This window comes from Pan troglodytes, chromosome 5 (genome assembly GCF_028858775.2).
Source record: "Pan troglodytes isolate AG18354 chromosome 5, NHGRI_mPanTro3-v2.0_pri, whole genome shotgun sequence".
In the NCBI taxonomy this organism is placed as follows: domain Eukaryota; kingdom Metazoa; phylum Chordata; class Mammalia; order Primates; family Hominidae; genus Pan; species Pan troglodytes.
The window spans coordinates 108,829,187-109,405,902 of NC_072403.2; the positions used below are offsets into that span (position 1 = coordinate 108,829,187).

The 576,716-nt window shown below is 37.4% G+C and overlaps 3 protein-coding genes and 1 long non-coding RNA gene across 33 annotated transcripts in view; 2 read left to right on the forward strand and 2 right to left on the reverse strand.

The window, feature by feature from the left end:
- Positions 1–439: 439 nt before the first annotated feature.
- Positions 440–7,356, reverse strand: NDUFAF4 (NADH:ubiquinone oxidoreductase complex assembly factor 4). 2 transcript variants are annotated; one of them, XR_010158112.1, is made up of 3 exons: positions 6,726–7,323; positions 6,186–6,289; positions 440–821 (listed from the first exon to the last, which is right to left on the reverse strand). XR_010158112.1 is itself a non-coding variant. In XM_001135738.6 (3 exons), exons 1-3 carry the CDS (start codon positions 7,242–7,244, stop codon positions 534–536), a joined length of 528 nt encoding a protein of 175 aa, XP_001135738.1. In that variant the 5' UTR covers positions 7,245–7,356; the 3' UTR covers positions 440–533. The 2 variants fall into 2 exon arrangements, 1 of the variants encoding a protein (XP_001135738.1); XM_001135738.6 differs by having other exon boundaries at positions 7,109–7,356.
- Positions 7,357–7,525: 169 nt separating this feature from the next.
- KLHL32 (kelch like family member 32) lies at positions 7,526–252,228 on the forward strand. Of its 15 annotated transcripts, none has more exons than XM_054686152.2 (12): positions 33,927–34,314; positions 41,880–41,995; positions 76,321–76,408; positions 85,341–85,521; positions 152,947–153,054; positions 175,782–175,880; positions 196,318–196,533; positions 225,302–226,028; positions 238,919–238,977; positions 242,268–242,460; positions 244,164–244,258; positions 250,604–252,228. In XM_054686152.2, the coding sequence occupies exons 3-12, from the start codon at positions 76,386–76,388 to the stop codon at positions 250,763–250,765; spliced, it is 1,863 nt and encodes a 620-aa protein (XP_054542127.1). In that variant the 5' UTR covers positions 33,927–34,314; positions 41,880–41,995; positions 76,321–76,385; the 3' UTR covers positions 250,766–252,228. The 15 variants fall into 15 exon arrangements, 14 of the variants coding, with proteins under 14 accessions (XP_016811517.1, XP_054542128.1, XP_054542132.1 ...); XM_063813291.1 differs by lacking the exon at positions 41,880–41,995 and adding an exon at positions 111,640–111,708 and having other exon boundaries at positions 34,105–34,314; XM_054686153.2 differs by lacking the exon at positions 41,880–41,995 and having other exon boundaries at positions 33,869–34,314.
- On the reverse strand, positions 244,127–395,381 carry MMS22L (MMS22 like, DNA repair protein). 15 transcript variants are annotated; one of them, XM_054686149.2, is made up of 26 exons: positions 395,228–395,374; positions 394,444–394,683; positions 393,364–393,489; positions 390,955–391,004; positions 385,073–385,160; positions 384,802–384,979; positions 381,997–382,087; positions 379,976–380,106; positions 375,456–375,569; positions 366,682–366,858; positions 358,740–358,802; positions 345,406–345,525; positions 342,966–343,192; positions 340,425–340,934; positions 312,883–312,987; positions 298,013–298,209; positions 293,417–293,567; positions 290,886–291,037; positions 289,924–290,066; positions 284,546–284,705; positions 279,555–279,724; positions 276,729–276,940; positions 273,486–273,646; positions 263,253–263,349; positions 261,334–261,501; positions 258,013–258,364 (listed from the first exon to the last, which is right to left on the reverse strand). In XM_054686149.2, exons 2-26 carry the CDS (start codon positions 394,605–394,607, stop codon positions 258,283–258,285), a joined length of 3,837 nt encoding a protein of 1,278 aa, XP_054542124.1. In that variant the 5' UTR covers positions 394,608–394,683; positions 395,228–395,374; the 3' UTR covers positions 258,013–258,282. The 15 variants fall into 15 exon arrangements, with proteins under 15 accessions (XP_016811512.3, XP_054542124.1, XP_054542125.1 ...); XM_054686150.2 differs by having other exon boundaries at positions 395,119–395,342; XM_016956023.4 differs by lacking the exons at positions 258,013–258,364; positions 312,883–312,987 and adding an exon at positions 244,127–244,328.
- A 118,070-nt stretch (positions 395,382–513,451) lies between these two features.
- LOC100609100 (uncharacterized) overlaps positions 513,452–576,716 on the forward strand; it is a 325,990-nt gene continuing 262,725 nt past the window's right edge. Inside the window, exons 1-2 of the long non-coding RNA XR_010158113.1 lie at positions 513,452–513,495; positions 542,286–542,383. This is a non-coding gene — a long non-coding RNA (uncharacterized LOC100609100). The remainder of the gene's footprint in view (positions 513,496–542,285; positions 542,384–576,716) is intronic.

The following is a 576,716-nucleotide window of genomic DNA, read 5'->3' on the forward strand; positions in this document are numbered from 1 at the left end:
AGTAATTTTAATTAGATTCTATTGATTCATTTTCTCCTGTGTGCCTTTATTTGGGAACTACTGTTAGTCTACCCTGCTATCGAGTCTCTTTCCCTAACGAGAAAATGTCAGTCTTAAGGGTCAGGAAAGCTTTTACTTTCACTATCACATGTGAAGAATGAACTAAACACCTAACTTGGAAAGTAAAACTCAGTTGAGGGATTCAGGACATTTCCCAAGGGGTAATATGACCAATTTAAAAGTTGGTATATGTGCCTAAAATAACAAATTAACTCTTTCACCATAATAAAGGTACAGATGTGCTCAGTCATGCTGACATGCACTTATGAAATATGCCTAAACCAAATTAAAATAAAACAAAAGATATTCTATGGCAATCTTGAAAAGTCAGGGAGCTCAATAAATATTAAGAGTATGCCTTCACAATGAGAGCATTAAATATTTGGTAATTAACATAATTTATTACGCAAAAAATGAGAAAATATACAGCAGGAGGGATGAGGAGTACACATAGGAAATTTCTGTGATTTTCTTCATTTTGATCGTATTGCTTTCTTGTCTTCAGGAGGGAAGATTTCGACTTCAAAAGTAACAAAATATTTAAGAAGAGAATTCACATCTTTCTGTTCTAACTGGTATTCTTGCATTATTTTCTCAGCAGTCCAGGTTTCTGGAAAAAGCTTATGATTATTGAGAAGTGTCAATGCTTCTACAATGGAAATTTTGCCTTTGGGAATGCTCTTAATATTTATCATATCAAAGTGATGGTCTTTTGGCAATCTGAATTCCTTCGGCTCTTGACATGTTTCAGCAGCTTTTACCTAGTATCAAAAAAAAAAAAAAAGGTTTTAGGATGAGAGAAAAGATTTGACATCTACTTTCATACTTCTCAAATCTACACTATTCCTCTTCAAATAACAACTAATATGGTTTGGATCTGTGTCCCCACCCAAATCTCATGTCACCAAATTGTAGTCCCCAAAGTTGGATGTAGGGCATGGTGGAAAGTGACTAGATCATGGGAGTGGATTTCCCCCTTTGGTGCTATTCTCGTGATAGAGTTCTCACCAGATATGGTTGTTTAAAAGTGTGTAGCACCTCCCCGACACCGCGCTTCTGCTTGCTCTGGCAATATAAGCCGTGCCTGCTTCCCATTCCACCATGATTATAAGTTTCCTGAGGCCTCCCCAGAAGCAGAAGCTGCTATCCTTCCTGTATGGCCTGCAGAATCGTGAGCCAATTAAACATCTTTTCTTTATAAACTACCCAGTCTCATGTATTTCTTTACATCAGTGCAAGAATGGACTAACACAAATTCTATATATGATTTTCCAAACTTCATTTTCTTATTATAATGAGCCATAGTTTAATAGTACTTTTGCCACATTGCCTTTTCATAACTATAGCTCTATCATTAAGAAATGTAGGCATCTCTAGAAAATAATCAAATGTATACCATCCACTCACCACATTATTTCATGTGTTTTAAAAGAACAATGAAAATAATTTATTAAAAACTGCACCTGTTTTAAAAGGGCAGGATTCTGATGCCACCCTAACAGCTGGCTTGATAACATCTATTCTGTTTCCCAGCTTTGTATTTCATACTCAGTACTCCCAAACACCTTGAATGAATTGAAATATTGCTAGTGATCTTGTCTCCTGAGAAAATAAACTAACGCCTCCAATACACTCCAGTATAAATAAAACAACCTATGCACACCCATCCTTCCATCTATCTGTCCCATCCCAGCTTAATCTCAGCGCGTGTGCTCTGCATTCCATTCTCGTTTCCTAGCTATGCCTATCATTCTTTATTTTCTTTTCCTTTTTTTACTGCACTGTGCCTACTGCTGCTTTTTGGTCAAATATAGAAATGCTATAGTTACTATGTTTTTTAACATGCCCACCAAACCCAAAACCAACGCCTCTTTTATGACCAGTTTCCTTCTCTTCAGGTAATGTTTAAAAGAAATAATGCTTGCTATCTCTAATGACTGCCTAGTTGCTTAATTCAGAGGACACTTTTTAGACCTCATTTGAACTCACTATAGTATCTCACTACATCTGACACTGCTGACCACTCCAATGTACCTATAACTATCTTCCTCCTTGGTTTCCATGTCACCCCCTCACAGTTTTCCATCGGTTTTTTCAGTGGGTCCTTCGGGGTTTTATTCATGGACCCTTTTCCTTTTGCTTACCCTTAAATGTCAGTGTGTGACATTTAAGAGCGCCCAGGCCTTCTTCTCAGTCTACACATTCTTCCAAAGTAATCCCACACACTCCTCTAACTTCCATTACTGCCTACAAGTTAATTACTTCCAAAGCTGTGATCGTAAACCAAGACCTTTTCTTGATTTCCCAACCCAAATGCTTAACAGGTATCTCCACTTAAATGACCTACATGCTCCTCAAATTCAATATTATCTGAAACTAAACCTATCACCAGTTCTACTCCCATATCCTCAATCTCAATGACCAACACTACCCACCTCTCATGCCAAAAATGAGATTATACCTGCACCTCCCTCTCCCTTACTCATTACACCAATCAATGACCAAATCCTGTTGACACTGCATCATATGTCTCTCGAACTCACTCACATCTCCCCAGTACTGCTAAATCACCCTAGTCCAAGCCAATGTCTCTTGCAGAAATGACTGCAAATACCTATTTGGTCTCTTCTAATTAGATAAAATGCACTTTGTTCCCCCGCCAGGCTACTTTCAAATCTAACATCACTTTTGACCATTAACTCTTTAATGACTTCCCATTGTCTTCAGAATAAAACAAAACTCCTTAGCAAGAAAAATAAGGGCCTTTACGATCTGACCCCTATCACTCTCCATCGCAACTCACTTCTCCCAAATTCACATTTCACATTTTCTCATAACTGCAGTGAACTCTAACCATTCTTCAAAGGCATCACACACTCTTATATCTTTATATTGCAAACTAGGCCTGAAACACTCTTCTCAATTTCTTCACTTTCCAAATCTCAAAGCTTCTCTCATTTTCCTATTCCCAGGTAAGGTAGATCTTCCTTCCACTCCAAGCACATCTGTATTCAGATTTCCTTTCTAATTAATAGTCAATACTAAAATAAATAATTATTTGAGACAAAAAAAATCTAAGAAGATTCAAAATCCTCTCGACTGAAAAAAAAAAAAAAACCCCTTAGGAAATTAAAAATAGAAGAAAATGTCCCAAATGTGATATAAGTATTTTTTAATTGAAAACAAGTATCATTCTATTATAATTAATGCTGAAACATTTGAGACATCCTGTGGAAGAAAGGAACAGATGAGAATGCCTACTTTCACTGGCATGTTAATGTATACAACACAGTAAAAGAATGAAGTATAAATACTAGAAAGAGAAGTTTTTAATTCTACATAGATATATCTTTAGAAAAGAGAATCAACTGAAAACCTAACAGAAATAATAACCTAGCAATGTGGGTAGCTACACTATAAAAACCACTCACTTTCTGATATATAGTAGTACCTGGCTTTATCTACAGTTACCTGAAGTCAACTACAGACCAAAAATATTAAATGAAAAACTCCAGAAGTAAACAATCCATAAGGTTCAAACTGCAAACCATTCTGAGCAGCATAATGAATTCTTACGCTATCCATTCCATCCTGTCTAGGATGTGAATCCTCCCTTTGTCCAGTGTATCCACGCTGTACAGGCTACCTGCCTGTTAGTCACTTAGTAGCCATTCTGGTTATCAGACTGTGTGGCATCACTGTGCTTGTGTCCAAGTAACCCTTACTTTACCAAGAATAGCCCCAAAGCACAAGAGTAGTGATGCTGGCAACTCAGTTATGCCAAAGAGAAGCCATAACGTGCTTCCTTCAAGTGAAAAGGTAAACGTTATTGACTTAATGAGGAAAAAAAATCATATGGCGAGAGTGCTAACATGGATAATAAGAATGAATCTTCGAACCCCGAAATTGTTGTAACTGTTCCATTTTATTAGTTGTTAATTAAACTTTATCATAGTATATATTTATAGGAAAAAGCAGTATATATAGGGTTCAGTACTACGCTCAGTTTCAGGCATCTACTGAGGGTCTTGGAACCTATCTGCTGATAAGGGAAGACTACTGTAGCAGCAATAAACAGTTTAAATTTAAAGTGAAAAAAGCTCCCATCACAGTAACAACATTCCCTTTACCCCTCAAAGACTTAATAATTAAAATGTTAATTCTCCTCAAATTAATCCATAAATTCCCATTCAATTATACTCAAAATCCAAATAGGACTTATTAAAGAACCTGACAATTTCATTCTCAAATTCATCTGGAAAAATATTAATGTGTGAAAAGAGATAAGAAACTTTTTAAAAGAATGAGAGAAGACTATAAGAAATATCAACACACATTATAAAGCTCTATTAATTAAAACTATGGTTCTAGTGTATAAATAGAAAAATAAGTAAAACTGATGAGTCCATAAATAGACCCATATGTGTATCTAGAGATGCATTTTAAGTAAGTGGAGAAAGGTCTGGGCTCTTCAACAAATTATATTTACACAACAAGCCATCTGTTTGAAAAGAGGTTCAACTGATCTATTCCAGACATCAAAGACCACATTTAATGCCAGATAAAGATTTTAATCTTTTCTTCTAGTAGTTATAAAACTACTAGAAGAAAATACAGAAGAGTTTATATGATGGTAGAGTGGGCCCAGTATTCCTTTACCACAAAAGGCAAAAAGACTGAAATATTTGACAGAATTTTGAAAAAATATGTTAAAAAGTCAGACAACAAATAAATTATTTGCCATATGAAAGGCACAGTATCAATGATGTCTAGAGGCATCACAACCATGAACTGCCTGAAGGAAAAAAAGGGACACAGAACATAAACAAAAGGCAATTCCAGTTTTCATTATCACTCTCCCTAAGGAATCTAGACTTTTCCTAATGTCCCCATGAAATTTTAATATCACTATATACGTATCTCTTTACGCATTATATGTATAACTGAGTCTTATACATACAAAGCATTAATTTTTTTTTGCTCCCAAGAGTGAATTTTCAGATGCATAATTAAGTAACATGAGAGAAAGAATACTTGGGGAGTATTACTCAACACCTATTTTAAAATGACGTAAGAACACAGACATTAACCCTATACTTTTTTCATGTGAGCATTTGGTGATAACTGAACCCTACAATTACTATGTGCAGCGATTAACAGATCTTGTTTTATTTCTCCTCTGTAGTGAAAATAATATTAATAATTCTATCTGTGCAAATATCCAGAGAGAGAGGGACAGTACCAGAATATTTTAGAATGAAAAAAAAAATCTGGAAGTTGTTGGCACTTCCTTGGCCTTTAATCAAACTTTTACCCCTAACTAGAATCTTCCTGCCCCCAAAAACTCATCTGGTTAACTCCAACTGATCCCTCCTCAGGCCTGAGCATAACTATCACTTCCTCAGAAACCATCCTTGATCCTCCCATTTCAAAGAGGTCCCTCCAATATACTCAGCAGTGCACGTACTTTTCCCATAATTACGGTCACATTGTTGCTCATTTGTTTAATGGCTGTGTCCTTCACAACATCATAGGCCCTGTGAAAATAAGGACTAATTTTGTTCATCACTATATACAAAGCACTTGTGCCCAGGACTTACATAATACAGAATATGGATTTACACATAGGTTCCCATTCCTAATGTATTCTTTGATCCTTCTAATTTTAAATATCCTATCTGAATACATCCTTAAAAAAAAAACAGAACACCCCACAAAATCCAACAACACTACTTACTAAAGGAGTCTCTGAGATTAGAACATACCTCAATCCACAGAAGAATGAGAAAATAATATTAAAGCTCTGCTTTTGTCACTCAAATGACAACCACTGGAAGTAATGCCTTACCAAATCCTACAAATTCTGAAATACTATGAAATAATTCACACAGTTGCTTGTATCAATACTTCCACAAGTTATTTTAGAATTCTGGTAAATATCCAGTGAACCAAGGCATAAGTGTCTTGCTGTCTTACACCACTGTGCTTAAACTTTGCCAAGGCCCGTAGAATGATCACAACACACACTTGCAGAGCACTTTTTTTACGACTTGCCACACTTAATCATTTTCCTGAAGCCCCAAAATAAGTAAATTGTGTATTCACTTAATTAAACATACATTTACCTGCAAGGAAGACACAGGATCTTTGGAATCAACATACACATCTTTTAGAAACGACAGCAGCTTTTCATCTTTACAAGCAATCTCTCCTTTAACTTCTGGATAGACTAAGGAAAGGAAAAAAAGTCACAATATTAAAATCAAGGAAAATTTCCTGTAATATCCTAAACGCTTAACACAAACGCTTTCTTTTCTTTTCTTTTTTGAGTCGGAGTCTCGCTCTGTCGCCCAGACTGGAGTGCAGTCGCGCGATCTCGGCTCCCTGCAACCTCCGCCTCCGGGGTTCGAGAGATTCTCCCACCTCAGCCTCCCGACAAGCTGAGGCTACAGGCGCGCCACCACGCCCGGCTAATTTTTGCATTGTTTGTAGAGACGGGGTTTTGCCATGTTGGCCAGGCTGGTCTCGAACTCCTGACCTCAGGTGATCTGCCCGCCTCGGCCTCCCAAAGTGCTGAGATTACAGGCTTGAGCTACCGCGCCCGGCCTAACCACTTTAATTTTTTTAAAAAATAAACATAATCATTTGGACTGTTAGGAAAATACTTTAGATGGAAATCAAAATTCCAGGTCAGGCTCTGCGTCCATCGTCCAGTGAAGACCCCTAGAGAAAGCTCTGTGACCCTCTCGGATTTTGATTCCCTGTATCAAGTCCGTGACAGCAGCCGGCGAGGGCCTGGTTAGCGGGAGCACTGGCCGCTGCCTCTGGGTCTCGGAAGTAGGCGGGGCCGCCGACCTCACCGCGGGCGCGGAGGACAGTCTCAATGTCACCGGCCTGGCGGCTCCCCCTTCCAACGCTCCGCCAACCCGAGCGGCTGCGGCCGAGCAGGCTGACGCCGATCCCTCGGCCTCCGGACCCACGCTAGGGACAGCCGGGCAGCACAGGGACTCCGCGCCCCCGGGCCCCGAAACGCCCTCGCACCACTCACGACTAATCTGCTCTCGCAGGAGGCTGTTGGTAGAGGGGTGTCTGGGAGCGACAGAGGGCTTCATCTTGCTGATTTCCCGTTCCGCTCGGTTCTCTAGGTTGAAATTCCTGATACCGCGAATCACTAGTGCTCCCATCTCCTCATAACATTATGCGCTCAGGTTCAGGCCGCACGTGGGAACACCGGCGCAGGACAACTCCGGGACACCAAGAGCATGCGCACAAGTCAGGGGAAGCCCCGCCGCGGGCGCTTAAATGCGTGCCCGTCGCCCCCTAGCGCTCGGGAGGCCACACACCGCTTCTCTGCCCAGGGCATTTAAAAGGGAGCCCCTCCCTTCGGGGCGAGTGACTGCTCCCACGGGGGCCGCTTCCGGCGGGAGGTGGCGGGGCTTAAGTCCCCAGACCCACGGTTGCTTTTAACGCTGGAACTCCGAGGGAGTCACCCGGGAAGCTCTGTAAAGTTCTGTGCCGGGCCCTACCCCAGACTTTCTGATTTAATTCTTGTGGAGTGAGGCCCAGCATTGGATAAGACTCCACGTGATTCCAAAGTTTCAGTGAAGAGTTGAAAATCAAAGTCGTAAGGAAGTTGACCTTGAAGTTGTTTCACAGGGCAATGCCACCAAAGAGTTAGCCGATAAAAATGGAACTTACTGAACCAGGGTCAAACTGGGCTCTCAAGTTGCCCTTTCCTGCTTTTGTGAAAGGAAAATAATGAAAGGATGTTCCTTGTCGATGAGTATTTGTTCTCAGCCGCTCTCATTTAAATGCCTCTTATTTTCCTGTCCCCCCGCCTGATGCATTTTCAAGCCACTGTATTCTTTTTCCATTATTTTTTACATCCCGTTCTCATTTGACCTAATGGTATCGATTTTAGTTATACTTTCCCTTATCTTATTTTTGCTACTAATTTACTTCTCCATGCTACTAAATGCTGAGTCATTCCCTCTCCTATTTCTCTTCTCTCTTGCCTTCTTCATTCTTTTTAAGCCTCTGTGTAATTTAATGAAAGGAACAGACAATAAGACGTCAGAAAAAACAAACAAACAAACAAACAAAAAAACGAGTGTTACATTCACCTTCTCCGTCTCTCTCCATTTCCTGAATGGGTTACTGTAGTGCTGCTTTTATTTAAGACCCTTTAGAAATATTGTTATTAATCTAAAATAAAACCCATCAGGAAGGAAGCAGTAGGAAGGAGGTTACAGTATTTCTCTTACTGTGGCTGCAAAATCTATTTTTAGTGTTCTGATCTCTGCTTAGCAAAATGAAGTAGAGTGGATGTTTTTAACCAGCTTAAAGTAAGAAAATATTGATGTAAAGATAATCGAATAGAATAATAATAATAAAACAAGAATCAAAGAACCAAAATGAAGAAAGGGAAAGTTTTTTAAAAAGAAAACTAATATAATCATTAAATATAATGCTTAATCAGAGCAAAAGCACTGCAAGGAAGATGGCTTCAGCCACTCTAATTTAAATGCCCTTTATTTAATTATACTGAACATTTTTACAGGGATTGGTATTTGGAATTTATGGAAGCTGAAATCAGTGATCTCAGATAGCATTAACTGGGAAGTTATCCTGAAGATGGCAGGCTGCTCCAAGATTTCTATCTTTGATACTTTTAAGCATGCTTGTGATTCAGGGCTTTTTAGGCACGGTATTTCTATTTCTACGGGTGCTAAGAAATTTTAATCTGCCTCATTATGTCTATGTGCTTTAATCATGGTAGCAATTCGACTCACTGCCTGTTAAAATATTTTAAAAGTGAAAATCTCATTTTCATAGAAATTCCACCGAACTTCGGGCAGTATGAAAAAGTAATGTTAGAAGTGACTGTCAGGACAGTAGGGATTACAATATGAAATAATTATTTGAATTCACACATTCCAATAGAGCTTGGATTCAACATTGAAAGAGCTTCCAGCATGTGTCAGCTGCTTTGCCTGATCCTGGCCCAGTGCTGCTCAGGCCCTCAAATTGCAAAACAGAAGGCAGATGCACTCCATCAGAAACTCACAATTGGCTGTCACCCTTTGGGAATCATGGAAATAAAACCTGAACCATAAATGCATAATTCCAGCTCTTCTTGTCAAAACATATAAATTAACAGGAACTCTGAACTTAAGAACTCCTATTGGGCTTATGTTAAGGATTGAAGTCAGATCCCCAAGGAAAGTATAACTAGGATGCTGCTTAGAATGAAGCTTCCATCTGAGTGGAGTATTATGATGCATGTGTATGGCTGAATATCTTAAGATACTAATAAACCCAGGGTCTTGACAACAACTAGAATTTAAATTATGAGGACAGAACTTTTGTCTGTTTTGTTCACTGCTGTATCCAACACATTGAACAGAGCTAGTACACAGTAGGTACTAAACAATTATCAAATAAAGGTCAAATGAACTGAAAGACAAGTAGGATCCCTGAGCTGGAGTCCAGACCCCAGACAAGTTCTCTCTGCCTGAACACTAGCCCTGCTTCCAGAAGTGAGTCCTTATGCAAGTAACTTAATGTGGTTGAACACACTTTGCTCATCTTAAAATTGAGATAATAGTAATCACCTAAGGGGTTTTACACAGATTAAAAATATGTGTCTAGTACAATGCCCAGCTCAGAATCTGATGTTCAATATTTGCATTGTTTTTCATTTTTCAGAGGAGAAGGGAGCAGTTTAAAAAAGGACACATATTCTGAAGCTCTGGTGAATAGGTGAATGAAAGTGATAAAAAAAATTTGAGATTACAGTAAGACTCATGTTCTTCAATAATTTAATTTTTAAAAAATAAAAATGCTAAATTTGATTTTTATTTGCTGATTAATGTGCTCAGCACACGTGGTGGCATTGTTAGATTTATTAAGGTTGGAATATGGGTGGGAATCATTAGCTCTGGGGCATAAAATGCCACCTGCCTGTGCCTGACATTGGCCACAGAAATAGTCCCCACTTTGTTTCCCTCTGCCCTTATGTCTTTCTCTCTGCCTAGACTTTTACCATTGGGTACTCCTTCTTTTGAACATAATTCAACAGCATTCTGCGTTCTCCAAAGGATTACAGTAGCTAAACCCAGGTGACAGTTGGCTCAAGGGGCCCAGGACAGCCCTCAGAGGTTTCATCAATCAAATCTCAACCACTAGTGAGGAGCACAACAGATTTATGGAGGAATGACTTATTCTGGCAGAGGTTCTGGTGTTCAGGCAGAGAGAACCTCTCCAGGGCCTGGATTCCAGATTAGAAACCAGAGAATCTGTAGGAGTCCAACTACAGTAATTTACAAGGTTCCCAAGTTTGGCCAATTTCATAGTGATGCAGTGTTTTGGGTCTGTAAAACCTAGAATACTGGGAGCGGGGGGTAGTGCCACAAACTCAAAACCAAAACAAACTAGGCTTTGTGCAGATCCAGTATTCATATTGAGGAACACTGGGTCTCAGATTAGAGATTAGAATGATCAACCAGCAATTATGCCCAGATGCCTGCTTTGTGGTTACTGCACTCATGACTTTTGTCATTGTATTCATTTGTATTCATTTCCTATTGCTGCTAGCAAATTACCGCAAATGGTTTAAAACAAAACAATTTATTATCTTACAGTTCTGGAGGTCAGAAGTCCAAAATGAGTTTTTTAAGGATAAAATCAAGGTGTCAGCAGAGATATATTCCTCCTGGATGCCTTTTTTTTTTTTTTTTTTTTTTTTTTTTTTTAATGGGGAAGGGTTTCTTCTAGAGACTTCCCACATTTCTTGGCAGCCAGCAGTTGCATCACTTCATTGTCACGTTTCCTTCTCTGTGACTTTCCTACCTCCCTCTTTCCATTGTAACACCGTTATGATTACATTGGACCTGCGTGGACAATCCAGGATAATCTCTCCATCTGAAGATCCTTGATTTAGTCACATTTGTAAAGTGCATTTTGCTATGTAAGGTAGCATTTGCAGGTTCGGGGATTAAGAGACATTTTTGGAAGGCTTACTGTTTTGTTCACTACAGTCATCAACTTTAGATGACGGTTTGCTGCACAGATCATCCCATCACCCAGGTATTAAGCCCAGTATCCATTAGCTCTTCTTCCTGATTCTCTCCCTCCTCCCACCCTCCGACCTCCAACAGGCTCCAGTGTTTCTTGTTCCCCCTCCATGTGTGTATGTGTTCTCATCATTTAGCTCCCACTTGTAAGTGAGAACATGCAGTATTTGGTTTTCTGTTCCTGTGTTAGTTTGCTAAAGATAATGGCCTCCAGCTCCATCCATGTCCCTGCAAAAGACATGATCTTGTTCCTTTTTATGGCTTCATAGTATTCCATGGTGTATATGTACCACATTTTATCCAGTCTATCATTGATGGACAGTTAGGTTGATTCCATGTCTTTGCTATTGTGAATAGTGCTGCAATGAACATACATGTGCATATGTCTTTTTATTAATAGTAGAACAATTTATATTCCTTTGAGTATATACCCAGTAATGGGATTGTGGGCTTGGATAGTATTTCTGCCTCTAGGTTTCTGGGGAATTGCCACACTATCTTCCACAATGGTTGAACTAATTTACACTCCCACCAATAGTGTAAAAGTGTTCCTTTTTCTCCACAACCTTGCCAGCATCTGTTTTTGTTTTTTTTTTTTCTGACATTTTAATAATAGCCATTCTGACTAGTGTGGGATGCTATCTCATTGTGGTTTTGATTTGCATTTCTCTAAGGATCAGTGATATTGAGCTTTTTTTCATATGTTTGTTGGCTGCATGTATGTTTTATTTTGAGAAGTGTCTAGGCATGTTCTTTGCATACTTTTTAATTGGATTATTTGTTTGTTTCTTGTAAATTTGTTTATAGGTGTTGGATATTGGACCTTTGTCAGATGCATGGATTGCAAAAATTTTCTCCCATTCTGTAGGTTGTCTGTTTACTCTGTTGATAGTTTCTTTTGTGTGCAGAGCTCTTTAGTTTAATTAGATCCCATTTGCCAATTTTTGTTTTTGTTGCAATTGCTTTTGGTGTCTTCGTCATGAAAGCTTTGCCATGCCTATGTCCTGAATGGTATTGCCTAGGTTTTCTTCTAGGGTTTTCATAGTTTTGGGTTTTACATTTCAGTCTTTAATCCATCTTGAGTTGATTTCTGTGTATGGTGTAAGGAAGGGGTCCAGTTTTAATTTTCTGCATATTCTAGCCAGTTCTCCCAGCAACATTTATTAAATAGGGAATCCTTTCCCCCATTGCTTGTTTTTGTCAGGTTTGTCAAAGATCAAATGATCATAGGTGTGTGGTCTTATTTCTGGGTTCTCTATTCTGTTCCGTTGGCCTATGTGTCTGTTCTTGTACCAGTACCATGCTGTTTTGGTTACTGTAGCCCTGTAGAATAGTTTGAAGTCAGGTAGCATGTTGCCACCAGCTTTTTTCTTTCTGTTTAGATAAATCAAAAAATTTCTTTAAAGGACTGAAGATAAAGCAGAAATCAACCACATAGAAAACAAACAACAACAACAAAAAAACGGTTCTTTGAGAATATAAAATCTGACAAATTCAAGTGAAAATAAAAGAACAAATAAAATACATTAAGAATTTTTTGGAAAGAATATGATCATAAATATAGAGACATTTTTTAAAATTGAAAGAAAAATATATAAATATATATACAATTATAATACTTAGTCTCATTCCCTTGTGTGACATGCTTCTAGCCAATAGAATATAGCAAATATGAATATAACACAATCGAATAGAAAAGAATAGAATAAGGAATAGATACAGAATAGAATAGATTACGGTCACTCTCGTGATTACTTTACATTATATAAGACCACCTTAGGAGACAAGAGTGAGGGATTCTCCTGTTGGCTTTGAAGAAGCAAGCTGCCATGTTGTTAGAGGACCTTTGAGAGAACCTGCAAGGAGGCCATATGGCAAGGAACTTCAGGGCCTTTGGGAGGTAAGAGGAGGCCCGATGTGACAGCCCACAAGAAACAGATATCTCAATCCCACCACCATAAGGAACTTAATTTTGCCAATGACCAAGTAAGCCTGGAAGAGTACCCCTGAGCTCCAAAAATTAAGGCAGTTCAGTCAATCCTATGTAATCATTTCAATGGATTCCCAATATAGATTTGGTTAAATTCAACACCCATTACTAATAATACATTTAGCTAACAGGGAATAGAAGAAAACTGCCTTTACTTTATAAAGGGTACAATTCAGAAAATTATGGCAAATATCGTATTGACCAGCTCACAAAGAACAAGAAAAAGAAATAAGAATTATAAATGTTACGTTATTTGTTCTTTTGCAAAATCAGCACTTCTGTCTGCCTTGAAAATTATAGAGAATCTGGCAAAGACTATTAGATCTAATATATAAATTTAATAAGGTAGCTGAATAGCTAGCTATCCTACCCATCAGTTAGAAAACATAATGACCAAGGCCCAGGGCAATGGCTCACACCTGTAATCCCAGCACTTTTGGGAGCCTGGGGCAGGCAGATTACCTGAGGTCAGGAGTTTGAGACCAGCCTGGCCAACATACTAAAACCCCGTCTCTACTACAAATACAAAAATTTTCCAGGCATGATGGTGCACATCGATAATCCCAGCTGCTCAGGAGGCTGAGGCACAAGAATAGCTTGAACCCAGGAGGCGGAGGTTGCAGTGAGCCGATATCAGGCCACTGTACTCCAGCCTGGGCAACAGAGCAAGACTTTGTCAAAAAAAAAAAAAGAAAAGAGAAAGAAAGAAAATATAATGGTCAAAAAATTTCATGGATGATGACCACAAAAATTATTATGCATCTCAAAATAAACTTGAAATATGTGTAAAACTAAAACTTAGTAAACCACAAAAATTATGAAAGAACATAAAGAAACACACATGGCTAGACATACCAGGTTCCTTGATGCAAAGTCTGAATAGTGTAAAAATGTCAATTATTCAAAAAATAAATCAATTAATTTGATACACTTTCAATTTCAATTAAAATTGTAATAGCATTTTTAATGAAGCTCGATCACTGATAATAAAGTTCATCCAGAAAAGAAAATACGAAAGAATAGCCAATAGATTTTAGAAAAACAGCAATTAGGTAGGACTTACCCTATATCAGAATATGATATAAAACTTTATGGTATGGTATTGTTATAGGAATAGGCAAATAAATAGTGACAAGACAGATGTGATTATGTACAGGGCAACATTTAAAATCACTCTGTGATGTAAGGATATAATTCTTTCCCCATAAACAACTGAATTTCCAACATCATTTATCAGTTTGCTTTTTCCCCTTGCTCTCCATTCCCATTTATAACAATTCCCTGTCTTCTTTCTTCACTCCAGCTTTCCCTGCTGCATCAGTTTGCTTTCATACTGTATCTGTCCCTCCATGTCCCCATGAACTTGCTTTATATGGAAGTAAGGAACACCTCATCATAGCAGTTTTGGTTTGATTCCAATGAGATCTTTTTTTTCCATCCATAGCAATTTAATCAATACAACAGTTGTCCATCTTGGCCCCAGCTACAGAAGGTAGTCTTGATAATTTGGCACAGGGAAAAAAAAGTGAAAAGCTGCAAAGAACAAGCAAATAATCAAGAAATCATTTTCATTTCAAAGATTATGAAAGATTATGAAAATAAAGAATATAGAACAGGGAATTCCAGAAGGACCCCAGAAAAGATGTGAAAAGCAAGTTGTAACCAAAGCATTTTACCTTAACTGGTAAACCCAACTCAATAACTCCGGAGCTAGGGTCTGTGTTTGTTCTCTCCGTCCGTCTGGTCCTTTCTCCCTTTGTAACTGTCTCTGATTCTTTTCTTAGCAGCCATGGTGTAACATAATGATTACTAACCAGCTTGGCATCAGACAAACCTGCATCTGAATCTTGGTTCTATCACTTCCTGACTGCATAATTTTGTGGTAAGCTCCTTAAATTTTCTGGTATTCAGTTTCTTTATCTGTAAAATGGAAATATAACAATACTACTTATTTCATAGGGTTGTTGTGAGATATGATCCATTTGAAAGCATAAGTCTTGTCATACAGTAAACATTCAAAAACTATTAGCTATTATTCTTTTGTATAACAAAATACTAATATAATAGGAAACATTTTAATAATTATAGTTTAGGTTTGATTGGCACTTTATGGCTTAGAAGTTAGTATCTTCAGATTCCTTATTCATTAACACATTATTGCAATACTCTGTAGTATTATACCCAACTATACATATTTAAGAGAACCGTTTAGCTGCCTGAGGCTGTTTTTAAAATGGTGAAGGATACTCTGGGAAGTATATGAAGTGTCCTTGCTCATAGACTTTTTGGATTAGTTTCTTATTGTCAATCCATGACCTTGCAGGCACAGCTCTGCCTTTTTATTCTGGTAGTCCCACCTTTTGTTAGCTTCTGTCTCCATTGTCCCTAGGAATTGCACACAGCCACCCCTAAGCATCAGTGCACACAACCCTCTGCCGAGTTTCATTTCTGTTGGATGTGACACTGTTAGGTGAGGCAGGGAGGCAGGTGTGGTAGACAGAACTCTATGACCCCCAATGACCCTAAACAGGGAACCCAGTTAAGCCTGCTTTGGACTTCTAACCTACAGAACCATAGAATAATAAATAGATATTGTTTTAAGCCTCTAAGTTTGTAGTGATTAGTTGTGAAGCAATAGAAAATGAATACAGCAAGAATAAAGTTGGGGATTAAGAGGGTGGTGGAATGAAGAGGGATGGGTAAAGAGACCGGGAGAATGGGATATAGCTATTATAGAAGTCATTGCAGGTCAGGTGGTGGTAGAGGTTTAAAATGATCGGAAAGAGTCTGGTTTTTATTTTCTATGAGTGAAGGTCTCTTGAGTGGAAATTAGAGAGCCATAGGTCTCTCTTAGAAAGATGACTGACAGCTACATAAAGGATGTTTTAGAAGAGAAAGAGAGACCAGGTAAGGTGCTGTTATTCTCATCCATGTGGGAGGTTAAGTTTTTTGGTCCAATTTTCTTAGGGATATCTATTTAATAAGAGGTCTTTGTAGTGGCACTGCTTAGATATGACTTCCACTTGAGCTGGACAGATAGATAGCAACAGTAACCTAAATAGTGGGATTTGAGATTCAGAGGCTGAATAAGTATAGTCATCTATTTTTTCTCATTCCACTCTTGGTGTAGTTAATCCTTTTTAGAGCTTTTGATTCCATAGAAGCTCAGGATGTATGGATGCAATCTTGTTCACTTAGAGGTTCCCAACCCACAACCATGGGCACAGTAGCTCTTATATGTCCAGAGAAGGCTTCCAGAGAAGTCTCCAGAGAAGGCTAAAAATATGAGGTCTGTCTACAGCTCTCAGCAGTGTGATCTAGTAAAAGAGTATGTGAAGTTCCCATTTTCATCAAAAAGATAATTCATGTACCTAGCTAGCTGCATTTTGATAAGTGGTCTTAATATATTTACTGTAAGAAATTATAAGTATTTATGCAAGTCGGAGAGAATCTTGTTATTTAGCAATGCAGCTTTGTTAGAAATCTAATGGTAGTCTTTTAAAAAATAACTTTTGATTATGAAAATTTCAAACACATTTAAATGTGTAGAGTTTAGTACAACAAATCTCCATGTACTCTTCATCCAGTATCCATAATTACCAATTTATGGCAAATCTAATTTCTTCTATATACTTTCCCATTTTCTACCTCACTAGTCATTATTTTTAAAAAATCCTTCTTTTAGTGATACATCTTATTATTCTAAGTACATCTTACCAAAGACAAGGACTGCTCTTTTAAAACATAACCACAAAATAACATTAGTCTTGTTCAAAGAGCTGTGAATGAGAAAAAGGTACAGATTTTTGGATGGGTTCACACTCAGAAATTTTTTTTAAGTGTTTTCAATGAATTTGAGCAATAAAGTCATAATGTGATTGCTAACCACTCTATGTACAGGAAGCTCTTGAAACTATGTCTCACTCTACTCAGCACATTGCCTGTGGGCTTCCCTTTCACCAGTTTCTTACCCCTAAGAGGCCACATTGTTTGCTGCTCATCAGAAGAGTGACTCTGTGATCTTAGGATGCCACAACTTAACTCGCCCAGCTCATTTCTGTATCAATTCCTGCTAAAAGGTCATTTTTGTTTTAACTGGTTGGTTGAGTCAGATGATAAGTGAAATATGATTCATGTGTATAACAGCTTCCCATCCCTGCTCCTTTGCCAGCCCCTAACTCCACCCCTCAAATCAAAGTTCTGCTTAGCGCTCAAGATGTACAACTAATAGCTCTTCTTTGTATGTGAATGACTAGTTAATTTTCCATCTTCTGACTCAGAAACCAATAGAACAGACCAAAGATACATGGACTCATAAATAGTGGACACCTGGGGGAAAAGAGTTCTAGGCCAAGAGAACAGAAACTACAAAGGCTCTGAGGCAGAAGCGTGCTTGACATTGTACTCCTGTGTACTGGTGTTGTGCCTTCTATAACAGCTAAACAAGAAAACCCCCAAAAGGATCACAGGGCAGCAAAGCTACCAATGGTAGAGTTGTGTATCTGAGACTCAGAAAATATACTCCTTGATAGCGTACAAGGGAAATAGGAGGAAATTTCAAGATAAGTCAAAGGTTTCTTATGTCATGGTAGCCCAGGGTACAAAAGTACAAGCTGATGTTAATTAACATCAAGAAATATTCCTAGAAAAGAAACATACCAAAACCTTGCCACACACAGAGGTGTTCAAGAATAAATGTATACTTGTAACGGTAAAACTGGGCTCGCTTAATGATTTGGTGGGATTCATTTGTGAGACACATAAAAAATGTCACATGAATGTTATTAACAGGGTTCTGCCACATGCACACCCCTCTGCATTTATAGTAGTGAATCAGAACACTTGGAATCATGCATCATCCTACACTTCTGGATATTCCCATCTACTAGATTCTTATCAAAAAGCAAGATGAAAAGAGAAAAAGACCAAAGCTGCTTCTTCTATCTCACTTAAAACATGGCAGTAATAATTTGAGCTATGGAGTTGATCACTTTGAATTATAGGATGCTAGTTAGAACTTAGACATCATCTAGGATAATCAGCTCATTTTTCAATGAACAACTGTCCACTGTCCACACCCCCCTCCCTTTACTGCCCTATCCTCTCGCCACTGTCCTGCCCCCTCCCCTTCACCAGTTTCTGGTGCTGACTCTAACATGCCTCCTGCTTGCTGATCAGAGACCTGATAAAGGAAGACCTGACCTTTTACAAGGGCAGCTCCAGGGATCTAAGCAGCAGAAGGGCTAAGATGCTACCATTCAAGCACTGAAGACCAGCTGACTTCTGCTGCTGGATTTTTTTCTACTCCAGATTTAAGTTATCAGACAAGAGGGATACCAATTGACCTGCCTTGGGTCAAGTGCCTATCCTTTGGTAGGGTTAGAGAATTCGGCATCCCTATCAGAACCACATGGAAGTGAGGATGGTAGAGATAGACAGAAAAAAGATAGAAGATACAAGAGAAAAACACTTCTGTCAACTCCTAAAATTAACTGCTCTGTTCTGGAATTTTGCATGTGTGTCACGAAGGCTTATTTTTGGACCTTCTTTCTGTCTTGGGACCCAGTTTTTAGATTCAACAATCTTGTGTGATTGGTCTTGATTTTGGTTCTGGACTATGCTTTGCAACCCTGCTTATCCCACAGTTTTAGGAAGAGCAAATATACTGCTACTCTGCTCACACTGTTGTGGGTTACTCTTTAGCAAAGGCAGTCAAAGCACTCCCATCTCTTAGCTCCATAATGGACAAGCTGAGCAGAAACAGACTCAGCAGAGATAGGGGAAACTTTGCCTAAGATGCTACAGATAGTTAGAGGCAGGTTCAGGACTAGAACTCAGGTATACTGATTTCCCATCCAGTGCTCTTTCCTTCTGTAGTAATTATTTCCAGTCCAACATTTGAGAGCTAACCAGAAAAGGAGAATAGAGTTATTGCCAGAACATCAGCACATTCAGAAGAGTTTGAAAGCATGTGCCTTTTTATGTGCAGGGATTGTGATTTGAACACGTTAAAAATTAGAAATAGAATGTCAGCAGTCGTGTCCTGCTGGTATTGTAAAAAATCTTAAGAAGACAGATGGTAGTTTTGAAATAGAAGATTTAAAGAACTTTGTACTTTGCACTTTTCCACACATGTGACAGGTGGGAAAGGAAAAATGGCAGGAGGAAGACTGTCACGCATTCAGAGACAAGGTTCACACAGCCAGTTTTGGAGGTGAGCCAGATTACTGGACTGCAGCTCTATTATGAGGTGTTACTTTCTCTATCACTTTGGGAGTGGGCGCTGTAGCTGGCGCCCACATTTACCATTGACTGCTCCACTACCTGCAACACACCCTATTTTGGAATCTCCTTCATTTGGAAACAGGGAGTGGCACAGGGAGGTCCCACATATGACCTCCCTGTTTTTATTAAGCCCATCCCCAGGGAAAAAGAACAAGAAAGATTCCAACAGAAGATAAAGCAAAAAAAAAAAAAAAAAAATTAGACAAAATTTACCTGTCTCTGTGGCTATGTCAGAGAGGACACACAAAGGGGAAGATCCAAGGATGTGTTTATATGATGGAGGAAAGAAGGGCTTGCTCCCTTGTTCATGAGAGAAAATAGTATCTGCAGCATTGTGTATGAGCACTCTAATTTGTGTTTATTATTTTTACATTTTCAGTCTTCCCAACTATATGTGGAGCAGTATCATTATCACTTGCCTCCACATATCTACAGCACTTCATATGGTGATTTGCAAACTGTATATGCTTAATTGTACTTAATTTGCAAACTGTAAATGCTTATTTCTGAGAATAAAATACAAGTTTAAAATTTTTGTTGATTTTTAAAATCAATTGTATCTTAATGGAAGTTACTGAGTTACTCCTCAATTTCTGTTGCATTTCCACACATAATCCCTTAAGCCTTTTAGGTAAATCCTCAGTATTAATAAGAATATGATTTTAATCTGGATTACCATGAAGCAATTAGATTTGGCATGCAGTTTGTTGATAAAATAAGAGAACCATAAAACTAGAAGCAGCACAAGCTTTGACACTCAAGGGAGTATTTTCCAGGATAATTAATTGCCAATTTTATTTTAAATACCATTATTTACCAAAATTATAGTTATATTCAGTATATATCATAAATTCTATGTGAATATGTATGGTAAAATGAACATAGTTAATTGTGTAAATAACATAATAATACATATCTATATCTTAAGTATCTTTTTAAAACTGTACACCTAATGCTTTGATATTCTGAATTAGTTTTCTAGGGTTGCCGTAACAAAGTACCACAAACTGGGGGGTTTAAACAACAGAACTTTATTCTCACAGTTCTGGAGGCTGGGAGTTCAAGATCCAGCTGCCAGGATGGCATAGTTCTGGTGTGGGCCCTCTTATGAGTTGCAAATTTTCTTTGTATCTTCCACTTTCCTGATAGAAAATCTTGACGTCTCTTGTGAAGAAAAAAGACTTCTGTGCACATACAGATTACTGCATCCTGTGCTACTCTCAGTCCTGCAGCCTGGCCCATTCTACTTCCTGAGGGACCTAGAACCAACTCAAGCATTTTCAACTTCCCCCCATGGTTCTCACTGGTTTTAGCTCTTTACAAACAATAAGCTTCTCAATCAGCTGTCTATTCTTTGACCTTTCATTCCACAATTTTTTCCCACCAGCATTTAAGTGTGGTCAAATCTCCTCCAGTGCTGTCTCCTCTACCTTCTACCCCAAATCTCTTCCCCTGTCAAAGTCAAACTTCTTGAAAGAATTAATTCTTATTTCCACTTCCCGCCTCCCATTTACTCCTCACCCCAGGGCAAGTAGCTTTTGATTTCTACCACTTTAAAGAAAGTACTGCAAAGCACAACATAAAGCTCAAACTGCTAAATCCAATAAACATTTTTTTTGGTCTTTTTCTTACTTATTACTCAGTAGTATTTGACAAAATTGGCCATCCCCTTCTTTTGAAATGTTCTTTTTCCATATATCTCCCTGCTCGGTCCTTCTTTTTTTTTTTTTTTTTTTTTTTTTTTGGCAGCTGCCACTCCTCCATTCACCCCTTAAATACAGATTTCCTCCATTCTTTGTCCTAGGCTCTTGGCGCTCCTCACTCTGCACCCTCTCTCTGAGTAATCTCTTCCTGTTGCTGGCTTCAATTTCCATCTTATTTTGATGATTCCCAAATCTATCACTCCAGCCATCTGCTTTATAGACATGTCTTCCCAGAAGTCCTACAGGCCTTTCAGACATAATGTTCTGAATCTGAACTCATCATCTTCCCCCGACAAACCTGCTCTTTCTCCTGGGCCATCACCTCCTCCCTAGGTGTCCAAGGCAGAAAACTGGCAGCATCCTCAACTCTTAATCCCTTCCCATTACTGACTCTCATCTCCTTCCTGGATTTCACCCTCCTCACTGGCTTTCCTCCCTCTGCTGCCATACGGAGGCTGCAGTGGTGCTTTAAAGTAAGCCAACTTGCTCATCACCCTGATTAACCACCAAACAAATAAACCCTGCTTCTCAGTTCGTGCTTTCTCTGTAGCTTCCATATTTCATCACTCTCCCCTTGCATCTTTAGTCAATAAGTTTCCTCTTTTCCTAGCACCCATTGTGATTTTTCCTGTGTTGCTCCCTTTACTGGAATACTCTTTTCTCCATTATCCCTTAAAATGGCAAACTCCTACTCTCTCAGCTCTTCCCCTGGCTGTGAGACTTGGGGTAAGTTAACTTAGCTATGCTTCAGTTTCCTCTTAAGTAAAATAGGGATAATACTAATAATATTTGCTCCATGAATGTTACAAAAACCAAATGAAAAGAAAATATGCTTAGGACTTAAACTGAAACATACAAGGTACTCAATAAGTATTAGCTATTATTATTATTATTACTTATTGGACTCTGTTTATATGTCACTTTATCCAGGACTCCTTGCCTGACTTGGAAAATCTCAGTGAGGAGACCCTCCTAACTACTTCCATGATCCAGTTCCTCTGCATTGTAATTGCTGCTTATTTGTCTGTCTGCTCCTCTCCCTACCACTTGCACATATTCCCTTCTCACCAAGGTACCCTGTAAGCCCTGTGGGAGAAGGAACCATAACTATCAGTTTTACTGTGGTATTCATATTCCTAGGAGAAGCTCGCAATTTTTTGTTGTCTGAATGAATATAGATGCAAAATTATTTCAATGTTTGATTGCTCTCTGTTTCTGCTAAGTCACCACTTTCTGAACCAGCTCTGAAGTGCTTGAACTCTTATTGAGCATGGGATTTGTGGCTATGTATAATCTTGCTAAGATTAGAAAGGACTATTAATGAGGTACAGCCTTTTTGACAGTACTGTCCAGTTTAGGTACATCATAACTCCAATTAGCCTTGGCAACACCCCAGCAACTAATAAACTGAATTCTGCGTATCCTATTTGAGAGCAGAAGCTAATTAGACAAATTATGGTCTATCTGGTATTGGCATTTGTCTGGGAGACCCAGACTAACTGCAATAACCAATCACTGTCTTTGAAATGTAATGTAGGTCCCAGCTTGACTATTAGCAGCACTCACTTTAAATTGATACATACCCAGTGGTTTGCTGGCACATGTTTAATACCTGGTTCTCAGGGGAAAAGCCCTAATTTTAGTGTTTGCTCATTTTCATGGTGTAAACAGTCCTACCTTGACAGATGTCAATGTGACATTGCCAAATTCCTGAAATTTTACCAATAACTTTTTGCAAGCGGTGCAAGCAGGCTCCAGCACACTGCAGTCTAGATGGGTCGGTAGGGAGACTAGGTGAGCTTTACTTTCATGAATAAGAAATTCTCTTAAGAACATGAGAGTTAACTGTTCATAGTTGGAGAAAAATTTTGAAAGAAAGTAATGATTCTGAGAGTGGCCTGGATCAGAATATTGCCAGGCTTTCCCTTAACATATGTGCACCTTAATAACTAGGGCTCTCCTCCTGCAGGCCAGGCTGGCACTGTCCCCTCCGTCATGGGGGAAGGGTGTGGTGGGCAGATGTCCATGTGCTAATTCTTAAAGTCTATGGATAGATTATATTAACTGACAAAGGAGAATTAAGACTGCAGATGGAATTAATGTTGTAAATCAGCTAGCTTTAAAGTAGAGAGGTTATTCTGGATTATCCAGGGGACTCAATGTAATGAGAAGCGTCCTTAAAAGTGGAAGAGAGAGGCAGAAAAGGGAGAACAGATAAATGGCAGCATGAGAAGGATTTAGCCTAATGATCCTGGCTTTGAAGAAAGCGGGGGAATCTACAAGCAAAAAAGGGTGGATGACCTCTAGAAGCTGGCAGAGAGGCACAGAAACAGTGTCACTAGAGCCATCCTAAAGAAACTGAGCCTGGCTGACATCCTGATATTAGCCCAGTGAGACCCATGCTAGATTTCTAACCTACAGAACTGTAATGTAATACATTTGTATTTGTCTTGTTTCAAGCCTCTGTACTTGAGATAATTTATGACAGGAAACTAATACCAAAAATCCTCTGTACTTGTTAAGTCCTTGCTTAACTTTGACTTTTTATCTAGTGGGCTCCAAATTATTGGCTCTTCAGCCTTAACTGTAATTCTGCCTCTGGTCCTTTGGTCTTAGTAATTGCATTTGATGTTGCTAGCATTTGAAATGTGGCTTTACCAAATAGATTATGCTTTGTCTACCTCCCTGCACTATCGCCCTTTTAGCAGATCCCCAGACAAGTCACCCTTCACTGTCATGAGGGAGAAGGGGGTTTAGCTGGGCAAAGCCTCAACACCATTCCTTTCCTTTCCATTTCCATGGTCCTCACTGTATCCCATGTTCCCAGCACTTACATCCTGGACAATTTCTTTTTCTTTTATTTTTTTTTTAGAGACAGGGTCTCATTATGTTGCCCAGGCTGGAGTGCATTGGCTATTTATAGATGCAATCCCACAACTGATCATCATGGGAGTTTTTACCTGCTCCATTTCTGACCTGGGCTGATTCACCCCACCTAGGCAACCTGGTGGTTCCCTGTTCCCGGGAGGTGACCATATTGATGCTGAACTTAGTGCAGACACCCAATCAGCGTAGCACACTACAGCCCAGAACCCCTAGGCTGAAGCCATCCTCCCACCTCAGTCTCTGAGTAGCTAGGACTATAGGCACGGACCATTGCGCCCAGCAATCCTGGACAATTTCAATGACCGTTCCTCCAACCCATTAAGAAGGTCAACCCTCCTAAAAAGAAACAATAAGTGTCACTTGTGCCTCCTGACTTAAGTATGAAGACTTTGGATTAGCATTTACAGCTTCCCATTATTTTGCCTCAACTTTTTCTGAAAGTATTTCTCCAAATTCTTCTACTGAAATTTATAATTTAATCTCAATGGTACCTACAGCTGTTTTGTATCTTCCTGCTTCTTAACTCATATCCATTCACTACCCATCATCCAACAAATATTTACTGAGTGGTTGCCGTTTTCTAATAGCTGTTCTGGGCATGGTAAAAGGCACAAAAAAAGATAAGACCCTCCAAATGGGCAAGATAATAGCTATGCTATTGCAGATCTCACAACCTAATGAAAGACACTTACATATGAACACAAAATTTCAGTAAAATATGGCAACAGATGATAGCAACACAAGCCAGGTGCCCGAGAGCTCAGTGGAAGGAATAGTGTGGCTGTCTTCTTTGTGATTCCCTCCTCAACTTAGAAGCAGCTCTGAGTTAGAGGAAAGAGCACTGATCTTGGGAGATAAAAAGCTGGATTTCAGCCAATTAATTTCTGCAATTAATTTCTTGGCAAATTCAATAAATTGATAAGTTTCTATCCATGGAGTAAAAAAAAAAGGGGTGGATAATACTCATAGAATTTTATTAAGAGTGAGAATTAATAATGCTCTGTAATTGGAAAAGTGCTATGTATATATGATTCCATGTTTACCTATGAAAAAGGTCAGAATATGCCACCCCAAAATATGCCACTTTGGCATAAGGATTATTTTGAGCTTAAGGCAATTAAAAGCAGAAAACACAGAAAAAGCTCTTTGCCCTCCCCCATCGGCTTAAAAGCAGGACATAAATTTCCCTTTATAAAGGTGCTCCGCTTTCCTTTCCCAAAAAAGAAAGAGATCAACCATTATCATTAGAGACAGAAAGTGTTAAAAGAAAAACTTCAGCTGAATTAAATTAAAAGGAGTTTAATTGAGTAATGAATGATTCACAGATTGGGCAGCCTCCAGAATCACAGCAGATTCAGAGAGACTCCAGAGGTGCCTTGTGGTCAGAACAAATTTATAGACAAAAAAGTAGAGAGACATACAGGAATCGAAAGTGAGGTACAGAAACAGCTGGATTGGTTACAGGTTGGCATTTGCCTTATTTGAACACAGTTTGAACACTCGGCAGTGTATGAGTGGTTGAAATATGGCTGCTAGGATTGGCCAAGACTCAGATATTGTTATAGGCACATACTCCTAAGTTAGGTTTTCAATCTTGTCTACTTATTAAGTTAGGTCACAGTTCATCCACAAGGGCTCAAATATAGAAGTACAGAGTCTTTCTCAGGACATATTTAGTTTGCTTTAACAAAAGTCAGCACCAAGATGAGTCTGTAGGAACAAACCTTACTAAAGCAACCCTTACTTTCCATTAGTTTCCCTTGCATATTACCATCCCACAATTTACTGTCTCTTGAAGCTCAAACCTATTTTCCTTTGCCTTGTCACTTTCCCATAATTTATCACCCTCTGTTAAAATGGTATGTGAGTCCTTGGGTCAAACTGCTTCATTGGTTCTTCCATTCTTTTCTATGAAGGCCTCTGTGCACATAAAAATTAGAATATTAACACAAAAATTTTTGTATGTCTTTTCTTCTGTTAATCTGTATTTTGCCCATTCAATTCAAAGGCCCCAGTGAAAACATGAGAGAATAGAAGAAATATTTCTTTCCTCCTCTACACTTATTTAACCAAAACATATGATTTATGACCCAGATTATATACTATTTATTCTTTCCTTCCTACACGTTTATAGTGCTATTTTTTTGGTGCTCATCATAAAGGAACTGTTTTTCCATCTAAAAATTATGTGTGGTGAAATATAATCAACCTATGGAAAAATGCATAAAACACAAATATGCAACCTAATAAACTACTGTAATAGGAACAACCCTGAACCCTTTCTAGAGTCAAAAACATAACAACAACTTTAGGAGAACCCTATGTATACTTTATATAAGCACTTTTCACATGCTGTTTTATCTGCCTTATTAAATTGCAAGGATTTTGAAGACTGGCATATTAGCCAAGATTCTTATGTTGGAAATGATAAAACCCAAATTAACCAAACTTAAACAGAAAATGAGAAATTTATTGCACACAAAATTAAATGCTGGGAAGTATGCAGTGGAGCTGGACTTAGGATAACCTAGGATGCAAGCACTATCACTTCCTCCCTGTCACTTCCTCTTTTCTCCTTGCTTTCCATCCTCCCTGCTTCTCTCTGCCTGATATCCTCACTGTCACAAAATGGTTCCCCTGGAGACTCATACCCTGTAGTCCTCAGACCAGAAAAGAGATTCTCTTTACTCAGCTTGAGTTTAGAAGTAAAACATCCTGGGAAAGGTCTATTGTCTGACCTGAGGTCCATGCCCCAATCTGTTATCAGGAGGATGAGGTCAGAGAGAGATGCTGGCAACAGAAAACAACAGCTATGACAGAGGCACCATTTCTTGTTCAATACCTCAAATGATCATTACATTCTTCACAGAGGAGGCAATCCTATCATTAATATTGCAAGGGTCTCAGCAGGAACTTCAACTGGGCCTCCTCTGGTATTCAGGCATGTTTGGGTTTGTCAGGAAGACTGCTGAATGTGGTTCTCTGTGTGCCAGGGATCAATGCCTGTGACGGGCTTAAGAGACTTCAGGGAAAAGAATATCACCCTAAGTGAAGTCAGAGACAAGGAGCATCTTTAGTGTAAGGACATCAAAGGACTGGTGACTTCTGAGGACAGAATATGTTTGTTACTCAGATTGTCCCCTAAGCTACCTCTCTGAGACTGAGGTCTATGCGTAGAAAAGAGTTTCTAACAGTTGAGGTCAGATAATTCGTTGTTGCAGGGGCTGTTCCGTACATTGTAGGATGTTTAGCAGCTTCCCTGGATTGACCCTCTAGATACCAATAGCATTCTTATTTTCTAGGCATGCAAAACAGTAATGACTTCAGACATTATGTCCCCTGAGGGACAAAATCACCCTTTCTTGAGAACCACTGGCCTAGAAGGAAGAAGCTATAAAAAGGAGGAAAAGAAGTAAATAAAAACGGAAAGAGCTGCTGTCCAAGGCAGCCATGTAGTCTCACTCGCAATATCTACAAAGGGCCATTTCTTGTGCTAGCAAGGATGCGTAGGGTGAGTTAACAGAGCTCATAGGTAAAATACCTTTGAAAGAACTTGAAATAAAATTTGGGGAAGTCAGGGATGCTAGTTTCTGTTAATCAGACAGACTAAAGCTGGAGAAATATTTTTGTGTTATTTTTGACAGTTCTTATGACATATTTTTACCTTCAGGCTGATATGGCTTGGGAAACATTAGTTAAATTTGAATGAATGGATGATTTTAATGAATGAGGTTAACAATTTTTTTTCTTAATGGCATGCTTCAATTCACACATTACTACTGTGGGGTTAGAATTTTAGAAGTGTCAGGTACATTAATCTACATTATACTACTGTAAAATAGTGATGAACTTTCTGTGAAAATTGATCCCACACAAAGTTCTAAGATTAGAAACTAAAAATTTGATGTATCACCAAGTGTTCAATTTAAATTCCATGATAAGTGGCCTAAACATGAAAGAAAATTTTCAAAATAGGCTACTGTGAGACATCTTCACATTCAGTGGGTTACTCATCAGTTTTTAAAAGAGAATTTATATCTTTAAAACTTGCATTCATTTGTTTTAAAATACCAATTCTGATTCCACTGGAAATGTGTTTTGAAGCAGTAATGGGGCAGGAGAGGATATAATAAAAGAAAATATTAAAAGGAAGTAATAAAATTCCTCAATTAAGTCTACTTTTAAAAGATGGAGAAAATGAAGAGCCATCTCTCCGCCTGTGCAGTATAGCATCCCTTTCCCTTATGGAGGTAAGAGAACTTCCCTCTTCCTTGGGGGAAGTCCTCCTTCCCCATTTCACATATCCTGTCCTCCCCACCTCTCTTCTCCCTATCTCAGCACAGTGAGAGGTTCATGACCTAGACTTGACCAATTAGATTCTCCTGGGAATTTGAATCTTGGATGGAGTGGAGTTATTTGGGTTCCTGGCTTTACTAAAAGCTTGGATATTCAGGTTTTCCCTCCCAGTCCCTCAATTCTATGAGCCACCAGTATCCTTCCAATTAAGTATCTTCTTCACTTTATTTCCAGTAATGAGGTTATCAATAATCAATTTCAGTTGCTTAAAACAGAAGCAAAGAACTGTAACTAACACAGGAAACTCTGATTTAAAAGTATTGTGACTCATTTGTCACTATGATTAAAGAGAACGGGAAAGGGTTAGGAAAGAATATGGAATTAGAACTGAAAGGTAGCTTTCTTGAGTCTATGCTGACCAAACGTTGAAATGTGTTGATATGAAATATCTATTCATATGTGTTTGTTTGTTTTTGAATCTTCTACTTCTACCAGGTTTATATACAGGTGAAGTTATGTAGTTTCCAATTTTGCTTGATTAATTTTAGGATTCCCACAATATTTAAGCAATTTTTTTCTGACTGTGATGCTTATTATTTTCCAATAATGCAATTAAAAGTGTTATAATAGCCACTTTTATAAATTGATTCTAAAAAGCAATGCTTTTAATTTACTAATGTATTTTAATATAAATATTATTCATTCTCATCATAAAAATAATAAACAGTACAGAAAGGTAGACAATGAAAAATAAAAGAGCCACATCATCCCCCTTTTCAGAGAAAATCAAGTTGCTTACTTAAGATATTTCTAGCTATAACTGATATGCCTTTGGTTCCTGGTGTTTTCTCGTACTTGGGCTCTTGCCCATTCAACTAAGTAGGCATTTTATAAAACTTGCCTCAGTGGAGGGATAACATTAGAGACCACAGGTTAAGAAAACCAATCAACCAACCAAATTTGCTTCTTGATGTAATGAGTTTCAAAAGGCCAGTCCTCAGTGGAAAGGCAGGGTCTATTTACACAGGAACAGAAAGAGTTTCAGGGAAAAAAACCTGATGAGGAAGAGTGAATCTTGCTAACTGGGAGGACTGGATAGGCTTCCCTGGGCTGGGATGATGGGAAGATCATGACTACTCAGTAAGGGAACATGGTCCTTTGGGTCAAGGAAAGGGACCTGGTCAAGGAAAATCCTTGGAGAGCAGAGTTGGCATCACAGACACCATCCTCTAACACTATGAGCACTGCTGGTCACCTCCAGGACCTGTTGGCACTGAGTCTTCATTCAACTAAGACCTATACAACTGTTAGTTTTCCTTTCCATGGCGTTCCACCTTCCAAAATCCAGGAGGAGAGAATATGTGCCCTAAGAGGGGCCTATCCTGACCTTTTGATGGCCTAGGACATGTGTGAGTTCCCCAGGTTAGAGAGTGACACACAGCATTGATGGTACTGAGGTGACATGGAAGGTCCAGCACCTTGATGTGTATGGCACTGAACAGAGCCAGCTTCAGATTCACCCCTCTCCTCCTGAGCCAGTAAAATGGAAAAACACACACAATTACACACACACACACACACACACATATCTCCCTCCTTCTCTTCCTCTACTTTTACACAAACTGCATCACATTATACCTATTGATCTTCCACTTGCATTTTTCACTTAGTGATATAGCTTTGATATCAGTCTGCAAAGATCTAATCTGTTTTTTAAATGGCTACTTGGTATCTTCATAATTTGACTGGTCCCCAAATGATGGACCTTTAGTTCTCTCTGTCCCTGTCTCTCTTCTCCCTTCTCCCTCCCCTTTTCTCTCTCAAATATTACCAAGCTATCATGAGTATCCTTTCACATAAGTCTTTGAACTTTTGTTTGAGGTAACCCTAGGATGAATTCTTAGAATTGGAATTACTGGACCAAAAAGTATGAGCTTTTAAGAAAAAAATAATGAATGTAAATATTGACAAGTTGTTTTCCAAAATATTTTTTTGACTTGGATTCTCATAAGCTCTTCTTTACCCATATTCTCTGTAGCACTAGGTATTATAATCTTTTTATAATCTTTGCCAATCTGATACATGAAAATTACAATTTATTTTAAAATCTGCCTTATCTTAATGATGACTAAGAATCCTCTTTATATTTTGTTGAACCTATTTAATTATGTAATTACGATATTCTTTCTTACAGTTAGGGGCTATTTTCTATTCAGCATGTAAATTTTTACAAAGCTCCCATCATGTGTCTAGTTGATTATGTTGAATTAGACTGAAAACAACAACAGCATTTGATATCACAGAATGTGGCAGAGAAAATGTAAACATGAAATAGTTTAACAGTAAAAAGTTTCCTGTGGCACTAGTTTTGAGTTACACTGGCGCTGGCTCCTGATGAATAGGATGAATTAGTTACAAAATGTACCCATAGGTAATTGAGTAAAGCTAAGTGTTAGCTAGAGTTGTTTCGTGTTATCCACTTGAAAACTAGAGAACATCAGCCAAAAATCAATTTTGGTTTTGGCATAATTAATGCTGCTCTGTTCTCTCGAGTAGTACAGTAATTAGAAATATGGCTCAGTGATTCCTTAATGTCACTACTGGTTTGTGACAGAAAACCACGACACTGGCATTAAGAATGACAATTTCCTCCTTACTTGCTTCGGGAGGAGGCAGCTATCAGGAATTGAACAAAGAACTATGACATAGCTCTCTTTCATGATGTAGTTTTAGCTAGAAATCTGATCTGTCTAGAGACAGTTTCAAATCTGATTCTCCCAGAGCTGTTAGAATACAGACTTTATAAAAACTCACAGCACTAGATTTATGCTACCCTCCTATATCTTGGCTCATGGACAAGCTGATGATAGATGAAAAAAATGCTGCAGAAACTTGTGTTCCAAGATGCTTATCAAAGTATATTAAGAGGCAAGCTGAGAAAAACAAAAAAGTGTTACCTACTCAACCAAACTCTAGGATACTTGTTTAAGAAAGTGAAAGAGGTTTCTTTCATGTAAGACCTCAGTCTTTAATATACCAATGTGACATGAACCTAGTTTTCAGTGTTTCCCCAACTCATTTGACCTGGCACCCAATTTCCTATAGTGAATATATGCTATTTTCCAGCCACCCAGTGTCCACTTTTCTTTTTATATCTAGTGGGGCTATGAGCAGGGGTCCCACACTACCACAACTGAGGGACAGGCCAATGCTCCAGGCTAAAACAACTGGAAGCTGCAGACTACAATTGGGAGTACAAAGAGCAATCAATTGGGACTCACCCATTTCAGCAATGGAAGACACCATCTCATAACATTCCTGTCCTGATATTATCCTGTTGTCACTGCTTCTGTGCCCTCTGGAGTTCTCCTGCTGGCTTTCTATCCTGGGTATCTAGCTAGGCTTCCCATCAATTCTTAGAGCTTCTGATATCCTTCTACTAAGTTCCTTCTTGCCTAAATTAGGCAGAGAGTTTTCAGTTGCAACCAAAGACTCACACTTAAAAAATATATATATATTCTTCAGCTCATCCCTCATAACATCACTAGATTGAAACAGGAACAATGTATATTTATTGACAACTAAAAGACCTACGTGGATTATACCACCTAACACATTCTAGGAGCTCAAAAAAATTGCTGAACAAATAATAAGTATTCCAAAAAACAGCTTTTGGGAAGTATTATTTTAAGTCATTTTCTTAATAAGGAGAAAGACTATATATAATGGTACCTAAGAGAGAAATGGTGCCTAACACCTAGTTGCTCCTCTAGGAGTGGAGTAAACTGCAACATATGTTTGTGTTGAATTTTGGTGGCTATTGAATAAACTAATGTCTCTTATTTTAGAGAAATAAAATACTTAAGACAAAATATAAACTTTAAATCAATACTAAGGAGCCATTTAGGAAAATCTTGCCCTCTCTGAACTAGACATTTTACTAGGCATTTGCCATTTAAACCTCAATGCCATGTGTCAATGAACAATATTTAGTGAGCTGATACTATGTGGCAGACATTGTGCTAGGGCCAGGAGATACCCTGAGACACTCAGCTTGGGCAGTAAGAGACTCTTCCATAGTCACACAGATGGTGAGTTGGTGATGTAAATATTCTTTTCCTGTGTAAATGCAATTATAGTCTTTGCTCTATTTAATTATACTAAATAAATAGCTGCTATTTATTCTAAACAGATAATCCAATCAATATAGATGGGCTTAAAATTTTAAGTATTCTCACTTTAGTGACAAACACCTTGGGGATCTTAAAGGAGTGTTTTATTTATTGATACCAGTCACTGTCAATATTTTTGGTTCAAAGACGCTTTCATATTCGATTTTCTGATAGAAGACAACGCAATGAAAACTATCAAGTTGCTTATGAAAAAATCTTAGGATGACACTGCACCTAATGTTTGTAGTCAGTTGTTTGTCATTCTTTCCCTTGTCCTATGCTGTGTCCAGGACTGCTAGATAAGTAGGTACCCAGCATCCTAGCGTCCAGATATCAAAACCATGAAAATGAAGCACTGCAAGCCAGACAGATAACCCCCAGAGGAAGCAAACGAATAAACCCCCAAATCCTGTGGATCTAGAAGTAGAAAATAATCGCTGAACCACTGATTTGAGACCAATGAGAACATTAAGGACACCTCAAAATAGATCAGGGCACTGTTCCTAGCCCAACTCTGTGGCAGAACATAAACCTGCAAGAAATAGGATTAACATACTATCTTTGCAGTAAGTTAAATCCTGAACTTCTACAAAATACAGTTTACTCCAATTTAGTTACACTCTTCTGGCTACTGGTGTCTTACCTCCACGTTGGACTAAGGTTTTCAATTCGGTGGTGGAATACTTACCTATTAAAATTACCCACTTTGCTTTAGTGTGAATTTCTCAGCATGTTTTACACAGGAGTGACCTGAATGACTCGGAAGTGGCACTAGAGTGTGCCAGGCCCTGGAATTTAATGGTATGGTTCTGTGGTTGTTGTCTGTTTGCGGTTTTATTGCTGAATTAGTAGTAACCACAGTAATCACACCCCTTCTCATTTCTCAGGCTTGGGGATTTCGTCCACCTCTGGCGGGTTGGTTCCCCTGACGTTTCTTAAAGTTACTGTGAATTTGTTCTGGTCAGTACCATAGAGTGTATTATCCTAAGGAGGGCCACTGTAGGGCCGCTAGGACTAGAGGCAACTTGAACTTCACAAGTTAGCAGAGCAAGGACTCCCTGGAACACCGAGTTAGGGCCACGGGGTCTGTTCGCTCAGATTGCCCGCCAGCCCTGGGAAAGGAGTCTGGGGGCGAGCAGGCTGGGTTCCCGGGTCTCAGTCGCCGCAGTGGTGGCTACAGACTGCGCATGTGACCCAGGGGCCGGCGACGCAGGTGCCGGAGAGCGAGGAGGAGGGCGGCGTGGAGGAGGGTACTTCCGGGACCGGCGGGCGCGCGCTGGCAGCTCGCCGACGGCGGGGGCGGGGGCGGGGGGCGGCAGGGGAGCGAGCGCGCTGGCGGCGGGCGGCGGCGTTGCGCGAGGGGTGGCGAGAGGATGTGCGCGGGATCGCGGGGGAGGGGGAGGGGGAGGGAGCGCGCGGGCTAGCTGGAGGCGGGAGGGGGCGGAGCCCTGTGGCGTCTGAACCCGCCCCGGGGGTGCCAAGGTGCGTCTCCAATCTGACGCGACCGCCTGGGGCGGAGTCAGCGGGACGTGCCACCTGCAGGGCTGGCTAGGGCTTTTTATTTACTAGGGAGCAGTTTCCCCGCGCGACAGTTCGGGAGCGCGCAGGCAGTCGCGCGCACACACGCACGCAGGCACACACACACACACACACACACTTTCGCACACACAAACACGCTAGGACGCTCGTCTTCGCTACTGCATCCCCGAACCAGCAGAGCGAAGCTACTGCGGGTTCTCTTAACCTCAGCATCGTGGGGCGAAGCAGAGCCATTGTGCATCAAGGAGAGGCCGGTGCCTGCGCTGCCGTCTCTGGCACCTAACCCAGCAGACCGCTCACCCCATCGGGTAAGCCAGTCTCTCTCCTTGTAACCTGTTCTGCAGACCTGAGGAAGAGGGTGGGAGGCTGCTGGTGCGCCAAGTGGGGGCAGACCCGGAGTTGACATTTCAGGGGCTTGCAGCCCATGCAGCCTCTGCCCGTGTCGTCTAACGGGAGCAGCCACTACTCAGGTTACTTATGCTGCCAGCCCTGGAGTCGCTCCCCCTTTCTTCCCTCCCCCTGAGCCCAATATGTACTGTGCTCCTTGGTTGCCAAGGAGACTTGCTTAAACATCAGCCGTGGGACATCTATTGAAAGAACTGGTTTCTTAAATGATGCCGTTATTTATTTTGATATTTAAAATAAAATATACACTGAGGACCTTGTCGTAATTTGGCATTTGTTAATCTGTATTCAGGTGGCGGTTTCATTCAACTTCAAGAAAAGCCGTAATTGCACTATATGGTATGCTTTAAAAAGGATTCGTCAGATGAATTTTTCAACGGATTGTGTCTTGAATCATAATTTACTCCCATTTTGGTGATCTTATAAAGAAAGATGACTGCAGTTTAGATCCCTTCTTCCCCTCTATTTCCAGTTTTATTTTGCAGTTCACTTAGTCGTGATTATTTTAAATTAAAAGCAGATGATTTAATTGTGTTTCCCCACACAAGAATGAGCTTCTATTGTAAATTGACCAGAACAGGAATACGTTTGTGAATTCGTAACGTAAGAAGGTAGCATTCATGACATACATCTTTGCTAGCATTTTTATATCCCCTGCATCAGTATTGAAGCGCAGTTTTTTGCACCTCTGCTCATTTCTGAGAAGATTCTGTTTTTTAAAAAATCTCTTATTGATTATTTTTAGATCTATCTCTATACACAGATAGAGATAGATATAAAATGTGTGCCATGGCTTACTAGAGCTTATATGAAAGTGCAGTTGTTTTTGCTTTTTGTTTTTTTTCTGATGGGACTGGGTCCTCTACTGGAACACTGATAGGCCAATGGAAGAGGTCAGCCTAATACCTGGGCTGTCAGTTTTGTTTTATTTTGAGGTCTCGGGTGTCTATTGGGTGAACTTGTAACACAGTACTTGAAGGCATCAGCAATCCAGTAATTACACTTTGCACGAATTTCATGCCTCCATCACAAACAAATGGCCCAGTAAAGATCCACTGGCATTCAAGAATTAATTTTGTTTTCCTTTGATATTTGTTCATCTTTTCTACTTCTTGTTAAATGACCCAAGGAAATAAGTCAAATTCTTCTAATTTAGATTTTAAACTCTGTCATAGAGAGTGTAATAAATAATGTGAGGAGCAAGTAAGCCAAATAATGACAGAGGTAGATAGAGGGGATTTATGCAATTCACAGAGCTTTGGGAGATGAATGATGACAAACATTTTACATTACAGTGTAGAAAGCACTTTTCATATACTTCTTTTTTAATCCTCACAACAACCCTTTGAGGCCAATAAATTACCTTCCATTTAAAGCTGAGGAACCCAAGACTCAAACCTTGCTGAAGGTCACAGCTAGTGAATGGGGAAGCCCTTTCTGGATCCAGTCTCCTTGCCTTTAAAAAAAAGGTGTGTGTGCGTTTCAGATGTGTGCAGGTATCTGACAAGTGAGATAAAGGAGTGGAGCAGACCTAGACAAGACACGTGGGAGAGAGGGTAGGGAGTGGAGTGTGAACTGTGGCCTCTGGAACTTGCAAACCACTGTAAAGGAGGCAGCTCCCACTCCACTGTAGCCAATTGTTACTGTCCAGGCTGTAAAACATGACAGTTTTTTAAGGAAAACAGAAGCTTCTGGATTTTTTTTATGAGGTATCCTTAATTTTAAAAACTGTAAGGACCACATTAAAAATTGTATCTGGGTCATATCTGGCCTGTGGCCTGCTAGTTAGCAACCCATAATTACTGATGTCTCACTCAATTATAAGTTAGTATTCTCTAACAAAATACTGATGTGAAAAAAAATCCATCATTGTGAGTGATCAGCTTTTTATTTCAATAGTAAAGTCTAATAAATGCTCTACCTTTGTTTTTCAATAAACAGGTTCAAAAATTTTTTGAGGTTTCCTAGATCTCTGTCTTATATCTCAGAAAATAAAAGACCATGAAGTGCTCTAAAATAGGAATTTTTGAATCTGGTGAAACAAAAGCATATATAGTTTAGAACTTATGTTCCTGGCTTAATGTTTTTTTTCTTGCCATAAGGCCAAGAAGTGGAGAAAAACTCAGTTGAGTGCTTGTTATAGGAAGACGTAGGATTGGTCAGCAAATGGAGCATCCTGAGCCTTTAATGAAAATGTCTGATTAAAGTGTTAGATAATTAGGTAAAACCCACCACTGAATACTGCAAGATGCCAAAGGAATGAAAACATAAGTGGGAACTCAGAGACATTAAATCCCAGCACCCTGGTACATAAAATGTTTACTCCTTTAATAACTATCTTGTAGTGAGGTAAATACATCTTGAGAAGCTGCCATTTTCTCGTGTTTCTCCTAGAGCTACAGAGATGCTAGTGGACTTCACTGAAGTAGGTAAGTAGTCAGAGAGGAGTGTCATTTTATTTACATTGTCTCTTTGGTGGATCCAGAGAGGTGTAGTTAAAAGGAAAAGCCAAAAGATTTGAACAGCGACTTCTCATGGTTCTCTTATTCCAAAATCCCCCTCTGGAAAGATGCCTTAACAGTAAATAAAGCCATTTCAGTTTTCCTTTCATGGAAATATGTTGCACCTCTAGTAAGGAGCTATGCAGGTGTGTGTTAGTAATGTTCTAACAAAGTCCTGGCTGAGTGCATGGAGATACCGTCTCTGCCCTCAATGATTCAGAGCAAACACACTGCTCCTGGCAGCGTCCACTTTTCGAGCTCTTCTGTGAGCAAGCTACTTCCATATCGGCTTCACAATGACTCTATAAAGTGGGCATCTTATTTCCATTTTACAGATGGAGGATCTAAGACTGTGAAGTCCAATTGGAGCAATGAAAGAAATCTTGCAACTTCAGCTGCTCTTCTCTCTTCACATTCCTTCTTCTCAACTGTTACCTAATGCAGGTTATAGACATGTACCTAATTGTGATTTTGAGGGAGTTATGTGTTAAATGTTACAATGGAAATATAAGATTCCATAGAAGCTCAGACACAGGGAAAAATTTTTAAATGTTCTGATTGTGGAGATCAGGTCTGTCCCTAGGTAGTAGGGGGATTAGTGCTGGAACTTGATGGCTGGGTATGATTATATTAAATGAAAATCCTTATAGCTATTGAAAGATGGGAGAGTCTCCACCAGACAGTCTGTTGGAAATGTGGGTTAAGAGGATGATGCTAGTGATACCTAATATTGATGAGCTTACTGTAGCTGAGCGAGTGATGAAAGCTGTGGAAGAACTATGGTCTGGAAGATGGAGTGCAGCAGAGGATGCAACTGCGGATGGGTGGGAGGGGATGGAGGAAGACAAATTTGGGAAGGAGACTAGGAGAGGAGTTGTAGCCATAGAGGAGAATCTGGAGAATGTAGTACTGATTCTTCTAAAGACTGAACATAAAGTCAAGGGACAAACCAAGTATTATATTCTCTATACAGAGACTGGCACACAATAAATACCCATAAACCATGATGATGTGTCTACATTTTTAATGTCCGATGGCTGGTACATAATTTCCTCTCATGATATCACTTTTCTATAGAAAAAGCATACACGTTTTATATGAATTCATTTGGAGTGGGTAAATATATGGATTTTCAAAAATGGGAAAAGATTCTGGCAAATTAGATGATAAAAGATGTAATCTTTTTTTTCTAGTAGAGTCATAGACTTGGAGGCTAAGGAGGCTCTTACAGATACAGATTTTAAGGTTGCATATACTTTTGATGAAGTCTTATATGTTTGGGACAAGTAAAGGAAAAATGTGGGCTGTAAACCATTTGAAAAGCTGTACTCAAATCTAGACAGAAGGCTTTGGTGACAGATAAATGTACTATAATCTTGATCCTGGTTGGGTCAATGTTTTTATTTATTACATCAGTAGAGATATGAAAGAAATGTGACAAGCAAGTGGGAGTTAGACTTGCATTTAAGTACTAGATCTTCAGTGACTGGGTGGGAGAGCTACCTGTTAGAATGTTCAGCACAAGGTATCAGGATGAAATAAAATAGAAGGCGTCATAGCAAGAGTCTAGCACTGGGGATATTTGTCATGACAGGAATTTACTTTAAAGTTGGAGGGATTTTAATTCCTATCAAGAACAATATAAGCCAATATGATGATTTGCTCTTCACAGATATATTTGGCAAGTAATGGAAAATATTATGAAAAAATGATACTGTAAGGAGCCCATCTTTCTTAATAAGCAAGGGGCTTTTTGGTGACAGCAGAGATAGATGTGGCTATGTCTCTGTGTCAGGCAGTGTCTTACTTCCCTTCTCTGCTTATAAGACTGCTTATTATTTCAGAATTGTTTTCCAATTTGTAGAGCAGAACTTAAGAATTTATCCTAGAACATTTTACTTTCTCTCTTGTTGAGAATTAGTAAATAGAATTCATTTTGTTCACCTTTTTCCTGGCATTTCTAATCAGAACCTTCATTCCCAGGCCCTTCTTGTCAAGATCTTTACCTAAGAGGAGCTGAGCATTGTGAAATGCTCAACTTTCTTCATATTTCTTTTGTTCTTTCCCTATTTTGTATACACATTGCAATGCATTAATGTATTTAATTTAACTTGATTTTGACATATGGCACTATAAGTTTTGGTGAGATTTTTAAACGAACTATGTAGGAAAAAAAACAGTTTTGCAGACTTGACTTGGAGTCAGATTAGTTCCACATATGGCAGAAAGCATTGAAAGCTGTAAATTTGTCTAAAATAGCTTCTTCCCTTGCAAGGTTGGAGTCACCAACCTGATAAGATAATTTTTAAATGAAGAAGAAATGTCTTTGGCAGTTTTCATGGACTCTTGACAACATTTTCCTACATGTTTATTTGAGGCATAATGTATTCTACTTTCCATGCCAGATAAGCCAGTACCAGTTACTTAGAAGCAGGCTACCCCCTCCCTTCCCCACCCAGATGATACAACCCGTTTGTTATACAAGATATTGATGGAAAAAGAAGTCCCATCCTAGCTGATTGCTTCAGTGAGAACATATTTGATGCTAATGGCACAGACAATAGAGCAGTGGAGGAGGCATTTTGCAATTTTTTATGACACAAGTTCTGATACCTCATTTAAAATCATTACTTAGAAACCTTATTATTTATGATTTTTAGTTCTACAATTGAAAGTGCAAGGTAGCATGGCACAACCAGAAGAACCTGAGCCTTGGAGCCTGGATTTGAATACTAAATCTGATACTTCTTGGTTCTGTGACTCACAATCCAGTTACATATCCCCTCTAACTCTCATTTTCCTCATCTGTAAAATGGGAATTATGTTACCTAGATTATGGAGTTGTTTTAAGATTAAATAAGAAATGCATAGAAACATCTAGTACATTGTTGGTGTGTAATAAAATCTCAGTACTTATTAATTCCTTCCCTCTGCCTCCCCTTTCCCCACTCCTTTGCCTTCCTCAAAATGATGGTGGAATTCATTTAAATTTCCTGAGCCATATAAAATGTTTTAATCTGTTGTGCCGACCTTGGAGCAGAGCTACCCTCATTATGCTATGGAGCTTTTAGTGATGCAGTACGCTGCTTAGATGGGCTCTCCCAGGGAGAGGGATGCATAGCTTGGACTCAATGATGTATTTTCTCTCTGACTGTTCCCTCTTTTATGCAGCTCCTGGAGCATCGGCCTGGTCACAAGGAAAAGGAGGGAGGGTCAGTCAGTTTCCTCCTACCCAGGCAGCTCTCTGGGCTCTATCATAGGATCTCTTCAGGGGTCCACATCTGCAAAAAGCACAGAGCTGCCCCTTGTGTTCTCTGTAGAATTAATAGTGGCAGCATCAAGTACCTGGCGGGTACAGACCTCCTAGCCTTTCTGCAAGGTCAATTTCTAGAGCCCACATCTTTCTTGACAACTAGAAGTTTCCCTTCATGCTGAATTATGTAAATTTTATGAAAAGGTCAAAAGCTTACCAGGATAAAAAACAAACAAACAAACAAAAAACACTCCTCAAATTCTCTTTCAAGTCAGATAGGATTAAAATCTTCCCGAACAGAATACTTTCTAGTTAAATCTATGTTTTTTTCTTTTTCTCTGCACCACGACCTCACTCATTCCCTGTTCCCACCAGCAACTCCTTCTTCTGTGTTGAAATATCATGTGGATTTCTGACGACCCAGGAGTGCACATGAGATTAGTATGGCCTGACTCTTTTCAAAGTCACCCCCCGGCTCATGGGCTTAAGAAGAACCTAGACAGCAGCAGGAACTGCTAGCAGCCTACCACATTTGTAGGAAGTTAGCCTGAGCAGTATATTGTAGGATCCCATAGACTGAGCTAAGCTTTGTTTTCATCATACAATGGATTATAAAGCCCGTCCTTAAATAAAATACTTTTTCTTGTGCTAAATGTGTTCTGCTTATACCTGGTATGGATGTATGCATATGTTTATATATTTCAGTATTTCTAAAGATATAGTGCAATTTCATAATTCAGATGCATTTTTACTAGTTGGTAACATTACTTGAGATACCTAAAATAAGAAAGACAAGTTTAGTGATTGTTAAAGACAGAAAATCCTTTACTCATTTCTTTATAGCTCCAGAAAAGAATATGGTAAAAAATGTTTTGTAATGGAGATTGATTATAGTGAGATGTAGATTCTCAGCTGAAAAATATGGTAGCCGAGATGACATCAGTGCCAAGTCTTTTGTCTGCATCACATTCACAGACCAGCAAAGTTACAAAATCATTATGAAAAAAAGCCTACTCTAAATGTGAAGATACCAGTTTATTCTAAACTACTCCCCAAGCAATAGTTATGGTTATTATTTTGGAAATTTAGGTTCATAATTAATATGGATATCTGAGTGGAGGAGATTTATTTTGATAGAGTCTCTCGTTCACTTGTTTCCTCATCTACTCTGCTTGACATTTTCTGAAAGGAGACTTTCTGTTAAAAAAAAATACTGTTTTGTGATAGGCAGTGGTGTAGATGTAATCAGATGCCCCTTTGGCTGCATGAAGATTCACTAGTCTTTCCTAGCCTGATGTCCTTGAGCTGATAGAACTGACTGGGTTTTTTTTTTTTTTTTTTGAGATTTCAAAGCCTAAAGAAATATGGAATCAATGCTTTTTTTTTCCCATGAAAACATTAATTACCTACAATCTGATTTAATTTTGCCATAGCTTATCTTCTTTAGCTTTGGGCCAAAGCTATTTATCATTTCTTGGAGGTATTCAAGATCACCTACAGATGGGGCCTCCTAATAGAGCAAAAGTCATTTAAGAAACTCATGCACAGCCCTTAGGCCTTTCTATATAGCATTTAACTTGACTTTTTTCTGAAATCCCTAAGATTTGTGAGTCTTAGTGTCATTTGTAGGGTTTTCTGATGTTTCCCTTCTCTCACCTTGTACTATTTCACAAAGTTGTCAATTTTTTCCCCCCACCTTTTTTTTTTGAGACAGATTCTCGCTCTGTCACCGAGGCTGGAGTGCAGTGGTATAGTCAGCTCATTGCAGACTTAATCTGCTGGGCTCAAGCAATCCTACCACCTCAGTCTCCCATGTAGTTGGAACTATAGGTATGTATCACCACACCCAGCTAATTTTTAAAAATTTTTTTGTAGAGATGGGTGTCTCACTATGTTTCCCTGGCTGGTCTCGAGCTCCTGGGCTCAAGCGATTCTTCCACCTTGGCCTTCCAAAGTGCTGGAATTAGAGATCTGAGCCACTGTACCTTACCAAGTTGCCAATTTTTGATTTCTGTGTTTCATGCTGTTTTTATCAATGTTAGCCATCAGAAGCCTGCAATTAATTATTGTCATTACATTTTGTTAATTGCTTTAACATCAAATATTAATATATTCTGTATATGTAACTGCCAAGGGGTTTGCAGATGTGGGTGGAATTCTTTGACCAGCACATTATTTTCCTAGTGGTTAAGGGTTTAGTGGTTAAGGATTTCACTAGCATGGAATTAGGACAGGATGAATTAGTTACATGGTTTATCTGTGCAGGAGCATCACCCCAACATAACGCCTTTGAAAACAACGACATATTTTACTCCTGGACCCAGTGAGGGATGAAATTCCCATACCCCTCAAAACATGTGCCTTGATTACTGAATTTTTCCTTTTGGGCACTGTATTCTTGGAATTCTGCTTCCTCTACTTGGACCTCTTTTGGGAGATTTATATCCTGTGATTGCTTCAGAATTCTGTTGCCATCCATTCTTTGTTCATGTGGAAACTTAGAGTGCCTCAGTCAGCAGCTATTGGTGTAAGACTCCTTTGTTGGATGCAGGGACAAGGCAAGGTTGGAAGAGGACTTCTTGCCTCTCAACATTAAGTGAGCCCTTCACATCAGTGGCCAACTGTTGACCAAGATGTTTAAGAAACACAGGTTATCATTGCTCTCAAGAACTTCCTTAGTTCTTAGATGTGATTCATTTCCCCTTTGTATCTGGAGCCTCATGGTTGACCTCAGGGATGGAAGCATATTGACAGTTTCAGGAGAGAGTCTTTCTATGTGGTGGAATAGCACCCACCAGTATCTTAGCTGGGACAGAGGGTCATCTCCCAGGAGCCAGCCACATGTCCCTCCTTGGCCAGTTTTGAGACCTCCTAAGGACAGTGCCAGGGTTAATAAGGCCTTTTCTTTAGGCAGCAGTCACTTATGGTGGCTTGAGTCACAGATCAGTACTGAAAATCTCTCACTGTTATTGCTTCTGTGGGTTACAGTTAGGCTAGGGGTTGACACAGTAAGTGGATTGGGAGAGCAAAAGCAGGTGGAATCAGTTTCCTTGAGTTTTCACTCTGTAAGGAGTGACCTTGACTTCAGAACTCTGTACCTAAGTCTCCTGTATAAATTGGGATAACACAAATAATCTCACTTTTCTCACATTGTCATCCATGAGATAAAATTAGATATGTTAAGTGCTTTGTTTGTATTAAGAGTGCTCTGATACTGCTTTTGACTGGGCATTGTATGACCTTGCGTCAGAAAATCATATATTTACCACTGTCCTGCAAATACGTGCACTCTAGAGGTTTGCAACAAGGCTGGCCCTCAGAATGACCTGAGGTTGTTTTGAAAATATAGATTACTGGATCTTCTATACTTACTGTGTGAGAATCTGCATTAGTACTGAGTCATTTGTGTATTAAGAAACTCCCATTGAGTAATTATGGTGATAGGTCTACTTTGGGAGATGTGGTCTAGAGTGCAGTGAGCTGCTCACACTCTGCTTCTTATTCCTACCTTCCGAGGACCAGCCAGGCCATCTGGATCTGGGCCTCAGCTTTCTTGCCATTCACACTTAACAACAGCAACAAAAAATAGCAAGTTAAATCAGTTCTGATGTCAGTGCTCTCCAGATACTCAGTGGACATTTAAACAACACAAACAATTCTCTACCAACCAGGTGCCCTGTCTGGGTAGAAGTCTTGATGTGTGATTAACATCTTTACTACTGAAACAGAGGTTATCATTTTCTACTAAAATTTGTGTATAACTAATTAGGCGGATTGCTGCAGAGAGCAGCTAATATCCTCATAGTTGTCCATATGGTAGCTCGGTTGATTAATAACATACATTTCTGCATAAGATAAAACTAAATACTTTTTAATTTTATACTTTTTAGATTTAGAACATTGATAGTGATTACATGGCTTTATGTAAGCCAACTGGAGAGTGCCATTTCCACTGTGGATATAATCTTATGGGTCATTGATTAACAGGTTAGTAGTGAACTGCTGCAGGATAGTATGGATATAGCACGATATGAGGAGCAGAGAGGCTACAGTTTCAAATTGTAGCTTGATCTTTATTTTTGCGAGGGTTCAAAATGTGCTTTTGAATATTAGGCATTTTGAAGAGATATGCAATTGTTAAGCACCAGTATACAGATAAGAAGAAAAAGAAACCTTGCCATTAGACAACTTGGAAGGCATAAATGAATTGCCGACATCTACAAAAATGATCAAGGTTATGCATGGCAGGATGTTGCTTAATTGTAATTTTAAGAGAATTCATTTTGTGGTGTGTGACTAGCTGAGAGAAAGGCAGACATCATACTTAGGTTTGCCTGTCTATGGTAATTTAATTATTATTGACTATTGTGATGGCTTCCCTGATGTTGAGTTAGGTTCAAACCTGCTCAATTCCTATTGCAGGAAACTTTTTAATACTTAATAATATTTTGACTTGAAGAAAAAGTCTTTTGACCTGAAGAATGACCATTTCAGGACTAGAATTGTTTTATTGAGTTACTTTTTCCCCCCATAAAGTAAGGTAAATGCTGTCTGTGGAACTTCAGCAAATTAGATTTTGGTTGGACTCTTCTGCCTTTTTTGTCAAGGAAAAGAGGAGGGGTCTGGTAGAAAAGAGGGAACACTAACTGTGAAACCGCGTCTATCATCAATTGATTTTGAACTTGCAGCCTCATTAGGTGGTTAGTATTGGGCCATCCAGCCAAAATTATCTTTTTGGCCATCTGTGCCAAATTATAGGGAGTAATAGCCTTGGGCACAGCTGCTGAGTCTAATGTGTATTTCTAACTTGTGTATTAATGATAATGACTGCATAGAGAAGTCCAGTGACCAAATGTGCAGAATAAATAAGAAGGAACAAAATATATGTAAATTTAGAATTAAAAGAAAGGAAAATCTCTATTTTACATCAGGAAATGACAGTACATATTTATTTAAATCTCTATGCAATAATATGACCTTTTTCTACTCCATCTCTTCACAGTTTCTCCTAAGGAGAAATAAATCTTAAGAGAGATTGGCTTTGAATTTTGGTCCTTCTATGTGGTGCTTCTTGAATTTGCTCTGTGATAGGACACGGGTTTTATTACTGTATCCCAACATTGATTGGGCCTTTTCTCAGCTCAGCCTGTCCCTTTAAGAGAATCACTCAGGAGTGACTGACTGCCTTTGGTGTCACTGTACTTTTTGTTGGTCAGCTGGGGCCAGCAGTAGGACCTTTATAGGCAGGCTAAGTCTAATGTCACTAGAAATATAATTAAGAAATTATAAGAAAATGAGATATTCCATAATCCAATGACTAAGGATAAAGAATGCTAAGAATCAGGATTTTAAATAGACATGTCTACATTTTGCATGGCCGTTCATTTCTCTAAAGTATCTTAACTAATGAATATATTGGAAGGAAACCTACCTTATAGTGAAGGAAGCCTTTTAAAAACTCACCCAAAGAATGTGAAATGATTTGGCACATAGAACATAGTAGCATAGTTCCCTATACATGCTTTACAATTTTTTTTCCTTCAAGCCTACCTCATCCAGAGCCTCTCCATTTTTGGTTGTTCAGCACCCAAATCTTGGAAACATCCTTAGCTTCTTCCTCTCACAACTTACATCCAAACAGTCAGGAAATTCTGTTGGCTCTACCTTCAAAGTATACCCAGAATCTGACCATATGTCACAACTTCCCACTACCATTCTTGTCCCAGTCAACATTACCTGTTGCTTAAATCATTGCAGCAGATCCCCAGAAGGTCTTCTTTGCCTCCTATAGACTTTTCTCCACACAGCAGCCAAAAATTTTGTTTTAAAACCTGAATGAGGCTATATTTCTTTGCCTAAAATTGCAGCAGCTTCCATCCCAAGAACCATACCCTGTATACCATCTATCCCTCTCTTATCTCCCATTGCCTTGCCCATTCCTGCCTTAGAACTGGTGTCTCACAGTTGGTAATACCCTCAGCCTGGAATGCCCTGCCTCCTGCCTACCCCCAGGCCCACTGTCTTACCTCCTTCGAGTCTTTGCTCAAATGTCACTTTCTCAATGAAGTCCATTGTGATCACTGTGCTTAAAATTACAACCTGCCCACCACCCCAACCCCTTCACTCTCAATTCATCTTACCCTGTATTTTTTTTCCCCACAGCTCTTATCGATTAAAAAAAAAGTTTTACTGAGGGAAAACTTACATATCATTAAAGTTCACCCATTGTAACTGTGTACAGTTCAGTAGTTTGTAGCAAATGTATAGCGTTCTGTAGCCACCAACACCATCCAGTTTTAGAACATTTCTGTCACCCCAAAATGTTCCCTCATGCCCATTTGCAGTTATTCCCCACCCCCTCTCCATCATAGGTAACCTCTGCTGTGCTTCTACATCTGTACATTTGCCTGTTCTAGACATTGGCATATTTGTCTTATTTGCTTAGTGCTTAGCATGTGTGGTCCAAAAGATGAAGGAGCTGCATATTTGTTAAATTTGGATATTACCATATTTCTTGTGTGTGTGTGAACTTATTTGCAGATAACTAGTGTCAGGACATGGGGAAATTGGACAGAAATGGAAGAGAGATGTAGGGGTGCCTGTGCTCCATCCATGTGTGTCTGTCGGGCAACAATCCTGAGGTTCTCTGGGTGTGCCTCCACTGCCCTGTCCCCCTCAGGGAGATGAGCTGACTCCTCACATGTTTTCTGTTAATGAATGATTCCATGATTTCTTCATTCAGTTGTGGAGGAGAACATGGAATCAATGTGTACTCCTGCCTCAATATTCAGTCATCAGGGACTCTCAGCCTCTCCTTCCACTTCCTCCCGTGTCCCCCTCTACCCTCCATCCTCACAGCTGCCCTTCTGCCTTCAGCTTCCTTACAGCTTCTCTGTGCCACTTTCTTTATCCTTCCATCCCTTCCTAGGGACTGTTGTCACTAATATCTTTAGAGATGTGGCTTCCATCATGTCACTCTTCTTTCTAAAAACTTCTGGCAACCCTTGAATACCCACAGCTTGATTGGTCTCAAAAAGCATTTCTCCACCTGCCTTCTAATTCTTCCCCAATGTGAACCGTGTCTCTTTCTCAGACTCTGTAAATAAACACACTCTCAGGAAATACTGATTCCTTGACAACCTTTAGTGTTATGTATTTCTGATTCCTAAGCCTCTTTGTCAAGTAATGAATAATTTAAAACAAACAAACAGAAAAACCCTTAAAGCCCCTAGGAGTTGACTATTTGAAGAAATCCAGTAACTTATCTGTATATGTTTTCCTAAGTCTGTCATTCTCAAAGCATCACAGCTCCAAATTTGCTGTATATTTACCAAGGGTGTCTCTGGCCACCAGAGTAGTGAAGTTATAGTTACAAGATAATTCCATAGTGGAAAAAAAAACAAATGTGTGGTTCAGGCTCACCAGCATCAGGATCAGACTTCAGTTCCACTAGGTTCCCTATTGTTCCCTGCCAGAGGGTCCTGGGGTCCCTGGCCAGGTGGTACTGGGGCAGGGCTGGGCCCCACAGTGGACACCTTCTCTTCTGGGCTCCACCTTCCCACATGCTTCTCGTGTCCTGCAGATACCTCATCAGCATTCTCTGTGCTGCTGTTGCTGCTTCTGACTGCTCTGGTCCTCCCTGATGACCAGTGGTATTAAGGCTGCCTGTGGACCACACTGTTCACCAGCCACTGGCCTCCTCCACAGCCAGTGGGCTTTGGCTGCTTGTAGCTTCCTTTCTCTCTTCCTGCAGCAGCAGCAGCAGCAGCAGCAGGGGATACATAGATGGAATGGATTTGGAAATAGACGGGCCTAAGCTTGAATCCTGGTTCTTTCATATACAAGTTATTTGGTCTTGGGAAAGTTACTTATTTCTTTGAACCCCAGTATTGTGCTCTGGGGACAGTTACACCCACCCTGCAGTATAATCATGTGACCCACATGCAGTGATATACGTAAGTTTCATTGTCTAGTGCCTGACACAGACTCAGCACCCAGTACGTTTTTGCTGTTGACTGTTATGATATTCTAAAGTGAACTGCAGGGGCCCAGGAAGCTAATGGCTGCTCCCCTTTCACTGAGGACAGCAGGCCTTTCTTCCCAGGATTACTGCTCTATGGATGTAGGGTAATGTGAATGTAGGCAGTCTTTTTTGACCACCATCTACATTTTCCATTACTCAGTCTCTAAAGCTAGCAAACAACTATGAGACATGGGCCACACCTTACTGGCTTGCATGGCCCGCCCCTCCCCTCTTCCTGCCATTCTGTCATTGCAGGATGAAAGTTAGAAAATACTGATGTATTCTGTGTTGTTATTGCTTCTTAAAGCTGCCATTGGTGTTTTTGCTTATAAAAGCATTGCCAGTTTTCTCAGTAATACTGTTTTACTCTGTAAAGAATGCTTATTCGGCACACAGTTACTGGGCATCTGTCAAGTGTCAGGCATTATGCCAAAGGCTGATGAGTCAGTGGTGAGGAAGATAGTCAGGAACTTGTCATCTCTGAGCTGACACTCTAGTGGTAGCATTTATCACACGATCTCACAATTAAGAGTGAGATTACAATACAAATAAATGCTGAGGAGGAGAGGTTCATGGCATTGTTAAAAGTATAAAGTGGGAAGCTTTGACCTGCTCTGGAGGTTGATGAGGAAGCCTTCCCTAAGGGGGTTTGAAGGACATGAGGCGTCAGTGAGGCAAAAGGGAGAGGTTGGAGAGTGTTTCAAGTAATGGGAAAAAATTCTAGGAGGAAACACAGTGTCAACAAGGTACAGTGGGATGCAGAGAGCCAAGGGCAGTGAAGGGGGAAATGTGCTGGAGGACGGGTAGAGAAGGACTGCACGCAGGCCTATAAAGATACCTATCTTTATCAGAAATGCTGAGAAGCCATTGAGGAATGATTGTAATGATGAAGTGGCAGGAACTGGAAGGCTAAGATGAGATCTGATTACAGGGGAACAGTAATCAGAATAGGAGGGCACTGGAGTCCATTGATCTGGTTCAGATCAAAGGTCATAGAAGTAGCTTAGCCTAGGGAGGTGGGAATAGAGAAGGAGAGAAATTGCCTTAGGACAACTCAGGAGGTAAAATTTTCAGGGCCTGGTGCTGGATTGAATATTGAGGGTGAGGGAAGAGAAACCTGATGACTCCTACATGGGCGTAGGTGGAGGTGTCATTCTATACAACTGCAAGTGCGAAGGTAACATTCCATACAACTGCATTAATGTTGGTGCCATTTGTATGGGTTATAGTACTAATCCATACAACTGTGTTGTTATGGCAATATTAAATTTGAGCTGTCTTTAGGACGTTGAAATGAAGATGTCAAATAGGTTGTTGTGTGTTTGGAGGTCATAGAAAACATTGGACCCATAATATGATTTTTGATTGAGATTGAAATTGCCTAGGGATAGAATAGATCAATTAAATCTCAAGGAACTGTAGCTCTTAATGATTAGGTAGAGAGGGATAAGCAAAAAGGAGAAAAAAACAAGTGTAGCCAGAGAGGAAGGAAGAAAACCAGGAGAGACTGGAATCCTAGAAGCCAATGCAGTGGTGTGATTGAAGGAGAGAGCATTTACTGATGCGGAATGCTGCTGATATCCAAAATGTAGAGGAGTGAAAGTGGCAACTGAATTTGATGTTGGTCAAGATAAAGCATGCATGGTGACTCAGAGACCAAAGGCAGACTGCAGCCCAGACCTCATTACTATGCCACTGCATTAAATCCCAGAACCATACTATAGCCCTGCTTAAGCAGCCCCAAGAAGGCAGAGCTTCCCAACTGGTAGAACAGATAATAAGCCGAGTTACAGAAAACAGGCAAATGAACAGTTTCTTGCACACCAGACTTTGTAGTAAGATTTGTACTTACTCTCTAAATGCTGTATAGTCATTCATTTAGCAGACGTTATTGGATGCTGTATATTGAAATGAGGTGAGAGGCGCTCCATGCCCTGAATACATTCATAGAACAGCAGAGAGAAAAGATATAACAATAATACACCCATAATTGTGATGTAGGCATAAGGTAAGCATCACTAACACAGGCACAAATTGTTGGAATTCAGAGAATGGAAAGCATAATAGATGATGTGAAATGTACAAATCAAAAATAGAAACGTGAAGTGCATAGTCCTGGAAATCAGATAATTAACACCTTAGGATTTACTGTAGAGTGGCACTGATAGCTCATTAGCCTTTCTTAGCCATTATTTCTTCCTTTGTACTTTTGTAAATAATTTTTCTAGTCTTTTCAAGGGTTTGTTTACAAGGTTGAAATTTTAAAAAATAAATTTTGCTTGAAAATGCTTTAAAAGGTACAACTTCTATGATTCGCATGTTCAAGTCAGCACTACTTTAATAAAGATAGTGAAAAAGGTATATTTTGTTCTTTCCACCTGGGTTGACACTGGTTTCAAAAATATTAACTTTGAGAAATATTCTTACCAAATACTAAGGCTTCTCTCTAGGAAGTGGTGAAACAAACATGCATTTTGATATTTGATTTAAGAGATATCATGATTCTTACTTATCATGTATTTTCTGAAAAACCTGTTGTTATTCCCATTAAGAATTAGCCATGCTTAATCTGATTTAATTCTTAAATAAGTTTTCTGAGTGACTTACATTTTAGTCAAATGAAATGATAGCTCTGAGAAGCATTGATTTTATTAAGCAGAAGAGGTTTGATATGATGTGATGACCAAAAAACAATCGAGGTAAGACTAGATGTTGTAGTCAACTTCACGTAATCCACGAAAGCCCCTCTTATGCTATCTCTTGAATAAGTGAGCCTGAGAAAGTATCCTCTCAGGAGCCTCTGTGGGGTTCCCTGCTGCACAAGGATCACCTGGGTTGGTGTCACATAGCTGCTTTTTTTCTCTGATTTATCCTTTACTGATCTCTTCCATCTAAGCAATGAGAAGACCCCCAAGAACAATTTGGAACACTTTCCTCTGACCTCTTACTTTTTCTCTGTTGTGTGTAATTGGGATGAGGGGTCAGGTGCAGGAAGTGGTTGTCCCATAACTTTTTGAGAATCAAATAAATGGTCCAGATCCTTATTCCTGTGCAAAATGCATGTATGAATATGGTCTCAGAGAAAGAATGCAGAAAAAGATTGGCATATGTACTGTATATATAGTAACTTAGGTAAGGTCTGTTTATGGAACCCCTTTAGAAACCTCTGTTCTTAACTATCTTGGGCCATGATCTGAAAGAGTTCCCTGAAGCACATGTGTTGCTCTAACATTCTCCTGCTTTACAGCCAGCGGTTACCCCACAGTCACTGTTTGTTAGCTTAGGCTTCACTGCCTTTTGCAGCCCAAGATCTGCTGGCCCCAGACTGGTGCTGCCCCTGTGCTACTGCTGTCCCCCTCACCATCCTTTCCAGCTACTGCTGCCACCTCGCACCTGCCAGATGCCCAACATGCTTCTTCACCTCAATCTCAGTCCAAAATCTGTGCATCAAGCCATCTGTGCTCAATACCCATTTCCTCCATGAAACCATTCCTGATTAGCTCTACCATGCAATAATTTCCCTTGTTCTAGACATCTTCATCTAATCTGCCATTTAGCTGTGGAGAGTTGCCTTTTGTTGTTCTCTGGTTATCTTATGTGTGTTTTCTTAATTTGAAAGTATATGAATGATAGAAGCTATGTCTTAAAGTGTTAAGGCTGGAAAGGACATTAGCATTGAAATCCTCAATCTTTTATCCCACTTCAGGAAATCAGTAACAGTGACTTGCTACAGCTGTGGGGTGTGTGTGTGTGTGTGTGTGTGTGTGTGTGTGTGTGTGTGATTCAGAATATCCCTTCTGGGTCATATTTGATTCTCAAGGAAGAAGAGAGAGGGGAGAAAGCATAGAGAGATTGAAAAAGACTTTCCCCAGGTTATTCTGATGCCACCACCTCCCTTTCTACCTCCATCTCTAGTTTTTTATTGTCCTCATTCTGCAGAGAATCACTCCTTACGGCAGAATGGCTTTCGATCAAGCCTGAGTAATGTGTAGCAACCTGTTTCACCTCTCTCTTGCCCACATGCCACAGTTAAAAATTAAATTAAGCATTCAGGGCTAGAGATTTAGAGGAGGGACTGTAGGCTAAAAGAGAAAAGAGAAATGATATGGATTGTTCATGCTCCCTCTACACACACACACACACACACACACACACACTCTGTACATACACACACATATATGCACATACATATACACACATACACATACCAGCATATAGACACATATGCACACACATATATACACATACATACACACACATGCCTATACATACACACATACATTCTCACCACCTATCCTGGGGTAAAGGACTGTGATAGGGCCATTATTCTTTTCCTCAAAATGGATTTGGCTTATGGTAAATGCAGAGTTCATATTCCTCTAGAACCAGCTCTTAAAGGGTTGGTCTCTTGGTGTCATTCACACAAGACCTGTGCGGTAATATGATATTTACTTCTATTTCCAAGAAGAAGTAAAAAAAAAAAAAAAAAAAAAAAAACCTTATACTGTTCTACCAAGGAGATTTCTCACCCACACACAGGCTGACACCTGTTTTACTTATTACTGCTGACCCCCGATGTTGGATAACTTCACATCAGCTGTAAATCCCACAAACTGATTTAATTGGATTCCTCCACATTTTGTATGAGAAAGCAGAAGCCCAGGGAAACAAACTGGCTTGGCCAGTGAAACCCTTAGTAGCAGAGCCGGGACCAGGACCCAGGTCTCCGAGTTCTTGTCTTTACTGGTTGCTCTTCTTTAGCTTTGCGGCCCCTGTAGTGCCTCGCACAAACACATTTCATAAGCCTTCACTGCTTCCTTTTCCAGTTAAACACTTCGAGCTTCCTGCTTTTTTCTTTTGCCATATGCACAGACACTTGCCCCAGCCATCTGGGGAAGGGAAAAGTCATATCTGGCAGGGGAACGAGTGTGCAGATGCATTCTTTTTATAATTACTGAAAAGAAGGTTGTTGGAGGTATGATTTATTTAGCCAGCTTCTTCAGATCTAGATTCAAAAGCTGTTCTCATGTTCAGAAAATATTTTATTTTGTACAAAACTCTCAGGACATTAATTCCTTCTCAACCTGTGGTCTCATTTTTCAGCATGTGCCTCTCACTGAAAGCTAGTTCACCACCAGCATTAATTTGACCCCCAGCTGTATTCGTTCCCTGTCAGTTCTTGTCCTCCAGGCTGTTGCTCATCATTATATCAAAGATGGGAGCAGCTGGAATTAGATGCCTGTGATTATTAAGACGGTAATTACTGATCTTGCTGACACCAGTAATATTAACTGGTGTTTAAATAATTTAAAATGTTACCTATGAGGCATGCATGAATTCAAGGTATCAGAATAAAAGGCACTATCTAAAAGAGCCTAGGCAAGAATAAAATATTTATTCTTGTTTTATTCAGATATTCTGGCTTAAAATGCTATGCAAGGATGATGGACTTCCTCTAGTTTAAACAGTTGTTTTTAAGTTTCTTTACAATAGACCTACGTAATATGGTTCTAAGGAATGCTGTTTGTGGGGAACAAATTAGTTTTATTAGATTTCTCAAGTCATTAACATAACTTAATAACTTAATATTCTACTACAATGGCCCCATCTGCCATATGGGTTTTATGAGTTTGATGATGCTATATGTTCACATTGTACTTCATAGTTCAGGAAGTACTTGCCAACTCATCATGTCATTTAGTCTTAAAAGTATTGTGGGGGATGTAGGTTTACCTCTGTCTTCATGGAGAAATAAATGTTGGCTCAGAAAGGCTATATTACTTGTTCAAGTTGCATGAGTAATAAGTTGTGAGGTTAGAAGACGAGATTTGTTGGTGACTTCACAACACTTTCCAAATCTGTGAAGTGACAGTAAACTGTACACCATAGCCTTGCTGTACTTGGGAAAATAAAAGAAATACTGTCTTTGGTGGAATCTTCTGAATCTATTCTTCATCGAAGAATAAACAGTCTTAGGAAGGAAAAGAGCTTTTCATGGACTTACAAGAGCTTTTCTTTATTGGAAGAATGATCATCTTTACTCTTAAATTTATAATTCTAAGAATATAACATGACGTTGACAACTCTTTATTTTTATAGATGATTAAAGTGTATGAGTTCCGCCATTTATGAGATAATTCCAATGTGCTGTGCTGAATTTCTAGGTCTCTTGTCATAAACTACTTAAAATATTTTTGTTTTAATTTGGGAAGCATTTCCTTGAGAGGTTGGATGCAGCTTCCATTACTTAATTTTTATTTATTGTTGTTTTTAAACATCATCATTTAATCCTAGCACATGGCTGTGCCAGCCCTTTATGCTAATTGTGGATAGTGCATGGCAGGGATAATGCTAACACTGTCTGTTGCTTACCATGATGCCACATAACTCAAAACCATGCTTCTTTTGAAGAGTTGGAAAACCACATCCAACTCCCTTAGAGCAGAAATCCCAGCCTGTACCCTAAGACTGGGGCATGCCTGTGGGGCAGGCCCTTTCAGAGATCACAGACCTTGTGGAGAGAATAAAGGTGCACACACTTAGTTCTAGCCCAGTGGGCCAGCGTCAGAGCAAAAGTTTAATTTCCAAGTGCAGCACAGTGCCTACCACTCAATTGTCCCTTCACCCAAGCCTACTCAGACTCAAGACCAAGTCCTAGAAAGAGAGGGGTGCTTTAAAAAGGGTAGGAAAAAAAATTTTAAGCATTGTTTTACTGAAACCCCTATGGGATCCTGAGTGCACAACATTGGTGACTTGGGCAGCACTGGCACTTAAAATTTTGGTCATTGTAGGAAATGGCATTCTTGGGCAGTGTCTTCTTCAGAGAAGTGGGTGGTGGCTTCCCGGGGGAGTCACAGGCTTTAGAGCCATGTTCAGTGCTTTTGGCATGAACCTGGGCCCCGTTGGTGTCTACATCAGTAGATTCAGAGGCTGGCATTGTTGTACAGTGTGGAATAATGAGAATGTGGAGGCTGACAGGGTGATTATGGTTTTGAGAGTTAGTGAGACAAACCCTGGAACTGAGGAGCTGGTCTTCCTTGTGTAGTTAAAGTTTCTGCAGTTATGGGTGTGGGGTATAAGGCCAGACAAGGATGGTTTTTAAATTTTTCTGGGGTCTTAGCTTTTACTTAAATGGCTGGGATATAAGGGTTTACATGAATGATAAGATGAGATTCATCTTGTTTCATGGAAAAATATTCACTTTACCAAAGAAGTATCAACAGGATTAGTAAGCTTTTAGATATTCAAAATATGAGTTTATTTAGGAAAAAATATTTTAAATATTTTGTTTTAAGTGATATCTCCTTTTAGACCAATCTAACCATTAAGAATAGATATATAATATCTATTTTCAGTTTCTGGTAAAAGAATTTTTTAACGTGAATCCTTCATCTGGATCCCATTTATGGTGCTCAGTTTTTTAAAGCACTTATTATCTCGTGGCACACCATATCACTTACTTATTTGCCATGTTTATTGTTTGTCTGTCTTCTCGTGTAGAAAGTTAGCTCCACAGGGCAGGCATTTTGTCTGTTCTGTTCACTGATATGTCCCAAGAACCTAGAAGTGCCTGGATATGGTGACCACTAAATAATTACTTGTTGATTCTTAAGTCAAGAATCTGTCACTTCACTGCTATGAGCTAGGAATTATTGTAATTGTTTTGTGAGAAATAGGTAGTGAGGAACAGGGGCCTGGATAATTATTTTATAATATTGATAATTGGACAAAGTATGGGAGAAAGCACGGTAGTGGCAGGCCACTTCTGAATTTGTAATTTTCATCTTATGTTTTTGCCATTTGTGCCAATCCTGCTCCAACTAGACCTAAGGTAGATCCTAATGAGATAACAGCTCATATATTCCCATCTTTCCCTTTACTATTCCTCTGGATTGGCTGATTGTTTTATACTCTGGTTACTTAGGGGGAAAAAAGTGTAAGGGTTAACAAATGAGAAATGATGGTAAAAGAAAAACAAAGGGAATGGCCGTAAAATGAGCTGTGAATTGTAGAAAAATATTGGGTTCTATATACTTATTAACAGTGGGCGCATATTTAATTCTAAACTTCCTTAGTAGTCATTGTGAAAAAAGCAGCTTGATTACTTTCTTGATTTAAAGCATTTGTAAATGTTAAAAGAAATTTATCTGGGAGGCCATTAGGCTGAGATGGCTCCAGCACCTTGGGTTCCTACCTAAGTAAATGAAACCAGTGTTAATAGTAAAATGAAACAAACATAACCAGCTGAAATCATCAACTAACCACTAACTGGGGACTTTCCACCAATCATATCCAAATAAGGCAAACACCTAACTGTAGGCAATCAAGTAATTTCTTAGTTTTGCTTCTGCATTCAACCTGTGTAAGCCTGAAGCTCACGCTGCACAGCTGAGTTCTCTGAACCTCCTCTGGTTCCAAGTGATGCCCAATTCATGAATTGTTCATTGCTCAAATAAACTGTTATATTTAATTTGTCTAAAGTTTTTATTTTAACATAAATAATCACAACCACATGTTAGGAACATCGATACAATTTATTTCTTTATACTAAGACCAAAAATAAATCCCTCTCAAGGATTCTCATGAAAAGGACACTGTGTGATTAATGTCATGAGCAATGTCTTACAAGCATCTTTACAGGGTTATCACATCTCTTCTCTGATGCTTTTATTGATGGCATACCTCAATATATACAGAGATGGTAATTTGGGAGTACAGATGGGAAGGTATATTGCCTTTTGTACTCTGGCATAATAATGATTAAAACTAACACTTTCACGGATTTTATGCTCTTTGCATTGTTCTTAGTAATTATATTGACTCATTAAACTCTTATAAACATGCTGTGAGGTAAGTAGTATTATATTAATCATATTTTATAGAATGAAGAAACTGAGGCAGAGAGGAATTAAGTACTTGTCCAGGGTCACACTGGTAGTGGCTGGGGATTTAAACCTAGGCAGTTTGATTACAAAGTTTGCACCCTTATCTTATGTCAAAAGGATACTACACAGTGTCCTTTTCAGAGAATCCTTGAGAGGGACTTCTTTCTGGTCTTGGCATAAAGAAATGAATTGTATGATGCTCCTAAACGTTTGGTTTGGCTAGATGCCTTTCTGGAATCCAAGGCTAGATTTTAGAGGATCCAGAAGAGAAATGAACATTTTTCAGAAAATTGTCTATTGTAGGTTACTTAGAAGTTACTGGGCAATTGTGAGAGTTTTTGCTCTCTGGAAAATCCCTGAAGTCTAGCTATTCCGTGTTACTAATGCTAGACGCAGCACAATGTACAATGAGGGGTGTGAATTTTAGTCAGACTTACCTGGATTCTAATCCTGGTTCTACCACTTATTAGATTGGTGATCTTGGGAAAGTTATTTCACCTTGTACGTCAAACTTGAGGTTGGTTCATATCCTCTGCTTGGTAGATCATCATAGTTGGTATTCCTAGACATTTCTCCAGAGAGACCAAATATTTTTGTTTTTAATAATGTGGAGAAAAAAAATTCAACCAAGACATCAGATGATTCCTGAGACCTACAGAAAAATTTTGTGATGTAGGTGTGTCCTTATGTGGGCAAGTCTATTTTTTTGTGTGTGATACACAATTATTGAAATCATAGGATATACTTTGGGTCTGTTTCTTCATGAAATAAACATGATGATTTTATTTTCACTAATAGTATTTAGCAGTTTTAAGTACAGGATATCACAAAGGGTAATGATATCTTGGTTAGAGAATACACTTTTTTAAAAAACAACATTATGTGATCATAGATTTTGTGCATTAGGAAAATTAGGATTGATGAAGGAAGGATTTGACTTCAGTCACTGTGATGGATTTGACAGCCTTTTTCCCCTCCACCTCCCCCACGCAATTCTCTCTGAGATTTATCCTCCCACTTGTGGAGCTCACCCAAGCCTATTGACTGAGCCAAGAAAACATACTCCACTCTCCTCCTCTTTTTCTGACTCATGCGAAAAAGTCATGTAGCAATTCAAACATTTCTGAAATTACAAAACATAATGTAGAAAACTTTCTTATCTCCGACTTTAGAATCTTTTTTATTATTTTGATATTTGCATAAGTAAGATTTTAGATTAATTTCATTTCTTCAGAGGCTTTCCCTGACAACACAGTAAACACCTGTTGACTCAATCACATCACGATGTTTTGTGCATTTTAGCAGCCATTGTTATCCAGTGTTTTCTTGTTTGTCTATTTACTGTTTATTCTTCTTAGAATGTAAGTTCTGTGAAAATAGGGACATTGCATGTCTTGTTTTAAACTGTGTCTTCCAAAGGTAATGGCACATAGTAGGAATTAATAACTTTTCAAATGGATGAGTCTTTCTAAAATCCTCATGCATTTTACTTCATTTAAATTGAGTCTCCATAGCTCCAGCTCTGATATTCTAGTTAGTCAGTTTTCTCTTCATGCAATTCTTTTTGCCATCCTTCACACTTGTTCACACTTGTTATCATTGCTCATTTACCCAGATCCAGTGTCTCTGGGTTCATTTCTAATGTTGCCACCATCTACCCCGACCAGCCTTTCTTTCCACAGGTGTAGACTTGCCACCATCTTTTTGTGTAATGTTGACTGAGTTAGTATTTGATAATCTCATTTTTATTTTTGTAAAAATTGTGAATATTTTCCATTTGACTGACTCACAGTGGTGAGTCCATTTGACTGACTCACATTAATAATACAGATTATTAATGACATCTCTTATTTACTTTCATAAGATCATATCTTCAGAGTTCCCTGGTGAGATTAATGATTTTGCATTGTTTAAATATTCATAGTGTAATTGGTACTGTGATTCCGAAAGCAGAACTTTTCTCTCTTTTTTTCCCCTCCTAAATTTTAATATTTCACAAAGGTATTTAGTAGTAGTAAAACTAAGGAAGGGAAATTCAGTAGGTAAATGGTTTGCCACTAATAACTGGAATTAAATGTACTGACTTAAAAATTTTTTACTTAAATCAATATTGTTTTTTCTTTTTTAATAGTAAAATTATGGCTAGTGTTTTGAGTGCTCATTATATTTTCAAAGTGCCTCATCTTGCTGTTCAGTTACTCTGTAAAAAGCAGGACAATGTAATATTGTCTTAAAACGGAGCCACAGTGTATTTTTCAAAGCCAAGATTTTAAAGTGATGTTAATTTAAAAATTAAAATGAAATTTTGATTTCTTTTGAGTTTTGATATCTCAAAGTTGTTAAAATTATGTGCATATTCTGTAAAAGACTTAGAAGCACATTTTTAATGACAGAGGCAAGTGTTTTTGGAGGTGTCTGAAATTTCTACATTTGTGTTAAAAAAAAAAAACCATTAGCTCTCTAAACAAGAACAATGTCTAAACAATACATTTATTAGTAAGTGTTCTAGGAACATAGCTCATTCTAGCAAAGAGAAGAGTGGGATGTGATCCCTGCCCCTATAATTCATAGTTAAGATGTCAGTTAACATGAAGCTCAACCCAGCTGAAGGAACTTCACCTCATGCCCACGTTCTTTCTTCTACCTTACATCTCTTTTTAAAAAGGAAAATTATGCTCTAAGTGATAGCTTTTATCAGTTGTCACGTTAAAAAAAAACCCAGACACTTTGCTTTACAAAATCATTTTAATCTTACTCCTTTACATGCATTCCTGGTGTATGGTAAGTGCTATTTAAATATTGAATGAGTTGAGTGAGTGAGTGAATGAGTGAATGGTTAGTGAACGACTAGTTACAGTAAATTCTTTGTTATTCAACCTGGCCAGATATATTTTCATGGAAAACCAAATATTTTATCTGAGAGAATTAGCATGTTCGTCACACCAATTAACATAACCAGTTGAATAGCTGAGGGTTGTCCTCTTTGCCATAGACATTGATGTTAGTAACAAGACAAGGGCATTTCACATATGACTCTTGTTCTACTTTGATTCCACAACAGAAGACATTCTTATATCTGAGAGCCCATGAGATGATAGTGAGAAAATGCAATTTTGGGGGTAGACATGTGCATATAGCTGTCATTGATTTCTTAAACTCAAGAAAGCCTTGTAATACAAATTACTCAGTTTGAACAAAAAAAAAGTACTTCTCACAAAACGTGTAATTCTGAATGTTTTGTAAGTTAGGTTAGAACTGTGACCTGATCTAAACATAAAGTGGTTAAATAGAAATTTAAAACATGATATTTAAAATTTTATTATTAATAATGGAAAAATATACATGGGTCAGACTCACATGGTCTCTGTTTGATGATAAGGGAGACTTCAACAGGCTGAGTAGGACAGGGAAGAAGCCAGGACCAGCTTGGATTCAGGCAAAGGAAACAAACTGAGCTGTTTGCATGAGAGGAGATGTCAACAGCCCTATACACCTTGTTCCTGGAGTATTATGAATTTGGGCTGCATTTACCTAGTGTCTGTGGCTAGAAGTTGGGTACTATAAGGGGACAGCAGCAGGAGGAAAGTTTGCGACTAATACTCAGAGTCAGGTGAGCAGTATGTTGTTTCTAGGTCTATTTTAAATAGTTTCCAAAGAGGGCTGGGCCATGTGGGGCATGTTGGGCAGTGCGCCACCCCACACCCTGTACCTTAACCATCGCTGGTAAGGTAGTTACTGATACCTTAGAGTTTGCCATCACTACCATCATCTTACCATCATCATCAAGACAATATTAATTGCTCACTATTAATATTGAGCAATATGCATACCAAAACTGGTATGTACTTTGGATTGTCTCATTTAATTGTCTGTCTCATAAATTGCATTAGTTATAATTTAGCTAATTAAGTTGTATACCTTGTGAGATAAGTTTTATATATTTTTTAAATTTAGCTTTTATTTTTACCAGTGTTATATGAGGAGTCAAATAATCCACAAGGCTTGTTATGTGGAAGTATAGAAGAGGCAACTGCTTTCAATTCTTTTAGCTGTTTCTTTAGATAACAGCAGGTCCTGGAGTAGCGTTGTTTTGTTCAATGCCATTTCATTACAATGTCAATCAGAGAAAAAAATTGATTCCCAGCTGGGACCACTGTCTGTGTGAAGTTTGCACATTCTCCCCATGTCTGCATGGGTTTTTTCCAGGTACTTTGGATTCCCCCCACATCCTAAAAATGTGCACATTCGGTTCATTGGTGTGTCTACATTGTCCCAGAATGAGTGAGTGTGAGTGTGTGTGAGTGCACCCTGTGATGGGATGGCATCCTGTCCAGGATGGGTTCCCGCCTTTTGCCCTGAGCTGCTAGGATGGGCTTCAGCCACCCAAGACCTTGAACTGGAATAATTGGGTAAATAATTATCTTACTTGTTTTTATTAATGTTTCTTAAATGTATGTATAGCTCATATTCGTTTCATTGTTTAATATTAGAAGTGTTTTGGGCATTTTTAAAAAGAAGTTTGGTGACTTTTTGTGACCAGAAATATGCCATAGGAACTTAACTCTTGTTTTTATGAATTAGCCTATGGTAAAATTGAAACTGCCTTTGTAAAGAATATGACAGCAAGAGAAATTTGTGATGGCTGACTCCATCTTGCTTCTAGCCTCACAGGCTGGCTGGACTCACTTATTCCTAGGTGTAGGCCCAGCTAACCATGGGAGGAATTTAGCTAAAGTCTAACTTTGAAGCAAGAATCATAATAGCTACTCCCTAAAACTGACGCTTCCTTGTTCAGGGACTGAAACTACCTTTTGTAAGACTAATGAAAGGCCACAAGATTAGGATTGTGAGAGGGGCCTGAATTCTGTAAAGAGGTGAGCATAGCTTGCCTTTCTATAATCGTTTACTGCACTGTAGTAAATGTATCATCACAAGGTGATCACAAGATTTGTGACTTCCCCAGTTGTTCCCATAGATAACATCACTATTGTAGAACCTAAGGTTGGTCTTTTGAGATGTTTTTCAGACCTTTGTATTCTGGTGACCAATTGACTCCACCAGGACCCATGACTTATGACTCAGCCAGGCCTATGGCCCCCACCCAGAGGCTGTCCCAGCACATAAGGATTGTTTACCACAACCCTGTGAGTTCATCCCCAATCAATCAGCAGCACCCATTCCCTGGTCCCCTGCCTGCCAACTTACCCATAAAAACCCTAGCCTCTGAGTTCCTGGGGAGGCTGATTTGATAAACTCCTGTCCTCTCACTTGGCTAGCTCTACATTAATTAAACTCTTTCTCTACCACAAGACTGCTGTCTTGGTGAATTAGTTTTGTCTGTGCAGCAGGCAAGAAGACCCCATCAGGTGATTACAAATTTGATTCATTATACATTGTTTCCAAGAATCTATCAATAATGTATGTGAGAACTTACTTTATTTACGTCCATATTTCTCAGTAACATGCTTATGTTGCCAGTCTTGGTTTTTGATGTTTGAGTTGATTGGTTTCCCATGAAAAAAGATGAAAATTTAGGTTTCTTGCCAAGCGTGTTGGCTCATGCCTGTAATACCAGCACTTTGGGAGGCTAAGGCAGGAGGATCACTTGAGGCCTGGAGTTCAAGACCAGCTTGAGCAACATGGCGAAACCCTGTTTGTACTAAAAATACAAAAATTAGCCGGGTGTGTTGGCACATAACTGTAATCCAAGCTACTCAGGAGGCTGAGGCAGGAGAATTGCTTGAACCTGGGAGGTGGAGGTTGCAGTGAGCCGAGATTGTACCACTGCACTCCAGCCTGGGCGACAGAGTGAGACTCCATCTCAAAAAAAAAAAAGAAAGAAAATTTAGCTTTCTTCATTCATTCCCTAAGATCACGCCATCATACATACAGGCTTCCCATCCCTCCATTCTCTCAATTAGTTACACTGATACTTTGGTTGGATCATTATTTCATTTTTATATGGTTATGACAATCTAAATGTTATTTATATAATCAAACCATGATTACTTTTCCTTTCCTGCACTACTTTTGTTTTTCATTAATAGTTGTATTTTTTTTTTTTTTTTTTTTTTTTTGCTAGAAACCACATTAGGTTTTCTGTTTCACCTTCTGGTCAAAGTCTCTCTGGATCTTTCTGAACTCCTCTAGTTTGCCTGTTTTTAATAATTGTAGTTTGGGAACTTCCTTCACTATCACCTGAGAATTCCTATCATCTCTTTCTTGTGTTGAATCCTTGGTCTCCTGAATCACATGTCTTCCTTTTCTCAATATGTACTCCCTTGTTTAGGTGGAAAACATCCTCTAATAACTTCCTGGGAAACAATGCCTGGGAGATAATTGCTTGTAATTTGCAAGTCTGGAAACATCTTTATTCTATTTTTAGACTTTAAAAAAATGATAATTTGTTTGGATATGGAAGACTACAGTGGAAAAAATTGTTTTAGTTTTCTTTCCTTCAATTTTTTTTTTTTTTTTTTTTTTGCTTAGATAATTCTCTTTTCTTTTCAAAATTTTGGTGATGCTTAGATATTCACTCATATTAAAGAGAAAGAAAAACTGGCTGGAAGCTCTGAGCACATGGGCAGGCTTGTTATGCAGCGATTACCCCATAAAGTGATCTGGTTGAGCCATTTATTTGGGAAACCTATGATGTCAGACTTCTTAGGTTTGGTGTTGGCTTAGTTATATTCCCCAGAGAGTAATCTTCTAATTTCCCTGGATTATATAAACCTAGCTGCTGGCATTCTGGAAGTTGAATGGAACATGAAAGCTTAGGGGCTCCACGTTTCCTGTGTAAACTTTCCCTCTCTTTGTTTTTCAGATGGCACCTCTACCCTCTACTGAACCTGGCATTCCCCAGTCTAGAGATACTTTTATTTTCTCTAGAGAGCAAATATCCATTCTGTCACTGGGATGAGACGGACAGTAACCATGTAGTGCAGATTAGGGGAAGGGACCTAGGAGTTCAAACTGCTTTTTAAATAGATTTTTTTCTCCTAGTTTCTCTGTTGTCAACTGTCTTAGCCAGCTTGGGCTGTTATAACAATAACAAACTACCATAGACTGGGTAGCTTAAACAACAAGCATATTTCTCACAATTCTGAAGCCTGGAAAGTCAAAGATCAAGATGCTGCCAGATTCAATGTCTGGGGAAGACCTGCTTCCTAGTTTACCGATGACCATCACATTGTGGAGAAACGAGAGAGGAAGCAAGCTCTGTTTTGTCTCTTCTTATAATAGCATTGATCCCATCATGAGTGTGCCACTGTCATTACCCAATTACCTCCCAAAGGCTCCACCTCCCAGTACCATCACATTGGATATAAGAGTTTGAACACTTGAATTTTGGGGGAGACACATTCAGTCCACAGCATGAACCTCATACTCATACCATTGGTTCCTGAGTCTTTTGGATATATATTCCTTGATGCAAATTGAGTTTTTTCTTTGAATTGCCCATTGCCAGATTGGAATTTGCCTTTCTTGTCTCCTGCTGAGTCAGTTATTATGCATCCAACTGTTCTGTTCTCTATCTTCAATAAGTTTTATGTTTTTAATTTCTTCTCTTGTTCTCTTTGACCTTGGGGGTTTATTGTTGTTTTTTCATCTCTTTACTATAGTTTCAGTGAGGTTATTTCCTCAAGAGAAAGATGAAAAAAATATTTTAAATTAATGTTTCCTTAAATCAGGGTGTGAGTTGCATTCAGTGCAAACATTTGAATGGATATGTGTTCAATCTGCCACTTTTAACTTTTGGTAAGTGTATTAGTCCATTTTCACACTGCTGATAAAGACATACCTGAGGCCAGGCACGGTGGCTCATGCCTGTAATCCCAGCACTTTGGGAGGCTGAGGCAGGCAGATCATCTGAGGTCAGGAGTTCGAGACCAGCTAGGCCAACATGGTGAAACCCCGTCTCTACTAAAAATGTAAAAATTAGCTGGGCGTGGTGGTGGGTGCCTGTAATCCCAGCTACTCAGGAGGCTGAGACAGGAGAATTGCTTGAACCTGGGAGGCAGAGGTTGCAGTGAGCCAAGATTGCACCACTGCACTCCAATCTGGGCAACAGAGCAAGACTCCATCTCAAACAACAATAACAACAAAAAATATACCCAAGTCTGGGCAATTTACAAAAGACGGATGTTTATTGGACTTACAGTTCCATGTCATGTGGCTGGTGAGGCCTCACAATCATACTGGAAGGTGAAAGGCACGTCTCATATGGTGGCAGACAAGCAAAGAGAGCTTGTGCTGGGAATCTCCCCTTTTTAAAACCATCAAATCTCATGAGACTTATTCACTATCACGAGAACAGCATGAGAAAGACCTGCCCCCATGATTCAGTTACCTCTCACTGGGTCCTTCCCACAACACTTGGGAATTCAAGATGAGATTTGGGTGGGGAAACAGCCAAACCATATCAGAAAGTTTCATTTTTATGCCCCTTTTACTAATTAGGAAATTGAGATGTGGAGAAATGTAGTAACTTCATGAAGGTCACATAAGCACTATTGGAGCCAGAATATAAACCTCTTCCTCCAACAGTCTTCTTCCAGAACCCACTCTTCTTACCTGTATACTATGCTGCATCTCCATGTAGTACAGGTTTCTCATTTTACAAAAGTGTAGCTTGGAGGTCTCCATATCTTTGAGTGTGTTGTGCTTCTCATTTGGAAAGCTTTCTCCTTTCTCTCCATCCTTTAGTGCTCTCCTACTTGGTCTTTACTCAGTATTCTAACCCACATGCCTCTCCTTTGGTAGGATAAAGTGGTGCAGCAGAATGTAAGAGCTGGGTTTGAGTCTCAGCTTCAGCAGCTACCAGTTTTACCTTAAGCATTTCAGCTTGCTGAGCCTCTCCTTTTTCTTCTGGGAAAAAAGCTCGTTTAATTCTTATAATGTTCGATTGTTGTAAGAATTAAGTGTATTAGCACATGTAAATACATACGCCTAGCCCATAGGTAGGCACTTGAACAACAGTGTTTCCCCAGTTCTAATGTTTCTTGCAGATGTAAGAAGCACATCAGGTTTTTCAAGGCAAAAAAATAGTAGCACATTAAGGTATATAGTGATTTAAAATACACCTCCAATTTTAGACATTTTAAAATGAGGAAAATTTGTACCTCTCTCAATAGAAGAAAATGCAGAATGTCTTATACTGTTAGGGTAACTGCAAATGTGGATGTTATGCCTTTGATTATAAGCTTTTTGATTTATGCCAAAGATTATAAGCTCTGTGAAGATACAGACTATTTTTAATCTTTTTATGTCACTCCTGATATCTAGTTCAATGATTAATGGAAACGTATTAAGTGCTTAGCACATATTTGATGAATGAACAGTCTATATATTAAAATTCAAAAGTAAGAGCATTTCTCTATTTGAAAATGGAGTCTGGATTACATCTAGATCATAAATTTGGGAACTCTAAATCTCATATTTTCTATTTGCTAGAAGGCAAAAAATAATCACTGGAGAATAGTCATTTGCTATTGGATTAAGAACTTTTTAATACAGGACTTTCTAATTAAAATAATTACATATATGTAGAATGTTGATTTTGTCATATTATAAAGTAATATGTTATTTATCATACAAATAATTTCTATACTAGCAAAACACTCAAGATCTACATTGTGTCATCTATAAAGATGAAGATGAATAATTTATTGTAATTTTAACTGGTGTGAAAGCTTTAAGAAATTCCTTAATAAAATTTTTTCATAGCAATATTTTTAAAAAGCACCTCAGGATGTTATAATTGCAGGTTAGGTTATTTTGACAAGACTGTGTAACCGATCCATGCATTTTATGTTTCTATTCATAGAGGAGTGATGGAGCTAAAAATTAAATTAAAATAAGAGCTGAAAAGGCATGTGCTAATGTGACTGGAAGAACTTACACATTATATTTTAATTTGGTTCCCAAGGTCTCCAGCTGTATTCATGAGGGTGACTAGATACCTTATCCTTATTCTTATATAAAGAAACTTTTAATATTTAGTGTAACATTATTTTAGGGAATGAATTTCATAATACAAACTAAAACATCATGATTCAATATATGCAAATAATCTGTCATGCTCCTCATTTTTAAAACAGAATACATTGTACTTTTACTTTATCTGCTTTGGAGGATTTTGTAAGAATAATGGTAGTCCATGAGGATTTAAAACAGTGAGCAAGATAGATGTGGATCCTGCCCATATAGACAGGATGACCAGATAATTTATCATCCAAACTGGGAAACAAAAGAGAACAAATGGGATGTGATTAGTAAATTGCACTGGGACAATATGCAAAACGTAACCATTCCAGAATGAATGATCACCTCACTTAAAGAACTTATTGTCTAGGGAAGGGTTACAGGTAGAAATGAAACTAGGGCAGTAGACCTCCACCCCAACAAGTAATTATATAGAGTGATGATTATGCTGTGAGTGGGGATCTATAGGTGCTATTGGATCATATAGGAGAGTAATTAACTGTGACCTGGGAGGATCAGGGAGGGCTTCCCAGAGTAGGTGACATCTGAAACCTGCAGGATGAATAGAGGTTAACCAGGCAAAAAGGAGGGGTAGAAAGTTCTAAACAGTGAAGATGGCAGTTACTGGTACCCTGAGGGGAGAGAACAATTGAGTGTTGATGAGTATGTCTGTATGACTGTAACCAGAAGAAGAAGGATCAAGTGGTAAAACACAAGGCTGGAAGTGTTGGAAGGGGTACTATTTTAAGAAGTTCGACTTTGTCTCAACAGCTTTAAGCAGGGCAGTGAGACGATCAAGTGGGCCAAGAGCTATTGCCTGTATTCGTTTGATCATCATGTATCCAGTTATCTTGGCTAGAACTGGATCTTCACATCTCTCAGCACGTGGAGCTAGGCAATGTTTCCCCTTCCCTCTGTGGGTGGATCCAGCAGCAGGACTGCATTGGAAAGAATTCAGAAAGGGTCATATCTGACAGACTAGTGGGTTACCCATGGAAGGTAGCTGGGTAGAAGGAGTGCCAAGGAAAAAAAATCACCGTAAGTTATGCAGAAGGCATGCAGGTGCACACACAGCTTGGCCTCAGGGATGGAGTGTTGGGAGGTGATGGTGCTTCAAGCATATGGCTGTGCGTCTACACTTTGGACCCTCATCCCTCTCTGCTTGGACCCCCACAGTACTTATGAAAGCTGGCAGGGAGTGTTCTGGTAAAACAAGCAAATTATATGCCTGGGTGTTGAAAGCAACTTCCCAGAGAAAATTTCCTCCAAGAGTAGTGGGGTTTAGCGCCTAGAGAAAGATGAGCGCTGATTGGAAAAGTGAAAGCTGGGGGCCAGATGCTCCGAGAGGACAGTAGTGGAGAGGCCACTGTCTCAGGCCCCAGGAGGCCTCCAACGTCATGGATTGCTCAGCATGCCTGTGGTCCAGCTTTGTCTGAGCAGAGCACAGACCATCCCAGACCTGGAGGTAGTGTGGTCTGCAGGCCCGGCACAGCTTCTGAGCCATAGTAGCATGGAAGAGACTGGCAAAGGGCTGCCATAACAAAGTACCACAGACTGGGTGACTTGAACAACACAAATTTATTTTCTCACAATTCTGGAGGCTACAAGTCTGAGATCAGGGTGTTAACAGGGTTGGTTTCTTCTGAGGCCTCTCTCTTTGGCTTGCAGTTGCTGCCTTCTCCCTGTGTCCTCACGCGGTCTTTCGTTTGTATTTGCATGTGTTTTAATCTCTTCTTAGAAGGATACCAATCATTTTGAATTAGAGCCCACCCAGTAACCTTTTAACCTTGATTACCTCTTTAAAGGCCAAATCTCCAACACAGTTACATACTGAGGTATTGGAAGCTTCAAGACATGAATTGTGGGGGGACACAATTCAGCTCACATCAGGGCCTCCTTGGGAGACACTAGCATGTGGTGATTGCAGGTTCTGATCCTTGGCCTTTGGTTTCTATGGATCAGGAAGGCCTAGGAGCATTTGAATCATCTTCAGAACAATGCCAAGTGTCTTATGGTCCTATTTTTCACTTCCAGTGACAGAGGTATTACCTTACATAGTCTGTGTGCATCTTAGATTATTGGAAACTTCCTTTGTACTGATTCAAAGTTGGTGTTGCCTTAGCTCACCTGCCCTGGTACTAGGTGCCTGAGGCTGTTGGTCTTTGGTCTCTTTAGCACTTCAGGGTTTGACTGTGTCCTAGAATAGTTCCCTTTTTTACTGTTAGGTGTGGTTAAGGGTATGGGCTCTGTTGGATTTGAAGCCTGATTTCACTATTTATTACTTGTGTGTCTTTCAGTAAATTCCTTGACCTCATTATGCCTTATTATCCAGATCCATACAGAATAGGGATAGTAAATAAGGTAGGGAGAAGTTAGCACTGTGCTGCACACTTATTACATGTTTAATTAAGGTTTTATCATCTTCATCATTATCATCATTGCCATCACCATCGTTTCCTTTTAACATGACACTGAGAAAGGCCTGCACTGCCACTCACATGATGACCTGAGCAGGAAGAGGAGGACTAGCATTTTCCCTATTCTTACTGAACAATTCTTGTTTACTGTACTTTTCCTGGTCATCTTCCCATAACTTGTCTTTCCCATCTAGAAGCCCAAAACCCCTTTACCTTTGATTATCCTAAGATCGTATGTAAGGCCAAGTTCTAACCACTCCTTTGAGTTACTCATCACTGGGGGCTCCCACATGTATTTATGTTGAACATGTTAATAAACTTCTGTTTGTTTTTCTCTTTAAAAATTATAAGGTATTATTGGAGTATTACACTAAAACATTATCAAACAAATATGTGATAATAGCGTGAATAAACCAGTGTTGGCAAAAAGAGTCAAATTCTGTAAAATATTTTGAAGGGATTTATTCTGAGCCAAATATGAGTGAGGGCCCCTGACACAGCCCTCAGGAGATCCTGAGAACATGTGCCCAAGGTGTTCAGGATACAGTTTGGTTTTATACATTTTAGGGAGACATAAGGCATCAGTCAATCATGTAAGATGTACATTGGTTTGGTCCAGAAGGGTGTGACAGCTGGAAGCGGGGGCTTCTGGGTCATAGGTAGATTCAAAGATTTTCTGATTGGCATTTGGTTGAAAGAGTTTAATTATTGTCTAAAGACCTAGAATCAACAGAAAGGAATGTCTGGGTTAAGGTAAGGGGTTGTGGAGACCACTGTTCTCATTATACAGAAGTAGTCCCCAGGTAGAGGCTTCGGAAAGAATAGATTGTAAGTCAGTTGTCTCCTGGATCAGGAAAAAAATGAAGGACGAGGAAGGGGATTCTCTTCAGAATGTAGATTTTCCCCACAAGAGTGAGCTTTGGAGGACTATTTCAAGACATGGCAAAGAAGACACATTTGGGGTCAAAATATTTTGATTTCCTTCTTTATCTGCCATGTGATATTATGCCAGAGTCAGGTTGGAAAGTCAGCCACATTATATAGGGTTAAATAAAACCCCTTGGATGAGATTTTTTGGTTTGTAGGGCATGACTCCCCAGACCCCTTAGATAGGAATTTGGGCAGTAGAAGAAAAAGGTCAGAGTTGAGTTCTTCACCAGTCTCTTATATGTTGGTAGGATTGGTATGCATCCACATAATTAAGGTAGCTTAATTTTTGGTATCTTATGTTTACTGATTATATTAAACTAACTTACCTTGTCTGGTCCTTTCTTTGTAGTCATCAAGACCTATAGGACACTTACTTTTTTCCTACCCCTTTTGTTACTGGCCAGGCTCGTTCTGCCTGTATGCAGCAAGCTAATCACTGTGGTGACAGTTTTTGCGAAAAAGAAAAGACTTTATTCACAAGGCTGCAATGTGCAGGGCCAGGGAAATAAGTCTCAGATCCACCTCTCTGAAAATAGGGCTTGGAGGTACGTATGTGATAGAAAGTGGGGTGGTCTAAAGTATAGGGAAAGATGATTGGTGAGTCGGAAAGGTGAGGTAATTAGGGCTTCTGCACAAGGGTTATTGAGCTATATGGTTCTTCATAGGATATATGTGCAGAAAATGGTGGCACTAGCATAATGTGATAATGGAGTTTTTGGCTCTCTGATATCAAAAAGGTCCCTCTTCAGGCAGCTGTTGCAGGCCCAACGTGTGCAACCAACTTGTGAAGTTGAAGGTCTCAACTGGCTTGAACTAGACAAAAGCTGCCCCCTAGTTTCTGAAAAATAACTATAAGCACCGTTACTACCGTGACCCATAGTCAGAGACGTTACCCATAAGGTAACTAGTGGGAGTTTAGTTATGTATTGTTCGGTCATGTAACTTGCCAGTGGCAGTTTTAAGATCAACTAGAAGTAAGTAATTAAAAGCTAGCCAGCTAGTTTGGAAGGCTTAATCATGTTTCACTTGCTCACTATTATGGTTTAATAAGATATTTATTTTGTCTGTGTAAATATATTTTCAAGTTTGACTTCAAAAAAACCCAAGTGAGACTCTAGCAACTTTGAAACATTTTAATAAAAATAAAGACTATTAAGAGGTTAGACCCCATCAATCCTATGTACCAGATTATATTTGAAAAGAGACTTACCAGAAATGGAGAACGTTCCACTAATGAATATTTCCTAAGGGTGAGGATGGTAAATAATTTCAATTATGTGAAAAAATTGCTGTATTTTAAGAAATTTTTGCTGTGTTTCTGGGGGTTAATGCCCAGCTTCCTCTGGAGAGCTTGGAGACGGGGGTCTGAGTCTTCACCAGCTGTAAAGTTGTCTTGAGAACAGTCCTTGAAGGATTGCTGCTATACACATTTTTGGTATTAAAAACACTAGTATTTGGCATATGAACTACATTAGCAAAAAGTGAAACAAAAGAAAAAATTCACAGAGATACCTGTCACTGGAGCAAATCACTACATGATTCATATTTGTATTCTATAACAAAAGAAGACACACAATGATGTTTACTGAGACCCTGTGATGTGTCAGCCTTTGCACTAGGTACACTACATACACTATACAGCCCTGTGATAAGGTGGTATTATCTGTGTTTTTAGAAAATGAAGAAATTGAGTCTTGGGAAAGGTAAGAAACTACCCTAGCCTAGCTGCATATTGATATGTGCAAACAGCTTCATTTTGTAAAATGTATGTTTTATTTTTGTTTGCAAGCTGGATTTATTTGGTTGTATTTTTAATCACAAAGACTGAAATTTGTGGTACTAGTCTTTTGGGGGTCATTACTCACTTTGAGAAGTTACTACAGTAGCTGAACTTTTACACTGTTAAATGAAAACCACTATGCCTGTTGTAGGGGAGGGGGAAAAATCTGTTTTCCTCTATCTATCTTAGATTTTTCAGCAGGGCCTCCATATGTTAGACCACCAAAGACAGATTAGCAAGAGAAAAACAAACAGAAATTTATTTCCATGTTCATCACAGATACACGTGGGGGCACCCAGTGATGACTAACCCAAAGGAGTGGTTAGAACTTGGCCTTATATACGATCCTAGGATAATCAAAGGAAAAGGGGTTTGGGGCTTCTGGATGGGAAAGCCAAGTTACAGAAAGATGACCAGGAAAAGTACTGTAAACAAGAATTGTTGAGTAAGGTTTGTTGTGCAGATTGAAGTCTGCACAACAGACTTCAATGGAGTACCTTCTCCATTGATAAGAGTTAGGAGTCCTCCTCTTCCTGGTCCAGGAGAGGAAGAGACCTTCATTTACAAAAAGAAATTATGAAAATGTTCTTTATAAATGTAAATTTTCATTACAAAAGGAAAACGGTACCCTGTGTTTAGAGCTACTCCTGCATCTGCTGGTTCTCAATGGCTTTTAGGTCAAAATGATCCATGTGCTGAGGAGGCATATTTTGGGGTGGCTATTCTGGTACCCTCCCTGCCTTGCTTTTTTATAGTAGTTATGCAATAGAGGCAAATCCCTTCCTCCTTCCCGGGTTCATTAAGCTGAACTGAGAGGCTGATGGATACTTAAAATTTTAACATGTTTTATTAACTATTTTTATATATTCCTTGTGTTTAAATGTTCAGTAAAATCAATAAATTCTCTGTTCACCAAAATAATATTTTCATTATTCAGTGGTTGACCACAAAGCTCCTGAGGTCATGCCCAAGGACAGGGCCTACTTGAAAAAGAGCTCAGAGGAGCCTGACTAGAGTTTGGTCTGGAAGAGAATCTTTGTCATGCCAATGGCTCAGAAAATTGTAGATGATCACAGTTGAAAGAGATCTCAAAGGTGATCACTCTTAAGTGACAGAAAAAGAGCCACCTCATTTGCTTCCAGCCCCACATAGCACTCCCTTGGGGTTTGTGATAAATGCAGTTCTATCTCTTGAGAGTGTGTGAGCAGCCCTAAATGCTGGCTACCTGGAGAGCAACTCTGGCCTTTTTTCATATTGCTCTGCTTCCTAATGCTCCACTCAGCTGGCTCAGCTCTGATTATTTCTGGATTCTGAGGAGGGGAACTGCAGGAGACTGGCCTGGATTTCCCTGGGCTGTAGGGGAAAACAGCCTTGGGTTAATCCACGTGCGAGGCATGGGAAAAAGTGCAAGGAGGTGGGAAGAGGGAGAAGAGGTGTCTGCCTGGAGCTTACAAGTAGCCATGTTGTTCACTCTATTTATGGTGAGAGAAACTTTTTATAAAAACAAATATATGGTTGGGCGCAGTGGCTCATGCCTGTAATCGCAGCGCTTTGGCACGCCGAGATGGGTGGATCACAAGGTCAGGAGATCGAGACCATCCTGGCTAACACGGTGAAACCCCGTCTCTACTTAAAATACAAAAAATTAGCAGGGCGTGTTGGCCGGCGCCTGTAGTCCCAGCTACTCAGGAGGCTGAGGCAGGAGAATGGCGTGAACCCGGGAGGCGGAACTTGCAGTGAGCCGAGATCGCGCCACTGCACTCCAGCCTGGGCGACAGAGCGAAACCCTGTCTCAACAGAAAAACAAAACAAAAACAAAACCAAATGTGTTTGCTAACAAATTTTAATTCAATATATACATTTTAATCAAGTATATAAATATATGGAGGATATAGGGAATAATAAATAGTAAATAATATGTAGTAAAAATAGTAAATATAACAAACCTTTTCCAGTGGTGATTAATCCTTAACTCATTTTAACTCACCTTTTGAAAAAAATAATTTCAACTTTTATTTTGGATTTAGCATGTACATGTGTAGGTTTGTTACATGGGTATATTGCATGATGCTGAGGTTTGGGATACGGATGATCCCATCACTCAGGTAACGAGCAATGGAGTTTTTTAGCCCATGCCCCCAGTCCCCTTCTAGTTGTCCCCAATGTTTGTGTTTCCTATCCTTATGCCTAGGGATACTCAATGCTTAACTCACTTAAAAGTGAGAAGAACATGTGTTATTTGTTTTTCTGTTCCTGCATTAATTCGTTTTGCATAATGGCCTACAGTTGCATCCATATTGCTGCAAAGGACAAGATTTTCTTCTTTTTTACAGCTATTAATACATAGTATTCCATGGTATATACGTACCATATTTTTAAAATTCAGTCTACCACTGGTGGGCAACTAGTTAATTCACGTTTAAAATGGTGTCCATTCCCCTAAGCTTTGTAGTATATAGCGGATTATGATTCAACAATTTTGGAAAACACCTGATTTAGTGAGTTGGTCTCCAAACGATAAATGTTTGTAAAAGAGAATTTCATCTATCTTATTATTTTTAATGATCATGTTTGAAATGAACCATATCAAGTTAGATTTATTAGTTAGATGCCATTTAATTTGAGATTATTTTAACTTTAGGATTTTTGCTCTCCATTCAATTGTTGGGAGTGTTTTAAAAACACTGGACTTTCAGAAAGATTAAGGTGTTACAACTCCCTATAGTAATCAATATTCTTTGCAGTTTTAAAGCTCAAGTGTCCATGCCTGTTGGAGTTTGTGTTAGGCTACAAAAGATGAGTTTATAACCTAGATTCTGAAAGGACACTGTAGCAACATTAGGTTGCTAAGCAAGTCTCTTGACTACTTAAACAACGTGCCTTGAATTATTCTGACTGCCTGTGCTGCTCAGTCATAATGGAGCAATTAAAAAATGACACTCACTTTTAGGTTTGTCCAGACTTAAGTTAGAAATAAATGGAAGTAGAGACATACTATTTTTAATAATTAAAAAAAGAAAATAAGAAATAAAAATATAGTTGTGTGAAAAATGTTCAAAGCAACTCAACAACCTAATGTTCAATAAAATGGAATACTTAACCAACTATGATATACTATATGAAGTATGCAGTCATACCAATTGAGGGTTTGTACACAATATAACAAATATTATATTTCACTCAGATTGTAAATCATAGCTCTCTCTTTTATACAAATCATCAGAAATAGGCACAGCTTAACATATTCCTTTCATAAGCACTTTCCTCCTGTTACTGCTTTCCAAAATAAAATTGAGACAGAAGGAAGCCTATTTAGCTTATCCAGATTATAATTAATTTAGCCACTTGGGTGTATTAGAAAATGGGAGCTAGACCCTCTACTGAGGGTTGTAAAGTGTAGTCATGGACCAGGACCCAGACTATTCAAATAATTTATTTTTCTATTCAGTTACTCCAATGATTAAAAACAAAGACACGGGATGGGGGCAGGGACTAAATGAATAAATGTGCTTGAATAGCCAAGGAGCAATTTCAAGCCTGACAACTGCATCCTGTTATATATTTCAATCATGCAATATTGAAGCCCCTATAAGAATCCATTTTTCATTTCCTACTGATTTTTATTCTCTCTCTATGTTATTTTTTCCACCTACTTTTCAGAAATCTGCTTCTTGAATGGAAAATTATATTTCTGTAGACACTTAGCCATGAGGTACTTGATTTTAATTTAATTCCACTAATCATATTTGGAAGGAAAATAAAATCTCTATAAATGACAAGTCAACTAGTATTTGTGGTTTAGATCATTGTGTCTTTATTTTATCCAATCTTAATTTCTTTCCTTTGGCCATTCCATCTCTTGTTTTAATTTTTACTTCAACACTTAATTACTATTGTTGATTCTCAAACATATTTTACTTCCTAGTCCTTGAAGCTTCAATAATGTGAAAACACTTAAAAATATCCAGAACAATTACTTGTTTGTTAAAGGAGCATTGTGTCAGAACGTTTTGTGTGGACAGTAAAACTCTCCAAGCTGCCTCCCTGGAATTCAGAAACTTTAGCATCAGGAAGACCCAGAGTGTGCTTTTCTGCATTTAGCTCAATGCACCCTTTTGTCTTGTCTTTTTATTCAGCTGGAATGCTTGCTGATTCCTCTGCACACTTCTAAGGCTGAGAACCTGAGGAACCCAGCTGGAAAATGCCGTCTGAACGCTGCCTCAGGTATGCCCTGCAGGATATGTCCTCGCATGCCGTAGTGAGCCCTGAAATAAGTGCATTGCACGTTCCAGGATCAAGCACAAAGCAGGGGCTTAATGCATATTTGAAGGAATCATCAAACTAGTCAGAGCTTTTGTGAATTTACTGTGGTGGCACAAGGACTAACTGCTGTGACCTAGTTATTTGTCAAACCTAAATATGTTTCCTGATTCTTTGAATGATACTATTTTTTAATCTTTTTTTCTTATTTAGGATGCTAACTTCCCTCAAACATAAGGTATGCTAGTATAAAGGTATATGACATAAAAAAGGAATCAAAAAACTATACATATATATGTGTGTGTGTATATATATATAGATGTGTATATATAGAGAGATGTGTATATATATATATATAGAGAGAGAGAGAGAGATAGAGATAGAGAATGAGAGAGAGAGAGAGAGAGAGGGAGAGCCCTCTCTAAGGCAATCACTTTGGGGAGTACAATGCTTATTCTCAAAATGCTCACAACATTTCCTTTTAATAATTCATTTATTTAATAGATATTAATTAAGCCAAACACTCTGCTTGGTGCTGAGGACCCAGCTATGAATAAAACAGATAAGGTTCCTTCCCTCTTAAAATGTATATTCTATGGCAAAAACAGACATTAAACAAATAAGCACACCAGTAACGACCCAAAAATAATTGTGAAAGTGCTCTGAAGGAAAAGTACAGGATAGATAGAGCAAGAAAATGCCTTCCTGAGAAAGGCTGTATACCTGAGATTTGATGGGGGGCATGCCCTGAGGCAGGAAGGAGCTTGGCACATTCCAGAAACTGAGGGGCAGCCAATGAGAAAATGCATGGCATTCATTTGAATAGTCTCACTGGAGGTAAATCTGCATCATCCTCTGAGGGAACAGTCAAAATATCTTCAGAGCAAAGAATAAGAGAGATGACAAACCTGGGGAATACATTTTTCTTAAGAATTGAGTGTCTGTTAAGTAATGAGACCAGCTTCTTTCCGTGACTCTGAAGCTATTAGAGGTGATTTGTTCCAGAAATGTGTTGAGAACTGGTGACATTGCTGTAGCAGGTGTAACGCCTCTGCACTCCCTATGTGAGTCTGTTGCTCTCAATCAGTGATTCTCAATGGTGGATGGTTTTGCCACCAGTGTACGTTGTGCAATATCTGACAATGTTTTTGGATGTCACTGGGATTGTGGATACATTTGGCATCTACTGGGTAGAGGCCAGGAATCATTTTAAACATCTTGCAATGCATAGGGCAGCCCCCTACAGCAAAAAACAAAAAACAAAAAACAAAAACAAAAACAAAAAAAACCATCTAGCCCAAAATGTCAATAATACTGAGGCTGAGAAACCCTGCTCTAGACCTGGCATCCAACCAATACAGCACATGGAGACCATGGTGTCTGTCTGTCACCACCTCAGCCAAGTTATTTATTTCTGGCTACCAGGATCAGTGTGCATACTTAAAATAATTTTTTACTTTTAAGTCTGCCATCCCGTTCTTATTAATCAACTGTCTTCCACAGTGCAATAATCTCTATGATGTTCTCTCCTTCTCTGCTTCAACCCAGAGCCCTCCCTTCCCCACCTCTCAGACTCTCCCACTGTGCCATGCATGTGGAAGTGTCACAACACAACCACATGCTCTGCTGTATCATCTCCTTGTCCTGAAAAGCTCTGTTTGCCTCCGACTTCACTGAGACCCATCCTCCTCTGAGGACCATTTCCCTTGTAGCCCTCTCAAAGTAGTGGCATTATTATTTCCTCACATCCCATGTATTTCAAGGATGGGTAGAGAGAGTGTCATCCTCCTAGGGCATGGTTTTGCTTCTAGACCATTACTCCACAAATTGATTGTTTGAGAAAGCCACAGCCACAAAAACAACAAAGACATGCTCTTCTGAAGATGGTGCCCTTTATCTCTCTCCTCTTCCTAACTGTAGTCGAGGTCATTGTCCTTTATTCACTGAGCATTTCGGCACTTGGCTTGCAGTCTTCCTCCTCATCACAAACCCCTTACTACACCCCCAGGGCCCTCATGTCAGCCTGGAGGTTATGTCTGCTTCATGGTCCTTGGACCCTCAATCTGCTTATCTCCAAAGACCTTCTCCCTGCACTCAGCCACTCAGTTTCATGGCCACACCTCAGACCTTGTTATCCTTAGTAATTGCTCTGTTTCTGAAATCACGCTATCAGCCATTTTACTCTTACCACAGCCTCCTCTCCTTTTTCAAAATATGGTTGTACTTTGACCTCATTGTAATGTCTCATTTTCTGGCCCTGCTACTTTCTACCAACCCATCCAGTCTTTCCTTTCCTCATTTTCCTTCTTAAGCAGTTTAGATTCTATCACTGTTGCTAAACCCTTAAGTTCTCTCATTTCCTGTATTTTTGATGCATTTGCTTGAGAAAACCCCAATCCAGATGAACCGATCTATTCATATTTCCATGCCTACGTTGTCTAGTGGAGACTAGTTCCACAAAAATCTTCAGATTCAACAAGCCAAAAAGTGCCCAGAGTTTTAGTATGTGATTCTGGTCCACTGATTCCCTGCCACTCAAGAGGCAATCCTTTCCCACAACTAGGCCAAAACCTGCCTCTGTGCTTCAAACTTATCTTTCATATCTTCTCAGCAACCTTTGAGTGTTGCTTGTTTCTCAGCCATGTTCTTGAGATACAGCTGTGTTGTCACCTTCTCTATGCAGATGAGTCTCAGATTTACATTTCTAGCAAAGACTCCTTTCTGAGTTCCAGATCCAGGAATCGAACTACATATTTGACATTTGTGCTTAGATGTCTTAAAGACAACTCAAACTTAACATGTCCCAAACCAAATTCATCATCATTCTCTTCTACAATTCTGATCCTCTTTCATTTGTTTCCTGTTCTGGAAATATCAAGTTGTATAAGCCAGAAATGTAGGTGTCTTCTGGAAATCTTCCTCCCACTCACCTCCATATGTAATCTAACACCAAGACCTGTAGATTTTCCCACTAAATAGCTTTTAATCCCATTCACCTTTCTGAAACTTCATCTGAGTGCTCCTTGGGCTCCAAGGCCCAACTCCATCATTCAGCTGAACCACAGCCACAGTCCAGGTCTGCTCTAGTCTGGCCCAGTCTCCCCTACTGCTCTTGGTACTACAGCTTGAATGACCTTTTCTGTGACTTCCCATTGCCCTTAGGATAACCTGGCCCAGAATTCCTGCACAAGTGGGCTCAGGCCTCTGCTGCTCGGGCCTTACCTGCACCATGTTCTCCTTTGTCCCTAGCTGTTAACTTTCTGTAGACACTCTATAAGGGCCATGCTCCCTCCTGCCACAGGATCGTAGCATTTGCTGTTCTCCTGCCTGGAAAACCTTCTCTTTCATTTTTAAAAGATTAACTTGTTCTCATCCTTCAGCCAGCAGCTCAAGTATTATTTCTTTAGGGAGACCAGATTATTTGATTAATGTGTAACTGCCCTACTACACTGAATGTTCCATGAGGGCTGCTACCACATATGGTTTGCTCACCATTTTATCCCCAGTACCCAGCACAACACCTGGCACAGGCTTAATAAATATTTGTGGGGTAAATGAATGAGGGAAGGAAGGAAACAAAACTATTCATTCATAATTAAGTTCCTTTCTACAGAGTTTTCATTATTTAATAATTGTCTAAGCATACTGTATCTTCTTTGCTTATTACTATGACCATTGCTATTAGTTGATCAAGTTCATTTTAAAGTGTTTATAAATTATAAAGTGTTCTATAGAAATGAAATTATTTTATTATAGGATCTTTTAATATCCTGCTACCTTAAATATAATTTTTAAAATATTAATGTCTTTAATTTTCATGAAAAGATTTTGACTACATAATTTAAGTGATTTAAGATGCTCACTTGATAGTTCACCAATAGACTGAATTGAGATAATTATGCATAATTATTACTGTTAGATTTTTTTTGTCCAGCCTTTTTCTTTCTTGTGTAAAGTAGCCTAGTTAAGAAATGAGAATCTTTATCCCACTTAGTTGTTTTTAATATGTAAGTATGTAACACCTTATTGGTAGTCTTACTTAAAAACTACTGCATATTTTTTATATATCCAGGTTGTAGGTAAACACTGACATAGAAATTGACTTGAATTTTAAAATTTGAAATGCAGATGTTTAAAACCATATAGCTGTTTTCGGAATTTACAACTTTAAAACTGACAGAACTTAGTCAAAATTCTTTCCATGAACATCAAACCCTATAGGATTTCTGTGACCAAAAATGTGAACTCTGTGACCTCAGAGCAGCAATTTGCACTAAAGCAGTGATTCAGTCTGAGTAAGGAATATGATATAATGAACATCGTTCTCTGCATTTGATTTATTAGTTTTTGTGATCAATTCCAGAATGAAAGTTAAAGGCTTAAAGTTATGAATAATCCTCTTTCCTGAGACCTCGTTTATTTATTTCCCCATTACTAGATACTGACATATGGCTGATCAAATGGTTGCTCCCTGGCATTACTAAAAGGTCATCTTACTCTTCAGGGAGTCTGGGGCTTTCCATTGTTGCATGAGGGCCTATGTGGGGTCCTGTGAAATACAGGGACAGCAGTTCGCACAGGCAGCCTGACGGGGGTTGCCTAAAGCCGTTATAGTGTTCAGGTGGAAAAAAACAGAGGGACATATATCCCTGGGAACTCATAGAGTATCCAATAGAACCATAATGAGAAGCATATCTATAATTTAAAATTTCAGGTAGCTATATTAAAAAGGGTAAAAAAATTTTTTTTTTCTGTTGTTGAGACAGAGTTTCACTCTTGTTGCCCAGGCTGGAGTGCAGTGGCGTGATCTCGGCTCACTGCAACCTCTGCTTCCCGGGTTCAAGTAATTCTCCTGCCTTAGCCTCCTGAGTAGCTGGGATACAGGCATGCGCCACCACACCTGGCTAATTTTTGTATTTTTAGTAGAGACGGGGTTTCACCCTGTTGGCCAGGCTGGTCTTGAACTCCTGACCTCAGATGATCCGCCCACTTTGCCTTCCCAAAGTGCTGGTATTACAGGTGTGAGTCATGATGCCAAGCCCTAAAAAAGGTAAAATTAATTTTAACAATATATTTTATTTAACCCAACATACCCTAAATATTATAATTTAAACATGTAATCAGTACAGAAATATTGAGCTATTTTGCTTTCTTTTATTCATATTGTCTTTGACATTCATTGTGCATTTTATATGTATGGTACATCTCAATTTGGACTGGCCATATTTCAAGTGCTCAGTGACCATGTGTGGTTAGTGTCTACTGTATAGGTGTATCCCTACAATAGAGTATTACTATTGTATTGATACAATACAATACAATAGAGTGTTACTATGGTATTAATATAGCATATACTCTTTTGTATTGATGCAGTTCTAGGGCATCCCTCAGAGAAAGAGGTTGCATTGGGGAAGCCAGGACACTGTCTGCACTCACTGATGAATTTTGAGGTGGCAACATGGCTTCTGTGGGAGACCTTTTCCAGTTTTAGGATGACACTCAAATCTGTGTTTCCTTGAGAAATATGGTTCTTGCTTTCAGTCTTTTTTCCAGAAATTTAGAAGTTTTAGGATATACTTTTCCTTCCTTTATTTCTCAAAAAATTGAGGGACATTGCTCTAAGTTGAGAGGCTTAGTTTGCTAATTTGATATATGTTCTAGATGCTGAGGGAGCTGTTTGCAAGCATGTGTCTGCTCCCCATTTTAATTTAGACATAGTGCATTACAGTCTTCGATTTATCTCCTCCCTGGTTTATGACTATTGACTTGGTGAAGTGGGCCTGCTCCCTTCCAGCTATGTTCTGTGGCCACGTGTGCCTTAACATTTAGAGGGTTGAGATGATTTACAAATTTACATCCAAGAGTTGAGTGGGAAGTTACTTTCAGAATACAATAATGATTTGTTGATTAAGAGGCCTTTATTTCTTGCCAAATGTTGGAGTATTTGTTTCTGCTTTTAAGGATCCCTAACATATTGGTTCCAAAATATTTGGGATCTTGTGCCAACTGTTGTCTTAAATATTTAGCTTGTTGTTTTCTTGAAGCTTGAATTTTCAAGCCCAGCTGAATGATCCTGTGAAATTGTGCAGCATCACTATTGTTTAAAAGCTGAGGCTTTTATTCTTTGCCAAATTTCAGTTTACAGCTGCTCTTTTTCTGGTAAGATTTATTCACTCTCAAGAGACATATAAAATGCAAATACTGATTCAGTCTTAATAATAAGGACAGGAATTGTGGCACTATATTTGGAAAACTTTTTAAGGCAATTATCTTAATATATTCTTCGGTTCCACTACAAATGAAATTTTGAAATACATTTATTTAACATTTAAGGTGATATAAAAGTGGAGAAAGTAAGTCGTGAAAGTTTCAAATATATTTTCTAAGGTTATAATGATTAGAATCTATTTTCCATCCCAAAACTTTCAGTAACAGTATGAAGATAAATGTTTTTGAAGAAAAATTTCAAACATTTCTTACTGCTGTGTCATGTTGTTCTGTTCATGTATATTATTCTAAAAGGCTGATTTTGAGATTCATTATACATAATATAAAGTTAATAGGGACTTACATGGTTTTTTCCCCTTAAGCATAGATTTTTGAGATCTTTACAGATTGCCTTTTTTTTTTTTTTTTTTTTTTTTAGACAGAGTCTCGCTCTGTTGCCCAGGCTGGAGTGCAGTGGCATGATCTCAGCTTACTGCAACCTCCACCTACTGGGTTCAAGCAATTCTCCTGCCTCAGCCTCCTGAGTCGCTGGGATTAAGGTGTGTGCCACCATGCCTGGCTAATTTTTGTATTTTTAGTACAGATGGGGTTTCACCATATTGGCCAGGCTGGTCTTGAACTCCTGACCTCAAGTGATCCACCTGCCTCAGCCTGCCAAAGTACTGGAATTACAGGCATGAGCCACCGTACCTGACTTCTTCTCTTTTTTTTTCCTTTAAGCAGGAGGAGGAATTACATTGTTATATTCTTGGTGATAGGTTCTCAAAATACCGGATCTTGGACCTTCAGTTTTTCTATCTGTAAAATAGAGATAATAATAGTACCTGCCTCACGGTGTTGTTGTGCAGGTTACATGAACTAGTCATTGTAAATCACTGAGAATAGTTCATGGGACACGGTAAGCACTATGTGTTTCTCAAATATATTAAAAAGTCATCCTTTTAGGAAAGATTTTTCAAAGACTATCCTAAAGCTTTACTTGGCTGATACAATGTTTCTATTACTATTCCATTTCTTGATTTGAGATGCTAATTGAGTGATGCTAATTAATCTCCATTCTAGACTTTGCATAGAAACTTGCAAAAAATTATTTATGCTTCTGAATGTGGTTTTTAATTACTGATTTTAAAGTCTGCCTATAGCTTGAGCTACTAGATGAATATTCAGTGACAGTAACCATTTCAAAACTCACTGCTACATTTCAACTGAAAATAATCCTCCCACCTTCCCACAGGAACTTCCTATATCATCACCGTCTGTCAAGTTTTTTCTTTCCATATTTCTGACATTTCTGATGCTTCCCAGTCAAAACTGTCCAATAAAGCTTAATGACTGCCTTCTGGCATTTCACAGGAAGTATTTGGTTAATTTTAAGATGGTGATTTGTACCTAACTGTAATTTACCAGCCAACTGGCACCACAGGCTGAGCAGAGCCCTGCCAAATAAACCCACCATGCAAACTAGGCTGGTGGCAACTCTGGCTCCCCTGAGAAACTCTTTCACATTCAGAGGGAGGGGTTGGATACAGGAATTACCAACATGGGAGAGACACAGCTTAATCATCCCAATGGTATTTTTACTCAGCTTTGAGATGGATCTGCTGGCCAGAACCAGGGCTTGATGGCTCTTGCTTTCACTCTGGGAGTAACCTATTCCTGGCAGATCACCTGTCTTAGTCCAATACCAGTTCTGAGATTTTAGAGTACTGTGTAGATTCCCATTGACATAAGCTGGAAATGTCCATAGCTGTCTATAAAGTGAAAGTTTGCATTTTGTGTTTATGGCATTACTTCTGTATTATTGTAGAATGATCTAGAGCTTCACCTAGGACTTTTGAAAGGACATAAGGATAAATGTTTTAGGTTGGGGTAGAGAGTGAAGGGGTAAGTTTCACAATGTGTAAGGTTAGCAATCTCACAAAATAGAACAAAAAGAAAATTATATAGTCATTCATAAATCCAGTATAATGATCACACATAGAAACTAAATGCTGATAATAGATAAATTTTACTTTCAGCTTTAAATTTGTTTTCATTTACAATGCATTCCTTTTGATGTTCTTATGGTGCACAATTTCCCAAGTTTAATAATAAGCTTCTCTGGTTTAATTGCCTTTTACATGGAATGGTCATTTGCAGCCCTTTTTGTCCTAACATTTGCTCAGTTTTCTTGTATGTGTTAACAGAGTCTTGTGTCCTGTGGGAGACATGGTAAGGTACAAAGGTGGGGAAGGAATCAGGGAATTAGAGAGAGGGGACAGAGTGGGAAGGGTCACACACACATATACACATGCCCAGATGCACATCCAGAGGAAGTTTTGCACTCAGAGATGTTCACACACTGAAGGGACGGGACCCAGAAACAGAGGCTTGCAGGTCCAGACACCTGGGTCAGTATGCAGCCACAGATGAACACACACAAACACAAATGCAGAAAGAGATGCACCAGTAAAAGAGAGAAAGACCCTGCAGGGAGGGGAGCAGAGAGAATAAGAAAAAGGGAGAACAAGAGAATGGTGGAGAGAAAGAAAATGAGGGAACAGATGGTCACACTCATAGAGTGCACTGAAACCCATGTTGCCTCAGTCGATGTTCAAGGAATGAGAGAGCAGCTGGTCCACAGGGCTGGTAAAAGGAAAAATGTTGACTTGATTGCTCTCCTTTGTAGTATTCAAGAAATGCTGACAGGCCAGAGGCTCTGCCACTCTGAATCTCACAATGACAGTGTCCTGGCAGCGCTGAATCAGCAGAGGAGTGATGGCATCCTCTGCGACATCACCCTGATTGCTGAGGAACAGAAATTCCATGCTCACAAGGCAGTCCTAGCAGCATGCAGTGACTATTTCCGGGTAAGTCAGCATTGTTTGTTTCTCGTAAAATATTGATAAAGAGAGGATGACAATGTTTCCCAAACTGTCACTAAACCAGGAGCCAATTAGGTGGTACCCCCAGAGCTGAATGGTGGGGGCCTTTGTTCTTTCCTGGGTAGAATGCTTCCTGGGGCCTCATTGGGTCCTCTCTGGGCAGGGCACCTGGATGTCCCTCCAATGTAGAACAGACCTCCCTTGGCATCTGAGCCAAGGAGTGCTTGGCACTTTACCACCATGGGAAAATGTGGCACTGTAGTGCTTCATGTGGGGGTGCAGACTGGAGTGAGAGGATGCTTCTGGATTCAGGATCAAAGACCAAGCTATAAGACAATTTGTTAAAATTTAAAAGTCTTTAAGTATATGTATTGTTTCTGATATATATATATATATTTGTTTTGTTTTGTTTTGTTTGTTTTTGAGACAAAGTCTCACTCTTTCACCCAGGCTGGAGTGCCAATGGCACAATCTTGGCTCACTGCAACCTCTGCTTCCTGGGTTCAAGCAATTCTCCTGCCTTAGCCTCCTGAGTAGCTGGGATTACAGGGACATGCCACCACACCTGGCTAATTTTTGTAGTTTTAGTAGAGACGGGGTCTCACCAAGTTGGCCAGGTTGGTCTCGAACTCCTGACCTCAAGTAATCTGCCCGCCTTGGCCTCCCAAAGTGCTGGGATTACAGACACACACCACCGCGGCCAGCCTATATATACTCTTAATGCTTTCTAATTATTTGCTCCAAGGACAGAGATTCATAGGCCTAATGGACCTTCATGGTCAGTACATGCGGCTAATGAAGACACATCTTGTTTACCAGAGCTTTGGGGTTGATTTCCAACAGCAAATTACATGTGGTAATAAGATTGCTGTTTTTCTTGAAGATGAAAGTACATAATATAGTGATAGCTGATTAAATGCCACTTATTAGCATTTCTTGTGATTTACATGGTGAGCAAAAGATTTTATATGCATATCTCATTTGATCCTCACAACAACCCATTGTGCACATATATATACATACTATTAAAATGACCATTTTGCATATATGGAAACAATAACAAAGACTAAGTAATTTGCACTAACTCAGGATCAGTAAGAAGTCACACAGTTCCTAAATGGCAGATCTGGAATCGAAATCTATGTTTGACTCTTAACGAGTGTGATAGTCTGCTTCATATATGGACATAAAATAGCAAACCTGGACAATTATTAGCCAGAATGTTTTGAAACATTAATTTCTAAATATACATTATTTCAATGCCTATTTAATTTTCTTTTCAATGTTTTTTCAGTTAACAAGTGACTAATACTTTTGGAACATAATGGTATGAATCTCCATATAAATGGGAATATAAATTAATTTAATTGTGTTGTGTTGTTTTTTTAATTTCCCCCAGTAAAGCCTAAATGTTATAGACACCAACTTAGGCCCATGAGCAATTTGTTGATTGGTTTGAATATTTCTAATAATACTGTTGGTTTTGTTATTTAAGAGACAATATCAACTGCACTTAATTGCCAAGTAGCAGTCACAGAGATTTTTCAAAGATGCCAAATCATAGAAGACAGCCTTTTTTAAAAAGCGTATTAAATGTGATGAAACTGAGTAATGTAGAAGATAAAGAGGTAATTACTTGAAATGTCTGTTTCTGAAATAAAAAGTAGGGATTTAATTCTAAACTACAAAGATGATACAGAGTATCTGTAAAGTGGCCTTTTAGTTCCATTAATATAATTATACATTTCACACACCCTCACTCACATTGTCAGGTATTCTTCTTTCAGAAAGGTCATATTATTCAGAGGGGCTTTTGGATCAGCAAAACACTTCAGATTGTATGCATATTATGGAATAGGAATTTTGTCTTTTAATGGACCATAATATAGCCTTCTTGGTGTTAACTTCTCTCTACTTAGGTTTCAGCATTTCAGTATTGGATTTTTTTTTGAACTTTTATTTTAGGTTCAAGGGTACATCTGCAGGTTTGTTATGTCAGTAAATTATGTTTCATGAGGGTTTGGTGTACAGATTATTTCATCACCCAGGTAATAAGCATAATACTCAATAGCTAGTTTTTCAATTTTCTCCCTTCCCCCAACCTCCACCATTAAGTAGGCCCCAGTGTCTGTTGTTCCCTTCTTTGCATCCAAGTATTCTCAGTGTTTAGCTCTCACTTATAAGTGAGAATATGTGGTGTTTGGTTTTCTGTTCCCATGTTAGTTAGCTTAGAATAATGGCCTCCAGCTCCATCCATGTTGCTGCAAAGGACATGATCTCATTCTTTTTTATGACTGTGTAGTATTCCACAATATATACATACCACATTTTCTTTATCCTGTCTACCACTGATGGTCATTTAAGTTGATTCCATGTCTTTGCTATTGTGAATAGCGCTACAGTGAACATACACATGCAGGTGTCTTTATGGTAGAATGATTTGTAATACTTTAGGTCTATACCCAGTAATGGGATTGCTGGGTTAAATGGTAATACTGTTTTAAGTTCTTTGAGAAATTGCCAAACGGCTTTCCACAATGACTGAACTAATTTGCATTGCCACCAGCAGTGTATCAGCATTCTCTTTTCTCTGCAACCTCTCCATCATCTGCTGTTTTTTTACTTTTTAATCATAGTCATTCTGACTGGTGTGAGATAGTATCTCATTGTGGTTTTGAGTTGCATTTCTCTAATGATTAGTAATGTTGAGCACTTTTTTATATGCTTGTTGGCTGCATGTATGTCTTTTTTTGAAATGTGTCTGTTCATGTCTTTTGCCCCCTTTTTTATGGGGTTGTTTATTTTTTGCTTGCTAATTTGTTTAACTTCTTTATAGATTCTGGATAGTAGATCTTTGTCAGATGCATAGTTTGCAAAATATTTTTCCCATTTTGTGGGGTGTGTTTGTTGATAGTTTCTGTTGCTGTCCATAAGCTCTGTAGTTTAATTAGGTCCCATTTGTCAATTTTTGGTTTTGTTGGAATTGCTTTTGGTGTCTTTGTCATGACATATTTGTCAGGGCCTATGTCCAGAATGGTATTTCCTAGATTATCTTCCAGGGTTTTTATCATTTTAGGTTTTACATTTAAGTCTTTAATCCCTCTTGAGTTGATTTTTGTACCTGATGAAAGAAAAGGGTCCAGTTTCAATGTTTGACATATGGCTAGCCAGTTATTTCAGCATCACTTATTGAATTTGGTCTTTTCCCATTGCTTGTTTTCATTGACTTTGTCAAAGATCAGATGGTTGTAGGTGTGCAGCTTTATTTCTGGGCTCTCTATTCTGTTCCATTTGTCTATGTGCCTGTTTTTGTACTGGTATCATGCTGTTTTGGTTATTGTAGCCTTGTAGTATAGTTTGAACTTGGGTAATGTGACTTCAAACTATACTATAAACAATACTACAGCTTTGTTCTTTTTGCTTAGGATTGCTTTGGCTATTTGGGCTCTTTTATGGTTCCATATGAATTTTAGAATAGGTTTTTTCTAATTCTGTGAAAAACATCATTGGTAGTTTGATAGGAATAACATTGAATGTGTACATTGCTTTAGGCAGTATGGCCATTTTCACGACATTGATTCTTCCTATCCATGAGCATGAAATATTTTTCCACTTGTTGGTATCATCGCTAATTTCAATGAGAAGTGTTTTGTAATTCTCTTTGTAGAGGTCTTTTACCTCTCCGGTTGGCTGTCTTCCTAGGTATTTTATTCTTTTTGTGACTATTGTGAATGAAATTGCAATCTTGATTTGGCTCTCAGCTTGGATGTTGTTGGTGTATAGAAATGCTACTGATATTCGTACATTGATTTTGTATCCTGAAACTTTGCTGAAGTTGTTTATCAGATTTAGGAGATATGGGGCAGAGACTATGTGGAGAGTTCTAAGTATGGAATCACATCATCTGCAAACAGGGATAGTTTGATTCCTCTCCTCCTATTTGGATGCCTTTTATTTCTCTCTGTTTCCTGATCACTCTGGCTAGGACTTCCAGTACTATGTTGAATAGGAGTGCTGAGGGTAGCCATTCTTGTCATGTTCTCAAAGGGAATGCTCCAGCTTTTACCTATTCAGTATGATGTTGGTGTGGGTTTGTCATAGATGGCTCTTGTTAGTTTGAGGTATAGTCATATAATGCCTAGTTTTTTGAGGGCTTTTAACATGAAGGGAAGTTGATTTTTATCAAAAGCCTTTTCTAAATCTATTGAGATGATCATGTGGTTTTTGTTTTTGGTTTTCTTTATGTGATGAATCACATTTATTTATTTGCATATAGTGAACCAACCTTATATTTCAAGTATAAAGCCTACTTGATTGTGGTGGATTAGCTTTTTGATGTGCTTCTGGATTTGATTTGCTAGTATTTTGTTGTGGATTTTTACATCTATGTTCATCAAGGATACTGGCCTGAATTTTCTTGTTTTGTTGTGTCTCTGCCAGGTTTTGGTATCAGGATGATACTTGTCCCATAGAAAGACATAGAGAGGAGTTTTTCTTCCTTAGTTTGTAAAAGTAGTTTTAGTAGGAATTGTACCAGCTCTTTTTTATATATCTGGTAGAAGTCAGCTGTGAATCCATTTGGTCCTGGGCATGTTCAGGTTAATAGGTATATTAGTCCGTTCTCATGCTGCTAATAAAGACATACCTGAGACTGGGTAATTTATAAAGGAAAGAGATTTAATTGACTCACAGTTCTGCAGGGCTGGGGAGACCTCAATAAACTTACAATCATGGCAGAAGGGGAAGCAAACATGTCATTCTTCACATGGTGGCAGCAAGAAGTGCAGAGCAAAGTGGTGGGGCGGGGGGGCAGGCGGGGGGAAAGCCCCTCATAAAACCCTTAGATCTCATGAGAACTCACTCACTATCACAGGAACAGCATGGAGGTAACTGCCCCCATAATTCAATTACCTCCCACCAGGTCCCTCCCAGGACACATGGTGATTATGAAAGCTACAGTTCAAAATGAGATTTAGGTGGGGATAAAGCCAAACCATATCAGTAGGCTTCTTCTTACTGATTCAATTTTGGAACTTCTTATTGGTCTGTACAGGGATTCAAATTTTTTCCTGGTTCAATTTGGGAGGTTGTATGTTTCCATGAATTTATCCATTTCTACTAAATTATATCTTGTGCACATAGAGGTTTGTAGTTGTCTTTGAGGTTTTTTTTTGTATTTCTGTGAAGTTAGAAGTAATATTCCCTTTTTCATTTCTGATTGCATTTATTTGGATTTTCTGTCTTTCTTTTATTAGTCTAGTTAGCTGTCTATTTATCTTATTTATTCTTTTGAAGAACAAACTCCTAGTTCCATTGATCTTTTATATGACTTTTAGAATCTCAATTTCCTTCAGTTCAGCATTGATTTTGGTTATTTCTGGTCTTTTGTTAGCTTTGTGATTGGTTTGCTCTTGTTTCTCTAGTTTTTCTAGGTGTGATGTTAGATTGTTAACGTGACATCTTTCTAACTTTTTGATATGGGCATTTAGTACTGTAAACTCCTCTCTTAACACTGCTTTAGCTTTGTCTCAGAGATGCTTATGTGTTGTATCTTTGTTCTCATTATTTTTAAATAATTTTTTGACTTCTACCTTAATTTCATTGTTTACCCGAAAATCATTCAGGAGCAAGTTGTTTAATTTCCATGTGTTTGTGTACTTTTGAGTGATTTTCCTAGTATTGATTTCTATTTTTATTACACTTTGGTCTGAGAGTGTGATCGGTATGATGTCAGTTTTTTTTAATTTGCTGAGGATTGTTTTATGGCTAATTGAGTCATCAATTTCAGAGTATGTGCCATGTGCATAAGATAAAAATATATATTCTGTTGTTTTTGGATGAGGAGTTCTGTAGATATCTGTTAGGCCCGTTCAGTCAAGTGTTGAGTTCAGGTCCTGAATATCTTGGTTAGTTCTCTGCCTCAATGATCTATCTAATAGTATCAGTCAGGTGTTGAAGTCTCCCAGTATTATTATGTGGTTATTTAAGTCTCTTTATAGGTCCCCAAGAATTCTGTTTATTAATCTGGGCGCTCCTGTGTTGCGTGAATATATGTTTAGTATAGTTATGTCTTTTTGTTGAATTGACCCTTTACCATTAGGTAATGCCCTTCTTTGTCTTCTTTTATTGGTGTTGCCTTAAAGTCTGTTTTGTCTGAAATTAGAAGAGCAACCCTGCTTTTTTCCATTTTCTGTTTGCTTGGTAGATTTTTCTTTATACCTTTACATTGAGCCTTTGGGGTCATTGCATGTGAGATGGGTCTCTTGAAGACAGCACATCATTGGGTCTTTCCTTTATCAAACTTGCCACTCTCTGCCTTTTAACTGGGGCATTTAGTTCATTTGAATTGGAGGTTAATATTGACATGTGTGGTTCTCCTTGAAGAGGTCCTTCACACCCCTTGTAAGTTGGATTCCTAGGTATTTTATTCTCTTTGAAGCAATTGTGAATGGAAGTTCACTCATGATTTGGTTCTCTGTCTGTCTGTTACTGGTGCATAAGAATGCTTGTGATTTTTGCACATTGATTTTGTATCCTGAGATGTTGCTGAAGTTGCTTATCAGCTTAAGGAGATTTTGGGCTGAGACGATGGGGTTTTCTAGATATACAATCATGTCATCTGCAAACAGGGACAATTTGACTTCCTCTTTTTCTAATTGAATACCCTTTATTTCCTTCTCCTGCCTGATTGCCCTGGCCACAACTTCCAACACTATGTTGAATAGGAGTGGTGAGAGAGGGCATCCCTGTCTTGTGCCAGTTTTCAAGGGAATGCTTCCAGTTTTTGCCCATTCAGTATGATATTGGCCGTGGGTTTGTGATAGATAGCTCTTATTGTTTTGAGATACATCCCATCAATACCTAATTTGTTGAGAGTTTTTAGCATGAAGCGTTGTTGAATTTTCTCAAAGGTCTTTTCTGCATCTATTGAGATAATCATGTGGTTTTTGTCATTGGTTCTGTTTATATGCTGGATTATGTTTATTGATTTGCATATGTTGAACTAGCCTTGCATCCCAGGGATGAAGCCCACTTGATCATGGTGGATAAGCTTCTTGATGTGCTGCTGGATTTGGATTGCCAGTATTTTATTAAGGATTTTTGAATCGATGTTCATCAAGGATATTGGTCTAAAATTCTCTTTTTTTGTTGTGTCTCTGCCAGGCTTTGGTATCAGGATGATGCTGGCCTCATAAAATGAGTTAGGGAGGATTCCCTCTTTTTCTATTGATTGGAATAGTTTCAGAAGGAATGGTACCAGCTCCTCCATATACCTCTGGTAGAATTCAGCTGTGAATTCATCTGGTGCTGGACTTTATTTGGTTGGTAAGCTATTAATTGTTGCCTCAATTTCAGAGCCTGTTAATTGGTCTATTCAGAGATTCAACTTCTTCCTGGTTTAGTCTTGGGAGGGTGTATGTGTCAAGGAATTTATCCATTTCTTCTAGATTTTCTAGTTTATTTGTGTAGAGATGTTTATAGTATTCTCTCATGGCAGTTTGTATTTCTTTTTTTTTTATACTCTAAGTTTTAGGGTACATGTGCACAACGTGCAGGTTAGTTACATATGTATACATGTGCCATGTTGGTGTGCTGCACCAATCAACTCATCATTTAACATTAGGTATATCTCCTAATGCTATCCCTGCCTGCTCCCCCAACCCCACAACAGGCCCAGGTGTGTGAATGTTCCCCTTCCTGTCTCCATGTGTTCTCATTGTTCAATTCTCACCTATAAGTGAGAACATGCGGTGTTTGGTTTTTTGTCCTTGTGATAGTTTGCTGAGAATGATGGTTTCCATCTTCATCCATGTCCCTACAAAGGACATGAACTCATCATTTCTTATGGTTGCATAGTATTCCATGGTGTATATGTGCCACATTTTCTTAATCCAGTCTATCATTGTTGGACATTTGGGTTGGTTCCAAGTCTTTGCTATTGTGAATAGTGCTGCAATAAACATACGTGTGCATGTGTCTTTATAGCAGCATGATTTATAATCCTTTGGGTATATACCCAGTAATGGGATGGCTGGGTCAAATGGTATTGCTAGTTCTAGATCCCTGAGGAATCGCCACACTGACTTCCACAATGGTTGAACTAGTTTACAGTCCCACCAACAGTGTAAAAGTATTCCTATTTCTCCACATCCTCTCCAGCACCTGTTGTTTCCTGACTTTTTAATGATTGCCATTCTAACTGGTGTGAGATGGTATCTCACTGTGGTTTTGATTTGCATTTCTCTGATGGCCAGTGATGATGAGCATTTTTTCATGTGTCTTTTGGCTGCATAAATGTCTTCTTTTGAGAAGTGTCTGTTCATATCCTTCACCCACTTGTTGATGGGGTTGTTTGTTTTTTTCTTGTAGATTTGTTTGAGTTCATTGTAGATTCTGGATATTAGCCCTTTATCAGATGAGTAGATTGCACAAATTTTCTCCCATTCTGTAGGTTGCCTGTTCACTCTGATGGTAGTTTCTTTTGCTGTGCAGAAGCTCTTTAGTTTAATTAGATCCCATTTGTCTATTTTGGCTTTTGTTGCCATTGCTTTTGGTGTTTTAGACATGAAGTCCTTGCCCATGCCTATGTCCTGAATGGTATTGCCTAAGTTTTCTTCTAGGGTTTTTATGGTTTTAGGTCTAACATGTAAGTCTTTAATCCATCTTGAATTAATTTTTGTATAAGGTGTAAGGAAGGGATCCAGTTTCAGCTTTCTACATATGGCTAGCCAGTTTTCCCAGCACCATTTATTAAATAGGGAATCCTTTCCCCATTTCTTGTTTTTGTCAGGTTTGTCAAAGATCAGATGGTTGTAGATATGCCGCATTATTTCTGAGGGCTCTGTTCTGTTCCATTGGTCTATATCTCTGTTTTGGTACCAGTACCTTGCTGTTTTGATTACTGTAGCCTTGCAGTATAGTTTGAAGTCAGGTAGCATGATGCCTCCAGCTTTGTTCTTTTGGCTTAGGATTGTTTTGGCAATGCAGGCTCTTTTTTGGTTCCATATGAACTTTAAAGTAGTTTTTTCCAATTCTGTGAAGAAAGTCATTGGTAGCTTGATGGGGATGGCATTGAATCTATAAATTACTTCAGGCAGTATGGCCATTTTCACGATATTGATTCTTCCTACCCATAAGCATGGAATGTTCTTCCATTTGTTTGTATCCTCTTTTATTTCATTGAGCAGTGGTTTGTAGTTCTCCTTGAAGAGGTCCTTCATGTCCCTTGTAAGTTGGATTCCTAGGTATTTTATTCTCTTTGAAGCAATTGTGAATGGGAGTTCACTCATGATTTGGCTCTCTGTTTGTCTGTTATTGGTGCATAAGAATGCTTGTGATTTTTGCACATTGATTTTGTATCCTGAGATTTTGCTGAAGTTGCCTATCAGCTGAAGGAGATTTTGGGCTGAGACAATGGGCTTTTCTGGATATACAGTCATGTCATCTGCAAAGAGGGATAATTTGACTTCCTCTTTTTCTAATTGAATACCCTTTATTTCCTTCTCCTGCCTGATTGCCCTGGCCACAACTTCCAACACTATGTTGAATAGGAGTGGTGAGAGAGGGCATCCCTGTCTTGTGCCAGTTTTCAAAGGGAATGCTTCCAGTTTTTGCCCATTCAGTATGATATTGGCTGTGGGTTTGTGATAGATAGCTCTTATTGTTTGAGATATGTCCCATCAATACCTAATTTATTGAGAGTTTTTAGCATGAAGCGTTGTTGAATTTTGTCAAAGGCCTTTTCTGCATCTATTGAGATAATCAGATGGTTTTTGTCGTTGGTTCTGTTTATATGCTGGATTACGTTTATTGATTTGTGTATGTTGAACCAGCCTTGCATCCCAGGGATGAAGCCCACTTGATCATGGTGGATAAGCTTCTTGATGTGCTGCTGGATTAGGTTTGCCAGTATTTTATTGAGGATTTTTGAATCGATGTTCATCAGGGATATCTAAAATTCTCTTTTTTTGTTGTGTCTCTGCCAGGCTTTGGTATCAGGATGATGCTGGCCTCATAAAATGAGTTAGGGAGGATTCCCTCTTTTTCTATTGATTGGAATAGTTTCAGAAGGAATGGTACCAGCTCCTCCATATACCTCTGGTAGAATTCAGCTGTGAATCCATCTGATGCTGGACTTTTTTTGGTTGGTAAGCTATTAATTGTTGCCTCAATTTCAGAGCCTGTTATTGGTCTATTCAGAGATTCAACTTCTTCCTGGTTTAGTCTTGGGAGGGTGTATGTGTCGAGGAATTTATCCATTTCTTCTAGATTTTCTAGTTTATTTGCATAGAGGTGTTTATAGTGTTCTCTGATTGTAGTTTGTATTTCTGTGGGATCGGTGGTGATATCCCTTTATCATTTTCTGTTGCGTCTATTTCATTCTTCTTCTTTTCTTCTTTATTAGTCTTGCTAGCAGTCTATCAATTTTGTTGATCTTTTCAAGAAACCAGCTCCTGGATTCATTGATTTTTTGAAGGGTTCTTTGTGTCTCTATTTCCTTCAGTTCTGCTCTGATCTTAGTTATTTCTTGCCTTCTGCTAGCTTTTGAATGTGTTTGCTCTTGCTTCTCTAGTTCTTTTAATTGTGATGTTAGGGTGTCAATGTTAGATCTTTCCTGCTTTCTCTTGTGGGCATTTAGTGCTATAAATTTCCCTCTACACACTGCTTTGAATGTGTCCCAGAGATCCTGATATGTTGTATCTTTGTTCTCATTGGTTTCAAAGCACATCTTTATTTCTGCCTTCATTTCGTTATATGCCCAGTAGTCATTCAGGAGCAGGTTGTTCAGTTTCCATGTAGTTGAGCGGTTTCCAGTGAGTTTCTTAATCCTGAGTACTAGTTTGATTGCACTGTGGTCTCAGAGACAGTTTGTTATAATTTCTGTTATTTTACATTTGCTGAGGAGTGCTTTACTTCCAACTAAGTGGTCAATTTTGGAATAAGTGCAGTGTGGTGCTGAGAAGAATGTATATTCTGTTGATTTGGGGTGGAGAGTTCTGTAGATGTCTATTAGGTCCACTTGGTGCAGAGCTGAGTTCAATTCCTGGATATCCTTGTTAACTGTCTCATTGATCTGTCTAATGTTGATAGTGGTATGTTAGAGTCTCCCATTATTATTGTGTGGGAGTCTAAGTCTCTTTATAGGTCTCTAAGGGCTTGCTTTATGAATCTAGGTGCTCTTGTATTGGGTGCATATATATTTAGGATAGTTAGCTCTTCTTGTTGCATTGATCCCTTTACCATTAAGTAATGGCCTTGTCTCTTTTGATCTTTGTTGGTTTAAAGTCTGTTTTATCAGAGACTAAGATTGCAACCCCTGCCTTTTTTTGTTTTCTATTTGCTTGGTGGATCTTCCTCCATCCTTTTATTTTGAGCCTATGTGTGTCTCTGCACGTGAGATGGGTTTCCTGAATACAGTACAGTGATGGGTCTTGACTCTTTATCCAATTTGCCAGTCTGTGTCTTTTAATTGGAGCATTTAGTCCCTTTACATTTAAGGTTAATATTGTTATATATGAATTTGATCCTGTCATTATGATCTTAGCTGGTTATTTTGCTCATTAGTTGATGCAGTTTCTTCCTAGCCTTGATGGTCTTTACAATTTGTCCTGTTTTTGCAGTGGCTGGTACCGATTGTTCCTTTCCATGTTTAGTGCTTCCTTCAGGAGCTCTTGTAAGGCAGGCCTGGTGGTGACAAAATCTCTCAGTATTTGCTTGTCTGTAACAGATTTTATTTCTCCTTCACTTATGAAGCTTAGTTTGGCTGGATATGAAATTCTGGGTTGAAATTTCTTTTCTTTAAGAATGTTGAATATTGGCCCCCACTCTCTTCTGGCTTGTAGAGTTTCTGCCAAGAGATCAGCTGTTAGTCTGATGGGCTTCCCTTTGTGGGTAACCTGGTCTTTCTCTCTGGCTGCCCTTAACATTTTTTCCTTCATTTCAGCTTTGGTGAATCTGACAATTATGTGTCTTGGAGTTGCTCTTCTCGAGGAGTATCTTTGTGGCATTCTCTATATTTCCTGAATTTGAATGTTGGCCTGCCTTGCTAGGTTGTGGAAGTTCTCCTAGATCATATCCTGCAGAGTGTTTTCCAACTTGGTTCCATTCTCTTCGTCACTTTCAGGTATACCAATCAGACGTAGATTTGGTCTTTTCATATAGTCCCATATTTCTTGGAGGCTTTGTTCATTTCTTTTTATTCTTTTTTCTCTAAACTTCTCTTCTTGCTTCATTTCATTCATTTCATCTTCCATCACTGATTCCGTTTCTTCCAGTTGATCGAATCAGCTACTGAGGCTTGTGCATTTGTCACGTAGTTCTCGTGCCTTGGTTTTCAGTTCCATCAGGTCCTTTAAGGACTTCTCTGCATTGGTTATTCTAGTTAGCCATTCATCTAATTTTTTTTCAAGGTTTTTAACTTCTTTGCCATGGGTACGAACTTCCTCCTTTAGCTCAGAGTAGTTTGATTGTCTGAAGCCTTCTTGTCTCAACTCGTCAAAGTCATTCTCCGTCCAGCTTTGTTCCCTTGCTGGTGAGGAGCTGTGTCCTTTGGAGGAGGAGAGGTGCTCTGATTTTTAGAGTTTCCAGCTTCTCTGCTCTGCTTTTTCCCCATCTTTGTGGATTTATCTACCTTTGGTCTTTGATGATGGTGATGTACAGATGGGGTTTTGGTGTGGATGTCCTTTCTGTTTGTTAGTTTTCCTTCTAACAGTCAGGACCCTCAGTTGCAGGTCTTTTGGAGTTTGCTGGAGGTCCACTCCAAACCCTGTTTGCCTGGGTATCAGCAGTGGAGGCTGCAGAACAGCAGATATTGGTGAACAGCAGATGTTGCTGCCAGATCGTTCCTCTGGAATTTTTGTCTCAGAGGAGTATCCGGCCGTGTCAGGTGTCAGTCTGCCCCTAATGGGGGGGGGCCTCCCAGTTAGGCTACTCACGGGTCAGGGACCCACTTGAGGAGGCAGTCTGTCCGTTCTTAGATGTCCAACTGCATGCTGGGAGAACCACTACTCTCGTCAAGGCTGTCAGACAGGGACATTTAAGTCTGCAAAGGATTCTGCTGCCTTTTGTTTGGCTGTGCCCTGCCCCCAGAGGTGGAGTCTACAGAGGCAGGCAGGCCTCCTTGAGCTGTGGTGGGCTCCACCCAATTCGAGCTTCCTGGCTGCTTTGTTTACCTACTCAAGCCTTGGCAATGGCGGGCGCCCCTCCCCCAGCCTGGCTGCTGCCTTGCAGTTTGATCTCCCACTGCTGTGCTAGCAATGAGCGAGGCTTTGTGAGTGTAGGACCCTCCAAGCAATGCACGGGATATAATCTCCTGGTGTGCCATTTGCTAAGACCGTTGGAAAAGCACAGTATTAGGGTGGGAGTGACCTGATTTTCCAGGTGCCATCTGTCACCCCTTTCTTTGACTAGGAACGGGAATTCCCTGACCCCTTGCACTTCCTGGGTGAGACGATGCCTCGCCCTGCTTCAGCTCATGCTTGGTGCACTGCATCCACTGTCCTGCACCCACTTCCTGACACTCCCCAGTGAGATGAACCCAGTACTTCAGTTGGAAATGCAGAAATCACCCGTCTTCTGCATCGCTCACGCTGGGAGCTGTAGACTGGAGCTGTTCCTATGCGGCCATCTTGGCTCCACCCCCCAGTAGTTTGTATTTCTATGGGATCAGTGGTGGTATCCCCTTTATCATTTTTTATTGCATCTATTTCATTCTTCTCTCTTTTCTTCTTTATTAGTCTTGCTAGCGGTCTATCAATTTTGTTGATCTTTTCAAAAAACCAGCTCCTGGATTCATTGATTTTTTGAAGGGTTTTTTGAATCTCTATTTCCTTCAGTTCTGCTCTGATCTTAGTTATTTCTTGCCTTCTGCTAGCTTTTGAATGTGTTTGCTCTTGCTTTTCTAGTTCTTTTAATTGTGATGTTAGGGTGTCAATTTTAGATCTCTCCTGCTTTCTCTTGTTGGCATTTAGTGGTATAAATTTCCCTCTACACACTGCTTTGAATGTATCCCAGAGATTCTGGTATGTTGTGTCTTTGTTCTCGTTGGCAAACCACTGCTCAATGAAATAAAAGAGGATACAAACAAATGGAAGAACATTCCATGCTCATGGGTAGGAAGAATCAATATCATGAAAATGGCCATACTGCTCAAGGTAATTTATATATTCAATGCCACCCCCATCAAGCTACCAATGACTTTCTTCACAGAATTGGAAAAAACTACTTTAAAGTTCATATGGAACCAAAAAAGAGTCCGCATTGCCAAGTCAATCTTAAGCCAAAAGAACAAAGCTGTAGGCATCATGCTACCTGACTTCAAACTATACTGCAAGGCTACAGTAACCAAAACAGCAAGGTACTGGTACCAAAACAGAGATATAGACCAATGGAACCGAACAGAGCCCTCAGAAATAATGCGGCCTATCTACAACCATCTGATCTTTGACAAACCTGACAAAAACAAGAAATGGGGAAAGGATTCCCTATTTAATAAATGGTGCTGGGAAAACTGGCTAGCCATATGTAGAAAGCTGAAACTGGATCCCTTCCTTACACCTTATACAAAAATTAATTCAAGATGGATTAAAGACTTACATGTTAGACCTAAAACCATAAAAACCCTAGAAGAAAACTTAGGCAATACCATTCAGGACATAGGCATGGGCAAGGACTTCATGTCTAAAACACCAAAAGCAATGGCAACAAAAGCCAAAATAGACAAATGGGATCTAATTAAACTAAAGAGCTTCTGCACAGCAAAAGAAACTACCATCAGAGTGAACAGGCAACCTACAGAATGGGAGAAAATTTGTGCAATCTACTCATCTGATAAAGGGCTAATATCCAGAATCTACAATGAACTCAAACAAATCTACAAGAAAAAAACAAACAACCCCATCAACAAGTGGGTGAAGGATATGAACAGACACTTCTCAAAAGAAGACATTTATGCAGCCAAAAGACACATGAAAAAATGCTCATCATCACTGGCCATCAGAGAAATGCAAATCAAAACCACAGTGAGATACCATCTCACACCAGTTAGAATGGCAATCATTAAAAAGTCAGGAAACAACAGGTGCTGGTGAGGATGTGGAGAAATAGGAATACTTTTACACTGTTGGTGGGACTGTAAACTAGTTCAACCATTGTGGAAGTCAGTGTGGCGATTCCTCAGGGATCTAGAACTAGCAATACCATTTGACCCAGCCATCCCATTACTGGGTATATACCCAAAGGATTATAAATCATGCTGCTATAAAGACAAATGCACACGTATGTTTATTGCAGCACTATTCACAATAGCAAAGACTTGGAACCAACCCAAATGTCCAACAATGATAGACTGGATTAAGAAAATGTGGCACATATACACCATGGAATACTATGCAACCATAAAAAAGGATGAGTTCATGTCCTTTGTAGGGACATGGATGAAGATGGAAACCATCATTCTTAGCAAACTATCACAAGGACAAAAAACCAAACACCGCATTTTCTCACTCATAGGTGGGAATTGAACAATGAGAACACATGGAGACAGGAAGGGGAACATCACACACTGGGGCCTGTTGTGGGGTTGGGGGAGGGAGGAGGGATAGCATTAGGAGATATACCTAATGTTAAATGACAAGTTAATGGGTGCAGCACACCAACATGGCACATGTATACATATGTAACAAACCTGCTCGTTGTGCACATGTACCCTAAAACTTAAAGTATAATAAAGAAAATATTGACATGTGTGGATTTTCCTTTCATTGTGTTGTTAGATGGTTATTATTCAGACTTGATTGTGTGGTTGCTTTATTGTATCAGTGGCCTATATACATAAGTGTTTTTGTGGTAGCTGGTAATGATGTTTCATTTCCATATTTAGCACTCCCTTAAGTGCCTATGTTAAGCCAGGTCTGTTGGTAATGAATTCCCTTAGCATTTGCTTGTCTGAAAAGGATTTTATTTCTCCTTCACTTATGAAGCTGAGTTTGGCTGGATATGAATTTCTTGGATGGAATTTTTTTCTTTAAGAATGCTGAATATAGGCCCCAATCTCTTCAGGCTTGTAGGGTTTCTTTTGAAAGGCATGCTGTTAGCTTGATGGGTTTCTGTTTGTATATGTGATTTGCCCTTTATCTCTAGCTGCCTTTAATATTTTTTTCTTTCATGTGAGCCTTGGAGAATCTGACAACTGTGCGTCTTGGGGATGGTCATCTTGTATAGTATCTTGCAGAAATTCTCTACATCTCCTGAATTTGAATGTTCACCTCTCTAATGAAACTTGGGAAATTTTTCTGGATAATATCCTCAAATATGTTTTCCAAGTTGCTTTTTCTCCCCCCCTCTCTTCCAGGGATACCAATTTGTCTTACCTGTGGTCTCTTTACATAATCCAATATTTCTTGGAGGATTTACTCATTTTTTAAACTTTTGGCTGACTGAATTAGTTCAGAAACCAGCCTTCAAGCTCTGAGATTCTCTCCTCAGCTTGGTCTATTCTGCTGTTAAAAAAAAGTGCGATTATTATTATGAAATTCTTGTACTGTTTGTCAGCTCTATCAGATCAGTTTGTTTCTTTCTTATAATGGCCATTTCATCTTTCAGCTCTTATATAATTTTATTGTAATCCTTGGATTCCTTGGATTGGGTTTCAACTTTCTCCTGAATTGCGATGATCTTCATTCTCATCCATATTCTGAATTCTCTGTCTGTCATTTCAGCCATTTCAGCCTGGTTAAGAACGGTTGCTGGGGAACTAGTGCAGTTGTTTGGAGAAAAAGACACTCTGGCTTTTTGACTTGCCAGAGTTTTTGTACTAGTTCTTTCTTATCTCTGTGTGCTGATGTTCCTTTCACAGTTACAATTTGAGTACATTCAGTTGCCTCTTTTCTGGATGTTTTCAAAGGGCTGAGGCTTTGTGCAGGATCTTTATTTGCAGCTGATTTCTTGTCCTTGTTTTTATGGGGGTGGGGGTTATATTAGCAAGTATTTTTGGTGTTGAAGTTTGGGCTGTGATCCAGTAAATGGTGCTTAAGTGTAATGGTAGGTTCTTGCTCAACCACGTGGCTCCTCTGTATTTCCTCTCGATTTCAGCTGTGCTCCCTCTTAGTGCTCTGAAAGTGAAGTTTCTTCTCCCAGTCAATTTCTGGCTGCAGATCTTGGATTGGCACTCCCAGGGTGCACACTGCAGCTCTGGGGTGAGCTCAAGCTTTGTATGTCCTCTCCAACTTGGAGGCAGCAGAGGGAGGGACCTTGGCAGTGGCTGTAGCAGAGAGCCATTCACTTGTCTCTTGGGGCTCCAGCCCAGAGAAATACAGAGCTGCTACCAGTTGGTGTGATTGGCCCAGAGTTGGGCAGCTGTGTTATGGGCCCAAGCTGGGGTGGGGGCGGGGCTTGCTTGGTGATGAGCAGGGAGCATTGGAGGCTCATAGGTGAGCTAGACTGGCCTCTTCTCTTTAAGATGGCTGTGGTTGCTGGAGGTGTAGGTAAAGCACTTAGGGTCTTTGTTCCTTCCTTAGTCCAAGGGCAGCAAGGAAAGTACCACTGCAGTGGCAGTGGCAGAGGGGCTTTCGGTTTTGTCTAGGAGCTCCACCACAGAGAATCACAGACCCGTTGCTAATGGGAATGTTTAATCGGGGCTTGTGGTGACTGCACTACTGGCCCTGCTTGGTGAAGCGCAGGGGGTCAAGGCCTCATGGGGAGGAGAGACTGGGCTCCTCTCCTTATGGCGGTTTTGGTGCTGGGAGTGCAGGTGAAGCCCTCAGGTTCTTTGTTCCTTCCCCAATGCAAGGGCAGCAAGGGCAGGACCAGTGCACTGGTGGTGGCAGAGGGACTGTTGGTTGCCTCTGGGAGCCCCTCCCAGGGAAACTTAGAGCCACTAGCAGTGGAAATGCTCAGCTGGGGGTGGGGTGACTGCTCTGCAATTCCAGCTGAAGGGTCCTTCCTGGGGAAGAATACAGGGTGGGAGCTCACAGAGAAGAGACATTGGGTTTCTCTCCGTATGGTGGCTGGGTGTGCTAGGGATGTCAGCATAGCAACCAGGCCCTTTGTTCCTTCCCCAATGCAGTAAGGGTGGTACCCATCGCAGCTATAATGGCAGAGGGGCTATGGGTTGTCTCTGGGGATTTCCTCCCCAAAGAAACACAGAGCTGCCACCAACTGACATGTTCAGGCCAGGGCAGGGCGGTTGTGCTAGGCGCCCAGGTGGAGAGACCCTGCCCATTGAGGGGTAGCAGGGTGGGGACCTGTGTGGAAAACTGGCCGCTTTTCTGTAAGGCAGCTCTGCCTTAGTGCCTGATCACTGCGTTCCTTCCCAAGCCGGAGAGCCACAGGAGCGAGGGCTTCGGAGCAGCAAAAGTAGTAGCTTGCCTGTTACCTCCGGGAGATCCCTTCCAAGAAAGTGCAGAGCTGCTACCGCGGAGAGCCCTAGCAGGGAGTGGCCAAGGTCGCAGATCTAGAGGCCCTGCCCAGTGAGGAGTAGCAGGGGCGGGGGACCGCATTGAAAACAGGCCGCTTTTCCGGGTAAGGTGGCTGCGCTGTGCTGGGGGTCTATGATAGTCCCTAATCACGGTGCTCCCTCCCCAGCCTGAGGGCAGCAAGAGCGAGGGCTTCCGAGAGGCAGAAATGGCGGCCTGCCTGCGACCCGAGAGCTCAGGCAGGGCTGCGATGGCCGCAGTAGAGTCCCAGGCCAGTGGGCCATGTCTGGCGAGGTGCAGTGGAGGTGAGGCGTGCACTCCATCTGCTGCTCAGCCCTGTGGATTTGCCCCCATCCTGGGGGGCCTGTGCGGGAGCCTGACCTCTCGTTGCCAGAGATGCAGCTGCTGGTGTCCCGTACCAGGGGATCCATGGCTCCCGGGACCCAGGGTTGCAAAGGTCCATGGCAGAAGTGTGGGTCCCCAGGGACTCTCACTGACTCACTCACTGTTTCCTGGCAGTGGGGGGCCTCCCCTGGCTCTTCGCCTCTCCCCGGTGGGCAGTTGTCCTGTCTCACTCTTCTCACTTCTGTGTGGATTGTATTGCTTCCTTGATGAAAGTGTCCACTTGGATAATCCAGTTGAAGAGCTAATGTTTACTCACTACTCTCTTCTCTCTCTGAGAGCAATGCACACTAGCTGCTTCTAGTCAGCCATCTTGGCTGGAATCCCGGTTTTGAATTTCATTTTGGGAAATGATTTGATTTCGCACATTTGTGTATGTGTGAGAGAGAGAGGGGAGAGCGTATCAATACGTGCGCCCATGTGAGTGCAAGAGACCATTTCACTTGTTGGCATTTAACGGTGTTTGCTGCTACTCCCAGTTTCTCAACTCTTCCACCACAATGCCCCTCATACTCTGATAGGTTATGCACAAAGAGTGCCTCCTTTGTAATACCTATATTATAAAGCCTCTGGAGAAACTTTATTATTTGCATTTTGCAGGTGTGGGAACTAAATTACGATATGTTTAAATAATTTGCCCAGGGACTGCCAGATATAAAGTAGAAGAGCTGAATTTCACACATCTGTCTCCCTCAGTACCAAGTTGTGCCGTTTCCACTTAAGCTGTGTGCTCTGCTGGATTCATGTGCATTTCCTTCAGTCTCATAAGCTGCTTATAAGATGAAAATTCACTGACTTGTGCACTGATTGTTCAGATGGAGAAAGCCGAATAAAGTTGGAGCAGTCGGCACTTAACTGTTATCTGGGCAGTGCTAAGTGCTGGAGTTTTGGTATTTAAGAGACATAGGCTGAGCCCTGTGGAGCTTGTAATATAGATATCATACTGGAAGTAATTTTTTCCTTATACTCAGTATTTTCTGTTAGCTTTTGCTGCATAACAAAGTACCCCAAAACCTAGAGGCTGAATTGTTCTGGTCTGTCAGTTCAGCTGATCTCTACTGGATTTGCTTTTGCATCAGTGGTTAATCAAAGGGTTGGTTGGAGGCTAGTGATCTAAGTTGGCCTTGTTGACATGGCTGGTGATTGGTAGGCTGTTGGTTGGGGTGGTAAGGGAAGCTGGGCCATGTATTTAGAAACTAGCCTAGGCATTTTCATGTGGCAACTAAATCCTAAGAACACAAGAGGACCAGCCTCAAGGCACAAGTGCTTCTCAAGCTTCTGTTTGGGTCTTGTTTGCTAATGTCCCCCCTGCTGGCCGAGCAAGTCACATGGCCAAGTCCAGAATCATCAGAATCATTTTAAGAGGGTGTACAAAAGGGCATAGACACAAGTAGGGGAACATTTTGTTGCCATTGTTGGACCCTTCTCCTGTCAGGAACTATCAAAATTCTGAGATTTTTACCCTACTTGCAAGCTAACTAGTTAGGCTACCACACTGTTATAGATGCTGGTAGAAGACATAAGACTCCTAAATCAGAAACAAAGGAGTTTATCCTCATAATGGCAGTAGTAATCAAGTCTCAGCATTTTTGCACCTCTTTTCTGAGCCCCAATTCCCACAGGATGACATGAAGAGGGCCAGCTTGTGAGTGAGTTGTGTTATGGGAGAATATCATTGAGGTTAGGGAACCGGAGTCTTTTATAATGAGTAGCAAACATGTCTACCCTTTGCTCTGGAGAGAGACATTATTATTCTGGACAGTAAGCATGCTACCCTTTGCTCTACATAGAGATACTGTATCTTCCAGGATTGTAAACAAACCTACCCCTTGCTCTGGAGGGAGATACTACTCTGTCTTCCAAGGCTGTTTGCTATAGAAACATCCTTGAAAAGAAAGTTCAGAACAAAAAACAGTTGTCTCATTCACAATATATGCCAAAATGCAAGAAACTCATGGAGAATTGTCTCCCAACAGTCACATGCCCTAAACTAGAATATTTGTTTTCCTTGTGTCTTATACTCTATCAAACTGAAACATCTGGAAAGAGTATCCTGTCTTAGTAATTTGTGCCTCTCACAATACTTATAATGTTGCCTCATGTTTCATAAAGGCTCAATAAATATTTATTAAGGGAATGAAGAAATGTTTTCTAATATTTTATAGTTCCATTTATATTTCAATTCTTAATATCCGGAAAATAAAACTATACAAATTATTTATGTTTTTTTTCCTTTTAGTGTGATATGTTCAAGTTAATTAAGTATTTTGGTATAAACTAGATTTTTGTGCTCTGTACTCTGATATTTGGCAGTTTATTTTGAAGCTCAAGTAATTGTTGTTCTGATTCAGGGAAGGTGGGACTGCAAGAGTAAGAAGGCCGAAGCTTTGATGGATCTTTTCCTTTATATTGGTCTGTGAGTTAATATCAGCTTTTCTTGTTTAAAATATGATTAATGAATGATTAGTTGCGTGCAAAGTACTATGAGTTCCTGTGATCATCACCATTTTAAAAGAAAGCGAAAAAACACATTTTTCAGCCAGATAATAATGCTTTAAAAAAATAACAAAAATGTTAGGCTTAATTTAAGCAGTGTGAGCACAGCATAGCATTAGCCAGATGCTGTAACAGTCAGACCAGGACTTCTTTCATCAAAGTGCAAAGTAGTTGTGGAAAGAAGAAAGGGATGAGCTTATGAGTCAGATTTGAGTTTGAATCTAGCAGCAGGGACCTAATCTGTCTGTTCTGTTCACCATTGTTTCCCACACTACCTGGCAAATAGTAGGCACTATTTTAATAAATGTTTGTGGGGTTACTCATCTTCTTCACTATCCATTCTATGAACATAGCCAAATCCCATTACTTCTGTGAACCTATGTTTTTTCATCTATAAATTGATAATCACCAAGCATAGTTCTCTGGATGGGTTGATACAGAGACTTAAGTGAGATATGGTATATAAAGCTCCAAGTATAGTACCTGACACTCAATAAATGTGAGCTGTTTCACTTCTTGGACTAACTTGAAATTCCTGGTCATGTTCTGCCTAGGTGTTATGGTGAAGGAAGTTCAGTTAGTTGTTAGGCTCAGCTACTGCAGGTTCACTCACTTTTTCATGGGTCAGAATAACTTTTTAATTTCATCCTTTCCCAACTTTTCATTTCCTGACTCTGTCACCACCTTCCCTCTTGCTTAGAATATTCCAGTAGCCATTTAACTTTTCTCCTCCTCTGGCTGTTCTTTTTCAAACCATTGTGCAGATGACTCCATGACTAACTTTCCCTTCCTGCTAAGGTATTCCTGAGCCCCTCACTTCCTGCCTACCAGGCTCCAGGAGTGGCTTCACACTGTCTCATCATCATTCACCCTCCCCTTTGTTCCCTTGTCTGTTTATCCAGTGTTGTAGCCACACTATTCTCCAAACACATTCTTTCCACCTCAGGGCCTTTGCACTTCTCAGCTTTGCTAGTGACCATTCTTTCCACCTGTAACTTCCTGTTCAGCTCTTAGTCTACCCTGTCCATCTTCCAAGGTTTCTCACAACCAACAAATATGATGTCTCTCATGAAGCCCTATCCTGATCACCCTCTGCCACCACGTTAAGTTCATATGTAAGGTTCCCCTTTTTTGAAATCTTAATACTTTCAGCTTGTCACCTTCCAGGAATTAAAGATTATGTACTATGTGTGGCAGCCCCCTTACCAGTAACATCTCAGAGAGATTGTGACCAACTAAACACTAGTGAAGTCCATCAAACTACTGTTGAACACTATTAAGTGAGGAAGTATTGAAACAGAGATAGCAAGAGAAATGAGGGGCCTCGAGTGGTGGGGACAAGTCAGCCTCTTCTCCCTGCTTCCTTGGAAGCCCCTCTGACAGTGGGAACACATAAGTTACAGGGCCCAGCGTGGGCAGCCCTGGGCTGCGGGCCACTTTGTAGGTTCTGGAAGCTGTTGTCTAACATTTGCTATCTCCAGCTTAAATCTCCATGAACGCCTACAGTTTCTGGCCAGGGAAACAGATGTCTTGACTGTCTAACATAACTTCGTATATGTGTTGGTAAAGTGATTCAAATATGACATTTTGGAAAATTAAATATTTGAGCATCTTTTTCCGTTAGAGGCTGGGCGTGCTCCTGCCTATGTAATTTTTAGAATTGAGAAAGGGCATAAATCCCATGATTAAAACAACAACAACAACAACAATCTGTGTTTCATGTATTTTATAATCCTACTTTCTAGTTGCTATTTGATTAAAATTACATAAAAGACTATAAATAAGTATAATATGTAATTAGAAATAAATAGGTTTTTAAAAATTCAATAAATAAGTATTTGTTACATACCTACCATTTTCTAGACACTGAATGAATTCGTAGTCTGGTAGGAGTTAGAAACAAGTGACCAAATGACTGCAATATAATGTAATTGGTATACCGGTTTTGGCGTGGTATTTTGGGCTCTAACCTTATTTGTATCCCTTTTCCCCTCTTCAACATTCTCAAGCAATAACAATAATAACTAATATTAAATAATAATTAATTGAGCACTTACTGTTCTCAGGCAACTATTCTAAATGTTTTATGTGTATCAAACTCATTTAATCCTCTAGAGAAACTTGTAAGATGGGTATTACTGTCATCTCTATTTTAAAAATAAAGAACAGGAAGCCCAAATTTTAATAATTCACATTAGAGGCATGAAAAGTGGTTAAGTAAGAGCTGATGATGGCCTGAAGTAAGCAAGGAGCAGATGGCTGGAGAGAAGAGGATAAGTTTGAGGAATGGGTTGGGAGGTAGGTAAACAGGACATTGTGATGGATGGCGAGGGGGAGGAAAGACAAGAGTGAGTGTGGTTGAGGGTCAGGGAGCATGGGAGCAAAGGGATGTTCATGCTGACCAAAGGCTTGAGGTCTGGAGAGTGTTGGGAAAAGAGCAGGCACAAGACATTTGGAAAGAAGCTGTACCATTGAGCAAGCAAATGAGGAAGGCTATGTGTATGAAGATGTCTGTCCTCCTTGAGGCTGGAGCCAGTGTCTTTTCCTTTCTGATGTTTGTACCCTAGAACCCACAGTGCCTGGCCCACATAGACCATCTTCATTCTCCCTGTTGCTATCTGATTGGAGTAGTTTCTTGCTGTGTCATGTGGGTGGGCCCTCCCAAACCCCTCTCCAGAATTTATCCCCTAAAACACCCACATATGTATGCATTGGTTAAGACATTAGTTTGTCTTATTTCCTGAGAAAGTGTCCTATAAAGACTTGAAGGTGGCCAGGCATGGTGGCTCGTAAATGTAATCCCAGCCCTTTGGAAGGCCCAATGGGGAGAATTGCCTGAGCTCAGGAGTTTGAGACCAGCTTGGACAGCATAGTGAGACCCTGTCTCTATAAAAAAAAATTAGCTGGGTGTAGTGGCATGCACCTGCAGTCTCAGTTTCTTGAGAGGCTTAGCAGGAGGATCACTTGAGCCCAGGTGGAGGCTGTAGTGAGCCATGATTACACCATTGCACAGGAGTGCACAAAATACATGAACAGTCATGCCAACAACAACAACAAAAAAAACCATACAAGAGATCCTCCTGCTTAAGCCTCTCAAGTAGCTGAGACTACAAAACATACAAACAACCATACAAACCATAAAAAAACGTACAAACCAACCAACCAAAAACAGCTTGAAGGTAACAGTACTGCTGATTTTAAAATATGTAAATGGAATCAATGTTGGATTCATGTTGTTTCCTATTTGGTTGCTTTGTAGACTCTTCATTACCATTTCTGCTTCTCAGAAATCACATGTAGTGACACGTGGTGTTTATTACATAAAGGATAAATGGCAGCATAACATTGACAGTAATTTTTGCTTCCAGCCCCCAAGACTGTAGCCTTCTGCCTTATTCCTAGCCTGCTCCTCAACCTCCATTGAGTCTGTAAACCTCCAGTATACTTCCAGTAAATTATCCTTTTGCTTAAAAACTAAAATTAAAAATAAATATACTTTGTAAACTGTCAAATACTATATGAATATTAAAAGCCTTTTAGTAGTCAGTTTCAGTCTTTCATTCAGTCATCCACGCCACAGCTTTCTTCTGGGCACATACTAAGCAGTCCCTGGGCTTGATGCTGTAATTAGAATCTGCTCGTTTGATCTGCAGGAATATTGTCACATTCTGATTAAAACAGTTCTCAAAAATTAAATTTTAACTTGGAACAACATACACTAAATCTCTTTTTCAGAAAAAAAATTAATAAAAATAATAGTAAAATAACCCCAAGTCCTTTAATACATATAGTGATTATTTTTAGTTTAGCTTTTTTATGGTTACTGTAAGCATATAAATATTTACTACTGTCCTAAATAGCAAAGCATTACCCTGCAGTTGTCTAATTGGTGCATGAATGTCACTAAAATTAAATCTCATGATGTTCAATATTTTCCTTAGTCAATTTTACACTGTCCTGCCCTGTGATTAATTACTTTGCTTGAGGCCAAGCAAGTACTACTGAGTCCTGTGATAAGTGGATGTTTATGCCAAAAACAACAGCATTGCTAATTCTTGCATATTTGCACATGTTAAGTTCTTTTCTTTCTCTGCCACCTGTATTTGATGTGTTGATCACAGAGGCACCAGAGTATCATTCTTACAGTATTTGAATTATGCATTACATGGTAAACTGATCGTTATTTTCCATCAAATGAATACTTTGGCTTACACTTAATTTTATAAAATCTGTTTATAGAAATCATTAATAACTAGAACAACGTTAGTTAGAAATTGAAGAATATGGCTAAAGAATTTATTACCTTGGAAGATATTATGAAGATCCTAAGAAGAAAAAAAATTTAAGGAGGCATCTAATAGGCAGATTAACAAGGCTGTGGGGAAGTGATACAAATGTATATTGCTTTCAAAAAGTATATTTCCCTTGGGCATGGATACTCATGCCTGTAATCTCAACACTTTAGGAGGCTGAGGCAGAAGGAGCATTTGAGCCCAGGAGTTCAAGACCAGCCTATGCGACATAGGGACACCCCATCTCTACAAAAAATTAGAAAATTAGCTGGGCATGGTCACACGTGCCTGTAGTCCTCGCTCGCTCCTTGGGAGGCTAAGGTGGGAGGGTCATTTGAGCCTGGGAAGTCGAGGCTGCAGTGAAGCATGATTGTGCCACAGCACTCCAGCCTGATTGACAGAGTAAGACTCTGTCTCAACAACAACAACAACAAAGAGTTAATTTCCGTTTTTGTTTGAATTTTGATATCAAAAACATCAATAAAATAATTTATTTCCAGATTGTACTCATCTGTTTTCACCATATTTGATGGAATTTTGAAGTGAACAATTCCTGACAGTATAAAAAGGTAAAAATCCAGGTATTAGGACCATTTTTTCCCTGCTATTTTCTTTTTCTGATGACAACTTTTTTTTTCTCTGTGAAGCTATAATTTGCCTCTAATATTTTTATTTTAAATGTTTTTCAAACTTTGAATTTTAATTTTTTAGATTCTAGTTAGTATTAATATTTTATCTTATTTGATATTTTTATTACAGTAGCTATTGGTACTTCCTGAATAAATGTGCTTCTTTATTATGGTTCTTAATGTGGTAAGAACAAATAAACCACATGCACGTAATTCACCATTATCTCAATTTCATAGACATTTACCGAGCGTCTACTACATGCAAAAAAGTTTGTGCCGGATGTTGCAAGGGCTCCTAAAACATCACCACTACAGCTTCTGCATAGAGATGATTGTTGACACTTCAGGAATAGAGACCACACGGGGAGGGAAAGAGAGCAGGAAAAGAATGTCTGTGATCAGAACCTAAAGAATACTTTTACTTGGGTGGTAGAAAAAGAATGCAAAGATGGCCAATGGGACAAAGAAGGAAAAGTCAAAGATAAAAACATAAGCAAAGTGTACATTTTAATCAAAGCCAGAAAAGGAAAGGGTTTCAGGAGGTTGACATATTCTGCAGAAGACTGAGGAGGACTCAGGAAAATTCAACAAAGTGGTACTATTAGAGAGTTGGGAAAGGAAGGCTAACTCTAAGGGTGTTATATAAAACTATTAATTGATGCTACTCAAAGTGTGGTCCATGGATAAATGCCAGTCTGCAAAGTGCCTGTTAACTATGCATGCTGATGAGCTACAGGATGTAAATGAACTACATTGTTACACACTGTGTCAGTTCAATGGGCATTTTTTGACAGGAAGTCTTTCTTGAGGAAGCATGTAGTAAGTTCATTTGTGTGCTGGTAACCGGATTTCTGATCTTGTCCCAGATGTTTAAGGAGCAGTTCACAGACAGACTACTTTGAGGAGCACTGATAGAAATACAATACAATGTAGACAAACATGATTTCATTTTTAGATAAAATTTATGATTTCCTTGTGAGGTAATAAATATGATTATAATTTCTATTGAAAATACTTGTGCCATTTTCTAGACATCAAATAAAACTTGCAAGAATGGGTATCTTTCTAATAATTCCTGCCACTATTACTTTGGGGTACATTTTAATTTTTATTCTAATTACTCAAAAACATTCTCTAAAAAATACTGCACATAATTTCCAAAATGTGAAGCAACGAAGATGTTACTCAGTAGGTGAATAGGTAAACTATGCTATATTCATAAAATGGAATATTAGTCTGTAATAAAAAGAAATGAGCTATCAAGCCATGAAAATGCATGGGTGAAACTTGAATTTATATTACAAAGTGAATGAAGCCAGTCTAAAAAGACTATCTATTCTGTGAATCCAACTATATGACATTCTGGAAAAGGCAAAACTATGGAGACAATAAAAGGTCAGTGTTTGGCAGAGACTTGAGAGAAGGAGGGATAACGGAGCACAGGGGATTTTTTAAAGCAGTGAAACTATTCTATATGATACTGTAATGGTAGATACAAATAATCATACATTTATAAAAACCCATAGAATATACAACACCAGGAGTGAACCCTAACATAAACTTTGGATTTGGTGAATAATGATGTGTAAATGTTGGTTCAGCAATTTTGCCATACTGGTGGGGCATGTTGATGGAGTAGGCTGTGCTTGTGGAGGGGGAAGGAGCTATGTGGAACTCTCTATACTTTCTACTCAGTTTTACTGGTGAACCTAAAGCTGGTCTAAAACATACATTTTATTAATTAAATTTTTAAATTAAAAAAATTTTGTAGGTACCTCACAACTGTCTCATAATTGTTTTATTGTTTTCGAGAAAGGTGGCCTTCCAATGAAGGTTTTGTGTTTTGTTTTGGTTTGTTTTTTTGTTTGTTTGTTTTTTTGAGACAGGGTCTTTGTCACTCAGACTGAAGTGCAGTGGCACAATCATGGCTCACCAAAGCCTCAATCTCCCAGACCTGAGTGATCCTCACACCTCAGCCTCATGAGTAGTTGAGACCACAGGCATGTGCCCCCACACTTGGCTAATTTTTCTTATATTTTTGTAGAGACAGGGTCTCCCTATATTGCCCAATACTGAACTATTAGGTTGTAAAAACAAAATGTATTCCTTTGAAGAACAGATAATAGTCATGGTCTATCAGGTCTTAGTGTCAAAGTTGAGTGATTCTAAGATAATGAAAGTAGATATTTTTAGATGGAGAGTAGCACTCTGAAGATGATCTGCCTGGCTCTTTTGTTAAAGGTTGTTGCCGTTCATCTAGACGTATGTATATGCCTAAGAAGAGCATTATACTGATGCTGTTACAAAAGAGAGAAATCAGACACTGATTGAGTGTGAGTTCTCCAAAGAAACATAACTAAGAGGAATAGATAGATAGATAGATAGATAGATAGATAGATAGATAGATAGATAGATAACTCTACTGTAAAGAACTGGCTTACATGATTATGGAACCTGAGAAGTCCTTGGATCTACAGTTGGTAAGCTGGAAACCCAGGAGAGCTGGTTGTATGCTTCTAGTCCAAGTCTGAAGGCCTGAACTAGGAGAGCTGTTGGTGTAAGTTCCAGTCTGAGTATAAGTCCAAAGGTAGGATAAAAACAATGTTCCTGCTCAAAGACAGCCAGGCAGAGAGAAGGAATTCTTTTTTCACTTAGCCTTTTATTCTATCCAGGTCTTCAACCAGTTGGATGAAGCCCACTCACATTAGAGAAAGCAATTTGCTTTACTCATTCTACCAATTCCTTGACTTGCTTCTGGGAATCCCTAGTTGACTAATAATTTTACTTTAAAATATTTCAAGAAAAAAGCATAATTTAAAAATATAACGAATATAGCTTAAGAGCAAAAACAAATATTTTTCAAACTCTATGAAGAACCCATATTTTTGTTTATTTATTATTTTTTGCACTTTTAGGGTCAGGGTACATGTGCAGGTTTGTTATATAGGTAAATTGTGCGTCATAGGAGTTTGGTGTACAGATTATTTCATTACTCAGGTCCTAAGTGTAGTACGCTATAGGTGTATTTTTATCCTCACCCTCCTCCAACCCTCCACTCTCAAGTAGGCCCCACTGTCTATTGTTCCCTTCTTTGTGTCCATGTGTACTCAGTGTTTAGCTCCCACTTATAAGTGAGATCACGCAGTATTTGGTTTTCTGTTCCTGCGTTAGTTCACTTATAGTAGTGACCTCCAGCTCCATCCATGTTTCTGCAAAGGACATGATTTCTTTCATTTTTATGGTTGCACAAAAAAGAATAGTACATATGTAGTACATATTCCCTGGTGAATATGTACTACATTTCCTTTATTTAGTCTACTGTTAATGGGCATTTAGGTTGATTTCATGTCTTTGCTATCGTAAATAATGCTGCACTGAACATGCATGTGTCTTTATGGTAGAAAATATATATATTCCTATATTCCTTTGGATATGTACGCAATAATGTGATTGCGGGTCAAATGGTAGTTCTAAGTTCTTTGAGAAATCGCCAAAGTTCTGTCCACAATGGCTAAACTAATTTACATTCCTACCAGCAGTGTATAAGTATTCCCTTTTCTCTGTAACCTTGCCAGCATCTGTTATTTTCTGACTTTTTAATAATAGCCATTCTGACTGGTATAAGATGGTACCTCATCATGGTTTTGATTTCCATTTCTCAAATGATTAATGATGATGAACATTTTTTCATATGCTTGTTAGCAGTATGTATGTCTTCTTTTAGAAAGTGTCTGTTCATGTCCTTTTCCCACTTTTTAATGGGGTTATTTGTTTTTTGCTTGTTAATTTGTTTAAGTTCCCTATAGATTCTGGATAGTAGACCTTTGTTGGATATATAGTTTATAAAAATTTTCTCCCATTCTCTATAGTGCCTGTTTACTCTGTTGATAGTTTCTTTTGCTATGCAGAAGCTATTTAGTTTAATTAGTCATTTATAAATTTTTGGTTTTGTTGCAATTGCTTTCGGCATCTTTGTCATGAAATGTCTGCCAGGGCCTATGTCCGAAATGGTATTTCCTAGATTATCTTCCAGGATTTTTAGAGTTTTAGGTTTTGCATTTAGCTTTAATCCATCTTGAGTTGATTTTTTGTATATACTGTAAGGAAGGGGTCTAGTTTCAAAGTTCTGCATATGGCTAGCTAGTTATACCAGCACCATTGATTGAATAGGGAGTCTTTTTCCCATTGCTTGTTTTTGTTGACTTTAACAAAGATCAGATGGTTGTAGGTATGTGGCTTTATTTCTGGTTCTCTATTCTGTTCCGTTGGTCTATGTCTCTGCTTTTGTACCAATATCATGCTGTTTTGGTTACTGTAGTCTGGTAGTATAGTTTGAAGTTAGTTAATGTGAGGCTTCCTGCTTTGTTCTTTTTTCTTTGAGTATTCAAGCTCTCTTTTGGTTCTGTATGAATTTTAAAATAGTTATTTCTAATTCTGTGAAGAATGCTATTGGTTGTTTGATAGGAATAGCACTGAATTTATATGTTGCTTTGGGAAGTATGGCCATTTAACAATATTGATTCTTCCTATTCATGAGTATGGAATGTTTTTCCATTTGTTTGTATTGTCTCTGATTTCTTTGAGCAGTGTTTTGTAAATCTTGTAGAGATCTTTCACCTCCCTGGTTTGTTATATTCCAGGTATTTTATTCTTTTTATGGCCATCGTGAATGTGACTGAGTTCTTGATTTGGCTTTCAGCTTGGACGTTGTTGGTGTATAGAAATGCTACTGATTTTTGTACACTGATTTTGTATTCTGAAGCTTTGCTGAGGTTGTTTATCAGATGTCAGAACTTTTGGGCAGAGGCTATGTGAGGTTTTCTAAGTATATAGTCACATCATCAGCAAACAGGGATAGTTTGATTCCTGTCTTCCTATTTGGATGCCTTTCATTTCTTTCTATTTCCTGATTGTTCTGGCTAGGACTTCCAGTACTGTGTTGAATAGGAGTGGTGAGAGTGGGCATTCTTGTCTTGTTCCCGTTCTCAAGGGGAATGCTTCCAGCGTTTGCCTATTTAGTATGTTTGCTGAGGGTTTGTTGTAGATGGCTGTTATTATTTTGAGATATGTTCCTTCAGTGCCTAGTTTATTGAGTTTTTTTTAACATGAAGGGATATTTAATTTTATCAAAAGCCTTTTCTGCATCTATTAGGAGAATCATAAGGTTTTGGTTTTAGTTTTGTTTATGTGATGAGTCACAATAATTGATTTGCATATGGTGAACCAACCTTGCTTCCCAAGGAAAAAGCCTATTTGATCGTAGTGCATTAGCTTTTTGATGTGCTGCTGGGTTTGGTTTATTAGTATTTTGTTGTGGATTTTTGCATCTATGTTCATCAAGGCTATTGGCCTGAAGTTTTCTTTCTTTTTTTTTTGTTATGGCTCTGCTAGGTTTTGGTATCAGGATGATGCTGCTCTCATAGAATGATTTAGGGAAGAGTACATCCTCCCCAATGTTTTTGAATAGTTTTAGTGGGAATGGTATCAGCAGTTTTTTGTACACCCGGTAGAATTTGACTGTGAATCTGTCTGGTCCTGGGCTTTTTCTGGTTGGTAGGCTTTTTATTACTGATTTAATTTTGGAACTCATTTTGTCTGTTCAGGATTTCAATTTCTTCCTGGTTCAGTCTTGGAAGATTGTGTGTTTCTAGGAATTTATTCATTTCCTCTAGGTTTTCTAGTTTTTGTGCCTAGAGGTGTTCATAATAGTCTCTGAGGGTATTTTGCATATCTGTGGGGTCAGTGGTAATGTCTCCTTTGTCATTTCTGTTTGTGTTTATTTAGATCTTCTCTCTTTTTTTCTTTATTAATCTAGGTAGTGGTCTATCTCTCTTATTTATTCTTTCAAAAAGCAAACTTCTGAATTTGTTGAACTTTTGTATGGTTTTTCACATCTCAATTTCATTCGATTCAGCTCTGATTTTGGTTATTTCTTGTCTTCTGCTAGCTTTGGGAGTTGGTTGCTGTTCTTTTCCTATTTCTTCTAGGTGTGATGTTAGGTTGTTAATTTGAGATATTTCTAACTTTTTGATGTGGGCATTTATTACTATAAACATTCTTCTTCAGTCTGCTTTAGCTGTGTCCCAGAGATTCTGGCATGTGGTGAATTGATTCTCATTAGTTTCAAATAATTTCTTGATTTATGCCTTAATTTCACTGTTTACCCAAGTCATTCTGTAACAGATTGTTTAATTTCCATATAATTGTGTGGTTTTGAGAGATTTTCTTAGTATTAATGTCTTTTCTATCAGACTGTGTTCTGAGAATGTGGTTGGTATAATTTCAGTTTTTTATTTTTTTTTAATTTTCTGAGGATTGTTTTCTGGCTAAATGTGTGCTTGATTTTAGAGTATGTGGTATGTACAGAAGAGAAGAATGTATAGTATGTACAGAAGAGAAGAATGTATATGCTCTTGTTTTGGGGCATCAAGTTCAGTAGATGTCTGTTAGTTCCATTTGGTCAAGTGCTGAGTATAGGTCCTGAATATCTTTGTTAGTTTTTTCCCTCAATGATCTAATACTATCAGTGGAGTGTTTAAGCCTCTCATTATTATTGTTCAGTTATCTAGGTCTCTTCATAGGTCTCTAAGAACTTGCTTTATGAAGCTGGGTGCCCTTCTGTTAGGTGCATACATATTTAGGATAGTTAGGTCTTTTCATTGAGTGAATCCTTCACCATTAGGTAATGCTCTTCTTTGTCTTTTTAAATTGTTGTTGTTGATTTATAGTCTTTTTTGCCTGATACTAGAATAGAAAGCTCTGCTCTTTTCTGTTTTCTGTTTGCTTGGCAGATTTTTCTCCATTTCTTTACTTTGAGCCTATGGGGGTTATTGCATGTGAGATGGGCCTCTTGAAGCAAGCATACAGTTGGGTCTTGCTTCTTTATCCAAGTTGACATTCTGTGCCTTTTATTTGGGCATTTCTACTGTTTGCATTTAAGGTTAATATTGATATGTGTGGGTTTGATCCTGTCATCGTGTTGTTAGCTGGTTACTATGCAGACTTGATTGTGTAGTTGCTCTATATACTTAAATGTGTTTTTGTGGTGACCAGTAATGGTCTTTGTTTCCATGTTTAGCACTCTTTTAAGGACTTCTTGTAAGGCAGATCTTGTGGTAATGAATTCCTGTACCATTTGCTTGTCTGAAAAGGATCTTATTTCTCCTTTGCTTATGAAACTTAGTTTGGTTAGGTATGACATTCTTTGTTGGATTTTTTTTCTTTAAGAATGCTGAATATAGGCCCCCAAACTCTTCTGCTTATAGGGTTTCTGGTGAAAGGTCCACTGTTAGCTTGATGGTGATCTCTTTTTAGGTGACCAACCCCTTCTCTCTAGATGCTTTTAAGAGTTTTTCTTTCATATCTACGTTATGGAATCTGAGGACTATGTGTCTTGGGGATGGTCATCTCATATAGTGTCTCACAGGGGTTCTCCACATTTCCCAAATTTTAGTGTTGGCCTCTTTAGCAAGGTCGGGGAAATTTTCATGAAAGATATCTTCAAATATGTTTTCTAAGTTGCATGTTTTTTTCTCTCTCTCTTTTAGGGATGCTAATGAATTGTAGATTTGGTCTCTTTACATTATCCCATATTTCTTGGAGGTTTTGCTCATTCTTTTTTACTCATTTTTATTTATTTTTGTCTGACTGAAATATTTTGGAGAGGTGGTCTTCGAGTTCTGAGACTCTTTCTTTGGCTTCATCATTTCTGCCGTTAGTACTTAGGATTGTATTATGTAATCCTTAAAGTGAGCTTTTCAGCTTTACCAGATCATTTCTTAAAGTGGCCATTTCATCTTTTCACTCCTGTATCATTTTGTTGTACTTCTTAGATCTCTTGGATTGGGTTTTGATTTTCTCTTGAATATGGATGATCTTTGTTCCTATCCATATTTTGAATTCTATGTGTCATTTGAGCCATTTCAGCCTGGTTAAGAACCATTGCTGACAAACTAGCGTGGCTGGTTGAAGGTAGGAAGACCCTCTGGTTTTCTGAGTTGCCACAGTTCTTGCACTGGTTCTTTCTCATGTGTATGGGCTGATGTTTCTTCAGTCTTCAGGTTGCTGTCCTTTGGATGAGGTTTTTTGCTTTTTCATCTTTGATACCCTTGGGAGTTTGATTGTGCTATAAGGTGGGTACAGTCAACCGGCCTCATTTCTGGAAGATTTTATGAGGCCAAGGCTCAGCTCAGCACTCCTGGACTATGTGCTCTAACTCTGGGGGGCTGGCAATGGGGCCCTAGCCTTGTTCTCTGGCCCCTAAAGGTTAGGAACCTGCTGCACTGGAGGGGACAAAGTGTTCCCAGTCTGCTGTCCACAACACCCCGATGAGGGCTGCCCACTAAATTACTTCATCAAGGTGTTGGCAGTGGAATTTGTGCTCGCTTGCACATGCCAGCGATTGCAGCAATGCTCAGTGTGTATGTGAATTGCCTGGGATGTGGGACCAGTGGAAGCAGGGCAGTGGCATTCCTGCACCTGCTCATGCAGGTGGTTGTGGTGGTGGTGACATGACAGGGTCAGGGCACTGGGGTAACAGGTTGTTTGGCATTTGTGCCGGTGGTGGCGGCATGGGGTTGGGTGTCAGGGTGTGCTAGCACCGGCAGAGGAGGTTGTGGTGGGGGAAGACCGTGGCAGCCCTGTGTGTTTCAGCCGGTTCCAGTGCACTGGAACTCTCTGACAGTCAGGTGCAGTCTGCCAGCAAAGGAGCTATGGTAAAGTTTTCCAGGAAGCACCCTGTTTGGGCATCTGAGGCTGCACTGCAAGTGGGTGCAACCAGTCTGGAGCCCTAGGAGAGGTCAGAAGACAGGGTAGTGCTCAGATCAGACTAGCCCCATCTCACAAGGAAGACCACCCTGCTGTGTCCAGGTATGACAGTCACCCCTAGGCTAATGTCTCCTAGAGGAGCGTAGGTGTCCCTGGCTGTGCTCCATTGCAGCCACTCCCATGCCAAACCCTCTGAGCTGTGCACAGGCTGGAGTCCTGCTCCTGCCACCTCTCCCGGCAGCTCTCCCTGCCAGGGTAAGTGTTTGTGGAGGTCATGGGGTCTCCTGCTGATAGGATTCTGGAGATCCACGGTGAGAGCAGGCCATACCTTGGCTGTTCATCTCACTCCTTCCCCAGGAGACGCTGGAGCCCAGGAATGAGTCCCTTTGCTCAGCAGCCCTGTGCAGGGTTCCTAGCATCCTTTCCCTCCAGCCCAGCCTCTATGTCTTCCTTCCATCCACTCATTGCCTTCTCTCCAAAGATCTGCTCAGAGAGTATTTCATTCTTCCCTATGTCCCTGTCTTTTGATGGGAGATGTTCCTCCTGGCTGTGCTTAGCCAGCCGTCTTGGCTCCCCAGCCGCATTTTTATAGGATAATTAATTAGAAGGGCAGTATAGTTTTAGACTGAGACCAGTCTAATTTATAACATCTCTGTTCACATACTTTCTGGCTGTGTATATCCTTGGGCAAGTGGCTTTATATCATTAAGTTTTATATTCTTCTCCAATTGTAAAAGCAGGTGAGTTGTCACTTAATGGGGCTAATGTAGAAATTAAATAAGATAAATGTCAGTTGCAAACCAAGGGTCTGAAACATACTAGATGTTAAACTGATGGTTTACTAGTATTGGTGATGGTATCTAGTTTTCAAGCACAATAGACTGGAATTTTGGTTTATAAACCAAAATTCTGTTAAGAAACAGTATTTTAAGGCTATTCAGCAGAGATAATTTTTACCAATTTCATCTATATTTTAAATTTAAATGTTTCTTTTATTTTGAAATAATTTTTCGCAAGGCTTTGCTTTTCAAATGTAAATGTTTAATCTTTGAAACACATTGGCTCTCTGGGCACCTAAAACTCTCTTCACTATCGACACTTTAGGATTTACTGGCCATGCTGTTGCTTCTGTTTTAATTTGCAATAGAGCACTTGTATAAATGTAATTTGAAATGTTTGGAAAGTTGTGTATGGAACTGGAAAAATGCATGCGAGATGTTCCTTTGCTTTGTATCTTGTGAAAGGGAGGATTTGTACATGCTTTGTTGTTGTTGTTACATACGCTAGTTTACTGTTTTGAACATAATTTGTTTACTACTTTGAATTCCCTATTTGATGGAAGTGAAATGTGATCTTGCTGGACAGTAGAAGGAAAGACTGCCTGTATTTCATGCTCATACCTACTAAAGCATCAGACTGTTTCATATTTAAGAGCAGTTTAAAAAGCACGTGAGGGACTTCTTAATCTTAATTCTAGTGTCTTAAAAAATGTGTGTGGAGATTATATGTTTTCGAGACACTATAATTAAGGTCAAGAAGGGAGGTAATTTGCATTCCCCTTGAAAAAGCTTTGATACCAGCTCTGGGGACTGAGGGGCATTATCAGTGAGAGGGCCCCACACAGAGGCTTCTGTGTCTCCAGCCTGCAGCCTGGAGAACTATGAAGACTTCTGTTTAGCCTCACACAGAGGAAGGCAGAATAAACAAACTGAAATGGCCCAAACAAGCTACTGGGTTTTTCCCTAGACTTAGGGTAAGGAAAAGGATCAGGCACTGATTTGACAAAAAAAAAAAAAAAAGTGAGCATACAGAAAAATATTTATAGGACACTCTATGCCATGCTCCTGGTTCACTGCAGATTATCAATCAGTGGAAAGTGATAGAAGCAATGGAAGCATCAGCAGAATGGGTATAGAGGTAAGACAGCAGTTGCAGCAGCAGTGGTGCTTGGCTCTGGTAGGGCTGGTGGAGCAGGGTTGCTGTATTAGAAGAGTCAGGACTTGTTCATATGTCTGTCTCTCCCTCTCCCCCAGATCATAGCTGAATACCCAGCCCTGGACTTTGCAGATAATAAGTGTAGCAAATATTTTTTAAAACATTTATCAGCATCATTTAAATTATTACAAAAGTTTATAAATTGAATCCTATATAGTGCATTGTTCCCCTTAACTATTTCTGATTATATATCATCCTGTTATTTTAGATATTGAAGAATTTATCCCTCATCTTTCCTCAATTTTGTGTGTGTATGAGTGAGGAACCACAAAAGTGTTTTCCTAAAAAAATACTTGCTAATATTCTGCTGTGTGTTGTATTTTGGTCCTAATGTTGAAAAACAAATATCCTCAAATGACCTCAAATCTTGCTACCTAGGGAAGGAAATAGTGGCTTTTGGGAAATCAAGAACTTTTGAATATAAAAAAGTACCTAGAAGAATAAAAGGCACATTCCTTTATGTATCTTATTAGGCTTTCTTTTTTTCCTAAGTAGTAAAACAATCATTAGTTTCACTGAGTATTTTGGACAGCATATTAGAAATTTGAAGTACCAAGTTTACTATTCTTTACTGGAGATTGTCCAGCAGAGGAAAGCAAATACCAGTGGATGTGTGGAAGCATTTTCTGATCTTTAACACGTACACCTGCTATACCTCACAGCCTGCTCAGAAGAAGGTTCTATTTCTAGATGGTAAATGAGAGCTTCCCAGTGGACCATTATTTTATCATGAGTGGTAGTGGGAGGAGGGACAGCGTTTGGACATGAGGGAATTATCATGTATGCCATCATATCATTGCTAGGTCATTTATCTCTTGTCTAGCCAAGTTCACGTTAAATTCTACTATGTTAGCACTTGAGGTCATTTAACAAAACTGCTGTTTATTAAGAATGGGAGACATGTTCTTCTTTGAATCCTGCAAGAGGTGGTTGCTGAAAATAATAGGAACCATATCTTCATATTTTAGGCAAAAGTCACTTTTAAGAAGCTTTGTGATAAATCACCTAGAGAAGCCAGTGAATTATGCCCTAATGGTTGGAATGAGACAAGTTTTCTAATAGTGATGACAATTATTAATTACTAATCACAAGTATGTGTGTGGTGGGAGTGAATCTCAAAGCTATAATAAAAGGAAATTTGTGCCTTTTTGCATAATGAATGAGAAAAGTCTCTTTAAAAGAGCAAAGAAAACTATTAAATTATAAAAATGTTGAATTTCTTGTCACAACCTTTAAAAACTCTATAAACTCATCTAAAATCCCAATTCACTGTAGCGTGAAAAATAGATACATATTCAGAGTGATCATTTATCTTGAATTAAAATTAAGCATCCAAGTCATTGCAAACTTATCTCCTGCTTATGGACATGCTGAAATAAAAGTATTTAAAACTTCTTAGTAGAAAAGGATATTAATGATGCAAGGATAGGCCAGAAAATGAATACACTTCTTACTAAGGAAATAATGATTGTTATTCAAGCTGCAAAACCTAAACGTGGAAAGGAAGGTAAACTGGCGTTTATTAAAAATATTTCTTTATTTGTTTGCTAACCTCAGTCCTAGTTGTATTCACATTTGTTTCTTTGTTTAATCCCCCTAATAATCCTTAAATGTAGATATTACAACAACTTTACAGATGATGAATTAAAGTTTGCTAAACATTGAATAATTTGTAATCAATCACGTAGCTGCTGAATGCTAGAGTCTAAACCCTAGCCTAGGCACACATGCCTCCAAACCCCCTCCATTTTCCATTATACCAAGCTGTGTGGAACTGAGTACTCCCTGTTCATGTCTGCCATTAGCTATTGAGCATTATGGTAGGCAAAATAATAGACCCCCTGGCCAAAGATGTCCATGTCCTAATTTCTGGAGCCTGTAATAATGAAGTGATGGACCTTGAGGTGGCAATACTATCCTGGATTATATAGCTGGACCCAATGTAACCACAAAGTCCTAAAGATAGAAGAAAGAGTCAGCAGAGTCACAGTCAGAGGAGTCAGGACAGAAGCAGAGGTTGGAGTGATGTGATTGTTGGCTTTGAAGGAGGAGACCATGAAACAAGTGACTTCTGTAAGCTGGAAAAGACAAGGAAACAAGTTCTTCCTAAAGCCTCCAGAAGGAATACAGCCCTGCTGATGCCTTGATTTTAGCCCAGTGAGACGCATTTTGGGCTTTCGACTTCCAGAACTATAAAATAGATTTGTGTTGTTTTAAACCACGAAGTTTGTGGTACTATCACAGTAGCAAGGAAACTAATACAGGCATCTTAACAATTGCTAGCTGCAGTGAATTTTTCATAATTTTTGTGAATTTTCAGATGTGGCTTTGCTTACTATCATTTCTGTAATCCTGGTCTCATAGTGCCACCTGAAAATGTTGAGAAACGTAATTCAGTCATAGGTTTCAGATTTGAAGAGCAATTAAACTATATATGAGGGTTCTCATATAAGAAGTAATTGGGTTCCTTTATTTCAAAGCAGAATATCAGAAGAGAGTCAGAAGGATTTGACATGTTTGATGTAGAAAACTTTATTATTATTGTTATTGTTATGGTTGTGGTTATTTTTCACTGCACCTTCCTCAGCACTCTAAGTCCAAAAGAGCCCTTTTTCAAAATTTCATCTTTTTCTTGTTAATAATAGAGATCTCTATGCCTCTAAATGGTATTTGGTCAGTGAGTTTTGTAATCTTAAATGGCAGAAATGTCATGACATGTAATTTTGTGAGAAAAGGATACTTACCCCTCCTAGCCTTTACATAAGCGAAATATAGTAAATGCTCTTAAAATAACTGTACATTTTCTTGTGAGAAATAACATTCCTTGTACTTTATGAGAAAAATATGTGTAAAGTTGCACATCGTAGAAGATGCAGATTTTAATATCCAGTGTATTTCAGCAGTTTGGTATCAGAAAAGTGCACTGAGCTAGTGTTAAATAACTTTTTATTAGAATATCCTCTCTATTGTTAAGTTGCCACATTATATGAGGAAACTCACTTCAGTTTTTGTGCCTTGGTTTTGTTGCTGTAAAATGGAGAGAATAGTACCTGTTTTGTTATTCCATTTAAAAAATCACCTGATATAATATAAGTGGCAGTGCTTAGAAAGGAATAAAAATAGTTACACCAATGCTAGGTGGTGTTTTTGTTTTTACTAAGAAAGTCCCTGAAGTCACCCTGCTCTCCCCACCACATACATACACAGACACACACATACACACATGTACACGTGTCAGGTCTAACAATGAAATACCCAGTTAAGGCATTTTGATTCCATGAAAGGATAAAATAACATTTAGTAAACAGCCCAAGTATTAATTAAAAAGTTATTCAATCTTTTGATATAAGTTCCACAAATACCTTCAATCAGAATTTATATTAATTTTTCAGTGTTCCCAGAGCTGAAATGATTATCACCTACTGAGGCAAAGGAAGAAAACAGCGTATTATGGGAGTCAAGCCAACTTTGCAACTTGCTGTGACTTATTATATTGGGTTATTTCCCCTGTTGCCACAAACAATATTTGTCAAAAGGGATAAATGCTCATTTTATAAACTTGTTGTCCTAAAGTTTAAACTGAAAAATTAACATAAGTGCAGTGGTCTCTGAAGTACGGGTTTGTGCACCCCTGAGGGTGCAGGGGAAGGAAATTTTCTCTCTGTATATGTTTCTTTTTTGGCCGGGCGCAGTGGCTCATGCTTGTAACCCCACCACTTTGGGAGGCCGAGGCGGGCGGATCACGAGGTCAGGAGATCAAGACCACGGTGAAACCCCGTCTCTACTAAAACTACAAAATTTAGCCGGGCGTTGTGGCAGGCGCCTGTAGTCCCAGCTACTCGGAGAGGCTCAGGCAGGAGAATGGCATGAACCCGGGAGGCGGAGCTTGCAGTGAGCCGAAATCGTGCCACTGCACTCCAACCTGGGTGACAGAGCGAGACTCCGTCTCAAAAAAAAAGAAAAAAAAAAAGTTTCTTTTTTCGTATCTGTAAATTATTATTACCAACTTTATTTCTGCTTTGGGTTTGTTTTATAGCATATATAACAAATTGGTATATAGTATGTCTATATAATTTATAATTTATAAATATGTAAATATTAGGGCTACTACTCAACAGTATGGTGATGGTGTTTGCACAGTGAAAAAATGTTTCAAGAATACTATAATAGTGAAACAGTACACAGAATTTAAATATGACTTCATAGGCACTACTACTGAAGTTTAGAGAAAAAGAATTCATTGACCCATTTGACAAATTCTGATTGTCTACTATAAGCCAGATAATCTGCATTTTGTCATTGTCCATGCAACAGTTCTCTGAGGCAGGTATCTTCATTTTGTGTTCATGAAAACTGAGGCTTAGGGAAGTAAAGTAACCCAGCTAAGGTCATTTAACTCATAAAGGATGCAGCCAAGGCTCAAATCCTTATCTGTTGGACTTCAAAGGTCAAATTCCCAACCCCATTCTCACCTGCCTCCTACTCTGCTGAATAGCTTAGTATGAGAGCAAAGGTTGTGATATCGTTAGGCTCTGTGTCCCCACCCAAATCTCATCTCGAATTTTAATCCCCATAATCCCCATTTGTCAGGGGAAGGACCTGGTGGGAGGTGATTGAATCATAGCGGTGATTTCCCCCATGGTGTTCTCATCATAGTGAGTGAGTTCTCAGGAGATCTGATGGTTTTATATGGGGCTCTTTTTCCTTCACTCCCTTTTTCTCTCCCCTGCTGCCTTCTGAAGAAGGTCCTTGCTTGCCCCTCGCCTTCTGCCATGATTGTAAGTTTCCTGAGGCCTCCCTAGCCATGTGCAACTGTGAGACAATTAAACCTCCTTTCTTTATAAATCACCCAGTCTTGGGTATTTATTGCAGTGTGAGAATGGACCAGTACAGGAAATTGATACTGCAGAGAGTAGGGTACTGCTATAAAGATACTTGAAAATATGGAAGCAACTTTGGATAACAGGCAGAGGTTGGAACAGTTTGGAGGGCTCAGAAGAAGACAGGAAGATGTGGGAAAGTTTGAAGCTTCCTAGAGACTTGTTGAATGGACTTTACCAAAATGCTGATATGATGTAGACAGTGAAGTCCAGGCTGAGGTGGTCTCAGATGGAAATGAGGAACTTCTTGGGAACTGGAGCAAAGGTCACTATTGCTGTGCTTTAGCAAAGAGACTGTCGGCATTTTGCCCCTGCCCTAGAGACCTGTGGAACTCTGAATGTGAGAGAGATGATGTGAAATTGGAACCTATGTTTAAAAGGGAAGGAGAGCATAAAAGTTTGGAAAATTTGCAGCCTGATGATGCAATAGAAAAGAAAAACCCATTTTCTGGGGAGACATTCAAGCTGCCTGCAGAAATTTGCATAAGTAACAAGGAGCAGAATGTTAATTGCCAAGACCATGGGGAAAATGTCCCCAGGGCATGTCAGAGATCTTGGTGGCAGCCCCTCCCATCAGAGGCCTGGAGGCCTAGGAGGAAAATATGGTCTCATGGGTCGGCCCGTCACTATGTGCAGCCTTGGGACTTGGTCCCCTGCATCTCAGCCATGGCTAAAAGGGACCAAGGTACAGCTCAGACCATTGCTTCAGGGGGCACAAGCTCCAAGCCTTGGAGGCTTCCATGTGATGTTGGGGCTGTGAGTGCACAGAAGTCAAGAATTGAGTCTTGGGAACCTCCTCCTAGATTTAGAGGATGTATGGAAACACCTGCATGTCCAGGCAGAAATTTGCTGCAGGGTTGGAGCCCTCATGGAGAACCTCTGCTAGGGCAATGCAGAAGGGAAATGTGGGGTCGGAGCCCCCACACGGAGTCCCCACTGGGGCACTGCCTAGTGGAGCTGTGAGAAGAGGGCCACCATCCTCCAGACCCCAGAATGGCAGCTCCACTGACAGCTTGCACTGCATGCCTCGGAAAGCTGAAGACATTCAATGCAAGCCCATGAAAGCAGAGAGGGGAACTGTACCCTGTGAAGCCACAGGGGTGGCTGCCCAAGGCTATGGGAGCCCACCTCTTGCATCAGTGTGCCTTAGATGTGAGACATGGAGTCAAAGGAGATCATTTTGGAACTTTAAGGTTTAATGACTGCCCTATTGGATTTCAGACTTGCATGGAACTGTAGCTCCTTTATTTTGGCCAATTTCTCCCTTTTGGAATGAGTGTATTTACCCAAAGCTTGTACACCCATTTTATCTAGGAAGTAACTAACTTGCTTTTGATTTTACAGGCTTGTAGGTGGAAGGGACTTTCCTTGTCTTAGATGAGACTTTGGACTTGGACTTTTGAGTTAATGTTGGATTGAGTTAAGACTCTGGGGGATTGTTGGAAGGGAATGATTGTGTTTTGAAGTGTGAGGACGAGATTTGGGAGGGGCCAGGGGCAGAATTATATGGTTTGGGCTATGTCGCCAGCCAAATCTCATCTCGAATTGCAATCCCCATAATCCTGGGAGGGACCTGGTGTGAGAAGATTGGATCCTGTGGTTGGTTTACCCCATGATGTTCTCATGATAATGAGTGAGTTCTCACAAGAACTGATGGTTTTATAAGAGGCTCTATCCCCTTCACTCTCTTCTGTCTCCTGCTGCCATGTGAAGAAAGTCCTTGCTTCCCCTTTGCCTTCCACCATTATTGTAAGTTTCCTGAAGCCTCCCCAGCCATGTGGAACTGTGAGTCAATTAAACCTCTTTCCTTTATAAATTACCCAGTCTCAGGTATTTCTTTATAGCAGTGTGAAAATGGACTAAATACAGGTTGGAAATGTTAACTGGTTTTTAAAGTCAGTATGACTGGAATTTGGTGAGCAAATTAGCATGACGTTTTATAGATGTTAATTTCAAAAAGAAAAAAGAAAAAAAATCCTGGACACATCTGGATGAGTTATCCCATGCCATGTCCTTGAGATTTAGGAGATTAATAAGCAGAGCCAAGCTGGTGCATCTAAAAGATTTGACTTGAACTCAGAGACAGATAGCATAGCTAATTTCAGCTGGAAGCTTCTTAATCTCCAGGGTTCTTACCCAATGTTTTGGCTACCATAGGGAATGCCCTCATCATTGGGAGAGTTGCTGCCCTTCTCTACCTATAGTTTGAGGTTTGCTGGTAGCATTCCATTCTGGAGAGGGGCTGACGGAACAGATAATGCCAAATACAGAACAAAGGTGAGGAGTCAGGCAAGGGTTAGGTGGAAAAAAGGATGGAAGACAGAGAAATAAATGGTGCCATGCAAAGGGGCCAGGGTCTTCTAATCTTGAAGTTGTGATAGACAAGCCAGACTATTCTGGAAATTATAGAAACAAGAGTGCGGCAGAGACGGCCAGCCAATTTAGGTTTCTCTTTTGGGGATATGGCTTGGAAATTCTTCTCAGCCAGCGACTTCACTTTCCAGTCCCACTTGTATCTAGGTGGGGCCATATGACTAGCCCTTGCCAGGAGGGTATGACTAGAAGGACACAATGGTTATGAAACAGAGGTACCTGTTCCACAGTCTCTCTTTCCCATCTACAAGCCAGATGGAATGGCAGCAGAGGACCTAGAGGAGAGCAGAGCCCCATGATGGAAGGAACCTGGGCCCCAAGTGATCATGTGGATGATGGCTTAACTAGGAATACACACACTAGGCTGTGTCATGAGTGAGTGAAGTCACTGGGAATTTGGGTTTTATCTATTATAAAACTGCCTAAGATTTTAATGCCACATTACCTTAGTTAATACAAAATCATTAACAGACTCAACAAGTGAATGAAACTAGGACAGTGTGGAAACTAGTTATTGATGCAGTCAAAAAGAGTACAGTAAGTATAATTAATATTGAATCGAGGAAACTTTTTTCAATGCTACATACTTCTAAGGAGAAAAAAAGAAACAGAGAAAGCATGGAATGTAAAAACACAACAGAAGATGACAGATATTAGACCAAATATTTTAGTAATCACAAAATTGTGAACTGATCAAAGGCATCTATTGAAAGATACAAACTAAGATTTATTAAAAATATCAATTTGGCCAGGCACGGACGCCAAGGCAGGCGGATCACCTGAGGTCAGGAGTTTGAGACCAGCCTGGCCAACATGGTGAAACCCTGTCTCTACTTAAAAAAAAAAAAAAAATTATCTGGGCATGTTGGCACACTCCTGTGATCCCAGCTGCTCAGGAGGCTGAGGCAGGAGAATAGGAGAATCGCCTGAACCAGGGAGGCAGAGGTTGCAGCGAGCCGAGATCGCACCACTGTGCTCCAGCCTGGACGACAGAGCAAGACTCAGTCTCAAAAAAAAAAAAAAAAAAAAATCAATCCAAGTATATTTATTAATAAAGAAATGTACCTCAGAAAAATATATTAGTCAGATGCTAACAAAAACATATGTGTAACAATATTAATATGCTATAAAGTAGAATTCAAGATGAACAGAATTGGAAGGGAGAAAAAGTAGAAATTCTATGCTGGCCAAAGTAACAATCTATCAGATAACAGTTATGAACCTATATTCACTTAACAAACCTTCAAAATATATTAGGAAAATGATAGAATCATAAGGAGAAATTAACAAATGCTCAATCAGTTGGAGATTTTTAACATTCTTCTCTCTGAAACTGACAGATCATATAGATTTTTTTTAAATGTAGACGGAGGATATGGATAGTACACATTCTCAGCACACATGAAACAATTACAAAAATGATAGTTAAGTAGGTTGTTCTGATCAAGTACATAATTAGGACATAAAGGACTCATTAAAATCAGAAATCTGTAGCAAAATTGATAATCTAGCCTCCTCCTATCATATACTTGCAATTGTAAAAAATACTCTTAAAAGTCTATGAGATAAAAGGAAAATGAATATAGAAATTACAAAATATTTAAAACTGAATACCAGAAAAAAGCAGGGTTCTTAATATGGACTTGAAGAAGCATAGTTACAGCCTTTTTGCAATTTGCGTTCCTTGGGAAGTAGACTCTGAGACAGAGATTAGTGTGAAGAGCCCTTGGACCCAATACCTGCAGAAGGGAGGTAAAGAAGGCAGGAAGGAGAAGTTGGTCTTCAATGCAAGCCCAACGACAGCCTCAGGGGACTCCACAGGGAACACAGGAGCTAAAATGTTTTTCAGAGTTGGCCAGTGTGATTAGGACTTTATATTCTTGCAAAGATTAGTCACTGGATGTGGGCCACCCCGGTAAGGTGTGGGACTTTGGGTGAAGCACTCACAGTAGCTGAGTCAATCCCTGAAAAGGCTGGCAGGTGAAGTCGGTCTGCCCACAGTTCTCTCAGCAGCTAGGAATGAAGAATTCTTCATTAAAGAGGGATCTGAGTGGCACATCAGTGTCCTCTCCAAGCCTTGGTGCATTTATTTAAAAATAGGAAACATCCAAAATAAGAGCTATGCTTTCAACCCTAATAAAATAATTGGAAGTAAATAAGCATAAAAGCAGACATTCATGAAACGGCAAAAAAATTTTTATACTATTTTCTTTTTTTTGAGACGGAGTCTCCCTCTGTTGCCAGGCTGGAGTGCAGTGGCGCGATCTCGGCTCACTGCAATCTCTGCCTCCCGGGTTCAAGCCATTCTCCTACCTCAGCCTTCCAAGTAGCTGGAACTACAGGCACCCACCACCACGCCCGGCTAATTTTTTTGTGTTTTTGAGACAGAGTCTTGCTCTGTCGCCCAGGCTAGAGTGCAGCAATCTTGGCTCACTGCAACCTCTGCCTCCTGGGTTCAAGCAATTCTCCTGCCTCAGCCTGCCGAGTAACTGGGATTATAGGTGCCAGCCACCGTGCCAGGCTGATTTTTGTATTTTTAGTAGAGACAGGGTTTCACCATGTTGGCCAGGCTGGTCTCAAACTCCTGACCTCATGATCCACCTGCTTCGGCCTCCCAAAGTGCTGGGATTACAGGCGTGAGCCACTGCGCCTGGCTTTTTTTTTTTTTGGATTTTTAGTAGAGACGGGGTTTCACCATTTTGGCCAGGCTGGTCTCGAACTCTTAACCTTGTGATCTGTCTGCCTCGGCCTCCCAAAGTGCTGGGATTACAGGCGTGAGCCACTGCACCCAGCCTATACTATTTTTTAAAAATACAAATTATTTAGATAAACTTTGACCAAATTATTCAAGAATTTCAAAAAAAGAAATACAATATAAAAAATGAAAAAAGATGTTATCTAGAGATGAAAAAAATGATTACCAGAAATACGATAGAAACTCTATGCCAATAAACTTCAAAATCTTGGTAACAAGTTTATAGAAAAATGTAATTATCAAAAGTGGGCCTATTTTGTTGACAAAATAAGCACACATTTTGTCAGAAAGGCAATGGGCCCAGATTTTTTTCTTATAGTACTATCAACTCTTTACTTAATAGCTGATTCCTATATTACATAAACTTGTTCTAAAGCCCAGAAGAAGATGGAAAGCCACACACCTCATTTTATAAGACTAGCATAATGAGATCCATATCTCAATATAGATACAAAAATTATAAATAAAATACAGCCAAATTCAATAATCAGTTTCCAGTCCTCATTTTCCTCAACACATCAGCATCTCAGTCACTTCCTATTTCTTCCTTGAAACATTTTCTTCACTTGGCTTTGTTCCACATTCTCCAGGTTTTCCTCCCACTTGCTGGCTGCTCCTTCTGAACCTTCCTTGCTAGTTTTTCCCAATCTCCCCAACTTCTTAAAATTACAGGACTGACCCAGGTTCAGTCCTTCCACCTTGCTGTCTCTATTAGCTTCCATGGTGATCTCACAGGATCTCACACATACATGTATTCCTATATGATGATGTATTATATAGGGTAATATATATGTATTCCTATATGATAATGTATTAGAGTCCTCCAGAGAAGAACCAATAGGTTGTATATATAGAGAAAAAAAGATTTATTATAAGGAGTTGGCTCATACGATTATGGAGGCTGACAAGTCCCAAGATCTGCATTTGGCAAGCTGGAGACCCAGGGGAGCCAATAGTGTTGGGTTTTATATTTTAACTTTTACTTTAGGTTTAGGGGCACATGTGCAGGTTTATTACGCGGGTAAATTGTGTGCCACTGATGTTTGCTGTATGAATGACCACATCACCACGTAGTGAGGATAGTACCCAACAGGTAGTTTTTCAACAATGGTGTAGTTTTACTGTCAGCCTGAAGGCCTGAGACCCAGGAGAGCCGATGATGTAGTTTCTGTTGGAAAGCTGGCAGGCGTGAGACCCAGAAAGGGCTGATGTTTCAGTTCAAGCCTGAAGATGGCATGTCCTAGCATGAAGACAGTCAGTAGAGGGAATCCCCTCTTTTTCCGTCTTTTGATTCTATTCAGGCTTTCAACTGACTAGATGAGTCCCATCTACATTAAGGAGGACAATCTGCTTTATTCAGTCTACTGATTAACATGTTAATTTCATCCAGAAACACCTTCACAGACATACTAGAATAATGTTTTACCAAATATCTAAACACCTGTGGCAAGTCAAATTGGCACATGAAATTAACCACCAGAGATGATGACTGACAAATTTATATTTCCGAATTGGACTTCCCCTAAAATTGTGAAATCATATATCCAACAGCCTGCTTATCTTCTCTAGTTGGATGTTTAAGAGGCATCACAAATCTAATGTGTCCTAAATCAAACTTCCAGTTTTCTCCCACAAAACTGCTTATTGCACAGTTTTTTCAATTTCAGTTAATGGCAACTGTCCAGTTAATGCAGGCCCCAATTATCTGTGTCATCCGTGACTCTATTTTCTTGCATCCAGACTGCTGGCAGGTCCCCATAGCTGGACCTTCAAAACATATCCAGACTCCAGCCACTTCTAGTACTACCACCCTGGTCTAAGCTACCATTATGTTTTGCCTGGAGTTTTGCAGTATCCTCCTAGTCTGTTTTCCTTCTTCAATCCTTGATGCTTTGGAGTCTGTTTCAATACTGCAGCCCCAGTGAACCCACTGAAAACACAAATTGGATTGTCACTTCTGCTCAAACCCTATGACGGTTTCTACTCTTATGCAGAATAACAGCCAGAGTCTTTAAGGGTACATGATTCTACATCATCTGTCATCCCTCCTACAACTCTCAACCTCCATCCATTCCAGTCACACTGCCCTTCTTGCTATTCCTCAGACAGGCACCTGAGAATCTTTGCACAGCTGTTTCCTCTGCCTGGATTACTCCTCTAGATAGCTACATGACTTCCTTCCTTGCCCTCTGCAGGTCTTTGCTTAAATACTGTATTACCTTCTCAGAAAGGAGGACTCTAGTTTTACCTGTGATAACACCTAATTTTTTTTTTTTTGAGATGGAGTTTCACTCTTGTTGCCCAGGCTGGAGTGCAGTGGTGCGATCTCAACTCACTGCAATCTCCGTCTCCCAGGTTCAAGCGATTCTCCTGCCTCAGCTTTCCAAGTAGCTGGGATTACAGGCGCCCGCCACCACACCTGGCTAATTTTTGTGTTTTTAGTAGAGATGGGGTTTCATCATGTTGGCCAGGCTGGTCTCGAACTCCTGACCTCAGGTGATCCATTGGCCTCAGCCTCCCGAAGTGCTGGGATTATAGGCATGAGCCATGGCGCCCAGCCCTGATCACCTAATTTTTAAAGAAGACTTGTATTAGTTCATTTTCATACTGCTATAAAGAAATATCTGAGACTGGGTAATTTATGAAGGAAAGAGTTTTAATTGACTCACAGTTCCACATGGCTGGGGAGGCCTCAGGAAACTTACAATCATGGCATAAGGCGAAGAGGAGGCAAGCACCTTCTTCACAAGGTGGTAGGAGCGAGAAGAGAGCAGGGGAAACTGCCACTTATAAAACCATCAGATATCATGAGAACTCACTGACTATCATGAGAGCATCATGGGGGAAACCATCTCCACAATCCAATCACCTCCCACCAGGTCTCTCCCTTGACATGTGGGGATTATGAGGATTACAATTTGAGATGAGATTTAAGTGGGGACAGAGATCCAAACCATATCAACTATATTCATATATTACTAAATACATATAATTTAGAAATTGTAAAGACAAAAAAGCCACCATTTAGGTTTTTTAAAACATTTGAAGGCATAAGACTGGTTAGCAAAATATCTTTCCCCTCTGGGGTTTTGGACCATATTTTTTCAGCATTGACAATCTATAAACTATAAGCTGACAATCTATAAACTGAATTTATAGATACACTTGTAAATATAAAACTGATCGGTGTAACTTCTTTCAATTTCACAAGTAAAACTGATTTTCTTTAAAACTAAATATATATTTTTTGTTTTTATCCTTACAGAAGCTGCTGTGGGGGTGGGCAACACAAGGATGGCTCAGAAAATTTGGGTCACTGTCTCTGTTTTCTTTCTACACATGACAGTATGGCATTACTGATGCTGAGATTCATTTAAAATCCAGGGCAACAAGGATTGTACCCATTCCTTAACATAGAATTTCTTGAATTCTTAGTGGATGCATACTGCTGAAATGGAGATTTAATTGTAAGTCCCAAAGACGTGTCACCCAGCAGGCTTTTCGCTGTTTTCTCAGATCCAGCTGGCCTAGTTCTACATGGATAGTATCACCTGAAGCCACTAGAGAACTAGGGGCCAGGAAAATCCTTGGCTAACTAATTGGGAACCTAATGTGGTAACTGTGGTCTCTCTTCTCTTCAACTTGTAACTCTCTGGAGATACTAGAATCTGGTTCAGAAGAGAGTCCTGAAAAGCTGCAATAGGCTCTTCTTGTCTTGTCCTAAAGCAATTGTGACTTTTGAAAAATGTATGAAAAAATATTCTACACTCCAAGGAGCTGTAGAAATTGACAAAAAATCATCCAGAGATGAAAATGTGCTCAATTTCTCACCTAAATCATATTATACTGTTGTCTGTGAGTAGAAGTTGGCATTGTCCACTTTGTGTCTGAGGATTAATCATTTAGGTAGTATCTGTTAGGAAGAGGACTTAAGAAATAGCTTCTAATTTTAGTCAGAAAAAGTAGCACTATTAATAGCGGCCTTGACATTCTGCAAAGCCAAATTAAGCAGTCAACCTGGCATTTTATAAACAGGCTGTTACAGAGTCTCACATCTGGTAGATATTCGATAAGTATTAATTGCCTGGCTGACTATGAGCAGCCACATAGCTGCTGTAATAGAGTCTGCACATGGTGGTGGGATAAGGCTGATTCTGATGTACTGTGGGACAGGACCTTGTGAACATGAAGAAGTATGTGGGTTTTTGTTGTTGCTTTTTTTTTTTCAAATTAAATGACTTCATAATTTCCTTTTGAAACTGAGCACATTTCATTAAAAATGGATTTCCTTTTGTCAATTCAAGGTAAGTTACCAGGTAACAGTGATATTGGCCAAATGTTACCTCTTTTTTAAATAGAAAGCTGAGAGCCATCTAAAGAGCCATCATCATATTCCTCTTTAAAATTATTTGAATCAATGCCAGAGAAATTGTTAACATTTCAGTCATTCATTTAATTTTCATTATCGCGTTTATAGTTAGCTCATTGTCTTCATTATAGTGAATGGATGGATAATGGTGAAGTCTGGTCTACATTTTATTCTTTTATTTAAACTGATTCACATCTAGTAAATGTAAGTATTATGAAGCTAGAAAAATAGTTTTAAAGTAATAATAGCTGACATTTTTTATCATTTACACTGTGACAGTCATTGTGCTAAGCCCCTTTATATGTATTTGTTTCAAATATATATTGAAATATCACTTTATTTTTCTGCCATATCTTTTCTATGCTTTTAAGATTATAACTTTTATGCTGTTTTATTTAAAGTAAAATTTGCATTCATGCTTATTTGATCTCAGGTATACAGTCAACCTCAGCTTCATCCAAAAGAAGACCACATGTTTAAAGGATAATAAAGCTGATGGAATTTTAAAATTCTTAAAAATTAGTGTTGAGTGAAGGCAGATGTTTTACAAAAGAGGAGAAGACATCTGATCCTGTGAGCCTGATGAATTGGTATAAAGAATTATTGGAATCTGTAGAAATGCCATGATTCTGTTTATCGTCTTTGTAAAAAACTGATTTGGAACGAATTGTCCATAGAGTGGGATGATCCAGCTGCTTGTTGAATCGGTTGCTTTTCATTAGCCCATCTGATGTTGACTGCATTCTGGGCTTGCATGCCTGAACTCCTGAAAGATTGAATTATCAGTATGCTTCTCACTCAGAGAGCTGTGACTCTAATGAGAGATTTTCATATCAAATCATTCATATCACTTTATAATCACAATACAAGTATTAGATGCTTTCTGATCCTGCTACAATTATGGGAATTAGCTAACTTCATGTGAAATTCCAGTAATAGATATTAATGCATTTCTCAGGTAGGCAATGAATATTCATCCTTCTGAGGTCAACTGTGGTTTGAAGAAGTGGAGGAGAGGAGGTCTGTAAGTCTAAACACAGCCTGATTCTGTTTGTCTTTCTTTGAATTGAAGGGCCTACCAGTTTCCCAGTTTATCTGGCAGTCTTTCCAACTTGCGAGGGAGGCACCTGAGTAGGCACAGAAGAATGGTGGTGAAGGGCATGGGTTCAAGTCCCGACTCTCCCTCTTACCAGCTTTATTGCCTTGAACCGTTTGCTTAATTTCACTGGGTCTCATTTTCTCATGTTTAAAATGAGGTAATAGTAGTACCTGACTTCACAGAGTTGTGAAAATAAAACTTTAATTCAAGTAGGACTCTGACACAGGGCCTGCCACATGGTAAAGGCTGGGTAAACATGAGTTGCTATTGTCATTGTTCTCATTATCACACCAGAGCTATAGGGAGGCCCTAGAAGAAAAAACTATTTATCTTTCTTTTAATGATGGAGCAAAGCTCATTTCACCCAAGAGAAAATGAAGATCAAGATGGGTAATATGTAAAATATAATTATATAAATTTTGAGAAATAAATACATTATATATATATAAATGTTCATAGGATTAAAAGAAGTCCATCTAATTATTTTTTAAAAGGTGTTTGAAAGCTTGTGGATGATTCTTAAACCCTTTTGTTTCCCCATTTTTATAAGATGTAGAGACTTTGTATTAGCCTGCATGGACAAAGCATCAAATGTGTTTGCAGAAAAAGTGAGCTTGATGGGAGGATTGCTTGAGCCCAGGAGTTCGAGGTTGCAGTGAGCAACAGATAACAGATCTTATGGATAACATTGTGAATTCTAGGACAGAAATTGTGTGTTTTAGTACTTGTCTGCTCCTGGTCCCTATTTATACCCATGACAGACATTATGACTAGATCCTGACCACTCTCACTTGAGCTGGATGTGGCCTTACAGCCCTCAACGGGGCTCCAGGAAGCCATTACCAATATCAGATTGGGCAGGTAAGAAACTTCATTGTCATTCTTTATGACAAATTGAAACTTGTTAAAAACTTCTACTTTTTGAATTCCATAGGAATATTCTGAATGATTTGTGTCAAAAGCAGCTTTGAGGTAGCCACATGAAATTCATCTTAAGGAAAATTGATAAGAAGGAAATGGACCAGAGAAAATCAACCAAAATAATTGGGGGAAAAGGGAGACAGTGTGAAAGATTTTCCTGAAAGTTCTTACCACTGCTACCATTCACAAGCTTAGGATGATTTACTCTTTCAAAGACCATGTCCTTGAATCCACTTTCTTTCTTTTGAAATACCTTTTATTTTCTGTATAGTAATCACTCCCACCCCTCCAAATCTAGGGATCAGTCCTCCCATGCTGGGATTTGGACTCAGGCCTTCTGCCCAGCCTACAAAACTTCGAGCATTGGCTTCAAGCACTAACATTTTATGACTCCGAGAATTCAGATTAGATACTATTTCCAGTAGGAGACTCTAGAGCTGTTACTGTATATATTTGAAAGGCTATTAAGCAGAAAAGAGAGTGAACTCATTGACCTTCTCCTATGACCAAGGGGAGAAAGCTATCAAGAGGGTTATTGGAAGTCAATATTTTGAAGCTTTTACTAATATTTCTCCAGCAAGGGACAGCCTGTCATGAAAAATATTAGGTGTCTCATCACTTCAAGTGTTCAAGTATGCAAGGAGTGCTGCAAGGCGGGGAGGACTGACTACCCCAGCTGTGCTTCTCAAACATTTATGTGCATGTGGTTCACCTGGGGCTCTCGTTAAAACTCAGCTTTCCCATCTAGTAAGTGTCGGGTAGGAGCCGAGATTCTATATTTCTTACAAGTTCCTTGGCAATACCAATGCTGCTATTCCAGGGACCACACCTTAAGTAGGGAAGGGCCAGTGATCTCTAAAGTGTTAACATTCCAAAATTCTATTTGCAGAAGAGAGGCTAGAGTTTAGTCTTGCTTCTTACACACACCCAGCACAGCTTTGAAAACCACATAGGAGTCTCTTCTGGTCTTAGAGAATTCTCCCTGAATTCCTATCATATTTTCCTCAGTAAAGAATCCCCCTCTCTGTCTCCTCAGTTGCTTCACTTCTTTCTGCAGGCTTTCAACCTTTTCTGATATCACTGTTCTCTAAATAAATTTCCTTTTTTCATATTTTCTCTGATCCATGCAGACTCTAATCGCAACTGCTCAGTCATTCCTTCGTGCAAGCCCCAAATTCTGTCTTAGGACAGCTGTCAAAATTCAGGAAATCTAGGTTATGTCTCAGTTGGGGTGTCCTTAGAAGTTTGTGAAGAGCAGGATTGTGCCATTGGCTGCCATATGAGAGAGATCAAACAGCCTCTTCAATTAATTCGATTCATTCAATAATGGTTTAGCAAATGTATTCAATAAGAAAGAGTAAAAGTGCCATCCCTAAACATCTGAAAGAGGCAAATTTGTGATAGATAAAACAATGGACTTCTTTGTATGGTGGGTAGGAATGTATTGTGATCCCACGTTCAGGGGATACAATTAGAAAGTAACAGAACTACCAGAGGAATAAGGAGAACCATAGGGATCTGAGAGGGCAACCCAAGGCTGAAGTCAAATGTGTGGATGCCACTTTCCAGAAGACAGAAAGACTGGCAAGGACAAATTTTGTGAGTTACCCAACTGCATGGTGAGCAGCAGTTTCTGGCCTTCACAATTACCATAACTTTGGCTAAGAAACGACTTGATTTGTGTCCTTTTTTTATTCCACCCTTTCCTCTCCCAGAAGACCCAGGTCGTTGAAACATGGCCACATTCAGGAGGAGGAGAATTCTAAACAGACAGGATAAACCATAATGATGCTTGTTTTGAAGAGCTCATTATCACTGTATAGTTAATTTAGGAAGCAACTGTGCCAAGAGCAAAGCTGTGAAACGCAGCTAGATCCTTTAAATAAACAAGCTACATATTTGAAGATTTTAGAAAAAAACAATATGTAACATAATTTTTAGCATATAAGATGGATCTTTATGTGGTTAAGGTGAGGGAAAATTGGTATTTTACAGATATTAATTTGTGTTGCCTAATTATATTTACAGTAATATAATTTTACTGTTTTAGTTTGTCTTGTGATATTTTATTCTCTGACAGTATTATTATACTATGGGAGGAAAAATTAAAACAATTGTAAAGAGGAAAGAAAACCACCAACCAAACATCCTCACTCTTTCATACCATTTAGCTCTCCAGGTGGATTGGGTTATTTTCTTCATTTGCAAGATAAAGGAGGTAAATAGTCCAATTTAACTGTGATTGGGACCCTCCTCTCCCTAATGGAAGGGAATGGACTATTGCAGTTAATTGAATGGTCTCATTAACTGAGATTTACTACCCATTCTATATGTGAGGTGTAAACAAAATGTAATAAAGGCTAATAACCATTAACACTAAATTGAGCAAAATGTAATCTTTGTTGATTCAGAAGTTAGTTCAAATCTCTGTAATGCCTCATGGCCATTGTAAACATCACTAATTATGTAACAGTGGGCATATAGAAGATGTAAGATGTAATGGATTTACTGTAATCATTGCGAGTTGCTCTTTTCAATGACTTCCTTAAACATATCTTTTTACTTTCATTTAACTCTGTTTAATGCTTATAAAATGTAAGGGTTGAATGTACCTCCAAACAATTCAGTTATTTCACCTGTAAGATTATTTGTATTCTTGATTAAATGGGAGTCGCAGTGGTTTTGCCTGTGTTCAGTGTAACTCCAAAGCTGCACATAGTTTGCCAGGTAAAAAGATCATATTTTACTAGATGCTTTAAAAAGTCTATCATCTGCCATTTTACTTATCTATGAAGATGTAGTAGAATTTTTGTCAGTTTTGTGTCGTAAGGTACCACCCTAAAATGTAGCTGTAACTAATCTTGTGTCTGCATGACAACTAACATGACTCAAGAAAACGTCACATACTGTGATTTTAGGACTCAATTTGCATCACTTCTATGTGAAATAAAGAGGGAATAACACACCATAAATCCACACCTCCCTCTGTGGTAGGCACTTAAAATGGATTATATACTCACAAACTAGGTTTTCAATTAGAAAGGTTTCTTGTTGGTGGCAGCACATTATCAGCCACAAATGAGCTGTGATGACTGTAAATCTCAGCCTGGCCGAGGCTCTCCCAAAGACAAAATCTTGTGAACCAAGCATGAGTCTGTGCAATGCTTTCATATTTCTAAGCAGAACTTTATCCCATGCTTTGGCAGAATGTTGTGACTTGATAGAGAACATTGACATATGTTCTTTTTTTTCTAAATGTCTAGCTTTGAACTCACTTGTGTTTCTCAAATGTTTAGCTTACAGTAGATGCTCTTTCTCTTTAGTTACGATTTTACATTTTGGTATCTAAAACACCTTACATGCAGAACATTTTCTGTTACATAGAATGAATTCTTTTTGTTTATGACACTGTAGGGTGGTAGGACATCATCTGCAGATGAGTTTTGAAGATCATATTGGTTGATTCATTCATTTTCTGTATTTATTGCATGTATGCACTCCTAGGATCTGGGGGCACCACAGTGAGAAAAGGAGATATGGCACTTGCCTTCATGGAGCCTGCAGTCTATCTTTTCAAGATGTTATATGCTTAAAAATATTACTGCTGGTCTCATCACCTCTTTTGCTGCCAAGGAGACTTTGACCTTCCTCCTGGTCTCTAGCAGGTCTCTGGACATTGATTCACTAGTTCGGATAGACTAGGCAACTGGTGTTTCACTGTACCAAATGGCCAAGTTCTTCCTTATCACCAAGTGGTATCCAATGAGGCTCTTCCTAATTGTGATGTCTTTTAAATGTATTATACCCAAGACATTGACCTTGATATAATAGTTCCCCTTTTTTAATCTTTAGGTTAATTCTAGTTTTTAAAAATTATAAGCATTAAGTTTTCAACATTTTTTTTTTGAGATAGAGTCTCACTCTTTTGCCCAAGCTGGAGTGCAGTGGTGTGATCATGGCTCACTGCAGCCTCAAACTCATGGGGTCAAGTGATCCTCCTGCCTCACCGTCTTGAGTAGCTGGGACTACAGGTGCAGACCACCATGCTCAGCTAATTTTTTTTTATTGTTTGTAGAGATAGGGTCTTCCTATGTTGCCCAGCCTGGTCTCAAACTCCTGGCCTCAAGTGAACTTCCAGCCTCAGCCTCCCAAAGTGGTGGGATTATAGACATGATCCACGGTGCCTGGCAATGTTAACTTTCTAAAACAGTATGATGTGATGTCAAAGTGGAAGTTCTGTATTTATAGAAGTGGTGGTGATGATTTTTATAATGGGGTCATTCCATAAAGTAGAAGTCTAGGAGTATGTTGCAAAAGTAAAGTCCTGAAGCCAGAGATAGGGATTTAGAGTGAGACTGTCATTTGGAAACTATTTGAAATGAATGGATTTAGTCAGCAGTTGAGTGGAGGGTGCTGTTTCTCAGCTCTCGTTTCAATTGGAGTCAAAGGGAGACATGGGACAGTAAGACAATCAACCTGGATTGTAGCGACAGTTTCTACCTATTAAACATTTACTATGTGCCACATATTATGCCTAACATTAAGCATAATTGTATTTAAACCTATGACAACCCTGTGAAGTTGGTATTATTCCCATTTTACAGATAAAGAGCCTGAGGCTCAGAGAAGGTAACAAATTAGCCAAAGTTTCAAGATAAATTGCCCACATGACTAGTAGGTTATAGAACCGGATGTATCTTCCTGCATAGTTCTGAACATTAAAAATAAAGTTTTTAAAAGGGAGTTGTTTGAAATACATAAGTAATACATGTTCATTGCAATGATCCAAAAGATACTTACGTGAACAGGATAAAATTAAGTCGCTTTTTTCCCTCTACAATTGTACTCTATAATATAGCAATTATAGATGCATTTAATTGTATTGATATAAAATGATTACCAATATGGTGTTCCTTTATTGCTCATACAAACGTGCAAATATAGATATACAGTATTTAAGGAATTGTGTTTTCCTCCCAACTCTACTAACTCTCTGATGAGGATCCCTATTCTATGCCAGTGTTATCCTGATTACTTTTGAAAGACCCTAGAAATGTCGATTTTTAAAACTCCTTTGGCAGCCTATTTTGTTTTTTTAACCTTTGTTCTCAGGAAGTTTTTCCATTTCATTAACCCAGATCATTCTTCTGCAGTTTAAGCTATTTTGAGTCCTGCTGTATATACGGGATTGGTGGCAAGCAGGCGGTCAGCACATCAGGGGCAATTACAACTTGGAAGATCTGAAAAAAGAACTTGGTTGGTGTGGGGAATGTTAAAAACTTAACCACTCATGTAATAAAAAGCAGACACTGAAAACAACTGAAATTTCTTTCAGGTTCTTTCAAGAAGTTCAGAAGCAAATTCAACATTTTATAAACTTAAGGTTTTTATTTAACTGTGATCTGTTTTTTAATTTTGGAATTTCAGGTAATCTTCTGCAAATGCATAAACAAAATCTACTTAACTCTAAAGGCAATTTCCTGTTAGCTTTTTTTTTTATCTATAGCCACACTTGATTTAAAAAAACAACAACAGAAACTGGTGCTTCTCCTAACATATCAATCCTTTTAGCCAAGGAATACATAAAAGAAACTTCACTACATTTTATTGTTACCACAAAATATAAATTTTACTAAGAGCTTGCCACATGTCAGGCACTGTTCACTTTGTATGTATACTTAATAGACCCCAGTATAGTGTCAACATAACTTTTATATGTACTGGGAAACCAAAACATATGTCTGACTCACTGTATTATGATATTTGCTTTATTAAGTTGGTCTGGAATTAAACCCACCATATGCCTATACAAGTGAGATCATTCAATATTTGCCTTTCTGTGTCTAGTTTATTTCACTTAGCATAATGTCGTCCAAGTTCATCCATATTGTTGTAAATGGCAGGATTTTCTTCTTTTTTAAGGCTAAATAATGTTCATATGTGTGTGTATGTCTCACATTTTCTGTATCCATTCATCCGTTGAGGGACATTAAGATTGTTTCTGTATTGTGGCTATTGTAAATAATGCTGTAATAACCATGGGAGTGTGGCTATCACTTTAAGATACTAATTTCATTTTCTTTGCATACATACCCAGAAGTGAGATTGTTAGATCATAAGCTAGTTCTTTTTAAATTTTTTTTAGTACCCTCTCTACTGTTTCCCATAATGGCTGTACCAATTTACATTCCAACCAACAATAAACAAGGATTCCCTTTTCTCTACAACCTCACCAACACTTATCTTCTGTCTTTTTGGTAATAATTATTCTAACTGGTGTGAGGAGACCCCTCATTGTGGTTTTTACTTGCTTTTCCCTGACGATTAGCGATGTTGAGCATCTTTTTATATACCTGTTGTCCATTTGTGTGCCTTCTTTGGAAAAATGTCTATTCAGGTCCTGTGACCATTTTAAAATTCAGTTATTTATTTATTTATTTATTTTGCTATTGAATTTTGAGTTCCTTAAATATTTTGGATATTAACCCTTTATCAGATATATGGTTTGCAAATATTTTTCCCATTCTGTGGGTTGCCATTTTAATCTGTTGATTCTTTCCTTTGGTATGCATAAGGTTTTAGTTTGATGCAAGCCCACTTATTTTTGCTTTTGTTGCCAGTAGTTTGGTGTCGTATCCAAAAAATTATTGCCTAGACCAATGTCAAGGAGCTTTTCCCCTACATTTTCTTCTGTATTGTTTCAAGTCTTACATTTAAGTCATTAATACATTTAAGTTAATTTTTGCATATGATGTGAGATAAGGGTTCAATTCTATTCTTTGGCATGCAGATGTCAAGTTTTTCTTGCACCGTATATTGAAAAGCCTGTCCTTTCCCTATTGTGTGTTCTTGGCACCCTGTCGAAGATCAGTTTACCATAGATGCATGGATTTATTTCTGGGATATTCTGTTTGTTGGTCTATATATCTGTTTTTATGACAGTACTATACTGTTTTGATTACTGTAGCTTTGTAATATATTTTGAAATCAGGAAGTGTGATGCCTCCAGCATGTTCTTTTTGTTTAAGATTTCTTTGGCTATTCAGGGTCTTTTGTGGTTTCATTTGATTTTAGCATTTTTTTTTCTATTTCTATAAAGAATGCCACTTGAATTTTGATAGGGGTTGTGTTGAATGTATAGATCATTTTGGGTAGTATGAACATTTTAACACATTTTTTTCAATCCATGGACATGGATGTCTTTCCATTTTATCTGTGTCTTTGATTTCCTTCACCAATGTTTTATAATTTTCAGTTAACAAGTCTGTTACTTCTTTGATTACATGTATGCCTAAGTATTTTCTTTGTTATTGTAACAAAGATGGTTTTGTTAAATTTCTTTCTGATGGCTTTCCTGTTTGTGTACACAAATACCACTGATTTTTGTATGTTAATTTTGCACCAAAAAACTTTGTTAAACTCATTTATTAGTTCTAACATTGTTTTTTGGTTGAATCTTCAGGGTTTCCTACATATATAATCATGTTATCTGTGGAGGTAATTTCACTTTTTCCTCTCCCGTTTGGATGCTTTTTATTTCTTTTTCTTGTTTAATTGCTCTGGGTAGGACTTCCAGTACTAAGTTGAATAAAAGTGGTCTCTCATCTTCTCTTGCCGTCTTCCTTTGTTATCTGATTATTTTTGTAGTATTTGCCTTGATTCTTCTCTATTTATCTTTTGTATATCTATTATAAGTTTTTTTCTGTGTGGTTACCTCAAGGCTGGCATAAAATGTCTTGTAGTTACAATGGTCTATTTTAAGTTGATAACAACTTAACTGCACACAGAAATTCCACACTTTTACCACCTCCCCCAAACTTTGTGTTTTTTCAGTCAGAGTTTAATTCTTTTTATATTGTGTATCCATCAACAAATTTTGGTCTTTTATCTTTTAAATGTTGGGGTAAAAGTAACTTACACACCACCATTACAGTGTTACATTATTATATATTTGTCTGTATATTTACTTTTGCCAGTGAGATTTATGTTTTCTTATGCTTTCACGTTACTGTTTAGCATGTTTTTGTTTTCAATTTGAAGAACCCCCTTAGCCATTTCGTGTAAAATAGGTCTAGGAGTGACAAACTCTCTCAGTTTTTGTTTCCCTGGGAAAGACTTTCTCTTTCATTTATTTTTAAAGGACAGTTTTGCCAGATATTGTATACTTGGCAGTTTTTTTCTTTCAGTATTTTGAATGTATCATCCCACTCTCTTCTGGCCTGCAACATTTCTACTAAAAAAAAATCCACTGATGTCTTATGGAGGTGGTTCCCTTATACATGACAAGTCACTTTTCTTTTGCTTCTTTCAAAATTCTCTGTCTTTAACTTTTGAAATTTAATTATAATGTATCCTGGTGCAGATCTCTTTGTATTCAACTTATTTAGGATTCTTTGGGGTTAATCAATCTGGATGTCCACTTCCTTCCCTGATTTAGAATGTTTTTGGTAATTATTCCTTTTCAATAATCTTTCTTCTCCTTTCTATTTCTCTTCTCTTTATTAAGCTTTCATAATCTATATCGGTTTACTTGATACTGTTCCATAAAATCCATAGGCTTTCTTTACTCCTTTTTATTCTTTCTTCTTTTTTGTCCTCTGACTGGATAATTTTAAACGACCAGTATTCAAGTTTACTAATTCTTTCCTCTGCTTGATTGAGTCTGGTATTGAAGTTCTCTGTCGCATTTTTTAATTTCATTTATTGTGTTCTTCAGCTTCAGAATTTGTTTGCTTCATTTTTGTGGTTTACATTTCTCTAACTTTCCCTTTCATTTATGTATTACATAAAATTTACATTTCTCTAACTTTCCCTTTTGTTTATGTATTATTTTCCTGATATTATTGAGTTGTCTATATGTGTTCAGTGATAATTTCTTAAAACAATAATTTTGTCAGGCAATTCATAGGTCCCCATTTCTTTGGGATCATTACTGGAAATTATCATATTCCTTTAGTGGTGTTATGTTTCCCTGACATTTCATGTTCCTTGTAGCCTTGCATTGGTGTCTGAACATTTGAAGGAGCAGTTACATCTTTCAGATATTACAGACTGGCTTTGGTGGGGAAGACTTTCACCTGAGGTGTGATGATACCTGAGGTGTGATGATGGGTGGGGTGTGTGGTGGTTCTTAAATAATCACCTGAGGTGTGATGATGGGTGGGCTGTGTGGTGGTTCTGGGTCCACTGCAAGTTCTGAGGAATGTGCAGGGGCACTGGTTTTGGGGATTGTGTGACACTGTCATGGTGCATGGGGGTGCCAGGTCCTGGTGCAGGTGTAAGACAAGTGACATCACACCCAGGTGTGGGCTCATGTGAAGCCGTACCAGGTGCAGGGTGCCAGAGTGGCCCCCTCCAGCTCCAGGGGATGCAAGGCATGGGCTCCAGGCATCTCTGTCAGCTGGGGTTTGTGTTGGTAAAGACTGGGGATCTTTAGCAGCAAAGACTGTAGGAATCCTCCTGCTCTTTTCCCCTACGGGGGGATATAGTGGTCAAGGCAATTTCTGTTGGCACTAAGCTGTACTATGTGGAACATCCTCAGTTCTAAAAAATGTTCAATTTTTAAAATTTATGATAAAGTAAATTTCTGAAAGTTAAATACATTATGAATGTTAGCTTTTTAATATATCAAATATAATTGAATATATTATATGTTAAATACTCCCAATAGCTTTAAGATATTTTGAATGTTATTTTATTTTTTCAAATTGTATTTAAAATATATTTTAGAAAATTTCTTAAATGGCAAGAGAGCAATAATTTAGTGTTTCTAACAGTAAAAGGTTTAACTATAAATTAAGCTCTCAAAAATAATCCTTTTCATTATGAAAACATAAAACTCTCTAATGCAGTGAGATGGAAATGAAGATCTCTACAAGGAATAATGGGTCATCAGTTTATATTGTCCATCTTATACATAATAATTTAAAATGTATAGACTTGTGAGGATAAAAAAATACATTTGTTAAAATCCTATTAGTTCAATAGTACAAAGAATATAAAATACCTAGGAATCAATTTAACCAAAGAAGTAAAATATCTATACAAGGAAAACTATAAAACACTGATGAAAGAAGATGATGCCAAAAAAAGGGAAAGATACTCCGTATTCATGGATAGGAATAATTAATGCTGCTAAAATAACAATACTATCCAAAGTAGTTAAAAGATTCAATGCAATCCATATCAAATTTTCAATGACATTCTTCACAGAAATAGAAAAAAATCTTAAATAGAAATGGAACCACAAAAACCCCAAATAACCAAAGCCACCCTGAGCAAAAAGAACAAAGACATTACACTATCAGATATCAGAATGTACTACAAAGCTATAGTAACTAAATTAGCCTGGTACTGGCATAAAAACAGACACATAGATCAATGGAATAGAATAGGGAACCCAAATATAAGTCCACACATTTACAGACAACTCATCTTTGCAAAGGTGCCAAGAACATACAATGGGGAAAGGACAGTCTTTTTAATACACGGTGTTGGGAAAATTGCATAACTATATGCAGAAGAATGAAACTACACCCTTATCTCTCACCATACACAAAAATCAAATCCAAATGTATTAAAGACTTAAATCTAAGGCCCCAACTATGAAATAACTAGAAGACAATATTGGGGAAATGCTCCAGGACATTGGTCTGGGCAAAGGCTTTTTGGGATTAAGACCCCAAAAACACAGGCAACCAAAGCAAAAATAGACAAATGGAATTTCATCAAGCTAAAAAGCTTCTACACAGCAAAGGAAACAATCAACAAAGTGTAGAGCAAACCCACAGAATGGGGACAAATATTTGTAAACTACCATCTGACAAGGGATTGATAACCAGAATATATAAGAAACTCAAACACTTCACTAGCAAAAAAAAAAAAAAACAAAAATCCAATTTAAAAATGGGCAAAAATAGATATTTCTTAAAAGAAGATATACAAATGTCCAATAGATATATTTTTAAAAATGCTGAAGGTCACTGAGCATCAGAAGATGCAAATCAAAACTACAATGAAATACCTCACCCCAGTTAAAATGGCTTTTATCAAAAAGAGAGGCAATAACAGATTCTGGCAATGATATGGAGAAAGGGGAACCCTAGTACACTGTTGATGGGAATAAATTAGTACAGCCACTATGGAGAACGGTATGGAGGTTCCTCAAGAAACTAAAAATGTAACTAGCATATGACTCAGCAATTTTACTACTGAGTATATATTCAAAAGAAAGGAAATCAGTATATATATAGATATATATATATATACCTATATATATCTCCAAAAGAAAGGAAATCAGTATATCTGCACTCCCATGTTTATTGTAGCACTGTTCACAATAGTCAAAATTTGGAATTGGGCTGGGTGCAGTAGCTCACACCTGTAATCCCAGCACTCCAGCACTTTGGGAGGCTGAGGCAGGTGGATCACTTGAGGTCAGGAGTTCGAGACCAGCATGGCCAACATGGTGAAACCCCGCTCTACTAAAAATACAAAAATTAGCCAGGTATGGTGGCACGTGCCTGTAGCCCCAGCTACTCAGGAGGCTGAGGAAGGAGAATTGCTTGGACCCAGGAGGTGGAGGTTGCAGTGAGCTGAGATCATGCCACTGCACTCCAGCCTGGGTGGCAGAGCAAGACTCTGTCTCAAAAAAAAAAAAAAAAAAAGAAAATGGAATTAACTAAGTGCTCATTAGTGAATGAATGGACAAAGAAAATGTGGTATATGTACCCAAAGAAATATTATTTAGCCATAAAAAAATGAAATCCTGTCATTTGCAGCAATGTGGATGGAATTAGAGGTCATTATGTTAAGTGAACTAAGCCTAGCACAAAAAGACAAATATTGTTAAGTTGTCACTCATATGTGAGAGCTTAAAAAAAGTGAATCTTATGAAGACATAGAGTAGATTGGTGGTTACCCTACCCAGTAGGCTGGGAAGGGTCGTAGGGAGGGGGAGGATGATGGGAATATTGAATAATGAGTGCAAATATACAGTTTAATAGAAGAAATAAGAGCTAGTGTTAGATCAGTAGAGTGACTATAGTTTACAGTAATCTATTGTACACTTGAAAATAGCTAGAAGACAGCCGGGCGCAGTGGTTCACGCCTGTAATCCCAGCACTTTGGGAGGCTGAGGCAGGCGGATCACAAGGTCAGGAGTTCAAGACCAGCCTGGCCAATATGGTGAAACCCCATCTCTACTAAAAATACAAAAATTAGCCAGGAGTGGTGGCGGGCACCTATAGTCCCAGCTACTCGGGAAGCTGAGGTAGGAGAATCGCTTGAACCTGGGAGGCAGAGGTTGCAGTGAGCCGAGATTGCGCCACTGCACTCCAGCCTGGGTGACAGAGTGAGACTCCATCTCAAAAAACAAACAAACAAACAAAAAACAAAGAAAAGAAAATCGCTAGAAGAGAATAATTTGAATGTTTTAAGCATAAAGAAAAGACATTTTAAGGTGATAGATATCTCAAATACACTGATTTGGCAATTAAAAATTATGACTATATTAAATTATCGTATGTACCCCTGAAATATGTACATTCTTTAGGCATTGATAAAATTTAAGTAAATAAATAAAATTGCTAAAAGATGAATATTGGTACATTGGCAAAAGTTAAAAAAAAATCACATTTTTCAAATTAAAAAAATTCAGCATGAACTAAATACCACATAGCATAGTGAGGTTTTTTTGTTTTTGTTTTTTATGACTATAAAGTTAGCTAAACTGCAGAATCTCAGGGAACAGTTCCCACAAAACTTCTCTCATTATCAGTAAACAAAATTGAATTCTCTTTATATGTCTTAAGTCAAAGATTAATGGTGTACAAATTAGCATGGGGTTGTACTTTTTTTTTGCCTTTTAAAATGCATTTGTTTTAATTTGTCAAGTTTTTGTCTTTTTAATTTCAAATTTTCATTTGACATACTGATTTGCAGTAAATTGGCCATTTGGAGAATTGGTTGGGGGCAAATTCACTTGCACTGAATAGCTGAGTCGTTCTCAAATTCAAGTGGGCATGAGAGTCACCTGGAGGGCCTATTACAGCACAGATTGCTGGGCCCTGCTTGGAGTATCAGGTTCAGTAAATCTGCATTGGGGCCCTGAGAGTCTGTACTCAGACACGTTCCCAGGTGATCCTGATGTCGCTGGTCCAAGGGCTACACTTTGAGAACAACTGAAACGGAGTGTGTGATACATGGCTTTGTATCCCCACCCAAATCTCATCTTAAATTGTAATCCCCATAGTCCCTATAATCCCCACATGTCAAGGGAGAGACCAGATGGAGGGTAATTGGATCATGGGGGCGATTTCCCCCATGCTGTTCTCATGATAGTGAGTGAGTTCTCACAAGATCTGATGGTTTTATAAAGGGCTCTTCCCCTTCCCTTGGCACTTCTCCTTTCTGCTGCCTTGTGAAAAAGGTGCCTTGCTTCGCCTTCGCCTTCCACCATTATTGTAAGTTTCCTGAGGCCTCCCCAGTCATTCTGAACTGTGAGTCAATTAAACCTCTTTCCTTTATAAGTCACCTAGTCTCAGGCAGTTCTTTATAGCATATGAAAATGAACTAATACAATGGCAGATGAGAGGAACTAGCTGTTTCATTGGACTGAGGCAGAAAAAAGCAGAGAAGTCAGAAGATGAAGGCTTTTCATGTCCTATTGGGCAGGATGTTTGGCATTGCTGCATATAACTTGGTAGCAATGAGAATCCAGGACCAAGAGAAAGCGTTCGGTGGGCCTAAATACCATCACCTCAAAATGAGACTGTGTATTACATATAGAAGTACTGTATATAGTGAGGAATGCCATCCTGTGTGTGTTGTTATTGTAACTGTTCAGACATCAAAATGATTTGCAGTGGTTTGTGTGAATGACACTTTCTAGAAGCATTTCAAAAATCAAAATCAGTTATTAATTTGTAAAACTTTTTTTTCCCCTAGTCTCTCTAGAATATTGTCTTGCTCCCTTGCTGTCAAAGTATCATAACTGTCTTTCTCCCTTTCCTCACCTCAGGCAATGTTCAGTCTTTGTATGGTGGAAAGTGGAGCTGATGAGGTTAATTTGCATGGTGTGACCAGCCTTGGCTTAAAGCAGGCTCTGGAGTTTGCATACACAGGACAGGTATGGTATTAAATGTGATCTGTAAAGTTTAACATTTTAACTACACCTAACCAAAGGAGATTATCCTTGAGGTATGAGATTTAGTTATTGTTCTTGTTACTTATTTTGATGTTAAAAATAAGATTCACATCCTCTTAATTTTATGACTAAAGTTATGGAAAGGTAAGTAAAGCAATTTGATTTTTTAATATGATCCAGTGAACATAGTATTTTAAATTTAACTCAGTGCTTGCTGGTGTAATTTTTTGAATATCTTAAAGAACTATCATAAGGGAAAGAGTTTGCAAGATAATGGATTCTCATTGTTATCACTGAAGTTCGGTGACTCAATCATGGCTTTATTGCCTTAAAAACAAGACAAAAAATTTAGAGCCCCCAAAATTTATGTCCAACATCTTGGTACCATGTCTTCCACATATCTCAGAGTCAGAATTGAAGGCATTTAGATTAGTAGATTGTGATGGTTTGAAATCCTAATACGTTAATGACTAAAATTGTTATAGGATTTATAGAACATCAGAGGATATCCATTTGCATTTGAGAACTACTCAAATAAATCAATTGAAATACAGACTGGATGTTTAGCTCCCCTTTTATAAATTGTTGTTCTTTAACACCATTTCATCCAACGTGGATTTAGTATCTTCTATGCTAAAATGAAAGTGTCTTCTCTTGAGAAGCTCACATCCTAGTGAGAGAAAGACAGGCAAATACATGATTAAAATCCTCACTGGTATTGGAGTTATAACAGAAGCAGAATACAAAACAGAGTGGGAGAAGGATGCATGTGGTCAGGTGTGGCTACCAGTACACAATTTTACAGATAGGATGGTATTTGTGTCTTGAAGAATGTGTGGGAGCTCATTTTTCTACTGAATTTTATTTTTGTTTAATTTTATTCTTAATTAGCAAATAATAATTGTATATACTTATGTGATGTAAATGTGATGTTCTGATACATGTTTACAATGTGGAATGATTAAATCAGGCTAATTAACAAATTTATCACCTCACCTACCTATTTTTTTTTGTGGTGAAAACATTTAAAATGCACTCTTCTAGCAATGTTGAACTATACAATGCATTATTATTTACTATAGTTACCATTCTGTGAAGTAGATCACTACAGCTTATTCCTGCTGTCTAACTGAAACTATATACCCTTTGATCAACATCTCCCATTAGCCCATCCACCCCTGCTACAGTTTGGATGTTTGTCCTCTCCAAATCTCATGTTGAAATTTGATCCCCAGTGTTGGAGGTCGGGTCTGTAGCTGGATGTTGGGGTCATGTTGATTGATTCTTCATGAATAGACTGATGCTCTCCCTCAGGGTGTGAGTGAGTTCTCACTGTTAATTCCTGGAAAAGCTATTTATTAAAAAGAGGCTGGAACCTCCTTCCCACTCTCTTGCTTCCTCTCTTACTATGTGATCTTGGCACATGCCAGCTCCGCTTCTCCTCTGCCATGAGTGGAAACATCCTGAAACCCTCACCAGAAGCAGATGCTGGAGCCATGTTTCTTGTTTAGCCTGCAGAACCATAAGCCAAATAAACCTCTTTCTTATATAAGTTACCCAATCTCAGGTATTCCTTTATAACAACTCTAAATGGACTAAGAAAACACCCTCCCCTAGCCTTTGGTAACCGTCATTCTACTTGCTACTTCTATGAGTTCAACTTTTTTAGATTCAGCATATAAGTGAGATCATGAAGTATTTGTCTTTCTGTGCCTGGCTTATTTCACTTAACATAATGTCCTCAAAGTTCATCCATGTCATTGCAAATGACAGGATTTATCTGCTTCTTAAAGCTAAATAGCAGTATGTTGTGTATACATACCATCTTTTCTTTATTCATCTGATGATGGACAACTAGGTTGCATTCATATCTTAGTTACTGCGAATAATGCTGCAGTGAACATGGGTATGCAGATGTCTCTATAGCATACTAATTTCAGTTCCTTTGGCTATTACCCAGAAGTGGGATTGCTGGTTCATATGGTAATTTTATTTTTACTTTTTTGAAGAACCTCCATACTGTTTAACATAATGGGTGTATTAATTTATATTCCCACTAACAGTGCACAAAGGTTTTTCTCCACACCCTCATCAATACTTGTTATCGATTGTCTTTTTTTATAGTAGGGGTGAGGTGATATCTCACCATAGTTTTAATTTGCATTTCCCTGATGACTAATGATGATGAATTTTTTTTCATATATCTGTTGGCCATCTGTATGTCTTCTTTTGAGAAGTGTCTATTAGGTCCTTTGCCAACTTTTTGATTGGGTTATTTATTTTCTCATCTTCTTGTGTTGGCTCTAGCTTTGTTCTTTTTGCACAAGATTGCTTTAACTATGCGAGTTCTCAGTTGTATTTTTTTTTCTTGTCTAATTTCTCTGGCTAGAACTTCCAATACTATGTTGAATAGAAGTGGTCAAAATGGGCATACTTGTCTTGTTTCTGATCTTAAAGGAAGAGCTTTCAACTTTTCACCACTGAGTATACTGTTAACTCTGGGCTTTTCAGATATGGCCTTTATTGTATTGATATACATTCTTTCTATGCCTAACTTTTTGAGAGTTTTTATCATGATAGGATGCTGAATTTTGTCAAATGCTTTTTCTGAATCTATTCAGATGATCGTATGGTTGTTATCTGTCATTCTGTTAATATGGTATATTGCATTTATTTATTAATATTTGCATATGTTGAATCATCATTGCATCCCAGGGATAAATCTCCCTTGATCATAGTGAATGATTCTTTTAATCATTCACTGTGCTGTTGAATGTAGTTTGCTAGTATTTTCTTGAGGAGTTTTGCATCCATGTTCATCATGGATATTGGCCTGGAATTTTCTTTTCTTGTAGTGTCTTTGTCTGGCTTTGGTATCAGAATAATGCTAGTCTCATAAAATGAATTTGAAAGTATTCCTTCTTTAATTTTTTGAAAGAGTTTTAAGAAAGATTGATATTCTTTCTTCTTTAAATGTTTGGTAGAATTCTGCTGTGATGCTATAAGGTCCTAGATTTTTCTTTAATGGGAGATATTTTTTATTAATAGTATTGATATAATCTCCTTACTTGCTATTGGTCTGTTCAGATTTTTTATTACTTTTTTATTCAGTCTTGCTAGGTTGTATGTTTCTAGGACTTCATCCATTTCTTCTAGATTATCCAATTTTTTGGTGTATAATTACTCATAGTAGTCTCTTATGGTCCTTTGTATGTCTATGATATCTGTTGTAATATCTTCTCTTTCATTTCTGATTTTATTTATTTGAATCTTCTCTCTTTTTTTCTTAGTCTGGCTAAAGTTTTGTTGATTTTATCTTTTCAAAGAATGAAGTCTCACTTTCATTAATCTTTTCTATTGTCTTTGTAGTCTCTATTTTTCACTAAGTTTTCTTTAGAGGCTTATTAAAATGTATGATATCATTTATTCTCTTTTCTGGAGTTAGTAGAATTTAAGATATGTGTCTTAGAATAATTGAGGCAACTCTGGCAGCTAGAAGAAAATAGTAAGTATAAAGGAAATAAGCCATTAATCAAGTAGAAAGTATAACAGGAGAAACAAAGGTGATGGATCACAAATTCAAGATTAGCCCAGCCAAATTTCAAGACTTAGGAAATTAAGGCAGGCCATTATCATTCACAGAGTTGCCAAAATATATTCCTAGTGAAGTGAGTAAATCATGTATTTTGTGTTTTTTGGTTTACAGATGTGAAGAAAGATACCATCTCTAAATTCTGTCTTATTATTTCTCTCTTTATACTTGAATTACATGCAGTCACATCTGTATTTGCCCATCTCTAGAGTAAGATTGAAAACCCATAGCTCTTACTTCATAGGTGTGCCATGGGATGAAATAGTAATTTTTTTTTTGTAAAACTACCCAAGTAAATAATATCTGCACTCAGCTGCATTAGCAACTAAACGGTTTAAGCTTAGAGGCAATGGTCTGTAAAGCATGTTTGAAGTATTAGGAAACTCAAGAGCACAAATTCCTGGGAAGGCTGAGTTAAAATACACATGCAAATATATGTGGCTGCCTTATTGCTTGCTTGATTGCTTTGTGATTTCCTTCAGAATGGCTAAGTTGATGTGTATGTGCGTGTGTGTGTGCACGCATATGTGCATGTAATTCCTGTCACACAAAGGATCTATGAAATGTGAACTGAAGTGAAGATAGCAGAAAGGGAGCTGACTTTTTGAAGGTGAAGAAACCTACTTGGAAAGCAGGAAGATATTTGCAGAAGGGCAGCCATATCCCATTGCCCAGGAGTCATATCATATGCCTTAGGTGCTTAAATTCTACTTTTATGAGAAAAAGAAAGCCAAATGAGATGAAAATATATCTGGTATAAGTGCCTTTAAAAAGAAAGAAAGAAAAGCAAGTTCTAGGGCCAGATCTGGGGTTGCAATTATTCTGTCCAAACACCAGAGACTTATTCTGACTGTGCATCCACAGAGGCATATGACAGTCTGTGGCATACAGCAGTAATTCATCTGTTCAAATTGTGTGCTGAGAGGACAGGAAGGGGGCTGACATTTCCTGGAGCACCTTCTGAAAAAGCCAGGGGACAGCACTAGGCACTTTATGCGTGCTGTTTAAACTAATCTTTAAAACAGCTCTAAGGAATGCTGTGACCCCACTTGAAAGATGACAGGCCCAGGGAAATGCAGTGAATTGACTAAGATCATTCTCTCGTATATTTTGGCCCAATTAGTCAAACCGAGTCCTACTAATTTCAAGTCTGTTGTTCGTTTTTGATTATACTCTGTCATTAAGAAAAGATTAAGTTATGTTTGTTATACTTTGTTGAAGGAGGCAGAAAAGTGTTTGGGCATTTAGAGAGTCCACTATCTTGGTGGTTTTCTCAACTTGGAAACTGTGCCTTTTCAAGTCAGTCCATGAGGGCTTAGACTTGTTCTCCCTATGTGATCACTCTTTGCCACAGAGTAGAAGTTGATACCTCTACAGCCTTTCTTGAACAACATCCAAGAAAGTTTGGTTCTTAAACATCTTTAATTTGTAATAAATCTATTTTCCCTTTGAGACATGGACACAGCTGATGGCAAAAAGAATGAAGTTGCAGTTTACTTGAGATTGTTGAACAGCTGCTTTCTCTTACTATGGAATCGACATTAACATTAAGCAAAAAGGTTGGAGCATAGGAATGTGAGTGAAAGCATAATTCTTCAGTTTCTTAACTGTTATTTAGTATTAGGGACATTCACTGACATGTAGTCTTTAGCCATGATATGTATATAGATTTGTAAAAATTCAGGGTTAACATCGAGTGTATCTGCCTATAGCTATTTCTAACAGTTGATTATATGTTTAGTCAGTTGTAATATGCATAGTATGAAATGTACGTATTTTAAGTGTCTGAAAATTGTTGCTGTCTTGGAGAGGAATTGGAAGTATAGAGTGGGAGTGATGAATGAATGCCTCTAAGTGTAACAAGATGTGTGCGTGTTCCTCCTACACATTGCTCTAAAGTGTAGCCTTCTTAAAATTGGCCTACAGATTTCATCCAGGAAATTTTAAAGAAAAAGCAAATTTTCCTCTTAATATTAATACATATTCTGAAAATGCATGCATTTCCTATCAAGTAGCAAACAGGGCTGCATAAGCATTCACTCTGCCTTTGCACTAATGAGAAATATGTCCTTCTTCTGGGCACACTGTGTTTGGGACACTGCTTGAATAGACCTTGGGATGCAGTGCAGTCTTCGTGGGTGTCCTTGCACAGCCATGCATGGAGGCCATTATTACAGCAGAACCAGTGGTGGAGGGCATAGAGGCCAGGCTGCTCTTGCTCTGCAGGGCTTGTTTTGGGAGCAAGGTTGGAAGCAAATGGTGACATAAACTGACTCTGGGCAGATCTGCCTTAGAGAGAAAAGGACAAAGTGAATCTAAGAAAATACAAACTCCAGTTACACTGGTGGGCAAGAGGGCCCATCCTGTTACCCTGGCCTCCCTTACTCTCCTCACTTTGAAACTGTGGCCAAGTTTTTTCATGTTTCAGACCAGTCCTGAGTAGAAGAGGCATGAGGAAGAAGGAAGAGAAATACTCTGATGGAAATGTTGCCTGGGAGATGGATCCCAGTCCAAACTAGACAAGAGGTCAGCCACCCGGGAGCAGGCAGGTGTTTTTAGAAAATCAAAAAGCAAAAACCAAAAAACCCAGCCTGACAGTAAAGAGCAGAAAACATCAAGACCCTTTCATAAAAAGAAGAGCCCTGCTTGGAAAGTAGAACTTCCAGCACCAAAGGCCTTGGGATAAGCCTTTAGAAATTTGAGTACCTTAGGACCGAAATGGAAGCAAATAGGACTGCGAACCACAATAAAGTTTATTGTTTAACACTCTGGCTATGATGATGTCAAGGAATATACACTATATGCCAAGCACTGTGATAAATACCTTACATGTAGTGGAGGAAGGGTTGAAACCTAGTTAGCTTCCTCTTAATTTCTGGGGAGCTCTCCTCATTTTCTGTCCGTTGGAGACTGATGAAGAGATTCCAGAAACCCAGTGGAGAGAGAAACTCTGCACCAAATGATAGTGACGTTTATAGTCCCCTTTACAATTCTCCACTTCCAGGCACTGCTAACTCTGTCAGCTGTGAACCAATTATGTCATATCCGGGCTTCTGAAGAAGGATGCCTTGGGATCTGTGTTCCCTTGCATTTCTCTTTATTATTCAGTAACTCCAGCCCTTGGCTTCTGAAAATCACAGAAGAACCCATCTCTTGGGGGATATTCACCCTAAATACATTTCTCTGACCCAGAGAATGCTTCAATATGATCTTTACAAGGAAATATTGTATCACCATTACTGTTCTTATTTTGAAGCCTTTTGGCAATCAAGAAAACTATCATACTCTGTTAAGGGAAAAATTACTTTAAAAATATTCATTCAGTCAGAGGTCTCACCATAGTAACTTTTTTTTTTTGATTGTCATTTGGTTCCCTAATAAGTTCACATGACTTTTTTTTATATAGCCCTGATAATGCAAACACTATGCATTACATTTTGATGATCATTGAAGCTGTATTCCCCACAGCAGAATACTTTTCTCGGGAGACCTGAGCATCGGGCCAGGCAGCAGAGTGACAGGAATCTTAATTGGATCTGCTTTCTCATGGACCATCCCTTCAGGGGTAGAAGTATCCATTTATATGGAGAAAGTCTCTGTCAGATTTACTTATAAACATAACCCAATTGAGCTAAATAGTAGCACATGGAGCAAACATGGGAGAAAATTTTTAAAATGTTTCTCTCAGGAGTAGTGTTAAGACTATTCAGTGGTTTAAATATTTTAGCTTCCCAATCCTTTCTTTAGCTGGCAGTAACTACCTGGCAAGTAAAAGGCCCTGAGGCACCTCCACTGTGCCTTGCACTCTGGAGGGTACACAGTGAAATCCACATTTTAAGGAAGAATATAGCATCCCTTCCTTACCTGCTGGGGCTATATTCCAAGACCCCAGTGGATGCCTGAAACCTCAGATAAGTACCAAACCCTATATATACTATGTTTTTTTCCTATCCATACACACCTGTCATAAAATTTAGTTTATAAATTAGGCACAATAAGATTAACAACAATTACTAACAATAAAGTAGAGCAATTATAACAATACACCAGCATCACCTCTCTTGCACCTTGGGGCCATTATTAAGTAAAATAAACACAAGCACTGAGATACTGCCACAGTGGTCTGATAACCCAGAGGGCTACTAGGTTACTAACAGGCAGAGAGCATCTACAATGAGGATATGCTGAACAAAGGAATGATTCATGTCTTGGTAGGACAGAGTGGGATGGTGGGAGATTGCATCATGCCACTCAGAATGGTGCATAATTTAAAACTCATGAATCGTTTATTTCTAGAATTTTCTGTGTAATATTTTTGGACTGCAGTTTACCATGGGTAACTGAAACCGTAGAAAGCGAAACCGTCGATAACAGAGGGGGTGGGGGGACTACTTTATTTTGAATTTTGCAGAAAGTGACATTTCTCCTTACCTTCTTGTCAGACCTATGCCAGAGTCCATAACTGGAGTGTTGACATGGAAAGTTTGAGAAGTGTGAAACAAAAGAGGAAGTTTGAATTTCATCAGTTACTTTTTTGCTTTTTTAGATCTTTTGAAACTAGTTATTTGCCTTGGGGGAGATTTTCTCTTTTATCAGTGCATTATTGAAACAAACAAGCAGATTAGTCTGCTTCCTGTTTGACAGTGAAGTCATAAAATATGAACAGCTTTGTTGGTCCCAAGACCTGTCTCTTTCTCACAGAGAACAGCTGATTCACAGTCAGGTCATGTAGGAGGGCCTCCCACCTGTAGGGCAGGGCCAATTCTAAGTGACAATCTCTGCTTCACGCCAGTCTGTTCTCCTTTATTAAATTTCTCTGTGCTATCCAGTCAGAATGTGCTCAGAGTGTAGTTTGTGCTGCAAGAATTATAAAGCCATTCATTCAGCAGATTCGTGTCTAAAATGTCTCTGTGCAAAGAAGTTTAACTGTGGCCACCCTTCTAAGATCAGCTTTCCAATTCAGTATGTTTTGATTTTTGAAAAATGTATTCTTGTTTTTCCCAAATAATTTATAAATTTATGTGTTCATTTTCTTGCTGTCACTTGGCAGAAATAGAATGCGCACTCCCCCAACCCAAAATCTGATTTGGATGTTGAGACTGATAATGCCACACACCCCAACAGGATGTGAAAAGGTTTATTCCTCACATAATGAGGCTTTCTGGAGAGAGCAGGGTGACTCCTAAGCAGGTGCAAAAATGGCTTCAGAGAGCCTGGAGGTATGGCTGGCTTTAGCTTTTATTGTGGGGCAGGGGCAAGGGCTACCCGCAGGTAGGGCTTGTGTATTTTGGAGAGAGTTTTCAGGCTGTTTTAAACCTTTGCTCAGATGTAGGGCAAGCAGGAAAATAGGGAAGGGTGGGGCTTGAAAGCCATCCGGAGTGAAATAACAAAAATAGGGGCAGACTCTATTACATTCGTCTAGCATTCTACTTGAGTAATAGTCACATTTCAGGCACAGACATTTTCCTTTGGAATATTATTAAACTCAGTCACCTAATGAAAACACAATGTGGGCTGGACGCAGTGGCTCATGCTTGTAATCCCAGCACTTTGGGAGGCCGAGGTGGGCAGATCACCTGTGGTCAGGAGTTTGAGACCAGCCTGGCCAACATGGCAAAACCCCATCTCTACTAAAAATAAAAAAATTCACCAGGTGTGGCGGTGGACACCTGTAATACCAGCTACTCAGGAGGCTGAGGCAGGAGAACCACTTGAACTCCGGAAGTGGAGGCTGCAGTGAGCCAAGATCATGCCACTGCACTCCAGCCTGGGAAACAAGAGCGAAACTCCATCTCAGACAAACAAACAAACAAAAAACACATGTGTTTGAACAATATTCTTACAGCATTTATAATCTTTTCTGGCACCAATTCTGTGCTGAGGAACCCACTGTGGGCTAAGGTGCCTGAGGTCGTATGTACAGATCATGCACACTGATAACACTGTGAGGGTCTCCAGATACCTTAGATAATATAGAAGACAAGGATGAGTGTGGCCCCTTCTGTGTTTTAACCGTATCTCCCTTGTGTAAAAATCCATTCAAATGAGCTGGATTTGTTGTTCTTTCCTCCATTCTCCTTCCAACTCTCAGCACCTCCCACTCTACCCCATTGCCAGTATTGGGAATAGAAAAAGAAATATTTCCTTTTTGCTCTTGATAATGGTTTTATTGTCATAGGTGGGGCAATAAACAGTCTTTCTCTGACATTCTCCAAAGTAGAAATGGCGAGTATCCAGTAACTCCAAACAGTAGATCAACCCTCCTAGTTAACTCAGTGGGTTTTGCACTTCTGTGCACGTGTTTCTTTTGAATGTTTCAACAGAAAGTTCCATTGCTACATATTTCATAATCCATGGTGTGCATCTGAGATTTTTACTTTGCCATGGTGGGTAAACAGCACAGATATCATTACAACTTTGTTCCTTCTTGATCATGGGAATTTCTGAGTGTTGACTGCACTCAGAATCATTTCCTAAAGAAATTTCGATCCTTCCTTTAGGTGCTCCCTCAAATCATCTTAGTGGAGGGAAGTTAATCATTTATATAGTGGGGAGTCTTGGTTAGTTCCTTAAATTTCATAAGAAGATATCAGCCTATTGATGGATTTTTAAAGCACATGAACTTTTTCTCTTATTGAGAAAAAAAGAACAATTGTGCTCCAGCCTTATCCTGTTTTCTGGACAACTCTTACTAAAAGTTCATTTAGGAGAAATTTTACACATAAAGGATCCCCAGAAGATATGCAGTCTATTCATCTGGCTTGGTGGTTCTCAACCTCAACTGTCAGTCCTTAATATAAAAAGGCCACCTTTACTATCCTAAAATGAAATTCCTAGACAATATAACATACTTACACAAATTACTCTAAGCACCAATAGAATTTCCTAACCATATGTAAAAGAACAAACGAAAGAAGTTTGTGTTTAAAATCCTTTATATTTCAGTGTGTACATGCTGGGGTACAACCCTTCCAAAAGACATAATGAAGTAGTCACCTGTCTGCCCCATAGGGAGAATCACCATGATTGGGACAGCAGATGCACATGCAGATGCAGACTGGTGAATGAATGTTGTACTGTCAACTCAGATACCACAAGGACAGATCCCAGGTGGCATGTGACATGATTTTCCAAAATAATGAACAATTCTTGGTATTATACAATTCTAAACAAAACAAAGTAACAGTCTTCTCTTTGTTTTTATGGGCGTAGCATTCCTGGAAAAGCCAATGTATTCTGACACAGAACATCAAAGAATGTGTTTATATGTAAAACAGAGTTAGGTCCGGGGCTTCAATCTGTGTAAACAAATGTTTCACTTCTTTGCACACCCAGCAGGGCATTCCGGCGTGCAGGCTGTAGGTCAATCCTCGTGGTTGGTGACCGCCCTGTGTGTTGCCTGGCATCTAGCCTCCCAGCCACTGCCCAATAAAGGCCAATATTGCCCACCCTCCTGGGAGGACCAGAAATATCCCCGCAAATTTTCGAATTTCCCTGAGAAGGTAGTATTGAATCCATTGAGAAGGACTTCTTAAATATTTTAAATTTTATACCTAGATCAAGCCAGAAAACCAGAAAACTGGATGTCTGGGTCTTAAATAATCTCTTTATTAACCTTCACTTTTTATGCAATGTTCTATAAAATATACTTCTGATGGAATTATTAGAAGTATTATCAAGCAAATCATTCAATAGCCCTCTTAATGTCTGCTGGGAAATTTCCATTACATCTCAGGGTCTGGAGAATCTAGAAATCTCCTTAGTATTTTCACCTTTTAATCTTGCATTAGGTTACATTTCTTTTTCAGTTTTGATGCTAGGAAGCATAGAGCCACATTGTGACCCACTTATAATAGTTATGAGGATGGATACACACACACACGCGCGCGCACACACATTCTCTCCTGACCTCATATTGTTTCCTCTTTTCTCTTGCTTTGAGTTATTTTTATTCTTAATATTTAAATGCTTGTATTGATGCCTCAGATCCTTTTTGAAATGAGGCAGAGAAGATAATAAGTAAATAGACTGAATAAAAAGATTTGAGACCTCTTTCTGAACATTTTTGGAATCCCGGAGGGATCTTAATGTTAGTTGTAGGCATGAATAAAGTGGTGCTACAGCCCATTAGCTCTGCCTATGAAAATGAAGTGCCTCCAGATTCCCAGCTTGCTCCATAAATAAATCATTCCACACATTTCCCAAATTTTTTTCATCCTTGTTTCAGCACTAAATATAAGGATACTGCAAATTCTATAAAAAGAAATTAATTTATCTTTAAAAATGAAAAAACATGACCCAAATTTTTATAAAATTATTAATAAGACTAAAAGTAAAAAAATATTTTCACTCCAAATTCTCACTTACTTACATGTTATATGTTATCTTTCCGCTTTCTTCGGATGCCCATTTTCTTCAGATGCCCATATGTCTATGTGATTTTATAAAGATTTTGTGATTATAATTTACTTCAACTTCTTTTCTGGAATTAGATAAGATATAAGTACATTTGTTTTTTTCATTTATATACTATGCATTTATATGCATAGTATATAACAAAAGTATTAAATAAATTTATTGTGTACTATGCCTTTTATTTATGTACTATGCATTTTTATTTATATATTAAGCATTCATACATAGACATTTTGTAGTCTGTGCATATACTACACATAGACTACAAAATACATAGACTACACGTAATGTATGCATAGACTACAAAACACCTTATTTTCTTTCTTTTCTTTCACTTTTCCTTAAATATTCATAATAAAGAATTCTTTTTTCCTTAAAATAGAATTCTTGAGCCCTCTGCTGGAAGCATTCAGTATTTGTATGAAGCAGCAGTATATGGGAGTTTTACAATTCTAACTTAAGTTTTTTAAAAAGAAAGCAACATGATAGCAAAAATATATGGTCAAATTATAATTAATATCAGGATAAATAATTTGCTAAACAGTACTTTTAAGATGATTTATATTGGAAGTATATATTCCATTTGAGTAAAATAATGATGAGAACATTCAAATGAAGGCATAATTTGAATGTATTGAATACTCTAAGTTAACTTGTGAATATTTTATTTTTGTATACTTCATAAAAACCATCCATTTACATTTTATTCTCAAATTTAGATTCATTAATTCAGCAAATACTTAATGAACACCTACTATATGCTAAGGACTTACTAGTTGTTAGGGATGCACTGATGAGAAAATGTACATTGGTGCTTTCTCACAGTAGGTCAAACTGTGATTGGAAATGCCAGATCAACACACCATTGCATTTTTAAGAAATGGATTAGCAGGGATCTGAGTTATTTGCATATATAACATAGAAAAATACCTGAGTATGTTTGATGCTTCAAAAGTTGCACTAATTCAGGTAGGAGAATGGATAATTGAGTTGTAGTACTTTGTCAAGGACTGCCTGAAAAATAAGACAGTAATTTGCATTATACTTTGCAGGAAGAAAATAATAGGCATTTATTCTATAGTAATTGAATAGACAGATATAGCACCTTAAAAACTAATGATAGCTATTCATCTCTATGTACCACGTATCTGTCAAAGTAGGAAGAACTTGGCACAGCCCAAAGAATACAGCCTGTACTCCCGGCTATTCGGGAGGTTGAGGTGGAAGAATTGCTTGAACCCGGGAGGCGGAGGTTGCAGTGGGCTAATATCGTGCCACTGTGCCCCAGCCTGGGCAACAGAGTGAGATCCTGTCTAAAAAAAATAAGAGAGAGTAAAAATTGATTCCAGCCTGTGGCATCTTTGGAGAATTATTTGTTGAATCCAACTGTAAGAATCAATTTTGCTGGTTGTCACTGGAGAAAGTCACTGTTTTCACTTCAAATCCATGACTCCAAATCTCAGACAGATACCCAATGCCAGGCAATGTTAATCTGTTTCCCTAGTAAATTTGCTTTCCTCCTCTTCTTGATGAGTTTCTCACCCTCTCTCTTCTCTTTTTAGAGACATTCCCCTCACTAACCTACCTCCAGTACACATATCATAAGGAAAAGTCACCGTCCATTGAGAAAATAGAAACAGAAAGGAAGATCTTCATCATCATACCATCAAATTCTCAACCCTCCCTGTTTCTGAACTTCTTCTGGGTATACCCCTCTTTTACAGTGGGAGGGGTATCCCTGAACTGTCAGAGACTAATCTCCCCACTTAGGGTCCAGATCCACTCCCTCTGACTCTGTCCAATATCACTCCTGTCATCCTGCTGCTGTCTCTTCTGCCATCAGTTTCTCCTCTACTGCATTATTTCCACAGCATGTAAACACTCTCTATTGCTCACCTTTAAAAATCCCTTTCTTGCCAGGTGTGGTGGCTCATGCCTGTAATCCCAGCACTTTGGGAGGCCAACGCAGATGGGTTACTTGAGGCCAGGAATTCAAGACCATCCTGGCCAACATGGTGAAACTTTGTCTCTACTAAAAATACAAAAATTAACCAGGCGTGGTGACATGTGCCTGTACTCCTGGCTAGTCGGAAGGTTGAAGTGAAAGAGTTGCTTGAACCTGGGAGGTGGAGGTTGCAGTGGGCCGATATCGTGCCACTGCACCCCAGCCTAGGTAACAGACTGAGACCCTGTCTAAAAAAAAAAAAAAAAAAAAAAAACCCTTTCTTATTTCTATATTCCTCTTGAGCTACCATTTATTTCTCTGACTCTTCTCACAGCAGAGCTTATGAAAAGTGTTACATAGTTATTTTTCCTCACTTTCACTCATTCATCACTCACTTTTCCACTCCAAGTCTGGAGGCTTTTATCTTCATCATTCCACTAAAACTGTTCTTGGCAGTCACAAATATTGCCAAATCTAATTAAATACTGTCATATGTGACCTCACAGCTTCGTGCAGCATAGCCAGCCTTCCTTTTCTTTTTCTTTTTTTTTTTTTGAGACGGAGTCTTGCTCTGTCACCCAGGCTGGAGTGCAGTGGCGCGATCTCGGCTCACTGCAAGCTCCGCCTCCCGGGTTCACGCCATTCTCCTGCCTCAGCCTCCCTAGTAGCTGGGACTACAGGCGCCTGCCACCACGCTCGGCTAATTTTTTGTATTTTTAGTAGAGTCGGGGTTTCACTGGGTTAGCCAGGATGGTCTCGATCTCCTGACCTCATGATCCTCCCGCCTTGGCCTCCCAAAGTGCTGGGATTACAAGCGTGAGCCACCAGGCCCAGCCCACCAGCCTGCCTTTTCTCTCTTGGCCTTTGTAACACTCCTCACTGTGGGCTTTTATTCTGTGCCACCACCAGCCTTCCCATCACTCCTTTCCAGGTGGCTTTGCTTGCTCCTCCCCACTCTGTAGGCTTCAAATCCTTCCTGCTTCAGAACCCTCCTGTTTAATCCAACTAGCTTCCTTGGTGATGTCATCCAGACCCAAGTTATTTGGTATTGACAAATAACTTGCTATTATCTTATGCTATTGACTCCCAGCCCCTACCTATACTCTAGACCAAGGATCAGCAAACTTTTTTTGTGAGGGGCCAGGTAGTATAATTCAGGCCATATAAAATTTCTGTCACAGCCGGGTACAGTGGCTCACGCCCATAGTCTCAGCACTTTGGGAGGCCAAAGCAGAAAGATCGTTTGAGCCCCGGAGCTTGACACCAGGCTGGGCAACATAGCGAGACCCTGTCTCTATTTTAAAAAGTAAATAAAGTTTATTTTGCAACTACTCAACTTAGCTGTTGTAGCATGAAAACTGCCAGAGACAAATATGTAAATGAATAAGCATACCTATGTTATAATAAAACTCTATTTATACTTAAATTTGAATTTCATATAATTTTCATGTATCACAACATATTATTCATCTTTTGGGTTTGGGGGACTGTTTTGAAAAGTTAAAACTATTCTTAGAAATTAGTATCCCAAAAATTAAACAGGTATAAATCTAACAAAATATGTACAAAAAATGCAGTTTTCCTATGTGAGCATCTTTTTATATGCTTATTTGCCACCTATCTTCTTTGGTGAGGTATCCGCTCAGATCTTTTACAGCCACCCCCCCCGCCCCCATTTAAAAAATCAGATGGTTCGGTTTTTTTTATTGTTGAGTGTTAAGAGTTTTTTGATATTTTGGATAACATTCCTTTAATAGATGTATCTGTTGCAAATATTTTCTCCTAGCCTATGGCTTGTCTTCTCAATTTCCTAATAGTGTATTTTGTGGAGCAGAAGTTTTTAATTTTAAAAAAGTCCAAGTTGTCAATTATGTCTTTCATGGACCATGTTTTCAGTGTTGTATCTAAAGAGTCATTGTCATACCCAAAATTATCTAGATCTTCTCCTGTGTTACCGTGTAGGAGTTTTCTAGTTTTGCATTTACATCTACATCTGTAATCCGCTTTGAGTTTATTTTTGTGAAGTGTTTGAGAGCTGTGTCCAGGTTCAATTTTTGTATGTGAGTGTCCAATTGATCTAGCCCCATTCTTGAAAAGACTTTTATCCATTATTATTATATTATCTATAATATAATATTATCTGTGCTCTTTCATTGACCATATTTATGTGAGTCTGTTTCTGAGCTCTCTGTTCTGTTCCATTGATCTGTTTCTCTCTTCTTTTGCCAATGTCACACTGTCTTGATAACTGTATTTTTTTTTAGTCTTGAAGCAGGTATTGTCAGTCCTCCAACTTTGTTCTCCTTCAACATCGTGTTGGCTATTTTGGGTCTTTTGCTTCTTCATATAAGCTTTAGAATCTGTTTGTTAATACACAAAAAATAATTTTGTGGGATTTTGAATAAGATTACATTGAATCTATAAATTGAGTTGTGAAGAACTGACATCTTGACAATATAGAGTCCTTTTTATCCACAGACATGGACGATCTTTCCATTTATTTAGTTTTTCTTTGATTTCTCTCATCAGAGTTTTGTAGTTTTCCATATATATATATATATATATATATATATATATATATATATGCTAAGTCCCATGGCCAATGCCCTGATTGCCTACCAATATTCATTTCCTCTTTTTTCTTTATATAGAACTCTAATTTGATTTGGGACTATGGTGCATCTAGCCATAAAAATTTAATTTCCCAGGCTCTTTTACAGCTATGTGTAGCCACCCAGCCAATGAGATGTAAATGGAAGTCTCTGTAACAGTGTTTGTAGGAAATCTATTGTTTTTCTGATAAACAATGCCAGACTCAGCTGGCAAATGTTTTTTGTTCTTTGACCTCTCCTTTCTTTCTGCTTTGAATGTAGACATAATGCCTGGAGGTATGGCAGCCAATGTGAGACCATGAAACCACAGCCTGAGATTTGCCAAGCAGGAAAATACAAGGAGGCTGGTTGCCACTCTAAGCTGCCTAGTCCAAATGTTATTGGAAAAGTAACCCTTATATTTGTCTAAGCTGCTTTGTTACATATAGACACACACAACTGTAATGATACACAAGCATTCTCTTGGTCCTTAAAACAGTTTTTGAGGTAGACATCATTACTTTCACTGTACAAATAAGAACACTGAGGCACCTGGAGTTGAGCTGTTCTCCCAAGTTGATTCTGTCCGCAAGTGTAGGAGGCAGGATTTGAAAGCAGACAGCGTGACCTAGAACACATGGGCTTATTAGTTCACCAGATGTCTGTGGAGACCCAGGATGAGGTAGGGGTGGGGAGAGATCTTGCCAAGCTTTGTATAAGGAGTGGATTTAGAGTTGGATCTTGAAATGAGTAGGATTTTGACATATGGAAATTAAAGAAATGAGGAGGACATTGAAGATGGAGAACAAGGTATTGTCTGAGTGTGGAGACTAGTAGATTACTGGCTTTAGCAAAGGGACCAGAAGGTCATAAAACTGGAGAAAAGTTTTTAACAGCAGGTTGGGGCTACATGGTGAGGGTTTCCAAATACAAGCCTCAAAAGTTTGAATTCTCTGATTTATAGAGAACTACTGAATTCTAGCCAGTATTGCTCAGATGGAGCACTTCAACAGGCATATTTATGAACATTTCCCAATATGATCACAACATTTAGAAACTGGAATTCATGTGTTTTATTATCCTTACCTGAACTATGTTTTTCTTTCTTAAAAATAAACTTCAGATGTCAGATATAGATGTGCACTGCATGAGTCAATTTAGAAAATTCTTTTCCTTTAAATGGCTGCCACCTTGTGGATAAAAAGTCCTTAGTGCAGTGGTTTTGAAACTAAAACTAGATTGGTAGAAATTTCTCATAGCTAGATAGATCTTGTGTTTCATGTTCCATCTGTGAGAATTCTGTCATAAATAACTTTATGCAAAACATTTTATGTGTGTTGAATATATGATCATTTAAAAGCTATTTATGCTGTTGTATCCAGTTCATTTGATGATTATAAATTCAAGATTCTGATAATTTGCCATTCTGTAATACTATACAGGAAAAAAAAAACCAAAGAAACGAAGTATAAAGAAGGGAGGAAATGTAATCATTTATTCTCATAAATGGTATTAGACCACTCTAATTTGCAGTTGTACAAGCGCTTGCTTTGCTTGCAAAAGCATGTTGTTCATGTGCACACATGGTATGTGTGTTTACTAAAGACCTTAGTTGTCTGATTTTAACATGCTCAAATCCTTCAGTCTACTGTACACATAGACCAAGAAGCAGGTAATTAAAAAATCTCCTTATGCAAGAAATGAAGAAGATAGCTTTGAAGATCTGAAGATACAAAATTTTCTGAAGATGCCACTCACTTGTTCACAGGCAGGAAAAAAAAAAAAGGTCACACTGAGACTTACCATGGCTGTTAAAGACAGTCCCTACCAGCCACCAATCCAAGAGGCTAGGTGTAAGGGAGAGGGAAAATAAAGAGAAAAAGAAGACAGAATTGAGAGAGTGGACATCTGATGATCCAGGAGGATGAGCTGAAGAAGGAGGGGCAGGGATGCCCTGGGGACTGTGGGGTGTCCCTACTCCCACCGCTCAGTCCCAGCTCCACCCTCCCAGAGCCCCCATGTGAGGTGTGGGCACTGACTGAGGTTGCCCACATCATCATGCCCTACACAGAATCTCACCTCAGGTCCCATTCTCCTCCTCTTTCACCAGATTCTGGCCCCATATTCTTCCTGGAGACCAGGAGTCCCAGTCTTATTGCAGTTTAGAGGGCCTTCATTGGAGATCATGCAAATTCACCTGTCTGCTACCAACCCTGCTTGGATTGGTGACCACAGGACATGTTGGCACACACTATTCAAGAGTGCCTCCTACCAGGAGGGTGATTGGGCCACCTCATGACTGAATTCTGACATAATTTCTCCTACCAGGTACCCATCCCCTTCTCCTGCACTTGTGGGTTTTACACTATTACTTTGTCACACCATTCTGTGTCACCCTAAATACAGCCACTGGTTGGTTCTTATCCCCACCAAAATGAGTGTAGAGTTTCAGCATTTGGAATGGGAATCAGTCGTGGCCCTCTCCTCATTCATATGACCTTGCCTGCTACAAATTGCAGGAGATGTTCCTGGGCCAGACCCAAGTAATGAGATGTGATCATCTCATTACTTGGTGAGGTGAGACTAGAGGTGACCTCTCTGCTAGCACTGTCCAGCATCCCTCATTCGAGAACAGCCCCTTGTGTTCCACCACCTGGAGGTCAGGCGGGGAAAGAATCCTCTATACAGGTGGTTCTGTGAACAAGAAACATTCATGCCCCCACCTAAGTTTGCTCCTGGTTGCATCAAAACCTGTTTGGAAATCTGGAGAAGCCCCAGCTCTACAGGTGAGCTCCACCCAAGCAGGTGAGCGTCACTGGGGGTAGAGGCAATGCCCAGCCTAGTTTGGCTTCTTTTAGGGTTTCCTTTCCCCCCACTTCCCCCACCCCGCCCCACCCCGCCCCTGGATTCTGGACCACTTGGCTTTATGTATCTAGCATTTTCTTGATCTCTTGTTATTAAGACATTTTGTCTCGTCCACTGTTTATGCCTCTAGCTGTGATATGCTCCTCCAGACTGATGAGTGACTGGATGCGTCAGGCCACTCACATTAGCTCCTATTCCCACCCTGTGTGCTTTCAGATCTTGGGGAACATCTCTTCCTTCCTGCAGGTGGTCCTTGAGTGACCCTTCTTCCTATCTGTCCTGGTTTGAGTGTCAGACTACATGTTGATGGGTATGTTTCTGAAATACCTAAATATAATACTTGGCAGAAGTTAAATGCAGCTGTCTTAGTTGTTCTCCATAAACCTGTGTGTTTGAGATCCCTTTTTTCTGCAGAGGTTGTTCTTTTGGCCAGTCCTTCAAGGCAGGTGACAGATAAATTCACCACACTGTAAATCATGAGGAGACTGGACCTTTGATTTTATTGCTGGCCAAACACAAATTCCCTGGAAAAATATATTCGAACAGTCAGTCACCAAAGAGCAACAAAGCTGAATCAAAAGCCTCTGGTACAGAGAGGTTTGCAAACACTGGTTCTGTTTCCATAAGTGAGAACAGCTGTCCTGGTAGGGTTTCTTTCTCCAACTCTTTAAGAGCACTTAGAGATTTTCTATGCTAAAGCATATTTTAGAAAAACTTATGTTATAATGAGTGGAAGGAAAAAACTACAAAACAAAAAATAAAAAAAGTCAAAAACAATCGCCTTATGGGTTTTTCATGTGCAGGCTTCTGGAAGTCAGCCTGCTGGACATGTAACACATGCTATGGAATATTCATCTTGTCTCTCTGTGATCACTGTCTTTGTGTTTGCTATTAGTGAACCTTGGAGGTTATCATAAATACCAGTTGTGTGAAATGAGCGCAACTGACAGGATTTAAAGGCTAAACCAACCTTTCTAATCCATCTATTCCCCATTCTCCTCCTTAGGCCATGCCTCTTCTGCAAGACTATACAACATCCTTGCTCCTCTGATGGGAGCTGCACTAATTTCCTGAATGTCAGTCAAAGCCTCCTTCCTTGAGGAGTTGGCGAAAGATGGGTTTCTCTTTCTGACTAGATGGAAAAGGAGATATAAAGATTTTTCAGAATAAGATGAGTGTTGGTATTTTTGCCACGTGCTTAACTTTTTCACTTCTTTACTTTGCCAGCTTAGAAATATAGAGTCCTTTTTTTCTTTCTTATAAAATTAGTTAAAATTGATTCTGAATAAAAAACATGTGTAGAGATCAATTAATTCATTAGCATTTTAATTAAATAACTTCATGAATATTGAGCAACAACTATGTGTGCTGGACATTGTTCTAAGTGCTGGGGATACAAAATAGACTAAGTCCCTGCTCTCCTGAAACTTATACTGAGCAGAGAAAAATAAGCAAATAGGCAAAAAGATATATAATGTGAGGTGGTAAGCACTATGGTGAAGAATAAAACAAAGTTAGGAGCTAGGGAATGATGGCTGTTCAGGGGTGGGTTACTGTTCTACATAGGATGGTCAGGGAAGGCATCTCAGGTAAGACGTTATCTGAAGTATATGAGAGAGTGGCCCAGGCAGAGCAAACAACTAGTTGTAAACACCAAGGTGCTCAGCATATTCAAGAACTTTTTAGGTTATAGTGGAGACTTTTTGGATTTTATTTTCATGGAGATGGAAAGTCTTCAGAAAGTTCTGAATAAAAACAGTGACATGATTTCATTTGTGGTTTTAAAGAACCAGTCTGGTTGATATTATTAAAACAGATAGTGTGAGTGGACAAAGGAGAAAGCAGTACAACTAGCTAGGAGGTGATTACAGTTAAGTTTAGGAAGAGGAATGGACTGGACTAAAGTAGTGATTATCGAAGTCATGAGCAGTGATTGAATTCCGAAACTATTTTGAAGATAGAACCAGCAGGACTGGCTGATGGATTCAATATAAGGCCTAAGGAAAACAAGAGTCAAGAATGACCCTGAGGTTTTCAAACCTACCATCCAGTAGAAAGAGAACCTATAGTGATGCAGGAACAAGAGGGGAGAATTGCAGGCAGAAGGGGTTGGGATCAAGCACACAAGTGGACTGTTGGGGAGAGCAAAAGGTACTGATACAGATGTAGGTAGATAGGTTGGTAGATTTGGTGGTAAGAGGTTTTCAAAGATCATGAAGTGAAAATCCAGTGGCAGAGAAGGAGTTGGAGGCTTGAGAAAGGAGTGTGGTGAAGTAGTAGAGTGGAGGAGTGAATTCACTAGTGCCTCCCTGTGCATCAGAGCCACTCAGGACACTTGTTAAAAACACTAGTTGCCTCACCCTGAAACTTACTGATTCAGTACGTCTGGGAGGCTCCCAAGAGTTTGCAGTTTAATAAGTTCCTAGGTGATGCCAATGCTGCTGGTCCAGAGACCAGATTCAGGAAGCACTGGGCTGGGGAAATGGGTTAGAATGGAGGGCTGGGGCATCACTAAAGGCCTCCTTGAACCTGGCAGTAATTCATGTGAATTTTGTCAACATGGTCGTGTGCCTTTTTTCCAGCCCTGATCAGCTGCTCAAGAGCTGGCAGCAGTAGGTAGATAATTGGACTTAACAAAGTGAAAAATTGGTATCACCAGGATACTTGGGAGGCATTACCTCTATGTGATGTCTTTGTATTCTGAAAATGCTAGTTGAACCTCCTTTATTTTAAATAGAAAGGATAAGAGAATCTGAGACTGAGAAAGAGGAAAATGGAAGTTTGCGGATGAAGCTTACTGTTGTAGGACTTAGAAGTAAAATGGACTAATATCCACCTCTGGTCTTATATGGCAAGGAGAAACATATGCCCCTTTCCCTAAAATACCTGTTTCTGTGGTCTACTAAAGAGCAAAATTCTGAAAGATACTTTGAAAAACTAAAACTCAGTTCTTTTGTATTTTATAAGATTATATCACAAACTGAATTTTAAGAGGGTTATGTTGTTCTTTGAAAATGTTTATACCCTTCTACAAAAAAATAAGTGGTTAAGTGCAGAGCTTCACACACACAAATGGTATCAGCACATGCAGTAAAGAGAAAAATCGGCTGTTAGAGTAAGGGCCACAGCTCATTAATCAGAACAGGAAGAGAAGAACTGACTTCCATAAAAAGGAACAGTGTTAATTGAAATAGAGTACGTAAAGCAGCAATTTAAATATACTATGGTATATCTACATATTAAGCAGCATTATATTTTTAAGTGTAACTGATAGTTTTATTTTTGTTAACAAACAAAACAGATTTTGCTGGAGCCAGGTGTGATCCAGGATGTGCTAGCAGCGGGCAGTCACCTACAGCTGTTGGAGCTTCTCAATTTATGCTCCCACTATCTCATCCAGGTATGTGAGCTTGCATCCTGCTCATACACCCTTCACATTCCTTTCCCCACAGTCATAAGCTGGCCCCCAACAACTGGAGCTGAATGACAGGTAAAGTGGGGGTGGGGTGTGGGCTGTGGTAGTAGAGTTTCTCCAGGACACAAGCTGAGAAGTTCCTAGGAGGGCGGCTGCAGCTCTTGCATCCAATCACAGAAGCAGGAGTCTTCCTCCACTGTCCTGCCCACCTTAGGTCCCCACGACCATTGAGCAGCCGATCAACTCAGTGACCATGCACAGGGTTCCCTGCAGGAGCCGGGGGAGGTGTCGCTAAAAGGAGTCCTAGTCCGAAGCAATATTGTCTGGTTATGGAAATAATCACAAATGCAAGAAAAGTCTAATAGTCATTGAAGATTTCAGTAACAGTATCTAGTAAATCACAAAGTCCTACGTAATTAATTACCATGTGAACTTCCCAGGCAGTAAATGCCGGAGAAGGGATGAGTAATGTGCGTATTCCTCCCTGACTTGCTGGTCAGGAGAGGCCCCATGAGAAGGAGGGAGAGAAAACTCCCAAACACCAAGCACTGACTGTGTGTTCACAGTTGTTTCACATTCAGTCCTCACAATAACTTTGCCCATTTTTATAGATCTAAAACATCAGAGGCTCAAAATATATCCAACTTGTCTGAGGCAATATGGCTGGTAGGACGTTCTGATTCCAAAGACCATTTCTTGGTTGGATGAAAACTTCTTGTTAGGTAGGAGTCTGTGGGGCATCTTAGGCAGACAGCATGGCTATGAGTCTCTTGGACTTTATAGAGTGTTACTAACTAATTTGCAATTTTAGGATCCTCCCACTTCCCCCACTGGTGTCACCTTCACTTGCATTTATTATAGCATTAAAAAATTAATTTGAAGAAATAATAAATTCATCACACAATTTAATTCCACTATCTTTGTGCATATGACATGATATTAGTGAGCAGAAAAGTTTTGTTTTCCTGCCCAATTACTTTATTTTCCTTTTAAATCACTTTCTGTAATTTTAAATATATACTTTTATCATTGACTTCTGTTACCTCTTAGGTAGTTTACAAAGCTCTTTCTCATCTAGCATCTTATTTAATCTTCCCAGCAACCCTGGAAAATAGGAACCAGCACTTCCCAGGGAGACAGTGTGAGGAAGGTCAGCCATGTTCACCTGAGGAAAATTCAAATACAGTTTATGGAATTCTTATGATTATTTGACCACATTTAATCTAACAGTAAATGGTTAATGATTTTTTTTTACCTTATTTTCCTTTCTTTTCCTCTCAATATTGTTAGGTGGTATGGGAAAGCTATTTTTAATCCCTTTCTGCCTGTAGCAAATGGGAATCATGTAGAAAGGTTATAAGACTTCAAAAGTGTGTGTTTGACTTGTGAAATTAAAATTACTTTTATTTGACATTTCTACATCAAATATTGCAACTTGGGCTTTACGCATCATCACCTGATTCACTTTCCCCATGGCAGATAGTAATCAGTGATGCATGCTGACACAGTTTGGTTAGAGCGTTAGTTATCATGATGCACATTATAAATGGTGTGTATATGCAGGGGTGTGTGGGTATACCTAAGCCTATAATTTTCTGTAAGTGAGAATTCCAGATGAACATTAAAGGTCCATGGGTATTTTCCTCTATCCCATCAGATGGGTGATCTGTTGAGATACTAAGTGACTTGTATACTTTGGAATTTAACTTCTGCATTTCATTATTGTGCTGAGGTAAAAGTGTAGCATGCATACATGCTTGTGGACAGTTATTATTCAGGCTTCTTGAATAGTGGTTGAAATTTTCACTGACTTTTCACAAATGTTTTCATTTTGTCATGTAACTTTACTTTTTGCTTTTATCTGTGATTATTGCAAGATGTCAAACTTGTAGAAGGAAATTTTGACTATATGAGTACCAAAATCATGTCGACGTAGAAACCTTCCTTATTTCAGCCTTTAAAAAATATATACCCTGCTTCTCTCTTAGGATTATAAAAATCACAGACTGGGTCAATTCAGTCTACTTTTATATTTTGATATAGTCTCCATAGCTATATCTATTTGCTGTGTTTTGGTAATATTGTTCAACTGATTTTTAATTTAATGTGGGACTATTTCATTGAGTATATAAAAATAATATTTTATTAATGTGAAAAATTCCCAGTGCTTAAAATGTACCCAGGAATTGTGCCCCTTCAATCAATGCTGATATGTTCTCCATCTTTGTGTGGTACTTTGTCAACTAGGAGTTTTTGAAACCGCTCTCTTCACTAAGATGTCTGGTATTGTTTTGTTGCTCTTAAAATGCCATTCTTTCTTTGGTTTCTCTGCCAGAGGAGTGAAGGGCAGACTGGCTCAAATATACCGTTGCCCTCCAGTGCTCACTACAAAGCAGCTCCAAGGGAAACCCTTGGTGGAAGCTCCCTGAGCCTCACCATCCTGCAGTTCCTGTGAACATGTAAATGGTGCTGCTGCCCTCCTGAAAAGGAAAGGGATACCTGGCACTGTGTGGGCTCCTTTCTCTTTCATTTCCTCTGGCAGGCTGCTGAGAGAAGGAACCCCAAATTGCAGGAGCAGTGCTCCTCTGTGTCAATGAGGACAGCTATTTAATTAGCCCCCTAATTAGCCTTCTCACAGGTTCTCAAAGCATGTGTGTGGGAAAAAGGAAAGCTGGGCAATGTATTTAATGCTAATTGATGGGGGAGTGCCTTTCTTTAGGCTCCCATTAATCTTGTCTATAGGTTACAGTACCCTCCTGAGCAGTCTGCTTGTTTCTAGCCTCAATCTGTGGTAACCCATGGCCCCCAGACCATCACTATCTTTCCCAAGAAAGGGAACCACATATATTGAGGGCCTATCCATGCTGAGTGTTTTGCAGGGACTCCCATTTCCACTGCTAAGTCACCCCTTAACACTGGTGGGTGTTGTTTTCTTTTTACAGATGGAGAAACTTAAATTCAGAACTAGGATGTTGATCTGGCTTGAAAACTTTCATTAGCTACCCTGATCATCATTCAGGTGCATTATTTCTCCCACAAAAGTCTTTAGCCTCATCTTCAAGGCTAGGCCTGTTCCTCCCTGGCTTCATCTCCAGCCACTGTGCCTTTCCTAGCCTGCTTTGTTCTGGGCCCTAAGGCAGAGTTTTCATAGTGGGACTTGCCATTAGGGGAGAAGGTTCATTGGTAGATATCCTCAGTGGCGGGCAGAGCCTCTCAGTCCCCTTTAGATTGTACCAAGGGGTAGGAATGGGGAAAACTTCATACAGACACACACACACACACACATACACACACCATCACCTCTGCTGATGCACAATGCCATGAGATCAGGAATATTGGCAACTGAATTTTGTGTTACATCTCCTGCAAGTGATGCATCAGAAGCTTCGATGAAGATGTCTCTTTTTTGTCGTTAGTTTTCCAAAAAAGAAAAAAAAAAGTTTATACATTTTGTATCACCTTGCCCAAGCATATTATATTGTTTTATTAACAACCATTCTTTATGTGCACCAAGTATCATTGTCTTTTTAATAATATGCAATTTAAATGTATTGATAAACAGAACCATCATGTAGACTTTTCAAATAAAACCACCAAAGTACTGAATACGCAACTCCCTTTTTGATAGGAATATAGGTTTAATATCTATTGCTAGACAGCAGGTGGCAGTGTGAATCCACCAGAATTCAGTAGTTAATTTAAAGCAAAAATCAGAAAAAATACTGAAAAGAAAAATTATTTATTTTGCTACATATTAGTCTTCTGACCTAATCAGTAAAAAAGTCATTATTCACACCACACTGGGCAATATGCACTGTAATTTTTAACAAATAATAGGAAACTGTTAATGTGTTCACAGGAAATACACTTTTGTCTTGGGCTGCTGTGGTCATTTATCAGCACACTTTGTGAAATCACTCATTTGTTCTAATTTGAATGTAAATGACTCTAAGGTTTTACAAATAAGGTGACAGACTCACATAAATGTAATTGCAGGGTTCATCTCCCTCTTTTTATATATCACTCATTAGGTTATGAATTAAATACATCGTATTAAACCAGGGGCATGTCCAATGATGATATTGTAATGGCAAATTACTCTATGCTATTAGAGGTGTATTTTTTATTCATGGACATTAATTTGTCATTAAGCGGCATTAGTTTAGCACTTTTATGTGAAAGACGTGACCTGCAAGAGGAGGCGTGCTGCTGGGATGTGAGAGGCTGGGACGCAAGGGCGATAGGTAGAACATTTTATCATTGTAAGGGAAACAGAGGTGGGGGGGTCTGTTGCATTTGTTTTGTTTTCTGTTTTTACAGCATGAAAGATCATTTCCTCAGATTGAAGGCATTGTTCTGTTTACAGCGTGCACATGTGGATCATCGAGTAAAGCAAAGCCCAAATTCTTACTATTCTTCACTCAGAAGCCAAGGAGGAACATAAAGGGAACAGGAGGGAGAAAGGGTCCTGCCCTAAATCTCCTTCTCTGTAACTGATGTTTACTCAGCATCCCTTGTCTTCGTTAAATTTTACACTAAGTGGGCTACAGTGAAAATTAGTTATTTTCTCTCTTCAGTTAAGGTACAAAGGTTTAAAAAATGCTATTCTCTCACCGGGGAGCTAAGGAGAATTCTGGGTGATTTTGTTCCTTTTTTTTTTTTTTGTACCAATGGCAATTTCAATAAGAAACTATGTTTCCACTTTCAATTCTGAGAAGCACTAGATTCTTGAAATACCTACATCAGGGCTGAAGGTATCTGAGTGCTGTTTTTGCATCATTCTGCACATGGTTTAATGTAGTTGGAAAATGTCTCACCACCTCCAGTTACACTGTGGGGCTTTCGAGCAGAGGGATCACACCTTATACTGATTTTATGCCTTTTACCCTCCCTCCCTTCACATCGTGGGGGTTCATTATGTACTGAGGGATTGAAAGGTGCCTGCATTAAGTAATTTTTCTCTGCTTTTTAAATATTAAAATTTATGTTATAGTAGGAAAAATATACTACCAGCCTTTCATTAGTTTTGCCCACTGAATACATTTTTTTGTTAAAAATACTTTCTTCGGGGATTAAATTTGACACTGAGGAGCTCACATATTTTACAGTATTATAATAGATTATCATTTTTAATTAAGTAATACTACAATGACTTATAGGAGGTTATCTTTTCTAAACAATGTATTAGTATACTTTTAATTATTAAATTAAGAGTATCACCCAAATACATAATATATAGTGGGTGTTCTGAAGACAATAACTTCTCCTCAAGATTGAGGAGAAGTTATAACTCATGTTCATTTTTCTTCAACACTGAACCATTTTTTCCCACATTAGAGAAGACAAATGATTGTACCAACATATATATTTAATATACTCATAATCAAATGCACTGAGTGCTGTTCCATAGTTCACTAGAGCTGAGGCTTTTGTGTTTGGAGAAAGTTAAAGTACAGAGTTTGGAAAACATATTACAAGTGGTTTAATCTTTTGGATTATTTTTAATCAGCAAAAATGATCAAAAAGGGTGGAAATGTATCAGACCTATTAAATCATAGCCAACTAGTAATTATTTGTTCTAATCAAGAGTATTTGCTATCTGGCATGGGTAATCCAGAATATCATATTTGCCAAATAACATTCATATTTGGCTTTGAAATGCATCATAAGATCTGCAGTAGCCATTTTAGGGTCCCAATTAATTTTTTTCATATGCTATTATGTTGGCTTTTATTCCCTAAGCCCACACTAAAGGATGTCAGGAAGCGACAGCCCAGAGGCACACTGGCTGGCCAGGGAAGTCATTTCAGCATTTTAATCTGTTATATGGATAATGTAGGATTGACTGTATCTTCTTTGTGTGGTTTTTAAAGAGGAGAAAGATTCTCCTGAAAGAATATCTCTTGAAAGAGTTCACTAATAATATTAGTCATTTCAAACCTAAGCTAACTGTTGTCAGCTGGGTGATTTTAAAATCACTTTCAGTATGCATTTTTCTTCTTAAAAATGAAGTGTTTCCAGGATTTTATTCATGCTAGAGTTCAGAATCAATAATCAAAACAAACAAACATCAATCTCACTGAGTTCCATTATTAATACTTGGAAATTGGTCGGGGGTGTGTAAAAGAAGATCTGTGTTTCATTTGAGATATTTATTCTCCCACCCACCCATCTGTAAATATTTCTAGTCATGGTGAAATGTCTCTCCTCTTTCCTGAAGCTAAACCACCTTTCTGCTCCTTATTCCATCAGTTACGCCCTGTGTTTCCTCTGGTTTTGATTTCTCCTACTTTACTGGCACTTTTCTTTCAGTTTATAAATAGGATCAATAAGGCAGGAGACACTCTTCTTCATCTCTCATTACCGCAGCTGCTCCTTGCCCTCACTACCCAACTGTACCCAGTGTCTGCACTCCTTACCTCCTGTTCATTCTTCAGGCCCATTGAACTCAGTGTTCTGCCTTCATTACTCCTCAAAAGTTCTTCCAACGAAGGTCACCAAAGCCTCCTTATTGTCTGATGCAGCAGGCCTTTGTGGTATCCTAAGTGACTTCTCTACAGCATTTAAACACCGGGAGCTGCATTCTTTCCTGCGCCTCTCTTTCTCGGGGCTCTCTCCTATTCTCCTCCTACTCATTTTCAATACCTTTACAAGTGTTCTTCCATTAGCTCTTTGACTGTCCCTCAAAGCATGGGAGCTCTGCATGGGCACCCTTCCCTTCTGCTCACTATCACTCTCTTTCATGCATCTGGGGAGGGTTACTGACTCCAGCCCTCTCTCCTGAGCTCCAGCCCTGTATGTTCAGCCAGCATTTCACTTGATATCCCACATGCTGCCCAAATTCGCCTTTGCCCAGTCTCACACACCTGCTCCTCCTCATCCTCCCTGTCTTTGTTAAGGGACCATCATCTTTTTAGTCACTCAAACCTTGGCATAATCTTACACTCTGCCAAGACCTCATGAATTCCACTAAATAGTGTTGGTTTAGCCATTTAAATCTTTCTCAGATATGCTACCTTCTCTTTCTCCTCCTTGTCATTGACATCATTTGGGTTGGGACTATTTTTCCTGGACTGCCCTGCAATAACTCAGCTGCGCTCCCTGCCTCTAGTCTAATGCTAATCAACACTGTACAATCTAAGTTATTTGTCTGGTCCACAAAACAATTTCTTTCCCTAAAATCCAAGCTAGCTTTCCATCTTTTGGTTGCAGAACCATGTCCTTTCTATTTCTTGTCTCTATAATGTACCCTATTCTGATTGTACCCCATGGACAGCTTGTCTTAGCTCCAGGCCAGCTGCCTAGTCTACACTTTAGCTTGGATATTTCTCAGGCACATGACCTTTCTGAGTGTGAACCCAAGCCAGAAAACCAGGAGTCATCCTAGAATCTCCCTTCTCCTTGAGCCCCACATACACTGACACAGAGACCTTTCAGCCCCACCCCCTTAACTTGTTAAATCTCTCTCATTGTCTCTCTTTCCACTACTACTGTCTTCATTCAGATCCACATTACTTATTTTATGGACTAAAGAAACTTCTTGCTAACTGATGAACCTGCTTTCCCTCTTGCCCCGTTCCAGTACAGAATTCCAAAATTATGTTTGATAGATTTTGAAAAGTTTTCTTAATCCATGAAAAATTCTGTTTGATTAATTTTTTAAAAAAATCACAACCTGATCATGTCATATCCTTGCTTAAAATTATTCATTATGATGAATGTGGTTCACATAGTCTTCAGGATGAGGTTCACTCCTTTTAATTTGGTACACAGGGCCTGTCTTTATTATGAAATGTGCTATCTCTTTAGCTTTTTTTTTTTTTGACAATTTACTACCCATGTGCAATGCCTGTTCCACAGTCATTATGAACTTTGCGCATTTCCCTGTACCTAATCCTCTTCATACGAAACCTCCTTTTCTGTGAATTATTTTTCCCTCACTTTGTCACCTTCTGAATTCCTATTTAACTTTCAAGTACTTGGCTCACATTGTCTCCTCTTCCAGAGTTGCCTGATCAATCTACTCAGTTGGAATTATATCTTCCTCCTCTTCTTTAATTATGGGCAATCTTCTGGGAGGCCATATTGTTTGTGTTAATTTACTTATCTGTCTCCCCAAGACATAAGTTTATGTCCCAAAGTTGTATGACGTCAGACAAGTTACTTAACCTCTTTGCCCCCCAACTCCTCATCTGTGAAATACAGATATGGTATCCTATATACAGTCTACCTTTTAGGGATGTTGAAGGATTCAATGAGATAGTGCGTGCAAAGTATCTTACAAACACAGTATCCTACATCGGTGAGTGCTCTATAAACCAGAGCCGATATAATGTGGTGCTTCACCTGTGAATTCCTCTGTTAATTCCACAGTTATCCTCCTACCCAATCCCCTCACCCCTGTCTTCCCTCATTTCTGGAAATGTCAGCAAATTTTCTGCCTACTTCAAATTGACAACCTATTGGACAAATCTGTTCCTGAAATTTTGGGGAATAATCACCATTCTGTAAAAGATATTCTTCCTCTTAGCCACTTCTCTTTGATTTTGCTGAAATGCATACATTGTTTTTTAGAAGCCACAAATAATTAAATGAACCGTCACTTTCTCTCTGCCTCTGAAATTTGAAAACATCATACTGAAATTGTACTTTAATAAATAATAAAATAATGCTTTGACAAAAGCAACACAATACATGGTATTGACACTTTGTAGACAGAAAATTTTGTTGTATTGTTTCCACTGCCCTTTCTATAATTAAAACATCTTTCTCCATCCTGGTATACAGAATCCAAGAAACAATTGGAAAAGTCTTTCATCTCTAGTTCTAGTGCATGGTGGTACTTAGAAACACATATTGTCTGATTGGATTCCTTCTGCATGTACCATAAGAGCTCCCTATGATAGAAACTTTGATTATAAAGTTGCATGATATCCTATGCTTCCTGACTAGGGGACATAAAAACTGTGTATTTATTTAAAAGAAAAAAATCTGAATTTTTCCTTACTGGGAGAATGCTATCCATGTGTCTCACTTCCCTCCAGCTGTCTTTCTTTCCTCTGGCTTTCCTTCCAGAGGAAGGAAAGGAGTGTGAAGGGGTGGAGACTTCTCTTCCCCCCTTCCTCACTGTCTATCCACAAGTATCTTTTAGAACAGGCTACCAACCTTTTTCCTGCTGCACATCAAGGGGCATGTGCTACAGGCCCGAGGAAGTGGCTGCTTGTCTGTGTCATGGACTTGGCTCCAGATACCCTGGCCTCAGTCCTGAACATTCAGTATAACGTTTGCCTACTTCAGAGGCACAGTTGAAGGCCTCGGGTCACACAGTTTGTTTGCTGCAACAATATATTTATGCAGGACAGAGTCATTCCTGTCTTCACTGAAATGCATACTCCAGAGTAATGATTCCTAAACTTGATTATGCAAGGAATCATCTGAATGGATGGCTAAAACAGACTGCTTGGGCCCCACTCCAGAGTTCCTGTTTCAGGAGGTCTGGGGAGGGCTTAAGAACCTGTATTCTAACAAGTTTTGAGGGATGCTGATGTCTGAACTAGGGAGCACAATTTGAGACCTCCCGCTCTAGATTCCGTTGCCACACTGCTTTTTATCAAGTACCTGACTGTTAAATCACTGATATTCAGATTTTGAAAGTGTATTTGTCACATTTAGATGAATTTGAATTGCTCCTAGTAACATAAAGATTTTGATGCTATGTATGCTTCATAGCATCCAAAAGATAAAAAGCGAAAATAATGCAAATCTGAAACAAACAAACAAAGAAACCTTCCAGGTCTCACTCTTATTCGTAATAATGATTAAGACAGTCTGTAGGTAAGTGAGGGATTTAAAAAAAAAAACAAAAAAACTACTTTATTAAGTTATGATTGACATACTGAGGGATGATTTAAAGTCTGCAGTACTGGGCTAATTTTCAGCAATCTGACTTTGTGTACTAGAGCAAGTAGGGAAATAGATGATAATGACTTCTATACTATTCTTTTAAACATTTTTAAACTGATTTTGCCTATCCTGGTTCAAAAAGTACAGTTATTGAAATTTTAGTTTTAAAACCCTAGTTGCTCAGATAAACTATTTTCAATTAAAAGAAAATATATATATATATAAATTTCTCATATATATTCCATATTCATTGGCAGTCTCCTTACGTGCTGAGTCAGGTTTAGTGAACTTTGAAACAGCATTTTGCAGCACGTAGTGACTGGGGCCAGAATTATTAGTTATTGTTGACGGCTATGTTTCACTTCCTCCCTACTAGATTTCCAGCTTACTAGAGAATTTCCCAAGGAACAATATAAAATTATTCATGAGCCTTGGGTATTATGCATACAATTGATTATGAAAATGTACTAGTAACCTAATTGTAGAATTCCTCTGTTACACAGCACAAATGTATTTAAATAGGCCTTGCAAGACTCCAAAAATTAGAGCATGCTGGAGTTTTCCTTGTACTTTTGAATTGCTGCTAATACTTTGTTTTCATTTAATCAAATTGTATCATATACATATGCATATCAATGTTTGAATATATCATTACATACAGTTGTCCATACTTATTTACATATTTATATACAAAATATGCCTATATCTCTCTGTATGTTTATACATATAAACATATCTGAGTTTGATTATTTTATCATATTACAAGTTATCTGGCCTGCATTGTCAATGAATTGCTCATTTTTTCTTCTATAACAATTAGACTTTATCCTATCAACTCTATGACAATGTTGAGAAAATTCACAGAGCCCTTCACATGCACAATAAACATGATAACTTCTTTCCTATATAACTGATCCCAAGGCTATTAAAAGGTTTGGATTTTGTTTATTTATTGGTTTGTTTCAACCTGTTCCAAAGGCCAGACCTTACCGCACATCCACACCAGCCCCCTTTATGTTGCTTTCTCTACTCCTGGGGTACCAACCTTTCCTGCAGCACCAGGTTAGGTAGTCACATAATACCTTGATTTATAACTCGGTTGTAATCAAAATAGGAAACAGGTGGAATCACAACTGGGTATGGTGCCTTGGACATTAATGGCTTGGCTCAGCGGTGGAATTTCTAAAGCCGTATACACTTTTTTGTCTTAATTATGCATTCATTAAAAGCTTTTATACCCAACAGAATAAAGTAAATATTTTTTGATCTCCATAGTGTGCTCCCAGACTGTAGATTTGCACAGCGGGGCCTTGATAATCTGAATAAATTGTATTTCCCCAAGGAGTTTATCTTTCAAATAAGGTCATAAAGAAATGCAGCTCCCCCATCCGTAGATTTCTCCATGTGCCTTTTCTGCTATGAGTAATATAGAGCTTGAGAACCAGAGTATATTATAGTAATACATACTTGCTTATGGTCCAGTATAATGTCTCTATCTGTTCTCCCTGCTTATCTCCAGTGAAGTATTTTTTGAGTACAAAAGAAATGAATGATTTTACGTGACAGCTATGGTTTTTGCTGACACTGATAGAAAAACAATGTCCGTATTAGACATTCAGTGTTTTTTTCCCTTTACCCGCTCAGTGAGTATGGACTATGCAAAGCTATAGTTTAAGTACTGTTAACAGCATTTGTAAAAGGGAGTAATGATAGCTACTGTATGTTGAGCATCTACTATGTAGAAGGTACTTTACCTGCACTTTTGAGAATCCTTATCACAGATCTGGAATGCAGTGTCACTTTTCGCAATTTTTAGATGAGAAAATTAGACTTGAAAAGATTAACCACTTCCTGAGGCCATCCAGATGGGTCAGCTCCAAATCATGTGTTTTTCCTACAGCTCTAAACTAAAGACGCCACCGGTGCCTTGTTCCCACAGTTTACCACCCAGTGAAGGAGACAGGGAAACTATGAAATTAGGAACCTAAGTAAATATGCACAATTAGGTGTACTTATAATATTTCTAAATCATGAAGACTAAGATGGCAACGCACCTCATGGTGCATACGTATGCTAAAAGTAGCACACAGTTCTGAAAAGTTCAGGAAATAGCTTTTTCCCATCTTTTTAGGTTGCCATATTTATCTCCAGTGTAGCTAACATTTCTAGGCACGTACCTTTATTTATTTAAATATTAAATATATGTATTAATATTTAACAAATTATTTACATTGTAAAATATTTAAATATTTTTAGAGGAGCAGGAAAATCTATGTTTTTGCCATAAACTAAGAAATAAAAGCAATAAAAGTTGAAATTTTAAAGATGTGGTATTTTTTCTTGCCTACCCACTGTATATCAATCAAAACTTGCTAGGTAGCCACTTTCTGAAGACAGAGAGGAAGATCTAAAGAACTAAAGATACTATCTGCACCTTTATGCACAGCTGGAGAGAGAAGAGTCAAACAAATGATACAAATAGCAAGTGCAATTAAAAGTCAGAGGAGGGAAAGTCCTCCAAGCTGGAGTGGCCTGCCTTTCCCTGGAGATGGAATCTGATCTGGGTTGTCCCGCAGAAGGGAAGGGCATTTATATTACAGAACTTCCCCTTTCTCACAAGCTTTTTAAAGTCTACGGAAGCAAACGATGTCTTTAAATCTTTCACAAATAATAATCATTTGTGACAAAAGAGTCTCAAAGTTCTGCTTATGGTATAAAGGAAAATTAATGTGAATTCATTTGATAATGTCTGATTTTTTTTTGGCAAACAGTTTGCACATTTATCTTTTTCTGATCATCACTAAAAACCAAGAGAAGCTTCTTTTTCAACATTCTGGGGAAAGGGGGAAAAATCTAACATATAGAAAACAAGGAGACCCAAGATTCACTGTGGAAGTCAGGCCTCATGTGTCTGGCACCACAAGAGGGCATTCCATTTTATTTCCCAATTGTATGAAAAACCCAATACCTAGATAGCATCACAAGGGACTTTCTGAAGCTCAGATTAAGTACTTAAGAACACTTTTCTCAGTTAATTGTGGGAGAGCTGTTTATTTTGCCCAACTGTTAAGTTGTATCTATAACCAAGCTATTATTTCCTCTTTCCATGTAAAGTCATAGATGTGCCTCACAACTGTTTGCTTTTTTTTCATTCTTGATCCAACAAATACTTCTCTGTTGCAATCTATGAGAAAGACATTATGATTGACATTGTGCAGAATACAAAAAGCATACGATGCGAAATCTACTTTTTACTAGTTTACTAGGTACATTTTTAATAGTTTGAAGATAAGCTACATGCATGAATAGCTTAGTGACAAGCTTATTGTGTATGTGATAGGAAACTTGAAGTGGGAGGCATTAGAATTCATTCAGTGATAAACAGCCTTATACTTACCGTATCCTACTTGCTACTTGGTCCTTATAAGCAGCTGATACAATTTTTAAATTTCACTTTGACTTAACATTGTTAAAAATCAAACCATACTGATTTTTATGTAGAGTGGTTTCTCAGGCTGTTTGGAATAGATTTGGGAGTGGTTTTAAAAAGAGAATTTCTTGACTTACAGAGCCAAGGATGGCCTTTCATTTAGAGAAATTTTCAAATTGTGATATAAAATCAACATTTTATATAAGAACTTCATGTATGCTACTACATCATGGGCATAGAACCACTATGTCTCCTGCCTATCTTTATCTGTAGTAAAGTATCGACATGGGGTAATTTAGGTGACATTTCGAAGGAGAGTTGTCTAAGTGAAGTGCATCAATAATTGGAAATGAAAGATTATAATTACATTGATGAAACAAAGCATTGTTAAAATAGCCACATCTGTTGAGTGTTATTACCCGGAAAAATCTGTAATCCTATTCAATTTGGACATCTTAGAGGGGGAAAACTTGGGAAATCAAAATGAAATTACTCTTGTTTTAACCTTGAGAGGAGTTTATTATCTTTAACCCAAGTCACAGTTTTCTATAGTGATAGTACATGATGCTTATTTTTCTTTCACACGTCAGTGGCATTCTCAGAACTAGATGAGACAGCAAGAGAAATAGGTGTTTTTAAGGCTTTGTTTTGAAGGGTGCCTCATCTAGTTTTAAGAACGTCAAAACACCTATTTTTAAGATGACTGCATCCACTGTAGACTAACTCCATTATCTACCCCACAAACAGATATCATATAATTATGCATAATGTGTATAATTTCTGTGTCAGAGGCATGATTAAACTGCAGTGTGGATGGGCAAGGGGTTATTGACAAGCCAGGGAGCCACGGCGGTAGCCAAAACTAAGACTACGTTTCAGAAATTCAGATGATTCTCAGCTTGTATCATCATTGGCACACAAGACACAGCTCTTGAGCATGACATCCCTAAGCTAGGCTGTGGGTTATGTGTAGTAAATATGCAGACTCTAGGTATAAGGCTACATGTTTTTCTCTCATTCAAGAAGGTATAGTAGAATACAAGTGAGTCTGGGTGGCATTATTTCATAGGCTTAAATCTACTCTAAATTATAAACAAAGTACTTCTTGTATGAACTTTGGTCATTTATTAGTAGTTCCTGCATAATTGAGATATTGAGAGACACCGCAAAGGCCATGGCCACTCTGCTGCAGATGAGACCCACCAGGGGACATCACCAAGGCCAAGACTCCTCCTTCTCTTGCTTGCTGCCTTCACTGGCTTGGGAAGGGTGGGCTGAAAGGCCACAGGATCAACACTGTCCTCAAACTGCCCTCCTTCCTCCCATTCATGTCCTAACTGCTCGATAATTGCCTTGCAAATGTAATTACACTTGAATATAAACCAAAATAAAACAATATTTGCCTTTCCCATATTTTTACCCCTACCGTATTTGGTAGTTAATCTGGGGAATAACCATTGAAGGAACCAATTAGGGAAAGAGGCCACACAGAAAGACTGAGTTTGGGGAATATATAAAGTTTAAAAATTATTGAACTTGAAAAACTGGTGTTTATTCCATAGCTAGTGTGGTATTGAGGGCACATTCTATGGCTCTTCTTCTGTTATTTAACTTGTCATTCACACTATGAGAAACAAATAGAAGGAATAAGAGAAGCCAAATAGCCCTAAACCAAAGGAAAATAAATACTATTTAAAAATATTCCCTAAAGAACAACAATGTATGCACCCTAATTCTGAATAGAAACTAAATTTCAAGTGAGAAGCAGTGTGACAGAAATGAAACCTTTTTAGAAAAAAAAAGAGTAAGATTTTCTTTTACTCAAGAGAGTTTCTTGTTGCTGAGCTGTAATTTCCATTCAAAACCACTACCGCTACCTGGATACTTACATTTTTAAGTCACAGAATGTAGGAGAGCTGAGACAATCTCGTAATTAGGAAAAAGTATCATTTGAAAAGATATTAAAATCTTTTGATCTAAGTAGCCAATTGATAGAGGAAATAATTCTCTGTTGGACTGTAAAAGAAATTTGGGGTGGATTGATTTTTTTGTCACAGAAGAATGATTATATTATACTTGTTCAGTAACACTTTCAACTCGAGTCATTATTACCAATTTTCCCATGCAGAAAACAGGATGACCACTGGCTTTGCCTTTGTGTGTATGTGTCGGAAGGCCAGAAAGAGAAAGGGACAATCAGGAAGGCCTGTGAGATATGAAAAATGGCCTGATTTGGACAAGGTTCAGAATTGGATAGGCATATTGGAAAGACATGGGCTATTCTGTTTTTGCCTAATTATAAGTAAACAGAAAAAGCTCATGGGTATTCTTTCATTAAACACACATGTATTAAGCATCTGCTCCCTACTGGATACCAGGGACACACAAGGCATGAGACACAATCTTTGCTTCCAAGAAGCTTAGATTTGGTAAAGGGAGATAGATCTGCAGTTAAAGGGTGCTTGCAGTGACAAGTGATGTGCTAGACATATTTGCAGAGGGCAGAGTAGAAGTACACAGGAAGAGGTGGTCAATTTGACCTGACCCAGGGAAGTTGAAAAGATGATATGGTTTCTTCATTCAGCAAGTGCGGCTTGAACGTACCTGGCATTGTTCTAGGCTCTGGGGATACAGTGGTGAACAAACCAGCAGCTCCTTCCTCCCATGGAGCTTACTGGGGGATCAGGGGAGGAGACAAACACATTATAAACAAGTAGGCAAATAAATGCTGAAGATAATTATAGGTGGTGACAAGCTCTAAAACAAATAAGATGGAGAAATGTGACTGAGGGTGACATGGAGAGGAAGGGAGATGTGCTGTATAGGATATTCAGATGAAACAAGGGCAACACAATTCCTATCCCATAGGAATTTTGCTCATGCTGCTTCTTTGGCTTGGAGCATCTCCCTGAAATCCCACCATCATCCTGTTTTAAAATGTAGGTTTTGTTATTATTGAGTTATGGTGAGGCCAACAGATCAGGAGACAATTGCCATTGAAAACATGATTTGTTTCTGCTCCAATAAGAGGGCACAGACCACACCTCCAGGACTGCATAGGGAAGCCCCAGGGTTGGTGAGGAGGTAGAAGGAGTGAGGGGGGAAAAGTGGACTAGAGTCTTTATAGTGGTATCTGCAGGAAGGAAGTGGGCAAAGCAGGGTTAGCAGGCTTATGATTGGCTAGTTTGAAAGTTTCCATGGGTTTGCGAGTGTAGGGGCTGGCTCTGGTTGTCTGGTACTTGGCCCTGGGATGATGGGGACAGAGGACTATTGCCTCCTGGAGTGTAGAAGCCACATAGAGGAGGTGATTTAGAGTATGGGTTCTGGATTGGTTAGTTTGCATATGAAAGCCGTTTGCTCTCTCAAAGAATTGGCTAGCCCTGGGAGGGGCAGTCTATTCTCAGTCAGTGAAACCCCAGATGCCAGAACATGGAGAATACAGAAATAAAATGTTGTTAATATACATCCCCATCCCACCCTTTGCCAAGTGAACAAAGGGTGCTCTTCCTTCAACTCTCAGCATCAAACGGCTTCTCAGGGAAGCCTTTACTAACTTTCCACTCCAAGTCAACTCCAAGTTAGTCCTTTATTAACTCCAAGTCAAATCCCTGTTATGGACACTCATAGTCCTATATTCTACTCTTTGTAGCTTTTACCTCAGTTATAGTTTTCCATGTAATTGTAAGGTTTTTTGATTTATGGCCTTCTCTTCCAGTAGACTATATATCCCATAAGGCCTAGGGCTTGCCTTTTTTTGCTCATCTGTGTTGCCAATTCCTGCTGTAGTCGTGGCACATAGTGTGAATGTGTAGGTTGTTGTCATGGCTAGAGCCAAGCCAGGGTGGATAGGGTTGCTGCACCTTAGGATGTGAAGATCTCAGTGTCCAGGTCATGGAAGGCTATACAGTGTTACTGAGTTTGGACTTTTTCCCCAAAGCAAATAACTTATCAGTGGGTTTTAAAGAGATGATAAATATGGTCAGATTCTTGTGAAAAGAGAGGATTGAGAGTTTGCTGCTGGAGGCAGGAATGGTAATTTAGGACACTGTTGCAAGGCTGCTGGAGGCAGGAATGGTAATTTAGGACACTGTTGCAAGAAGTCCAGACAGGGATGATAAGGAACAGAACAAGAAATACTAAAGAGGAAAAAGAGACAGGACTGGCGATTGACTAGATGTAAGGGAGGAATGTAGGCCAGCTTTTGGGTTCTTAATGTGGGTGTCTAGATGTGACTGTTATCTAAAAGAGGAGATACAGGAGTAGATGCAGGCTATCATAAAATAAGCTCAGTTTAGGCTGGGAGCAGTGGCTCACACCTGTAATCCCAGCACTTTGGGAGGCCGAGGCGGGCGGATCACGAGGTGAGGAAATCAAGACCATCCTGGCCAACACGGTGAAACCCCGTTTCCACTAAAAATACAAAAAATTAGCCGGGCATGGTGGCAGGCGCCTGTAGTCCCAGCTACTTGGGAGGCTGAAGCAGGAGAATGGCGTGAACCCGGGAGGCGGAGCTTGCACTGAGCCAAGATAGCACCACTGCACTCCAGCCTTGGGCGACAGAGCAAGATTCCATCTCAAAAAAAAAAAAAAAAAAAAAAAAAGAAAGAAAAAAGCTCAGTTTGGACTTTGGACATGATGAGTTTATGACTGTGGGATATCCAAGAGACAGCATCTTCTTATAGGCAGTTGGGAAAATGAATTCAGAGCTTAGGAGAAAGATGTGGGTCAGTCATATAGATGTGGAAGGCATTAACTTGCAATTAGTTTTTATCTTAATTCTATGGTTTTTATTTTGGCCACCCCCTCTTTCCCTGAGTTAATGGTGTGCCTTATTCAAGACTTGAATATTTAAAGAGAACACATGCTTCATTTTGACCTCTTTGCATCAGTGATTAATCATGGTTTATGGATCCCAAACAACAATGCTCAAATATACTTTATTGTTCTTGCTCTCACCCGCAACCTACTGTGTACTTTCCACGTGCCAAACTTTTATGGTAAGTGCTTTTCTTACATTATCTTTATGCCAACCCTATGAGCTTGTTGAGCTCTTAAATTTGTACTTGGGGAAGGCTGGGCGCCGTGGCTCATGCCTGTAATCCTAGCACTTTGGGAGGCCAAGGTGGGCAGATCATGAGGTCAGGAGTTGAAGACCAGCCTGACCAATATGATGAAACCCCATCTCTACTAAAAATCCAAAAATTAGCTGGGTGCGATGGCACGCGCCTGTGGTCCCAGCTGCTCGGGAGGCTGAGGCAGGAGAATCACTTGAACTTGGGAAGCAGAGGTTGCAGTGAGCTGAGATCGCACCACTGCATTCCAGCCTGGGCGACAGAGCAAGACTCCGTCTCAAAAAAAAAAAAAATTTGTACTTGGGGAATAACAGAGATTCAGTGACTGACCCGAGGCCCCAGCCAATGGTGTGTCAAGCTGGATTTGAGCCGAGTCTGCCTGCCTCCACTGCCCTTGCTCTTCTCTGCCTGCCTTGGTTGCCTCCAGGTGCCTGTGGTGGCTGATGGTTTGTTTGGTCCTAAATGCAACTATTCTCTTTTTTCAACATATAAAAGACTTATTTTTTAAAAGTCTAGAAGTATATATACGAAAACATTAATAGTGATTATCTCTGCATGGTGAAATTATGAAGGATTTTTGTTTTCCATACTTTGTATTTCTGAATTTTATGAAATGAGCATTTATTACTTTTTATAACTAGAAATGGCACTCTTTCTATAACAGCAGTAATTTTTGTTTCCCATCCACAGTACTATTGTTGGGCATTTAATGAAGTTTATTGCTTCCCACCTTCCCCCATCACGTTAATGGAAAATTTAAAAGCAGCATTATTGGTGCTTATTTTGCTTACACATGGTTTAACCAAAAGGACAAAAAGCAATGGTTTTGCTTAAGACTCACAGAGCCCATCTGCCCCAAAAGGAGGAGTGTGTGCTATGTTGTCATTGCCTTGGGGTGAGTTTTCTTTTTCCTTCAGCTCCCCACTTTATACAGTTATCTACTGAGGTGCAAACTATGCACCTCAGTAAGGAGTTCTTAATACTCTCAGGTAACTAGAAAGGGGAAAAGTAGGTTGAAAATTACTTGGATTTATAGAGTGAAATGGCTATCTGATAGCATTATACATTCCTCAAGTTACTGGAAAACTATTGCTCATAATTATATTAATAATTGTAAGTTAAAAGTGAGGGGAAAGTAGGAAATAGCCCACTCTCATTCTACTTGACATATGCAAATTTTCTTTCAACAACTGTACTGTATCTCTGATTTTTGTGGGGGTACAGTGACAAAGGTACAGTGGAAGCTGTGGCTCTCTGGAGGCATAATTGTAGAGCCCTGGCTATGAGCTTGAGACTGCAGATAAAATCCTCCCAAATTTGAAGCATTTCTGCAGAAACTCTTCAAAAAGGTGGGAAAAATGGAATGTTTGAGGCTGAGAAAAAAACAAAGAACAATTACAAATCATCCATCTTAGGTGGATTCAATATAGAATTATTCAAACAGGAGTCTTTTCTGTGAGATTTCCTCATTTCCTGAGACCTTGTATATAAAACTCTGGATTTTAGTTAAGACAGGATGGGTTGTTTTGACTTAAAGACCTACTTAGTTTGAAGTTTTGGAAAAAGAGCGGAGTCAGTCTGTCTTCATGTAGTTTATGTCATCTAATCATGAATCACCATTTACCTGCCCTTACGTTATCTTTAGTAGAGAAAAAGCTGTAAAATATGGTAAGGGTAGAAAAAGCAATTGCCCTCATTAGTAAAATGTCTCTAGAATGTTGCAAAGTAACATTTCAGCCCTTGAAGCCAGAGACCCCTTTCACTCCTTTTATTAAGATGTCTTGAAATATATGGGTTTTAAGAGGAGTAAAATGAGGAAAAATTATGAATTCTAGAATAGCCGTTCTCTATGCAGAACTTTATAATTGTGATTTCTTTTTTTTTTTTTTATACTAGCCCTCCCATTTCTCCCACCACCGTGATGAAAACCTTAGTGAGTCAATCTGAATTTCTTGCCTGCTCCTTCTCGGATTTATTTCTAAGAGATCTTTTTTCATTTTTATTTTTTGGCACCCAGGAATTAAATAGCTTTAATTACTTGGATTTGTACAGACTTGCTGACCTCTTTAACCTCACTTTGTTGGAGAAGGCAGTGATCGATTTCTTAGTGAAACATCTCTCTGAACTCCTGAAGAGCCGCCCAGAAGATGTTCTAACGCTTCCCTATTGCCTGCTTCAGGAGGTGCTGAAGAGCGACCGCCTGACCTCCCTGAGTGAAGAGCAGATCTGGCAGGTAAGGGCGCTGTGCACGGTTGTCTTTTGGCACTGAAAAAGCATGCCGTGATTGGAAGTTAAAGGACTGAGGAACAATTACCACTGTTTTAGTGGCTTTGGTCCTCATGGAGTTGTTTTAGAAGTCATGCTTCCTTGATGGACAAGTGATTGGAGAACACTGGCCCTTGAGGCTCAGAGCCCTCAGCGGACTCTGCAGCTTAACTCAGGGAATTGCAGGGGCAATCCATGAGACCCTCACTGTGGCTTCCCAGAACCTAATGTGGTCACATCTGAGTCAAGGGATTTTTTTTTCCTGATAAAAATTGTTTCTTAAACAAAATATGACAAAAAAATGGATTGTAAAGTGATATATATGCATATTTAAGACCAGGAGAATCAGAGTAAATTTGGGCCTTTGCTGTAAACAATTCAGAAACATTTCTTTGTTGCAATAGAGAGCAGCTTGGATCTCGAATGAAATGAAGCTCTTCTTGCATGGCAGTGGAAAAATCTCCATCCTTAGTTCATTCTGCATTCATTGCTATTTTCCTAAGCCCTGCCTTTTCGCCTGACATAGCATTCTTTTCACATTGTGTCGCTCCCTTGTCTAGAGGACAGGAGGATGTTTTGTGGTTTGAAGTTGATTATTCAATTTAAATCCTCTTCTGCTCATCCCCAGTGACTATTCCTTGAACAATCCACTTGGTGTCTTTGGGGAATAGTCAGAGAGCCTATCTTCCTCCTCCCTATTACAGCCTGTCTATCTCACTCTCTGAAGCACTGGCTAGCCATTTTGTTACTTGTAGGGTGCCATGCCTCCAAGATTTCACGATCATTTGAAAAATAATTATATACAGACTACCAGGGAAAATTTAAAGTCTTCTATTAGCTGATTAAACAGTGAATCCCTGGTATCTTATCAAGTAATATTTAGAGAGTATTTTAATTCTGGCCAAAATTGTCATATAGGTAGCTGTTAATTATTCAGTAGCTAACTCTACTGACTGATTATTTTCCTGATGCCTTTCTGCCTTATTTCATTATTTGTGTTACTTTAATCAGTAACTTCCCTCTTCATTATTGCTTCCACCAGAGGGAATTAAAGAGCTGCAGCGTCCTGAAGGCCTTCTGGGTCCCAGGCTCTTTGCAAACTTATTGACAGCAGGCCTGAAAGAATGGCTATTATCACTGCATGTACCAGATGAACAAAATGAGGCTTCTGTGCCTTACTCAGAGTCACAGAGCAGAGCCAGCCTTCAAATTTAAGTCTGCTAACACCTGCCCCCATGTCTTCAATATTCCACACTGTCTTGATAAAGAAAATATAAGTACCAAAAAAACATTAAAGAATAAATTTTTGTGGCTCCTTGGGTATTTCTGGTAATGTTTGTTCAGGCAGAGGTTGAACAGGTTGACAAGAATCTGTTTTTGGTAGAAATTTCAATTATCTCTGGCTCTCTCTTATAAACACAAATCAACAGAATTTACTTTGGTCAATTCAAAATGGGAAGTAGCCAAATTTTCTTCACTTCCCAAGGGAAAAAGAAAGATTTGGAATGAATCCTGCATTTAATTTTTTCTAACTGAATTGACATCTGAGGCTAACCATCCTTGTGGCTTCTATCTCTTTTTGTGGCGCAGTTGAAGGCACTGCCAGAGATTGACGTGGTAATGTGCAGATGGCTGAGTGTCAAGAAAATTCCATACTATCCACTTAAGAGTTATCATAATTGCCTCTCTAAAGGTTACTAATATTATAATGTAGAATTTTAAAAGCTGCTTTCTGCTGCAGGCAATAATTTTTTTAATACCTGGTCCTCAAGAAAGAATTAAAAGACTCACATAAATATTATCAATTTAGACATTCAGCAGGCAATAAGAAACTGTTTTTGCTTTATCTTAGTAAATAAGTATTTCCCTCATATTCAACCCCATAGAGAAAAATCAAATCAGACCAGCTATTTTGCCTCAAGTATAGTTAAGTTCATCATTTTTACTGAGGTTATGCTAGTAATGCAATATACCATGGAAGAATCTAATATTCAGCCCAGGGTAGAGATTGGGTATGCCAGAGGATTAGTGTCAGGGTGCTTTATAGAAGTGAAACTTGATGGACAGGCTGGAGACAGATCTACAGAATCTCATTAAATTGCTGAATTGTTCATTACGGAACGTTCTCACTGTAATAAAGTGCTCATTGACTTTGACAAATCCCTATCCCATGTCTTAAAGAAGAAGTGTGAAGCAAAGGGTGTTGGGGAGGAGAAAGGAAATTGGCACAAGGTAGGACAGGTAATAGAAAACTGGATGGAGGGGGCGTGCTATTTGATTAATATGTGCAACCAGTAACTTAGATGAGAGCATGGTAAACACACACACACTTACGCAGGTGGCTCTTCTACTATGTACTGATAATGTAATCTGGGACCATCCCATGTTTGGTGAAAGGTCTAATTTTCATTATTCACCAGATTTCATGCAGTCTGGCTCTGAAGACCTGTCATAAGAACCTTCAGATTAACCTCACTGAACCAACTCTTTTTCACTTTTTCCTGCTGTTCCTTACCCAAGCCCTTTCCTTGACAAAATGTGTTGTATGCAGGCCACAGTAATCATTCTGTGGATCTGTGAACCTGTAAAATACCCCAAGATGATGCCTTGGAACTGTTCTTTTTTTCCATCTGACCTTTTTAAGCTTTATTCTGAGTCTCTTCTCTCACAGAAGTCTTCTTGGTTCCTCCTAGACAAATTTTCATCCCTTCCATGGTCTGAAATGACTTGATCTGTTGGTTAATTTCACTCTATATTTAGAGGTAACATAGAGAGTTGTTCACATACATACCTTAGATGGATAAGGACATAGAAGTTCCCTAAAATATATTGTTTTTTTAAAATTTAGCTCAATTCAGCTCAACAATTTGGTTTTATGTTTCAAGGCCAGCAATTTATCAGGCTCCAGATGAAAGACACCAAATTGGCTATTGGGTTCAAAGAAAGCAGACTAAAACTGAACAAATCAGCTGAAATGGAAATATGGGACATTAGGTCACTTGCCTTTGTGACCTGGCAAATCTCTATCTGTTTGATTTTGCTTTCAGGTATTAGCTCCCAATTAGAACTTCATTTCAGTAGGGCCCTGTTAAATATCTTCTGTTAGATTTTGCATATATTTTCAGACTGATGATCCAGGGTCTTACCATAGGAGCTGGGGAGTGCAAGAAATGGGGAGATGTTGGTCAAAGGGCACAAAACTTTCAGTTAGAAAATAAACACGTTCTAGGGATCTAATGTAGAGCATGGGTTCCAGGGATATGTTAATTAATTAGATTGTGGTAATCATTTCCCAGTGTATATGCTTATCAAATCATCATATTGTACACCTTGAATCTAAACAATCCTTATCTGTCAATAAAATATTTTTAAATAAATAAGCCAAAACATGGCAATTCTTCATAAAAAAAACTTAGAACAACACATAGAAGTAATTCCATATCATTCTCATGATCAGATCTGTTTTCATTTTCATAGGAAGTGCTGAGTAAGCTCTGTTTTCTTTTCAGGAACATGCATTTCCTGCCTCTTCTGCCTTTAGGTTCTCTTTCACCAGAGTAAGAGGGAGATTACTGTTTTCCATGAAAGTACAATTTGTAGAAAAAGCCTATATAGAAAAATATAACATCAACTCTTATACACACTAGCATAGGGAGAAAGTATGGCTCTCCACCCATCAGTATGTACTGAGCACCTACTAAATACCCAAAATTATGCTAGAGTGGAAGGAAGGCAGAGGACAGATCTGCCAACTCCATTTCCCTCTTCCAGGCCTCCTCCCAAATGGAGAGAATCCTCCTGATTTTAAACCATAAGTACAGCTCTCTGAATTTTTATTTTATCTCCAAAGTAGCAGAAACAAGAAGGATATTTAAAAATGAAAGAAAACAGCTTGTGGAAATAAAACTGAATATTTCTTGACCACCTGTTACATGCTAGGCATAGTGTTGGGAGCTAGATTCTGGGGTAAAATGCTTTACAAAAATATTCAGTAGTTAGGTTAAGGAAATTTATTTCACCTTTATCTCTGAGTGGGAAGTTTTGTTTTCCTTTAATTATTAATTTATTAACTGTTTCTTACTTTTAGTGAGGACTTATTATTTTGTAAGAACAGTCCTTTTCTGGGTAGGCGCAGTGGCTTACGCCTGTAATCCCAACACTTTGGGAGGCTGAGGCGGGCAGATCACTTGAGGTCAGGAATTTGAAACCAGCCTGCCCAACATAGTGAAACCCCATCTCCACTAAAAATACAAAAATTAGCCAGGTGTGGTGGCAGGCACCTGTAATCCCAGCTGAGGCCCGGAGGCTGAGATAGGAGAATCAGTTGAAGCGAGAGGCAGAGGTTGCAGCGAGTGGAGATTGCGCCACTACACTCCAGCCAGGATGATAGAATGAAACTCCAGCTCAAAAAAAAAAAAAAAAAAAGAACAGTACTTTTCTTACTTTATTAACCTGGGGGTTGAGGACACTTCCTACTTACTTGTATTCTGAGTCTCACTTTGCCTGGACTTAAGTAGATATTAAGACCAAAAAATTTGCTGGCTATGTGAGTGGCGTTAAACAAGGTAAGATCTCAGCAGGGAGGGTTTCCTTTATTCTATTAGGTTGGTGCAAAAGTAATTGCACAAACCTAAGTTATGTCCTATTTTAGTGTGGCAAAGAGGGACGACGTCACCTGATTTGGGGCTGGGGCAATCCTGTTCATATTTGTCCGTGATTATCCATCCCTAGAGGCAGAGGCTGTGCTGTAGTGTTTGCATTACCTACTGCTTGCACTCTATTAATAATAAATAAAAACAACAATGTAGAGTTTCCATATTAAAATGTATTGAATGGATAATAAGACATCCTACTATTCCTACATTAGGCTGGATTTATTCTAAGAAAATTGATATAGAAAATGAGTTTGGCCTTTTAAAGACTGCATTTTTCCTTATATTTTTGTTGGAAATTTGCTTCCCTAAGTCATACTCTTAATAACACATTCATTTTATATCTTGAGAGACATAAGCCACATATTGTTTAGTCAACAATCTCAAATGCAGTGGTTTTTTTGACACGCTCCTCCTGGGCTTTTATGTGTACCACAGAATCAGCCACATTACAGTTTGAATTAATCATTTTCTTCAAAAGGAGTCCCAGAAGTGAACCCAAACAAAAAGCTACTATCCCTTTACAGTTGGAAAGTAGAAGACACTAGTGATGTACTCAGCTTTCATCTTTTATCCTTCGATGATAAATTGACCCAAATGTACCTCTGGCCAGGAAGAAGCAAGGACTTTAAATAGTACTAGATGTCAAACAATACTATTAAAATACTTCCAATTTGAATATCACATCACAGTTTTGAAAATGCATCTTTATTTATTATTGCTTTGTTCTCCTATAGTACAAAAGGGAAAACTGAGGTAACATATCTAGGAATCAAACTCATGTCTTCTAATTCTTGAGCTATGTCTACTTTGGTCTATAGCTTCTAAATTTGTAATAGAAGCTCAGAAATACTCAGGCGATGGGCACAGAGGTGCATCCAGTTAATCCTATGACTTTAACAGGAATTAAGAAGGGCTGATCAGCTGGGCACAGTGGCTTATGACTGTAATCCTAGCACATTGGGAGGTTGAGGCAGGCTGATCGCTTGAGCCCAGAAGTTTGAGACCAGCCTGTGTAACATAGTGAGACCCCTGTCTCTACGAAAATATTAGCTAGGCATGGTGGCATGCACCTGTAGTTCCAGCTACCCAAAGGGCAGGTTCACCTGAGCCCAAGAAGTTGAGGCTGCAGTGTGCCGTGATTGCACCAGCCTGGGCAATAGAGCGAGACCCTGTCTGGAAGAAAAAAAAAAAAAACAAAACAAAACAGAAAAAAGAACATGACCATTCTAGTTCCCTTGGGTAGTGCCCACGGATTGAACAAATCATGGCCTCTGTGCCTGCCTCCATGTCTGTGTCATGTTGCTAATTCTAATTCTGTTAGATGACATATGCCTCATTCATTCTTTCATTCATTCCAAATAGTTATTGAGTGCCTGCTCTGCCCAGCCATGTCCTGTGGGGTACTACTATTGCCTGCCATATGACGGGTGCTGGGTAGTCAGTAATGGGAAGCACCAACAGGGTCCTGCTGTCATGGGCCTGACAGTGTCTGATGTGGGGCTTTCCGCTTGCTGCTCTTTCCCACCTGCCCAATGCCTTCCCAGTGGGGACTGCCCTGTGCCAAATAGCGTAATGATTTCTTTGCCAAGTTGGGGCACGTTGAAATGATATGGGTACAATGGAGATGACATGCTTTTGACTGGATGTTTCAATACCAACCAGTGACCCCTCGCCTTTTGTTCAATGCTTTGCTTATTGTTAACTCTCAATCATTGTATGCACCCTCTAAACAGCTTCGCAAACCTTTGTCAATCCATGTGATACAGTCCAAGCCTCAAACAAATCAGGCTGTGGGTAAACATTTAATCAAAAAATTCTACAAGCTGTGTTCATGTTTTAATATTTGGACCTTGGTAACTAGAAATAGAATAAAATACTAAGAACTCTTATCCTCAAGCAAAATTATAATTTTTCATCATGTTCCTGCCCTTCTTCAATTCTCTTTTTTTTTTTTTTTTTTTTTTTTTTTTTTGTTGAGATGGAGTTTCACTCTTGTTGCCCAGGCTGGAGTGCAATGGCATGATCTCAGCTCACCGCAACCTCCGCCTCCCGAGTTCAAGTGATTCTCCTGCCTCCGCCTCCCAAATAGCTGGGATTACAGGCATGTGCCACACACCTGGCTAATTTTTTTGTATTTTTAGTAGAGACGGGGTTTCACCATGTTAGCCAGGATGGTCTCGATCTCCTGACCTCGTGATCCACCTGCCTCGGCCTCCCAAAGTGCTGGGATTACAGGCGTGAGCCACCGCGCCTGGCCAATTCTCTTTCATACATGCATGTGTTGTTACTATTATTTTCCCAGATAGCTACTTTCTGGGTATCTTCATAATATCTCCTATTTTTTAAAGTTACCATTTCTTAAACTCATCGAATTCGTACATGTGGTCCCAACTTACAAATTTGTACCACTTCTTAATTTTCTTTCTGAAACTTTTTATAGTTTCTCCCAACTACACACAGTTTTTTTCTACAAATGTGATGAGGGTATCTCCATTTCCTTCTTCTTAGACGTTAGTGAAGAGAATAGACAGTGGCTCCTTTGCATCCCAAATAATGTTATGCCCAGAGGATGTTTTATCCTTTGAGGGGCCCCTAGCTGGACACGGAGTAACACTGCTATTTCAGGGATTGGTGCTCCTAGTTGCCAGAGCATATATTTAATCTTTCCTTCTAATCTATATGCGGCTAACTCCTCTGTGAGGGTGCATCCCACAGTAGCTTGACTCGTGGCTTTGCTGTTGTTTGTCTGGGGTATATGCCTTTGCAAGACACATGACATGTTCATTTCAGAGGGGCTTTGCTCCAGCTAATCCTCAGTGCTAGAGCTGTGCGTTGCTGAGTAGCTGTGAGGGGCAGTGATTATCAGAAATTACAGGAGACCCAACTTGTATTCATGTGCTGCTGTTCTCATGAGTTAACAGTTTTTTTCTCTCCTTTTTTTTTAAAGAATGAGCACAACAGAACAACAAGGTGATTTATGAGATATGACATATTTATGTTCTCTGCTTCTAATTTTCATTGTGATTCATGTTGTTTCCAGACTGATATTTTTGTTGTTGCTGCTGTGAGAAGGAAAAAGATGACTGTAGAATATTACTTATGCATTGGTGCCCTGCAGTAATATTGCTGCTACCTGGGTTATCAGGGATTTAAAAATAAAACCCAACTATAAGCCATATATGAGGTAGAAACCCTGAGGCTAGCGTAGAAGTCCATCAATAATAATACCAACAATAATAATTCTTTACAAGCCTAGAGAGCTTTATATTTTAAAGCATTTCACACATATAATTTCTCTTGAGTCTCTCATCAGCCTTGTTAAGGTTGATAAGGCAAGTATGATTCAAATTTTAACTAGTGAGAAAACTAAAGCTTCCAGAAGTTCAATAGTTGACTCACTTCACAGTGTAGATTTCAATGGAGGTCTCACTGTATTCTCTTGAAATACACCAACTCTTTAAGAAAACAGAACCTCAGAGTACCTTATACGTCTCATAAGTCAAACGTTTTTATATATTACTCTGTAATGAGTGAGCCAGAAGTAGACATTTCCTAATACATTACCAGTTTTCATTTTCACCTGTTGTGAGACTTTGTGGGAAGTTGCAAAAATGTCTCCAATAAAGTCATACAGGAAAGTGTTGCTGAGGGTCTTTCTTGATCAGAGCCCAGAAACTGAGGCTCTGGATGGTTTGATAAGGAAGAATGCTTAGAGAATTCTGGCAGAGGGAGGGAACCATCTTTTATTCCTTCAAAGTACACGATGGTGTAGTATAAAGCAGGAAATGAAAGCCGATAAGGGAGGATCTCTTTAAAAATCTGACCAAGAGACATAAATTAGAGTAAAAAAGAACCTGGAGTGCCATTATTTCTGTTGCAGTGACACAGACTGTGTGGGAAAAAGTCTGTAGGCTGTTGTCCCTATTTGAGACCAGAGATTGGATGGAACAAATGGAAATGATTGATCATTCCATCTTCATTTTATGCCCAATATATTGAAATTTTAGAAATGTATGCAGCAGAAATTGACAGTTGGGTGATGGTTTAGATATGGGGTTCAAGAGAGAGGGTGAAAGATATACATTTCTTGAAATTGATAAATGTTAGTCTCTTTCCAACACAAATGATCCTGTGAGTCCTTTTTCTTCAATGTTAGGCCAGTTGAATAGCAATGATGTTCATGCTAATTGGCTGTGTCAGACCATAGAGATTTGCTATTCTGGGAGTTCTATAGGAGAGGATGTAAATTTACTTATAAAGTGACCCAGAGGCTCTAGAATTATTTACATTCTAAAGAGATGTCAAGAGAAGCCTCAACATTTATTGTTGAATACTGACTTCCTTAGAAGTGCTTCTCCCACCCTTGCCTCCAAAACTTCTGCTACAAGGAAAAATAACACCCTGATTCAACACACCTGGAGGAGAAAAGTGGCCATTCTGAGATCATAATCAGGAGAAGCATTCATACATCATTCTTGAGCTTTTTTTATGCTCATAATACAGAGTTATGCATTCTCCATGGTGAGGATCCACCCTTTCGTCTGACCACCTCTTCCTTGTTACGTGCGGTGGCATGTTGATGAACTGCAAACCTATTTTGATATTCTGGTAGAGAAAGCATAACCAGGAAGACAAATTCAGGGAAAAAAAGTCAATTACTGATTCTAAAGTTATGTATCAAAGATTTTGTGCATTGTTCTCCTTTGTCTATAGGAAGAGTTACAAGTCAGTATTGGTAAGTGGCACAGTATTACTTATGCTTCAAGAACAGGAGCTAAAAAGACCCCCACACACCAGAGGCTGAGGGCACATATCTTCTTTGTGTGTGTTCTTGTTGATGAGGAATGCCCACTACCTTCTCTGGCCACACAAGGAAATTGGGTAATTAAAGGAGTGATGGATGGTGCGCTAAAGTTTAAACGTTTTAGGAGGACCTATCTTATTAACACTTTAAAACAAGTGAGCACAATATCATTAATTTTGATTAATTCATTTGCTCTTAATATAGCTTTTAATTTGTAATTCTACGTGAATTACAATGTAATTTGGCATTAATTATACTAAATTGACTATAAGTCAGCCGATCACAATGGAAAATTACTCACAGCTGAAACTAAAACTAAACCTCTCCATCCAGAAAGGACGATGCTTAGTTAAGTGGCAAACACACTTTAGGCTCTTTGGCAGTGAGAATGACATTGGACCTGCTGAGGACTGTAATCAATTTCTTATTCTGCCCACTGCTGGGACTATGTACTCTTTGGAGTGAAGCCCCATATAAATCCAATAAAGTGTAAATAATGAAGTAAACAAAGGGGTTGATTTATCAGGTTTGCCAGGTCCCCTGAAGAATCTTTTTGCTCTTCTCATTTCATGTAAGTTTTAGGCAATGTAGAGGGGCTGTGTAGTGCTTTAGAATGATTAATTCCACACCCCTTGGATTCTGGGAGTTAGAATAGGCACCTACCCAAATTGGCCTGCTTCTCGTCTTCATGCTCTGTGAAACAGCTGGGAAATCCTGTTTTCGACCCCATGTGTAGTCAGTATCCTGAAGCCACTCCTATTTGACCTATACACAAACTGCCTTCTAGGCAGAAGGAAGTCATGCCTTAAAAAGCCAACACCACACTGAGAGAACTAAACCCTCAGGAGATGATGGAGCATGTGTCATTCATTGATAAAGCTTGTGGAAGGTGCCCGGGAGCACACAAGAAGTAAAGTGATCTGCTGAGGAATGCAGCCCTTGAGAAAGTGTGTGTGAGAGTGAGGATGGATTTGGAAAATACATGTGTTTGAACCATTTCCCAGATAGCTTTCTTTGACAACTGTCTTCTGAAAAACAAAATAAAAACTCTGAGATTTTGCAGAAAGTCATATGCAAGATTTGGCAATATTCTGCTTGAAGTCCATTTACATGTAGGTAGAACGACATGAATTTTGTACATTCTAGATACATTCCTGGTGAGCAATTGGCTCATAAAATGAGGCCTGGTTCAGAGGCAACAAATTTTGCTAAATATTGCACGGAAAATTCAAGACTGTTATTTTATAGGTCTTCTTTTTACCTTATTAGTTATATACCCCATCTCATCATTCTCACACCCAACGTAGCTAATAAAATGGCATAAGTTTTATATAAAAATTTTGAGTAAAGAGGTTAAAAGCCACCTTGGATTCTGAGCCAACAGCCGTCCTGTCCTCTGTCACTTACACATATGCAGGTGGGATTCACACAGTGCACACACTTGCAGGTAGACACGCATGCACACACACATATTAGATGCATATTAATCTTTGCAGCTAAAAGGCTTTCCTTTGTTTTGCAGCACTGACCTAAATCATAATACTCCCATGATTGGCTCGTTGGTCTCAGCATTAAAGAAAATAGAAAGTAGAAGCTTATTTTCACCACTCCAAGCGTATATATTCCATTCATCACTAAACTTTTTAAGGATGTTAATGCCAATAGTTTGTTAACAGAAGCAGCTGTATAGATGCAGCTTTATGGTGTTTCAGTTCTCTCCAAATCCTTTTTATGCTAGATTTAGCCTGGCCTATTGCAGAATTTTTAATTCCTTTTCCCCAGATATTCTTTTTGATATCCACATTGGATTGGTGGGTTCCAGTCCCTTTCCTACCACTTGTGGTTCCCACCATAGCATCAAGTTCTTAAGCAAAAACAACTCCTGTTTGAGGCATGCCCTCTGATGGATGAGCTCTTTTGAGCTCTTAATGTTCTTACTGCTTTTAGAGAACTGTAAGGATTTTGGGGCAAAGGAACTAATACTGAAGTAAGCAGAGCAGTGAGACTGGGGGAAAACATTTACAGGATATTCCTGCCCTTGGTTTTATCTTCTCATCATTTAACAGCAGCAGAATAAATGGGTCTGCTAATGAAACAGCACTGAGAGGTTAGGTCATTGGAAGCCTTTTTAGTCATTTTGTGCTTTTCAAGAGCGAATTTGTTAGAATTATGCTGAATACCCACTTAAAGCCTCAGCTGATAACCCTACCTGTGTTTTATAACTCTGCACTGTCAGAACTCATAATAAGTCAAACATTCTTTCAGTGGTGCTCATAAGGGAGGGAAAAAACCACACAAATTTAAGAGTAATTTCAGATTGTAAATGAAAAGGAGAGGCACGACTGTTCATTTGCACCAATCATGCCTTCCTTTCATCTGCTCTGATTAGGCCTGGTGCGGTTTCATCAGACTCCTCCATCACCGAGCTGTCACTCCAGCCGTCTGTTGATTGAAAACAATCAAGGCTCTGATGGCACAATTATTCTGACCCTTTAACTAGAGGCTGCTGTGATAATGAAAGGTTGATTATGATAGTTTGTGCCTCTTTCAGTTTGCCAAGAAGGTTAATTTGGGCATCAGACGGATGTTTAATGGGCGCTTGCTGGCTACACTGAGGTAAATGAGAACGTGCAGTCTTGGATATTGCACGGATATAGTTTGGCTGTCAATCATTGTCATTTGGAGTTTGTGCCTCACACTCTGGAAATCACATTTTATTTTTTCCTTGGGATTTAATTTATTCTGTGCCCTGAGGAAGTTCTTTCACTCGGTGACCTTCACAGCAGCTTTCTCTGCCTTTTTTTTTTTTTCTTTTTTCAAATGGAGCTCAAAGGCACAACACATCTAGAAGAGCATTTTTCTTTCATTTTCACTTAAAAATGGAAACTTTAAAAATCCGTCCTTATCACTGCCTTCCAATAGAGCAAATGTTTCCATTCCGATTGTGCAGTGGGGAAGTATAAACGACAGGGATACTTTAGCCAGTTTGCTAATGCAGCAGCTCACACAGTTGTTCTGCCCTGTTTCGCACAGTAATCAGCAAATGCAGTAAATTCAAAATGGGCACATATATGAAAGTGAAGGCCCCATTCTATCACTAGCATGTCTCACAACAGTTTGTAGAATTCCTGCTTCCAAACACAGCATCTTACTCCTTTTACCCTCCTTCTTGGCAAACATAGGGGAGGGGTTGAGGAAGGAAGACAGAGATTTGTCTGTGGAAGCACTAAGGTTTTAAAAGTTGCAAATTTCAATTTGTATAAATCCAGCACCTAATCTTGCAGCTATTTGAAGTATAGGCTAAAAACGATACAGACATCTAATAATGCTGGTGTTTACAATGTGCAGCTCACATTGTGTTATAATGAGCTTTGTACCGCTTTCATGCATACCCTTTAAATAAGAAAAATAGAGGAAAAGAAAAAATAAAGGAAAACCTTTATTTCTGTCTCCAAGCTATGCATAGTGGTCTCATCATATATTAGGCACCTGAGAGCTAGAATCGTTTTGCCTTTTTTTGTTTGTTGTCTTCATTATTTTTTTTTCCTCCAATGAACATTCAGCAGCATATTTTTACCTAGCCTGGGACATTTTTTCTCACATGTCAATTGGAAAACAATTAAGTCTATAGATGTTAAAGTGACAGCATTATAATTATTGTAATTTTACTTCAAGTGTTCTATTTTCACATTATTTTTTTCTTGCTTTCAAAAAACCCTATTTGTTTTTTAATAGTAAAGAGAGTCATTAGGTGATCATTCAGTCTCACCTGAGAAGTCTCCAAAAATGAATTAAGTCATTGAATCCAGTTGCTGTTTTAATGCAGCCCTTATTTAATGAACAGTTCTGTTTAAAATGTTTATTTAAAAAATAAATGAGAATGGGATTGTGTATATATGGTCTCACAAGATTCCTCACTGCAGTACACCACAAATGATTATTTTTTTAGCTCTATAAAATAGTAAAATAGACCTCAGGGATACTTCATAAAATTATTGCTTTGTTATGTCTTGTTTTTGGTTAAGCAATGGGAACTAAAAAGATAATTTGGAGAGAAGTGCATCAGTCAAGTCAATCAATAGTTTTTGCTATTAGAAAAGTAATGCGAAGTTTAATTTTCATATTAACTTGTGGGATCTGTGACAATGAATTATTTTATCTTATAGATTCACTATGTTTTTAAAGTAATGGGACTCAAGCAAAGGCCGTTTCATCTTAAAGAAAGCATAACTCATTTTGTCAAATTGTTTCTGGTCTAAGCCTGACTGAGTTCTGAGTTTCCCCACGTCTGTACTTTTTATATCAAAGTCATCTCCAACACAGAGGGCCTTCCCTCATACACCTGCATGACATGACTGCCACTGTCCTGCTCTCAAGCAGACTCTGTCCACCCAGACTGCGCCCCTCAACAGTGATGTTCCCGCTTGGGGCCTCTTGCCTTTCATTGCCTGCCTGTGCTGGCCATGCTTCTGCTACCAGGCTGGGCCTGGTCATGGGGCCCAGTTTCTTTTTCCTCTTCAGTGTGTCCTTCTCTATCTTCAGGGTTCACCTTGCTCTTCCTCCTAATCTGATAAAGAATGTTTCAGACCTGTGATTTCCCCAGATTGGACTCCTGTGTTCTTTCATTCGACATTGATGGTTCTCAGTGAGGCTGCAATACAGTCTTTCTCTCAACTATCCTACAGATTCTCTTTTGCAACAGCTAACTACCTTCTACTCATTCCTTCCACCTCCACAGTCCTCTCTTCTCTCATGAGTCTTCTGAGACTATCAGGCGGCTGGTTCTCCACCACAGGGCTATCTCTCTACATCTCTGACTTCTTTGCATGACTGCTGCACGCTGGGCTCTCTGGGCCACTTCTCCCACCCGAACTAAGCCCTGCCCCCCTCTCTCTGCTGCTTTGATTCCTTACATGCTTGATTTCTGTTTTGAGACTCATCTGACATTTATTGTTTGTAATGATCCTTGTGGAACCCAAATCCTTTGATATGACTACCTGGGCATTGGCCCAAATCTTCTCTGAAATTTCTATTTGGGTAAAAAAAAAAAAAAAAATCTGTGATCATTGTGGTGAAGAGGGTATCTTCTTTGATAAAAATATGATTTGTATGATCAGCTTGGCCAACATGGTGAGATCCCATCTCTACTAAAAATACAAAAATTAGCCAGGCGCGGTGGTGCACACCTGTAATCCCAGCTACTCAGGCTGAGGTAGGAGAATTGCTTGAACCCAGGAGGTGGAGGTAGCAGTACGCCAAGATCGTGCCACTGTACTCCAGCCTAGGTGACAGAGTGAGACTCTATCTCAAAAAATACATATATATATATATATATATATAAATTGTGTGTACTGCACTCACAGGTGTTGCAAAGTAGAAATAGAGGATTCATAGTTCCCTAGTTTTTTATACTATGATGAAATGAAGTTAGAGAAGGCAGTGCAAAATATGCTTTTTCAACATCAGTAGCCAGACTGAAATTCACCTAGTACAGGTAGTCAGTGGTGCCATCAAATTTATGTATATCCTTTGCAGCTCACTGACAGTGTAGACCCTGGCTCCCCTTCCCCAGCCCTACCAGCTGGCTGGCAGTGCTCCTTGTCCTATCCCCTTGACAGTAGAGTCTGGCCCTGACAGTGTTTAGTCCTGTGCTTCAGTTTATGGGTTCCCCCATGCCAGTCTCTGTGCCCCATGGCTCTAAAAGATGTTTAAAGTTACCTTTGACTATTCTTTTATTTTTATTTGGAGGCTGCCAACATTAAATCCTTAAATGCAACTTGGGTACTTTCTGGACATCTAAACTCATCATAGTACCACTTGTTTGAGGGATCTGACTGTCCCTATGTCAGTGACCTGGGGCAGCTGCTTGAGCCCTTGAGGTCCATTTGGTTATAATATTGAAGATTTGATTTCAGATGGTGAGCACATTTGCCAGTGAACGTGCTCTTGTGCTCTTGGCTCATTATTCTTTTTTTTTTTTTTTTTTTTTTTGAGACACGGTCTTGCTCTGTTGCCCAGGCTGGATGCAGTGACACAATCATGGCTTAATGAAGCTTCAAACTCCCAGGCCTAGGTGATCCCTCCACCTCAGACTCCCAAGTAGCTGGACCACAGGCATGTGCCACTGCAGCCAAGCTTTTTTTTTTTTTTTTTTTTTTTTGGTAGAGACAGGGCCTCCCTATGTTGCCCAGGTTAGTCTTGAACTTCTGGGCTCAAGCAATCCTCCCACCTCGGCCTCCCAAAGTGCTGGGATTATAGGCATGAGCCACTGCATTCAGCCAAGCTCATTATTCTTGAATCAATTCATGAACAAATATTCAAAGGCCTAATGCTCTCAGGATGCATGTTTACAAATTAAACAGTTTTTTTAAACCATAAAATATATAAATGTGCCAGCAACATTTAAAACACCAATGAAATGACAACATAGAAAGATGATTCTTGTGCGTTTCTGAAAAATCTGTCTACAAAAGGCTTAAACTTCCAGATTTGCAGGAGTCCCCCCAACAATTCCAAATTTCATTAGAATATTTTACAGGAACATATCAAGACACTCAAAATCAAGAATAAGCCTCAAGTTTTATGATATTAATGGAAGTGAATGGCAAATGAGAACGTTGATATACACTGATTAGAATCTTTCTCACCAAGTTTCTGACATATAATGGACACTTAAGAAAACGAGAAGTGTTTGTAATGGGAGATCCAAGCCAAGTGATGAAAGTGACTTATATGCTGAGTATTGTACAAAAACAACTGGGTTTCAGTCTGTCTCTCCCTTTTCATTCATTCATTCATTCATGCATTCGTTCATGCTTCTCCAACATTGAATTTAACAAAGCCACAGAACTTAAATTACTGGATTAGAATTACTGAGTTTATTTGTGTGAAATATGGTTAATCATAAGAGCTAGTTTATAATCTGTTGTGCTGCCATGGTTTTATTATCACTTTAAATATGTGAAGTATTTAATACTGTATAGCAAATTTCTTATCAACTATAGCAATCTCTCAAAATTTACATCACTAACACACAATGTTGTATTACATAAAAATGGTCTGCATGTGATGGCTTTATCATGAATTCAAAAGGATAATTATATTGGGGAATACCTTCATCTCTTGGAGGCATATTGCCATCATATAAATTCTGTACATTGTCTAAATATCAGTTTACCAGGCACCTTCACATGTCTGATCGCATTCAGTCTTCTGTAGAACCCTATGACATAGGTATTATCATACTTGTTTTGCTGAGTATCAGTATGTTGATAAAACTGAGTATCAGTATGTTGGTTTTTCATAAATGCACAAATAGGTTGCAGAAATGGGTCTTTTGACATCAAGTCCTGTATTCTTTTCCTTGTGTCAGATTTACCTCTATAGGCATATACCAATTCGTGATAGAAAAAAGCATCAGGATTTCCCTGGCCATTTCAGCTGACTTCACCCTGGTAATGCATCCTTATTGCATGCAGTAGCTAGGAAACAATGGGGGGTGTTGTGACCCACATGAGGTCACTGTAGTCCCTATTGCCAATGTGATACAGAAGGGTTTTCTTTTATTGACCAAATTGGTTTTCTCTCATTTTCCAGTGTAGTTATACAATATAAGCTGAATATCTCAGTGACCACATGCAAAGTTCCTTCAACATCTAGTAGGACATGTTATATAAATATGCAGGAGCTATCATTTTATTTAGAAGGCTCCTGTCATCAATCCAATATTGAGTAATGCTCTGATGCAATCCCAGCCATCAATGACTAGATGGATGAATATGGTCTTTTGGCTCAGAGACTATGATCAAACCACTGAAGGGAAATTATAGGGTGTTATTCTATAACTGTACATGTGTTTTGCTCAAATATGAGGAGACCAAGAATGGGTTTCATTTTTCCTATGGCATCATTGGCAAGGGTGGTGCTGTTTTTTATTGTCCTGTAGGACATTTTCGCCATTTAAAAGTTTTGTATATACTAGATATGGGATGGGAATGGTATATATACATATAACTTTTATTTTAGGTTTGGGAGTACACGTGAAGGTTTCTTATATAGGTAAACTGATGTCATGGGGGTTTGTACAGATTATTTCATCACCCAGATATTAAGCCTAGTACTCAATAGTTATTTTTTCTGCTCCTCTCCCTCCTCCCACCCTCCACCATCATGAAGGTATATTTACCTCTACGAGGTAAAGAAATATAAATATACCATTATATATAAATAAACATAGAGATATAAATATGCCCATTATATATAAATAAACGTATATAAATGTAAATATACCACTGTATTCCCTCATGGAGGGAATGGTACATTTAAAGACAGTCCAGAGGTAAAATATATGTGAACAATTTACTAAAACTTGAATTTATCTTTTTTTTTTTTTTTTTTTTGAGACGGCGTCTCGCTCTGTCACCCAGGCTGGAGTGCAGTGGTGCGATCTCAGCTCACTGCAAGCTCCGCTTCCCGGGTTCATGCGATTCTCCTGCCTCAGCCTCCTGGGCAGCTGGGACTATAGGTACCTGCCATCACACCTGGGTAATTTTTTGTATTTTTGGTAGAGATGGGGTTTCACCATGTTAACCAGGATGGTCTCGATCTCCTGACCTTGTGATCTGCCCGCCTTGGCCTCCCAAAGTGCTGGGATTACAGGCGCCCAGCCATGTATAAAATCTTATTCTGGGATTCTAACCAATATTACCTTGAAGCAGTCAGCTTAATAAATTTGAAATTTGTATTCTTTGGCACAAATTTTATTTTATTTTTACAAGAGATGGTATTATTATTCAGTTTCATAATATAATCTGATCAAAGTTCTTCCTAGGGAGAGTGACTATGATGTAACCTAGTTCTCTGCATTGGTCCCACGTGCATGTGCACTTTCATACATGCAAACATTCACGCAGACATTTCTGCTGAGCACAGAATTATAGACAAAAAAATGTCACCTTGTTTTTCTGAAAAGAGATTTATCAAAACTCTCTGTGCTACAGAAACCTGTGACTTGGGTACTAGATTAATTTTGGTTGCCTCTACCACCTCTAGGAAAATTAGAGAATTCTACTTTAAAATATTTTTGGTGGATCCATAGGTGACATATATCCTAGAGAAGGAGGAGACTCTCTCATCAACTAATTTATTTTAAAAATGAGAAGCCAAATAACTGATCCAATGTCAGCCATATACTCACATTGCCCTTTTAATACTGGCTTTCCAAAGATCAGCTTACACTGGTGGCTGAATCTCACAGGTAGAGAGGATATCACAGGTTATTAACCTCACCTCTTATCCTATCTTGATTTTCTCTTCATCTTGATATAAAATTTACCTTTTAAATAAATCCTCTTTTGTTATTGTTATAAGATTGAGCAAAGGGACAACTCAGGTCACTTTTCGTGCACCCCCACTAAATATCTGGAACTTACATGTGGCAGGTCTGAGGGTAGTTTTTGCTGTGGTTCTTCCAGTCCTGTGTATTTATCCCCATTTGTGGGAAATAGACACCTTTAGTTGCAAGGGCTTTTCGCTTTTGGAACTCTGAAGTATGTACTTTAAAAAATGTGTTTAAAGATGATTACCAGAGAACAAATCTTATGCTAAAGGTGAACATAATAACATTTACCAATCTTTCAATTTCCCAAAGTTTTAAAGGAACAATGAAATAATGTATTATTATCATCTGTGATAAGCTGAATATTGTTTTAAAAATCTGTCAGGTTTTTTTTCTTACAGTATATGAGCCTCGGGCCTCATCAGATTTGGTTCCATTGAAATATATTTCTTAGAAGAAAAAATAGCCTATGTGTCTTACATAAGTCTGTAGTCAGCTATAATGGTTAATGTGCAATCTCCCTTGAAAGATCTGTCTTACAAGGAAAATGTTGACACAGTTTTAATTATAGCACTCAGGTGAGCACTGTTATAATTTTTAATATTCCTCCATGGTAACATTTTCATTGTTCTGGTAAAGGAAAATGCTCTGATGCTGCGTCCCTAGTTTCTGGTGATTTTCGATTTTATGGGAAAGTTGTCTTTTTGAACTGAAACTTTTCATTTGGTCTCAAGGAAGAGAATGTAACTATAAGATCTGTCACATTTATTTATTAGTATATACTTTTCTCTCTATGGCAGTTGCTATTCTGGTTTATGACATCATTATTTCACCTTACATGATTCACATTAAAAAGGTGAGCTTCTGTGTAGTATTGCATGGCAAATCGCAACACCTGCTCACTTGCATTAGGGAAACATCACATTTTTAAAGAAACTGTATGTAATATTAAAAGGGTAACATGCTAAAGTTTTATGTTTATTAGAATTCAAGGCATTATAAAATAATATATAAAACAATGTACTTTAATATAGAATGATCACTGAACTCTTCCCTTTGAGAACACAAATTAGAAGATAAAGAGCATGCTCGATACTCTGTTTAGAAAGGAAAAGATTCATCTATGCATCATCATCCATTCTATTAAAACATGCTTTCCTGGCTTCCTACTTCTTGTTGCCCAAGAGCTCATCAACATGCCCTGCTGTTTGATGGAGGTTCAGGAGTGAGTTTTTGACTTGCTCCTGTGCCCTTCCTTTGTCTTTTTCTGAATTTGCAGAAGTGTGGAATTTATGCTGCCTTTTGTGCACTGAGGGGAGACTGGTTCCCTGGCTTACCTCAATGGGATGACAAGACTGGTAAGGATATGGACACTTGTGCCTCACAGCGTGGGATTCTGCAAAGAGAAGGGCTCCGTGTACACCTTCAGCAGAGCTATCTGCAACCAGATTTTACATAGGAACATAATAATAGCTGCCCCTGGCCAAGGAGCAGAATAAAGGCTATGAGCAAAAAGACCAGTCATTGCTTACTCAGCTCTTCATGATGAGCTCTGTGATAAGAACATCCTTTCAGTGAAAGACAATATTTGTAGACCAAGACAAAAAAAATACTTGTTACTTTTAGACAATGACATAGGGCTTTATTCTTTGTTAGCATTGCTTTAAAAGATTTGATCACTCATCTGATGAGAACCTGCTTTTTAAGGGCACTTGTATTTATATATATTTGCAAGATATAAAGACAGTTCTATGGAAGAGTGCAATAATGTTTATTCTTGAATTTGGGATGTCTTCATAATTAATGTATTTTCTGGAAATCGGAGAATAACATTTTCATTGTTTTGGCATTCCTTTGGGGTCATAGTGTATAATATATATGGATATATACAAGCAGTTGGAATTCAAAACATCCACTTCTTTAAAAGAATCAGGAATTTTAGATATCAAAACAGCAGCTTCTATCTGAGTGTGTTTCACATGAACAATAAAGAAATTAGAATCACAATATGAGGACTTGATAATGTTAGGAATATAACTTTTTTCATATAATTGATATATTTCTGAAATACATATGATTAAATTGCATATTTTAATTGAACTAGGGCAACATTTGTAGCATTTAGGATTATACTATTATGTTTAGGATTATATATCATATATTCTACTCTGTAGAGTAGCAATCAGTAGGGATATGCTGAGAAAACTAAAGGGAAGGGATTATCTGTTCTGTATATTTTTGGGTCAAGTTTAGTTAACAAGAAATAATCTGGAACTAAAATACATTTAAAAAATAGACCGGGTGCAGTGGCTAACACTTGTAATCCCAGCACTTTAGGAGGCCAAGGCAGATGGATCATTTGAGGTCGGTAGTTTGAGACCAGCCTGACCAACATGGTGAAACCCCGTCTCTACTAAAAATACAAAAATTAGCTGGGTGGTAGTGGCGCACGCTTGTAATCCCAGCTACTTGGGAGGCTGAGACAGGAGAATCGCTTGAGCCTGGGAGGCAGAAGTCGTAGTGAGCTGAGATTGCGCCACTGCACTCCACTCTGGGTGACAGAGGAGACCCTGTCTCAAAAAAAAAAAAAATTAAATGTGAAATATGTATTCTCATAAAAAGGGAAGCAGTAATTCAACACTCAAGACATGTCCTTTCCCCTCAGTATTTGTTCTTTAATTACAAACTCTTTAATTGGTATCATAAACCTACGGTCTTTATTTCTGAAGTAATCCATAAATGAGGCTCATTGAAAAATACTGCCAACCTATTTTGAAGCAAAACATTATTATTTTTAAAGCAGAATTTATTTTTCTAATTTATTGAATATAGAAGTTATTTTTGGGCCGGGCGCGGTGGCTCACACCTGTAATCCCAGCACTTTGGGAGGCGAAGGCGGGCGGATCACGAGGTCAGGAGATCGAGACCATCTTGGCTAACACGGTGAAACCCCGTCTCTACTAAAAATACAAAAAATTAGCCGGGCGCGGTGGTGGGCGCCTGTAGTCCCAGCTACTCAGGAGGCTGAGGCAGGAGAATGGCGTGAACCCGGGAGGCGGAGCTTGCAGTGAGCCGAGATGGCGCCACTGCAGTCCGGCCTGGGGGAAAGAGCAAGACTCCATCTCAAAAAAAAAAAAAAAGAAGTTATGTTTGGACTTAGTGCATTTGCCTGGATTTTCCCTTGAAATAATTATTGATGGAAAAATAATGACAAGTAGATATAATTAAAAAATACATTGTATAAGTTAAAAACTTAGTTTCTAGTTCTAGCTTTTCTGCTAATTCATTGTATGACTTGGGTTAAGTCGGTTAACTTGTCTGGTTTTGATTTCCATTTGTAAAATTGAAAAGCTTGAGCCAAGTGGACTCAGCTTTCTTCTTGATCAAATATTTTATAATTTATTTGAAGGTTTAAAACACTGCAATGCTTATTGCTTTGCCAAGAATCTCAAATAGAAGTGGCCAACACCAAACATGTGAGGGAAGAAAACAAGGGCTTATGAATCTAAGTTTAGGGCACTGTATGCTGCAGTGTGGAGCCTTGAGGGCTTATAAAGGCCTTATAAGAAAGCCATAAAGGGCCGGGCGCGGTGGCTCACGCCTGTAATCCCAGCACTTTGGGAGGCCGAGGCGGGCGGATCACGAGGTCAGGAGATCGAGACCATCCTGGCTAACACGGTGAAACCCCGTCTCTACTAAAAATACAAAAAATTAGCCGGGCCTGGTAGCGGGCGCCTGTAGTCCCAGCTACTCGGGAGGCTGAGGCAGGAGAATGGCGTGAACCCAGGAAGCGGAGCTTGCAGTGAGCCGAGATCGCGCCACTGCACTCCAGCCTGGGCGACAGAGCGAGACTCCGTCTCAAAAAAAAAAAAAAAAAAAAAAAAAAAAAAGCCATAAAGATGAGATAATAAAATAGAAAACTGAAGCCTGTGATAGATAAATAAAATAAATATGTGTGTATGTATGTGTGAATAAAGGATTTGATACTATTTGTGTAAGAGAATCTGAGAAATAGCCTAAAAACCGAATTTTCCATTTATGCCACAAGTATGTATAGCAAACTGTGGGTCAGGTGCTGTTCTAAGCAAATATCTGAGGATCAATTGGTTTGAAGTTGGATTAAGCTGTAGCTAATGTTCCTTTTAGGAAGGAACAATTCTCCATTGTGGTCAGATGAATTGGGTCAGGCATGGTGCTTGAGAGACCTCCTGTTGTACTTGGAAATGACGGTCTGCTGTGTTGCAGGTGGTTTAGGAAATGTCTTACCTAATGGCCATGTTTCCTAAGCACTCTTTCGTAATGTCCTCCTAAACTGAATCTGTTGTTTCTTTTCCACTCTTGCTGGCTTGGCCACCAAAAATGCTGCATGCTCCATTTTCTTCCCCATTAAATCCTAGAGTTTATGGTGATAGGGATTTCAGTATGCCAGAATAAATAAGATAGAATAGGATTCAGCTTACCCTGAGTTGTGCTTTCTCAGTGTAATGCCATTATTTTAAAAGCCACCAGTTGCAAGAATAATTTTTTTCAAGCTTAAGCACCGAAATATACCACAAAGCTAACTGTTGTCTTTGTGTTCTATGATGCCCCAATGATAAATCAGCTTTCCTCTTCCTGTAGTAGTCTTCAAGCTCCTTAAATGGGCTCCAGGATTCCCTCCACCAGCATGGCAGTGAATAGTGTTAGATGAGGTTCACAGCACAGAGGTGATTTTGAAGTGGCCCATTGTTTTGAATTTTCTTTGCCATTTTTTAATTATTTATTTGAATAAACAAGAGTTATCCGTGATTTCAGTGGGGTTTCTCCTTTAGATTCTTATGAATGTAAAAACAGAGCACAGTAACACTTTTACATTTATGTGTTTATTATTGCAAAGGCAAAAATGCAGAGTGTTTCTATGGCTTACTTTATGTTGTCAGAATCAGCCATCGATTTATAGACTATATAGAACCAAGGTCTCAAAAAATGCTACCTCATCCGTAATATTAAGCTAATTAAGTATCTTATATCATAACTTAAGCATTACTTCAACTTCACTGGATTTATACCTGCTTAAATTTAAAAAACAGAGTGAATTTCCTCTGATAAGGCAGCACTTTACCATAGTGGATGGAACAGTTAATAAATACAGCTTCCTAGAGTAACTAAATTCATGACAGCCTGATAGGAGAATACTGTTATGAATGGAAATCTGTCCAAAGACTTCCTATTCAAAGTGTGGTACATGGACCAGTGGCACATGCAACAAGGACTTTGTTGGAAGTGCAGACTCCTCATCCTCCAGTCCCCCACCTGCTGAATGAGAGCCTACATTCTGACCAGAAACCCCCCGTGTAATTTGTGTACATGTTAAGTTTGTAGTTGGTGACAAGATGGTTAGTTGTAAATTAGATTCACCTTTGATGTGGAAAAAAATATAAACCCAACAAGTAGGGATGACTTGTATAGTCTGAAAATATTAATAAATGATAAAAGTTGAAAGTTATATGAAATCTATGAGAAGTTAGAAATGTTGGAAAGAAATAAGATAAAAATATCTCAGAAAATGCAAACTAATAGTTACGCACAAAATATTCTGTAATACATAGTATTTGGAGAAATTGAACACGGAAAGTATCATGACACATGTGATGTGGGATGATAGTAGACCACAAACAAGAAATTAATCAGTAATAGATCACAGTGGTCACCGTTCCATGGCTAATTTTATTCTTTAGAGATTTTCTTAAAAGCATAGCTTAGTTGAGGCTTGTGTGCTTCTCATGCAGTTAGTAACACTGCTTGCTAGAAAGATTAAGATAAACCGGAGGGTGTTCAGAGATGGGCTAGAAGATTGATTATGGCATAGGAAGAGCTGATTTATGAGGAGAGAGAAAAATAATTAAATGGGCAGCACTATGCTATAAAAAGAGCCTATGGAGACATGGATATTTATCTAATGTCTCTAGTGCTGTTTCTGGTAGTATCTATGTGGATGCAGAACTGTAAGGATATAAGAATGCCAAGAAATTGGTTGCAGAGCAAAGCAATATCAGCTAGAATTACTTGACTAAATTAGGAACAATAGCAAATATTACGTTTCAGAAATTTTTCCCTGGTGCATAAGAAATGACCTTGAGCCGGATGACTTTATCCCTGAGAACTTTTAAAAACACTGTGGGCAAAGAGTGGAAAATTATTTATCAAGTTGCTGAACAATCTCCCCAGAAATAATTGGAACCCCGTGTCTTGAAAATTCCAAGATTAGGGTAGAGAAAATCTAGGGTGCAGCATGTGGGAACTGTCTCCACTTCTGGCAGAGACCTGGTGATTGATGAGTACCATTTTTCCATATCACTCATTTCTTTTGCAATATCTTTGATTATTGCAGATATTACCATACATAGATAATTTTTTGTCAGGTTGGTATCTTATTTAGTTAAAAATGCTACCTTCTATAAAAGCATCTAGAGTGTATCGCTTGTTTGACCTCTACTGTGTCTGCCTCCTTGGCACCTAGCGACATTTCCTTTTTCATTTCTCTCACTCTGTCACTCATTAAGAGATGCAATTCATGACGTAGCAGAAGTGAATTCACTTCCACGTTCACTTCATTCAGAAAACTAAAAAGACAAGCCCAAAATGCATCTTGCCTTTCTGGAGCCCTTTTTCAACTGGATGCAGAAACTCTGAATGTCTGAAATCATCTAGTGCCTTAGAGAGTTTAGTGATTCTTTTCACCAGGTTGAAAACCCAGTTTGTGTTTGCCAAGGAGCAGTGGTCTGAGAATACCACATTTCCTCTTCCCTCCCTCAGTACATTTCCCCTGATCCCCCAGTAAAATCTGTTATCTGAACAGGGAAGCCCAGAATCCTGATTCCATGGTTCAAAAAGGAAGTAAAGCACGATAAAATTGAAGCAGGATATTTTCCTTGACAGCTTTGCAGGTGGGAACCGGAGCACGGGCGATGGAGCTAGCTGGCTATTTCGGTGCCGGCAGGGGCAAACTCAAAACAGAAGCCTGCTGCTGTTGGTGTGGGGATGGTTGTGGCAATTCACATTGTTCTGAATTGCTTAGCTGATTGCTGGGCCAAATGCTTATTCTACTTAGTAACATTTCTGAAGTTTGTAGCAAAACCTTAACATTATAAAAGAACAGATAAGGAGCCATTTCAAACCACAAAGGAAGAAAGGAAAGATACCACAGAAAAGTCTGGGGGCGGTCTTAGCCAACCACCTGTTACATCTGGGACTGGGTCCAGTCCAGGGCCCTTCCAGCAACACTGAGGAGTGGCCTTGGCCAGATGCCTTCAGTTGCCCCAGGACTTTATTCTGGTCCCACATGGTGGCTAAGCCTCCATGAAGGGAAACAGAGCCAACATTCCTTTCACCTGCAGGAAAGAGAGAGATGGCAGTGTTGCATCCTGTCCCCTGCAAGAGGCATAGCTCAGAAGAAAGTCTGAGGACAAGAAGAGACAGATCTGCATTTTACTCACCCTTCTGATGTATCCTAGGCAGGCTCCCAGAGGAAGATCCTGGGCGGGCCTCCAGTTTCCCTGACCCCTTCACGGGCAGGAACTGGAATGCGGGTGCTGGAGCTAGCCAGCCACTTCAGTGCCAGCAGAGGTAAACTTCACTCACTCGAACCCGCTGCACCCAACCCCTCATGGGAGGGAACATGCAGGTGAGTGAGTGCAGGACCTGGCAAGTGCTTTTGGGCACTGGCAGGAGCAAAACTCTGTGCAGGCCCCACCACAGCATCTAGTGGGGAGTGCCTGTAGCCCCCAAAGCTCCAGAAGGAGTGTTACGGTACACCTTCTTTTATCTTTGCCATCTGTGGATGGCTTAAATATTAACAGCTCAGTGGAGGGTCACCCTCTTGGCACCTGAGTTCTTGTCTGGCGTTCAGGAGGAATGAAGTCACACAAACAAGTTGAAGACGGTAAATGTGGGGGATTTTATTGCCAATGAAAGTGACTCTTAGTAGAAAGGGGAGCTGGAAAGGGGATGGGGTGGGAAGGTAATCTTCCCCTGAAGTCTGGCCATCCCCTGTTGGACTCCTCTCTGAAGCTATGCTGTCAAGCTGTCCCTCTGAAGTCAAGCCGCTTCTCTCCAACTATAGTCGCTGACATTTAGCTGCTTCTTCTCCTCTTGATGTTCAGTCACTTCTCCTCTCTGCTGGCTGTGTCAGGGGTTTTTATGGGTACAGGATGGAGGGTGGGGTGGATCATGGGTGGTTTTGGAAAAGTCAACATTCCAGCATGAAACAGGAATGTATGTTCTCACTTTGGGCTGCGGTGCCAGGCTTGAGGGTGGGGCCCTCAGTGAGGACCCACCTTCTTCTGCCCAGAATTTCCTGCCTCCTGTCCCTATCAAAATTATTTAATATTCTATTTCTTTGCTTCATTCTTTCCTGCTAATTCCTTCAGACTCACATTCACATTGTCTGGGAGATCTACTTTAATGTAAGTGCTGCTAAGAATAATTCATATCAAACATGTTGACTGAGATGTTAGATATACTTCATTATGCTGGTGTGTGGGAAGGTTTGCCAAACTTAACTATTAAGTCACACTAATTAAATTACTTTAGGTGCTCCATAAATGAATTGTGGTTTTTTCATTGATGATTTTTTTTTTCCTGAGATGGAGTCTTGCTCTGTCGCCCAGGCTGGAGTGCAATGGTGCGATCTCAGCTCACTGTAAGCTCCGCCTCCCGGGTTCAAGCAATTCTCCTGCCTCAGCCTCCCGAGTAGCTGGGACTACAGGCACGTGCCACCACGCCCAGCTAATTTTTGTAGTCTTAGTAGAGACAGGGTTTCACCATGTTGGCCAGGCTGGACTCAAACCCTTGACCTCTTGATCTGCCTGCCTAGGCCTCCCAAAGTGCTGGGATTACAGGCGTGAGCCACCATGCCTGGCCCTGATGAATTTTTTTAATTTAAAAAAAAAAGGAGAATTTCTTAAAACTAAAGCAGGTACATTGTCATAAATAACAAAATGAAACAATATTCTTTATTATTTAATAATAAATATATAATTTTATTTATAAAATTATTATAAATAACAAAATTAAACAATAATTTTTATTATGTATGACAATGTACCTGCTTTAGTTTTAAGAAATTCTCTTTGCTCATATCAAAATGTTATAACTCCTTTCCTTCTTAGAAGAGATCTGAAAGGAATAAAAAGGTTAGGATTACATTCTGCTATTATGTTCATAATACAAAGATGATCTCCTCTATATTCTGTTTTTGTGTAAATGACTCTAACAAATTTCCAGTATCTTACATGTGCAAATTACAACTGTCTTCAATGTAAAAGTTAATTGAGAGAAAAATTAATAGGTTAGAATCTTACTTTTTCTTTTCTTGCTTCCTGACTGTTATACCTACTAAAGGGATGTGGGGTGGGAGGGGGAGTCTTTTCTTTCTAAATCATTCTGCTAGTGTTATGTTGATTTTCTCTCAAGTACACCCTGTGGTCTCAGATGATCACATATTTTCTTACGTTACTCATATTGATACAGCACCTTGGCTTATGGGTTGACATATATTACCTGAGCTTTGATGACACCTCCCACCATTGACATTTCCTGGTGGTGGGGTGTACTGAGCCTCTTATGCATGAAACATAAGGGAACAGGCTGTCTCACAACAGTATTTTCATTCTTTGAAAATCAATTACTGTTCACCCCAAATGGTATCTGAAGCCCCCATCAGTGTTGCTTCACATTGTTTCTTACCCCTACAGCAATGTCTTGAGTGCTTTTGTGTCTTTGCTGAGACAGAAAAAAAGTTCCTCACATGGGCTTCAAAATATTCCAGTTATACTGTTTGTAAGAAAGTTTGTATTATTACCTGCCTGGAAGAATACAGGTAACCTACCTATATGCTGTTGCTTTCTCTCTTTCTTTCTTACCTTTGTGTCTCCTCTCATCTCACTTCCCTCTGTTTCAGCTAGCTGTGAGGTGGTTGGAACACAACTGCCACTACCAGTACATGGACGAGCTCCTGCAATACATCCGCTTTGGCCTAATGGATGTGGATACTCTCCATACAGTTGCCCTGTCCCACCCCCTTGTTCAAGCAAGTGAGACTGCAACAGCCCTTGTCAACGAGGCCCTGGAATACCACCAGAGCATCTATGCACAGCCTGTCTGGCAGACTCGCAGGACCAAACCACGGTTCCAGTCAGACACTCTGTATATCATTGGTGGGAAAAAGCGCGAGGTCTGCAAGGTCAAGGAACTTCGGTACTTCAATCCTGTTGATCAGGAGAATGCTCTCATAGCTGCCATTGCCAACTGGAGTGAGCTGGCTCCCATGCCTGTGGGAAGGAGCCACCATTGTGTGGCAGTCATGGGGGACTTCCTGTTTGTGGCAGGAGGGGAAGTTGAGCATGCCAGTGGCCGGACGTGTGCTGTGAGGACTGCCTGTCGCTATGATCCCCGCAGTAATTCCTGGGCAGAGATAGCACCCATGAAAAACTGCCGGGAGCATTTTGTGCTGGGTGCCATGGAGGAATACCTCTATGCAGTTGGGGGCAGAAATGAACTGCGCCAGGTTCTGCCTACAGTTGAGCGATATTGCCCCAAGAAGAACAAATGGACTTTTGTTCAGTCCTTTGACAGATCCCTTTCATGCCATGCTGGATATGTGGCTGATGGTCTTCTTTGGATATCAGGTAGAACATACCTCATGTTGGATTTATCAAAACACACTTTCATTGTGGTATATATTTAAAAGTCAAGCTTTAATACTTGGCCATGTGTAATTGAAAGATTGAACCAAGCATGCCATTTTAGCTAATTAACATTCATTTATTGAGCACCTACTCTAGAGAGCAATGTAATTGGAAATAATACGCCTTTCTGTGACTTTCTGAGTGACTAATGGAATAAAAATTCAAGGTGGAAATTGTTGGTCCATCACAACTGTTTTTTTCCTACCAGAACTTCTCCTGTCAGCTCTTGATTATTCATGGATTGTATTGCACAGCTTGTGGTTTATCTAGGTCCTTTGCTTTTTCTTTCACCCCTGGCTACCTGACTAGAGCCATTTCATCAAAGACAAGGCAAGAGAAGTATAAGCCCAGTTAATCCATTTTTCTGGGTATAGCAATAGGTATATATCCAAGTAATCACTATGCTGTGCATTGAGAGAAGGGATTTAAGTTACCAAAGCAAAGTTGTTGTTGTTGCTGTTTCAGATAGGGTCTCACTCTGTTACCCAGGCTGGAGTGCAGTGGTGCCATCTCGACTCACTGCAACCTCCACCTCTCAGGCTCAAGTGATCCTCCCACCTCAGCCTCCCAAATAGCTGGGACTACAGGAGCACACCACCACACCCAACTAATTTTTGTAATTTTTGTCGAGGCAGGGTTTCACTACATTGCCCAGGCTGCCCTCGAACTCCTGAGCTCAAGCAATCCACCAGTCTTGGCCTCCCAAAGTGTTGGGATTGCAGGCGTGAGCCACTGTGCCCAGCCTAAAACAAAGTTTGTTTGTTTTTAATTATCTGTGAATGGTAGTTACTTGTGCCATTCTAACCCTTCATTCCTATTTACTCTCCTATTTTTACTGATGGTACAATTTGAGCTCTAGTTTACCTTTTCATCTCTTTTGAAAACCTTTTCATTATGGAAAAAGTAGGGAGACTAGAATAATGAACCCCATGTACCCACAACCCAAAATCCACAGTTAACTACTCCTTGCCAATCTTGTTTTCTCTACACCCACAGACCTGTCACACCCCTCTGGGCTGCCTTTTTGCTTATACAGAAGGAGTCTGTGAGGCATATGCTATCAACATCACATTATCAACATGTGTTTTCAATCTTAGTTTTGAGAAAGGCCCTAAGTGTTCTCCTTTGAAAGGTTTTTCTATCAGGAAGAAAGCTGCATTTTCTCCCAGTTGGAAGATACTCATATTGTAACCCAAATGGAACTTGTTGGATTTCTGTGTCATCAAGCACTAAGAGGAATAGAAAGGGTAAAAAACTTAAATATTAAGAATAACCCTGATGTTTGTACTTGGAAGAAATCATTACTTTTAAGTACACCTGCAAAGGCTTCTCAGCTTTCCTCAATAATCGTCTCTAGTGTTCTAACACCTGCTCTGACAAAATTCTCCCTTGCACTTCTTTAAATTCATTTGGACTTTGACTGTTTGTTCTTCTGCTGTCCTCAATAACCAGGAAGATAGTCACAGGCTCAGCTTCTCTGAGCGGTGCCTCAGTTATTGGCAATTCACTGATTTTTATTGACAGAACCTAGCTCACATCAGGGTTTAAGTGCTCAATAAATTAATGAATGAAGGGAAGACTAGGACTAAGGAAGCAGACAGATGCAGTGGACCCAACATTTACTGGCTCTATACCAAAGAAACATTAGAAACAAGTATGTATGTTAGTATATGTAGATATATTTAAATTAAAACCTCATTTATCTAATTACTGTTCCTTTTTCTTTAAATGTATATTTCAACAGTTAATAACCACCAAGACTATATTCTTTTAGCTGTGCTGGAGAAATTTCAAGCTAGGCAGCAAATAAGTCTTTGCTAACAGAAGGAACAGATCTGTACTTGTCTTGGATGGCAAAACAACGATGGGTTTATGAAATCAATGCCATTTATGTTTTCTCCCAATTGACATTCCTTCCATTGACTCATTTAGTTTCATATATTATTAATATACTGTATTCCTAAATTTTGCACTGCATTTTCTAAGTTTTGTATGAATTTCTCATAAATATTTTAATAAATATTCCTTGTGTTTTGGCTGTAAACCTAGCTTGTAAAAGAATGCTGGGGTTTCCCTTACATAGTCTTAAAGATATGATGATTTAATACCTTCTTCAGTGAGGCCTTAAGAAAGCACAGAAGCTCCTCTTAGACTCGCTAGATCCGTCGTCCTGGTATCAAGCTGACTTCCCTTTCAATATGTGTCTATATGTTTCCTTTTCCATTTTATTAAATCTATCAACCTATTACAGATCCTTATTGCTATCTCACTTTGTTTTTCTCCTACTGTGAAAGGAAATACATTTTCTTTGTTCTTCTTTTGCACTAATATATGCTGCCTCTGTTAACCAAACTTAATGAAAACAATCACAATTTTCTCAGGTTTGTTTCTCCCTACTGTGTACTTGAGATGAGAAACTCACTTTGCTGTGTACAGTACAATATCTTTAATTGGAAAGAAGAGGAAATCGCCAGTGACATTTCTAATACCTTCAGTCGTCTGCCTCTTTCCTCAGGCCCAGCTTATGATAAATCAATTGTGAATCTAACCATGAATAGGGAGGGGTGACTAGATTTGCTAATGGGCCCCTTAACAAAAATACAGGTATAGTTCACCCTGCCTATCACTGAGTTGGGAATGTAACCTGATTTATTGGAGCAGATGAAAATGTTTGAGGCTATTCCTTATCCTTTACCAAATAATCATGTATTTCCAATTTAATTGATGGGGATTGCGTCATTGGCATCCTTCTGGTATTTTGCAAACTTTGCCTGAGGTGGGGGTAGTATGGATTATAGAAGGTGGATTTTAGGGTCTTGGTTCTGCTCTCTAGAACACAGAATGAATGTTTCTTTAGAGACTTGACATTTCCAGCGTGCTCACTCCCTCTCCACACCTCTCCCCCATTTTGGTCCATTTTGGGGTCAGGAAATCTTGAAACCTGTTTATAGTTTTTAAAATTATGACAAGCCAAAAGGAATCCAGAAAATCATGCTGTGTGTACATATCCATTAGCATTTAATTAAAGATGTTAGAGTCGAATTTTACGGGCTCCTGTAGCGTTTGACATTGTGACCCAATTCACAAGTGTTCCATACCATTTTGATTTGAAATTCACAGTACCAAGGTAAAATAAGCTCTTAAATATCCTACAGCTGTGTTTTTAAAATATATGCTGTCTGTTGGAAGGTATAGTTTGTGAATTACTAAAAAGAACCTTTTTGTGTGTGTGAGGGAAAATTAATCCTGAGCTCATCATGAAGAACAGCTTATTTTTTTCATTTTCATCAAATGATAGCAAAATAAGAGGCTAACTGCAAAGTTAGTGCTTTAAAACTATAAAAATAAGACAAATGTTATTGCATTTACTCAAAAGCAATATTTAGTGCTTTCTTGATTCTCTTGGTGAATGCCACATCCTTGTAAAGTATAGTGCTGAGTCACAGATACATGAAATTAATTTAGCAAGCATACTTCCTGCCCTCTAGGAGCTGGCAATCAAATAATTTTTCAGATATTTCATTAAGGAAAGGACATTTGTTAAGGCTTAACTCCCTAGAAGCTATGTGTATTTTCATCTTGATTAAATCTATATGAAGTTTGCATTGCCCCATTTTAAATAACTTTAATTTATTCAAAGCTACTGACAGGACTTGGGTTTTTCTAGTATTAATTAAAATAATGTAAAATTTTATTAACATTTAAAAATATAATTGCCTTATCTTTTTGCAGATATTGTTTTACTTACATCTTGAGAATTGTAGACAAAGGCCGGGTGCAGTGGCTCACGCCAGTAATCCCAGCACGTTGGGAGGCCGAGGCGGGCAGATCGCCTGAGTTTAGGAGTTCGAGACCAGCCTGTCCAGCATGGTGAAACCCCATCTCTACTAAAAATACAAAAATTAGCCAGGCATGGTGGCGGGCGCCTGTAATCGCAGCTACTTGGGAGGCTGAGACAGGAGAATTGCTTGAACCCGGGAGGTGGAGGTTGCAGTGAGCCGAGGTCACACCACTGCACTCCAGCCTGGGCAAGAAGAGCAAAACTGCATCTCAAAAAAAAAAAAAAGAATTGTAGACAAAATATTGGGAACTAACAGCAGGCATAGCAGAGGCTGAGTTGTGGTAAGCTGAGACCACAGACCGTGGTCACACACACACAAAACTTGTGCTGCATTTCTTATCCATGATGAGATGCTGAGCTCAAGTTCCTAACCTCTCCAAGTCCTGTTCCGGGATAGTGCTGGAGCATTAAAGTAGCATATAGTAGAGGGAACAGACTTTTAAACAGGTAATTAGAGGGTGACAGCAGAAGTCTTTCCAAAGTACAAAAGTAGTGCAAAGCAGGGAGTGACTATTGCAGAAGGAAGGAAAGGTAGCACCTAAAATAATTGAGGAATCATTTTAACCCTGGGGGTGCCTAACTTAGCTGCGGGTCCATTGGCTACTTTCTATTATCCATTAACTCCTCCCTGTCCTCCCACTTGAACTTCATGGTCCAATCACTTCAATAATTATCTTGTCCTCTGGGAAACATGCAGTGTTTGACAAACCCAGTAATCTGCTTGTTCTGTCCCTGTACCTAGGTGGCTCTACCTGTGGGAGGAGGACAATTAGCAGAAGGGCTTGGTATGGGTATATTCTCAGCACATCACGCACAGTGGCACTCTCAGCCCTCTCTATCCCCTACTGCTACTCTCTCACCCCTTTCCTTCACTGGCTGGAACTTCTTCACTTTCCTCAAAACCCCCTCTTCTCAGACTCAGAGAGAAGATCTTTCCTTTGGTTTCTCAGAGCAAATCTAAGTGAGATAATAGGAGGAGGAGGCAGAGAGTGTGACAAGAGAGATGGATAAGAGTTTGTCTGGAAAGGGGCTAAGGGCAGAAGTTTAGGAAACACTACAGGGATATCAAGGTCCAAAATATTTCCACTGCATTTTTTAATTGGGAAAATTGTAGTGAAAGCAGTTTCAGGGAATTGGAAGAAGGTGGAAACTAGAATACAGTAGTTTAAGGTATGATTGAAAAGTGAGGAAATAGAAACCCCAGGTGCAGACTACTTTGGCAAAAAGTTAGGATAAAGCCTTTCTTAGTCTAATACTAATGAACAAGCATATTTTCTAAACTTCATTCCCCGAATCTGAGCTTATCAGACAACTTTCCAATTAACAGTCTGGCTTCCTGTATACATATAGGGAGAGAATGTGCTGTTTTTAGTTGTTCACATATTTTAGTTCATGTAACAGCCTCATTTTTTCATTATAAATTAATAAATAGCATTTTGGCTTTAGTAAGAATAAAGGAGATTAAGAAGGAAAGAAAGGAAGAAAGAGGGGAGTTGGCTGAGAAAAGGAAGCAAGAGGGGAATTTGGCTGAGTAGCTAGAAGACGAAATCCAGAGGTGAAGGAGGGATTTTGTTTGTTTAAGGATGCAAGTGCACCGAGCATATATATTACTAAGGAAAGAGAGTGAAATTGAAGGTGTAGGGAGGAGGGGCATCCATTTGGCTGGTAAACGCTGAGAGCATTTCCCAGGTACCAGGAACAGTGAAGAGTCCTGAGGATACAATATTGAAAACAGACAGTGTCCTGAAAGGCAAGGAACTGGGCAGGGGTTAGGTCTTGAACATGAGAAGGGAAGGACCCTTAAGCCTGGAGGGAAGGAGATAATTATGGGTGTGAACCTAGGTAAGCTCACAGGTGAGGGGCAGGAACCTGAGGAGGTTTCTTGTAGATTGATTCAAATGAGAAACAGGTCTGTCGAGATTGTGCCTGTCAGGACTAAGTAGAGGGCCTGAGGAGAGTGACCTTGGAATAAGCCTCTGAGAGAAAACAGAGGGAATTAACAGGTAAAGAAAAATAGGTGTTCAGAATCCACACTAACCTTGGAAACCACAAAACTGTAGTGGCTCTGTTTTCAAATTTCTGTCGTTTTATGGTGCTCAGCAGAGGACTGAAGAAGGCAGATCTGTGGATTCACTCATGATGAAAGGTTATGAGACTGGAATAGTCCAGAGAATCCTCCTGGAAGGAGTTCAGCAAGCTAGGATCTCAGTTAGGTGAGAGGCAAGAGCTGAAGATTTGCTTGAGGGAGAAAAGTGTGTGTTGTGGGAGTAAGTAGTAAGAGAATGCCCCCTTGTTGTCCCTGGAGGCGGCCATGATGTGAGGAAGCCACTTGCCTGGTAGAGGTTAGGAGGTGGATAACTTGGCACATCCACTTAAAAGTTCCTAGTGAATTAGAATGTCCATGAAGAATTAAATCTTTGTTGCTTTAGATCCTAGCAACCAGCTGCCACCAGAAGTTACTTTTTCTTTTTTTCACTTGTGCCCCAATCTTTCCTACCCCCCATCTGAAAGAGATGAAAACAAAGCTACTCTAGTATTGAACTGAGGTGGAAAACAAACAGAAATGTAGTATTCTACAATGCTTGTTAGAGAGCTAAATGATTTAAAGGAAAGAAAGCAATCAGATCACCTACATTCTCCAAATAATTAACAAAGCTTTCATCCTAAACTGTCTTACCTGTATCCCGAATAAGTTGCACTTTGTTGATTTACCCTCACATCACTGCCCAGGAAATGAGGCTTGAAGAGGTTAAATGACTCCGCAGATCACACAGCTTATAGCTGACAGAGTTAGAATTTGAACTCTGTGTCTCTGGTTCTTTAGACCATGCTTTTCCCACCAAACCACACAGGTTACCAGTTGTTTATCATGACAGTGAAGGTCTGCAAAATAGATGCTTAAATTGTAAAAAAGAACTTCCAAATGGCATAAAACTGAAAGTAAATGATACACAGAAGCAGAGTGCTATCTGGGGATTTGTTTAGAATCAACAATCATTGATTGTCCTTAATTGCTTAACTGTCCATCGTTCTCAGGGGAGAGAAGAGACACATAATGTCTTTCTGCGATTTTACGGTTCAGTTTCTATAATTTAAAATGTAAAGAGAAAGGTGATAAAATGGAACTACTCTAAAATACTTTGGTGTAGATTAGAAATTTTTTTCTGAAAGAATTACATACTACAGGAGTCTAATGGCCTTTAAAATTGGTGTTGTAAAGTTTTGTTTTGTTTTGTTTTGTTTAGTGTCCAAATCATTGGCTACAAAACTCTTCTCACGGAGAGAACCCCCTTCGTTTAGATGATTGATTTGTGTCTAACTAGATGGGTCTAGTAAAAGACGGTAAACTAAATGGTGAGCTGTATTGTTCTACTAAAGAATATGTGAACAATATCATTTGCTTTATTCCCAAGAGGAGAGAAGATGGTTAAAGCTACACCATAGAAATAGGGAATGGCTGAAGAACTTAGCTGATGGTGGAAGGGAGATAAAAGATCCAAGAGCACAGCAAAGCTGGGACATGAAAGACAGACAGAGGTGGCCTTGAGAGTTTGACCCTGCTGGGAATGTGCAAAAATATTTGGAGGCAGGATTTCAACTTTCTACAGAATGAGGAATGGGAGTTAGAGTGAATATTATTGAGATTAAAAAGGGCAGGTGAATCTAATTGATATCTGCATCATGGTTGATTTCACCCCCATTTTATCATTTCATTTATTTAAAACAATACATAATGCATACTTTACATATTTCTGGGTCACAAGTTTGTACCTATTTGCTCTAAATGACATAATTTCTATTTTCAAATGCAGCAACCCTGCCTTTATAGGTATTTTGTAAATTAGAGACTTTGCAGGTTTTGAGTATATTAAGTACCCATCATCTGTGTGGGTTCCTCAAGTATGACAGAAATAACATGGATACTAGTTTTAATTTAATGCATGGATTATGTATGCTTCTATTCAAGATGCCAACTTAGTAGAAATATTCTTAGCTGTAATTGTTTAGTATTATAAACATCCAGAAAATATGGACAGTCTAATGTCATATAAAAATAGGTAAGTTTGGTTTTGCATTTATTATAAATGTTCCTATGGTATTACTTCTTTTAAGGGCTAACAATGAGTGTAGCCCTCTAAATAGTGACTAATAGGAACTTGCACTTAATGGCAGTTTGTTCTTTAGGTAATTAAATTGTAAGCGTGAAGTTATAGTCTTTCAAGAACTGGAGAAAGTTTATGGAAATGGTAAGAAATTTTTATAAACAGCTACAGGATTGTAGCAAACTTCCCTCTGTGGATTGTCTCTATGCTGTACACTGTAGTTCATCTGAAACCTATGAGGAATGTATCATCATCACTGTTTTGCATATGAGGAAGCTGAGCATGGCTGTGTTAAATGGCTTCCCCAAGGATACAGTCATGTAGGACCCATGTTAATGCCACAGCCTGTCCTGAAACTCTTCCCTTAGACTAGTGTGAACCTGGCCACTGCAGGTCTCCAAGACAGTTGCAGAGAACTTGAGATGGTTTTCCTCAATCCTGAATTTGCTGGCAGAATTCCAACCTGGAGCATGCTCCTCCACCCTGCGTGTGGGGATCAGTTCTTTGCATCCCACTCTGTCCTGGTAGTGCGTTAGCACTGCATTACGACCCGTAGACATCTACTCCTGGAGTTTACTCTATTTACCAACAGAGGTATTTTTTGTCATTAAAAAAAAAATTAGCAGAGCCATCAGACTTGACCCAGTCTGACCATGTACAATGAGAGCAGTTTTTCTACACACTCTATTTTATGAGCACTGCCGGCATTGACCAGTTGTTGCTTTTGAGTAGAATATGAGTTTGAGAGTCAGTGATCTCAGTAGCAGAGACAAAGGTTGCTTGTTTGGCAGTCGCTTGTCATCTCTCCAGTATGCACTCATCCATTTGTCACAACATTTTGTGGTGAGTTGTACAGGGAAGCTTAAGAAAAATGCTTTTCTCCTGTCTTGATGATAGAAAGCATTTCTCACTGTTGGTAGCATGGTGGTAACTTTTCATTCCTTCTGGCAGTTTTTAAAGACTTATTTGACTTTGGGGGACCTTGCAGTATATCTTTAAGTCACAGTTCAAAAGTATAAGACAGGGTTGCTCATTTTCAATTTTGGCTGAAAAGTCTTAACTTTCACTGTGGCACTTCAAAGTTAGAGAAAACTTGGTTTTAAAAATGGATGCTGATATGAGATGGCATATTTAATGACAGATGTATCTATAGAAAGCTGTTAAGATGCAGATTATCCCCCCTGGGGTGGGGGAGGGAGATCAAAACTGCCAATCTATAAAATATACTCGATAGAGGAAGGCATGGAATCTATCTTTGCAAGTGCTTTGATTGCAGGGGACAGTATAGCAGCATGTGGCATCGTAACCCAGAGCAGACAAATCAGCTTGATGACTTTCAAAGCCAGGAATACTGCTGCAGGCAAGGGTACTCCAGTCTAGGAGAAATTAAAACATATAGAGACTGTTATTAATTCCATATCTATTTTTGTATAGTCAAATCTGTATGCAAATCCTTAGCATCTCATTTCAGCAGATTAATCTAAAAGCGAAGAGTGTTATGTGAAGGGAATGTAATGATAAAGCCCTGCAAATGAGTAACACTGCTAAAGAAATGTGGGCTGCAAACTGGGATGCTTTTTAAAAATGTATTTTAGTATTGAGAGAAAAATGATTTTTATTTATATGCTCATTTGTAAATTATTTCAAAGGGGAAGGCAAGAGAACCAGTTTCCAAGGTTTTTCTTTGCAATCCTGACTTGGCAAAAATTGCAGCACTAGGTTTGTTAGGCACCTCCTGTGGTTTAACATTCTAGAGGGAATCTATTAATATCAAATAACTGGGACTTTAATTTTTACTCCCAACTAGTAACTTAATATCTCATTTCTAAACATTGTCATTTGAGTGAAAATTTGTATGTAAGGGTAAAGAATCTAATTACTGAGTGCAGATTAAGAAGAAAATGTATTATAGATGCATTTGTGGAAGACAGTAAATAATAATTCTGAAAAGCATAGAGATAAATTGTATGCCCTGCTTGGGAGAGGGGATGTAATAGCTACATTCTAATCCATTGGTTGTATGTTTAATCTATAATGGGCAGAGTCTGATACATACAGTAGTGTAAGTATTTTCAAATAGTGTCATAAAACAGATAGTTTACCACAGTAGATATTAATTATGTCCCATATTTCTAAAACAAGTAGAGAAACTTTTGAAGTCTTTAAATGATGGGTGGAGCTTTGCCCTCGGTTCCATTTCAGTTAGAGAAGTGATTGTAGGCAAGCTGGACATTAATCTGGTGGTTATGGCTCAGATCAAAAGCACTAGCAATTATTTTAACCCTGAAGACTTGTGAAGTCTCAAGAGATTAAATTATTCTTGTGTGGTTATGCTGAGAAAGAATTATTGAACATTCTGTTTTTAATCACACAAGAAAGGGAAGGTTGGGAGTAAAAGCAAACACAACCCTATATTTATTTTGACACACATCTTGACTATATAGGCATTTCAGCCTCAGCTTTCTTAAGTGTGTTTTCCTTTCCTCTGATTTCATTTTTAAAATGAGATATTCGATGAGAAATCCAGAGAAGACTTTCTTTGAGGGCAGGAGGCTCATGTCTGTGTTCTTTGTGGATTTCTCTGCAGACAAAGCTTTTGTTGATCTTTAAAATCTTAAATCTTCAAGCTTCTGAGAGAATTTTAAAAATAGTCCTCTAGTTAATAATAGCCAAAGCCAATTATATGAAAGATATAATCTCCCTCCTGGGGTTGAGTGAGAGAGTAATGATTGGCCTGGATAGGTTCCTTCCCCTTTATGTATCCATTAGTTTTGATTGATTATTCCAGCTCAGTTAAGGATTAGACACTAATCCTCTGGATTCTTGTTGACTTGACTCCTAGCCATGTAGTTGATGGTGGTGACCTATTCAAAGTATTTGAACTGTCAAAGCAAAAACTGCACCAGATAAGGTTAAACAGAGAAAGAAGACTTTATTCAAGACTATAGCAATAGGAGAGAGAGATCAGAATACAGTCTGAAATCAATTCTATTAAGCAAAGTTTTTAAGAGGATGGTTTTTAAGCACTGGGGTGATTTAGTAGAAAAGTACTGAAGAACATTTCAGAGGAGCTTGATTAATGGATGTGTTGTACCCATGCAGTTATTTCTGAGTTGACAATTTTGGTCTCTGTGATTAGGCCATCTGTGTTTGGTGCAAATTGGTGTCTATCACAGTTAGGGTCCTTGGGAGACCGAGGTTGCAGTGAGCCGAGGTTGCGCCATTGCACTCCAGCCTGGGCAACAAAAGCGAGACTCTGTCTCAAAAAAAAAAGTTACCGTCCTACCTTCCCATAGAGGCTGGGATATAGAGCACTATCTTCCTTGATGATTACATTTCAAAGGGATGGCTCTCTGGACTTTAAGGAAGATATTATTGGGTTATAAAACTCGGCAAGCAGCTTTTAAAATGATTTACATCTCAAAGAGGGAGAGAAAGAAGTTATGATTACAAGTTTTCTAAAGTAAGTAATCTAAGAAAAGGGAGGTCAAGGGGCCTAGAGTCAGGAAGCAACCTATTTAGTTTAGTTAAGCTGGGGGAATGTTAAGGCCATCTTGGTCAGTATTTTAACAGTGTTTGTTTTTTAAATTCAAATAATTCTAGTAGGAAACTTTTTTTAGTCTGGCTTAATTTTATATCTTTATTGAAAAATTAGCTGCTTCTTTGTGATACTGATTAAAATAAGAATATTATTCATTTTACACCAGTGTCTAGAACTACATGTAAGGCAATATTTCTAAAGATAGATTTCTTTGGTCCCATATCCTTGATATTTTATTATCTAACATTTAATATCTATTGGTGATATTTTCTTACTATGCTGTTTTATGTTTTTTTTTAGAGTTTTTCCACTTAATGGTAAAACTTAAAGCAAAATGAATAATTTCTGGGTTTTACAGGTCTCAGTATACACTACAAGTATGAAAAGAAGTATGAGGACAAATAAGAGAAACTTAGCTGGAAGTGTGATGATTTTTTAGTGGTTCTTGATTAGATGGGTCTCAGGTCTCTTAGATCTAAGCAGTTGTCAAGAGGGCTTCGAAAGAGTACACCACAATAGCAATTGCACTGAAGAGCCCTAGATTTGTGCTGCCCAGTATGGTAGCCATTAGCCCCATGTGACTTATTGAATCCTTGAAGCATGGCTAATCTGTACTGAGATGCGTTGTGTCAAATATACACTGGCTTTTGAAGACTTAGTATGAAAAAAAGAATATGAAATATATAAAATATCTTAATAATTTTTATGTTGATTTCATGTTGAAATGATAATTGTGGCTATACTGGGGTATATAAAATTTATTAAATTTAATTTCACTGTTTCTTTTTACTTTTTATGTGGCTACTGGAAAATTTATCATTGCATATGTGGCTTGCATATGTGGCTCTTGTTATATTCTATTGGACAGCACTGGCTTTAGATATTTTTTGATAAGTAATATCAAGAGATATCAAGATATCACTGTGTTAGAGTACAGATGTTAGAGCTTTGAAATTGACAGTTTAGTGAAGGACAAGGATTTTCCATATAACTATGTCCCTGGCATAAATTGTATAGAGATTTGTCTATGTGTACTATGTTCACTCTCACTCCCTAATACTTTGCCCCTCATTCTGGCCATGCAGAACAGCTTGTCAGAATTGGGGTCCTCTTGGTAATGTCAGCATACTTGTTGCTTGCTCTTAACTGGATTGCTTCTGAAATGTTTCTTGAAAATGAAACTGCTTCAACAATAAGCTTCTTAATTATGTCATGGGCTCACCATGAGGGTATACAAACAGATCCTCAGCAGTAGCTAATTTTCCTTTAATTGTATCTCATTCTTATGTTGGAATATCCTATTTCTTATTCATGAAAAGCTCTAACACATGTTAATCCATTACAGGTGGAGTAACTAATACGGCACAATATCAGAACAGGCTAATGGTATATGAACCTAACCAGGTAAGAATCATATAAGAACACCTCATTATCTTAATTAATGAATTTTAAAAGATTCCAGAGTAATTAGTAATTGGAATGCCAAGTCTACACACACAGATATGCATCTTAAGCTTATATAGAGAAAAGGAAGCATCTGAATAAACTGCTTTTTGGTTTCTTTTTTTGTTTTGTTACTCAAAACATTTCAGCTCCTCTAGTTTTGTGCTATACACAATACATCACCCTTTCAGAGTTCTGCATAATATAGAAATGATTTGAATTGTCCTGTTGCAACATCCTTCTGGAAGGGGCTGCCATTCTAGGAGGGGATCATGCTTATGGCTTATTCTAAAAAACAAGTATTAACTTAGTATAGCCCAAATGACCTAAAACAGTATCTAGGACAAGTCTAAAGTAGAAGTATGTGAAGAATTTGAGAGATGAGAAGTATCTGAAGGGTTTTCATCTAACAGCTGGGGGTTGAATATGCATATGGATGGTGCCTGTACCGTCTTTTGTCTACATTTCATGTACACCCAATTACTATTTTCCCCCAAAAGAAGTATTTTTATTCTCTTTTCCATATACTAAAATATGGATGAACCTTGGCAATTGTCTGCTGAATTTTGCCATTTCTATGATTTTGGTAATGTAAATATTTTTGATTATGACGGTATTCCAAAATGATTTGTAGGCTTAATATTCATCAGCTGAACGTAATGGGATATGACCCAACAGGTTGGCTTTGGCAGTCTGGGTTGGGACTGGCCACCAAATCTATGTCCCTAGTGGACTCAGTGTATTTGGTATCTTTTTATTTTAGCAATTACTTGATTCTGTATTTAATGAAGGCATTTCTCTCTTTGCAAAGTGTGTTTCCTGATGTCATTAGAAGCTGTAGATTTCAGAGACCAAATGTCCATGGGTCAGCTGTCTCAAGAGGGATCGTTAATTGCAGTTGCTTGAGTTTGGTGCACACGTGGTTAAAGAGGAAGAAGGTGTTAACATTTCTCAAATGAGTTCTGTTTCATGTTTGTACACACATGCTCTTTTAAAAAATTCTGCTGGCATATTGTTTACGGTGGGTACTGGCAAACATCACATCTGCTTGCATCTTGCTCAGAATCTCAATAACTCTATCATTCAGCCCTGGTGCTTATTTCTCTTCTAGGCCTTTGTGGAGAGTCGATAATGCCTGCCATCTGCCACAGAGCACATTGCTACCTGCCAACAGGCAGGCTGGGGTGACCTCTGCTTCCCCACCACTGATTAGTATTCACATGCTAGCTTATTAGGAATGACCCCACCAGGCCTCTCTGTTTCTTTGCCTTTGCAGCGGTTGGTGGCTCACCTGGCAGGCACTGCAGTGAAGGAAGCTAAAGATATAATCAGGGGATGCAGGCAGGCTTTGCAAACCAGATGGCATCCATAGTCTGGTGGCAGGGGACTGGACTGCTAATGCAAACATTGATTCCTAATACTGTAATGGGTTGTTTCATAGAAAACACCTAAGAAAAGCGTCCTCAGAGTTTTGAGTTAAATACATTCATGTGTAATGTATTATAGATATTAGCAAAATAGCTGAAAGGCAGGCTTGACTATTTTATTAAAGAAGACATTTGATTGGAAGGAAATTCTTATTATATGTTCGAATGGGGGAACAGATAAATGCAAGCTTTTCAAGCCGTACAAATCACTTCTTTTCTTGAGTGTATCTTTAAAAGAGCTAGTCTATATGCCTATTAGTGAGTGGACCAATTTTTATACAAAATGTTTATTGTTGTTGTGTCTTGCTTCTTCCCTTACAGTTTTGTGAAATGGTGAAATTCTATGTATTCAAAACATCGTATGACTTTTTTTCTGGCCGAAATCCAAATTTTTCTTGGCAAAAAGGAATCTGGGTTCTTCCTGTATGCTTAGTGTTTATGTAGAAAGAAAACTGTTAGGGTTATTTACCTGTCCATTACTTTCTTTACTTATCTGTCCATTACTTAGTTGAGATTTAAAATTAAAGTCATATTTGGTCTTCATTTAATTTTACAATGAGAGCCTTATTTTAAGAAAGGTTGGGCATACTCTTCCCATTACTGAGGGTGAACAGGAACCAAATATTGAAGGTTTCACTATTCCCTAAAGTTATCATATAAAAAAGTCTTCCAGCAGGGTGTGGTGGTTCACACCTATAATCCCAGCACTTTGGGAGGCCGAGGTGGGTGGATCACCTGAGGTCAGGAGTTTGTGACCAGCCTGGCCAACATGGTGAAACCCCGTCTTCACTAAAAATACAAAAATCAGCCAGGTTTGGTGGCACTTGCCTGTAATCCCAGCTACTCGGGAGGATGAGGCAGAAGAATTGACTTGAACCTGGGAGGCGGAGGTTGCAGTGAGCCGAGATCATGTCACTGCACTCCAGCCTGGGCAACAGAGCAAGACTCTGTCTCAAATACAAAACAAAACAAAACAAAACTTAGTCTTCCACCAAAACAAATAAATGTGTTCCTAGAAATAACCTTTCCCAATTTGGCAAAAGATGTGACTGTTAATATATTAAAGGTGGCTGATAAAAGGAAGTGTGGGTGGTTTGTTGCTGAACCAAATCTTAGCTCTTCCACTGATCTCAGGAGGTTAATTTTGGAAAGAACAGCAAAGCCATTACCCTAGCTTATCTAGCGGCCTGAGGTACCCAATGATTATCATCACATCATTTTGAAAAAATGAATATGTATTGAACATTTTTCATGTGCATTTTTCTAAGTGCTTTATGTGTATTAGCTCATTTAATCTTCACAATAGGCTTATCAGGTAGGCATTATTATCCCCATTTTACAGATGAGAAAACTGGCACAGAGATATTAAGTAAATTGCTCAAGATCACATACAAGTTATAAACCCAGGTAGTCTGGATCCAGAAACTATTTTCTTAATCATTGCACTACTGTATACAGTATACCTAGCCATGTGCTTTCACTCTTAATGAATTTGCATGAGTAAATTCTCTGAATTGGGTGAGATAAACATCATGAAAATTTCAATGTTCCCCTGATGTAATTCAAAATGCACTATAAAATGCAACACAAACTAGAGGAGATGCCATGTGTAAATCGCAAAAAACAATTGGAATATGTGGCTCTTTTGTACTTGTTCTCATGTAAGAAGCCCATACCTTTCAATATATATAAACAACATTCAAACAGAATGTTGATCTATTGATTGATAAACATTAGGGTTCTCACTACTTATGAGGCACTCGTTGCTGTTTTCTGACATGGAGGTCTTCTACTAACAGAATACACTTAAATTTCTTTTTTCAGAATAAGTGGATAAGCCGTAGCCCCATGCTGCAGAGAAGGGTCTACCATTCCATGGCTGCTGTACAAAGGAAGCTTTATGTTCTTGGAGGCAATGACCTAGACTACAATAATGACCGGATCCTTGTGCGCCATATAGATTCTTACAACATAGACACTGACCAGTGGACACGTTGTAATTTCAACCTGCTGACTGGCAAGTACCTTTGATTAAGTAAATCAGGAAAAGTAGATTCAAGAAGTCACCAAACTTGTTTCGTAGACATCTTTAGGGCATCACTAAATATTAAGTGCATAGTTGTAGAAGAACCTGCATTTATTAACCAGAAAGGTGTGTATCATTTATGTTCTAACAAAACTGGACTCATTTAGGTAGCTGAGCATCTAGTTTCTCAGGGCCTATATTACTACCATTATGCACATCCTCATATGGCTGAGAGGCATGTCAAGTCCATTATCATCCATCAGTGTTAAGATGGAACTCTGATACAAGTAGGAGGAACCAGACACTGAAGGATTTAATAACTCTTTACAGAAGGAATTTATTGTTTACTTCTCACTGCTTTTAGTCTTATTTCTTGTGAGTTCAGGAGTTTAGGAGCATGGTCTTCATTATTTGTCACTGTCAAGTATTGTTTCTGGGAGTATTCTCCTAGAAATGAAACCCTTAAGTGGTTCTGTACACAGGAGTTTAGCTGCATTTCTGGCCACAAATACCCATCCAAGCATTTACCACAGAGCAACATTAGGTATGGACCTTCCTCATCCCAAAAAAGGATGAAAGTAACACGGTGAACAACTTACCCCTCATGTTTCTTTATGGAGTGAATAACTTTTCCCCCTTGTCAGCTGGCATTGTTAACATCTACAAGTGATCAGATCCCTTCCATGTCTGCTCAAATAATAGGAAAAATCACAAACTGAAAATGGTAGGTTGGGTTAAGACATTTTAATATGCTGAGTGGGCACTCAATCCCTTGCAGCTGCTGCTGGGGGAGGCAACGCTGGGAATCTAATCAGAGGTTTAGATGCTTGTATTGAGCTCCTGTTTTTGCAAAATGATTTTTGAGGCCCACTGGACAAGGACTTAGAAACTCTCTAAGTTTTAGCGGTACCTTAGGCCCTCGATTCTGGATCTGTGATTCTGCCTGCTGTAAGATCCAGCTTATTTATTACCCCAGTCAATCCTGTGTCAGCCCATCAATAAAAAGAGACTCTTTCACTCTGTGATGGCCTCCAGGGAAGAATATGTGGTAGTGAGTTATTCTGTCTTCTTTTTGAAATGGGAGGGGAAACCTTTCATCATTTTGGCGTGTCAGCATCTAGGGATTATCCAGGCTGGTCCCAGCTCAGGAACTTTAATATAATCTTTAAAATGTTGGGTATGGAAAGAAAGGTAGGGTAGCAAGTTGATCAATCTCTTCTGCCGTTTGTCTTCATTTGGGGCATGCTAGGGGCATGGCTCTGCTTTATTGGCTTCTTGGGGTTGCAGCTGTTACTTTACAAATGTAAGCACTTGTCTAAAAAGCATTTGCGGGTATAGAAGATGTGTTTGCATTTCTATAATATACCTTATTTCCACCACTGTAAATTAATGGCATGTGACATAGCATAGAATTCAGTTCTACATGGCTTACTATTGCTGTATTTAATGCTGTACTTACTAACTTGGCTGGCTAATAAGTGTTTTGGCCTGGTTCTGACCCGACAGATTCATTCTCTGAGAAATAGTGCTTAATTTTTCTGAGTACTGGGAGGCAGTGATTAGTTGCTGCAAAAATCCCATGGAGTATACAAATGTGCCACAAAGGAAAATTGTATCCCTCAGTGGCAAAAGGGTTAATTAAAATATGTAAGAAATGGATTTTTTTTCTTTTTATTCAATTCTCTTTACTTTAGGCCAAAATGAATCTGGAGTTGCTGTCCATAATGGGAGAATATATTTAGTTGGTGGATATTCAATTTGGACAAATGAGCCTCTGGCTTGTATCCAGGTGAGTGGTAGAAGTTCCTTTTGAAGTCTGTTCAAGTGGTTCAGCGAGGTTACATTTTGCAATGCTGCTACTGAAGAAAGAGATATTTATGTTTAGAAAGAGCCTTAACGTCCCGTTTTTTGTGCAACTAGTTCAGCCACTAAACTTCATCCTGTATCCTAAAAATGATGCCTAAATAAATTATTGAGCCCTATTAAAAATAAAAATGAGGATGAATTTTGAAAAATATATGTAATATATATTGGAAACTGGGAAACCGGGATAGCGTTCCCTTTCTCATAAACCAAAAAATTCTAAAAATCTTTGGCAATAGTTCCTTCACATCCCCCAAGCTTTACAAATACTTCCTTTCCACACCATTGCCTTATTTTCTATATTACAGTTCATTCATTCCCACAAATGCCACCTACAAGGGTGTTCTTCCTTCATGGCAGAGGCTGTGAGCAGTAGTGGTTTATGACTGGTCTGATAGGGACAGCCTCTGTCCCAAAGAATAGCCCTGGTGCATCAGCATATGAGCAGCCCAGGCTGGGCAAGTTGCCAGCTGGACCTTTCAGAAGAGCAATAGCCCTCATTGATAGACACATTCATAGTATTATTCCTATTATTATTTTACAGTTATTACCATAGTTTTCTCTTTTACATGTTCTCTGATAAAATATTGACATGTATTAGCCCTGACCTTTCTTCCTGACCTCCAGAAAAGTATATCCTTATAACTACTTTTATTATCTAATCGCATCTTTATGGGAAGATTTTTAACAACTGCATCAATATCTTTAATAGTTGCAGAACTGTTCAACCTTTTTATTTCTTTTTCAGTCACATCTCATAAAGTACATATATTTTCAAGAAAATTCCATGTTGTCTAAGTTTTCAAAATTGCTAGCATATAGTTGTTGTGTTATCCTTAGTTATATCTCCCTTTACATTCATAATATTGTCTCTTCTTCTCTTGATTTGTCTTGACAGAGGTTTGTCTGGGGAATTTAAAGTACTTCTATTATTCATATAGATGAAGATAAAAAAGTCAGCAAGGGTAAGGTAGATATGGAAAATATAATTAACAAGCTTGTCTGAATGGATATGGGTTCTGATTGAGCAGTTGGAAAGACTGTATTTTTCTTAGCATACATGGAACATTTACAAAAACCAGTCATGTACTAGGGTTAGGGTTAAGAAAACTTTAGTTAAAAAAATTAAGTATTGTTTAGTATTATGTATCTCTAATACAATGCAATTAAGTTAGAACTTAACAAAAAAAAAACCCCTACATAACTGGAAATAATAAAACACATTGCTATATAACTTATGGGTTACAGAAGAAGTCATAATGGAACTCAAAAAAATTCCCAGAACTGTGATAATAAAAACAATATACAGCAAAGCTTGTGAGATATAGCTTCATAAGTTAGAAAATGAACCAAAAAGTAATCTCAAAGAAAGTAGAAGAGGAGAGATGATAAAGATGAGAGAAAATTAATAAACTGGGAAACAAGAATACAGGAGAAAAGAATTATCAAAGCCACACACACATGAAGAGCCACATAAGACTTTAAGGGAGTTCACTGAAGGCTGCCTTGTACTGGTTTTAGTTAGTTAATGGAAAGCTGCCTTGGACTAGAGCTTCGTCCTGTCTTTCGGATAACAACAAATGAACAAACTTTTCTCTCAAAGAGTGCTTCTAGTCTTCATCCAAGCATGTATTTGGTAGTCCTTCATAGTCTTTTAGGTTTCTTTTTATTTTTTGCTTTTCAGAATTGGTAGAACTCAGAACTGGGCAACAGTTCTCTATAGTGCTGGAACACTGTTTTTTTAAATGGCTTTGGGACCCTTCATTTGATCACTTGCACAATGGAAGTAAGTTTGGGTTTATCATGAAATAAAATTGTAAATTTTAAATACATTTATGAGCATATTTCTACTAGTTTTAGTATCAGATTAGCTCAAGGAATAGAAAATGAGTGGAAATCATAACATAATGAGGAAATAAAGAAAATGCTGTATGTATCAAGTTTAGGAGATCAGAGTGCTGCCATAGTGCACATTTTTTCCACATCTCATATTTTGTTAACAGTCATGAATGTTAGTTTGTAAGACATAGAAACTTAAATAAAAAAAACTTCATAGTCGCATCATTTGTTTTTTGTCACCAAAGAATTTTTCTGTAAATGATCACTAATCATATACACTAATTAATTGCTAATGACATTTGGCTGTTTTCAAACAAATCTATCCACAAGAAATGAAGAGGTAAACAAATGCATATTTTAAACCACTGAGGATATTTGAGAGTATCCTCAGGATTATGGTGATTATCAAAGGGGATTCAATTATTTTTTTAAGTCAACACCTGTATTAGTGGAATAAGTTTCACCTCTGAGATTGTACAATAATATATTCTAATATATTTGCTTTTAAATAAAAGTCAGCATGATGGGTATTTCTGTGTTCCAGTAGCCATTTTGATGAACAGAATCAATCCTTTGGCAAATACTGTGTTTATTCCTTTGGCTGGCACACTGGTCCTACAAAGCACAGACAAATTTGTTATTATTTTTTTTTTTTTCCTGAGAGTGTCTTGCTCTGTCACCCAGGCTGGAGTGCAGTGGCGTGATCTTGGCTCACTGCAACTTCTGCCTCCTAGGTTCAAGTCATTCTCCTGCCTCAGCCTCCTAACTGGGATTTCAGGCATGTGCCACTATGCCCAGCTAATTTTTTGTATTTTTTAGTAGAGACGGGGTTTCACCATGCTGGCCAGGCTGGTCTCAAACTCCTGAACTGCCCACCTCGGCCTCCCAAAGTGCTGGGATTACAGGCGTGAGCCACTGCACCTGGACGATTTGTTACTAAGAGCCTTTACTATTAATAGGTAATAAGTATCCCTATAAGCATATGGATTATCACTTAAAGAGATGTTTGAAATAGAGGTATTCATGGATAGTGACATGTATCTTTCATTTTAGTTAATGACAGCTGGTTACAGGCTATATTATCATTCATTCTGAACTAAAGCTCCTTTTTTTAATGTTATGGATGACTATAGAACAATTGGTTTCAATACACTAACAGTAATAAATTAAATTGATGGTTGGAGAGAATAGCTACATGTTCAAAAGTAGGCCACTTCTTTACTACTTAAAGAACATCCAATAGAGGCAAGATGATGGGAGACTGGAATAGTATTTATGAGAAAATGCTTAACAGTGGAAATTCCTAAGTATGTCAGTGGGTTGAGAAGTACAGAAGCATAGTGGGGAAAAATCATATGCATACTAAAAATATAAAGGTTTAAATTTTTTGTGTCATCAGTCACAAATCTGTATAATATTTGGTCCAAGATTAATCCACAAATCATTAATCCAAGAGCATGGCTGATTAATGAAAGTCGTACTTAAATAGTTCTGAGATTGTTCTATTAACATTTGGAAGTACTAATTTTTTTTTGCCCTCAAAAGTACCAGCCAATAACTTCTCACTTAACTGTCCCTCTGGACCCTAATCCAAGCTCATTTAACTGTGATTTGTAGGATTCAACCACAGTGGGATGAAGCATGTCCAATGTTGAAAAAGCATACTTTATTTCCTGCTACTACTCTGATTTAGCACAGACTATTTATCCATCAGAAGGACAACCCAAACAAGAGAAAAGCAGAGATACTCTTAGGTTGAGATTTGGACTTGTTAGTAATAAACACTCATGGAAAATAATGGAAATAGATTACTGACGAAAGTGAAGGTGTTCTTGTTTATTTAGTGGGTGTGTAAACTAATGTCTGTCACAGAGGTTTGACTCTAATCTTGTGTGCCATGGATGACAAGTGGCACATAAAGGAGCAGCTGCGTAAGTGTGCAAGTGATTAGTCTGTGTTTCTAGATCACCTCTACTGTTATCTTCATTTACTATTATTTCTTTTTGGCTGGAGGATACAGTGCCAGCTTGGCACCACATTCTCCCAAACGCCTTCTTTCAGCCAGTTTACAGGGGAGTGTTTTGGAGAAAAACTGCCAATGCTTCCTTTTCCCTTCTCAGATTAAATACATTACATCTGCTTAACATATGCAGTCTCTGTTGGCCCAGGAAACCAGACAAAAGCTTTCTGGATGATTATCTCATTAGTATTTTGCCTTCTAAAAATGTTTTCAGTCAGGAGGGAGGGCACAAAATCCTTGCTCTTTCTGGGTTGCGTCTTGAGCTCAAATACTGGCTCCACCACTTGCCGTGTGACCCTGAGAAAGTCACTTAATTTTTTCCGGTATCAATTTTCTTCTCTGTAAATTGAAGACAATACTTAACCTTATAGAGTTGTGGTAAATACTAAATGACCTCTGATTTACTTTTTGTATTTAATGAAATACTAGCCAAAACCCCACCGGGGTTTTCCCTTTTCTCATGGGGCGAGGTAGTGATACTTGTCAAACTGATCTTGAAAGATTCTCTAGGAAAGTAAATGAGTAAGAATAATCAAGAAAATTTTGAAAATAAATGAGGAGTCTTGCCTTACCTAGTCAAAACAACTGTAAATGTGACACTGAAAGAAAATACATCAATTAACAAGAGAACAGAGAAAACGTTTGTATTTAGTATATGAGTTATTTTAAATTAGTAGTGACAGGGTATATTGTTCAATAAAGAGATTGGGACATCTAATCTTCCCTTGTTTGTTCTTTCTTTTATTCTAGGACTTAGTAATTTCCTCCTTTGTGAAACATGGATCCCCAAATTTCAAGGGCCCATTTCCTGTAAAATAATGCGTTGTTGAAGTTAAAGTCTTCTTTTTTTCCCCCCACAGACGGAGTATCACTCTGTCGCCCAGGCTGGAGTGCAGTGGCGCGATCTTGGCCCACTGCAAGCTCTGCCTCCTAGGTTCAAGCCATTCTCCTGCCTCAGCCTCCCGAGTAGCTGGGACTACAGGCAGCCGCCACCACGCCTGGCTAATTTTTTGTATTTTTAGTAGAGACAGGGTTTCACCATGTTAGCCAGGATGGTCTCGATCTCCTGGGCTCGTGATCCACCTGCCTGACTCCCGAAGTCCTGAGATTACAGGCATCAGCCACCGCGCCCAGCCTATTGCAGTTAAAGTCTTAAGCTTTATCCACACAGGTGATAGATGAAGGCATGAGAGTGGACTAGATCATTAAAGACGGGTACAAAGAGGTCTGTGATTGAAATATTGGGAAACACCTACGTCCAGGATGCAGATGAAGGAAAAGGGACTCAAGGTGGATTGCAATATGACAATGTCAATGACAAACTTTCATTTTTTTAAAACACTAAATCCAAGGGAGGCAAATGTTTAAATAGAGAAAAGTCAAATGAAAAGGGATCAAGATGATAACTGCAGACTTGAAAGAGCCTAATAGGTTTGACAAATGGGGCGAGAGCAGCTCTCCTGAAGAAAGAATTTTCCTGCTTCAAAGATTCAGCCAGGTTCAGTTAGGAGACAGCAGGCACTGACTAACAAAGAGGCTGTGCTATATAAGAAGAGAGAGGCCAGGCACAGTGGCTTACACTTATAATCCCAGCACTTCGGGAGGCTGAGGTGGAAGGATTGCTTGAGCCCAGGAGTTTGAGACCAGGCTGCACAACATGGCGAGAGCCCATCACTACAGAAAATTTACAGATTAGCTAGGCGTGGTGGTGTGCACCTGTGGTCCTGGCCACTCAGGAGGGTGAGGCAGGAGGATTGCTTGAGCCCAAGAGATCAAGGCTACAGTGAGCACCACTGCACTCCAGCCTAGGTGACAGAGCAAGACCCTGTCTCAAAACAACAACAACAAAAACCCAAAAACCAACAAAACAAACAAAAAAACTCCAGCATGAACAGGAAAGAACTGGGAAAACCTTCCAGAATCGACTGAATGAATTTTGAATTTGCTACTAAGCTGTGTTATATTCCACTACCTGCCAGACACTGAGCTAGATGTCATCAATTTTCACAACAAAGCTGCAAGGTCTTGTTTTCTTCATTTCACAGATGAGGATGTTTAAGCCAACATTATGTCAGACTGCCTACTAACTAGTTTGGGCAAGTTATTTAACTTGTCTAAGGCAGTTTTCTTAAATGAAGATAATGCTACCTACCTCATAATTTTTCTGAAGATTAAATGCTTATAAATATACATGTATGTATATATGTACATCCAAAAACATACTAACATAGTGTAGCATTTAGTAGGAGCTTAATAAATATTTCTAGTACCATCCAAGCAAGAAAAAGAATTCCTAAGATATGGTGATGGTGACATAACTGAATTTAAGTTCAGAATTTCTTTTATGTATACATAGCTTTATTTTGAGCAGTCATCTTTGATATACAAGCTTCTTCTCTTCCTCTTTTGTAGGTACTGGATGTAAGCAGAGAAGGCAAAGAAGAAGTATTCTATGGGCCTACACTCCCTTTTGCTTCCAATGGAATAGCAGCATGCTTCCTTCCAGCTCCATATTTTACATGCCCTAACCTTCAAACTCTTCAAGTGCCTCATCACAGGATTGGCACCCTCTGAAAAGCCAATGCCATCATGAACAGGAGGAAAACATAGCCCTGACTGTTGGATACTGGGCATGAAAAGACTCAGTGCTCCATGCTTCCTTGTCTTGCTTTATAGGTCTTATATTCAGATAAATTTAAGCAAAAAATGAACAATTTTCTAAAATACATTATTGAAAACTCTTGTCACCCTTCTCAGTGTATGTCAACATTCAATATGTATGACTTTTATTGTGGTATAGCTTAGTGCCAATTTAAGGTATATTGTGTTCCATGGGTCTTTAGAGCATTCTTTGTACACTTTTTCTAATCAGCACTGTCTTAAGACAACATAACACTGTTAGTAAGGCAATTTATTGGACACAATGGCGTCGATGATCTTAAAAATATATATATTCTGTACTTAATCCCTTTATTATTTAAAGCCGGGCTTGTAATTTTTCTTTTTAAAATTTAACATTATGCAGCCCTGCTCAGTAGAGACTCAGCATTATGACATCATAAATTTTTAAATGCCATATTTTATTCAAGGTGATACGAATAATAATAGACATACACTGGAACAGCAGTTGAAATACCCAGATTTTTCACCTTGGTTACTCTGACCTTGGGTCAGAACCTAACTTTACAGTGCTTCAGTTTTCCCACCTTTTAAGGAGGATAATTACTGATTTCCATGTTAATTTAAAAGAACATTATGAGGATTAGGCGAACACTTTGTAATACTTTGCCCAAGAAAAAGAAAAATGTTGTTACTGAAATTATAAGGTATTTTACTGTCTTTAGAACCTTGTAATTGAACAGGGAGATTATTTTTGAAGTTTAAAAATTACTAGATAGAATTTGGAAATATGTTGTGGAATAAATGATTCTAAAAAGCATGTGAAAGAGACACACAATGAGGAAATAGGGAGTTTCTCAAAATCTAAACTTGTACAGATATCTAAACTTGCCTCAAGTAACTCTCAGATGTCTTATTTAAAATCATTTAGTGAAAAATGACATTTAAAGCTAAAAAATAATTTAGTTGTACTAATTATGGTACCATAAAGTGCTTTGACATAAATTTGAACCTAGAATTGGCAGTTCTAATAAAAGTTTTTCCACTTTGTTAAAGGTTATGTCAATCTTGAGTGCTTGTGGAATTCTTCACCACCAATACATATTTTATTACTATCTCTTTTAATAATGCATAGGAATTCTTTTTTAGACTAGTTTTTGGGTTTGCTTTGTCTATAACAAAAAAATAAATACAACAACTTAATAATAACATTTGAAAACAAATTTAACAAGTATAATGTGAGTTTTTCTTTTTTCCTAACTTCCTCAGGACCTAGGTCACCTTTATTAAAAGGAAGAATTCACTCTTTTTTCCTTGGCAGTTTAATCATTCAGGAATCCCTCCTCTTAAAGGAAATTGTTATTTTATTCATGTAACCTTTTTTGTAATCAAAAGTGAATAAAAACGATCTTTTTGTCTTACATACAGAATTCACTAACTTCATATATCGTTATACATAAAACATTGAAAAAAATATATGGCTTCTGGTTATTCAGATTTAAAGGGCATGAAAGGGGACTAGGGAGAAGGAAAACAGGTAAATTTTAAAAAGAAGAATAGGAATTTAGTATAGACAAACCTTAAGAGTATTTGGACAGTTCTGAACAGTGAAAACTGATATTGACAATTGATATTTAGAACGAAGACAGCTTCTTTAAATGGTTTAAGCCATCTAAACTAAATTTTAAAAATGCCTTACCAAGGCAGGAAAATGAACTCCAGTATTTCAGAAAACTTTTCAACAAGGACTTAAGTATTCAGCTATATTAATTTTTCTACTTGGGACATGAATTTTCTCTCTAGCAGTTTTACCTAGTAAAACTATTAAAATCTATTTGTATTCCCAGGCCCTACATCCAATCAATGAAAGGGAAAAGCTCTAAAAATAAGCTTACCCAACTAATAATAGCCTGAAAGGTAGCCTGAAACTACCCTTATTTCTGTATATATTTCTAACAATTCATATAAAACAAATCAGCATATATTAAACCCCTCCTAAGTGATCTTTATAATGTAATATTCATTAATATTACAGAACTGAACTCAGAATTTTAAAAAGTTTTACCAGGTTCAGACACATCCTTTACAGCTATAGCCAAGAGTAGTACAAAAACATAACATCTCTTCCCTAAAAGGGAAAAAACCTAGATAACTTATAATTAGATCCTTTTATTCAAGGTTATCAATAATAGAAATAAGAATTCTATTAAACTATGGTCATATGAGCCAAATTTCACTGAAACTATTCAAATATACATTTTCGATTTAAGTGAACTACACTATAGTAATTCATCTTCCATTTCCATTTTTACTCTTCAAAATTAAAGGCTATATTGTATTTGTAATGTAAATTATTATACTAATGTGAATTTCTATAGGAAGGTCATGAGACTTGCAAACATTTAAATATCACTTCAATATTTTACTTTAAAAGAGAAAACAAAACACAGTACCAAACAGATGATAATAGATATTCTTGGTGTTAAAGGAAAAGCCAGCAAAGATGTGAATTTCTAAAATAATCTGTACAATGCAATAACACTTCTTAGATCCTTAAAAACAAAATAGCAATTAGGTAATGACTAGGGTACTTTTCATACTTTTTCCTTCATATTTTCTTCACACTTTAACCACATGTACATCAAACTCTTTCAGCTACCACAGCATCTGAAAACCTAACTTTCCATAGTTTTACCACAAAGTATAAAAACATCAGTAATAAGATAGAAATTATTCCTTCTGGTAACATGGCTCATTTTTACTTTAGCTTCCAAACAGTGAATCTGTTATAAAAAGGAAGTTTTCAATAATCAAGGGCACAATGTAAGTTACATATATACTTTTATTATTATATATAATTTTATCATATGCACAAATAACTCATAAATATGTATATAAAACTAAAATGTCCACAATTTTTCTAAAAGCACAATTCACAAATGCAATGAATTGGATAGCCACTGGCACATCAAAAATTCTAATAAGTATAAACTGGTCAATTCCAACCATTTGGTAATTTACAATGCAGGTTATCACAGTATCAAAATACACCTTATTAAATTTGTAAAGAATATGCTATGTTGCTAGCTTCCCAAACCAACTGTTTCTAACCAAATAAAGCATATTATTTATATTGGCATACTATACTCTTGCCTGACAAGGCAATATTTTTAACTCTAAGAGGGGTAGGTAAAAGATCAGTTTTTTGGAAAATAAAAGATTTATATAAAAAGTCTGGATAAAAAAACAGTGGTTTAGTACAGATGATTCAACTTTTGGTGAGGTTTCTGTATCTATTTACCTTCTAGACATGGGGAGACATGAGTGCTATGATAACATACAGTTTGGGGAAGGCAGATTTCTAAAGGCTTTTCCTAACTGTAGAAGCTTGTCAAATTTTTATATAACATATAATTTTTAACTGTCAAAGATTCTGTGAAAGTACACAGAAGCAGGTCTGTGTAATTATTTAAGAACAAGGTAGTTTAAAAAATGTGTTGTAAAGCATGGAAGAAAATAATAATAGGTAAGGAAAACCCACAAACATCTGACTCACAAATATTTTCTTATACAGATGCTGAGGTAGAAAAAGTCAAATATGCTTAAGAAGAAAACATACGAAGGATAGGTAAAGATATACAAGTTTTAAACTATGAAATTCCTCTAATGCAAATGAACTCAATACTGAATGACTTTTCCACAGTCCTCCATGCTTCCTTCCTTGCCATGGAAACGTTCTAATTAAATTGAAATTTAAATCATAACCAAATCCAAATGCCTAATAAAGTCCTTTCATCACTGTGTTGTCCTTCAGTTGTCTTTTATACTCTATCTGGTATTTTATAGATATTATTTGACTGGAATACTCATGTATCCAAATGTATATTTTAATTTTCTTCCTATTTAAGTGTCTTCAATTTCTATAGGAAAGAGGTCCTATACAGTTTCCATGCTGTAAACTGAATGAGGCTGAGTGTAGGATGAACATGGCAATCAGAGAAAGCTGCTAAATGAGCCGCTTGTTTGGAAAGAGATAAGCTTGAAGATAAAAGGTACAGTCAGGTGGCAGAAAGTCTCCAGACTGAAGGGTTTGAACATCACCTTATAAACAATGGGAAGTTACTGGAAGTCCTCGAGCAGAAAAGTAACAAGAGGAAAACAGTATTTTAGGAATACACATTTCAGAACATAAGCTGTAGGAGAAGAAACCAGAGGTAAGGAAATAAGTAGTGCCCAACAGAAAAAACAAACAACAAACCAGTGGATGCAAGGCACTGCAAAAAGATAAAAAGAAGCCTAAGATCCTGTAATGGTAATCAACTGAAAGTGGGAGAAACATGAAGAACCTAAAATGCCTCTGACATTTCAAGGCTAAATAACTTAGGACAACAGTGTATTCCCTGGGTAGAAAATGAAAGCAGGAGGTAGTCTGAAATAGAAAGTGACATGGGAAGCTTGACATGTTGCCTTGAGATTTCAGGAGACTCCAACTACAGAGGTTTAGAGATAAATTAGCACTAGGTGGCTCATCATGCCTGTAATCCCAGCACTTTGGGAGGCCGAGGTGGGCGGATCACGAGGTCAGGAGATCGAGACCATCCTGGCTAACATGGTGAAACCCCGTCTCTACTAAAAATACAAAAAAAATTAGCCGGGCATGGTGGTGGGCACCTGTAGTCCCAGCTACTTGGGAGGCTGAGGCAGGAGAATGGCGTGAACCCGGGAGGCAGAGCTTGCAGTGAGCCGAGATCGTGCCACTGCACTCCAGCCTGGGTGACAGAGCAAGACTCCGCCTCAAAACAACAACAACAACAAAAAAAAGAGAGAGAGAAAAGCTGGAGTTATCCGTTCACCACTAACAGAATGTTGAGACAAAGCAGATGAAGGGTCATATCTTACAACTGGGGACAGGAAAGAAGACCATGAAGGTGCTCTCAAGATACAGTGGTCATTTTTGGTCTGGGGACTGGTTCCAGGATCCCCTGTGCATACCATAATCTGCACTTACTCAAGTCCTGCAGTTAACCCTGAGGAACCTGCCTCTACAAAAAGTTGGTCCTCCATATACTCAGATTTTGCATCCCACAAATACTGTATTTTAGATCCACATATGAGTGGACCTGCACAGTTCAAACTTGTGTTGTTCAAGGGTCAACTGTATATGTAGGAAGGAGCAGTACCATTGTGGAAATCATGGGAAGATAAAAGAAAATACAATTGTCACAGAGAGGGCAAAGAACATGAGAAAGGAGAACAAACTCAGATTTGACCAAAAGACAATGGCTTATATTACACTGGTAGAAGCACCAGCCTCAGAAATTACAGGGTATTTAGGGAAAGTGGCTATTAAAGAAGCAGGTATAAGGGACTCCAAGTCTGGGAATGAAAGAGGGCAAGATTGTAGTAATAAGTGAAGGATCAGTGAAGATTTTAAAAAAAAGGAACTGAGCCATAAATTTTCTTTCTTCAATTTAAAAAAAAAGCTTTAAAAAAAGTTACTTATACATAAATACAAAACATATACACACACATATTGTTACAGACTTTGTTGTTACCATTCTTAAGTACAAATTTTAGTTATTCTTAGTATCTATAGATATATGTCCTAAAGCATGATTCAGTAGCAGCTTTTCCTATCCTTTAAACGTTTCATACTCTAAGGAGCAAGATTCTCAAAGGTATCTTTATCAATCTCCTTTGGAAAACACACACACACACACACACACACACACACACACACACACATATATACATAAATAACGTCTTTAAAGGCATCACCTTAAATAGATAAAACTCCTTAGTGACTGCCGGAACTTTCCAAGCCATACATTATTTGTTTAGTAAGTCACTATCATGATGAAAAGAAATTCAGTGTTATGAAGTCTATTAAACAGCCTTAAGCTTTCATTTATTCCCTTTGATGAAGCTGATTTGAGAGAAGGACCATTTATATGTTATGAAAATAACAGACACTCCTTTGGATTTCACAGATTATAATTAAGAGAACGCTATTAACTACAGAATGCTGATTGCAAAGTATTTCATTTTTAAAGATACTCCTTGAGCCAGAGAAGGGTTGAAATCTTTTCTTGAAGGAAGAGTAGAACCATGATAGAGACTATAATCCCAAGAAGGAAACAAAGTACTTCAAAGTTAGAAAACATGATGTAAGAAAACATTGGAAAGTGGGATCATTCATCTGGGACATATCATTAGAGAAAGATAAAATTGAGAGGTGTTCTTTGCCTTAATTGTGCACAAGTAATAAACTAATCATGTCTGTACATTTCCCAACAGAATTTGGGCCACCAAATATTTTCACATACATTATCCCATTGATTCTCACAATAACACTGTCAAATAGTAAAGGGATTCTTCTTTTCTTCTCCATGAAGAAACTAGACTGAGAAAGGTTACGTAACTAGCTCAAGATCATAAAGCAAAGCTGAGTTTGAGACCCAGGTGGGTTCCCAAAACTAAGACTGGAGCTCTTTCAACCAAATAATGCTCAATAGGAAAAGGAGTCAAGGACAAGCTCCAACTGGTAAAACAATCTGGATAAGAGTTCAAAAGTTGAGAAACAATGTTGTTAAAGGAAACTAAACAGGTTTCTTGGATAAAATGCTAAGTTATAAGAAGCTCTGGCTAAAGAGCAAGAAGATGGATCAGCTGACTTCTCAGACCACTACTATTGTTACTTTTCTAGAATATTTTTATTTACTCTCCTCTTAAAGTCTCCTTTATTTCCTCCTCCTGATATGATTTTTTTTAAATGACAACTCCAAAAGAAAGGATGAATAAAAAAAAAAAATTTGGCAACTCTTGGAACCTAAATATAAACCCTGTTGGCATGTTTACACTTCTTTTTGGATATCAGCTGTATAATCCTTTAGCCAGATTCAGTCTCATTCCTAACACAGTTAAGTGTGCTTTGTAAGGGTTTTCTTTGTTAACTTGCCTCACACATATAAAAAAGAAAAACAAATACACAGTCACATTTCCCAACAACTTTCCCCCACCAAAAACACAGTATAGGGTAGCCAGGTACTTTGAAAAAGTATCATTTTAAAACATAACTATTATTGTAAAAATAAAAAATAAACATGACAAATCAGTCACAAGGCAGGGAGGCAGGAAGTCATACTACAACAAAAAGTCTATGGATGAAGTATCTGCTTAATACTCATACACAGAAAACACTCTCAGAAAATGTTTCTTTAATTTAGTTTAACTAAAATTTCATCAAGGTAGAATGCAGTTTTGTAAAAAGTTCCAAGGATCCTATTACACAGTTGCTAATTAATCTTCAGTTCCTTATTTATACATTTTTTTACTTACAGATATAAAAGGAAAAAAATCCTAGAAATTATTTTAAACAGAACATTATACAATTAATTAAAAGTAGGAATTAGAGTGGAACAATGTGGCTTTAGATACTGATAATTAATAGACAGGATGAATCACAAAATATATTAAGTATTATCATTTTCCAGTCTCTGCATCTCATCTTGTCCCATCTGTCCAAGGTGAGACAAAAGTTTGCTATAGGCTTCCCTGTTTAAGAAAAAAGAAAAGAAAGAAAATATATTAACATTTTCATTATTTTTCATTTAAGTATTTACAAATTAAGTCTGCCCATCATCCATCCATCCATCTATTCAGCCATCCATCCAGCAGGCTTAGCACAACACTTCTTAAAAAGTAATGCTTTATATCTATTGTGAGTAAACCTAGATGTTAAGATGTATTAAAGTATGATTTTTATATATAAAATGTGTGCTAAAAATGACATGTAAAAGTTCATTAACCTTCTGAAATATTATAATGCTCACGGGTAATAAAATGCATTCATGGAATATTATTTAAGGACAATGATGGTATGATTACAATGGGAAGACTTGTATCACAAGCGTAAGTATTAAAACAAAAATTCTGTAACCATAAAATAGACCTGTGTAGCAATTCAGTATATATCCCATTTTCTTCTTTTAACTTCTTATAAGTAACAAAGTTTGAAAATAAAATATTGTTTCTCCTCCTACATTCTCTAGTACTTCCCTGTATTTGGAAGGTGTTTTAGATGATTTATTGTGCCTGGTAGTTATCTCACTAGTCTAAATACCTGTTCTATTCAGAATCTTCAGAACCAAACTTCTTATGGGCCTGCATAACCACACAAGGTAGTAGGCCAGAATATTTGTTTTAACAACATACTGCATTAGGGTGGTTCACACACAGCCTCTCTAGTTTTTTCACTCAAATTTGAAGACTGCTCAGAGAAGCCAGATGTGAGACCTGTCTGTGCATGAGCTTGTTTTGTGACATGACAATAAACACCATTTCTTCAAGCTACAATTTGAAGTGATTCAATCTTCTCTCTTTAGAAAACCATAGGAGGCTAGCCAAGTCACCATGCAGAAGAAAGGAGATGTTCCATTCTGGCATACAAAAGCTTTACAAGGATGATCTCTCCAGTCCGCACCCCCTGCCTTTTATATGGTTTTCATTTACTGTATTGAAAAAATGGATTCCATTAGTTAGCTAAAGCTATAATCAACATAGTCATGTCTTCAAGAAAGATCTCATATATTGTTTAATAAAAAATTTTTGTCTAAAAATTGGAATATGCATATTCATTAGAGTGTGTATTTGTACAGATAAACAGACACACATGCATATGATTATAGTCATGCACTACATTAACAACATTTTGGTCAATGATGGGCTGCATTTTGGTCAATGATGGATCCCATTAAGATTATAATGGTACTGAAAAATTCCTAATGCCTGGTGATGTTGTAGCCATTGTAATGTCTTAGTGTAATGCCTTACTCGTGTTGTTTGTGGTGATGCAGGTGTAAACAAACCTATTGTACTGTCAGTCATATAAAAGTCTAGCACACACAACTATACACAGTATATAATACTTGATAATAAGAAAGAATGTTACTGGTTTATGTATTTACTATACTTTACTTTTTATTGTTATTTTAGAGTGTACTCCTCTTTATACTTATAAAAATAAAAGTTAACTGTAAAACAGACTCAGGCAGGTCCTTCAGGAGGTATTCCAGAAGAAGGCTTCCTTATTGCAGGAGACGACAGCTCCATGTGCGTTACTGACCCTGAAGACCTTCCAGTGAAATAAGATGTAGAGGTGGAAGACAGTGATGTTGATCATCCTGACCCTGTGTAGGCTCAGGCTAATGCGTGTGTGTCTTCATTTTTTACAAAATAGTTTAAAAATAAAAAATAATTTAAAAATAGAAAAAAGCTTATTCAAGAATATAAAGAAAATATTTTTGTACAGCTATACAATGTGTGTGTTAAGCTTTTTTACAAGAGTAAAAAAGTTAAAAAAAGAAAAAGTTTAAAAGGTAAAAAAGAGTAAGCTAAGGTTAATGTATTATTGAAAAACTAAAAATTTTAGAAATAACTAATGTACTCTAAATGTATTATGTTTATAATGTCTACTACAATAGTGTACAGTATTGGCCTAGGCCTTCACATTTATCACCACTCACTCGCCGACTCACCCAGAGCAACTACCAGTCCTGCAAGCTGCACTCACGGTAAGTGCCCTATATAGGTGTACCATTTTAAAATCTTTGCTACCATATAATTACTGTACTATGTTTTCATATATTTAGATACACAAATACTTACCATCATGTTACAACTCTCTATAGTATTCAGTACAGTAACATGTTATACAAGTTTGTAGCCTAGGAGCAATAGGCCACACCACATTGCCTAGGTGTGTGGTATAGGCTATTCCATCTAGGTTTGTGTAAATATACTCTATTTGATGTTCACAAATGATGAAATCGCCTAACTACACATTTCTTAGAACTTATCCCTGTCGTTAAGCAACACATAACTGTATTTTGATTCTTTAATAACCTTTAGGACACAAAAATTCCACTGTGAGTACTGACTACTCTAAAACAATTTCTTTAAGAAATAAATATAGGCTTATTCCCACAATGTTGAGACTCTAAATAGTCCAGCACTATTTTCAGTTGAGTTATGAGCCTATTAAAAAAAAGTCTTATTTCCTATTTTTGACCAAAACCGATACTGTCTAATTGGGTCACTTATTCACTAGATACACATGATACAGTTGACTAAATAAATCAAGCATCCCTCAAACGGTTATGATTTGCCACCGTAAATTTTATTAAAAAACAAGACATCCAAGGCTATGAAGTCCACTTCCCAATGAGGAACACTGAAATGCGTTTTGAGCAACAGCAGCACTGCTGAAATATACAGCTTTCTAAAGCGGTCACTTTGAAAGGAAAAACATGCAAATTTATGTATTGATTTTGCTAAGTTTGCTGATGAGCCATGCTACTTCTATTCACACTTTGTAAAACTGATAATCACAGTACTGAAACATTTTTCATCTCAAAAGAACATACCCAAATTTTGGGGAATAAGAAAATAAATCATTTCTATAAAATGAAATATAGATTTTATAATCACTGCCCCCCCCAATGTAATTAAATTATCAAACATACCTTTGTGCTATATTCCTGCCAAGGCCCCATTTCTGCTCTGAATCCTTCAGAGACTGAGTAAGGGTAGAAATCAAGTGGATGACAACCTGCTGGTCCAATGTTGCTACTGTTTCTAAAATGCTGTAAACCTGGTAATAGTACCTCATACCATAATCCTGGATAAACTGCCTGAAAGTAAAACAGGTTTATTTAGGATTACTCCTGGGGAAATTCCTTGTGTTGGTATCTACGTGGCAATCAACTATGAACTGAACATAACAAAGATCATTTCATAAAAGATTACTGTAAGAATCTGGATGCAATACGAAAACTATTTAAAACACTTTAAAATAAAGAATTGAAGTGGCTTATTTAAGTTGAGCCATGACCAGAGTGAAAGCACTGTGGGGAGGAGCAGGGAAGGGAAGAGTTGGAAGCTTGGGAGGGAGAAGAAGGGGTAAAAATCTAATCCCGGGACTTTTTTGCAATATTCTACATATTGAATCTGAGTGGAAAGGATATGGGAGACAGTAACAGAAAAAAGTCAGATTTCCTAGTTATTTTTTAGTTCTTTGTAGCTCTATATAAGTCAAACAATATTTTTATGAGGAAAGCAAGTTATTCCTAATATATTTTATGTTCCTTAACTGAATAAAAGACTTTAGACCCATAGAAGGTCTTTATAAATAAAAATTCTATATTTTAGCCTTAAAACCTCTACCCTCCACTACCAATCAACAAAATGAAAAGCCACCTTGCTTAGTAAATTATAGATAACATTCAATCTTTGATCATAGAAAATCCTTTTCTCCCCTCCTAGGGCTTCACAATTTTCACAAATCCATTGTTACTGACTGATCACAATTTAAATAAACTATAAACACTTGACAGGCACTAATTACGTGATGAGAAAAATGGAGGTATCAAAGATCCAACATAGAATGAAGGAAACGAACGCAAATTATTTATCATGGTAGTGGTAAGGCAGAGATAGGAATAATAAAGGTGAACTGGAAGAAATCTTCAGAAAGAAATACAAAAACGTACTGCCCTAACAGCACAAGACTCTAAAGGGAACAAGACAGGGAAGAAAAAGAAAATATGCCTCAAGTTGCACTGTTATTCTTATGAACAATAGATCTACTTCTATAAAGTCCATGCTTCACAAATTAAACATAACGGAGCTTTCTGAAGCTACAGTTAGTATATTAAAGCAAGTCAGAAAAGCAGTGACATGTACTTCTACAATGGATCCAGCGGAACATGTTTAGCAAGGTCTGAAGGCCTGTGTACCTGTCATCATGACTCACATTTCCCACTTTACTCTCTCAAACCCAGTCTAGGACCACGTAATGACATTTCAGTCAATGACAGATAGCATGTACAATGGTAGTTCAGTATAATAAGATTAAAATACTGCATTTTTACTGTACCTTTTCTATGTTTGGATACATTTAGATACACAAATATTTACCACTGTGTTACAACTGCCTACAGTATTCAATGCAGAGACATGTTATACTGATTTGCAGCCTAGGACCATTAGGCCATACCATATAGCTTAGGTGCAGAGTGGGCTATAGCACCTAGGTTTGTATAAGTACACTCTATTTGATGGTCACACAATGGTGAAACTGGCTAACTATACATTTCTCAGAACTTATCCCTATCGTTAAGAGACACATGACTGTTCATGCAAGATTCTTCCTCACTAAATTCACAGGTAATTTTAAGTCCCCTCACTTATCTTTTTCACTGGCACTTTTATTTTTCAATAAAACATCACAGTGTAACAAAACTACTGCCAAAAATACAATAATTGAAATACTATAAACAAGTAGTAACACATTATGTTTTGGATAATTAGTTATTTAAAAAACATGTTGGCTGTCAAATGGCTGGCAATAGTTTCCTTGCCAGTTGGCATATTTTCCAGTTACCTAAACACAGAAGTCAGCTGGGAGGAAGGTTCTTCTTCTGACCCCACTTGGCAGGCTTTTACCATGTATTGCAGGTTCTCTGTGGCCAGCCTTTTAACTAGAAGGAAAAATTACAGCGTTACGCACTGTGTCTGAATTGACCATCTGGATCCTCATTTTTATGAACACTCTTGATTTAGAAAAATATGTTGTTTTCTTAAAGTATGTACATCCTTTTTCTATTTTTCAAAATGAAATAGTTCTAAGTTTTTGTTTTATTCTAAAGTATACCTATCTTCCATTTTAAGAAAATATAAAAGTTTAAAAGTCTACTTTTTAGTCTGAAATAATACATGAAGACCTATTTTTCTCTTAGAAAGGTGCCCATATTCAAAAAAGTTACACCATCCTAATCCTACAAACAGTAACATACCAACAAAAGAAAGCCTTTACAAATTCAGCTGATTTACAGACAGGCAGATTGATTTTTTAAAAATTCATAAGCATATTCCTCCCACCCCCTCACAAACATGTAAGTAGCAAACTAGATACCATGAACAATTTCTTTTCACTTAAAATTAGCCAAATATGTATGCAAAAATGTTGTTTGTGATGCTATCTTCCTTTCAAAGGATAACAAAGTATAAAAAGAATACTTACATTCTTTAAATATTTAACTAAATCCTTTAAAATTGTGTGCTTGTACACAAAAATAATGCAAAAATACCAAGAAAGGATGTAGAAAACCCAATATGTTCTGAATGCTACTAAATTCTTATGTTGTTTTTGACACATTAAATATAAGAAACCAGAGAAAAAAGTGCTTTTTCCAATAATAAAAAAAAGTTCAGAAACTGTAACCCTAAATTATAGCAGCAGCACAAAATATATGATGAACATGAACATAATGAATATTAGGTAGTAGAGAATGTTTTCCATGCGATGAGGCTCGTGGCTAAGGAACACACAGCATCCTTGCCTTTTACTCGAAAACTTTTTACAACTTTTTAAAATAACTTCTCATTTTAGATGCAGTTTCTTTTTTCTTTAACTGAACTACCTTTTTTTTTTTTAAAAAAAAATGAGTATTTTCTTTTTTTTTTTTTTAAGAGGCAGAGTCTTGCTCTGTCACCCAGGCTACAGAAGTGGTGTGATGATAGCTCACTCTAACTTCCATCTCCTGGGCTCAAGCAATCCTCCCACCTCAGCCTCTCAAGTAGCTAGGACTACAGGTGCATGCCAGCATGCCTGGCTAATTTTTTAAAAAAGCTTTTTGTAGAGATGGAGGTCTCGCTATGTTGCCCAGGCTGGCCTCGAACTCCTAGTCTCAAGTGATCCTCCCACCTTGGCCTCCCAAAGCACTGGGATTATATGTGTGAGCCACCACACCTGGCCTTTTTATTTGTTAAAAGAAGAGCTTTATTGTCATATAATTCACATACTATATAGTTTACCCATTTAAAGTATACTGTTCGATGGCTTTTAGTATATTCAGAGTTGTACAACCATCATCACAATTTTACAATATTTTCAATATCTTGAAAAGAAATTCCACACTCTTTAGCTATCCCGATTCCTTCTAAGCAATCCCTTAACCTACTTTCTGTCTCTACAGATCTTTTTTTTTTTTTTTTTTTTTGAGACGGACTCTCCCTCTGTTGCCCAGGCTGGAGTTCAGTGGCATGATCTCAGCTCATTGCAACCTCTGCCTCCCGGGTTCAAGCAATTCTCCTGCCTCAGCCTCCCGAGTAACTGGGATTACAAGTGCATGCCACCACGCCCGGCTAATTTTGTATTTTTAGAAGAGATGTGGTTTCACTGTATTGGCCAGGCAGGTCTCGAACTCCTGACCTCAAGTGATCCACTGCCTCAGCCTCCCAAATTGCAGGAATTACAGGCGTAAGCCACCATGCCTAGACCTGTCTCTATAGATTTAACTATTCTGGATATTTCATATAAAGGAAATAATATGTGACTTTTGTGACTGGCTTCTTTCACTGAGAATAATGTTTTCAAGATTCATCAATGTTATAGCATGTTTCAGTACTTCATGCTTTTTTATAGCCAAACAATATTCCATTGTATAAATGTATCAAAATTTTTAAATTGATCCATCAAATGATGAGTATTCTACTTTTTGGCTATAATAAACAATACTGCTATAAAAATTAATTTACAAGTTTCTGTGTGGACATATTTGTTCATTTCTCTTAAATATATATATATATATATCTAGGGGTGAAATTGCTGGGTCATACAGTAACTCCATATTTAACCGCTTGAGGAACTACTGGACTATTATCCAAAGTAGCAACACGATTTTACATTCCCAACGGCATTAAATGAGAGTTCCAATTTCTCCACATCTTCCCCAATCTTTTTCATTATCTGACTCCCTCATTATAGCCAACCTTGTGGGTATGAAGTGATATCTCAGGGTAGTTTTGATATGCATTTCCTTGGTGACTAATGATGTTGAACACCCTTTCTGGTGCTTATTGGCCATTTATTTTCTTTGTAGAAATGTCTATTCAGATTCATTGCCAATTTTTAAATTCAGTTATTTGTCCACTTATTCGTAAGAGTTATTTATATATTATAGATGCACACTCCTTGTCACATATAATTTACAAGTATTTTTTCCCATTTTGTGGGTTGTCTTTTCACTTTCTTAACAGTGTCCTTTGAAACACAAAAGCTCCTAATTTTTGATGAAGTCCAATTTATCTCTTCTTTTGTGGTTCATGCTTTTAGTGCCATAGCTAAGAATCTGTTGCCAAATTCGAGGTCATGAAGATTTTTTTCCTATATTTTCTTCAATGACTTTTACAATTTTAGCTCTGACACTTAGGTCTATGGTTCATTTTAGGTTAGTTTTTGTATGTGGTAGGAAACAAGGGTCCAACTTCATTCTTTCCCATGTGGCTATCTGACCTAGCAAAATTTGTTGAAAAGACTACTTTTCCCCAATTAAATTGTCTTGGCACTCTTGTCAACAAACAAAAAAACCCCAGTTGACCATAAACATGGGTTTATCTCTGAACGCTTAATTCTATTCTATTGACCTACATATCTATCTTTATGCCACTATCACATTGTCTTGATTACTGTTGCTTTTTAACATGTTTTGAAATCAAGAAGTATGCGTTTTCCAGCTTTCTTCTTCTTTTTCCAAGATTGATTTCGCTATTCTGGGTCCCCTGTAATTCCATATAAATTAGTAATTCATATGGAGCTATTAGTATAGTCACTTAAGCTTTCTGTGGTTGCTGTTTGCACAACTATCTTTTCCCATCCTTTTACTTTCAATCTATTTATATCTGTGAATCTATAGTGTTTCCTGTAAATACCATATGGGTAGATCTTGTTTTTTTAAGAATCCATTGTGATCATCTCTGCCTTTTCATTGGACTGGTCAATCCTTTCACATGGTATTATTACTGATATAGTTTGATTTACATCAGCAATTTTACTTTTTGTTTTCTTAATGACTCGTGTTTGTTTCTTTAATCTCCTTTATTGTTTTCTTACTACATTAAGTGAATATTTTTTAACGTAGTCTTCCAAATTTTTAAATTGTTATTATTACTATAAGTTCTGGGGTACATGTGCACAACGTGCAGGTTTGTTACATATGTATACATGTGCCATGTTGGTTTGCTGCACCCATTAACTTGTCATTTACATTAGGCATTTCTCCTAATGCTCTCCCTCCCCCAGTCCCCCACCTCCTGACAGGCCCCGGTGTGTGATGTTACCCTCCCTGTGTCCATGTGTACTCACTGTTCAACTCCCACTTATAAGTGAGAACACGCGGTGTTTGGTTTTCTCTTCTTGTGTTAGTTTGCTGAGAATGATGGTTTCCAGTTTCATCCATGTCCCTGCAAAGGACATGAACTCATCCTTTTTTATGGCTGCATAGTATTCCATGGTGTATATATGTCACATTTTCTTTATTCAGTCTACCATTGATGGGCATTTGGGTTGGTTCCAAGTATTGATGACTTCACAATAGACTTCGCTATTGTAAACAGTACTGCAATCAACATATGTGTGCATGTGTCTTTTTAGTAGAATGATTTATAATCCTTTGGGTATATACCCAGTAATGAGATTGTTGCATCAAATGGTATTTCTAGTTCTAGATCCTTGAGGAATTGCCACACTGTCTTCCACAATGGTTGAACTAATTCACACTCCCAACAGTGTGAAAGTGTTCCTATTTCTCCACATCCTCTCCAGCACCTGTTGTTTCCTGACTTTTTAATGATCACCATTCTAACTGGTGTGAGATGGTATCTCATTGTGGTTTTGATTTGCATTTCTCTAATGACCAGTGATGATGAGCATTTTTTTGTAAGTTTTTTGGCTGCATAAATGTCTTCTTTTGAGAAGTGTCTGTTCATATCCTTTGCCCATTTTTTGATGGGGTTGTTTGTTTCTTGTAAATTTGTTTAAGTTCTTTGTAAATTCTGGATATTAGCCCTTTGCCAGATGGATTGCAAAAATTTTCTCTCATTCTGTAGGTTGCCTGTTCACTCTGCTGATAGTTTCTTTTGCTATGCAGAAGCTCTTTAATTAGATCCCATTTATATATTTTGGCTTTTGTTGCCGTTGCTTTTGGTGTTTTAGTCATGAAGTCTTTGCCCATCCCCATGTCCTGAATGATACTGCCTAGATTTTATTCTAGGGTTTTTATGGTTTTAGGTCTTATGTTTAAGTCTTTAATCCATCTTGAGTTAATTTTTGTGTAAGGTGTAAGGAATGGATCCAGTTTCAGTTTTCTGAATATGGCTAGCCAGTTTTCCCAGCACCATTTATTAAATAGGGAATCCTTTCCCCATTGCTTGTGTCAGGTTTGTCAAAGATCAGATGGTTGTAGATGTGTGATGTTATTTCTGAGGCCTCTGCTCTGTTCCATTGGTCTAGATATCTGTGTTGGTACCAGTACCAAGCTGTTTTGATTACTGTAGCCTTCTAGTATCGTTTGAAGTCAGGTAGCGTGACAAAGTAGCCTCCTGCTTTGTTCTTTTTGCTTAGGATTATCTCGGCTATGCACACTTTTTTTTGGTTCCATATGAAATTTAAAATAGTTTTTTTTCCAATTCTGTGAAGAAAGTCAGTGGTAGCTTGATGGGAATAGCATTGAATCTATACTTTGGGGAGTATGGCCATTTTCATGATATTGATTCCTCCTATCCATGAGTATGGAATGGTCTTCCATTTGTTTGTGTCCTCTTTTATTTTATTTTGTTGAGCAGTGGTTTGTAGTTCTCCTTGAAGAGGTCCTTCACATCCCTTGTAAGTTGGATGCCTAGGTATTTTATTCCCTCTGTAGCAATTGTGAATGGGAGTTCACTCATGATTTGTCTCTCTGTCTGTTATTGGTGTATAGGAATGCTTGTGATTTCTGCACACTGATTTTGTATCCTGAGACTTTGCTGAAGTGGCTTATCAGCTTAAGGAGATTTTGGACTGAGACGATGGGGTTTCCTAAATATACAATCATGTCATCTGCAAACAAAGACAATTTGACTTCCTCTTTTCCTAAATGAATACGCTTTATGGCTTTCTCTTGCCTGACTGTCCTGGCCAGAACTTCCAACACTATGTTGAAGAGGAGTGATGAGAGAGGGTATCCTTGTCTTGTGCCGGTTTTCAAAGGGAATGTTTCCAGTTTTTGTCCATTCAGTACGATATTGGCTGTGGGTCTGTCATAAACAGCTCTTATTATTTTGAGACACGTTCCATCAATACCTAGTTTATTGAGAGTTGTTAGCATGAAGTACTGTTGAATTTTGTCAAAGGCCTTTTCTGCATCTATTGAGATAATCATGTGGTTTTTGTCATTGGTTCTGTTTATGTGATGGATTATGTTTATTGATTTGCATATGTTGAACCAGCCTTGCATCCCAGGGATGAAGCCGACTTGATCGTGGTGGATAAGCTTTTTGATGTGCTGCTGGCTTCGGTTTGCCAGTATTTTATTGAGGATTTTTGCATTGATGTTCATCAGGGATATTGATCTAAAATTTTTTTTGTTGTTGTTGTGTCTCTGCCAGGTTTTAGTATCAGGATGATGCTGGCCTCATAAAATGAATTAGGGAGGATTCCCTCTTTTTCTATTGATTGGAATAGTTTCACAAGGAATGTTTCCAGCTCCTCCTTGTAACTCTGGTAGAAATCAGTTGTGAATCTGTCTGGTCCTAGGCTTTTTTTGGTTGGTAGGCTATTAATTACTGCCTCAATTTCAATACCTGTTATTGGTCTATTCAGATGTTCGACTTCTTCCTGGTTTAGTCTTGGGAGGATGTATGTGTCTAGGAATTTATCCATTTCTTCTAGATTTTTTAGTTTATTTGTGTAGAGTTCTTTATAGTACTCTCCGATGGTAGTTTGTATTTCTGTGGGATCGGTGGTATAACCCCTTTATCATTTTTTATTGCATCTATTTGATTCTTCTCTCTTTTCTTCTTAATTAGTCTAGCTAGCGGTCTATTTCGTTGATCTTTTCAAAAAACCAGCTCCTGGATTCACTGATTTTTTTGAAGGTTTTTTTGTGTCTCTATCTCCTTTAGTCCTGCTCTTAGTTATTTCTTGTCTTCTGCTAGCTTTTGAATTTGTTTGCTCTTGCTTCTCTAGTTATTTTAATTGTGATGTTAGGGTGTCAATTTTAGATCTTTCTGCTTTCTCTTGTGGGCATTTAGTGCTATAAATTTCCCTCTACACACTGCTTTAAATGTGTCCCAGAGATTCTGGTACGTTATATCTTTGTTCTCACTGGTTTCAAAGAACATCTTTACTACTGGCTTCATTTTGTTATTTATCCAGTAGTCATTAGGGAGCAGCTTGTTCAGTTTCCATGTAGTTGTGCGGTTTTGAGTGAGTTTCTTAATCCTGAGTTCCAACTGGACTGCACTGTGGTCTGAGAGATAGTTTGTTGTGATTTCTGTTCTTTTACATTTGCTGAGGAGTGTTTTACTTCCAATTATGTGGTCATTTTTAGAATAAGTGCGATGTGGTGCTGACAAGAATGTATATTCTGTTGATCTGGGGTGGAGAGTTCTGTAGATGTCTATTAGGTCTGCTTGGTCCAGAGCTGAGTTCAAGTTCTGGATATCCTTGTTAATTTTCTATCTCATTGATCTAATATTGACAGTGGGGTGTTAAAGTTTCCCACTATTATTGTGTGGGAGTCTAAGTCTCTTTGTAGGTCTCTAAGAACTTGCTTTATAAATCTGGGTGCTCCTGTATTGGGTGCATATATATTTAGGATAGTTAGCTCTTCTTGTTGCATTGATCCCTTTACCATTATGTAATGGCCTTGTCTCTTTTGATCTTTGTTGGTTTAAAGTCTGTTTTATCAGAGACTAGGACTGCAACCCCTGATTTTTTTTTTTTTTGCTTTCCATTTGCTTGGTAAATCTTCCTTAATCCCTTTATTTTGAGCCTTTGCACATTGAGATGGGTCTCTTGAATACTGCACATTGATAAATCTTGACTCTTCATCCAATTTGCCAGTCTGTGTCTTTTAATCGGGGCATTTAGCCCATTTAATTATTAATTATTTTTGAACTATTTCCTTTGTGGTCACTCTAAGCTAACCATATATACCTTATCAGAGCTTCAAATTTATACTAATTCTAGTGAAATACAGAAACATAAATCCTATGCACTATATAGCTCTATTTCTTTCTCTCCCTTTTTGTGGTATTGTTATACTTATTATATAATATCTACAAATGTTAAAAGTATACTGTTGTAATTTTTACTTTATATAAATTTATGTCTTTCAAAGAAGCTAAGAAAAGAGAGAACAGCAAATACATATCTTAACTTCTGCTATATAGGTCCAGCATTCCAAAGATCCAAAATTCCAAATGCTTCCAAATCTGAAAGTATTTGAGCTGACCTGATGCCACAAGTGGAAAATTCCACACCTGACTTCATGTGACAGGTTGCATATACTATTTATAAATATTGTAAAAAATTACCTTCAGGCTACATGTTTAAGGTATATATGAAACATAAATGAATTTCATGTTTAGACTTGAGTCCTGCTGCTAAGATACCTCATAATATATATGCAAATATTCAAAAATCCAAAAGAATCTGATATATAAAACACTTCTGTTCCCAAGCATTTTGGATACGGAATACTCATCCTGTATTAACCTTCTTATTTATCATTTCTGTTTTTGTTTTTTGTTTTTTTTTTTCATTTATTCCCAGGTATTTGAGTTGCCATGTGGAGTCCTTTCCTTAGCCTAATACTGTTTTCTCTCACCACCTCCTTTTTATTGTTATTGATAAAATACTATATTTCTATAAGTTATAGGCCCAACAATATTATTTTATACAAATGCTTTTTAAAAACCAGTTAAGATAATAAAGATGAAAAAATGTGAATTTATACTGTCTTAATAATTATATGATAATCTTTACTAGAATTCTTTTGTGTGTTATGTGGATCCAAATTACTGCCTGGGGTCAGTCTCAGTCTGAAAAACTTCCTTTAGCATTTTGTTAAAAGGTGGGTCTGTTAGCAACAAATTCTCTCAGTTTTAATTTATTTGAGAATGTCTGTTTCATCTTCAGTTTTGAAAGGTAGCTTTGCTGAAAAAAGATTCTTGGTAGACAGGTCCCCCTCTACACTCCTGCTTTAATTCCTGTGAATGCTATCCCACTGTCTCTGGCCCCCAGTTTCCTCTGAGAAGTCAGCTGTTAATCTTACCGGGGTTTCTTGTAGAGGATGAGTCATTTTTCTCTGGCTACTTCCAAGATTTTCTTTGCCTTTAGCTTTTGGCATATTTACTATAATGTATCTGTTCGTGGATCTTTTTGCATTTACCTTACCTGGAGTTAGTGGAACTTCCTGAATGTATAAGTTAATATTCTTGAATAAACTTGAAAAAATTTTAGAAATTATATTTTATTTTCAATTTTTTTGGCTTTCTCTCTTCTTCTGGTTCACCTGTTGTATATATGGTGCACTTAATGGTGTTCCACATTTCTCAACAGCTCTGTTCATTTTCTTCATTTTTTTGTCCTCTGTGCTTTAGATTGTATGATCTGTATTGATCTATTTTCAAGTTTGCTAATTCTTTCTTCTGCCAGTTCTAATCCACTAATGGGCCCCTCTGGTGAAATTTTCAACTCAGCAAAATTTCCATTTGGTTCTTTTCATAAAATTTCTTTCCCTATTGCCACCATACTTTCCTTTTCTTCATTTATCACACATTCCTTTAGTTCTATGAATATATTTATAATAGTTACTTTGAAGTCTTTGTTAAAGACAATATCTGACTGCTCTCACTGGCAGTTCCTGTTGCCTGCTTTTATTCTCAGTATATGGATTGTATGTGTCTGTTTCTTTGCATGTCCTGTAATTTTTTGGTGAAAATTGGGCTTTTTAAATAATGAAGTCCACTCCTCCTCTTGCCCTCTCACTGCCTTAGATATTGCTTCTGAGGTGATGTAACCTCAGGTATGCCCACAGTCTCCACGTGAAGACAATGGTTTTGGCAGGACTCTCTTTGACTGTCCCTGTCCCTGATCACACTCAGCTGTTAAGCTCCATTAATTAATTTCTGGGTGATTGTTTTAATGTTTTTAGTAATACACTGGGGCATAAATTGCTTTAAGGACTAATCTAATCAAATTCAGGCTCCTTTGAGGTCAGTGCTTGAGATTTATTCTGACCTAAGAGTTCTATCCCAAAGTGCTGGGATTACAGGTGTGAGCCATTATGCCAGGCCAATAAATGTTATTTTAAAGCAATCACTGGAAGTAAGGCTGATGAGACTGAAAACAAAAGGAGTAGAATCAAAGGACCCCTACCGGTTTGCCTCAAAAATCAGCTTAGATATTCCAGCAAAAACCTGAATAAAAAAAGTATGATGACCTCTCATTACTTGATATTTAACAAATTGCCTTTAATACTGAAGTCAAATTGAACAAATATTCTTTGAGAGGTTAACAAATCTAATCAAGGGAAGTAACCCTTAAATAAACTATTTGCCTCAAGGGGAGAAAAAAAGCCAAAACTAAAATGGACCAAAACATCTCAGTTTTTAACCATTTTATCATACCTAATCTGAGCTGCTAGCTGGAGTTTATTCTTTAACCATGACCCATATCAAGAGATATAAAAGAATCACATACATTTTGTAACTATCCATTAAATTGAGGGGAAACAGTAGTTTCTTAACTTGTAAAAAGAAAATGGTAGCAAAAATAAGCTTACAAACAAACCTTGTGGTTCACTGACTAACACCAAGCATTTTAAAATGCCAGGGAGTAGTTCAACTTCATAAATGTCTGTGTTAGTTTCCTTGAAGAGTTGGAGGATGAAGGCCAGAATGGATGCTAAGCGAGGAGGAGGTGAGGACCCCTTATACTCAAGGTAGGATTTCCTGAAAAGAAGCAAAATTTTGTTTATTCTCTGCTTAAAGCTTCAATAGAGCAAGACCAAATGGCATATAATTTAAAGATATTGGCAAAATTTACCCCCCAAATTAATACAGTGCCACTTATATAAAGTAGGTATATTTTACCATGCTATCTTCAAACATAGGATTTTAGAAGCAATGACTGACTGTATATCCTTCTGGTGTGTTCTGAGGGCCAAAGCACAATATAGTCACAAACTAAATTGAAAGCAACCTTGTTTTAAAATGAACTCAAAATCCAAATGAAAGCCTAACTGTTAATTTGTGGGTTTTTTTTTTCCCTTTCTAATACAAGTCTGATCTCCTCTATTGGGTCCTCAATGCCGCAACATTTTCTCTAATGTCAAATTTGCATAAAGAAATCTCTCTTCATATCTATTTATTTAAGGACTTGGAAGGAGTCTTATTTTTCCAAACAAACAGAGGACTGTCCTAGGAATAAGATAGGACATTCAAGCTTTATCTCCTTCCTTCCTCCAGCAAGTTAAAGACTCAGAGAACTAATTTAGGATTTAGCATTATCTCTCAAGACAAGACAAAACTTAGTACTAGAACTCAAGAGAGATCATAAGGATAATAATTTGACTCATCTTTGTATATTCTCACCTCTTAGAACAGGTCCGGGCCCATAACAAGTGTTCAGTATACATTTATTAAGTGAATAAATAAAAGTTGGAATTGCTTAGTTTCTACAAATGTCTAAACAATGTGAAAATCTGTCAAATACAGCTAAATATAAACTAGACATTCATATATATATATATTTGCAAAGTAATAATAACCATAAGGAAGAGAAACCACTAAGTATTATAAACACAAGGACAGGAACTATGTCTTAGTAATTATTTCTATTCCCTACAGTGACTTCCAACAAATACTACATATTAGAAAATTCATTCTTTGAGGTTTTGTCCAATTTTGTTTACTGCTGAATTCCTAATGCCTAGAACAAACATATATTGGGCGCCAGTGGAATGCCAGGTACATGTCTAAGAACAAGAATATAAAATTGAATAAAATATGGTCTCTGAAAGCAAGAGGCCCACCATTGAGTGGAGAAGTTAAATGAGAAAAAGAAAAAGACAATTATAATATAGCATAATGGTGCTTTTGACAAAGATAAGCAAAGAATTCTCAGGAATTCAGAGAAAAGAGCCCTAACTCAGATGAGGGAGTGCAGGAATAGAGAAGCATGGCATGGAAGAAGTCATAGAAGACAATCTCTATATCTTTCCTGAGTATTAAAAAAAAAGCCTTCAACTATAAACCACAAGAAAAACATTTTCACTGTGTGTTAAGTAAATAGGAAAGTCAACTAATTCTGGGATCCTAAACACTGGGGTTTTAAACAGTTTTACAGATTCAATTTCACTTCAGCATCTGTCATTTAGTTTGTACTATAATTACTTATGCAATATCTCAAACACTGTGTTAGGTTACTACAATCCTGTTGGAAATTCAGATACAAGTAAGGCAAAACTATCATAATTCTGCAAATTGAGCTGTACAGGGCATATGATTTCAAAAAAGGAAACATACATGGTACACTGACATATCAGGTGTAGGTTTTATAAAGGATACGTGGGATTTAGCCCAAAAAAATGACATTTTAATGGAGAAAGCAATTTGAATAAAGCTGTGACATAGGGAGGTATGAGGCATTTTGGAGGGGCAATATGAATCTTATTAGGGGTTGTATGACACCATATGTAATACATTTGGAAACGGTAAGTGATGGATTGCAGAGAGCTAAGAAGCATGAAATTTATTTCACGGACAAAAAAGATATTGCAGGTTTAATGGCAGGGAAGTTTCATAATGAAAGAGTATTTTAGGAAAAGTAATCTGGGGGCATTGTTTAGGGTGGACTAGAAGAAAAGACTACAGATGCAGAAAGCAGTCAGGAGATTCTGACAATAGTCTAGGTATAATGCACTAAGGGAAGAGAAATAGGAAAAGGAGGACAGGATTGCCAAAGGATGGGCAAGGAAAGGAAGCAAAGAAGATAAAGCTTCCAAACCTGAGTAACAGGACACTAAGAACTCAAAAAGGTGAGAGGGGAGACAGATTTTAGGCATGGAATTCTATGAGAGGTAACAGATATTATTGGGTCATTAAAAAACACAGAAAACTAATACTAGATAAGAATAACATACATCACCATAGCATCTTAAAGTTTAAAAGCTAATTTCATATAAAAATAAATAATACATGAAGACAATGACAAAACATTTTTTATTACTGAACTTTCTAATGTTAAAGTTAAAGGATATAGACTTAGAATATTTAAGAAGTTTTGTTTTTCATTTGCTTAATAAAACTGAGTTAAGACTAAACTAACAAAATAAGACTTCAGGGTGCTTCATTTCCAATATTAGCATTCATTTTTTCACTTAATTATCTTTATAAAATATAATTACTGTATTTTATTTTTTTGAGATGGTGTCTCGCTCTGTCACCCAGGCTATAGTACAGTGGCGCAATGACAGCTTACTGCAACCTCCGCCTCCCAGATTCAAGCAATTCTCCTGCCTCAGCCTCCTGAGTAGCTGGGATTAGAGCCATCCGCTACCATGTCCAACTAATTTTTTTGTATTTTTAGTACAGACTGGGTTTCACCATGTTGGCCAGGCTGGTCTCGAACTCCTGACCTCTAGTAATCCACCCACCTCTGCCTCCCAAAGGGCTGGGATTATAGGTGTGAGCCACCACACCCAGCCAAATATAATTACTGTGTTTTATACAGTATAAAATACAAATATTGTTTTTCTGATGAAAAACTAAAAAGCAAAAATATACCTTTAGGACATATATAAGGAAGGTAATAGCTACATAGAGAAAAGAGAAGGAATTTAAAGAGCATTGTCTTAGGCTGCCATAAGCAAATGTCATTTTAATAAATTCTTAGATAATGCTTCTCAGGAAAAAAAAAGCTTCTGAACTACTAGTATCCTAAGGGTTGCCAATATGTTTGAAATGCCACTTTATCACTTTAATAGAGCTTAATAATTTGTACATACCACCTATATTTAATATTTAGATGTACCTTATGACTTGCACAATGCATTTCTTTAGAGATGATATTGGCGGAATAGTGGCTGTGTTTCTCAATGCCAACAAAACAGGATGTTGTCCAAGATCTGAAACATATGGTGAAGCTGGAAGAAATCGCCCAATATACTGCTCAATAACATTCCCTAGCAATTGATTCAAATAGGCATTCGGATTTTGAGATTGACAACACACGATACACATGCCCTACAAGGAAAAAAAGTAAGAAATACTAAGAGGTAAAGTTTCAAAGAACAAACAATATTTAGAAACTCACTAATGAAGTCCCCAGCATTAATAATCATGTGAGAATATAAAAATCAAAAAGGATACCTCACGTAATCCACAGATAATGTACATACGAATTACAAGGAGTTAAGCCTGGGCAATACATATGATATGGTATCTAACTAAGCATGTGTGTCTTTGAGGCGTGGACAAAGGAAGCAGGGGAGAACAGTAGGAAGACAAAGGCAGATTCTTTTCCTCTAATCATCAGAACACTTGAACATCTTGCTCATCAACTACATTTATGTGTACTTACAAAGTTATAAAACACCTTTAGGTCATTTTTTTCTAGGTACTGGTTATTTTGTCTAAGACTATACAATTTTTGCTAAAAGTCTTCCATGCTAAAAATCTGATAATTTTTTTTAAAGTAATAACAAAGGGCGAGGAATATGGAAATTAAGACTCGGAATAACAATTTACTTAGTTTTCCTATAACAGGCACTGTGCTGTGTGCTTTATATTCACTATTTCATTTAAATTTCTCAAAGAACCACTGAGTTAGTAATATTGTATCTCCATTTTACAGCTAGGATAACTAAGGTTTAGAAAAGTGAAGAGTTTAATACAGTCACACAGAACTCTTGATATCTGGTTGCATGTCTGTTTATTTAATCTCTTACATTTGATAGCAGTTAACAAAATACTTTCATATATATTACAGTATTTAATACTTAAACCAATACTCTGAGAGAAAATAATGTTTTCTGCTAGTATTAGTAAATATTAAATGCTACTAAATATAGATAATCACCAACACAGCAATACATTATATTATAAAAGTTAACTCTTAATTTGGTACTTGGTGACTCACAATGTATTTTCCAAGAGAAATAATTTAAAATGTTTGAAGTCTCCATTTTAGTTATAAACGGGTACTTACCCAATAAGAAATTCTGAAAGTTTATTTGTAATGAAAGATGGCATACAGCTGTTAAAACTGTACCAAATAAACAACTGAAAAAAATCAAACAATGAACCCCTCCCCCAACCCACCCGCCACCACCAACTCTGTTTCTTGAGTGGTTTAAGGAAAAGCACATTAAATCAGAAGAAGATGAAGTAATAAATGAATATTTTCTGAAAATTCCGAAGAGGAGAGCTGGGTACCATGAAGAAATTAAAGACATAGCTCCAGTTCTGCCAAACAGATAATACACCAAACTTTTAAATTTACCACTTACGAAGCTTAAGAGAATTCTTATTAAATGGACTGTTTGGGTTTAAGAGGACCACATGGAAGAAATATTCCAGACTCTCCTGCTGCTCACCACTCCCCTCTATTCATCTTTCCCTCTGTGGGACTGGCGGTTCAGGCTGTAGTGTGGCTGCCTCCCCTTTTTGTCATTCTGCTAGATTAATACACTAAACTTCATTTTAAATGCTATTATGAATAAAAATTAGTGGGAAAATTTAAAACTTCTCAGGAATCTTAAAACTCTGTTAAGAAATACATCTTTGAAAAGAGATTGTTACATAATCAAAATCCATTTTCCCTTTCCTCCTCAGCTTCCCTTGTTGGACCTCAAATTAAGAAGCACTTATCTTTAACATCAGACACTAATGAATAATAAAGTACACCTCCAGTCTCATCCCTTCCTGAATGGCAGATCAATATTTCCAACTGCCTACCTCAAACTAAAGCTGCTCAGAAACCAATCCTTACCTTCATCCCGACATCTCCAGGATTTCCCACGTTAGTAAGTAGAACTACTATCTACGCAGATAGCCACTCTGGAATCTAGGAAGCATTTCACTTCTTTGAGTTCCTCCACAACACTCAATTAGCAAGTACTCTTAATCACAGTTCCCAAATGTTTTTGAAATCTGCTGTTATGGGTTTTATTCCCACTGCCTTAGGTCAAAACCTTCTGACAATATGTGGATTATTACAAGGAACTAGTTACCACTGCTTTCCAAAACCTCCACACCAATTATCTTACATATGGCCATCAGAATCATCTTTCTAAAATGTAAATATCATTATGTCATTTCTACTTCTCTGCTCCAAATTCATCAGGTCCTCATGTAAAAGATTAAGTCCAAACTTCTTAGGATGGAATATAAAGCCCTCCATTACATGGCTCCTCCCATATGACTCTCCAGCCACAACAGAACCATTCCATATTTTCTTAAAGCTCATGCCCTTGTACATGTTGCTCCCTCTGAAATGAAAAGCCCTCCAAGTCCTACCCATTTTGCAGTTTTACCTCTGATGTCCTCTATAGTGTATTCTCTTATATCTCCTCACCCATAGTCTAATAGATGAGGTCTGAAAAAAAAAAAATACTGAGCACACTACCATAAGTGTCTGTGCTCATCTACCTCCTCTCTCAACTTTAAGCTCCTCTGCTTTTTCATTTTTGTTTCCAAAGCCAAACATAAAAGCAATTTAAAATATGTTCAATAAATGTGCCACACAAGCATTTGAGATTATAATGTACAGTTTTTAAATCTGCATTTAGTAAACTATGTTTTTAAGGCAAAGTTTCAATTTTTTTTTTAAACTTTTAAGCAACCACACATACTATACCTGGAGATACAAAGGAAGACTTTTCTGAATTGCTGACAACATAGGTGCAGGCAGTTCCTTCTCTTGCTGTAATACTGCATGTGGCAGCAGTAAACAATCTATGATCCGGAATAGTAATTTTTGGGCTTTAGAAGTGGCAAAGATTTGTGCCCATGATTTCACAAGAATTCCTAACAAAGAAGAGAAGTAACAGCATGTTGTTGTTATCCTCTGACCAGAACGTTTTGTCACTTAATTTAAAAATTTGTATTGAAAGCACATGGGACCAAATTAAAGTAGGGAATAGGAAGAGACATATAGTAGAAGTAACAAATATTTATGTCAATTCATATATTTCACTAAAGAGACAAATTTTTCATAGAGTTCTGGGCCAAGGAAAACATACATTTTCCGAGCAACTGGCATTTAATATATACACTGGTTAAGTATCCCTAATCTGAAAATATAAAATCTGAAACGCTCCAAAATCCAAAAGTTTGTGAGTGCCAACATGATGATCAAAAGAAATGCTCATTAGACCATTTCAAATTTCACACTGTTGGATTAGGGGTGCTCAACTGGTTAAGTATACTGCAAGTATTCCAAAATCCAAAAAAATGTGAACTCCAAAATACTTCTAGTCCCAAGAATTTTAGACAAGGGCTAGTCAACCTGTTTACACTCACACATACAGTGGAATATATTTATACATTATGTGACTACATTGGCTGAATGTTGAAATTATTCAGATTTCCCTTTTTGCTTTCCTTCTGAGTTGCTAGGATGCCCAGATGCAAATTAACAATCCACCTTTTAAAGAATACTGTAGGATTATACATTATGGTTTTATATGCATACTAATTTTCCCTGGGCCTCATCATGAAACTCTATATTTATTTGTTGGTACCCCTATTTCTTCATATTTTAAACTTACATGTAAGTGGCCTCAATCCAGTTTGCAACAGAAGTATAATTAAATTTAATTGTTAATACATGGAAAGCAGGATTAGCTATAAGCTAATCACTTAACCTCCACCAACTTCAGTTAACCTCCATGAACTTCAGTTTTTACGCCTTTCCATTATTTAATATAAACACACAAAATATTAATTCTGAATGAAGAGAAACAGATTTCTTTGCTACTTGAAATATATTATGGCTTCCTTGGTGCTAGAAGTCTGTTAATTGCCACATCTGATGATAATAAAGCTTAACAAATGAGCACCGTTTAATAAAGTAATTAAGAGCAGATACATAATTCCCATTAGGATATATTAGTACTATTGAGGTCTCCTTACTGAAAAATGAATTTAAAAACAGATTAAGTGCTTATCCAAAAAGCACAGTGGTACATCTACTGCATAAACTTTTATATTTTATTCCATCCTAGAAAGCAAAAATGATAAAATTCAAAGTCATTTCCATCAAATAAAGAGTTTAAAATTTAAGCTCTGAAGGAAAACCAAAATATGCTTATGGAAAAGTATACTGATATTAAAGAAAAAAACTCAACAAATTATCACTTCTAAGAACAAACAGCAACATTCATCTTTTGTTATAAAAGGAAGTACAATAATCAATCATAAAGAAACATAATGTTCACTTAGCAAAGTTTTAAATAATGCTGGCTTGCTCCTCATTTCTTCAGTTGGTGGAGAATTTCAGTATGACAGCAATATTAGAAGAACTTATATTCTAATAACATTAATATACCTGTAAGGGGAACTGCTATCATCACTGGCATATGAAATGATTCTTATTACTCTCAGGTGTCATACAGGTATGTTTCACTTTCTACAGTTTTAGTTACCCGTGCTATAGGGTACCACATGGTATAGTTTAGTTACTGGTGATATAGGGTACCACGTGGTATAGTTTAGTTGCCCGTGGTATAGGATACCAATAAGATATTTTGACGAGGGGGTGGGGAAGGCAGTCAGAGAGAGACACAAAGTTCACATAACTTTTATTACAGTCTATTGTCACAACTGTTCTATTGATACTATTATTAGTTATTATGTTAAACTCTTATGTGCCTTATTTATGAATTAAACCTTATCATAAGTATGTATGTATAGGCAAAAACACAGCATACATAGGATTGGTACTATCTGCGGTTTCAGGCATCCACTAGTGGTATTGAAACATATCCCCCATGAATAAGGGGAAACTACTGTATTTCATTTTCTGCAACGGTTAAAACACTTTGCTGAAGACTGTAAGCTTTAGGAGTTCATATAAGGTGGAGATATTTGTTTTACTGCTTGCTATCAGACACCTACTTTTTAGGTTTCAGCAATGAATATTTGTGTGTGTGTTATTAAAAATGCAAAATGGAAATATAAAAAGATTTTTAAAGTAAAAAACTGGGAAAGGTTTAAATACATACAGTACCTTTGTAAAAACCTAAGTTTTTTTTTTCTTTTCCTGGCTATAAATATATTATTTATTAACAAATAAAACTGAAAATACAAAAAAATTTAATAATCTCTCCATTCAATGATAACCACTATACAAGCTCTTGAGTATTTACTCATTTTCTATCCTCTGTATTTTCTATCCTATGTATTTTGCCTACTTTCTACCCTACGTAAAAATTGGGATCACTACAATATACATTTTTAAATCTTTATAGTTAGAAAGTAATTTTGTTCATTTAAGAACATTAAAGGCTGCGTACAGCGGCTCACACCTGTAATCCCAGCACTTTGGGAGGCTGAGGCAGGCAGGCTGCTTGAGCCCAGGAGTTCAAGACCAGCTTCGGTAACATAGTGAGACCCTGTCTGTAGAAAAATACAAAAATTAACCAGGCATGGTGGTGCACATCTGCAGTCCCAGCTACTCAGGAGACTGAGGCACGAGAATTGTTTAAACCCAGAGGCAGAGGTTGCGGTGAGCTGAGATCACGCCACTGCACTTCAGCATAGGTGACAGAGGGAGACTCTGTCTCAAAAACAACAACAACAAAGAAAAACAAAAAGAACATTAAAAAATATATTATATACTATTGCTAGATTAATAAAGTTATTAAATTCCAGAAATATTTATATAGTATACAGTATCTCCTACTTTGGAGCTCTTTAACTAATGTATCCCTAACTCTCAATCCAGCATCTGATACATAATAATTGTTCTTTTTTGTTTAAAATACATGACAATGGGAATAAAAAATTCAAGAGATGGCTACTACAAGTTTGAAATTTGGTGGGGGCATGTCAAGTACACAAGTAATTGTAACAAATGGCAAACTATAAATAATATCATATCACAAGAAAAGGACAGATGAAGTGTAATGAGAGAGATGATCAAGTCTACTTGGCAATGTGGGAAAAGTGGGGAAATTTGCGCTTGGCACCAAAGGGTCATGACTTGAATTTCAATTACAAAGCAAAATGGGGAAGAATGGCCAAAGAGACAGGGATGATTGAAAGCTTTATACATGGAAACAGAAAACTATCAGATATGAAGAATGAGAAAAACAAAACAAAACAAAATCTACAGAGGAGAGAAGTTGATGGATCCACCATGCCTTTTCAGAAATAACTGAGCTACAATTAAGATCACAGATGCCTTCTCCTTAATATGAAAGGTGATTTCATCAACAGTTCTGTGCCTTTCACTAGCAGTCTTGCAACCTTGTAAGTGAACAGCAGAGGTGTCCCCAGTTAGGAACTGTCAAGGTAAATAAAGTACAGTGTTTCAGTGGTTAACTCCTTCCCTCAAATGGTTATGCTATCCCAACCCCAACACATTTTAAAACACCTTGGAGCTCTCCAAAGTTTATACTTTGCTCTTTCTCTGTTTTATTCTAAACCTTTAACATGAAGAAATCATTAAGTTACCTATCCTAATTCCTAACAAATAAATGGGCAACACTGTAGCAATATACTCTTCCTAGTCTTTGAAACCTAGACAAAAGGAAAGAATACAGATCTGCGCATGGAGACAAAAATCAACAAGGCAGCAAAGCAAAGAAAGTCTTCAATTTTTCCTAAGTAGAATTTTGTCCCATGTCTATATCAGACATTTATCTTGGCAAAAATCTAAATCTGGAAACAGAAAACTTTTGTAGACACTAATAAATTATAAGCATGAATGCCAATATACTTATTAATGTGTATTTTACTATTAAACTTATAAATTCTCACTTACATTTTTCTCTAAAATTAAGATGCCTGAATTGCTATAGCTTTTCCTATAATTTACATCTTCTATATTTACACATTTTCACATTCGCCTTTATCTTTTACAACAAAGATAAAAGGTTTCAGACAGCCTGAATCAGGCTTATTCATACATTCATAAGATTAAAGGGAACAGATAAAAGGTTTTGACCACAGAGAAATAAAGGAAAAAAAACAAAAAACTTAAATTCTATATAAAAACTTCTAAGGAAATCTTTCTCATTTACCTTTATCCAATTCCTAGTTTTGGTTAGCACCATGGTTTTAGTAAAAAAAAGATATGTTAATCACTGACTTCCTAAAGAAAGATAAACTCCATTGTTATAGAACAGGCATAGAAAATGATTTCTTTTTGAAAAGGGAAGAGTATTGTGAGAAACAAGATTTGAAGCATAAATATTTTTAGTGCTGTATTAAATCCTATCTCCTTCATACAGAGCAGAGCATAGAAATAGATGTAAGCGATAGTTTTCTGATGTTTTTAATTCTAACAATAGATAAGCTTTTTTTTAAAAAGGTCCATTCTAGTTATTCAGGTATTGAAATGCGACTCATGACAGACTACTGAAAGCAATTGGTGCCAGCATATTTTCTGTATTGATCATAATTTTAATATTAAAACAATCAAAAGTATTGAAAAGAGATAGAGCAAGACAGAGATAGATTTGAAGGCCAACATGAATTATTTTAAGCTAAATCACTGTATTTCAGATTACTCTTATGATTGTATGGAGGGCAGTGATTTAGCCAATATATACCTATCCATCATGATAGTATAGGCTCAACCTAAGGAAATGTTACTAGCAAAATAATGCCAGGAATACATACCCATCATTCCATAAGTCAGCTGCAGCCCTGCACTGAAAACTTTTTTTCCCAAATAAGGCTTAATATATTTTAATACTTCACCAAGGTATTCCAAGGACTTTGTGACCATGGCAGATTTATCAGAAAGTGTCTGGAGATTCCCGTAAGTTATACCAACAGCCTATAAATAAAGAAAAACATTATTTAACTTTCCAAGTTTTATACCGTAAAGATTTGGAACATAAAGATAATTTTTCTCTCTTTTTCTACACACGCACCCATACCCTTTACATTTAAGCCTTCATTTGTAACCTTCCAATAAAGATACATAGGAATTAAAATACAAGTAAAAAGAATTAAGTCTTGTCTTTTATTATTAAAATAAAGGTTAAAGGAAGAATTTTTAAAAACTCACCAATAACTACTTATAGAAGGGCCGACTTAGCAAAATATCAGTGAAAAAAAAAAAGTGAAACTTATGTACACATACCTTGTAACTAAATCACATCATGACTTCCAGACAGGTTGGCTCACCATATTTCCCAGTAGATTACTAGGAATTCAAAATCCCCAAATTCCCCTACAAGGAAAACCTACAAGTAATGCCAAATTTTTACAAGCAAAACCTCTAAAAAGTTCAGCTTTATGATATGAATTCACTTTTCTTCCTAGAATTTTATGAGCCATCTGATGCCAGCTTAACTTCTCGGAAAAAAAAAGGATGGGCAGAGAAGGTAGAGATGGCAAAATGGAGAGTGGTAGAGAGAAATGTGAGGTGAATCAGTAAGAGAAGAACAGAGACATGAGAAGAGGAAAGGAAATAAATGAGAGAATAAATTGAGGAAAGGTTAGAATAAGCAAGGGGTGAAAGGTCACAAAAGAATCAAGAGAAGACTGGCTAAGAGATGGATTAGAAAGTTTAAGGAAAGTGGCCGGTGCGGTGGCTCACGCCTGTAATCCCAGCAGTTTGGGAGGCCAAGGTGGGCAGATCACGAGGTCAAGAGATCGAGACCATCCTGGCCAACATGGTGAAACCCCATCTCTACTAAAAATACAAAAATTAGCTGGGCGTGGTGGTGTGTGCCTGTAGTCATAGTTACTTGGGAGGCTGAGGCAGGAGAATGGCTTGAACCCAGGAGGTGGAGGTTGCAGTGAGCCAAGATCGCGCCACTGTACTCCAGCCTGGTGACAGAGCAAGACTGTCTCAAAAAAAAAAAAAAAAAAAAAAAAAAAAAAAAAAGAAAGTTTAAGTAAACTAATAAAATTTTCAAACCATTTTTGAGAACTTATAATGAATTCCAATGACCCAAATTGGACCATGAATTGCACCAATACAAACAGTTCTGTGATTTTTCTTCTGCAGCACTCAGCATGTAAGACAAAGGAAAGAGAAGAGGTGGTTGCACTGAGCCAAGGTTGAGGGTTTGTAGATGTGGCCAAAAGAAAAAAGATTCAAGATTGTGAGAATGTTGGTAAGAGTAGCTGAAGTAAGGCCCCAAGGGGTCTAATTACGGTGAATAGGGAAGGAAGTGAGGACTTGGGAGAACGTTGTCCTAGGATAACAGAGAGGGGAAGATTACAATGTGGTCACTCATGAGCTGGAAGGACAGATGATGGTAGTCAATGAGCTTTCAGATGCTCCAAGAGATTCCACTGTTCCGGGTTTAGTCACGGAAGTGGGTGGATGAAGTAGGGCAGAAGTGAAAGACTACTTCTTTCACTGAAAGACTGAAAGAGTACTACAGAAGCTTTGAAATGAAAGCTTAATAGAAGTCATCCATGGTGACATTAAAGTTGGACATGCTGACAATAAAATGTGAAATGAAAAAGATAAGAAAGTCAGTGAACCTAAATGAGTGACTGTGAGATTAGCAGATAAGAACAAGAGATATACTTGACTAATCCCATTCCTCTCTATTTAGCTCTCTTCCCTTTGTTTTCTACACTTCTTTCCCTTGACTAGACGTTCTCAAACTCTTTGGTCTCTGTTCCCTTTTGCACACTTAAAAATGGAGGATCTTGAAGAGCTTTTAATTATTTGGGTTATATCTATTGATATTTATGATATTAGAAATTTTTATTTATTAATTCATTGAAAAGTGATAATGAACATTACATGTAAGTAACATATTTTAGTGAAAGACTATTTCCCAAACAAAAAACAAATTTAGTGAGAAAAGTAGTATTTTTTAACATTTTTACAAATCTCTTTTATGCCTGACTTAATAAAAGACAGCTTGATTCTTATATCTGCTCCTGTATGATTTATTGTGGTATGCTGCAGATGAAGAAAATACAGCTTCAAAAATATATGTGGCTGGAAGAATAAGAAATATTTTGAAAGATTTTTCACATAACCATGAGAATTCCTCTTTGCTATTATACCAAAACTTGACAAGTGGTATTTCCTACAGATTAGTTGTAACTAAACCATGGTGTCTGAAACCATGTCAATAAACATTTTATATTCTGTTAAATTAAAAGCCATTGGTCTATCCTGTATTTTGAGTGAATCTTTTACATCCATGAATGCTTTTTAAAAAGCCTGTATTCGTCATTTGGAAAATTGTGGTTCACTGAGTTACACAGCTTCCCAATGTTGACACACTTCATTATTTATATCAGGAAAAAAAAATCACACCTGCTAATACCACCACCATTCTCATCAGAAAATAAGTATCGGGAAGCTCTCAAGATCACGATGACACATACAAGTTTCTCAAAATTCTAATTTTCATGAAAGCTTGAATTATATTATTAGCAACAAATACTGTCAGTTGTTTGCTTTGAAGTGACAGGCTCACTTCATTCATTTTTTGAGAAAATGTCTGCCAAATAGCCAAGTCTGAATAACCATACTTTGTCAGTTGTTCTTTTAAGAAAAAAGCAGTCAGTTCAGCTTGCAACTCAAATAATCACACAAGTGCTTTTCATTTAGACAACCACATTGCTTTGGTATGCAGCAAAAGTGCCTTAAGTGCACTTTGCATTGTCGTTCACGGAATACTGAAAGTACATGTACTCAAGAGTCAAAACGTAATAAAATAAATAATTTTACTGCTTCATTGAAGATATTCTTAAGTGAAACTGGCTTTTTCTTCTGTAAATGCATGGCAGTATCAATTATAATGAATACTAGTATAATCTTGGGCCACAGTGTTGATTCATGTAAAAGATTTTACACTATTTGTGCAAATATTAATACTGTTTTGAGCAGGTGGTATCAGTAATTCCCAGGGGTCTATGGACTACACTTTTGAACACCAGTGCCTTAGACTTCTCAATATTGCTCTATGCTTAGGCTTAACTTCCCTAGCCTAAAAAACATGCATTTCTCGGTACCTTGATAATAATAACTTAGATGTCATACTATCATTTCTGTGCAGAAAAGAGTTAATACAGCAGACCCAAGACTGCTACTCTTAAAATGTCCTGCTTGCAAGGCTGGCTCTTGGCTGGTATTTGGGGTCTTAGATTTTGAAAAGCTTCCTACAATTCCTTAATCCTAAACTGGATCTATGCAAATAATATGGTTTATGCTGAATACCTGCTTTCCTTCTGGAACTGGAATTCTCTAAGTATGAGGCAAAGAGGGCATACGTGACCAGTCCCCAATAATAACCATGGGCACTGAGTCACTAAGGAACTTCCCTGGCAGGTAGTGTTTCACATGTCTTGTCACAATTCCTTGCTGAAAGAATTAAGCATATCCTGTGTAATTTCACTGGGAAAAGAATCTTGGAAGCTGTGCCTGGTTTCTTCAGACTTTTCCTCATGCATCTTTTCCTTTTGCTGATTATGCTTCGTATCCCTCTGTTAATAAGTCATAGCTGTGAATACAACTATATGCTAAGTCCTATGAATCACAGAACCGAGGGATAATCTTGGGGAGACCTGACACAACTTAAAAATGAATAAATTTAAAACTGAATTCCTCACCTACTTCTCTGTCACCCTAAATCATGATGTTCCTATTTCTCCTTAAGGTATCATCACTTTTAGTCAAACACAGCATTTATTTCATATCCATTCAGAAATCCCACAACCATTCAATCTTTGATTCCTTCTAAACCTCACTAGCTTTTGGCCAACAGTTCTCTGCACCTTTAAGTTACACTATTGCTACTTATTTTCATTAAAAAAATTATTTAACCAAATCATATCTACTTAAAAACTTACAAAGCCTTCACAATCTTCACAGGATAAAATCCAAACTTCTTATACCAAAATGCTTTAAATTCTTTACCTACTGATTGATCTGTCAACCAACTGGCACTTAGCATATAATGCCTTGTGTTACTATTTTAGTCTTTGTGTATGTCTTATATCCATAGAGAAGTAAAGGCTACCTGAGATAAAGAACTACTTCTTTTGGTTTTTCAAATCCCTACGAAGTTCTAGCATAATATTATCTAGCATTCAGCAAAAAACTCATTTTCTTAGTGGTGAAAGAATAATTAATTTGGGCTAGATGAAAACTATCAATGAAGAACTTGATTTCTAGCTCCATTTCTGATCCATTATAGCTCCTAGCACACCACAGGCATTTAATTGCAGGTTCAGATCCAATCAACAACTAAATAAGGGTCCAAATGGAATGTGTATTTTACATCTGCATTTACTATTATCAAATATTTTTAGAGATTGCATGACATCTCTAATTGTCATACAATTGTACTTTAACTTAATAGAAACCAATGGAAGAATTAACATTTATGGAAAGAGCTTATTGATTTTAATTATTTTCACTGCAGCTAATACCAACCACTCTGTGGGAAAATAAACCAACTTTTACAATTAATAGCTTACAAAAGACACTAATCCAAACACATTAACAACTAGGTTTGTAAAACAAACACTCTCACATAGACAAATTTCTGTACAATTAATAATTAAAAATAAAATTTTGAATGGTACTGTTTATTATGGAAACAAAACAAAACAAATGGATTGGATTTTAATGCTCCAACTATACTATCATATGAAGTAGATGGTGCTTATGCCTACACTGTTTGCTACAGGGTGATAAACACTAAGGTGGGAGTGTTATGGAATGTTTACAAGGATATTCAGTTCCCAAGCATCTGAACAATGCGGTTGTCCAGCAACTGTGTCAATATTCCTACAATTTAGATTAGCCTTAGAATAAAGCTTTTTTGTGGTATTCTTTAGTTTTATTATTCTTCATTAATGTAATTTTTCTGCTGTCCTTAAGTGTGAATTGTACTATACCTTAGATTCACATTTTTCTTCCTCCAGAACTTTATAATAGCAGGCAATCAATAATATGATTCAATTTATAAGAATTCATTTTATAGAAGAACTTTAAGAATACTTCAGGTTTTTCTGAAAATTAATTGTAATTAATCTGGACAATTATACTAATAAATGACAAATACCTGAAAGAATCGAACAAGTGCTTTTTTAGGGTCTTCTGAGATGGATAAATATTCAACTTGGGCCTTTGAGAAAATACTCTTTACCTCTGAGAGATTAAACAGTAATCTTGTCAGTTCGACCAACTGTTTCATGTACTCTTTTTCTGTTAAAATAAAATAGTAATTGTTATATCAATTTATATAACATACTATATACATAACCACACGTACAACATATATATAATGTATATATGAGAAGTAATACAGCATTCTTCACTTATGACATGCTTTCTTTTAAAATTCAAATTTCCACACAAGGACTTCAAATTAAATTTCTCTCACTTATGAACATCCTTGCCCCAAAAGTTATTCATGTAACACCAACTAATATAATAAAATATTAAAATAAATTTGGAGGATTTTTTTCAGGCCAACCTTCATGAAAATAACAAGTGGCCACAAACAATAGCTTTGGGAAAAGACATGTCCTACAGACAACAGAACTGCATGGGACATTTTAAAAAAAGTACAGATATCACTCAATGACTACTTGTAAAGCAGAAGAAAGGCAAAATATCTAATATAAAATGGGAGAGAATTATTCATAATTGGGTATTTTTCTTTTTAGGGTGTTCACAGTGTGATATCTGGTTACTCGCTTCAGAGTTCTACTTTTCTCGTGATCAGTTTCTTTAAAAAATAGCTTGTCACCTGAGAAGCAAATTTCTGTTCTTGGCTTCCAAGGAAACAAGTTCTTTTATCTTTTATAGCAGAGAAGTTTGTCATATATAGTAACAGGAAAATAAAAAAAAAAAAACAAAAAAACAGAAACAGGCTACAAAAGGAAATTAAGTTCTGCTTGTATTCATACCCAATTACGAATATTTTGTATATTTTCTATTAATTACATAACAAATGATCTAGACAGCAAATAGCTTTCCATAGATACCCCCATCCTCCCCAAAAAACGTACACTTACTTACCAACTGCCTGTTCCAGATTTTTATCTATGAGCAAATCATCAGGCCCAGAGAGGTTTTTAATATACATTTGCAAAACACAACGAATCCATGATCTTATGGTTAAGGCTTGAAAAGATACATAGCCTGAATGAGAAAGTGCTTCACATAATGTGCTGTAAAAACAAATTGACAAATATTTTTAAAACAAAAACGTTTCCTGAGTATAGAGATTAAGAAGTAAAGAAAAACATTCTAACATCCCTGCAACTCCTTGGCCTCATTGATTTTTCGGACAAACACACTAACGTAGGCATGCATTGTTGAAAATGAATACTACAGATAAACCCAAAAAGATGTTAAACAAATATCCTTCTTTTCATTTTTAATGTTGTAATTTTCAATTTTCCTTTTTCCACTGATGGCATATGTGTAGGTTTATGTTAAGGAAGAAGACAAGAAAGAATGTGGCTACCAAGGAAAAAGCAAGGGCTTATTATAACTAGCTAGGTGAGATAATAATGAAGGAAGTGGCAAGTAGAATAAATATCAGTGGCCGTTAGAATAAGTAAACAGAGAAGTAGTCATGAACGTATGCTCTCTCACTATACGGAGAGTTGTTACTAAAAATTACCTCACAAAGAATTCCAAAACCATTTGCCAGATTTAAAAAATAATTATTTATATGACGACAATGGGCTGGCTAAACTTGGTTTTTTTTTTGTTTTTTTTGTTTTTTTTGAGACAGAGTCTCGCTCTGTTGCCCAGGCTGGAGTGCAGTGGTGCAATCTTGGCTCACTGCAAGCTCTGCCTCCCGGGTTCACGCCATTCTCCTGCCTCAGCCTCCCAAGTGGCTGGGACTACAGGCACCCGCCATCATGCCTGGCTAATTTTTTGTATTTTTAGTAGAGACAGGGTTTCACCGTGTTAGCCAGGATGGTCTCGATCTCCTGACCTTATGATCCGCCTGCCTCGTCCTTCCAAGGTGCTGGGATTACAGGCATGAGCCACCGTGCTTGGCCACTAAACCTGATTTCTAACCCATTCATTAGTCAGGGTAGAGAGGATGGGGATGGTCTTAACCTAAATATAAAATGTTATGTAATGTCCAAAATTTTTAAAATTCATACAAACCACAAATCTAAAAATGTTTTGAAATACCTCGAATATAAGTTGTCATAAAAAAGTACACAATGAAGAAGAACACAGACTGGTTATTTATTACCTTATAACTTTCCCAAAGCTATATAGCACCTTTGCATTTCAGTTTCTTCAAATGTTACTAATACACTAACAATATCATTTTTTAAGTAGAAATTATTTCAAATTATTTCAGCAGAAGTCTTTAATGCATAATATAAATGTTCATTACTATTAAAGAATTCCCAAACTGGAAGGGATTGTAAAAGTAATCCAACTGAATTTGAACTCTCTTACCTTACAACTGAAAGCCCAATGATAAAATGTATACTTAATGATACTGCTTATTGAAGCTTCCTTAGGAAAAGACTTAGCTCACCAACTACATCTCTCTTCATTTCCACTGATGGGCAGCTTGGACAAAAACTACGTTAAGATGAGGGAAAATAAAATAAATACACAGGCCTAAGAGGACTAAGATCTCACAAACCTACACATATGCCATGTGTACACAAAACGTATGTGTAGGTTTATGCTAAGGACGAAGACAGGAAAGACTATGGCTACCAAGAGAAAAGCAAGGGCTTATTATAACTAGCTATGTGAGATAGTAATGAAGAAAGTGGCAAGTAGAATAAAAATAAAAACCCTAGAAAAAGTAAACAGAGAAGTGGTCATGAACATATGCTCTCTCACTCTACAAGCAGTTGTTACTAAAAAGAGGACTAAGACCTCTTAGGCTTGTATATTTATTTTATTTTCCCTCATCTTGATGTTCTTATTCAAGTCTTCCTGACCACTCTATACTATTTCTATTGTAACTTTATTCATTCTATTTTTTTTTCCAATGAGGTTCCTCAGATCTCTTGTGTAATGTGGCAGGAAATACTTATAGATAAGGAAGACATTGTTCAGGTGAAGTATCTTGTTCATGATCTCATGAGTTAAGAGTGAAAACTCATGATCTCATGAGTTAAGAGTGAAAACTCATGATCTCATGAGTTAAGAGTGAGTTAAGAGTTAAAAATCTAGCAGTAAAAAGGAAAGCTATCATTAAAACGAAAACTGTAATAAATACCAGTATCTTACAGATTCAATAATAATAAATGTGTAATTTCTTTCACAGTGGGATGTGTAGAAAGGTCACTTCAGTATGATGATAAGACAGTCTTACAAAAACAGTTTTGAAAGGGCTTAACAAACAACTTTTTTTTTTAAAGCAGGCCACAAAATATAAGTTAGTGTTCTTACTATTACTACTGTCGAAAGGCTGATATATCTGAAAGCAAAAACCTGACAAAGTGAGAGTATATGTAGTAGAGATCAGTCCTCATTTGTGAAAATTCTTAGCTTCCTAGGATACTGATCTGTCACAGGTTTGCATTAATGTGTATGCCTGAAATAAAAGCACGTACCTATTTTGTAGGACATGACTTAAATATCTTGCTACAACTTGAGGGCAGATGATATCATCCCAACCAAAAAGTTGAATAATTGATATAACTGGCTGAGGCTGAAAATCTGATGGAGCTGTGCTTGGCATGTCCATTGCTAGCAAAGTAAAGTCTAGATTCAAAATGAGAGAAACGTAAGGTCAGGAATCTTTAAAAACCATTTCTGACCCACACACCCCTGGCCAATTGTAACAAGTGTTTTTTTTTTTTTTTTTAAGTAACAAATAATAAAATGTCCTACTTAGAAATGTAGAGCAAACAAAAAGCTAAAGCTGAACAAATTCATGTTGTCATAGAAATTTCTGTAGCATCTAGATCTCCAAGAAAGGCCTAGAAGAATTTATCTCTGCATTATCATTACAGATCTATAATGGCTCCCTCTAATTACAAATTCTATGCCTGAGGTTTTGGCTAATGTGCCTCCACCATTCAAAAGACCTATTTATAAAATATGTCCAGCATCTAGTCTTCTAAGGAAGCAAATTTGCCTGTCATCTGCCACAGGTGAACAGTTCCTTCTCACCTTAGACACTGGACATTCTCTTCTATTAAACAGAGATCTCCTACAATCAATGACACTCCACTTCCTTTAGAACCCACAAAGGCTAGGAACTAGAATTCCTTAGTTAACCATGCTAAACAAATATGTTTTATTTTGTGATTTTTCTTGGGAACCCATAAACTCATTTTGTATGATATTAATTTCTTTGCCAATACATTATTTATTAAGAACTCCTATGCAGCTTTCTGAAACGGGGTGGCTGTCTATTCTCCCACTCCCCGTATACCACTTGATCTACCAATAGGGTGAGATTACTCCTTGGTCCACATTGCTGCTTCTAGACTATTCTCCCCTCTTCCTCCCTAAAATTGCTAGCTTTGAATTTCATATCATCAGGTTATATTAGTCACTATCTTTGTTGCATTTACCTACTACTTCCTAGTTCACCTCCTCCTCTCATTCTTTGTAGACTGTAGCTCACTATCATACTCTCCAACAGCACTCCTGCCATAATCTTTTGTGATTATTTTTCTCCAGTGTCATGGACTCTTGATTTCTTGAACTCCTCTGATTCAATGAATCTATCTTCCATTCTACGTCAGCCATTCACTCCCATGCTGATACCCAGAGACCTTGGCATTACCAGTAACTACAATCTCAGTAATTTCAATTGTAAAGTACCCCAATTTTTGACTCCAAACTAGCTTTCCAACTTTCCTCTTCTCCCCCAACTCCAACAATTCTTTGATTCCATCAGGACCTAAAATCCACTGATCCTACAACCATTTCCTCATCCCTCCTTGTCTCCATGCCTTCCCTGTCTCTCTTTAGGACACTTGATTGCATGGTCCATTATTATACTCATTCATTTATACTACCAACTCTTGCTCCTTTCTTGATTTGTGTACTTGCCTGGAAAAATCATCACCTGTTTAATTCAAACTCTTGGCCTTTTCCCCACGTGTACCAGTATTAAATGGCTGAAGAAGAACCATGCTGACTGATACCACTTTACATTTATGACTACAGACTTCAAGTAGGCTCTTAGAATTGGCCAGCATTCCTATGACATTTCCCTAGTCCATTCAGTCTTTTATTCTCTTAGGGTACAATTGCATATCTTCTCTTCACTCTTCATCAACAGTCAGCACCTTCTGCCCCTTCCTCATTTTCAGCTGATGGACTGACTTAATACTTCACAGAGAAACAAGAAACATCAGAAGAGAACTATCACAAGCTGCTACCACATTTACGCAGTTGCCTTCATCTGGGCTCACTTATTCTGCCTTCTCTTCTGCTACTAGAGATGAACTGAGGCCAAGTTCTCTATAAGATCCCATTTTCTCTGGGCACTAAAACCAAAGTGACTTTGTTTGTACCATGCAATTTTCCTTCACTTTGGAGCATTCCTGTCAGCATTTTAAATATACTGAAATGTCTCCCATGTTATTTAAAAACCAAACAAAAACAAACCTTCCTCTTTGACCCCTCTAGCTACTATCCCCATTTTTCTACTTCTCTTAAACAGTGATATTCAAAAAGATTAATCTAAATTTGCAGTCTGCAATTGCTCTTTTCACATTTTCTCTGGAATCATCTTCTATCAGGCCTTTGCCTCTCCACTACATACAAACTGCTCTTTCAGGTCACCAGTGACTTCCCTCTTATTAAATCCAATGACTAATTCTCAGACCTTATCTCACTTGATCCATCTGTAGAAACTGAGCTGTTGATCACTTTCCTCTCTTTGGGCTCCACGGCACCACACTTCCCTGCTTTTTCTTAACTTACCTTCATTCCTCTCCAGTCTCCTTTCTTGTTTCTCCCGACCCTACAAATCTGAACAAAGGAATACCCTAAGGTCCAGTCCTCAAACTTTTCTTTTCATCCATACTTGCTCTATGGGTGATCTCATCCAGTTTCATGGTTTTAAAGAATTATTTATATATGGATGCTTTCCAACTTCAAATCTCTAGCTTGGACCTCTTCCTGAACTCTAGGATCATTATCTAAGTGCCTACTTAACATGTCTACTTGGATTTAATGAACATCTTTAAAAAAATTACCAAAAATGTTAATCTTCCCTCATAAAATCTGTTCTAGCCTCAATCTTCCTCATCTCAGCAAATGGCTATAGTTACCCTTAATTCCTCTCTTTATCTATTTGGTTACCGTATCTTACCCACTTAGCAAATTCTGTCAGCTCTACCTTGAAAATACTTTCTTCAGATGGGAAACCTGACCACTTCTCACCACCTCTACTGCCACCACTCTAGCCACAGCTGCTCATTTTTGGGTTATTACAATAGTTCCCTAACTGCCTTCCTGCTATTCCCCTTGCCTAGTCTTCCTATAAGTCTAGCCTCAACCTAGCAGCCAGAGGACTCTTATCACTCCTCTGCTCAAAACTTTTCAACAGCTTCCAATCTCAGAGTAAAACCAAAAGTCTTTATAACCACTTACAAGGCAGAACACAAACTAGCTCTCCATTACCTCTTGATCCATCTCTTAGTTCTCTTTCCCTTTCTCATTCCACATGAGCCTTTGCTGCTTCCCTATAGTTTCTCAAACACACCAGACATGTTCTTGCCTTCAGACTTCTGCAAAGCATGGTCTCTCATCTCCTTCAGTTCTTTGCACAAATATTACTTACTTCGGCATTCCTGACCACTCTATTTAAAATCACAACTGCCTCTGGCCTTCTGTATTCCTATCCTATATTCCACTCTTTCCCACAGCATTTATCACCACACATTACACTATTTATTCATTTAGTGGTCTTCCTATGCCCCAACACTAGATTATGAGCTCCATGAGAACAAGTATTTTTGTCCTTCTTCTCCATTAGTATCTCTCCAATGCCTATTAAACTAGGTATTCAGTAACTTTTTTTAAATGAAGAAAATCATTTTCTCCTAAACTATCAAGTCTTTATTTCAAATCAAAGCCAAAGTACACATATTTTGCTTTCTATTTATATACCATTTATCTTCAGCATCTAAGACAGCACTGACTGAACTGATGCATTATTATTTTTGTTGACTGGCAGTTGGGATGATGCATGTACACAAGTTATATCATCTATTAATGACTGCTTAAACTGGTTGAATATCAATATTTATTTTCATAGACATTACAGTAGTTGGAAAATTGTTGTCCTGTCACAATTCTTTAATCTATCATCGTAAAGTCCTAATTATAGAAGTGTTATCAGAATTCAAAATCTTTTCAAATTTAAATCATTAGTCTTTTACACAGCACTTTAAGCTCAGTTTTCCTCATACACACTAGGATAAATATTGGTTTAAATCTTAGGTTTTTAAAACTATTATTTAAAAATAAATTAAATACCTTTAAATGGACTTCATTCAAGTACATGGAGTTACCATACTAATCACTGTCTATTCCAATACTTCTTAACATATTTTGAGCAAAATACCCCCTTGAGAAGACAATGGCCTCTTCTTAGAAATAATATATATGCACATATATTCAAATTCTTGCCTATAATTTCATGAGATCCAGAGTCCCTTAAAGCCTAAGGACATGTCTTTAGGTTAATAATCAAATTAAGTAAAAATTACAACTTAAAGTAGAATCTAGTAGAAGTCAGAACAATAACATCCTATATATTCAGTGTCATTCTGATCTCATCTTCTTGGGGTTGAAGTGGTATTTATTTTATATTCTTTTGCTCTTTACACAAATTAACTTCATCTTATACCTATATATCTGCTCATACAATTTGAAAAGAAACTACTTGAATCACACGTAATCAAATGCTAGTTTACCTTCCAAAATATTACATGCATAAGAAAAGCTTATGTACATTCAATATTTTCAGGATAGAAAATTATCTTATTTTTAGTAAATAATCATTTAATTTTTAGCAATAAATAAGCCAAAGGATCCCAATTTATTAATATGTAATTTGTTTCATCTTTCTGGCTGACAAAATGTTTGCTATACAAGAGTTTGTTACTAAGAAAATAAAGGAAAATACTGACAAAGAGTCTGCAAAAAGAGAAATTAGCAAATTAATAATTAATGCTGACCTGCAGCTGCATCCGCAAGTTGTGAGAAAGGCACTACCTGTGACATTCTCTGACTCTTCAAAAATGAAAAGAAATGTCTCCACAGTGCACTGGCAACTGCAGCAAGGTGGCGCTCTTTAGCCGATAATGAAGACTGTACTACAAATAGGTCCACATTGTCCCTTTGAAGTTCCTGACACAATTGTTGATGCATACTCCTAAAAAGAAATAAAAATACAGCTAACACCCTTAACAAATGCTTACAAAAATCTTCTTAAAGTACATTTTGAGCTTTTTCCATTTATATCATATGAGAAACATTTTATATAATTAAAACCTTTATGCCAAGACATTATGCATTTCTGGTTGTTTGATAGATGAATGATGGCATATTAAGCATCATAAAGTTAATGTTAACTACTAATGTCAACCATTAATTATATGCTTTTTAATATGTCAGATCCAAATGAGAAAGAGGCAGCTTCAGAATGAAGGTCTGCATTTTGCAACTCACACATGACAAGTGATTTTTACTTAAAATCTAGACATGAAAACAATTTTTTAAACAATTTTCTCCTGAGGGCTTTAGGACATGGATGTACCAAGAGGAAGGTAAGTACAACTGGCTTATGCGTGGTATTTTAAATTAAAATACTTTCCTTGTTTAGAAGACACAGGCCTTGTGTAGTAGACAAAACTATGCTAGATACAATCTTACTACTTTGGTCCCAAAAGATTCATAATCATTCTCACTTGGTAGGCAATAATATACAATAACAAGTTACTCTTCATAAAATAATAAAACATAATTCGATACTGCCTCAAATTTTGATTAATCATTTACTCACCTTTGCTGATTAATTCAATCGAAAATTTAGATAACTCTAGACCTTAATAGAAACATGTGCAGGAAATTGAGGTTACCAAAGAGAGGGAAATAAGAGATCTTCTTAGTGATGTGGAACAGAAGGCATTTATGTTGTGCACCCACTGATAATATGATTATTTAAAACTAAATGTACAACCATGCTATTATTCCTGTTTCTGTTTATATTACTGCCAGATCAACTGAGTAGACATAAATGCATGGATACATTTACATTTGCATTTTTTTTTCAATTATACAGAAAGCAGCAAAAAATAAGCAATGGAAATTATGGAGAAGACTTCCTTTAATAGAGATAGCATTCCACTAAGAAAAATAATTAAGTACTTTAAAAAAGATGTTTGATGTTTTTAAACAGTTTAGGGGAAGTGGATAACATGAAAGAACTATACAAAACACAGAACTAGCACGTGTATCTAAAGCAACCCCACAAAAAGATCAAGCTGGTTATAAGATCACATCTTAGAATATTTCACATAACTACCCAAGAGTGAGTAAAAATTCTAAGTATAAACTGTATAACATTAGGGCCTTGAGCCCCTTTACATTGGAATTCCTGGAAAATTATGGGATATTACTTAATACTACATGAAATATTGAAAAAACAAGTGAACAAATGGCTGGGGAAAGAGTATACAGTAAACAATTCTCATAAAAGCTAACCAAATATCTGCTATGTCCTCTCTGTAAAAACTTCTTGAGATGCTTTCAACTTGAACTAGTGGCTAGAGAACCATTTCAGTTCCTTTATCTTAGAATGAGATAAATAACAAACCACTAAAATCTATCTGGCAACTAACTCAACTGCCTATATCAACATAGCAAAGTTCAGAGTACATTTCTACACAGTGGAATCCATGTAAAATAATACCACCATTTCTACTGCCCTTTATAGCTTTTTCAAAGTATATTGGTTTCAAAAGACAATAACTAACTTGAGTAGGATGGATTTTGCTCACCATATCTAAAAAAGCCATTTTATTTACTAACTAAAACCTATTCCCTAGGAAGGAGTAACATTTCTGATCGACCTCTATATATGTGCTAGAAATTCCTTAAATTAATTAAATTCTTTTAAAATCGGAACAACTCTATGAGATAGGTATCATTAATCCTCTTTATAGATGACGAAGCTAACAGTAGGAAAGCTAAATATGCCCAAAGGTCACATGGCTAGAAAGGGCTGGCCCCATCATCTGAACTTAAATCTGACTCTGAAGCCCACTTTTCTTTTTACACACTAAGACATGCACCCTTATGCACCTACACATACACAAGTTTTAAGTGAATTAAACATTGATAAATTATCTTCTCTTTCTACTTAGGTTAAAGAAATTTCATCCCAGCACTTTGGGAGGCCAGGGTGGGTGGATCACTCGAGGCCAGCAGTTCAAGACCAACCTGACCAACATGGTGAAATCCCCTCCCTAATAAAAATACAAAAAAATTAGCCAGGCATGATGGTACACGCTTGTAATCCCAGCAACTCAGGAGGCTGAGATAGGAGAATTGCTTGAACCCAGGAGGTGGAGGTTGCAGTGAGCCGAGATTGTGCCGCTGCACTCCAGCTTGGGTGACAGAGCAAGACTTTCTCAAAATAATTTAAAAAAATAATAATAATAAATAAATTAAATAAAGGAATTTCAGAAAGCTTAAGAAAAGGGGCTGGAAAAGCCACATGTAGCTGTGTCTTTTGAAGGGCCAGGAGCAACATCAGAATTCTAACATTAGGAAAGACTATAAGAAGAGATGCTAGAAAACATGTATTCAAGGCAATAATGAGAAAGGCCAACAAATGTGAACCACCTTTGACCTCTCCAGAACAAAACGTTGAGGTACCAGTGAGTATAAGTATGAGCTAACGTGGGGATAGGATTCAAAGTTCTGAATCCATTAGGTTAAAAAAAAAAAAAAGCCAAGTGCAGTGGCTTATACCTCTAATCCCAGCATTTTGGGAGGCTGAGGTGGGTGGATTGCCTGAGCTCAGGATTTCAAGACCAGCCTGGGCAACATGGTGAAACCCCATCTCTACTAAAAATACAAAAAATTAGCCGGGCATGGTGACATGTGCCTGTAGTCCTAGCTTCTTGGGAGGCTTAGGCTGGAGGATTGCTTGAGGCAGAGGTTGCAGTGAGCTGAGATTGCACCACTGCACTCCAGCCTGGGCAACAGCGAGACTCTGTCTCCAAAAAAAAAAAAAAAAAAAAAAAGAATAATTAATAAAAAAAAAAAAAACCATTGTGAGGTAAAAAATTTTAAAGCTATAGATTACATCCTCCAAGGATGAGTTAAAACAGCTAAGACAAGTTTCAACTAAGGGTAAGACACTGACCCCAAACCACACTTGTTTTGGAAATGTGCACCCACTTTGTGTTTTTGGATTTGAAAAGCAGCTAATATCCCCGGGAATATGCAAAATGCTTCCTGCTCAATAGTTTGAAAGTTCAAGCTTTTTCAGTCTGGATAAGAAGAAATGATTACCTGCTATTTTAAACCAGAACCTAGTTGTTTAAGACCTTATAATAATAATTTATTTAAGCATAAAGAAATCAGTGAGTGACAAATACAGGAAATGCCAAGGGTGCACTGTAATAGAAGTCTGAAGGAAGAACCAAATTTTTGCACTATAGCCAAATAGCTAGAAATACTCCTTGCAGACACTGGTAATTTTTTAAAATCACATGTTTGAACCAGAAAACTAATTATACAGACTACTGAAAAATAAATTATATTAGATGTGACCACTGCATATCTGCTGAAGGTACATTTACAAAAATGCAAAGAAGAAGCTCTGTCACTAGAGGTAACAATGTAAAAGAAAACACAAAACATACATAAAATATTATAAAGAATGTAATATAGTTCTAGGTGATGGCTGTTTTATGAGGCATTATTTACCTTCTTCAACACAAACAGTAGAAATATGTAAGTAGATTTTTTGCATAAAAGGAAAAATATGTGATTTCTGGTCAGAAACTGAAAGACATAACACAAGGATGTAGGATCTCCCAACACTTGGCAATTGTTTTATTTGAGTGAAGACAGATTTCACCTTAAGATCAGTTTGGAAATACAAGATCAGATAAGGAAATACACACATGTAACCAGCTCTCTTACATTATAAAAGATACAATACAGTATAGTAGAAAATAAATTTGCTGAATGTCAAGTTATTCAAATTGCAGCTCTCACGGTGGAAATAACAGGAACATCCAGCATTTACTGGTATTTACTATGAGACCAGCACCATGCAAAGTGTTTTATAAGCATCGTTTCTCATCCTATGAGGTAGGCATAATTATTATTCAAATCTTATATATGAGAAAATTGAGACAAAAGGAGTAATTATGCTGCGTAATAAACATGGTTATTAGCATAGCTATCCAGAGCAGTGTGGCTTTGGAAAAACAAGTAACCTCCCAACTCGCTGTTTTCTTTAGAGTCAAGAACAGGAACAATTGTTGCTATATCCACCTAACAGGGTTATTGTGAAGACCACAGGAAATAACATTCTGAAAAGTTTAGAAGCCTATCATTACACTATATAAACACCCACACTTTCACATACCAATTATCCAGGTGTTCCTACGCTTCTATTTTAGCTCAGTTACCCTGCCTCCTTTAGATTTCCTCATTATCTTCAAGTATTTTCCTGATTCTTTCATCTGACTGCTCTTTTGCCCCACTTTCCAAGATTTCCTGTTTTTATTTGTCTGCTACTTCTTGCTTTGATTTCATGTTTACTTATCCATTTTGCCCCCAACTCTCTACTCCCACACAGATACCTTATCCCCACAGACACACAAATTTATTGAGGCATCTATCATATGAGACGCATGGAACCCTGTACCTGAAACTTCTACCTGCCAGTCTGGTCTCTCAGTTTCTGCTCCTCCCTAGTAACTTAGGCAGGCTTCTGGGAACACTTGCTGGACCATTGCTTATAGTTTTCGCCTCTAATCTTGGCATACCATTGTTTCTCCTATAACTGTTATAGAATAAGGTATGACATCCTATATACCACTTTCCTGGTATTCACAGTTGTATATTAATTATTTCTAATACATGATGCCTCAAAGTTTAAGGAAAATTAAAATTGTCTATTGATGGACTTTTCATCACATGGAAAAAGCATAATATAATAAATATGACTGGTAAGGATTAACAGCAATAATTGAATTCTTTTAACTCTACTGCAAACATGGTAACTTTAAAAAAATCTTTATTAGTGAAAAATATAATGGAAAATTTTAAGTCAAAAAGTTGTTCCAAATCACTATGAGTAATTATTCCAAGTATCTTATTGACCTGATGGAAAACTAAATGGGAATCAGGACACTCTATAACCATTTTTAGCTTCAGCTAAACTCATTAAAAAACCTTAGACACTGAATCCTCTTGTCATACTTGCTTGTATCTGTGAAACAGGGCTTACTCTGCCTTATTATCCAGGAAGAATATAACATAACTAAGGTAATGGCATTATCAGAAAAACAAAACAACCCTGAAATTTAAACAGTGGAAGCTACCCAAAAAATCATCAATACAATCTTGTCTTCAAAAAATGAGAAAAAACAACAAACAACTTCTAGGTATGAAGAGACTTTTACAAAGCCTCAATTTGAGATAATGGTAGTTTCAATCCTGAGTCCCAATCCTGTGCATGCCCAAATTATCAGGGAGAAACCAGGCTGGCAAGTAGCAATTCAAGCACACTTTGCAATGCCTCCATGTAACAGACACCCCAGTACATCTGTGTGTCTGTGCATATGTGGAGGAGGGGGTAAGTAGGTGGTAGACGGATGGATGGATGGATGGATGGATGGATGGATGGATGGATGAATGAATATGTGAAATCAAAGCAAAGAGTTTACTGACTGTTTTGATGATAAAGCACAGCAGTGGCAATGACGCTTACCATCACATATAATTACAGAGAAAAATAAGGGCTCCTTGAGATGCAAGGAGAATTCTTCAAATGAGTTCTTGTCTAAGACAGAAGAGATCAGCTTGTGACTCTGGAAAACTACTAGGCCTCAGTTTTTCATCTGTTAAATGGAAATAATGCCCTACTGTCCTCTATGGAGCTGCTAAAGCATTAAAGTCACAGCATTTAGGTAAAAATACTTTGTAGACAAGGCAAAATAATATGCACTTTCATAGACTGTAAGGCAAGACAATATGCACTACTGCTTCTAAATCCTAATAAACATGTTCTTACAGGCATTCGAACATCACTAGAAAGATACAAGCTTTGGAGACAGACATACTAAAGTATACATCCTATTTTGCCAATTAGCAGTTGGATGGTCATTTCCTCATCTGCTGCAAGAATTAAATAAGACATATTCAGTAAAGAGTAACTATTATGGTTGGCCAGAGAATTAAAAACTGTTTAATGATAATATATGTACTAGCCCTATTCTAAGTGTTTGACCTTTAATAACTAATTTAATCTGTAGGTACTTTATTGTCCTCATTTTATAGACAAGGAATCTCAGTACAGAAAGGATAAGTAATTTGCTTGGGTCATGCTGTTAGTAAGCAGCAGAGCCAGGATTTGAACCCAAACAGTCTAGCTTCAATACCCCAATTCATAATCACTATGCTACAGCTACCTCAAATACCATTTTACTACACAAATAAATAATACATGCTCCAAATGTCGCATTGCTGTATTCACTCATTCATATGTAAGTTCTTAATAAAGGTAGTTATAAAGTAGTATAACAGCCAATCCCAGGTGATATACCAGATGCATACACGTTAAAAGTTTAATACTTCTGGGGAGTGCCAGGCTTTATAGGGATTCCAAAGGTCAACGATGTGTGATAATTTACAATTTTCCTATGCTCCAAAATTGAGTTAGTTTGCAAGACTGGGAAAGAACAACAAATCAGGAATCCAGTGATGAACCTAGCAAACCAAGCATGCCTATAATAATGCTGTCTTATATACAATAAAAGGGGTGAAGTGCCTAAAATGAAGTTGCTTGCCTGTGTCCCAAAAACAGTAACTAGCACTGGTATGAAAACATACCAGTAAGAAGTCATCATTTTTAGAATTTACCCTCATATTTTCATTAGTCTTGACTTTGTAGATGATTATGAGTATAAAACTTAAGTTTTTCAGTTACGTTTCACTGTATTTTATAACACAGTAGTAACAAGGATCCACTTCCTTGTTATTATTGTAAGTAGTTCCCAATGTTGACTACCACCAAAATTATCTGTATCTCTCTACAAATACTAATGTCTTGGCCTCACTAAAGATCTTTCTGCATCTTCAGCATTGGGCCCAATCATAATATTTACTATTTGTTTTTAATTCCTGACGCAGTTGGTCTGACAGTCTACATTTCATTTGTTTATTTTATTTATTTATTTATTTTTTGAGACGGAGTCTCGCTCTGTCACCCAGGCTGGAGTGCAGTGGCAAGATCTCAGCTCACTGCAAGCTCCGCCTCCTGGGTTCACACCATTCTCCTGCCTCAGCTTCTCGAGTAGCTGGGACTACAGGCGCCCGCCACCACGTCCAGCTAATGTTTTTGTATTTTTAGTAGAGACAGGGTTTCACCGTGTTAGCCAGGATGGTCTCGATCTCCTGACCTCGTGATCTGCCCACCTTGGCCTCCCAAAGTGCTGGGATTATAGGCGTGAGCCACCGTGCCTGGCCTCACTTGTTTATTTTTGAGACAGAGTCTCGCTCTGGTGCCAGGCTGGAGCGCAGTGGCGCCATCTCAGCTCACTGCAACCTCCACCTCCCGGGTTCAAGCAATTCTCCTGCCTCAGCCTCCCGAGTAGCTGGAACTACAGGTGCGTGCCACCATGCCCCGCTAATTTTTGCATATTTAGTAAAGACGGGGTTTCATCATGTTGGTCACGATGGTCTTGATATCTTGACCTTGAGATCCGCTCACCTTGGCCTCCCAAAGTGCTGGGATTCTAGGCATTAGCCACCATGCCCGGCCGAGGGTCTACATTTCTACCAGGCAGATGCTGCTATCCTATGGTGCACCATGCTGTGGGCAGTTACCTTCTTGGCTTTCCTCATCTAAAAAAAAAGGGATAATAATAGTACCTACAGAATTACATTAATAAAGGCCAAACACTTAGAATAGATCTGGCATATATATTTTCAATAAACAATCTTTGATTTTCTGATCAATAAGTATTTCATTTATTGAATAGGCCTTATTTAATTCCTGCAACAGATAAGGCAATGACCATGCAACTAGCAGTTCATAGACTAAGTAACAAGATCATACATAATCCTGTCATGGAGGAGGATTGAAAATACTCCTTTACTCTATAGGTATAAGTGCAAAACAAAGTATAAGATTGTTTTACCAACTCAGAAGAGAAAAACCTTCAGGGGGAAGCACAAGAAAATGGGCGTGGAAGAGATTCTCAAAGGATAGGTAAGGAGTGTTTAGGTGAAAAGGAGGAAAGTAAAAACACAAAGGTATATAAAATCAAATCACTTACTCTCTAATTCAACATATACAGCATACGTTCTAAGCAGTAGGGTACAAAACTAGCAAACAGACAAAGTCTCTGCCCTCTGGAACTTATATTCTAATGAGAGACAGATAATTAAACATACAACCATGTAATACCTCAACTTGTGGTGAGCTTTATGTATAAAAAAGAAATCACAGTATGGGGATGATGATTGATAGAACTTTGTACAAGAACATTGTAGTTGTACAATGATCAGGAAACATCTTTTAAGAAGGTGACATTTGAGCAAAGAACTAAATAAGTAAGGGACGGAAACACACAGGTACATGGGGAAGAATATTCCAGTGAGAAGAAAAAGTGCAAAGGTGCTGGGCCTGGCACAGTTTCACAGACTCAAGGAACAACAACCAGGAGTCCAAGGTGGCTGAAGCACAATGGGTGACAGATGAACAGCAGATGAACTGGAGAGGTGGCAGGGTTCCAGACCATGTAAGATCTTGTGAGCCATGTAAGGACTTTGGATAAAATCAAAGTGGATAACAAGCCAGAAAAGCAGAAGTGTAATATAATTTACATCTTAAAAGGAATATATAAAAGAACAAGGTGTTTGAAGAATGAAAAAAAAGCAACCACTTTGATTATAATAGAGAATTTTTATAGTAGCATTGGAAGGCAATAAATTTAAGAATAGAAATGGTGTTCCATTTGTTCAGTCATATGTTTTCTTCATTCACTTTAGAAGAAGTTACTCAGTGCTAGTCACTATGTCTGATGCTAGAGATACAAAAATGGTTAATCCTGCTGTTAAAAGAAAAATCAAGACTTCATTCTTAAAGTGGTAAGAAGACACTGAAGGATTCTGAACTGGAGGGTGATATAATGAAAAAAGTGCTTTGGGAAAGATTAATCAGGTAATGGCAAACAGAATGGGTCAGAATAAGAACTGACTAAAGATAAAAGAAACTAATTAAGAAGCTTCTGTAAACATCCAGGTAAGAGCTAATGTGCATTTTCAGTTACTTTATGAAGGAAAAAGCCAACACTAATTATTTCACATTTTGTGAGGGAAAGGAAGGAGCAGCCTGTCATTGCCAAATTTTGGGGGAGAAAAACTGAAAGTTATGAGGGACAGTTAATTATAACAGGAGGATATAATTTGATATGAAAAGAGAAAATTGAAGTAACACTATCGAAAATGTTTTTGGAAATCTGGACCTAGAGTCAAAGAGTACAATCAGACTCAGGAATCATTCTACCTAATAGTTCAGATCATCTTAATGAACACGTCAATGTCTGTTAATTACATGAGGCATTGTATTAGATGTTATCAAATATAGTCCTTCCTTTCAAAGAATGTACAGTTAAGTGCTGAGACAGAGGTATGTAAAGAGTAAAAAACAGGATTCAAAGAAGACTTCCTGGAGAAGACATGCCATTACCTGTTACAGAAGTCATATTAGTTAATTAAAAAAATAATAGAGTTGCAAAGAGTTAAATAATAGAGTTGCAGAAAGTTAAAATAACATGAGTAAAGCATAGTGACATGAAATTGCATGGTACATGAAGGGATTCACAAACAGTGTGGTATTACTAGTAGACGGTATTACCTTTAGTCAAGTGCCAGTAACTATAGTATTGATAAGGAACTGTAGTACTGATAAGGAACAATGTAACTATACATTTGTATAATGTAACTATAGTATTGATAAGGAACAGGTCATAGAGGATCATGTCATCTCAAAAAGTTAGAGCCAAAAGTAAAGTCTTTAAGGTAGCTGGAAATGAGAGAAAACCAACTTATATACCCAACATATATATTCCTCATGGTTTGTTCCCAGATAATCTAATGCTTATTAAGGATTGCCTAATACATTTATACATTTAAACATCCTCTTTAACTGCACTGTGCTAATGTTACAATGCTAGTTGTCTCTGAAATATTTTCATTAAAAAAACCCAACCTGATGAGTATGTGCAGTGTGACTTTGTACATATACGAATCTATATTACTCATTACAACATACTACACATATATAGATACATAATTATATCTATACATTTGTATATCTATATCTATATACATTTTGCCAATGCTTGAGTGTTATCTTATGCTCTCAACTAATAAAAGTGAGCATGGGCAGAGCTACCCATAAGCTTCAGTGCTGACCCATAAGCATCAGCTTCACCTATAAGCATCATTATGACCAACAAGTTATAGTCCTGAAGTTAACACACATACAAAAAATAAAAATTTTCACGCTGGATGTTAAAATTTAAGTTTTACAGCATCACAAGATGCCTTCAAGGAAATGGTTGAGGGTAAAGGCCATAATTAAGGCTTGGGTACATCCTTTGGCATTATAACTATAAGGAACTACAGACGTCATCGTAGCTTAGTAATGTCTAAAAGAAGAGCAGAATGATCATCATCTGATTGTGACAACTTGCACTGCTTGTATTCAGTTAGGGCTCCCATTTCCAGGAACTCATCCTCCAAATTTAATAGCAAGTGTGTGGGTACAAGGTAATGAATGAAAGTAAAAGAGGGGGAGATTATGGCTGAATATGAAGCTAGTCAGTCTCCAAGTTTTCTACTACCAGAGTATCACGTGGGTAGGACCACTAGTTAAGGTCCAGGATCTTTGTCCTTGGGGTTAAAGGCACTCAGAGATGAGATCATCTCTGAAAATAATCTCACAACAAAATGTACATGCCTTATAAAATATGTGAAGTTGTTATACTGGTTTTTGGGATTTCAAATACAATTATCTTCCTCTTCAAATGTAAATGGATAGGGTATAACTGTGCAAGCACACATGCACTAGATCTTATCCAAAATGTTATGTATTGAATTCTCATAGAAGAAAAAAGAATGAGCTCAGGCCGGGGGGCAGTTAGGAATTGGTGACTAAAAAAGAAAGTTAGAATATAAGCAACAGTGTGAACAAAATATTTATGGAATATGCCCTCATTTTCATTTTGGAAGAGACCACCAATCTATCTAACTTAGCAGCACTGGAGCCAATAATTACTATGATATTAAGAACACCTCACAATCTTTAATTTTCTTCCTCCTCCCAATCCTCCCCCACCCCGCATCTCTATCTCTGTCTTGCTTTGGCTATTCCACTGTTTGCTGAAAAACGTGTAATTTTTAAAATACAGCCACAATTCTTTGACACTTCTTGATTCTGAGAGATCCTGTGACTGATTGGACCAAAGAGCACAGCAGACATGACACTATGTGGCTATAAGGTTTGGTAATAAAAGGCCATAAAGCTTCTGCCTTGTTTGCTGGGAATACTCACTTTTAGAGCCCTGAAATGCAATGTAGGAAGTCCAATGACCCTGAGAATACCCTGTTCGAGAGGCCACAGACAGCACTCAGGTCAACAGTTCCAGCTAAGCTTGTCCACCAGCCATTCTAGCTTAGAAACTAGATGTATTACTGAAGAAGAAGCCATCTAGGAACTGGATCCTCCAGCTTCAGCTGTTCTAGTCTCGGCCTTTAGAGTTATTCACAGACATTGAATTAGAGTTACTTCCAGACATTGAATCATCCTAGCTGAGGCTCCAGACGTGGTAGAGCAGATAAGAGCTGCCCTTGGCTTTTCAAAGTCCTGACCTACAGAATCTGTAAGCATAATAAAAGGATTGCTGTTGTGGTGTTTTACCCACTATGTTATTACATAGTATATTATGCTCTAAAGGGCATATAAGAAGCACTATGTAGGAATTAGAGATTCAAAGATGAAAAAGATGCAGACCTGACCTAAAGGAATTCACACTTGGGAAGGTTGGGGTGGGAGGTGGGAGGAACAAAGAATTTTATTAGAAATATAACCACAGGGTAGTATCTACAATAGTACAAAGGCAGACTTAGACAAAATAGCTGTTTTAAGTCTCCTAGAAGCCGTTCCCAACAATCTAAGAAATTCTGGACTGGTTTCAGGACAAATGAATTTCAGAGATAAGGGTAATTTTAAGAAAAACTACTTTATTTTTCTACCTATCCAGCACAGAACACCTATATGAAACATATGCTGAGACATTTTATGTATATTATCATATTTCCTCTCAATAAACTTTATTCAGTTCTTGCTGCTTTCAAAAGTTTCATTTTAGTTTTCCCTAGATGTAAGGTATTATGTTTATGAACCTATGGAGACCACCTTTTAAAGCTAATTAATAAAACTATCCTCTAAAAACTAGCTTAGCTCTCACCATCCCAGCAGTCTTTTTCGAAAACAGTAGTACATAGTCACTGCTACCCTCTAATGACAACTGCAATCATTCTACCACATTTTACATGTGGTTAGTGGCTATATGCTATGTGGGGGAGCGTGCATTGCTTCAAAAAAGAAATTTGGAGTCATTTTATTAAAAGTAAAGAGCCAAAGATTTTTGAGGTCAACTATTCCACAGTAAGTAAGCTAGGGCTGAAGTCCATTTGTGAGCATTTTTCCTAATTGTTGGTAATAAATTTTTATAAATAAAGGGTCTAATGGTAATGTTGACTGATTATTAACTACATCAACCCAAATGTTCCCGTCACAGTGAAATTTGCCCTATAATTTACCTTAATGGACTATGTGTATCAATAAATATTGAAAATGTCCAGTCTCTTCCCCCCACCTCCATTTAAATCAAATCCAATTCTATGTGAACAGATTGTACCAATGTATAATTACAATAGCTAATGCACTGGAAAAGTAGTGTTCTTTGATAAATAATTTTTCTAAAACCTCTTAAGCATTCTGCATCCTCAACATTTCTCTCACACTCAAAAAATGCAGTAAATTACACAACCAGAAACTAGTGACCATTGCCAATTGTGTTAATGGATCTACAAACCTCATCATCAGCTCCAATAGTGACTTGTTTTTTTTTTTCTTTTTGGATTTCAAAACTCAGTCAAGTAAGAGTCAAAAAGTACCTAGGGATATTTTTTAAAGTGTTTATTCATCAAAAGTATAACCAAACCCTAATGGAAATAACAGTCTAGTCACCATTGTAATATAGTGCTAAACCTGCAGTACATATATAATCTTTAGAAATCTGCAAACTCCTTGAAATTATGTGTAAAGTTTTGTGTATACATAAATGTGTATAAGCCCCATCCCCTTTCTTCTGCTTTCTACCACTTTATAAATACTTCTAAGTACAAGCTGAATGCCTCCTCTCAATTTCTCTCCCTGACTCCTCTTCTGCCTTATTTTGATCTCCTCACTCTGTGCCTCTGTTGTAGTCAACAATCCAACTGTAACCTAATGTACAAAATGCACTAACTTAGGAGGAATGTTTAATATGAATTCTATGTAGAAAAAGCAGTGACTAATACATGTTTAAGATCAATTATGAAAATCATCAAAAAGTATAAGCTCGTTTAGAATAATATCATATTTAGCAGTAAATAAATTTCTTAATTTTAAATTATGGTTTTCCAGATACGTAGTTTCATACCACATACATTCCCTATAGAGATGCTATTTACCACTTTTACTGTAGTTCTTTAAAAGGGAGGAAAAGATAGAGGAGGGGAAAAAGTTTCCTAAAAGATTATCCATTGAGTCAATGATCTGTGGGGTTTATTATAAAGCTCCATTATTAGGGCTGAGAGCCTCAAAGGCGTTTATTATAGCACTAATTTCTTTTTGCAAGGCTTCAGCAAATGAACCGATTTATCTGGTATCTGCATGCTTAGGGCTTGATACATGCTATTTGTACATGACAGGTTTCATCTGCGTAGCACCATTGATAACATTTATCTGCACATCAAAAAAGCTCATCTCCTGATGAAAAAAAATCCATGCATATGCTGGGATAAGAAATGTTAAAGTGGTGAGTAAAAGATCTGTGATATCTCATAAAATGGAACAAAACTACAAAAAGATCACCGATTCAGTATGAATGTGCAACAGTGCTATAGGAGCAGATATAATGTCAAACAAGGAAGAAATGGAAAGATACTTGCTTACACTGATAAAAGAGTAGGGCTTTGTTACCATCCTGTGAATTTTAACTACAAATTGGAAAAAAAAATTACTTTCAAATAAGACAAAGTTTCATAAAGCTTTAAGAACAACGCAAAAGTAGTTCAAAATAAATCTTAAGACAGTACCCATTGTTTGTAACTGCCAGTAGAAATTAACCCCTGACAGTTACTCTTATGGGAATAAAATGTTTAGATTGACTGTTGCTGTAGTTCAAAATTAAAAATCTTTGATAAAGCTTAAAGTCCTTATAAGAAAGTAACTTTAAAAAACACAGAGAAAAAAATGTAACCAAAATGTAAACCTGCTTTCCTTTCAGAAACAATAATCAGCTTACAACATCTGTGTAAAAGATTGTGAAAGGTGGACACAGCCTACATATTTGAATAATAATGTAATAATAAAGTATTTCCAACAGATAATATATAATATATTCTTTTGAGAAAAATCAGTGTGTTTCTTTATGAAGAAGGTATACACTGAGTTAAAGAGCTTGTTCCTATAATTCATGATCTTTCAGAACATGTGGTTACATTAGGCTTCAATCACCTCTTACTCTTACTCTTCCCAGCATTTGGTAATGTAGACAGTGGAGCTAATTTTCTGTCATTCAGGAAGAACTGCTGGATCACTAAACTTGTATCATCATCATCTCTGAAACACAGTAAAAATCACTGTTAGACCCAATAGTTTATTAGATCGAACCCACCATCAACAATGTCAACTCTGCCTGGTCGTGTTAACAGGAAAATGTTTTACGAGTTCCACCACTGGGCATCAATTTAACTTCCAGCACCAGCTATGCTGTAAAACCGTGAATGTAATTTATATGGTGACCCGCGTGTGTGGGAAGCAATATCTAGGTGAAACTTCTCACAGTCTGACAAAATGCTTTGATTTGCACCATTCAGATGATTGAGCAAAAAGAGTTTGAGCAATCACCACCAATAGCCTTTATCTCCAAATTCACTAAAAATTTATTACTCTATGAGTGCAATCTATTGCTTTAGAGCCTAGATTGACAGAATAGAAATGATTGGATAAATATTACATTTTCAACTGGTACACATCTTGTCCATTAGGTTTAAATATTGGACAAGCTATGTGTTTAAGATAAATATCAGTCTTAGCTGATTCCCTGGAACAATACGTTTAGAAAGCCTACAAATGTTTCCATAGTAACATTTTTGTGCTTACATATAGCAGAGGACACATGTTCACTGCCAATTAGGAGAAAGTAAACCAAGAGACCACTGTATTCTTCTTATAACAACATACCTTTGTCTTTTACTTAGCACTTAACACAGATGACAATATTTACATATATTTTGCTGTGTACTAAACAACTGAGTAATCACTCAAGCTGGAAAGGACATAAATAGAGCTCACCCACCTATCCTAAGTAACAGTTTACTATTCAGGCCTTCCTAGGAATTTTAAACTAGCATAGATTTCATACAGATGGCTTTCCAAGTAGCTACTCCTGTGCACTAACAGAAGAGTGTTTACCTGGCAACCTCTCTATCCACTTGCCTGAGATCATATACCTTTAAATATGGCAATGGATGCTTCAGATCTATATATATAGAGCAAAGCTGCGAAGATCGCTGCAACACAACTTTTAAATATCCTCTCTAGCATTATGGGAGGGATCCTATGCATATAATCTTCAATGACTTTGGGCTCCTGAGCTATTACCTTAGCGTTGACTAACCTGATTAACTCAGTACTACTTTCTAGTATTTTCTAATTTGGTTTTTTAGATACTGTAAAGTAAATAATATCATCTACAGTTTGGTGATGAAAAAATGGACTCAGAGGTTAAATAACTTGACCACTAAGTAACAGAAATGGAATTATAACCCAGGTATATCTGACTCCAAAGCATTTTTCACTATAAACCATCTTTGTTCAAGATTTAACTGTAATAATTAAACTCTTACACTTGAAGGTTTAAAAGAGTACCTAATAGTAAAATAAGACTGAAGCACACACAGAATTATTTATAAGAGGTGTATCTTTATAATACTCTTAATCACCAACATTTATTCATTAAAGAACTATACTACTAATCAAGGGATGATCAGGTTAAGATGACTACTGGTCATTAATGTTGGCAGTTGAGTTCTTTTCCTTAAGGTTTCCAGCCTTGTTTTTATGCATTTTGTTTGCCACATCAAAAAAATAATTGCTTTGTACAAAAAGGATATAAAACAAAAACTTACTACTTAGAAACACATCACCCATATTCCATATACAAAGCTTTTTGTTATTGCACTACTAGAAGAGACTTAAGCATTTAACTTGGAATGCCTAGCAAGATCTTTTAAGCTGTTTTTCTTATCTTGTTCTTCAAAATTCGAAACTAGAAAATCCCACTTGACTAAAAAGGCAAAAAAAGGAGGTTGTCCCTTCTAGGGTTAACAGATGCTTTTTGTAAGATTTTAGGTAAGATTAACCTTTTGCTCACAACAGGACTGGTTATTTATTTATTTATTTTTTTTACTGTCTTTAACTCAGGTAAAAATCAATATACAGCGAGACAAAGGGCTCTAGAGGGTCTGGCTACACCAGCTTTTGGTTTGGCTCCTGCACAATTCTACAACATGCTGAGGCTGGGAAGGATTAGCCTGCTTGTGTTGAGTAAACCGATGATACTCAATAAACAGTTTCTGTTGTAAACCCCTTAGGACGTGCAAAGCCACACTAGTTGGCAATAGACCAGATAAGCTGCAGAACCAGCTGTAATCTCATTTAGACCTGAGCTGATCCTCCTGTCCTTTCATTCCACAGGATCAAAGCAAACCACTGAGGAGGCAGCTGTATTATAGCAGCTCTGCTTGCTGGATGCAGCAAACATTTCATAAATTCCACTCCTTGAAGCAAGTCTCTACCTAATCTACCCAGAGCTGGGACAATCAATGAATTTCTGAATTCATTAGACTGATTATTACAGGGTAACCATTTTTTCTTTGGAGAAATATGATGATTGTATGCCAACTTTACAAAGCAGCTGTTTCTGACCATCTCTTTCTTCTGGAAGGGCCTAAATTTTCCCCCACAATATTGAATAAAAGTGGTTTAAAACTACTTAGCTCATTATATTTAATGCATATTAACAAGTAAACAATATATGATGCTAAATTTCTCCAGCAGTAGTAGCTGACTACCACTTAAAGGCAGCCAAACTTTAACAGTGGCCCATACTTTCCATGTTCAATGACACAGTGAGGAATGCCAAACCCTACTGTAACACAGGAGCATAGATTAACTGATGCTCCGAAAAAATTTATAGAAAAAGTTGCTGTAGTTTATTAAAGAATATTATTTGGGCATGTATTTGTATTTTTTTATAAAACAGGATAAAATTTTCAAAGTGTTCCAAACTGACATTGTTAAGTGTTTCAAAGTCAGTCAAGCATTTCATCCCCATGCCTCCCCTTCAATAGAACTGACATCTCAGTATCTGTTACTAGGAATTCCTTTCAGTAGAAACCTAAATTTCAAGTTATGAATCTTCAGAGAATTTACCATCCTCATGGTTAAGATAACATTAACTGGATGTATAATGGACACTGAAGAGGCAGGTATTAGGCATGACATCACAGATCACTCTAAACAGTGAACGTGAAAGAAATGAAACCCAAAACAAATGCATAGAGCTATAAAACATTAGCATTTTAAAAGAATCAACTAGGGCTGGCCACAGTGGCTCATGCTTGTAATCCCAACACTTTGGGAGGCCAAGGCAGGAGGATCACTTGAGCCCAGGAGTTCGAGACTAGCCTGGGCAATAAGTGAGACCCAACCTCTAAAAAAATTAGGCGGGGGTAGGGGGTGGGCATGGTGGCATGCACCTGTAGTCCCAGCTACTCGGGAGCCTGAAGTGAAAGGACCACTTGAGCCAGGGAGATTTAGCCTGCAGTGAGCCATGATCGTGCCATTGCACTCCAGCCTAGGCTATGAAGTGAGACTCAGTGTCAAAAAAAAAAAAAAAAATCAACTATAATTATAATTTAATACTGAATGTCAATTGAGAGGAGCCTTAGAGAACATCTAGCCAGAGAGCTGGCAATTTTTTTTTTTTTTTTAATATTTGTGCTTTGAGGGCCATGTACAGTGTCTTTTTTTTTTTTTTTTTTTGAGATGGAGTCTCACTCTACTGCCCTGGCTGGAGTGCAATGGCGCAGTCACAGCTTACTGCAAGCTCCGCCTCCCAGGTTCACACCATTCTCCTGCCTTAGCCTCCGGAGTAGCTGGGACTACAGGTGTGCGCCACCATGCGCAGCTAATTTTTTGTATTTGCAGTAGAGACGGGTTTTCACCATGTTAGCCAGGATGGTCTCAATCTCCTGACCTCGTGATCTGCCCATCTCGGCCTCCCAAAGTGCTGGGATTACAGGGGTGAGCCACCACACTCGGCCACATATTTTTTTTTTAAGAGACAGGTTTAAGCATTTAAGTCTCCCTATGTTGCCCAGACTAAGTTGCTGTGCCTACAGATGCAATGTCTAGCTCACATATTCTTCCTGTTGTTTTACAATTCTTTAAAAATGTAAAAAATATCCTAAGTTCTATGGCTATACAATAATGGGCTATGGACAAGATCTGACCAACAGTGCCTTAGTTTTCCAATCCTTTCTAGTCTAAACTACTCATTTTTCAGATGACACGACAAACTTTCAGGGACATGAATTGTTCTACATAACTAAGCAGCAAGTGTCAGCATCAGAATTTAGATCTCCTGAGACCCACTGTGTCTCTCTACTGTTTCCTAACATTTAACCCAACACTACTTTTCTTAGAAAATGGTGTGAAGATTCTACTATAATTCAGAAACACTTGAAAAAGCAACAATGAAAAGCACAAAACAGTTTTAAGAATGCCTGTGACACGTCAATGCAGACAGCATGCAAAAATGACCACACATTAGCTGACCCAATCATTTCCAAGCTAACAAATGCTACATTTAATAATGATTCACCTTCCCTCCAATCCCTTCTTCAGACATAAAATGGTCCCATTTAAGATAATCACCTAATAACAGCAAAAGTGAGAAATATGGAAACCTTAACTCTTCTATTTGCAAAATCCAGATCTTTGTAATAATAACTCCACAATAGGAAACTGCAAAACTGTGTAATTATACTTTAATTGTATTGTGAGGCATGCATTAATCACAAAGTTTAAGCACCAAGGATAGAATTATAATAATTCTGTAAAACAAATTCAAGCTAGCTAAGTAGGTCAGAACCACTAACATGCAACAGGAGACCTCTGGGAATTTATCAGTTAATGGCTATTTATGTGCAAATGAGTGCCCTCCAACCCTCCAAAATCCTGTGTAGCTGAAGGGTATTTCTGTTAACCAGGAGCACTGCTTAACTGCAGAGGCATAAATTAAAGCATTTTATTGAAATGATTTTTAATTTCTCTACTTTCCTTTTCCACATTCCTTCCTACCTCTTTCAAGAAGCACAATTTATAGCACACATTTAACAAGGAAAAAAAAAAGGCTGCTGGAGAATATTCAAAACTGATTTCTCCTGAACCTCGCATGTACACACACACACACACACACACACACTAGACCTTCAGTAAAATTAAAGGAAAACATGTCTCACATTAAATTTAAAAACTTCAATATAAGCACTAAATTAACATGCTTTTTATAATGAACTATATAATAAAACAAAATTCTGTTTTATGTTCTTATATTCTTATCCTACAGAAAACAAAGAAATTCAATGGTGTTTGTATCTATCATAATTCTTGTCCTAACAGTCAAACAATATACCTATCAAAAGTACACTTGGAGAAGTGGGGAAAGACTTTTTTGTTAAAAAGAAAGTCTCTAAGTGTCTCATATCTGATTCACCTTAAAAGAAAATGAAACATTTGGATGTTTTTTGAAAGGGGTAAAAGAAAGGCAGAATACAAATTTTCAATACCATCTAAACATGGCTAAAAGAGACACTAAACGCCCATCATAAGGACCATATCAAATTTACTCAGTACAAAGTTGGCATAAAACTAAGTACTGTCCAATGTTTAGATTTTAGGTAGAATAACAGTTATCTAAAATTACTGTTTTTAATGATTTAATATAGTGGCAATTTAAAAGTTTTAAGTTATGTTAACACTACCTTGGAGCTCTTTCTTTCCCATCATTAACTGAAATAAAATATAACCTAACCCTAAGTTAAAGACAAGTAAAGGCCAAATTAATCATATAATATCTTTAAAATTATAATACTTTTTAATGCAGTGAAACTTCAGCGCTTTAAGCTACAGTCAAAAAACTAAAATGTTCGTGAGAATTCTCTATTTTAAATATATAGGCAATACAACTTTGTGGTAAACTCTTTCTCAAAAAGATTTTAATGTTCCACTCATTTTTCCATAATTGAGTTTTCCAGAGTTGTAAGTAAATTATAGCAGAGCAAATGATTCTATCAAGTTTGCTTCTGATTAGTTTGCTCCATATCAGTCCTGGATTCAGAGGGCAATAACTGAAGGAATCAAGTGCTCCTCTGGTCAATTGTGTTTGTATATGAAATAGGGAACAGAAGTCTCTGGCCTAATGCTGTGTGTTATACTTCAATGTACAAAACATGTAAGTCATAGGAATTAAGATATATTTCTGGCCTAAAAACATAATTTCATTACAACTATTTGCTTTAAAAAAATTATCACATAAATGTAACCATCTGTTAAAGGCCATCACCCTATTTCAAAAGGGAACTCTCAGAAGCTGTAAAGCAAGGGCTCACTTGAGGCTCTCCTCTCTCTTTGGTCAGGGGAAATACTGTGGTCACACCAGTCTTCCAGTCACAGGAAGATTCTAAGTCAGATCTCTGTGTACCAAGCACTGCACTAAGGCTTAATTAACCCTGTTCAGAAAAAATAAGACCTTAACTGAAGAGACAACAGATACATAGTCAACTTGCTGAAGGAGTACAATTAAGAGGTATGTCTCATATTTGGACTATCCCCTCCAAAATCTCTTAACATTACACATGAAAAGAACTATACAGGCATATAGAAATCATTGAAAATTTCCAACCTCTGCATTTATATGGCTGAAACTGAAGAAAAAAATGAGATGATATTAAAGTGTTTTGATATCCTTAGGGTGATAAGGTCAAGAGCACCAATGAGAGAAATCTTGGACCACAGGAATAGTGAAACATTTTATCAGTAGTTAAACATAAGTAAAAGATGTATTTAAGTATAAGAAGCTATTAGGTTTGTCTAAGTCATAATTCCTAAAATTTCCTAATTACTGAAAATGTTGGTTAAATATTATTGCCTGACTACATACAGGACCAACCTGAGTCATCAGATCATTCCTTTCCTTTATTCCCTTTATCACTCGATCCCAGTCATGACTTCAAAACTAATGTACTCTCCTACCTTTATGTATTTTTAAAAATTACTTTGGCATTTTTGTATTATTAGCCTTTATTACCACAATGATTTCCTACCTAGTTTCCTTGCTTAAAGTTTGCTTAAAGTTCTCTTTCAATTCATTGGGCATATTACTGCCAGAACCATCTATATAATCACCATTCAACAGACACGTCATGCACTTTTAGCTGGATACCTAAGTGCTTAAGTTATAATTATGAATAAGACAAATTCCCGGCCCTCAATAAGTATCAGTCTAGTGAAGGAGATATTTCAAGTGGTAAATGTTCTGGGTGATACAAATATGAACAGGGCAAACAAGAAGGACAACACTTGCCTCCTGGGGAACCTGGAAACCCTTAATAGGGGAAACTGCATATTTCACTTACACCCGAAAGGAAATAAACTTTCCAGGCAGAAAAGAAATCAAAGAGCATTTCAAGCAGACGGATTAAGGGAAAGAAACAGGTAAGGTCTTTCTGTCAAGGATCTTATGATTCAGGGAGACAGAACAGCATATGAAGGGTATAAAGAACTGCTCTCATCACACCCCTCTACTTAAAACCTATAGTCTTTGATTTCCTCCTCACCCAGGTCTACACTCTGGCCCTAACTTCAAAGTCCTTCATAATCTGGTATAACTTTCTACTGGAGCATGTATCCTCTGCATTCATCAGACTAGTTTGTATCGCTACCTAAAAAACATTTAACCCGTCCCAACTTCAAGTTCTTAAGTCACTCTCCTGTTTTAGCATTTTTTTCCTCACTTCTCTTCTTCAACAACTTAGGTAATTGCCACTCACATCCAACCTCTTTCAAGAGGCTCTCCCTACCCCTCCTCCTTCCTTATCACAGGTATAAATCCTACTTCTTGAATACCCAGTTCAAAGGCCATCTATTTCAAAATATCTTTCCTAATCCTTTCTTTCCACCCTTTTTCTTCCTTCTCCTACTGATGAATCCCCCAAATATCTTCAAGTGTTCATTACTCATTAATTTTCACTTTACACTAGTTATACACATGTACGGTTTACTAAAAAATAATTTCCCCAAGAACAGAATCTAATCCTTATTTTTGCACACAAACCAAAAAGCATTTTGCACTAATAGCACTCAAAAGCGTTACTGAATTACTACAGTATCCCACTACTACTTTTTAATATTCTGTGTGCTATCATGTACTCCAACTAGAGAATATCTTGTGCTTTTCTCATATCCTATCTAGTACCGGTAAGAGAGTAAGTCCATACAAAGCACCCAAGAAATACTTGCCTGGGTACTCTTCTACCTTCACTGACCTCAAGCTATCTACAATTACAACCAATTTATTAGTAATTTTCTCTTCAAATCTCTCCTCAACCCAAAGCAAAAGATAATGAGAACTCAAACTGCTTAAGGTCTCTGACATACAAAAGGCCCTAAGCAAATATGCTGTTTAGTAATCAACTATGACATAGTTATTATGTCTCTATCGAAAAAGATTTCTTGAATAACACAGCTATCTCAGTATTTTTTGACTAAATTATTTAACTAATACATATCTAAAAATCACTCAAAGTAAAATATTTGATAATATTTGTAGCAATATAAATTGATGCTTAAGAAAAGTCTTTCCAATGTCATTCTTTTTTTGTAATTTTATTTTATGCATGCTACATAAAGTGAGAAAAAGCAGCTCTATATAAGCAGAAAACTAAATAATGGTAATTTAGTAAAATTTAATTTAATCATGCTGGCAGTGTAAATCACATTTCCATTTCCTATATCAACTTTAAAGAGAAAAGCAAATTTGCTTAAAAATGTTAAAATATTCAATATATAATTGATATAATTAGAAACACTAAAGTAATCTAATCCAATCCTTTATCCTTCAGATGAAAGAAATAAAATATGGGGACCTGCCTGAGGTCCCAGAGTTAGAGCTGAATTAGGTACAAAAGGCTCTTTCCATCACTTCATATCCAACCTTTTGCTTTTTCCTAAAAATCTTATATATCCCTAAACCAGTAGTTCTTGCTCCTAAAATAAATGTAGATACTGTATTAATGAATAACCAAGGAGATATAAAAAGTGCTTAATATGCAAGATAATAAGTGAACAGAATCAGGTATCAATTTTAACCTATCCCCTTCACTTTGAATCTTTGTATTAAACATAAAGAAAAGAACTAAAGCAGACAACAGGGTGAAGAACGGATTCTCTAACTTCAGGGTTTCCAAAATAAATGCCATAAAAAACAGTAAGAGAAAAGATTCATTTATGTATATGAAATTTAATCTGACTCATTCTCCCACAATCATTATTCCAATGAGAATAAATACATCTGTCCAACATGTAAACAAGTTCATATATTTAAGTTATTCAAGTTCCTGGTGCCCACTAGTACATTCTAAATGACAAATTCAGAACAGCATACCAAAAGACAAGACATGACTGTATTAGTCTATATAGAAATCATGGAAAGACTGAACTGTGTTGAATCTCTAAATTAGGCAAAATACACTTGCCTTCTGGGAAACAAGGGATATTTTGGTTACACGTTCTCACAAAACTTCTACTGTAATATAATTCTGAAATAGCTGGACCATTAATTCAACCTAATATATGTAATTTCTTATATTCCAGAGGCCACTTACCATCTTCCATGAGTAGTCTGCAGAATGTAAGAGATTCCATATTTTGTATCAAATTAATGGTCCAACCATTTCAGAATTTAAAAAAGAATGACCATGGAGACATAAAAACTTGGTGGCATTAAATGGCATGATAGTATAAACGCTTTCTACTATACTATAAGCTCTACAAGTGCAGGAACATTTTCACGTACACAAGAGTACTTACTAGCACAGTTCTGGGACACAGAAGCATTCAAAAAACATTTGCTGAATTACATTGGAATTCCTCTTAGGAAACCACAATTAAAAAACTGTTAGCTGTTTATTTTTGTGTGTGTGTATATAATTTTTTAAGATTATGACATTTATATATAAAAATCCCTTAAAACTTTTACACATCCAAAAAAATACATAAAATGCAAATTTCAAGTGGGGCCAATATATTTGCAACATACGTAATGTATAGAAGATTGATGTATTTAATACAATTTTGTGGCAAATTAATATTAAAAGAAAAAATAGATTACTTAATAAGAGGGTATCAGAACAATCCACATTCTGTGTTATAGGCTTTTCAAAGCAAACATATCAAAAGATTTCTTCTTGTTGACTTAATCTTTCATTTCCCTAACGTAAAATCTTCATCTTCTAGTAGTATACCTCAAAAGTGTAATGCATTAGAAAAAAAGGAAGTTGCACAGCTCTATGTAGCATCCGTGTTGTTAGCATGTACATAAACTTTTTAAAATGCACAAAGCAATACTACATTGGTTTTAGAATCTATTTTTTCATATTAAAATATTCTTCTGACATCTATTTTTCTTCTATTCCCATTCTCTGACACCTAATGTCAGAAGTAGAAAAGTAGATGTCAGAAGAAAGAAATGCGGCAAAGTGTATCAATAACACAGTGCTATAATAACAATTCACTAAAGACCTTAAATATGTGTACAAGTAGCAAAGTTAATTATTTTTATTATTAATGGAATGTGTGAAAGATGTCAGAAAAAACTTTAAAAACTTTTGAACTGCTATCTAAATAAACACAAACTTCTAAAGACTTAAAATTCCTCCCTTCTAATATTTGCCACCTATCATCTATATGACATAGTGTAGCTGACTTACTGCCACATAATCTAATCACATGCTTTATTTTATGTAGGGCAATCTCAGAGAAAATTCTGTAAGTGACATGGAAGTTTTAAGAAAAGTCTCCAACATCTGTCTATTATTCTATCCATCACAGTGTATTTCATTTATTTGTTTATATGTCTACCTCACTACACTGTGGGGCACTTAAGAGCAGCATTCTGATTTTATGCATCTCTACTTTCTCCAATACCAGCACAAAGTCTGTCATGGCAGGTACTTGATGGGCACTCAATAAGTGTACTGGCTGGAAAATACAGACATTTCTGTTTCATGCATAAGCACAAAATTAATACAGCAGAATTTTCTCCAAAGACATAAGAAAAATAAAAGGGGACAGAGATGTGACCAAGAAAGCAATTTATGTACTTAAAGCATAAATAGTATTCTTTTCATGGAATACCTACCATTGTACTGATTCAGAATGGAGCCCTAAAAAATCTTAATTTAGAATGGAAAACTCTGTCTAATAAACATTCTCTCACTTTACTTCTCTGAAACCAACACACAGTAATGATTATAAAAGCAATCACCGCTAGGTACTCTGTTAGACATGACATTTATTATCTTTTTTATTCTCCAAATCAGCTCTTCAATATGTATCATTATACACATTTTACAGGTCAGAAAGACTGAGGTTCAAAGAAGTGACAAGACTTGTTGAAGACTACAGTGAAAGAGCAGAGTCAGGATTCAAATTCACATTTGTAACATTTTGAAAAATACAGTAATTTTTTTTTACTATAAGCAAAAGACTATTCTATGTATGATTCACACATATGAAATGACTGAAGTGAAAATTTGCTCGAATGGTTTTGACAATGGATATATTAATGACCCACAAAATTGAAATACAGTGAATATCCCAGTTAGATAAGCTAAGCAAATCAAATTTTTAAGCAACTAGGATCTTGGAAACAAGAGCCAAGCCAACTAAAAACTATGTACAGTTCCTAAACATTCACTGGGTTAAAAGACGTTTGATTTATATACATGAAGTTTGAGATATTACACAGTCTTAAACAGTGCATGAGCACATTGTGTGTGTGTGTGCATGTGTGTGTGTCTGTAGACAGAGTAACATGTCTTTGATATTTTTTTCTGTGAAGAAAATGAGGTTGCAGCCAGGCATGGTGGCTCACGCCTGTAATCCCAGCACTTTGGGAGGCCAAGGTGGGCAGATCATCTGAGGTCGGGAGTTCAAGACCAGCCTGACCAACATGGAGAAACCCCATCTCTACTAAAAATACAAAATTAGCCAGGCATGATGGCGCCTGCCTGTGGTCCCAGCTACTCAGGAGGCTGAGGCAGGAGAATCACCTGAACCCAGGAGGTGGAGGCTGTGGTGAGCCAAGATCGCGCCATTGTACTCCAGCCTGGGCAACAAGAGCAAAACTCCACCTCAAAAAAAAAAAAAAAAGAGGTTGTAGAAATTTCCATAGTATAATCCCACTTTTGTACCCCTACCCTTCAAAATAAAACAGGTGGTAAAGGAGGCAGTGTAGATAAAAGGAGAAGCAATAGCAGCTGGGAAAAATATTCTCCAAAGTGTTCATAGTGGCTCCCTTTGCGGATGAAGGGTAGGGTTTAGGAAAAGAATGAGTTTCATCTTCTACTACATATAATTCTGTGTTATTTACATTCTTTGCAAGATACATAAATTTGATAATATAAAAATGTAAAAGAGAGGCATTAAAAACTCTCTAGAGCCTTCAACTGCTTCAGAAATTACACTGAAAATGTTATTTGATATTTGATATTAATAGTAAGAAAAAAGGCTTAGAGAAATAGTGGGGTACCTATACTAACAAGCATAGAAAAAATACTAATACTGGAAAATAAAAGTTAATTTATTAATCCTTTTACCTATCATTTCACCACAGGCTCTAGAAGCCTCCTCTCTCTGTTTTTCCATCTACAGAACTACAGCTTTGTTCTAAAAATCTGGAAAAAGTTAAAAAAAAATGTTCTAGTCTAAGGTTTTTCTACTAGTTAAAAATTTGCATCTGTTGGATATATGTAATTGGATCTTGAACATACGCTATGGCTCCCATTCATTTTTAAGAATTACATATAAGGTTCTATTTTTTAAATCAAATCATTAAAAAAAAATACCTTCTACACATAATCAAACAAGTCTACGAAGATCAAAGCCTCATTTACACTGCTGTGAATGGTACCCTTGAGGTTATGCAGCACACAATTTGTACAATACCCAAGAGCCCTGCCAAGACACACAGGAGCACATTCCCCACAGCCTTGTATCTAATGGTGAAAAATTCAAAATAGCAAAAGTTTTCACAAATAAGAAATAGTTAATCCACACCATGGAATATTATGGTATATCTACACAATGAACACCAATAATAATGTAGATGTCATCAATATGGAAAGTTGTTGATGATATAGTAAGCGAAGAAGCCAGCTCACTAAACAGCATTTAATCTTATTTTTGGTTTTAAAAAAGTATATGAATAGGAATGTGTACAAGAATATAACAAAATATCAATAGTAGTTCTCTCAGCATGGTGAGTTAAATAACTTTTAAAAAAATCCATCTACATTTTCTAAGTTTAACACCAGAAACATATATAATAGCAGCCTAATATTGATTTCTTAAAAAATTACAGCTGTAGGAGTAAAATGAAACAAAGAGATCTTATATCATAAGATTTTACTATTTTTTTGTTTTTTTTTTTTTCAAATCATTTGACTTATAGGAGAAACATTTTTCTTCCATCCCACCTCCTCCTTAAGAGAGAGATTTATGCAGCATAAGCCACATAATCGGGGCATTTTTTACTTTATATTTTTATCAGCTGCCTTTCAAACTGTGCTAACACTGTGGTTTCTGGATTTTAAAGATTAGTTGTTTGCACAGTCCTGTTATTGATGATGAAAAAAATACATAATTAAGAGATCAACCAACCCAGTTGAGGCCCCCTGAAAGAATACTATTCCAGGAAGGGTGTACAAGGTTTCTTGCCCTGGGAGTTTCACTTCATAAATGGATTAATCCTTGGTTCACTAGAAAATTCTAGAACAATCAACTTCCCAATTTCTGATGTTTTTTCACAATTAATCATGTTTTAAATATATATATATATATATATATATATTTTTTTTTTTTTGCATTGTTTCACTAGTGGCTGTTCACCACCAAAGAGCTCAAGATTCCTTGAAACCAACAAGGAGGATTTTTTCTTTATAATATTTTACTAGTTTCCAGGAAAACTGCCAGTAGGAGGCAGCAATGTCTGGCTGTGGCAACAGCAGCGGCTCTGCTCTGCACAGTAGTTAGCTGCTGACTTCATTCTTCTGTCATTATATAAGCAAGATGACACTGTTCTCTAATCCAGCCAAAGCTGATAAGTACCATCAACCTGTCACTTCCTACATTTCAAATTCTAACATCACAGCATCAAAGAGTTTTTACATTTCGATTTCTTTTGCTGGCAGCAGCCGGTAGCCTCTCATTCTCCCACGGTGTTCTAATGCTGCATTTGCACACCGGGGTTACTCCCAGACTGAATAGCAGGTCATCCCCTGCTCACTGAGCTCATCTGTGGCCCATGTGCTAGGCAATTTAGATCCAATCAGCCCTTATTTAGCTCAAGAGTAATGAGCAGCATAGTGACACAGACTTAAGCCTGACCCTCAGGACACTGCTCATCAAGCAGTAAAACTGTGACAAAATCATTCATCTTCCACCCGCTGGCAAGAAATAATACTCGCACTCACTGTATTACTTTTCAAGATAAAAAAAAAAAAGTCCTGAATTTTCATGATGTGAGACATTAATTTGCAGAAAGCTGAATTCCCTTAAACCCCCCTGTTGCTATGAGCTCACCAGGGGGAAATAGGCCTTAGGAGACTGAAATGGAATAAAGAAAATTGCTCCAGCTTTCTTTTCATTTTAAATAAGCCTTAAATCTGACAAGAGATACCCTAAAGAGAGAAAAATATATATCTTGTAAGGTAAAGAAGAAACAATTGAAATTAAGAGTTTCAAATGCTAGTTTCACTCCTTGTTTGTCCTCAATTTCTTTAAAATATAAATAAAATTTGAAACAGCAGTTATTCACCTTTTTCCACAAGGCGGATGAAGAAAGCTAAGAACTGCTTCCCATAAACAATATGGTGGCAACAGTAAATTCATATCATTAAACATGTACTCTGATGTTTTCTACAAAACACATCTTAAAGAAAATAGCTTTAGGGTAACAGTAAGATGGTGAGAATAGCCAGAAGTATTTTAAAACTATAATGAATCTATTTTTTCCACAATTTATAGTGCCTTCTGAGGTTTTATTAATCCAAAAGTAATTAATTACAGGAATAATTAAGATTGGTTTCCTTCCCTCACTGTCATATCACATCATTAAAAAAAAAAGTCTGGTAGCTTATTCTAATGCATTTATTGAATGTAAATGCTGAAATTTTACTTGCTTCCCAAGTACTTCCCTTTTATAACCAAAAGCCACAATGCCAGTTTATCATACTGAGTTTTTAAAAACTAGGTCAATGTACCAAAGTCACAATTTTAGGTGTTTTTAACCTATTCCATAGTCAGAGAAGAGTTAACTTTAACCAATCTGTCACGAATGGGATTTACCAGTCTTCAATATACTTACTATGACAGCCTGTCTTTGGTTTAAGAAACAGCACCGTGTGGTGCCATGAAAGAGCACAGAAGTGATGTCTTCCTACAAACTCATTGCTGAATTTCATCTAAAGCTTCAAAGATCTGGGTGGTCTAAACACCTATAGTGAACCACTATAGGTTCAGACTAGGAATCACAGTGACATAAATAAGATTGGGAAAAGTAGCTTTTGCCTCATCCCAGCATCTTTTGATTTATTGCCATTTGCTAAAGAGAAATATGCCAGTGGCTGGTAAAGAAAAATAATCATGGCACTTCTATTCCCTAAACAACTGAATTGATCCACTTTCAAAGGAATGAAATGCTTTCTTTACAGAGTATATTTATTTTTTCCTTCTCCTTTTATCCAATGTTCTTCACTCCAGTTTCTGTTTTACAGTGTTCTTTCTCCACCCTTATGTTTTCTCTTTTTCCTCTGTAATTATGAGAAGACAATTTTCTGGGTTTCATCCTAGAAAAATCATATTACTGGTAACTTCAAATTTTGGTAATAACTATAAATCAGAAATCATAAAGCTCTATTCTATGCTTCTTGAAAGTAGGAGTAATCTTGTAAAAAATCTAATATATTTTTATTTTTAATTCATTATTTATTTATTTTTTTGAGGCGGAGTTTCACTCTTGTTGCTCAGGCTGGAGTGCAATGGCGCAATCTCGGCTCACTGAAGTCTCCACCTCCCAGGTTCAAGCGATTATCCTGCCTCAGCCTCCTCAGCCCTTGAGTAGCTGGGATTACAGGTGCCCACCACCACGCCCAGCTAATTTTTTGTATTTTTAGTAGAGGTGGGGTTTCGCCGTGTCGGCCAGGCTGGTCTCAAACTCCTGACCTCAGGTGATCTGCCTGCCTCAGACTCCCAAAGTGCTAGGATTACAGGTGTGAGCCACTGCACCCAGCCAAATAAAATCTAATATAAAGCTTCATTCACCTCCCACGTTAATTATATAATTATTAGGAACTGGGGTTAAATATCAGCTCTGACCTAGATTACAACTACAGATTATAATCAGGGGCATAGCAAATAAAAAACCAGAAGACTAACAAGGGTGAGGAACGTTTGTGAAAGCTTTGATATCTTTTCTTTGTAGCTAGTATTTTGAATTTCTCACAGATGGGCCCTGCTGTGATTCTATTTTCTTATGTTGTGCTGGAGTCACTCAATAGGCCCTTTCATTACAGAATCTTCGGTTCTGAGAAATTTTCTTGAATTGTTTTATTGATTATTTCCTTCATTCCATTTTCTAAGTTCCCTCTTCCAAATGCCTTCCTTCCACTCTAATCCCAATACAGACAATCTGCACTTGTAGATTCAAAGTGTTCCTGCAGACCCAGCCTTGAGAGACTGGTTCCGAAATGTCTCAAACGGAAGGTAAAGGCTCAAAGGACCCACTTGCTGCACCTGTTTCCATAGTTCAGTGGAAAAAATTCAATGATAACTAGTGAATTAGAAAGATAAAATAATAGTAGTCATCCAGAAAATACTAAGGAAAACACACTGAATTTTTCAATAACCCCGAAAACCTTTCAACTGGGAAGAACAAACCTCCTATCATCCTCTAGAGGTCCCTTCTACCCATGGGTACTTAGAAGACAATAAACACAGAGATGAAATTCAGATTATGCATTAAATCCATATCCTGACTGCATGGATACTGTTGTCTGCTTGCATATGGACACTGGCAAGAATTGTTGGATAAGCATATAAAATTTCAGGACAAGTATAAACCATTATCAAGTAGTATGAAATGGTGAAAAAGTGATGGTTTAAATAAATACAAGTTTCTTTGTCCTTCCTCTCTACCATCTTAGTCTTTCATGTAAAAAATACATGAGTGCATACTACATATGCTTCATGTGACTGGTTCACTGATATATCCTAAGTGCCTACTATCACAGTAGGCATTCAAAAATACTAGTTAAATTTGTTGAATAAATTGTTTTTCATGAATATGTCTCCCCTTTAGAAAATAATTACAACACAAGGTAAAAAACAATAAAGGACATTAGAGATTTAGTAACTATTCAGGAAATTCAACAGGAATAGAGATTATTCAAGACTGGTGTATTAGTCGGTTCTCACACTGCTATAAACACCCTAGACTGGGTAATTTATAAAGAAAAGAGGTTTAATTGACTCATAGTTCCCCATGGCCAGAGAGGCCTCAGGGAACCCAAAATCATGGAGGAAGGTGAAGGGGAAGCAAGGACCCCTGAATTGAATTTTTTATTTTATATTCACTCATTTAAACTGTCACACATAGCTAGTGCTACCCTACTGGACAGCAGAAATCTTCACATGACAGCAGGAGGGAGAGCTGCTAGCAGGGAAAATGCCAGATGCTTATAAAACCATCAGATCTCGTGAGAACTCACTCAATACTACAAGAACAGCATGTGGGAACCACCCCCATGATCCAATCACCTCTGTCCATTGACACATGGAGGATTATAGGTCTCTCCCTCGACACGTGGGGATTACAATTTGAGATAAGATTTGAGTGGGGACACAGAGCCAAACCATATCAACTGGTAACACACGGATAAGCATACATTTCTCTTGAAATGTACAAGCATGCATTTCAAGAGAAGCTTGACATGAAGCTTCTTGACATGAATATTATTCACAAAAAAATGAAGAAAAGATAAATGAAGAAAACCAACATGTATTGAACGTACTGAAAGCTTATTATGATTCATGTTCTGGACAGGTGCAGCATCAAAGTCAGTGCTATCCCTTGGCAAGTCTTTCTGCTGCTATCCACTACATTATCCACTAACTAAATATAGCTATTGAGGACTTGATATACAGCTGGTGTTACAGAACAGTTGAATTTTTTATTTTATATTCACTAATTTAAACTGTCACACATAGCTAGTGCTACCCTACTGGACAGCAGAAATCTAAGCAGATGTTCATGGAAATCCTATGAGGTGGATATTATTTTACAAAGATGCAGCTGAAACTTAGAAAAGATTAAGTAACTTCCTAAGATTGCACTGTTGGTAAATGAAAGAGGGTGATCTAAACTCAGGTTTACTGACCTTAAAGCTCCTGCTTTTTAATACTATGTTTTGACAGCAGCAACTATCAGGCACTACTAGAGGTTCCTTAAGAAGCAAAGGCAAAAAGCACAACTTGCTGTGTGCATAAGTCTCCTGCCTGGAATACTGGCTCCTCCCATATATGATGCTCTTTAATTCCATCTCTACCTCTCATCAACATACTACTAACTTCTGAAAACACTTTCCATTCTCCTCAAATACCTCTAGTTTTTTCTTTTTCTATACTCTGCCATCTCACCCCTATGTCTACTATGACCAACACTGACCACTTCTGACTCTTGATTTTGACAATTACTTCCATTCCCCCAACTTAACCTTTTTCTAAGCAGTGACTCTCACACGACATGCTTATTCAGTCCGCAGCTTCAGCTCTGCTATACTGGTCATGCTCTGGCCTGAACCCTCAATTGGTTTTGACAAGAGGTCAAACTTGTCAACTTTGACCCTCAACTTCGTTGGACAAGAAGATATAAATAAAGGTAGAAACACTTGGGGATTTCTTGAGAACTAGTAGCTCCATCTGACTAAAGGAGAATCACAAGAAAAAGTTACAGATTAAGGTAAAAGAAGACTGTGGATGGCTTTAAAGACCATGATAAGAAATGTGAAATTTTCTACTGTGTCTATTAGAGTGTCACTAAAGGTTTCTTTTTAATGTAATGAAATGTTCTAAAATAGTGGTGATGGGTACAAAACAACTATGAATATACTAAAAACCAATAAACTGTATGGTGTGTGAATTATATCTGAATAAAGCTAGCGAACTCTATGATATGTGAATTATATGTCAATAAAGCCATTAAAAAAGATAATCTGAGGAAGGAAGGCATTGGAGGCAGGGTGATTAGGCAAGTAGTATTAATGTTTTAAAAACAGAGGTAATGACATCTGTGAGAATAAAAGAAAGAAGATAAAAGGAATTCACCAAAGAAGACACAGCGACGCTCCCCACCTTACCAAAAGAATCAGCTGATTATAAAAAGAAAGGGTATACATGTATGTCACATTTGTACCTTTAAAAATTACTTTTTCTACAGCAGCACTCAGTAACATAGCATTACAATTTCCAATGGGTCCACTGCAGTGAGGCAATGTTGTTTCCTACAATTCTTTGTTTTTAAAGAAAACGATTCATTACACACTAAAACAACAACAACAACAACAACAAAACTTGCTCAATGGTCACTATGCTAGAAGTATTATATTAGGAATGGGTAAAAAAACCATCCAAGATAAGACCCCTGACACACACACACACACACACACACACACACACACACGTCCATTGATGTTGCCAGGCATAAAGCATAACGAAGAAATGATTATGAGTTCTTTTGAAAACAATACTTATGATGATAGCACTATCTAACATTCATTGAACACTTACTGATATGCCAGGCAGTTTGCTAACTGCCTTATATTCATTATTGCATATAATTGCCAAAACATTCTAGTGAGGTAGGTGGTATTATCCTCATTTTACAAATAAGTAAGTCAAGATTTTGGCACATAAGTTTTTCCTCACATTATTTTAAATGAATTGCTTTATACTTATTTAAGGAAAACTCGTATCTATGTACCGGATTTAGATGGGGACTGAAAAAGTGACCCAAATACTAATTCCTATGCGTGAAAAACTGAGGAGATAATCTATGTTTCAGCAAAACACAAAAAAGTGGAACTCTGCAAAGCTAATATACTGAGTAGTTTATATTACTGCATGGGATTATAAAATATGTAATAGAAATACATTATGCCAAATTCAAGCCTGATAAAGAGTAAATAAGGTGAAAATACTAATTTATAGTATATATCTAAATACTCAGCTGAAAGATATAAAAAATATTTAATTAGGAAAAAAAGTTTTTCTTTACATATTTTATACATTCCTGAAATACTAAGATTTATACTGTATTCCCTTAGAGATACCCGTGCTTTCTCTGAAGGAACGAAAAATGGCAATGGATCACTCCTTGTAAGCAACAATATCTCTACTTGGTTTTTCAAATAAAAACTGGTAATAGATTTTATTTATTACCATGAGGGCATACACATGTGTTTCCCAAAAATTATTAGAACACTGCCTCAAAATTTCCATAAAATTATATATAATGAAACAGCAGACATTTTGAGCAAACTACAGAAATAACTCATTTGATTAAAAATCCTATCCAGTTTCAAATTTGTTTGTTGTAAACTGTCAATAATTAAAAGCTGTAACCCATTCATACTAATAGAATACCCAATAACAAAAGGAAGAAAAAGCTTGCATGCTGTCAAAAAAAAGTATCATTTCTATTTTTCCTGAAATATTATATAAATTATTTGGCATACAGCAGCCCCTCAAGTGAACAGTTCCTCTTGTACCTCCTTTTTTGCCTAGGCAATCCCCAGTTCTCTTACAGAAGCAAAGAAAAACCAAAAATCTTTGGGGAGAATAAATAATTCCATACCAATAAAACTACTGAGCATAAAAATATTTGAAGAGAATAATAAACAGTTTTTCTCTACATGCTCATACACAAACACTTCAAATGTCAAAACAGTTATAAAACAAGCAGATGATCTTCTAGCCTTATAGGGAGAGAAAAAAAGGAATTTAAATATATATATATTTTCAAAATGTATTTTGAAGCCAGGGAAAATAACCTTAATCTTTGAAGAAGTTGTAGTTCAGCACACAGCATCTCAAAAAGGTAATTATCGCTTTTGAACTATTTCTTAGTCTCAGTATTTAGCATTTTAGGCAAGTTCTCAACTGCCTTTAGACATCTTTGAAACTAGTCTCTTGTTTAATACAAAATAGGATGTCAGTTGATCAATATCCATTTGGCTTAAATTCATAAGTCCACAACCTCCCTTAAGTGGTAGAACAAACAGGTACAAATCCTGAAAATTTATTGTTTCTTTTTAAACTCCAAATGGTATTTGCAGATGCCAAAAGGCATTTTGAAATCACTCACCCTTACTTCAGTAAAAATGAAAAAGGGGGATGGGGAGGGAGGGAGAATCTCATGAGGCCTTGTATGTCAAGTTTTTGCCCAGAGCTAATTTTCATAGCTGTGTTATAAAACCCCGAAAATGGAGGTTTATAATGGAAATGCTGACAGACCCTCAACTATAGCAGCATGAATGGATATAATTAAAGGAAAGCTTTTGGCTACACCTAACTCCACAAATGAAAGACTGCCATTTTTATATTAACCTCAAATAACAGCAAGTGAGAACTTAAAATGTGATTCCAGAGAGGTAATGTGAAATGTTAAAGATGACTGCTAAAACTATTTGACATTCGAAGTTTTAAACATAGGCATTTAGTTAACATAACCAAGTCAGTATTTTCATAATGCTACTTAATCAGCAATAAAGAATGCTCTGGTGAGCCATCAGCTCCAGTTAGCAGAAAGAAGCATATGAAGTTATTATTTCTTAACAGCCTAGAGGGAACTGCTTTTCTCTTTAATCAGTGATCTTAGATCCTTCCTACCTATAATTTCTCTGTCATACAGTTGTAAAACTATTACCCAGTTCAACACACACACGCACACACTTTACACACACATTTTTGCAAGGACTGGTACCTATTCCCACCTGAATTTGAAAACAGAAGAGATGGCTAAGGTAAAGTATTTCATTATTTCCCTTGTCAGAGATGCAGCCAGGAATAAATATCATCAATCTATATAATCCATCTTCCTTACCTAAACCCAAATTCAAATAACTTAGCTCTGCTCTTAACTAAAGGGGGCGGCGAGCTTATGCTTTAATTTTTAACAACTATCCAAAATGTTTTTGACCCGATAGTATTAACAGTATATGGCATATCTAAAAAACTACTATCAAAAAATCTTGAATGAAGTTCCAGATTTGGGGTTAAGAAATTAGGAATACATCTCCATAACTGAATACCTAAATAACTTTTTCTTGTTTCCTGTCCAACTCTTCTTCCCTTCTTTCTTTATTTTTAAGGTAAACAATCCTGAATGATCTCTTGGGCCCATCTCCAATAAATCCCAAACTAAAGGCTGGACTGCCTTGATAATATTTGCCTTGGAAATGCTAAAAATTGATGGGATAAAATGAACCTATCCAAGTCACAGTTCCTTTTATTACACACAGTAATCTGTTTGCAAATTACTAAAGTATGTTAGTACCTAAAATACAACAGCATTAATAAAGACTTGCATATTGCTGCACTATTTTTATTCATACATTGACCTTATACTTGTATCTGTTAAAACTGCTGATTTGGGCAATATAAGCTGAACATGATTTGATGGGTTTTTTATGGCGATTGTTTTCAATCATAGTTGACAGCATAAGACAAAACCAAAACAGACATTTGTGAAAGGAATCAAATGTTATCAACATAAACATCTGATCCTTTTTGCACAGGCTAATCCTGAAGGCCAATAGCACAACCCCCTAACACCTACTCACACTCCAGAGGACAGCAAACTACAAATTGAATCCAGGTGCAGTTAAAAGAAACTCTTCCTATCAATGTAAACTTAACTTCACTTTATATAATTGTCATTCTTCATCATCCTTTTTTGATTTCTACCTCTGTACTTCTGAATAGTGTCCCATAGACTAACAGATACATCATAACTCACAATATATTTGCAAGAAATATTTTTCTAACACTCCTGAAATAACTTTGGCTTTAACACTAAAGGATTTCTACTAAATTGAATTTAAGGAGCAAAAATTTGTTTTTATCGCAAGAAGTGAAATTTAGAGGGTTGGAATAGTGCTAAAAAATCAAAGACAAATTATTATAAATAAAATGTGATATACTTGTCTCCACACCTCTCAAATCATTTTTTCCAACTGACTCATTAAAAAAAAAAAAAAACTTACAAAATAAAAAGAAAGTAATCAAAAGTCCCCAATAAGCAACTACCCATTTTTTTGTAGCAAAAACAAAATGTAAAAGCACTCAGAATTATACAAATAGTGGTAATAATTTCCGGTTTGCAAATAAGTTTGCAGATTTCATTCATTCAATTATCTCTAATCTTTTTTTTTTTAAATGTAGTGGTATGGTTAGTTTTGGTTTAGTTATCTGTAAACTTATAAAGACAGTATAAGCCATTCAGGTGATGGTTACACTAAAAGCCCAAATTTTACCACTACACAATATATGCATGTAACAAAACTGCACTTGTAACCTCTAAACCTGTAAAAATAAAAAGAAAAGAAAATTAAGTAAGTTAATTAAAAATATAGTGTAAGAAGGCAGCTGTGGTATAGTTGGTTAAGAGTCTGAGTGCCAGTTCTGAAATTTAAATGTGTTATTTTAGATGAGCCACAAAAAAGTCTGTTTCCATTTTTTTCACCTATAAATAGGGATGGCAGGATTAGTAAAGAATAAAGAAGACAGTATTTATAAGCATTAAATCTTTCAAGAATATAAGAATTATTCTTGTGTTTCTAGTTACTATTTTTAAAGAATTACATACCAAGAAAAGTTCCAGTTAGGAGATTCAAGATAAGATGAAGTTGGTGAATGAATGTGAAATAGAGAAAAGAGTTCCTCTCTTTTTTGCTTTCTTTGTATTTTTATTTTTAATGTCTATCCAGCCTTCAAATTAAGTCTAATACGCCTATTACCAAGCTTCAACTGACACTGTTAACAAACTTCTGTGTTTCATTTCTTACCTTTTTTTTTTTCTTTTTGAGACGGAGTCTGCAGTGGCGTGATCTCGGCTTACTGCAACCACCACCTCCCGGGTTCAAGCAATTCTCCTGCCTCAGCCTCCTGAGTATCTGGGATAACAGGCACACACCACCATGCCCATAACTTTTGTATTTTTAGTAGTGACGGCGTTTCACCATGTTGGCCAGGCTGGTCTCGAAGTTTTTTTTTTTTTTTTTTTTTTTTTTGAGACCCAGTCTCGCTCTGTCACACAGGCTGGAGTGCAGTGGCAGGATCTCGGCTCACTGCAAGCTCCGCCTCCCGGGTTCAGGCCATTCTCCTGACTCAGCCTCTCGAGTAGCTGGGACTACAGGCACCCGCCACCACGCCCGATTAATTTTTTGTATTTGTAGTAGAGACGGGGTTTCACCCTGTTAGCCAGGATGGTCTCATCTCCTGACCTCGTGATCCGCCCACCTCGGCCTCCCAAAGTGCTGGGATTATAGGCATAAGCCACCACGCCCAGCCTTATTTCTTATCTTAGAATGCTTTTCTAAATACACTCCATACAATGATCTAAAAATGAGAATGGAAGCTTTTTCATACATTATCAGTCAGAGTAAAAACTGGTACAATGGGTTTTTTTGGTATGAAATTTGGTAACATCTATTCACATTTAAACTGCACATACACCAATTCATTCTTAAGAATTAATCTATAGGTATACTTCCACAAGTACACAGAAATACATTTACAAAGATGTTAAATAAACATAAACTGGTAAACAATACACATTTCCATTATTAGCAACTGGATAAAGTTTGGCACATCTATATAATGAGACAGTAAATAGTCATTTAACAGAATTAGGTAGGTTTTCATGTTTTAACATGAAAAGCTGTTCAGGAAATATTAAATAAAACAAGGAATTTGCAAAACAAAGATCATCTATTTTGTGTTTTAAATATACGGCTGGGCACAGTGGCTCATGCCTGTAATCCCAGCATTTTGGGAGGCCGAGGCGGGTGGATCACCTGAGGTCAGGAATTCAAGACCAGCCTGGCCAACATGGTGAAATCCTGCTTCTATTAAAACATAAAAATTAGCTGTGCGTGGTAGTGTGTGCCTGTAATCCCAGCTACTCAGGATGCTGAGGCAGGAGAATTGCTTGAGCTCAGGAGGCGGAGGTTGCAGTGAGCCGAGATGGCGCCACTGCACTCCAGCTCGGGTGCACAGAGTGAAACTCCGTCTCAAAATATATATGTATATATTCTATATACACATATGTGTATATTGTATACACATATGTATATTCTTTATACATATATGTATATATATAAAAATACATATATAGTGTGTGTATATATATGTATGTAGGTAGGAAGGAGATATCTGGAAGGTTCTATAGAAACCATTTTATTTCTATGGATTAGAACTAGAGCAATGTATCTCAACCTTAGCACTGCTGAAGATGGGCGACATAATTCTTTGTTGTAGGAGTTGTCTTGAGCACTGTAGAGTGTTCAGCAGCATTTCTGACCTCACCAGTGCTGTTCCCCTAGTTGTGACAACCAAAAATGTCTCCAGGCATCCAAATGTTCCCTGGGGGACAACTCGCTCCCAGTTGAGAACTACTGAACTAGAGAATGAAGAAGTGAAGCTGAGGAGACAGATTTACTTGTCACTTTATATCTCTTTTGTCCCCCATTTGTACAAGGATAATATATTACACAAACAATATAAAGGTAATTTTAACAAAAACCAAAAAGATTGCCAGAAATTTTTAATTAACACATTAAATTTAAAGTACTTGTAGGATACGAACCTATGAGGAAAAAAAAAACTATGTAAGAAGCAATATAATTGTTAAAAAAATTAAAAAGGACTTATCTATTTTCAGAAAAGGCAGAAAGATATATGGATTCTGCTACTTTTTTCCCCACGACTGCCTCTTCTGAAGATGCCCATACTCTTTCTTCCTTTCTTATTCCTATGCTCTGACATCTTTTGGGGACTATAGTTCTCCATGACCAGGATGGCTTAGACCAACACCCTCCTCTTCCTTCTTGTTTTGTATATTCAGACAGATATATAGAGACAAACCAAAACTGATATTGGAAACATAAAAATTTCTAATTTTCCCAAGAAGCACAGGGAATCACTTAACATTTATTTAAAAACTGAAGAAATAAAACAAAGTTGGCATTTGGAAGAAGTATAAAACCTGCCATGAAAACACAGCATAGAATAAAGAAAATTAAGCTAGTAATAGAAATAAATTTGATAATAAATAAATCCCCAAAATTTGGAAATCTTGCCAAGCTTAGCACCTCTGAAAAACAGATGCAACATTTGTAATATGATATTAGGAGGAGGGAAGCAGTCTATTTATCTTTGGACATGATTTCAAATACAATCATTTTCTGTGACAGTGAGTAACTATACTGAGTGGTAGTATTTAACTTCTTAAGAACATGTACTTCAAAGGTAAAACTGCTATGTGAAAAGGGCCTAAAGGCAATAAATATCATAACCATTGTTCTTATCCACATCAAGTTTGTGTCTGAGTATATTTAACATATCTGCATAATTTTAGTGGATCTGAAAAACAGTAAGTTTTGTATAGGTGATTGGTGTTATTAATAGAATTATCTATGTTAATTTCAGAGCAAACTGGTTTATTTCAAAGAATTTGATGCAGCTAAGGCTATGACTTTGCTGCAAAAATTTAAAGAAAGTCACTTTTAAAAAATGGTGTAATGTGACCAAAACTTCCTTATGGGCACAAAATTACAAATGCTTCAGTAAAAGCTACCTCAGACATGAGCTCATGATCTTGCTCAGAATATCTGTAACGTATCTCTGGGTAATAATACACTTTTCTGAGAGGTAGCAGGGGAAGGAAGGGCTAAGAGAAAGCATGGCTCTCAGACTGCACCAGAGCTGCTCTTGGCTTTAGTTCTGCATCTTGTGTTTGCATATAAGCTTTCTTTTGAAAAGCTATTGTTTGAAAAACAGCTTGAAAACTACAGGTTGAGCCTCACTAATCTGAAAATTCAAAATCCAAAATGCCCCAAAATTCAAAATTTTTTGAGTGCCAACATGACACTACAAGTGGAAAATTGTATCTGGCCTCATGGGATGGGTTGCAGTCAAAACTTTGTTTCATGCACAAAATTATTCAAAATGTTGCATAAAATTACATTCAGCCTATGTGTATAAGATGTATATGAAACATAACTGAATTTTATGTTTAGACTTGGGTCCCCTCCTCAAAATATCTCATTATGCATATGCAAATATTCCAAAATCTAAACAAATCCAAAATCCAAAACACTTCTAGTCCCAAGCTTTTCATATAATAGCATTTTAGTACACGGATATATTCAACCTGTACTGATTTATGCCCATGTAGTAGAAAACTAAATCCTTCCTCTACATTTGGATTTCATGTGTATTTGTATATATGCATATATATAACTTTAATATAAAATCCACATAAGTAATTATATAAAACAAATCATAAATTAGCATACGACTGAAAACCATACCTGATTCTGGCCAGAACAGCTTGTAGAAAGCTCAATACTGTCCTAAGTTCAGATTCTCGACATGCTCGCAGAAGCATACTAAATCCATCATTAAGCAGTTTTTCATGGGAAGGATACAAGCAATAGCTGGTCTCAAACACTTCTTGAACACCATCAATGTATATGGAAAGAAGTGTCCAGATAGTCTGTCTCTGTACCATTTCCTCATTCTTAGACACCAAGAATTCCTTTGCTTTCTCCCGGAAAGCACATGAAAATTTCTCAGCCAAAACACCAATGTCCAGATTTTTCTGGGCATACATCAAGAGGAAGGCCATGTGACCCTTCCAAATGAGGGCTCTCTGAGACGTTACAAAAGCAGGCTTGAGGAAATTCAGGAGGTCTAAAACATGACTTGCAACATCTTCTACCTCTGCAACAGCTGCTAACAGTAGAAAAAGGCTAAAAAAGTTCTGTAGACCAACTTCAGTTAGTTCTTCCATTCTTTTTTGATGGAATTTTGAATATATTCTGTAAAACATTAAAAAATGCTTTAATAAAATTGTTTCATTCACAAAAATCTGTATCTCTTAAAAGAAAATTTGTTTCAATACTCATAACAATCTCATTAAATTTTAAGCTAATTCTTCATTTTGATGCTGCCTTGTCACTTTTTTTACTTAGAAAACACATAATGGCCCTACCTTGAAATTTCCCAATGATGCAGCAAATCACCTGTAAGTGAATCAAAGGATTCAATGGCTTTCCCCAAAGGAAAGTAGAAATGTTTTCATATAGTACATGGCTTTTCCTTTTATTCAAGTCCCCCATCACCTTTCTTTTCTTATTTTGATTAGTAAATAAGAAAGAATATATAATCTTTTAAATACAATTTGATATGCTTTTACAGAGATCTTAACAGGACAATTTTATGTAACAATTTTCCTTAAACTCTTTTCTCCCTGCACCCCCTCACGAACACTTGCTCTTATTTTACTTATACCTTAAGACAATGCAAGGCGTTAGAAAAATTCTTTGTAGCCATCTGCAAAGAACTATGCATTTAAAAATCTCCCATCAATACTATTTAATACAATAGTTGACAAAATAGTACAATAGATAATAATATAGTTAATAGTTGACATTCTTTTCTTTCATCAATTAAGGGATTAGAATTGAAAACAATTCATCTGAATTCCTACTTACGAATTAAGTTGTTGTTGGTTTTTTGTTTTTTGTTTTTTTGAGACGGAGTCTCACTCTGTTGCCCAGGCTGGAGTACAGTGGCGCAATTTAGGCTCACTGCAGCCTCCACCTCCCAGTTTCAAGTTATTCTCCTGTCCTAGCCTCCTGAGTAGCTGGGATTGCAGGCATGCACCACCACGCTTGGCTTTTTTTTTTTTTTTTTTTTTTTTTTAGTAGAGACAGAGTTTCACCACGTTGTCCAGGCTGGTCTCAAACTCCTGATCTCAAGTGATACGCCCACCTCAGCCTCCCAAAATGCTGGGATTACAGGTGTGAGCCACCACACCTGGCCTTAAGTTTTGCAACTTCTATAACTGGCTTATTCAGGGCAGAAATGAGTAATGCTCATGAGAGTTAAATGTTTATAAATACTTAAAAGCTGACAAACTCTTAAAAGTAAAAATCTGTTTAATTATCTTTGTATTGTCTACTACTATCCCCACTATAGTGCTTGACATATAGTATGTGTCTAATAAACAGACTTGTTATTGAATAAATTCCAATGACTTCTTTAGCCATAAAGTTCTGAGTATTATGTCTTCCATAAAATTGCTTAAGATTCAAAAACAAACTGTCAAATAGAACAAAATAAAAAAAAAACTGTTTGAGCCATGTGATTCTTGTAGATTTAATAAAGAAGCTGCCATTTAAAACAGTATATGATAAATAAAATATCCAAACCATATCACCATACCCTTGTAAGAATTACTCACTGTGGGACTCAAACAGGAATTTCATTAAGTGATTCTTGAGAAGTCCCTACCTAGTATTCTCTTCCCTGAGAGGTCTCAACAAATAATCTGAGCAAATGGTAGATGGTGGTGTACTGCACAAAGAAGGCTAAGAAAAGAGCTAATATAGGCAAAGGAAGTAGAAAAAAGAAAGACAATTTAAAAGTATACTCATTGAACAAGCAAAACTCTCAAAAGAGACAGAGAAAACAATGGACTAATGTGACCAAAGTTTATTTTATCAGAAATGAAAACAGCATAGTTCCCAAATGAGAACATTAGTTATCTGGTTCTACTATACTGTGGTCAGTTCTCATTTAAAAAACAAAACAAACCAAAAAAACCAGTGCTTGCGAACTGCTGGGCTCAAAGAACACAAAAGTTTTATATGTTGAAACTATTACCTACCAACGTACAACTTGAAGATGTTTGTTTCTATCACTTTTAATCAAATGCATATAATGGATTACCTAGTAACATTATAACTAATTAAGACTCTAATCCCAAGTAAACATAACAAAATACAAATAGTAACACCTATCCAAAGATATCAGTGCACACTCATGACAGAAGATACTGCATATACCTTCCTTTGACTTGTTTCCAAGGATGAGGGCCATTGCTCTTCATTGCTTTTTTAACAACTTTTGCCAGAATACAAAGAAAAATAGTGTAACTACTGCTGGATTTATATAGTTCCTGATCTTGTTTATCACAACAGCAAGTCTTCACCATTTCAAGCATAGACAAGGGTGACTTCATGGTATTAGCAAGGCCTTTAAAAGGAAGCCAAGAAATACTGAAGGAACTATTCTAAAAGGGGGGGAAAAAAAGATAGAAAACAATTATTAGTCTCTTAGTAAATAAAATGGTAAGCTGCAAATCCCAGTTAGTTGGTTCATCAAAAGTCTGACTCATCTTAATCACAAAAACTACATGAACACGATTCCCTAAAATAAAAATTCCATGAAAGTACAGAGCATCAAGAGGTGTCCAAATTTTGGATTGTCCCCCAAATGTGTTTTTAACAGTTGATTTGTCCAAATTAGGATACAAACAAGATCCATACATTGCATTCAGTGATATGCATGGTACTGTGGGCTCTTTTATTCTTTAAGTTTCCCAATGTTTTTGTTATACCACTTGTTTTTAATATCAGGTCATTTGTTGTATAAAATTTCCCATGTTCTAAATTTAGCTGCTTGTATGGCTCTAGTGTTAATCTTTTATCCCTTCCCTTTTCTGTAAATTGGTGGCTATATCTAGAGGTTTCATCAGATTCATGTTGACTTTTTTGACAAGAATCTTTCATCAGTAGTACTAAGTAGTTCCTATTGCATTTAGTAAAAAGGCACATAAGTTCTGACTTTTTGTGATGTTAAAACTGGTCAGGTTATCAGCCTGGTCCACCCATTTTAGTGGTCCCACAAGCCTTTTACTTAACAGTTTTTGTAGCATTGATGATCATTGCCCAGATGCCTTATTTCATTAAATGTACAAAATGGTGACTTCTAATTCTATCACGTTTTCTTAATTAACTCATCAGAAATCTGATTACTCTAAAATATAGTTTGTATTTTCTTTACAGTTTTCAGAATTAGGTGTTTCTTTTTTCAGAGTAACTTTTTACAAAGAAGCATAAACTCAGAGATTTAAACATATTTAATATGTTTTAATCTATTGCAGTCATTATTCTTTCTTATGCTCAAATTTTCCCATTTTCTGGGCAATGGATGTTCCTTCAGGTTGGCTCCTGTGTCCTTCTGACATGACTCTAGCTTAATTTGATACTTTTCCTGCTTTCTGGTATGACAAGACACCCTAGACTCACCCTGGACTCTTCCTGCCTCAAGACTACAATCAGTCATTTCTCCAACTAGCCTAGAATTATGCTTCAGAGAAGGGCATTTTTCTAATTTTTTAATAAGCTCCATTATCCACAAATCCAAACGTTATTTACTTGTAAATCTTCCATTACCATTTTCTATTTTGATTGAGAGGTTCACTAATTATTTACCCCAAACCCAAAACATCCCAAATTTCCTTTCTATATACAAAGTATAAATCCTTTAAATCTACCTTTAAAATTTTAATCTTCCAAACTCATCCTCTCCTTTCTAAATATATTGTCCCTATTTCAGTTCTCAGCCACAGTATCATTTGCTCATACAACTACAATAAACCACTAAGTTGTCTGTACCCAATTCATTTACACCACTTTCAGAAAAAAAAAAAAAAAAAAACTTTCTCAAACACATACCTAAGTCACATCCTCGCTATTTAGTGTCTCCTGAATAAACCAGAATTAACTGTACATTATCTTCAACCCTTCATAGCCTAGCCCCAGACTGCCTTCTCTAGTCTCTTATCTTCGGTCTCTCCATAGTTATCCGAGGCCTATAATTCAGAACTATTTAACATGGTAGGAACAGACCATGCTTTTTCATACCTCCATGTATTTGTCCATATTGTTCATTCTGCCTGGATCCCTTTTTCTTCTGTTCTTAAGAAAATTCTACTCATTCCCAAAGCCAAGTTCAAAAATTATGACCTCATGAAGTCTTCCACAAATACAGATACCGGGTTAGATACCCTCTCCTCTGGAGTTCCACATTTATAACTTTTTTCCCACAATGTATGTATACCCACCCACTAGTAGCCTATAAGCTACTCAAATGCCAGGATTGTTTCTTACTCAGGACAGCAGTGCCTGTTCAATGTGTCATGAGCAATCAATTATTATTAGAAACATTTATAAATGAAGATTTTATAAATATCTGATACATTTTAGCTACTTTGTTTACCCTTGCTCTCAAGAGAAAAAGGATACCAAATGCTGTCTCCCTTATGACAAAGCTCTACAATGTTAAAGATAAAACTATTCATGAGCTACTCCAATCTACTCTGAAAAAAATTAACTTTTTAAGAAAAATCCATAACTATTCATAATTAAACCATAAAGACATTCCTCAAATATGTACAAATTTTTAAAATTCCTGGAGCAAATTCATATTCTATTCACTCACCAGGTTCTTACTATAATATTCCCATAAAATGGTAACAATTGCAATGTTTGGCTCCCAGAAATCACAAAGTGTCAAACAACAGTGAAGATACGTTCGTAATTGTTCTTCTAGAATGACACCCTAAAAAATAAACTGAAGTTATGAGAAGGTAAATGGGCTCTGGCAATATAAACATTTTCACTTGATATTGTGCTGTATAACCTGCAGCTAAAAAGAAAATAAATATGCGTCACCCAATTATACCCATTCTCATATGCAGACTAGGTCTAAATCAACACAACACATACTTCCAAAAACATGTTTTAAACACCATTAACACATTCAGATAACAGAAGTCACATAACTCGACTTTTAATTCAATTATTGAAAAATTACAGGTGTTTCATAATTGAATGGTACTGGAAACCCAGAAACCAGAAAAGGAACCCAAACCAGAAAGAAGTGGCAAAAATGATGTAATGATTAAGATGTACACAAATCCAGAGTGCTTGGTCATACTTAAGTACTTGGTCAAATCTTTTTATAGGATTATAGGAGTTGTTCTTTCTAAAACCAAAGGATTGTCAGAGTACATCTATTTTAACCTTTTAGGAGATAACAGGAGGAAAAGTAAGTAGAAAAAACATAGATGCTTTTTCTATGACGATATAACCATGCATATATTTTTTAAATAACACACTGAATTCCAATCATTCAACAATTGTATTTAAAACTTACCACATACTAGGCACTGTTTTAACGTACTAGGCATAGGACAACAAGTAAGTCAGAGATAGCACATGTACTGGTAGAGCTTACATTTTTGGAAAGAAAAGAAAAGGACACTAAAACAAGATAAATTTGAACAGAAATAACTGCTGTGAAAATGAAACAAAGCAAAGTAATGTGGCAAAGTAATTGGTAAAGGATGAGCATCATTATTTTATTAGCTGCTATGAATGGAAAAGCCTTTTGAAGGGCTGCAATTGAACTACATGATTAAATGAAAGTCAATAAAGACTTGGAAGAAAAACATTCAAGGCAGAGAAAATGAGTGGAAAGTTCCTCAATTATTAGTAGGCTTGGTATTATAAAATTCTAGACAGGAAGACATCATATCTCATTTGAGGCTTTACTGGTCTTGGTAAGAAATTTGGATTGTATTTTAAATATGTTGGGAAGCTACTGGAAAAGAGTAAGCACAGAAGTGACATGATGTGATTGTTTCAAAAACACTGCTCTGGATTATACATAAAGAGTGAATAGAGGGGATAAGAAGAGATGCAGGGAGACCAGGTAGGAGGTGACTATGCGAAACTATAAGACTGAAACTTTAAAGATATGTTTGGAAAAAGATTCAGTGGGATTTGCTGGTAAATTACATTAAAGTATGAAAGGAAGAAGTTTCAGGTTTTGGCATAAGGAAATAGGTCAATGGTGCTATTTCCTGAAATGGCAAAGACTAAAGGAAGAACTTATGAGGTGAGTGTCCAGGGTATACAAGTAGAGCTATTAAGCAGATAATCTGACCTATGGGTCTAGAGTTAAGGGATTAAAGTCAGAGTTGCTGACATAAATTTGGGTCAATGATAAAAGGATCCATAACTGAGAGCCATTTGATATTACAACATTTTCATATGAAGCAAGTGGAGAATATATGCAAAAACAAGTGGTCAATGGAGTAAAAAAGGAAACCAGGCATTGCGGATGCCAAGAGAAGTACTTCAGAAAAACGACAATGGTGAACAGGATTGACCTCTGCTCAGAGGTTACAAAAAGAAGAAGTAAGAACCCTTGGAAGAAACAATATGGAAGTCATTGACGGCCTTCCCAGAGCAGTTTGGGGTTTGATGAAGACTATGATGAAGAAGCTCAACTATGGATGGCTGAGGACATCTAGGAGGTGAGGAAGTAAATATTTAAGTGAAAATACACAAACAATAAAGTCCTTGAACAGGTGAGAAGAGTTAAGATCCAGTGCATGAGGGAAGGAATTAGCTCTTGATAGAAAGTGACACTTCTAACATAAAAGAAGAATAGTCTGAGAGGTTGAATATGAAGCAGATGTGTTGGGAGATTTAAAGCTGTAAAGATAGGAATTCTTAACTGACCAATTCTATTTTTCAATGATTTATGAGGCAAGATGTTAACCCGAATGGATTGGAGAAGAGTACGTATTAAATTTTATACGTACATATAATTTTATACGTCTCTTTGTATAAAATTTATACAAAGAGAAGTTCTGGGCCAGGCACGGTGGTTCACACCTGTAATCCCAGCACTTTGGGAGACCGAGCTGGGTGGATCACCTGAGGTCAGGAGTTTAAGACCAGCCTGGCCAACATGGCGAAACCCCATCTCTACTAAAAAATACAAAAATTAGCTGGACGAGATGGCAGGCACCTATAATCCCAGCTACTCGGGAGGCCAAAGCAGGAAAATCACTTGAACCCGGGAGGAGCCAGAGGTTGCAGTGAGCCGAGACTGCCATTGCACTGGGAGACAGAGTGACACTCTTTCTCCAAAAAAAAAAAAAAAGAGAAGATCTGAAGTAAGTCATTAAGTCATTTTGGAGAGCAGAAAAGCAAACATTCTAGAGCTGATGGCCATTTGAGATTATGATCAACAATTTAAAGTCAATCATCCGAGTAAAAATGAATGTATGATTTTCTCTCACAATATTCAGTTGTGGGTGGTGTGGGAGATAGGAGAGAAAGAATGGCTTTTTCATGGTTAAAACAAGTTAAGGGCTATGGAATTAAAGATGTTTCTTATGGAGTAATGCCCAAATGTAATATGCCTAAATTTGATTGTTCAAAATTAAGATAAGACATTCTTTTAAAAAGGACTAAAGCAGAGATTAAGGCCGGGCACGGTGGCTCACACCTGTAATCCCAGCACTTTGGGAGGCCAAGGAGGGCAGATCACCAGGTCAGGAGATCGAGACCATCCTGGCTAACACGGTGAAACCCCGTCTCTACTAAAAATACAAAAATTTAGCTGGGCATGGTGGCAGGTGCCTGTAGTTCCAGCTACTCAGAAGGCTGAGGTAGGAGAATGGCAAGAACCTGGGAGGCGAAGCTTGCAGTGAGCCGAAATAGCGCCACTGCACTCCAGCCTGGGTGACAGAGCGAGACTCCGCCTCAGAAAAAAAAAAAAAAAAAGGACTAAAGCAGAGATTAGAAGCAGGCATATTCATTTAATGGACTTATTGGAATATTCATTAAAAATAATTGGTTGTGTACATTGTTTAAGAAACAAAGTGAGGAAATGGAAGAGGACAGAAAAATGAAAAGGTCAACGGTAATGGGCAAAATGAAAAGAAAAATGAAAAGTGAAAAGCTGTAGAGTATAACCATGGGAGGAGGTAGATAAGGCAAGTAAAAGAAAATCTAATAAGAAGTGAGGCTATTAAGAAATTGAAAGGACAGTTCGATTATACCCAATACCGTCAGGGTCACTAGCAGAAATAGTGTACAGGTAAAGAAGAACACAGTGATCTTGGTACAAAACCTTTTCAATGAATGAAGAGTGACCCAAATATGGGTAAAAAACAGCAATGCACAATTTTTTTTGGACAAGGCCTTAACTCTTTATTCATTATTTAAAATACACTTCAAACTACAAGTTCTCCAGAAAACTTCCTAACTCCCCTACTAGATAAGTGGCCTTTCTTTACACTTTTATGGCACACTAGGCATACCTACATCATCATACTTACCTTGTTAAGTTTAATGTTTATCTGCTTTCAACTGTCTAAGAGCTCTCTGAAAGATAGAATAATACCCACATGGTATATACGCCATGGTGCCTGTTTCACCAAAGAGCCTCCATAAATGATTCATGAACAAAACTGAGATCTGGGTTCTGACGCTTCTTCCCAACAAGTAGAGTTATGGTTTAGGGAAAGACATTTAGCTTCTCTAATAAACAATTAAGCTTATTTAACCAAAGAAGGCAAGGTTCTGTCCATCACTAATATCCTCTAATTTTATTATGAAAATATTAAACTAGATCCAGGTTCATATTGATTCCTATGGCACACTACTGAATTGAAATAAAGCATACTAATTTTATCATGTTTATAAGGTAAAAAAGTAGGTTATGTTATCAAAGTTCATATTGAAGGGTTTTATTTAACATCTGAAATTCATTTTACCATGTAAAATCCAGAAAAACATATTTAAACTATAAAAAAATATGCAAAGTTTGGGAAAAGCAAAAGTATGAATGCTAGGTACCAAACAGTGGAGTTAAACATATATGAAAATTCAAATCTCAGTTCTGCCATTTCCTAAGCTAGCTGTGTGAACCTGGACAAGTTCTTCAAACATTCTGGGCCTCAGTCTGTAAAAGTATAAAATGGAAACAGAAACATCACTACACACGACTGTCGTAAGTATTAAGTGAAGGTATGTGCAGTAAGTGTTAAGCAGAGTGCTTGCATAGGGATAGCTATCGTTTTGTTATCTGCAGGAGAGAAATGTACTTTAGACCAATGTTACTCTTCTGATGATCAAATAATAAATGCAACAGGGTCATAGTATTGTTCCTTAAGATGATACATATCAATTTTGTCAGTTTTAAGCAAACCCTACCTAATCACAGAGATTTGATTAAAGACATGTAATTCCATGCCCTCTGATTAAAGATTGTTTTTAATAAGCCATAAGGCCTATGGGCCTCTTTTCCACAAAGCCTTAAACCTGACTGGCTCAAGGAGTACTACTCATCTCCCACATTTTCAGAAGCCCTTATGGGCTTTCAGCGTGTCTCATCTCCTGTGTGTGTGTGTGTGTGTGTGTTTGAGTGTATCAGACGGGGAGAGAATATGAGCTATTTAATGAATATTCCAATAAGTCCATTAAATGAATATGCCTGCTTCTAATCTCTGCTTTAGTCCTTTTCTAAAGAATGTCTTATCTTTATTTTGAACAATCAAATGTACGCATATTACATTTGGGCATACTACATAGGTCAAATCTTTAATTGGACTAATAAGGTGCACATTCACTCTTTTAGCTCTTTTTTTGAGACGGAGTCTCGCTCTGTCACCCAGGCTGGAGTGCAGTGGCGCGATCTCGGCTCACTGCAAGCTCCGCCTCCCGGGTTCACTCCGTTCTCCTGCCTCAGCCTCCCGAGTAGCTGGGACTACAGGCGCCCGCCACTGTGCCCGGCTAATTTTTTTGTATTTTTAGTGCAGACGGGGTTTCACCGTGTTAGCCAGGACGGTCTCGGTCTCCTGACCTCGTGATCCGCCCTCCTCGGCCTCCCAAAGTGCTGTGATTACAGGCGTGAGCCACCGCACCCGGCTAGCTTAGTTATTACATAGAAATGGCAATTTAACGGCCGGGGGTTGGTGGCTCACGCCTGTAATCACAGCACTTTGGGAGGCCGAGGCGGGCGGATCACAAGGTCAGGAGACCGAGACCGTCCTGGCTAACACGGTGAAACCCCGTCTCCACTAAAAATACAAAAAAATTAGCCGGGCACGGTGGCGGGCGCCTGTAGTCCCAGCTACTCGGGAGGCTGAGGCAGGAGAATGGCATGAAGCCGGGAGGCGGAGCTTGCAGTGAGCCGAGATAGCGCCACTGCACTCTGGCCTGGGTGAAAGAGCGAGACTCCGTCTCAAAAAAAAAAAAAAAGAAAAGAAAAAGAAAAAAGAAATGGCAATTTAACAATTGGTTATTATATATAATTTAACAAAGACTCATTTATTTATGCATAACTAACCTACCTATCAGAAACCATCACAAGAAGAAAATTTATTCACAGTCTAAACAGTAACTGTTACCAGAAGTTTGCCTAATTGGATTTATTTTTAGGAGAGAATAGAGTTGGGCTTCAATATCCCAGTTACGATCCTTCTACTCAAGAAACACTGATTTTTAGTTAGTTATTTAAAGACTATTGTCCCACATTATTTAGATCTAATCACATTCTGAGTTGGTTCTACTCCTGGACTCTCCAAATTAATGTGTTTAAAAAATCAAAATAATTTTTTAAAATCAGGCTTACTTTTTAAATACCCTTCCATAACCTTTATAAAACTAAAAATTACTTCTGTGATCTCAGAAAACAATGATGCTTTTAAAAAGCAGGCAGCAAAAGATGAAAAATCTTTCTCATATGAAAACAATAATGCTGTTCCCAAAGGTAGAACACACGTTTACAATTAGCACTCACAAATATTAAATAGGATTACCTCTAAAAAATTGTACTTAAGTAACTAAAATTGAGCAATATATGTTCTCTTTACTAAACTAAAACTCCACCTCTGTTTCTGGCAGATCCTCTCTAGCTAGAAAAAAGAATTCGAAACATTATTTGCTTGATTAAAGCTGTAGTGGTCGGTTGGGTGCGGTGGCTCCCATCTGTAATCCCAAGCACTACTGGAAGCTGAGGCAGGAGGATTCCTTGAGGCCAATAATTCAAGATCAGCCTGGGAAACACAGCAAGATCTGTCTATAAAATGAAGATATTAGCCAGACATGGTGGCATGCACCTGTCCTAATGACTCAGGAGAAGGAGGCAGAAGAAGTGCTTGAGCTCAGGAGTTCAAGGTTATAGTGAGCTATAACCACACCACTGTACTCCAATCCAGCGTGGGTGACAGTGAAAGACTCTGTCTCTTTAAACAAAAAATAAAAACAAAAAGTATAATGAAGTGTACACTGATTTTATTTGAAGGCTGCTGTATATTTGGAAGATTTTTATTTTGTTTAAATACAGCAAATGGACTCTTTCACCACTGTCACTGTTGGAGATCAAGTCAAAGTACATGACCATGGTCAGATTTCAATTTACCTCAATGGGAGGAAAATAGATATAATCAAACTGACAGTTCTATCCAAATATATTATTCTTTACAACTACCTACTACTGCTCCCACAAAATTGGTTTCCAGAAATCCAACACATAGTCCTATACTACTTATAGAATATAATTTGATACAATCAAGGAACACTAAAACTGAAAGAATAGCAGAGAACCACAGAACTACTTCTTCATAAATATTATAATCGCCTCTTTTCCCATAGGAAAGATATTTTGACTTTATGCTAGACCTAAATTCATAGAGCATGTTTCTTAGATTAGTCATATTATTCCTACTTCTAGGGTGACTAACTCATCCTGGTTTGCTCAGATGTTTCCTGGTTTCACACTGAAACTCTGGGCCATGCAAACCAGGATAGGATGGCTGGTCACCTGACCTACTTTTTCCCCCACAACCAATAGTCTTTGGGGAACAGGTGGTGTTTGGTTACATGAATAAGTTCTTTAGTGGTGATTTCTAAGGTTTCGGTGCACCCATCACCTGAGCAATATACACTGTACCCAAAGTATGGTCATTTTTTTTTTTTTTTTGAGACAGAGTTTTGCTCTTGTCACCTAGGCTATAGTGCAATGGCGCGATCTTGGCTCACTGAAACCTCTGCCTCCCAGGTTCAAGTGATTCTCCTGCCTCAGCCTCCTGAGAAGATGAGATTATAGGCACATGCCACCACACCCGGCTAATTTTTGTATTTTTAGTAGAGACAGAGTTTCACCATGTTGGCCAGGCTGGTCTTGAACTCCTGACCTCAGGTGATCCACCTGCCTTGGCCTCCCAAAGTGCTGGGATTACAGGCGTGAGCCACCACACCCGGCCTGTACCCAAAGTATAGTCTTTTATCCCTCACCCTACTTCCACCATTCCCCTCAGGCCCTCAAAGTCCATTATATCATGCTTACACCTTTGTGTCCTCATAGCTTACCTCCAAGTTAAAAACGAGAACATACGTTGGTTAGTTTTCCATTCCTGAGTGTTGTCACTAAGAATAATGGTCTCCACTCAATCCAGGTTCCTGCAAATACCATTATTTCATTCCTTTTTAAGGCTGAGTAGTATTCCATGTTCTATATATAAGAAGTTTTCTCTATCCACTCATTAATTGATGGGTATTGGGCTGGTTCCATATTTTTGCAATTGCAGATTGTGCTGCTATAAACATGCATGTGCAAGTGTTTCATAATGCTTCTTTTCATCTGGAGAGACACCTAGCCATGGCACTGATAGATCAAATGTTAGATCTTCTTTTAGTTCTCTAAGGAATATCCATAATGTTTTCCACAGTGTTTGTACTAGTTTACATTCCCACCAGCAACTTAAGTGTTTCCTTTTCACCAAATCCACATCAACATCTATGTTTTTTTTATTTTTAAATTATGGCCATTCTTGCAGGAGTAAGGTGGTGTTGCATTGTGGTTTTGATTTGCATTTCCCTGATCATTAGTGATGTTGAACATTTTTTCATCTGTTTCTTGGCCATTTACGTATCTTCTTTTGAGTATTGCCTATTCATGTCCTTAGCCCACTTATGGATGGGATTTGGGTTTGGTTTATTCTTGTTTCTCTAGTTCCTTGAAGTGTGACCTTAGATTGTCTATTTGTGCTCTTTCAGACTTTTTGATGTAGGCATTTAATGCTATGAACTTTCCTCTTAGCACTGCTTTTGCTGTACCTCAGAGGTTTTGATAGGTTGTGTCACTATTACTATTCAGTTCAAAGGATTTTTAAATTTCTATTTTGATTTCATTATTGACCTAAAGATCATTCAGAAGCAGATTATTTAATTTCCACGTATTTGTATAGTTTTCAAGGTTCATTTTGGAATTCATTTCCAATTTTATTCCACTGTGGTCTGGGAGAGTACTTGATATAATTTCTATTTTTAAAAAATTATTGAGACTTGTGGCCTATCATATGGTCTATCTTGGAGAATGTTCCATGTGCTGGTGAAGAGAATGTATATTCTGCAGTTTGAGTAGAATGTTCTGTAAATATCTGTTAAGTCCATTTGTTCTAGGGTATAGTTTAAATCCATTGTTTCTTTGTTGACTTTCTGGCTTGATGACCTGACTAGTGTTGTCAGTAGAGTATTGAAGTCCCCCACTATTATTGTGTTGCCATCTATCTCATTTCTTAGGTCTAGTAATTATTTTATAAATTTGGGAGCTCCAGTGTTAGTTGTGTATGTTCCCTATTTAGGATTGTGATATTCTTCTATTGGATACTTTTATCATTACATAATGTCCCTCTGTCTTTTCAAACTGTTGTTGCTTTAAAATCTGTTTTGTCTGATACAAGAATAGCCACTTCTGCTCACTTTTGGGGTCCATTTGAATGGACTATCTTTTTCCACCCCATTACCTTAAGTTATGTGAGTCCTTATGTGTTAAGTCTCTTGGAGACAGCAGATACTTGGTTGGTGAATTTTTATCCATTCTGCCCTTCTATATCTTTTAAGTGACACATTTAGGTCATTTACATACAATGTTAGTATTGAGATGTAAGGTACTATTCTATTCACTGTGGTAGTTGTTGCCTGAATGCCTTTTTTCATTGTGTTATTGTTTGATAGGCCCTGTGAGATTTATGCTTTAAAGAGGTTTGTTTGGTATATTTTGAGGTTCAAGATTTAGGTCTCCTTTCAGCAGTTCTTATAGTGCTGGCTTGGTAGTGACAAATTATCTTAGCATTTGTTTATCTGAAAAATACTTTATATCTTTCCTTCATTTATGAAGCTTAGTTTCACTGGATACAACATTCTTGGATGATAATTTTGTTTAAGGATGCCAAAGATAGGACCCAAATCCCTTCTAGCTTGTATTCCGCTAAAATAGCTGCTGTTAATTTGATAGGTTTTCCTTTGTAGGTTACCTGATGCTTTCTGCCTCACAGCTCTTAAGATTCTTTGCTTTGTCTTCACTTTAGGTAACCTGATGACTATGTGCCTAAGGTGATTATCTTTTTTGTGATGTTTCCCAGGTGTTCTTTGAGCTTCTTGTATTTGGATGTCTAGATCTCTAGCAATGCCAGTGCAGTTTTCCTAGATGATTCCCTCAAATAAGTTTTCCAAACTTTTAGATTTCTCTTCTTCTTCTTCAGGAACACCAATTATTCTTAGGTTTGGTCACTTAACATAATCCCAATATTCTTGGAGGTTTTGTTCATTTTTTTAAAAAATTCTTTTTTCTTTGTCTTTATCGGATTGGATTAATTTGAAAACCTTGTCTTCAAGCTCTGATGCTCTTTCTTCTACTTGTTTGATTCTATTGTTGAAACTTCTCAGTGCATTTTGCATTTCTCTAAATGTGTCTTTCATTTCCAGAGTTGTGATTGTTTTTTATTTATGATATATATTTCTCTGGAGATCTTTTCATGCATATCTGTTATTATTTTTTAAATTTCCTTAATCTGGTTTTCACATTTCTCTGTTGCCTCCTTAATTAACGTAAGAATCGACCTTTAGAACTCTTTTTCTAGTAATTCAGAGATTTCTTCTTGGTTTGGATTAATGGCTGGTGAGCTAGTGTGATCTTGTGGGGGTGATAAAGAACCTTGTTTTGTCCTATTACCAGAATTGTTTTTCTGGGTCCTTCTCATTTGGATAGACCATATCCAGAGGAAAGATCTGAGATCCAAGGACTAATGTTCTTTTGTACTGCAGGGTGATCCCTTGATGTGGTGTTCTCCCCCTTCCTGAGAGCCAGACTGCAGTGATTGTTATTGCTCTTCTGGGCCTAGCCACCCAGCAGAGTTACTGGGGTCTGGGCTGGTACTGGGGTGGGGGGTGTCTGCAAAGAGTCCTGTGATGTGATCTATCTTCAGGTCTCTCAGCCGTGGATACCACCACCTGCTCTGGTGGAGGTAGCAGGGGAGTGAAATGGACTCTGTGAGGATCCTTGGTTGCAGTTTTGTTTAGTACATTGGTTTTCTTGAATGCTGGTTATGCTAGCAGTGAAGTTGTCATGTGGACAGACTCAGGACCTCTGGTTAAACAGGATGTTACAGGTAATGAAATTAGATGTTGTTTTCTCCTTCCCTGGTGCAGGGTTGTTCTGTTATGAGTTGCCGTAATGGCTTGAGTTGGTTGGCCTCCAGCCAGGAGGTGGCAGTTTCAAGAGGGCATCAGCTGTGGTACTACAGGGGGGACATAAACTTGACCTGAAATCACCTGCATAAGTATTCAGGTTTCTCAGGTGATGGATGGGGCCATGGAGCTCCCATGAGTTTATGTTTTCTATCTTCGGCTACCAGGTGGGTAGAGAAAGACTGTTGATAGTTAATACTGAGTGTCAACTTGATTGGATTGAAGAATGCAGTATTGATCCTGGGTGTGTCTGTGAGGGTGCTGCCAAAGCAGATTAACATTTGAGTCAGTGGGCTGGGAAAAGCAGACCCACCCTTAATCTAAGTGGGCACAATCTAATCAGCTGTCAGCTCCGCCAGAATAGAGAGGAGGCAGAAGAACATGAAAAGACTCGACTGGCTTAGTCTCGCATCCTACATTTTTCTCCCGTGCTGGATGCTTCCTGCTCTCAAACATTGGACACCAAGTTCTTCAGCTTTGAGACCTGGACTGGATTCCTTGCTCCTCAGCTTGCAGGTGGCCAATTGTAGGACCTTGTGATCATGTGAGTTAATACTCCTTAATAAACTCCCACATATATTAGTTCTGTCCCTCTAGAGAACCCTAATACAAACCATAAGATGGGGGAATGGTTAGGCATGTCTGAGCTCAGACTCTCCTTGGGCAGGGCTTGATGCGACCACTGTGGAGTGGGTATGGGCGGGGGCAGTTCTCAGGGCTACGAAATTATGTTCGAAGGGGAATTATGGCTGCCTCTGCTGCTTCATAAAGGTCTGCAGAGAAGTGGGGGAAAGCTGGCAGTGGCAGGCCTCACCCAGCTCCCATGCAGCCAGCAAGGTCAGTCTCACTCCCGCTATGCTCCCTCAACAGCCAACAGAGCTGAATTTATATCCAGGCCTCTGGTGTGCAGGGCTGAGATCTATGTAAATATATATAATATATATATTTATCCATATAAACCTTTAAAGCTTCCTAAGAAATATTCTGTAACTTAAAACCAGCTGAGTGCAAAACCATAAATTCATACACTGTTAGAGCTGAAAGGAAGTTTAAAAATTATTAAATACAACAGAAACATGGGTCAATGAGAAAGAAATTTAAAGAACACAAGCAGTTACAACCTAATTGAAAATTAAACCCCTAGTTACTGACTCAGATTCAGTAACTCCCAACAGAATAATAATGTTATCCAGACTTTACTGAAATTCTTTGGATTTGGTTAAAGCATTAAGACTGAATTAGTAACTGATACAAATGACAATGGCCACTGTAATATGCATCTTATTTCACAACCACTTTTTAGTAATTCCCTTCATTCTGAAATAAAAAATATACATAAAAAACTTTTTAAGTTACTAAATCAATATGTTCTCAAAAAAAATGAGGACGACCAATGAATATGATATAGGACAAAATACAATAAACAAAACCTTTTACAGGGATTATGGGAAAGATTATAAAAAGATAATAGATTTGTTTCTGATCCAATTTATGTATGCAGAATTCTTTGGCATTCTAAGCTAAAATTTTTAGTTCATAATTATGTGATTCATATTATAACTAAATGCCTTTATGTTTCCTAAAAAAGTAAGAGTTAATGCAGATAATGGGTAAAAGAAAATTTCAAGCAATTAAAATGTTTTCCAAAGACATAGCTATTACAGACACACACACACACACACACACACACACACACACACACGTATAAAGCAATATTATACTACAATATTTTTTATTCCTCCTCAAGTTTTAAATAATCTTTATTTCTTAAAAGAAAAATATTTCCCAAATTCCAAAATATTATTTATTATAATTCTCCATAAACTCTTACAAAAATGATAACATATTACAAAACTTTACAGGGCTTCCATACAATATGTTTAAAAATGTGATGAACAGCATGTTTAAAACTATTTTAAAAGGAGGTCAAGTCTGACCTCTAGGCCATGAAGCACTACATTAACAGCTCTGCAGAAAGAAAAATGATAAGGTATGAAATGAATGCTCAGAAACTAGGACCTTATCAGTTAGAATATGATTCAAGCCTGTAAGACAAATTGCTCAGCAAGGCAAGTCACCTTCCTGCTGTGATGAGGATATAGCTGAATTTTCAATGCCAATGACTGTCTCCCTCATTGTGTCACCTAGTTTGATATCATACAGTCAAGGAATGGCATACAGTTCTGAAGCATCTACCACTTATTTTGAATACATTTTGTCAAAGTCATCAACTAGGATATTATTGTCCTTTCACTGACAACTTAGTGTTAAAAATCTTTAAAGAATCATCACTAAAAGAAACTACTGTGAGTTAACCCTTCAAAGCATGAAAGTTATTTGTTATCTGAATCATTTTAACAGCTTGCTTGGTTTTAAAAATAAAATTTGTAACATAAAAATTAAGCAAAATCCACAAACTGTCTTACTTTAATTGCATACCTGAACACTGATGGACTTTTTCAGCAGTTCTTCTACAAAGTTCCAATTTGATTCCACTTTTCTCTAGAAAGGGGGAAAATAGTAGTGCATCAAAATTATTGCTCTTGATTATGCCTATATTTAAAATTAGGGTATAGCAAATTAAGTGTGCAGTACATTTTCCTCTATCATTCAGCATCAATGTGATTTCTTGAATTTCTAATATTCCTTTGGTAAAGAGTTAACAAACTTGGCAGAAAAAAATGTACAACTATTCCAATCCAATACAAACCATATCAGGAGTTGTAACAGTGGTGCTTCAGTAAGATTATAAATATTCTACCAAATATTTAATTTCTGCTTTCAGATACAAAATCCAACAGGAAAAAAAAAAAACCATTATATAGCCACATGTATTTTTGGTGTTTGGTTTTTTTTTTTTATGCTGAGTAATCATCCCTATTTTCCACTTTAATCACTAGAGCTTTTTCCTTCATTTTATGAATAACAAACCTGAGACCATCTACTTTAGTAAACAAAGTAACTAAAAATTTTATACAGAAAATAAATTGACAACCTCGACTATCTAGAATGATTTCCATAAGGAAGAAAGCTAAAAAGGACTTTCACAAAGGCTAGGTAGGCACTTAAAACAATTCCACATTTCCAAAAGGAAAGCCTGGAAGACATTCTCACAGGATACTCAGTTCACTTAATATTCAGTTCCTAAAGTTCTGGATATGTGGATACTGGACAAAACCAAAAGCAAAGAAAGCATTTTAAAGAATAAGCAAGTAATAACCAGCTTCTAATGTGGAAGGGAAAAAAAAGGTATAAAAAGTAATCATGGCCAGGAGCGATGGCTCACACCTATAATCCCAGCACTTTGGGAGGCCAAGGCAGGTGGATCACGAGTTGGAAACCAGCCTGGCCAACATGGTGAAACCCCGTCTCTACTAAAAATACAAAAATTAGCCGGGCATGGTGGCGGGTGCCTGTAATCCCAGCTACTCGGGAGGCTGAGGCAGGAGAATGGTGTGAACCCGGGAGGTGTAGGTTGCAGTGAGCCGAGATCATGCCACTGCGCTCTAGCCTGGGTGACAGAACAAGACCTCGTCTCAGAAAAAAAAAAAAAGTAATCATAAGACCTCAAAAAGCAAAACCTGAGGCCTTAAAAAGTAAAAGAAAGACCTTCATCATACCCTTCTTATCCCTGTTATAAAGAATAAGATGTTCAGAGGCATGAACTCAAATGATCAATAAAGTGTTAAAGCATAATGAATACTCATGATTTTAAATGGCTAGGCAATATTCATGTAAAATGCTAAATACAGTAAATCACTAAATCAATATTTTCTTAATAAACAGCACAGTGAGTATGGTAGTCAGCCTCTAAGATGTCCCCCAATGACCCTTGTCTCCTGGAATTTATGCTTTCTACAATTCCCTCTCACACTGTACTAGGGTTGGTCACTAACAGACTACCAATACCAATATAAGTGATAGTATGTCACCTCCAAGAATAGGTTACAAGACACTGAAGCTTCCATCTTTATGACACTCTGATCTGTTAACTTGATCTGGAAACAGCTATATTGTGAACAGCACATATGATGAGAAACTGAAGCACTGTGCCAACTAAAGTAAAGCTGAAAGCAAATTCTGCAGTTCCAGTTAAATCTTCAGATACTGAAGCCCTGGCTGATAGCTTCACTGCAACCTCATGAGAGACCCTGAGCTAGAACCACCCAGCTAAGCTTCTCCTGAATGCCTGATTCTCAGAAATTGAGAGTGTGAGATAATAAATGTTTGTTTTAAGCTGATACTTTTGTGACACAGCAATAGATTACTAATACAATGATTTAGTTATTTTTAGCAAAATTGTTGACTTTTTGACATACACAAATAAAATGAAGGCAAAAAAACATTTATTGGGAGAAAATGTGGAGTAAAGAATTTGGCCTTGCCCAAAGAAAAGATCTGGCCTGCTGGGCTCACTCCTGTAATCCCAGCACTTTGGGAGGCCGAAGCAGGCGGATCACTTGAGGTCAGGAGTTCAAGACCAGCCTGGCCAACATGGTGAAACCCCGTCTCTACTAAAGTACAAAAATTAGGAGGGTGTGGTGGTGCGTGCCTGTAATCTCAGCTACTCGGGAGGCTGAGGCAGGAGAATCGCTTGAACCCAGGAGGCAGAGGTTGCAGTGAGCAGAGATCGCGCCATTGCACTCCAGTCTGGGCAACAGAGGGAGACTTTGTCTCAAAAAAAAAAAAAAGATCTGACCTTTGCCCATAGCTTCCTGGAGGTCATCCCTGGGCCCTGGGAATGTTATGCCTGATAGTAGCATCTTTGTTTGACTAGGGTCCTATGGTCATACTGGATAATCTAACTATGTGATAGAGAGTGAAGGCTGGACACACCCACATAGTCTTAGCTTAGGGCCTGGTCACACCCAAAAGAGCAACAATAGTCTCAGGCTGGGGGCTTTGAGTCAGTTGACTTGGAAACTGAAATCAGCCACGTGAGCAATTCAGTAGTCCACCCCTACATAATGGAACTCCCATAAAAATTACGAACACTGAGGCTTGAGTGGGCACCCGTTTTGCAACACTCCCTGCACGCTGTCACACACTGATGCCAGGAGAAGAACGTGGCCTGACTCCATTAAGAGAAAACAATAGAAGTTCCACATTTGGTACTTCTGGACTCTGGCCTATGCCCTTCTTCCCTTGGCTGATGTTAATTTATATCCTTCCCCTTTAAGAAAACAAAATAATAGCTTTCAGTGAGTTCTGTGAGTCCTAACAAATTATGAAACCTAAGGTCGTTTTGGGAACCCTGAGCTTGCAATTGGTGTCAGAAGTAAAGACAGTTTTAGGGACTGTCCCCTGAAACTTGGTAGTTGGCCCTAAAAGTCTCTCTCAAAAAAAGCTCATTTTCTTCTATCAATACTGTATGTCTACTGTGTTACGTTCTTAACATAGTACTTCCTCAAAAAAATTTCCCCATTTCACAGAAAACATAATTAAGTCTCAGAAAGGTCATGTATGTACAAGTCAAAGAATGAATTCAAATCCAAGGTTATCTGGCACCAAAGCCTGTATTTCTTCTATTATAACATGTACCAGTAACCAATTTTTTTTTTTTTTTTTTTTTTTTTTTTTTTTTTACTTAACATGCCTTCCCTCAGATTTCAGCAATTCATTTTTGTATCATTCTTTATTAAGAAAATGTCACCTCCAGTGCCAAGTGAGAAGGGCCATGACAGGGTTGATATAATTTAAGTTTTAGCTTTATAACTGGATAGTGTTGAGTATATTTCAATCATTCTGTGTTATCAAAGCATTTGAATCACAAGAATTACAGAAAAACTGTAATTCTCACCCAAAGAATTTCAACTATATAAATCAGTTTTGTGGCTATAATCTAAAACAAAAATAGACTGTAATTCAAAGAAAAGAATGACAACTATGTCATACCCAAATCAAGGGTAAGAGAATATGTATCAAAGAGATACAGATTTTTCTTCCACAATAAAATTTCACTTTGGGCAGCTACAGCATTTTTTTTCCTACATACCAAGTTAAATCTGCTGATAGAAAGCAGGTAGGATGTCATCAATTTGAGGCTACATTTTATATTTCTTATTTCAGCATTAAAACTAAGATACCCATTTAAACGTTAGTATAGGTAGGATCTCTACCAGATATGTAGAACAGATTCTCCACCCTCCACTTCCAGCAGACTAGGTAGTCTGGTGCAACTCTCATTTTAAGGTTACATTTCACACTTTTATCTGGTTACTATTTCAGATGTTTCAAAGACGAGCATCAGCTAGCCTGACTAATTGCATTATGTTCTGCGTACAGAAAACACTGTTAAAACTGACCCCTTGCAATGCCCAGAAGTAATTTTCCTCTTTAAACTGTATTTGGTTTTAAAATAGATTACTAGAATCGTGAGAGAGTAACCCACTTTCATCTTGTCTGAGAGAAAAGCATTAAACAGAAACGTAAGAAAATCTAATGACTCTAATATAAAAAGTAAGATACCAGATTTTTCTTATAGGCCTACACTAAGAAATTGGCTAGCTTTGTGAGTTAAATCCATTATAGCTTTGTGATTTAAATCCACTATAGGTTTACATTTTAAACCTATTTAAAATGTAAAGATTTCACACTAACCTTCAGGGCAAAGCAGTTCATGTTTAAAAACTGAAACATCGCCACACTGCCACAAGATTATAGATATTTCTCTGGTGAAGAACACATGACTAGCCATTATTACTTCATATCATCTCTCACTCCAGATTACTTGTTAGTAGAATAAAGCATGCTTACTGCACAACCATTTTCTCTATTGTAGTTGCTTATGTTAATATATCATAAGGAGAAAAAAAAATTTTCAAAATTCTAAACAGATTCCAGACCCAAACTAACAACTTATATAATCTCTCAGAAACAATACGTCAATATGCCTTTATGTTCATGGATTAGAATGACTTTCTGATTTGTCAATTAAGCTGAAACACTTTGAGGATAAAAGGAAAAATTAACCAATTAGAATAAATAGATAATAAGGTATAAAGTGGGACTGTCTGTACCTGGCAAAATGGAACACATGGTTACCCTACCAAAGATCTATTCGTAAGAGGCAATCCTTAGGAGAAATCAAATATCAAGTTTATCTAAGAGATAAAATAGGGTGATATTTAACCACTGTGTATCTCAATTTCTTTACCTGTAAAATGAATATATTACCCTCTCACCTACTTTAAAATACTTCACTGAGATAATACAGTCACTGTGAAATACTAAATATGTTGCAAATGCAGCACATATTTTACCCCTAATGAAAACTATTATTAACTAGAGAGCTTTTCTTTAAAAACCTTTAGGAAATCCAGAAATAAACTCTTTGAGGACTCATATATAAAGGCAAAGTTTATTTTACATGTGCATATACACATATATATTACACATCCTCATCATTTTTATCATATCCTTTTTCTATTAATTATCACAGCCTTTTCTTTTAAAACCTTCTACGTAAAATATGTGATTTTTTTAAATCGTGGCAAAAGAAAATCAGGAACTGCTGACAAATATTAAAAGACACAAGTTAAGCTATTTTAAACACAGACAATTCATTTACTATCTTGATTCAGAGCTAATAAAAGCAATAATCTCCTCTGGAGTTCTCTGTATGAAATAGAAGAGTAGGGCTAGGCACGGTGGCTCACGCCTGTAATCCCAGCACTTTGAGAGGCCGAAGCGGGCGGATCACGAGGTCAGAAGATCAAGACTATCCTGTCTAACACAGTGAAACCCCATTTCTATGAAAAATACAAAAAATTAGCCAGGCGTGGTGGCGGGCACCTGTAGTCCCAACTACTCAGGAGGCAGAGGCAGGAGAATGGCATGAACCCAGGAGGCGGAGCTTGCAGTAAGCCAAGACTGCGCCACTGCACTCCAGCCTGGGCGACAGAGCGAGACTCCATCTCAAAAAAAAAAAAAGAAATAGAAGAGTGACTTCAGCACTGCAACCATAGGTGGTTATATCACTGCAATTCCATATTACAATAGCAATGGCAACGATATATCCTAATGTGACTAGATTGCCTACCACACTGAGAATATCTGGCGGGGTCAATATCAACTAATATTAAAATATACTACACACTCAAAAAAGTGTTAATACAGTTCCAACAAGTTTTTAATAACCTAAAAGCATGTTCCTTGAAGCAAGAAGTAGTACAATCTGGCAGGGTGCGGTGGCTCACACCTGTAATCCCAGCACTTTTGGGAGGCCGCGGCAGGCAGATTAACCGAGGTAGGCAGATTAACCGAGGTCAGGAGTTCGAAACCAGCCTGGCCAACATGGTGAAACCCCATCTCTACTAAAAATACAAAAATTAGCTGGGCGTGGTGGTGTGTACCTGTAATCCCAGCTACTCGGGAGGCTGAGGCAGGAGAATCACCTGAACCCGTGAGGCAGAGTTTGCAGTAAGCCGAGATCACACCACTACACTCCAGCCTGGGTGACAGAGTGGGACTCCATCTCAAAAAAGTAGTACAATCTATTTCATGTGTATTCTCTGATAGGCACCTAATATTATGCAAATACACAACAGAAACTCAGAAACACTTAACTAATTGCCATACTTACTTACACTGATTAAAATGAGAAATATATACTTGGAGGAACTAAAGTTGGAGAGGAAGAAAAATGCAAATGCTTATATTACGACCTTAGAATTACAGGTAAATTTTCTTAGTTCCTTTGATATAGTTCTAATATTCTAATAATTAAAAGATGTGAAATCACATTAACTCCACAAAAACACTTAATAAAAGCACTACTATAGTAATAATGGCAATTGCTAAAATTTATTATTTACTCTGTATTAGCATGGTAAATAATCATGGATACAAACAAAAAACATACAATTCTTTTCTGTGAGAAGTTCATTGACTTTTCTCAATAAATTGGTAGAATACTCAAATACACTGATACTGGGCCGTGTGTGAACTTCTCAGAGCAATTTCTGACTATTTCACTATATTCTGGGATCTCCTACAGGACCTTTTATTATTACGGGGATTATTTAGAGGACTTTTTGAGACCCTTTCCATTTCTATGATGCTATATTAATACTAACTAACCCTCAGATTCCATGGATGACTTCTTAAAGCTGGGTCTATCCAATATTCCAAAGAGGAAAATCTATCAAGCCTATTAAAGAATATGTTTCATAAAGCAATGGCTCCCATACCTCGTAGAGGATGAGAACCAAGGAACTTTTTAAAAATCAGGATTTCCAAACTCCAAATCAGGATCTCCAGAGTTAAGATCTAGGTATCTGGATTTTTTTTTTTTTTTTTTTTTGGATGGTGTCTCACTCTGTTGCCCAGGCTGGAGTGCAGTGGTGTGATCTCGGCTCACCGCAAACTCCGTCTCCGGGTTCAAGCAATTCTCCTGTCTCCGTCTCCCAAGTACCTGGGACTACAGGTGTGCGTCACCATGCCCTGCTAATTTCTGTATTTTTAGTAAAGACAGGGTTTCACCACATTGGCCAGGCTGATGTCAAACTCCTGATCTCAAGTGATCCACCCGCCTTGGCCTTCCCAAGTGCTGGGATTATAGGCATGAGCCACTGCAGCTGGACTAGATACCTGGATTTTTTAAAACTCACAAGTCTAATGATCAGCCAGGTTTGGTAACCACTGCCATAAAAAATGGCAATTTTGAAAATATAGACAAGTTGGCTTCACGATTCTAGATGCTTATTTTATGGAGCTGATAGGCTGATACAATAATACAATACTATTAATTTCTGAATATGGTAGAAATTGTATAAAAATAGGGCTTCAAAGTAAACATCTGTTAGCTGATTTTATTCATAGGGTTTTTAAGTAACACTGTAAAAAATGTTTCTAATGAGAAATTAATATACTAGTTAAAATCTCTTTGTATTTGAAGCAAACTTCATGGTTGTTTAATAAGTTATCTTAGCAAAAAGCTTCACTAAAGAAGTGCTATTCTGAAGTACTTTTATTAAATTATTCACAAAAATAAGTAATTCATTCCTCGAGAAATTTCTTTGCCAATCATAATAGATTTTAAAACTAGAAGGAATCTTTGTGACAATCCAATCCCATGATTTTTTGTTAACGGAAGACAAAGCTAGAAAGGTTTAAGTAATTTGCTCAGGGTCACACAATTGTTCAGTAGCAGGGCCAGGACTACATACCAAATCTTCTACAAGTAATTTTTTTTAATTAAACAATTAAAACATAAACTTTATAATTTTTCAAGATGTTTACAGAAACATTATACATAAATAATTTATCTCTGTGATTGTAGTCTGACTTTTCTTGTTTCTGCTCACTTATTTTCTAATTTGTCCAAATAATTACATATTAATTGACAATATAAGAAAGTTTTTAAAAAATGAAGTCTTACCATTTCATCTGGTACTCCATGGCGATCAAACTTGTAAAATGATGCTACATGAGTAATAATCCACCAACTAAAACCTAATGGATCCCTGGACTGGATTACAGGCATAGAGGATCTTCTTTGGTCACTTGATTTTTCAAGCAGTGTTTTAAGTAGTTTATTCAACCAGTTCCAAAATGACTATAGAAACAGAAGTAATTTGATTCCATTAAGACAGTTTCAATAACCTTTGATTTCGTGGTTTTTCTCTATTTTTATAATGAAGCATATATACAAAAGACAAAACACATATATAAAACTGAAATAATAAAAATACCCAGGTTAAGAATCAGAACATAACTAGTACTTTAGAAGTACCTTACAGGTCACCACATCTTCCTCCTCCATCCAGTAGTTAACAATTTTGCTGACTTTCATGATAAATCATTTCCTTGCTTTTTTGTTTTGCCACACAGGTATACCAGCCTATATTATATATTGTGTGGCTTCATCTGTATTTTGTTTTTTTTAAATGCATGTCTGTATTCTCAAGCGGCTTGTTTCTAATTCTTTTGTAACTTGCTTCTTTGGTCAATGCTGCGTTTCTGATGAACTCATCTATATTAATGAAAACTGCCATAGCTTATTGCAATATTCCAGTATATGACTATATGATAAAACATTTATTCAATCTACTATTGCAGAACATTTAGTGAGTTTTAGGTTTTTCTAGGTATTTCATGTAAATGTTCAAGTTATTAGACATAAAGTTGTCGACAGTATCTCTTAACCTTTCTAATGTATACAGAAACTGAAGTCATGTTCCTTTTTATATTTCTAGTATTGAGTATTTTTGTAACCATCGTAAGTAACATTGGCCAATTTTAGGTATCAATTTGAGGAACCAACTTTTGCTCATTTTATCCTTTTCATTGTTTTAATTTCATAATTTTTTGTTATTTTTATAATTTCATTCCTTTTACCTCCTTTGGATTTACTATGAAGGGCTTATTGCTAACATCTTGAGATAAATTATTAGTTCATTTGCAATCTTTCTTTTTTCCTGTATTTGCATATACAGTTACAAATTTCCCTCTAATTATAACTTTTAGCTGTAGTCCCAAAACTTTAGTTTACAGAATGTTATTTACTTTAGAATATTTTCTAATTTCCATCATCTATTCTTTAACTTATGAGTTATTTAGAAATATATTTCATTATTTCTATGCATGTGTATTTCTCCTTGAAAATCTGTCCATTTTAAATTGCTACGGTTAACACCATGTTATTAGCCACATGCAAATTTAAATTTATCCCTGATAAAGTAAACCTTTCATCACTATAAAACAACTTAATGCTTTTTTGTTTTAAAGTCAAAATTTTTTCAATATTTGTTTAATACGTCACTTTCTTGTATCTTTTCTATCAATTTTGAACCTTGATATATTCTGTTTTAGAATGTATCCTGACAATATGTCTTTTAAATGGAGCTTTTAGTAGTACCATTGCAGGTAATATAATGACTAATATATTTAGTTTTAAATCTACAATCTTATTCCATATTTCTATTTGTATACCTACTGTATCCATCAACACCTCCTTCTCTGGGGTTGAATACTAATTTTTTCCTCCTCTACCTGCTTGGAAGTTAAAAAGTCTACTTTTCTTCTTTCAGTGATGATCTTAGAAATAAACAGTATACATCCAAATGTCTTGGTAAATTAACATAGACCTTTCTCTTAGAGCAAACAAGAACCTTAAAAGACTAGCTCATTTATGTCCTACTCACTTTAGATGGTACTATTACTATGTGCTTTAGCCGTTTTTTAATTCCAAAAAATTATATTACTGATTTATACAAAACATGTACCACTTTCTTTGCTCTTTATTCCTTCTACATGTCAGAATTCCCATTTTGGCATCACCATTCTTCTGCCTAAATATCCTTCAGGATTCTCTTCAATTTTGCTTCAATGAAAATAGCTTTATTTTACCTCACTTTTTAAAGATATTAATAGGTAAAGAATTTTAGGTTGACAAATATTGTTTTGATACAATAAGGATATCATTCCCACTGGCCTCCATTGTTGTTGAAAAGTCAGCTGTCCAATTGTCACTCTTTTAGTGGTACTATATTGGCCAGCTGTGGCAGCTCACACCTGTAATCATAGCACTTTGGGAGGGCAAGGCAGAAGGACTGCTTGAGGTCAGGTGTTCGAGACCAACCTGGGCGGACCAGTGAGACACTGTCTCTACAAAAAATAAATTAGCCAGGTGTGGTGGCATGTGCTTGTACTCCCAGCTACTAAGGAGTCTGAGACAGGAGGATCACTTGAGTTCAACAGGTTGAGGCTGCAGTGAGCTGTGACCACTCCAGACTGGGTGACACAGTGAGACCTTCTCTCTTAAAAAAATAAATAAAATAAAGTAACACATTTTTCTGTAAGATGCTTTAAATTTCTTCTCTTTGTCTTTGGTCTTCTGTGATTCCACTGTGATGTTATCTGGGTGTGTTTTTTCTTTTTATTTACCCTATGTGGGTGCACTGAATTTATCTGATTAGCTTTCACTAACATTTGAAAATTTTCAAGTCATTTTTTCTTCAAATATTTTTGTTGTTCCACTTCCTTTTTAACTATAGTTAGAAGTATATCAGACATCCTCTCTATTCTTAATGTCTCTTAACCACTCTTTCATGTTTTCCATCTTTTGTTATATTACGCATAACAGATCTTATTCAAAATTAGCCTACTATACCATTATGCAGCAATCATAAGATGCATTTAGCTATCACATCATTTAATGTTTCTTCAGCTTACTTTAATCTTTAAGCGTTCCTCAGACTACACCACTCATAACCTTGATATTTTTAGAGTATACCAGTTTTTCAGGTTTGTCTGACATTACACATTTTATTCTTTTTTGTGGGGGGAGAAGGTCTCACTCTGTTGCCCAGGCTACAGGGCACTGGTGCAAAATTCTGGGCTCAAGTGATCATCCCACCTCAGCCTCCCAAGTAGCTGGGACCACAGGCATGCCACCACCACACATAGGTAATCTTGTTTATTTTTTGTAAAGATTACGTCTCTATGTTGCCCAGTCTTGAACTCCTGGACTCAAGCAATCCTCTCACCTAGGACTCCCAAAGTGCTGGGGTTACAGGCATGAGCCACCACACCTGGTCTATTTTTGTTCTTTCAAGGCATCATATTGATGGTACATGATATCAATCTGTCCTATTACTAGTTAACTTTGATTGCTTGGTTAAGGTAGTACCTGCCACATTTTCTGTACTATAAAGTTATTATTTTCCCTTTTATAATTGATAAATATTATGTAAAGATCTTAGCAAACTATGTAAATGTGCTGTTTTTCATCAGTTTTGTCCACTACTTTAAGCATCCATTGAGGATTCTTGCCTGAAACAATTACCATGGAGGTTGTCAAATGGTGATTTTCTAATTCCATCATGACTCTACATCTATTAGGAAGAGCTTCCCTTTTCCCAATTTGTTTATATCAGTAGGGACTCACAGATTCCTAGTGAACAGATTACAATCCCTTACTATTTTGTAGCTCAACAGCAATGGAGGCCAGTGGGATGATATCCTTATTGTATCAAAACAGTATTTGTCAACCTAAAATTCTTTACCTATTAATATCTTTAAAAAGTGAGGTAAAATAAAGCTATTTTAGCCTATAGACCTTAATGCTGACTCTCATGTCCTTCTGACATGTACTCATCATTTTTTGAGCACTTCCTTAGTTTCTGGTACAAGATGTTTCAGGCTCATGTTTACTTTCCATGCTTCATCCTGTAATCAGCCATTTGTTCAAAGACTCGTTTCCTTTCACTACAGAATGGTTATTTTGAAACTAAGATATAGCTGCAATGTGTATATTGTTACTCAGTATCATTGCTTGTAAGCCCACCCAGTGAAAAAGGTAGGAAATGGAGGTATGCACACACACACATATACATTTATATATAGTCCTATATATTAAAAAGAAGTATTGCATACTATAACAAATTCTAATCCAACATAATGTGCTTCATGCTGGCTTTCCTTCTTTCCATATGTGTAACTCAATTCCCCAACACAGACAAACCTGACTCCAATTACCCACAATGTATTTATTAATTTGTCCAGGCCAAGAATACAAATATAATAGATTTAAAATTGCTAATCCTCAAATAACAATGTAAAAAACAAATCTCCTAAGTATTTACAATTCTTTATGATTGTCTTTAGCCTTATAGTATAGTGTCAAAATAGTACATTCTTAAGTTACCTGGGTTAATATTGCCAATCCCCTCAAAGAGTGTTATTCATTTAAAATACATTTAAGTTCAGTTGTTTCTGTTATATTCCATTGAGTGCACCTTTCATACAGATTGATTTAATTTTAGGGCATGTGGAACATTAACATGATTCTAAAGTCAGAACTACCCAAATAATTACATCAAACCCTTCCACTCCATTTTCACCCACCCATCTTCATTTTTACCCACCAATCTCAATAGTTTGTCTTTCCAGTATTTATTTGTGCACAATTGAACACATATATATACACACACACACACATTGCCTTTTTCCTAATTTCTTATACAAAAGGTAACATCATCCTATAGTTTTGAACTTTATTTGTATCATTTAACAATACATTCTGCAACTCACTCCGTATCAGTTCAGATATCTTCCTCATTCTATTGTACAACTATAAATAGAATGGTTAATTTTATGTGTCAACTTGAACAGGCCACAGGATGCCAAGATATTTGGTTAAATATTATTCTGGGTGTGTCTATAAAGGTTTTCTCGTTGAGAGTTACATTTTAATTGGTAGGCTGAGTAAAGAGATGGCCCTCTCTAATATGGGTGGGTGCCATCCAATCAATTAGTGGCCTGAATACAACAAAAAGTCCTCCAAGGGTAGAGAAGACTCCCTGTGCTTCATACTGAAACACTGTTCTTTTCCTGCCTTCAGACTTGGACTCAGACTGGAAATTACACCATTGGCTTTCCTGGTTTGCAGACCTTTGGACTGAGACTGGAAACTATACCATCAGCTCCTCTGGGTCTTCAGCTTGCCAACCTCAGATTTAGGACTTCTTAGCCTCCATAACTCTGCGAGCCAATTCATTATAATAAATCTTATATATATATATATCTATATATCCTATTGGCTGTTTCTCTGGAGAACACACACGAATACAGAATAATACTTCAGAGTACAGATATACCATGGTTTGTTCAACTACTCTTTTATATATAAGAATTTAGTTTCTACTATACCATTATAAAAACAATACTGCAATAAATAAACGTATGCATATGCATTTTAATTTTGGAGGGTACACATTTAGAGTAAATTCCTGGAGGTGGGATTGCTAGGGTCAAAGTTACAAAATCCTTGGCTCACACTTTTTCATTGAGTCATTTTAAATGCTGCATTGAGGCCTTGTTTTAAGTTGACTTTGCAAGTCTAGTGCCAATAAAATTATTTTGCTCTTGTAAGTTGTTTGGTCTTTGTGCCTAGAGGACTTGGAGATTTTTTCCTTTATGTTTAAAGTGAAACAGTTTTAGTAAGACTTGTCTTCGGGTGGATTGCTTGGGGTTAATCTTTCAAATTATCCAGTAGACCCTTTCAATACGTAGATTTAGATCTTTTATTTCTGGGAAGTTTCCTTTGATTATAGTTTTTAATATTAGCTATATCACACTGTTTTCTTCTCTAGGGATTGCATTTATATGTACAGTTATTTCCTCCTTGCCTACCTTCCATCTCAACCATTTTCTCACTCTCTTCATATTTATCTCATTTTTATTCCCTTAGTTGTTTTCAACCTTTCTTCTATGCCCCTTATTAAATTTTCATTTAAGTCTATTCTCCCTCAGTCATGTTGTAATTTAGTCAATACGGATATAATTTTCCTCTTCCTATTTCTTTCCTGCATTGAATGTATTCTTTCCATCCATCCCTGGTTTTCTGTCCATTTGTTTTTAACATTTGAGTATCTTATTCAAGGTGTTTTTCTATACTCCCAGAGGCAGTCTGAACAGACAAACTAATTCAATCTACAGTGTTGTCATTTTCTTCTGTTTTATGGTTGTTTCTGGGGGAGAGGGTACCATCAACTAAAGTGTTATCAAATCTGTTTTCTTCTAGTAACTTTATAATGGTCTAGTTTCATTCCATTCATTTTGTAGATTAAGATTAGCTTAAAAGATTCTTAATTCAGGGTTACCTTCTTTTGACAATGCACCAAAGTCCCATTTCTTTACTGAATTTCCTTTCCTTTTCTTTCTTCTTTTTTTTTGGTGGTGGGAGAGGGTATGAGTCCTTTGATTTATTCTTTTTTTGGTGGTGGTGTTTTAAGACCCTAAATTTTCTGCTTTCTCTTCTGGTGCCCTTCACCACCCAATCACCAATGGGTACCATGATTCATTTTTGCCTTCTACAGAAACTCCATGTCATGTGGACACTTTTATGTTTCTTTCTTATCAGTTCTCCGATCTACAAGAAAACTTTTTCAGTATCTTCACATTCTGGCAATGATTTTAAAGCAGTTTTATAACCACTGTTAGTTCTCTTCTCAGAGTAGTTTTTCTCAGACTGCCCTGCCTTGCTAGAAAGGCTCGTGGTAAGAGCTTTAGAGGTTTTCTGTTTTCAAAACTGACAATACTAAGCACTCCCATTTGCAGTTATATAATATGTATGTTTTTGTATACAGCTGACGTTTGAACAACACGGGTTTGAAATGCATGGGTGCACTTATACATGGATTTTCTTCCATCTCTACCACCCCTAAGACAGCAACACCAACCCCTCCTCTTCTTCCTCCTCCTCCTTAGCCTACTCAACATGAAGATGAGGATGAAGACCTTTATGGTGACCTACTTCCACTTAATTAATGAGAAGTAAATATATATTCTCTTATGGTTTTCTTAACATTTATTTTCTCTAGTTTATCATGTATATAATACATACAACATACAAAATACATGTTAATTGTTTCTTTATGTTATGGGTAAGGATTGCAGTCAATAGTAGGCCACCAATGGTTTTTTGGGGAAGTCAAAAGTTACATGCAGTTTTCTGACTGCATGTTGGGGGGAAGGTCAGCATCCCTAACTCCCACATTGTTCAAGAGTCAACAGTAGATATATTTGATTTTGCTGTTCTATATTTTGTTGGAAGGTTATGTAGGGAGATGTGGGTTTAGGCATCCATCCATTTTTCTTGGCTACCCAGAATTCAATGCCTTGAAATTTTTTTTTCTTTTTTCAAGAGAGGGTCTTGCTTTGTCATCCAGGCTGGAGTGCAGTGGCACAATCTTGGCTCACTGTATCCTCGATAACCTGGGCTCAATGGTTTGAAATTTTTAATAAAATCTAGGTAACATGAACTCAGTCTGTAAACCCACATAAGGGCTAGAATACAACAAAAAACACACAGACGCAATTTTAAACTTCTGAAAAGCACCACAGTTAAAGACAGTCAGTTTTCCTTACAAATCTAGTTGAGTTTCTACTTCATCTTTCTGAGTGCCCAGTTTTATGGATAATTGGTGTAGTTGTAGGCTACCAACTTGATAAACTCTGAACTTTATCTTCTATTCTTGTACCCCTTAATGCCTGAAAGCCAAAGTTCAAATTTACACAATTCAGCAACTGCCTCTAGGTTATGAAAATAAATTTTTTTACTCAATAAACAAAAATATATTAAGTTTACACTTATTTGATGCTAAAATAATAATTCAAAATAAATACAGTACTTGCAAACCTACAAAAATAGAGTTGTTATTAAAAAAAGATAGCAGGCCAGGCACGGTGGCTCATGCCTGTAATCCTAGCACTTTGGGAGGCCAAGGCAGGCAGATCACTTGAGGTCAGGAGTTCAAGACCAGCCTGGGCAACATGGTAAAACCCCATCTCTACCAAAAATACAAAAATTAGCTGGCCACGGTGGTGCATGCCTATAATCCTAGCTACTCAGGATGCTAAGGCACGAGAATTGCTTGAACTGGGAGGCGGAGATTGCAGTGAGCCGAGATCATGCCAAGGTGGAGGCTGCAGTGAGCACTCTAGCCTGAGCAACAGAGCAAGACTGTCTCAAAAAAAAAAAAAAAAAAAAGATAGCAGCACCCAAACCCCAAATTACAGAAAACTGGAAAATTTTAAAATCCATGAAAAATCAAAAGTACCCTTTCATATAACATAAACCATTTTTAATACCGTTTTACAACAGACTGTTTTACTTACTTCTGCCTAGGGATACTTCTCTTTTTCAATAACCTACAGCACTTGAAATAAAATAAAGCCCTGTTCTAAAGACATGACTGAAAATGAAGTGAAAGTTTCTCATCTTCCCTTTTCTGCTTCTCTTCCTCCCTCCTTGAAATTGCTATAAAATTGAGTAATAGAAACCTGTTTTATTTCTCCACAAATCTTCTAAATCTGCCGTATTTCCTGACTAAAATGTTTTCTAGGTTACTAATGGGTAGTAAATACCTTAGTCTAAAAGATTTCTGATAGAACAACAACAACAAAACTTGAAAAAAAGTAAGGGTTGAACCTTGTACTGCTCTTAGATTTTTCATATTACTAACTTGGGGTTAAAAATAATTAGGGTTAAAAATAAAGTAGATATTCAGTACTCAGTTATTGCTCTATTGGTGGTTATTATTGCCTTACTATAAAAAAGGAAGTTAAGATTTTTCTCAGTCAAAACCATTGGATTAAATCAATATAAAGGTTAGTAACAATAACTAACACATCAATTTTCCAACTTACTTCTGAGACAAACCATTTACTTCTGTGGTCTAGAAGATGAATAAGTAGAACCCATAATTCTTTAATGCATAAACATGGACACTGGTCACTCATTAATGATTCAGAAGACCTAACCTATAGAAAATAACCAAAATGTGTTATATTTATAAGACAGCAGCAGAATTTTAAATGCCATATATCTTTCAAATACTTTTAAAAGAATGATTTAGATGACTAAGAATTTATTCTCAATTAGACAAAATTATTTACTGAAAATGTGCAATTTCATTTAACTTTTAAGACAAATTTCCATTTTAAAACAAAAAGTACAGATTAATTTGATTTCAACTTAAAAAAAAATTTTAATCATCTAGTGCCGTGGTCAGCAAACTTTCTCTTTTTTTTTTTTTTTTCTTTTTTTGAGACGGAGTCTCGCTCTGTCACCCAGGCTGGAGTGCAGTGGAGCGATCTTGGCTCACTGCAAGCTCCGCCTCCCAGGTTCACGCCATTCTCCCGCCTCAGCCTCCCAAGTAGCTGGGACTACAGGCGCCCACCACCACGCCCGGCTAATTTTTTGTACTTTTAGTAGAGACAGGGTTTCACCGTGTTAGCCAGGATGGTCTCGATCTCCTGACCTCGTGATACACCCGCCTCGGCCTCCCAAAGTGCTGGGATTACAGGCGTGAGCCACCTCGCCCAGCCAGCAAACTTTTTCTATAAAGGGCCAGATAGGACATATTTAAGAGTTTGTTGTCAATACAGTCTCTGTCGCAACTACTGAACTCTGCCATTTCAGTACAACAGCCGCAGATACCTGGTAAGAGAAATGGACTGGGTTATATCCCAGTAAAACTATATTTACAAAAATAGGTAATGGGCTAGATTAGACCTCATGGCTAGTTTGCTTATTTTGCCCTGAGTCATCTACAACAAAAGACTTCTAATGAAAAGATTAGAAAATAAATTTTGATTCACTGTAAACAGAGTAAAAATTTTGTAAGACAGAATGAATACAGTTATTAGGGATTTATAAAGATTCAGTAATTTCTAAATTATCTACCTTTTTTTAACAAAAAAATCCTCAACAGCCCTAGATAATGCACAGAATGTACACTATATTTGCAAATATAGCTAGGCTTCTTAAATTCATAATGTATGCAATATTTTACGTAAGTTATGTACACATTTCTAACCTAATACAAAGTTAAAAAAAAAAGTATTAGGATGTTACTAGAAATCCTAGCCACAGCAATTATGCAAAAGAAATAAAAGGCATATAAACAGAAAGAAATAAGTTAAAATTGTTGCTGTTTGTAGATAACATGATCTTATATATAGAAACCTCTAAAGACATCACCAAAAATTATTTGAATAAATAAATGCAGTAAAGTTGCAGGATACAAAAATCAACATACAAAATACCATAGCATTTCTATACAATAACAACAAACTATCCAAAAAAGAAATCAATAAAACAATCCCATATATAGTATATACCTACAAAAATAAAAATACTTAGGGATAAATTTAACCAAAGAGTGAAAGGCCTATACACTGAAAAATAAAAAACACTGATGAAAGAAACTGAATACAACACAAATAAGTAGAAAAAATATCTTGTGGTCATGGATTGGAAGAAATATTGTTAAAATGTCCATACTACCCAAAGTGACCTACAGATTCAATGAAATCCCTACCAAAATATTTAATGACACTTTTTTACAGAAATAGAAAAAACAATCCTAAAATTGGTAGGAAATCACAAAAGGTCCTGAATAGACCCAGCAATCTTTAGCAAAAAAGAACAAAGCTCGAGGCATGACACTACCTGACTTCAAAATATACTACAAAGCTACAGTAATCAAAACAGTGTGCTGCTAGCACACAGACACAGAACAAAACAGAACAATTGATTTTTGACAATGATGAAAAGAGCATGACACGGGGAAAGGACAGCTTCTTCAATAAACAGGTTGGGACAACTGGATATCCACACACAGAATGAATTTAGGCCCTTGTTTCACACCATACAGAAAAATCAACTCAAAATAAATTAAAGACTTAAATGTAAGACCTGAAACTATAAAACTAGAAGAAAACATAGGGGAAAAGCTATATGACAATGGTCTGGTAAATGATTTCTTGGATATGACCCCAAAAAGCACAAGCCATGAAAATGAAAACTGACAGATGGGATTATATCAAAATAAAAAGGAAATATCTGCAAAGCAAAGGAAAAAAAATCAACGGAATGAAGGGAAAATCTCGAGAATGGAAGAAAATATTTGCAAACCATACATCTGATAAGGGGTTAGTATTTTAAATATATAAGGAACACAAACAACTCAATAGCAAGAAAAAAACCCAATTACAAAATTGGCAAAAAATATAAACAGACGTTTTCTTTTTTTTTTTTTTTTGAGGCAGAGTCTCTCTCTGTTGCCAGGCTGGAGTGCAGTGGCACAATATCGGCACACTGCAACCTGCACCTCCCAGGTTCAAGCAATTCTCCCACCTCAGCCTCCCAAGTAGCTGGGACTACAGGCACGCACCACCATGCCCGGCTAATTTTTTGTATTTTTAGTAGAGACGGGTTTCACCATGTTAACCAGGATGGTCTCGATCTCCTGACCTTGTGATCTGCCTGCCTCAGCCTCCCAAAGTGCTGGGATTACAGGCATGAGCCACCGTGCCTAGCTGACATTTCTTAAAAGAAGACATACAAATGGGCAAGCAGTACATGAAAAATGCTCGTCACTACTCATCATGGAAATGCAAATTAAAACTTGATATCACCTCAAACCTGTTATAATGGCTATTACCAAAAAGACAAAAGATAATAAGCGCCAGAGAGGAAGTGGTGAAAAGAAAACCCTTGCACAGTTTGGTGAGAATGTAAATTGGTACAGCCATCATGTAATACAGTATGCAAATTCCTCACAAAATTAAATATAGAACTACCACATGATCCAGCAATCCTACTAGGTATATTTGCAAAGAAAATGAAATTAGTATGTTTAAGAGATATCTGCATTCCCATGTTCACTGCAGCATTATTTATAAGAGCCAAGACATGGAATCAACCAAATTGTCCATCAACAGATGAATGCATAAAGAAAATGTGGTTTATATACACAATGGAATACAGTCATGTGTCACTTAACAGCAGGACATGTTCTGAGAAGCACGTCTTTAGGCTAACATGATTTATTGTACTTAAACTTTTTCAGCCTACTACTGCACACCTAGGCTATGTGGTATAGCCACCTTGTATATGTGGTCTGTCACTGACTAAAACTTTGTTACACAGTGTATGACCCTACTGTTCAGCCTTGAGAAGATGGAAATGCTGTCATTTGCAACAATATGGATGAACCTGGAGGACATTAAATTAAGTGAAATAAGCCAGGCACAGAAAGACAAGTAACACATAATCTCACTTATATGTGGAATCTAAAAAAGCTGAACTCATAGAAGCAGAGTAGGATGATCCTTACCAAGGGCTGTGAGGAGGATTAGGAGGGAGGCGGGGTAGATGTTGATCAAAGCATATAAAATTTCAGTTAGATAAGAGGAATAAGCTCAACATGATGACTACAGTTAAAAACAATGTACTATATTGTATTCTTGAAAATCACTAGAAGCACAGATTTTAAGTGTTCTCACACAAAAAATAAGAATGTGAGATAATACATATGCTAATTAGCTATATTTAGCCATTCTACACTGTATACACATATCAAAACATGATGTATATGATAAATATATATAATTTTGTCAATTATCAAAAATAAATAAATATTTAAAAGTTATTCTATCATATCTGGTTAATCCACTAATACACATACACACTAAACTGTAAAAATATTGATAATGCATAAAAAAATCTAAATTTTGAAAAATTATAAAACTCCTTTTCCCTCAATCTTGATTTCCCAAAAACAGTCTTTACACTTGTAATCTAAAATAACAGATAATACTCTATAAACATTTATACTACTTAAAAATAAACATGTTCTGTAGCACCTTTAAATCACTGTCTCCATTAAACACTCTATGATAAACATAATTTAATAAAAACACATAATTTTACCCAGATTCGAGACCTTTTATGAAAACAAGCAAGAAAATCCTCTCTTAAAATGTGTAAAGTAACTTTAAGTAAGCATTTATTTTATTATTACACAAAAGTAATACAATACATTATTAAAGAGCTGGCCTCTACTATTTGGATAGAAATTAGGCTTCCAGTGATTTCGGTAAACATCATTTTTATTTATTTATTTTTGTCAAAATAGAAAAGGCGATTTTTCTTAAAAAAAAAAAAAAGAAAAAAAGAAAAGCTCTAAAATACCAATTCCAGCCTCTTTTAGATGTTTAAATAAAAATTGTTTTCCCTTTCAGCTCCCAGATAATAGCAACTAAATATAAAATTAGAACATATAAAGCATTTTAGTTTAAATTCTTACAGGTTAAACGACATGCATTAAGGAATGAATACTGTCTTTAAGTCTCAAAAATACAAACTCTTAAAGCATTACCTTGTCGTACCTGTTGAGTGACAGGCTTATTAAATCACAAAGGAGAGTTTCACAATGTTCTTCAAATAGGCTGATGTTGGTTAAATTGTCACTTGCCAGATTCATAAACTGATGACCATATACAACTTGTTCTGAAAATGTAATAAAAATAGTTTTAAAATACAGATTTTACTAAGTCAGAAAGGAAAAAGTGACTGTACATCTTTAAATTATAACAAAACTAAAACATACAGTTTTTAATTTTTTTTGCAAATAAAATTTGAATTTGAGGACAACCTTCTCACATGAGCACTGATAAACGTTATCTTCAAAAGTTTCTTTTTTTTTTTTTTTGAGGCGAGGTCTCTGTCACCCAGGCTGGAGTGCAGTGACGCGATCTCAGATAACTGCAAGCTCCGCCTCCCAGGTTCAGGCCATCCTCCCGCCTCAGCCTCCCAAGTAGCTGGGGCTATAGGCGCCCGCCACCTCACCTGGCTAATTCTGTTTTTGTATTTTTAGTAGAGACGGGGTTTCACTGTGTTAGCCAGGATGGTCTCAATCTCCTGACCTTATGATCTGCCCACCTTGGCCTCCCAAAGTGCTGGGATTACAGGCGTGAGCCACCACGTCCAGCCCAAAAGTTTCTAATTCTTCCAAGTAACATCTAATAAACTTCTCTTTTCCTAATAAGTCTATCTTTAAGAAGCATTAATGCAACACAACTTAAAAAAAAAAAGAGAACAACATAAAATCTTCATCCACATTTCTAACCAACAAAGCCTTTAAAACATTATTTTTTTAACAAATACTGATAAACTGATCCCATGCAATTGTTTTATGGCATAAAATAGGGCAAACCAAGGTAATAGATAACCAAAATTTATACTTATCAGAATAAGTCCACTTATTACTCTAAGAATATATTAATGTGAAATACAGAGTCCACATGAGAGAGGAAATTATATACTGGTGTACATCTTTGTATGTTGCTGTGTATGAATATATCTAAGTATATACATATATAGACATATATATGTAAGTATATACATATATAGACATATATATGTATGTATTTATTAACAGAAAAGCAGGTGTAGGAGTAATAGACATCTTTACAACCTAACTGACAGGTTGCCAATGGAACTTAAAAATGCCAAAGAGCAACATCAAGAAATAAATGGGCAACATATCCACAAAGATAAAAGATATTTATCCATAATATGTATAAACTCCTACTAAAAAAAGAGGAAAATTTGCAAAATACAATGAGTAATTAATAAAGCAAATATAGACAATAAAACGTAAAGATGTTCAACTTCACTAGTAACCAAGAAATTGAAGATAAAAAAAAGCCATTTCATTTTTCACGTTAGCTGGCAAAAAATAAAATATAATTGATAATATCAACTACTGGCAAGAGTATGAAGTAAAGGCACACTACAGTTAATGCCTATATATCAGCAGGACTTACTATTCAGCAAAACAGCAGCATATACATATTAAAACTACAATGTGCCACTCTACTTCTAAGAATATTTTACAGAATAACTTGTACACAGATTAAAGATATATATCTATACACAAGGGTGTTCAGTGAAAAATGATTTGTAAAATCAAAAAATGAAAGTAACTTCAATGTTTAAAAATAGGCATGGCTAAATATAGTAGAACCATAACATGCAGCCTTTAAATGGATAAAGTAGAACTATAGGTACTAACATAAACAGATCGCTAAAACACCGATAAATGAAAGATCACACTGAACAGTATGATGATCATATCTGTGGTTAAAAACAAAAACAAAATTTTACCTATGAGTTTCTATATATGTATACTAACAGATAGAAAGTAAATATGGAAAGATAAACCAAGCTGTTCCCAATAGTTATCTCTGGAAAAAAAGGAGTAAAACTTTTACTTCATACTTTGTTTACTATTTGATTTTTTTTTAAATATCAGAAAGCACTTATTACTTATGTAATTTTAAAAAGCAATAAAAGCTGATTTTAAAAAGAATATAAATCGTAAATCCATAAACTTACTCAATTTTTCACCCAGCATGTAAAGAATTTCTAGCACCAGCCAATGTATATCCAAGTGGAGATGTAATAAATGCCATGATGGTGGAAAAAGCTGTGGATGACATTATCAACTGTGATTGAGAATTCATTAATATTTTACTAGGTATTTCATAGCATGTCACAATACTCCTCCATAAACACAAGGACAAAGAACCAATTAACCTATCACTATTCAAAAGCTCAGGGAAAACCTCTGTCTTGTTCATTAGAGGATTCTTTCACTGAAGATCTTTGAAAGCAGGAAATATTTTCATCTGTTGGTTTAAGACAAACCCACCTTGGGGCTGCTGAATAGACTTGTATAGTAAAGGTACCTTCCAACCAACCTCTGCTTCTACTACAGCTGCAAGGCAGTAAAAGAATTTTTTAACACCTATTTTCATAATTTTGTTTTAGAATTTAGCTAGGAAATTTTTTTTAATGTATGAGTACCCAGGAACTCCTATAAAATATTTTAACAAAAGAACTTTAGACTGTCATGTAGACATTATTGTCATCTCATTAAGAAACAGAAGTTAAAAGAGGTGAAAAAATTTACCTCTCAATTCATGTATTAGTATTCAAACTCAATTCTACCTGAGTCAAAACCCAGCACTTTCAAGTACTGTGTTATACTGGGTTATCAATAACCTTCCTCCTGTCAGCATTTAGCATCACTATAAAAATAAATACAATGACATAACATGTTCCATTAAAACAAATAGAAAGAATGATGAAGAGTAGACCTGCCTTATTAGGTATACAAACAAAATAAAATGCTACACTGACAAAACAATATTGGGACAGAAATAGATAACAAACAGCAAGAACAGAGAAGACAGAAATAAATTTATGTGGCATCTGAAATCGATGGGAAAATATGGGTCATTCAATAAAAAATAAGATTTTTAACTTTGCAAGAAACTAAAGTTAGACTTCTCACCTCACTGCATGTTTAAAAATAACATGAATTAAAGAAATAAAAGCAACAATCAAAATATTTTAACAGCATAGATAAAACAAAAAACGGAAAAATATAACTATCTAAAAAATTCAAATCGACCTAGAAAGTCAGCTTACTTGCTGAAAAAGTAAATAAAAGAAAATATTTGTAATACATAATTCTGAACAACTAATATATATCTAGAGAGTTCCTAAAAAATAAAAGAAGCTCAACTGGAAGTACCAATTAAAACAAGACATTTCATATACAAGACTGTTATAACAAATATATAAAGTCTTGAAAGATGCTTTTTATTTTATTATGCTTTTTTGTTTCAGAAAAGAACAGTATTTTAGTGTGTGATTTTTTATTTTTTGAAGACTGTAAAGTTCCCCTGCTTTAAAAATTTAGTCTTCTGAGCTTCAAATAACCTATCTTTTCAAGTCTGCCTAATTAAAAAGCCTATGAAAGGCAAAACCTAGTTTGAGGACCCCAGTGCACAAATTTTTATTTCTGCTGCTATATAAATTATTCATTTTATTTCTTACATATTTGATGGATAACCAGAAAATAAAAACCAGTCCAATTTACAGAAACTAGTAAGGAAAATATCCCTCCCTCAACAATCTACTCATGAATCTTTTTATTAAATGACGTAATTAAAAGCAATTACCTATTTGTTTTCTATCGATTAGATATATTAACTTGTAAATTCAGTTAGAACTTTGCTTTTATTATTACATATATTGATCTCTGATGAAAAAGTCAACTTGTTTCTGCTTCATTTCACAGAAATATGTAAACATTTAATTCTACTTATTTTATTTCTTGAGATAGGGTCTTGCTCTGTCATCCAGGCTGGAATGCAGTGGTGCAATCATGTCTCACCACAGTCTCAACCTCCTGAGTTCAAGGTATCCCCCCACCTCGACCACCTGAGTAGCTGGGACTACAAGGTATGTGCCACCACACTGGACTAACTTTTTAATTTTTTGTAGAAATGGGGTCTCGCTATGTTGCCCAAGCTGGTCTCAAATCCTGGATTCAAACAATCCTTCTGCCTCAGCCACCCAAAGTGTTGGGATTACAGGCATGAGCTACCATGCTTAGCTGTTTTTATATTTTAACAAAGATATATTCATAAAGAGTAAATATTATTCAAAACGGTAAAGTCAAATATAATGAAAGGGGTTGAGACTTCAGGGAATCTCACTGTGAATTACCATAATTTGTTATTCATATAAGCTCCCATTTTCATAGGCAGAATCTATTACTTATCTATAAGCTAGGCACGGTAACAATATAAATTTTTAAAAACCAAACTTCAGAGGGAATGATTATCACAGGTAGGAAAAAAAGGGCACAGTCAAAACAATCTTAATCACATTCCAAAAAGGCCTCAAAAGTCAGAATACACATAATGATGTGGTCTTGAAAGTTTTTTTTATAAGCTGATCTTGAATCTTACTGTAATATATGATAAAAATTTCAGAAAATAAAGATTATTTCATTTGCTTTAAAATTTTCAGACATTTTTACTGTCATAAATCAAGAGAATAGCTACTGATTCAATGACTACTATGTTTTAATAACTTCATGTATATGAATTTATTTAATTCATCCAATGATTCTGGTAAGTTGTAAGAATTACACAGATGGGGAGGCTGAGGTGTCATTTGCCCAAAAGCACACAATTAATAAGAGGAGGATGGGGGGCAAGAATTTCAACTCAGGCAGTCAGGTTCCAGAGCTGTAATTCTGACTAATTTCTCTCCTTCTTGAATGAATACTCCTTGTGGGGAGAAAAAGCTGATAATTTAAAAATCAAATGAAACAAGTCAAACCTTAATCTGGTTTTGATTTACATATGCTCCTATATTAACACTGGGAAGTTCAGATAGGTGTCCAATATACAAGAGTAATCCATGAAGCTCATCAATCAACACTGAGGGAAGTTGAGCCTCCAAAGCCTCATAAGGATGGACAGGAACATGACTCTCAGCATTCTGTACTTTCAGATACCTAAAAAATAATTAGATAAAATAAACAACTAGAGTCTGTGTGAATACACACAGAAATTCATGCAGTGATCAAAATACTCATCTGATATCCTACCTGAAGATGAAAACTTTAACATAATGGAGAAATAGTACACACTGCTGCCTAATATTGTCTGCTTTGCAGTGTAGAGTTGATACCTTCCCTGAAACCAAAATAGACAATGTTAATCATAGTTCAAATAATTATCATGGGCAGTGACAAAAAATGTTGTAAGCCATACCGGCAGCAATTCTCTATCTTGTAACATTTTATATTAAACATTCTCTTATGGTTCTTGCTCCCCGCTACTCCTCAAAAAATGCTCTTATTAAAGTCACCAATCACACCCACATTGCCCAATCTAATAGACAGTGCCTACCCTCAAGTAACTTGCTCCCACAGTAGCACTAGCTACACCTGGCTTCATGGTGCCAGATAATGACAGTCTTCTTTCTTCCTCATGTATCCTTTGTCCTACCTCTTTTATTGGCTCCTCCTCCTCAATTCTATTATTAATATGGTCTCTTCAAGACTCAGTCCTGAATCCTCTACTCTCTGTATATCTCTTCCCATCTGTATGATCTCATCAGTTCCTTTATTAATAAATGATAATGACTCTAAAAGGGTTATCTACAACCCACATCTCTCCTTTACACTCCAGACCTTCCGTGTTAAACTGCCTAACACCTATACTTGGATTGCTCAGACAGTGCAAATAATACCTCCTTTGATTTCTTTCAAAACCTGTTGATGCTGTCCTTGTTTTCAGCCTTTCATAAAACGGTGCCACCAGTAGCCTATATGGTTCTTGATTCTTGCATTTCCTTTAACCTCATATCTAATCCTTCAGAGTCCTATTAAGTTAATAACCAAATATACACTGAAACTATCCATTTTCCCTATAAACACTTAAACCACCACAATAGCACTCTTCACAGGTCTTTCCATGCTCTCTTTTGTCCCCCTATACACTAAGTAAAAAATCTGCTTAAAATGTATATCAATTTATCTTGTTCCCAAGTCAAAACTCTTGAAAGAATACCTATTATATTTAGAATAAAATCAAAACTCCTAATAATAATTTATAAAGCTCTGAACGACCTTTTAATAGTTGCTGCCTTTCTCCCAACCTCACTCCATGTCAGCTTTCCCTCACTTACTTCAGCATTTATATCAGCAATAATTATCTAGGTAGTTACTATGGGCAAAACACTGATAATCATTATATAGAGAATGAGTAAGAGACAATCTAGTAAACAAAAGCAAAGAAAACATGATGAGAATTATAGGCTACAAATTTACAGCCATACTAAACATGAAACTAAAGTTTAATTCAAATGAACAATCATGCCACTACTGTGGCAGAATAGAAGCATAAGTGTGAAGCAGTTGTGTAAATACCTCCATATTAAACTGCATTTTTATGGCTTTATTTCACCCATAAAAAGTCATATCATCCCAATTTTCACAATTCTCGGCCCATTAAGGCAGTACTCTCTTAGAAATAACTGCAATGAACATCTGCATCCAGGCAAGACGGAGTAAAATAATCAGATTGCTCCATCTCCCACTGTAAAGCTGAAAACCATAAAAATTACATCAAGCAAGTTTTCAGGCTCTGGACACAAGACAATATAAGATTGCTCTCCCAGAGAGAAACTGAGCCCTACAACTGCACCAGCTCCCCACCTAGAGACAGTTTCCAGGCTTCAATATGAGGAAGAGAACCCAAATACAGCCCAACTCACTCTTTGAGATGAGGAGATATGGGATCCAAGTTTAGGGAAGTCCAAATTTGCAGGGCAAAAGTACCCAAGAAGAAAGAAGCTATACAAAATAGAGTTCTGGAAGGGTACAGAAGGGTCCCTCTGAGATTTAAGTATTGATCTGTTCAAGCATGAAAAATATTACCCAAGGCCAGGGAAAAACACCAGAAAACAATTCCCTATAAAGAGTACACAAGCCAGGGAATAGTTCAAGTTCTCACCAGCAAGCATGAAAAAAAAATCTCATAATAGACTACGCACAAGAAAGAATTCTCAAAGCCTTACTAGGCTAATTTACTAGGCTAAGTTAACATTAAAGGCTGCTTTTTAAAAGTCCTACCAAAATTTAAAACAAGCCTCAAGAAGAGCCAGTGGATTACAACTACACAATAGCGACCCAGAACAAAATTCAACATCTAGTTTAAGGAATAAAAATCCAGAAAGCAACAATGTGAAACCCACAATGTTCATCTAACAATAAAACATTACTATATATTCAAAGAAGCAGAAAAATATATCACAGAATCAGGAGAAAAACGAATCAATACAAATAGTTTCAGAAATGACAGTGATAAAAGAATTATTGGCCGGGCATGGTGGCTCACGCCTGTAATCCCAGCACTTTGGGAGGCTGAGGCAGGCGAATCACGAGGTCAGGAGATCAAGATCATCCTGGCCAACATGATGAAACCCTGTCTCTACTAAAAATACAAAAATTAGCTAGGCATGGTGGCGTGTGCCTGTAATCCCAGCTACTCGGGAGGCTGAGGCAGGAAAATTGCTTGAACCAGGGAGTCAGAGGTTGCAGTAAGCCGAGATGGCGCCACTGCACTCCAGCCTGGTGACAGAGCAAGATGCCCTCTCAAAAAGAAGAATTATTAATAGCAGCAACAACAGTGGTTATAATGTATACTCCATATATTCAAGATGGATGAAAACAAGCATGAAGTCAGAAACAGAAGACATTTTAAAAAATCCATAAGGAATGTCTAGAGAAAAAAAACACACACACAATAGCTGAGACAGGGTAACACCAACAATTATATTTAAGAATAGCTCTTGGCTGAGTGTGGTGGGTGATACCTATAATGCTAGCACTTTGGGAGGCCAAGGCGGGAGGATCACTTGAGCCCAGAAGTTTGAGACCAGTCTTGGCAACATAGTGAGACCTTATCTCTACAAAAAATTAAAATATTAGTCAGGCATGATGGTGTGAGCCTGTAGTCTCAGCTACTTGGGAAGCTGAGATGGGAGGATCTGCTTGAGCCCAGGAGGTCAAGGCTGAAGTGAGTCATGATCGCACCACTGCACTCCAGCCTGGGCGATGGAGTGAGACCCTGTCTTGAGACAGAGACAAAGAGAGGGAAAGAGAGAAAAAAAACAGCTGTCAGCAAAACATGTCATTACGTATGTTATTCTGCCTCAACTGGAAATTAACCCTGGAAGCACAATGGCTAGAACAAGAACTATACTCATCTGGCAGTAAGTAACTACATAGGGACTTCTTGGCACAGCTGAGGTCCAAGGGTAGCTACACAAGTTAATGAACACAGCTACATGGCAGGGACATGTTCATGTATGGATAATATTTAACACCACTAACTTGTCCAAAATCTGTCATTAAAAGCTTTTTTAAGCAACAAAAACAGCCAAAATGTCAGTGTAACAAACAACCATCTTAACAAATAGTCCACTGCAGTGGTTTCAGGTTAATAAGTGTAATAATAATAATCTATCATAATAAATGCCTTCCATGAACCCAATTTACTTAAGTTATTCTACGTAAAGGTATTTTGGTTCTTTCCACTATAATCTTTTAGTGGCTCCACAGGAGTTCCAAAATAAAAATCATACTCTCTGTCATGGTTTACAAAGCCAACTCTGCTTTCATCCCTTCCAAATTCATCACTCACACACATTCTGATCCAACCATATGTAATTAATATTTAATCCATGCTCTCTAAACTTTTATGTTTTTACACACATCACGTCTTTGTTTATACAGTTTTATTTTTTTCTGCCTGGAATTCTTCCTGTCCGAAAAACTTTTCCCAAATCTTTTGCCTAGCTAATTTCTTCCCATCTGTGAAGACCCAGATCTGGCATCATTTGGTGAGGAGCTCACAGATAGACAAAGCCCTTGGCTTCCACAGCAGCTTGTACATTCCTTTATCACCGTACCTTTTCATTTACCAAGCTGACGTATGCTTGCATGTCTAGCTGTCTACACAACTGCAAACTCATCAGCAGCATATTTTTCCTCTTTGATTCGTCAGTACCTTGCAAAGTACCTGGCATGAACCAGGGACCCATCAGATGATAATGAAACAATAATACTTAACATTTACAAATCACGTAACATATTAAGAAAACAAAAAATATAAAACAGCCTAAAAGCTGATAGCTAACAGCTAGGCCATGGTATCCCCTACTGAAAATAAACAATTTTCATAAAACATAAAAAATAGTCCAGGCACGGTGGCTCACGCCTGTAATCCCGGCGCTTTGGGAGGCCGAGGTGGGTGGATCACAAGGTCAGGAGTTCGACACCAGCCTGACCAACATGGTGAAACCCCATCTCCACCAAAAATACAAAAATTATCCAGGTGTGGTGGTGTGCGCCTGTAATCCCAGCTACTCAGGAGGCTGAGGCAGGAGAATTGCTTGAACCCAGGGGGCTGGAGGTTGCAGTGGGCCAAAATCATGCCACTGCACTCCAGCCTGGGTAACAGAGCGAGACTCCATCTCAAAAAATAATAATAATAATAAATAATAATGATACAGGGCCACTCCATTACAGTGAAACAAGACAAAAACAAAACCTCTGTAACCATGTCTGAATACAAAACATGGCACTATGCAATCACACACACTCCAAACAAAACACACACACGCAAAAAATGAACAAAAAAACACATTCTCCCTCTTCCAGTGACCAGGACAATACTTTTTTACTAATTAGGACCCTCCCTTTGTTTGTCTCACCTCCTAGATAAAAATTAAAATACCCACTCTTCAAATTGCCCCTGCTTAACAGCATCCAATCCAGAATATAGCCTTATCCCCCTTAAGCCCTACGGAAAATCACCAGAATGAGCCCCAAACATATCACAAGTCCCTTCCTACTCCCTCTTACTGACAAGCCCCAGCTTTTCCTTGTAATGTGTATTTTTCCTTTTTTCATAATCTAATAAACCTCTGTTTGACCAAAAGTGTTCCAGGTAGTCTTTGGTTGCTAGGCATCAATAATGGTAGACACTGTGTTAAGCACTTAACACGCTCAACAAAGTTAGAACTATCACTTGACGTAAGACCCACAATTAGCTAGGGTTGGAAGCCAGGGTGACAAGGCCATGATTCTAAACACTGCACTGCACCAAAATTACTAGAAAGGAGAAGCAGCCAGACTGCACTAAAACACACTGCCCTTCAATTCCCTTTATTACCTTAGCTATACATGCGGTGGCTCATGCCTGTAATCCTAGCACTTCAGGAGGCCAAGGCAGGGGATCACTTGAGGTCAGGAGTTTGAGATCAGCCTGGCCAAAATGGCAAAATCCCATCTCTACTAAAAATACAAAAATTAGCTGGGGGTGGTGGCAGGTGCCTATAATCCCAGCTACTCGGGAGGCTGAGGCAGGAGAATCACTTGAACCCGGGGGGCAGAGGTTACAGTGAGCTGAGATGGCACCTTTGCACTCCAGCCTGGACAAAAGAGCAGAACTCCCTATCAAAAAAAACAACAACAACAACAACAACAAAAAACCAACTATACCAATCTAAACAAAAGAAAAAAAAATCAGTAATCCATCACACACCAAAAGCAAACACAAAAGCAGAAAGCAGAAAAGAAAATCAAGAAGACAGCATGAGGTCTGGCACTTTTTAGTTCTCATTTAAGTTCTCTATCCCACTCCCTACCTCCAAAACAAGTACTAATTGTCTTCAGAGAAGTTTAGCTTCCTTAAGTCGGTTTTACCTTTAAAATCTACAGATTTGTGAAAATACTATATATCTCAGCTACAACAAAATTTAAAAAGTCATACTTTTCTGAACACTAAATTTGTAACCTTCTGGCCTAATGCTTCCTCTGTATTATCATGATATGCCAATTATACCATCATGGACCCATGTGCAACTCACTATAATGAAGCACCATTCCCTTTTGCATTAAACACACCTTAAACTTACCAAAATCACAACTGGACTGTAACAAGGTTTCCAAGTTGTACAGTTGTTGCCTAATTTTAAAAATGTAAGGTGAGAGTTAATTTTAGAACACTTTAAAGCATGTAACAATTACATGGACAATGTTTCCAAATTACACAGCTTCAATACCTCTTTTATTTGGGGATGATGATTAATACCTTGTGAATGTTAATTAAAGGATCAGCTTCAGGTAATGAAAACTTTAAGAAAAGATAAAATACATCTTTGCCTGACCTTCCAAAATTATCTATTAAAGGCTGCATATATCTCAAAAATTATTTCAAATACCATAGCCTTCACCATCAGCAAGATACTGTTTGTATCTTTAAATTTATGGCCGGGTGTGGTGGCTCTTGCCTGTAATCCCAGCACTTTGGGAGGCCAAGGCGGGCAGATTACGAGGTCAGGAGATCGTGACCATCCTGGCAAACATGGTGAAACCCCGTCTCTACTAAAAATACGAAAAAATTAGCCCGGCATGGTGGCAGACGCCTGTAGTCCCAGCTACTCGGGAGGCTGAGGCAGGAGAATGGTGTGAACCCAGGAGCTGGAGCTTGCAGTAAGCAGAGATCGCACCACTGCACTCCAGCCTGGGCGACAGAGCAAGACTCCGTCTCAAAAAAAAAAGAAGTTTAAGATGGGGTGCAGTGGCTCCCGCCTGTAATCTTAGCACTTTGGGAGGCCAAGGCAGGTGGAACACCTGAGGTCAGGAATTCAAGACCAGCCTGGCCAGCATGGTGAGACCCCATCTCTACTAAAAATACACAAAAATTAGCCGGGCGTGGTGGGGGGGACCCTGTAATCCGAGCTACTCGGGAAGCTGAGGCAAAGAAGCGCTTAAACTCGGGAGGCGGAAGTTGCAGTGAGCCAAGATCACCCCACTGCACTCCAGCCAGGGTGACAGTGTGAGACACCCTCTCAAAAAAAAAAAAAAAGAAGTTTAAGATACATAAAACATTCTAGGTTAACAGTTACATAATAAAATTTTAAACTGTATCATACAGTTATACAATAGAAGTTCAAAAAAGGAATAATGTAGACTAAAGTATCAGGGAAAGCTGTTATTTATCATGTTCCATCTTAATTCCTGATAGTAATTTCTTGCTATTCTTCCTAGTTGATTTCAAACTCTTTAAAAATTAACCCATATTTATAACCTATGTCCTAGATAAAGACTCGCTCATTCTGTAATCTTCAGGATTACAGAGGATCACTCACTGAGCCTGTTCTATCAATAAAACGTATGACATGGCGTAGATACAGTTAAGTCTCTTCAAAAGGTTTCATGGGATGATGGTAAGAGAATTCCTTCCACCTCTCCATTTTCCTTTAAATGTATCACATATAGATTTTTACTGTGTTTTGGAATAATTAGCTTTCAATAACTGACTCCTGTTTAAAATTACCTAAAATCTGAATATGAACTGTGTCTTAAATGATAATGAAGAACTTTAATTTTTATTAATTGAGATGATTTTTTTTTTGAGACAGAGTCTCGCTCTGTCACCCAGGCTGGAGTACAGTGGGCAATCTCGAATCACTGCAACCTCCGCCTCCTGGGTTCAAGCAGTTCTCCTGCCTCAGCCTCCTGAGTAGCTGGGATTACAGATGCGCGCCATCACCCCTGGCTAATTTTTGTATTTTTAGTAGAGAAGGGGTTTCACCATGTTGGTCAGGCTGGTCTCGAACTCCCGACCTCGTGGTCTGCCCGCCTCAGCCTCCCAAAGTGCTGGGATTACAAGCATGAGCCACCGCGCCTGGCCGTCCTCATCGTTTTTAAAAAGCACGTATTTTTAAGAAATTCATACTGAAGTATTTATGGGTGAAATGACATGATGCCTAGGATTTCCCTACAAATACTTAGGCCAAAAGAAGAGGAGACAAGACAGATGAAGGAAATGTAATAAAACGTTGTTGTTTACTGCAACTGAAGGAGGGTATATGGATGTTCATTATATTATTATGTTGTGTATGCTTAAAATTTTTCATTAAAAAAATTTTAAACGTTGTCCAAATAATTAATATTTCTATTACACAGTCTAAACAATTTATTTGGAAAGACCATACTCTAAAGATCACTGAAAGCCTATGGCTACTGCACAACAAAAATATTTTAATTTTCTTCTAAAAATTATAGTTCAAAGCCTTAAATATTTGTCAATACATGTGTCAAATGCAAAGAATAAAGATTCTGAAAATAAAATGCAATTCATTAAAACCATTACTCATCAGGCATTGCTGCTTGATTATTGTTACTGGTAAGATAATCAAGTGAGCAACCAGCACAATTCCCCTGGTCTTCTGTAATATCAGTATTAGAAGCCACCCAACAATGTAATTTACAAAAGTGAACAACACCTACACTCACAGAAAGTTAAACCGAAGAAATACCTGAATAAATGAAAGAGTTCTCTAGATGAATTCACTAATGCTGTTTCAGTAACCCACTGAATGCCAAATATTTCCAAGGTATCTTCTTCAAAATTAGTTGGTAAAGGGTCAAGATTCAAAATCAATCTGAAATGAAAATTGTTTTAATCTCATAAAAAGTATACTAAGTACCATAATACGACGGCTCTTTTCTTTACATTATTTGAATCCATATTATACATAACATGTATAAAAAGTCAGAAAATGCCTTGGTAGTTTACACATTCAAGATTACAATAGCTAGACTGTATTAAAACGTCAATCTTCTATATTGATAAAATGTACGACTAAAGTGTAATGTAACTTAAGAGGAAACATCAACAAGAATTCTAAAAAACATATTTCTGCCTGTCTTCACCAGTAGTCTTCAGTTGTAGAATTTCATCCTTTGAGGGGACATTTAATTTTAAAACTGCTAACAGTTATTCTGAGCCATGTCTGGAGAATAGTATCCAACTAATGAAGTTGAGTATTCTATTTAAGGTTTCTAACAAGGTACAACTATAAGGTCAACAAAAATAGTTTCCTGACTGAAACTGCCTCAGCAGGTATTACCAAAATATTTCAAGAACAGCAGTTTTACTGTAATATATATGTACCTGCCCAAGGCAAAATAAGTCTATACACTTCTATATGTGTAGGTAGGATTAGAAGGAACAGGGGCAATAAAAAATGTTTGTCTCTCTTAAAAATTACTGGAAAGCTCTAGAATATTATCACACTCTTTAGAAGGAAATACTATTGCAAAAGGCTCAGATAGTTAGGAATTCATTTTAAGTAGAAGAAAAATTAGTGCCCAGCTCCCTACAGTAAGGGAACATCGGTTACCAAGGAAGTTTTCCCTAATACCCCAAATACTTTAGATATGCCCTTACCAAGAAGCCAGCAGAACTGATAATCATTTGTACCCTTATGATATACTAAGCTGATTTATAAAACATGACTTGGTGAACACCAAAGTTTAATGGGCTGAAATAACTAACATTCCTAAAAAACTGGTGAATAATCAGATGAGGGAAAATGTCTCTGAGTTTTACCTACCGCTTAAGGGCTCCGCTGCAGAGGTAGGATTCTCCAGAAAAATGTTTTCCTCCTCCTCTGTTGTCAACAGCACAAGAAAAGTAAGGAGGTTTGCACCATTCCGTCCCCAGCTCCAGCTCTAAGCTGTCAGTCAGGAACGTCGATGCAGCAGAACAGTTCTCCATTGTTTACTTCATGTTCTGAAACACTTGGGGTTCGTCGTATCATTAAGGGCTCCAAAGAGAAGGTGTGAAGAGATTCCTGTAGGGGGGGGCGGGGGGGGGGCCGAGAGAGTGGGGATTACTTCAGAAAGTTCTCAAGACGTCCGCCAGCAGGAAGGAAAAACAAACGAACAAACCCAGAGGCCAAATTCCCAATTCCCCCTCGCCGCTCCGCCCATCAAGGCTGTCAGAACTTAAGACAAAATGCACAACCAACTGGCTGTGGCAGGGACCTCGAAATCCGGCCACTAAGTCGGGCTCTGCAGCCCAGGACAAGGTGAAAAGCAAAGAAATGTCTGCAGGACATAGCGTCCCGGGCTTGCCTAGAACTGCGCCCTCCGCAACGTTTCTAAACCACTCTCCGCCCGTTTCCCAGCAGCAGGGTGGAGAACGCTCCCTCCCCGGCTCGGGGTGGAAATTAGGAAAGCAATCCCTAGAGCCAACCCCGACCCTCCAAGGAGGAGGCGAGACCCACCAGGCCCACGCCCGGCAGCACTCGGGCGGAGAAGGCGGGGTGCCGGTATCCCGCGTACCCGGCTGCAGCAAGGACCCGGGGCGTCGGTTACCCGCGGTGCCTGTCGTACCCGCTCACATTTCCAGCTCCCGAAACCTGCCTCCTGTGACCCAGACCACCAACAGGAATCTTTGGGGTCTAAACCGCAAACAGGTGAAATTCCCGCCACCGCGCGCCCGCGCTCCGGAAAGGCGGGGCCACGGCGCAGCCCTCCCCCGGCTACCAATCGCCTCGCGATATCTGCGCGGAAACAGTCGGAGCTCCACGAATTCTCGCGAGAGTCCGTCAGCCCGGGACGAGGTACTGAGAAACTTTTTTTTTTGTACCTTTAATTGGTGCGTTCGGCTGAAAGGCGGGGCCTGGTAAAAAAAAAAAACAGAACTGCTGCTGAGGCGGAGGAGAGGATTTAAGGACTATGGGTTTATCCTCTGGCCGGACCAAAGAGAAGAGATTTACTCCAGTGAGTGCGAAGTGAGTGCCTCGTTCACACCCACAGTCGCGCCGTCCCCTCTTCCCGCTCTGGGGCCAGCAACTCTTGTTAGAATGCAGATGCCTTTTGTCCATGGACTGTGAGGCAGGCAAGTGCAACAATGAATTTTCTCTGTAACAGATGGAACAAGTAGACAGAAAATTAGTATGGATATGGAAAACTTGGAAAGCACTAACCAACTTGACCTAATTGACGTTTATAGGTGACCAACCCAACAATAGCAGAATACACACTCCTGTCAAGTGCACATGAAACATTCACTAAGCGATACCATATTCCTAGCCATAAAACAAATGTCATCAACTTTAAAAAGATTTAAATCGTACAAAGTGTATAGTCTGATCATAATGGCATTAAACTAGAAATAAAGTAGATACTTGAAATACTCTAAATATTTGGAAATTAAGAATCATACTTCTAACTAACCTGTGAATCAGGAAAAATCACAGGAAAATTAGAAAATACGTTGAATTAAATTAAAATGAAAACACTAAAATTTGTAACAGTACCTGCTTACATTAAAAAGAAGAACTCAATTCAATAAACTTTTGTCTTAAGTAACTAGAAAAAACCCCCAGCATATTGAAACCAAAGCAAGCAAAATGAATGAAATGATAAATAGTAGAAATAAATGGGATGAAATAAATGGAAGCAAATACATGCAAAAGTTGTTTTTCTAAAAGAGCAATATAATTGATAAACCCCCTACCCAAACTGATAAAGAAAATAAACAAATTATCAGTATCAGGAATTAAAAAGGTTTCATCACTATGAAATTTAGTCATTAAAAGGACAAGGATATTAAAAGAACATTATGAACATTTTTATGCCAATAAGCATAGGTGAAATGGACAAATTCCTTAAAAGACGCAAACTGTCAAAAATCAACAAAAGAAGAAAATTTGAGTATCTCTGTATTTATCATAGTACTCAGAATCTTTGGTTAAGCCTCCCTCCTCTCTCTCTGCACACACACACACACACACACACACACACACCACTTCTTACAAGAAAACTTCAGGCCAGGGCAGGCACAATGGCTTTGGGAGGCTGAAGTAGGGGGATCCCTTGAGACCAGGAGTTCCAGACCAGCCTGGGCAACATGGTGAAACCCTGTCCCTTGTCTCCACAAAAAAAATACAAATATTAGCCAGGCGTGGTGGTGCTCATCTGTAGTCCCAACTACTTAGGGAGGCTGAGGTGAGAGGATCACTTGAGCTGCAGAGTTCGAGGCTGCAGTGAACTGTGAGTGTGCCATTGTACTCCAGCCTGGACAACAGAGCAACACCGTTTCTCAAAAGCAACAAAACAAACAAACACTCTCCAGGCCAAATGGCCTTACTATTAAATTCTCCCAAACATTTAAGGAAGGAGTAATACCAATTCTATACTAACTCTTAGAGAAATTAAGAGATTGGATGCTTGTTTTATGAGGCTAGCACCACACTGGTATCTAAACCTGACAAAAGACAATTACAATACAATATCACATGCAAACATAAAAGCAGAAATGTTAGCAAGGAAAATCCAGCAGTACATAAAAAGGATGACATATGATGGCAAGGTGCAGTGGCTCACGCCTGTAATCCCAGCACTTTGGGAGACCAAGGCGGGTGGATCATTTGAGGTCAGGAGTTCAAGACCAGCCTGGCCAACATGGTGAAACCTCGTCTCTACTAAAAATACAAAAATTAGCCGGGTATGGCGCCATGTGCCTGTAGTCCCAGCTACACAGGAGGCTGAGGCAGGAGAATCGCTTGAACCCGGCATGGGGAGGTTGCAGTGAGCCGAGATCGCGCCACTGTACTCCAGAGCAAGACTCCGCCTCAGAACAAACAAACAAAAAGGATGACATATGACAAGAAAATTAGATTCATGTTAGGAATGCAAGGTTATTCAAATTTCTACAAGTAATCAGTTCATTATATCAAGTCTATAAAAAGAAAAACTGTCATCTCAATAGAAACTGAAAGATCACTTGATAAATTCAACATCTATTCATGACAAAAACTCTCTGCCAACTAAGAATGGAAGAAAACTCCCTACCTTATATGTGATATCTATGACAAACCTGCTATTAATATCATACTTAGTTATAAAAATGTATGTTCTTTTCCTAAGGTTGAGAAAAAGGCAATGATGTCCACTTTTTCCACTTCTCTCAACATTTTACTGGAGGTAACTAGTCAATGCAATAAGGAAGATGAAGAAATAAATGTCATACAGATTGAATAAGAAGAAGTAAAACTGTCTTGATTTTCAGATGACATAATTATTCATATAGAAAATCCTTAAAAAATCTCTACAAATATCTATAAAAACTATGAGTTCAGCAAGGGGGCGGGGTTCAGTGATACACAAAAATTAATTGTATTTTATAGACATGAAAAGACAATTTGAAAATTAGAGTTTAGAAAACAACACCATTTAATGACATAAACAAGGTTTAAATTTAACAAAATATGCGTCAGATTTTGTTTGCCAAGGATTCCAAAATATTGCTGAAAAAAATTCAAGAATATTCAAGTAAATAGAATGAGATAGCATAATCATAAATTGGAAGACTCAATATTATTAAAAGTTCTCCTGAAATTTATCTATGGCTTCAAAGGACTGCCAATCAAAATCCTAATCCCAGAGAACTTTCTTTTGTAGAAATTGACAAATGCATTCCAAAACTGATATGGAAATGCAAAGGGCCTAGATTAACCGAAACAATTTTGAGTAAGAATAGTGTTGAAAGAATTCCAGTACCTAATTTCAGGACTTGCCATTAAGTTACAATAATCAAAACAGTATGATTTTGATCTAAGGGTAGACATAGCCAGTGGAAAAGAATAGAGACTCCAGTAACAGGCCCCCATACACATTTGATCAGCTGCTTTTTGGCAAAGGTAATTCCATGGTGAAAGGATAGTCTTTTCAACAAATAGTGAGAGAACTATTGGATACTGATACACTTAAAAATGAACCTACCTCATATTATAAAATTTAACCCAGTAAGGATCATAGACCTACATGTAAAAGCTAAAACTCTTAAAAACTTTTAGATATTCAGCTTGCTAGTAATCAAGAAAATGCCAGCAAAGAAAAGCAAGAAATAAGGCAAGTCCACAGAAGAAAAATCAAGTGTGTGTGGTATGGTATGATGTCTGTCATGAAATCCAAGAGAAGTATTTTATGAAAGAATGGGTAAGCTACGTCAATATTGCTGATAAGTGAAATAATAACGGAAAACAGATTAATCGTTGGTATTGGCAAGAAATAGGTCATTACTAATGTTGATAAAAGCTGTTTAAGTTGAGTAGTTGGGGAAAAACATCTGATAGGAGTGGGTCATATAGAAAATGGGAGGTGAATCAGCAAATATCAAAACTTTACCCAGGAATTTAATTGAAAATAAAGCATAAAAATAGGACAGAGGGACATATAGGGATCAAGAAATGGTATTTTCAAGATAAAAGATGTTAGAACATGTTTGCAAGGCTATGGCAGTTATTAAATGGAAAGAAAAAAGATGCTGAACAGAAGGGGAATAATTGCAAGAATAAAGGCATTGAAAAGATGAGAGGGGATAGTATTCATTACACAGATGACATATCAACCTCTGATAGGCTCAAGAAAAAATTTTTATCCTAATAGGAAGAGTAAAAAAAAAAAAGTAAATCTTAAAAATACAGAATAAGATGGCTGGAGGTGGTGAACTACGTGTTGGAATGTTGAGTTGTTTTTGTTTTATTTCATCTATTTCTCTATGACACATCAACTGGAAGTGAGAAGAAAGAGTAGTTGTTAGAAATTAGAGAAGAGGTGCAATATTGTCATATTGGTGAGTAGAAAAGTATATTTACTAGGCAAAGATAATAAGAATGTCTGGAAGTGTTGAGTTATCATTTGAGATTTGTGACAAAAAATTAGAGTTCAGTCATCATGGTTTTGTCATTTTCTCCAGCATCATTCGGCTACTTGGTAAAAGAGGGCAGGACAGGCCAGGTACAGTGGCTCATGCCTGTAATTCCGACACTTTGGGAGGCCAAGGCAGTTGAATCACTTGAGGTCAGGAGTTCAAGACCAGTCTGGCCAACATGGTGAAACCCTGTCTCTTCTAAAAATACAAAAATTAGCCAGTTGTGGAGGCACACACCTGTAGTCCCAGCTACTCGGGAGGCTGAGGCAGAAGAATTGCTTTAACCCGGGAGGCAGAGGTTGCAGTGAGCCGTTATCGTGCCACTGTACTCCAGACTGGGTGACAGAGCGAGACTCCATCTCAAAAATAAATAAATAAATAGAAAACCAACAACAACAACAACAAAAAACAGGGAGGACATATGATAGAATTTGAATGTTGTATAATAAATGAACCCGTTCTAACTTGCTGCTTTTTAAAAAATATACCCACAAACCATCTATTTAATAATGTATTCTTGTGTTTTCAGGTATCAGACTCAAAGTCAAACAATTTAATATGAATGTCATGTTTTGTAGGAGGGAAACTTTTCACAAATTCAACTTAATATGATATATTCCACTGATTGAAAGGTCTCAGTTTCAGAAAGTTTATGATTTTAATTGAAATCTTATTTAAAGTTTAAGACTGTTCCTTCTTATCCCTTAAATGTAAATGAGGATCATCTTACCACTTTATAGTAACTACTGTTAAGTCTAGAATTGGATTCAACATTGTAGCAATATCTGACCAATATTAACTCCAGTTCTAATGATCTTATTATTACAGTTGGACACTGTTGAGGATACACTGAGATAGCTCAACTTAGTTATGGCTTTTAGTTCTGTGCTGTGCTATTGAAAATATTAGGTTATCTCCATGAGCTATCTATTGTAAATGTTTATACAACCTACTGTAAGCTGACTTTCTGTTGACCCACAGTATTTTAATGCACTAATTTTGTGCAACAGATAATGAACTCTTAACCTCTCAAGTGCTACTCCCTGGCACACATATTATGATTTAAACAACTACTTCAGTAGCAACAGAGAAATGTAGTTGGTTAAGAAGGAACAACTTTCCTATAAAAGGAAAAGGACTTTTCATACAACTGTTCAAGGCACTTAGTCATTAACAAGGGAATACACCACATAGAACTTTGAAAAAATCTACATACAAGAAAAACTCCATTATTGATCCTCATTCATTTTTCTATAGCTTTATCATCTTTCCCTCCTGCTTGTGCTCTTAATCCATTTTCTTTTACCTCCAGGAGCTTGATCCTTCAATTACCACTATTTCTTCAACCTTCAACCACTCCCTCTCTCCTGTCTTCTTTCCCAAAGCCTACTGTGATAGACATCTTCTAAGATTGCTCTCAGTAATATCTGCCAGTACTCATGTCCTTGTGCAGTCTTCTCCCCTTGTGTGGGCCGAACCTAAAGACTTGCTTCTGTCGAACAGAATAAAGCAAAAAGTGATGAGATATCACTTCCACAATTAGTTTACAAAAGACTGTGATTACATCTTGCTAGAACTCTCTCTCTCACTAACATTCTTCCCCTGTCAGCTTCTTGATTAGTTCACTTCGATGCAGTAAACTTCCATGTTAGAAAGGCCCACATGGCAAAAACTGAGAGCAGACTCTGGACAATAGGTAGTGAAGAACCATGGTCCTCAGTCCATCAGTCCACAAGGAACTGAATTCTGCCAACAATCATCTGAGCGAGTTTGGAAAGCAGATTCTTCTGCAGTTGAGCTTTGAGATGACTAGGCCTGTATCTATTGTATCTAATACAATAGATAGCTCATGGAGATATATAGTAAATAATTTAATCTTGTCCAAAAAGGAGTCTGGGCCTTTGCCCTTGGCTTATGAGAGGTAATTTCTAAGCCTCTGGAATGTTGTGTCTGATAAGAGTGTCTTTTTTGCCTGGGGCCTAGGATCATACAGGATAATCTAACAGTGTGATTTGGGCTGGCAGTTGGCCATGGCTGAAAGATCAAAAATGTAATTTAGGGTGGGTCTTTGAGTCACGTGATATCAATCTGGAGACTGAGATCAACCATGTGGGTAATCACTCTAACATGCCTGCATAATGAGGACCCACTAAAAACGCTGAACACTGAGGCTCAGGTGAGCTTCCCTAGTTGGCAGTATTCTGTGCATATTTTCACACGTTGATGCTGGGAAAGTAACACATCATGACTCCACTGGGAAAAGAAAACAGAAGTTTCACCAAACAGAAGTTTGATACTTTCTCATATGGGTTTCTTCTCTTGGCTGATTTGAATCTGTATCCTTTCCTTGTAACCATAACTGTGAATATAATAGTTTTCAATAAGTTCTGTGAATTTCTTTAGCAAATTATCAAAGATTAGGGTGGTTTTGAGAACCCCTTGGACCTATAATTGGAGTGAAAATTGAGGGCAGTGGTAGTGTGGACTGTCTGCCCCCAACTTCACGGTTGGCTAAACTATTTTAGCAACATTGCTGCCAGTCACCCATGGTGACTGACAACTTGACTGCACCTGTGAAAGTCCTTGAAGCAAAGGATTCAGTTAGCCCACCTCCGGATTTCTAGATGAGATAATAAATTTTGTTAATATAATAAAATTTTGTTATCTTGAGAAACTATGAGATAATAAATTTGTTGTTTCAAGCCACTAAGTCTTGGCGTAACCTATTACATAGTAATAGATAATTAATATAACTAATAGCATACTTTTAAAAAAACAATAAAGCTTGCTTAAAGCCAAGAGTTCAATATCAGCTTGGGGAACAAAGCAAGACCCTGTCTCTACAAAACATTTAAAAAATTAGCTAGGCATGGTGGCACATGCCTATAGTCCTAGCACTTTGAGAGGCAGAAACAAGATGATTGCTTAAGCCCAGGAGTTGGAGGCTTCAGTGAGCTATGATTGCACCACTGCACTTCAACTTGAGTGAAAGAGCAAGACTCTGTTTCTGAAAAAATTTAAAAAATTGAAAAAAAATAAAGCAGCCAGGCATGGTGGTTCTTGCCTGTAATCCCAGCATTTTGAATGGCAGAGGCAGGTGGATCACCTGAGGTCAGAAGTTTGAGACTAGCATGGCCAACATTTAAATAGCCTGGTCTCTATTAAAAATACAAAAATTAGCCAGGTAGTAGTGGTGCTCGCCTGTAATCCCAGCTACTTGGGAGGCTGAGGCTGGAGAATCACTTGAAACCGGGAGGCAGAGGTTGCAGTGAGCCAAAATTGGTCACCGCACTCCAGCCTGGGTGACACAGTGAGACTCTGTATCAATCAATCAACCAATAAAGCAAAACAAAACAAACCTTGTTTTCTTGTATTTAAATAGTCACATTGATTCCAAATCTAACCAAATGATAATAAGCACCCTTCACGTCTCATGCTCTCTATATATCTTTTAACTAATATCCTTATTTTTAGAGCATTTTTAGGATTATTAAAAAAATTTTTTTTCACCTTTTATTTTTACAGATGGAGTCATGCTATATTGCCTAGGCTGGTCTTAAACTCCTGAGCTCAAGGGATCCTCTCATTCTCAATTCAGCCTCCTGAGTAGCTAGGACTACAGGCATATGCCACTGCACCCAGCTTGAATTTTTAGGTTTACAGAAAAATCGAACAGAAAGGACAGAGAGTTCCCATGCATTCCCTTACCCTTCTTCGTACATAAATTACCTTACCCTTTTTCACACTCTGTATTTTTTCCTAACCAACCTACTCCAAACATATTTTCTATTACTACTTCCATGCAGATTACCTATTTAAAATAAGCTGGAGTGCAGTGGCGCGATCTCGGCTCACTGCAAGCTCTGTCTCCCAGGTTCACACCATTCTCCTGCCTCAGCTACTGCAGGCGCCCACCACCACGCCCGGCTAATTTTTTGTATTTTTTCAGTAGAGGCGGGTTTTCACCGTGTTAGCCAGGATGGCCTCAATCTCCTGACCTTGTGATCTGCCCGCCTCGGCCTCCCAAAGTGCTGGGATTACAGGCGTGAGCCACAGCACCTGGCCAAAATTGAGATTTTTTTATTGTTGTGTCCTCAGGATTTAGGATAGTACCTGTATATGTGGTAGGTCCTTAAAAATATTTTTGATTAAATGAATAGAATGTTGCATTTAGCGTTTAACTACTGATAATCATATCTTAGTTTTGGAAATCTTTTTGAAAGATGTTATTATGTCACTTTCTTTTCCTCAAAATTTCTGCTGAGGGACAAACCTGAGAAAAATAGCTGTAATGTATCCAATATTCTAACTGAGGTGCTAGACCACTATTGCAAAGGAGGTGGCCAAAATTTACTTTTATCAGCAAATTTGCTTTTATTAGCTCACTGTGTGTGTGTGTGTGTGTGTGTGTGTGTGTGTATAAAATAATTCACTAGGGGGGATAAAGTTTCTAGAGTTAGGATTTCTTTAGAGACTAAATATGGAAAGGTGCAGTGTTTTCACTCTCCTTTAAGCTAAATAGGGGAACTACAGAGAATCACTTTGAGAGGCTCACATGTATCTTCTGGCACTTGGAACGCATTGAAATTGGTCCCTGTCTGGATGCTGACATCTGAAGGCAAAAGGTTGGCTAGAGTGGCTCTTGTTGGCACGGCAAGGAGTGAGTGCTGTGGAAGGAATACGCTGTATTGCCACTGGGGTAGGGAAGTAGTGTGTGAACCCCTGAGGCACGGAGCCAGACCTGGGTTGTCTTGGGAGGGAGCTTGTCCAAGAGGACTGCTTGCAGGCATCGGGTAGCATCAACAGAAAGAGACTGGAAACCAGGTGCTGAGGGGCAGTCAGTGGCAGCCGGCAAGGGAAGGCACAAATTGGATCAAACCTCTTTGCTTAAAATCCTGCAGTGGCCTCCTATTGTACTTACAGTGAAATCTTTACTCCTCACCTTTGTGATTTGAGCCCTTCCTATGCCCACAGTCTTATCCTTTACTATTTTACACCTCTCTCACAAAATGTCAGCCACATGACCTTCTTTCAGTTCTTCTCATACACTGTATTCTTTGCTGCCTCAACATGTTAACACAAACAGTGCCTTATGCCAGGACGATTTTTTTCTCTTGCTTTATCTAGGCTTGGCTGCTTTTTGTCTTTGAGATCTTGGCTAAATTTCCTTGCCTCTTATAGACACTCAGTGGACCCCTCAATTTAACATAAGTTTAATAATTTGAGTTTGGCAAAGTTGCAAGTGGCATAAAACTCAACATAACCGTAACTTAACAAGAAAAAAGGTTTCTATTCCTTTTGTGAGTCATGTAGTCAGTCTAGATCTGGTAGACCTTTATGGTGTCAGGATCCAAGGATCCCTAATCCTGTCTTCACAGTGTGTGGCCTCTACTTTAAGTGTACATCATTGTCCATGAGGGCTGTTCCTGCTGCAGCCAGTACACGTATATTCCAACTGGCAGGAAGGGGAAAATGGGAAAAGGGCACTTCTAAGGTCAATTCTAGAAGTTGCTCATACTACATCTGTTTACATACCACTGGCTTGAACTTAGTCACACAAGCCACAAATTAGACAAGCTGGGAAAGATTATCTTTATTCTGGGTGGCCACATGCCTAACTAAAATTAAGGGGCAGGTTAAAATGCATCTATGGGACTACTGATAGTTGCTCCCACAAACACCCATCAGTTCTGTTTTCTCACAGCACTTAAGTTATAGAAGCTAAAACTTTTCTCCCTTGTGGAAGCTTTCTTTGATCACTCTGTCTAAAACAAATTTCTGTAATTTACTTCATTCTTTATTTACTTTAATCCCACCAGGCAGAGAAGGGAGTTCAATTGCAAGTAACAGAAAATTCAGTTTTAAAATGGCTTAACAAGGAAACAGTTTCGTTCCCATTCACGTGGAAGTCATGTAATCATTCTAGGATTTGCATGGTACTCTATGGTATCCAGAAAGGGAATGAGTTAAGTTATATCAGTCATCAAACTGTAGCCTGTGGGCCAAAGCCACTTACCACCTGGTCTTGTAAGTAAAGTTTTATGGGAACATAGCCACACCTATTGGTTGAAGTATTATTTATAGTTGCTTTCTCACTAACTCTTTCTAACTTATGGCAGAGTTGAGCAATATAGCCCACAAAGTCTAAACTATTTACTATCTAGCCCTTCAAAGAAAATGTTTGCCAATACCTGAGTTATGTTAATAGGTTTGCTGAATAGCATGTATTTACAGGCATTACTCTCCTTGGAGCTGTAAGATTTTTTCCTTAGAAAGCCAGTAGTTGTAAGAAGAAGTGTTTTAAATTTGTTCCTACAACACCCCACCACACCCCCAATTTCTTCTTTAATTTCTGTTTTCTGTGGGAGGTTAGTGAGATTAAGACTCTTTAATTTTCTCCCTTAGCATTGTTAGCTGTCTAATCCTCATAATATCACGATTCTAAGAATCAGAGTACCAGAGCAGGAAGGTGCCATATGTCTTACCCTATGGGGCACTCTGGTGTGCCACCTAGATTCCCCCTCCAGGATCAAATACTTATTCCCCCAGCAGCTGAAGTGTTGTTGTCAGCTGTTAGCTGTCAACCATTTTCAAAATTGCTTTGGGTAAAGAGAGCCTACTTGCTCAAAGTGAGGCATCTGTCATCCAACTGTTGGCACAAAGGTATAAATGCCCAGTTTCTCTATTCCTCCCCTAGCTTGGGATACCTATGAAGGGCCATCTCAACTTCCAAGCTCCTATTAGTTGGCCGAGGCCTTATTGAGGTTCCATTGCAGCCCAGCATTTCCTTCTGCCCAATTATACTTCTCTTCTCTTCCTTCCACAAGTTGTTATTCCCAAGAGTATACCTTGATACATTTCATGCATATTAATCTCTACCTCAGAGTCTTCCTACAACCCCAACAACAAAAATAACCTAATCCAATTTTCTGGTTTTTAGGGAGCTAAATCTTGTGGACTTACCAAAGCATAGAGAAGGGAAGAGGAAGAGCCAGAATTTTGGAGCCCAAAGGTCTGTGCCCTTTCCACAATAATATGATAACTCATTTAATTGCCAGAGAACTCTGATTACTGTGTAATCCCTTGAGCTTCTGTAAAGCAAAACTTAAACAATCTATGAATTATTATAGCTGCCACTTGATATTTTGACATTATAATGTCAAGATACTATATTAATTAAGCTTCACAGAAATCTGTTCACTGGGTTATGATGGATGAGGTGAAGTGAAGATTGTTTAAAGAATCAGCATACCTGAGTTTGATTCACATAGATCAACATACATGAGTCTGATTCCCACATTCTGTACTTTCTAAACTGTATGATCTTGGCCAAAGTTCTTAAACCTTCTTAGTGTCAGATTTATTATCTGAGAACTGGATGTCAACACTACTTATTAGAGGCATAGGGGACCTTCTTTTTATTCTATTAATTTAGTTTGAGAAGTATCATCCATTCTATTCCATGAGGAATTGCTGAGAATTCTAAGACATTTCCATCAGTATAATAGTTGAAGAAGAATGAGAACTCATGATTCTTACCTTCAAGAAATCTGTAATTCTGTCAGAGAGACAAAACTTGAAACAAAACAATTAGAGAAATGTATATAAGGCAGAAACCAAATCCACATGATATGGGATGGACAGTGTGTAATGAAATGAGGATCAAGATGCTTTTAATATAGGTAAGCTTTCCATGCTACCACTTTATAATTGTCCTCTGAAGGATCAGTGGGTCAAAGGAAACTGAATTCCTGTTTTTCAAATTAGAAGGATGAAAGGAACATTTCCATTTCATTCTATACAATTGAAAGGATAAGAAAAGTATGAAATATTAATTTAAAAAAAAAATTTATATAGTAAAATTTACTCTTTTTAGAATTCGATTCTATAAGTTTTGAAAAATTCACTATGTCCTAATATACAATATAGTTCTGTCACTCCCCCCAAGATTTTCTCATGCAGGCACTTTATAGTGAAACCCTCTCCCCTTCTCCCCAAAGCCCTAGTGAACACTGATCTGTCTGTGCCTGTATTTTGGCTCTTTCAAAAATGTCACATTCCTGGAATTATGTAGTATGTAGCATTTCGATGTACCTTTTTTTACTTGGCATAATGCATTTGAGATTCATCCATGTTGTATATATCAATAGTTTTTTTCCTTTTTGAATTGTTTCCACTTTGGAGGTATTATGAATACAACTGCTAGGAACACATCTGTACATGTTTTGTGTGTGTATATATCTTCCTATTGTCTTTAATAAAAATGGAGTAGAAATGGAATTGCTGGGGACCTAAGGTAAATTTATGTTTAACATTTTAAGAAATTGCAAAACTATTTTCCAAAAAGGCAGTACCACTTAATATTTCTACCATCAGTATATAAAGTTTCCATTTTCTGCATATCCTTGTCAATACTTGTGACTGCCTTTTTGATTATGGCCATTGTTGTCTAAGTGAAGTAGTTTTAATTTGCATTTCTCTTATGACTAATGATGGTAGGGCATGTTTTTATTGTGCTTATTGGCTATTCATATGTTCTTTGGTAAAATGTCTTATCAGATATATATGTTCTAATTATTTTCTCCCAGCATATGGCTTTTCTCTTTTCAATTTTATTAATTTCGAATCTTTATTATTTATTTCCTTCTGTTTGCTTTATCTTTAATTTTCTCTTCTATTTCTAGTTTTTTAAGGAAGAAGCTAGATTGTTGATTTATTTATTTTTTTCTTTTCTAATAAAGGCCTGGTCAGGCGCGGTGGCTCACGCCTGTATTCCCAGCACTTTGGGAGGCCGAGGTGGGTAGATCACCTGAGGTCAGGAGTTCGAGACCAGCCTGGCCAACATGGTGAAACCCCGTCTCTATTAAAAATACAAAAATTAGCTGGGCATGACGACATGTGCCTGTAATCCCAGTTACTCAGGAGGCTGAGGCAGGAGAATTGCTGAACCTGGGAGGCTGAGGTTGCAGTGAGCCGAAATCGCGCCATTGCACTCCAGCCTGGGCAACATAGTGAGATTCCATCTCAAAAAAAAAAATGCGTTTAATGCTATTGATTTTCCTTTAAGCAATTATTTAGTTGTATTACACAAATTTTGTTATGTTGTATATTCATGTTCACTTAATTAAAAATATTTTCTAATTTTCCTTGAGACTTTCTTTTTGACCATGGGTTATAGCAGGTCTTTGAATAACATTGTTTTTCTCAACATCATTTTATTATAACATTGATGAGGAAAAAAAAAAAAACAATTCCCAGCCAGGGCCGCTGTCTGTCTGGAATTTACACATTTTCCCCACATCTGCATGGGCTTTCTCTGGGTACTCTGGTTTCTTCCCACATCCAAGATGTGCACATTGAGTGAGTTGACATGTCTGTCTACATGGTCGCAGTGTGAGTGAGCAAGTGTGTGTGTGTGTGTGTGTGTGTGCGCACTCTGCAATGGGATGCCATCCTGTTCAGGTCAGGTTCTTTCCTTGGCCTCTGAGCTGCCTGGATAGGCTCCAAATGCCCACAACCCTGAACTGGAATAAGCAAGTAAATAATTATCTTATTTGTTCTTACTAATCTTTGTTAACTGTATGTATAGTTCACATTTATTTCAATGTTTAATATTAGAAGTGTTTTGGCATTTATTTAGAAGATTGGTAATGCTTTTGTGACCAGAAATATGCTATGAGAACTTAACTCTTGTTTTTATCAATTAGCCTGTAGTAAAATTGTTTCTTTTTGTAGGTCGTTTAGCTCAAAGTTGCAGTTTCCAAGAACCTAATGATGATATTAAATGAGGACTTACTGTATTTAGTAGTGTGTTGCTTGAGTTTCAAACATTTGGGGCTTTTTCAAATATTTTTCTGTCATTGATTCTTATTCATCTCATTATGGTCCAAGAACATACTTTGTATGATTTCAGTTCTTATTTTTTTTTTTTAGTTTTTTTTTTTTTTTTTGAAGACGGTCCTGCTCTATCACCCAGGCTGGAGTGCAGTGGCGTGATCTCGGCTCACTGCAACCTCCGCCTCCCAGGTTCAAGCGGTTCTCCTGCCTCAGCCTCCCGAGTAGCTGGGACTACAGGCGTGCACCACTATGCCCGGGTAACTTTTGTATTTTTAGTAGGGATGGGGTTTCACCATGTTGGCCAGGATGGTCTCGATCTCCTGACCTCATGATTCGCCTGCCTCGGCCTCCCAAAGTGCTGGGATTACAGGTGTGAACCACCCTGCCTGGCGAGATTTTTTTTTCTTCTTTTAAACGGAGTCTCGCTCTATCGCCCAGGCTGGAGTACAGTGGTGCAATCTCGGCCCACTGCCTCCTGGGTTCAAGCAATTCTCCTGGCTCAGCCTCCCGAGAAGCTGGGACTACAGGCGCACGCCAGGACTCTCGGCTATTTTTTTTTTTTTTGCTTTTAAGCTAGGATTACAGGCACGCGCCACCACACCCAGCTAATTTTTGTATTTTTAGTAGAGACGGGGTTTCAGCTGGTCTCGAACCCCTGACCTTGTGATCCACCTGCCTCGGCCTCCCAAAGTGCTGGGTTTACAGGCGTGAGCCACTGCGCCAGGCCAATTTTGCTTTTTTATTCAATCCAGCAGTCTGTCTTTTCAGTGGTGTGTTCAATCTGACAGTCTGTCTTTTCATTGGTGGTTACATTTTAATTTAATATAATTATTGATATGATTGCATTTAGGTCTACCCTTTTATTATTTTTCTGTTTGCCCTGTAAAATAAAATAAAAGTAGGCCCCTAGGCAAAACAAAATGGACTCCTTGTGGCAAAAAGACCCCCCTGAAAACTTTAAAATCAGAGTTTACAGCTTTAACAAAGCAAGAGGTCAGTCATGCTTCAATATTCACTTACCTTACTAAGTACCACAAGACTTTCACTCCTATAACTAAACAGAAGCTAGTTCCTGAAAAAAATGTCTGGGAGATTTCTCCTCCAACCTCAACAGACCACCTGATGTTGTGGCCAAACTCCCTTCCATCTTCGTGGCTTCACCATGACAGCTGACCAGCATTATGAAGCATTTCTTCCTGATAAATGACCACCAACTACAGACTGTTTCTGGCCAGACCACAGAAACTGCACAAGATGCCTTTGTGCCCTATGTTTACCTTTTGATGTAAAGAACCCAATTGCACTTAATGGTAATGTGAAATCAGTGTCCCAAAGTGAACATGGAATGGATATAAAATATTAATATATGTTTACTCATTGAGCATGCATTTGGTTACCTCCATAAATATTCAGAGATTCTCCTATAACCTGCGAAATGTATACGTTATACCAAACCCCCTGAGACATAAATCCCAACTTCTCTCCTTCGTCTTTGAAGCATGTACTTTTTTTTGTTTGTTTTCGCTAGAGGCTTTGTTTCTGAACCCACAGGATATAACCCTTTATAGGAAAAAAGCTCTTCTTTTTTGTCCTCCACAGCAACTATCTTTTGTTAACAGCTCTCTGGGTTTTTGTTGTTGTTGTTCCCATGTTCCCTCTTTTTTGTATTCTTTTAGATTATTTTGTAGTGTAATAGTACTTTTTAGTATTCCATTTTAATTTATCAGCTAGCTTTCTGGCCATATTTCTTTGTAGGTTATTTATAGTGATTTATCCAGAGATCACAATATACATGCTTAATCTCTCAGAATATGAGCTAATATTTATCACCTCAAATAAAATATAATCTTACTGCCATACAGATGCCTTTACCCTCCCGCTTTTATAATCGTCATATTATTATACCATTATATAATGGTATACCATTATTATACCATTAACTATTCAATATATTATTATATATTGAAAAGTTACCCAAACATCATAATTTTTCATTTCAAGTCATAAATACTATTAGATAAATTGTCTGTTAAATTTTCCCAAATATTTACTGCATAGGTTACTCTTCCTTTATTTCTGAAGTTCCAGAGTTCCCTCTGGTATCATTTACCTGCTGCCTGCCTGAAGAATTTTCTTTAGCATTTCTTTTGGACTAAGCATGCTGGCAATAAATGCTTAGTTTTCCTTAATCTGATGATGTCTCTATTCAACTGCATTCCTGAAGGGTACTTTCAGAAGATATGTTATTCTGGGTTGACAATTATTTTCTTTCAGCATTTAAAACATGGTGTTCTACCATATTCTAGCCTCAATGTTTTCTTATAAGAATCTGCAGTCATTTTTAAAAAATTGTTCCCTTAGTGTAATGTGTCATTTTCTCTAATGGCTTTTAATATGTTTTTTAATCTTTGGCTTCCAACAGTTTTATTATTTATTTATTTTTTTGAGATGGAGTTTCGTTTTTGTTGCCCAGGCTGGAGTGCAATGGCGCCATCTCGGCTCACCACAACCTCCAGCTCCTGGGTTCAGATGATTCTCCTGACTCAGTCTCCCAAGTAGCTGGATTACAGGCATGTGCCACCACGCCCGGCTAATTTTTTTTTTTTTTTTTTAGTAGAGACGGAGTTTCTCCATGTTGGTCAGTATTGTCTTGAACTCCCGACCTCAGATGATCCACCCACCTTGGCCTCCCAAAGTGCTGGGATTACAGGCATGAGCCACTGCACCCAGCTGGCTTCCAACAGTTTTATAAGGTTGAGTGTAGTCGTAGTTTCCTTTAATTTGTCCTGTTTGAGGTTCATTGACCTTCTTGATTCTGTAAATTTATGTCTTTCACAAAATTTGAGACATTTTTAAGACATTTCTTCTTTAAATATTTTTCTGCACTTCTTATCTCTTTCTTATTTTCTTCAGGAAATCCAATTACATGAGTGTTAAGTCTTTTGATAGTGTCCCACAGGTCCATGGGGCTCCATTTACTTTTTTCAACCTTTTTTCTCTTGTTCAGATTGTACAATTTTTATTGATTAACCTTCAAGTTCACTAACATCCCCCTTGTCATCCCCATTCTGCTACTGCTGTCATCTTGTGAACTTATTTTAGATATGGTGTTTTTTGGTTCTAAAATTTCTCATTGGTTCTTTTTTACTTTCTATTTTTCTGCAGAGAACTTCTATCTTGCTATTTATTTCAAGAGTGGTCACTTTTACTTCTTGGAGGATGGTTATAATAACTGCTTTAATACCTATGTGTGATAATCCTAATGTATGATCATTCCAGGGTTGGCATCTGTTGATTGTATTCTCCCTTAAGATTTGGTTCAATTTGCTGATTTCTTATGTGTCTAGTAATTTTGGATTACATCCTCTGCATTTTCAATTTGTGTTGTAATACCTTGTTAAAAATCCTTCCAATTATGTTTTTTAGGGGGAGGCAGGGGATGGAGAGAAGGGTTGTTTTAGGAATTAATCGGTCTAGTTAGCTTCAGGTTGTTAGTTTTGTTTCACTTTCTTTTGGTGAATATCTATGTCTTTTCAGTTTTCAAAGCATTTGTTATGTTCTTTGGGCCTCTCCCTCACATATGCCACTTAAGTGTTAGTCTGAGGCTTGGGCAGTGGTTTATTAAAGCTTTTGCTATGCTTCTTTGGTTATGTTTCACGCATGCGTAACTTGGGGGTGAGCCAGGGACTTGTGTTGATTCATATGCAGAAACGGGTGATGTCTTCCAGCTCTATCTGCACCAGGATTTTCCCCAACTCTCTGGCTCCTAGGGACTCTTCTAGTTCTTCTGAATAGAAATACAGGGTTCTTTCAGGTGAAGTCCTCTTGAACTGCCACTTAGTTTCTTGTGATAAGGCTTCTCTCCGGAAAAAGTGATGAAAGTAAAGAGGAAAAGACAAAAACAAAAACACAGAGATCTTTCCCCGCAACACACACTGTGCAACAAAGCCATCTTTTTCTACTCCTTCTATACTAAGATGGTTTTTTCTAAGTTTTAGGTGCCCACTCCACCTCCATCAGTTAATGCAGCACCATGACTATGCCTGGCCTTGGGGAAAGGCTGGGAGAGAAAAAAAGAGAAAACAAAATGAGAGTTTTTCTCAGCACTCTCCTGCTTGAAAAGGTCCCTTTTCCTGGTCCTCCAGCAAGAAAGAGGGGTTTCTCTTAGAGATTTTGTTGTGCATGCTGACAATGGAGTTCCCCAATTCAATCTACCCTGAGTCAAAACTGGGAGATAGAGGAAATTATAGAAAACTCATTATCACCATACCAGTCATCCTTTTAATTTTGACTTTCCCTACCAATTTGGTATTCTGTAAGCTCCAAAATCTTCAGCTATTTGGTTTTTTTGTTTGTTTTTTTAAATTATCCAGAGTTTTTAGTTGTAATTGATGGGTAAGATGGACTCTAGTGGGGTTACTCCATTTTGGCCAGCACTTTACCATAGGTAAGCCTATCAAACATAATTGTCACAATTGTTGGATAGGAGGATGCAAAGACTAATCAAGAGGTCAGTAGCTACTACCGTAGGAAGCCATCTGTTATTTAACTTCTGTCTCTTCATTTATTAGAGATAATACCACCTTGCTGTGACTTTTTTCTAAGGTGTTTTTTAAGTTGCAGTTTAATATATGTGATATGAACCCATTTATGTATCACAACAAAAGTTATATGTGTAAGGTTACACAGAGATTACACACAGAACTAGCTACTAGTTAAAATTGTGGAAGATGGGAATGAAGGCATACCTTTTTAAAACGCTATACATGTTTGTACTGTTGGAACAGTAGAAATGACCAAACCAACCTACCAAAGAATAGAAGAATCCTCCTTATCCTAAAACTTATAGTTAGTGTCAGCTTTCACAGATTTCAGATTATTTATGTCTGATTTCTAGCTGCAGTAGAAACCTTTGGTGGGTGTCTGCTCAGCTCATCACAACTTTCTCTCTTTCTTTAAGAATCCTCCTCCCAATACACACTTCCCAGAAGGCCAGGCCCTTGGCAGCCATGTAGATAGTAAAGACCCAGTCTCACTGGCCAACTGAAGGATTCTGTCTCCTGAAGATTTATACTGGGAACTGAAGGGGCTAGCTTATTCTGGACTGTACACTTGATCTGATGTTATTCTGCTTAAGGAGCTGTAGGACAGCCACCTTCTACCACATATAGCAATAAGTAGAGAACTGGTCACTGTGGCTAATGTCTATAATCCCTGCACTTTGGGAGGCAGAGGCAGTTGGATTGCTTGAGGCCAGGAGTTTGAGACTACCCTAGGCAACATAGCAATACCCCGTCTCCACCAAAAAAGAAAAAAATTAACTGGTTGTGGTGATGTGCATACCTGTAGTCCCAGCTTCTCTGGAGACTGGGGTGGGAGGATTGCTTAAACCCAAGAGTTCAAGGCTGCAGTGAACAGCTATGATTGTGCCACTGTGCTCCAGCCTGGGTGACAGAGTGAGAACTCATCTCTTAAAAATAAATAAATAAAATAAGTAGAGTAAACCATTTAGCAGAAAGAGGAGGAAAAAAGCACAGAAAAGTGCAAATGAAAAAACCAAGTGGTCAGAGAAAAGGAGAGAATTAAACATAATGAGAATTAGGTGGAGAATAAGCAAAAAATAAACTGAGAAAAGCGCTGACTTGTTCCTAAAGGCTTTTAAATTTCCTAGTTGTACTAGTCTATTCTCACATTGCTAATAAAGACATACCCAAGACTGGGTAATTAATATAGAAAAACAGGTTTAGGCTGGGCGCAGTGGCTCATGCCTGTAATCCCAGCACTTTGGGAGGCCAAGGCAGGTGGATCACCTGAGGTCAGGAGTTTGAGACCAGCCTGGCCAACGTGGTGAAACCCCATCTCTACTAAAAACACAAAAAATTAGCTGGGCATGGTAGTGCATGCCTGTAATCCCAGGTACATGGGAGGCCGAGGCAGGAGAATTGCTTGAAACCAGGAGGCGGAGGTTGCAGTGAGCCTCTATTGTGCCACTGCACTCCAGCCTGGGCAATAGAGGAAGACTCTGTCTCAAAAAAAATAAAGAAAGAAAGAAAAAGAAGTCTAATGGGCTCACAGTTCCACATGGCTGGGGAGGCCTCACAATCATGGCAGAAGGCAAAGTAGGAACAAAAGCATGTCTTACGTGGCAGCAGGCAAGAGAAAATGAGAACCAAGTGAAAGGGGATCCCCCTTATAAAACCATTAGATCCTGCGAGACTTACTACCACGAGAACATCATGAGGAAAACCATGATTCAATTGTCTCCCACCAGGGCTCTCCCACAATGCGTGGAAATTATGGGAGCTACAATTCAAGATGAGATTTGGGTGGGGACAGAGCCAAACCATATCACTAGTTCCACCACCTTTTGTGACCTATCAACATTGTTATCATTTTATTCAAGGAAATAATCATGTGTTTTTATAATAATTATTTCATTTTCCTTAAACTCTCTGAACTAAGACATTATATTTCTAGCAATAAATAGAAAACCAATGTTATAGAGAAAATGTGACTTAGATAACTATGATTTTCTTATTGTTTTGAAAAGAAAGAGATGGTTGAGATTGTACACATATGAAACAGCTCTAAGAAGGCATAATCCAGTATGCTATCACTATGGCCAGATCTTATCTTAAATGGGGAGCATAGTGAGAAAAAAGTTGTATAGTAAATTTGGGTAAGGGTGGGAGCATGTGGATTGATTAGGAAAAAACAGATTTCTGGCAATCTTGGAATGAACAATTATGTTAGTCCATTCTTGCACTGATATAAAGAACTACCAGAGAATGGGTAATTTATGAAGAAAACAGGTTTAATTGGCTCACAGTTCTGCAGGATGTACAGGAAGCATGGCTAGGGAGGCCTCAGGAAACTTACAATCATGGCAGAAGGTGAAGAGAAAGGAGCCACATCTTACATGGCTGGAGCATGAGGAGGAGAGAGAGGGGAAGAGGTGCCACACACTTTTAAACAACCAGATTTTGGCCCAGCGCAGTGGCTCAAGCTTGTAATCCCAGCACGTTCGGAGGCTGAAGTGGGCAGATCACTTGAGGCAAGGAATTTAAAACCAGCCTGGGGAACATGGTGAAACCCCATCTCTACTAAAAAACATACAAAAAAATTAGCTGGGGGTGATGGCGCCTGCCTGTAATCCCAGCTACTTGGGAGACTGAGGCAGGAGAATCACTTCAACCCGGGAGGCAGAGGTTGCAGTGAGCCGAGACTGTGCCACTGCACTCCAGCCTGGGCCACAGAGTGAGACTCAAAAATAAATAAATAAATGTCTCAATAAATAAATAAATAAATAAACAAACAAACAAACAACCAGATCTCACGATAATTCACTTACTATCATGAGAATAGCAAGGGGAAAATCTGCCTGCATGATCCAATCACCACCCACCAAGCCCCACCTCCAACATTAAGGATTACAATTCTACATGAGATTTGGGCAGGGACACAAATCCAAAGAATATCAATAATTTACTCAGAAAAAAACTACCTGTATGCATTCATTCAACAAGTATATTTTGATTAGCCACTACATCCCAAGTATTGTAAGTGCTGGAGATGGAGTAGTGAATAAAACGAGGCCTTGCCCACATGGAGTTTATGGTCCAGGGGCAAGGAGGCAAAACAAACAAATACGAAATAGGGGTGATGGGTACTCTTTTTGAAAATAAAGTGGGGGTTACATAATACCTTGGCAGGTATGATACTTTGTATAAGAAGGCCCAGGGAAGCCTTGCTGATAAGGTGGCATTTAAGCTGAGACCTGATGGAAGTTTGGGAAAAAGCCAAGCTGATCTCTGCAGAGCATGGGTGGCACCTTTGAGCAACAGCAAGATTTCCTGTGTGAAGTATAAAGGGTAGAGGGTGGTAAATGACGGGACCATGAGTGGACATGTCATGAAGAAGGCCAGATCATCCTGGCCATAAGTACTCTGGTTTTTACTCTGAGCACAGTAGGAAAATGTTAGAAGGTTTTGGGCAGAGGGGCAAAACAACTAAATTCTTAGCAAATCACTCTTACCACAGTGGGAAGAATAGACCCTATGGGGTGAGTCTGGATGTGAGGCAACAATTAGTAGGCTCTTGGAATACTCTAGGTGAGAAAATTTAGTAGTTTAGACAAAAGCAGAAATGATGAATATAGTCTAGATGTATTTAAGATGGTGCTGACAGGATTTGCTGATGGGAAAATTGTGAGTTGTGTGAGAGAGGAGTTATGTTTTTTTTTTTATCAGTAAGTTTTTGGATTAAACAGCCGGATGGCTGGAGATACCATTTACTGAGATGAAGAGTCATGATTTCTGTGTGGGGTTGGGGAGAAGACGCAATAGCTCTGTTTTGGGATGCCTATCTTTAGCTAACAACATGCCATGTGTCTAAAGACTGGACACGGTTATAAGACATGCTTTAAATCTATTCGCTTGTTTAAGCAATAATCTGAGATAGAGTAATAATATTGAGCCATTTTGATTGAGGAAACTAGGCAAAGAGAAGTCACATATCCCTTGCCCGACTACAAAGTTAGGATCTAAATCTAGGGAGCCTAGCTCCAGAATCTGCACTCTTATCTATCTAAATGGATATATCAGCAGGCAATTGGATACAGTCTTCAGTTCAGGGTAGAAGTCAGGTCTAGATAGAGATATGCAGTTGGGAATTATTAGCACATTGATGGTATTTGAAGCCACGGTACTGTTTGAGATCATGTAAGGAGAGAGCATGGATGGAAAAGACAATCAGTTCAGGGGCTAAGTCATGGGGTATTTCATCATTTGGAGCTCAGAAATGAGAGAAGGCACCAGTAAGAAAAAAAAAGTTGGCCCAGCATGGTGGCTCACATCTGTAATCCTAACACTTTGGGAGGCTGAGGAGGGAGGATTGCTTGAACCCAGGTGTTCAAGACCAGCCTGTGCAACATGATGAGACTTCATTTCTACAAAAAATAAAAAAAAAATTTAGCTGAGTGTGGTGGAGTGTGCCTGTAGTCCCAACTACTTAAAAGGCTGAGCCAGGAGGATTGTTTGAGCCTGGGAGAGTGACGCTGCAGTGAGCTATGATCATGCTACCGTACTCCAGCCTGGACAACAGAGCAAGACCCTGTCTCAAAAAAAAAGAAAAAAGAGAGGACTTGCCTGTGGAGTAGGAGGTAAATCAAGACCCTGTTGTGTGTGGGAAGCCAAACATAGAAACTAGGCTGGGCATGGTGGCTCATGCCTGTAATTCTAACACTTTGAGAGGCCAAGGTGGGAGAATCACTTCAACCCAGGAGTTTGAAAACAGCCTGGGCAACAAAGTGAGACCCAATCTCTAAGAAAAATTTTAAAAATGTATGGGCAGGGTGGTGAATACCTACAATGCCAGCTACTCAGGAGGCTGAGGTGGGAGGATCCCTTGAGCCCAGGAGATTGAGACTGCAGTGAGCTATGATCACACCACTGCACCCCAACCTGGGCGACAGAGTGAAACCCTGTCTGTAAATCAATCAGTCAGTCAACCAATCATAGAAATTGTTTCAAGAAGGAATGATCAGCTCTGTCAAATACTGCTGATAGCTTGAAAAAATGATGACTGAGGATTGACCAATAGATTTGACAATACAAAAGTCATTGGTGGCTAAGCATTTTCAAGGAATGACAGGGGCAGAAGCTTGAAGGAGTGTGTCAAGGAGGGATAGGAAGAGGGTAAATGGAGATCACCAGCTTGGACAACTTTTGAAGATTTTTTTCTAAATAAAAGGAAGCATAACTAAGTTCTCTTTTCTTCTCCCCTAGTGGCTCTCTGCTGACTCCTCCAGATTGTGACACTCCATTTTTACCAAACTTGTAACTCCCAGAAAAGTCATATCTGGGGGCCTTACAAATCTCAGTTGTCAGAAACACACCTGACCAACAGCCAATCATATGCCCATTCTCACCTCTGCCGTTTTCTGGTTCATGGGCCAGTTATCAACCTAGCATCTGGTCCTATTAACCCAGGTGTCTCCCTCAAACTCTACCTCTTAACAGCCTTCCCAAACTCCCAGACTGGGTCAGGCATCTATAATTATGGGATCCTGAACTTTGCTCTATGGTGCTTATCACAGTTTGTAATTATACACATTTTTGTATGATTGTTTTATTTATGTTTGTCTTTTCTACTATGCTGTGCTAAGAAACTGGGCTCTGGAATCAGATCGCCAAGGTTCAAATCTTGATCACACGGACTAGTTGGATGGGCAAGTAATTTAGTCACACTGAGACACAGTTTTCGTATCTGTTAAATTAAAGTAGTATTCACTTCATCCAATTTTTGTGAGGCTGATACTATGTAAAGGGTCTAAAGACTGGTGCCTAGCATTCAATTAACCTGAAAATCATTGTGAATATATTAAAGTAGAAAATACATATTTTAATATAGCCAAAATAACCTAGAGCTAATCTGTTTATTTCCACCTACTCTTCCCTCCTTCCACTGCCGCTCAGGCTCACTGTGTTATATATTAGGCACATATCTTTTTTTTTACCTCTATTATACCCAACTGCAAAAACCATTATCTTACTGAATTTAGCAACTAATAGAATTTTTTAATGGAAGTGGTCTAAAACATTATAAGAAATTCCACCATTACTTTTTCCCTACAGTACAGAAGCCCCTTTGTTGTTTTGGGGGAATACCTAACAAGTAAAAGGCACTGAGTGAGTTTTCCAGTTATCTGTTACTCCATAACAAACCACCTCTCCACCTAGTGTCTTAAACCAACCATTTGCTAGGTTTTGTTACGATCTAGTGGGTAAATTGGGCTCATGTGAGTAGTTCTTGCTTGTCTCTCTCATACTATTGCAGGGAAACAGATCCTGGAGCTAAAGTCATCTGTAGGCTTCACTGTGCTGGATGTCAAATGTGGATTCTTCACTCACATGTTTAGGTGGAATAGAGTGATGGAACAGCAGCTGAGGACTAGCTGGATTGATTTCTCTCTCTCTCTCTCTCTCTCTCTTTCTCCCTCCCTCCCTTTCTCTTTGTCTCTCCTCTCCATAGTCTTCTCCATGTGGTAGCTTGGCTCTTTAATAGTATGGAGATTTCAATGTGTTCACACTTCTTACATGATGGCTGGCTTTCCCAGAATGAGACCTAGGTGGAAACTATAAGACTTCTTACCTTGGCTCAGGAGTCACACAGTGTCACTTCTACTGCACCCTGTTAGTCAAAAGCAAGTCACAGAGGACCAAGCCAGATTCAAGTGGCAGGGAATGCACAAAAGTATGCATTCTGAGAGGCATGGTTCATTGGAGGGCCATCTTTGAGGACTAATGACCAAAGTGAGCCTATACACATATACAGTAAAACCACAAAGACTCTGCCTTTAAGAAGCTTATAGTATTGTATAGGGCAGGGGTTTTTAACTTTTGCACTACTGACTCTTTTTATTAAATACATTTTATTTTTAGAGTAGTTTTAGATTTATAAAAACATTGCAAAGATAGTACAGTTCACATATACCCTACACCCAGTTTCCCCTATTATTAACATCTTACATTAATATGGTACATATATTACAATTAAAGAACTGATCAATTGACATTATTATTAACTACAGTCTATACTTTACTCATATTTCCTGAGTTTTAACCTAAAGTCCTTTTTCTGTTCAAGGGTCCCATACATTACATTTAGTTTACATATCTCCTTAGACTCCTCTTGGCTATGATAATTTCTTACACTTTGTTTTTGATGGCCTTGACAGGTTTTTTTTTTTTTTGAGACAGTCAGGCTGGAGTGCAGTGGTGGATCTCGGCTCACTGCAACCTCTAGCTCCTGGGTTCAAGCAATTCTCCTGCCTCAGCCTCCCGAGTAGCTGGGACTACAGGTGCGTGCCACCACACCCATGTAATTTTTGTGTTTTTGGTAGAGACGGGGTTTCGGCATGTTGGCCAGGATGGTCTCGATCTCTTGACCTCGTGATCTGCCCACGAGGCTGAGGGGCCTCCCAAAGTGCTGGGATTACAGCCATGAGCCACCGCATCTGGCCAGGTTTTGTTTTTTTTTAGAGACAGAGTCTTGCTCTATCACCCAGGCTGTAGTGCAGTGGTGCGATCGCAGCTTACTGCAGCCTCGACCTCCTGGCCTCAAGTGATTTTCCCATCTCAGCCTCCCAAATAAGCAGCAATGAGAGCAACCATGCCTCACTAAGTTTTATATTTTTTGTACAGACAGAGTTTTGCCATGTTGCCCAGGTCAGTCTTGAACTCCTGGGCTCAAGTGATCCTCCTGCCTCGGCCTCCCAAAGTGCTGAGATTACAGGCATGAACCACCACACCTGGCTCCTTGGCAGTTCTGAGAAGCCTGGTCAAATGTTTTATCAAACGCCCCTCTTTTGGAATTTATCTGATGCTTTTCTCATGATTAGATTGGGGTTAGAGCACACACATTATCAACATGACTTACCATTGTTGATGTACCTTCTCACTACCTGGCTGAGGTAGTGTTTGCCAGGTTTCCTCTGTAAAGTTACTCCCCCATGAAACCCCCATGAAACTCCCCTCCCACCTTCTACTGTGGAAGTCAGTAATCAGCCCACACTTTAGGAGTGGAGAATTATACTCCCTCTCCTTAAGGGAGGTTATTTATATAAATCATTTGGAATTATTTGGCAAGGAAGATTTGTTTCTTCTCCTCTGATTATTTTTCAATAATTTACTTACATTAATATAGACTCATGGTATTTATATTATACTTTGAGTTATAACCCAATACTACTTTGTTTATTTTGTTGTTTAACTAGTTCTAGTTTTAGACATCGAGAGCTCTTTCTGATGGTTCCTGTGTCCCTTTGGCATACCCCTAACAATGTGGGTTTTGTTTTGTTTTCTGAGCACTTCCTATTTCCTAGCACTGCAAGATACTCCAGGCCCACTTTGTATATTTTCAGCCCCAGTCCTAGAGTCAGCCTTTCGTCTAAGGACCCCCAAGTTCCTTTTATTAGAAGCCAAAATTTGTAGGGTGTATAACAGTATCCTTGGCCTCTGCTTATTACATGCCAGTAGCAACCTTTCTCCTGTAGTCATGAAAATCAATGATGTTTCCAGACATTGTTAAGTGTCTCCTGGAAGGCAAAATGGCCCCAAGTTGAGAACCACTGCTATAGAGATAGACCTGCTGAAAATTACGTTAAGATAATATGATGGAGGGCAGTGGGAGCATTCCAGAAGAAGCTTCTGAACCTGTCAGCAGATATTGCTGCAGAGGAGGTTTGCCAGAGGAGGTGCCATTTGAACTGAGAATTGATTTGCAATTCTCAGTTTTATTGAGCAATTATCACAAGCCAGACATAAGGTAATGTTTTACTTTAATTATTTCTTATAATTCCAACCTTAAAAAGCAGGTATTATTGTCAGTTTACAGCTGAAAAAACTAAGGTTCAAAGGGACAAAGTAACTGCTTAGGGTGCTTGAGCTGGTCTTGAAAGTTCCAGCTGTGCATGTGGATGGAAAGTTACAAGGGTACTGACATGTGCCCACACTGCTTGAGTCAAGACTATCTCAACTACTTTCTTTGTTTACAAATCTGCAATACCACTTCATTTTAAATTTATTTTTTTCCCATTGAATTCTGGGTTCTCGAGAGCAGGAATCTTGCAGTGTTCATCTTATGTCTGCTTTCTAGCACAATGTTTGCAGTGATAGGTGTTCAATAAATGTTCAACAAATGAATTAATATTAATCTATGTCATCAAATTCACCACTTACAGCTTATGGAATTAATTCAAGTTCCTTCCGGTCAGATCACTATCCTGGCAGCACCTCTGGTAGAGAACTCATTGCTAGACACACCAACCAACCTCCAGGAGTCTTTTAGTCACTCTGTCTCATTGTTTTACTCTCAGCATCCCGTAAGGCTAGTAGGCTGGTATTATGACTTCCTCAAATGATTATGGTATGTGATCATAATATGTTGCCATGGGTTAGAGCTACAAAACAGGAGTTCTCTAAGGAAGGGAAAAATATGCTACATCTCTAATATTAAAATGTCAGAATGTATTGTTACTAATTTCCACATGTAACCCCAATTTTATATATATATATGTATATATGTGTGTATATATATATTCTTCTGAAAATCCCTTTATCTTGATTGTTGTAGCATTTTAAGATGAAATTTTATGCAGATCATGAAAGAGTTTTTTTTCCTTTCTTTAAATTCCTTCCCATTCTCATCGTAATTTCCTTTTATTTAATTTATTTATTAATTTTTGGTTGTGAGGATGGAATCTTTCTCCTTGTTTATTAAACAAAACAAGGGGAGAAATGTCCTTTTTTTGTTGCTTTTCTTTATTCTACAACTTTTGGATCTGCTATTTGCAGTTGCTCTGAAATTTTGTCCATTGAATTAGAAGTTGCTCTCTGGTTTCAAGACTCTTTCTTCCTTTCCTTTGCTAAAATTTGGTCTAATTAAAAAAACAGTAGATCATAGTTAAATAAAACTGTACCCAGGATAACCCTAATTTCCATATGCAGATTTATCTGCACTGACAGCCACCCCCCTTACACACACACACTCTCTCTCTTTCTCATTCTCCTTTCCCTCCTCTCCATCTCCCTATTGCATTGTGTCTGACTGATTTTCAGAGCACCTTCGCTGTTTCCCCCTTCTCGTTCCCTTCCCATAAAATATCTAGACAGGAAGGAGGTGGCTGCAGAGGCTGAACAATCTCATATTCTGCCTGCAATGTCATCGTTTCTTTCCCCCATTTTAGGGGGCTGAAGTTGCCCAGCAAGGGATGCAGAGGAGCTGGAAAGGAAGGGGGGAGCTCTCCAGAGGCAGCTGCGGTCAGGGGCAGGGACTGCCGCCAGATGTGCCTGCCTTTCTGGGCTTTGATGAGAAAGGGGCAGCAGGAGGAAATATTGGGAGACAAAAGCCCCGGTTTAAATGATCATTTTCTTTATTTAACATGGCAGCAGACACTCTCTGCGTAGGATCATCATGCCGAGCATAAACTGGACTTTCCCACTTGCCTGGCAGGAGTCACACAGATCCCTGTGTGCTAAATGAACATCTGAGGTAAGACCCACTGTTTCAGATACTTGCTTTTTTCCTAATCGATTAATTTTCTTAAATATATGTTTCAGCCTCAACCACAAACAGCATAGTGGGGGCAAATCTGTGTTAATGTGTATCTAAAAAGCCAAGAAAAACCAGAGGTATAATAGATTCAAGTCAATTTGGGGAGGTTAGTTACTTTGTCAATTCTATGTATGCTGTTTGTTTTGTAGGAAAAATATTTGGTTTAAGAATAGACTAGTGTCATCCTAATCCACCACTGGTGATAATACTGATGTTCAGACTCTTAAAAAAACTTTGTAAAAAGACAGTGAGCTACAGATGCATGTGCTGTATTTTTAGCTCACATACAAATATTAGAACTCTTATTAAAATGATAGGGTTTTTTTTTTTAGCAGAGAAGGATGAATGCTGCATAATTAAGTACAGTATTTAATTTGGCTGTTGTGAAGCAAAAGAATAAGGTAATAATTTTTATTGTACTAATCAGTCTCAAGATGTTCTCTGTGTTAATTGGGTTAAAAAAAATTGCAGTACTTATTAGAAATTCTAATTTCACAATGCAGCACTGACAATAAGCTCAGCCAGTGAATTATTCACATCTTTAATTTGCTCACTTAATGACAGTGTTCTGTAATCAGAGTGCAGAGACTGCTGCCTATGCATTATGTATGATGCTCAGGACTTAAATGCAGGACATTATGAAGCTCTCAGTGGTTCAGTAATTAGTTTTCCACAAGACAGGATTTAGATATTCAGAGATAAAAGTCCACAGTTGGATAATATTAAGGTTGCAACACAAAATAACAAAGGAAAGGAAGCTCAAAGTTTGGACTGAAACTTTGTCTCTAGGGCCTTGTCCACCGTGGAAACAGAATCATGCCACCTGAAATAGTTGCCTAGCTCTGATCACATGTTTGAAAACTGTTTTTGAACAAAGTTGTAGCAGGCAAGGCATTTGAACAATTTCAGTGGACCAGAGGGGAAAGATAAAACCTTTTAAATTAGTGTTCACAGAAGCCCTGCAATATATCCTCCTAACAAGTCTGTAGTATGCATAGCAGGCATCCTCAATGTGCTTTGTAACTTAGTTAGTGCAAATGCAAATCAGGTTACAATAGTGTTTGGCTGTAATTGTGTTTGTAAAAGGGTTACATGCCCAAATGGAGATTGAGCTTGCTCATGGTTTTGTTCCAATTGCTTCTGAGGGAAGGTTTGAAAATCAAATGAGATATTAAGTAAATCTGGGCATGAAAGGAAGTAGATCCGAATTGTCAGTGCAACTTTGGAATTTCTTACACTTGTCAGTTTGGAGTTGTCAGTTTTTCTTTAACGATGCTACGGTTGTTCTGTCATAATTATGTAACTTTAATGGATTACCCAGCCCATTAGCAATACTTTAAAAATGTATACTAGGTTTCAGAAAACATGTCACAGTATCATTTCTAAAGTTTAATAAGTAACTTGAAATCTTTAAGTGATTTTTTAAAAAGAAGAACATGCTGTTATGGTAGACTATATGGGGTATTTTTGAGAGCTTAAATATTAATATTTACTAATAAAATCTCACTGCTTTATCATTTATCAGTCTAAGATTTGTGCTGATTTTCAAAATCCAGGAATTAGAATCCTTAGTAAAAATTGGTATCCAACATTGGAATACACAGCAATACTTTGTAAAAACTGCCTTTTATAGGTTACAGCATTATCTACAAGGAAGTTGAGTTGAGAAGCCTTATAAACAAATGTAATGTTTAGTAAATAATGAAGGGTCAAATTTCTAAAAGTTACATCTTACCATACATTTGAAAAATTCAAAATTAAAAAATGTAAGTCACATCTCCAAATTTGACTTCTAATTTCTAAAACTAAAAAGTTACTTCAAAAAATAAAAAAACTTTTTCATAATTGTTTAGGAAGCTATTGCCTGTGTGATACTTAGAACATACTTTTTGGAAACGATGCTTGATTGGAGCAGAATTAGGATACTAGGCAGCTGAGCAGGTGACCTGGCTTTGACTTGGGTTTGGATACAGGTTAGCATCCATGTATGGATAACATGCGGCAGTCTAATCAGATGGTGGCAGTGGTGCTGGTGGTAGCTGAACAGAGTTTTAAAAATAAATAAATAAATAAATAAAAAGAAATAGAGAAATGGTTGAGAATTAGGAAACTTGAGTTCTATTCTCACTTTTGCCACAAAACAGCCATAAAGTTGTTACAGGGATAAATGAGGTAGGAGCAAAAGTTTTTTTGAAGATTATAAAGCACTAGATAAAAACAAGGGAGCTATTTAACATAAAGTTAAATGTATTTCTTTGAACCTGTGTTATTCATTATGGCAGGGATTGCCATCCAGATTTGCAACACTCTATAATGCTAAAATGTCAAAATATTCTCAAGCAAATCAATTTAAATTTAATTAAATGAAAAATAAGCCATGAGGGGGAAAAAAAGTATTCTTCTTAGGTATTTTGGGGAGAATAAGAGCATTTTGAAGTCTCATAAATGTCAATTTGGTGTTACCACTCCAAAAAGGTTAGCAATCATCATGCTTTAGAGAGTTCTTCTACCCATAACTTAAGAGACACTTGCATATTAATATTCTAAGAAGTCTTATGCATGAAATGTCTGCTAATTACTAAGATTTTAGCCATCTTTTTCATTTTAGATTGTATGAGTCAGATTGAAATCATTTATACGACTAGAATTTTGGAGCTCTTTTCCTCACTAAAAGTCAATTTATATATCAATCAATCAATAATTGACTATCGGCTGGGTGTGATGGCTCACACTGTAATCCCAGCACTTTGGGAGGCTGACATGCAAATGGAAAGCAAGCTGGTCAGATGTGTGTTTCACTTGAGGTCAGGAGTTCGAGACCAACCTGGTCAAAGTGGTGAAACCCCAACTCTACTAAAAATACGAAAATTAGCCAGACCTGGTGGTGTGGACCTGTAGTCTCAGTCATTCGGGAGGCTGAGGCAGGAGAATCGCTTGAACCTGGGAAGTGGAGGCTGCAGTGAGCCTATTGTGCCACTGTACTCTAGTCTAGGCAACAGAGCAAGACTCCGTCTCAAAAAATTTTTTTTAAAATAGACTATCCATTAATGATTTTTTTCAACACCTACTGAGCACTTATAATGCTAAGAAAAATAAGGTGATAACTTCCTCTCATTCTTGAGAGGCAGTATCCCCATATTCCAGGTGAGAAATTGAAGCCTAAAGAAGTTAAGTAGGCTGAGCGTGGTGGCTCACGCCTGTAATCCCAGCACTTTGGGAGGCCGAGGCGGGCAGATCACGAGGTCAGGAGATCAAGACCATCCTGGTTAACACAGGGAAACCCCGTCTCTACAAAAAAAATTAGCCAGGTGTGGTGGTGGGCGCCTGTAGTCCCAGCTACTCAGGAGGCTGAGGCAGGAGAATGGCGTGAACCTGGGAGGTGGAGCTTGCAGTGAGCCGAGATTGTGCCACTGCACTCCAGCCTGGGCGACAGAGCAAGACTCCGTCTCAATAAAAGAAAAAAAAAAGAAGTTAAGTAACTTGACAGCACGACACAGCTGGTGAGTGGAAGTTGGAATTGAACCAGCTTTAGGTCCTCAATTTTCAACAAATAGACCATATTTTCAGTTTCCAAGGCCTTCTGCTAAGGCTGAAAGAAGGTAGATTGAAAGAGGTTCTTGTCCTCAAACTACTCACAGTGGTAATACTTGAATTTCTTCTACCTGGCTCAGTTGTTGGTCAAGACTCTTGCTCCTCTTGGTGCAGTCCAGAGACCAGCAGCATTGGCATCATCCAGAACTAGGCTTGGGTGCTTCTCAAACATTAATGTGGACTTCGAATCACCTGGGATGTCTTTACAATGCAGACTCTTATTCAGTAGGTTTGAGATGGGGCCCAAGATGCTTTTCTGACAAGTTTCCTGGTGATGCAATGTTGCTGTTGGGGAAACCTCCATTTGGTGAGTTCTACAATTTGTCTTGTTTTTCAGTGTGTCTAAGGTAGGCCCAGTATACCTTACTGGGTTCCTTACTGAGTCGTAGCTTTCCTCCAATTCTGATGTTCTCTTGATTCAAATAGAAGAGCTTTCACCTTGGCTTCTTGGCTATGGCCCTCTGCTGCCCTGGGTCCCAACCTACATAGCTATGGCCCTGCCTGCCTGCTTATCTCTAGCTTAGACTTTCTTTTGAGTCCACACTCCCAGTTACCAGTGATGTTCTAACATCAGCCTGGTTGAGGATCTTCATTCCCTCCTCTTCATCAAAACCAACTGTGAAGCCCATTAAAAACCTGCAAGCCTTCTAGGTCTACAACCATAGATTTTAATTCTGGGGCTAGTCTTTGGAATCTTATTTTCATTTACAAAGTTTTATAGTTGATTCTGATGGGTGTCACATACTGAGAACAACTTCCCTAGGGGCCCCTGCTATGCTCTGACCTGATGGGAACCTCTTGGAAAGTAACATTGGCATGGCTTGGGTTCAAGTTTGCAATACACTGAGAACTTTTTCTCTATGCCTCTGTGTTAGCAATGAGAGCACAGCACGGAGAGAACTTAAAACTTTACTGAACTAGTTTCAGAAGGCTTTGCTGAGTGATTGGCATTTGAATTGGATAGCCGTTTAATGAACAGGTCCTTTGTTCAGGCCAAAGGAGTGGCATATGCAATGATAGTTAAAAGTGAGAAGTGCCTTAAGTAAACATCCATTTGGACAAAAGTGTTTGTTTAACACATGGAAAGGAGAAGTAGGAGATAAAATTACAAAGGTAGGTAAAAGCCTCACTTTTAGAACTTCATGTGTTACACCAAACAGTATGTGCTTTATTCTACATATTGTGAGGATTATCAGAGATTAAGATGGAAAGCAAGCTGATCAGATGTGTGTCTCAGAAAGATAACCTTGGCTTTGAGGAAGATGAATTCAGTGAGGCAAGACTGAAGAAAAAGAGACCAGTTAGGTACGTGTGGTAATAGAGTGTGAGAGATGAAGAGGGATCCTTTCCTTGTGCCATATGCCTGGGACCTGAACCTAAGTTCCTCTGTCTCAGACACTGATGATGCTTTTTTTTTTTTTTTACAGTTACATTTCATAGCAATAGCCTGCTAAGCCTCTTAGACCTTATAAATGGCATGGCCTTGAGAATTCAGGTAACTCAAAGCTTTTATGAGCCATCAGTTGTTCTTACTTCTCCTGATTATTTTATTTTATAGTGCTGAGACAGCTAGCTCTAGGGTTCTTCCCTCAGGAGATACTTAGAGCTTTTAAGGTAATTATTTGGTAGAAAATCTTCTACTAATGGCCTAAGATAAATTTGAAACCAGTTAATGAGCAGCTATATGAATCCAATGGTTGGGAGAGTTGTGTCTAGGCCTGTTGAATGCACTGCTTTTGCCCTACCTTTGGAGAAAGACTTTGCATTATCCTTGATCTAGCTTGATTTTTTTAGGTACTGCCTCTGGATTTGTTCCTTTTAGAGTGAAAGCTCCAGTCAATTGCCTTTTAAAAGTAAGCGTAGATGTGGCTGGGCGCGGCAGCTCACACCTGTAATCCCAGCACTTTGGGAGGCGTTGGTGGGTGGATCACCTGAGGTCAGAGGTTCAAGACCAGCCTGGCCAACATGGAGAAACCCCGTCTCTACTAAAAATACAAAAATTAGCCAGGCATGGTGGCGGGTGTCTGTAATCCCAGCTACTCGGGAGGCTGAGGCAGGAGAATCGCTTGAACCTGGGAGGGGAGGTTGCAGTGACTGAGATTGCACCATTGCACTCCAGCCTGGGCGACAGGGTAAGACTCCGTCTCAAAAAAAAAATAATAATAAGAAAAGTAAGCATAGACGTATTGCTTCACCAGCCTTCATTTACTCACCTCTACGTGGAAAGCTCACTAAATTCTAACCACTACATATATTGTATCATAGAATATATTTTGGGGACAATAATACTCTCAGATGTGCCTAGGCATTTCAACAAGTTTTTGACCCAGCCTAGTTTGTTCTTATTTCCATTTCTGTTCTGTACTTCCTTGTTATTAGCTCAACTCTGTCTTCCTTTGTGGGGTAAACTGAGTGTCCCCCTCCCATGAAGATTTCCACTTCATAACTCTCAGAGCCTGTGAATATGTTACTTATACAGTAATCCTCTCTTATCTGAAGTTTTACTTTCTACACTTTCAGTTATCCATGGTAAATCACAGTCTGAAAATATTAAATGAAAAACTCCAGAAATAAATAATTTGTAAGTTTAAATGCTGTTCTGATTAGCATGATGAAATCTGTCACCATACCACACTGTTCTACTCTGTTCCACCTGGGTATGAATCATCCATTTTTCCAGTGAACCCATGTTGTAGACACTACAGGCCCATTAGTCACTTAGTAGCTGTCTCCATTATCAGATCTACTGTCAAGGTATTGCAGTGCTTGTGGTAAAGTAACCCTTATTTTACTTAATGATGTCCCCAACATGCAGTAGTACTGATGCTAGCATGTTGTTAAAATTATTGTTTTATCATTAGTTATTGTTGTTAATCTCTTACTCTGCCTAATGTATAAATTACATTTTATTATAGGTATGTATGTATAGGAAAAAACAGAGTATATATAGGGTTCATTATTATCCTTGGTTTCAGACATTCACTGGGGGTCTTATCTCCCTTGAGAATAAGAGGGGGAATACTCTATGGCAAAAGGGACTTAGGAGATATAATTAAGAATTTTGAAATGGGAAATTATTCTGGATTTTCTGGGTGGGACTTATGTAATCACAATGGTCTTTTTAAAAGGTAGGCAGGAAAGAGTCAGAGAAAGGAGGTGCTACTGTGCTGGATTTGAAGACAGAGGGAGGGACTATGAGCTAAGGAAAGCAGGCATCCTTTAGAAACTGCAGAAGGATGGAAACAAATTTTACCATGCAGCCTCCAGAAGGAACCAAACCTGCCAGTATTGGACTTCTTATATCCAGAACTGTAAGACAGCAGATTTGTATTATTTTAAGCCACAAAGTTTGGGGCAATTTGTTACCCCAGTAATAGAGTATTAATATAGCATATGGTGTACCTTTAACTGATTTGTTTCTTTGCTCAGTTTGTCCTACTGATAACATTTTTATTGGTTCATCGTTGTTCTTTCTTGACTACTTCTCTTTTATTGAGTCAGCACCCTTACTTTTTCCGAGTGTCCATTTCCTCACTTAATGACAATAGTGTTATCTAGGAGATGAATGACTGCTGGCACTGTTCTGAGGTGAATGAGGTAAGGCCAGCAAAGCACGCCACAGTGTCTGCTGTACAGCAGGTGTGTAATGAATGCAGCTCCTGTCACTTCGTGGGCTTTTGCCAACCTGATCATTGGGGTTTTACTCACAATCTTGGAGAAATTTAGAAGCTGTTTTGCATATTGGCAGCTTACAGGATAGAAAAGTTTCATTTAGAATTTAGATTAGTAAGTGCTTAGTGCTAATAGCATTTCTAGATTAATTTCATTTTCTTCAATCCATTTCAAATCTCATTTAAAATATATTTTAATTTTGAATTCTTGACTTTTGTGGTAAAATACATCTCATTTGTGGCCATGTCTACACTTTAAATACTGAACTAGCTAAAGCTAAGCAGAGCAGAATTCCTCCCCGCCTACCCCCCCAACACACTAGAGTCTACAGTACAATTAGTGTCCTACATAGATAGAAGCCTTAAGGGTTAAGTGAGAATGCTGGTGAAAGTACTTTGTGAAGTCTTTTGCTGTCCAATGTAATTTGTTGGTACATTGTTGCATTTATAAGGTTATGAACTCCTTGAGAATAATACTGTGTATTATTTCCTTGGATCCCCAAGGCCTTACAAGATTTATTAAATAAATTACTAAATAAGTTAGAAAATTAGAGTGGGGAAAGGAAATGAAGAAGTGTTAGAGAAAAGGAAGATAAAGAACTGGATTTGGTAGTTCTTTGAGTAGGATCACTCACTAGTTGTCTTGGAAATGGCTCCTGATCCCTGTATTTGCGCTCTCACCCCCTAACCTATACACTGCTGGTGTGTAAACGCTAAACCCTCCCTCACATAACTTGTCTCAGTAACTCAGACTGCCCAACTAGGGTGGGCATGTAAAGCAACCCACTCCCTAAATGAGTTTCCTATTGTTGCCATATGCAATAACCATAAATGTGGTGGATTAAAATGACACACATTTGTTATCTTACAATTCTATAGTAAGAAGTCTGGTCCAGAGTCTTAGCTCTCACCAGGCTAAAACCAAGGTGTCAGTAGGCTGTGTTTCTGTCTAGAAGTTCTAGGGGAGAACCTGCCTTGCTCATTTGAGTTGCTGGCAGAATTCAGTTCCTGGTGGTGGTGGGGCTGAGACCCCACTTTCTTGCTTACTGTTTGAGGGATATTTCCAGCTTCTTAAGGTCATCCATATTCCTTGGCTCATAGACCTGTTCCTCCATCTTCAAACCCCACAATGGCAAGTCCAGTTGCTCCCTCACTTCAGATTTCTCCTCCTCCTTCTTCCATATGATCTTTCTGGCCCATTCTTTTGCCTCTCTCTTTCAATTTCAAAAACTTATGATTACTTTGGATCCACATGGATAATCCAGAATAATCTCCCAGCTAAAGATCCTTAACCTAATCATACCTGCAAAGTCCCTTTTGCCTTTAAGGTAAAATACTCATAGTTTCCACGGATGAGGAGGTAGAACTCTTTAGGGTGTCATTATTCTGTTTATCATAGCCCCTAATTTATAACATTTACCTATATTTTAATTATTCCACATTTAGTTTTCTGATTTGTGTAGTAGCATTTTTTTTTTCTTTTTGGAGACAGAGTCCTACTCTGTCTCCCAGGATGGAGTGCAGTGGTGTGATTTCAGCTCACTGCAACCTCCACCTCCTGGGCTCAAGCGATTCTTGTGCCTCAGCCACCTGAATAGCTGGGATTACAGGCATGTGCCACCACATCTGGCTAACTTTTGTATTTTTAGTAGAGACAGGGTTTCACCATGTCGGCCAGGCTGGTCTCGAACTTCTGGCTTCAAGTGATCCACCCACCTTGGCCTCCCAAAGTGCTGGTACTACAGGAGTGAGCCACCACGCCCTGCCTTGATTTGTGTAATAGTATTTTTAGTTTCTCTCTAAACCTCAGTTATCCATTCTCAGAATTCTATCAGGCATCTGGTTCAACTCTGTTGTCAGCTTCGTTTTTCTGCAATATAAAGTCATTTTTACCCCAGTTTGTTTCAATCCAGTTAGATTCAATTCAATTCAACAACACTTTATTGTCTGCTGAAAACCTTCCTAGTATGATAAGGTAAGGTAAGGTATAGAGTTTGTAATCTGCTTGTAGAGATAAGACATATTCACAGGAGATAGAGAAAAATGCAAGACAGAGTACAGTAACCTGCCATGTGTATATTACAGACAAGGGAGCTAGAAGGGGAAGATTAACATGCATTGGTGGGATTAAGTAAACAAAGTTGTGACTATGCCTGGCTGAAGTCACTTATATGCTGTGATTTAAGGAACAATGGGAAGGGCCTTCTCCTTGAAACTATCTCCCTACATAGCCTGAAATTTGTTGCATCACTTTGTCACTATTAGATCACATCCATTTAGTTTAACAAACATTCTGTTTTATCAAGGCATCCTGCAGAACTCTTGCTCTCTGTTTAAATATATATATATATATACTATTTTTTGTTTGTTTGTTTGTTTTTTTCTAGACGGAGTCTCGCTCTGTCACTCCAGGCTGGAGTGCAGTGGCGCGATCTCGGCTCACTGCAATCTCCGCCTCCCGGGTTCATGGCATTCTCCTGCCTCAGCCTCCCAAGAAGCTGGGACTACAGGTGCCCGCCACCACGCCTGGCTAATTTTTTTTTGTATTTTTAGTAGAGAAGGGGTTTCACTGTGTTAGCCAGGATGGTCTTGATCTCCCGACCTTGTGATCTGCCCACCTTGGCCTCCCAAAGTGCTGGGATTATAGGCGTGAGCCACCATGCCAGGCCAAATATATTCATAATTTTTAATTGAACCACTGTATACTAATCCCTGTACTTTAGTTTGAGTCAACTTTCTGTAGATCTTTTTTTTTTTTTTTTTTTTTGAGACAGAGTCTTGCTCTGTTGCACAGTCTGGAGTACAGTGGTATGATCTCGGCTCACTGAAACCTCCGCCTCCTGGGTTCAAGCAATTCTCCTGCCTCAGCCTCCCGAGTAGCTGAGACTACAGGCGCCTGCCACCATGCCTGGCTAATTTTTGTATTTTTAGTAGAGACGGGGTTTCACCATGTTGGTCAGGCTGGCCTCAAACTCCTGACCCTCATGATCTGCCTGCCTTGGCCTCCCAAAGTGCTGGGATTACAGGCGTGAGCCACCACGCCTGGCCACTTTCTGTAGGTCTTTAAAGAATATTTCCCTTCCAAATTTGTTGTCCTAATAACTTGATAGGGTTTCTAGCAGCAGACATTTTGAGACCTCAGTAATACATAAGTCAAGTAAGTCAGGACCAAATGAGAAAAAGCCTTGGAAAACTGATCTAGGCCAGGACACCTTTTATTCTCTGATGATGCCCCTAAGAGAAATTAACATGGCAGCAGTGCTGACTCCCACGGAGTGTGGCCGGGAGTCCATATTCCAGTGTTCAAGGGCAAGTAGTTCAAGTCTGAAGCAAACTACTATTAACATCATAGAAGTTCTTAAAATGTGAAGTAGTGACCTAGCTATAGAAGTATTTGGACAAGAGCAGATAATTATAGTCAGGTAGAGGTAGCTTGTTTTCAAAATACTAAATCCAGTACCTTAGCTAGTGTCTGAGGATACAGATCTAAGTTCCAGCTCCATTAGGGAGAGGCGGCTGACAAGAGGTAGGTAAATTCGGATTCCAGGCAAATGGCCTAGAGTTCAGAAAGGAGGCTTGAACATAAAGTGGGCACCATGGCTGAAGCCCAGAATAGAGTGGGACAAAGGGTCAAGCTTGGAGCTTGGAGCACTAGTGTCATGGGAGACATGGGCTTTGGATGACAGGACAAATTTCAGACCACTGGGATCATGACTCTAATATCCAATGAGGCCTCATTCTCTTTGGCTCTGGCAGAACAGGACTCACTGACTATTGTTCTGTAACCTGTAATGGCACAGCCCATTGTAGGCTCCACTTGTCAGCCTTAGAGGAATAGGAAGAGCACAGTCAGTTACCATTAGGGGTTTTATGGTAAAAATACCATCACAGGCATTTGTCCCACCTATGTTGTAGAGTTTGTCTAATGCCATATGACTCCAGTCATGATTGAATTAACAAGTTATTCCTATTAAAGTGTTATTCTAAATCTAGACCTTGGTCATTAAATTATTTGTTCATTTTATTCATTTTCTAAGCCAAAAATTTAGATTGTATTTTAGCTGAATAGAAGAAATAAATTCTAATAATTCAAGTTCTCTGAAGATGAAATGAGAGGCCATAGGCTCCCTGAAACTGGAAGGATCAAAACATACATTGGATGACCATTTGGCAGATGAGATGCTGAGGGATTAAACAGGTGACATTTAAGGTCCCTCCTAATCTTAAAACGCCATCTAAGCCAGGATAATACAAACATGCCTAGAGTTCACAGACATTAGTTTTATTTACTGAACACCTGGCTTCTTTTAAATTTTAGAAAAACACTTATTAATTAGAAAAGAGATATTAAAATGGAATAATTTTCATTAAGCATACTTGGCCATTTTTAATTACTTTCTTCAACTTAAAATCCCCTTAATACACTGATTACTTATTAGATAAACCAATAATCTTCTATGATTTGCAGTAAAATGGAAATGTATGCATAAATATTTAAATGTTACAGATAGTCATATACAGTGAGGATCCTCCTTTTTTTAAGCATAAAATTCATACTGGTATATTTTATTACAAAGTTGTTTGTTTTAATCCTGAAATAAAACCAAAGTTTGTCTCCTAGTTGCACTGAATTTCAATGGCCTTTTAAGTTGCAATTAAGCTCAGAGTTCTTTTAGAAGAAGAGCCTATCTGTACTTAAGATGTAAGTTGCCCTAGGTAAGGCTTTCAATCCCTGCTGTGCCTGGCAGTCTGTGAAGAAAAAGTCTAAAAGAATGGTGTGTGATTTTGGAATTGATGTCTATATCTAGGAATAGGGTCCACTGAGAAAGGCCTTTTCTAAACTTTTGCTTTGGTGCTTCCAGTTCAAGTCTGGAATTACCAAATTTTTGTGCTTCAGAGATCATTAGTGATGGCTCTTGCCTCACTGAGTCACAGTGAGTTTGAGTGGCTTATCTATTCATCTGTTGTACCTAAGAGTTCTCTAAGCTCTGTTACTTCCAATTTGACAGTGACACATAATCTCAATTATGGGATTCAGTGACACGGACAAGATCACACTTTCAGTAGATCGGAGTCGTGTTACCTCCTCTTGTGATGCTGGGCTACAGCCTTCACAGTACTTCTTTCCATTTTTATTTCTCTAATGACTACAAGGTGACTAAATTGAACCTTATTTGTCTGATGGTAGGTAAAATAAGGTTACAATCTAGACCATTAAATGTAATTCTCATTTATTGAAAAATAATGTTTGTAAGATTTGTAATTACTTAAAGATACTTTTTTCCTAAGGTATTTACTAAACCTTATCGTGTGTAGTATACATTTTATAAATAATATAGATGTCAATCATATGTATTAAGATATCAGATATTTACAGGTTTCAGGATACTTAGCATTTTAAAAATAAATTACTGCTTATACAGTAATAGTTCACTTGTTGCCTTGTGATTGTTAGTCTTAATGAATATTGTTATATGTAGTTGGAACAATCAGGAGCAGAAACTTGATCATGATTCAGGCTGAAAGTTATTCTCAGAATTTTAATTTCATAATGTTGTACATTATAAATAACTGACTTGATATCTCTTGATCTCTATGTGCTGATTTTAAAAAAGTATTCTTAATTACCTGCCTGAAGCTAGAGGTAGGCAGGAATTTTGATTGCAGCATTCTTATATCTTGTTTCTAAGAAGTTGCTTGTCCAAAGAAATAGCACCTTCCTTGCACCTTCCTTTTTCCCTCCCCCTCTCTCTTTCTTTCTTTTTCCCCTCTGAGCTCAGATGTGATACTCCCACAATTTCTCTGTTGTCATCACAAGAACTCTCTAGCATAGGGAAGATGTATCCAAGCCACTTTCCCTTGACCTTCATGACTGTACCCAGACTCACTGCTGGGCTCTTTACAATATGCCATCCCTTTTATTTTTATTTATTTATTCATTTATTTATTTTTTGAGATGGAGTCTCACACTGTCACCTGGGCTAGAGTACAGTGGCATGATCTCGGCTCACTGCAACCTCTGCCTCCCGCGTTCAAGCGATTCTCCTGCCTCAGCCTCCTGAATAGCTGGGACTACAGGCGCGCGCCACCATGCCTGGCTAATTTTTGTATTTTTAGTAGAGAAGAGGTTTCACCATTTTGACCAGGATGGTCTCGAACTCCTGACCTCATGATCTGCCCACCTCGGCCTCCTGAAGTGCTGGGATTACAGGCATGAGCCACTGCACCTGGCCGCCATCCTTTTTATTCTTACGACATTCCTGAGACCTAAGCATTGCATTAGGATTGTTGTTCTGTAAATGAGAGAACTGAGGTTTTCAGAGGTTTATTGTGTCCAAAACTCATTCAAGATATCCTTTCTACCACACCCAGCTTCTTAATTATATTTATTTGTTGGTGGGGGGGAGACAAAGAGAATAAAAATAAGATAAAAAATGGCATTTCACATCTGTAGACCACTTTAGAAATTTTTCTTTGTCTCCTAGCCCATTATGTTTTATATGTATATTACAGTGATCTCTAGAGAACTAATGTGTTAATGATAATAGTAATATTTGTTAAAAACTTGCTATATGGCAGGCACTGTGCTAAGTGTTTCACATACATTATTTCATTTCATCCTCACAGCAATCCTATGAAGTAGAAATTATCCTCATTTTTAAGATGAAAAAATGAAGCTTGGAGAGATTAAATAGTTTGCCCAAGGTTACTGCTGTTTAAACCAGAGCAATCTGCAAATTTCTATCCCCTAACCACTCCTCTCTGCTGCTTGCACTGTACCTAAGGCTCTTCTTGTTTTGCTACAACATTTCTTCTCTTTAGGAAGGGTTGCAGGGAAATGACTTCTGCACTACCAGTATGCTATTAGGAGCCACTGCTGCTGACCAATGCCCTCAGATTTTAATGTGCATGGAAATTATCTGTTGTTTTCTAAGGCAAATGGTCCTAGACATTTCTGAAATTTTCATATTACACTAAGTATAAAATTTAAATGAATTAGAGTTGCTTAGTGGATAAAACGCTACAACTTGATATTGTCAATAAATATCTAAAGTAAATAATCATTTCTCAACTTATTTTTTATATAAAATCAGATTTTGTAAAGTCAATTGCTTTAAAAATTTTCTTTCTTTTTTTTGGGGGGGGAGATGGAGTCTTGCACTGTCTCCCTGGTGCTGCATGGTGCCTTATCTTTGTAATTCATACAATTGTGGGATATAATCAGAAAAGATCTTTGTTTTTATTTCTCTGCCCCTTTAAATTTCTTTAGTGGCCTTAGCTTGTCTGCTACTGAATGGAAACATGGGCAATTCTATCACTTTACCACTCTCTCCTAGGATCCTACAGTGTCTGTATCTAACATACACAGTCTCAATTTAGTAATGAGAAGTGTCCACTCCCATGTATTGGCAAACACTTCCATCTTCATCCAAAATACAATTACTTACTTACCCTAGCTGAAGCTTTTTGCAGGTGGGAATCCAAGTGGGGAGTGTGGGCCTTCCTTTCTTCTCTTTTTTGAGACAGAGTTTCACTTGTCACCCAGGCTGGAGCGCAATGATGCAATATCGGCTCACTGCAACCTCTGCCTCTCGAGTTCAAGCGATTGTCCTGCCTCAGTCTCCCTAGTAGCTGGGATTACAGGCGCCTGCCATGACACCTAGCTAATTTTTGTATTTTTAGTAGAAACGGGGTTTCACCATGTTGGCCAGGATGGTCTCAAACTCCTGACCTCAAGTGATCTACCCGCCTTGCCCTCCCAAAGTGCTGGGATTACAGGCGTGAGCCACCACACCTGCCTTTTCTTTTCTTTTTTATTTTTTTGAGACAGAATCTTGCTCTGTCTTGCCCAGGCTGAAGTGCAGTGGGCCAAGTGATCACGGCTCGCTGCAGTCTTGTTGACCACCTGGTCTCAAGTGATCTGTTCACCTCAGCCTCCCAAGTAGCTGGGACAACAGGTGGGATGCCACGCCAGGTGAATTTTTGTATTTTTTTGTAGAGACAGGGTTTGCCATGTGGCCCTAGTCTCGAACTGGCTGGTCTCGAACTCCTGGCCTCAAGCAAAGTGCTGGGATTATAGGTGTGAGCCACCGTGCCCTGCTGGGCCTTCCTTTCTATTTCCCTATTTCAGTGGTTCTTAAAAAGCATGATCCTGTGGACCAGTAGCATGAACAGGGAAATTGTTAGGAATTGATATTCTTGGTTCCCACCCAGACTTACTGAATCAGAAAATCGGGATGAGGCCAGCAATGCATTTTAACAAGTGCTCCAGGTAACTGATAAACATTAGTTTGAAAAACACTGCCCTATCTGACACTTATTTCCCTCCTCATCCTTCTTGGTATTCTTAGTTTCTGTGACTAAACCAAAGGGAGCGGGGATAGAAAAGGGGCCAGTAGGGTTATTATTCCTCTGGTATTGTTGTAAGATAACTTCTTGCATTAGGGCCTGAGTCTTATCTATAGTTGATGCTTTCTCTGGTGGCTGCTTTTTCAAAGGCCTTGGCTAAGAATATACGTTTATCCCTTTTCTTCTCTTCCCCTTTTTTCCCTACCCTTCTTCCATGTGAAAGGATCTCTCTGTTGGGGTCTTACTGTCCTTTCAGGGCCCAATCAGAATGACCCTAGAAATGCTTTTATTTGATATAGTTTACAGAATACAAAGTTGTAAAATAAAAAATGAGTCTATTCTTTATGAACAAGATTTTCTTTTCTCCCACTGACCCCCTGCCATTTTCCAAGTGTAAAGAAGTTTATGAATTGATTGATCTGGGGCTTCCTTGATAGTATTTTGAGGTCTCTCAGTCCAGAGTGAGATCATGAAACTAGACAACAGTCAGGGATTAGGTTAGAACTGCCTGATCATTACCTACTGAACTGGACCCCTCTTGTACACCATTTTACATCATCTTGTCCTCACTTATTACTCTAGTCACTGCTATAGTTACTAGGTCTAGAGAGACTTGACCAGTCATGTAGGTGCAACATGACAATGCCTCAGCCTGGGTCAGTTACATCCTGTTTCCTGCCTGGTGCTTCTCTGATGGCCTAGTATCTGCTGGGCTTCCATGCATGATCAAACCAGAATTGGGTGCAAGGGAGTTAATGCCTATGGCGCCATTCTTGGCTAATAGGGAACACATTTACCAGATAAAAACTTCCGCCTTTTAAGCCAGGTGGGAAATTCTGAAATGGATGTTCATAAAGCTTCTCAGAACCTCCTACAGAATTGAGTAATTATTGCCTATAGAAGTTTCCAGCTAGATAATGCATCTTTGTATTGACTTTCCCTCCTTCCTCACTCATTCTCTCATTCCTCACTGCTGTTCCCTGATCGCTTCCTAAACAAATGGCCTGCTTACAAACCTTTTTCTCAGACTTTCAGGGGGACTCAGGCAAAGACACCAATATGAACCTTTCGTATTTCCTATCTTTTGAAGATTTTGCAGACTCAAAGATTCAAGGTGATAAATTCATTTGAAACTGAGGATATCTGCAAAAGGGAATGTCTGAGATTTGTTGGCTTCAACTGAACAATTAGTCACCAAGAATTGAAATTACCCATATGTGATTCATGAAATACTATCAAGCTGCCATCATTTCTGGAGGCAGGGAACTACTAGATAACATCTTTGAGAAACACTGAGGATTTCAGTGACTATTTTATAAGAGGGAGGCACTTATTTTTTTCTGTCTCAGCAAAGTATCAAAAAATCTTGGCATTTATCAGGGCTCACAAGTGACTATACACTGAAGAGATGACTTATAGTTTGCTTTAATTTAAAAGCAAGACATACTTGTCACAATTCAGAGTTCTCTTGGGTGACAGCGATGCCAGTATTGCCTCAACTTGCCTTTGTGCTACACAGAAGAAGCCATGCAAGTGCATTAGCTTTTTTAGCCTCAGAAACTACTGTGGTTGTATGCTAATCTAGCCAGTGGTTTGAGAAAACTGGCTATGAATTGATTATATTGAAATCACTAGGGAAGCTTTTTAAAAATACATGTTTCTGAGTTCCATCTCTGGGTATTTGGATTGGGGCTGGTGTGTGGGCAGTGGTGGCCTGAAGCTGGCTGTGAGAGCTGATTGTGCACTTCTCTTCCTTACTCTATGTTGAGTGACTTTATGTTGGTAGCTTGAAATCAGCTCTAGTGGGAGTATGTATACCATGAAAATTGGCAAATCCTACAACTTGGCAATTTATCCCCCTAGAGAGCTGGTTATAAAACATTTACTAGAACATCACTAGATTGAGCCTATGAATCCAATGCAATCTTCTACCCAGGTAAGGAATCTGCCTTTCAGGAATGTTAATATTTTTATTTCTGATTTAATATGAGCTGTTCAGATGTCAGTACAATTAGTCCACTATCCATTTTTTGCAAGTATAATGTTTAAGGTAGATATTAACCTTTTGTATTTGATATATTATTGAAATTACTTTAATAAAAATACCAATTTGACTTGTATTACAGAAGCTAATGTAAATGACCTCCCCTTTGTACCTGATTGGATTTTCTAAAGGAAAACCAGTCCACATTAATTTAACTCCCTATGTGATACTGTTCTACAAAATTAAAATATTTATCTGGCTTGGTTTAAGGACAGTTGTTAGAATAATTGTTTTAACAGAAACTTGGACAATATATTCTCACACATATTATACTTTAATGAACGATTTCTGTGCTAAACTGAATAGTTATCATTATAAGATTTTATCTGGAATTTGGAGAGGTGGCCTGTTAGAGAGATTACAGGGGAGTCCCTATTTCTCTCTCCTATTGGTACCATTAATTATTAATATTAAACGTTAGACATAGTGAGGTTGGAGAATTCAGTACATATTAAGAAAGAGAAGGAATAATAATTTTCAACACAATGCCTATATTTCTGTACCTGGCAATAATGATTTAAAGACCAGTTTAGGTCATTTATGCCATTTCTAACAGAGTTTACACTGATAAACTTGAAATACAAAAAAATCACAATGTGGTTTTAACATGAAGTGGAAATGTCAAATTGTTTGATATGGTATAGTATTCTGAAAATTGAATTAGATGTAAGGAAGAAATGTGTTCTAACCTCAGCTTCATCATTTCCTATTCAAATGCCATGGGTCAATCACATAATCATTCTCAACTTCGATTCCTTATTCTTGAAACTAGTGAATTTATACTACATAGTTTATTCTGAGGATCAAATAAGATAGTGCAGGTGTGAGCACTTTGAATATTCTACATTACTCTTCAAATGTAAGAAATTATTAATATTAGTTTTTTATTTCAAAGACTTTGGAAGGATATTATCTTTTTATTAAATGTGATTCAATCTAAATAGATATATAATGTATCTAGTGTTGATAAATCCCTTGTTAGAACTTTAAGTGACAGGATGAATCTTAATTCGCCATTGACAGATGTGGTTATCTTCTTTTGGATGCTATCTGCCATTGACAAATGTGGTTATCTTCTTTTGGATGTTATCTTCTTTTGGATGTTATGAAATCATTCTCAAAATTCAAATAAATCTCTTAATAGCTACAAGCATTATTTTGCAATTATTTTATGGAAGAAGAGTTGTATTGCTTAAAATATTTCTATCTTCTGTGAAGGTGTAGTATAAATAAAAAAAAAAGCTAACTTATGGAGTTCTTACTGTTTGGGAGGAACCATGTTATAAAGTAGAGTAGGTATTATTAGTATCCCATTTTTTTTCAGATGAGAAAACTAAGGCTAAGAGAGAATAATCGATTTTCCACATCTAACAGCTATAAGATGATAAAGCTAGGACTCAGAAATTATTCCACCTGACATCCAAGCTCAGACTCTGAAACAAAATGCTAATACTGCCTCTTGGATTGTTCACCTTTGCCTTTATTCTCACTTTACCCACTATATATGAATGTATATATTTTATATGTGTACATCACTATACATCTTCATCACTATATATGAATGTACATAATGTATATAAAACTGTCCCTACGTTTAACAGTGGCTGCAAACTACCTGGCATCCTGACGGTCTGATTTCTGTCAATCACATGCATAGCAATTTATAACTGTAGTTAATGGTGTTATTTCCTCAATTAACCCTAGATTTGAAGGTCAAGTGGACCTTCAAATTTCCCTCAAAGGACACTTATTTAGTTTATTATGGGAAAGTAATAATAGGCACAATTTTTATTATTTGTTAAGTACCTAGCAATTTGTACCTATAACCCTTACTATAGGCATAGATATTATAATCCTCATGTTGCAGATAACAGACTGAGATGGACAGTACTCTGCTGGAGGTTATGCAATAGCTTAGTGACAGAGCTGGAATTTAAACTGGTCCCCAAACTCCGTAGCCTATCATTTTCTCACTAACAACAAACACATGGCACACCATGTGTGATACACTGAGGGGATCCCCTTGTTAGAATTGGTCATCTCTAGATGCTAGTGTGATTTCAAAGCTTTGTTGACTGAGGGGAAAAAGTTAATTCTGTGCTACATTTATGATTAATTAGCAAATTGAGGGTAGAGCTGTTTTAGTTGTTCTCAAGATAATGTAGTTTGGGTCCAAACCAGGGATCTCTAAGAGAATAAATACTTTACACTCATCCTCTGGAATTGTGATTGATATGATGTAAATAACATCAAAATTAAAATTAAAATTTTGATGTTATTTAAAATTATGTCTGTGATTTTTAAGGTTTCTATACATTAAAATTTAGGTAGTAAAGAATACTGCTTGCACTAGAGTTCTTGAAAATGATAAGATCTTACATTTTGTTTGGAAACCACCAAATTCTAAATTCAGGGGATGAGTTGGAGAGGGAGCACTAACCTCTTTTTGTTCATTATCGTGTAAGTTATATTATGCAATCCTCAAAATAGGCTTTTAGGCCATTACTCAGATGGAAGAAGCAGATTTTGTTTTACAACTAGAGGATAATATAGTACATCTCCTGTAAAAACAAACTCAAGTCTTCATATTCAGAGACCTATTTTAGTTTTCTAATTAAAAAATGAAACAAACAAAAAATTGTTCTAGAATTACGAAAAAACTGAAGAAAATATACTAATTAAAATATCAATTTGGCAGAAACTTTAAAAAAAGAATTGTGTTTCTCAAGTGTACCAAAGCTTTAAATAAAATCTTACAGGGGATTTTATTCATGTGTAGGCAGTCATAAAATATCTCAAGTTGAATGGGGGTGGGGAGGCATTCTTAAAGTTACTATTACTTTTGTGGGTCAATTCTTTCTGAAATTTTTTATTATTTATTTATTACTTTGAATCCTCAAAAGCTATTTTAATTAATTAACTAATTTCTACTTTGAACCCTGAGAAGCTATTTTAAAAATTTAACTTAATTTTTAACCTAAATATAGCTCTTTTTTAAACTTTTTTTATTTTAATTTTTTTCTTTGTTTTTTGAGACAGGGTCTTGCTCTGTTGCCCAGGCAGGAGTACAGTGGTGCAAGTGATTTCAGCTCACTACAGCCTCGACCTCCAAGGCTCAAGTAATCTTCCCACTTCAGCCTCCCAAGCAGCTGGGATTACAGGCATGTGCCACCATACCCAGCTAATTCAGAAATTAATTGATATCTACACTCATATGTAGTCCAGAGTGTTTAGGTCACTAACAAAAATAGTTCACTTACATATCTTAATATGATACTTTATGTAAAAGAATTTCAAAGTTTAAAAACTATAAGCAAACATAGGTTATTGTTATTATTTGGGCATTTCCCCTTCTTAATCAGTAAATACTTTTTAAGTGCGTACTATGAATCAAACACTGTTAGGTGCTGATATTGTTTGGCTCTGTGTCCCCACCCAAATCTCATCTGAATTGTAATAATTCCCACGTGTCATGGGAGGGACCTGGTGGGATATAATGGAATCATGGGAGTAGGTTTTTCCTGTGCTGTTCTCCTGATAGTAAGTCTCATGAGATCTGATGGTTTTATAAAGGGGAGTTCCCCTGCACATGTTCTCTTGCCTGCCACCATGCAAGACATGACTTTGCTCCTCATTTGCCTTCTGCAATGATTATGAGGCCTCCCCAGCCATGTGGAACTGTGAGTCAACTAAACCTCTTTCCTTTATAAATTACCTAGTCTCAGGGATGTCTTTATTAGCAGCATGAGAACAGACTAATACAGTAAATTGGTACCAGTAGAGTGGGATGCTGCTGTAAAGATACCTGAAAATGTGGAAGTGACTTTGGAACTGGGCAACAGGCAGAGGTTAGAACAGTTTGGAGGACTTAGAAGAAGACAGGAAAATGTGGGAAAGTTTGGAACTTCCTAGAGACTTGGAGTACTCAGAAGACAGGAAGATGTGAGAAAGTTTGGAACTTCCTAGCCTTGTTGAATGGCTTTGACCAAAATGCTGATAGTGATATGGACAATGAAGTCCAGGATGAGGTAGTCTTAGATAGAAATGAGGAGCTTGTTGGGAACTGGAACAAAGGTGAGTTTTGCTATGTTTAACAAAGAGACTACCAGCATCTTGCCCCTGCCTTAGAGATTTGTGAAACTTTGAACTTGAGAGAGATGATTTAGGGCATCTGGCAGGAGGAATTTCTAAGCAGCAAATTATTCAAAAGGTGACTTGGGTACTGTTAAAAACATTCAGTTTTATGTATTCACAAAGATATGGTTTGGAATTGGAACTTATGTTTAAAAGGGAGGCAGAACATAAAAGTTTGGAAAATGTGGCTGGGGGCAGTGGCTTATGCCTGTAATCCCAGCACTTTGGGAGGCCGGGGCGGGCAGATCATGAGGTCAAGAGATTGAGACCATTCTGGCCAACATGATGAAACTCCGTCTCTACCAAAAATACAAAAATTAGCTGGGCATGGTGGTGCATGCCTATAGTCCCAGCTACTTGGGAGGCTGAGGCAGGAGAATCCCTTGAACCCGGGAGGCAGAGGTTGCAGTGAGCCAAGATCATGCCACTACACTCCAGCCTGGCAACAGAGTGAGACTCTATCTCAAAAAAAAAAAAAAAAAAAAAAAAGTTTGGAAAATGTGCAGCCTGATGATGCAATAGAAAATAAAAACCCATTTTCTGAGGAGAAATTCAAGCTGACTACAGAAATTTGCCTAAGTAATGAGAAGCCAAATGTTAATCACCAAGACCATGGGGAAATGTCTCCAGGGCATGTCAGAGGTCTTCACAGCAACCCCTCCCATCACAACCTGGGAGACCTAGGAGGAAAAAGTGGTTTTGTGAGTTAGGTCCAGGGTCTTGCTGCTTTGTACAGTCTAGGGACTTGGTAACCTACGTTGCAACAATGGCTAAAAGAAGTCAACATACAGCTCAGGCCATTGCATCAGAGGGTGGAAGCCCCAAACCTTCGTGGCTTCCACGTGATGTTGGGCCTACAGGTGCACAGAAGTCAGGAATTGAGGTTTGGGGACCTCTGGCTATATTTCAGAGGATTATGGAAACACCTGGATGTCCAGGCAGATGTATGCTGCAGCAGTGGAGCCCTCATGGAGAACTTCTGCTAGGGAAGTGCAGAAGGGAAATGTGGGGTGCAATCCCCCTCACAGAGTCCCCACTGGGGGAATGTCTAGTGGAATTATGAGAAGGGGGCCACTGTCCTCCAGACCCCAGAATGGTAGATCTACCAACAGCTTGCACTGTGCCCTGGAAAAGCCACAGACCCTCAATACCAGCCTGTGAAAGCAGCCAGGAGGGGAAACCCACCTCTTGCATCAGCATTACCTGGATGTGAGACATGGAGTCAAAGGAGATAATTTTGAAGCTTTAAGATTTGACTGCCCTGCTAGATTTTGGACTTGCATGGGCCTGTAGTCCCTTTGTTTTGGCCAAGTTCTTCCATTTCGAATGAGTATATTTATCCAATGCCTGTATCCCCATTGTATCTACGAAGTCACCAACTTACTTTTTTTTTTTTTTTTTTTTTTTTGAGATGGAGTCTTGCTCTATTGCCAGGCTGGAGTGCAGTGGCACGATCTCGGCTCACTGCAAGCTCTGCCTCCCAGGTTCATGCCATTCTCCTGCCTCAGCCTCCTGAGTAGCTGGGAATACAGGTGCCCACCACCATGCCTGGCTAATTTTTTTGTATTTTTAGTAGAGATGGGGTTTCACCATGTTAGCCAGGATGGTCTTGATCTCCTGACCTTGTGATCCACCCGCCTTGGCCTCCCAAAGTTCTGGGATTACAGGCATGAGCCACCGCGCCCTGCCACTGACTTACTTTTGATTTTACAAGCTCATAGATGGAAGGGACTTGCCTTGTCTCAGATGAGACTTTGGATTGTGGACTTTTGAGTTAATACTGAAATGAGTTAAGACTTTAGGGGACTTTTGGGCAGGCATGATTGGTTTTGAAATGTGAGGACAGGATGTTTGGCAGGGGCCAAGATCAAAATGATATGGTTTGGCTCTGTGACCCCACCCAAATCTCACCTTGAATTGTAATAATCCCCATGTGTTGTAGAAGGGACCTAGTGGGAGGTAACTGAATCATGGTTGTTTTTCCTGGGCTGTTGTCATGATAGTGAATAAGTCTCATGAGATCTGATGGTTTCCTAAAGGAGAGTTCCCCTGCACATGCTCTCTTGACTGCTGCCATGTAAGATGTGACTTTGCTCTTTATTTGCTTTCTACCATGATTATGACACCTCCCCAGCCATGTGGAACTGTGAGTCAATTATACCTCTTTCTTTTATAAATTATAGTTTTGGGTGTGTATGTCTTTATTAGCAGTGTGAGAGCAGACTAATACAGGTGCTGTGGAAGATTTATAAAAAATGTTTTTGAATATATATTTTATTTTATTTATTTATTCTTTTGAGACAGAGTCTCGCTCTGTCACCCAGGCTGGAGTGCAGTGGCACGATCTTGGTTCACTGCAAGCTCCGCCTCCTGGGTTCACGCCATGCCATTCTCCTGCCTTAGCCTCCTGAGTAGCTGGGACTACAGGTGCCCGCCACCATGCCTGGCTAATTTTTTGTATTTTTAGTAGAGACGGGGTTTCCCCGTATTAGCCAGGATGGTCTCGATCTCCTGACCTCGTGATCCACCCGCCTTGGCCTCCCAAAGTGCTGGGATTACAGGCATGAGCCACTGCACCTGGCTCCTTTAATATATATTTTAAATAATCAAATAGTTTACGATTTGAAAAGTAAAGAAAGGAACATAGTGAAAATACCTTGAAAATTATTGTTTCATTCTTATTCCTATGCCCAGAGGCAACAAATACTACATGTTTCTTGTGTATCCTTACACAGATAATTTATGCAAATATAAGCAAAGCAGGGATTGTTCTTTCCTTCATACCTGTTGTGCAGCTTACTTTACATACATGGTAGTAGATCCTACAAATAGTTCAGAATCTTGCCTCCAGCTCTCCATCCCTGTTGCTGCAAAGGACATGATTTCATTCATTTTTATGGCTTTTATAGTATTTCATGTGTATATATACCACATTTTGTTTAACAAAACAACCATCGAGGGACACTGAGGTTGTGACTCTTGCTTTTTCACATGCATATCTTGCAAAGTATTTCAAAGCCCAGGTCATAAGTTTACTCATTCTTTTTTTTTTTTTTTTAATGGCTGCAAACTATTTCCTTTTATGGATGTTTCATAATTTATTTAACTAGTCATCTGGTATTGACACTTAAGTAATTTCCAATCTTGCTGTTACAAATCATATTGCAGTGAATAAACTTCTGTATAGGTCTTTTCACCCATAAATATCTATGTCTTCAAGGGAAGTCCTTGAAGTAATGTTGTTGGATTAAAGGTATATGCTTTTGCAACTGTGATAGATACTGACAAATTAAACTGCATAGAGGTTGTGTCAGTTTACACTTTGGCTAGCAACATGTGAAAATGCCTGTTTCTCCAGCCTGGCCAACATGGTAAAAACCCATCTCTACTAAAAATACAAAAATTATCCAGGCGTGGTGGTGGGCACCTGTAATCCCAGCTACTCAGGAGGCTGAGGCAGGAGAATCTTGTGAACCCGAGAGGCAGAGGTTGTAGTGAGCCGAGCTCGCACCACTGCACTCCAGGCTGGGCAACAGAGCAAGACTCCATCTCCAAAAAAAAAAAAAAGCCTGTTTCTGAACTGTCTGGCCAAACAGTATTATGAATTTTTTGTATCTTTGCCCATCTGCCAGATACAGAGTGATGTTAGTATAGTTTTAATTATCATCACCCTTATTTCTTTATTCATGTATTTAAGAGTTATTTGTGTTTCATGTCCATGAACTATCTGTGCATATTGTTTGCTTATTTTGGGTCATTTATTATCAAATAGTAGGTATTCTTTACTGTTTATTGGTTTGTGATATGAATTTCAAGTACTTATCCCAGCTTGTCATTTTTCTTTTGTCATTGCTTATTGTGGTTTTTGCTGTAAAGATTATTTAAAATTTTTTGTGTTGTACAATTTATCAGTCTTTTGATTTATAGCTTCTGTGTCATATTTAAATGGGCCTCTCCTCTACCAACATTATAAAGATACTTCTCCCACATTACTTCTAATACTTTTAGGCTTTCAGTTTTACAATCATATCTTTCCATTTGAAATTTATCCTGATATAGAATATGAGGCATAATGCCAATGTTATTTTTTTTCTAGGTAACTACCCCATGTCGTTTTTTCTTCACCTATTTGAAATGCTGCCTTAATATGTTTTGTTATATTAATAATTATGGTGTACACCCTATGAATAAAGCATTGTGTCAGGCACTGTGGGAAAATTTATAAAGTGTAACGTAGTTCATGCAGCCAGAAATTGCCATCTAGTTATAGTTACAAAACTAACACTCACAGAAATAACCAAATGGTGGGTTGTATCAGAGAAGATTTTATGGGAGGGGTCGTCATTAGTTCTCTAACAGTTGTAAGTGGATTTAGAGAATAAAAACACAGAAAAGAGGCTGGGTGCGGTGGCTCATTACTTTAAAATTTTTAACAATAGAAGATTTAGAAACCTCTATAAGGATGATACAATTACATGTATTATTTTGTCGTTGTTTTTCAACTTAATCTTTTTTTTTTTTTCGAGACGGAGTCTCCCTTTGTCACCCAGGCTGGAGTGCAGTGGCGCGATCTCGGCTCACTGCAAGCTCCGCCTCCCGGATTCACACCGTTCTCCTGCCTCAGCCTCCCGAGTAGCTGGGACTACAGGCGCCCACCACCACGCCTGGCTAATTTTCTGTATTTTCATTAGAGACGGGGTTTCACCGTGTTAGCCAGGATGGTCTCGATCTCCTGACCTCGTGATCTGCCCAACTCGGCCTCCCAAAGTGCTGGGATTACAGGCGTGAGCCACCGCACCTGGCCTCAACTTAATCTTTTTTTAAAAATTGAGATATAATTCACATGCCATTAAAATTCACCATTTTAGGCCGAGCATGGTGGCTCACGCCTATAATCCCAGCACTTTGGGAGGCTCAAACTCCTCGCTTCAGGTCAGGAGTTCGAGACCAGCCTGGCCAACATAGTGAAACCCTGTCTCTACTAAAACATACAAAAATTAGCTAGGCATGGTGATGCACACCTATAATCCCAGCTACTCGGGAGGCTGAGGCAGGAGAATTGCTTGAACTCGGGAGGAGGAGGTTGCAGTGAGCTGAGATCCCACCGCTGTGCTCCAGCTTGGGCAAAACAATGAGACTCCATCTCAAAAAAAAAAAAAAACACAAAAAAATTTTGGCATTTTAAAGTGCATAAAGTGGTTTTTAGTAAATTCACAAAGTTGAGTAATCATCACTACTATTTAATTCCAGAACATTTCCATTACCCCAAAGAGAAGCCCTGTATGAGTTAGCTGTTACTTTTATAATAACCCACTCCCCAGCTCCTGACAGTTACAAATGACTACTTTCTGTATCTACAGATTTGCCTATTTTGGACATTTCATATAAATGTAATCATACAATATACAGCCTTTTGTGTTTGCCTTCTTTCATGGAACAGTGTTTTGAGGTTCATCCATATTGTGGAAAGTATCAGTAGTTTGTTCTCTTTTTATGGTTGAATAATATTCCACTCTATGTATGTAGCACATCTTGTGGTGTATGTGTTTATCAGTTGATGAATGTGGGAGCTGTTTCCACTTTTTGGCTATTATGAATAATGCAGCTATGGACATTTATGTACAAGTTTTTACATGGACATATATGTTTTCGTTTATCTTTTGTATTTACCTAGGAGTGGACTTGCTGGATCATTGATAACTCTATGTTTAAATTCTGGAGAAGCTACCAAACTTTTCCATATTGACTACACTGTTTTATATTCATACTAGCAATGTATGAAGGTTTGAATTTCTTCACATCTTTACCGATACTCGTTACTTATTTATTTATTTTTTTGAGACAGGGTCTCACTCTCCCTTCCAGGCTGTAGAGCAGTGGCGTGCTCATGGCACACTGCAACCTTGATTTCCTGGGCTCAGTTGATCCTTCCACCTCAGCCTCCCAAGTAACTGGGTCTACAGACCGGGTTTCACCATGTTGCCTGGGCTCATCTCAAGCTTCTGGGCTCAAGTGATCTGTCTGCCTCAGCCACTCGTTATTTTGTGTTTTATTTTTAAAATTATAATCATCCTAGTGTGTGGAAAGTGGTATTTCATTGTACTTTTAATTTGCACTTCTCTAACAACTTACGGTGTTCAGTGGCCTTTCGTGTACTTATTAGGCATTTATATGTCCCTCCTTAGGGAAATATCTATTTAAACGCTTTAACCATTTTTGAATTTTGAATTGGTCATTTTGAATTGATCATTTTATTACTGAGTTGTAGATTTTTTTATATATCATGAATACTAGAGCCTTATAAGATATATAATTTGCAAATAGTTCCTCTTGTTGCTGGTTTGTCTTTTCACTTTCTTTATAGTGTCCGTTGACACACAGAAGTTGTTTTGTTTCTTATTAAAATTGCATTAAAAGGTTTTGTTCATTTTTAAATTTGAAAATGAATCCAAGTTATCTTTTTCTTTGATTACCTGTGCTTTTGTTTATAACTAAGAAACTTTTGCCTAACTCAGATTCATGAGGATTTACTCCTGTGTTTTATCTTTAGAGTTTTATGGTTTTAGCTTTTACATGTAGGAATGGGATCTATTTTGAGTTATTTTTTATGTGGTTTGAAGTAGGGGTCCAACTTCATTTTTTTTTTTGTATGTGGATACTAGTTGTCCTAGTGCCATTTGTTGAAAACACTGTTCTTTCTTCATTTAAAAGTCTTGCCATCCTTGTTGAAAATTAATTGACCAAAGATGTAAGGGCTTATTTCTGTACTCTCAATTCTATTCCACTGATCTATATGCCTATCTTTATGTCAGTATCACACTATCTTGACTATTGTAGCTTTGTAGTAGACTTTAAAATCAGGAAGTATGAGTCCTCCAACTTTGTTATTTTTAAAGATTTTTTTGGCTATCTTGGGTTACTTGCACTTCTATGTGAATTTTAGAATCAACTTGTGTATTTCTGTAAAAAAGAAATTTAGAATTTTGACAGGGATTGCACTGAATCTGTAAATCAGTTTGGTCATTCAGTGTTTCCAAATAAGTTGATTCTACTATGTTTAAAATATTCAAATATTCTTCTCTTATAATTTTTTCTAATATCTGATCTAAATTTTAGGGTTAATACTGAATTTGTTCTCCTAGATCTGAATTTAGTGTGCTTTCCAAATGGTTACTATTGTCACATGCTTACTTTTGCAACTTTTCCTCTGAAAGAGTATTTTGTCTGACTTGAATTCACTTCGTGATGATCCTGGTGGTAAAGGTGCTGATGCATGTAATACTGGTTTTAAAGATACTAGACATCAGGCAACAAGGGACATTTATCCCTAGTGAGGGTCATATGATTTATGGTACAGATTAAGTGAAGGTTTTGTTATAGTTTGAATAAAGAAAAGTATGGGAAAACTGAGTTATCATGTGAAATATAGTAGATGCATGGGCAGACCAAATTAAAAAGAATCCTCAATAGCTGTCTGAACCATATTCATATTATAAGCAGCATTTTTTTTTTTTTTTGAGACAGTCTCACTCTGTTGCTTAGGCCAGAGTGCAGTGGCACCATCTCAGCTCACTGGTTTCAAGCAAGTCTTGTGCCTCAGCCTCCTGTGTAGCTGAGATTACAGGTGTGTGCCACCACGCCTGGCTAATTTTTTGTATTTTTAGTAGAGACGGGGTTTCACCATGTTGTCCAGGCTAGTCTCAGACTCTTGGCCTCAAGTGATCCACCCGCCACAGCCTACCAAAGTGCTGGGATTCCAGGCTTGAGCCACCGCGCCTGGCCTGTAAGCAGCAATTTAATTTCAGGTAAATATCATGTGTTGGCTTCAATTAATATTATTAATTTGAATTTTATTAATTTTGGAGTTTTTGAGTGATTTTAATTTGAAAATTTGCTTTGCCTTTACAATTAAGACCTATAAACAATAACAAATATTTATGTTAACTGGAGTTTATAAGAATTTAAAAAATATATTACATTAGGGGTCCTCAACCTTTTTGGCACCAGGGACTGGTTTTGTGGAAGACAATTTTTCCAGGGACATGGGTGGGGTGGGGATTGTGGGGGATGGTTTCAGGATGAAACTCTGCCATGTCACATCATCAGACATTAGATTCTTATAAGGAGCACGGAACCTAGGTCCCTCACACACACAGTTTACAATAGGGTTCTCACTCCCATGAGAGTCTAATGCAGCTGCTGATCTGACAGAAGGCAGAGCTCAGGTGGTAATGCTTGCTCGCCCACCACTCACCTCCTGCTGTGCAGCCTGGTTCCTAACAGGCCACAGACTGCTACCAGTCTGCAGCCTGGGGGTTAGGGACCCCTGTTTACATGATTGAGAATTTCTGTTCTTAGGCAACCATCATCTAGCCTCCTATATTCTTCTAAAATAAATATGTAGGTGATGCCCATATCTTCAATCTACCTCTACCTCTACTTTTCTGGCCACACTGTTTCACCCTAGTGCAGAATGCTAACAATTTGTTGTCTATATTATTGTTCTAGCCTTCTAAGTCTTTCTTCCACTCATTTTGCCTCTCGACCACCTCTTATATACACTTCTATTAGATTAAGTCATTTTTGTATTTTCCCATGCACAAACACCAGTTTTCGAATATCGTGATTCTACTAAGCCAAGTACCACTTACACAACCCTACTCTTTGCCTCTACCTTGTTCTTTAAATTTTTCTTGGGTGTTCTTGGCCTGAATTTTAGGATAACAATAAAAGTTTTTGAAAATCTGTGCTGTGACATTGATTAAAATTTCTTTGAATTTATAAATTATATGGGAGGGAAATTTAACTTTTTAAATATCCAGTCTAAAAATATGGTATATTTCTTCACTTATTTAGAATTTCTTTTGTGTTCTACAATTTTTAAAACGTTGCATGAGGTCTTGCACATCTTTTGTTAAATTTATAAATTTATTATTAGTTACCTTAGAATTTTTATCACTGTTGTCAGTATGATTTTCTTTTCCATTAGTTTTCCAATTGTTTATTACTGGCATATAGAAGCATTTTTTGTTTTTTGTACATTTACCTTAATGACTCTTATTAGCATAAAATTTAATCTGTAGCTGTTTTTAGAATTTTACACAAGTCGACCGGGCGTGGTGGCTCATGCCTGTAATCCCAGCACTTTGGGATGCTGAGGCGGGTGGATCACGAGGTTAAGAGATCGAGGCAATTCTGGCCAACATGGTGAAACCCCGTCTCTACTAAAAATACAAAAAATTAGCTGGGCGTGGTGGCGGGCGCCTGTAGTCCCAGATACTTGGGAGGCTGAGGCAAGAGAATCACTTGAACCTGGGAGGTGAAGGTTGCAGTGAGCTGAGATCACGCCACTGCACTCCAGCCTGGTGAGAGTGAGACTCTGCCTCAAAAAAAAAAAAAGAAAAGAAAAGAATTTTATGCAAGTCATCTTTCTCAAATGTAAACCTGATAGTTTCTTTTCTTCTTATAAACCTTCCATGGCTCCTCATCCCCTGCCTGGCATACAGGCTTCTTTATGATCTAGCTACTTCCTTCATCATGCTTACTACTTTTAGCCAGACTCCAACCCCTACAGTTCCCAAATGTTCCATGCTACTTTACATACATGTCTTTGTTCTGATTCTTCCAGCCCCTAGAAGAAGTGCTGAAGAAATGCTCAGTACTTTTTTTTGTTGTTGTTCAGAGACAAGGTGTCACAATGTTGCCCAGGCTGGCCTGGAACTCCTGGGCTCAAGCAATCCTCCCACCTCAGCCTCCTGAATAGCTGGGACAACATGTGTGAGCCACTATGCCTGGCTTAATACATTTTTTTCTTGAGTGATTGAAGGAATAACTGAGTGAGCTTCCTCTGCTTGAAACATTTTTCTCAATTTTTGTCCATCTGCTTTAGATCAGCTAATACTTTATTCTCCCTCTAAGACTTTACCTTCTTTTAAAGTCCTCTCTGACCATACCTAGGCAAATTCCGGCACTCTTTTTCTGTGCTTGCCTCTGTTACCCTGAATCATGTATGTGCATCTCTTGTAATAGTTTTTATGTCTTGTAATTGTTCACATACATATACATTTTTATCTTGAAAATTGGAAGACAGGGATATTCTCTTTCTCTTCTTGTGTGACCCCACATCTAGCAGAGTATCTTATATGCAGACTTAATAAACATATATTAAATATAAATAAGAAAAATACGATGTTTTCCTTTTTATGCTGGCTTTATTGACTCTCTCTCTCTCTCTATATATATATATAGCTTATTTATATATATATATAATCTTGGTCCAGAAAATTGGACCAAGATTTCGAGGATGAAAAATGTGGCACTCATGCAAATATCTAGAGAAAGCTTTCCAAGGAGAGAGAGAAAAAACAGCAAGTGCAAAGGCTTCTAGGTAAGGATGAGCTTGGCATATTCATGTAGGAGATACATAAAGAGAGCTATTATAGATAGAACATTTAGGAAGGCAAGGGAGTGAATGGGAGATGACATAGAGGTATGTAGAGACCTATCATGTAGGGGCTCTATGTGTCCTGCAAAGAGACTGGAGTTGGAATTTATTATAATTATAGTAAAAATTTATGGAAGGGTTTTAAGGGAGAGGGGTAGAAATAAGCTGCCCTAAGAAGCTTATGCACAAGGCATAGCTCTGAAATTAAATTCCAAACAGAGCAAATTTACTCAAATGTAAAGATGAGGCTGGGCACGGTGGCTCACACCTGTAATCCCAGCACTTTAAGAAGCTGAGGCAGGAGCATCACTTGAGGCCAGGAGTTCAAGACCAGCCTGGCCAACATGGCGAAACCCCATCTCTACCAAAAGTACAAAATTTAGCCAGGCGTGGTTGTGCGCATCTGTAATCCCAGCTACTCAGGAGGCTGAGGCAGGAGAATTGCTTGAACCCAGGAGGCGGAGGTTGCAGTGAGCCGAGATCGTGCCACTGCACTCCAGTCTGGGCGGCAAAGTGAGACTCTGTCTCAAAAATAAATAAATAAATAAATCCAAGTAAACAGTCCTGTCTCATAGAAGTCTCTCAAATATTTTTTGACTAATTATGACTAGTTATAATACTGTTTTCTCAACATGTACTCCAATTTTTTTTTCACTTATTTTGGCATATGATTAGTTTTTCTCCTATTGCTAAACCTAGTCTTTTAAAGGATGTCTCTAAATCAAAATTCAATTGCTTTATGGCAAAGAAACCCAGATGTGTTCAATCACGCAAATAAACTCTCAATTATTAGGGCCTTTTATAAACTATATAAACAATTGTGTTTCTCTTCATTTTAAAATGCTAGTTTTCTGTTGTTCTGAACTTCTGTTTAACAATGTATTACTGTTATTTATTTTCTCTTATATATTTTGCCTTTTGCCAACTAGACCATAAGCTACTAGAGGCAGGGAACATGTTCAGTCCTTTGGATACCTGTGATGTCGAGTAGAGTGACTGAGCAAAGTTTCAGCTACTCGCATAGTTGTTTTCATTGCAACTGGAGTCAAGAAACAAAGAGAAAAAGAGCCAAATCAACTAGACATTACTAATAATGATCATCACATCTTTATAACAGACTTGGTGAAAGAAGGATGTTGATGTTTTTAAAAATGTGGTTTATGTGTTTTGTTACAAAACTTTCCAAATCAGCTCTGTTCATTGTGTAAAAGCTATTGTTCATGTTATCAACGGTTATAATGGCACGGCCTTTGTAGCTGATTAACCTGTGTAATTTAAAGCCTTTCAGGGCTCCTGCAAAATATATTTGGTATGGAGAGACACTAGAATTACATCTATGTTATGGACTGAATGTTTGTGTTCTCCCCGATTTCCAATTTTGTATGTTGAAACCCTACCCTCTAATGTGATGGTATTATGAGAAGGGGCCTGTGGGAGGTAATTGGATTAGATGAAGTCTTGAGGGTATAGTCCTCGTGAATGAGACTAATGCCCTTGTAAGAGTCCTGAGAGATCTTGCTTCTCCTTACTCTCTGCTACATGAAGATACAAGCAATTGGCAGTCTGCAACCCAGAAGAGAGCCCTTGCCAGAACCCGACCCTGTTGACAACCTGATCTCAGAATTCCAGCCTACAGAAGTGTGAGAAATACATTTCTGTTGTTCATAAAACACCCAGTCTGTGGTAATTTGTTATAGCAGCCCAAACTGACTAAGACGCCTCCTTTTAGGAACTCTTTCTTTCTTTAAGGAAAAAAGCACAAAAGTAAATGTTTTAACATCCTAGTAGGGTTAAGATCTCAGTTGGAGGCCAGGCGCGGTGGCTCACGCCTGTAATCCCAGCACTTTGGGAGGCCGAGACGGGCGGATCACGAGGTCAGGAGATTGAGACCATCCTGGCTAACACGGTGAAACCCCGTTTCTACTAAAAATACAAAAAATTAGCCAGGCCTGGTGGCTGGCGCCTGTAGTCCCAGCTACTCAGGAGGCTGAGGCAGGGGAATGGCGTGAACCTGGGAAGCGGAACTTTCAGTGAGCCAAGATCGCGCCACTGTACTCCAGCCTGGGCGACAGAGCGAGACTCCATCTCAAAAAAAACAAAAGATCTCAGTTGGATTAAAAATACAAATTGGTAAACAATGCTCTTCCAGCAAATCTGATGGCAAATTACTTTTTCACTATAATTGAAAGAGATGTTATTACATTATAGCATTTGTGATATGCTGAATTTATTTGCAGTGTTTATAATATCTCTCATATATTTTATGGAAGAATTTTAGTATGTGTTTATCGAATTAAAAATTGCCTCTAAGATTGTTCATTCTGTTTTTAAACTTTATCACTGATTATAGATACAAGGCACTTCTATCATTTATTTTAAAGACTGTTTATTAACTTGTCTTTAGGCTAGTTCAGATTGCATATTGCTAAGAAATTAAGTGCTTTGGACAATCAGTAATTTGCATAATTATTGTTTTGGAGATAATTCTGTAGGGAATAGTCTGCATCTATGAATATTTATAAACTATCTGATTTATAAGCATAGAAACAATAAGTATAACGTATTGTTGTCTAGTTGTTTGAAAGATAATAAAATATCCACAGAGAAAAAGTGTATTATCTTTGATACAGCTCAAATAACTTTATCACTAATCATATAATAGAAAAGAAACAGAGTAAGGGGAAATTTTCCATTATTTAGATTATTCTTTCACTTTCAGAACACAGTTCCTGAAATACTCAGTATAGTACTTTATATTCAAGTGTGTGTATCTGTGTATGATGATGCATATGTAACATGTCTGCATGATGTACAACATATCTTTGTATGATGAGATGTAATCTAGATCAAGATCTGGCAAACTTAATGCCTGTGAATTGAATCAGGCCTCACTTACAGTTTTTGTGTATAAGGCTTTGTTGGAACACAACAATGCTCATTCATTTGCATATTACTTTATATGGCTGCTTTAATGCTCTGTCAGCAGAGTTGAGCATGGCCTGCAAAGGTGTGCCCTTTAAAGGAAAAGCTTGTGATCCCTCACCTAGATATTAATTATATAGATTCAGCTGACCCTCATGCCCCAGAAACACTATGTTGCTGTATTTTTAAGTGTTCCATTCGGTAAATGCTTTTCTTTCTAACATACAGGAAAACCGAGGACAGTCTACAGGTATCAACTTAAACAAGATCCAATAAATCTTTTTGATCCTTATCTTGCATCTATATTTATAATCATAAGCATCCAAAGTAAAGATATATAAAACACATTAATTCAAAAACCAAAGATTCTGTCATAAAATGCTGTAAATTCTTTAGTGCTTTTTGAATACACAGGAATACCTGATTAATAGCTTGGAAAACTGAACACAAAAGGTATTATACCCTTGATAGTGTATGCATTGTGACCCTCCAAAGCCACTCCGTCCATCACAAGAATAGTTTCCAACAATTCTCCTCCCTTATTTTACAACTGAAAAAAAAATGAGGAAAGCCAATTCCAATGTAACTATAAGAATATTTTATATCTTTATTTAAAGACTTATAATTTCAATTAAAATATTGAGTCAAATGACCTCAAGGGTTTTCTTAAATTTTAAAATCTTACAGTTTTTTTCAAGATAATGTAAGATTTTATCAAACAAAAACAAATTTATACTTTTAAAGAACCAGTTTAGTTTGTTATTAGTAATAGAAATGGCTGTTTTTCATAAGCTCATTCTCTGTAGAGATAAGTCATAAGAAAATAACTGCAGGCCAGGTGTGGTGGCTTATGCCTATAATCCTAGCACTTTGGGAGGCCAAGATGGGTGGATCACTTGAGCCCAGGAGTTAAAGACCAGCCTGGGCAACATGGCAAAACTCTGTCTCTACAAAAAAAAAAAAAAAAAAAAAAAAAAAATTAGCCAGGCATGGTGGCATGTGCCTGTAGTCCCACCTACACAGGAGACTGAGGTGGAAGGGTCACCTGAACCTGGGAGGTTGAGGCTGCAATAAGCTATGATCATGCCACTGCATTCCAGCTCCTGGGTGATGGAGTGAGACCCTTATTCAAAAAATAAAAAATAAAAATAAATAAAGAGATATACCATGTTCATAGATTAAAACTCAAGATTGTTAAGATGTCGATTCTTTATAAATTCTCTAGACTCACTAAAATCCCCAACAGTATCCCAGTAGGCTTTGTCTTTAGCAGAAATGGGTAAATTGATTCTAAAATTTCTATGGAAACATATGGGAATTAGAATAGCCATACACACAAAAATCTTGAAGTAGAGCAATGTTGAAGAACTCAGACAAACAACTTGATTTTAAGACTGAATTTGAAGCTATAGCATTAAGGACAGGTCTGTTATTGGCATAAGGATAGGCAAATAGATTATTTGAATAGAATCAAACACATTTGTGGTAGTCTGTTTTTAAAAGTCAAATCTACAACAAATGGTCCTAGAACCAACGGGAAAATGAACTTTTCCCCTTACATTACACATAAAAATATCAACATGTATCATAGATGTAAATTTAAGACCTAAAAGAAAAGGCTTCTAGAAAAAAATAAGAGAATATCAATGTAATTTTGGATATTTGAAGATTCCCGAGACAAGAACAAAAATTCCCAACCACAAAAGGAAAAAATAGATGAGTTGGATTTTATAATAATAATTTTTTTCTCATCACAAGGTATTGTTAAGATAATAAAAACAAGGTAAAAACTTGAAGAAAATATTTGCAATATTTACATCTGTCAATCTGTACCTATACATAAATAATACATATTCCAGAATATATCAGTAATCTTACAAATCAGTAATAAAGACAACCCAATAAAAAAGCTAATAAACTAGAACAGATACTTGAACAAAAAGAATAAAATGAATGGCCAATAAATATATGAAAAGGTGCTCAACATCATAATAGAGGTGCAAATTAAAATCACAGCGAATTACCATTTAATACTCAATAAATATCTAAAACTAAAAATTTTGACAAGAACAATGATTGACGAGAATGTAGAAAACTGGAACTTTCATATTGCTGACAGGTGTATGAAATTGTACAATTACTTGGAAAACAGTTGGCAATTTTTTATAAAATTAAAAGTAGATTTATCTTATAATCCAACAATTTCATTCCTAGATATTTACTCAAGAGAAATAGAGATACAAAAAGCATGTTTATATTTGTTTGATTCATAGTAGATAAAAACTGAAAACAGCTCAATCACTCATTAAAAGGACAATGAATAAATAAATGGTGGTATAGTCATACAACATAAAACTACTGGGCAATATGAAAGAGCAAATAACTGAAACCTGGAACATCATGGATGGGTCTCAAATTTTATGTCAAATGAAAGAAAGCAGACACAAAATACTACAAACAACCATATATTTCAATTTATATGAAGCTCAAGAACAGGCAAAACAAAAAACTGAAAGCAATCTAATGCCCATCAATTGGATAAACAAAATGTAGCGTTTATACAATGAAATATTACTCAGTTAAAAAAATGAACATCTGATATAACTGATCCATCTGATACAAGAGGTAAAGCATTATGCTAAGTGAAAGAAGCTAGACACAAAAGATTACGTAGTGTCTGCCGGGCACGGTGCTCACGCCTGTAATCCCAGGACTGTGGGAGGCCAAGGCAGTCAGATCACTTGAGGTCAAAAGTTTGAGACCAGCCTGGCCAACATGGCAAAACATTGTGTCTACTAAATATACAAAAATTAGCTGGGCATGGTGTCGCACGCCTTTAATTCTAACCACTCTGGAGACTGAGGCAGGAGAATCACTTGAACCCAGGAGACAGAAGTTGCTGCAAGCTAAGATGGTGCCACAGCACTGCAGCCTGGGTGAGGGGGTGAGTCTCTGTCTCAAAAAAAAAAAAAAGAAAATTACATAGTGTCCAATTCCATATATATATACATGGAGTTTTTCAGAAAAGCCAAATCTGTCCTGATGGAAAGCAGATCAGTGATTACTGGGACTGCGAGTGAGAGTAGGGATTGACTGCAAATGGATATGAAGGAACTTTTTTTTTTTTTTGAGATGGAATCTTGCTGTCACCCAGGCTGGAGTGCAATGAGGTGATCTCAGCTCACTGCAACCTCCGCCTCCTGGGTTGAAGTGATTCCTCTGCCTCAACCTCTCGTGTAGCTGGGATTACAGGCATGCACCACCACGCCTGGCTAATTTTTATGTTTTTTTAGTAGAGACGGGGTTTCACCATGTTGGCCAGGCTGGTCTCGACCTCCTGAGCTCAAGTGATCTGCCCACTTTGGCCTCCCAAAGTGCTGGGATTACACGCACGAGCCACCGTGCCTGGCCTGATTTGGGTATTTTTATAGTATATAAATTATACCATAAATTAAAAGAAAAAGTCATTACAAATTTAGACTCTGTTGACTTGGAAAAAAGTAACAGTGGAAGTTACCTGGATTAAACTTTGCTTGATTCTGAGGCATGAAGGAAACAGACATGGAAGAAGATGATGACTGTTAATTTTATCATATGTGAAGTGATTTCTGAGGCAGTAAAACATGCAGAAGCTTGAGGAGAGAGAGGTGATGTCAACACAGAATTTATTTGCTCCTAGATACACATGATTAGTAAAAGGAAGTAAAATTAAGGATCTTTTATTTTTAAGAGGCCACATTTCTGCAGTGGAGACCATTGTCACTTTTTTTCAAGCCAGTCCTTTAAGAAGTTTGTTAGGCACATGGAGCTCTCCTCAGTTTACAACTAGAAGCACTATGAATAAGATAAGGTAAAAGTTTTTTGAGGAGTAATGAAAAGCTCATGTTTAATTGAGTAGTAATGAATAAAAGGTGTATAGTTTACACCTAAAATTTTTTAACCTCATTTCTTATTCTCTATTGGATGCTCTAGAGGCAGAGCCTGAGAGAGGGATTCTTGTTCAAGTGACTCATTGGAGGAGTGTTCTCTGGGGAAGGAGAGTGAGGGATGTAGGACAAGACAGGGAATGTGTCTCAGCTGGAGACTGGTTTCACTCAGATCCTATTGGGAAGGTCTGGGATGAAAATTACACTGAAAAGCTGGTCCCACCATGAGGTAAGTGGGTCCTTTTTACTCTTCTATCAGTTATTGGCTGAGGTTTCAAGGGCGGTAGTGTTGGAAAGTGTAGCCTTCCTGGTGTGGTAGCTTTCTTTGGTGATTGTCTTAGTCTGTTCAGGCTACTATAACAAAATACCTTAAACTGGATAATTTATAAATAATGTAAATATGGTTCTGAAGGCTGGGAAGCCCAAGGTCAAGGCACCAGCAGATTCACTGTTACTGTCTGGTGAGGACCTGTTTTTCCCAGGTGGCGCCTTCTCTATGTCCTCACTTGACAGAAGAAGAAAAGGCAGCTCCCTTCAACCTCTTTTATAAGGGCACAAGTCTCATTCATGAGGGCAGAGCTCTCATGACTTAATCACCCCCTAAAGGACTCACTTTTTAATATTTTTGCATTGGGGGTTAGGTTTCAACATGTGAATGTTTTTTGTTTGTTTGTTTGTTTTGGTGATGGGTACCAACATTCAGACCACAGTACTTTCCAGGGAATGGAGTCATTTGTGAACTATTATCAACCTACACTCACAACAGCCAGAGGATGAGAGCACCTGCCTGAAAAGGGACAGGGTCGCACAGTGTCCACTACAATGTAGTATCAAATACATAACTCTGGAGAGTTACTTTTTAGGGAAAGGTTATGTGCATGTTCAATTAAGTGTTTTAAAACTCTTTTCCCCTTATGCTTGGAAAAAGCTATTTTCTGAATCAAAACTCAGGATGTTTTGTCAAGTCATGTATCCTGACTTGGGATTTAGAAATGTATTTCTCTGATACTTTATTTTTATGAAACATGTGACATATAAATTTAACATATTTATTGGTATACTTAAACATTAAAATAATAAATAAAGATGGGCCATTGGGATGCTTTGGAACATAAAAGGCTTATTATTCCCAAGTATCATACACAGAGTCTCAAACCAGATTTGATGGACAAAATTTCTCATTTGCTTTACAAATCTCAATTCCTTTTGTCCCACTCAAATGTCTATTCAAATTTTCTCTTCCTTTAAATTTTTCTATAATTTAAGTAACATCTTGTTTCTATTTGCTTTTTTTTCTTTCTATAAATCATATTTATTCTTCTTTTGCTTGCTTTTCAGGGCATGGCTTGAGGTTTCTCAGGAAACTTATTCTTTTCATTTAACCTATTATATCTATTAATTGTTATCTCTATCATCATTTTTTTCACCTCATTGACTCATTATTCTCAGAGTCAAGCAAATGGGAATGCACTTAAGTGTACAGGAGAGAAATAGTAAAATGTTGACAATGTGTAATAGTGTTTTATTGCTATCATCATCTGTTATAACTCCTCTGACACCCATTACATATGTTTATGAAGAGCCAGGTTGGAAGAGCATGGAGTCTGCTTTTGGGAAGGCATTTGAGCTGCCTCCAGCCTGATAAAGAGTTTAGAATGGTTACCCACTCATCCCCAGATGATAATTATATTACCTTTATTCAATATTTTCTTATGCTAGACATCATTTCATTGTAAAAGCCAAATAAAATTTTAAATGTGTTTTGAACCAAAAGTGTTGCAGATTTCATTGTCTTTTAATTTTTTCTGTCTTACTTTGCATTCCTTATAATCCTAATATTCTGATTGTCTTGATTTTTCTCCTGTTCATGAATGATCCTTAACATGCTCAGGCTGCTTTTCTATTTCTGAACCATATTTAATGCTAAAGCATACTGCCCAGAAATCCTGTTGTCTTGTAATGGTCCCTACTTCCTCATCAAGACCCTCTCCCTGCCTACAAATACCTTGGCTTCACTCAGTTGCTAAAATTTTCATCCAAAGACCAGAGTGGGAGCTGCCATTGCCAGTGCTTCCCAAAGTGCACTCTCAGGGGTCCCCTGAGTACCACGAGGTCTTCCCCTTGTGCTTTTTCAAAACCTAGTTTTTTTTTTTTTCTTGCTTTTGAATTCCGTGGACCTCAGATTACTTCACTACTTCTGAGGCAACGTGACCATCTCTTTTTGCCATCTCATTTCCTCAGAAGCAAGGCCTCGCTTTTTTTTCATTTCTATTTAACAGTTCTTGGTCTTTTTTCATATGGGTTTTCATATGCCTTTTAAAAGACCAACTCCTGGGACTTATTTCTCTTCTACCTGCTCAGATCTAGGACTCTTTTGGATCTGAGCTTCTTTCTCTTTCTTTTTTTTTTTCCTCTTTGTGACCATTCTTACTTTAATGTCAAAAAAAAAAAAAAAAAAAACCCAAAACTTTTAAAACCCGGTTTTTAAACTGTTTCTATGGGAGTTTCTATTTCCTTCAAAAGCTCTGGCAATTGTTTCTATTTATTTAATAGTAAATTTGTTTTTTGGTTTGATGTGTATGTGTGTTTACTCTGTTTTCTGCTGCTGTAGCACAAATCAGATTCCTAAAATCAGTGTTTAGGCACAAGACCAAAAACACCTTCTTACCCTGGAAATATTGCATATCTCCTCTCTGCTTCCAAAATTCATTCTTACTTTTTCATCTCTCATTAAACTTCACTTTGAATAATCCTGCACTCTGGATTCTCAAAATTAGTGACAATGATTAAATCTTAGTAACATACCACTCCCTTCCCTCTTAAAAAACAAGATTAAGAGGGAAAAAAAATGAGCTGGAGTAATGAAATCCAACTCACATATTAAAGCAAAGGTAAAACTGCATCTCAGATTTCAATCTATTTGAAACAAATCTTTCCTGGCTTCCAGAATGACTTCTTACCTCCTCCACAAGCAGATTTCTGCATGCTTCACATGATGTAGGGCCACTTATGAATGTAGCTACTATTTATAGAGGCTTCACTGAAACAAGACTGAATCTCTATTCACTCCATCTCAGATTCCTCCTATTTATTATCTGCTGTATAAAACTTGCATCTACTAAGGATTCAGAGTTTTGAGATACATGGCTCTAAAAGTATGATTTTTTTTTAGTAATCTCTTTTCCCAATTAACCATCCACTATGAAATTATCATCAGACTGGAGTGTTTCTTCTGGAGGAAAAATTACCTGTGAACCTAGATGCACAAATATCCCTACAACCTCATACTGTTGTACATTGCCAAGATGCATAAGCATGGGAGACATTCTTTAGGCAAATGCTCTGCATACATTATTACTAGCTGTGGTTTGGATCTCAAGCTTGTTTAAACTGTGATACTAAATGTAGTCCACCAGAGCCACATGTTTTCTTCTAACTCGAATGGGTCAAGTGACTCCATTCTCCTAGGCCTATTTGCTGATCTAATTATTTTGGACTTATCATCAGTTTTGGAAAAGGAAGTAGACAAAATGGAATCCAAGAAAGTAATACCAGAGACAGAGCTAGTCAGAGACAGAGCTGACCTAAACTATCTCTTCCACGTCTTCCTCCTTTTGGAGCCCATTGAAGTCCATTATACCCAGTACCTTTCATAAGATTGAGAGATTCAAGATAAATAGAGATAATAGATTTTGGTGGGAAGATAATAAACTTAATTTTCAATAGTAACATCCTTCTAAAATTCTAGAAAGTAGTTTGAAATGCAGGACGAACCTGGGAGAGGAGTTAGGACTGGAAAAAGATTTCAAAGTCATCTGCATAAAGTATTTAAGGCCATGGGAGTAGGTGGAAGATTGTGTAAGTGAATCAGAAGTATAATAGTATATATCTGAGATCAGAATGCCTAGGTTTAATTCTATCTCTGTCATATTTTAACTGAAATCTTGGGCAAATTACCATCTGTGATCCTTGGTTTTCTCATGTTTGTAATGGGTTTTGATTTAGGTTATCTTTAAGTTCCCTTTTATCTCCAAAATTCTACTATTTTAAGAAATTGTTAAAGGTAAAAATGCAGAGATAAAATATAGAGAACCTATAAGTACGTAATAGAATTGAGACTTAAGGCAGGTTTCAAAGCTGAGAACAACTTAAGAATGTGCATATTTGAATGAGATTATTTGTTTCTTGATTAACACATGAACTTTTTCCCCCCCGGGGGGTATTAGGACCCAATTTTCATTAAAATTTCCTCTTCACAAGGTAAAATGTAGTACTCTAAGGAGATTACAATAACTGAAACTAATGATGATTTAAGCATCAAAAATTAGAATAAAACAAGTGAATTTCAGGGATGATATTTCAACGATAAAGTAGCAACTGATGACAACCTGAATGTGGTACGAGAGAAGCAAAGTCAATTGGTTCTAAGATTGCACACTATTTGATACTATAATTGAAGACATAGTGTAAGAGGAGATGGAAATTAAGAAGTTGTAATCATATGGGTGCCTTTATGAAGCACTCAAAACACTTTGCACACATCAAGTGTTAATCCTTATTATATCTTTAAGAGGCAAATAAGAGAATGAGTATTATTCTCACTTAGAAATGGATGGCTTGTGTTTATGGGGTAAGCACGTGGCACATGCAGAGGCAGCCAAATGTCGCCACTGAAAGAATGTGCTCTACGTCACAGGGCCTGCATTTAGCTCCCCAAAGCACCACCCCACACATCGTGTGTCCTGGGGCGAGTTCTTATTTGGGCTTCAATGTTCTTACCTACAAAATGGAAATAATAATGGTTATTAGTAGCTGTTAGGTTTAAATAATGTGTGTAAAGTGCTTCTAATGGTATCTGCCACATAGTAAATATAGTCAATATAATTTACTACTACTGCTATTACTGCTACAATGACAATCAGCAACATACAGTGAGGTTTTGATACATGTAAAAGGAAATTAATGTTTCTTCATTCTTATTTTGGGGCTTCTATTCTGTAAGTGGGGCCTGGGGAGAACAGGGACTATGAAGGTCCCTGTGGCAGTTCACTGCGTGGTTCCTATTAATATTAATATTAATGATACCACAGTGCCTTCACTTTTTTGAGTACAAAACTTGTTTATGACATTTTGTTGAAGACAAATGGAAGTTAAAAACAACAGCTTTTTCTTTTCCCATTAATTTTGTGTTTTTAATGGAGCAGGAACTGGGTTAGAGGCATAGTTTGTTTGAAGGGTATTTCTTCTCATGAAAGGGGTCAATGAAAAGCAAAAGCTTAGGAGATTTTGTGCTGGAGTATAACGGCAGGATAATAAATTAGTGATATTTTTAAAAAGATAGGTGAGAAAAGTCAGACTAATAGCCTGTTGCATAGTCTTTCAGATTCTACTTCTACCCCACACTGCGTCAGGATTTATTTCTATCCCATTCTTTTAGCTAAGCCTTCTACCCTCTGAAAAACTTTCCTTCCTTAGCTCATTAATCCATGTCTTTTTGATCCTTTAATATGTGATTCAAAACATTCTGATTGTCTCCCCTACTTAGATCACCCACTGGATCACCTCAGTATACATATATTATTTGCACTATTTTAATTTTGCACTAATTTATGTTTCTTTGGAAACCCTATTTTAGTCCATTTACATAGCATGAATAATCAGTACTATTGAAAGTTCCTTGTTGTCAGGAACCATATTTTCTATTTCTATTGCATCTCCCTAGGGTATCTGTCATAATGTTCAGAAACATTTATGAAGTACCCAGTAATGCTTAATGAATGTTAGTGATGACAAGACTCTCATGCAATTGAGATAGCAATACAACATCTGAGAGATTTCTGGGAGACAAGCAGAGAAACACAGGCCAGAGATGTACAGATTTGAGTTTTATCCATGTAATGAGAGTAGTTTCACTAGGCAAAAATTCCAGGTTTCTTAAACCTTTTCATTCACCTAAGTGCTCCATGTCTTTTTAAGCATTTTCAATGTCTTTTTTGGTATACTCTTACAAAATTTGTATGCCTTTTCTCTCTAAGGAAGATGACGTTAACTGATTGAAAGGTGAAAGAATACCATAATTTATATAATGGTATTATATTTTCTTTCTAATATTCTCCAATTATGGAGAGCTTTAAGATTGTCCCTGTTAGCTATGGGATGTCATAGCTATAATCTTGTACTATGCCATGTACTATAATCTTTAAAATGAATTCATTTTTGACATTTTTATTTTCTTGTGACATAGCATCATCAAATTTTCAATAGTATATGTGACTAGTATATAAAAACCTAAAACAAATCATACATTCTTTGAAAACTATGGAGTGAAAATAAACTACAAATGTAATTTGGTATGTATCTTAGCTTAAAGTGGGAAACATTCTAGGAGATATTTTATATAAAAAGAAAACAAAAGAAACCTAATTTTTCCCCTTTTTACGATTTCCAGAATTAGTGCTATAAATTGCAGAAGAAAATAGAAAATTATATAAGCGATGCAATATATGTTGAAGATACCTTCTTGTAAGGAAACACTATGGTACATAATTGTCATAGTATTAATAATTCTTTACCTTGAAAAGTAGTCAAATGATCTTCACTTCAGACAAATCATAGGACCGCAAGTCGGGTATAATCACAATATAAATATTCATGTATAGCATATATAGGAATATATGTGTGTGTTGTATATGTGTGCATATGTGTATACATGTTTATAATAGGTTCTGTTTAAAATATGTTATAGTAATGGAGAAAACTTTTGAGACAGTAACTTTTAAAATAGAAATCTTACGGAAGGAAAAAGAAAAAAATTGTCACAAACCCTGAAATTTACACAGTATAGTACTTCTCATGGCAACTGTCGTTGATATTCATGTGGTCATCCATGGAATGCAATGTGCAATGAGGACAAGAGCAGTGATATCAGCAAAACAATTTAGTCGTGGATGTAAGCTCATGTCTGATACATAAAACACTATACTTGATTTTAGCCAAAAGGCTGAGAAGTGCTGGCATATAAATGACATATAAAATAAATTTGGTTCTCTCTATTAAGCATATTAGGAATTAGCATCAATTAATTATATTTCAGGGGCTAATATGTAACTAATTTTAATGGGCCTTGGGCCTCAGTGCATTTAGTTATTTTTATAGAAAGTACCTTTCACTTCAGGTGCCAGATTAAGGTAACAGTCTGATAAGAAGCACATGCACTAAGAATAAATGAGGGTTTATTTGCCTCAGAGTGGTTGGAGTGACTTCTTTCATTTGTTTTCATCTTGCTGATCTCAAACATTGTTACTTCCTGTCCCTTCTCCAGATAAACAAGGCATAGGTCTACTAGCAAGAGGGATTTCTGTAGTTCCCAATTATAGCTCATTTTGAAGGAAATGTGTATTGGACTTTTTGTGAAGAACACTAGTAGCCTTAAACAAGCCATTGAAATGCAAATACAAAATTATCTAATTGGAACATTTTTATGAATTGCTAGAATAATTTTTACATATTTTTAGAAGATATTACTAGAGTCTTTAAAATTTTAGTAGTAGTTCTGTGACTCAAATTTGGTGTTTTATAGAAAAGACAAGGTTGGCATACCTTCTGTTTTTAGGCATACTTAAGTTGAGATTAGAAGAAAAATTAGTGTCTCTTTTCCTGCATTCATTGGTGTATTATGTGGAATTTTGTCAAAGTCATGATCAGTAAGTAACAGAAAGCTGTGTAAATGAAAAGCAAAACTGCAAAAATCAGCTGCAGTAAAGGTTTATTTTTCATTGATAAAATTTTCTAATTCCCAAACAATCTGGAGTCTGGCAAATATGTAGTAGTATAGTAGTTTCATTAGGCAGGTTTATATGAGAGAAAAAAACAACAAGGAAAAGTTTTGCTTAAGCATCTGAAGGCCACCCTGATGATATCTAGTGTTTGAAATAGCTGTGCTTTTGAATTGTGCAAAAGGGAATCAAAGGAAATGCCTTAAAATTCTACCCAATATGTTGGTTATGGAGTATCTCCTGGGAGTCACATTAAAACAAACACACACACACACACACACAAACAACAATTCATCCAAAATTGTTCAAATTGTGAATAGGTGGATATATTGCAAAAACATGCATATCAAACTCTAAAGAATGGTTATAACTATATGCAATTGAGCAATGTAATATAAAACTCACAAAAAAATTAAAACATTTATTGTTCTAGCCCAGCACTTCTCAAATGTCATGCCTAGAGCTGCAAATACATAGATTAGATTCTGACTTAATTTGTCTTACGTGGGACTGAGGATTAGGTAATTCTTTCAAGCTCTCTTAGTGATACTGGTATGAATACATGGTTGAGAAATACTGCTTTACACCATGGATCCTTGAGAGGAAAGCAAAGACTTTAGGGTGGATTGGCCCTCTGTTGAAATCCTAGCTCTGCCACTGGCTGTGGGGCCTTGTGTAGGGAACTCTCAGAGGCTTCATTCTCAATCGTATGGGAAATGCAAAACCACAGGATTCTTATGAGAATTATATTTGGTAATGTTCTTAAAGCCTTTGGTATAGATCAAAAATACTTGTTTACTATCTTTGTACACTTCTCACTCTCTGATAAACCCAGGCATAAGGTCACCTTGTCTTATAATATTAGGTAATATTAGTGTCACTACCCCCAATATATTATCTAGTACAATGTTCAGCATTTTTGAGGATTCTTTGGGGATGAGGTTAATGCATGTAATTATTTTTGGCTCTTTTTTCCTGCTTCTTAAATTCACAGTGTCTACCTCCAATTTTGCTTCTTGCTTCTGACTCTATTTCTATTTTGTAATGTGCCACTGGACAAGGTCTCTATCCCTTTGCTATCAAAAGTATCAACTGTAGCTAATTTTAATGAAGGTTTGTGATTCAAAAACCTAAAATTGTACATTGGTTAGTCAATTTCTTAAAAATATCGCAACCATTTCTGGCTCTGAGGAATTTTTATTGTCTATTCTAGTGGGGTTTTGACCTCTTTTTATGTTCCTGTTCTCTCTTTGTTTCTTTTTAAAACTCCATTACATGTTTTCCTAGATGTTTTTGCTTCAAAATCCCAAAATAGCTAGTTAGTCCTGAGTTCTCCATTTGGCTCACTTTGAGGCAATTCAGTTATATGCTGATTAATGTCTTTTCACCACAAAGTTATTGAACACAATATTTTGCTAAATAAAAATTGTTCTTGCCTCAAAGAGGAATTTTTCCATTCATGAGAATGATAATTTTCCTCGCCATTGTACAATGTTGGCACAACTGATTTTTTTTTTTTTTAGTATGTATAATTGGCTGAACAATGACACAGTTGAGATAGCAGAATACCTTCGAGAGATCAATAGAGCTAGGGTTGTATCCTGGAAAACTAAGTTTTGTTTGTCAGTTCATAGCTTTGACCTAACTAAATTTAAGAATCACTCCATATAATATCTGGTGTTGAATGCCACTGTCTTTATGTGACTTTCAGGATTATGCAAAATGGCTGAGAGTATTGACTTAGAAGTAAAATAATTCAGTGGGTCCATCTGAAAGTTGGAACATACTTAGAATTTTTAATTTTTTTGTATAGTTAATACCTGGGTATCTATTTCTTAGTTCTTCTCCCTCTTTTTAATGTATTTAAATTTTTTTTTGTATACACAGTGATATTTGTCTGTTTTAGAAAATCTAGAACTTAAAACAAGTAGAAAATAAGAAAGTAAAAAGGATCTGCAATGTTACAATCCAATAATAATTACCACTGACATTTTCGTTTTAATCTTTCTTTCTTTTTTTATACAAACATTTTTGCTTACTAATAAAAAAGAGGTTAATATAAATACAATTATGTAATTCACTTTATTCAGCTTAACATTAGGCAAACATCTTTCCATGCCGTTAGATATTTACTTATACTATTACTTTTAGTGATGTATATATATGTGTGTGTGTGTGTGTGTATATATATATATATATATATATATATATATAGTGTCCCATTATATGGATACACTAATAATTCATTCAATTTTCTATTATTGAACCCTTAAGGTTTTTTCCCTTACCATTTTTATTATAAAAAACATCCTAGTGAAAATTATTTTAATTAAATTATTGCATACATTCAGGATAGACTTCTTAAAATACTTTATTTTTTAGAGCAATTTTAGGTTCATAGCAAAATTACAAGGATGTACAGAGATATTTCCTATACCCAGAACTCCTGCATTTGCATAACCTCCCTTACTATCAACATCCCCAGCAGAGTGGTATATTTGTTACAATTAATGAACCCACACTGACACATCGCTATTATCCAAAGACCATAGTTTACATTAAGTTTCACTCTTGGTGTACATTCTGTGGATTTTGGTTTGGACAAATTCAAAATGACATGTATCCACCATTATGGTATCATACAGAGTATTTTCACTGCTTCCAAAATCTTGTATTCTACCTATTCATTGTTTATGGTTATAAAACAATAATCCCATCTCATTTTTAGAGTAGTACTTAGTTTTACTCTAATTTTAAAAATAAATCTAACCTTTGTGGAAAATTGCAAAAAAACATGAAAAGGAAATAAAAATCCACCTTAATTTTAGCAGCTATAAAAAATTAACGTTTTGGGTATATGCTCCTTTCTATGTATGTTTTTCCCTCAAATTATAAAGTAAGATGTGTTAATCATTGAAAACATGATAGTAGAGAAACCTGCAAACAGGATAAAATTTTATTTATTATCTCAGTTTCCTGAAGTGACCACTGTTACAATGTAGATATAATATATACCTTTCTTCTTTATGTTTTTATTTATTTAAGCTCATATTGGATAGATTTGTTATGATTTCATTAACTTTCTACTGTTGTAAAATAATTTCCTGGAGTTATTAAGAACTCTAATTTTTAATACTGCTTAATAGTCTATTTTGTGGAAGTATTTTCTATTATTTGGCAGTTAGCCTATTATTTGATAGCTAGTTTGTGTTATTTTTAATATAAATATTATGAATACTGCTGCTTTATGTACACTAATGCATTTTTAATGTACATTAGGCTTTTTTTATAAGATTGGTTCTTCCAAGTGGAATTAGAGTGTAAATGTTATGAAGTTTATTTCTGCTGTTTCTTATGTTTCTGGTTAACTGATGCTGGTAAACTCACATCAGTGGCATTAAAAGGCATGTTCATCTTCCTATTTTCTTGAGAAGGGTAAATGTAATTTTCAACTTTTGCAAATTGTTTCTGTACAAATGAAAAAGAGAATCAAGAGCAAATATAAATATAGCGGTGGATATAAATATGTTTTCCTTTGTTTTTGTGTCTTAGAATTCTCATATATTTTCTTCAAATATCTCTTTGAATTAGCAAATTGTGTGAGAAAATACATGCTAAATGTTTTTAAGTGATAGTTATGTTAATAATGGTTATTCATTAATCAAGTATTTTTTTTAAACTCCTATGTACCAGACATGTTCCTAGGGGTTTGTTTTATCTTTTCTCTTTTTAATGTATTTAATTCAGTGAGAAACTGAATGAGGAGATCTAAGTAGATTAATTCATTTAATGAATATTTATTCTATACTCTCTGCTGCATGGGGGTTAAGTGCTGGCAGTACAGAGAAGAATAAGACATGATTCCCGTCCCTAGGAGCTCCAGGTCTAGTGGGGGACAGTGGGTCAACAAGTGATTGTAATCCAAAGTGGGAGATGCAGCAAATTGGTGTGCTTGCTGTCCGTGGGTGCAAGGAGTGAGCAGTGATGCTCTGCAGGGGGAGATGATCAGTGGAAGCTTCACCTAGGAGAAGGCACTTGAGATGGTTCTGGAGGGATTTAGGAGTTGGCTAATATGAGAGGATGGAAGGTGAGGGGGTACTTGCTACCTTAGTCTCAAGGTAAAGGGAAGGATCAAAGATGTATAGCAGGTTATGAAATGGCATTAGCCTTGGTGAAGTCAACAAAAGCCTTATGGGTCAATTAGACAGTGAATTTGTGAAATTAAGCTTGAATAACATGAGACAACTTTATGTTGTGCTTAATTAGTAGACATTTACATGTGTAATAATACAATTAACTAAGACAAATCTTTTTGCAGTAGTTATATTTTTCTGTGTTTACAGACTATATATTTGCTCATTGAAAAATTGTGAAAATATAGGAAAAAGAGGAAAATAAATATTCAGGCATAATCACTGTTAACATTTTAATGGACATGTTTTAGAAATTTTTTTAAACATATAAACATCCTTTAAAAAATGTAATCATATAATGCATATGGCTTTTTATCTGTTTCTTCTCACGTAATATATCATGAAATCTTTCTCAAAATAAACATAAGCTAATATTTCATATTAACATATTCTGCTATATGGATGTGCCACAATTTGTTGAACAAATTCACCTCTTCTAGTACATTTGAGGTTATCCTTTTTTTCTATTAAGAAGAATGCTAAGGTAAACAGTCTTTTATGGTCATCTTTGTTCACTTCTTCATATCCTTAGGAAAAATTACTGGGTTAAAGTATTTATGTTTCAAATGTTGCCAAATTGGCTTCTTGAAAGTTTGTATCGTTGTAATTATATTTTCACTAAACAATGTAAAAGAATATAAGCAAATCTTACTCTGATTCAAATTGCTTTCCTTGTAAAACTAACGTTATTCTGCTCAAAATAAAACCATTGGTGCCAATATACTTCAATTAGGCTTGTGATTAAATTATAAATAAAGAAGAGATCAGTAACTCTGTGCTTCTGAGTTTTCCCCTCAAGAATATTAAATGAAAGTGTAACAGACAAAATTGAACATAAATAAAATTTCTCCAATGAATTAATAGACATTTATATTTAAGCCAAAATTTGAAGAAACTGAAGAAATTTGTATTTTGGGGATGTCTTCATACTGAGAAGCTTCACATTTTCAGTTGTGTTCTATTATTGAATAATAAGATCATCCAGATTTTTGTACCCATAAGCTAATGTTCTTTGTCTTCAAAGAAATTCATAGAATAAGTTATGCTAACTTAAATAACTTTCCCTTTCACGAGAGTAAATTTCACGAGAGTATTTCAGTGTTCTGAGTTAACCCCTAGTAATCTCAAAGAATTAAGACAACTTTTCAAAGTATACAATTTAACACTGGAGTGTTTTAAAATATAAAACAAAATGGGCCGGGCGTGATGGCTCACGCCTGTAATTGCAGCACTTTGGGAGGCTGAGGCGTGCAGGTCACGAGGTCAGGAGATCGAGACGAGACCATCCTGGCTAACACAGTGAAACCCCGTCTCTACTAAAAATACAAAAAAACATTAGCTGGGCGTGGTGGTGGGCGCCTGTAGTCCCAGCTACTTGGGAGGCTGAGGCAGGGGAATGGAGTGAACCCGGGAGGCAGAGCTTGCAGTGAGCCGAGATTGTGCCACTGCACTCCAGCCTGGGCAATAGAGCGAGACTCTGTCTCCAGGGGAAAAAAAAAAAATATATATATATATATATAAAATATATAATATATATTTATGAATATATTATAAATATATATTATATATAATATATTTATAATATAAATTATGTTCATAAATATATTATATATTATATATATAACAAAATTAAACGAATCTAGAGGTTTATGTGTGCTTTTATTATTATTATTTAATATTCAAAGTTAAAAAAATTACATTAACTTCCTAAGATTTAATAGCAACTCAAAGTCCTGTATAAATATATTGATCCATTCTTTATAATTACTATGCATCAATAGTCTAGGCACCCCAAATTCCTGGTGAATGAGTCATTTTAGATAGCCATTTTCTAAGTAATAGAATTCCCCCCCGCCACTAAGAAATAGAAATATTTCAGAATTACCTTTTAAACTTCCTTGCCTTATTTAAGCAAGCCTCAGGTAATTGTTATATACTGTACTGCTGCATTGACCTCAGGGTCTATCGAATTTTATTTTTGCCCCTGCTAATTGATCCTATATTTCTTTGCTGAAAATTCTTGAGCTTGCTTTGTATTTTTCAGTCTTCTTTGTCAGTTGTCATATTTTTCTGTCAGTGTATCTACTTTATCTAATTCTAATTTGCTGATGCTAATCTGGCATAAATATGCTTGTTAAGATTGTATAAAGCAAAAGTAAATGAGAACTTGGAAAGGAAATGACAGCTTGTTTTTGAGCAAAGAACAAGCATTTTCCTTTATAAATATAAATCTTATTAATATACTGACTGGCTAAGGAGTCAAAATTACTAATTTCCTACTCTGGCTATCCTATTTTGAATAGAAAAGCTAATTTTCTTACTCTAAGTGCCCCTCTTGACCCAAACTAAGTGTCAAGCAAAAGGGAGTTTTAGGGAAGGCAAAGAATAAAGCTGTCATGGCTTTCTCCTACACTATCATCAGATTAAGGTGCAGTTTCACCTTAAATTCCACCAGCTGTATTGTCTGTGTGCAAATTTCCCTGTTTTCTATGTTCTTCTAAAATGAACTGACTTCTGCTGTGAGGTTCCGTAAACTTATGAACATCAGCTCTTGTTTTCACCCAGCGTCACCCACTGTTCTAAAATCTGCTTTGATTTTTTTTTTCTTTTTGGTAAAAATAAGAGCAAGTTCTAGGGGGTTTTAGCTCATTTTTAGCAACATATGCATTAGAGAAGAAGGACTAATCCTGTTGTGATTCAGGAAAAATAGGCATACCATATATTTAGAGAGTGTCTGGACAGAGTTACTGGATTAAATTGGAGTTAAAGTCTTCATTTGAGTTTGATGGTGTTTTGTAGTCCAATATACACTTAAATCTTCCTTGGCATGAAAGCAAGTTAGAAGTAGCTGGGCAATACAATTAGAGATGAGGAAAAAATGTTTAGAAGAATCACTGGTAATGAACACAAAGTTTTTAAAAAGTTAGAAAGCAAGTCTAGTGATACAAGTTATCATAAAAAAAGGTTAAAGTAGAAGTGTAATCTTCTATTTAATATTTGATATTGTTTTTTGTTACCTAACTTAGGGAACACAATTATGAAGTAATTCAAAGGAAATAATAGCTTTAGGGAGCATTAGAAATGACATTTAGGTATTGTGTTTCACATGGAAGCATCTGAGAATGTACCACCCCTTTATTTAAAGACAATGTGGCTAAAAATAAGTAGATCATTTTCTGATATGTATGAAGTTTATTGTTACTGAAGAACTGACTAATTTGCTTCCCATTTTTACTAAGAATGGGATAAATCATATGTAATCTATTCATTATTCTTCTAGAATTCTTTTTGGATTGTACCTATAAGAGGCAGGGGACTCTAAGAGCCTCATGATTCTATTTTTAAAAGGCCAACAAAAAGAATGGAAAGATATGGGCATTTTCTCATTTAAATGATACATAAAGAGGAAGATCTTGCTCAATTCTGGATTAAAGATGTTGGTCATTTTCTTCCCATCAGCTATGCTGCTGATGGGGAGCACTGACCTCATGCTTTCTCCTTCCCATTATCTGCAGATAAGTCACTTTTCCATTTCTGGGGGAAGTGCTTAACATATTATATGAAACTACCACAAAGGCTTTGCCGTTACTATTTTTAAAACAAAATTATTATATACATATTCATGTAGTTTTGGAACTCTTGTATTTCAGTTTTACTGCAATTTTTTAAAACTACAAAATACATGCTTATATGATAACATGTAAATTTTTTTAATGAGAGGAAGACTGATGGTCATGTTTTTATCATTCTTCTTGCCAATCTCTTCCATGAGTAGCTTTGACAAAAGTGTTTGGCAATTTGTTTTTACTAGATATAAATTACACATTGTGCAAATATTTCTTTTGTAAATATGATTAAACCAGGATGATTTTTAAGAATATGTTATGCACTAATAGGTTTGAATAATTTTCAGGACACTTACGCAAACATGGTCACCTATCAGATTATAAGGCTCAAAGTGTTTTCAAATATATCTAAAAACTGTAGAATTAACTATTACAATGCAAACATTAATTCTAAATCCTCAAATTATTGCCTATTCAGATAATGTAGCCACATGAGTAAATCATGTGAAGTATTCTTACAAAGCATGTGTAACTATAAAAAGACACACTGAATTGGATTTGTGGCAGCAAACCTTAGTGATAAAGAGCACAGAGTGCAAAGTCAGACTGTGAGACCTTGTGCTAGTTACTTTTCTAGTCTGTGCCTCGGTTTCCTCTTCTGTGAAAGGGGTATTAATAATAGTACTTACCATGTAGAGCTGTTGAGAGGATTGAATTAGTTAGTCCATTTAAAGTGCTTAGAGCAGGGCCTTACCCAGGTAAACTCTACAAAAGTGCTGGCTGTTGAATGATTATGTAAGTGAGAGCGATTGCAACAATAACTATGGAATGCCTGTACATTTCTGGGCACCAGGCCAGGCGCTTTATTTATTCAGATTCTCACAACAATCCTTCAAGACAAATAGTATGCACATTTTATAGATGAAACTAAAATTCATAGGTTAACTAATTTGGCAAGGTCATATTGCCAGCATCTACTATAGCCATGATTTAAGCTCTGGTCTGTTTGAGTTCAAAGCCTGGCCCCTTTCTACTAAGTCATATTGTAGTTATAAGCTTTGTTATAATCATAAAATTATATGAGAATAGGAGGATACTTTTTCACGCACAGAATATACTGAATATTAAAGTAGCTACATCCTCTACAATTGAAAAAATAATTGCGGTGGCTGACGCCTGTAATCATAGCACTCTAGGAGCCCGAGGTGGGCGGATCACCTGAGATCAGGGGTTCGAGACCAGCCTGGCCAATGTAGTGAAACCCTGTCTATACTAAAAATACAAAAATTAGCTGGGTGTGGTGGCGCACGCCTGTAGTCCCAGCTACTCAGGAGGCTGAGGAAGGAGAATTGCTTGAACCCAGGAGGTGGAGGTTGCAGTGAGCTGAGATCACGCCGCTGCACTCCAGCCTGGGTGACAGAGCTAGACTCCGTCTCAAAATATATATATATATATATATACACACACAAATAGAATTTTTATATGAATAGAATTATATTTCGTATTATATATTGCAGTTTTGCCACATCGGCATATATAAATAGACCTTATTTTTTGTTGTTGAATAATATTTTTCTAGTTTTCATTATTGATAAAAAGTGCTGTGATGAACATGACACAGAAGTGCTGTAAGTTTAATATTGCGCTTGTTTTGAATTTAGCAACCTTCTGTTCTTTTTGTGTGTAACTGACTTCATTTATACTTCCTGGGCAAATGTCTCCATTATTATAGCAGATCACCACAAAGAGATCCTTTTACTTCGATTTTGGGGCTCTTTTTTCCTCAGGCATCCCCCTTCTTTCGAAACAAATTCTGCCCATTACCTCCTGTTTTGTGGTTCACAGACTCTCTTTCACTAGCAGAATTCTATGAGAAAAGACTCCCTGGTTTCTCACCTTTCTGCTACCTTTACACTTTATTCTGCCCTGCCTCCAATACCATGTCTGATTTTTGGCCCTCCTCTTCATCTATTCCTTAGGACAACTTAGTTACAGAGTAGGAATGAAAGCAGAACAGGTACAAGGATTTTGGGGTAAGGATAAAGTCATGAATCGTCGTGAATTTAATGTGTTAAGGGAAGCAGTCATGATAACAATAGTTGTTTTTTGTTGTTGTTGATTTTGTTGTAGTTTTGAGATGGGCTCTTGCTCTGTCACTCAGGCTCCAGTGCAGTGGCGTGATCACCACTCACTGCAGCCTGGACTTCCTGGGCTCAAGTGATCCTCCCTCCTCAGCCTCCTGAATGGCTGGGACTACAGGCATGTGCCACCATGCCTGGCTAATTTTAAATTTTTTTTTGTAGAGATGAGTTCTCACTATGTTGCCTAGGCTGGTCTTGAACTCCGGAGCTCAAGTGATCCTCCTGGCTTCGTTTCCCAAAGTGCTAGGATTACAAGTGTGAGCCACCATGCCTGGTCATAACAATAGTTTTTATCTGTTTTGTTAAAAATGTACAAATGTGGCCAGGCGTGGTGGCTCACGCCTGTAATCCCAGCACTTTGGGAGACCGAGGTGGGTGGATCACCTGAGGTCAGGAGTTCAAGACCAGCCTGGCCAACATGGTGAAACCCCCTGTCTACTAAAACTACAAAAACTAATGGCATGGTGGTGGCAGGCGCATGTAATCCCAGCTACTCAGGAGGCTGAGGCAGGAGAATTGCTTGAACCCAAAAGGCGGAGGTTGCGGTGAGTCAAGATCACGCCACTGCACTCCAACCTGGGGGACAAGAGCGAGGCTTCATCTCAAAACAGAAAAAAAAAATGTTCAAATGTTTACTTGAGACTGCTAGTCTTTAGCAGTCAGATTCTTCAAACAAAAACTTAGTTTCAAAGGAATGAAAATTGTCTGTGTAGTTTCCTATACCAAAAATTTGAGTTTAATAAAGAGGAAATATTATTTTACATCTACCATCAATAACAGCATAATAGAGTAATGGATACATCATTAATTTGATTAAGTAGTATTCCTGATCTAATGATATGGGAAGGTCATTACCTATGTACATGGAATAATGTTTAGTTTTATATTACAAACCAGGCAAAATGAGTGCATATAATTAGAAAGTGAAGTTATATCATCACAAAATATCAAGAAGATGTTTCATCAAGACTAACACTATTAAATGAGGAAATGTTTATGGACATTCATAGTTTAATATATGAGTTCTGTGAGGGGAAATACATAAGGTGGACAATGTTATGTGTAAATAAATGCAACCATTAGAATAGAATATTAGAGCTATATAATTAGCTGAATGTGTAATATGCTAATACTGAATATTTAACTCATCTTAATTCTGTGTCAAAGTGGAGAAAATCAATTTAGAAAACAGAGTTTAATGGTCATTATACTCCCCTTTTTTGAAGACATATTTCTTCATTGAGCACTTTAGTTTCCCTGTGGAATGTTTGTGAACATTTAAAAGATTCAAACTGTGATTACTACATTAAAAACAAAGGTCTTTTAGGTGTAATTCCTTTGCAAGCAATTAGACTATATTAACAGAAGAACATGAGTTTTTACTTTAACCTCTGGTACTTTTCGTGAACATTTATTAAAACACATAGGTATGTTATTAAGATACTATTTGCCATAGAACAAAATTCTAAGCTAGTCTTTACTGAATGTTATATTACAGGCTTTAGATGCTGAATTATCTCATTATAAGGGGCTTTACTTAAGGCAACATGACATTACAAATTCCAATAATAGTTCTATAGGAGACTTACAATAATAAATACATGCATATAAATATTCATGAATTATATGCCAATATACATGTATATGCATTTATTTACAAGGATAACACGTCTGATATCCTTGTGGGTTGTTTGGTGCAGCACTATGTTAAGAAGTTAACATTATCAGTTAAGTCTTGGCCAGGGGCTGTTTTTGTTCCAGATTGTTGGATGGTCATAAGAGGGACAGGGAATGAATTGGTTCAGAATTATTGCTTCACCTGGTAAATTTTAAACTAATGCCCACTATTTCCCAGAAACTATGGGTAATAGGTATATGATTATTACAGGAAAATAAGTAAGTGACTATTACAGGAAATTACTATTTAAATAGGTAAATGATTGTTACAGGAAAATTTTTTGTATACCCTAGTAATAATTTTTCAAAAGTTTTTGAACATTTATAATGTTCAAAACATATATATGTATTTTTGTTCCAAACTTTTGATCGTGGTACTGTTGACATATTTGTATAACACCAATAAGTGAACAAAAATCCTTTTCAGGTTGAGCATTCATTCATTCAACAATTTTTAAAAAACACCTTTATTTATATGTAGTCAAATTAATCTTTTTCTTTATAATTTTCTCCATTACTTTTGGAGAAAAGCCTTTTTCTCACAGAGTTCAGATAATTATTCTTATGTATTATCTCTAAAGTTTTCATTTTTGACTTTTTGCATTTAACTCTAATCATCTGGAATGTTTTGAAATATGTGCAAAATTGGGTACTAATACATCCCTAATATTATTATAAAAAAGTAGAGCTGTATATACAGTATTTGGCACTGAGCACTCTGTTAGGCTCATAACTGGTGCTCAACACATTTTCTGAATCCACCCATCTACTTTCCCAAATCCAACCAGGGAATATACTCAGTCAGTGTCCCAGAAAATAAACATCTGACCTAAGAAGGGCCCAGTTCTTGATGCCAAGGCACTCGCCAAAAAGAAAAGGAGGAGATGCAAACAAATGACTCTAATATAACTTTGGTGAGACAAGAGGACAGAGAAACCTTCAAAGGGGGCATTCAACAATGCTACCTGAGATATGAGTTGAAGTTGATTAAATGAGTGGAAGAGAAATGACTGTCCAGGAAGAATGTACCTAAAAGAGTCTGGTGTTTTCAGGGGCTTCTCAGAAGCACAGCAGGATGCTGACATGGCTGACAGGAGGTGGAGGATGGAAAGAAGGCCTAGGCCAGATAATGAAAGAAGTGGCAAGCCGTGCTGAGGATTTTGGTCTAGAATTTCTTGTATATACTAGGATGCTAGTAGCATAGTTCATTCAGACTTTTTGATTCTTACATTTCTAGTACAATTTTTAGAGTGGGTATAAAATATCTTTCATGCAGTTTTGTGTCTGAATCATTAACAGTTCATAATACTCTTGGTTAGTCTGAAATTACTAGAGTACTTAATTTATAGTAATGCTTAGATCATGTGGGTTGAAAAAATTTGCTTGCCTTCCCCCATTGATATTTTTACTTATGTATGGGTCTATTTACTTAAATATTTGGGAGCATACTTTTGTAGCATACTCATGGAGTAGAAATATGGTTTTGCAACATGGGACTATGCCATATAACTTGTTTTCGCTCTGAAGCAGAAAACTATAATGAACTGTACCAAGACCATTTTACTTTATTCACAAGTTTTACAAACATACTTGACACCATTAATATTTATTAAGCATGCTTGGCAAACCACAAACTTTGTCAACAATCTAAAGTGAAGGCTTGCTAAGTATTACTTGGGCATATCTGAATAATGGGACTTCATCTAATTTGTTCTCATTAACAGATGGAATGAGGAAGTTTTCACCTTTAATATGTATCTACTATAAACAAAGAGTATGTTTATATATACATAGTCTCTGAAGATTGTCTACTTATACATTTGCCTCAAGATAACACATGATTGACTGTTCCAGTTGAATCTTATTAGAGAATGAATCATTATACTTGCATGGGTTGTTTTGTTTTTGGGCTCTGAGAATTTTCCTGTGAAAAAAGCACTGATGTTCAAGTAGGCATGGCTGATACACTGTGTTAGAATGGGGGAAATGGGGAAGTTGAATGTTAAAGAGGGACTCCAAGAAGGCTGGGAGAAACACAAGTTAAGGGAAGAAAGTTTGGAAGAAGGAGCTGCATTGAAACAGAGGGGTGGCAGAGGAGAGTGGTTCTAGGGATAAAGTCATTGATGTTATTTAAACTTACTTCAACCCAGCTATTCCGCTCCTTAAGAGAAAGTCTATGAGCATGTAAAATTAAACGATACTACAGCCTAGTATCTCCTTATGGGCACCTCTAAAAGATCCTGACATAATGGAGAGGAAGCCATTTTGTTTCTCATTTCTTGGTAGAATGATGGCCAGCTCTTGAGCAGAGTAGTGGGCTAGCATTAATGATATGGGTAGCTGCCTGAACACTGGGCAAGATTTCTGCTCATTTATGGGCCTAGGAAGGGAGTAGACTGTATGGAGTGGTTCTGGAACCTTGTAGCAGAAATGGTATATTCAGATGCTAGAATGTGGCCTGGAAGTTGTGGGTCACTGGAGTGGTACAAATGGAACCTCAGATGTTTGTGAATGTTAGTCTACAATAACAAATGATGACAAAGCTGCAAATTGAACTTGCCTGATTTGTAACTGAGGTATTGGGAACTGATTCTGTTGGGAATTCTGAAATAATTGAGAACTGAGATGAGAAATATATTCAAACTGTGAAAACTGGTGTGGCATATTGATATTATCCCATTAGTAACCCTGTGCTGAAGAGGGCTTGGAATACTTGGGTCACACACTGATTTGACCATTATCTTTACAAACATCAGTTGGAGTTTTCAGTCAATGGCTAGGCCAGACATAAATAACTGTATAAATCAGGAAGGTTTATTTATTGCAAAAAGTGCTTTTCAACCATGTTTACATCATAGAATGCATAGAAGATGATGTATTTGTTTGGTATCCAGGAGTAAAATGGAGGAGGTTTGGAAGAGCATTTCCATGAGGCTTAGTTAAGAAAAAATTGTTTTCTTTATGTTATGTAACAATGAAAGGAGAACTAAATAAAAAAAATTAGGACAAAATTGCATGTATGTCTAACTTTCAAGTAAATTTTATTGAACATTTTAATAAACTTGACTTGCTTTAATGAACTCATAGTTTCTGATCAAAACATTTTAATGATAATTTCTTTAATACTTGATACTATAAATAAGAAACTGTTTTAAAACTATTTTTTTCAACAATCCAAATTTTTCAACAGTTACAAGTGAGAATTTGAAGAATTCTACAGCTCTTCTTTTCTTTCAATGTCAAACGTAATGCTAAAATTTCTTGTGAATTCAAATGCACTTCAATTCCACCTGCACTTTTTTATATCAAAGATTTCAAAAGAACAGTCAAACTCTAATTGCAGAATATACATGCATTTTTACTCCATAGTCAGTTTGAATGCCCCTAGGTGGCCACAAAGTCATAAACTCACAAAAGTATTGGATATATGGAAACACAGAAATTTGGAGTCAGATTTAAAGCTGCGTCGTTCAGTAGTTCTCCCAGCCCACCTCTGAAAATTGTTCCCTGAGCTGTGTTTCTTCACTTCTGGAGTGTGAACTCTTCCATCAGCTTCACAGGCCTCTTGAGCAAGGCTGGTGGTAATTTGGTCTGCCCCAGGCTGCTAAAGCAGATATCCAGGTAATAGATCACCTCCCTAGGGAAACTCATGATGCCACAGAGGAGCAATAAGTGTAGCACATGTCATTTCTTGTGCACCCATCTGAGGGTATCATAGGGTGAGCCTAACCCTAACCTCTAACTTTTCTCCAAGAAGTCCTGGAAAATGCTTATTGAGGTCAAAGCCATCCAATGGGGAACTCCAACCCCAAGGCCCAAGTGGATCAGGCCTTCTGCATACACTTTTAAGCCACAGAATGCATATCAGTGTTCTGCAGTTCAACAGGTGGGAAACTAATCTAAATCCTACATGGGAGAGTAACACAACAGAAATATTAGCAGTTATCTCCAGTGACAGATTAAGATGTTTCTGTGTCTCCCCAAAATACTTCACACATTTGCAGATGATAGGTCTAGATTAAGAAGAGTCAGTTTAGAGCTTGAAGAAGCGCAAATGCTCCCCTTATGGCCTGACCTTAAATACAAAAGGCTAAAGTGTTCCAAAAGACAACTTTGCCAGAACATGGGCCCCAGCACATTAATCTCAGAATTACAGGCCAGACACCATGGCTCACACCTGTAACCTCAGCATTTTGGGAGGCAATGTCTCTCAAAAAAAAAAAATCTCAAAATTACATACATAATATGTGGCATACAGTGTACTTGGCCCTGAATAAACTCCTTGGCCATTGTTCTCAGCCTCCTAGTGGGACACAGATTGGATCAAATACAATTAATTCAGTGGAATTTGAGCAAGTGGCAGCAAGATTTCTGGGATTCCTTTTCATATGTTGTGAGACAAGCCAAAGGCCAATTGTGTACAACACATGATCTGTACAATTTCTGGAAAACAGTTCAAAATATAGCTGGAACTGGCTATCATAAAGATTATTGTACGCAGTATTTGGGAGAATTTTCTGGTCTCTTAAATATCCTGTATTTTTCCTCTTTTGTGGACACAATGAGAAAAGGGGGAAATGTGAAGATTGAGATATCTTTTTACTTAACGTTTCAATGCATAGATTTAATTAAGTTTGATTATTAAAATGTAGACAATATCAAGATGAATTTAGAAGCAGTGGATTATGTTAAATGTGCATTAGTCTTTCCATAGAAATGGATACTCACAGGACATTGAGGAAACTCATTTCCTGAGGAGACAAAAAATGGTTTGTCAAATGTCTTATAAATGTTGGTGTCTCAAATCTGAATGCAGCCAGGAGTTGCTTCTGGCAACTGCAAGATTTTAACATCACTTGTCTGTAAAGTTGGCTTATGCCCTGGAGCCAAGGCACATTCTGCTTCCTTGCTCCTCTGAACTTTCCAGGTTAATTAAAAACTATCATTATCACTGTTTCAGCAGCTGGCATGCTATAAAATGAGCTTTAACAAGTGATTAATTGAAAAGTAGAGGGTTATTTCAGAAGTCTTAAGTCAAAAGGGAATGTACCTCCTTCACTACCAAAACAGTACAAAAATTAGTTCACACGGGGCAAGCATAAGTGGGCCCACAGATGTCTGCCAGTCCCCTTGTCTTGGAAAACTTGAGATCCATCCTTCTTCAGACCAGTTCCCTATTCTGATTCTGACCTCACGAGCATCAGCCATAAAGGAATCACTAAAGGGTGCCTGCGATTCTGCAAATAGAGTATAGAGTCCTGTAGTGCCCCTAAAGTAGAAGGATCAAAGTGTGGGCCCCTACTCACATCATTCCCTTGCCCTTCTCCCCATTGCAACAGCAGGTAAATCCTACATTCTGAGAATGTGCTGGGTTTTTGCTCTTAATTGGCAAGTGGTTGTTATTTTTGCGACTTATTTAATGTTCCCAGGGTTTGTGAACTGTCCTTTTTGCTTGGTGGGGGACAATTCCAATGTGCATCTTTTCCCAATCAAACCAAACCTAAATGATTTGTGTTAGTATACTCTTACAAACATTTGCCTTTCAAATAAAAGTTCCTAAGGACAATGACTTCTCCTTTGATAGAGTAAATTCAATTCTAAGGGCTTTTCATCATTCTGATTTCAAATCAAATGTTTCTTTTCTGTGAACTCTTTCATAACTCTCCAGATAAAGATAATTGTCCTTGCCTCTGTACTCCAAATCTTGTCCCTTTGTATATATTTCTGTAATAATGTTTACCATACTAAGCTGCAGTGATTTGTTTATATTCTTTTTTGTTTCATTAGGCTGTGAACTCCTAATGGGCAGTGCCTTGTTTTTCTTTGTATTTTCAGGGTCTAGCACTAGAGAGGAATAATAAGGACTTAATTAGTGAAAGAATGAATAACCAATCTGTAATGAATCTTAACCAAAGAATTTTAGTTTCTTAGGTGCTAAGTAACTACTTTAAAGTTACCAAGGCATGAAGTGTAAGAACATTGCTCTATCAATGTATCAGTATTTTGTTTATAGATTATAAATTTATATGCCAAGGAAGATATTAGATCCTAAAGTTCCTCTCCTACTTTCTATTCGAAATACTGGAATTCTTATATCTTATTTTAATGATTATATTAGATTTAGGACCTTGAATGATTTTCTGATATGCAAAGTAATGCCTGAATATACTGTCATCATCGGACTTACATAGGAGATAATGTAGGGCTTAGCACTTGGGGTTTGATGGACTATAATTCTAATATCAAATATATTAAAAGTGGACTACTAATCTCTACTTTATATAATTTGGTAAAAATTACTTTCTTAAGGAGATACTGCAAATCAGAATTTAAAAATCAGTTTTTAAGAGTTTATTCTGAACTCCTTCTGAAAAACTAAGCCATAAGCTGTATTATTTTTTAATAATTCTGAGGAATTACTCAGACTACAGATAAAAAATAAAATAATAGTTTGAGTTTTTTCCTTCCCCTTTCTCTTATACTTGTTTTTAAGTAAGATCTCTCACAGATATCTAAATTTTTTTTGAGAGAATTGCCAAATAATGGGGGATTGATCACCTATCATAGGTATGATATAGGCTGAAGCTTTGTATTTCTTTAGGCAAAAATATTATTCCTAAAGTGCTCATGCTTCCCTTTTCCTGACATTATCTGTTTACAAATATGATTTTATTTTCCATTTGGTTGGATCATAGTTGAATCATATATTCAGATTGAAGATTATAGAATGAAATCAAAAGCATCTGCAAATACAAGCAAGACAATGAATAATTAACAAAAGGAGAAACCTTGATCTTCAAAGTGCTTTCAAGTAGAGATTTAAAAATAAGGTTTTACTTATAGAAAGATGAAGCTGAACTACTACTGTGGAATCTCTTTATTTCAAAACCTCAAATTCAGGTTATTTTTGGAAAATCTTTTATTTTTTTTATTTTTTATTTTTTTTACTTTTTTGCCATTATTGAAATTGAATTATTGTGGTTTAAATTCTTATGGTGATTTATTCTTGGGTTCCAGATGGTGATAAGGAGTTCCAGGCCTATATACTCCTAGGTTCAAGTTCAACTGGAAGAATCACATGCCTGTCTTTTGGTATACATAGCAAAATCCACAGACTAGATCCCATTGGCACTGAAAAAATCATGTTCCATTTCTGAGCCAGCCCTAAGACCAAAGGAATGAGCTCCTTTGACTACTAAGATTAGAGTTATATGCATCATCCCTGAAATTAGTAGTAAATTCACTTCTACAAGAAGCATATAGATTCAAGCAGAGCAGTGCATGATCCCTCATACAAAGATCAGGATTGTATAATGTCCTGGGATTACCAGAAGGTGAATGAGACATTACATAGAAAATACAATAGATTCCCACTACAAAGAGATTACAGGTATGCCTTGCTTTATTGTACTTCCTAGATTTTTTTTAACTGATCAAAGAAAGGTTTGTGGAACCCTGTGTCAAACAAGACTGTTGGTGCCTTGTTTCCAACAGCATGTACTTACTTCATGTTTTTGTGTTATATTTTGGTAATTCTTGCAATATTTCCAACTATTATTATTATATCTGTTATGATGATCTGTGACCAGTGATTTTTGTTGTTGCTATATAATTATTTTGGAGCACCACAAGCTGCACCCATATACGAAGGCAAACTTAATTGATAAATACTGTATGTGTTTTGACTGCTCTACTCACCAGCCATTCCCATCTCTCGCCTTCTCTTCAGCCCCCCCATTTCCCTACATACAACAATACTGAAATTAGGCCTATTAATAACCCTACAATGGCCTATAAGTGTTCAAGTGAAAGGAAGAGTCACATATCTCTGACTTTAAATCAAGATCTAGAAATGATTAAGCTTACTGAGGAAGGCATGTCAAAAGCCGAGACAGGCTGAAAGCTGGGTGTCTTGTGCCAAACAGCCAAGTTGTGAATGCAAAGGATAAGTTCTTGAAGGAAATGAAAAGTTCTACTCCAGTGAACTCATGAATGATAAGAAAATGAAGCAGCCTTACTGCTGATATGGAGAAAGTTTTAGTGGTCTGAATGGAAGATCAAACCAGCCACACTATTCCCTTAAAGCAAAAGCTAATCCAGAGCAGGGCCCTAAATCTCTTCAATTCTATGAGAGCTGAGAGAGGTGAGAGAGCTACAGAAGAAAAGTTGGAAACTAGCAGAGTTGGTTCATGAGGTTAAAGGAAAGAAGCCATCTCTATAACGTAAAAGTGCAAGATGAAGCAGCAAGTGCTAATGGAGAAGCTTCAGCATTGTCCAGAAGATTTAGTTAAAATCATTGGTGAAGGTGGCTACATTAAACAACAGCTTTCAATGTAGATGAAATAGCAATGAGCCTTCTACTGGAAGAAGATGCCATCTATGACCTTCATAGCTGGAGAAAAGGTAATGACTGGCATCACATCTTTGAAGGACAGGCTTACTCTTATTAAGGGCTAGTGCAGCTGGTAGCATTAAGTTGAATTTAATGCTCATTTACCATTCAAAAAATTCTAGGGCCCTTAAAAATTATGCTAAATCTACTCTGCTTTTGCTCTATAAATGGAACAACGAAGCCTGGATTGCAGCACATTATTTATAGCATGGGTTACTGAACATTTTAAACCTACTATTGAGAGGTACTGCTCAGAAAAGAAAAGATGCCTTTCAAAATATTACTACTCATTGGCAATGCACCTAGCCACCCAAGAGCTCTGATGGAGATCTGCAAAGGGATTAATGATGTTTTCATGCTTGCTAAAACAACATTCTGTAGCCCATGGATCAAAGAGTAGTTTCAACTTTCATATTTTATTATTTAATAAATACATTTTTAAAAACTTTTAAGTTCAGGGGTACATGAACTTAAAATGTTACATGGGTAAAGTTGTGTCGTGGGGGTTTGTTTTACAGATTATTTTGTCACCCAGGTGTTAAGCCTAGTACTCATTAGTTATGTTTCCTGCTCTTGTCCCTCCTTTCACCCTCCACCCTCCAGTAGGCCACCATGTCTGTTGTTTCCCTATATGTGTGCATGTGTTCTCATTTTTTAGCTCCCAACTATAAGTGAGAACGTGCAATATTTGGTTTTCTGTTCCTGCCTTAGTTTGCTAAGGATAATGGCCTCCAGCTCCATCCATGTTCCTGCAAAGGACATGACATAATTCTTTTATATAGCTGCATAGTATTCTGTGGTGTATATGTACTATATTTTCTTTATCCAGTCTACCATTGATGGGCATTTAGGTTGATTCCATGTCTTTGCTATTGTGAATAATGTTGCAATGAATGTATGTGTGCATGTGTCTTTATGATAGAATGATTTATACTCCTTTGGGTATATACCCAGTAATGAGATTGCTGAGTTGAACAGTATTTCTGTTTTTAGGTCTTTGAGGAATCGCCACACTGTTTTCCACAAAGGTCAAACTAATTTACACTCCCACCAACAATGTGTAAGTGTTCCTTTTTCTCTGCACCCTTACCAGCATCTGTTTTGTTTTGTTTTGTTTAACTTTTTAATAGCTATTCTGACTGGTGTGAGATTGGTATTTCATTGTGGTTTTGATTTTCATTTCTCTTATGATCAGTGTTGAATTTTTTTTTTTTTTTTTGAGATGGAGTCTTGCTCTGTCCCCCAGGCTGGAGTGCAGTGGCATAATCTCGGCTCACTGCAAGTTCTGCCTCCTGGGTTCACGCCATTCTCCTGCCTCAGCCTCCCCTCCCGAGTAGCTGGGACTACAGGTGCCCACCACCATGCCCGGCTAATTTTTTGTGTTTTTAGTAGAGACGGGGTTTCACCGTGTTAGCCAGGATGGTCTTGATCTCCTGACCTCGTGATCCACCCCCCTCGGCCTCCCAAAATGCTGGGATTACAAGCATGAGCCACCGCGCCCAGCGAATATTGAACTTTTTCTCATATGCTCATTGGCTGCATGTATGTCTTCTTTTGAAAAGTGTCTATTCATTCCTTTGCCCACTTTTTAATGGGATTTTTTTTCTTGTAAATTTGTGTAAGTTCCTTATAGATTCTGGATATTAAACCTTTGTCACATGCATAGTTTGCAAAAATTCTATGCCATTCTGCAGGTTGTCTCTTTACTCTGTTGATAGTTTCTTGCATTTCTCTTATGATCAGTGATGTTGAACTTTTTTTCATATGCTCGTTGGCTGCATGTATGTCTTCTTTTGAAAAGTGTCTGTTCATTCCTTTGCCCACTCTTTTATTATTATTATAATTTATAAATTCTGGGGTACATAGGCAGAACGTGCAGTTTTGTTACATAGGTATACATGTGCCATGGTGGTTTGCTGCACCCATCAACCCGTCACCTACATTAGGTATTTCTCCTAATGACATCCCTCCCCTAGCCCCCAGTTGCCTGACAGGCCCTGGTGTGTGATGTTCCCTTCCCTGTGTCCATGTGTTCTCCTTGTTCAACTCCCACTTATGAGTGAGAATATGTGGTGTTTGGTTTTCTGTTCTTGTGATAGTTTGCTGAGAATGATGGTTTCCAGCTTCATCCATGTCCCTGCAAAGGACATGAACTTATCCTTTTTATGGCTGCATAGTAGTCCATGATGGATATGTGCCACATTTTTTTAATCCAGTCTATCATTGATGGACATTTGGGTTGGATCTGAGTCTTTGCTATTGTGAATAGTCCTTTGCCCATTTTTTAATGGTATTTTTTTTCTTGTAAATTTGTATAAGTTCCTTATAGATTCTGGATATTAGACCTTTGTCACATGCATAGTTTGCAAAAATTCTATACCATTCTTCAGGTTGTCTCTTTACTCTGTTGATAGTTTCTTTTGATGTGCAGATGCTCTTTAGTTTAATTAGCTCCCATTTGTCAATTTTTGCTTTTGTTGCAATTGTGTTTGGCATCTTTGTCATGAAATCTTTGCCTGTTCCTATGTCCAGAATGGTATTGCTTAGGTTGTCTTTCAGGGTTTTTATAGTTTTGGGTTTTACATTTAAGTCTTTGATCCATCTTGAGTTGATTTTTGTATATGGTGTAAGGAAGGGGTTCAGTTTCAGTCTTCCACATATGGCTAGCCAGTTATCCTAGCACCACTTACTGAATACGGAGTCCTTTCCCATGGCTTGTTTTTTTCAGCTTTGTTGAAGATCAGATCATTGTAGGTGTGTCGCCTCATTTTGGTGCTGTCTATTCTGTTCCATTGGTCTATGTGTCTGTTTTTATACCAGTGCCATGCTGTTTTGGTCACTGTAGCCCTGTAGTATAGTTTGAAGTTGGGTAGCATGATGCCTCCAGCTTTGTTGTTTTTGCTTAGGATTACCTTAGCTATTTGGGCTCTTTTTTGGTTCCATGTGAATTTTGAAATAGTTTTAGTTCTGTGAAGAATGCCATTGGTAGTTTGATAGGAATAGCATTGAACTTATAAATTGCTTTGGGCAATATGGCCCAAATTTTAACAATATTGATTCTTCCTATTTATAAACATAGAATTTATAATATTTCTATTTGTGTTATCTCTGATTTATTTGAGCAGTGTTTTGTAGTTCTTATTGTAGAGAACTTTCACCTCCCTGGTTAGCTGTATTCCTAGATATTTTATTCTTTTTGTGGCAATTGTGAATGGGATCATGCTCCTGATTTGGCTCTTGGCCTGATGGCTGTTGGTGTATAGGAATGCTGCTGATTTTTGTTCGTTGCTTTTGTATTCTGAGACTTTGCTGAAGTTGTTTATTCGTGGAAGGAGCTTTTGGGCTGGGGCTATAGCTGCCATAGATAGTGATTCCTCTGATGGATTTGGTCAAAGTAAATTGAAAACATTGTGGAGAGGATTCATCATTCTAGATATCATGAAGAACATTTGTGATTCATGTAAGGTGGCCAAAATATCAACATTACAGAAGTTTGGAATAAGTTGATTCTAACTCTCTTGGATGACTTTGTGGGATTTAAGATTTTAGTAAAAAAAGTAACTGCAAATATGGCGGAAATAGCAAGAGAACTGGAACTACAAGTGGAACCTGAAGATGGCACTGAATTGCTGCCAATCTCGTGATCAGACTTGAATGGATGAAGAGTTGCTTCTTTTTTTTATTATTATTATACTTTAAGTTTTAGGGTACATGTGCACAATGTGCAGGTTAGTTACATATGTATACATGTGCCATGCTGGTGCGCTGCACCCACTAACTCGTCATTTAGCATTAGGTATATCTCCCAATGCTATCCCTCCCCCCTGCCCCCACCCCACAACAGTCCCCAGAGTGTGATGTTCCCCTTCCTGTGTCCATATGTTCTCATTGTTCAATTCCCACCTATGAGTGAGAACATGCGGTGTTTGGTTTTTTGTTCTTGTGATAGTTTACTGAGAATGATGATTTCCAGTTTCATCCATGTCCCTACAAAGGACATGAACTCATCATTTTTTATGGCTGCATAGTATTCCATGGTGTATATGTGCCACGTTTTCTTAATCCAGTCTATCATTGTTGGACATTTGGGTTGGTTCCAAGTCTTTGCTATTGTGAATAGTGCTGCAATAAACATACGTGTGCATGTGTCTTTATAGCAGCATGATTTATAGTCCTTTGGGTATATAGCCAGTAATGGGATTGCTGGGTCAAATGGTATTTCTAGTTTTAGATCCCTGAGGAATCACCACACTGACTTCCACAAAGGTTGAAATAGTTTACAGTCCTACCAACAGTGTAAAAGTGTTCCTATTTCTCCACATCCTCTCCAGCACCTGTTGTTTCCTGACTTTTAAATGATTGCCATTCTAACTGGTGTGAGATGATATCTCATTGTGGTTTTGATTTGCATTTCTCTGATGGCAGTGATGGTGAGCATTTTTTCATGTGTTTTTTGGCTGCATAAATATCCTCTTTTGAGAAGTGTCTGTTCATGTCCTTCACCCACTTTTTTGATGGGGTTGTTTGTTTTTTTCTTATAAATTTGTTTGAGTTCATTGTAGATTCTGGATATTAGCCCTTTGTCAGATGAGTAGGTTGCAAAAATTTTCTCCTATTTTGTGGGTTGCCTGTTCACTCTGATGGTAGTTTCTTTTGCTGTGCAGAAGCTCTTTAGTTTAATTAGATCCCATTTGTCAATTTTGGCTTTTGTTGCCATTGCTTTTGGTGTTTTAGACATGAAGTCCTTGCCCATGCCTATGTCCTGAATGGTAATGCCTAGGTTTTCTTCTAGGGTTTTTATGGTTTTAGGTCTAACGTTTAAGTCTTTAATCCATCTTGAATTAATTTTTGTATAAGGTGTAAGGAAGGGATCCAGTTTCAGCTTTTTACATATGGCTGGCCAGTTTTCCCAGCACCATTTATTAAATAGGGAATCCTTTCCCCATTGCTTGTTTTTCTCAGGTTTGTCAAAGATCAGATAGTTGTAGATATGCGGCATTATTTCTGAGGGCTCTGTTCTGTTCCATTGATCTATATCTGTGTTTTGGTACCAGTACCATGCATTTTTGGTTATTGTAGCCTTGTAGTATAGTTTGAAGTCAGGTAGCGTGATGCCTCCAGCTTTGTTCTTTTGGCTTAGGATTGACTTGGTGATGTGGGCTCTTTTTTGGTTCCATATGTACTTTAAAGTAGTTTTTTCCAATACAGTGAAGAAAGTCATTGGTAGCTTGATGGGGTTGGCATTGAATCTATAAATTACCTTGGGCAGTATGGCCATTTTCACGATATTGATTCTTCCTACCCATGAGCATGGAATGTTCTTCCATTTGTTTGTATCCTCTTTTATTTCATTGAGCAGTGGTTTGTAATTCTCCTTGAAGAGGTCCTTCACGTCCCTTGTAAGGTGGATTCCTAGGTATTTTATTCTCTTTGAAGCAATTGTGAGTGGGAGTTCAGTCATGATTTGGCTCTCCGTTTGTCTGTTATTGGTGTATAAGAATGCTTGTGATTTTTGTACATTGATTTTGTATCCTGAGACTTTGCTGAAGTTGCTTATCAGCTTAAGGAGATTTTGGGCTGAGACAATGGGGTTTTCTAGATATACAATCATGTCATCTGCAACCAGGGACAATTTGACTTCCTCTTTTCCTAATTGAATACCTTTTATTTCCTTCTCCTGCCTAATTGCCCTGGCCAGAACTTCCAACACTATGTTGAATAGGAGTGGTGAGAGAGGGCATCCCTGTCTTGTGCCAGTTTTCAAAGGGAATGCTTCCAGTTTTTGCCCATTCAGTATGATACTGGCTGTGGGTTTGTCTTATTATTTTGAGATACGTCCCATCAATACCTAATTTATTGAAAGTTTTTAGCATGAAGCGTTGTTGAATTTTGTCAAAGGCCTTTTCTGCATCTATTGAGATAATCATGTGGTTTTTGTCTTTGGTTCTGTTTGTATGCTGGATTACATTTACTGATTTGCGTATATTGAACCAGCCTTGCATCCCAGGGATGAAGCCCACTTGATCATGGTGGATAAGCTTTTTGATGTGCTGCTGGATTCGGTTGGCCAGTATTTTATTGAGGATTTTTGCATCAATGTTCATCAAGGATATTGGTCTAAAATTCTCTTTTTTGGTTGTGTCTCTGCCTGGCTTTAGTATCAGGATGATGCTGGTCTCATAAAATGAGTTAGGGAGGATTCCCTCTTTTTCTATTGATTGGAATGGTTTCAGAAGGAATGGTACCAGTTCCTCCTTGTACCTCTGGTAGAATTCAGCTGTGAATCCATCTGGTCCTGGACTCTTTTTGGTTGGTAAGCTATTGATTATTGCCACAATTTCAGCTCCTGTTATTGGTCTATTCAGAGATTCAGCTTCTTCCTGGTTTAGTCTTGGGAGAGTGTATGTGTCGAGGAATTTATCCATTTCTTCTAGATTTTCTAGTTTATTTGCGTAGAGGTGTTTGTAGTAATCTCTGATGGTAGTTTGTATTTCTGTGGGATTGGTGGTGATATCCCCTTTATCATTTTTTATTGCATCTATTTGATTCTTCTCTCTTTTTTTCTTTATTAGTCTTGCTAGCAGTCTATCAATTTTGTTGATCCTTTCAAAAAACCAGCTCCTGGATTCATTAATTTTTTGAAGGGTTTTTTGTGTCTCTATTTCCTTCAGTTCTGCTCTGATTTTAATTATTTCTTGCCTTCTGCTAGCTTTTGAATGTGTTTGCTCTTGCTTTTCTGGTTCTTTTAATTGTGATGTTAGGGTGTCAATTTTGGATCTTTCCTGCTTTCTCTTGTGGGCATTTTGTGCTATAAATTTCCCTCTGCACACTGCTTTGAATGTGTCCCAGAGATTCTGGTATGTTGTGTCTTTGTTCTCGTTGGTTTCAAAGAACATCTTTATTTCTGCCTTCATTTCGTTGTGTACCCAGTAGTCATTCAGGAGCAGGTTGTTCAGTTGCCATGTAGTTGAGCGGTTTTAAGTGAGTTTCTTAATCCTGAGTTCTAGTTTGATTGCACTGTGGTCTGAGAGATAGTTTGTTATAATTTCTGTTCTTTTACATTTGCTGAGGAGAGCTTTACTTCCAACTATGTGGTTAATTTTGGAATAGGTGTGGTGTGGTGTGGTGCTGAAAAAAATGTATGTTCTGTTGATTTGGGGTGGAGAGTTCTGTAGATGTCTATTAGGTCCACTTGGTGCAGAGCTGAGTTCAATTCCTGGGTATCCTTGTTAACTTTCTGTCTCATTGATCTGTCTAATGTTGACAGTGGGGTGTTAAAGTCTCCCATTATTAATGTGTGGGAGTCTAAGTCTCTTTTGTAGGTCACTCAGGACTTGCTTTATGAATCTGGGTGCTCCTGTATTGGGCACATATATATTTAAGATAGTTAGCTCTTCTTGTTGAATTGATCCCTTTACCATTATGTAATGGCCTTGTCTCTTTTGATTTTTGTTGGTTTAAAGTCTGTTTTATCAGAGACTAGGATTGCAACCCCTGCCTTTTTTTGTTTTCCATTTGCTTGGTAGATCTTCCTCCATCCTTTTATTTTGAGCCTATGTGTGTCTCTGCATGTGAGATGGGTTTCCTGAATACAGCGCACTGATGGGTCTTGACTCTTTATCCAATTTGCCAGTCTGTGTCTTTTAATTGGAGCATTTAGTCCATTTACATTTAAAGTTAATATTGTTATGTGTGAATTTGATCCTGTCATTATGATGTTAGCTGGTTATTTTGCTCGTTAGTTGATGCAGTTTCTTCCTAGCCTCAATGGTCTTTACATTTTGGCATGATTTTGCAGCGGCTGGTACTGGTTGTTCCTTTCCATGTTTAGTGCTTCCTTCAGGAGCTCTTTTAGGGCAGGCCTGGTGGTGACAAAATCTCTCAGCATTTGCTTGTCTGTAAAGTATTTTATTTATCTTTCACTTATGAAGCTTAGTTTGGCTGGATATGAAATTCTAGGTTGAAAATTCTTTTCTTTAAGAATGTTGAATATTGGCCCCCACTCTCTTCTGGCTTGTAGAGTTTCTGCTGAGAGATCCGCTGTTAGTCTGATGGGCTTCCCTTTGTGGCTAACCCGACCTTTCTCTCTGGCTGCCCTTAACATTTTTTCCTTCATTTCAACTTTGGTGAATCTGACAATTATGTGTCTTGGAGTTGCTCTTCTCGAGGAGTATCTTTGTGGCGTTCTCTGCATTTCCTGAATCTGAATATTGGCCTGCCTTGCTAGATTGGGGAAGTTCTTCCAGATAATATCTTGCAGAGTGTTTTCCAATTTGGTTCCATTCTCCCCGTCACTTTCAGGTACACCAATCAGATGTAGATTTGGTCTTTTCACATAGTCCCACATTTCTTGGAGGCTTTGTTCATTTCTTTTTATTCTTTTTTCTCTAAACTTCCCTTCTCGCTTCATTTCATTCATTTGATCTTCAATCACTGATACCCTTTCTTCCAGTTGATCGCATCAGCTCTTGGGGCTTCTGCATTCTTCACATAGTTCTCGAGCCTTGGCTTTCAGCTCCATCAGCTCCTTTAAGCACATCTCTGTATTGGTTATTCTAGTTATACATTTGTCTAAATTTTTTTCAAAGTTTTTAACTTCTTTGCCTTTGGTTTGAATTTCCTCCTGTAGCTCGTAGTTTGATCATCTGAAGCCTTCTTCTCTCAACTCGTCAAAGTCATTCTCCGTCCAGCTTTGTTCCATTGCTGGTGAGGAACTGCGTTCCTTTGGAGGAGGAGAGGTGGTCTGCTTTTTAGAGTTTCCAGTTTTTCTGCTCTGTTTTTTCCCCATCTTTGTGGTTTTATCTACTTTTGGTCTTTGATGATGGTGATGTTTTATCTACTTTTGGTCTTTGATGATGGGTTTTTGGTGTGGATATCCTTTCTGCTTGTTAGTTTTCCTTCTAACAGACAGGACCCTCGGCTGCAGGTCTGTTGGAGTTTGCTAGAGGTCCACTCCAGACCCTGTTTGCCTGGGTATCAGCAGCGGTGTCTTCAGAACAGTGGTTTTTCATGAACCGCGAATGCTGCTGTCTGATCGTTCCTCTGGAAGTTTTGTCTCAGAGGAGTACCTGGCCTTGTGACGTGTCAGTCTGCCCCTACTGGGGGATGCCTCCAAGTTAGGCTGCTCAGGGGTCAGGGGTCAGGGACCCACTTGAGGAGGCAGTCTGCCTGTTCTCAGATCTCCAGCTGCGTGCTGGGAGAACCACTGCTCTCTTCAAAGCTGTCAGACAGGGACATTTAAGTCTGCAGAGGTTACTGCTGTCTTTTTGTTTGTCTGTGCCCTGCCGCCAGAGGTGGAGCCTACAGAGGCAGGCAGGCCTCCTTGAGCTGTGGTGGGCTCCACCCAGTTCGAGCTTCCCGGCTGCTTTGTTTACCTAAGCAAGCCTGGGTAATGGCGGGCGCCCCTCCCCCAGCCTGGCTGCCGCCTTGCAGTTTGATTTCAGACTGCTGTGCTAGCAATCAGCGAGACTCCATGGGCATAGGACCCTCTGAGCCAGGTGTGGGATATAATCTCCTGGTGCACCGTTTTTTAAGCCCGTCGGAAAAGCACAGTATTCGGGTGGGAGTGACCCGATTTTCCAGGTGCCGTCTGTCACCCCTTTCTTTGACTAGGAAAGGGAACTCCCTGACCCCTTGCGCTTCCCGAGTGAGGCAATGCCTCGCCCTGCTTCGGCCCGTGCACAGTGTGCTACACCCACTGACCTGCACCCACTGTCTGGCACTCCCTAGTAAGATGAACCTGGTACCTCAGATGGAAATGCAGAAATCACCCATCTTCTGCGTCGTTCACACTGGGAGCTATAGACGGGAGCTGTTCCTATTCGGCCATCTTGGCTCCTTCCCCCACCAAGTTGCTTCTTATGGATGAGCAAATAAAGTGGTTTCTTTGAGAAGGAATCTACTCCTGGTTAACATTGTTGAAATGACAGTAAAGAATTGAGAATCTTCCATAAACCTTACTTGATAAAGCAGTGCAGGGTTTGAGAGGATTGACTCTAATTTTGGAAGAATTTCTATTGTGGGTAAAATGCTAAAAAATCAAACAGCATTGCATACTGCAGAGAAATCTTTTGTGAAAGTAAGAGTCAATTGATGTGGCAACTTTATTTTTATTTTATTTTAAGAAATTGTCACAGCCACCCCAACCTTCTGCAACCACTAACCTGTTAAGTCAGTAGCCATCAACATCAAGGCACAACCTGCCACCAGCTAAAATATTGCTACTCACTTAAGGCTCAGATGATTGTTAGTATTTTTCAGCAATAAGGGATTACTTTTTTTTTTTTTTTGTAGAGACAGGAGTCTCACTAGGTTGATTTTAGGTTGGCTAGTTTTGAACTCCTGGCCTCAGGTGATCTTCCCACCTTAGCTTCCCAAAGTGTTGGGATTACACACATGGGCCACCATGCCTGGCAGCAGTAAGGTATTTTTAATTAAGATGTATACATTTTTTTAAAACATAATACCATTGTAGACTTAGTAGACTACAGTGTAGTGTAAACATAACTTTTAATGCACTGGGAAATGAAAACCTTTGTGTGACTTGCTTTATTTTGATATTTGCTTTATTACAATGGTCTGGACCTGAACCTGCAGTATCTCTGAGGTGTGCTTGTATAGTCACTGTTACAAAAATAGCACATAAATTTGCAAATGTAGAGCAATTGTTTTAGGACTGTAAATGTTCAAAGTCAAATGATAGTACAGAAAATACACTTTAGACCAAGAAGTACTCACTGAGAAGGTCCAAAGGAGACTTAGGCTTTGACCGGGAAGGGGACTTAATGGGTGTATTAGGTGCTTTATTACTCTCATTTATTCTACTCTTGAAAATACATAGTAGAATATGTTACTTCACTTGTATAGATGACAAGCTCAAATTCAGAGAAGTTAAGTTACTTAATAATGGTAGTACATATTTATTAATGTTTTCTATATGCTGGAAACTGATAAGGGCTTTATTTATATATTGTATCTATCTATCTATCTATCTATCTATCTATATACATCATCATCATCATCATCACCAACAACCCCATAAAGATAAAGAAATGGAGAATTAGAGATATTAAGTAACTTAGCCAGGGTGGCATCCATGATAAATAGTAGCCCTGGGCTTTGAACCTGAAGAGATTTAGTCAAGAACCAATAGGGTCAATCTGTGCACTGTGACTTAGTCAAGGTTACATTGCCAGTAAGTGATGGAGCTGAAATTCGTATTCCTGACTTGTCTGACTGCCAAGCCTATGATCATTTTCTCTGTATCATTGTTTTTGGTAAAATTTAGATAGGAATTAAATATTTGGTAGAGTATTTAGGTTAAATTATTAGGGCTGTAATGACCAAACTAATGTTCCCATAGCAAAAAATCCTCAAAAGAGGGCATATAGATGGAAAGGCAGTAATACATATATATCTTGTTAAGTGGTTTGGCCAGTATTAGCTCCCATTTCCCATTTTGATAAGCAGGATCTTCCATTTTATGTTTCTTTCCATATGTTTGTCTTAGACCTGTCACAATTCTAGACAATTCTTGTTCTGGTTTTTACCAGACATTGGATTGGCACTTTGTTTCTCCTAATGCTATGTTTCTACTAATCCAACTTGCTTGTTTTCAATCCTTTAGCTTCAGGTTCTTTATACATTCCATTATCCAATCCAATAAACCAACATATGACAGAGCATTCATGGAAAATCTGCCTGGGTAGATATTTTCTCCAATTTTTTTTTAAGTTATAATCTGTCTAAGGGCAGTGATTCTAATGGTGAGAATTTCAAACTTGGTAGGAGAGAACAATTCTGTGGAGCAGGTCTCCCTTGGTGAAACCATCAGTTCAACTGCATCAAATTTCCCTTTATTCCTGATTCCCTCTATGGATCTTTAAGTAATAAACTTGAATATTAGAAGTGAGCCTGAGGCCAGGTGCGGTGGCTCACGACTGTAATCCTAGCACTTTGAGGGGCCAAGGCGGGCACATCACGAGATCAGGAGTTCGAGACCATCCTGGCCAACATGGTGAAACCCCATCTCTACTGAAAATACAAAAAATAGCTGGGCGTGGTGGTGTGTGCCTGTAGTCCCAGCTACTTGGGAGGCTGGGGCAGGAGAATCACTTGAACCCCGGAGGCGGAGGTCGCAGTGAGCTGAGATTATGCCACTGCACTCCAGCCTAGAGACAGAGAGAGACTATATATATATATATATATATATATATATATATATATATATATAAAATAAGTGAGCCTGCTTTTCTTCCCTGCAAGTCAAGAACTAAACATAGCTTAAGAGTTTTAGGAAATGAGAGGATCTGTGATTAAAAGGTGACTTTGCCGTAAATGATATTTTCTCAGTAAATACTGTTCAATATATCTAAATTATCTCATATTGAATTGTATTATAATTCTTTGAAATTTGCTAACCCATCCGTACTTTATATGCACCTTCTATTAACCAGAAGGGGAGATTAACTTACTGTTGGGCCATATTTTGTTGCAAATTGAAATACTGATTTTTTTCATTTTAAAATTCCATTTTTGTGTTCATTAATTGGTTCATCCTTTGAGTAGATACAGCAAAGCAAATTTAGATGTGGCAAAGCAAATTTATAAGATACAGTTTTTAACTTAAAAGCCTTTACAATTTAGTTGAGGGTATGACACAGACATATAAACATTAAATTATAGTAGAAGAGAACCATACTATTTTAGTGATTATAGTTTAGATATGAAAGGACCACCAAAATCTTTAATCCATTGTTTTTCACTTGTTTTTTTCAGAGGCTTCTTAGAAAGATTGTTTTTAGAGGTAGAGGGAAGAGAGGCTAGAGAAATGGAGCCAGCCTGTCAGAGAACTACCCTTCTCCTTATACTTCAGCTATAGATACTCTACCGTCATCTATATTATATAAGGTTTGATTTGAATACAGAATGCTGTACTAAAAATGTGTGAGACTCACTGATCCAATAGAATTCCTATTATTTTCAGATGAGATAATTGCTTGAAGCCAGCATAGATTATAGGACTGCCCTAGTTTGAAGAGTTTGGAGTTAAAGGAAGGGTTGAAACTGGTTCTGTTAATGTCCTAGTATTGGTCTAGTGTTATGCTATTTGTGGATGCCCACATTTTAGTAGCAGATATAAAATATTTTACATAAATTTGACTTTATTTTTAACATGTATTATATAAATATGCATTATATATAAATATATATTATATATATAAATATATGTATAATATATATATAAATGTAGACCACTCTGCTTACATCTAATAAATTAGCATGTAATTTTTCACTTTTCTTCCTGGTCTTTTATGTATAAGTAATTTTTATATAATTATCATTCTACAGATATATATGTCTATGATTTTTTCAACCTATTTTGTGATAAATATTTTTCTTTCGAATTTATATTCATATTTATAAATTTTATATTTATAAATTTTAATTCTTGTACAAAGTCCTATTGGTTGATATAGCATACTTTACTTAATCTTTTACACGTTATTGGACATTAAGGATATTTTTAGTTTCTTTGCAATTTTGTTACATCCATATACCTTTCCTTTCTTTTGGATTATTTAAAAAAATAAATTGTGAGGAGTAAGGTTAATGTATCAAACGGATATAAAAAATTTTGTAAGCCTTATATATTGCTTTCTCAAAGGGTTATATAAGTAGCATTTACCATGCCTCCCACCTGTAGGTATTATCAATATTTTGAAATGTTGTTAGTTTTTTTTTGTGCTACCACATTGATTTTTGTTTGTTTGTTTGTTTGTTTTTTTGAGGCAGAGTCTTGCTCTGTGGCCCAGGCTGGAGTACAGTGGTGCAATCTTGGCTCACTCTATCCTCCACCTCCTGGGCTCAAACGATATTCCTGCATCAGCCTCCCGAGTAGCAGGGATCACAGGTGTGCACCACCACACCAGGATAATTTTTTAATTTTTAGTAAAGACAGGGTTTTGCTGTGTTGGCCAAGCTGGTCTCAAACTCCTGGCCTTAGGTGATCTGCCTGTCTCAGCCTTCCAAAGTGCTGGGATTACAGGTGTGAGCCACCATGCGTGGCCTAATGTTTTGATATTGTGTTTTGATTATTAGTGAAGATTGTTATTTTTGTCATTATACTTACATGCCAATTATCATTCTTTGGATGAATGGATTGCTGATTTGTACACTTTTTTCTTTTGTGGTTCTCTTAATTTGTAAGAGCTCTTTACAAATATATCATTTTGCTAAAAATACATTCATAGTCACCTTTTAATATTTTTAACCAGTCACTTTCACATGTCTAACTCAATTTCCCACTATTACTAATGCTTTTAACTAGGTTTTAAAAATATACATTGAAACGTTTATTTTTCCTTGTTAGAAACTGTCCTATTTTAATAATGAGAGAATAGTTTTTATAAAAGAATTGATTGCAGTATCTAATATATAGAGAGGATTAATTTTGGGCTGGATAATTTGGGCAAATAACAACATTTGTAAAACTCAAATCGTTTTAGATTTGCCCTACCATTTCTTACATAAAACACATCTTCACAGCTAGCAGTTGTCCTGTTTTTATTAGCAGATTTCCTCTTTGTAAACCAATTCAGATTACTGACAATTCTAATCTTTATATATATATATATATATATATATATATATATATATAAAATACTTTAAGTTCTAGGGCACATGTGCACAATGTGCAGGTTTGTTACATATGTATACATGTGCCATGTTGGTGTGCTGCACCCATTAACTCATCATTTACATTAGGTATCTCTCCTAATGCTATCCCTCCCGCCTCCCCCTGCCCCACAACACGCCCCGGTGTGTGATGTTCTCCTTCTTGTGTTTCTTTGAGAGATGTTGGACTAAAGCATTTCATTGATCCTGACAGTTTGAAGACTAAAATTATAAATGATAAAAGTATAAGATTAGAATTGTCCTTGCAATTCTAATAAAAGTATAAGATTAGAATTGTCCTTGCAATTCTAATCTCATACTTTTATCATTTATAATTTTAGTCTTCAAACTGTCAGAATCAATGTAATCGTTTAGTCCAACATCTCTCAAAGAACAATTCACTTGTTATGCTTATTTCTATCTAAATAAAACAGAAAAAAAGCAGAAAATTGTATAGTCCTATGCAGGCCATCCTTAAGTTACACATTTGAGCTGGTAAAGTTGAGAAGGAGTCTTCTTTATTTGGGAATATTCTTATGAATGCATAAACAAGCAAGCACTCTTGGGTTTTGTTGTTGTTGTTGTTATTGTTGTTGTTGTTATCTTAACCCTACAAACAAACAGTAAAGGATGCTTTAAGAATTTGACACTTGTGCACATATTTCCCTACTGGTGTTTCAGAGCTTCTGGAAACATCAAATACAGTCGGAGGTTGTTCAAAACTATGTTTGCTTGCTACTGCAACTGGTACAGTGAACTAATTTTTCTGAAGTGATTGGCCCCTAACCTGAATTTCTCTTCAGCTGCCTCCATCAAATGGAGTTAGAGTCTTTTCCATTGCTGTGAGGTTAATAGCATTTTCAGATTCTAATCTAGTCTGTGGAAAATTGTCTTTTTAAAAAATTAATCAATAATACTCATTTATATATCAGTATGTCAAACAAGGCAAAGTCTACCACATCAGGCATTTCTGCCACTAACTGTACTATCAGTAGATATTCCTACATGACAAAAGTCAATAAACTCACCATGGTTGCAGCGTTGCCATTTGTTCATGCTTTTAATTCACTCATGTATTAAACTCAGCCTGGAAGACTCACTGGGCAAAGACACTAAATTCCCCTGAAGCAAATAATTTCAGGAAAAAGTCTTAAATACATTTTCATGTGTATATCCTGACTCTTTCTCTTCAGGGATACTGGACAAATGCTCTCTGAAGACAATTTATGTGTACTGCCACAAAATAATCAGTTAATGAATTAATTTCCAAAGTGACCTGGAGGTCACATCAAAGCAGATTTATTGAATAAGAAATCAGGAAGAGTTGTTTTAGGGATTTCATTAGATAATCATATAAAAACATATAGTTTCATGCCAGAAACATAATAAACAGTTGATATTAGCAATAATGAGCATTAGCAATTATTACTTACATTATATCAAATAACAATTATGGGTTGTAATTGGGACTCTGTATAGGGCAACATTAAGCATAACCATTTCCATCATTGATATTACCATGGTAAAACATATTGAGTGCTATATAATGGCAATATAAATGCAAACCAGGAATAGGTTTGTTTCTTTTTCCCAAGAGAACCAAACTGGCCAGAAATAGACTAAACTGTTAATAAAATTACTCATGGAAGAGATTGGGTATTAGACCGGTTATGGCATAGCACTTTTAGCTCAATTCAATTGACATAAAGCCTGTACTATGGGTCAGATGTTATACTACAGGTATTATTGTATCCCATAGGGGTATCAAATGTAACTTTTAGTTCCTGTCTTAAAGGAACTGTGTGGTAAAGTATGGGAGACACAAATGTAAATTAATTATATTACACTGTGGTAAATGCAGTAATACAACATGTAGGATACAAAAGAGGACAAAGTGATTACGTGATTACTAACAGGCAAGATTGGAGAAGGCTACCTGGAGGAATATTCGAGTTGGATTTCGAAAGATGTAAAAGTTAGGAAGCATGTTATGACAGAGAATAAAGTTGCACAAAAGCTTGGAGGCTGGAATAAACATAGTTCTTAAGGAAAATTTAACATGGCTGCAGTGGTAAATGTGAGAGGAAGATGAATGAAGAGAGATGAGGCCATATTTTGAAAAGGTTTATAACTACGGAATTTGGACATTGTTTCAAGGTCATGAAATAGAGCTAACTGATCATTCTTAAATATTATAAAGAATACTTTAATTCTAAAGTGTGAACAGGCGTAGTGGCAGGTGCCTGTAGTCCCTGCTACTCGGGGGGCTGAGGCAGGAGAATCACTTGAACCTGGAAGGCAGAGGTTGCAGTGACCCTAGATTGTGCCAGAGCAAGACTCCGTCTCAAAAAAAAAAAAAAAAAAAAAAAAAAGGATTGCAAGAGGCAGGAATAAAGGCAGGGATTTATAATTTCGGACTTCATTCACTGCTATAGAAACTTATAAATCCAAACATGATCAAAACTCTTACTTATCAATGGATCATTGATTAATGGTTTGAGGCAGTGGTAATATGTATATTTTGTATTTTCATCTTTGAAGATTGCCACTGAGGTCCCTTTTGGTAAGCTGGGCTCCTACTTTAGGTTTATTTTCTGATTCCAGGAGTTTATGTCAACATCAAGCTAAGAATAAAATATATTACATTGAGGGCAATTACACACACACACACATACACAATTGTGTGTTTTGTGTAATATAATGCATTTAGGAATTCATGAGTGAGGCAAATGGGTATGGAACAATTTGATGAGTCTGATTTCTGGTTTGTGACGCAGGATAACCTGAAGAGAAGAGCGGTTCTGAAGGATGTGGAGTTGAAGGGTGGAGAAGATTCAGGATGGACCACTTTTGCTTTGGAAGGTCACTGGGAACCTAGCTTTCTTTTAGTGCTGTCTGATGATCCCAAGCTCAGGACTGGACACAGGTTATACACAGTATGCTAGGGCTTCTGTGGATGAAGCCTAGGCTAGACCCTTGGTGCTGTTCAAACCTCCTTGTTATAGTCTGGTCTAGTTCCAGGGAGGGGCTGGAAACTGGCCCTATTTCTACAGGAGAAGGTTGGGTCTTCTTATTGGAATGATATTCTATGCCAGTTATTGTTTCTTTTTTTTTCAGTTATTGTTTCTACAGGTTGTATTGGTGGGTTTCTGAGTTAAATATTTTGTACTACTTGTGAGACTGTTGAGTATTTTATGTCCCCAATTACAGATATAGAACTTTATGTACTCAAGTGTATCAGACTTACATATATATAAGCACCTAAGGATAAAGGTGAATGGGTTCTAATGGACAAGTAGTTAATTTGGATCTAAAATTGAGAGACACTCATTTCAGAAAACTTTTAGGACTCAAATTTCAACTGTGTTAGTAAAAGAATTTTGAACTTCAATTAGAAAGTTAATAGGCTTTAATTACCTTTATTTCTCCTTTACTAGCCTTCTTGTTTATTGGATTTGGAAATTTTCTAACTTCTAAGGACTAAGCCAAGATTTTGCTTTCCTCAGGGAGCATTTCATGCTACATCCTCATAGTCCTTTTTTCCATCCTCTATCCATCCTTTATCTCTAATCCTGGCCTTCCCACATCATACTGTATTATAATTATATGTTTATATATGTTCTGTCAGACTGTGAGCTCCAGTGGAGCAAGCCCTGTCTTGTTCCACTCTGTCTTCTGGGCACCTAGCAGAATGTCTGCATAAGAAAGAAAAGAAAAGAAAAGAAAAAGATGGTGGATTTAATGAATGCAGCAAGTATTGCTGTCTTTGTTTACATATTAGATTCAGTGACTTCCATCTATACCTCAATTTCTAGAGCTATGACAGGCACATAGGTTTCTTTGTGTTTTCTTTTTTAAAACCGTTAAAAAATAGCATCAAAAAAGCAGCCCTAGTAAAAGCACTTACTTGCTTAGATCGTATGTTCATGTGAAACACACACATACATACACACACACACAAACACACACACTATTTTAAAAAGCATGAAACAAACTAGTTCAGCATGGTGGTCATTTTGATGGGAGAGAGAAGTATGGTCAATGAATGGGCCCTGGGTAGGACTCCCACTATATAGGTAATGTTTTATTTTGATCTGATGATACATAAACATATGCTCATTGCATTCTTTATTCATTTTTGCACATCCTATTTTATGCATATGAATAGAAGGTACTGTAATCTTGAATAGAATCTTCCTATCATAGGACATCTTGTATTAAATGTTTTAAATGAGAATTAGCAGATTTGGGGAACTATAGAGGCTTTTTGATTTGTTTTACCTATAGGAATTGCATTTTGGACATAGATTTTAATATTATGTTGAAATAAATCGTCTAATCAACATTTTCCCTAAATATTTTATAAATATGCAAAATTTATCAAAGTGCACTTGTATGTAGATCTTTTGACTATATATATAGTCTATATATATTTATATAATATATTTATATGTATATATATAAAAATTCATATATTATATGTATTTATATACTACATATATAGTTAAAAGATCTACATGCATAAATACGTGTATATCTATCGATATAAATATAATAAATATATTAATATATTTATTACATATTAATATATTTATATTCACCAAAGCTGAAGTGCAATAGAGTGATTATAACTAACTGCAGCCTCAAACTTGTGGACTCAAGTGATCCTCCTGCCTTAGCCTCTCGAGTAGCTGGGACCACAGGCATGTGTCACCATGCACAGCTATTTTTTATTTTTCATAGAGATAGGGGTCTCACTTCGTTGCTCAGGCTGGTCTTGAACTCCTGGCTTCAAGCAATACTCCCTCTTCAGCCTACCAAAGTGCTGGGATTACAGGTTGAGCCACTACACCCAGCCACTATTTTTATACATAGCTTTAAAAGTTTTGAAAAATTTTCCTGGGGGACTGATATTACTAAATGTCTATCTTTTCATGACTCCTCCATGCATAAAATATAATTAAGGAAATGGAAGGGCTAATTTAATCTGTAAATATTTTAGTAATGATAAGATATTAAAGAAAGCAGAAGGACAAAAGGAAGGAAAGCTGGGTCAGGGCGGGGGGATAAGGAAGACTTCAGGGAGAAAGCAAATGAATTGAGCTTTGAAGAATGAATAAAGGTTTGCCAAAAGGCTGTGGAGTGTGAGGTCAAAAGCATTCCAGACAAGAAAGAATTTCATGCAAAGTTCCAGAGATGTGGAAGGATGAATCATATGATTAGAGAACTGGGGTTAATTAGGAATTGCTGGATTTTAAATTGCAGGTGGAAGACACTATTCAGAGAAAGGTAGAGATCAGGAAACAAAGAACCTTATTTCCTTCTAAGGAATCTAGGCTTTATTTTTAAGTGATGGGAATTCTGAGGACTTTTGAGTGATAGGGCCAGGTTTCTGTGAAGTTAAGTTTAGATTTGTGGGATGAGATCATAGAAGGAAGGGAGTTACGAGATTATCAAATGTTTGGGGCAGAGATAATGAGGTCTTAGGCTCAGAGCAGAAGGTTGAGGAGAGAGAACTGAGAATAGAGGCTTAGAAGGGAGGAGGGAAATGGATGTGGGAGCAAGAGATGGGGAGGGAAAAAGACATAGAGGAGCAGAAGTGGGTTAAGGAAGTCAAGCGTCCTGAGAACTCATTATTAACTCATACACATATATAGGCAAATAATGTTTTGTTGCAGACATCTGTTGTACAAAATAGAAAATAGTAAATCTGAATCCCATTCATTGTATAGATACTGATTTTTAAATATATGTCACACAGGCAGAACACACAAAGACATACTGGTGAGTGGAGATAATTTTCAAAAGGAAACCTCTCGGTAAGGAAAATCACAGGTTGCTTGCTGTTTGATTCAGAATCAAAAGTGTTAATTGAAAATTGTTATTTATATTTCCCTAAAGTCTCATGACACTGTTTTGGTCTACTTATATTAAAATGCGGATAACACAAGGTATGATGAGGTAATTTTTTGCCACTTTCTAAACTTCTTGTTATTCACTCTAGTTGTTTAAGTGTTGAATTTCTTTGTCTTGTTAAAAAGTATCCTGTTGCTGAATGGTACAAGTACTAGATCTGTTCATTAGTAGCTAATTTTATTTATATTTAAATGAAGAAGTTATTGATGGAAGGAGCAATGTCATAAAGAAAATCGAAGTAAACATTTTATGTATAAAAATTAGATAAATGGTTCCTTTTGAGTGGGAGAAAGAGGGACCAGTCCAGAAAGGAAGAAGGGTACTTCCTTGGCCATAAATGCTTTTCTTATGTTTTTGGTGCCTTGTTACCTGAAAGTAGATTTGAGGTGTGTGAGATGAACAGCATTAGTGGAACCATTAGAGAGGTGTAGGCCACCTCTTTTGCTTTGAGATCTGTTTCTTAAACTGAGAGAATCAGAGGGATGACTAATCCAACTAGGGGGAAATTGATCTTAGATTAAAGAGTCCAGGGTGAAATATAGTAAATTCCATTTTGGGGTCTGTAGAGTTAGAGTAAACTGCTAATTGGACAGCTAATATGTAGTGAGGTAAGATATCAATCATGTATCATAGAATTCTAATTTCTTTTAAAAATTTAAAATGTGTTGATACTTGTTCACATAATAATTACATTACTTTTTGAAATAATTTTTAAGAAAGAAATTATCTCTGACTAAAATACTGATAATACATGCTTTTAAATCTGTGAGGAATTGGGTGCAAAGAACCAGTAGCCTAGAAAAGAGACTTCTAGGTTTGTTGAATTGAATGAATGCTTCTTGGATATCAACACATCGAGGTGCTCTGGCTGCTTACACTGCTTCACTGAGCACTACTCCCACCTAGTGGCAATCTACCTGTAGTGCATGGGTATTTTAAAGGAATGAAAACTGAAGTTCTCTGGAAGGGAACTATGTACTTTGACCTCCTGTCAATCATACTTCAACATTATTAAATTTATTGAAGGAAGAAGCCTTATAACATTCAATTCTGAATTTTCTATAAAAATGTAGTTGAAGATTTTGTTCACCATATTCATGATTCAATGTAGCTTATTTGAAAGAACAGTCTTTTAATAATTCCTAGAAATAAAAAAAAATTTACAAATAAAAAATAATTTACAAATAAGAAAAATATAAATTGCTAATATATGGACATATTTCAACCTCATTAAGTAACAAATAAATGAACATTTGGATACTATTTCTCCCTGTCAAAATAGCAGATTACAAAAAACAATAATATTGTGCTATTAGGAAGAAATGAAGGAAGTATCTTCAATAATTATTATTGGTGGGTGAGCAAATTGGAAAAATCATTTTATTTTAATTTTTAAACTTTTTACTTGTGAATAATTTCAAACTTAAAAAAAGTTACAAGAATATAATTAGTACAAAGAACACCTGCATGACTTTTACCTAGATCTATTATTAATATTCTAACCCATTTGCTTTATAATTACCTTGCAGACCATTTGAAGCTAAGATACAAAAATCGTGACCTCAACACTTCTGTATGTATTTCCTAAGAATAGGGATATTCTCTTACATATCCACAGTACAGTTATTGGCTTTGATGAATTTAACATTGATGCAATGATGTTTACTATCTAATCTACCATTCATTTAATAATTTTGTCAGTTGACTCAATAGTCTTTTATATTGATTTATTCCCCTTCAGTACAAGATCCAGTCTAAGATCAGCTGTTGCATTTAGTTGTCATGTCTCCTCATCCTCCTTTAATCTAGAACTGTTCTGCAGCCCTAGTTTGTCTTTTATGACTTTGACTCCTTTGAAGAGTATAGCTGCTTTCTTTTCCTTTAATACATGATTCTACATGTTGTGTTTGTCTAATGTTCCTCATTAGATTCTGATTAGACATTCTTTGTTGAAATGCTTTTTATGTGATGTTGTGGCTTTCTCAAAGTATCACTTCTGGAAGCACATGATGTCCATCTGCCCTTCCTTGACAATGTTCATTTCATTTACCTGGTCAAAAGTGGTCTGATTTCTTCATTGTGTAATTATTTTTTTTTTCCTGTGTAGAAACACTTTAAGAACATAAAAATATTCTACTCTTTATAAAATTATCCTGTAACCTAGTACTTATTGATCATTTTGTTAGTTGCTATCTTTACTGTGATGGTTGTAGAATGCTGATTTTCAACTCCAGTACCCCCGTTACATTTATCACCTGGCCCTAAGCATTCTATTGTAAGCAAATTGCCTCCCTTCTTTCTTATTTGTCTGTATAGACTCATTAATTCCAATTTTTTAAAATGACTTATAATTCATTACTGTACTCATTGTCCCAGATTTGGCCAGTAGAAACCCCTTCAAGATGACTCCTTCAAGGTAACAAAGAAAGAAAAATAAGAAAAATGCACATATGTGATCTTGCTTCCTTTTTTTTTTTTTTTTTTTTGAGACGGAGTTTCACTCTTGTCATCCAGGCTGGAGTGCACTGGCACAATCTCGGCTCACTGCAACCTCCACCTCCTGGGTTCAAGTGATTCTCCTGCCTCGGCCTCCTGAGTAGCTTGGATTACAGGTGCCTGCTACCATGCCCAGCTAATTTTTGTATTTTTTTAGTAGAGACAGAGTTTCATCGTGGTGGCCAGGCTGGTCTCAAACTCCTGACCTCAGGTGATTCACCTGCCTTGGACTCCCAAAGTGCTGGGATTACAGGTGTGAGCCACCGCGCCCGGTCTGCACCTTGTTTTTTAAATCTACCAAAATGTTGTGGAAGTTATTCCATATCAGTTCATAGTGATCTTCCTCATTCTTTTATATAGCAGCATACATATCACTCCAAGGATTGTCTCTAACAGCAGGATCTTTAAAATGTTTATACCCATTGATCAAGTAGCTTCAATTTTAGAAATATTTTTTAAAGGAAATTGTCAGAGATGCAGATAAACGTTTCTATACAAAGATGGTCAATAAAATACCATTTATAATGGTAAAAATTTATGAATGATCTGAAGAGCTTACATTAAAGTAATGATTTGTTTACTATGTCCATGTAATTAAACATTATGTAACCATTAAAAAGGTTCATGTTAAGCAAATCAAACAAATCTCAAAATTATATACTTGGAACTAAAGTAGGTAGAATGCACAGAAAAGAGATAGGAAGGAAATACACTGAAGTGATAAAAATGGCTGTTTCTGAGGGCAGGATTTCTGATTTTTTTTTAAAAAGTATGTTTCATATTTTTGTACTCTCTGATTTATCTTCAGTGTATATATATTCATATTATTTTCAGAAAAGTTGAAATCAGTAATCTAGTGTTATAAGAAGCTTTTCTCCCTTAGAAACTGGAATGCTTCTTCACTGTGAACTATAATAGTCTTTATTATATTGCATTTCTCTTTATGCTCTGGGTGCCAGGAGCCAGGTTTAAAGGTCAAGCACAACAACTTAGAAAGCAGACACTTGAGTTCTCTTTTTCTTAACTTTTTAATATCTGTTTTTTAACCTTATTATGACATCTTGTTGAAAACTATCTCAAATCAGTTTTTAAAAGAGGTGGGATATAAATAAATAGAATCTAAATGAAATTTCTACGTAACAATTGTCCAAAAACTGCTGAGGTAGACATTATGGATACATAATAGATTTAGTTTTAATATTTAATGTGTTTTATCATATACCATAGTAATAAAATAGTAGATTTCTCTGATGGTTAGTAGGTGGAATCCGAGAGAAATTTACCCATATTTCTATTTTCTGGAAGAATAAAAAAAAAGAAGGAAAAATTAAATCCACGATACTGAGTTGACACTGTAGAAAATCTACTCAAAAGCAGATTTAAGTTGGACCTTAAAAAGTTATATTTTTAGAATAGCAGATGTCTCCATTCAAGATAGAACCCACTTGGTACTTCTGTTCCCAGTCGTCCAACCCTACTAATGTTAAACATATGCTTGCCGACCCGCTCTACTCTTCTCTGCCTAGTAGTTAGGAATTGTCTAACCCAAATCTTCCATGTTCTCATTTAAGCCAATTCCTTGTGGCGTTGGCCTCTAAGGACATGTAGAACAATTGTTCTAATTTCCATGTGGTGTTCTTTCATAAAAATGAAGACAATTGTTAAATTCAGCTCCTCTTTCTCTGTCCCACTCTTTCAGAATAAATTTAAATGAGAGATAGTAGATCCTTTTACATAACTATAGGGAAATGAACACCGAATAAAAGTAGCAGGGATTTCTGGATTTTGAAAAATTAGAGTTTATTTTCACATATCCACAAATTTCAGACACAAAAGAATGTCACTTCTTATTCAAAGAATTAAGGAAATAAAATTTTCTGTTTTTTGGCAATCAATTATTTAAAAAGTCTTACAGTAGGACCTTCCCGCCACAAATCTGACTACCTTTATGCTTCAATTTGAGCACTTGTCCTCAGTGGAGACGGAAAGAAGAAGTTACATAACTGAATTAACCTGACAACTCTTACTAAGCTTCTTTTGATTTTTTTCTGTCTTTTAGGATAACAAATTTGGTCCTTTAAACTTGTTCTATAGATATTATTTTCTAACCAATTAACCATATCTGTAGCTTATCTATGAATTGTTTCCAGATTGTTCACATATAGTGATGTGTCACTTAATGTCAGTATATATTCTAAGAAATGTGTCCTTAGGCAATTCTGTCATTGTGTGGACATCACAGGGTATAGTTACACAAACCTAGATGGCATAGCCTACTACACACCTAGGCTATGTGGTCTGGCCTGTTACTACTAGGCTATAAACCTGTACAGCATGTTACTGTACTTAATACTGTATGTGATTGTAACACAATGGTAAGTATTTGTGTATCTAAACGTAGAAAAGGTACAGTAAAAATATGTATTATAATCTTATGGGACCACTGTCTCATATGCTGTCCATCATTTACCAAAATGTCGTTATTCTGTACATGGCTGTGCTTCCGTTGCCATGCATCTTAAACAAGACACAGTCTATAATCATCAAGCTATTATATTAAATAGATGAAAATATCTTCTCACATTTTATGCTGTTTGTGTTACTCAATTTGCTTCTGGACTTGCTTTTATGAAAATGCTACTTTATTACAGATTTCTGTTTTAAGTGCACCAATCAGCCTAAGATCACTAATAATCATCATTCAGACTAGTAACCATAATTCAGCATCAGGAGGGGAGAAACTATATTTGTTTTGCTCATGATTATATTTGCAGTACCTGACACACAGAAGACACTTAAATATTTGTAGCTGACCAACTGAATGGGTGAAATTTTCTGTAGCATTTCATAATTGGCAGCACAATTTTTAAACAGAATTTCATTTAATTTTCAAAGCCATTGGCAAGCTTGTTATTATAAGCTGTGGGAAATGGAATTCAAAATAATCTGTGAAAGGTTACTCTTAATCACAAAGTAGTGGAGCTGGGCCTGGTAGCTTGTGCCTGTAATTCTATCTGCTTGGGAGGCTGGAGTGGGAGGATCGCTTGAGCACAACAGTTCAAGGATGCAGTGAGCTATGACTCTGACACTGGAAAAAAAAAAAAGTAGTGGAACCAATTGTTTACCTACATCACTGTGCTGTGTAGAGGTAGTGTGCGCCTTGGAAGATGGTGTGGTCTCAACTTGCAGAACAGCTAAGTTACAATGAGTGTCAGTGTGAAACAGGCCAGGTCAGGCCAATGGGACTTCAGAATGTGGTATAGAAACATAAGCAAAATTATTTTCTTGCGTTATGTTGGTTTCTTGGATAAACTAGTGTTTTTGAGCCTATTTTTCTCATCTGCATAATGAGGGTAAGGGTGATACCTATTAACTATTTCACAGAGCATGTCTTATGAGCACAAAGATACAGAGAGTGTGTGAGTTTAAAAGTACTCTGTAGACTGTAAGGTACAATGCCTGTGCTGGGTGGTGGTGGCACTGGTGTTACTGCACCATGTAGTGTGTTCCTCTTTCTTGACCGGAAAAGGTTGGCTAACCCATAATTTAGATAAATGCTCCTCTCACTGACAAGAAGTAGTCAATATATGTGCACAACAAATATAATGTAAACTGTATTTCCAGTTTTAAAAATCTTTCTGTGTTTGGTCCCTCTATCTCACAGGCTGTCACTTTGGTTACCAAACAACCCCCAATCTCCACCCCCACCCCATCATCCCTATCCATTAAAATGAGAAGACTTGCATTGCTCTAGGTGAGGTACCCTGTGAGACCATGTATTTTTAAATATAAATACCATATTTATTAGATATTTGATAATGCTAGTGCATTCAATGTTGTTTGTTTCTAGGTATATCTTAAGGTATCAGTGATGATCTATATATTTCTTAACAGTTCAGGTCTTTTTTCTATATGAACAACTCAGAGTAGGTACAGCACTGTGGAAATTAATTCTGAGGTTCATTATCTGGTGACAAGAAGATTTGTGGAGTTTGGTGGAGGCTCTAATTATTCTTGGCAGGGAAATCCAACCTATTGAGTTTGGGGGCATCTTTATGAGAGCTACTTGGTATTGTAATATATGCTGATGGCTGCTGCTGTGCTTTATGTATTTTAGCTAAATTTTTTATGTTTGTATTTGTACCTTCAGGCAATTTAATCCTTAAATATGTAAATTGATAAATTTTAAAAAGACACAAAATAAGAAATGTAAAAAATAAAATGTAAATAAATGAACTTCCTCCTAAACAAAACCCAAATAAAGATAACAACAAACCAGAATTTTAAAAAATTGCCTTTTAGAGGTTAATGTGAAGAGTTATCTTTTCCTCTAACCCAGGTTGTTTATTTATTTATAATCTTAGGCGACTGTTCCTTTTAGAAGTGTGTACTCCCTGTTATCCCACAGTTACTAGTGTAGCAAGACACTACTCTTGAATGAATTATGTCTCTCAGTTGTGTTGGGGTAGAAAAGACATTTGATTTCATCAGATGCAGTCAATTCTCCAGGATGCCAAAGGGAGAGAGAGAAAAAGTATAGGAAGTACATTGTGAATAAGAATGTAGCTTTAGGTAGAATATAGTACATTTAAAAGCAATTTAGCTAAAAAAAAATAACTTTTAAAAGAAAATATGGTTGACCCTTGAACAAAGAAAGGGTTAGGGATGCTGATCGGCCATGCAGTAGATCCATGTATAACTTCTCACTCCCCCAAAACTTAAATACTAATAGGCTACTGTTGACAGGAAGCCTTACTGATAACATAAACAGCCGGTTAACACATATTTTGTATATTTTTATATTTGTATTCTTGCAATAAAATAAAATGTAAACAAATGAACTGCCTCCTAGACAAAACCCAAACAAAAATAACAAAAAAAGAGAATTTAAAAAAATGACCTTTTATAGGCTAAAGTGAAGAGTTACCTTTTCCTCTAACTGCAGTTGTTTACTAATGAAATAAAGTAAGTTAGAGAAAAGGAAATCTTATTAAGAAAATCATAAGAAGGGAAAATATATTTACTGTTTATTAAGTGGAAGTGCATCATCAGAAAAGTATCCTCGTCATCTTTATGTTGAGCAGACTGAGGAGAAGGAGGAAGGGGAGAGGTTGGTCTTGCTATCTCAGAGTGGCAGAGGTGAAAAAAGCAGAGAAGGTGAAAGAGGAGGCAGGAGAGGCAGGCACACTCTATGTAGCTTTATGGAAATACATTGTAATCTTTGTCTGACATTTTTCCTTTTAATTTCTCTAGAAATGTTTCCATGTAGTACCAATCCTTCTTCTACCATTGGCTTTAGTTTCAGTGATCCACAACATAGAAGGGTTCATGTTGTAAAATAAGTCAAAAATAGGCTTGAATAATTGGAACCCTTCTGCCAGATTGTCTAATGCCAATTTATTTTCTGGCACTGCTTCTTCTGTGTCCTCTTATTCATTATCCGGCACTGGTTTGGAAGCACTCATATTCATTAATTTGTCTTCTGTTAATTCCTCTGGTGGGGTAACTGTTAGCTCTTGAATTTCTCCAAAATCCACGTCATGAAACTCTTCACCCTGCACCCCTCACTTTTTTTTTTTTGGCCATATCCATAATCCCTCTCATGATTTTCTTGCTTGGTTCTGCCGTAAATCCTATGAAGTCACAAATGACATCTGGACACAGTTTTTTTCCAGCAGGAAATTATTGTTTCAGGCTTGATGACTTTCCTGGCTTCTTATGTAACAAAAATGCATCTTCAATGATGTAATCCTTCCAGACTTTCACAATGATCTCTCTATTGGGGTTCTCTTATTGGCAAGGTACTTGCTGACTTCAGGGACGAGACATTAATGGAACCAATCCAGAAAGAGTTTTCATTGTTCAGGCCTTCCTGTTGTACAACCAAAAGATGTCAGCTGATGTTTATCTTTTCCCTCAGGAGATAGCAGCTTTGTAGTTAAGGAAAGTCCTGATAAAAAACCCAACTGTATTTGCACAAAACAGCAGAGTTAGCTTGTCCCTTCCTGCCTTAAATCTTGGTCCTACTCCTCTTCTCTTACTTGCTAATAAATGCTCTTTGTGGCATTTTTTTCCTCCAAAATAGGCACTTTCATCTGTATTAAAAACCTGTTCAGACAGATATTCTTTCTCCTCACTGATTTTCTTAATGGCACCTGAGAACTCGTCTGCTGCTTTTTGGTTGGCAGGAGTTCCTGCTTCTGTTATCTTGACATTCTTTTTTTTTTTTTTTCAGGATTTTTTTTTTATTATACTTTAAGTTTTAGGGTACATGTGCACAACGTTCAGGTTTGTTACATATATACACATGTGCCATGTTGGTGTGCTGCACCCATTAACTCATCATTTAACATTAGGTATATCTCCTAATGCTATCCCTCCCCCCTCCCCCCACCCCACAACAGGCCCTGGTGTGTGATGTTCCCCTTCCTGTGTCCATGTGTTCTCATTGTTCAATTCCCACCTATGAGTGAGAACATGCAGTGTTTGGTTTTTTGTCCTTGTGATAGTTTGCTGAGAATGATGGTTTCCAGCTTCATCCATGTCCCTACAAAGGACATGAACTCATCATTTTTTATGGCTGCATAGTATTCCATGGTGTATATGTGCCACATTTTCTTAATCCAGTCTATCATTGTTGGACATTTGGGTTGGTTCCAAGTCTTTGCTATTGTGAATAGTGCCACAATAAACATACGTGTGCATGTGTCTTTCTAGCAGCATGATTTATAATCCTTTGGGTATATACCCAGTAATGGGATGGCTGGGTCAAATGGTATTTCTAGTTCTAGATCCCTGAGGAATCGCCACACTGACATTTCTTAAAGCCAAACCTTTTTCTAAAATTATCAAACCATCCTTTGCTGGCATTAAATTCTCCAGCTTTAGGCCCTTTATCTTCTTTTTGCTATAAATTCTCATATAATGAGTTCACTTTTTCTTGAATCACATTAGAAAGACATAAAAGGTATGCCTTTCTTATAGCAATCCTGCACCCCATAAAAGCTGCATTTTTGATATGAGATTAAAAAGTATTTTGCACAAAGTGCAGGGTTATTGCACCTGCTGGAGTAGATGCAGTGACAAATGTATGAATTTCCTTTTCTTTTTTTTACATGCTGGATTCATTTTTCTTGAAATGGCAGGCAACTGCAGCTGCAGACTTCAATCTGTGGTACTTGTCAAGCAATTTCACTTTTTCTTGTAATGTCATAACTTTCCCCTGCTTCTTGGGAAAACTTTCAGCATCACTTGTGGTACTTTGTATAGGTTCCATGGTATTACTCAAGGTTTACAGTATTGCAACAAACATGATGAAAAATACACAAAGACCATGAGAAATCACCTTTTACTGCTAAATTCATTTTATTGGAGAGAGGAGCAACTCACTAAGAGATGATCAGCATCACATGGCGTTTTAAGCTAATACTAGCAACACTTGAGCACATTGCAATAGCAACAGGGGTTGGCTATGAAATTATTACAGTAGTACAATATGTACTACAGTTAATTTTATGTAGTTATGATTTAATACTGCATTTTGTATTTTATTATATGTCTCTGGACTGCAGATGGCACCATGTATAGTCTGTAATGTTTGTGTGCATAAGTTTTGATAGTTTTAAAATGTTTATAATAGATTGGTATATACTTTAAGTGGTGAATGATAAAATGGACTGGTATCTACATATATTTTATACATTTATGACATTCCTAATTTTTTCTTAAATTTTTAAATATATATGGGCTACCTGGTTCATCTGTGAGCTTTTTCAAATTGTTGCAAATCTCCCAAAATTCTTTCAGTATATTTATTGAAAAACACCAGCATGTAAGTGGGCCTGTATTGTTCAAACCTGTGTTGTTCAAGGATTAACTGTAATATTATAACATCTTCAGCAAAAAGCTTTATTAAAAGTTTATTATTATTATTATTTTGAAACAGGGTCTCACTCTGCTGCCCAGGCTGGAGTGCAGTGATACGATCATGGCTCACTTCAGCCTTGACCTCCCGGGCCTCAGGTGGCCCTCCCACCTCAGGCCCCTGAGGTTGCAGGCCTACAGGCATGCAACAGCACGCATGGCTAATTTTTGTTTGGTTTTTTTTCTTTTTTTGGTTGAGACGAGGTTTCACCATGTTGGCCAGGCTGGAAAACTTCCAAACTTCCAAATATTTTGGATATTTCAGTTTAAGAAAAGGATACTGTTTTCCTCCATATTTTCTAAAGAGAGAACTTGTTTAAGCAAATTAGTGGTTGAAATAATGTTGTAAGGAGATATTTACTTAGAAGAACTTAAACAGATTTTTGGAAATATTTAGTTACAAAAAAACAACAAATGGCCTTGTATATGAGGTTAGCATTATTTAGACTAGTACACAGTAAGATAGTACTTTTCCAAGGTAACATGGAATATTTTCATATATAAGGGATATATCTGTTACATTAGGCAAATATTTTAAATATGTATTACATATTATATATCTATTACTCCATATGCATTCTAATAGAGAAGTCTAAAAAGTTAAATAAACCCTTAGTGATTCTACAAATAAAGGAATTAAATAATTTATTAAAGCTTACCAATACTGTCTACTATGGAAATAAGCAGCACAACCTCAACTTAAATGTGCAAACTCAGATACTGTATCTGGCTCTCTGCAATATCTTTCATGAGCACAATCTTTAATTGATGTTCAGTAAAGGGAGATATTGTTCCACTTTTGGCTCACAGCCCTTAAGAAATCATTCTGAAAAAGCGTTGTGCTGTGACCCAACACTTTTTATTGAACTGCCAGTTCATGTGTGAGAGGTCCTTCTGTTTGCCCTTCAATGTCCTGGGGTTTAAAGGATAGCAAAAGCCTGACTTAATCACCAGGCCTGCAGCATGGCCACAGTGCAGAAGGACCATCTTTCTCCACCACTCTAATGTTCACAGTTCCTTTTGAGATGCATTGGTTCCCAGAGGTGTTTTCTTCAGTATAAGCTGGCTTGGGTCTCGCTGAGCACTTATTGTCCTTTTCCTTTAGTATCTCTTCAACTCTGAAGAAAATACTTTGCTCAGCAGCTAATCTGCTTTCCCTCATTGCCTTGATATCATGCACAAAGAAAAAAAAAACTTCTTAAAATCCTTTTACAAAACTTTGTCCATGATAATAGAGTCTTTGACAACTCTTCACCACTGGGCAAGTGCAGGCTTTCTTTGGCACTTCACATTTTTCTGAGGGTCATGATTCCTGCAAATAGTCATACACGCAGGTTAACCATGCTTTCAACTTTCACTGAAGTTCTATCCATTGATTGGTGAATTAATTTTTCACTATTAGAACATTCACTTTTGGTGGATTTGCCAGTGCTCAAGTGATTGAGTTGTGGACTTCTACATTCTACACTTTAATTTATTCTATGCTTGTATTTTTAGACAATAATCACTTAAGAATTTTTATTTTCATTTTATTATATTTGCTAGCAGTTAACCTTTTCTGATAAACTTTTCTGATTTTATACAAAAACCAAAGCTAAGAAAAAAAAGAAAAGAAGAAATCAATCCCTCATGAGCATTACTGTGCTTGAAATTATAGACTGAAAGCAACAAAATAGGATGCTGAGTGTGATGGAGACCCAGGCTTACATGCTATTCAAATAGCTTGCTCTTGCCTGTCCAAGAGAGATCAGGTCCCTGCTTTTGTTAAATCGTGAATGACTCCACATTCTGAATCTGTAGGGTTGTTTTTAAATTGTTGAATTTAAAAATAATTTAAACATCATGAAACAATTTAAAAACATGAATTTAAAACATGAATTTAAAAACAATTTAAACATCAATTTAAAAACAATCGTGAAAGATAAACCTTGCTTTGCCCCAGTTCCAGATATTAAATGTTCTGCATAACAATGAAAATTGTGTTTAAAATGTTTTACAAATTTTATTCAATTATTGTTTTAAAGTAAAGTTTTTTAGTATGTGGTGAAATAAATACTTGTAGGTACATTTAGTTTGTTAAAAGAAAAACTTTAGAGAAAAAGTTAACAGGGTTTATTTGAGCAAAGGATAATTCGTGAATCAGGCAGCACTTAGAACCAGAAGTGGTTCAGTGAGCTCTGCCCAGTAGTGTCAGCAGTGATCTTTTATAGACTGAATACAAGCATAGAAAAAACAAAAAAAAACCTAGAAAAATCACTTGATTAGGTACAAGTAGGAATCTGCATTATTCGGGCATAGTGTGATAAGGCATTTGCCTTTTTTGGGCATGATGCAATAAGGCATTTGCTTTATTTGGGCAAGGTCTAATCAGTTGGTTGCCTGCTGTTAGCTGAATCTTGACTGTTTGCAATGGGCTGAATTGCAAACAGGGCTGTAACTATGTGTAACTATTTGTTACAAAAAATATACTCCTAAATTACATTGTGGTTTGTTTACCTACTAAGTTAGGTGGAGTTTGTTTGTAGGAACTCAAAGTAGGAGACAGCCTCAGGTTAATGTCCTCTTGCTTATGTAATTTAATGAGTTTATATGCAATGAAGCCTGGTTTTCCTTAAAGTTTGTGTTTTATAGAAGAATGGAGCTCCTAGAAAATAAGAAACCTATCTTTCTGTAATTAAGTGAGATGTATTTTTTCCACTTGCATTCTTCTCATAGAGACATGATTATAGAAAAATAATCAATCTGTGGTGATGATCTCTGAGCTGGATATTAACATATTTTAAAATGGATTTTTCAGATCTTTAATTGGCAGCTGATAGTATTTGGCTTTGTGATGATCTTTTGGATGGACATCATTTAATTCTTACCAATTTGTTTTATTTTCCAAATATTGTCTTATCAACATTGTTTGTACTAAGTCATTAATTTTTTAGTAGATACAGATTTTAACTTTGACTTCAGCCTTAAATGAAATTGTGTCTATACAGCGTTTTTTTTCCCCAAATGCTGATTTAAACTTTTTATTGAAGATATCACTAAAAAATTATCTTCTTATTTGGATTAATTGCTCAATACATTTTGTTAGGTGAGTTTCCAGTTACATTTTTAAAGGTTTTATGAAAGGCATTCTGTGATATGGAATATTATATGAAATGATCAAATGTAGTAGGGTTTATACTTAATTTTACAAAATTTAAATGCCTACCCATATTTAGTGATTAATTTAATGCATTAGTTTTAAGTACAACATGTATCATGAATAGTTTTTGTTGAATAGTGCCCAATACCCTTCCTTTTATTTGATTTTTAAATGGTGTATACTTTTTAAAAAGTAAAATACCCAATATAAATATAAATTTTGTGCAACATTTATATTGAGCTAGTTCATTACAGTCCAATAAATCCTCAAATAGGAAAAGAGTAACTCATTTAAAAATGACTGCTGCTTTACCTGTTTTTTATGTTTAAAGGTAAAAAAGCTAAGCCTAAATTCCATCTATAAAAGTGCCTTTTTGATGTGTTTTATACACTTCTCTGTATCTCAGATCCTTTTAATGTTTTCAGAAAATGTACTGAATGACCAGATATTGGAATTTGAGTTACCTGGAATTCTCTTGTTGACAGTTTATAAACATAACTTGCATTTTTGCTTAAAGTCACATGATATATTTGTTTTACTTCCTAAGATCTAGTGTATAGAAAGGCACAGCAACTTAATTTCAGTAGTGATTATTTAGAGCTATAGCATCTGAATATAAATAAGAAAAAAATGTGGTTATTCTGCTGAACTTATAACATCACTATTCATCTGTAAATGAGAAGGTTGGGAGATTTTGTTTCCTCCATTGACTTAACATTGTCTGTTCATTATCTTCTTTATTTAATATTTGTTTGTGTACTTTTGAGGAACAGAATTCCAGAGGCCAAATAAAATAAAAGCTTATCTATTAGTCAGGATTTTCCAGAGAAACAGAACCAATAAAGAACAAACTAGAGGCATCATGCTACCTGACTTCAAACCATACTACACGGCTACAGTAACCAAAACGGCATGGTACTGGTACCAAAACAGATATATAGATCAATGGAACAGAACAGAGACCTCAGAAATAACACCACATATCTACAACAATCTGATCTTTGACACATCTGATAAAAACAAGCAATGGGGAAAGGATTCCCTATTTAATAAATGGTACTGGGAAAACTGGCTAGCCATATGCAGAAAACTGAAACTGGACCCCTTCCTTACACCTTATGCAAAAATTAACTCAAGATGGATTGAAGACTTAAATATAAAACCCCAAACCATGAAAATCCTAGAAGAAAACCTAGGCAATACCATTCAGGACATAGGCATGGGCAAAGACTTTATCACTAAAACACCAAAAGCAATTGCAACCAAAGCAAACATTGACAAATGGAATCTAATTAAACTAAAGAGCTTCTGCACAGCAAAAGAAACTGTCATCAGAGTGAACAGGCAACCTACAGAATGGGAGAAAATTTTGACAATCTATCCATCTGACAAAGGGCTAATATCCAGAATCTACAAAGAACTTAAACAAATTTACAAGAAAAAAACAAACCCCATCAAAAAATGGGTGAAGGATATGAACAGACACTTCTCAAAAGAAAACATTTTCGTGGCCAACAAACATATGAAAAAACCTCATCATCACTGTTGATTAGAAAAATGCAAATCAAAACCACAATGAGATACCATCTCATGCCAGTTAGAATGGTGATTATTAAAAAGTTAAGAAACAGCAGATGCTGGTGAGGCTGTGGAGAAATAGGAACTCTTTTACACTGTTGGTGGGAGTGTAAATTCATTCAACCACTGTGGAAAACAGTGTGGTGATTCCTCAAGGATCTGGAACCAGAAATACCATTTGACCCGGCAATCCCATTACAGGTTATATACCCAAAGGATTATAAATCATTCTACTATAAAGACACATGCACATGTATGTTTATTGCAGCACTGTTTACAATAGCAAAGACTTGGAACCAACTGAAATGCCCACCAATGATAGACTGGATAAAGAAAATGTGGCCATGATTCTGAGCAAACTATCGCAAGGACAGAAAACCAAACACCGCATGTTCTCACTCATAGGTAGGAGTTGAACAATGAGAACACTTGGACACAGGGTGGGGAACATCACACACTGGGGCCTGTCATGGGGTGGGGGGAGGGGGAGGGATAGCATTAGGAGATATACCTAATGTAAATGATGAGTTGATGGGTGCAGCACACCAACATGGCACATGTATACATATGTAACAAACCTGCATGTTGTGCATATGCATGTACCCTAGAACTTAAAGTATAATTAAAAAAAAAAAAGAAAATGTGGCACATATACACCGTGGAATACTATGCAGCCATAAAAAGGATGAGTTCATGTTCTTTGCAGGGACATGGATGAAGCTGGAAGCCATCATTCTCAGCAAACTGACACAGGAACAGGAAACCAAACACCACAGTGAGTTGAACAGTGAGAACACATGGAGACAGGGAGGGGAACATCACACACCGGGGGCTGTTGCAGGGTGGAGTGCAACAGGAGGGAGAGCATTAGGAAAAATACCTAATGCATGCGGGGCTTAAAACCTAGATGACAGGTTGACAGGTGCAGCAAACCACCATGGCACATGTATAACTATGTAACAAGCCTGTGCGGTCTGCACATGTATCCCAGAACTTAAAGTAAAATTTAAAAAATTGAAAAAAAAGAGATTAAATATATACATATGTATATATTTATGTATTATGTATATTATATGGAGATATTTACTTAATATAATATATAACACATATATACATAACATAATTTATACATATATACTATATACATATATAGACATATACATATGTTAACTATGTGATATATTACATATATGATGTATATACATATATAGTGTATATATACAATATACATGCATATACATATATACAATATAATATGATGTATTATATAAAAATATATAGGCACTATATATGTATATTGTATATAGTGCATATATACATATATTTTTATTGTATATAGTGCGTATATATACAATATACATATATGATGTAAATATATAAAATATATGCCTATATACACTAAATGTGTATATTGTATACATACACACATATGATGTATATATAAAATACATGTATATATACACTATATATGTTTATTGTATAGTATATCTATGTATAGGTACATGTATACTATACATAAACATATATTACATGATATAGTAATATATTGATGTATATGTATATATCATATATTTAATATATCAGTATATTACTATATCAATATATACACATACTGTATATATACATATATACACATACATATATGTATACAATGTATACATACATATATAGGTATACATACATATGTTATGTATGTATATATAAACACAGGCATTCCTGAGAGATATTGTGGATTTGATTTCAGAGCATCACAATAAAGCAAATATCACAATAAAGTGAGTTACACAATTTTTTTAGTTTCCCAGTGCATATAAAAGTTATGTTTACATTATGTTGTAGTCTATTAAATATGCAATAGCATTATATCTAAAAAAAAGTATCTACCTTAAGTAACAATACTTTATTGCTAAAAAATGCTAGTGATCTTCTGCGCCTTCAGTGAGGTGTAACCATTTTGCTGGTGGAGATTCTTGTCTGTATGTTGATGGCTGCTGACTGATTAGGATGGTAGTTGCTGAACATTGAGGTGGCTGTGACAGTTTCCTAAAAGAAGAAAATAATGAAGTATGCTGCATTGATTAATTCTTCCTTTCATGAAAGATTTGTGTGTAGAAATCTCTGATGGCATTTTACCTACAGTAGACCTTTTTTCAAAATTGGAGTCAATCTTCTCAAAGCCTACTGTTGCTTTATCAGCTAAGCTTATGAAATGTCCTAAATTCTTTGTTGTCCTTTCAACAATGTTCACAGCATCTTCACAGGATTACATTTTATCTCTAAGAAACTACTACTTTCTTTGCTCATCCATAAGAAGCAAATCCTAATCCATTCAAGTTTGATTGTGAGATTGCAACAATTCAGTCACATCATTGGGCTTCACTCGTAATTCTGGTTTTCCTGTTCTTTGTATCACATCTGCAGTTACATCTTCCACTAAAGTCTTCAATCCTTAAAGTCATCCATGAGGGTTGGAATCAGCTTCTTCCAAAATCTTGTTAATGTTGACATATTGATCTCATTCTATGAATCACGAATGGTTTTTTTAAATGACATGAAGAATGGTGAATCCTTTCCAGAATGTTTTAAATTTACTTTACCCAGTTGCATCCTAGGAATCATGATCTGTAGCAGCCATTGCCTTACAAAAGTGTATTTCTTAACTAATAAGAATTGAAAGTTGAAATAACTCCTTGATCCATGGGTTTCAAGATAGTTGCTGTGTTAGCAGGCATGGAATCAACATGAATCTTCCTGTATATACCCATCAGAGCTCTTGGGTGATTAGGTGCATTGTTAATAAACAATAATATTTTGAAAGGAATCTTCTGAACAGTGTATCTCAATACTGGGCTCAAAATATCCAGTAAACTATGCTGTAAACTAACATGCTATCATGAGGATTTTTGTTCTTCCATTTACAGAGCAAAAGCAGAGTACACTTAACATAATTCTTAAGGGGCCTAGGATTTGTGTCATGATAAATAAGCATTAGCTTCAACTTCTAGTCACCAGCTGCATTAACCCTTAACAAAAGAGTCAGGCTGTCCTTCAAAGCTTTGAAGCTAGGTATTGACTTCTCTGCAGCTATGAAAGTCCTAGGTGACATCTTCTTTCAATAGAAGGCTGTTGTTTTCTATGTGGAAAATGTGTTGTTTAGCGTGGCCACCTTGGTCTATGACCTTAGCTAGCTAGATCTTCTCAACAACTTGCTGCAGCTTCTACATCAAGCACTTGGTGCTTCACCTTGCTGTTTTTTGTTATGGAGATGGCTTCTTTTCTTAAACCACGTAAGCCAACCTTTGCTAACTTCCAGCTTTCCTTCTGCAACTTCCTCACCTCTCTCAGCCTTAATGTAACTGAAGGGAGTTAGGATTAACTCTGGATTAGGGTTTGGATTAACTCTTTTTCAGTTTGCCTTAAGAATACTCACCAGTGGCACTTGTGGCTGCAGCATTTACCCCAAAATAACTTTGCCAAGAAATATCTCACTTTTATTATTATTTTTGCATCACTCTAGTACATCAACTTTGGAAACAAAAGACATCATTCTACTTATAACATTCTGTTTTTAGTAGTGGTATTTCCATTGACAATATGTAGTAATTCTCGATCACTGAAAATATCAAATCCTAGAAAACGCAGCATTTCTATGCGTAATGTTAACATCTTTCTTGAACAGTTATTGGCCGGATTCATTTGATGAATTCAATTTTTCTGAAATAGATGATTCTGATGTTAGTTCTGTTTAGAAATAACTCCAAGAACAGTTTTTATATTTTATTTTCACACTAAAAATCAGTCAGATTTGCTTCAGCCTCAAAGAGTGTGTTTATGTAAATTTAAATGAGTGCTGGCAGAAAGCTGCACCTTTTTTTTTTTTTTTCTTTCTAAATGGGAAAATTTAAGCAAATGTTGTGGCTGGTTTGACCTTCTATTCAGACTGCTAAAACTTTCTTCAAATCAGCAGTAAGGCTGTTTAACCTTCTTATCTTTCAAGTGTCCACTGTAGTAGCACTTTTAATTTCCTTTAAGAACCTTTCCTTTGCATTCACAGCTTGGTTAACTGTTTGGGACAAAACTGTTTGGTATAGCTCAGCTTTCAACATGCCCTCCTCACTAAGCTTAATCATTTCTAGCTTTTGATTTTAAAGTGAGAGGTTCGTGCCTCTTCCTTTTACTTGAATACTGAGAGGCCACTGTAGGGTTATTAATTGACCCAATTTTAATATTGTTGTATCTCAGAGAATAGGGGGACTCAAGGAGAGGATGAGAAATGGGGGAATGAGTAGAGCTGTCAGAACACACAACTGATCAATTAAGTTTGCTGTCTTACATGGGTGCACTTCATGGCATCCCAAAACAATTACAATCGCAACATCAAAGATCACTGATCACAGATCACCATAGCAGATATAATAATAATGAAAACGTTTAAAATATTTCAAATATTACCAAAATGTGACACAGAGACATGAAGTGAGCACATGCTGTAGACTTGCTCAATGCAGTGTTGTCACAAATCTTCAATTTGTAGAAATCCCATCTGTGAAGAGCAATAAAATGAAGTGCAATAAAACAAGGTGTGCCTGTATATAAAAATTAGAAATTGGCTTATGTGATTACAGAGGTTGAGAAGTCCCACGATCTGCAATCTGCAAGCTAGAGAACCAGGAAAGCTGGTGGTATAATTCAGTTGAAGTGAAAGCCTGAGAGCCAGGGGCACTGATGTCTGAGGGCAGAAGAAGATGGGTGTCCAAGCTGAAACAGAGTGAATTTGTCTTTTCTTTGCCTTTTTGTTCCACTGGGCCCTCCCTCAGTAGATTGGATGGTGCCCACTCACACTGGTGCGGGTGATCATTTTTACTCAGTCAACCAATTAAAATTCTAATCTCATGTAGAAACACCCTCACAAACACACCCAGAAGCAATGTTTAACAGCTATCTGGGCATCCATTTGCCCAAACTGTTCATTTGTGACAAATTAGCCATCACAAGTCTGCCCCTTGTCAACTTGGCACACATATACATCTCCTTAAATCAAATTTAATCTTCAAATAAAGATAATAACAAGGTCATACTTCTACCTAATGTGATACAAGTATCCTGTGTACAAACAAAAACATACTAATCCTTTCTTTAGATGAGGAGGTAAGTCCTTTAGTGATGTTTACTCTTCTTTTGATATCCCTTTACTTAAATATTATCATGTAAAATTAACAATAGAGTCATTCCTCAGTATCCATGGGGGATTTGTTCCAGGAGCTCCTATGAATAACAAATCTGCAGGTGTCAAGTCCCTGATTGAAAATGGTGTAATATTTGCTTATAACCTATCCATGTCCTCTCATTTAATTTAAATAATCTCTAGATTACTTATAATACTTAACACACACAATGTAAATGCTATGTGAATAGTTGTTACACTGAATTGTTTAGGAAATAATCACAAGAAAAAAATCTGTGTATGTTCAGTACAGGTGCTTTTTTTCTCCAAAATATTTTCTATTTGTTGTTGGTTGACCCCGTGGATGGTAACGTGTGGATACAAAGGACTGGCTGTGCTTAAATACTGATATGCATCTTATGTTAATACATACTGACTTAACATAAGTTATGTAACATCTTATGTTAATGATAAGGAAATAGAAAAGAAAACGCCGGGCGCGGTGGCTCACGCCTGTAATCCCAGCACTTTGGGAGGCCGAGGCGGGCGGATCACGAGGTCAGGAGATCGAGACCATCCTGGCTAACACGGTGAAACCCCGTCTCTACTAAAAATACAAAAAAAATTAGCCGGGCGTGGTAGCGGGCGCCTGTAGTCCCAGCTACTCGGGAGGCTGAGCCAGGAGAATGGCGTGAACCCGGGAGGCGGAGCTTGCAGTGAGCCGAGATCGCGCCACTGCACTCCAGCCTGGGCGACAGAGCGAGACTCCGTCTCAAAAAAAACAAAACAAAACAAAACAAAACAAACAAACAAAAAAGAAAACAAAGATAGTTTGTTAATACAGGTATATTTACATGCAAACATATTCATAAAAATTAAGGAGGAAATACACATAACGATTAAATCCTCATTTTTTTTATTTTGGAAGAGTTCTTATACATATGTTGCTTTTATTTATTATTACCTTTAATGGCAAAAACCGCGATTACTTTTGCACCAACCTAATATTTAAAAAAAAACTCTTTTGGCCGGGCGCGGTGGCTCATGCCTGTAATCCCAGCACTTTGGGAGGCCGAGGCTGGCAGATCACCTGAGGTCAGGAGTTTCAGACCAGCCTGACCAACATGGAGAAACCCCGTCTCTACCAGAAATACAATATTAGCCAGGCGTGGTGGCACATGCCTGTAATCCCAGCTACTTGGGAGGCTGAGGCAGGAGAATTGCTGGAATCTGGGAGGTGAAGGTAGCAGTGAGCCGAGATCGCACCATTGCACTCCAGCCTGGGCAACAAGAGCGAAACTCTGTCTCTAAATAAATAAATAAATCAAATAAGATAAAATAACTCTTTCTGTTTTAAAATATTATCATTTGGCAAACTGAAAATGATCCCATAAGTGGCCACCCTGAGAGATCTTTTTGTTATAGCATCTACTACAAGTGAATGCTCATCAAACTAGTAATGTGAAAAATTGGTTTTACCCAAAGAAGAATCTGAATTTTTGTACAGGAGCTATCATTTTTTAATTTTTAATTTAATTTTTGTGAGTACATAGTAGGTGTATGTATTGATGGGGTATATGAGATATTTTGATACAAGCACGCAATGTGTAATAATCACATCATGAAGAATAGGGTATCCATCCCCTCAAACATTTATCCTCTGTTACAAACAATCCAATTATACTCTTTTAGTTATTTTAAAATGTATAATTATTATTGACTGTAGTCATCCTGTTGTGGTATCAAATAGTAGGCCTTATTCATTCTTCTAATTTTTTGTACCCATTAACCATCCCCACCACCCCTCCAGCCCTAACTATCTTTCAACCGTTCTTCCAGTCTCTATGTCCATGAGTTCAATTGTTTTGATATTTAGATCCCACAAATAAGTGAGAACATGAGATGTTTGTCTTTCTGTTCCTGGCTTATTTTACTTAATATAATTATCTCTAGTTCTACCCATGTTACTGTAAATGACAGGATCTCATTCTTTTTTATGGCTGAATAGTATTCCATTGTGTATATGTTCCACATTTTCTGTATCCTTTCATCCATTGGTGAACACTTAGGTTGCTTCCAAATTTTAGCTATAGTAAACAATGCTGCAATAAACATAGGAATATGTTTTTCATGTAAGTAAGTCTTTGATTTACTGATTTCCTTTCTTTTGTATATATGCTCAGCAGTGGGATTTCTGGGTCATATGATAGCCCTATTTTTAGTTTTTTGAGGAACCTCCAAACTATTCTCCATAGTGGTTGTACTAATTTACATTTCCACCAATAGTGTACAAGAGTTCCCTTTTCTCCACATCCTCACCAGCGTTTGTTATTGCCTGTCTTTTGGATAAAAGCCATTTTAACTGGAATGAGATGATATCTCTTTGTAGTTTTTATTTGCATTTCTCTGATGATCGATGATGTTAAGCACCTTTTCATATGCCTGCTTGCCATTTGTATGTCTTCTTTTGAGAAATGTCTACTCAAATATTTTGCCTATTTTTCACTTGGATTATTGATTTTTTTCCTGTAGAGTTGTTTGAGATACTTATGCATTTTAGTTATTAATCCCTTGTCAGATGGGTAGTTTGCAAATATGTTTTCCCATTCTGTGGGTTGTCTCTGCTTTGTTGATTGTATCCTTTGCTGTGCAGAAGATTTTTAACTTGATGTGATCCCACTTGTCCTTTTTGCTTTGGTTGCCATACTTGTGGGGTATTACTCGAGAAGTCATTGGCCAGACCAATGACCTGAAGAGTTTACCAGTGTTTTTTTGTAGTAGTTTCATAGTTGGAGGTCTTAGATTTAAGTCTTTAATCCATTTTTGTTTGATTTTTATATATGGCAAGACGTAGGGGTCTAGTTTCATTCTTCTGCATTTGGATAAGCAATTTACCCAGAAGGATTTATTGAATAGATTGTCTTTTCTCCAATGTATGTTCTCTGGGGAAAAAGACTTTGTAAAAATGAGTTCACTGTAGGTGTGTGGGTTTGTTTCTGGGTTTCCTATTCTGCTCCATTGGTCTATGTGTCTCTTTTTATGCCAATACCATGCGATTTTGGTTACTGTAACTCTGTAGTGTAATTTGAAGTCAGATACTATGATCCCTCCAGTTTTGTTCTTTTTGCTCAGGATAGCTTTGGCTATTCTGAGTTTTTTGTTGTTCCATAAAAATTTTAGGATTGTTTTTTCTATTTCTGTGAAGAATGTCACTGGTATTTTGATAGGGATTGCACTGAATCTGTAGTTTGCTTTGGTTAATATGGACATTTTAATAATACTGATTCTTCCTATTCTGGAACATGGAATGTCTTCCATATTTTTTGTGTCCTCTTCAATTTTACTCATTAGTATTTTATAGTTTTCATTATAGACATCTTTTACTTTGGTTAATTCATACTTATTTAATTTTATTTGTGGCTATTGTAAACGGAATTACTTTTTTGATTTCTTTCCGAGATTGTTCACTGTTAGCATATAGAAATGCTACTGGTTTTTGTAGGTTGATTTTGTATCCTGCAACTTGACTGAATTTGTTTATCTATTCTAATAGTTTTTTGGGGGAGTTTTTAGGTTTTTCTAAATATAAGATCATATCATCTGCAAACAAGGATAATTTCATTTATTTCTTTCCAGTTTGGATACCCTTTAGGTCTTTGTCTGATTGCTCTAGGTAGGCTATAGCCTGTGTTTTCTCAAAGCCCTGGGGCTCCACAATCAGAAGGTGGCAAGCTGGACAGGTCGGTGTCTTTTCCTTCAGGATAGCAAGCTCCCTCAGGTTCTGTGTTAATCTGGAGGTGCTATCTGATCTGGGAGCCAGGGACTACAGTCAAAAACCTTAGAAGTCTCTCTGATGAAGTCTCTCTGGTGTTCTTTCATGCTGTGGCTGAGCTGGCACTCAAACTACAAGACACAGTTCTTCCCACTCTTCCCTCCCCTTTCCAAAGGCAGAGGAGCCTCACCCCGTGGTCACTGCCATCAGTACTACGTTAAATAACAGTGGTGAAAGTGGGCATCCTTGTCGTGTTCCAGATCTTAGAGGAAAGGCTTTCAGTTTCTCCCCATTCAGTATGATAGTAGCTGTGGGTCTGCTGTATATGGCTTTTATTATGTTGAGGTGTGTTCCTTACATACTCAGTTATTTGAGGGTTTTTATGACGTGAGATTGAACTTTATCAAATGGTTTTTCAGCATCATTTGAAATTATCATGTGGTTTCTGTCTTTCATTCTGTTGATATGATGTATCACATTGATTGATTTGTATATGTTGAACCATTCTTGCATGCCAGGGATAAATTCTATTTGGCCATGATGAATGATCTTTTTAAGGTATTCTTGAATTTGGTTTGCTAGTATTTTGTTGAGGATTTTTGCATGGATATTCATCAGAGATGTGGACCTGTAGTTTTCTTTTTTTGATGTGTCTTTTTCTGGTTTTGGTATCAGGGTGATACTGGCCTTATAAAATGAGTTTGGGGGTATTCCCTCCTCCTCTATTTTTCAGAATAGTTTGAGTAAGATAGGTATTAGTTCTTTAAATGTTTGGTAGAATTCAGCAGTGAAGTCATTGGGTCCCGGCATTTTCTTTGCTGCAAGACTTTTTATTATGGCTTTGGTCTTGTTTCTTGTTATTGGTCTGTTCACGTTTTAGATTTCTTCATGGATCTACCTTGGTACATTGTTTGTATTTAGGAATTTGTTCATTTTTTCTAGATTTTAAATTTTATTTGCACATAGTTGCTAATAATAGCCACTAATGATCCTTCGAGTTTCTGCAGTGTCAGTTGTGATGTTTCCTTTTTCATCTCTGATTTTATTTATTTAGATCTTCTCTCTTTTATTCTTAGTCTGTCTAAAGGTTTATCAATTTTGTTTAACTTTTCCAAAAACCAACTTTTTGTTACATTGATCTTTTGTATTGTTGTGTTCATTTCAATTTCATTTATTTATGCTCTGATCTTTATTATTATTTTTCTTCTGCTAATTTTGGGTTTGTTTTACTCTTGCTTTTCTAATTCTTTAACATGCATTGTTAGGTTGTTTATTTGAAGTTTTTCTCCTTTTTTTTTAACAGGCAGTTATAGCTGTAAACTTCCCTGTTAGTACTGCTTTTGCTGTATCCCCTAGGTTTTGGTATTTTATGTTTTTATTATTATTTGTTCCAATTTTTTTCTCAATTTCCTTCTTAATTTCTTCCTTGACCCACTGGTCATTCAGGAGCATATTGTTTAATTTGCTGGTATTGTTTACAAAATCCTTAAGTGATTTCTAGTTTTATTCCACTGTGATTAAAGAAGATACTTGCTATTATTTTGATTTTTTTAGTATTTTAAGACTTGTTTTGTGACCTAACATATGGCCTACCTTTGAGAATGATCCACATGCTGAGGAAAATGATGTGTATGTTGCAGCCCTTGGGTGAAATGTTCTGTAAATATCTATTAGGTCCATTTGGTGTATACTGCAGAATAAGTCCAATGTTTCCTTGTGGATTTTCTGTCTGGAAGATCTGTCCAATGCTGAAAGTGTGGTGTTGAAGTCTCTAGCTATTGTTGTATTGGAGTCTATCTCTTCTTTTAGTGCTAATAATATTTGCTTTATATGTCTGGGTGCTCCACTGTTGGGTGTATATATTTTTAAAATTGTTATATCCTCTTGCTAATTGACCCCTTTATTATTATATCATGACCCTCTTTGTCTCTTATAGTTTTTGTCTTGAAATCGCTTTTGTTTGATATAAGTATAGCTATTCCTGCTCTTTTTTGGTTTCCATTGTCATGGAATATCTTTTCTCCTCTCTTTATTTTCAGTCTATGTGTTTCTTTACAGGTGAAGTATGTTTCTTGTAGGAAACGGATCATTGGTCTTTTTTTTTAAATCCATTCAGCCACTCTATGTCTTTTTGACTGGAGGATTTAGTCTATTTACATTCATTATTATTATTGAAAAGTAAGGACTTACTCTTGCCATTTTGTTATTTGTTTTCTGATTGTATTGTAGTCTTTTCTTTCTTCTTTCCTTCCTGTCTTGCTTTTAGTGAAGGTGATTTTCTCTGGTGATATGATTTAGTTTTTTGCTTTCTTATGTATTTGTTGTATTTTTTTTTTGGTTTGAGGTTACCATGAGTCTTGCAAACACTATTTTGTAACTCATTATTTTAAGCTGATAATAACTTGACACTGTTTGTATAAACAAACAACAGGGGAGCGAAAAAAAAAAAACTCATGAAGACTCTACACCTTAACTTTGTTTTTCCGTTTTTTAACTTTATGTTGTTTCTATTTATGTCTTATTCTACTGTCTATGTCTTGAAAAGTTGTTGTAGTTATTATTTTTAATTGGTTTATCATTTAGTTTCTCTACTTAAGATAAGAGTAGTTTATATACCATAGTTACAATATTATAATAGTTTGCATTCTTTCTCTGTACTTACTATTACCAGTGAGTTTTATACAGATGATTCTTTATTGCTCATTAACCTCCTTTTCTTTCTGATTGAAGTACTCTCTTTAGCATTTCTTGTAGGATGGGTCTGATGTCGATAAAATTCCTCAGCTTTTATTTGTCTGGAAAAGCCTTTATTTCTCCTTCATTACTGAAGAATATTTTTGCTGTATATACTATTCTAGGGTAAAAGCCTTTTTCTTCCAGCACTTTTAATATATCATGCCACTCTCTTGGCCTGTAAGGTTTTCATTGAAAAGTCTGCTGCCAGCTGTAGTGGAGCTCCATTGTATGTCATTTGTTTATTTTCTTTTGATGCTTTTTAGGATCTTTTCTTTATTCTTGACCTTTGGGAGTTTGATTATTAAATGCCTTGTGGTAGTCTTTGTTAGGTTAAATCTGTTTAGTGTTCTATAACCTTCTTATTCTTGGATATTGTTTCTTTGGGTTTGTGAAGTTCTCTATTATTATCCCGTTGAATAATCTTTATACCCTATCTCTTTCTCTACCTCCTCGTTAAGGCCAATATCTCTTAGATTTTCCCTTTTGAGGCTATTTTCTAGATCCTATAGGTGTGCTTCATTGTTTTTTATTTTTTTCGGTTGTCTTTTCTGTGTATTTTCAAATAGCTGGTCTTCAGGCTCACTAATTCTTTTTTCTGCTCCATCAATTCTGCTATTAAAAAACTCTGATGCATTCTTTAGTGTGGCAATTGCATTTTTCAGCTCCAGAATTTCTGCTTGATTCTTTTTAATTATTTCAATCTCTTTGTTAAATTTATCTGATAGAATTCTGAATTCCTTCTCTGTGTTATCTTTGAATTTCCCCAACACAGCTATTTTGAATTCTCTGTCTGAAAGGTCGCATATCTCTGTTTCTCCAGGGTTGGCCCCTGGTGCCTTATTTAGTTCATTTAGTGAGGTCATGTTTTCCTGGACGATATTGATGCTTGTAGATGTTCATTGTGCCTGAGAATTAAAGAGTTAGGTATTTATTGTAGTGTTCTCAGTCTGGACTTTTTTGTACCCAGGCTTCTAGGGAAGGCTTTCCAGATATTCCAGATTGGTGGTTGTGATGTAAGCAGTATCTACTTTAGGGGACACTGTGAGCCCAGTAATACTGTGGTTCTTGCAGACTCACAGAGGTACCTCCTGGATGGTCTTGGACAAGTTCCAGAATAATTCTCTGGATTACCAGGCAGAAACTCCTGTTCTCTTTTTTACTTTCTTCCAAATGTATGCAGTCTCTCTCTCTCTGTTTGAGCCACCTAGAGCTGGGGTTGGGGGTGACACAAGCACTCCTGTGGTCACCACCACTATGACTGTGCTAGGTCAGACCTTCTATAGCCAGTATAGCACTGGGTCTTGCCCAAGGGCTACTGTAATTATTTCCTGGCTATAGCCTGTGTTTTTTCAAAGCCCTGGGGCTCCACAATCAGAAGGTGGCAAACTGGACAGGTCGGTGTCTTTTCCTTCAGGATAGCAAGCTCCCCCAGGTTCTGTGTTAACCTGGAGGTGCTATCTGATCTGGGAGCCAGGTACTAGAGTCAGAAACCTTAGAAGTCTCTCTGATGAAGTCTCTCTGGTGTTCTCTTATGCTGTGGCTGAGCTGGCACTCAAACTACAAGACACAGTTCTTCCCACTCTTCCCTCCCCTTTCCAAAGGCAGAGGAGCTTCACCCCATGGTCACTGCCACCACAGACCCACAGAGGGTACTGCCAGACTACCACTGACATTCCCTTAAAGCCCAAGAGTTCCTCAGTCAACTTGTGGTGAATGCTGCCTGGCCTGGTACTCACCTTTCTGGGCAGTGGGCTTCCCTTTTGGATGCAAGAGCCAAGTCTTGCAACTGGGGACCCCAAGAGCCCACTTGGTGCTCTACCCCCCGTGACTGAGTTGGTACTTAAGGTGCAAGACAAAGTACCCTTTGCTTTTCTCTCCACCTTTCTCAAGTGAAAGGATTCTTGCCCTATAGCTACCACAGCTGGGAATGTGCTGAGTCTCACCTGAAGGCAGCAAGCCTCAGAGTCTTACCAAAGGCCCTTGACATAGTACCTGGGATTCACTGCTGGTTATTCAGGGCCTAAGGTCTCTTCAGCTAGCAGGTGATGAGTCCTGCCAGGACGTGGTCCTTTCCTTTAAGGTAGTGCGTTCTCTTCTGGTGCAGTGTGTCTTGAAATGTCATCTGGGAGCTAGGGCCTGGAATGACTCTGACTGGTGCCCTATCCTGCTGTGGCTGAGCTGGTATCCTAGATACAAGACAAAGTTCTCCCCATTCTTCCCTCCCTTCTCCTCAAGCAGAGAGAAGAGGATTTTTTTGGAGCTGTGAGCTGTGCATCCTAGTGTTAGAGAAGAGGTGATGTCAGCACTTCCTTAGCTGCTCCAGCTGGTGTCTCAGTAGGTCATATACCAGCCCACCTCCCCACCCTCCCCACCCAGTTCACTGTCCCTGGGCCTGCCTAGTTCGGCACTAGGACTCACATAGGGGTTACAGTCCTTGAGGCCTAGACTGCCTTTCAAGTTTATTTCGGGCCCCAGAGTACTTTAACTCACAGCAGGGAAGCTTTTGGGAACTTAAGTTTAGACTGCTGGGATCAGTGATTTCCCTCTGGCTACGACTGGTTTGAATGCTCCCTCTGTGGGTGGGCATCAGCTGAGTTTGGTCCAGTTTTGTTTTCTGTTATATTAGGGTAGCACTGAGTTCAGTGCCTAACAAATGCTAGGCTCTCTCTCTCTCCAATCGCCAAAACACTCTGTACCATGCTTTTGCTGCCAGGGGATGGAGGAGGGATGGAGTCAGTGATTTAAGACTGTTTTTCTTACCTCTTTAGTGCCTCTTTCAATGATATGAAGTTAAAACCAGGTACTGTGAGTGCTCACCTTTTCCTTTGTTCTTATAGAGTTTGCGTGTGTGTGTGTGTGTGTGTGTGTGTGTGTGTAGATAGTTGTTAAATTCTGTTTGCCACAGGGACGACTGGTAGAACCTTCTCGTCCACCATCTTGCTCTGCCCCAAGTCCCTAAATTTTTCATTTCTGTAACTGGTTGTGTGGTAGTAACTGGTATTTATAATTACCTTATACTGTCCATCCTGTATTTCCTTTGCCTTCAGCAAGAACCTCAGCTGGTTATGGTTCTTTACCTGGGGTGGGTGTGAGGAGTGACTAAAATCTTTATTTCTGAAGGGTCTAGACTATTTGTAGTACTGCCTGGATTGGGTTGTAGTTTTCCATGGACCTTAATCATTGGGCCTGGTAATACTAAGAGATACCCAAAGGAATCTCCTATAATCCAGGCATACTCTCCCTTACCTCCATTATGGAGTCATAGTCCAATGTCTCTTTTGTTGTCAGGACCAATTACCCTACCCAACACCCTTGTCTCTCTTCTTTACCTGTTGATTCAGAGGCATGAGGAGCCCAGAGTTTCCAGTTGGCACTCTTAACTTCCAGTTCAATGGAATGGTTGTTGTGTCTCACAGTTGTAATATTCTCTCTGAAACTGAGACTTCTAGACCAGCAGATTATAAAATCACTGAAACAGAAAGCAAGAACTTTGCTAGTGGGTAACTAGGGGTAATAATGACTGGTGTCACTCTCATTTTCACTCTTAATTCCTAGACCCTTGAATCCTGACTATTGGAGAAACAGCACCATATTTTGGATACTGATTCAGACCATATACAGCCTTCTGGAGAATCTTGCCCCAGTCCTGAAAGGTATTTCTATTCATCTAGTTGGTGCTATAACTGAGTCTTCAAAAGACAATTCCACTGTTCTATCAAGAAAGCTGCTTCAGGATGGTGGGAGATATGGTAAGAGCAGTGAATTTCATGAGCATGGGCCTGTTGTCACACATATTTTGCGGGGGATGATTTCCTTGATTGGAAGCAATGCTGTGTGGAATGCCATCATGGTGGACAAGGCCATTATCAAATGCCATAATGGTGGATAAGGAATTCTGTAATTCCATGGTTGGTAATTTTGGCATAAGCATGTTATGAAGAGAAGACAAATCCATATCCAGAGTAAGTGTCTATTCTGGTAGGGACAAAATGCTTCCACTTCCACAATTGAAGTGGTCCAATGTAATCAACCTGTCACCAGATAGCTGGCTGATTATCCCTAGAAATGGTGTCATAGTGAGGGCTCCCTGTTGCTCTCTGCTGCTGGCAGATTGGGCACTCAGTGGTGATCCTGGCCAGGTCAGGCTTGGTGAATGGAAGTCATGTTGCTGAGCCCCTGCATGACATCCATCCCTTCCACCATGGTCACTGTGTTCATGAGCCCATTGGGAATGACTGGAGAAAGAGGCTGACTGGTGTCCACAGAAGAGTCATTCTATCTATTCAATTATTAAAATCTTCCTCGGTTGTGTTCACTTTTTGGGTAGCATTCATATGGGACACAAATATCTTCACATTTTTGCTCATTCAGAGAGATCTATTCGCGTACCTATTCCTCAAATTTCTTTGTCATAAATTTTCCAATCATGTTATTTCCAAGTGCCTGAATCTGTATATAACTGCACATCTGGCCAGTTTTCCTTTCAACCAAAGATCACAAGTAGGTGCACTTCCCAAAGTTCTGTCCCATGGAAGGATTTCCCTTCACCACTGCTCTTCAGTGATGTGTCAGAAAGGGGCTGTAGTGCTGCAGATATTTTCTTCTGGGTGGTGGCCACATATCATGTAGAACTGCCTGTAAACTTGGCCTCAGTCTTCTTTTTCTCTGTCAACTGATCTTAGAGAACCATCCATGAAGCCATAGGTGTAGGCTGAGAGAGAGAAAGGAGTGTAGCAGGAGTGTGGACCATGGGCATTTGCCATATCAATAGCTGCATACCAGGTACTGGGGAATGTGTGCATATAATAATGTTTCAAATTCAATAATATAAAGATAGACAACATTAAGTGCCTAGGCATTATTCTAAACACTTGATTGGTATTAAATCACTAATCTTTTACTGACAACCATGTGAAATATATCCTATCATTATCCCCAATATATTGGTAACAAAACTGAGTGTCAGAGTGATTAAATAACTACTTAACGTCAGACAGCTGGTAAATGGTAGAACTGGGTTTCAAGCCCTGTGTTTCTGGCTCATTGTTTGAGTTCTTAAACACTGTCTTTTGTCTTCCCATACTGTATGCATACTTATAATAATGCTCAATTAACAGAAGACCAGTAGATGAGATTCCCCAACCAACAGGAATGATGTTGAACCTAATTAATTTTCAAGACAATAGGTAAGGTTAGTTTGAATCAGTGATTTAGTAGAAGACACTTTTCTGACTAAATCCTTAGGTTGAACATTCGCCCCAATGGTATCATAAATGTGGTTAAAACTTAGAGTCAGAATAAATGTTTGGAATATAGTCATTGGTTGACATTATGTTTTTGGAAAACAATTTAACTATTCAAAACCCCATTTTTTTCACCTATAAAATGGGAATGAGAGCTTTCATGTCTCTCTGATAGATTTCTCTCAAAGACGAAGTGAAATAGCACCGGTGAAAGCCCTTTGCAAACTGCATAGCACCCTACATCATCGTCTTCAACAATATAATAAAAATGATATTGATACAAAATTCCAAGATACATATGGATGGTATATAATTCTCCAAATGTAGAGTTGATACTTGCCTCTGACATTGCCTGGCACCTGCTCTTCCCTTTGGAATATTATGCTACTCTCTCATTAACCAAAACTACACCTATTTTTGTCCCTATATGTTCCAAAGCCTCCTGGTCAGCTTCACTGTTGCTTTCAATTACCTAAAACTGGACATTTTTAGTGCTGAAATCAACATCTCTTTCCTAAAACAATTCATTCAGTCTCTAATTCAATTGATGGTACCAAAAACCAGTCAAGAAAGCCATAAACCTCTGTCACTCTTCCCATTCCCTCACCCCTGCTCCAATCAGTTACTTATCCAGCTGATTTTTGCATCACAAATATTTCTTAAACTATTCCTTATTGCTATCTCCACTGTCTCTGCCCTAGTTTAGGTCTTTCTTTCTCTGATTTTGAATATTGGCTGGAAGAATCTCCTAATAGATCCCTGAGACCCTGGCCATCTCTTCTTTGAATCACATGCCACATCAGGGGTATAGATATAAAACAGAAATATAATTATATCAATTCTCTGCTACCTTCGTACAGATCTACTTAACCTACAGAATAAGCTCTTTAACATGGCAGCCAGGGTTTTCCATTATCTGCCCTTGTCTATACCTCTAGCCTTCCATCTCCACAATCCTTGTCTTATGCTTGATGTTCTAGCACAGTAAATTATTCATAAATACCTAAACACACGTATCTTTCTGCCTCCAGTGCCCTTCTGTAGGCACTCCTCTCCCCGGCCTACGTTTTCACCAGCCTGCATTTAAACTCTGAATATTTAAGACTCTTCTAAGAGATTGTGGATCCTTTACCTTTAAAAAGTAGGAATTGTAGAATCCAAGTCTGTTAGAGAACTTAAAAATGATACAAAAAGAAGATAGTCTCTTAATAGCTACCAATTATTGACCCCATACTATATGCCAGACTCTATACATGGTGCTGTCATGCTTTCCCATCTAATGCTCACAGTAAACCTGAAAATAGGCATTATTAATTCCATGTAACAATCAAGCAACTGAGGTGCAGAGAGTTGTGTGTCTCATCCATGTTCATGCAGCTAGGAAATGATAGAGCCATTATATAAACCTCAATTCATTTGTTGATAAAGTCTGCTTATAACTGCCTCTATATAAAAATATTATAGTACTGTCTGTGGTTCCCAAAAATAAGATACCAGAGAAGATTCCAGGGAAGGAAGTGGAAAAACATTTTTTATGATTTAAGTATACAATATTTAGGGCATATATAGGCATATATATAGGATATACACAGCAATGACCTTCCTTTTCTTTTCTCCTCTGGATACTTACTCACTTAAAGTTTTAAGGGCTCTCCTACTACTTCCAGGTCCTATGCTAAAAGATGCTTTAGAAAAGTTCCCTTCTTTTAAGAACATATGATTCTTTTTGGATTCTTTTGGCTTTCTTGTTACCAAAGCCTACACTTCTCTAGAAATAACAGAGGGAGCTTAGAGAGGAGGGCCTAGAAAATGTTCAGTGCCAGACTTATTAATTTGAATATTACACTCATAATAATGATGATGATAGTAAAAATGTGTGTCAAGCTTTATGTTTCACATATTGGACATGGCTTTTGCATATATTATTTTATTTAATCCCAACAAACCTTTGAGGTAGGTACTATCGTAATCTCCATTTTCAGATGAGGAAACTGAAGCACAGAGAAGTCAAATTATTTGTCAAAAGTCAGACAGATAAAAACTCCACAGAGTTGGAATGTAGACCCAAAAACCCATGATATATGTTATAAGTACTCTAATAGCATATATAAAGAGTGTCTTTGGAATGCAGTGGATGGAATTTTGCTTAAGTGTGTAGTTGAGAGGGAAGACTTCACAGAGGTGGTGTCTTCGACCTGGATTCCAAAGCAGAAAGCTTGAATTTTCCAAGCCAAGGAAATGGAGAATGGTGTTTCTCATAGTAAGAGAAAAATAAATATAAAAGCCTGGAGGTTTAACAGTGGTGATTTATTTTGGAGAAATGGCAAGTAATTCAGTGTAGCTAGAAATGGAAAATTAGAGTAGATACACAGTTTGTGGTCATATCATAAATGGCAAGAACTGTCAGCAGGGAGTGGGAAGCTATGAAGCAATTTTAAGAAAAAGGGAGAGAGATGATAATAGTAACAGTTAACATATAGCTCTTGCTATATGTCAGACACTATTTTAAGTGCTTTACATATTTTAACTCAGTTAATACTCATAAGAATCCCATGATGTACATAGACTGTTAATTATTATCTCCAGTTTATAGCTGAGGAAACAAGCAGTGAGGTTAATAAGTTGTTCAAGAATCATAGCTAATAAGTTGCAGAGGTGAGAGTAGAACTCAGATTGTCTAGTTTCAGAGTTTTTTGTTCTCACCAGCATACCATACCACATTTTTTATGAGTTTTGAAGAAAATCTCTCTGGAGGCAGCATAGGGAATTAATTAAATAGGTGGCTAGACTGGAAACAAGGAGAACCACTTGCAGTGGTCCACGTAGGAGATACTTGGGGTCTGAATCAGGTTAGTGGATATATCCTCCAAAATCAGAGTGGAAAATTGAAAGGAACTGTAACTGGCTTGTTACAGTTATTGATAAAGATGCCCAAGATGACAGGCTTATGCTGGTTGAAAACTCAAATGATTACAGAGGGAGCAGTTAGGTAATTTAGAGTCGGGAACATGTGCAAGTCACTAGATAGTGGTGGAGACTGTGGGGATTATAGAGCACGTATTTGGTCTAAAGAGTGCACTTGCTCGGAGGCTCCAGTGGGTTTCTGCCATCGAAATATGAGCCATGTATTGTCTGATATTGTACTCTAATTTCTTTTCTTTTCTTTTCCTTTTTTTGAGACGGAGTTTTGCCCTTGTCACTCAGCTGGAGTGCAGTGGTGCAATCTCAGCTCACTGCAACCTCCGCCTCCCAGGTTCAAGCAATTGTACTCTAATTTCTTAAAAGGAGTTTTAAATTTGAATCTTTATGGAGAATCTGCTGATTTTTAAATGATAATAAATAATTTAGAAACAGAAAAACAATCCTGTATGACTCAGTCAAAACAAATCTTCCAGTTGAATTAAACCTGCAGCTGTCATTTACAATCTTTGCAATAATTCTGGATTTTGCAACTGAGAGAATATTAATGTCTATAGAGGATGTAGGAATAAAAGCAGGCTGGAGGATAGGCAAAAATGCGTTAGGAGTTTTGGATGTATTTTTGTGGATGTCTTGTTGGGTGGACCAGGAAAATGACTGGAAGCAAATAGTGTCATGAAGTAGAAGGCAGAAAAATGCTCTGAAGAGCATAGATCAGTATGATAAGATGGAGAGAATTCCTATCAAAGTGTGATAGTCATTATAATTAACATCATCATTGCTGTCATACTGAAGGCTTAATCTGTGCAAAGCATATTCTTAATTTTACATTTAAGTTTACTGTCAAGCTAACATTTAGCATTTTTAGGATTAAATGTTGATCTCATTTAATCCTAAAAACAACCCTCTTAGGCAGACATTATCATTATTATTATTATCACTGTACCTATTTTATAGATGAGGGCAAGTCTTAAAACAAGTAAGTGGCAGAACTGTGACTCAAACCCAGATTTTCCTGTTACTAAAGTTTTTATTCATCTGGAAATGTAAGTGGGAGTGTAGAGAAGACGGCCTAGAAATGTGCAGCACCAGCTTTCTACATACGAACATTTAAAAATTAAAACTTTTAATTTGAGATAATTGTAGATTTACGTACAGCTGTAAGAAATAATACAGAGAGTTTATATGTATATCTGACCCAGTTTTCCCCAATGGTAACATATTGTAAAACCAAAGTTGTGTATCACAACCAGGGTACTAATATTGATGCATCCAAGATTTAGAACATGAACATCCTGTACATGTTTTAAATATACTCTTAACTATTTACATTTTTTGGCATTGATGTAAATGGCATTATTTTTAAAAATGTTGTTATCCATGTGTTCAATATTAATATATAGAAATAAAATTGATTTTTACATGTTTATCATATATCTTCTGACCTTTCTTAACTCACTTATTCATTCTATTTTTTTTTTTTTTTTGGTAGATGCCTTGGAATTTTCTATGTAGACAATCACATCATCTACAGTTAGGAAGAGTTTTATTTCTTCCTTACTAATCTACATGGCTTTACTTATTTTTCTTGCCTTACTGTACTGAAGATAACTTGTAGCATGTGTTGAATAAGAGTGGTGACAGTGGATATCCTTGCCTTGCTCCAGATATCACAGGGAAAGCATCCAGTCTAGCAACATTAAGTATAATGTTAACTTATAGCTTTTTCATTTAAAAAAATTTGTTATAGATGCTCTTTATCAAGTTGAGGAAATTTCCCTCCATTCCTAATTTTCTGAGAGTTTTTATCATGAATGAATGATGAATTTTGTCAAATGCTTTTCCTGCATTAATTAACATGGTCGTGTAATCTATAGCAATGATTAATTTTTGAAAGTTGAACCAGTGTTGTATCCCTGGAATAAAACTCACTTGATTATAGTGTACCTTTAAAAAAAATTGCTGAATCCTATTTGCTAATATTGTGTTAAGGATTTTTTTCACATCTATATTCATGAGAAATATTGCCTGTATTTTTTTTGTATTGTCTGTCTCTGGTTTGCTAATAGGTTAATATTGGCTTCATAAAATGAATTCAGACATGTTACCTCTTCTATTTTCTGGAAGAGATTATATAGCATTGGTGTTACTTCTTTAAACCTTTGGTAAAATTTTTCAGCGAAACCATCGGATCCTGGAGAATTTTTTTGGAGTGTTTTAAAATTGTGAATCAAGTTTCCTTAATAGTTTTAGGACTATTCAAATTACCTATTTCCTATTGGATGAGTTGTGATAGTTTACGTTTTTTAAGGAAATGGTTTATCTTGTCTAACTTGTCAAGTTTGTATTTATAGAGTTGTTAGCAATATTTACTTATTATCCTTTTATGTCCTCAGAATCCATAGTGATAGCCCTTATTTCATTCCTAATACTGACAATTTATTTATTTTCTCTATTTTCTTCATTAGTTTTGCTAAAGAATTGCCAGTTTTTCTTTTCAAAGAAACAGCTGTTTGGTTTTTTTCTATTGTCTTTGCTTTTAATTTTGTTGATTTCTGCTCTTGTTTTTATTATTTTCTTCCTTTTGCTTACTTTGAGCTTATTTTCTTCTCTCTTTCTAGATTCTTGAGATAGCTTAGATTATTGATTTGAGACTTCATCTTTCCTAATCTATGCACTTAGTGCTACAAATTTTTCTCTTAACACAGCTAAAGCAATTTTTATGTGTTGTATTTTTATTTTCATTAAGGTCAATAGATTAAAAAATTTCTTCTGAGATTTTCTCTTTGAACCATGGATTATTTAGAGTGTGTTGCTTAGTTTCAAATATTTGTAGATTTTTCCATTATGTTTTTGTTATCAATTTCTAGTTTGGTTCCATTGTGGTTATAGAACACATTCTGTATATTTTCACACCCACTTAGTTATGGTGTATAATTCTTTTCATAGGTTGCTAGGTTAGGTTTATAAGTATTTTGTTCATAAAAGATATTAGCCTGTAGTTTTCTTTCTTCTACCTGGTAACACCCATTACTCACATTAATGGTAGCAGATTCCAGTCTGCTGTATCAAATCACCTTAAATTTGGTGGCTTTAAACAACAGAAATTTATTCTCTTGCAGTTGTGGAGGCAAGAAGTCAAAAATCAGTTTCACTCAACTGAAATAATTGTATTGACAGATTAACACTCCCTGTGGAGGCTGTAATGAAAGGGTCTGTTTCTTGACTTTTCTAACTTCTGGTGGCTGTCAGCTTTCTTTAGCTTATGGCTGCATCACTTCAATTTCTGCCATTTTGATCACCTTTATATTGGGAAATTTCTATTATTCCATCTTCTACTTTATTGAATCTTTTCTTTCTCCCTTACATTCATTCTGTCATGGAACCCACCCACTGAGCTTTTTTGTTTCAGTTACTGTATTTTTGAGTTCTACATTTTCTATTGATTCTTCTTTACATCCATTTTTTTTTTTGCTGAAGGTTTCTATTGCTTTCATTTGTTTCAAGCATGTTTAATAGCTTGTTGAAGACTTTTTATTAAGTCTACTTTACAGTATTTGTCAGATCATCTAATATTTCTGTCACTTCAGTGTTGACATCTATTGATTATCTTTTTTTCATTCAGTTTGACATCTTCCCAGTTGTTGGAGCCACATTTTTTGCTGTGGTGTTTGGCTATATTAGGATGGTTATTATCTGAACATTTTGTCTTGCTAGGCTGTCCCTTTCTTGATCCGTTTCCTAGAGAGAGAAAGCTTTTGTTGGGGCTTTAGTCTGTGTCTGTTTAAGTTTTTATGTTTCCAGCTTCTTCACCTTTAGTTGTGGTATAAGGCAAGAAGAAAACCCAGGGAACTTACTACCATGTTATTCTTCAGGTCTCGAGGTTGCAAGTAGTCTTTTATCTTTGCTTTCCAGTCTTATATTTATTGTATAGGAATGTCCAGAGTTTTCAATTGTACATAACCAGAAGAATAGGAAAAAGTACATCTACTGCATTTTGCCAGAAATGGAAGTTCTATATACCTATTTGAAACTCTAATTATTTATTTTTTAAACTCTTTATAATAGAAAATTTCAAACATATATATAAATAAAGAGAAGACAGCATAATGAACTCTATGCTTCAAAAATGATCAATATTCTGCCTTTTTTGTTTCTTTTTTTCTCACAAGACACTAGTTGGGGGAGATTAGGATATTATAAATAAAATTTTATTCAACTCTAATTTGTTTTATAGGATAGTCTTTGATTCTTCATTAAATTATTACTTAAAACTGCTTTGTACAAAGATTCATGTATTTTCTTCCTGGAGATGTTTGTACATATTATTAATTGAAACTGATTATACACACATAGAATATTCTGAGCTACCAATATGCTGCCATATATGTTTATTAGACATGACAAGGTGAGACTTTTGGTGACTTTAAATAAATGTAGTTAATTAAGTGTTTAATTTTTCAAATGCAGAAATGAATATTTGTCATTGCTTAAATGACTCAGAACACTGGTTTGGGAAGACTCTCATATAGAATTGTGAGCTTGAATTTATGAATTATCTACCTTTCCCTCTGTGTTAGTCTTTAAAGATGAATGCAAATTTTAAAAATTTTCCTGACTACCAAAATTCAAAGGCAACTATGATCTGTATTAAGCAGTAATTTTGGTAAGTTGCTAATTTATTGTATGATACATAATTTAGTTTTTAGAATCTGAAATGCAAAAGCTGATTCAACAAAAACCCAATACTCTAAAGAGTAGTAACCATAAAAATGTCTTTCTATGGCCACTGATGTCACTGAGGCTTGGTGTGGACTCAAAATCCTGCACTATTTCCTCTTCTTCAGAGGAGAACATATTCAGCAGTTCAGTCCAAAAATAAGTGAGAGAAAAAAAAATGCTACAGATAGTTTAATGACATACCCCTCAGGGTAAGTGTAGTTTTAGTCATGGTAAACAAAGGACAAATGACAGCCCATCCAAATTGAGTCTGAAATTTCTTCAGGTATCTGAACAGTATTTATCCCAACAATAATGTGAGCTGTCTCTGTGTGTCAAGAGTTATAAAGCCAGCCTTTTAGAGGAGTTAACACACATTACGCCAGATCTCTGTCTTGAAACTTTTTGGTCTAAAAATACAAATGTGGGACAGTTGTATGTTTTAATGGAGGGCTAACATAACCTTTACTATTCCCTCTTTCTTGCTTATCCTTCCTTTAAAGTTATATATTTCAGATTCTTGATGCAGACTGCTTTTGGAAATCTATAGATTAAACTGCTAAAAATAATAGGTTTATAGAGTTCTGTTAGTATAAGGCTCTTGAAATAATTGGGGTTTTTCTCTATCCCCTTGTTATTCTGTATAATTTTTCTGTCACTTCATTAGTGACTTCTGGTTCTTGGATTTATTTATTTAAGTTAGTTATTCCTGCTTCTATTTTCTCATATCCTCTGTTTATGTTTGTATTCTATAGTTCTGGCTCATTGTATAAGAGAAGTTTGCTGCCTTAGTGAGATTTGTAAGTACTCTCGAATGTAGAGGCTGTGTTACTGTCCTTTTATTCCCAGCATGTAGCACATGGTACATAATGGGCTGTCAGTCACTTCTAGGTTAAAATTTTGAGATAGTGTTATTTGAATTGAAGGACAGATGGGACTTGCATGAATTTTGGTGTTCAATAATCCCTCCTCTTGCATCCTCAAACACAACAAAGCACACAAAATGCCCTAAAATAAAAATCATTTTCAATTAATTTCTCACTAATAACTATAGCTCTCTCCCAGCTGGACTCCTGATTTGAAAATGATAGTAGCTATAAATGAACATTGAATTGAGTTAAACTAAGTGTCCTAGAATCTTACGCTACAGGATCAATGGCATGGTCCTTCCAAGGTACATCTCTTTCTTTTTGCTATGATTTCTGCTCTTGCTATCTCCTTTCTTCTAAGCAGAGGCTCTATGGGTTCCTGATTCCCTCTCCCCTACCCTTTAATTATAGCATCCAGAGTATATCAGAGAGACAGTGTCTATATCTACTTAGGTAGTGACCCATCCATGCTATACTTAAGAGAAAGGACATTCTCTCTCTCTCTCTTTCTGTCTCTTCCTCTCCTTCTCTCTCTCTCCATCCCTCTTTATCTCTCTGAGACAGGGTCTCACTCTGTTGCCCAGGATGGATTGCTGTGGCATGATCATAATACACTGTAACCTTGAACTCCTGGGCTCAAGGGATCCTCTTGCCTTTGCCTCCTGAATAGCTAGGATTGCAGGTGCATGCCACCAAACCTGGCTAATTTTTGTTAAATTTTTCATAGAGACAGGGTCTCACTGTGTTGGCCAGGCTGGTCTCGAACTCCTGGTCTCAAGCAATACTACCACATTGGCCTCCCAAAATGCTGGGATTACAGGTGTGAGCAACTGCACCTGACCTAGGACATATTTTTCTTTAACCTCTGTAATTGGTGGCTAAAGCAAAATTGCATTTTATCCTTTCTATTCTCAATTTTCTATTGTGTCTCAAGTGGAACAAGCCCGCCATGCTTTTGTGGAACTTTAAAATTAAGCTTAAGGGAAAAAATCTAAAAGAAATAGTGTGTGAAAAGTTATTCTTCTTCACTTTTAGGAGCCTCAGATGATTTGCTTGTTTCAATAGATTTTCTTTCCATATTGTCCTATTCACAAGGGCTAAAAGAATCTTCTGTAGTATCCCAAATTGATTGAACCCTGTGTCACCAAAGAAGAGCTAGCTATATGCCATGGCAAACATTTGTCGAGTATCGACAGGTATCAGGCACATTGCTTGGTGGCACTGGGGAAGCAAATATGTTTCATATTCATATCCTTAAAGACTCTCAGCATAGTCAGGAAAAAGGATGTTAAGAAATAAGTGCCAGAATGGTGAAAGAGGGTAAAGTAATATGAAACTACACATTATATAATAGGAGGGGCTATTGCTTCTCTCTGATGTAGATTGTAGGAGGTCAGGGCATGCTTCCTAGTGGACATCACATTAGAATTGAACAATAAAGAGCATAGGAGACAGTGATTCCACAGGAAGCACCCTGGAGGCCAAGAGACTGCAGTGGTTGTTGACATAGCCTGAAGGATCCATTGAGCATTTTCTCAGAGATTTTCCAGGTCTCCAGAACTGATGTCTCATACTCACTTTATATCTCTGAGGGTTGTTTTAGGGTCTCTAGACCAATCCACTATTGTAGTTTTAGTTGGAGACCCTCTTGTATTAATGATATTTCCCATTGAACTGTTCTCTCCACCTGGGATCATTCTGCTGTGACTATGCCATAAAAAAGGACATTAGAAAATATGATATGAAGCTCTCTTTTCTCCATCCTATGGTTCTGAACTGTTTTGAGCTGGTCTGGAAGAGCATGCAGGCAAAAAGGCACCATGAGTAGAGTGATAGATATAATGCAAATTTGGCAATGATATGAGGGGATATATGTTCTTATATTGAAGAAGTGCCTTTGGGTCTTACAAAAAGGGACAATTAACAATAATATTTACTTAATCAAAATCTCTTTTTTTCCACTTAAGAAGCCCACCGAGCACAGTGCTTATACTATTCTTCAAGGACTAGTGTACACTAATAGCATATATTATTCTTCAAGGAATATTACTGAGTCACTAGCTTGGCTATTCTACTTTGGTAGTATGTAAGTTTTTGTTATTAAATACATTTAAAAGGCTGTGAATTTTGGTATAAAAAGAATATAATTAAGTTTCTAGTTTTAAAAATGTCAGAAATCTGCCTTAGTCAAGTGATCAATGTTAACACTAGTTGTAACACATGGTGACAACATGAATCCCTTGAAATGATTTTCTGAACAGAACACAATATCTCTTCTGTGGTATTCTTGCCAAAATTCACAACTTAGAAAGTTTCTAGGTCATGAAAGATAAGGAAAGACTGGTGAACAATTATAGATTAGAAGAGCCTAAGGAAAAATAACAAAGAAATGCAGTGTGGTGTCCCGGATGGGACATTATAACAGAAAAAGGACATTAGTGGAAAAATTGGAGAAATTTGAATGAAGTCTATAGTTTAGTTGATATTATTGTACAAAAATCAGTGTCCTGGTTTTGGTAACTATGTCTAAGTACAAAATGCTAACACTAGGGGACACTGAGTCGGGGTATATGGAACTCTGTATTATTTTGGCAAGTTTTTTTGATTTCTAAAATTAGTCAAAACAAACAGTTAAAAGATCTTCATACATATGTAAATGTCATATAAATATGCAACTGGAAATAAAAGCAGATTTATTATTCATGTATTTACATTGCCAGTGATCGTTAATGGTTATTTTAAGTTTAGAGGTGTTTGTATCAATATGGACACTATAAAGTTTTGAATAAGTTTTAAAAACAATGTTATTCATATTAACTCAAAGTTTTTGGTTTTATTTGAGTGGTTTTTGGTTGGTGTTCCTTCTCTTTAAGCTGCACTTTCTAGATATTTTTCTAAGCATTAATAATGATACTTATAGTAGATTGTAGCAGAAATAGGATTAATTTTTTTGGTTTATGAAACACTAAGTACTTTTTGAGGATAAAATTGGCTGTCAGTCCTTGGAAATGCTGTACTGATAAATTTGCTTGCTTTTAAACATTTTTTTATTTCTGCCCCCTACCCATTCTCCACCTTTTTGGATTACAAACCACAATGTTCTTGCCTTCTCTATTGCCCTCTAGGGGTAGACTAGAGAACTTGTGCCATTGTGAATTCCTGACTGTGCAGTTCAGGGGGAAGAAAATAACTTGGAAGTTTCTGAATTTAGTGGAGATAAATACGGACAGCTCAGAAATATATTTACCAAATATCACAGTCTCGATCTTTGTCTAGCATTGCCAGCATGTTGTTTAAAGACCTATTGTTTATGGTGGCATATGCAAATCCCATTAGCCTTGTGCCAAGTGGAAGACTTGGGGGCATAGTAGATGCTTTATTCACAAAGACAATGTCAACAGAAGCCTTCAGGATCAATCTCTCATCTGTGATCCTTCCTCCTTCATCATGCACACCCCCTTCCCTCAGATGCCTCAGGCTCTTTGTTCCCTTTCCTAATATTAAAACCCATTCTGTTAGCTCTTTTTCGGAAATAAATGTTTGTGAAGAATTAAAATGTTATTTCACCTATTTCTGCTTTTGGAAAAAAAACCCTACACATTTACTCCCTACTAAGAATATATTATTCTTCAATTTATTTGTTTATTCTTTCATCTCTCTACTATCCTTCGGAGTTCAGGTGTTAGTAGCACCATATTTGCATCGAATATTTTCATTTGCTAAATTAAAAAAATCTCAGAAGTATCTTTACCTTTTTTTGGTAACATTGCACTTTTATAGCATTACTGAGACTTTATTTTCTAGGAATATAAGGCTAAAATGAAATTTAAGTCATAATTCAATATGGCACATATTTTAATTCTTGACAAAAATGTAACTTTTCTGAGATATATTTATTTTATGAATGCACAAAAGAAATATATATATGAGTTAATGAAAGCTTCCAATTGATATTTTTAGACTAGAAGTTAACTGAGGCCAGCTAAACATGTTAATTAGTTGACTATGTCATTTTTAAATAGAGATTTACAATATGAGTTTGAACATATTAATATTATGAATTTCATTGTTGTTTTCCTATGAGCTGTGTGAAACTCACCACAGTAGAGAGCTGGATGGTTTCAATATCTAATGACTGAACTTTTCACCTCAGGCCTTGGTTCACATTAGGCTTTGGTTTCAAGTGATTGACAGCCATTTCATAGTAACCTGAAATGAATTGGGGGTCAAAATCATCCAAATGATGGAGAGAAAATGCCCCCGTTAGAAAAAAATAAAGGCAGAAGTAAACTAACCAGTGTAGTTGAAACTAATTGGCCTCCTTATTGGCAAAGGATTGAACGGGCACAGGGACTGAATTAATCTCTTGAATTCGGTGGCAGATCCTTGCAGGTTGAAATTGTGAATTGGCAGGTTAGCATAAGGGGTGGCTGTATCCCCCTAGCATGTGATACTTCTGTTCTGTGAATTTCCATTTTGTGGAGCTGTCAATCTGAGGCTTTTGTGAGCATTAAACTTTCTTTAGAAGCAACACCACTAAAAAAAGAATGACCCCACCTCCTAAACTACCACATAAATCAGCTTGATTAGTAATCTCTATTAAGAGACATTGAGTTTTGAATTGGCTGGGGTATTGTAGGTCCAGAATGAAGGACTTGGCAGGCCCAAATAGGGAAGTTTGAACATCTGCCCTACTCCGTCCTAGCACTTCTGCAAGTTTTAAGCCTATTCACAAATGGCCTAAATTATAAAAGTGCAAACTGTAGTTCTCCACAAGCAGTTTTTCAAATAACATTAAGGGGTGAATATATAATATTAGTATTTATTGAAGGTGTAGAAATTCCATAAAATATTTTATATTAAGGAGAAAGGTAACAGTAACAGACCTTTATATTTGAGCCCATTAATACCAGCTTTCTTTTAGCATTCTTCTTTTCTGTAACAAGTGAAGTTTGATCTTGAATTTTTATTCAAAGCTCTGTAAACCAAAGCCACAGATGGGGTATTGCTGTGTCATTTCCATGGCCTTATACAGATTACAGAATGTATGCAGCTGTACCATACTCCCTTAATAGACCTTCAGCTTTTCAATACATCTTCCACTGATGGCATTTCTGTGGATAAACATCATTTCAGAATGAAATGTGCCAGATGTCCTGCAGTGCACTTAGGTACAACAAGGCACTTTTTAAAAAAGTCGCGCCTGTATTATTTACTCATTTAGAGAATGTGACTTCTGGGATATACATTGGAAATCCAAAATTTGCTGAATGAGAGAGGAAATATTATAAATAGTTTGTAACTCATATGTACCTTAAAATTCCCTTAAATACATTTTTTCCAGACCATAAAGAAATCAATATTTTATATCCAGGTTTCTCATAATTTTTTCCTCTAGGAGGCATAACTCAATCAAAATCTCTGGTTACTACTGAATAGAAATTGTCCTTTTTATTGAGGTTAAAAGTTGCTAGATCAGGGATTTGGAATATATATATATGTCTATATATACACACATAAATATAATTTTTCCTTTAGTATAGCTAATTTTAGGAAGCATTCCTTTCAACATTCTTGAGTTTTATATTCCTGCCACAAGAAAATATTATTTTCAAATTCTGTATTTTGTTATTGTTGTTGTTAAGAGACTGGAATAGGTGATCCAAATGAAAGTAAAACACCAGTGAGAAATGGCAATTCAGGATCATTCCAATATCAGCATTTGATTCTCTCATATCAAATGCAACTATACCACATGCTCAAGTGCTTGACTGACTATTGACTTATGTCATTTAACATTTTTTTTACATACATACCACTCTTCAAAGACTGCAAAATCATCGACTGCAAGGACCATATCTTCTGCCACTTAATACGCCTCGTTGCTGAACACAATGTGAGATTTTAGTCAGTGGCTGTTGAGTTGACGACTACGTTTATGGTAAACTAGAACAAGGAGATGTGTATTAAATTTTTCTATGAGGAAATCCATTTTCACTTATAAGTGCTTATAGATTATACCAAAGATATAGACTTCACTTAATTGCGATATCGCAAACTGTGGTAGCTTTAATGTTCTTCAGCATGTTTTGTATGCATTTTTCATTTTTTAAAGAGTGAGGTTTGTAGAGGCAGTCCACTAATAGCTGATAAAACTGAGGTACAGACCTTTAGATGGTCCACAACTAAAGGAGATTGTGCTAGGCTATATTTTGAAGCTTCTGAGAATCCCTAGGAATTATTTAAAAGAGACACGTCCTTCAATATTGCATAAACTAATTATCTATGAAATGTTTATCCTAAGCAAAATAATAATAATAATAATATTAAAAAATCATAATGAGAAAATGTTACTCCAGGAACGTTGACAATTATTTAAAATCTCACTATGTATTTAATTCAAAAAGTGTGATTCTTGAGGCTGTATACTTTTCTATGTGTGCACTCCCTAAGAAAACTAGCTGAAACTTTTAATGATTTATCAAATCACTTGATAATTTTATATATTGCCAATTTACCTCCTCTTCCTAACAGCAATGTTCCTCTTAACACAAAATATACTGCATTTAGAAAACTGAAACATATTTATCATTTGTCTTGCCATCAAGGTTTTTAGAAAATATCTGCGCTGTAGTTCTGTCTCTGACAGCTGTGTGGTTAATTTTTCGATCCCTGGTATGTAGCTGTCTCTTTCGGTGCTGCTGCGTTTGCAGCCATGCTGTCAACATCCACCAGAGAGCAGAGCAGCTCCAACCCCCACATCTTTCATGCTAGAAATAGATGGAGACAGTAACACAGTCAGATCCTTGGCCAAACAACGCGGATTGCAGTTCATTTCAAAGGTCAGCACATATTTAAGCTTGCTTCATTACTGCCACCTTTATGCCTGAGATTTTCATTTAAAAAAAAAATCAGTTTACCCAGGTTCCTTTAGAGACAGAAAAATGAAAGTGCTGAGTCCTATTTTCATTTGGAGATATCAAGCTTTTTATCAAATTATAGAGGTGGCGTTTCAGAATATTTCATATCTGATCAAGAGGGAAATCCAAAAATAATTTTCTCTTTATTCAGGAGTCTTTCAGGCAGGAAAACTGTTTTATTTTTTACTTAATATTGTGCTCAAGTCAATCATTTTAAATTCATAGAGAAAACAGACATTTAAAAACAATTTATAATAAAAATATTTTGGAGTTTAATATTTTTATTTATATTTTCTAATGAAAACACCACAATTTGTACTCTTTCGACATGTTTTAACTTATCAACTAGTAAAATAAATATACACACTTTCCTTTTTTATATTAAGGATGGTGAACAAGTGAATAATTATACAACACTTTCTAGTTAAAAAGAAATAGTTTGCCTTTTAAGAAAAAAGCAAGGATGGTTTATTTTGTTTTAAATCAAATCTGTCCTTTTCCTATTTACCATAAGGATCTAATATACATAGGAAGAATATGATACAGTATACATTAGGAATATTAATATGGCCTGTGTATATTAAGGATTCTCAATGGTTTATGTCACAGATATCTTTAAAACGAATACTTTATTTTTAATTAAAATAATTAATTTTGAGACGAAGCTTTACATCTTCTTTGCAAAAATAGAGTTCTAGGAAATGAAAGAAAATCATTCTGAGATAGGATGTACAAGCCACAGAGAAAATACATTTTCAAAATAGTGTTTTAATAAAGGTTTTTGATACCAAAATGTGAGAAAAATTGTATAAGTGGTTTCGTTAATCATTGGAAATTAAACTGCCTATAATTTTTTTAATGACTAACAACATAAGTAGTAAAGAATTTTTCAAACTTGATGTCATGATCATTTTAGATCATGGAAATTTATATTTTTCTTGTAACACATTGTGGGAACATAATTATGGAAATACCTTAGAAAGAGTTTAAAAGGAATGCCTTGAGGCTAAAGGCTTCCTAAAAGAAATACTCACATACTCAGGTTATATAGCTGAATATATATATTTTATATATATATATATATATATATACACGTATATATTTTAGTGATAATTTTAACTAGGTTATTTTAATTTTGGCATTCATGTATTTCTGAAATGAATATTTAAAATACACTATAACTGAAAGAGGAAAAAACATATCTATATTTAAAGTATAATAATTTTAGATTTATAAATAGATTTTATAAAAGTTTTTTGAATACTTCATTAATACTTTATCCATAACTTACTTTAAAATAATTAAGAAATGTATATGGCTGAAAGTCCAGTCATCAGTTGTATTTAGACTTGGACTACTTCACTCAATTCTATAGGCTGGTTGGAATTTGAAAACAAATTCTCATTTGTTTTCAGGAATAATGATCTATAAAAAGTATGTGAATGAGATCCAGAAAATATGATAATAGGACATTAGGATAAAAGTAAGAAATGTGAAAGGTGAGAAAACTGGGAAAAAATAGGACCTCAAGTCCCTTGGACCATCCAAGTGCATCTTTTAACCTGAAAGATAACATGAACCCATTTTCTCGTCCCTCAGATTCTAAAGTACGTGGTGCTGATTTTACTTGTTATAAATTCTAACGTGACTTAGATATAGGTTCATTTACTTCTTTCTTAGATGCAATTTAAAACAACAAGTCAGCATTATGAAATAAAACCAGGTAACAAACTTGCATAAGTGCTCCCTGAATCTAAAGTAAAAGTTGAAAAAATTAAAACCAGCAATAAAAGAAAACCAAACTTCTATTAGAAAATTATATTCCTATTTTAAAGGAAGTAAAAAGATATTTATTGCCAATTATTTGCCCAACAGCACATTATCTCATTTAACCTTCATTATCACACTGGGAGCTGGGTGGTGCTAGGCCCATTTTACAGAGAAGAGACTTAAAATTTTAAGAATTTAGTGATTACCTCTATTACCTAGCCAAGGCTTGGTCCCAGATCGTCTGACTTCACGTCCTATTTTTCTCTTTTGCTAAGTTAAAATTCTGGACAAAGACAAAAATCCTTCCCTTAAAGGTTAACTATCTTAGAGATTCATGGATTTGAATTACTGGCAGAAAGAAAAATTAGGAAGAGCAAAGATTAGCTGTGAGGTAAATGATAATACATGGGTGATTTCTATTTTTCAGTTTGCGATTTAATTCTGTAGTCAATTATCTGTATTAAAAAACTAACTAAAGTGCTCAAAACTTAGACTGATTTGTTATTTATCAGGTATTTATCCTAACACTTTAATTACTACTCATAGCAGAATAATTAAACCTATTTGGCCTATATTCCTGGTAAAATGGGAGTTTTATATATGAAAAAATAGCACACATCATTTTTGGATAATTAAAGGTAGTCCATTGTATGTGATATTAATGGCTGATATCTTTAAATACGTCGTGACAGTTTTAAGGGTGGAAATATAATTTAGCTTGACTTTTGGCTTTTTTTTTTTTTTAACATGGGTTAAAAAAGTTTAGTGTACTCAAAGACTACAGAATTGCCCTATTGTTATTTATTCAACTCAGGTACCAGGGGCTAAGAAAGTCAGGAAAGCCACTTTTTTTTTTTTTTTTCCATTCTTCATCACGGCCTCTACTTCCCTGGCTCCCCAGATGTAGCATGGCCTTGTTTTGAAATGATACATTCAACAGCAATATTTTAAAAAGCCTTTTTCATTTGTACAAATGAGAAATCAGGTTCAAATGATTACAGGTAGAAGTGATCTTTAGCCTTTTCTTAGAATTTAAGTTAGGTTTACACGTAGAGGTAGGTGATCTTTGGCCTCACTTTAGAATTTGAGTTACAGGTTTTTGAAAGCCTGGTAGCCCTTTACATAAGCTCTACATATCCTGCAATAGAGCAACCAAAGGATACTTTGACTGCTGTAGTAGACAGTTTCTTTTCTTTTGCTTATTAATACAAAGGTGCTTAGCGGCACAGCAGGAAAATTTAAATTCACTCTCCAAAAGCCCATTTATGTGGAATGTGTTAAAATTACTTTTTCCAAAATAATTTGCTAACCTAGTATTCTTCTATATTCAGAAGTTTAAAAATAAATCTCTTAAGCCTCAAGCAGAATAATGATTTAATACAAAAATACAGAGAAATGATTTTTTTTTCTTACAATATGGTCATTGTCTTTCACTGAGTTCTAAGGATGTTAACATTAAAGTTCCTATGATGAAAACACTTTAAACTCTATGATAGGAACTTGGAACCTTCTGTGGAAGGCTCTTAAGAAATCTGATACAACCAAAATATTTTTCAAAACTTGTGTTTGTTGTTGTTGTTGTAAGTTGTGCTTAATTAAAGGGATTGTACTTTACAATGCAAATACTAGAAGGCAGATTTGAAAGTGCTAGTATATTTTTAAAGAAATTCATATACGTTTTCTGAGTTGATTATATCTGAACTTTTAAATAGACACAGAAGCAGAATCTATTATCACTATTAGGTCATGGAATAATAGCACTATGCAAAGGTTCAGGTGAAAAGATAGTGGTAACATCAAAATTTTCTCATTTTCTTAAAATTTAAGATAAAAATGAAGGGTCACTGTGTAGAGATTTCATGAGTTTGACTCATTAATTCACGAAGAAAGGAAAAGGAGAAGAATATATTTTTAAAGAAAAACATTAGAATGTGTTGGCTGTATTTCAGATGATGATTTGTTTTTAGTGATTTAGACCTCTATTATATTTCTGTAGAATTAGTATTGATCATTTCAACTTTTTTAGGAGCCTTATTATGCTCTAATTCAAAGGCAGCACATTCTATCTTAAAATCATGAATACTGCAGAGTTCTTCATAACTTTATGGATCCAGTCTTTTAGTATTCATTTGGATATTGCATTGTTGTTAGCTAGGTATCCCTATGTTGCTTGTTTGTATATTTAGAATATGGCTGATATACTTTATTTTCTTAATATATCCCAATGTATTTTAATATAGGAGCTTGCATGTGGAGTTCCGAATTTATTTTATGATAGCACTCTCAAATTTTATAGTACATTATTAATTTGCTAGGCTAAAAATCTAAGCCAGTCTCTGAGCCTTCAAAGAAATTCTAAAAAACAAAATGCTGTTAGTTGGAAGCATGATTACAGTAGGAATATCTTCTGAATTGTTTGTGGTTCATATAAATATATTTTGAGGGAAGTTCTTGTACCAAAGTTCAAGGTCCTGATATTTACATAGTTTCTTTACATAGTGCACCAAGTTGATTTGTGAGGAAATGAAGAGAATTTAAATTAAAAATTTAAACCATGAATGTAAAATTGCTGGATATTTGCACATAGTACAGGGTTGAAGGGAGTTTTTTTTAAGTTATCCATATGGCAGCAGAACTTTTAATAAACAATAGTTCTAACACAGATTCTTTATGGAAACAGAAAATAGGATTTATGAGGTGACATTTTGAGTATGTTAAGTAAAATGAAATAAGATTAGCTTTATTTTCCTATTTCCCCCCAGCCTTGCGAAGGTTTAGTGGCTGAATTACCACTTATAATTTGTTTTTTCATTCCTCGCATGCATTTCATTAACCTATTCCTGGCTCTGCAGCCAGCCTGCAGAGAAAAATCAGCAGAAGGATTTCTGAACAGATTGGCTACAACACGCTATAGGACATATTTCAGAATCCAAGGACAATTTGATAACTTTTACTGTGCTTTACATTAATAATGTGAAAAGTTTCATTTTGTTTAAATGGTATCTTAGAGAATTAATGTTATTTAATAATATTTAAGTAAAAGTTATGAGATATTACCAAACACTCAAAATTTAACTCATAGTTCATTGAAATTATTCTGACTGCTTCAGAGTCAGGATTAAATAGATTAGTATTGAAGTTCAGTTCAGGGATTTTACCACTTACTCGATGAACTACTGGAATAGTAGTAAAAGTTTTTTGTAATACAGTTGATTTTTCTTTGAAATAGTTATGAGACTCATGTAATAAAGATTGGAAGATATTTCAAACAGATGTAATTGTACAATTTTCTGAATGTAACAGAATTTTGCCTTTCATTCTTTTTAAAAATAACTCTCAGTTATGTATGTTAGCACAATAATGCAATTGCACATAAATAAATGAAATTGGTGTTGAAATGCAAAAAATTATTTTTCATATGAAAGTTACCTTTTAAATTATATTTTGATTTGACTTTAATTTTGTACATTTACATTCCCCAACAGAGAATGATGGCTCAGAATGCCCCAGGTGAGAGGATGAGATGAGTTTGTGATTTAAAAATGCTGTGACTCTAAAAAGAAAATTTTTAAAGTTAAAAGGTACTTCAGTTCAACCTTTTGTCCTATAATTCCCTCATCCTGTCTGAAAACTCAGCATTCTCTGGTACTGTTTTATAACTTATTATTTGTTCGGGCCAGTGATAGTATACTCATTACCTCCCTGCAAAAGGCAGCCTCTGTTTTGGGATATTTTAAGAATCAAATTGTTTCTTTCTTTTCTTCTTGCTTGTTTTGAGCTCAAATCTGCCCTATAATACCTTTTATTTGCAGTTTTTGTTCTGTGATAGAAAGCTACCAGAATGTCACTCATTCTCTACGTAAAAGACTATCAAATTCAGCTATTGCTACATTTCTCTGCTCTATTTTATAGCAAAAGTCCTGGAAAGAGTTCAATTCAGCAAATGTTTATGGAGTGTCTAATGTTATTTTAGGTTCTTAGGATATAAACAAACAAACAAACAAAATAAAGATCCCTGCCTTGAGGAAGCTTCTATTCTAGTTGGAATAACAAAATAAAAGACAATAAGTTTACTAAATGATTTTAGAACACCATTGGCTCTAATTGCTTTTCTTCGCATTCTTTCATGCACCTCCCAATAGGCTGTTGTCCCTGCTATTCTTCTGAACTACTCTTCACTTGAGAACTAGAATTTCATTATTTCTTCTTTATTCTCAGTCTTCATTAGTTTTTATCTTTTCAGCAACATTTGAAACAACAGAACACACCCACCCTCCTTTTTGAAATATTGTCTTTATTTTCAGGACACCACTGGCTCTTACCTTTTTCCTTGACTCACTGCCACCCTTTCTATTCTCCTTTGCCAGCTTCTCCTCCTTTTCCAGGCCTTTAAATGCCCCAGGGCTCTGTCCCTACTCCCTCATCCTTCTCCTCTTTTTTTTCTCTGCCTATACTTACTTATTAGGTGATTTCACAGTTTCATGGCTTCAATGACATCTTTATGCTGGTATCTTTCAAATATTCTATAATCCAAAGAAACTAAGACACTGATTCTGAAACTGACTTCTGATGCACCATTATTTTGTATACTACTAAGGAGAACAAAAAGGTTGCCATTTCTCTGTAAGATATTATTGATTGTGAGACATGTCCCTATTTCAAAGATGTTAAAATAGTGAAAAAGAGTGTGTCATAGAATAAATGAAATGTGGCATATATCCTGACCTCTCCTCTCAGATTCAGACTGGTATATCCAATGGCATATACAACATCTCCACTGAGTTGTTGAATGGGTGTCTCAGGTGGCATTCCTTAAACTGAATTCTCAATTCCCACTCATTCCCAAATTTGCTCTTCCTCTAGTGGTCTCCACATCAATAAATGGAATCTCCATTCATCCGGTTGCTTTGCTCAAAACCCCAAAGGTAATGTCTGATCTGAGTTTTCAACTTTGGCACAAATTTTATAATAAGCAAGTTCTCTACTCTCAAATAAATCCCCAAATTTGATCACTTTTTACTACCTCTGCTACCACTCTTGTCTAAGACACTTTGTTTCCTGCCTATAATACTGAACCAGCCTCCTAACTGGCCTCTGGTGTCCATCTCTTGCTCCTAAGCAGTTATATTTCACATATAGCCAGAGTGAGTGTTTAAAAAACAAACATCAAATTGCCCTACACCAACTCAAAACCTTACAGAGGCTTCTCTTTATATTTGAAATATGTTCCATCCCTTTCCTTGGTTTTCAGGGCTCCACATGACCATGCTCCTGCCTCACTCTGTGACTTTACTCCCCATTGCTCTTTTCTGGGTGCCGTATTTTCCAGACACTTTGTTATTCTTGCTATTCCTCCACAGCACCATGCTAGTTTCCTCCCTGCTCCCAGATCATTAGAGTGTCACATAATTTGAAGCCCTGCTACATGATGATCCTGCTGTCTTCATACTCCTACCCACAACCCAAGGTAACTAATTATGCCTTTGCCTTTATTTATGGTTTTAGCACATATATAGACACCTCTAAAGTATATATAACTTTTAGTTTTGTTCTGTATAAATGGAATTATACTGTATGTGTTCTCATGTGAATTGCTCTTTCACTTAACATTATGATATATACAGCTGTACTTTGCTCATTTGCTCTGCTGTGTAGTATTTCATCGCGTGGATATACCAAATTCATTATTCATACATTTAACTGTCAACAGATTTTTTGCATGTATGTGGATATATTAACAGTGCTGCTGTGACAGTCATGTGCATGTTTCAAGATGAAATTGTTAAAACGTTTCACTGGAAGTGGATTTGGCATCAAAAGGAATATGTATCTTCAGTTTCACTAAATAATGCAAATAATTTTCCAGAGTAGTTATGCCCTTCGGCAGCATATAAAATTATCTGCAAATCCCCGACCTCAAGAAATCCTGATATTGTCAGACTACTTTTTCTTCTCAGTCAAATGGGTATAAATAATATTTCATTATTTAAATTTATATTTTCTCAATAATTTTATATACTTATTGGCCATTAATGTTTCTTTTTGTTACATTCCTATAAGTGCCTTTGCCAGTTTTTTAAAAATGGATTTTTTAAGCTGATTTTAAATGTGTTCAACTAGGATTACCTACCCTCCTATATGAGTATTTTGTTGGTTAAATATTCTGTAAGTATTTTTCATTTGTCATTGCTTAGTATTTTACTCTCTTTATAGTATTTTTTGATGAATAATAGTTCTTGATTTACCAACCTTTTCTTTTATTAATTGTACTTTTTGGATGTTATATAAGAAAACTTCCCTACTCTGAAATCTTGTAGATATTCTCCTATATTTTCTTCTAAGTGTTATAGAGTATTGTCTTATACATTCAACTACTGAATCCATCTGGAATTAACTTTTCTGTTTGGTATAGCTAACAGTTAAATTCCATTTTTTTTTCCATATAGAAAACCAGCTATTTCCATGCCATGTATTAAAGTGATCACCCTTTTAAATAAACTAAGAAGTCAACTCTGTCTTAAATCACAATTCACTATGTATTGATACTATTTCTGGGTTCCTTATTCTGATGATAAATTTATATATCTCTTTGCCAATACCACCCGTCTTAATTACTACAGGTTTAAGTAATTCTATGTAACAGGTAAAACAACTTCCCTGACCGTGTTCTTCTTCTGCAATATTTAGGCTGTTATTGGCCTTTTGATATTCTGCATACATTTTTGGAATACAATTTTCAAATTTAGTGAAAAAATCTGTTTATATTCTGATTGAAATTTTGGTAAATCTGTAGATCAATATGGAGAAACTTTACCATAACCAGCCCCAGCTAAGTCCCTAGGCACTGCATCTCAAATAAGCTTCCCTGGTAGATGACATTTCACATGAGCTGTCACAATTCATTGCTGTGGGAATTAAGTGTACTTTGTGTGACTCTGCTAGGCGAGAACTCTTGGAAGCTTGTGCTTGCTTTTCTCTTGACTTTGCCCATGTGCTTTTTCCCCTTGCTGATTTCCCTTTACTGATTTCCTTTTGCTTCGTATCCTTTCACTATAATAAATCTTAGCCATGAGCATGGCTATATACTGAGTCCTGTGAGTCCTTCTAGTAAATCCTGGTTACTTCCTACACACCCAGAGTATTTTTCCATTATATTTTCAGCTTTCCCATGATTTTATATTTTAGTGCATCTCTTGATAAAGCCTTCTTACTGTCTCCCTTTGTGGCAAAGATTTATTTAGCTAATCTTTTCAGGGTGTTATTTTCTAGGGTCCTGGTTTTATTATTTTTCTTGGATCTCTGCTCTGACATTTCACCAAGCAAGAGGCCTAGACTGAGTCTTCTTTTTCCATGAATGTTCCCTGAAACAAAGGTCCAGGCCACCAAGGATTGGCAAATGCTGTAAAAATGTAGCAGTCAGCATCTGCATATTAGCCTAACCCTCTCTGGCTTCATGCTCCCTCTCTCTCTCTTCTTTTTTTCTCCTGTAAACATTTTATGCAGATACCATTACTATTCAGAGGCTTTCACTCTCAATTTAGTCCCTCATCAAATGCAGTGCCAACGCAGTTCTTTGCATCCTCTACTAAAGGCGGTATCTTTGATAGTCCAAACAGTCCTGGGCCCTGGAGCTGACACAGCTTGCCTTGGAAGAGATTTGGATGCACATGTGTTTTATCCGCAGCCTGTAGCCATCTCTTCAACAAAAAGTATTTGTTCTAAACAGTTAAATTTTTTTTTCAGGACACATATTATGGACATGCAGTGTTATCTAATTGCTAATTTATATTTGTTTATTTTGAATACAAAATAATAAATCTTTCCATAATTCCTATTAAAACATTAAAAAAACCCATTATTTCTAAATAGAGGGGCTTTTCAGAAGTTACATTCTCTTTTCTTATGTACTGATTCATTCTTTTTCTGGGAGTAATAGATAATAATAGCTCTTTGTATTTCCTATATTTTATCATGAAAAGTAAAACAGTAATCACATAATGATTTTATGACTTTTTACCTTCTCTAAGTGACTCCTTAATACCCTAATATTTATCCCAAAGATATTTAGGGGAGTCCTTGAGATCCTTAGTTGCCATATTCGTATGGGTCCTAGATATAGAACTTGGTATTGATTGTAGCCCATAGTTCTGTTTTTGAGCTAAGCAAAACATGGATCTAAGTAAGACATGAACCCTAGCTCTAGGTCTTAGAAAAAAGCAATTATGAAATAATTTGAGGCTGCAGTATAAAGAGAGGCCATTTATATAATTCTGGGGACATGACTAGTTAGGATTTTAGGATAATGAAGGAAGATAGAGGTTTAGTCAGTTTAGGACATAGACTTTTCTTTGGCTTGGATTTTGTAGAAAAAATCTCATTCAATTGGGATTTCCAAAAAGTCATTGGATTATAGCAATTAAATTTTCAGTCACCTAATATGATTTTGGGTCATACAGTTGAGCATATCTCTGCAAGATTCTTTGATGGGAAGATTTTTATGGAGGAAAAGGGAAGGTAGGTCAACTGGTCTATTGACTTTAGCACAGACTATTAACACTTGTTGAGTATCTTTCATATATCAGATGTTATCCCTGACTGTCTATATTTGTTATTTTATTTTATACTTCTAAAATCTCAGTGAAATTAAGCATTTAAAAAACCCCTCTCTAAGCCAGACATATTGGCTCCAGCCTGTAATCCCAGCACTTTGGGAAGCTGAAGTAGGGGGACTGGTTGAGCCCAGAAGTTCAAGACCAGCTTGGGCAATAAAGTGAGACCTCCATCTCTACAAAAAAAATTAACCTGGAATGGTGGGATGGGCCTGTAGTCCCAGCTACATGAGAAGCTGAGGCTGAGAGATCCCGTGAATTCAGGAGGTCAAGGCTGCAGTGAGCCATGATTGTACCACAGCACTCCAGCCTGGGTGACAGAGTAAGACCCTGTCTCAAGAAAAATTAAAAATGCCTCTCACAGATGAACAAATAAGACTCAGTTTAAGTAATTTACTTGAGGTCATGCAACTTTTGGCTCTAAAGCTTTGGCACGCTTATTATATATGCTGTCTTAGTCTATTTTCTGTTGCTGTAACAGAATACCACAGACTGGGTGATTTATAAAGAAAAAGAGTTTGTTCAGCTTATGGTGCTGGAGGCTGAACCATGAGTATGGTAGATAAGTTGAAAAGTCCAAGAGTATGACACTGACATTTGGTGAGGGTCATTCCATGGTGGAAGGGCAGAAGGCAGGAACTCATGCATGAGACAGAGAAGAAAAGGGGGCCAAACTCCTGTGGTAACTAAACTACTCTTACAATAATGGCGTTAATCCAATCATGAGAATGGAGCCCTCATGGCCCAATTGCCTTCCAAAGGCCTCACCTCTTAACACTGCCATAATGGCAACCAAGTTTCCAACACATGAACTTTTGGGGGTCACATTGAAACCATAGCACATGCAAACCTTGTGTTCCATAGATCATATACAGAATTAGCTCTGGTAGAAATGTGTATCACATAAGTCATTAAGGCAGAAGCTTGAACAGAAGGGGAACTGGACTAGTTTAATGTTATTCTCCATATTTGTTTGAAATGCTTTAAGTTCCTCCATTTCAATTTAGCATAGACTTAGGGACTGGGACAAAGCTGACCCCACTAATGAGGATCAGGTAGATTCTGTAAGATCTAGAGGCTGGCGGAGCTGACAGCATCAAAGTACATATAAATATGGAGAGGAATTCAGAACAAATGGCTTATCAAAGTAAGAAAGAATTAATAGGGAAGGGGTTTTGTGGCAGAAAGGATTTGGATGATCTCTAATTCAGCAAATGTTTAACAGATGATTCTTTTGTATATGGCACTTTGCTTGGAGACAAGTAAAGCCAAGATGTATTTGGCCCCCTCTCTGCTCTCGAAGAATTTCTATTAAACAAATTACCTTAATATTTGGTGGAATGGAATAAATACTAAATAGAAGAACAAGTGCATGTTATGGAATCATGGAGCAATTACATGACTGGTGCATTAATGGAAGCCTTAACAAAAAAAGTGATAGGTAAACAGTTTATTGAAGGGTAAGTAAAAGTTTAAAAAATGGTAGATCAGTTGACAAATTTCATGAGACAGCAACACGAAGAAACAGCACAGAGCAGGGAGTTGTCCAAGGAGGTAAATGAGATAAACAAGTCAATTTTACTTAGGAAATGATATAGATAGAAAAAGGTAGACACAATTGTTTTTGCCCAATGAATACTCATTTTTCCCTTGTTTTTTTTTTTAATTTTAATTTTTTTTTTTGAGTTGTAGTTTTACTCTTGTCGTCCAGGCTGGAGTACAATGGTGCAATCTTGGCTCACTGCAACCTCCACCTCCTCAGTTCAAGCGATTGTCCCGCCTCAGCCTCCCAAGTAACTGGAATCACAGGCATACGCCACCATGCCTGGCTAATTTTGTATTTTTAGTAGAGACGGGGTTTCACCACATTGGCCAGGCTGGTCTCGAACTCCTGACCTCAAGTGATATGCCCGTCTCGGCCTCCCAAAGTGCTGGGATTACAGGTGTGAGCCACTGCGCCTGGCCCTCAGTTTACCTTCTTATGATAACAACATGTTTATCTTACCCTGGGGAATCATCACTCTTTTATCTCTTATCCTGATTATTTGAATGTGATGGCTGTCTACCCTACATTTTCCCAAATCAGGAGTGAGCATGTGATCTAGGCTTGGCCAATTAGCAAATTAGACTCAATCTTGAAGTTTCGATTGAAAAAGAGCCTTCTTCTGAGATGGTTAGGCTGTGATGATGTGTTCCTGGAGCAGCCAGGGAGCAATGTGACGGGAGATCCTCCCTTAGAATAACCAGAGAGAAAATCAGAGCCAAGGGTCAGAGACAGTGTCCTGATCTTGCCCCAAATTTTTGGTTATGTGAGCCAATACCCCTCCTGTCCTTTTTTTACTTGTGTTTATTTAAATTGAAGGTATAAATTGTTTCTAATGAAAGCGTCCTGACTAATATACAGGGCTTGGAGGCCCCACGTTGGAAACTGAGCAGAAAGCAGAGTAGAACAAGCTGTTGAAGTAACAGAAGCGGTTGGGCCATGTTGAGACTGGTGAGAAATGAGACAGGAGAAGTATGATAATACAAATTGGCACACAGCTGAGCAGGGGATTGATATATTAACAACTAGGAGACAGTCCAGTGTTTTTTGGGCAGTAGACTGATACAGTGAAGAATTTTAATCTTTCTCTCTTTCTTGTAATTTTTTTTGTATTCCACTTTCTACCCTCTCTGCTCTGGCATTGGTTATATTTATAGCAATGTTGATTTTGTTTCTTATGGCTATCTTTTGTGGAACTTAACACTGAAATTGATCAAGACACCAAATCTCAGATATTGTGCCTCTTTGAAAAGAGATGAGAGTTTTCTAGAGATGATACACAGGGAGCACAGACTCACTAGATACCTCTCAGTTGGATTTCATTTTTTCCTCTTCCAAATCCATGTACCACTGAATTAGTATTTATTTTATGGCAATAAATCCAGTATGATGTAGGCTATTGTTGTATGGCACTTGTCTTCAAACTACCCAAGCCCGCTCCCTTTATGCCAGATTGTAGCCTTCTTGGTGGGCAGGAACTAAACATTGTGCATATTTTAGAAGAAATTTTTCACAGTGCCAGTCCATTCTCTTGTATACAATAGGTAGTCCAAAGCTTATGGGGAAATTTTTCCTTTAAATAAAACTATTACATGTTTATTAAAGCAAATATTAGTATCTAGGCTTAGAGACTAGTTACCTGAAAATTTATTACTCTTTGAATGATTAAAGGAAGAAATAAGTTATGGAAGAGACTGTTTTGACATTTGGAATGTGCATGTGCATTTATCCCAAAAATAGGAAGTACTATTGTTTCCACAGGTCATAGGACGTTTCCTAGGAGTATAATTCTCAATCCTTAAGTCTCCTGTTCTCCTTTTCTCAATAATTTTCTATTCAATAAAATTATTACATATGTGTAGATATTCCCTTCTACAGGAGGTGGAGTTCAGTTCTGCCCCCTACTCCCATTGCCCTCCACTCTTTCCCCTTTTCTTAGTGAATCATTTCCTAAGCATAGAGTGAGCAAAAGGAAAACAGTAACTTTACAGTGGAGAATACTGGAAAACATTATCTTAACCAAGTGATGAAAGTTACCATTAATCATGTTGTCATGTGGAGAACATGTACCCTTGATGTGACATGACAAAAGGGCACTTAACCTCTGTTGATTCCTTTTCAAAAGGAATCTAACCATAACCTCAATCTAACCATGAGAAAAATAACAGAAAAGGCCCAAACAGGGGACATTTACAGGATATTTGGCCAGTACTGCTTAAGACTGTCAAGGTCATGAAAAACAAGGAAAGACTGAGAAACTGTCACAGGTTGGAGAGACTTGACATCTAAATGCAATGTGGTACTCTGGATTGGATCCTGAAACAGAAAGAAGACATTAACGGGAAAAAATGGTGAAAGCCAAACAAAGTCTGGCATTTGGTTAGTAGTAATGTACTAACATTAGTTTCTCCATTTTGACCCAAATGTATTATACAATACTAACGTAAGATATTAACTAATGTAAGATGGGGGAAACTGGGTCAAGGAACAGAAACTCTTAACTACTAATTTTGCAACCTGTAAATCTAAAATTATTCCAAAACAAAAAGTTTATTTAAATAATTGTTATGAAGTATTTCAGTAATGTAGAACATTAAGAAGGATATAATTAACAACACGTATTAATCACCCAAACTTAAGAGAGAAAAATTACAGATATACACTTTTCCTTGTGCTTTCACAATCCTGATACACTTTTCTTGAGAGGTAACCAGTATTCTAAATTGTGTTCATCATTTCTGTTTGTCTTTGTTTTATTCTACATATATGTGAATCTGTAAACTTTCTGTATTATTGTGTTATACATATTTAAACTTGAATTAATGGAACAATACTCTGTCAATATTTTTTCAGCTTGCTTTGTTCACCTAGTAATATGTTCTTGAATTTCATCTGTAAGGTTGATCAGTCGTGCTCCAGTCATTCATTCCATACCTATTTATTATACCTGGTAGAATACTAGGTACTTAGGATTCAACAGTGAATCAAATATTTCTGGAAGGCACTGTGCTCAAAGATGTATATATAAAAAGTGTTATTGATAAGCTTATAGTCTAGTTAGGGAGCTTTCACACAGTAAGAGGCTGTAATATGGATACTTATTTCTAACTTCATTGTTATCTACGAATACTCTCTGTTAGATATTTTATTTGGATGGCCTGCAGACATGTTTTGTTTAGTCAGCTCAATGCCTTTTAAAATTTTGTGTTAGTTATCAAGAGCAGTTAAAAATTAAGTGATTTCTTATAATGATTTGGTTTCCAGCTTCTCTTGAAAAATCTGGCCCTAATGGGCTGATTCCAACATGGTTACCACTGGGAGGAGCAGAGGAGCTGTGGCTCTGAGTTACTCACAGCTCGCTTTGCCCTTTGCACAACTGCCTTACTTGCTGGACACCCCGGGAAGTTTCAGACACTTGAGCTGTACAGTTAGGCATATGCATGCTCCTTGTTTTCCCATACAATCTCTTAAATGTTGTCATTGATATTGTTGACAAATATGGGAGAGTAAAAAGATGTGTATATCCACATAGAGCTTGAGATTTTCAACACTGTATATGCTATGGCAAATTTTTCTCTTTTTCTGAAAAGAATTAGATCATTTTTATGAACACACAAACCAGTTTTTCTACAAGTGGGCACAGTTTTCCAAATTAGATGCTTTTATTGCAGTTTATTCCACTGTTTCTTGAGGGCCCAATACATTCAGGACATGGTTCTAACTGCTGAAGTGATTCAAAGAAATATATTGTAGGGTAGTAAAACACATTCATAAATGACTTTGTAATTCAACATATTTGTTGAGCACTTGCTGTAGGCTAGGAACTTACTATATGCAAAGGGAATGACATAGGTGAATAAGATGATTCTTGACTTCAAGTACTTTATTATTATCTGGAGCAGTGGTCCTCAGAGTTGCATGTGCTGACATGGAGATTCCTGAGCCCACCTGCGCACCTTCTAATTTAGTGATTGAGGTAAATATGAGGCATCTTCAGTTTTAAGAAGTATCTCAGGCAAAGGCAGATTTATTGTGATGGTAACTGGGCTTAAGTGGCAGGGCCCTTCACTTGCACTAACTGCGTGAATTCTGGAAGTCACTGAGAATTCTGGAGTGTTTTATGAGGAAAGAGAGGAGAACCAGGTTTCCACTAGGAACCATTTCTAAGCAAGCACTGTAAATTTTCTAATGTGACCTTAATTTCCAAGTCTCCAGTACAGTCGGCCCTCTATATCTGTGCATTCCACATCTGCGGATTCAAATATGGATTGAATTATATTTGGATTGAAATATTTGGATTGAAAATATTTGGAATGTACCATGGATTGAAAATATTTGGAAAAAAGCATTTCACAAAATTCCAAAAATCAAATCTTTAATTTGCTGTCTGTAGTGTACTATGTTGAATCCATGAGGATGAAGTGATATGTAGACATCGTAATAAGTATGACAAGTAATCTAGAGACAATTTAAAGGACGATATGTTTAGGTTGTGTGTAAATATGATACCATTTTATATAAAAGACTTAAGCATCTGGGGATTTTGGTATCCACAGGGTGTCAGGGTGTCTTGGAACCAATCTCCCACAAATACTGAGGGGACAACTATAATTTGTTGTGATTTATTTTCTCATGCTAAATAGTCACATTTGTATCTAACTTTAATTCAAATATTCTTTTCTTTTCCCTAAAATGACTTCACCAAATTATGTAAGCTTCAGGCTGATAGCCCTGGTGATTTTGGTGCATGTTGTTCCTGGACCAACCTTTGACAAATGCTATCCAGGGTTATGGAATGAGATGGGAGATAGAATATCAGTTACATGTAATGCCAGCAAGATGTCAGATGGGCTGTTGCTAGAGAGTCAGAAATAGTATTAGAGGTGAACATTGGAAGTAAAATTTAATTTTGATTGGGAATTTTAGGCTTTGTGCCTAACCACTATGTGACCACTGGACACCAGCCTGCCATGCAGTGGTAGTTTGGATAATTTTACTTATTTGCTAAATATGGTACCTCTGGAAGGATGTGTTAGAGGACTGCCTGATTGTGGGTATATATTTTTAAAAAGGTTGGATGTCATTGAATTGATGAGAATGTACCTTTATGGACAGTCCAACCTCAGGTCCTCTGCTTCTGTTCTCCCTACCATCTGTAGCTTTTCAAAGTTGAGTCCAATGCTTTCCACACACCTCCAACCTCTCCCACCACCTGCAAGCTTAAACCCTCCCCCTTTTAGAGGTAGTCCTCACTGAGGCATAAAGTGCTTGAACAGCCTCAGCTCTGTCATATAATTGGGCTTTCAGTTACATCCATATCCCAGAGTTGGTGGCACACCTAGGACTGCTAGATTCTACACCTTGTGATTTCTCAAGATTTTTCCAAAAACAGAG

Bases quoted from the DNA above. Each gene is read 5' to 3' on its own strand.
- NDUFAF4 (XM_001135738.6), bottom strand. From the start codon at position 7,244: ATGGGAGCACTAGTGATTCGCGGTATCAGGAATTTCAACCTAGAGAAC. The intron at 6,290-7,108 runs GTGAGTGGTGCG...TCCTTTCCTTAG, and splicing joins CCTGCGAGAGCAGATTAGTC to TCTATCCAGAAGTTAAAGGA. The intron at 822-6,185 runs GTAAATGTATGT...TTTTGATACTAG, and splicing joins ATCCTGTGTCTTCCTTGCAG to GTAAAAGCTGCTGAAACATG.
- KLHL32 (XM_054686153.2), top strand. From the start codon at position 76,386: ATGCCGTCTGAACGCTGCCTCAG. The intron at 196,534-225,301 runs GTAAGGGCGCTG...CCTCTGTTTCAG, and splicing joins GTGAAGAGCAGATCTGGCAG to CTAGCTGTGAGGTGGTTGGA. The intron at 226,029-238,918 runs GTAGAACATACC...AATCCATTACAG, and splicing joins TGGTCTTCTTTGGATATCAG to GTGGAGTAACTAATACGGCA.
- MMS22L (XM_054686149.2), bottom strand. From the start codon at position 394,607: ATGGAGAACTGTTCTGCTGCATCGACGTTCCTGACTGACAGCTTAGAG. The intron at 343,193-345,405 runs GTGAGTGAATAG...CCCCCCTTTTAG, and splicing joins AATATTATAGTAAGAACCTG to AATAGTTCCTTCAGTATTTC. The intron at 276,941-279,554 runs GTATAGTATGTG...TTTTCCTTGTAG, and splicing joins GTCTTCCTTTGTATCTCCAG to GGCATGTGTATCGTGTGTTG.